The sequence below is a fragment of the Cupressus sempervirens genome, chromosome 6, assembly GCF_028749045.1.
Source record: "Cupressus sempervirens isolate cs-2001-9-10 chromosome 6, ASM2874904v1, whole genome shotgun sequence".
In the NCBI taxonomy this organism is placed as follows: domain Eukaryota; kingdom Viridiplantae; phylum Streptophyta; class Pinopsida; order Cupressales; family Cupressaceae; genus Cupressus; species Cupressus sempervirens.
The window spans coordinates 398,262,186-398,838,901 of NC_143123.1; the positions used below are offsets into that span (position 1 = coordinate 398,262,186).

The following is a 576,716-nucleotide window of genomic DNA, read 5'->3' on the forward strand; positions in this document are numbered from 1 at the left end:
ACCAACCATTCATAAAAATTATTTTTTTCTTAAAAGTAGTCTTCCATTCATCACCTTCTTCGATTTTGATCTAATGATAGCCACTCATCAAATCAATCTTGGTAAAATACTTTGCTCCACTCAAACAATCCATTATGTCATCCATCCTTAGTATAGGAAACCTATATTTCAAAGTGATCATGTTAATAAATCTAGAATCAGTACACATTCTCCATTCTCCATTCTTTTTAGGTGCCAATATAGAAGGTACAACACATAGACTCAAGCTTTCTCTAATCAAACCTTTCTACAACAACTCATGTACTAGTCTGTTAAATTCTTCATTCTCTATAGGTGTCAATCTATATGGTACTTTGTTCTAAAAACTAGCTCCAAGAATCAGATCCATACAATGACTTATACTTCTTACTAGTGGTAAATCATCAAGAATATCCTCTGCAACAATCTCTTTATACTCATTCAACAAGTTTTCAATTTCTACTAGTTCAGGTCATTATCAACTTTTGTTTCTCAATCATTACCTCTAAAACTTAATCTTCTATGGATTATGGAAAAACATACTTGATTCTTCTTTACTTCCTTTTCAAATTGCTTTCCATTAACCATGCAAACTTGAACAATAGTACAATTAACCTCATCTAGACTTTCAATCAAAGACATCAATATTTTCTTTCTCCTGTTCACCCAAAGAGTGTATTGATTCAATCTTCCATCATGTATAGCATATCTATTATATTGCTAAGGTCTACCCAAAAACATATGACATTAATCCATAGTCATAATATCACACAAAATTGCATCAAAGTAATGTCCAATCTTGAACTTCACAAGGCATTGCTCACTTACCAATATCTTATGCTCACCTTTGATCCATGAAACATGGTAGGGTTTAGGATGCTTTAGCCTCTTCCTCGATAAGAACAAGTACCTCCTCAATATGAACTACCACTTTTTCACTCAATCTTGTCTTTTTCATCATTCTTCCATTCAGATTTACCTTTATCCTACACAAAATTATTAGATCTTCCACTTCACCATAAGATCTACCTATGCCTCTCTAAAATTTACCACCTCTACCTCTTTTTCTTTGTTCATGCTTCTTTGTTAAGATCTCCTCAGCTCTTAAGACATATTGATATGCTTCTTCTACACTTTCCAATTTCAAAAAACTTATTTCATCCTAAATTCTAGATCTCAATCCATTTAGATACCTTGCAATTTTCTCAACATCATCATCCACATGTCTAGATCTTATATCCAATCTATAGAATTCTTCAATACACTCCTTCACAGTCACGTCATTTTGTCTCAAATTTTGCATCTTTCTCAACAAGCTAACTTGGTAATCAGAAAGAAGGAATTTTTTCTTTACCTTGTTCACATCTTCAGCCAAGTCTTGATCTTCTCCCTTCCTCTCTATTGTCTATTAGTTTACAAATGTTCCTACCATAGTGAAGCATTTCCTTTCAACCTAGTAATTGCAAGTTTCACCTTCCTATTATCGAGAGTTTTTTCATACTCAAAGAACTTCTCCATATTAGAGATCAAATCCAACACAACATTGGTGTCTAATTTTCCATCATAAGGAACAACTTCTACAACAAGCTTCGAATGTGCCTGAGACAATACTCTCAACAATCTTTCCTCATATTGATCTTCTTTAGGTTCTAGATTAGAGTTTGGTTTTATTGCTTCATCATCACTCACATCATCAAGATGCACTCCTCTCCTCTGAGTTGTCTCTATAACATCTAATCTGGCAACAATTTGTCTTGATGTATATAATATTATATTATCAGCATTTCCTCTACCATGAACCATCTTCACCAATCAGGTTCTTGCAAGATCGTAACCCTCTACAAGTTATAGGTCAAATCCATAGACATGCAACCATATAACCAAATTTGAATCACAGTTCTACATGATCCAATCTCCACAAGGATGAACCTCAACCTTTGATACCACCTGATGCAAGGAGGGAAGAAGAACTAGGGCCAAAGGCACACCCAATAATCTAGATAACCTTGTAGAGCTAATATAATGGAAGCAAACACATAAAGAGAATAACACCAGAGAGAGAGAGAGAGAGAGAGAGAGAGAGAGAGAGAGAGAGAGAGAGAGAGAGAGAGAGAGAGAGAGAGAATAAAACACTTTTATTGAATTTTCAAGTAATTAGTATACATGCCCACTTGTAAGGCCTTTTAGATTATGGCTAGATATAAAATACATTCAAGATCCATGATCTTGATTTAAATTCACATTTCCAGACACATATGCATTGAGCTTTTCATTCCTCTAAGTTTTACCCCAACTTCTCTACCTCCAACCTAAGCGTAAACACCCTATTTATACTTTACAAAATTGCTTACAAAAGATTCTAGAACATTACATAACAGAAAGGTTGACCTTAAAATGGTCTATATACATCCTAAGACAAGATCCTATAATTAAATTCATTATCAAAATTAAACATGAAATTCGATTCCCATTAAGAATCAAAACATAGAAAACTTGGCAAAAGTAGGAATCAAGCATTAGCAAATAGCAGGCTCACTCGGCACATGAAGGAACACTCAGCCAATACTAGTTAACTCAGCACATACTATATAACTCAGTACACACTGTAGAACTCAACACACATTGTAGAGTGAAATGGGATAACACATTAACTAGAAGGTCAACACAACATGGGATAAGTGCAACTCAGTTGATACTGCAAAATTATTGGTTGTCTACAATTGTTGCAACTCAACAACAAATGGTAGAATGAACACAAATGAGCAGGATAGCACGTCAATCCCAAATGCTCCTACATCACAAATGAAGGTAAGAAATCACAAAAATGTGTCATGTTCTCATCACACTCGCATAATTGAGCAATTGTGCATCCTATTTACAGAAGAAAAAAATTGAGCATATGTCATGATATCAAAAACATCACCTGCATGAGATGATTGGTTGCATACATACATCTAGTACCATCGCATAATGTACCATCATGTAATATCATTTATCTACATATATAAACATCATAGAACACCATGAAGTTTTCATTATATTATATTACATCTTTTTTCATATGAAAAGTCAAAAATATAATTGCATACCCCATACATATCATATCAACAAAGAATCAAATAGGAACCACATAACATAAACATCAATTGATCATTCAAAAAGATAAATTGCATTCACAAAAAGCATGATATCAAAATTAAAACATCATATAGAAACATCTAATGTAAACATAAAAAAACATTATGAGATATACAATGAGATAAAATCCATAGTTGTAATGCTTGTATATATATCATCTAATGTCAAAAGGGGGTGATAGAATCAAAATGTCAAAAATGAGTGCTAATAGGAGCACTATCAATATAGCAAGTCTCAAAATGGTACAATAGATATACATGAGTCTCTACATTAGCGAGGAAGACAATATACATCAGCATGATCAAGAAAAGGCAAAAAGGAAGAAAAATGAAATGCTCTAGCTACAGCTCTCCCCCTCATCATCTAGTCCCTACGGAGGAGGAACTAGGAAATCAACACACATCAGAGGAACAACACCCTTGGAAATCTAGGAGTAGCAAGAAAATTTCATCACATGCAACTCAACAAATATTACTGCTTCTTACATGACATAGTAGCACATTGCTCAAGATGTTTGGTTTGTTCTCTTAGCTCTCTCTATAGCTTGGCTCTTAGCTTCACAATCTAGTTTTCCCTCTCATCTTTTTGAGTATCATGAATAGCTACCTATAGCTTAAGGTATTTTTCTTGTCTCTAGGACACTCTCAAATTGGTCCTAAGCTCGTAGATAGTCGCACATGAGTTGAGCAAGGGGATCATCTATAGACTATCCTAGAAGGGCTTGATCTCTCATCTCCTAGTTTTCCTTCTCATCTTGTGTCAGTTGATGTTGTGGTTCCTCGATTGTATGCCTTTGATGATCTCCTCTCACTACATCCAAAATGCCCATCTCTCTATAAGACCTATACTATGGAGGTCTTTGTACTTGTTTACTACTACTAGACCCAAGATCTAATCTCACCATCCGAAACAAAATGGTCATGGATATAGCTCTGGATTGTTTTACTAGTCTCTCCTCCCTAGGAGGAGGTGCCTCTTGTTTCCATGCCTGAGCTACTACCCCCACAAGATTTTTGAATTGAGGGAAAGGATGTGTCACAAAATGCTCTCTAACCTATGGAGTGACCCTTATATGGATAAAATCAAGAAAATAATCTCATCTCTGAAGAATCAATCTCTTCACATTGTTCATGGCTTGAACAACATCTAGTCTTGGTAACCACCCCTTCTTCACCTCATCTGTGAAGTAGGTGTATATGCACTACTCCTAAGAGATGGCATGTTGATGTCTAAACTATCTCCAAACTTGTTTCAAGAGAAATATCTCTATCTATTGAGAGTAATAGTCAATTAGTGGCCAAGATACCAAGAAGTATCCCATCTATGAATGGGCATCATCCCAAGGCTTAGTGTCTCTCCATGGTCTCTAGGTCATGGGTTTCAAATCATCTAGTTGCCTCCTCTAGTATTCCATCTTACCCAACCAAGGCTAGGTAATCTAATCAGTATACCAATAGATATAGCTATGAATTGGTTGGCACTGATCATCAAAGATTGGTGTAGCAATGGGAAGGTGCTCCTGTGCCCATATCTATAAAACAAAAAGTCTTGCTGACATGCTCTTCACATGATGGTAGACCACCTTGTGCTTCTCATGAAACACATGTACCAACATACACTAGCCCCATCCAAACACTATTAGTTGTTTTATCATCCTTTCAAGCATCCTACCCCATCTAAAAGAAATATTGTGCTATCCTATGTCTAGCACTAGGAAGCAACCCAAGAATCTAGCAATTACAATAACAAGATGATGAGTATGGTTGTATCTTCGAACCAACTCATCCCAAGGAATTGTTTTGTCCAATATAATATCATCTAATAAGATACGCTTGAGTGCCTCAATACCCAGTCAAGGTTGCAAATTAAACTCAATATAAGGATCATGGAATAGATATCTCAAGATTCAATAAATGTCCTTAGAAGTCACATTCATCTTGTCAAGAAGAAGGTGAAACATGTTCATCTCATTGTGAAAATGCTCAACAAGTATCGTCAACATACAGTGATTCACCAAAATGTCAATTAGATCACAAAAATGTGATAAACTAAGGACATCGATGTGATCCAAGTCAATCTTAGATAGCTATCTAATAATAATTTGAATTGGCATATATGTGGATCAAAAACCTATGTTGGGAAGATCAACCTGCAAGAAGGAAAAATAAAACACAAATTAGTAATCGATCTATGATAAGTTGTCAAAGCACTATGCAAAAATCATGTACACAAGTCCTAAATGAGAAGACAAACATATCTAACATATGAAGATGAAGAAAATATGAGTATAAATTGAGGAAAATTGCTCTTTATTTTGGTACGGGAAAATAAAGTATAAAAAAATGTCAACAAAATATTGAGATTATGTGTGCTGTACACATTGCATAATATTGTTTATATTGTATATTTTTATTTTATTATGTAATGTTATACCTAAGAGCACCTTGATAGACATGCAACATGGAGAGATTCCCATGGAATATCCTTGATGAGTTGTACTATAACATTGTGATAATATTTGGTGTAATTATTAAATATTGAGGAAAAATAATTAAATTATCCAGTATTAACTGTGGGTTGATAGGGGTTTAGTAGCACATGATTTATTTAATACCACTTGGTGGTTTTATGGAATCTTTCTACTACATAAGAAACCACAAGGGTAGTTTTTATATGAGAAGGGCAAAAGGAAAAATAGATAGTCGAGCAAGAAAAGGCAAGACAGGTTAGCCAAGTGAGCATTTGTGAAGGTTGGAAGCATGGCATGGGATGTGTGGATTCATGCTTATTCACATAGTTTTCTTGGTTGTGGTTATGGCTTTGAAGGCTTCCATGGTTGTATTACAATGGTGGTTTTTAGAATAATACATGGTGATGAATGCTTTTGGAGGTTGGGTTTTTACCCTCGATGAGAGCCTCCCAGGGTATATCTTGTGTCACATTTTTGTGGGTATGTTGTCTATTCTCTTACATGTGGATTTTAAGGTCATATTTATTTCAAATATATTATGGGTTATATGTAATTGGTTATATTTTTATTTTCAATTTCCTTACACAAAACTCACATGACACTTAGGGGTTGTCATGCAAGTAAACTCTCTCATGCAAGATATTTCACCTAATGATGCAACACAAGTACATATTCTAGGGATTTTTAGGCCATAGGTGGGTATTCTTAAGGAAAGTCTTATGGGGTTATGATGCGACAAAACAAACTAATGGAGAAGTCTCACACAAGATTTCTCACCATGCGAGACAAGTAAAAAAATTAGGTGAGAAAATATGGAAAAGGCATGAAAAATGTGTAAAAACATGAAAAATTCAATGAAAATTATCAAATTTTATATCTACAAGATCATAATCAAGTACTTATTGGAGGCCAGTAGTCTTTAGGTTGGTTATGGCACTTCGGAAGCTCAAATCTGTGTGTATGCACTAGAACCGTCATTTTGACTCAGAGGAGGGAATGAAAAGACAAAATTTACAAATGAATTAAAAAATGACTTTTTGAAGACTTGTATAGGTTTTGACCTATTTATCAAAGTTCTTTGAATGGTGTGATAATCAATCTCTACCTGATTTGAAGGTCTCAAATCCATTTTTGGGGTCAAAATCAAATTTTGATGGCTTTAAACACCTAAGAAATACATTTTGGGACCAATGAGGTCAACTACTTGTACAAGCATCATGATGGAAAAAATAGCGACCTTGAACTATTATCATAACCTATTTTTATCAAAAGTTAACTTTGGTTAACTAGGGTCAAACTTGGTCAACATGACCTCTAATTGATGTAGAAAATGCTTTAAATACTTTGTAAATCATACCTAATCACCTCTATATAATTTATAATCAACAAAAACTTTGAATCTTCTATCAAGTTGCTTCAAAACATCAATCTATTCATCATCTTTTGATTTTGCTCCCAAGGGGGTTGGATGAGGTAAATGTAAAAAGTGAGATAAATCCAAAAAATCCAACACGTTGTCTAATGAAAAATAAGGTAAATGATACTCCATTGACTTCATCAAAGGCTCTTATGGTAGAAGTCGAAAACACAAACATAAGTTTCTAGATCAGCCTACTCAAATATGAAAACATGAAAGGAAAGAATCAAAATCTAGAAATAGAAAGCAAGAATGGAGGAACTGTAGAACATATAGGTGAAAAGATCTTGAATTAGCAATGTGGTGATAATAATATCTAGAAAATATACTAATAGCAAGTAAAAACAGCACAGGGGATGGAAGAAAATATGCTAGTAGTCATTAAAATGCTATCAAATTTCCAAGTTATCCATAATGAGATCAAAGAACTATTAATTCACTAGCACAGATTGAAACATGAAAAAGAAGAAATATTAAAAAATCAAGAAAACATCAAAAAGAAATCTAACACTAGAAATGATGTGGAATTTATGGAAACTAAACAATAACTCATTCTTATAGAGATTGAAGCAATAGTTAAACTAAATACATCAAATAATCAAATAGAAGTTGATATTGAACATGGGATTAACCACACAAAATAAAATGATTTGAATTACTTAATCAATTGGGAGGAATTTGGGGTACGAGATTTAGAACAAACTATGTCAACACAGGAAAGACCAAATGAAATTAACAATGAAGTTGAAGAGATTGCAGATGGCATTGAAGTGAAAAATATAAACATCCACAACAAAAGCATTCAAGAAATAACTAAAGATAAAGAGGACAAGAAGGATGAAACAATAGCCTATAGTGTTTATAATGTGATCAATAATAAAGAGAATCTCAAAATAGTAGAAAATATGGAAGGCATAAATCAACCTATATGTAGCAAATAGAGTAAGAAGAGAGGAAGGAGATCACTAGTTAAACTCAGAGTAGCTATAGGTATGGCAAAGAATTAGATTAAAAGTAATGAAGTTCCTTCCCAAGGAGCCATGAGGCTCACTATGTGGAATGTTAGGGGCTTGAATTCCCCTAACAAAATCCACTTGTTTAAGCACGTTTTTTCTCTTTTTGACTCTAATATTGTATTACTTTAGGAAACTAAGCTAGATTTAATAGAAGGTGATAAATTTAAGAAACGATTAGACATTTGGAAATTAGAATTAATAAAATCAATAGGAGCTTCTGGAGGATTGGATATCCTTTGGGACCCTTGTAAGGTTAAATTTAATCTTATAATGTCTAAATCAAATTGGATGGGTGGTTACATTAGTAGTTTTAAAAGTGGAATATATTTTATTCTAATTAATGTATATGGCCCCACCTCAACTTCTAAAAATGGGTGGTTTGGGGTGAAATTAGAAACTCCATGGCTAATATTAGGGTTAGTGTCCTCTTGGTTCTAGAATTTAATGATTTACTTAACCTAGATGAAAAACAAGGAGGTACACAAACTTTTTGACAAATAATGACACATTTCAAAAGTTGGTTTACCACCAACAATCTTTTAGATATCCCCATATCAAATGGAGTCTTTGCATGGAATAATACAAGAAAATGATTTTTTAATATAGCATAAAGACTTGATAGGTTTATCTTTAAAGGAGATATAGCCTCCTTTAATTTCCCCTTCTCTTCTTCCATCTTACCACAAGCTAGGTTAGATCACTTCCTCGTCAGAATTGAAATTAGGGAACCTCGAAAACCATCAAGAAATCCCTTCAAGTGTGAAGAAATGTGGTTCTTGGAGGAAGAAATCATTAAGAAAATTGACCAATGGTGGCAAGAAGAGAAAGCCAAAGGATCAAAAATATTCTATTTTAAAACTAAAAATGCCAAAAGAAAATATTATGAGTTGGAACAAAGAACAATTTGAAAATATCTTCAAACTTAAGTAGGATAACGAAGAAGAAATTAAAAACCTCAATGATAGTGTCATTCAAGAAGGGATGGCTAATGAAAAATAGATGAAAGAAAAATATCTAATATCAAAATAAGATAATATTCTAGCCAAGGAATAAATCTTCTGGAGACAAAGATCTTGAGAAACTTTGTTGTTAGAAGGGGACAATCACAAAATGCTTCCATAACAAAACAATTAATAATAAAAAATAAATAGAATATTGAAAAATAAAGAGAAATGAAGGAGTTGTAACTAATAACCCAAATAATACAGCCAAAACTTTTCTGGACTACTTTAAAGAATTTCTAAATAATTTTGAATAATCAAATGTGATAGCTCAAAATAAAATGATTAATAACATACCCAAGATAATCACAACAGAAGATACTAAAACCCTAAATAAGAAATTCATGATTGAAGAAATCAAAGAAGTTGTTTTTCAATTAAATCTTGATATGTCTCCAAGCCTGAATGGGTTTCAAGCCTTTTAATTTCAAAAGTGTTGGCATATCCTAGGTCATGATTTAAAGGAGGCAATTGAGACAACTAGAAATTTTGAGACATTGTTAGCAGAGATCAATAATAAATTTTTCAAACTAATACCAAAGAAAGAAAAATATGAGACCCTGGAGATTGTATGCCTATTGCCTTGTGCAATACTATCTATATAATCTTTTCCAAGGCATTGGCTAATAGATTAAGACATCTTTTACCCAAACTAATTTCAGAAGAACAAATAGGTTTTCTACCTAACAAATCCATCTTTGGTGGTATTATTATTATTTAAGAGCACATTCATCCAACCTAAAATAACAAAGTTCCATATATGTTAATGAAATTAGACATCCAAAAAGCCTATGAAAATGTGGACTAGAGATTCCTATGTAAAGTATTGGAGGCCTTTGGTTTCTCACATCAATGGGTGAACCTAGTTTACAATTATATGTCCACTCCAAAAGTTTCTCTTCTCACTAATGATACTCCTAAAGGTTTCTTGAGTATTTCTAGAGGGATTCAAAAAAGAGGACCATATTTCCCCTTTTCTATTCATTATCATGGTAGAAGCCTTTGGAATACAGATTTAAAAAGCTCAAATATATAAGGAAATCATAGATATTCAAGTAACTAAAGGGATTCGAAATCTGATACACCAACAATTTGCATATGAAATGATTCTTCCAAGAGAAAGTATTATGATAGAAGCCTAGAACTTTAAACAAATTATTAAAACCTATACGAAACCATCACAACAATAAGTTAATGCATCCAAATCATAAATATTTTTTCTTAACACCCCACAAAACTTAGAACAAACAATTTGCAATTACATGGGCTATCATAGAGGAACCTTTCCTTGCAAATATCTTGGTATCTTATTAGAAAAGGGTATTGGGGTACTAAATCTTGGGACTATATCTTTGAGAAAGTGGAGAAAAAAATAGAAAGTTGGAAAGGAAAGTGGTTGACAAAGCCCGATAGATCAACTATGATCAAAGCAGTATTATCAACCATCCCAACATATCAAATGTCTTCTTTACCTCTCACTAAGGAGGTTAAACGTAAAATGGACAAAAATTTAAAACAAAACTAGTGAGGCACAAATGAAAAAAGAAGCAAGCCATGATTAGTTGGGAAAAAATTTACAAACCTAAGTCTTTTGGAGGACTGGGCATAAAAGATCAGGGCTACGAAAACAGAGCATTAGGAGCTAAATTGATTTGGAGAATGTATAAAGAACATAATAGTAAATGGGGAAAAATATTATACCACAAATATTTAAACAATACAAACCTCGTCTCTTTATTTAGAACCAAAAATCCTTTGAAAGGATCTAGAATTTGGAATTTTATGATTAATTACAAACCTTTAATTGCTAATAATTTAACATGGGATATTAGATTAAGACACGATTCCTTATTTTGGGAAGACTCTTGGGATGGTCTCTAGCCCCTTCATAGACTTAATTTACCAACAAATATTAAAAAATGCCTTACCAATTTATGGGGAGAGCATTTTAGTGATTATAAATACAAAGTCAATGATGAATGGTGTTGGAAATCTATAGAGGATACACCTATATCACAACAAGAGAAGATAATATTTTTTTAAACCATTCAAGAGAGACAAATTAACCATAAGGAAACGAATGATAGACTCATCTAGGGTGCATCTACGGATGGAAAGTACAATGTTAAAAAAGGGTATGAATTGTTGATTAACTCTCAAGAATGGGACAAGATAGATATTTCATTTGATCTCTAATGGGATTCAGCATACCTCCCCAAGGCTAGAATATTCCTTTGGACAACATTACAAAAAAGAATCCTTACTAGTGACTAGTTTATGAAAATAGGTTTTGAGGGCTCTTCCAAATGCTCCTTATTTGAGCATGTTTTTAAAACAATAGATCCTCTACTTTTTAAGTGTCCCTTTGCAAAAAATTGATGGAACTCGATATGCTCTAAATTAAATTGGTAAATTATGATGACCAATAACCTTTTAGACTTTTTGAGAAACTTGCCTAAAGAAAATCCTTCAAAGATTTATGATAAATTGTGACAAATTTTACTTTATATTTTACTTTGGGAAATTTGGAAATAAAGGAACAAAATGATATTTTGTAATGAAAGTTTGGTAGCTCATATTTTGCTCAATAAGGTAGAAGCATGCATAACTGAAGTGATGAACAATCACCTTCAAAATACTATTAAGGAAGAAGGAACATTTTCTTTATAGTATGTAGATTTGAAGAGAATTTTGTTTAACCTAATCAACCCACCCTTATTGTATATAAATTCAAGTAAAAAAGAAAGAATATAGTGTTAATGGAAACCCCTTTTGATAGGATGGGTAGAGCTCAATTTTGATGGAGCCTCTAATGGCAACCCAAGTTTTGTAGGCCTAGGTTGTATTATTCACCTTGACAATGGCTCCAAACTATTAGAAATGGGTAAACCACTAGGAATTATGTCTAATAATCATGTTGAATTAGAAGGAGTATCCCAAGGCCTAAAAGTTTATGTTGAACTAGGAATTCTTTAATTAATTGTAGAGGGTGACTCTCAAATAATCCTGAATGTACTAAGAAAGAGAGAAACACATAATTGGAAACTAAATTGAAAGCTTGAATATGCAATATTATGCATGGATAAACTAGATGAAGTCATCATTAAGAATATATATCATAAAGGTAATAAAAAGGTGGATTAATTGGCCAATAAAGGGGTGGATGGCCAAAACATATTATCTATAAACAAGTGGAAACTAGTACTTATGTTAGACTTACTAACCTGAAGGATGCATGTCTTTATTAAAGATAAAAATACAAAATCTTTTACTTACTCAAGGATGCTCTATCAAAATTAAAAGTTAATAGTTTTCATTTTTACCTTCTATAGGAAATTAGGATAACTAATTTTTTTCATCATACAACATAATGGTAATTAAGTAGGAATCTTGAATATGATACTCATTCAATTATGTTTGTGAGTGGCAAATTATTTAAGTGGAATTCATAATAGTTATATAATTAGATAGAGTATTAATCATTTAAGGTATGGATTAGAAATTAGGTACACAAATATGAGTCTTCTAAAGGAGCTCCTTGTAGAAAAGAGGTTTACAGTAGATAAGGAAGATGGACAAAACTATTTGAATGAAACCAGATTTTAAAAAATGTCCTTCTAGGGACAGATTTCTGAAATTAGAATGTCCCTGTTTATGGAAATAAAAAAACCATTGGTCATTAGGGGAGTAGTAAGAATTGTGGGGTAAGGATTGCTCTACAATGGAAGAGAGGTCAAATACTAACACTTATTTCTATTTTTACTACCACTATCCTACAGGTGGACTCGAATAAGGACACTTTGTATAAACTATGTTATTGCTTATTTGACATGGAATTACTATTTGAACTACAGGGTGATGTTGAATAACATTGATAAAGATATGTGTAACCTAAAGAGGAGAGATTGGGGATAACAAATTGTTCTATGGGGGTTTTTCCTATATTAATCATTGAAGACCAAGTTAATTTTATGAAGATAATCCCAGCATTTAAGAGAAATTGGTGGTTTCTTCTTAAAACCATGCACGTTGGGAATAATTTGGGATGGATGGGGCTTGACTAGTATAAGAGAGCCGACAAGCTTGGTCATTATGAGAATGATTTTGACTTAGATGAAGATGGTGGTATGTAGCGTATTATTATTAAGTTTTGTGCTTCATGTCTATAAGTTAATTATGTTAAATCCTTAAGGTATGTTGCTTATTAGTGTCAAACACTTAGTCATTTTTTAACCAGAGTTGGTTGGCCATCACCGTGATTGATACATATTAATACGTCGAATAAATAAATGAACTGGTGTACTTATTTAGCTAAGTCCAAGTAATAGTATATGTCGAGTACACACCATTGTCACTAAGTAAGATAGTTCAAGTCGAGTAATGAAGAAGCCAAGTCAGAAAGAAGTATACACTAAGAAATAAAACAAAGGTCAAGCTCAATATGAGCTAAGGGATAGAAAATGATATTAGATAAGGCTGAGCACCAAAACACTATAGAAGCCAACTAAGATAGTTTTGTATAATTGTTTGTAATGGCACAAAATTTTATGTAAATCATTTTTTTCGAGTTGGGGGTATGCTAAGAGGACTGAGGAGAGATTCAAGCACTTTATTACACATTCATTAAAGGATCATAAATCCCCATGTAAGACCTAACTAACCAATCAAAAAATTGGAATAAATAAGCAACAAAAGGGACACTAGACCATTCATTTGGATCTAGAAACTTTGTGTGATAATTAGAAAAGAAGGGTAAACCCTAGTGTAGTTAAGAAAGGTGGAAGAAGTTGTGCAAAGGTACTAAGTTAAGGTGAATCAATGAGATAAGGACATAGATGATAGAGTAGTGAATTATAGAGTAAAGAAATACATCATATTAGAGGAAGTGATCAAGGAATTTGATAGAGGAGATCTATTGTCAACATTATAATGCATACTGAAGGATTAGGTAGTGAACATTCTAACAGGTGTTTTCGGGTTCAAATCTCATAATAGAGTAGCTTTAATAGATCTTTTTGTAAATCTCCTAACAAAGTAATCACTTAGTTGTGATGTAAAATCCTTTAACTAAGGTAGGAACTACAAGTATTGTAATTATTTAACAGAGCATATACCCCTCACAAGGTAGATCATTAGAAGTGATCAAAACATTGTAGCCTTAGCAGGCACAACATTATTGCTACAGTAGTGAAGATTTCGTGGGTGTCATCCCCACTACAATTTTACCTCCACCTTAGAGGATTTCTATGTTATCAAATTTTTGTCCTACATTTTGTCACCACAAAATGTTGGTAAGAGCACAAAAAAATTTCAAGCTAGTTTCATATATCTCTAAGCTTGAATTTGGTATTCAATTGTTTAATGTTGATCAATCAATTGACTTCAATTCATCTATCAAATTGTTAGGCTTTCGTCAATTCTTTTTCATTTTTCTTTTTGTTGAGCCTTTGCTTGATTTTTGAGGCTTTCATCATACTTTTCTTTGCTTTTGAATTTATGTTTGGTTGTTTGTAGTCCTTTGGTTTTGCTCATGTCATGGTTTTTGGTTTTCCCTTCAATTCAATCTAACTTAGAGTTCAATCGGAGATGTCAATCAAGAGTTATAGTTATTTTAGTGCCTCAAAAGTGGACCTTTTTTATGCAATAGCACGAATTAAAAATATCATGTTATATTCTCAATTTGACATTCACTTTTTGAAAAATATAACTTAAATTCACTTCATGTTATGTTTTTAAGTTACTTTATCATTTAAATTTTCACTTAAAGTAAATATACAACACTTTATGTTATAATTTTAAGTGGAGTTACTTTTTTATTTTTCACTTAAAGTGAAGTATATAGTTTCAATTTAATTTTTTATTTTTAAATCAAATTCTCATTTTAGTGTTACTTTTTAAATGATATTTATGTATTGTATTTTAAAATATGATATATAAATATTGTTTATCATTAAGTAACATTTTTATGAAATTAAGTTGATTAAATGATTTTAAGTTATCAAAACAGGACCTTTTATATGCAATCACATGTAAACTCTATCAAAAGTGGACATTTTACATGTCATCGCATAAAATTTTAACTTGAAAACATAAGTGGACCTTTTTGATGTCATTACATCAAAAGGAAAGTTTTTGTGTCATTGCATCCAAAATGTGAGATATAACTTAAAATATGCATGTCACCCCAAAAGGTGCAATTTTGATCACTTGCATATTTTAAAACATGTCATGCACTCCAAAAGATCTAATTTTCCTTTTTGAAAATTTTCAAAATGTGCTTGTCACCCCAAAGGTGCAATTTTAACTAAAGGCATGTTTTAAAATGTGTTGTGCCCTTCAAAAGGTTCAATTTTGAAATAATGCATGCATTTGCTCTCCAAGAACCCAATTTTGCTCATAATGAGAGATTTTCTTGGTGGATATTCATGAGATCATCTCCATTGAGAGATTTTTTGCTTGGCAATGAGTTTTCTTGCATCAAAAATATATTTATCATGCTGAAAATAATTTTTGGAAGCTCTATCATAGGGCGCATTTTTGGAGATAACTCCAAATAAATCCATCTTTTATCAACATTTTTTGCACGAGGATGAATCGATTCGGTGTTTTATGGTGATTGTGTTGCATTATGATACACATTTTTACCTTTAAACTCCAAATCATTTTGATCATGTTCTTTGGTGAGACACATTTTTCACTAAAAATGTCTCATGAGCTTGTGCACACAAAACATTGGATCTTGGAGCATTATTAGGGCACGTTTTGGCATCATCCTCCAAATACTCCTTGATTGTTGCCTTCTCCCATTTGAATTTGTGAGAGTTTGAATGATTCAAACATTTTTAAAGATATTTTTAACATTGAAGCATCTTTTTCCTTCATTTTTGGCACTTAATCTTCATGTAAGTGGACTTAATTCTTTCTTGCTTTTTAATTTGTGCTTATCTTGTTGATTTTATGCATATTAGTGCATTATGATTACCACTTGTTGAAATCTATGCGATGGAAAGTGTGTTTTTCCTTTAAGAATGAAGAAATTGTTCATTTCCTTATTTTTGGTTTTTCCCCAATTTCCAAATTTGAATTTTTGTATTGAAATGCATTTCATCTTGACATGTTTGAGTCACTTTCCAAAGGTATATTTTTCTGTTGATTTTTTATGCTTTGTTTTTGTTTGCCAATTTTCTCCACTTTGGAGAAGTTACTGTATATGAGCAATGTTAGTATGCTAATAGAAACCAAATTTAAATAAAGCTTCTACAAACTAAACAAAATTCATAAAATTCAAGATAGACTAAGATGAGCTCTCAATTGAGAATATGAGCCATTAATGGGTTCTCTCAATGAGAAGCTCTCTTGTTGAGTAGCTTTATCTAAATGGATAGGATGTATGCTCAATATGCTTCCAAAGGCTTCAATGGATGATTGTGGATTCTTGGTGTGGATAGATGGCTTTAGTATGGATTTGGCTCTCAAAATAGCATTATAACTTTACTTCATGGATAGTGTTATTTTGCAAAGGGGAAGGATCCAATTTATAGGCAAGAGGCTTGAGGGATTGAGGGCTAAGATGCAAGGATGGGAAAAAGCTTATGGAAGGCTCAGATTGCATGAGAGGAGAGCACATGGATTGTGCTTCCTTATAGCCAATCAAGGAGTGACACATGTCACATGGTGAGAGGATGGAGGAAAGGGCAAGGATTAGTCAACAAAGGAGGCTCAAGAGATAAAATCTTCATAAAGACCCTCATAATGACTTGTAAGAGCAATAAAAGGGCTTGTAAGAGTCATTTATGACCTAGTGGACTTCATAAAGTTTTATGGTTGAGATATTTTGAGGGTGATGAGAGAAAATTCGACTTGGACTTGATTAGAAATGTTTTAAGCTTGTTTAGGCTTGTGCAAATGATTAGAGGATGGATTAGGATGGTTTAGGATTAGCTTAAGGATAGGCAAGTGGATGGCATTTAATGAGGGTGGGTGAAGGAAGAGATATTTGTTAACTTTGGCTTGGGTTAGTAAGTTTTAACCCATGTTTAGGGAATGTGACAAGGTTAGGAGGGGATTAGGATTAGGTTTAAAGACATCTTCTAGAAGAGTCTAGATTTTGGATGAGGATAAAGACTTTCTAGAATAGTCTAGAATTTCCTAGGATGAGGATGAAGACTTTCTAGAAGAGTCTAGAACTTCTTAGGGTGAGGATAAATTAGATTTTTAGGAAATAAATAAAGTTTTATTTATTTCAAGGGTTTGGGTTGAGGAGATATTTATTAAAACTTTTTTAATAAACATGAGGATTAATATTTAATTTTAATTAAATATTTTGAGTTGGGGTTAGGGGTAGGAAATGATGAGATTAGCCTTTAATCGAAATTAAAGAAGGATTAGAAGATTTTGGAAGAGGTTATTGGTCATAAGGAAATTGGCCAATTTTTGGGCAAAAAATAAATTTTTTATTTATTTTAGGATTTTTGGTCAATTTATTAATTAAATAATTAATAAATAAGGAAATAATGTTTAAATAAGATTTAAACATTTTTGGGAGGGATTCCTTAATTAAATATTTTTAATTAAGATAAAGGGATTTAATGGCATAAAAATTAATTAATTAATTAAATAATTAATTAATTAATAAATGATGATGTCATCAGGACTTTTTCAGAAAATAAAAATACTTTATTTTCTAAAGGTTTTTAGGTGTCTACATTTTGCCCCTCTTTGATGTGATGCCGCAAGTGGCATAACATCAAAGATAAGAAAATAAGATGCCCAAGGCTAGAGCAGAAGAGGAGAGAATGGACTGTGAGATGCCCCCTCAAGAAGGCAGCGGGGAGAGAAAGTGAGGCTCGATGGCTTCTTGAAAAACACAAGAATCTGGGATGAGCAAGGAGACTCAGATTGGCAAAGAGAAGGGGCTGAATTAGCTCAAACTCTCACTATGGGAGAATGATAAAGGAGAATCAGATGCATAAGAGGAAGCAAGCTTAAGACCTTAGGGAAGGTGGAGGATGAAGGAGCAGAGCGCTATAAAAAGGAATCCAGGATAGGGAGATGGATGAGGGGATTATAAAGCTGATGGAACAGGATTTCAAAGAGTTAGATTGGCGGAAGATGGGTTTCGGAGATCCCTAGGACTAGGATTGTGGATCTCGAAAGAGGAGGCTTGGTGGGTTGATTTGGATTGGTGGATCCCTAAGACTAGGATTGTGGATCCCTAAAGCTAAGAGTGATGATTGATTCAAAGAGATACTGATGCATCAGCTGGGGTAGGAGAGACGGATGCTGGATATGGGTGGGGGATAATGGAGATGAAGGAAAACCATTGAAGCTTTTTGAGCGGGGGGATACTTCAAAGAGAAGTACCACCATGTAGTTGAGCACTAGATTTGCTATAGGACTGTTGGTTAATTGCCAAGGTTACCAAGAACATCAAGGCCTTTTCACCAACCATCCAAAGGACTGACAAACTAACTCAAAACAAACACACAAGGATTGCCCCAGCATCACACATGAATCCTAGAGGAAGCAGCGTGGAAACGACACTGGAGAACCCACAAGCAGAAGAAAAACAAACGAAAGACCTGATCAAGACCTTACGCTCTAATTGCCCCATTCGCAGCATACCATGATATGGAAGATCGTGGCAACCTTGAGGAGGGAACAAGGAGATTGCTTGGAAAAGATACTTCAAGACCCAAAAGGGAAGATCCCAAATCAAAAGAAAGTGAAAATCCAAAAGAGAACTATTTGCCAACGAGATGGGTAGGACAAGGTACTAACGGACCAAGATCAGACATGAGGAAAGCTATATCCTGCAAGGACCTATCGGAGAGCACCGAAGCTGGTGGATTTGGATGAGTGACGCGTCTGGCAAGCTGAACTAAGAAGGATAGCACTTTGGTGACAAGAGATCTAGCTAAAGGATGCATTGGAATAGCTAACCAAGGGTTGTGCGATGTGTGCAAGATGCTAATCAAGGAGGAATGAACATGAAATTTGGATAGATACAATGGTACTAAGCTAAAGAGGATGTACAAGCTGACAGACCAAGATATTTACAAGCAGGCTAATCAAGATATGGTACAAGCTAACAGACCAATGATAGGTATGATACAGATGGATAAAAAGCTCAGGATGAGAGGATAGCGGGATGGTTCGATGTTGTGCAAGATGCGAAAGCTAAGGGTGGGGTGATAGCGAAAGATATGGATTTGGCAGGATGCATCCAATGATGATGAGAGATTTTGTGACCAAGGATAGCTAGAGGAGCAAGATGAGATGGCTGGATAGGATGGTAGATAGCTAGGATTATGATGGATATAAGGAGATGACATTGGGTTTGCATGAGGATAGCCTAGAGCTAGATATCAATGACAAGGGAGGATGGACAAGACAAGATCTCCAAGGAATATAGTGCCCCCAATCAGAAGATAACATGTGGAAGGAGGTCTTATGATGGATGTGATAGGATTGAAGCTAGGATGGAAAAAGCTGAAGGGGCTAGGGAGATGGATGATAGCTGGGATGATTGGCTGAAGTTGCAGGAGATTAGTGGACGGTGTGAGATGGAAGATGGAGGGTGGAGGATAGGTGGATAGATTGGAAGATGGAGTTGGATGTCAAGAGATGACCAAAAGGATGAGGGTGATAGGCTAAGCTGGGGATGGCAGGATTACACATGACGCTTGTTTGCCAAGTTTTCATCATGGTACTTGTCCAAGGTGCTTGAATTGCCAAGTTTTCACCAGTGGACGCTTTATTTTTCTTTTCTTTTTTGACTTTTTGACTTTGGACTTAGCTGGAATGATTTTGGCTTTCTTCAGCTATTTTGGCTTTTTTGGGATTTTTCACTGGCTGTTGGAATGTTCAATTTTGTTGCTAGCTGTTGGTACACCAGATGTGTGATTTATGCAATAGATCGGATTAGATGGGATTGATGGTAGGAGATGGAGGGATGAAAAGGTTGGAAAGGAGCATGAGATGGGGATGCTTGCAAGAGCAACATTGGCACATGTTGGGACGGGTGTGAAAAGAGCATATGGGGGATAGATGGTAGATGCGAGCGTGATGGAGGATTTGTGGAAGCGTGCTTGGGGATATAGGCACCCAAGATGGAGTTAGGAGATGGGGGACATGAGTCACTAGATGGGGGATTAGCAATGGTGGATGCCATTATGCATTGGATTTCAACTTTTTTCTTGGGGATCCACATGGTTTTGGATTTTCTTTTCATAGGCTTTCGCATTGTTTTGCATTCTTTGATTGGATTTTGCCTTTTTGGAGTATGTCTTTTAGAATAGACATATGATTGCCTAGGATGTGGATTTTTAGCTTTATGCATTTTGAAGTTGGCATTTACATTGTTGTGGTAAGCTTTAGGAAGATGGTTAGGAGAAGCTTGGTGAGATGGAGAGGATATGAAAGAGCATATAGGGGGATGATGATGGATGATGTACCCTAATATGTGCCTTTGTTGATCTTGCATAGGAATGGATGGAATAGGATTTCTATGATGGCTGATAGGAGGATGGAGGATGGTAGATTTTGGGACATAGGGACCCAAAATGGATTTAGCAAATGAAGGGGGGATATGGTAGGTTGTTTTGGGTTGCAAAGATGGTGGAGGGGGGATGACATAAGATTTCTTGAAGGAGTGATGGGAGGCTGGCATGGTGGGCTTGGAGATAGGCTTGGTTTGGGGGTGTGGTGTACCAACACCTTTAGGTGGTGAGCCTTTGGATACATATCCAAGACCATGAAATCCTAGATTTTTTTGTGCAATAATAGGCTCTCTGATTCCTTGCTCTTGTGGTCCTAAACCTTGACCTTGATAATGCCATCGATTGAGCATTTGAACAAGTTGAGGAAACTTTTTGCTTGCAGAAAATGGTAGAAGTGATTTATTAGGTGTATTGCAATGGGGAGATACTGTTCTTAATTCTTTTGTTGAGAGAGGGCCACCGTGGATGAATGTAAGTGAACCAAGAGGGTAGATTATAGATGGTGGAATAGCTTGGATAGGTGGTAAGATGGAAGCATGGAGTGGGGGAGATGGAAGGATAGGATCTTGATGTAGCTGGTGGCATGACAAGATATCTTGTAGTGGAGGAGATATGGCTCGAGGTTTTGGTGATGGAGGAGATGGTGACTGCACTATGGATGGAAGACATGGTATGATGATATCTTCATTTATGCTTTGGGGGATGTCAACATGCTTTTGGGCAGGATCTTGATAGGATTGGTTTGGAGTGGATGGTGCGATAGGAGGTGAAGGGATGGATTCTTCAAAGGCAGTGGATGGATAGATGGGAGATTCAGTAGTGGAGATGGGTGAGTAGAAGATGGATGCATAAGGGCCATTACGAGAGATTTGGGAAATTCTTGGAGGTGATGTGGATAGGATTTGGAGGGATTTGATAGGTGGTGGGATTTTGATGCTTGTGGGAAGTGGAAGGATTTTAAGCAATTTGATGGATGGTATGGGGATGATAGCTATGGGAGATGGAGGTGATATTATAGATGGGGAAGCTTCATCACTGACTACTTCACATGGTTGGATTAGATGACATGGCTTATCGACTGTTGGAGGCAACTTTTCTTGTATTTCCTCTAGGAGATTCCTTGGAGACTCGTGTGTCGAAGGTGGAGGTGGATTGACAGGAATAGCTAGTGTGATGGGGGTGGAAGATTGGAAGCTTGGTTGATGGGGTGATGGAGGGGAAGCTGGAATATCAGATGGCATGACTAGATAGTTTGGAATAACTCTTGGATTTTGGGGGATGCTTGGGGGAATGTTTCTAAGGCTTTCAATATACCCGTCATAGTCAACAAGATTTTCATCATCATTGGAATAGGAGGTGGCGGGAGCAAGGACAATGCGACCAAACACATCATGATAGGATTGGTACTTCATGCTTTGATGATGAGTTTGATGGGGATGGGGTCTTGCATATGGATGAACACGGAAGCTCATGGTTGGATTTGGGTTAAGCACAGATTTTGGATTGGCTGATGAAAGATTTCCTAGGGAGAGTCAAAGTTGCATGACAGACCTAAGGAGGATTGGCTGGAGATTTTTGGCTTTCCTGTGGATGGAAGACTTCAAGGGCATGTTGTCAAAAGGTGAGAGTTTTTCTTTCCTATGCGCTAGATTCGTGGTGATTGTGTCAACTTAAGGATAGACTAGTGATCCTATGGCATGACACGAGATTGACCACTTGTGGATCCCAACCTTTAGCTCAAGGTGATGAGGGATACAAGTGACAAAGCTGGATTACCCTAGACAATGCTCTGTCAGAGGGATAACCTTGGTGAGATTGGTTGATTGGTAGGATAGATTGATTGGATAGCAAATTTTGGCAAAGTGACAACAACTCTTTAAAGGCTTGGGTGATTTTGGATTGGGTTGCTAGCTGGCTGGGGGGGATGATTTGGATGGACTTTGGATTGTTCTAAGGCAAAGAACTAGATAGATTCAGTTGCAGCAGGGGAGCTTGGATGATTTTTTGATAAGGCAGTGACTACGCTAAGTATGCCTTGAGCTGGGAGATTTCTGCTTTTCTGGGATTTCGACCAAAATTGGCAAACATTCATTCAAAAGCTATGAACAAACAAGCAGACAAAAGTTTTGAGCAAGCACGTCAAACACACCAACATCTTAGGAAGCTTTCTACAAGGATGAAATTTAGTTTAGCTAGGGAGTCCTCGATATACGCAAGGTACGTGAGGCCCAAATTCGTAGATGAAACCAAAAAGATGTCACACAGCCGAGAGGAGTGGTAACCCACTTCTCCTCTTTCACTTCTCAAGGGTATAAAGTTCCTTGAGGCTTAGCCCGAGTGACAAAATTTTGATCCCAAGAGAGGTGTCTTTGGATTCACCTCCCGATCTTTATACTCCACCGGAACGCTGGAGTTGAGGTCGTCCCAAGGGGTGATGAAATCCCCAAGCAGGCCTCCTAAAAAGCTAAGACAAGATTTTGGATCCTAATCTTATGCACCCAAGATGGCCTCGAAAGACGACAAGGGGAGAGAAGACTTGGATGATCTTGGGCTAAAAAGCATGCTTGTTCTTTTACCAACTGACGCTTAAGTTTTCTGATCTAGACTTTGCAAGCACTCATGTTTAAGATACAATGTTTATTCCAACTTTGAAGCGTCGACAAAAATAAAATTGATCAAAGAATGAGAACAAGAAGAAGAGTTAGGGTCAACAAGAAGGTAAACCCATGCGCCCGGAGGCCCTCCACGTCAAGTATCGATTGATTTTTCTTTAAGGCATTCAAGATTGAGTGTGAGTTTATTTTAAGCCCAAAACAAAGGTGTGTGAGATTCGATTTCAAGCGCGCGCCCAGAGGCCCTCCACGTCAAGATTTGTCCAATTTTTATGCCCAAATAAAGTGTGAGCGAGATTAAGGTGCATTCAAGGAAAATTTGATTTTAATCCATGGCATTCAAGAGTGATTTTAGCAACATGCATTCAAAGACAAGTGATTAAACATTCAAGTTTTTTCCTTTGAGCATTCAAGATTGAGATTTTGTGTGTTGTTTTAAGAACTTTGAAGTGCTTTTTTTTTAACCTTAGATCATTCAAGATTGTTTTGGACTCAAAAGTGAAAATGACTCTTTGGACTTTGCTTTTCATTCAAGATTTTGTGTGCTAGTTTGCATGTTTTAAGCCCAAAAATGATATTCTTAGATTGTTTTGATGCATGAAAAACCTAAGAAACATTCAAGATTTTGCAACAAGACATTTGTTTGGAAAAAATAACAAAGCTTTTTAGGAAAATTTTGGCAACCATTTAGGACTCTTAGTTTTCATGAGATTTTTTTAAAAGAACTTTAGTGTGCACTTAGTGTTGATTTTGAACCTTTTGAAATGGAAACTTGAAGTTCTTTTTAAATTCCCAAAAATGAAGTGTTCCTAATTTTGCATGAATGCATCTAAAACCTTGATGTTGCAAGGATGCAAATGATTAGATTGGTTTAGTTTCACTTGTTAAAAGATTTTTTCTTTTTTGCAAATTTTTAATTTTTCAATGAATTTAAGTATGATTTGGGGGTTCATTTTAAGCACTAAAAAGAAGTGTGTATGATTTTCCTTCCTTAAAAAAAAATGGCCAAGATCTCCCACAAGAAGAAGAAGAAGAAGTAGATGGAATAAGAAGAATATAGACAAGAAGAGGAAGAAGAATTTCAAGGTCTTTGTCCACCTATAAGCTTGAAAAATCTGCAAACACTATGAGATAGACTATGAGTTCCTTTGTCTTCTTCATGCTCATGTGGACCTACAAAACCAATTTATAAAATCCTACCAATCACAAAAACAAGCAAAATTAGCCAAAATCAGCAAATGACATACAAAACTTGACTAAAAAAGCTAATGAAGATGACCCATGCGGGGTCCCACCGGGCGTGCCAAAATGTATATGAGCAATGTTAGTATGCTAATAGAAACCAAATTTAAATAAAGCTTCTACAAACTAAACAAAATTCATAAAATTCAAGATAGACTAAGATGAGCTCTCAATTGAGAATATGAGCCATTAATGGGTTCTCTCAATGAGAAGCTCTCTTGTTGAGTAGCTTTATCTAAATGGATAGGATGTATGCTCAATATGCTTCCAAAGGCTTCAATGGATGATTGTGGATTCTTGGTGTGGATAGATGGCTTTAGTATGGATTTGGCTCTCAAAATAGCATTATAACTTTACTTCATGGATAGTGTTATTTTGCAAAGGGGAAGGATCCAATTTATAGGCAAGAGGCTTGAGGGATTGAGGGCTAAGATGCAAGGATGGGAAAAAGCTTATGGAAGGCTCAGATTGCATGAGAGGAGAGCACATGGATTGTGCTTCCTTATAGCCAATCAAGGAGTGACACATGTCACATGGTGAGAGGATGGAGGAAAGGGCAAGGATGAGTCAACAAAGGAGGCTCAAGAGATAAAATCTTCATAAAGACCCTCATAATGACTTGTAAGAGCAATAAAAGGGCTTGTAAGAGTCATTTATGACCTAGTGGACTTCATAAAGTTTTATGGTTGAGATATTTTGAGGGTGATGAGAGCAAATTCGACTTGGACTTGATTAGAAATGTTTTAAGCTTGTTTAGGCTTGTGCAAATGATTAGAGGATGGATTAGGATGGTTTAGGATTAGCTTAAGGATAGGCAAGTGGATGGCATTTAATGAGGGTGGGTGAAGGAAGAGATATTTGTTAACTTTGGCTTGGGTTAGTAAGTTTTAACCCATGTTTAGGGAATGTGACAAGGTTAGGAGGGGATTAGGATTAGGTTTAAAGACATCTTCTAGAAGAGTCTAGATTTTGGATGAGGATAAAGACTTTCTAGAATAGTCTAGAATTTCCTAGGATGAGGATGAAGACTTTCTAGAAGAGTCTAGAACTTCTTAGGGTGAGGATAAATTAGATTTTTAGGAAATAAATAAAGTTTTATTTATTTCAAGGGTTTGGGTTGAGGAGATATTTATTAAAACTTTTTTAATAAACATGAGGATTAATATTTAATTTTAATTAAATATTTTGAGTTGGGGTTAGGGGTAGGAAATGATGAGATTAGCCTTTAATCGAAATTAAAGAAGGATTAGAAGATTTTGGAAGAGGTTATTGGTCATAAGGAAATTGGCCAATTTTTGGGCAAAAAATAAATTTTTTATTTATTTTAGGATTTTTGGTCAATTTATTAATTAAATAATTAATAAATAAGGAAATAATATTTAAATAAGATTTAAACATTTTTGGGAGGGATTCCTTAATTAAATATTTTTAATTAAGATAAAGGGATTTAATGGCATAAAAATTAATTAATTAATTAAATAATTAATTAATTAATAAATGATGATGTCATCAGGACTTTTTCAGAAAATAAAAATACTTTATTTTCTAAAGGTTTTTAGGTGTCTACAGTTACAAATTATTTACCAAGAACTTGTTGATTTGCTTCACTTCACATTCCATTTCCATCTTTCTATGTCACAACACTTCGCATCTCATCCAACAAAGGTGACTACATGTTTTCCATCTCATTCACCATCTGCACATGCATGTAATTCTATTTTCCATTTTCATTTCCACTCATCTCATTTTTTGCATCCATTTGCATGGCATGATTACACGAAAAGCCTTAAGTGTAATTGTATCCAAAAGGTTTGATTTTGATTAAAAGTCACTTTTTGAAAAGCCAAAAGGACTTTATTTTCATCTTTTATGTACTTTGACTTCACCTTTTCACCAAAGATGACTATAAATCCCATTATCCCTCTTTTGTTTTCTATTTCCATCTCTCCACATGTATTTGTGCCTTCATGAGAAAATACATGTTTTTGCATCCTTCCATGATTTTCTCCTCATCCTCCATACACATTTGCATCTCATCTCACCTTCCATCTCCAATTACATATTGCAATTATATGTATTCATTTTTCATGCAATAACTCCTTGAGACCCTAAGTCACATTCAAAAAATTAGCAATCTTCATTCGTACGCATTCCCATGCATTCCACTTTCATCATTTCATCTTCCTTTTTCCACCTTCATAAAACTTCATTATGTATTTCATTCATTTCATCTTCATTCACTGCATATGCATGATGATTTATTTTTGAGATTATTTCATCGGATCTACAAAGTCTCCAATCTATTTTTGAACCTTTGTTGCTGATTACAAATCAACTTCTATGGTGATTCCTTCCGACAATGTATTTATGTTTTGGAATTTTTGTGTTGTAGTGCAAACACAAGAGATGCCCTCATCATCACAATCCAAATGAATGATGAAATATAAATATGATTAAGAGTTGGCTCATGCAACTCCATCATTAGTTGCATCTACTCTTTTACAATGTAATGGACATGATGATTGGTCATGTGGACATGGATGATTTTATGAGAAGAGTTAAAAATCATGTTGGGAATGAGATGAAATTCATAAAAAGAAGTAACATTCCCTTGGTGTCTACATTTCCTATGCAATCTATGGAACCTAATTTTGTTCTTGGTTTTGCATGACATTTTACTCCAAAATCAAAGACTATTAAGGATACTAACAACAATGTTGCAGTTGATCACCTTGAAGAAGTTCAAGGCCCCTTGCCTATTAGTAATTATTTAATCAAATCTATGTCCAAATAAAATAACATGGAAGAAAAGTTGCAGTTGATCACCTTGAAGAAGTTCAAGGCTAGATTCAACTTTGATTTTCGAAAGATTAATTCTCAAATGAAAAGAGCTTACACACATTCTCAACACATTGAGGACATCTGGATTGATATGAGAATAGAGCTTGACATTATGAAGATGGACTACTATAGATTAACCCCGCAATAGATAATCAATCTTAACATGTTGGAGATCCCTTTAGATTTTTGAGTTCAAGATGAAAGCAACATTCTTGATCTGGAGTTTCATCAAGTCGGCTTTGATAAGAAGTGCCCTTTTCCTATTCAATGGCAACAAAAGGAGGTATATCTATCATGGATAGATTTCAATCCATCTTGGTAAACACTAACAAATGGCTAAAAAATAAAGGCCTAGAAAGAGTAAATCCTAAGATGGGTTTGGATTTTGGAAGCTTTGGCCCTCCTGATAAGAAGTCATAGCTAGAGATTACAGGGAAAGATGGTGCCTCATCTTCTGATGCTAAGGGTTCTTTCAAGTTCAAATTAAAGCATGGAAAAGGTTCTAAGTCACCTCAAATCTCTAAACTAGTTCAAGAATTAGAGGAATAATCAGAAGAGGAACTAGAGATAGAATCAAATAAAGAAGATACAGATGAAGAAGGGGAAGTTATGATCATATATGCCCCAAAGCCTACACAAGTTCGTGCATCATCTATACATGAAGATCCTTTTCTGCATGAAGTAGATGATGATATCGATTCATTCTCCACTATTTTCACTCCTTTTATTCTAGTCTCTGAAGCTAATATAATTGCCCTTCCTATTTCTTTTGTTGTTCCTCTCATTCCTGAAAATGAACCATATGAGCATTTGGCAAATGTATTTGAAGATTTTCCAACTCTCACAAGTGGTCAAGTTTCCCAACCTGATACATCTTTGAATAGTTTTGATCTTTTCATGACAAAGTCCTCTCAGAATATTCCTATGCTTTTAGCTATGCAAACTAAAACTTACTCTATTATAACTAAAAGACAATCTAGATCAATGCCAATGGTCTCCATTGTATCTACTTCTATGGGTGAAGGTTTTAGTTTGCCTGCATAGTTGAGCATAATCACAAAAAAGAGAAGAAAAGTGGTTGCACCACTAGATAATATCCCTAATAAGAAGACCAAATCCAAATCTTTGAAAGATAAGATTGTTTCAAGGATTTTGGTTGATTTAGATAAGACCAAGTTTGTTAAGTTGTTGAGCCCTTGGTGGATAAACCTACAAAAGAACTTACTTGTTCTGATTACAAGTTTACTAAGGTTGAAATCAGAAAATATTCATGTCTAAGTTGTTTACAAGATGCTCAAGATAAATTTGCTAATGTATCAAAGAGAAAACATGAGCTATGGGAGAAGAAAAACCAGCTAAAATAGGAGGTTTCTTGCCTAAACGAGGTCAATCAACAATAATCTTCTCAAAGTGTTGTTTCTATGTCTTAGACATCCAAAGAGAGAAAGTTGATTGAATACACCAAGTCTTGGATAGGATAGATTATCTCTAAAGGAGTTTGAGCCATCACAAAGACATTTGCAGTTCTTAGGCCTGTCAAAGAGATAAATGGAATAGAGCAAAACTTGATCTCTTCTTTGACTCAAGAAGCAGATGACTTGAAGGAAATCCTCAATGATTGGGATGAAATGGAAAGTTTTGATCTAGATGCTTTGGTTTCATGTGACATTCTTTTGTCATGTGAAATGTTCTTTAGTTTTCAAAGACTTATTGGTTACAAAGAGGAAACATTGAGGAAGTTGATCATTAAGTTGTAGGCAACACTTGGAGATTATCAAGAAGTTAAAATAGGTGTTACTTGCCATTTGGAATAGATGAAATGCCATGTTATTGATGAATGTAGTAATCTCATTATATTTGAAAGGGTAAGCTCAGAATATGCAATCAAGATCAATGTTGATGTAGATTATGAAGACTTTTGTTCACACATAATGAATAAGTTTTTCCTATATAAATCCTTGACAAAACACTTGTTAGATTCTATGGCAGCAAATTCTAAAGTTGTGCAATTAGTGTATGCAAATGCAGTGAGTAAATAAGCCATATCAAAGACCATGTAAATTGTTGATCTTTCCATAGTGTGTGATATCATCATAAAATTCAAGGCACTGAGAAATAATCTTTAAGATTATTGTTTTTGTTTTTGTTTTTATGTTCATAGGTTTAAGAGAATGAATTACATAAAAAGATGTAATTACATGTAATGCAAGTTACATTTATGTAAAAAGATGTAATGCGAGTTGCATGTAACCCCATAATTTCTCTTTTAGTTAGACTAGGTCAAAGTTGGTTGAGTTGCTCCCACTTTTTTCTCCATATTTCTCTCAACTCCTATGCCTATATAAAGGAGTGCCCCCTTATTGTAAAATCATCTATATCTTTATGTAAGAGAGCTCTGGAGAAATTGTGCCAGCAAAACTTTGTTTGTGTAAACACTATTTTGAGAGAAAGTGAATACAAAGGAGCATTTGAGACTTAACTTTGATTAAGTGAAATTGTTACTTGTGTGAGTTATAATCTTTGTCTATAATTCATCTAAGTTATCTTTGATTCATGTTATCTTGTGTTCTTGGTAATTTTATCTTGTGAATTGAGTATAAAAGAGTTAAGAAGCAATTGGATCTAGAACTTTGACTAGCAACAATTGTGCAGATATATAGCTAGAAGCTTTGTCTATAGCTTAACCTTCTTTCTTAATTCACAAATAGTTAAATTATTCTTACTTTTAGGAGTCTTTTTGCCCTAATTGTAAAGTTTTTCCATATAAAAGTATGACCAAACTTAGAGGCAAACCAATACATTTTTAGCTAGCCTTTGAGTTAGTGAAGGTTTCTCGGTATCATTGTTTCCAGCTCTTGATAGAAGTGTAGTTAGAGATTCACCCTACCCATTACTCGCTCTATGAGTAAGTGGATTATTTCTTGAAAGATAAGAAGAAAGGATATCGATAACTGTTAGAATCTGATAAGATTAATAACCCAGAAAACTAGTGCAAAGAATAAATATCTAAACTATGAATGCAAATGATAAAAAATCAAAATAGCATCATAGAGTTAGTCTCCAAGAGAGTAATGCAAATGCTGGAAGCAAAATAGCATTAAGAGGATGCAAAAACAAGAGATGCAAATACAAGCCAGGTAGCATGCTTATATAGGCTAGGAAGAGGGAGGAGGTGGCAACACCAACCAATGAGGAACAACCATCTATCAGACTAAAGATAGCAAAGTATCTTCCCAAGATAGCTAATGGATGCTCATATGTAGGAAAATGAGAGCTCACAACCATTCACCTAATAAGACATGCTTTATTAACCTAAGCGAGATTATTAAAAGTGTAGGAAAAACCTAGCAAAATAGAAAAAATAGAAAACTACACTAACACCCCCCCATAAGCGAAGCTTAGGTGGATGCTAACCTAGCAAAGCTATGAAAGCAGGAAAATGGGTCCCGACAACAAGGTCTGATAAGGTACCGAATACAAGAAAAAGAACTAGATGAAGGAAACTAAGCCTCCAATCTAAGAAATTTCCCAAAGAGAGGAACAAAAAAAGAGCATGAAGCATCTCCAAAGCATGAAGCTACAAACACTGTCAGAAGAAACTGCTGGAACCCCCACTGAAATAGTGCATGACAGGTAGAGAAGACAAAGTCTGAAGAGCTGATCAATCGAAGAGGTGACCTCCAAAGGTAGGAATGAATGAGTGTCTATATAGTAGATGAACCATCTCACCGAAATGCATAGGTGCCTAGCCACTGCATTCGCCTAGTACATAGGAACAAAAACTGAATACGTAGATCACTCAATCGAACCAAAGAAGCAATAGAGCGAACAGGTGAACCCCCCCATAATGCTGAACAGGGATAGGGGTGACAGGAACACTGAAATGCAATGCCAAAAACATTTGCAAGAAGAAGAATCAGGAACACCAACAGTGCAATAGAAGTACAAGCACAGGATAAAGGGTGGTGTCACTCACACACTGCATGGGCTAATGTCGTGGAAGAAAAATTCACTTGACAAAGGTGGATGAGCACAAAATGGAAAAACATCATGACCCCCCATGGCACTTTATAACTGAGTGTGAGTACAAACAAACACAAGGTGTACAAGATCCCAGATATGCAAAAGTAGGCACTTGATCTCAGTGCGTTTACAAAAAAAGGAATGCAACAGAATAGAAGCATACAATGCTTAGAAGTCAGAAAGAAGAGGGAGCCAAAAGAACAGAAGAAGAGATTCCAGGACCTGTAGAATCCAAGTAATCCGCCAGAGTGTGAAAGTGGAAAACTCAAAGGAGAAAGAACCTGGAGCAAAATCTGGATAAAAGACCTCTGCAACTAAATAACTCACAGAACCAGCTTTCCAACGATATCTGGCAAGCCCAGAAAAGAGTCCGAATGAGCGAGATATGGCTCCCGGAAGGTAAAATAGAACATCTGGCTTTGGCTGCCAAAACAAGCAACTAGACTGTAGCAAAAATCAAAAAAACTTGTACCATCATCTCTGTCTCAGAACCAGCTTTTCGACGCATTTTTCGGATCGAAAAAATACGTCTGTATGCTCAAGTTATGGAAGAAAAATCAACAGGGCCTCCTCATGAAGAGCATATGCTAAAAGTGAAACTCAGGCACAATAATCAAGGAAAAAAATAGCACCTTTGCGATCTACTCGAAAAATCATGCACTTTCAAAAAAAGAATCGCCTCGATACGAGGTCGTATGAGAAAGTTATGATCCTCTGAAGTTTCCAAAACGAGAACTGTGCACAATCACGGCTGAGAATCTGCAATTTCTAAAGAATTCATGCACAAAAATCAAAAAAAACTCCACTAATGGATAGAGCACAAAAAAATAGCCAAGTTCATAACAAGAATCATCAAAATCGGAGTCCGTATGAGCAAGAATGAGACATTTGAAAACTGCGTTCAAATTTGCGACTGCCAACGGAGAGGGGTATGGCTGTAGCCTTTCATGCTCGATTTTGAAAAATATACAGCTTGCATGCAAAATCTAAAAGATATCCAGATGGTTTTTCGGGGCTGCGAACAAAAGCCAGAAAGCGTTTTTCTTTTTGATGTACAGAAGATGCTACTGTAGTGTAAATTGGACGCCTTTAATAGTAAAAAAATGGCCCCAAAAATTAAAAAATGACCCCAGCAACCAAAATATGACATGCAAATGTTGGATCAGCTTCCTAAGTCCATCAATGGTATGTTGGAACCTGCAATACTGATTGAAAACTCCAAATATGCAAGTTGGTTGTCAGATTTGAGATTGAAACCCCAGAGAAAAATCATTTTTGTCAAAACTTTTCTGATTCTCAGGATCATCCAAAGATGCAAGAGAAGAGCATACTTCATTTTTCAAAAAACTACAATAAAGTTTATTAGTGCCCCCCCCCTCCCAAATCTCTCAAATAAGGAAACTAAAATCTACTCTTGCACATAGAAAAGCTCTGATACCATGTTAGAATCTGATAAGATTAATAACCCAGAAAACTAGTGCAAAGAATAAATATCTAAACTATGAATGCAAATGATACAAAATCAAAATAGCATCATAGAGTTAGTCTCCAAGAGAGTAATGCAAATGCTGGAAGCAAAATAGCATTAAGAGGATGCAAAAACAAGAGATGCAAATACAAGCCAGGTAGCATGCTTATATAGGCTAGGAAGAGGGAGGAGGTGGCAACACCAACCAATGAGGAGCAACCATCTATCAGACTAAAGATAGCAAAGTATCTTCCCAAGATAGCTAATGGATGTTCACACGTAGGAAGGTGACACCTCACAACCATTCACCTAATAAGACATGCTTTATTAACCTAAGCGAGATTATTAAAAGTGTAGAAAAAAACCTAGCAAAATAGGAAAAATAAAAAACTACACTAACAATAACACCCATTTTATAAAATTTCTTGACTTATTGCTTACCTTGATTTGATCTAAGGAATGGTGAGAAGGGGGAGCCTTCCCTTTAAGGTAGGAGAGACTCTGTCTCACACGTTGTATTTGGTCATCCTATTTTTCCATGAGATTTTTACCCAAAACTATCAGTTGCAAAATATCCACCCAACAATTTTTTGGCAACTCTGTTGGGGATAACAAACGCATTCAGAAGCCTCTTGCTTTTAGTTGAAGTTTGGTTCATTATTCTGATTGGCATGACTAGTTATCACACTAGCAAGTTTTGAGCACATGTATTCCCAGAAGGGTGATAGTTCTTCAACTTCTACTAGATCATTTTGGGTGCAATAAGCTCATTTTGATTTGCTTACCAAAATTCTCTCTCTCTCTCTCTCTCTCTCTCTCTCTCTACAAGTTATCCTCCTAAAAGGAAGACTATTATACCTAGTGAAGATTCCTAATTTTTCCTCAAACCCCTTGTGCCTACTACATAATTACATATTTCTACTACTAACCCTCCAGTCATCAATATGGATATTGGTCTATGGGTAGTAGCTTTTGGTCCTTTAAATCTTGCAGCACCATTGCATGCATTATCTCAAGGTTCTCATAAGAATTTTCCCAAATTCTACGAGGATGGTAAGCAACACCAAGATGAATACATTAAAGCCTTCTACCTTTTTGTAGGAGTCTTCTGGTGTTGAACATGAAGAAATATCTATAAGACTCTATATTGAGAGTTTACAAGGTATAGCAAATGATTGGCTCTATAATTTGGAACCTAATTCCATCATAGATTGGGCATCATTGCATACTAAGTTTCTTGAAAGATTCAAGTCTACAAAAGATGAGCATGATCTCCTAGCACAACTCACACAAATAAAGAAGGAAGAAAATGATGGAATGTGGGAATTTATTGTTAAGTTCAATAAATTAGCTAATAGAATTCCTAGTACTTCTCATCCCACTGCCACAAATTTGAAGTGTTTCTTCATCAACACTCAACTTGCTTGAGTTAGATTCTTACTAAGAAGGGTTGATCCTACAATGTTGGCTCTCGCACAATCTTTGGCAACTAAGATTGAAGATGATCTGATACTTGCAGGGAAGATTCACAAAGATGCTACTTTTTATAAGAATAATTCCTTCCCATAATCTTCTTCATCGGGTACATCTGATTCACTAGTATAGAAACTAACAAATGAACTTCTTGCTCTCAAGAAGAAGATATCTCAAGGTTCATATGAAACACCATACAAGGATATTCCAAGGTGACCCTATCTTAATGCTTTAAATAATTACATAGCAAAGAATCAGAATAAGCTTCCTCCTCCTTCAGAGAGGCTTGCACTCAAAGCACCACCAAGTAATACAACTATTGGTTACTTTGAAGTAGATCCAATGAATGATAATCAAGATGAATATACTTCCAAGGATAATGATTTATGACATAGAATTGGAACATATGGACTAGAACACATTCTTGGTCATATGCAACAAGTTGTGGGAGAGATCAGAGATGATCTCATCATTGATCCTGAGTAGGTTAGTAAATGTGGCCTCACATCCTGTGTCAATTTAAGATCCTCTAAGTTGATCATGGTGCTAGCTTAGTGTTATATACGCAAGAAGAAGGTTGTAAATAGTGTTACTGGGGAAATTATCCTCAATATCTGACCAAACAACATTGAGAAGGTTTTCCACCTACTGATCCCAAACTTGTACCAAACGATAACCTATGATATAGAAGATAGGTGGTACTAGGAACATGAATGAGAAGCCAAAGAATTCATACAAGAGAAGTACCTTCTCACTAGGACCCCTCCTAATAGAAGATCTAGAAAAGTAGACATGACCTGTGGGTATATGATAAATGACATAGACTACTGCATAGTCCTTTTGAGCATAGTAATGGAGATCCCAACGACAAGTCATCTAGAGACTTGGATGGTCCACTTTATAAAGACCATTAAGAAGAGAGGTCTACAGATTGATTGGGGTACTATTATCAACAAATCCTTGGATGAGCACTCCATCTCAGTGAAATTGGACTATTGATTCTACATGACCTCCTAAACTATCCGGGATTAGTGAAGAGGGGAAATATGCAATATCCCAATGCATGAACCTACATTATGTAGGCCTAGCTAGTACAAAAGAAGCTCCTAGATAGGAGTCCATAATATAGAATAATAAACAATGCCTTTGGTTTTGCCATAGTTTGGTTCCTTGAAGGGGATTATGTGAAGAGGATATTTTTAGAGGTAGCTATCAGAATAACACAAGTGGGTGCATATTCCATCCAGTTCGATACATTCATTTATATTTGGGTAGTTGGAACCCTCTTGTGCCCAAAGAAGCTTCCATACTATCCATTAGATAGACTTATACTATTGGAGATCACTAGGAAATTGGTTTTGACCTACCACAAAGTAAGGAAGATGCACAAGAAAACATGGGTATGACCAATCGCCATTGGGCCTTTTGAGGTGAAGCAAAAGTAAGAAATTTATACCTACAAAATAGAGTGGGATCAATACCCTTTAGATGATTATTAGGTACCCCACCCCTACTTTAACAACATTGGGATGGTCCAACATCTCGTAGGAAAGGATTTCATACCTGATGCAACTATTCAAGATCATTGGATGAATTGTGTAGATAAATAAGATGTTTGAATCAAGAACTATTGTAGGATGAGTCTTTTGCTAGCAGAGATGGAACTCAACTTGAGTATACCCTCAAAAGTATGGAACACAAATAGCTCTTATAAATTGGGCCCTCTCTACAATAGTGATAAAATCTTTGAGTAGCCCATAATGAATGTGGAGATTAGTAGAGAGGATAATGATGACATTTAGCATTAGGAAAGGCATTTCATTCAACTCACAAAGGACAGGGTCAAGAAGCCTTTCTACTTGGAACCAGTATCTAATGCACCAACCCTACAAGCACCTGTAAGGCCTAAGAAGGGAATAGGGAACAAAGTCAATGTCCCTACATAGTAGGAGAAGTCCCTAATTAAGATGGAGACTATATATAGGCATGAGCGAGAGGTGGCATACTTCCACAGCGACAGGTGCAAGGGGAATAACAAAAGAAAGTCTACTGAAGTAGAGGGAGCTTAGCTTGAAGAGGCCCTAGTGTAGACACATGCCTTCTAGTTATTTCCAAATAAGACTAGAACTAAAATGGTGGTGGTCATGGTAAAAAGGAGGAAATTAAAGAAGAAAAATACTCCCTCTCCTCAAATTCTTGAGTCCATACCCAAGGCAAAGAATAAAGAACATGAGGAAGAAATTGAATATCTCCCTCTAAACAAGAGGACCCCGTCGGCAAGGGTCGCTAAAAGAGGAAAGAAGGAGTTCAAGGTATATGCCCCTAGCTACCTAAGAACAACCTATTCAGATTGAATAAACCATCAATCAAGAAAAGGAAGGGTGGAATGAATCCATAGAAGAAGGTGAGTCAAATGTGTTCAATCTTTCAGAGTTTGACTTCATGCCCACATGGACTCATTTAAATGGTGGGGTAATAAATGATACACTACATTGGGAATCAATTGTTGAGGATTGGAAACAACTACCTCCACTCCCATAAGAGCCATTGGGCATACCTCCTCCACCTCCAAGGAATCCATTGTCATTGCCTCCACCTCCACAAGAATAGGATGCTACTTCATTGCCCCCTTTGATCACAAATCATAAGAGCTCAATAGTTGGAGGGAATGATTTTGTGCAACAAAATATAAATGAAGTTCTAGAGGAAGGGAATATTATCAGAGCAAGATAATAGACACCACCTACGACAAAATCATGGCCCTCTCCTCTAAGAATTATAATGACCACCCCAGTACTGGAACCTCTACGAGTAGAAAAGATACTAGAGAGAAGGGATAAGGGAAACATTTCAACTTCGTAGATGACCTCATCATCAAATCACTATATGTCTCCTATGGTTACTACTATAGTGTGGTTTAAATGAGAAGTGTTAACTTGTCAAAGGAGGTATGCAAAATATAGTAAAGTGGAAGGATTGATTGCCTTGACAAAAGTAGTGAGATCACTGAAAGCTAGTTGGGAAGACCCTAAGAAGCTAGCTTTTGTGATGAAGAATAAGAATGATGATTTGATTGCACATATTGCCATCCCTCATCTGACAGAATAGAAGACATCACCCCCAAGGACTACCAAATGTGGGAAGTGGTATTGGAGAAGGCCACGAAAGACATGACCAAAGTTCTAACCACTAAGGGCCTCAAGAAAGTGTTTCAAAACTTAGACCAAGATGAGGTAGATATATTGAAATTGAATAAACAAAATGATCTATTGTAAGAGTATGTAAAGGAGATAGTAGGTCCTCTTGACCCTGATAATCTTGAGATCACCTTAGCAACTTCCCTTGAGAAATGAGCTCTGGCCTTGACATAAAGTGATTCATTTTTGGATGCATGTAAGAGATGACATCATTTTTGAGGATAACGCTATGCAGATAATTGAGGCAAACATGAACCTACTACACAAAATACAAAAGAATGTTGACAAGTTGGTTATAGTAGTTGACCAAGATTTTGGGTTGATGGATGAAGTGTCCACTTGGAACAACAACTTGGAAGTATTGTGGACCATTAAGGTTCAGAGATACATAATATTGTTAATATACAATAGAGGAATTAGATAAACTAGATGAATGGATAGAAAAGATAGTGGTTGGTAATAGGGTCATGATTGGAGTCTATGAAGATATCCAAGATATGAAGAAAAGGACTCTTGATCAATTTTCATATAGAGAAATATAGATCAATATTTTATTGTTATGTTGTAGGTTTGGAGAGAAATTTTGGAGGAGAGTTTGAGCACTTGAGTTTGGAGCTTCATTGAAACTTCTCTCTTCTTGTCTTCTTCTCTCATGCATCCATGGCTTCCATCATCATGTTTCATCATTGCATTTTCATATTCGCTTAAAGTCATATTATCTTTCATAGATTAATCTTGCAGTGTTATTTCCTTTCATAGATTAGATTTCCTTTCTTGAATTGCTTTGCATTGTTGTCATTTAGATTAGCTTGCATCTTCATTTGCATGCATATTTTGATTCTTGAATCTCTCATTTTCTGGGGTACTTGCATGGGCACAAACTAGGTTCAACTGAGAGCCTCCATTACAAACCCTTGCACTCCATGAATAGAAAGCTATGAGTCACCTTTTGAGACCTCATTCTTGAGCAATCTTGGATATAATGATTCATAGAAGTGTGTCAACATTTAGCACACATTTTTGGCTCACACTCATGAACTTCCTAAAACTTCAAAGTCTTCAACAAAAAGGTTCACCCTAGACAATTCCAATTGGGAAATCTTGCCCTATGTGAAAATCCTAAAAATCAACAATAGAGAGAAAAAAAGAGGAATTTTGAACCTAATTGGCTTGGACCTTACATCATTACAACAACTTTTGGGTTTAGTGCTTATTTACTGTCTACAGAAGAGGGAGAGAAGCTCCCTGATCCTATCCATGTCTTGCACTTGAAGAAGTTCTATCCATGATTCCTGGGGGCATCCTTTATATATATTTATTGATCATGAAAAAATCCAAAAAAAGAAGAAATATTTCAAAAATATCCAAAAAAATGATATATTGTCAAAAATTCTAAAAATCGCTATTTCATCAATTAATAAAATTCTTTGTGTAAAAAAATGGCGGTGCGCTAGAGATCAAGTGACCAAAGAGGGTTTATAGTGAATAGTAGGAATAATGAGAGCTTTAGGAGGTTTGGAAATGGTTGGGAGCCTTTCAGAAGACATGAAGGAAGGTTTTATTAGGGGAATAGGAATGGAAGGTGGCAAAATGGGAACATAAACTTCTAGGAAAGTTATCAATCGAAAAAAGTGGGACAAAACAATGGGGAAAAATGGCTAAATGGAAGAGAAAGGCAAACTAAAAATAGTTGGAGAAGACATCTGATGCAAAGATTCACATTTGTGAATTTGGGTGGGAATGTGGTTTTTGAAAATATTAAAAAAAAATTGAGAAAACCATAGGGAGTGGAAAACCACGAGAAGAAAATGAGTGAAGACCAACAATGGACCAGATGCATGGTGAAGAAAGTTATGTTGGATAGCTGTTTGATTAAGGAAAGGAGTGACTTTCTAGAGAAAAATGCATTATTTCTAAAGTGGGGAGGCCCAAAGTCTGTAATAAAGAAGGTTAAAAAATGGTGTGATGACAAATGGGGTGAAGTGAAAGACTTTAAAACATTGGAAAATGGTTTTTGTATGGCGACAGTTGATATAATACAAGATAGGGACTGGATCTTAAATAATGGCCCTTATTTTATGGATGGATATGGGTTTTATATGAAGAAATGGACCATGAATTTTGATCCAACAAAAGAGGTAATAAAGGAACTCCCTCTATGGATAGGGTTGAGAAATTTGCCTCAGGAATACTAGTAGGAACAATGTTACAAAGTGATTGGAAACAAGCTAGGAACATTTATAAAGGTAGCAGAAATGGTGGACATAGAAACTTTGCAAATTTTCCCAAGAATATGTATAATGTGGAATGATAGCCATCTAATCTCAGAACTGATTGAGATCTTCATTGATGGGGTAGTTTGGAGGCAGCCAGTGTCTTTGGAGGAAGGGTTAAAGGTCTGTGAGTTTTGCCTTTGTGAGGAACATGATTTTGAAAGTAGTGGAAAAGAAGGATGTAATAAGGAAAAATAAGAGGTAAGGTTGCTCCAAAGGGTTATAGAGATAGCTAGGATAAAAGAAATCGAGAAGGTGGAGAGTGAAAATCTAAGGAAAAGGGATAATGCAGAAGTGGAGAATGTTATGATGTTGAAAACAAGAGCAAGTAACTAGAAGAAACAAGGGTTTGGGGAAAGCGAGATTATGGATATGGGTCTGGAAAAAGTATTAGATATGGAAAGCAAAGAGGAGTCCAAAAATATACCACAATGTGAAAAAAAAAGTGGTGAAGACATGCAGAGGGAGTTGATGATTAAGTTTGTCAAAATAAGGATGGAACCAAGGCTAAGGGAAGATAGTGTGAAAAGGGTGGGAGATAGAATTGTAAAAGAAAATGAAATAAGGGGTAGAGGGGAAGTAGAGGGAACTCAAAAACCCAGGAGGAAGGATGCCAAATAGTAATGGTGTCAGAAAGGATAGAAGAATCTCAAAGGGAATGAGAGGAGAATGAAGGGTATATGACTGGGCAAGATGGAGAAATGGAGGGGGGAATTGGAGAGTGTTTTAAGGATATTGAAATCTCTCCAATAAGAAACCTAAAAGGAAGATCAAGGGAATCAAGCTCAGAGGAGAGCCTAAATGAGGAGGAAGAAGATAGATATTTAGAGGGTGACGGTGACTTCTTTGGGCTGGAGGAACATATGATCCTTAAAGAAAAACAAACTATTGAGAAATTAGAAAGTAAAAAGCATAAAGTAAATATTGGGGAGAGCCAAAAAAGGGGAAGAAGAACAATCAATGCATTGATCTAGATAGCTAGAAGTGCTAGAGGTCAAAGTAAACTGAAAATGGAAATGGGAAAGAACCCCTCCTAGAAGGGATGAAGATCCTTTTGTGGAATGTCAGGGATTGCAATGCCCCTGATAAAATGCACTTGATCAGGAGAGTCTTGGATCAAGCAAAACCAAATATAGTGTTCATGCAAGAAAAAAAGATAAATTTGGATGATATAGAGGGGATGAGGAGAAAGTTGTTTAGATGGGAAAGTGAGTGGATGGCTACAGAGGGAGCCTCGGGATGAATGTGTGTTTTATGGAATAAAGAGATAATGCATGGAATTGTAATGCAGATGGGCAGGAATTGGCAATGGTTTCCTCAAAGCAATTAGGATATGAATTTAATATCCTTAGTGTTTATGGCCCAATTTAGAGCAGAGAGAAAAGGGAACTTTGGAAAACACTGACATAAATATTGGAAATCTTACAAGATGAAATCACTATAGTCGGGGGGAATTTTAATGCTATCTTATACCCAGGAGAGAAAAAAAAGGAGGTAAAGGTTGGAGATCAACTACACAGGAGGACTTCTCACCATTTGTTATAGAAAATGGACTTATCAATATTCCCTTTAAACAGGGGGATTTTACATGGAATAATAGGAGGCAAGGGTTTGTAAATGTTGCTAAAAAATTGGATAAGTTCCTTTTAGGAGGAGATTGGACAAAAGTTGATTGGTCTATTCACGCAGAGATTTTGCCTTTTCATAGATCAAACCACTTCCCTATTAGTCTAAGAATACATGAAGAACTCGCTTCTGACCGATGCCCTTTCAAATTTCTGAAGCTATGTGGCTGAGGGCAAATGGATTTAAGGAGATGGTAGAAAGTCAATGGAGGGGAGCACTTAAGTGGGATGGAAACATGGCCTTTAAATTTTTTAAGAAGCTTTAGTATATAAAAGAAAAATTGAAGGTGTGGAATAGAGAATCTTTTCAAAACATTTTTAAAAGAAAAGGGGAGTTGGAAGTAGAACTTAGAACATTGAATGGAAAAATAATCTAGGAGGGGGTGAATGGGAATGGGAAATAATCACCCCTTCAAAAATTGACATTCCTGGAGAAAATCCACTTTGTTCTTCTAAAATTACATCATTTAGAACAAAAAAACTCAACAAAATGATGGTAAAGTTAGATATTACATGAGCTTATGATGAGGTAAAAATAGTCTTTTTGTTTAAAGTTCTAAAAAAATTGGTTTTAAGGAGGAATGGATTAGTTGGTTAAAGGGATGTTTAACCTTTGTAAGGTTTTTAGTACTAGTTAATGGTAGTCCCCAAGGTTTTTTTGAGTTAGAAAAAGGGATTAGACAAGGTGACTCTTTATCTCTTTTCCTTTTTATAATTTTGGCTGAAGTATTAGGGAGACTAATTAAAGAAAGAAGGGTTAGAGTTCTATGGAAAGGGGTAAAGGTGGCAAGAGGTGTGGACCCAATTTCACATTTGCAGTTTGTGGATGACACTTTTCTTACGAGTGAAGCTTCAGAGTAGGAAGCTAGAATTTTGAAAAAAACTTCGAAAATCTATGGAAAGTATTAGGACAAAAAATAAATTGGGAAAAGTTTGAAATCTTCTTTTTTAACACCCCTCTTTATAGAAGAAGAGCTATTGGAAGAATTCAGAATATAAGACAGGGAATTCTTCTGAGTAAGTATTTGGGAATCCCTTTATTTCAAGGGCAAAATAAAAGTGAAGTTTGGAAGGGATTGGCAGAAAAATATTTGAGGAAGATGGAAGGATGGAAAGGTAAGTGGTTGACTTCTACAGGAAGGATCTTGATGCTAAAATCTATGGTTTCAGCAGTGCTTATTTTCTCAATGATGTGTTTAAAAATCCCAAACAAGGTGATTAATTTAGTGGAAAGGAAGATAAGGAAATTCTTTTGGAGTGGAACGGGGGAGGAGAAAAAGTGGCCTTTACATAAATGAGAAAAAATATGCAGGCCCAAAAAGTTTGGAGGGGCAGGAATTAGAGACTAGAATACAATGAATACAACATTAGGGGCTAAGTTAGTGTGGCATATGGAAAATGATGCAAAGTAATTGTGGATAAGGATTCTTAAAGCTAAATATTTGGATTCTAATGAGAATATAAGGATTTTAACTATTCAAAATCTGATAAGAGGTTCTACAATATGGAACTTTATTCTATCATGCAAACATGTCATAACGTACCATATTTCATGGGTCATAGGTAATGGTAATAGGGTATTTTTTTGGGAGGATTTTTGGAATGGAAACAAATCTTTAGATGAGGAGATGAGGAGATAGCAGATGTAGATATGAAATAGAGATTGTATGAGTTGTGGGGCAGGAATGTGAGAAATTATATGGAGGAAAATGATGGGGTATTTGGGAAAAAATGGATGTGGAAAGCTTGGAGAGTGGAAGGCCTTTCTGAAGGACAACATAAATCCTTAAGGGAGATATTTAAGAGAAGAAAGGTTTGCATAATTAATAAGGAAGATAAGATTAGCTGGTGTGCAGTCACCTCGAGTAAATTTTTAGTTAAGCTTGGATATGAAATTTTAGACACTAAGGTGGAGGAATACTTTGAAGCTAGGAATTTGTGTAAGAGTAAAGAAATTCTCCCAAAGGATAGAACATTCACATGGCTAGCAATACAGGGCATAATCCTAACAGGGGATAGAAGGCAAAGATTTGGTTTTCAAGGCCCTACAAAATGTGTTATGTGTGGAAAAGAAGAGGAGAGTGTTGATCATTTATTATTAAATTGTGACATAGTAGCAAAGTGTTGGAGTTGCCCTCAAGAGAAATTAGGTTGGGCAGGACCTTGGAGCCCCTCTCTAAAGGCATTCTTCATTTCATGGCCAAGAGGAGGAAGAAGAAACTTATTTGATTGCATTTCGAAAGTAAGTCCCTCAATTGTTATATGGGAGGTTTGGAGGGAAAGAAATAGAAGGATATTTCAGGATAGATTAGAGACAATTGATTAGCTTCTAAAAAGGATTGATCATTCTATTGAAGAAGTGATGAATGCAACATTCTTTAGGAAATTTTTATCAAAATGTGTGTTTATGAACTATGACAGGGAACTTCAGAAAATGTGGCCAGGGATTAAAATAGGAAAGGCAAGAGCTAAAGGTAAAGAAATGTCTAAAATGAATAAAAGGGAGGATGCGAAATGGGTAGCTCCTGAAAAAGGTTGGTTAAAAGTAAATTTTTATGGGGCTTCTAAAGGAAATTAGGTGCAAGATGCAATATTAAGGACTAATTAGGGGAGATAGTGGCATATGGAGCTTTAAGGTTATAGGATGGGACAAATAATGAAGCAGAGTTCCTAGCAGTTTTGTTAGCTTTATAATGTGTAAAAAGATGTCGAGGAAAAAAAATTGTTTTAGAGGGGGATTCAATGGTTGTTGTGTAGGTGATGAGTAATAACTCAATTCACGCATGACACATAAGAAACTTGTTAGTGTCTATTATGGAAGAGTTAAACGGGTTTGAGGAATTTCAAATATGTCACATTTTTAGAGAAGCAAATAGAGATGCGGATGCTCTTTCAAAATGGGTAGTAAGTTTAATTAATGATGGAAAACTAGTTTTTGAAACTTGTAGTCATTGGGAAGTATTGGATGAAACAATTTTTTGCATTGATTAAGTGGTGTTCTTTTTAAGATTGGTCGAATGCTTCTGAGAAATGAAGGAATGATGATTGACATCATAAATGACTGTCAAAAAACTGATGGAGAGATATGGAAAATTGGCAATAAATGGTTTTATCATGACAAGAGGTAAAAAAAGGGTTTGCTTGATGTGTACGAATGGGTGATGGGACATTTTCCTTAGTGTGAAAACAGTCAGAAAGCAACATATAGTAATGGTAGAAAATCTATTCTAACCACCTAAATAGTGAATCTAAAGAAGTGATAGTGATTGAATTGAAAGGTATATGGAGGCAATGTTTACCTTTAGAGCTAGCAGACAACAGAAGGCTTTGTTCGGACTGGTGTAGGACAAAAGGTTGAAATTGCTGCTCAAATTCCCAATGTCAGGAGTGATGGAATCTATTAAGGAGATGGTTGGGGAGTTGTTTCAAAACTCCTCCCATCATTGGAAGATTAACACGGATATTACAACAATAATAATGGCATGGGGACTAGAGATTGCAAGCCCGGTGGAAGAGGTGAAGTGGGTAATGAAAAACTTATTTTTGAATGATTTAATTGTGGGAATGGAAACCCTATTAGAATGGGTGTGGGTGAGGAAAGGCTTTGACTATAATGAATGTTATGAAAATTATGAGGAAGGCATGAGAATTGGCAGGGGTGGGTTTTTTGTGTTGGCCAATAGGGGTGGATAAGGAAGGTTATAAAGCCAAGATAAAGCTGGCATGGGCAAGGTTGGTGGAGGAAATAAGAATCTTCCTAGAGCAAAGCGGTCAAAGGGTTAGGGGCTTTTTTATTGCTCACCCAAGGAAGCAGAGAAGTGAGGGAAGAAGGCGGATTAGGAGAATGGATAGGGTGTAATTTCCAGTGAGGGTGGAAGAGTGATGAAGAAGGAGAAGTAAAGTAGCCATTTTGGTTTAAATTTTTTTGTGTCTAAATTTCGATGGATGAGGATAAACGAGACAATAGAAGGAGTTTTTTGAGGATGGATAGTGGAACAAAGCATCAATGTAGATCGATTCAATGGGAAAAAAAAGGACAGTTTTTTAGGGTAATTTTTTGGTAGACCAGGAAGAAAAAAGAAGAGAAGTGCAAGAATGAAATGAGGCTGAGGAAAAGAAATGGCCAAGTAATGGAATGGATAGTGGAAAATGGGAAAAAGTACAGAAGAACTGGTGGTAGACCCACTCTTTTTCAGTCAATGGCCAATTATGAATTGCCAAGATGTATTTGTTTTTAGTTTTTTAAGGTAGAAGGTTTAGGGGAAGGATATAAGTGTTATTATGTATAGTTAGATGGCTTCTTGAGATGAAACTTGTTTGTGCAAAGGAAGGCTATAATATAAAACGTAGATGAAGTATTGTAAAAATGATATTCTAATAATATAAAAATATTTTATTGACCAAAAAAAAATTCTAAAAATCAAAAAATTTCCTAAAAAATTGATCATCTTAATGAAAACCTAGCAATAGGTGCTTTGATGTATCTCCAAATAAATTATATGTTCCAAAAAATTCAAAAAATTCAAAAATTCAAAAACATAAAAAAGAAAAGAAAAAATTGCAATAAAATCCAAGTGGTGAAAACTTGGAAATAGGTGCTACTTGAGGCCTTTGTACACCTATTTCTTAGCATGTGTCCTTGACACTTAGCCTTTCTCCATCATGCCTTGTCCTTGTTTCTTTGGTTTGGAATTGGTATTTGTCTTTGTCTAGGGGGCATAACCGTGTTAACTTTGGTCTCTTGGATCCATTAGTCTTTAGGAAACCTCATAAATGGTGTTTTTCAATGCCACCCCAACTATATTTTTCAATACAACCCCTGACATAAAGTGTTTTCTTAACACTTATTAGTTTGGCTTTACCCAGTTTTGTCATGTGATCTTACCTACTTGCAAGAATTTGATCCTTATCCTCGAAACTTCGTATTAGTTAACACATTTAAATTTTTAACATAAACACTTAATGCTTGAGCTATGTCATGATCTTTTCTTTGTATGCTAACTGTTATTGATTTTTGTTGAGTGTTCTTGTCTAATAAGCCTCTCTGGTATGCATAGCTAGAGGATTTGGGGCATGGGGCATATTTTTCTTTGCTTTCTGCTTGTGGGTGTGGTCTTAAAACTCTAGAGTATCTCTTTTTGTCCCCTTGAAACACTTAGGAGATTTGAGGCCATCATCTATGCCTTGATGCGAGCATGGTTTTGCTACATTAAATTGGATAAGCTAACATTAAAGTCATCTTGACCTTTATGTCTTTAATTCTTATGTTAGAATCTTTCCACATTCCAATCCAATATAATTCACATTCATATCTTCATAGTTGCACTTGTGACCAGTGATGATTGTGTGATTTTTTGATGTCCATTAATAATGGCCCAATGATGAAAATAAGTTCCTTACCATTCTCTAATGAATGATGAACACAAAATCCTATGTTACAGTTGCTCTATTGTAAGTACACTTTTACATTTTCATGTAGCTTGCATTGTTAGACTTCATGTTAATTTGCATTATGAGTTTGAGAGGGGTTTCCATTGTCTTTCTTGTGGACTTTTAATCAACTATGGTTATGTCTTGATCTTCATTTCCTTATCTTCTTTCATGATCTCAATAAAAAATTTCTATCTTAAACAGTTGATAGATTTTGAGGCATTCTCTTTCTTGAGGCAAATTCTCTTTCTTATTTCCATTTTTTTCCACCTCTTCCAAACTTCTATTTTCCATTTGCTTTCACCCCACTTCTTTTCTTCTAGTTCAACTTTGGGGTATAATCTTTTGTGCTTGATGATATAACTTGGTTCTATGATCCTTATATCTTTCATCTTACATCAAGAACCTTATCTTTAGTTCAATTTGATCAAATTTATCAAATTTTTTTCTCCTCTATTTCATATTAATTCCAATCATGATGGGGTAGTACCTATCAAAATTCAATCCTTGATTCAACTTTATCAATATTTGTTCTATATGGGACAACCTTGTCTTTGTTAAGACAAAATTGTTATCAACAATTTTATTCTTTGTCCTGATGTGTTCCTAAGTTGATCACACATTTGTGTTGTTTTGTGATCCCAAATGGACCTCACACTTGCAACTGCATTCTTTGACTACATGTGTTACCGAAATAATCACACATTAGTCAAAGAGAGGCAAATGTATGCACCCTAAAATGGTCACCTAAACTATGGGTCCCCATTCTTCAATTTATCAATTTCTTGAATCAATGCATTGCAATATTTTATTAAATCAATTCAAATCATTTTCCTGGATCAAATTGCAATTAATTTAATTATTTCAATATTTCCTAAGGTGTGATCATCTTATTCTAAATCTTATTTAATTAAAAGAAAACTTCTTTTTTAATTAAATAAAATAGCTCCTATTTAATTAAAAGAACTCGCTCCCTTTTAATTAAATAAAATCCCCACTTAAATATCTCTTTGTGTTGAAAAAAAGGAAATAAATTAAATAAAAATAAATAAATAAATTCATTTTTCTCTACACTTAAATAGACATGTTTCTAAGTGGGATTCCTTAATTTCCTCTTTCCACTTTCTTGTCAAACACTCCTCTTTTCTCATTGGTGGAATTTTGTCTCACATGGATCAAACTCTATTATCTCATATTGGTTGTGAGAAGCCTCCCACCTCCACACTTTCCTTTATAAGGAGCCCTCTCATTCTCATTTTCATATAGAGAAATATAGATCAAGATTTTATTGTTATGTTGTAGGTTTGGAGAGCAATTTTGGAGGAGAGTTTGAACACTTGAGTTTGGAGCTTCATTGCAACTTCTCTCTTCTTGTCTTCTTCTCTCATGCATCCATGGCTTCCATCATCATGTTTCATCCTTGCATTTTCATATTAGCTTAGAGTCATGTTTGCTTTCATAGATTAATCTTGCATCATTATTTCCTTTCATAGATTAGATTTCCTTTCTTGCATTGCTTTGCATTGTTATCATTTAGATTAGCTTACATCTTCATTTGCATGCATATTTTGATTCTTAAATCTCTCATTTTATGGTGTACTTGCATGGGCACGAACTAGATCAAATTGAGAGCCTCCATTATAAACCCTTGCACTCCATGAATAGAGAGCTATGAGTCACCATTTGAGACCTCATTCTTGAGAAATCTTGGATATAATTACTCATAGAAGTGTGTCAACATTTTAGCACACAATACCCATTGCTACCAACTCTTCTTCTTCCTCATGCCATATCTACATATTTGGAAAGAACACAAATTTCTTGGCCTTCTCATAGCCTCTCACCAGCTATACTATAGTCTCTTTGCTTGAGACAAAATAAGGTATCACAATTTGAACTTCTTTGTCGTGTCATTCCTCTTGGAAACTCATCTTCTAACTTTGAATCTTTGTGGTTTTCATCAAGATCTTGAACGTTTTTCCTATTTGATTCTTTTTTGTCTTCTTATTACATCTTCTCCTCTGGCTCATCTATTGAACCTATTTCTCTTTCACTTGCTAGGATTGTTGACCTAACTTCATATACGTCTGTATTCTTTGTAGTTAGCTATTCCAAAACCCCATTTTCTTCAACCAAACATTCTTTTACTTCCTTCTCACGATCTTTATGCATTGGAAAGTCTATTCTTTCAATCAAACCTACAATTCTCATGCTTGGCCATGATTCTTCATCATCCAGTAGTGGGTTCAACACAAACTTTACTCTATTGTGCTCGAAGGCATAAGTATTTTCCCTTCCATTATATATAGCCAATTTGTCTGATTGCCATGCTTGTCCCAAAATCAAATGACAATCCCTCAAAGGCATAATATCACACTCAACAATACCATGGTAAGAGCCAATATTCAAAGGAACATATGATTTTTCGAAAATATCTACCCATTGTTCAGCATTGAATCCAAATGCTCTATAAGGTTCTTCATGAGAATTGAGATACCCGTATTAAGTTCAATTTTTCAACCATTTCAATAGATACCATGTTATCAAAATAATTTCTCTCAACAATGACTTTGCATACCTTTTTTCTTGCATTTGCATTTTGTTTGAAATACTAAATGTCTCTGAGCACATCTTGCCCTTCATTCTAGTTCTTCATCCATGGTGATTTCAAGAATCTTAAAAGCACAATCTGCAAAACAAATAACAAGCCATGTTTCTCTACCTAGATCTTTTGCTTGCTCTAATACCAATTTGATGCGGAGTGAAATGAAACTGCAAAGAAATCAATTGATGACAAGGTTTGATGGACAAAATTCACTTTGAATCGTGCAAGGTTTTGTGTCAAACACTTACAAATAACAGATTTTAGTCTTCAGTCATTAATTCTGATCAAACATAATAAATGGAAACTTGACTCTTATTGAACCCTTCCTCCATCTCCCAATGATTGGGCTTCATGATATATCATCGTGTCCTTGAAGACACATTCCCTAACTCAATTTTGGCTCATTGGATTCATTCAATGGTTGGGTTATGCAAATATAAGATAATACCATTGAATACATTCAATAAGAAGGATAATAATCATTTAGCATCCAAGCACTCGGTAGAAGATTCTATCAAACTCTAATTTGTAAGTTGTATATACTTTTAAAGGAGCTGATAGTGTATACATTCGATACACCAACCACAATTCACAATATGTAAAAACTTGAACCTTACATTATTCGTTTCTTATACATCAAATTTCCAAACAAGAAGACAATAGATCATAATGCCAACAAAAAACTTCAAACTTTCAATTTATTGATTATTGATTATGCAGATATTAATTTGTACTCTTTCCCATACTAAGACTCGATTTGTCCCTTGCTATTATCAGGCTCTCTCTTTTTAGCTATGCTTGTTCTCTTCATGTTACTGAGCTCATCCACCATTTACTACCATGCCCCCCTCTCTTACATATTGGGCTTCAACATCTTCGAACTATATTGGCCAAGATGCTCTTACAATCAAGAGCAGTGATACAGTATGAACTGGTTCTAATAACAACACAACTCCACTGTTATTGAGCTTCATACCTGATCTATACCAGTATAACTAGACTCAAGTGTTCCACTATGCCCATCCTTTCAAATCGGGCCCCCATCCTCTTATTTTCTATCAGGTTTTCTATCTCTTTCAAAAGAGATTCAATAACTAATAAAATTGAACCTAAACTAACTAACCACCTTCTTAAACTAACTCTAAAATTGACTCAAACTCTTCTTGACTATTCTGATTTTATCGAGTTCATAAGTCATCACCCACAATTACATTCTAAATGACGATCACATGGTAATTATAAAATCATAACAACTTATAGTGACTTTAATGGTCCTATTACAATATCAATCTGACCATAGGGAGATCTTCTCTAGAATTTGAATTTTGTTCTCCTAATGCTCCTGCATCAGACACACAGTGAATTCAAACTTGTATCTAAAGAAGTGCCAAAGGCTCCCAGATCATCCCAAGTCTTATCTCTTCCTCTCTTCTTCTTCTTCTTTAAGAGTTTTTGAGTCATGCAAGGATCCATGAACCATGTAATTAATAAAATAAAGAGTGCAAGACTACTTAGAACTTGGTTAGGAGCATGCTTGTACAAAATTTACTTAAAATTTAGTGATTTAAGCATATTTTTGGTGGGGAAAAAGCCCTAAATTTGAAAACTACATTAAGGATGGGATCTCATATAAATACAAAGATGTAATATGTATTCGAGGTCGATATTTTAATGCAATATCATATGATATTGGTGCTCTCATTCTCTATGCAGTGTTTCTTGTGGGAATTTATGTTTCCTTTGTGTATTTATGTTCATGAATAACGATGAAGACAATGGTTTTATTATATTTTTATGCTTGTGCGATCAATTAGTTTTGGTGTTTTTCATTTGTTAACAAATTCCTCTGTTGTGGTGAATTGGAGAAAGGACCACCTTTGAGTTCTTGCATAACAATTTGTCTCATGTGTACACACTTTTCGTGGCTATACAATTTGATGAATTGTGAAATATCCTTCGGTTTCCATTAATTTCCTCCAACTATTGCAATGGTGGAGTTGAGAACACACTGCTCCTAATTTTATTAGTTTTCTACTTGATCCTTTTGAAAATTTAATTAACATACACATTGTGGCAATGACTTATGTCTGTTAGGAGTTTTATTTTCAACATTTTCCTTTAAATTCCCATTACTCTAACTCTATTATTTTCTTTTGAACACGTGGTTAGAATAGGCATTCATATAGCTACGTTGTTAGAACTTCCATTCATCATTAAAATTAGAAAATACAAAAAAAAATTGGTTTGTGGTTGCATTTCTTCAAAATTTTGTATAATTTATAGATACTAGCAAATGCCTCCTTTTGAACATTCACATTTATCTTCAATTGAGATACCTAGTAGTTTGAAAAATAACCACCCATAACCATGGAGTTGGTCAATTTGATTAGCTTTTCAAGAGAGAAATTCATAAGGATTTCTCTCATCGTTGTCGCATAAAACGACCGCTCAATAGAATTGAAATTAGTGTCTTCATAAATATTGCTTATAAGTCTTATTCTTGTTCTTGATTTTCTCCCAAAATTCCAAACCTTTACCCACCATTGTTTAAGTTCAATGCAATCATTGTACTTTTATAATGTTTAGTAGTTTGAACTTTACAATATTTACTAGTTTAAACTTTACTCAATATACACAAGTTTCATTTACAACTCTTATTCCTTACACAACTTTTTTCATAACTAATTTGTCAAGTACTATATACATTTTTCCACTCTCCCCAATAATGTGCCCCAACCATCTCCAAATTTAGGCCCTGGGGGTCCCAAAAATGATCCTCATAGTAGTTTCTACAAATCTTCACCAAATCAAATCAGGTTATACAAAGCTTCAATTTTATTGTTCATGTTTTGTCTTATATTGTAGTATTAAGAAAAGACAACAAAGTATAAAATCAAGAATCCAAAAATACAACAGTATTTTAAAATTTGGGCAATGATTTTTCATCAACTTGAATAGAACCTCGAAAACATTCGATTTATTAAATATTAATTCTCTACATTGAAATGATTTTCTCAAATCAAAGAATAACAAAGAATTGCATATGAAATAACATTCTTGAACATCAAGCAAAAAACCTTATCCAAGCAACCAATATTTGAACAAACCCCACAAGCTACACAATTACATCTTCCCCAAAAATAAAGTTGAATTCCTACAACATCTTCTTAGCAACCCTTTGAATATGTGTGTAAAGGTGCTACTATAATCTAGAGTTTACTATAGATTAGATTATTGCAATCAACAATGTTTGTCTTCTATTTTAGATGATCAACATGATCAATGACACCGAAGATACAAACTTCAAATAAGATGAGGGGTTGCATTTGCATATTTTATAAACTAAGTTACCAAGTTAGGGGCTTTTATGGTTGGATTTGGGTCTGGTCACCTTTCAATTCATGGTTTGTTGATAGAAGTATGGCCATTGCAAAACATTTTTTAATTGCCTCTTTAAAACACAAATAGATAAACCTTGTTTCAACACATCACAACCATTATAGATAAAACAATTTAAACAAATAAATTGCTAATGATAATAATAGGAAGAGTACCTTGCATGAGAAAAGTGTGAGCTAATTTTTTGATTTTGTTTATGATTAAGGAAAACAGGTTTTAACAGGGCCTTGAAACCCTTACAAAACAAAGAACTGACAAAAAGGAATGCTTAATTTTTGGATTTTGTTACTTGAAAGGTCGAGTTAGATAATAGCTTAATAAAACAATATTTATGAGATACTCAAAATTCAACCTATAATCATCTTGTAAAAAAAGTAATTTGATATTAGTGATCATGTGGAAGCGCATATGGATAAGGTAAGATTTTTTAAAATAAGAACTGTAACACCAGTTCTAAGCTAATCGTAACACCCAAATAAATTTTATTACTTTAGCTGCTAATTCTCTACTCAAATTTCTTCAATAGAGGAAACATTAAGATTCTCAACATAATGATAAAAAGCTTTAGTCTCTTTGAAAAGCTCCTTTTAACCCTTAAAATGATTATCCAAAATGCTAAAAAGGAAATTCATTACAAAATTTGGGCAATTACGTAGGTTAGAAGATCAATAGCATACCATTGACAAATACACAAATGATTGAACCTAGCCTAAAAAGACTTACAATTCTAAGAATTCAACTTTTCCTATAGACATTAGATGGGTTTGAAGTTTTTTTAAAGCTAACCATTTTGGAAAAAAATCTTATAAAGATTGCTAGGTCATTTATTCGATTGAGTACCCATTCAACAAAAAATAAATAAACAATCAATGGTACCTAATTACATAATTCACTAATCAGACAAGTTGATTCTCCTTTTTTCTTACAATAAGCTTTTAAATCATGTTTTTATTGGGTATCAAACAAACAAATTAAAAGGAAGGGAAAAAGTTATAAACTTTCCTTATTTTGAAATGGGTATTTGGAAAAACTAAACAAAAGATTAGTATATTTAAAGTTTTTTCAACTCGCTACTAAGAAAGCATAACAAAAGATAAAGAGTTATGTTATTCTAGTGGGTGTTTAGAAAACCTAAACTTAAAAAGAGTAGATCTACTTTGCTACCTAAATCTTTTGTTCCTTCAATTAAACAAGAAGGATTTCCTCAATTTCTATAGGCTTCAAGCAATATGGTTCTCTAGATATGTAATCTTGAACCTTCACAATGTCATGATGAAGTGTGTTTCTAAAACTCCCAGAAAAATCTATGCACTATAACTTGCACATAAATTGCAAACCCTAGAAGTCAAAACTCTAGTAATGCCTCATACAACTCCATGGTTTTATTTTTTTACAAAGGTGAAACTTGCTGACAATATCATAACCCTAAAAAGAGTAATTACAAAATTATCAAACATTTAAAAAGTGATAGGTAAATGCTAGCACAATGCCCAAATCTAGGGTTACCTCTTGTGCCATATGCATCAATTCAACATATGCAAAGAATCCAGTTAGACACACATATACAGTGGCAAAAGGCACAAAATGATCTAACAAATCATTTCAATAGCCTCTTGAGAAACAACCTTGGCTCCATGGGCACTGAGAAGGGGAAACACCAAATAAATCATTTGAACTTTGAATTACCTGACCCTATTTTACCTAGTCAACAACTATTGACCGAAGCCTAGATTAGTTATTATTATTTGTTGTAATAAGTTATTTTTATGTGTTATGCAAGTAGAATTGAACCCAAGACCTCCCACATGAGAGACTCAAAGTTACCATTGTGTCTTCCTTACCTTCCTAACAACCAATTAGAACATTAATAAATAACTTATTTAAAATTTGTAAATATCAAAATTAACAAATTGTGGAACAAATTAATAGGCTTAAAAAATACTTTAATGTGATTGATCAAAATACAAATAAAAATTGCATCTAATAAATTCTATTAAGCACAAAATATACTTAATAACACGAAAACACAAAATTATTAATAAATTTTAAACTTTAAAAGATTCTCTAATTATATTTTTCTACATTTGAACATTACAACACTACTTAAATTTGAACAGTAATTATACTTAAACAAGAGACGCAATGCGTCATAGTTCCTGCCTAATGCATAATGGTTGTAGAGGTGTAGATGAGTGAGAATCTAAATTAACATTGTGAATGCATTAATTTTTGCCTAGAAATGCACTTGTGATCTGATAGGATTGCTCATATTTTGTTGTTAAATTCTCGTCCTAGAAATGTGCTTGTGATTTGTAGGATGGCTCATATTTTGTTGTTAAGTTCTCATGCTATATTATTATATCTTTGGGCATTTAAGCCCAAGAATAAGAGGCCAAAGTCCCCAATATGACACTAAGTACTTAATATCATACTACGATCAATACATATGCTTTAGAAAAATTTGCACCTTCTACATTGACAACTTAAATTATGTGCAATGAGGAAAGATATCCATACCAATATTTGAATTATAGAACTTGAAGAAGTGATGAAGCATTTGGAGTATCACATCATATGTTTAAGCATACCATGCATGCTACTAGAGAACCATAAGTAGTTGGAATAATTCCCCCAACTATGTGTTATTCTCATCTTGATTATAAAATGGAACTCACACTACTTTTAATCATTAGCACTGGAAAAAAACTAGGATAGAGATATAGATAGAGATAAATAGCAATATACAACAATAATAACATAAACATATATGCAGAGGGAAAAAAAAGGATAGATAATATAGAGGAGGAAGAGGAAGAGAGATAAAATAGTAAGATAGAGTGATACCAACATAAGTTGTGTGTGTGAGCTAGAGAATTAGATATAATTATTTTTCTTAATAAAAAATAGTCAAAATAAAATCATGGTTGTAATAAAAAATTAAAATATATTATATTTTAATTAATGAAACTAAGAATTTAATTTTTATATTAAAGCTCACATTTCTATAAGAAAAAATAAAATCTATTGAAATATAAAAATATTTTATAAGTAAAAGTAATTGTTTAATTTTACACAATTAGAGAAGGTTTACTATTTAATGTTTTGTATTTCCAAATTTTTCATAAAATTAAGTAATTTTTAACTATGAAATAATATCTATATAATTTAATATGTACATTTGTAAATAATAAATAGATGTAATACATATAAATTTGATGTTGATGAACAAATATGATGTAATAAATAAGAAATAAAATATAACTATTTAATTCACAAGTGACCAGACCAACCTTTTGCTCTTCCCTTATAAATAGTAGGGGTAGGGCGGGATAGGGAGATGCAACAACCAATATAAAAACAAAAACTTAATAATAATTTATATATCTTTTAGAATTGAATTATTTCTTTTTATTTCTTTAGTATTTTTTTGATATAAAATATAATTATTAATTTAATATTAAAATATATATTTAAAATTTTAATGTATTTAAACTAAATGGTAAATTGTTTAAATAAAAAATATTAATAATAAAAAATGATATAATTTATAAATTGTAACACTTATCAATTATACATATTACAAACACTATTATAAAATATAATTTAAAAAAAAAATTGTTTAATTTATTTTTATAAAAGTAAAATAATAGTAATAATTTAGCTACTTTTATTAAAAAGCAAAGTTAAAAAAAAAAAAGAAATTCAAATACAAAGATATAACATATTGAATATATATATATAATTTGAACTTATGCATTACATGAAATTTTAGGAACAAGTTATATCAATAGTAAAAAATAAACATCAATGTAAAACTAATAATAAATATATTTAAAATAAGAAATTAAAAATATTTAATAAATTGTGATAATTAATATCAACTTGTCACAAATGTGGAAAAGATAAAGTTGTAATTAATACATTCATTAATGCAATGAAATTGTTAGAAAATATTTGTATTTTTTGTTGAAGAAAATTAATTTTTTCCCCCCACCAAAAATGGACGATGGAAAATGTGATTTATAAAATAATGAAAAATTAAAAAAAGATATAAACATTTGAAATCTCATATAATCTTTTAAATTCTTTGATTTGATTGGTTAGTGTTAATATCATATTTGCATTGACTTGAATGCACAAGTATTCCTCCTTTGGAGAAACTAACAACTACTTAAGAACATGGGGGAAAAATCAATTGAACGAATAAGATTTGGGCTCGTTTGGTGAGCGGAATAGGAATACGTATTCTGGAATAGAACGTATTCCTGTTTTCCGTTTGGTTCAGCGAATATTTGATGGAAATTCGTGAACCTGAAAATTTATGTTTTCTAAAATTAAAAAAAATAGAATAAGAATACGTATTCCAATAACACCTATTTTGGTGGAATTGCAAAACCCCATTTTTAGGCCAAAAATGGAATACATATTCCATTTTTGCTTCGTATTCCAATCCCGTTTTGGTGCATCCAAACAAGAAATTCACAATTTTTGGAATACTTATTCCAGAATACGTATTCCTATTCTGCTCATCAAACGGACCCGACCTGTTTGGTTGCTGGAATACAACCGGAATAGGAATAAGAAATTAGAATATGATTTGTATTCTTTGTTTGGTGCGTGGAATAGGAATAGAGAATAGGAATACGTATTCTCATTTTAGCCCCAAAATGAGCTTTTGTCCATTCCAAAAAATACCTGTAATTGGAATTGCTATTCTTGCATTCATTTTCGCTTTCTCAAATTTGATTAAATTTTCAAATCCGCTTTGACTTGGGGTGAGGTGGGAACTTTGTTTTCAATATTTTCAAATATTTCAGCGATTTTCCAATAGCACCGATTGCATCTTCAAAATATTTTCAAACGCCGATTGCAAGTTAACCCTATTCCAATTTAAGCTTGCATAACCAAACAAGGAATAAACAAGATTGGATTGCATTTTTCCATTCCTATTCTTCATTTTCCATTCTCATTCAAATTTTCTATTCTAATTCTCAATTCCGACGCTTGCAACCAAACGGCCCTAAAGGGTTTGTTTTAGTTACAAAATGACTTTCAAAACTATGAAATAGATGCATTGACGCCTCTCTGTATTTCTGCCGCTGAAGCTTTTGGGAAAGAGTCGACTGCGTAGGAGGCAACCATCTGTGTATGCCGTATTGTTCATTTCGGTCAGGTGTGAGCTTCCTGGACAAATCCAGCGCAAATAAAGGGACGGTTTGCTTGTGGATTGAGAGACAAATGTAAAGAGATGTTGAAGCGACTGGTTGCTATTCGAGACTCTTCTCTTATCAGCAGTAGGGTGTGAACTTGTTTCATTCAGTCTTCTCTTTGCTGGGCGTATAAGCTTCAGATCTTCCTACATTGGTTTGGAAGCTTATTTCCTATTCAACTTATTTCTGCGCGTGGAGGACTTGGTAATCTGCTGGATACGTTAGCATTGTTTATTCCGAATATCCAGTTCAGAACTGAGGTCAGAAAATGGTCTCATTCCCCACGTAATTTGATTATGAATGCAATGTCAAATGCTCTGTTCTGATTTTATATCAGGACTTAGTATTGTTACAATTTTTGTCACTCGTACTTGCATGTGAGTTTTCGAATGTCATCGTATATAGCTACAAACACATTATGATGTCATTTTTACTCAAATCGAAACTACTTCAAAAATTATAAGCGAAAAAACTGTTTGACATAAATCTTAGAGGAAAGTAAAATTTTTTATTTGCGAAAGGTTAGAAGGGATTTTTACAAAGAGTCTGGACATTACTATAAGCTGTCTTTCCATTTCCTCTTCTTTTAAGCGAGTATAATCTTTTCGAATCCGAAAAGGACAAGTCTTTGAATCATTTTAATGATTTTCCGTGAAATTTCTCTCTCAGCTCTTATGAGTATTTCTGCTAAAACCCAAAGCCCTTTTCCCATGAAATTCCGTGCCATTTTTAGAAGAAATATTCCAGAGGTTTCATGTTAATATTCCTTCTGGTTTAATGTGAGCAGAGAGGGATGGACATGGAGACAGGAGAGAATAATAATATTCGAGAAGGAGGGCAAAGCAGCAGATGGTTGAGCGACCCGGATCAACTATGGCCGGACTTTGTGGACCCCTCCGACAGAGAACAATATCGCCGTTATAGGTAAATATTTATGTCACGCTTTACCAGCATACATTCATTTTTCTCTTCATTTTACCATAAACTATCCAGGCGATGCAAATGCTTTCCATCTATGCTACTTTGTTTCTTTTTGTTTACTGATATCTTTTCGCGAATGTTTGGCACATAGTTGGTAAGTATTTATGTCCCCTCTTTCCATCTAAGAGTTAAATTAGGGTTGTGTTGGAATAATCTTTGGACGTTGATCTCAAATTAATCTTGGTTGTTCACTGTACTTGGGACAACTATAAAAGGCAAGATCTTTTCATTTGTAGAGAGGAGATTGGAAGAAATTGTTGCTAATATACTGCGAAAATTGCTCCTTATTGTTATTTTACATGGTGAATACTTGTGAATTTTTGAAGTATTGCATGGTGTCCACATTTTTCTTTGAGTTTGAATTTACTTAAGTTGATTAGAAGTTTAAAATAGTCTGATACTTTAATGAAAGATGTTGTTGTTGGCATCATGGTGAAATTAGTGTTCATACCTTTTGGTGTTTGTTGGTTGCAAACATTAGTGTAAGGTTAGTTTGAACAATGGATTACAAGAACTTCACTTTAATCACTTGGTGTTTATTCAATTGCATTTTTTGATGAGCATAAGTAGTTTTAAAATCATACTAGCATCCATAGAAGATTGCATCCTCCTTCGCATAGTTGATTTGGTGAAGCAAGGACTGGTTTGGTCTCACCACAACATCATCTTGCATTAGTAGAGTAGAAGTAGAAGTAGCTTAGATTTCTAGACCCTCAATACTATTTGCATTTAAAAAAGATTTGTTGGTAGTAGTAGTTTGAAGAGTTCAATTGCTATATCATTCACATTGAAGAAGTTGATAAATCCTCCACAAAAGAACTAACATAAGTCCCCAGGTGATTACCAACGAATCACATAACAAAACTCAGCTAACTCATTTGAGTCCTAGATTAGAAGAGACCTTGGGGTTGTCTTAGGTGATCACACGTTGTCCCATGTTTAGCATCTAAGCTTCCTTGTTCAAGAGAGGATAATATAATTAGTGTTGTATCCTTGGATATTTAGTGTTTTATCATACCTGTTGGAGTCGTCACCAAACTCACATCAATAGGTACCGTGAAGTTGGGGGACAAGGGATTGTTAGACATAGTGGATTATTCCATTTGCATTTAGAAGATTACGAGTCATTTCAGCTAGAATGCAACATGATACAAATCATGGAAATTTGAAGAGACGAAAGGTAATGAAAATGTACAAGATCATACAACACCAACAAGTCGGACATTTCCGACAAAGTATGAAGGATACAAGGTAAGGATGTTTTTGCATGGATATACAATTACCTCAAAGGTGCACTGCTATGATTGCACGTTTAACAAATTCATTTTATACCTAGAGAAAAGTCAGTAAGAAAAAAACCTAATAGGATGGCTGGAAACTGTGTCAAACTGGAAACTGTGTCAAAGGTTTGGGAAGATTTAAAAAAAATGTTAGAAGTAGAAATTGTATTCAAAGTGGAAATGATTGACTAGTTATCCTCCATGGTCATCTCAATGAATAAGCATTGTTGAAGAGGACAAACTAATAAACATTGTTGAAAAAGACAAACTATAATGCATCTTTGATGTAGAAAATGGAGTATTTATATATAATAAAATGTCGTTTGGACTATGCAATACACTTGCAACGTTCTAGAGAATAATTTTGCATATCTTTGACAAAATTTCCACAGTAAAGTCTTCCTTGATGATTGGTCAATTTATTGTGAGGAGTAAACAAATTTAAAAGTCTTAGTTGATTGCATGGAACAATGTAGACTAGCACAAGTACAATTAAAAAAAACTGTGTCAAAGGTTTGGGAAGGCTGGAAACTGTGTCAAAGTTTTAGGAAGATTTAAAAAACATGTTAGAAGTAGAAATTGTATTCATAGTGGAAATGATTGACTAGTTATCCTCCATGGTCATCTCAATGAATAAGCATTGTTGAAGAGGACAAACTTATAAACATTGTTGAAAAAGACAAACTAAAATGCATCTTTGATGTAGAAAATGGAGTATTTATATATAATAAAATGTCGTTTGGACTATGCAATACACTTGCTGTTGAAACTAGAGCCCAGAAATCCATAAATATAACCAGCGATAAGAAAGAGAGAAAACAGAAACAAAGAACACCAAAATTATCCTGGGAAAACCCTTCGAGAATGAAGGGAAAAATCCAGCCACACAACACAAAAATATCTTTATTGATAATGAAATGTTCAAGTGTACAATATCTTTTGCTTGATACAAATATATAACAATAGGAGAGACTCTTCATATGATAATTGAAAGGTCTGTTGTAATGACCCCAACAGGTTATAACTTCTTCAAACACCCAAAATCTTTATACTTCAGTTGTTTGACATTTCGTCAAACACTTTGCAAGCAAGTTCTGATAGCACTGTAATAACCCTCCTCAAATCTGCCCTCAAAAACCGCTAATGAAAGCTCAAGGAATTTCATCAAACAATTCACATGCAAGGGACGTATGACTGATATAGTATTTCAGCTGGCTTTAAATGACTCTTTTTCAATTTGCATCAATGAAAAACTTGTGCTAGAAGACTCCAAATGGAGTACACAATGGCCTAACATGAGTGTGCTACTAATTTTGACAATATTTAGTGCATATATATGATCTAAATAATGATATTAAATTGCTTAAATGACACCAACAACTATTATCTTCTTAATTTGCAATGAAATTTCTAATACAATGCTCATGAAATATGGCCAAGACTTTTGGCATTTACATGGATTACAAATGATAATGCTGGTATAATGCACACTTACAGCTGAAACTTATAACACCCTAAAAAAACAATACTAATAAAGGAACCTGGTTGTAGATGGTTGTAATAATCTTCTTCAATGCTGCCCCTTCTGATTTGCTTTATTCGAACTGCTTTTTTTTGGTCTGCTTTTTCGGTTCCGCTTTTTCGGTTCTGCTTTTCCGGACTGCTTTTTTGTACCTGCTTTTTTAGCCTGCTTTTTCGGTTCCGCTTTTTTCGGATTGCTTTTTCGTACCCACTTTTTCAGCTTGCTTTTTCGGTTTCGTTTTTTCAGACTGCTACTATGTTGAATCTCAAGACCATATCTTTCAATGGCGTCAAGATTTCCAGCTTGAAGGGATTTCGTCCTCCAAACTATTGAGACATAATCTCCAGAAAATTTTCCAATTTCTTTGATATTTCCAAGCATGCTTAAAAAAAGCTCTTCCATTTCTTTTATAGTGTTCTCACAAGAGCTTCATCCTTCGTTTTCTCAATGTGGGATAAAACATAACTCCCTTTATGTAACTTATGTCTCCAATGTGTTATAAAATAAAGGGGACTCTTTTAATTTAAATATTTTTCACAAACTATAGTCTATGCATTAATAAAATTAAATATTTAAATTTAACTTTATAAAATAGCTTTATCAATGCATAACAAATCTTATCAATGATAAACAAGTCTTCTTGTCGATTTTAAACATTACCATCGACATACCGTTGCCACTGGATGTCCGCCCATGTCCAAGATGACTTACTATAAATAGTAAGTATGCCCAAAGTTGCCTCAAAACCCCTCAGAAAGACTTGCAACTGAAACTATCTAGGCCAAATGCCCTCTAAGCCCCTTTAATGTCCTGGTTAGCCTACGGGACCGTGGGGAAATAGGCTAACGACAACATCATGCTATGAATGCTAAAAAGGGGACATTACAGTCCGCCCTTCCCAAAATTGCTTGTCCCCAAGCAATGGCCGAACAACAAACCAATCAATCCACCTGGATCCCAAATGTAGTCATGAACTATACTGCTGTCAGTCAACATAGGCTCTTGCAACAACCTCTGAAAATTAACCAAGAGGAATCCATAAATGAATCGTGAATCACGGTGCAACTGAACTCCAAATCCACTACTGCCACAGTCAGGAACCCACAAGGCACAAACTCTCAAAATATTAGACCCCAAGTAGAGTAGATCACCCAAACTGTCAACATAATAAACACCATCCACACAACCCACCGTGTTATGCAGAATGCACACTCCAACTCTGCTACAATGGTGACCACTCCCACATGAAACTGCACCAAATACAGAGAATCCACACACTGTACATCTACTGCAGTTAACACAACTCTGCAGATTACCGGCCACTGTCTCATAACCATAACACCCATGCACTGCTGATGGTGAATAGTCATTACACGGTAGATAGCAAAAATGAGAGTCCAGTCCAAACCTGTTGGCCATCAACTCCTCAACACATGGATCAAAAGCAAACCGATGAACATATCCTTTAGTATAATGCCAGTAAAAAGAACCAATCTCAGTCAAAGACTCATCCTGCAGACTTGATATGACCAACTGTGACTGATCATCAGCTAAGTCAGATGATGATATAGCCAAGGGCGCAGAATCAACAAAATCACTAGTCTCTGTGCCATTCAAGTCAAACATACCACAATGCTCAGCTGCAGTGCCTAACTCAACTGAACCTACCTTCAGTGGAAACAGACCAAATATGCCAATACTAGTGTCGTGGACAGATATATCTTCATCTCCATTGCCTCTATCAACCTCGACCATGGACATCCTCGGATCACTAGACACCACAGTCAGTGATTGTACAGGATCGAGTAAAGATTGAAGTCGTTCCAACTCCACGGTCACCTCAGCTAAATGAAATGGTGACTCCTCGAAAGCCAACTGTGTACTCTCAAGAAACTCAGAAGTCATCTCGAGCTGCTGAGTAAGCTCACTCACCTCATCTTCCTTGACCAATAATGCGTCATATGTTGTACTGCCCCACTCCATAAGATAATCTCTGTTGGCTACCAACTGCATATAATTCTGTCTCAGAATCCGAATAGCCTCCCATAAAGAGTGGATCTCTGTCAAGGAAAGATAACTGCCTCCCTGCTCATCACTAGTAGGAGAACCCCATCCATAAATTGCTCGCAACTGACGAGTGGCATCAAAATGCTGGCAAGTGATAGCAATGTCTCGTTCACTAACTCTCAGCTGACTAGACACATGATTGTGTTGGCTGGTCAAACTCCTATACTCTACCCCTGGTACACTGTCCAAAGGAGTAACCTCATAATAGCTATCGTCTGTAATACTGCCATCCAAATTCTGCAGTCCAACTACTGAACTTGTATCATCAAACGGAGTGACTGAAGCATCAACATAAACCTCTGTATCAAAGGAAACTGTTGAGGAGACTAAGTCCTCAAAATTGTCCACAACATCCCCCTGGGTGTCATCTGTAATAATCAGATCATGGGACTCTTCTGTAAACTTTGTCATATCTGAGAGATCATCAACCCATTCCAATAAGAATGGTCGACTGGATACATGAACAATGCCCAACAAAGGTGTGTAAAAACTAATTCCAGCATCAAACAAGCTGCTGGCATGGATGAGGACTACACTTGGCAAACTACTAATCAAGTCCATGATGGTGCAACAGATACTACTACCAAAGAATGATAAATATCTCCGATCAAAACGATCCCAAGTACTAAGATAAGGATCCCAACATCTAATCCATGAACGGAAACCAACTGGCAATTCAAGTAAACTTCTCACCTGAGTAATGTGAACAATACCAACTGACTTCACGAACCTGTCTATAGTCTCTGAATCCGGAGTGTGAATGCTAGACGTACTCATATCATCATCAACATGTGACCCGACTATAAAAGGAAACTGAGTCCCTGCTATATGCGCTAACTCCCGAACTGAACTCACCTCAAGACAATGCTCGTCCACATGTCTCTCAGAATCCTGGAGAGCCAACTTCATTGCCTCCATGCCTTCCTTGATCTGCTGTAAGTCGTCACAAGAAGAACCTGTTGTGACTCCTTTCTGTCTCTCTTGCAGTTGAATCATCCAAAAGTGATTCTCAATCAATCCATGTATCCTATCATGATGAGATAAAGCCGTGACAATATTCTTGTCCCTTGTCTTCAGCTGGCTTGCCAAACCAAGCAAAGAGCTACTAGCCTCTATCTCATGTGAAGAAGCATCCAACTGTGCCTGGTACTCTTTCTCAGCAAAGTCATGAATGCTCACTTTTTGATCAACTGTACTATCCTCAAACATGACAGTATCCTCAACTGCAGTAACTTCATCTAGCCCAACTGTACTGGAATCACTATCTATGTCAATCACGCAATCTGGTGTGTCTGTGATATCACCTTCTGATGCAACTGGCTCAACCTGCACAACATCTTTAACCCCTTTTGCCTGTGAAGATGATGTAGATAAACCATTACCTGAAGATGTGCTGAAGTCTCCCTGTATCGAATCTGCATGTCTGTTAAACTCCTCATACAAGTTTCTGCCTGTCATAGGGAAGGTATGATCCTTAGGCCTATCAAAGCGTTCAATTAGTCTCTCCGTAAACTCCACATATGAGGTAATGTGTGCATGACCCATAGTGACCATACCATGATGCCACCACTTGTGTGCTAACCCATCCAGGTGAATTGCTGCATACTTAATGGCTTCTTCCTCAAGCATAAGGTTCAATTGAAAGTATGTGTCAAGCTTTTGAACCCAAGCTCTTGCTGTAGACTTCCCCGAGCCATCATAATATGGTAACTGAAGTTTCCCTACTTTCTTTTGTAGCTCATAGCTCTGGTTCTTGTCATGTCCACGTGGCATATGCTTCATCCGCACATCTATATACTCCCTAAAGGTGATTGCAGCAATAAAATTTGGACCTCCGGCTTCCCAATCTCTCCTCAACTGGTCCCGTATATCAGTGATCTGGGGCTCTGGTACGGGCTGCTCTGGAGCTCTAGGAGGGAATGTTGGAACCATAGGCCTCGAACTCACTGTCCTAGTTTGCTGGGGTGCATGACCGAAATTGTTCCCAACTTGTTCGCCTCCATTATGTGCCCCATCCTGATTATTACCATTCTGATTATTTCGTCCACCCACATTAGCATTCAACCCCATTTGACGAGCCATCATCTGCATCATAAGCTCAAATCTTTGACTCTGTTCTTGTGCTCTTTTCTCTGCTGATCGCTGTCCCTGTGCTAAGGTGTCTAATAACTGTAAGAATCTTTCCTTTCCCTGATCTGGATCGGCATTCATTTTGTCAAACATTTTTCTCTCTATCTGACTATTCCAAATTCCCAATAAGACCTCCACAGGATGGCAGGAAACCACTCTGATACCACTGTAATAACTCCAATAGGTTATAACTTCTTCAAACACCAAAAATCTTTATACTTCAGTTGTTTGACATTTCGTCAAACACTTTGCAAGCAAGCTCTGATACCACTGTAATAACCCTCCTCAAATCTGCCCTCAAAAAAACGCTGATGAAAGCTCAAGGAATTTCATCAAACAATTCACATGCAAGGGACGTATGACTGATATAGATTTCAGCTGGCTTTAAATGACTCTTTTTCAATTTGCATCAATGAAAAACTTGTGCTAGAAAACTCCAAATGGACTACACAATGGCCTAACATGAGTGTGCCACTAATTTTGACAATATTTAGTGCATATATATGATCTAAGCATGAGAAATGTACACCTACAGCCAACTGGGATTTTTACAAATAGTTGGTGTGCAAACTAACTAGCTAATAAATAATGATATTAAATTGCTTAAATGACACCAGCAACTATTATCTTCTTAATTTGCAATGAAATTTCTAATACAATGCTCATGAAATATGGCCAAGACTTTTGGCATTTACATGGATTACAAATGATAATGCTGGTATAATGCACACTTACAGCTGAAACTTATAACACCCTAAAAAAACAATACTAATAAAGGAACCTGGTTGTAGATGGCTGTAATAATCTTCTTCAATGCTGCCCCTTCTGATTTGCTTTTTTCAAACTGCTTTTTCGGACTACTTTTTTTCGGCCTACTTTTTCGGTTCCGCTTTTTCGGACTGCTTTTTTTGGTTCTGCTTTTTCGGACTGTTTTTTCGTACCCGCTTTTTCAGCCTGCTTTTTCGGTTCCGCTTTTTTTGGACTGCTTTTTTGTACTCGCTTTTTCAGCTTGCTTTTTCGGTTCCGCTTTTTCGGACTGCTACTATGTTGAATCTCAAGACCATATCTTTCAATGGCGTCAAGATTTCCAGCTTGAAGGGATTTCGTCCTCCAAACTATTGAGACATAATCTCCAGAAAATTTCCCAATTTCTTTGATATTTTCAAGCATGCTTAAAAAAAGCTCTTCCATTTCTTTTATAGTGTTCTCACAAGAGCTTCATCCTTCGTTTTCTCAATGTTGGATAAAACATAACTCCCTTTATGTAACTTATGTCTCCAATGTGTTATAAAATAAAGGGGACTCTTTTAATTTAAATATTTCCCATAAACTATAGTCTATGCATTAACAAAGTTAAATATTTAAATTTAACTTTATAAAATAGCTTTATCAATGCATGACAAATCTTATCAATGATAAACAAGTCTTCTTGTCGATTTTAAACAATTACCATCGACATACCGTTGCCACTGGATGTCTGCCCATGTCCAAGATGACTTACTATAAATAGTAAGTATGCCCAAAGTTGCCTCAAAACCCCTCAGAAAGACCTGCAACTGAAACTATCTAGGCCAAATGGCCTCTAAGCCCCTTTAATGTCCTGGTTAGCCTACGGGACCGTGGGGAAATAGGCTAACGACAACATCATGCTATGAATGCTAAAAAGGGGACATTACATCTATTGAGATTCCTATAACTCCTATAATAAATAGTGACTCTTCGAATATTCATGCCTCAGTGCATGAGAATGACACATGTCCTTTATATTTAATGTTACAAATTAAAACTTAAAGTGTCTTTTTCAGCTGAATGTAACAATAACGGTAATAACGTTCATATTTCCAGAGATAAAGATCTCTATCGCAGCTACCATCTTCAACACTCCCTTTTAGCTAGAGAGAGATCTTTAGCTGAACATTTACACAAGACTGCAACCAAAATGTTAATGATGAAATTTTATCCCATATATCCTATTAGATTCATGGAAAATTATAACAATCAATCATATTCATGGAATCGCTCAACATGAAACCTTGTAGCAATTAATCACATTCATGGAATCTCTCAACATGAAAACTTGTAACAATTAATCATATTCATGGAATCACTCAACATGAAAAAATTTGCAAGACTCATAGCTAAGCCTTTGTTCACGGACTCTCTCAACGTGAACTGTCATAGAATCTCTCAACATGACATCCAACTCCTATTACGGAATCTCTCAACGTGATGACATCATGGACTCTCTTAACATGATATTCACTATTGCATAGTGAAAGAGTTATCATAGCTGATCTTACAATCTCATTTATTCAAACAAGAATATGTATAACAAAATAGGACTTAGTTCCATTTAAGTCAAATTTTACAAATCCTATAAGCATTCACAACCATTTCATATATGACAATGAAGGAGATTCCATAAGTACTGCCTCTTAACTCTCACAAGAAGATAGCTTATGAAGCCTCCCTCTGAAGCTGCGCCTCTCCCTTAGAATTTAAAACAACCTCGTCTCATTGCTTCATCCTATAACAAAGAGAGATCAACCCAATATATCAAGATGCATATACCAATTTGAAAATAAATAAATAAAATAATTTTCTTTATAATGGTGCCAAACCAAGATCTGTCAATTATGGATAGCCTTAATCGTATGTGAAGAAAAGTCTGAAAACTGTTCCCATCCTTATCAAGGGAGATGCCAACTGTCTCTCCTTTTCTATGAACACACTAAACTAAGAGCTCTAAACTCCACACAGAAATTCTGATCACCAGAACAAAGCTAAAGAAGAATGAACTCTGTTCAAAAATTATTTCATAGATAAGTCTAAAAAAAACTTGATATTGGACCAGAAAATCACCATAAAATAGATTGAAAAATAAAATAAAAATGAGACTCTCTTTTGAGATTGCAACAGACCTGGATAATCTATGAGACAATAAATCTAATAAGCATTCAAAATGAACAGGGACATAAACCTATCATCTGCCAAAAACTCACATCAAATTATTTGCCCAAAATAAGATTAAAACAGAGAATTGACAAATGGTAAATACTTTGCCAGAATACCAATCAATGGCAGATACCAAGAGTGCATGACAGATCCAAAGACTTACTTAAAGCGGTTCCAAAAAATTCAATTGAATGAAGACAAATGGTGATAGGTAGTTTGCATTTATTAATGATTTACCTTCATAACAAAAATTGAAAAATAACCGAGCCGACCCATCTACGAGAAATTGAAAGAGGGAGAAGATGAGATTACCTTTATAAAAGGAGACACTCACTGGCTTGAATGAATGCTAAAGACGCCTCATGTAAAGAACTGCACACGTCTACTCTGCTCTGGGCCATAATTGATAAGAGCAATTTGCCCAATAACGTTTGAAAAAACATTGCATACGCTGTTCTGGTTCGTGAACTAAAACAAGCTACTCAGCTCGGCTCCTCTTGCTTACGGCCTCTCCTCGAGATAATCGCAGCAGTGATTCAGCATAAATATATGGCCTTATGCAATTTTAGCACCCACTACAGTCCCTCCTGTGCTTGCGTCCTCCTTGTCAACCGACATCCTTGGGAAATCTCTCATCCAACCTTCTTTGTTATCTCCTTCGTGACCACATTTTAATTACAAGAGCGGGATTTAATGCATATGATTGTTTCTTTGGCTCAATGCCCGACTATAAAAGAAAAGACGGTGGTGATAGTAGCATCACAACTTGATGTTGACTATGATGTTCCAAAATATTAAACTGTAACCTAAAGACAAGGAGTAGGTCCTCCCATTAGAACAATATCACACCCGATTTATTCTTCATCGTGGAATCAAATATTCTAACACAAAAACAATATTAGAGATATTGCACAGCCTCAAAGAGACGACACACACGACTATATTAATTGGCAATAGTGACAATGCAATGAATGAAGCGCTCCCATAAAGATGCACGCTGTTGAAGATAAAATGAACTCTGACGGCTTCAATGATGGCTCAAGGTTATATGCAGCAAATAAGACCAAGCAAACATACAAACCAAATGAGAAATCATGATGGAACAGAGCAGCTGCAACAGAAGAATACAAACACAAGACATAGATCAAAACAAACTTCTTTATTGCTGTCATCTAAACCTGGCTCTGATACCATGTTGAAACTAGAGCCCAGAAATCCATAAATATAATCAGCAATAAGAAAGAGAGAAAACAAAAACAAAGAACACCAAAATTATCTTGGGAAAACCCTTAGAGAATGAAGGGAAAAACCCAACCACACAACACAAAAATATCTTTATTGATTATGAAATGTTCAAATGTACAATATCCTTTGCTTGATACAAATATATAACAACAGGAGAGACTCTTCATATGATAACCGAAAGGTCTCTTGAGATTCCTATAATTCCTATAATAAATAATGACCCTTTGAATATTCATGCCTCAGTGCATGAGAATGACATGTCCTTTACATTTATTGTTACAAATTAAAACTTAAGTGTCTTTTTCAGCTGAACGTAACAATAACGGTAATAACATTCATATTTCCAGAGATAAAGATCTCTATCGCAGCTACCATCTTCAACACTTGCAACTTTCTAGAGAATAATTTTGCATATCTTTGACAAAATTTCCACAATAAAGTCTTCCTTGATGATTGATCAATTTATTGTGACGAGTAAACAAATTTAAAAGCCTTAGCTGATTGCATGGGACAATGTAGACTAGCACAAGTACCCATAAAACCAAAAAAGAATTGTTTCATGGTACTAGAAAGCAAACTCATTAGGAGTATTGTGGAGTGGGATTGAAAATAGATCTTTACAAAACAAGAGGACATTCTTGTGTCATTGTAATGCTTTCTTAGGATAAAACATGTGCAATAACAAACAAAATAACTTTTTTTAAGAACTTTGTATAAACATACGATACTCAATATTACTCACACATATCAAGGAAATAAACTTCAAAGCATTATACTGTGTACTTGCGACCTTGGTTGTTGACACAACTTAGTTTCTATGACATGGTTAGTTAGTAACCACATGGGGGCTTATGCTATTCACTCAACGAGATATCAACTTTCCTTTGAATGTTTTGCAATACAAGTGTTTGATCCTAATTCTACAAGGTTTTGAAAAAAAATGCAAAGATTTAAGGGTCTATATATCCTTTTCTAGTCCTATAATGGAAGAGATAGTGAATGTCTTTATGAACTCTACAAGGTTTAGTTTTGTCGTCGACTTCCATCAAGCTAGTGCAATCTTCTAAGGTAAACAATAGATGTTCAAATCATCACTAACCACACCAACACCATCAATAGGATGCATGTCGATGAGCGAGTAATAATTGAAGTTAAGCTTATGTTGAAGTGTCAATTGACCACCTAAAACAATTTGCAGTCAAGGAGTATGGATGAGCAAGTTTCACAAAGGTTCAGCCAAGATTTCTTTCATCTAACCAAATAACTTAAAGCAAATTCTAAACTAGGTTTGAGAAATAAAAAAACCCTCACAAATACTCCAAATTTTTAAAAAAATCACCCAACTTCAATGATTTTTTTCAATTTTTGTAGGGTCAAAGTGAGTTGTGACAATTCTTTAAAAGCTCCCTTTACAAATGAGAGGAATATGATTTATATAGGAGTCTTTCGTACGATAAATGACCTTGTTTGATTGATATTATAGAATCAATGGTCAAGATCATTTCATATAACCCTAATTTAAATACCACTTGCGAGCATTAATGCTGACTGATGATAATAAGACACCAATCTTTGGGCCAATGAGAAAATTGCATTGCTTTGAAATACATTTCCATTTGAGTATGGACCAATAAGAAAATCCATCGTGGTAATATGTTAAATACATTATATGTTGTCCATCAAGCATTGTTGCACATGGTGAAAATCCAGTTATCCAAGACTGGGTGAGTAGATGTTTGCTTTTGCTTCAAGAACTTACTTTACAACTATTGTTCAGCCAAAGGAAAGTCACATACTTGCAGACCAGCTCTCAAGAATTAGGTCGGCAAAACCCCTCAAAGGTGCAAACGAAGGTTTTCCTAGTGCTTTCTTTGTCTAGATAGTTGCACTACCATGGGAACATAGAAGAATATCTTTCAACATACTCATTAATGCCGATAGGCATTCTACAATGGCAGAATGGGTAGAGTGGGATGGTGTGAGTGTGTTAATGTTAACTTTTATTCTTATAGGTTAAATTTGACAACCATCTACATGTCAAAAGTTTAAATTTTATTATAAATAGAATATAGTTTTAAAAATAATTTAATAAATACCACATAAATTGTAATATTTTGAGATATAAATCATCCATTTTTAAGAAATTAAAATAAAAAGCTTAAGTTACTAAAAAATTAAATAAATGGAGATAAAAGAAATATAAATAATTTTAGGTCGAGTAAATTAAATTATAATAATTTTGTAGTGGATATCTATCGGCATTTTTTTAGATAGATTTATTTAAGATATCTATACTAGTTATAAAGGATATGTCTCTCAGAGAAAGAAAGAAGTTGACATAAAAGTAAAACAATTCAATTGATCAACTAACTTCTCTTCAAATTGGGTCCTGAACATACCTTGAGTAGATGTGAGATTTGGGATGGAGGAAGAGGTGTGTTATAAGAGGCACATGATGGATTGGCAGGTGACTGTATGGGACTGGATGCTATTGCAAGGAAAGTTGTGTATGTGGTGTCCAACACTCTATACAAATGCGAGGGAGTTGGTAGTTGGATGTAATACATGCTAGATTGTAGGGAAGCCACCAAAAAGGGATTTCATGTCACTGTTATGATTCCAACCACAAGAACTATTCAATTTTATGTCCCTGTTAAACAATCATCTTTGACTTGGTTGATTATTAGTTGTGAATCCCCATAGATGTGTAACTCTATAATTCTCCATTCTATATCCATCTTAAGTTCATTTGTTAAAGCTTCGCACATACTCAAATTGACTGCTTGTGTTGGTTCAATAAGCATTGAAGATCTATCTTGAAAATAACTAGGGAGATGATCAAGTACCTCATCCTCAAGCACCTCAGAGAGGTTTTCACCCTCGGATATATCCTTTCTTTTTACTTTTTTTGGTTCTGACACCACCACATAGTGGTTTTCACCGTCAAAACTCCTATTCTTTTATTTTATTTTCTTTTTATTTTGAGACTAAGGTACAGCCCAGCCACAAGAACTGTTTAAGTTGTGGGAATCGGATTTCACAAGTCTTCCCAAGGTCTGTCAATGTCATAGAACCAAGCAATTGAGGACTTGAGTGCAATTGAGTACTTGATGAAGTGGGTAGAAGCATGAACCTTGCTTGATAATACAACATTAAGTATGCAAGACTTATCTGTAGCAGATAATTAGGCATTAGGACTCTTTATACAAATAACAAGTGATAGATGGGGACATTTTGTGAATCATGTGATTTGATTAATGATGAGTGGATCATGGATCTTCCACACCCTCTTGACTCCATACTACACAAATACCAAATGAACATGTAAAGTCAATAGATAAATTAGTTATCTTAGACATCTACAAATGTTAAGGTCAAAGGCATGGATTGGGAAGGAAAGCTACTTGTAGTACTACTTCATCTTAGACATCTACGGTGTGTATTGGGAAGAAAAGCTACTTGTAGTACTATTGGCCTATTGAACAACATTTGTGTTAACTAACGGACATACCTTGTTCCTATTAATGTATGGCCAGAAGTGAGGGTAATTGTTTACTGTATAGGGTAAACGGATAGCTATTGTATTAAGAGACTAGAATATAACACAGATTGAGATAGTACTTTATTCATATAAGCAGAGTATACAATCACGAGTACAATGATAATCCATAGTTCAATTCGGATGATGTACATATATATCCCGAAGGGGTGACTCAACGTCACACAACCTTTCAGACACTAACTAATCCCATCGGCTGTAGTATAGTTTTTATGGACAACAGTAACCATGGAATATTTACTTTCCAATTTATGGATTGCTATATCAAATAAACTGGTAACAACAAAAGTTCCAAAGAATGACTCCTTCACTTGAAGAAGTTAAACCTACAAAGGATATCAGCACAATGGGCAATCAGTGTATTGTAGAAGAGGAGAAATATTGGGACAACAAAAATCTTTCTAGAATGAACTTGAAGCCTGGATAGTTACTAGTAAAATTTAATGGTCATAACAAAATAAACTTGGGTAAGTTTAAATAATGTGGCTAATACCACTCAAAACCCAAGAAATATCAGCATAATTGGTCCATAAGGCTAGATGGTTTAATGGAACCTTGCTAAAGGATGTTGTAAACAGTTTAAAGGTAAAAGTGTATAAGATGAGACAAGAAGCCTAGTTAATAGTCAATATTCATAGATGTGTGCAGACAGGCGATAAAGAATTGAATGAGAAAAAGTACGGACAAGGATGTAGAAGGTAGAAAAAGTGTAGTACCAAGAATTCTCCTAAACTAAACCAAATATATGTTTGGTCCAGTTACAAGATAGATTATATGGCAAATGATCGATACATTCATCTATATCCAATGTATGTTCTAGGCATGCCAATTTCAGTCTTTCTCTGGGAGATGTTAATTTTGATTGATCATCTGGAGATATAAAATTTAAAGATTCAGATGAAACTCTGGAAGAACACTGAAATTCTGTGATAGATACCCATTCTTACTTCTGTAAGAAAGTTATGTTGGGTCTCCGTCTAATGGTTATGGCAGAACACTTACTGGTGGTGGAAAGATCCTGATATGACCAAGCTGTCTAAGAGTTTAGAGAAACATACTAGTTAACAAGTTTTGGTTCAATACAACCATCCGCACCATAATCAGTTGGGTTTTGGCAACTAGTACATAATCCCATGGCAAATCCATCTGCAGTACATGAAGAAGCAACATGGTACCAACAGCAAGAAGGACATGGTTTAACGGACTTCCAGCAAATGGGTGAAGCCAACTGAAATGATCAAGGTATGACTCGACTTAATATTGTTGAAAGAATCTTTAAATTGGAATATGCAAGTACGTGCTGTGCTAATAAGTGTTAGTTATATTAGTTATATTATATCTTTAGTTAGTCAGCGAGTGTTGCCATGTCTCATTGATTGATTGAAGTAGTTGGTTTCTGACAGTTGGGATTGTGTTGTTGGAAAATTACTCCCTTCTGCATTTTTTTATAAGAGCATTGAAGCATTGAATTTAATAAGAACAACTGTTATATCTTTTGAATTACTATGTTATTCTCATGTGAATTAGTCATGTATGTATACTATAGTGTATTGTGCTTTACTAATTGTATACTCATAGAGCAATTAAACAGATGGTGATTGAATGTAGCTTATAGTTTTCTGTACTCTCTATTCCTTAATCTTTTGTGATGAAGTAGGTTCTAAGGTGTTTTCATAGAACTATTTCATGAACTGACCATTCAATTGTTACAGAAATTACCATGGATAGGGTTCTTCCTTTCTAGAATTTGTTCAGATACTTGATATCTTGAAGTCCATACACTTTTAGCTATGGTAGATTTCCCAGTTTGTCTATGTCTCGTCTTCTTGAATTTCCTCTTTTCTTTAGTGTTTTTTTATTTATAGTCTTCATCCTCTTGTAATGTATTTGTTTTAGTTGGCTTCTTATCTTCTTCAAGGGCATGCTACACTGACATCCCAAACGTGCTTGTGCCTTCCATCTGGTTCTGTAGTTTACCTTCCTAATACACATTCTTCTGGTGTGCACAGGAAACGATCATCTCTTGGGAGTCAGTTTTTAGTCCAAGAAAAATTAAGTGCCAACAGACTAGAAGATGGAGCTTTGATTGACAAAAATGCAGAAAATGTCTATCCTAGTCCCGCTCTTTTTCTTGAAGATATCAAGCAAGAGGTGGAAGGCTCTGTTGCTCAAGGGTTTCAAGTATCGTCTGGAGGGCGTCATTCTTTGACTACAAAAAAAGGTGCTTATAGTGACAGAAGATCATCCCAGATTGAGAACACACTTTTAACTGGTACCCAGTCATCTCAGTCTTTTATGAAGGTTGCAAAAGAGGAACCAGAAGAGGTTTCAGACAGTGGAGAAACAACATTTTCTCGCTTTGAAGCAATCCTTGATTCTGCTTTGCAAGGTTGGTTCTTGTAAATCTTAATTAGTTTGACATTGACATTTGTTTATTTTTAGCCACAGGCATTTAATCAGTTATATGAGGCAACTTATACTTCACAAGATCTGAAATTAGTGCTGTTTTCCTCACAGATAGCATTTGCTACTTCAATGCAATACTATTTTTGTTCAAATTTGCTTGGGTTTTATTTTAAGTGAACTGGCATCATTGTCACTGGTAGATAAGGCCTGTGTCAAAATCTTTAGTGCAATGCTTGCCTGCTTCTTTTCTCTTTGAATTATAACTCGACTATTTTCTTTTTGTGTTCAATTTGAATGCTACAAAATGTTGAAATGATAAAGATGGTGCATGTAGGTTGCCTAGGTACTAAAAATATCAGTGACTATGTTTGACTTGCTCTGATGACATTATGCTGTTTTAACAGTTCAATCTTTTTATCTGCTTGATTTTGGCCAATGGTATTTTCATCTGGTCTTGACTATTATATTCACTTTTTACTTTTAAAGTTATTATCATAGTTTATTGGAGTTTTGGGACAGGGACAGTGGTGCCAATATAATATAGTACTTAACAATTAGATATTAAAAAATGTATAAGAAATTGTGATTATCTTTTATAAAATACTGAACTGTAAGCACACTGACCGATTTGAGGACATTTAGTTATATTAGAAAAGCTTCTTTTGATTTTTTTCGGACTTCTCTCTTTTCCTCTATAGCTGCTAATTTGCTCAAAATTCCAAAATCTTCTCTGGTATATTGATATCAGTGGTGAAGAATGAAGAAATATTTGTATCACGCAGTCTGTGCTGCATTTGCTGGACATATTGACATATTGTACATAGCCCTTAGTGCTCAAGACAATCATCTGGTTTCTTAGTTGAGAACTGGTATCCAAAAAAATGCTGAGTTAACAGTTAAAAGAATTCTGGCCAATGGTATTCTCATCTGGTCTCAACTGTTATATTTACTTTTCACTTTTAAAGTTATCGTCATAGTTTATGGGAGTTTTGAGTCAGGGGACGGTAGTGCCAATAGAATATAGTACTTGAAAATTAGATATTAAAAAATGCATACAAGGTTGTGACTTGTCTTTTATATAAAGTTGAACTGTAAGCACACTGAAGGAATTGAGGATATATTTTTATATTAGAAAAGCTTATTTTGATTTTTCTCAAACTTTTCTCTTTTCCTCTATAGGTGCTAATATGCTCAAAATCCTAAAATCTTCTCTTGTATATTGATATCAGTGGTTAAGAATTTAGAAACATTTGTATCGTGCAGTTAGTGCCACATTTTCTGGACATATTGACATATTGTACAGAGCCCTTAGTGCTCAAGACAATCATCTATTTTCTTGGTTGAGAACTCGTATCCAAAAGATCAAATTTCCAAGCCCAGATTAAGATATTATCTTGTTTGCAATAAGCTGATGTTTTACAAGAGAGAAAAGTTACTGATAACAGACTCATTTGCAAAAGTGTATTAGATGCAGTTTACCTGCTAGATAAGATTCTTGGCTGTGATGCATTTGCTACTGTACGCAAAGTCACAATGAGTGCAGTTCCATTAATCCATAACATCAATTAGATTTGGTAATAATTAAACAACATGTATATCCAGGGTAAGCACTGCATTTGCTGGATGGATTGACACATTATAAAGAGCCTTTAGTGCTCAAGACAATCATCTATCTTTTTGGTTGAGAAACCATATCCAAAATTCAAATTTTTGAATCCACACTAAGATATAATGTTGTTCACAAGAAGCTGATGTTTTATGAGAGGAAAAATAGTTTGGGGACAACTAGATTAAATTACGGATAATAGATTTGTTTATGGAAGTGTATTAGATATAGTTCACTTGCTAGAGAGATTGTTGGCTATGATTAATATGCTGCTGACTACAAAGCCGCAAAGAGTGCATTGTAGTTAATTCATACGGTGTTTATAAGAAAGCTCCTCAATATTGATGGGATGTAGGGCAAGAGGCTAGGTGCTGGTGAAAACCTTGATTTATTGCTTGTGTTATGTCCCAACCCAGATGTTATGGTGGTGTGAGTTCCTATTGGGTGTATACCTAGGGTTGGGATCTATCCATGATCGGGCAATACGTATCTATGACAACATTGCATGTCAGGTTGTTCTGATGATTTGGGATCTTGGTATTTAGTTGATTGGTACATTGGTTCATGTTGTGTTGCTTCACAACTTAGGGGTTGGAAATATCTATACCACTGTAACATAGCGAATGGGCAGAGCTTCAGTCTTGAGGCAAATATGGCATCTAGGCATTTTTTTAGTAGATAGATGCAGATTACTTGAGGGCAAACAATCTCTGAGAAGGGAGAACTATAATGTCCCCTTTTCTAGGCTTGCAAATTTTGATTTTTCGTTGGCTCGTTTTGCCTTGGTCCTATAGGCTAACTGGGATTTCTTAAGTATCAGTTTGAGTTTTGGCGCAGGCTACTCCAGCTTCTGGCCTAGTGGGGTTGTTTCAGTGAGGTTTCTAGATACTATTTATAGTAAGTCAACAGGCTCAACATTCTTGGCATTTCAGTGTTGGACTTAGAGTGTCTTGCCAAGACCTTTCCAACAAGCTATCATTCATGTTTATCAAGTCATCTGATAAAAAATTTTAATGCTGGAAGATTTAAATGGTATATTAATAAAGTGACTTTAAAACATAAGTTCATCATATTATTGTCACTTTATTATTATATGAGCACTTTATTTGCTTAATAGGAGAAGAGTATATTAAAAAAATAACAAAGAAACAGAGAAAGGAATGTGAAGAGTCACCAGGTTGGGCTTAAAAGAGGAAAGATAGCTAATTTGCAATAGGCTTGGTTTATGATTTGATTTCTTCGCTTGGAGAACTTGGAAGCTTAGCTTTCAGCTAGTTTGAGAACATAACCCTCGAGCTTGGAGGTAGAGGATTGAAACCCATTGTCTGCTGGAGATATTACATGGGTATCTCATTATGATTAAAATATATATTTCATATTATCCAATCTGACTGTAATTTTCTGTATTAACGATTGGATTTGTTTATTGTACTGCTGAAGATTGAAATGTAATAACATGCTGAAACTATATTTTATCCGAGTTTTTTGTTATTTATGCTGGATAATCTAAAATCTATTGCATGGATTTATCTGTTTATATTTCTCAAACTTATTTGAGAGAAATTGGAGAAAAATATCCATTGGGGATATTTCATTATGGATTTCTTTTTTTCTTTTTTAAATCACAGAATTTCTTGTGGTAATGCCATGGAATCACTTGACATGATGTCCACCATGGCTGTTCCCATGTGTGGAAAGAAGCATATAAACAAGCTCTCATCACAGAATCATTCAATGTGTTGTCGTCATGGAATCTCTCAGCATGATTCTGACCATGGCTACTCCTATGTGTGGAAAGAAGCATATACACAAGTGCCCATCATGGAATCACTCAACATGATGTCATCATGGAATCTCTCAGCATGAATTCCACCATGGCTACTTCCATTTGTGAAAAAGCACCATCTCTCATGGCTTTTCACCTCACAGAGAAATATATTGTACAAGGGCTTTCACCTCATTTCTCTCTCACAAAGAAATATACATTACAAGGGCTTTCACCTCTTATTTTTCACTTCTAGAGAAACATGCATTTTAGCAAATAACAAGAGCAATTGATGTGGAAACTCCTCTCAACAGAGATTCCCTCTAGCAAGGGTAGCATTCTCACAACTTCGATTATCACAATAAGCTGTAGTTGGCTCCAAACATGGCTCCAATGTTTGACCAAACAAGTTGCAAAGCCACACTGCTTCTTGAGCTTGTCGATTCTTTGTAAAGTACTTGGCACTCTTTTCTGCTGCTCAAGCTCCCTTTGAATTTTCTTGAGCCTAAAGAAGTCCACCCTCTTCAACTCATCAAGCTCTCCCTTTATGTAATTAATCACATTCTCCATCTGCCGCTCAAGTTCCCTTTGAATCTCTAACCTGATCTGAAGGGATAGTTGCTGCCAAGTATTTGCACACACGAACCAGACAATATACTGGACATGCTTTGCCCAATGCAAAGAAATGACCCACAGATTGCAGTCACATCCTGATACAAGCCCATTGTCTGTAAATTCTTGTCCAAAACTTGTGCAAGATGAATATTTAGTGCCTCTGTTGATGAGGCCGGCTTCCATCTTCAATAATTGATATAGTAGTAAATACAATGCAAATGCCCAATGTGGTGACTCACTTGATTCTACCTAGGTTTCCTTCATAGTGTCAGCTCAATAAGGTTGGTAGTATACCACTATAGTGTCTTTGCAAACATAATTTCCAATATTGGAAAGTCTGGATGAAAAATATTAAAACATCAAACCTAAGAATAGAAGGTAGATTTCATTAGAATATTCTGACAAAACATCAAATAATATGTATAATAACAATTGCAAATAATCTCACTTCACAATGAATTCACATAATCTTGACACAAACCTATAATAGTCAAATAAAATTACTCCAAATTAAAATATAAACTCTCACCGTAGTCATAATATTAGATTTGACATACGGACTTATCTGCAAAACAAATCTGATATACAGATACGAAGGAATTGGATACGGTCTCGTTACTTCTCTGCATAAACCCATCTTCCTCAAGATTACTTTCATCGCACCTGAGGGCGAGCTTGGTCACATGACCAAATTGGCTAAACAACCTAGGGATCATTGTGGATGTAATGTTCCCCATATTTTAGACTGTCAATGGAATTCTTAGCTTTTCATTCTCCGAAGGCTAAGTGGAGAAACAAGGAAAAATAAATTAAATTAAAGTCAATAAATAAATAATCTAAAGGTGACTTTATATTTAATTAATTATAATTTTCTAGAAGCACAACTAATTATTGTATTGGAAAGGGGGAAGCTTCTAGAGAGTGCATTTTCTAGAAGCACAACAAATTATTGTATTGGAAAGGGGGAAGCTTCTAGAGAGTGCAATTAAATAATATTTAATTTTATTCTAGAAGGGTGAAGGAAAAGAATAAATAGAGGCGAGAGCTTCATTGTTAGGCATCCAATTATTGTCAATTGCATTTGATATGAACTTGGGAGAAGAAACTAAGGGTTTTTGATTTTAGTTAGCCATTGGAGAGTGTCAATTCTTCAATGTTGTAACCATTTGAGGTGATGAAATATCCACTGAATTTGACATTTAGGAGAGCTTCATTCTAGAGTTCTATTTGTGCTTAAAGTTAAGGAATAACTGAAGGGTTTGAAGAATATTGAAGGACTATCGAGTGCAGACCTGAAGATTCATCTTTGGCAGCCATTAGTAATCGTTTTTTCCTTGCTGCTACAGTATGCATGAACAGTACCTACGCTACAGTATTTATGCTTGATTCTGATTGCAACTTTCATCTCCATTCATTGGGCATCACTATTATCAAGTTCCTCTTGCAGCTATTAGTAGTTAGCATTGTTCTTAGGGATATAATTTTGTTGTTGAAAGTGATAACTTAGAATCAGATTTGGCATTGTTGTAGTCATTATTGTAAGTCCATTTGTCTTGGCAAATTCATAGCAACATTGTACATGAGAATGAATTCAATATAGGAGATATATGTTTCATACCATTTGTTTGACGAAATGTCCATCTAATAGCATACATGATCAGCATAATAGTTGTATGCCAATTGTTTGTCAAAATGTCAGTTGGCTGCACGTATGCATTCCATATCTAGTTTCCATGTATATGCATTGAAAATACTAAAAAGAACTGCACTTGCATTTTAGTTCATTGTAAAAGGTATTGTAATATCATTTGCGAACATGCTGAATTTCTTAGCATCATTCAAACTTTACCAAACAATTTGAAACACAAAAAAATCAACAATATTCCTTGAGCTAAAATCAGTCAGTTTGGGCAAGGGATATTACATTGGTATCAAAACTTGCTTGCAAAGTGTTTGACAAAATGTCAAATAATTGAATTTGAGAAGGATTTGGTGTTTCACAAAGTTATAACCAGTTGGGGTTATTACAGTGGATATATCTTACCTTGAATATTCCAATCCCACGTTGTTCACTTCCCTTTGTCTTCCATGCCTCTTCAGATTCCCAATCTTTTTCTGCATGTTCTGGCATCTTTATATCCATTTCTCATTATCACATTCGACCAATGAAGCTTGTCATCCGAGCCAAAGAAAACCACTCCCACAAATACAAGTCAGAACAAAATATTTGCTTCATTTGCATGATGTCAAAACTTATTATGCCGTCTCAAAAGAAAGAGCTGCGACGCCCGTTGACAAATTTTTGAAAAGATGACACTAGGACATACGCTATTTTTGTTTGCATTTTCTCTTTTCATCCAAAACACCACGACAGTCAATAACGATTGAATTATTGATGTTATTTTAGAATGCGACTGGGAGTAACATCTTTCCATTTTTCACATCCATTAGACTTATTTGGTTAAATTGTGAGTTTAGCATACTCAATAGGTGACATAGCTGTTAAAATTGTGGATCTCTGATAGACAAAACAATTACAATGATAATGATTGCAGAGAATGTTCTTACTTGAATAATTGTTGCGCTGAATATGTGTTCTACACCAGTGCTCTGCAGGTTGCTCACGATCAGCCTTCTTCCTGTCTTTAGATCGTGGATGAATAGAAGAGATAGATGAATATGATTTATTCTACAAATTATATTATAGTAAACAATGTAATTTGACAAGTTGCAGTTTTTGGAGATGCCGGTTATAGATGTCCATTCTCTACGATTTGTACGACACACATATATAATACGGAAAGCCATGACTTCGAAGAGTCATGACTCTACCACGTAGGGTCATGCCTCTTCGGAGGCATCTCTTAGTTAAAACAAAACAAACCATAAGGTGCTTAAGCAAGAAGCCTGATAATAGCATGAGGCTCGATAATAACATATTTGCTGATAAGAATATGGAGCTCGATAACAGTAGATTAGTTAATTGCTGTTGATCATACAATACACATTCACAACCACATATACATAAGTATATGTAAGTATTATATATATGTGTGTGTGTGTGTGTGTGTGTGTGTATACATACATATATGTAGGTATGATAATCAGCAGTAACAATTCATCTATAAGCACATATTAGTATATCAGATAATCAATGTTTTACTTCTATTGATGGTAAAACATCAACACTCCCTCTTTAGCAAGGGAGAAGTAAAACATCATTAGAGTGTTGCAAGGAATCAGTGAAATCAGATAACAAAATCATTATGTTATCAACACAATGTATATTAGAATCTCTTAGTTATTTGAAGCAAAATAAAATATTTCCTATGATCTCTACTTGCACTTAAGCAATGTCTAGAGATGTCCATAGTGATAAAATTTCATGATCTCTAATTGCACTTAGGCAATGTCTAGAGATGTCCATGAAACTTTGTTACTCATGATCTTTACTTGCATTTAAGCAATGTCTAGAGATGTCCATGATGGTAACCTAAATTTATTATCTATGATCTCTAATTACTTGAAGTAATGTCTAGAGATGTCCATAGTAATAACATGATATTTCATGATCTCTAATTGCTTGAAGCAATGTCTAGAGATGTCTATGAAAAATTTGATGTTCATGATCTCTACTTGCACTTAAGCAATGTCTAGAGATGTCCATGATACCAGATCTATTATTTACAAGATCGTCACCTTGTAAATAATTTCCTTTTGAATAAATATGTCCATGAAAGATCGTCACCTTTCATTACATATCAGATGCTACTAAGTAATCAAATAGAAGCATAAACTCACATGAATTAAAAATTTAGTTTAAATTTCAATATTACAAATTAATCATACCAAGTTTTTCTTTGAAGTATTTCCACTTCACTTTAGCAAGAGGCTTGGTAAAGGTATCAACCGTTTGCTCATTTGTACATATATATTCTAGTTGAATGATTCCTCGATTCACCATGTCTTTAATGTAATGAAACAGAATTTCAATATGTTAGGAGCGATTGTGAAATACTGGATTTGATGAAAGTTTAATGCAACTTTGATTATCACAATAAATCACAATGGGCTTCAAAGGTCTTTTGAATAAGTCTGATAGCAACTTCTGTAGCCATACTGCTTCTCTAGCACCCAAGGAAGATACAATGTATTCAGCTTCGGTGGAACTTAATGCAACTGAAGTTTGTTTCCAATTGGACCAAGAAACCATCCTAGATCCTAGACTGAAGCAATATTCTGAAGTACTCTTCCGTTCAATAGAGCTGCTAGCCCAATCAGAATCTGAATATCCAAGAAGTTCAATGTTGACTTTATCATATTTGATTCCCATTCCAATAGTGCCCTTTAGGTATCTCAAAATATATTTAACTGCATGTAGATGTATCTTCTTTGGTGCACACATAAACTGACTCAAGTCATGAGTAGCATAGCATATGTCAGGATGAGTATTCACCAAGTACATTAGGGATCCAATAATCTGTCTGTAGTCAGTAGGATCTACAGGTTCAGATTTGTTCATGTCATCTTTCAATTTGTGTAGATTTACTTCCATAGGAGTAGCTACTGGTTTAAATTCCATCATTCCAAATTTTGTTAAAATGTCAATTGTATATTTTCCCTAATTCAAAATAATACAGTTGTCTTGTTGCTAGACTTCTAATCCCAGAAAGTAGTGAAGTAGCCCTAAGTCTTTCATTTCAAATTCTGCTGTTAGCTTTTGTTTGTGTTTTTTTAATGAGATGTTCCTCACCTGTTATTAGCAAATCATCAACATATAATACAAGGATAATCATATCATCACCATCAATTTTGAAATACAAATTAGGATCAACTTCATTTCTAGAATATCCTAACTTCAATAGGTGGTTGTCTATTCTTTCATACCAAGCTTTGGGAGCCTGTTTGAGTCTATAAAGTGCTTTCTTTAATTTACAAATATGAGTTTTGCTGTCATAAGTATTGAATCCTTCTAGTTGTTCAATATAGACTTCTTCTTCAATCTTGCCATTGAAAAATGCTGTTTTGACTTCCATCTGATGTACCTTCCATCCTTTGGATACTACGATTGCTAAGATGGTTCTGATTGAAGTATACCTGGCAACTGGAGCAAATGTTTCTTTATAATCAATGCCTTCTTTCTGAGAGAACCCTTGAGCTACAAATCTAGCTTTGTATTTTTCAATGCTGCCATTGGATGCATGTTTAATTTTGAACAGCCATTTGGAAGAAACAACTGATTTGTTCTTTGGTCTTGGTACAACATCCCATACATCATTTTTTAATATAGAGTTGTATTCTTCAATCATTGCTTCTTTCCAAGACTGATTTGAAAGTGCTTCTTCAACATTAGAAGGTTTTGATTTTATAAGTTCAGTTAAAAATGCAACATAACATGGTTGATTTCTAGTCCTTTTGCTTTGTTGAATTACTTCATTTGGTTTAACCTGATTTTCTTCTATCATTTTTCTAGCCCAAAGAGGTCTCTTTTTATTATTATTAATATTTTCAAAATCTCTATGATTAGACATAGATGAAGGTTCAGAATTGTTCTCCCTCTCAATTTCTGTAGGTTGATCTTCTTCAGATATAGACTCTGTAATAGATTCATCACTGTTTCTAGAAATTTTAAAAGCTGTGTCTTCTTCAAATTTCATATCTCTGCTAATTTCAATTGTTTTTTGACTTGGAATGAAGATCCTGTATCCTTTTGTGGTTTCACTATATCCAATAAATATTCCCTTATTTCTGGAAGGTTCTAATTTTGTTCTTTTCTCTTTTGGTATGTGGATATAAACTGGGCATCCAAATATTCTTAGGTGATTTAGGTAAGGTTTAATGCTTGTGAATATTTCCTCTAGAGCGGTGTTCTCTAATATTGAGTTTGGGCATCGATTTTGAATGTAGACTGTTGTGTTAGATGCTTTAGCCCAAAATGAATAATGAAGATTTTGATTGTGCAACATTGCTCTGGTTGAATTGACTATAGACCTATTTTTCCATTCAACAATTCCATTCTGTTGAGGATTATAAGGTACCGAAAACTCCCTCTTAATCCTAGCAGTAATGCAGGAGTTCTTAAAAATATCAAATATGTATTCAGCCCCATTATCTGACTTTAGGGTTTTAATCTTTTGCTCTGATTGGTTTTCAACTAAGGCTTTGAATTCTTTGAATTTGGATAAAACTTCAGTTGATTCCTTTTGTTTCAGAAAATAGATCCAAGTTCTTCTAGAGTAATAATTAATAAAAATTATATAGTAGAGGCACCCATTAAGTGAGGGTACTGACATAGGGCCACAAAGATTTGTGTGAATTAGTTCAAGATGGATTTGGATTTATGATCACTTTTAGGGAAGTATTGCTTAGTATTTTTACCTAAAGCACATCCTTTGCAAATACTTAAATGATCAGATCTTAGATTAGGTAAACCTTTTACAATTTTACCTATAGATGATAATGCTCGATAGTGAAGGTGACCTAGTTTCATGACTAAGAGTTAGGTTTAGATTCTGATTATTACAAAGTTTATAAAGACTTCCATCTCTAAATCCAATGGAAATGTTTTTCTTAATATTAGAGTTCTTGGGCCAAGATAGAACTCTGTCTTCTTGAAATGTAATTCTGTAGCCTTGATAATCAAGACCAGAAATAGAGACTAGGTTTCTCTTGATTCTTGGGACATATAAAACATTTTTGAGTTGTAGTGTAATTCTTGATTTTAGTTGTATTGAACAGGAACCAATTCCTTTAATAGGATAAGTAGAGTTATCTCCAATAGTAACTTCTTTTGAGGCTTGTTTAGAGAAGGTTTCAAATTTGTTTGCCGAGATGCTCCACTATCTATGATCCAAGTGTTGTGGTTAGAATTTATTTCACTTGAAAGGGCTAAGTAAAAAGCATAATTTTCTCTATCTTCTTTCTCTTCACTTTCTCCTTTAATTTCTGCTAGGGCCGCTTGCATTTTCTTCTTTTCGAGGCAGAACATATGAGAGTGACCAATTTTATCACATTTAAAGCATTTAACTTTGGACCAATCACGTTGCTTGTTTGATTTGTGATTTTTGTTAGATTCCTTTTTGTTATACTTGAATTTTCTTTCTTGTTTGATTTCACACGAAGTGCTTGAATTTCTCCCTCTTGATTGGTACTTAGTCCTCCTGAAATTAACTTAGATTCTTTTTGTGTGCATTCATTTTTTAATAGATCGAATTTAGTAAGTTCGGGTCGAGAGCTTAAACCTCCAATGAATGTTTCCCGCGAAAGAGGAAGACCTCTTAGAGCGATCATGCTGAGTTCTTTGTCATCAACTCGATTTTTCCATAGTTGCGATTTGATCCTTTAGTTCAAAAATCCTATGAAAATATGAAGTTATAGATTCTTCTTTTTTCATTTTTATATATAGTAGATCTTGTTATAGAGTTAATAATCTACTAGTATTGTTGATTTCGAATGTATCTCGAATAATGGAGAACATTTCGAATGCAGTCTGAAGATTAGATATGGAAGGAAGAATATGATCTTTTGCAGAATCTATAATGATTTTCATTGCCTTATTATTATGTCTCTTCCAAGTGACTTTTTCTGATTCATTTTCAGGCATGGGTAGATTTGATTCAATTTATTGCTCTAACTCCATTTCTCTTAATATTATTAATACTCTAATTTTCCATGAAGAGAAATTAGATGCACCCTCAAGCCTATCTTCTAGTCTCACATGATTCGCCATTTTAACAATATGATTGTAGCCTCTTTTCAAAAACTGAGAATTTATATAAATATATATTATCAGAATGGCTCTGATACCATGTTAAAACTGTGGATCTCTGATAGACAAAACAATTACAATGATAATGATAGTAGAGAACGTTCTTATTTGAATAATTGCTGTGCTGAATATGTGTTCTACACCAGTGCTCTGCAGGTTGCTCATGATCAGCCTTCTTCCTGTCTTCAGATCGTGGATGAATAGAAGAGACAGATGAATATGATTTATTCTGCAAATTATATTATAGTAAACAATGTAATTTGACAAGTCGCAGGTTTTGGAGATGCCTGTTATAGATGTCCATTATCTGCGATTTGTACGGCACATATATACAATATGGAATGCCATGACTCTGAAGAGTCATGACTCTGTAGGGTCATGCCTCTTCGGAGGCATGTCTTAGTTAAAACAAAACAAATCATAAGGTGCTTAAGCAAGAAGCCTGATAATAGCATGAGGCCCGATAATAACATATCTGCTGATAACAATATGGAGCCCGATAACAGTAGATTAGTTAACTGCTGTTGATCATACAATATACGTTCACAGCCACATATACATAAATATATATATGTATATATACATACATATATGTAGGTATGCTAATCAGCAGTAACAATTCATCTATAAGCACAGATTAGTATATCAGATAATCAATGTTTTACTTCTGATGCTAAAACATCAACAATAGCTGATGAGATGGCATAATAATCTGAAGTGGCAGGAAGGATGATGAGTAGACAATTAGTAGGCAGCAAACACATGACAAGGAAACACTCAAGCAGCTAGCTCAACCAAGTAGGCAAACAAGCAGCTAGCTCATCTAAGCATTTAAAAACCTCAAGCAGCTGAAGCTGGTCAAGTAGCTCAAGTAGACAATCAAGGAGCTCAAGCAGTCCAATTAGGCAAGTGAAGAGCTCAAGCAGCTCAAGAAGACGGACAAGTAGCTGAATAAGATAAGCAAGAAGCTCAAATAAAATATGATGAATAATCAGTGGCTTAATTAATATTTCATTCTATCGTACTTTTTCTTAAATGCGATTCTGATACCATGTTGGGAATTCATATCAGAAATGAAGACAAACAATGGATGAAAATAAATGAAAAAATAGACATCAAATCATTCTTGGAGGACTGTCCAACTTGAGGGAGAAAAACCCAAACACAAATGAATCACGTATATATTAATGAAAGGGCTGAAGACTGCTTCACAATGCCTAAAACTAGGCCAAAACTGAAGCAATGATCATCACCCCTATGATCCGCAAACAATAAATGAAATGCGCATATGATAGAATCAATCAACAAAGAATATGTAATAACCCTTAGTTGGTTATAACTCAGACTCCAATTTTACCAATTTCCCACACTAATTAGACGGTTTGGCATTTTGTCAAACACTTGGCAAACAAATTCTGCAGCATTGTGATAGGAATTGAAAATATATTTTAATGTTTTTTGATGTAGCCAATAATGTATGTGCCTCCCTAATTGAATGTACTTAGGACTTTTGAATTTTTCCAATGCATATGAATAAAATGAAAACAATCTTTTATTTCACAACTTCTGTAAATAACAAATTGCTCTTGGAATTGCAAATGGGAAAAAGAAACCTGAAAAACTTGATACAAATCACTCAGCCACAGCTATGATTGGTCAATATCAGAGTGTATGCCTTTTTACAACAGTTTGCATGAAATATCCAAACCATATAACATTGACCTGAGCTAATCAGAATCGATCATAACAGGGATATTGGTGTCAATGAGCATAAAAATTCTCTCTCAATATAGTTGTAACAGCAATAGAATTTTGGGAACATTCAGAGATTAAGTTTAAAGTCTCAATAATTTTCAAAATAGCATTCAATCACACATTGGAATTCTGCCTCCAGCTTTCTCCATTTAGTAACAACTTATGCTAACAGTATGAGGGCACACGTTTACCCAACATTACATTACAGTACTGCCATTTTAAGCAATAATTAATATTCAGTGAAAAGAGAAATCAGAACCTGGTATTCCGTGAGGGATATGACAGTTTGCACGACCATGGAATTAGCTGGTCATTGTCACGGGGTCCTGTTGCCGTCTATAATCAGGATACTGGAGTACTGTAAGAACTGTCACTATTGGGGGTGGCAACTGGCCTACCTGCAGTCAAGCTCACTCCTATTCCCCAGCACCCGTTGTTGAGGCCTACCCTATCCACAACCTGCCTGTACGTTACCTGTATGATGCCCAACTCCTCTTTGTAAATATCTGTGCTTCACTCTTGCTCTCTGCGATGAAGGTCTAAACACCTGCTGCTGTTACTTCCTACACCCTTGGTCTGTAATTCCTATGTCCAATACTCTTGCTTGCTGAGTACTTCCTATTGCAATATCATATGAGTGATCTCCTCACCTTGCAAGTGTATCCTGCGGCCCTAGGTAGCAATTAACATATTCCTCCTTGTGTCTGCCTGCTTAAATCAACGTGCTCCTAGTGCAGACCTAATACGAATGATATATTACCAGCAAACTTCATAAGAATGATGTATCAAATGAGCAGCTGGGGCTACGTCCAACTCCTCACACTTGTCTTGAGGGATTTTGTCCTTTAGAGCAATCAGTCACATTTAAGCAACCTTGACATTTTAAAAGCGATATTGTATTTCATGGTGACAATCCCAAGGAAGCTCATTGCTTTTATAACTTCGATATGAGGGGAAGTATAAATAACTAAGCAATGTGGGATAAAAGCCATTTTCGTCTTCTAGTCACTTAAGTTACTTTTGTTATAAAGTAACTTTATGCATCTACTTTATAAAATAAAGTGACTTAACTATAGAAAAGTTCATCCACTTAAATATTTCCCCAACAAAACCAAATAAACCCCTGTGACTGGCTGGCATCCTCAATGTCAGTGCCGTTAGCCTATTCGGATGGGGAGATAGATCAACAAGGCGCTAGTAAGGCTTAGCGCGGAGAAGGGGACATTACATTGCAGCTCCTCAATATGATGGACGACCATGGAATTTGCTCAACACAGGCCCAAACACACAATGTAGACCCTTGGAATTATCACACAGCCCCTTTAATGCCAAATCACAAGTCTGCTACGGAAGTAGCAGGTCCTTCAAGTTGAAATGTAGGCCCAGTAAAAGGTTTGAAGCCCCTCCTCAAAATGTCTGCAGGCTCAATGGAGACCATACACTGCTGCCTTATGAATCAACGACAGGCTTTGAGGACAAGTCGAACCCTGCCCAGAACATGAACAACAGCCTTTTCCGGTCCCACTAGAAATTCTCCAAAAATTCAGGCGGCACTATTTGCAAACAGTGAATCACTTCCTCAATGCATTGAATAAACCTCTCCAGCTTGCAATTAAATTAGATGTCCAATTTCGCACATGAACCCCAGATTCAAATTCCTCAAAAGCCAGATTGAACTCCACAGATTGCTATTATTTCCTCAGCAATAACAACAACTCCCAGCTACAGACAACAATAGAAGGCAGATTCAAACAAATAAGCAGAATATAGTGGAATCACTTTACCTCAGCAGTGATCCAAAAACACTTGTCAGGAACAAAACCTTATATTTCAGCAAGGGCACAAACTCAGAAACTTGTCACAGGCAACAAAAGCAAATAATCAATCGGATGCCTTTTTCTATCAAATGGTGTCATATTTCTAATTTTCAAATGACCCAAGTTTCCCAAATGAACTTCACTTTAGAAGCTTCCTCCACATAACATGAAAATATAATAAAGTGCCATTATAATATAATTTATTAATTGCTCTTGGCTCTAAAAATGACCTTTTTCCACCATACCATAATATTCTAACAGACAAGGCTACTATTTCTTGTGCCCACGATTTAAAACTTTTCATCCCGATTCCAACGAGCTATGATATTGATGTGACCAACATACAACACCAACAAAAATAACAACCTTAACATATTTAGATGAATAATATTAATTCACCCAATCTTGTGAAAACAACTGAAGAAGCATCAGAATCAATATTTGACAACAACAAAGTGAAACTAATGAAGAAAGTCAATGAACAAGCCTGACGACATGACTTACTATAAATAGATGCTCTCTCCAAGATTCTTGAAGCCCAAACGAGTAACTCGAAATAAATATTGAGAGCATTAGTCAACTCCTCTAACTCATCGAAACCAACAACTTGACCTACTATAAATAGTAAGTCCCTCAAATGGAGCCAAAATGCACCATAGGCTGTTGGAAAGCCTATAACCCCACAACTAAGACCCTCAAATCCCATTGTCAGCTTATGAGGGTCATGATGGTGAACTGACCAAGCCAACTGCAGGACCTTGCTAAAACTGGGGACATTACAATCCTCCGCACCTAAGATTGCTTGTCCCCAAGCAATCTCGGAGCAAAATGAACATCACAGTCCACCTAGATCTCAAAGGTAGAATTGCCTACTATCCCTGTTGTGTACAAGCAACTCCTGTAGCACCAACACCCAAATAATGGACATCAACATCAGAATTATGTCAAAACTGACTATAGGTGGTCATGAAGGCAACAACTCATCAAAACTCAACCCAACTGAGATACCAACTCTGTCCACACCTGCGCCCCCATCAAATTGACACTCACACTTAACTGCACTGTGGAGATGGTAACAACCATAGGTACCTGAAACACTACCACCAACTCCAAACTGCCATGGATGTGTAGATATTGCAAGGGGTCTAACTCGCAGCTATCAATCCCATCTGCAAATGATGGTGCTAACCCATCTCGGTATTAAACTTGAGCCAACCCACACTGACATGAAACCAAATCCCCTACCCGTGGGTCAAATGAAAAGTGACGAGCACTCCTCACAGTGTAATGTTGATAAAAGGTCCCAATCTATTTCAAGGGCTCATCAGTATCAAACTGGGAATCAGGAGACGACTCCAATCTCCGACTCTGAACAACTGGTGGGAGAGGGTCTTGGTCAATCCTCTCAACAAACCCACCCACAAAATATCTTTGGGGAAGCATGGTAGACAATGTCTCTACAATCGTTCCCAATAATTTCCATATAACACGAGAGCCCAAGATCAAAATACCCTTAGATACTCTATATGAATCTCTCCTCAAATCTGTACTCTCGAGTAAATAGTCCATGAATAACTTAGTGCAGTAGAAATTGTATGTGGAGGCATCAACCTGCTCCCCTACTACTCATAGTTGTTCCCTTTGGAAACATAGCACAACAGGATCACATTGCAGTCCTCCATTGATGCTCTCACCTCTTTCGTACCTACTGCACCCATATCCTAGGCAGATGTGACTGCCACATCATCACACCCTCATCCCCGACTATGGAAGCAAACTCACCACCAACTGCAATATGCAATTGAACAAGATTTGGGGCTGGTGTCGATTGTACTCGCTCCCACTCCATGGTAACCTCATCCAACTGTGACCCTTGAAGAGCCAATTGAGTATATTGCAGAGAGTCTACAGTCACCTTAAGCTATTGGGTGAGCTCAACCACCTCCTCTTTCCCTAACAACATCTCATAATAGGTGCTACCCCACTCCAGAAGCTAGTCCCTGTCAGCAACTAACTGCAAATAGTTATGCTTCAAGATCCTGACAGCCTCTCGAAGTGCATGAATCTTTGCTAGAGAAAGAGTACTATCACCATGCTCATCGGACATAGGAGTACCCCAACCATATGTGCCTAACATCTGATGCATTGCATCATAATGCTCAAAAGTTGAAGAGATCTCAGCATCACTCACCTTCAACTGGCTGGCCACATGATGCCTCTGTAATCTTTGACTCCTATGCAAGCTCTCTGTCTCGTTATTTGCACTGTGATAGAAAACCAAATTAGAGTTGCTCAGCACCAGAACGCTCACCGCATGTGTGCTATCCTCGCATACATTTGCAACCGAGATACAACTACTCAATACCTCAATTCACACCTCCTTTGAAGAAGCAGAAGCCCACACAGTATCGCACTCATCACATGACTCTACTTCCACCTATATAGGAAGTCCCTGTATATCCTGATCCTGAGACCTGTCCAAAACCTCCTTGGAGTCATCACCCAATATCTGATAAGGACTATCATACCCAGTGCAACCCATATCATCGTCAGATGGATTATCAGAGGTGTCCATACTATCTGTATTCCCATAACTTGACAGAGCTTCAACTGCTGTCACTTGATTTTGCACACATGACTATGTCGGGTTGTGAATCAATTTTGGAGCATAAACCAACATTTGCTGACTTTGCTGTAATACTCAAATCATCAACATCACAGCTGGGTGATGCCACACATGCATCGGTTCGGTCTGAGGAAGCAATTGCCTCCCACAAAGGAGCAACATTGTGACAATTGACATACAAATCTCCAATAACAATGCCCTCCTCGAGAGAGTCAAAACAATCAATAGTAACTACTGCCCCAATAGCACTTGCACTATCTACAACAACTCTAAAATCCTCATCCTGCCGAAGCTCAGCTTTTCTATCCACTAATGACACTGGCACATCCACATGTCTCTATGTGGAAAGTCCATAGTCAGAACTATAGATAGGACTAGTGGCTGCCATATTGAACATAGGTACATCTGCCTCTTGAATGCGAACCAGAGAGAACTCAAGCCTTCTTCCCTGAATCCTTGGTGGTCGTCTCCTAAAAATGGAAACCATATACCTCATTGCCCTATCGACTGTCTCTGGATCTGATAGACTCGCAACCAATCTCTATTCATAAAGCTTAAGTTTCTCTATACTCTCTCTTAAGGCGCTTATTTTCCTGCTAGAGTACTCTGCCAACTCCTAGAACTACTAGGCCTACCGCGTCTGTCCATAATTGGAAACAACAAAAGTGCTGATCACTTCAATCACTACTGCAGATCTGAAATAAGAAAGAATTTCCTACCCCACAGGATGGCAGGAAACCGCTTTTATACCACTTTAATAACCCTCCGTCGGTTATAACTTAGATAGACTCCAATTTCACTGATTTCCCACACTAATTAGATGGTTTGGCATTTTGTCGAACACTTGGCAAACAGACTCTTCAGCATTGTAATAGGACATGAAAATATATTTTAGTGTTTTTTGATGTAGCCAATAATGTATGTGCCTCCCTTATTGTTTGTACTTAAGACTTTTTGAAATTTTCTGATACATATGAATAAAATGAATAAAATCTTTTATTTCATGACTTCTGAAAATAACAAATTGCTCTTGGAATTGCAAATGGGAAAAAGAAACCTGAAAATCTTTACACAAATCACCCAGCAGCAGCTATGACTGGTCAATGTCAGAATGTATGCCTTTTTACAACAGTTTGCAGCTCCTCGATATAATTGACGGCTATGCAATTGGCTCAACACAGGCCCAAACAGACAATTTAGACCCTCGGAATAATTGTGCAGCCCCTTTAATGCCAAATCACAAGTCTTCTATGGAAGTAGCAGGTCCTTCAAGTTGAAACATAGGCCCAGTAAAAGGTTTGCAGCCCCTCCTCAAAATGCTTGCAGGCTCAATGAAGACCATATGCTGCCTTATGAATCAACGACAGGCTGTGAGGACAAGTCAAACCCTGCCTAGAACATGAAACAACAGCCTTTTCCGGTCACACTATGAATTCTCCAGCACTTACAGCTCGACCATAAGCACTAAATTCATGTGGCACTATTTGCAAACAGTGAATCACTTCCTCAACGCATTGAATAAACCTCTCCAGCTTGCAATTAAATTAGATGTCCAATTTTGCACATGAACCCCAGATTCAACTTCCTCAAAAACCAGATTGAACTCCACAGATTGCTATTATTTCCTCAGCAATAACAATAACTCCCAGCTACAGACAACAATAGAAGGGAGATTCAAACAAATAAGCAGAATATAGTGGAATCACTTTACCTCAGCAGTGATCCAAAAACACTTGTCAGGAACAAACCCTTATATTTCAGCAAGGGCACAAACTCAGAAACTTGTCACTGGCAACAAAAACAAATAATCAGTCAGATGCTTCCATCAAACGGCCTCATATTTATAATCTCCAAATGGCACGAGTTTCCTAAACGAACTTCACTTAAGAAACTTCCTCCACACAACATTAAAATATAATAAAGTACCATTATAATATAATTTATCAATTGCTCTTGGCTCTAAAAATTACCTTTTCCACCATACCATAATATTCTAACACACAAGGCCACTGTTTCTTGTGCCCACAATTTAAAACTTTTCATCCCGATTCCAACAAGCTATGATACTGATGTGACCAACATACAATACCAACAAAAATAGCAACCTTAACATATTTAGATGAATAATAATAATTGACTTGTCTTGCGAAAACAACTAAAGAAACATCAGAATCGAAATTTGACAACATTAGAGTGATCTTGATGAAGCAACACGATGAATGAACCTGATAGGGTGGCTTACTAGAAATAGACTCTCTCTCCAAGATTCTTGGAGCCCAAATTAGAAGCCTAAAATAAAGACCAAGAGCATCAATCAACTCACCTAACTCAATTGAGCTCATCGGAACCAATAACTTGACTTACTATAAATAGTAAGTCCCTTAAATGGAACCAAAATACACCATAAGCTGTTGGAAAGCCTATAACCCCATAATTGAGACCCTCAAATTCCATTGTCAACTCACGAGGGTTGCGATGGTAAATTGACCAAGCCAATTGTAGGACTCTACTAAAAATGGGGACATTACAGAGTATCAAACCAATAGCTTGAATAGTCGTGCCTATCAATCATTATGAAACAAAGAATATCAATCTATGTGTATATACTCAAATTCCTCTTGGAAGAATAGATAAAATTTCCTTGACCCTTAGTTGTCTTTCTTTTACAGAGTGAAGACCCTTTATTGTCTTGACCCTTCTCTGTCTTGACTCTTCAATGTCTTGACCCTTCTTTGTGAAGACCCTTTGTTGTCTCGACCCTTCTCTGTCTCGACTCTTCAATGTCGACTCTAAAATGCTTTGTTCCTGGAAAGTGAGGACGTATCGTTGTCTTTAATAAAAAATGATAATTTATATATTTCAAATTTAGTAAAGAAAGATAGCTTCCGCTGCTAAATCCCCAATTGATGCAAGCTTGCAAATGAATGCACAGTATATTCATAGTTGGGGGTTATTTTTGTTGCAAATTCAAATGGTTATGTTTTTGAAAGAACATTTTGATTTTGTTTATAGAAATTTGTCTTGTATTATTATTCATCTAGTATGCTCATCTACCTATGTTGCTGTGCTCTAATGCAATATCTTTCAAATACACATAGGATTGGTTTTTCTTTTACTAAGAAAAAACATGTATGTTCTTGGTTGCAAAGTTGATTCAAATTTATGCTGAATTTGTAGTGTAAAGAATCAGAATAATGTCCTAAATAACAATGGAATTGGATCTGATTCCTTTATTCTTTCGTGGGAGGTTGGATTACAGGATTCACATCATTTGCAGATCTTATACTACAGTTTGAGACTACTTGTCGGGAGGTGTCTGAGCAAATTAGGTGAGTCTGCATTTTGTGACATTTAAAATAATCCATTTTGGCAGACTTTACTCTTTTAACTTAAAGCTTAAAAGGTAATGAAGGGTTTTTAATACGCTGATAGCACAATGGATAAAATGATGTCACAGAACACAGTTAAAATTGTGTTTTACATTTTTAGCATGATCTGGACATTTATGAAATTCCCAATGTTTTTTTGAGTTCTACTGTAGTTGGAAGTGTAGTGTTTGAACTAATAGATGTAATTTTATTAAAAGAGGTGGTATTTCATAGAGTCTCTGTGCACAATTGTGCTCATGCTATAGAAGATTAGAGGGAACAAAGTACCTGTGAGTAATAATAAATAGCCTTACTAAAAATTTAGCCTGATGAGGATAAATTCTTGTGTATTTTCTCTCAAATGTAATATGCAAATGCTGATCTAATGGACAGTAAATCTAAAATAGGATGTTACTCCTTAGAGTACTGATGATAGGCGCTATTCACTTGGTTTATCTTTTCTGTCATCTAAATTGGATATATAATTTTTCGTTGATTAATTATTCTTATCATCATGGCTTGCTATGTTTAAATTATAATGGAGCATAATGAATGAAGCAATACTAAGTTGAAAGTGAAATGGTAATTGATAGTTTAAATAAGGATAGGGATACTCAACATAGAGATTACAAGCAATGTTTGTAAAACAGAAACAATCAAGAATAAAAACCAAGGTTGGACGGGAGATGGGGGATACTTGGGTACATTAGGTACTACTATTTTTTAAAATAGGGGACGGGATACTTGGGAATGTCAATTTAAAAAAAAAATAATTTAACATTTTATAGAAAATCTGAAAATATGATTCATGACGAGTTTTGAGAACAAGAACAATGATAAAGTTTGCAGATGTGACGTATTGTTTTCAGTTTCCGATTTGCAATATGTTTGTAATAATAGTATATGCTAAATGTTTAGATGCATAATTAGAGAAGACAAACTTTAATCATGAATAAGAAGACCATAAGTCATATAACAATGACATATTTCAAATGGTAATCTTCTGACTCGAACAGTGATAAAGTTTACTGTTAATCACTATTGTATCAAAGTTTCAAACTGATTACATATGAATTAAGCTTGATAAACAACAAATGGATAGGCAAACAAAAAACCGGAAATAAAAACCAGAATTCTTAATCAAGATCCTTAGCTATGATGCTATCCGCTAACTACCCACTGAGTACTTGGTACTTGGGCATGTGTATCAATTTTTGGTACAGGTGCCAGGGGTTTAGGTATTAGTACCTGTGCAACATAGACAAAAACAATAAATGGATGTTACTAAACCAACTAAATGACTAACATGACCATTACTAGCTAATTATAACAATAATAATTATGTCCCTTCATGGTCATTCTACCTACTACAAGTTGCCTCCGAAATTTTACAAACTTGTCCCAACTCAGAGACTTACTTAGAATGTCTACTGTTTGATCCTCTGTTGAAAAATACTGCAACATCACAAATCCATCTTCAATAAGCTATCACGAAGTGACAATGGAGCTCTACATGGCTTGTTTGCTCATGGAAGATTGGATTCTCGAGAACTTTTAGCACCCTTTGATTGTCACAAGACAAGGTGAAGGCCTTGCTTGAGACATTTTTCATGTTAGAAAGCATCCTGCAAAGCCATACTGCCTCACTTGCTGCTTTAACAATTCCTCAATATTCAACTTCTATTGAGGAACGAGCTACTGTAAATTGCTTGTTAGCTGTCCATGTTATTGCAGCCATGCCAAGACTGAAGACTTTTTGTCATCAACAGAACCAATCAGCCTAGGATCTTTTTTTCTACCGTACAAAATGCTAAAGTCAGGCGTCCCTTTAGATCATGTCTACTGACTGTGAGATATATGAAGCTACCAAATAGTTGGCCAATGCTGACTCATTCACCACTGGTCAGTTTGATTTGGTTGCTAGCTTCAACCCTTTCTCCATAGGCGTAGATGAGACTTTGCAGTCTTGCATTCTGAACTTGTCCAACAAACTCCTAGTATACTTTGACTGAGAAATGGCAATATTGCCTCCTGTCTGCCGAATCTTTGTATTGAGACAGTAATGCAGAAGATTTCAGCTAGTCATATCAAATGATTGACACAAAAATAGTTTGTTCTGTTCAAGAAATAATGCCCCAGTACTAGCAATAATGATATCATACACATAGATGACAAGAAGAGTGATATCACTACTAGCGGTCTTGACATATAAGTTAGGATCTCAAGGACTCCTTTGAAAGCTTTATGCATCCAAATATCTATCAATCTTGATGTAGCATGCTTGAGGGCTTGCTTTAAGCCATAATTAGTCTTCTCCAGTCTGTGTGCCTGTTGCTCTTTGCTTGTAATCTTGAAACCTTGAGGTTATGTCATGTATACCTCTTTCTCCAAATCACTATTGAGGAAGGTATTCTTCACATCCATTTGATGGACTTCCCAACCAAACTGTATTGCGGATTGAACTGGTCGAATTGTGCTCATCTTTTCTGTAGAAGCAAAGGTCTCTACATAGTCAATACCTTCTCTCTGCGAGAACCCTTTAGCTACCAACGAAGCTTTGCATTTATCAAGAGATCCATCATTTTTGTAGATCCATTATTGCCAATAGTTTCTTCTTTGATGGAAGTTTTGATAGAACCCAAGTGTTTTTATTTAGAAGACTATGATACTCAGTGTCCATAGCCTTCTCAATTCAAGTTACCTCTTGCCTTTTAATAATTCTTGGGTTCATAAACATTCTGAATGTTAGCCATAAGAGGAAAGTTCACAACAGTCTGTTTCCTCTTGCCTCTGTTGATCTACTCTCAACATGTTCATTATCTTGAACATCACATGAGCTTTTTCCACCTTTTAGGCTAGAGAGTAGAAGCATCTTCTTCCAAATCAGAATGAGCATCATGACATGGTCTGCCTGGAATGAAGTCATTTGGATGCTAATTTGGGTTATCTTGAGGGAATTCTATTGATATAGGTTCATGCCTAGGAGATCCCATATCAGTGGAGCTAAAGGAAGTCCAACACTCAAATCTTTAGCCTACAAAGGCTGATCTTCAGGACTCTTTGATGGGCGAAGAGTGTTGAAAGGGCCCAACCTCTTAATAAAAAAACATCTCTAATGAATTTGAGATGATAAGTGTCCACATCAATTAGCCTATAGGGTTTATGATTGTCCTTGTAACCTGAGCATCAATTTATGGCTTTTGGAATCTAGTTTGTTCCCTTTGCATCTGGAAACCGAACATATGTTGTTGAACCAAAAACCTCCAGATGGCTGATTTTTGGTTTCCTCCTAGACCATGCTTCCTTTGAGCTTATCTTCTTGACAACCTGTATGTGAGACTGGTTTGGAAGGTACATTGCATTACACATGGCCTCGGAGCAAAATTTCATAGGAACATTTATATGCTCCAACATAAACTGGGCCATCTCTAAAGTAGTACAGTTCTTTAGCTCAACTTCATCATTGTAATGTATCTTTCTCTAGGATATCAAATATTTAACGACAATTTAATAAATTATTAAAGTGATTTTATTGGAGCTTAATAAGCATTAGGAAATTCATTTTAATGTAAAATAAGGGAATAATAAAGTGATAAAGAAAGGGATTCAAAGAGACAGGCAGTTGGACAATGAAGGGTCACAAGAATGCTGTTTAAAAGAACATAGGATAGCTCATTTGGATTATGCTTGGTTTTATATTTGGTTTCTCTTGGAGAATTCTGGGAAGCTTTGGCTTTCAACAGGTTTGAGGATGGGAACCCTCGAGCTTGGAGGCAGTGGACGAAAGCCTATTGTCTGTTGGAGATATCATGTAGGTGTCTCCTTGTGCTTCGAATTCATACTTCTGGCTCTCCAATCTGACTGTAAGTTTTGGGGCTATGATTGGATATTTTGTTGTTGCTCTACTAAAGATTTAAATGCAATATTAATTTTTCATTTTAGAATCTCTATTTCAGTTCAATATTTACGATATTCAGTATAATTTGTGGGATTAATAAAATCAGTTGTATGCAAATTATTGTAAATTTTCTATGGATCATTTGATTAAAAATTCTGGAGAAAATATCCTAGCAGGATACTACAGTGGTATCAAAGCTGGTTTTCTTGCCAGCCCTTAAGGTTTCCTTAGTAACAAGAATAAGAGGTATTTGCAGACTTGATATTAAATGTGAGGATAGAATGATGAAATTAAGTCTTGATTGTTCAATGGACTTGAACTGACTTAGCGACAATTTCAATAATAAATATTGCTGGAATTTTTTTAAGTATTAAGCTGTGGTGAGATTTAATACTTTGTAGTTTTATTTGGAAAAGAGACCATTTCCGCTTGGCCCTATCTTGCATATTTTATTGAAAGAGACATTAGAGATGGAAATAATTATTTGTAGCTTCTAAAGTTTGTTTTAAGTGGTGATTCATTTTATATTTGGAGCATTATTGGAAAAAGATTGCAAGTTTCGATTAAGTGGAGGATTAATATTTCTTGTTATTTTAAGGGTATCGCAAGGAAACTGTGAGTAATTAAAATTATATTTGTGGTAATCCCATATTGAAAAAATCTGTGTGAACACTTGATCAATGGTTTATATTGGTAGTCTTTAATTTATTATTAATGGTGATTATTCAAAGGAAGGACATCGAGTGAAGGAGGCCATCACATGCTCTAGGTTGAGCCCATGGTAGGTCACTAGAAGTATCCAAATTTCATTGTGAGCACATAATGAAGCTTTTGAGCACAAGAGGTACACATATTTGCAAGAAGTGTGGTAGATATGCATGCCTCAAGCTTCACAAAAATTCCAAGCTTCGTCAAGGTTGCAGTAGGGAGTGAGTGTTAGTTGAGAAGTTGGCTTGGAAATAAATTTTGTTTGCAGATAATTTCATTTGATATAAGGATTTTGAAAGGAGTAACTTTGCTAGTGATATTCTAAAGTCTCCGTCATTGGTTGTTTTAGATTATGGTAAAAGCAGGTTTTGAAGGGGCCCCGAAACCCTTTTAACAAAAACAAGAAAGATAGGCAATTAAGACCACCAGGAACAATCCTGAAACCTATTGAAAAGCAGAATGAAAATAAGGTTTTACAGGGACCTGAAACCACTAGCAAAGTTCAATAAAAGTATCTAGGTTTTACAAGGCCCTGGAACCTGAAATAAAGTTTTACCAAAAAACAGAACTAGAACCAGAAACCAGGACCAAAAACATAGACCAGAAAAAGGACCTATACATAAACAGAAACAACACAGAAGACCCAAAGCTTCTATTGCAGATCTGTAATCATCTTGACAGCCTCCTTCCTGATCGTAACAGTGTTCTGAATGGAGTTGGCAGCCGAAGTCGCAATAGCTTGCAAGGCTTTCTTCCTGGAACTCTGCCTTGTCCTCTTACTCGGGCCCTCCAAAGAAATAGTATCTTCATTTACTCTTTTTCCAAGGCTAGCTGCAGCGGCACAAATGCTTGATGTTATCTGCTCCATTTTTGTACCACTTTCCTTGATGAGCATTCTAAGATTTAACTCATAATCTTTAAGTTTTTTAGGGATATCTCCCATTTGCACCTCCAAGTGATTAATTATGGCCCGATCAGCATTCTGGTTGTGTTGCATTATTTCCACTTTCTTCTTCAGCCCCATAATTTCATTATAGATCCAAGAATCAACTTGGAGAATAGAGTCCGCTTTGAGCTTTGCAGAATGTAAGAAGGAAAGCTTGTTGTCCCTCTACGGTGAGTCACAAATGTCATCAGTACTCTCATTTAGAGGGGAACCAACCTTTTCCATTTGTTCCTCCCTATCCATTTGGACCTTGTCTCTGTTCTCAACAGGGGCTTCTTGCTGGACTGGATCCTCCTTTTCTTGTTCCCCAGTCTTCGTAGCAGGAGTCGAAGCCAGAACCATATGATCCACATCCTTCATAGTAACTGGGTCATCAGTTAAGTTATCTTTTTCTTTAACACCCCCGTCGGACACTGTCTGATCTTTGTCACCGGTTGTTATCCAAATTGTAAATCACGATCTAATAATTTGGCACCATAATTGGGAGTTATAAAGATGCTGACAAAGATTTAGGATGCTTGGCAATCTTTTGATCAACACAAAATCAAATTGAGCCAACATTAGTAAACATAGAGCTTTCAATCGCCCTTTTTTTTTTGCCCTCTACCATTTTTGATCAATGATACATTGAGAATTTGGTTCATTTATTGCTAATAGGCTTTTTGCATACCAAGTGGCTTGTGCATTCCATGCCTATTAATGTGGATATTATTTGTTATTGGGTAAAATTAAGTGTTGTTAGTAGTTGTGAGTTTAGTTGAAGGACAGGAAATTGGGAATGATCGTGATGGTGTTGTTTACACCCCTTCAATACTTATACATGTAATGTGTTTTCTTCAGAGATATCATTATGCTTGATGGCTTTGTCATGTTGTTGTTGAGTACTTTGTTTTGAAACATTGTAAAGCATTTAATGGAATTAATAAAGAAGCAATTGTGAGTTCTTTGATATATTGTGCTCTATTACATTTCCATTATTCCCATAGGCATTAAACTAGTCTCCCTACTAGGTGAACATTTGGTGCAATTGTCGACACAAATTTGGTAGTGACAAAGTGTTATATGGTGAAGGTAGCATAATGGGCCAACTAGTGGATGCGGGTACAAGCAACAGTCGCAAGAACAAAGTGTTTCAAGAATTGTTCAAAAGTGAAAGGGCACTGATAATCACTTTGCATCGATTTTGCAAGCATCAATTGAAACCCACATACAAAGGGGAGCTATATGAGAGGAAGTTCCAGAGAGTGCAGTTTGGACGTCACTCAGGGTGAGTCTCACAGTAGATTGGTTGATATACTATTTTCCTAGATTGATTGCACAAACCTTCCTTGCCTTGCAAAACTCACGAGAAGAGATCAATGAGAGAATTGTCTCCAGAAAATCTTTTAGTGGTACAAAGAGAACAAATGAAGGGAAGAGGAATGTGACAAAACTTGAAGGGGGCAATGCATCCTAAACCCCTAGGAGCGAAACAATTAATACCAAACCTTTTGAACAATGATAGGAATGTCACACAAAGGGATCAAACAAATGACTACAACGCCATCTAGAGGGCCTTACGATTAGAAGAACAAGAAGAGTGGAGGTGAAGGTTGAGGAGACTTTTCAAGCACAACTTGAAGGTGAAGGAGGGTTGTCCCAAGGGCGTGGAGGGAGTGTCGAGGTAAGAGAACCAATCAAAGGCAAAGAGTACGGGAACGGTGCCGAAGGAGGCAATTATACGAAAGGCAACCAAGTGAGTGTTGAGGAGGAATTAAATGAAGATACAAGAAAGCGATTAAGGCATCTCACTCTTACACCATGCACAGATGCATACGAATCCCGAATGTAAGAGAAGGATACTAAGAATAGGGACGTAGGGGATATCGGTACAGCAGAGGGTGTCGAGAGGACACAGGGGCACTATAGTTAGTACAACCTATCTAGTTCTAGTATACCCAATTTGTTAGTACACATAATACTGACTACAAGGAAAACCACAATAAAGATCAATAAACAAAAGTTGCCTAAGCTCATTGGAGATGGAAAGGAGGATCCGGTATGACAGTATCATACATACAAGACAATTTGGTCAGACAATATGGTGACCAACCAGGATGAATGGGTAGTATAGTTTCCCGCAATGTTATGCGGAGTGGTAATTGATTGGTTCTTTGACGTTGATAAGACAAAGGTGAGTAAGTTGGATGACTTGAAAAAATTATTTCAAGAAGACTTTAGACTGCTTTGGGATGATAATGAAATCCTAGTGGAAATCTACTTCATGAAGCAAGGGAAGACAAAGAGTGTAAGCTCTATAGCTCATGACTGAAGGAGTTTCTGGGTAAAATGGAGAACCAACTAGTGGACGACATCAAGAAGCGTAGGTTTATAGAGGGGCTAATATCATCCCTTAGAAGTAAAATGAAAATTGTACCTTCCTCATTGTACGAGGATGTGTACAACATAGCAATAGACATGAAGAGCGAGAGGAAAACATTACAAAAGAGAAATAATAAATCATCAGTTAAGGATTCCTCAGAGGGAAGCATCAACAATGAAGAATTTAATAAAAAGGTACAAGCCCTTTAGTAGGACATGCACTAAGTATGGAGTTTAAAACAATGAGGGGGAGCACGAGCAAAAATGAAGTTGTGTTATGATGCACAAACTACAAGGAGGAAGTTCATATGAAGGGCAAATGGCCAAGAAAATCCTTTTGTGACATTTGCCAAGTTATGGGATATCCCACCAAGGAATGCCCATACAATATGAAAACAAGGGGTCTACAAGTACTCTTCACTCAGGAATAACTATTGAAATCCACAACAATGGGCACCTCTTAAACATAGATCAATACCAACGCAACATTAGGTGGATACTGTGACAATTGATACAGGGGTAGAGGCAATAATAACATTAATAATGGTTGAGTTCGATCCAATAAGATCCGAAGGTTCTCCCCAAAAATCAATGTTGAGCCTGCTAGTAGTGGGGGGAATTTGCTCGCGAGGGTTAGAAGAAAGAAACCATGCAACATTTTTTGTCGATGGTGTGGTCTCGATGACCACGAGGATGCAAACGACCCAAAGCACGGAGCCAACCTACTAAACATTGAAAAGTTGGGCGAAGATGAACGAGTATTGGCAATCTCTTGGGCACAAGCCAACAAGGCGACATACCTAGACCCTCAAATGAAGAAAGAGAGAGGACATGAGGCAAAGGTAGACATTAAACAAGAGATGATGGTAGGAAGAAGAGACACCACAACACGATGGGTACTTCATCTCATACACGAACAAAGATGAACAAAACATTATGAGGCAAGTGATGTAGACAGAGGTGACAATTATAATTAAAGGCTTTTTGGATACAAGTTGCAGTTGAGGGAGGCCATACTAAGCATTGTACTTGTACCTAGTTGTACAATAGGGCACACAAAGGTTTTGGTCAACCCTTCAGTGGACCCAATGTTGGCTGTGAATAGTGGTTCACACCCCACAATGATGGAGATGGGCATCCTTAGAACCATTACTGACAGTATTGTCAATAAAGCATTGGGAGTAAATGTGTTACCATTAGAAACATGGAAGAAATTGAGGAAATAGATAGTGTGGTTGTCAACCTTCAATCTAGTAGGTGTCGACCAACATGACCTTAGGCCAGTCAGTACTCTGATGGTGCAACAGGTAATAATTGGTACCCAACCCTTTGTTCTGGGCTTCATAGTGATTCCTCTAAAGAAGAAAGGGTACGATGCCATCTTGGGCAGAGGGTGGCTTGTTATAGCTAGGTGAAACAAACCTAGAAGTGAAACACCTTGTTGATGGAGAGTGGAGGGAGGAAATTTGTCATCGACCTCAAAATTTAGATGGTGAGTGAGGAACTTGCATCTTGTTCGGAGTCGGAGTCAAAATCAAAGTCAAAGTCAGAAGGAGAGTTAAGTGAAGTAGAGGAAGGAAAGTGCAGGATGGAGTTGAGTGACGAAGGTGTCCTTGAACTTGAAGGATGCTCAAAGATGACATGGATTCCATGAATGAATTATTATAGTGTAACTTGTTACAGGTTGACGAGGATTCAAAGATGTAATAATCCATACTTATTCTGGTCAAAGAAAATCAAGTTTAGACTAGAGGCATTTTGTCAAATAGTTGGTATGTAGTCCCAGATGTTTAAGTTTTGATATGGCTGTAAGAAATCCGGCTCTAGAAATATAGTAATATGACTAAAAGACTTTGAAAGAACAATGGAAAACTTAGGAAATCACAGTTCGGAATTTATATTACTGTACTACAATAGTCCTCTTACAAAACTTTCTATTCTAAAAACATAGAGGAGTGATTACATGAATGTATACCACATACTTATTAATGCTTGCATTACCAACATGAGTTTATAACAGAAAGAAGTAGAACCTGGTGTAATTCGCAAATGATTGGGGAGTTATGTTGTTGTCTACGTTATACCCTAAGTGATCTTAGTTCTCATCTATCAACTTCCAATAGTTCCAGTATGCTCACTAGTTGCTGGAAAATGGTCATAACATAGTGTTCTTGGTCCGTGAGTTCACTGTAGATAACAGTACCCTGTGGGTGAGCTCGTGGTAAGGTTGGGTGTGTTGGTAGTCTTCCTTTCACTAACCCATGATCCTTGCCACTGTCACCTCCTTGCTGAAGTGAGCACTGCCAATGTTGTCAACATATATCCCCGCACTAGACTAATGTAGCGGTTCCAAACATTAATGTAGCTATGGGGACTATTCACTATGCCGTCCAGCTTCCTTCAACACTCGCATCCCTGCTACCATTGGTATGATGCCAAGCCAAATACTGATAACATCTGAACCAATGTCATATGAAAATGGATATATGCAAGGTTCTCTCCACCATTATCTCAAGTAGGGAATAATAGACCTCTCTTCTTGCCGTCCAAACATAAAATGCTAGTACTGACCTATACGTACCAGTTCCTTGAGATGGCTTCAAACATGTGTACTCTCTCTTATGTCGCTGAACTTCCACTTCTTGTAAATCTTCAATTCATCAACTTGGAATCACAGTTCAAAAGTACAAATGTGAGATACTAGGTTTGCGTCTAGTCTCATTGTTTTCCTTAACGGGTTTCGTCCTTAGGCAGAATCCAATCACATTTAAGAAACTCTTAGGATTTAGAAAATAACATAAATTTTCATGGTGTCAATCCCAATGTAGTGCCACACTTTTATAACCTCGATATGAGGGAAGACACAAACAACTAGGCAATGTGGGATTAAAAACCAATTTCTTCTTTTAGTCACTTAAGTTACTTTGTAACTTTATAACATTAAAATATTTAATTAAATCACTTAGGTCACTTGAACTTTAATATCTCTTGAAATACTTGTCTGATTGCCATGTTGTCTGAAATAGGAATCTCTCCTCATAATTCCCCATGCGACCAAATATAGGTTCTAAAAATAGAAGGGGTCCATCTCTATTACCCCTGACTTACTATACATAGTAAGTATGGCAAATGGAGTCCAAAAGACATCGAACGAAGGCCAAATCCATAAATCGCTAAATGTTGGAGATGAATCAATCCTTAGAAGACCCTCTAACCATCCTCATTAGCCTACAAGGATTCAATATTAGGCTAATCCTTGAAATTTTGATGCTGGCAACCAATGGGGACATTACAAGAGAAGTTCTTGTTTCTGTCAGAGTATGGGGAATGCAATCAAGGAGAGGTTCGAGTCAATTTGACTCCGAGACACAAGTCTTACAAGGTGCAACCCATAAAGTAGAAAGACTTCTCGATGAAGGTCACAAACCTTAAAGACGAGGGGAAGCTGGAAATATATTGGCAATGGATGACTTGAATTCGGTGCTAAAGGCAACAACATCTAATTGTTTTCTAGAGTACAAAGATGTTTTCGAGTAGAATTACAAGGACCTGAAAAGAATGCCTCAAGAACTATGCTTACATTGTGTTCCATTGGTACCTGGAGCCTAGCCAATACATAAGATATTGTCCTTGATGAATAAAAATTATGCCACCAAGATAAATGAAGAAATAGAGAGAATGCTGGAGGTGGGCATTATTTTTCGATACTAGACTAGAGAATGGGTATCCCCCATCATCATGTTATTGAAGGAGCCAAACCAGATCCGAATGTGTGTGGAAGTCTGGTGCTTGAACACCATCACCTTCAAAGACCCCTTTCCCATACCATTTATAGATAACATCCTGTAGGAAGTCTTAGGACACAAAATGTATTGATTCATGGATGGGTTCTTGGGGTATAACCAACTCTCCATCGCCAAAGAAGACAAATTGAAGACCACATTTGTGTTGGCGGATGGTGTTTATGCACACAACTAGATGCCCATCAGAGTATGTAATGTGCCAATAACTTTTTAGAGGACAAATCTACACATTTTTGACAAGATGTTAGTAGGAAACTTCAAGGCATCCCTCAACGATTGGTCTATTTACAGTAGACAAGACACCAACTTGGTAGCCCTACAAAAGTGGATGAAAAGGTGTTAGAGGGCCAGATTGGTGCTCAACCCCCAAAAGTGTAGACTCCTGGTGCTTTGGGGGAAGTTACTAGGCCACATTATATGCAAGGTTGGATAGGTGATCGTGGAGATGGAGTATCCCATAGACGTTACTGGAGTAAGGTACTTCATCGGCCACAATGGGTACTACAGAAGGTTCATAAAGAACTTTTCCCAAATCTCGTACCTCTTAGACAAACTGAGAAGGAAGGGCGAGGTGTACACTTAGGAGACGACACAAGGTGAAGCATTCGAGGAGTGTAAAGCAAGATTGGTGGGTGTCAAGCTTGGCATACCCTAATTGGGACAAGGACTTCCATGTCTATGCAGATGCTCCAAACTTTGCAATAGGTTCTACATTGGCTCAGGTGGGCGACTATGGGCTAGATTCTCCAAACTACTTTGCCATTAGATTGTTGTCTAAGGTATAAATGAATATCGATATGATTGAGAGGGGAGCTCTCAGAATAGTCTATAATGTGCATAAATTCAGACATTACCTTCTGGCGACTTTGTTCATGTTTCTCCGTGAAGTTCTCTGATCAAATTCTGAAGAGAATTGGAACTTCTTTGCTTGGTATTTAGCACAAAAAAGATTCAGTTTTTTGGGTGAGTATGAAAGACACAATGGGTTGGTGGTGAAGCTTTCTCGGCAGCCTGAACATTCTTTGTCTTTTTTTCAGATCCTCCATACGGGCAGTAGCAAGGTGCATGCTCGTATCTGGTTCTTTCTATTCTGTTTTGAAACTGTGGTAGAGATAAGATTTGAGCTCTGGAATTATCAAAGAAAACATCTATTCGAAATATTTTCTGTTGTTCCATGTATCTTTATTTTTTTCCCTGAAATGCATAGAAGTTATTCAAGACATGGATAATGGGAGTTTGAAGACTTAGAACAGTTTGTTTCTTAATACATCTGGATGTTATTTCAGTTTCTTCATGACACTGATGATTGTTGTATTTTAGTTATTGCTGCAATCAATGAGAAAAGTGAAATAATGAGAGGAGGCTGTCCTGTTCTGAGGTATACACCATCTTGTCTTAGGGAATTTGATACATGTGCTGTGTGAGAAAAGACACATTAATCTGCTATTGGGAAAGATTGCATGGAAAGTTAATTTTGTTTAAGTCTGAAGCCTGCAGTCTGATTCTGAGTACAAATAATATGTCCAACTCTTTTTCAATTTCTCGGAGTTGATATTTGAGTCTACACCTTGTGGGAATCCTTGCTTCTGTACATCTATTGTTATAATTTCGGGGGTAATTATCAGACCTGCATTCTTCCAGAAAGTGGTCCATTCAAGCATAACACTTAGTCAAAAAAATAATTAGTTATACATGTTTGCAAATTGGTGTTAAAGTACCTATATAGTAGAACTGGTAAAATGTTTGGAAAATTGGGTACAAACAGAGGTTCTTGTAGATAAAGTAAATCTCTGTGTTATTAAACCAAGACCAGACATTTTGTAATTTTCTATGCTATAGTCAACAGGAATCTCAGTTCACTTCTTGAAGTTTGGAAAGTCTTGATTGAAATTTTGCAAGCCAATGTATGATTGAAAGGTTTTTTTTTCTTGCAAAAATGAATAAAGATGACAGCTTGGCATGTATATTTGTGAGCTATGTAGCAAACTTAATTTGGAAGCACAATCAAGGAGGTGGGATCTCATCACTTTGAACCAATTGGAGTGATGTTCGACAATTGTAGAACAATCACCTCCTATTCTGTTGCAGTTACATTTGTTTCAATATTGACTTCTTTAAGTCAACACATTTAGTTCAGACATTCGGATAGTGAGATAAGGCTGTTGGCTACTACTTGTTTGATCGAGATAATAAGAATCTTAGCATCTCATGAACCTTATGGAGATAGCATAATGGAGGAGGTACTACAACTAATTTTTTGATAGCTTCCAATATTTTAGGGGACATTAGAAGTCATCATTTTTCTAGATAAGATAAGCTAAGATAATGATCTTAATGTCTGACAAAAGACCAACAAAGGGTCCAAGGGACTAGAAGAAACAACAGGGAAGGAAAGCAACCCAATAGGAGCACCAAATGATGTCTGAATTAGAGCGAACAACAAAGCAAAGAGAGGAAACGAGAGTGAACAGATGAGAGGAGGACTCCCGGTACAAAGAAATCCATCACCAAAGGATAAGACTCGGGAAGACCAGGTGCTTGAGCTCAATTGTAGTAGTAGGAGTAGAATGTTGTTGCTTGATGAATCCGCGATGTGGTCTAACAGATCTGGTGTGTCCCGATGCGGGTGTATCTAGCGGTCACTTCATGCCCCTAGAGGGTGACAAGGGCAGGAAGAAGGCAGTGATGAGCTGATTTGAGGCTTGACTTTGAGGAAACATGAGCTATAAAGTGTGGTTACGGAGTTGTGAAGTCTCACAGAGGTAGAGGGCTAAACACCACTGGTTGGGTAGTTGAAGAAGGCCGACAAAGATCTGCAATCTCTGAATAAGCTGTGGAACCTGCCTTTAATCTCATATTAGATGGGACATCTAAAGATGAAATGGATCTCCATCTCCATCTCAAATAAAGTGCAAAGGTGGCAGATCCGATCGTCTTTGGCCAAGTGGTGATCTGTGTGACAACACAGTCTATGTGAACCAACCTTGATAGATCCTAGGGAGATACAGAGGGCGTGGCTCTAACACCTACTCAAGTAGAAAACAATAGTCCCCTTATGGATCTCAAGTAAATGCTCCGAGAATAAGGCCATCCTCGGGTGCAGACCCCCATGTGGTTTAACCTAGGTCATGGTGATGTACTATCTGTAGATGTCAAGTTTGACATGCCCATTCAACTCACCCTGTGAGGGGAGCAGATGAGCGGGAGCATCCATTGAGAACTAGTAAGGAGGGAGACCATCAATATCAATCCCATTCGAGCTAAGTAAGGTAGGGGCCTAGGTAAACCAACCATGAGCTCTGGGTCTCAAACTGGAGCTGGTGATATCAACGGAGGAGCAGTAGGTGAGGTAGGAGTATTTGTGGCGGCCGTTCACAGAGCCAACAAAGCCCCTGAGCCGATGGAGAAACCAGATCAAGTCAAAGATAACACTAAGCCCGAAAGGCTTAGCCAAAATAATATTGTGTGGAGTGTACCGGTGACATCTGATGATCTGACCAAGGATAAGAGTCTCGACTTGCTCAGCTGATGCCTAGTCAAGGTCCAGAAGCGAAGGTCCCCAAACCACTGAGCCGTAGAGAATTGTCAGTCTGACCAGAAATCAGATTTGCCATACTAAGAGCATTTGCAGAAATCAGATTGAGTAAGGCTATGCTTGACTTAAGAATGTATGATTTAATCCATACCATGTCACAATCAAGGAAGAACACAACAAAGATGTTATTACAACCATGAAGATCATTATGGTTTCGACAATCAATGTGTGTGATGCTCATTTCAGCTCCTTCTACATATGTTGTTAGCCATCTCAAGCCGAAAACAAAATGTTTCTAAACCTGCTTATGAGTTGGTCAATAAGATGCTCAAACAATGTGAGTGAAAAATTGAGAAATTTGAAATAACTATGGGCTCAAGAAGAATTGGTTTCATTGGGGATTATAGGTTGCAGTATCTCCCAAAGAGAGTAGAAACCAAATTAGGAAAGAACAGATTTGTTTCACATGTTAGAAGGCGTGAGCACTAGAACAAATTTGTGGAACTAATACAAAAGAAAACATGTTGCAGCCAAGTGGTGATGAGGGAAAAGATATAGGTGAGAACGGTGCCATGATGCATGACAAGCACACTAATCTACAACTTTGAATGCACCTAGTACTATGCATGATGAAAATAAAAGTGATAAACTTCCAATCAGCTAAGGTTAATATTATGAAGTGTCAATCTCTATAGGTGAGGGGTGTTCAAAACTCTTTATTGGTGATTTGCAGGTCATTATTGATAAAACAAGAGAAGATAAATACTTCTTTGATGTGTCTACTTATAATCACAATGCTTCCCAAGTAGACCTTTATGAATAGTTCATGCCATCAACTAGCACAATAGTTGAGTTTTATATTGTTTCTACGGTTGATAACCAATCAGAAAATTTAACATGTGACAACTCATGTCTTAGCTGAATTCGAGCAAAAATCCTTTAGCATTGCATGATTTGAAGGACAAATTATTGGTCACAAAGGAGAGAGTTGTGCAAGTTCTTAGAAGGGTAGGTGAATCTTACAAATACATTGAGGATCTTACTTGGAAATTTCAAATTGAGGAGAGACAAAGGGGAGTTGCAAGTGGAGTCACTAGTACTCAATTGCACACAATCAAAGAAGCTTTTGAAAGGATGAAATCAGAATTTTCTCAGCTTGTTATTGGATAAGGATCCTGCTATCAGTTTGTTAAAGATAAGGAAAGTGTGGTGGATGAGCTTTGTTCGCAAGAAAGCATGATGCACTACTCATTATGCAAGGCTGAACATCAAAATTCTATTGCAGCCACTCGCAAGGAGGATGGAAATAATTTTAAGACTATGGAGATGACACAGATTGTTGAAGGAATCTCTAAGGAGGGATGACTGTTATGTCCTGTTTTTTTGGGACATTTAAAGTTTGAACGACAATAAAGTATTAAAATGAGTTTATTGGAGCTTAATGCAAATTGATAGTCATTTAATTAAAAAGGGGAATAATAAAGAGACAAAGAAAGGAGTTCCAAGAGACAGATAGTTGGAAAACAAAGGGTCACATGGATACTCTTTAAAAGCATGCGGGGAAGCTCATTTGGATTATGCTTGTTTTTCCTTGGAGAACTCTAGGAAGCTTGGGCTTTAAGGAGGTTTGAGGTATATCCAGGGTACCGTGAATTATGGTTTGGAATATAAAAGGAATGATTAATTATTCTTGACAGGATACACGGATACATGGATGCAGATTATGCAGGTTCTTTTGATGATATAAATCCACATCCAAATTTTTTTTCTTCCTTGCTTTTGGACTTATTTCGTAGGGAAGTAAGAAGCTGGTCATAGTTGACCGTTCCTCAATAAAAGCCGAATATCATAGAGTAACTGCAGCAGTGTGTGAAGTAGTTTGGCTACATTTTATATTAAAAGGATTGGGAGTACCACAGAACCAGCCTATAATCTTCTACTATGACAATTAGAGTGTTCTCAAGCTTGTTCGTAGTCTAGTATTTCATGAATGGACAAAGCATAATGATGTTGACTGTCACTTCATACGAGGACATGCTCAAAAAAACAACGCCCAGCTCCAATTCGCTCAACACAAGAACAATGTGCCGGTATCTTCAAAAAACGTCTTGCATGTGTGAAGTTTGATACATTTAAGGATTCTCTAATTAGAAACTTAAAGAAATGTTGTAATAGGGGGAAATGTTGGATATTCCATCATTTGTACTTGTATAGTTTGTTTATTGGTTATATGCTTTTAATCTGTTAGGAAAATATAGCATCCAGTTGCATTTCTTTATTACAGGGTTGAATTTGTAAATGCTATTTTGAGCATATGGTTCACCGATTTTATTACTATATATTTGCAGAACTTCAGTGAGAAATATATGGAAAATATTATCATTCAAGGTTGATATCTGAAACCATCAACAATTTCTTATGATTTCTCATAGAAAGAACAAACTGTGATTACCAGGTTTAAGAAAAAATCATAATAATATTATTATAAAACATCAATAAAAACTTCTGAAAATCTTTAATGGAAATTTCCAGGTATTTAATCCATGAATTTTATTACAAAAATTTACCAAACAGCTGCCTCTGCTCTGATGCCATGAAATGGTAATGGTAAACTCCTTATATAGAGATTATGAATGATGTTTCCCAAACATAAGCAATCAAGAACAGAAACAATTACAAGAAAGTTACTAAACCTAACTAAATGTCTAACATTAACCATTGCAAGCTAAATAAAACAATATCATTTTAATAGAAAGCAGACCAAATTTGTGATCAATAAAATTGTCTTAAACAAGTTCTCAGGCTATCATTGTTTGTGTAATGTGCTTATCATCTTATGGAGGACATAACATTGGAAGCAATTTGTTTCCCAGAACTTAAATTGTCAAATATTTGATGTATAGCAGGGAAATGATTTTCTTTCTTGCATTTATGTTTAACATACCTTTTTGTAGAGAAGAAGCTACTGGGAGGCATCGCATAATAGAAGACCGTTTAATGCGACAGAAGGCTCAAATGCTGATTGACGAAGCTGCAACATGGTCACTCCTTTGGTATTTGTTTGGAAAAGGTATTTTCTCTTGTTTTGTTATTGTATTCTGGTAGACTAGATAACATATATCATAATGTTGCTTGTGTTGTAATCTGGGTTAGATTACTTTGTGAACTGTTATGATTGGGTTGTATGAGTTCCATAAAATTCATTTTTGAAGTCTTTCTTCTTGTATTGACTATGTTGAGGAAAGGTTTGCTTACATTTATTTATTTGGTATTAGGTATTTTATTTGTAGAACTTAGTAATTTACGCATGGCATGTAATTCCATTCTTATTGAAATTTATTTTCTGGAAATGGAACCTAGATGCTATTTTTGTTTCAAACTGTTGCAACATACTTCACATTTTTTGCCCGTTTAGCTTCTTTTCAAACCATTCTACTGTAATTGACCATTCTTTCCTTATTGTCCTAAGCTTCTCTTTGGAAAACAGCTGTATCTGGCTAAGTGGAGCAATTTTTTGGACATTGTTTGTCAATTTGTAGTTGAGCAATGTGCATCTTCTTTTATGTTCTTCATTGTCTGACATATCTTACTGTACAGTTTGGAGCATGGTCATGCTTGCCAGGAACATTATCTGGCATTTTATTATTCGAAACCAATATATGGATGCTTTGCTCTCTATATCTAGATGGTGGAAATTTTATTGAACCTAGTTGGTGTGCTATCACGAAAGAGACTGAGAATGTTGAATTTCACAAAGCTCATGGAATACTACATGTTGGTTTCTCCTCTCTCTACCTGAGATTTAAGATCTATAATTATATAAATATGTAGATCAGTAAAACCAAGATCTCCTACAAACACTGAAATTCGCACTCATTTCCACTTTTGCAGTTGCTCTTAAATTCTTAAGCCACAGACACATTTGTAGTTGGAAGGATCTTAAAAGGAAAACTTATGTTTCAAATGTAAAGAAAAATGGGAACTGGAAAATATCTGTGGAAAAGAAGTCAAACCTACAATATAGAAGCAATGCCCAGTAAAGGAATATATGAGGAAGCTAAAGGAAATCCAAGCAAGAAAATAAAGTACAATAAAGATCTTAAAAGCACTGAATTAGAAGAAGGGAAAATAAACAATGGAACTTTTGGGAGGAGCAAACGTAGAAAATATAACACCTGGACATCCTCAATATCTAGAAACGAATTATCCAACCAATCTCCACAATAAAAATTGTAATGCATCAGCTTAAAATCCCTCGAGAGAGCCCCTTAGATTCCCTTGGCCAATAAAGGGAAACATCTTCATTGAACACTATATAGATGTGTGTTATTAGAAGGTAAGCAAACACACAGGAGAAAATGCAAACACCGTCTTTTACATTCATGACGAGATTTTTTTTTTCTAGTTTGACAAATGTAGCAAATTTCCAATACCTTTGTTAACAATTGGATATAGTATTAGAGTAGTACAACTAAATCATTATAATCAATTATTGCTTGAGGGCAAGCAATCACAAGAAGGGTGGACTGTCATATCCCCACCATAGTGCGATCCCTGTGCTATGAGAAAATCATCTTGAAAAGACTTAATGATTTTTGTAAGGTTAATATGGTGGGTAAGTAGGGAAGGGTTCTCATAACAATGATTAACTTCTACCAAACAACAATTAATAAGAGGTAGTAATCATGGAAATGAGCAATCCATTAGCATTAGCAAATATCTGATTTAAGATTAATTATTTTCAAATTCAAACTCAAAGAAGTGCGATGTAGTTGGGTCATGGAAATATGGTCCCTCATAAGGAGAAAGTGTAATGCCCCGCTCGGAGATCCTTGGAACAATGATAAATATAAGCCAAGACAATATTTTTTTAAACAAGTATGGATGCACACGACATGCAACATATAGGGATCACAATGATCGCAATGGAAGACTAACCAAACATCTCGACACCAATGGATCTCCAAATGCCACTACTGGCCAAAATGATTGACTATGGAAGACGCACAATTGAATTCGAATCAAAACATCCTGAATTCAAAATGTAATGCCAAAGGATTGAAGAACACCTAAGAGGGTAGCCAAAACAATTCCTGAAAAAGTTAGGGTCAAACCGAAAAGTGCCCGCTGTCTGCTCGGACATGTTTTTACAAATACCAGGCGATAGTTTAAATCAGCTCTGTGCAATACTTTCCAGTATCGTACAACCTTTCTCAAGAAGGGGGGTGATACTTTTAGGGTTTGGGTGACACTCCTCTAAAGGGTGTGTAATACATTACAAGTATCGTACAACACTTCTTCAAAGGGGGTGCGATACTTAAGAGTGTCACAAACATTTCTCTAAAAGACGTGCGATACAATCAAGGAATGCATGATAGATCTCTTTTGGGCATGTGACACTTTATAGTATCGCCCCATGTTGACACATGGTCACCCAAGAAAACAAGAAAAACTTTAAGGGTGAATTATGGGATAAAACAAGAACTTAAAACCTCCACACTGGGGAGTACCGGATCCACAGTCAAGGTATGGGCACTTGAACACAAAAGCTATAAGACGAAATCTGCATCTAACCATCTAACAAGCAGTGAAGGGAAAGTACAGAAGGAAACATCGTAGTGTACTAAAACAACATTGCAATAAACTAAAACAACATCGCAATGAACAAAACAACCAAACTAAGTACGTGGTTCCTCCCAACCATAATAGCATCATAAGACCATCGCGGGCCCGAGCCATCCCCTGCACGTAACATCCCAAACTACCGATCAGATCGTCGGTGCTATCTTATGAGGATGTCATTACTAAAACATGCTACAACATAAGCATAAGAAAATTTAACATGCTAGAAGTAAAACATAAGATAATCCTACAAATCAACTCGTTATCTACATATGCTAAACATCATAAAAAGGAAATGCATCAATACTAACATCATCTAAACATGATATACAGGCATTCCAATGAAAGCACAAGTCACAAGAAAGCATACTCCGGAACCAAAAGTACCAAGTGAAAACATCCAGTAATGGTCGCACTAGGACAATAGATTGTCTTTGTACACTGGTCCCCAGCAGTGGTATAGGTAGCTACGCCTCCCAATCATGTGGAACCCATAGGTCCACTCCCGTCGTACTGATGGAGATAATGATCCAACCACAAACACACATAAAGCAAACGTCCATGGGTAATACTCACGCCAGACAGTATGATGACTGAAACCAAGAACATAGACAATGCACAAACTACAGGTCTTGGTCAGACACTCAATGGGCTACTAAGTAGAGGCTGACGTCATGGAGAGTTGCTTGGCATTGACAAGTCCAAGCTCGGATGTGCATTTCAACTCCTCAACAAATGGCCCCGCACATACATTTTATTATTTTAAGTTCTATTACCACCTAGTGTTTTCTTTAATTATCACTTAATTAAAACTTCCTTTGCTAACCCTATGGGAAATAGTCACTAGACTGCGAGATAGAAGCCCCCTCCATGTGCTACCCTACCCTACCCATGCACATCCAACGATGAGTGCCCATAGGCATGCGTATTCCCAACCCAACCCCAATGATCATAGCTTCCGGAAATACCATGGAAGATTGGGGCTCGCAAGTCACTCGACAAATGTAAGTGCACGTACTTGTGTGTGGTGCACCACCATCATGAAATTTCCCTTTCTCTGGTTTTATATGATATTTCAAACCTCTAATCAGATCTTTAAAATCAAACAACCAATATTTCAAAGATCCACCAATTTCTTAATAAACCCCATATCGGGTATGCCCGAAATAGTGCCAAAAACTTCACAGCTTCACATATTATTAATAAATCTGAAAGTGGACATTTTTTTAGAAATTTCAGCAGCATAACAGCCTCCAAAATGACAATTCTAGATATGTATAACATTTACACAACAGCTCCCAAACGGAGGACAAAAACAATGCTCATTGAGCTCCCGTAAACAACACAAAATAGCCGGAAACACCACAAAAGCACTGATAATCTATGATAGAAGTGTAATTATGACCAAATACATATATTCAGCTCTATTTTAACATCTAAATGTCTGATATACAGCAGCAACCCAAACTGATATGAAATACTCAACCGAAAACACTACACTTACAAAAAACACACCCGAAAACCCAGAAATCTGCACAGTTCAGCACAAAGGCAAACTCTGCATGAGCATGCACATGGAATGGCTTTAAACTCCCGTCCTTAGCCTTCCTAGAAACCTGCAAACTCCCGTTCTTGGGTCTCCTTCTCCACAGGTTTGGCAGCCTCTGAAGAACAACAAAGAAATGAGCAAAAATCAAGTTCTGGAATGAGCCCCAAATGCCTCCAAACCCCTTAAAAGAGGGCATAACCCTAACTCATGTCCAAGAGGGCTTAATAAAACATATTTTAATAATAATTTTCATTTATTAGTCCATTCGCTTCCAAAGATTATCCCCTTTTGCTGAAACTTCGCCTTTTTGGGCCTGCCTGCCTTAGCAAAGATTATTATTTTTAATTATTTGAAAAAGGGACATGACACATCACGAAGATCATAACACAAGGACTGGATGAGAGAACACAATACAAAACATCACTCAATCGAAACAGTCTCGGGAGGATGGATGTGACATGCATCCCAATGCAACATAAAAGTGCAACAATGGTCTGAATGACATCCAAATGGATGATCCAGGTCCACAACCAAACTCATGCCAAGAAAACTTGAGAAAACATGGTGGCATGCAAAATGAGGTAAAAACCCCTAAAATTGGAAAACTTCGAAATTAAAACCCATTTGGTCTTTGGGTACAAAACCCTCGAAAATCTAAATAATATTTGGGTACGAACACCGTATGCGAAAACAACCAATATAACGACGCAAAACCCCAAACCCCCATCCCAAAAATAGGGAAAGTGTTCATACCCTACCAATCGCGCAGAACCAACTAACAGAAACGGAGGGGAACACTAGTTCTCAGCCTCCTAACAAACTGCTACCAGAAATAGAAGCTGAAACAAAATAGAAACAAGAAAACAGGAAAGCCCTACCTGACAGCAAAATGGGCAAACACTGAAATCAGCCTGATAAAATAAATAACCTGCTGATATTGCCGAAAGTGACGACAAAGCAAGGTCTCCTCGAGCCGGATCCAACAGACTGACTTCGCGAAGATCCCACATTCATAGCTCTCACAATAACAGAAAACCAATCCTTCAGAAAGAGGATTTCAGAAAAGCTCTCCAATTTCTAAATCGCAAAATCGAAAAGTGAAAAAACAAATCCCTTTTCCAATACTTATTCACTTTTTGAGTGAATAATCGATTAGGGAAAATAGCTAGTTAGACTAGCTAGACTCTGGATCAACTCAAACGAAAACAAGTTATTCCTTGTAACAAGAATTCACTTGAGGCAAAGCTGCCAAAGATTAAATTCAATAAAATTTGAAGTCAGAAAACCCAAAACAATAGAAATTAACGTAATAACTTTTGTGACAATGCGAACCTCTAAAAGCATAGACACGTTCATTGGTCTAATCACATAATGCTGATGAGTTTGGATTTAATAATCACCGAAAGGTTTAATTAAACAATTAAAATAAGGATATGTTGACCATACAGGGACGACATTGGTAAAATGAATAGCTGAATCACTAACTCCATAGGCCATTGACGGATATAAATCCTGCACACTGAAACACACAATCAAGTACAATTGCATATAATATCATAGCCGAAGCAGTAATGCATTAAATATGTAATTAATCCATTCACATCACTCACATTCGCATAAAGCATAAAGAGACAAGAATGAAGTAAATAACCATAGCATAAGATTCATCACATGACATAATTAGAAAATATGTGCAAATACTAGATAATCAGATATCATCATAGACCTACTATCATCTCAAAATGGCATCAACATGCAAATATGATAAACTGAACAACATAGCAATAAAGCATCTATGGTACTGAAATCAAAGTATAGCATCCGACCCTCAGGTCATCTCAAGGTACATATAATAAGAGTATCAAGTATCTCTCGAATCAAAATAGACAAGGTACCAACTGCAACACAAGAGGCACTACAGAAAGCAATCCAAGGGCTGCATATCTTCAAAAGAAATGATGTAATATAAGTGGAGAGGGCCACAGTGGGGAGAAAAAACATCAAATAGACGGGTACATAATACAAGTACTTTGTTATGAATGATTAACATTTTTATAGAACCTATCTTCTTATATTCATTGACATTGATTCCTAAGCTCTTAATATAGTCAATTTGATTATATGCATCAATAAAAATTGTTTACAATAACTCTGATGTTTACTGTATTTTTTTGCGTAAATGTATATGTTGGAACATGTTTGCTGTTGAGCCAAAAGATCGACATGCTAACACCCAATACAAATGCTAAAATTAAATGGATCCACAAGTTTTTGTTAGTCCTTGTTTGGAATTTGAAGGGAGACACTGAGATTAATCTAACAGTTGCCCCCTCAGTGACACCTGGGGGATTTGAACTGACGAACCAGCTCTGATACCAATTGCTGGAGCATGTTTTTCATTGCACCAAAAGATCTGCATATTAAAATCCGATACAAATGCAACAGATAAACAGATACACGAGATTCGTTTAGGCCATGTCCTGAATCCAAAGGGAGATGTTGGCAACTAGTCCAACAGTATATACATGTGTTTATTCCATAATCAATCAAATGTAAAGTTGGAGGCAGTAATTTAAGGAGATTTAGTTTAATGGCTCCGTCGAACCAAGTACACTACCCTAAGGTATGGGGTTGGTCATAGTTGGACATTCCTATCTCTTGTGGGCAAAGAGGCAAGTTGATTATCCAAGGAATGGAATTGGTCATAGTTGTATCAGTATGTTTCGACTTCTTGTGGGTCTAGAGGCGATCTGATTTCCCATCATGCCCCTCTTAGTCCACACCTATTTTATTTTGCAATTAACTCTTATTGCCCCCCAAGAGTAAATTGTCACTCAAGGGGGCCCGAGTTTGGGTAAACCTAGTGTGCCACTTTGCCTTAGTTCGAACCAATCTTTATGATTTGAAGTTGGGCACCCACTTTTGGGACTGCCACTTTTGAGATTTAGGACTTAGGATAGTAAGAAATTTGCTTGTTCTTAATCATCATCCACAACATATCATTTCTTGTGTCTACGCTTCCAATCAAGGAAAGGCGTTGGAAAGAAGTTTTAGAGATCACATGAGCACTACATTGGAGATTTGTATCCTTATTCGAACCAAAATCCTCAACTTCAGATCTGCAGATCCATTTGGTTACTCACAGCAAAGGTTTGTGACATTGATGAGGCAGAATGATCACATAATCTGAGCTTGACAACAGTGACATCAATTAGAGGCTACATTAATGATCATTCTCAACAAGATTTGAATCAATGGTTGAAAATAAGGAGACAAGATACAAAAATAACAATCCATCATTTCATGAACAATATATACTGCCAAGCGTTGACAAATTTTATAACATATAATAGTGCAGATCACATAACATTACTAGCACATGTTCAATCAATATACTCTTGATGTTTGGTAGCTTCTGTTGGATAAACCTATATAATTATATATAAGATATAATTTATATATAAGTTTATTATTATATGAGAGAAATATATATATATATATATATATATATATATATAACAATGATTAAAATGTTTATTATATTATTTATCAAATTAACAAATAAACATGTCTCATCATGAGACATGTCACTTCATATCCTTTTCTCATTATAAATAAAAGGTCGCTGCCATTTGGAACACACATAGCAAACATTATGGCAATGCTGTTACAGTTACAACGATCTGGGAAAATCAACATGGTATCAGAGCTAGGCTACAATATATTCAGCGTACAGATGAGAAGGAATAAGGAGATGTAACAAAATTCCTCATTCTCACATGCAAAATTAAACATTAAATTAAATCAATGTTTGCGATAAGTAGTAAGCCTATCCAGTTTACCATATCGGGGTTCAAGTCAACAATCTACCAAGCACAGATTTGAAAGCAATGTATGGGGATCGCTAAATCAATACAAGTCAGAATTGGATCTCGACTTGGCAATAATGTAGATCAGAAGTCTTCAACTAGATTCAAATCACAGAGTTGGAGAGGCGGATCTTGTTCTGATTTATGCAGGTATCCATGTTGAACTGACCAAGCCAAAGCAGTGAATGCTCAACAATCAAATAATTATTGAAAATAATCGTTTGAAGTTCATTTTAAGTTAATAGATCACATAAACTACAATTGGAATCTCTGCATTTCAGAAATGAAATATATTTCATCGGCAACATTCTGAACAGAGGCCGGTTGTGTAATCGACACTTAATTACAAATCAAACAATAATAAATCATTAGTGTCACCCACAGACTTGACATTGCCTAGGCATATAAATCTGCAAGTTATCACAATGCCAATAGTAGGAGGTACTAAATATATTATTACAACACTAGATGGAATGTCACGTCCGGCTAGGTTGGAAAGAAGTTTCAAGAAATCAAATTTCAAATGTGGCGATTTTATGGATCATGGCTCCCTACCCAGTTATTGCAAAATTACAAAGGAAGATTCTCATGTGTGTGAGCATGAGTGTATCTTTCAATGGCGAGTCTACAAATAATTTTGTATAAAACAGTCTTGAGAGTCCTAAGTAGAGCACTACAGAGAGAATGAAGAATTGCTCTCTGGTCTGCTGGAAAAACTCTTCAAACTCATGAGCTCAAAGATGGAAAAGTCTCTCCTCTATTTCTGATCAGCCCTAATATTTAGTGGACCAATAAAATTTATCCTTTCTTTGACACTCAAGAGTTGGGGCTCTTCAATGTCATCATGAGTGATCTAGAATGCTGACGGGGCCTTCTAGTTTGTCCTGGAAAACCTTAAGGGTTATGAAAAATGTGGGATTTCATGAAAATTATAGTGCAATGTAAGGTTCCCACGTTTCTAGTTATGATGGACAGATAAGAGATTTTAGATAGAGATAAGGAGAACAATAAAATAAGAGAAGAAAAGATTTGTCGGCATTGCTATCAAAAGGAAAGAAGAAATATTTATATCAAATGAAGATATTTTCCAACACTGCCACTGCAGAAGATAAGGAAAATGATACCTTCTTCACAATAACTGTAATGGAAGGACTGCAGGTCCCTCTTGGAAAGTAAGTGCATTAATCAAGAATGATTGAGCATTGTGGAACGGGTATCATATTACATGGGCATGGTATACTATAAATTACCAAGAGGACACCTACGAGGACATGATGGTGTTGTTGATCAGTCTTCTAAAGGTGTGATATATTATTTCAATATTAATCAATAGAAGTGTGATCATAATTATAATGCTTATGATTATTTATTATTTCATTTATATGGATAGATACACATGTAGATTTATGGAAAATGGTTAAGAGGCTAATGTAAATGGTTATCTAAATTTGATATTATTATAACGTAAGAATATTTTACAAGGGAAATAGTTGGTGGTGTTAGTATGAGAGGAGATTGATAATCTCCAACTAACACAACCGTATATTCTCTTTTAATGTAATAAATAATTGTTTTTGGCTATGATAAAGTCTAAAGGAATAAAAGATTAAAATTCGATGTGTAGACCCATATTTATTTGTATTTCTATAAGAGCTATTTGCCTTGATCTTTTCCTCCGTGAATGTTATTGCAGGAAAAGGGAGATTGATATCAGATTTAGAGGGAGTCCGACACTTCTTCAAAGACAACTTTGGATGAGGAGCTTAGAAGATTGAAATTCAGAGGGAAATTGACATCTCATTAGAGGCAACCTTAAAAGAGAGGGAGTAGATAGAGGATGTGATTCAGTCAACCTTCAGTAATCTTAGTTATATTGATTCGGAGGGAGGAAACTATGTTGAGATGGATTCTCCAGTGATCAATAAATTGTAGTAGTCAAGAGGACTGTGCTTCATAAATATATTTCGTGACTATGCGATTTTAATGGGCCTATCCCTTGTGTACATCATGAGGAAGTGACGACTTCCAAATGATGTCACTTGTATTTGCATGTTAATGAAAGATGACGATTTTACAATATCTTAATTTTCTATTATGATGGATATCTTACGATGTCTATGCAGATCATGATAGATTATACTTTGCATGGTGGATGTTTATATGGTACGCATTATGAGAATGCATGTACACATACTTTATAAACATTTTTGAGTACATGGTGAATGTTATGCATGATGATATTTTGGAAGGCCATTACACAGAGTACTTGGTGAATATCACACATCTTGATTTTTTGGAAGGCCATTACTCATAGTATTTGGTGAATATTTTGCATCTCAACATTCTGAAGGCCATTACTAAAAGAGTATCTAGTGAATATCATTGATATTCTGCGAGGCCAGTACTCATGATATTAGATGTGATATCAGACACTTTTGAGTAATTGGTGAATATCATATATTTTGGGAGACCAATACTCATGATATCAGCTGTGATACCAAACCTTATTGAGTATTTGGTGAATATCATATGTTGATATTCTAGGAGACCAATACTCTTGATATCAAAATGTGATATCAGAATGATGGATATCATTTGTTCAAAGATTCTTAATCTTGCTAACGTGATATTACTTTGAGGTAATACTTGTGTTTATCCTCCCTAGATAAGAGGGAGTGTTGATGTCTAGTAGCTTCTGTCAGATAGACCTATATATAAGATATAATTTTTATATATAAGATTTTTATTTTATATATATATATATATATATATATATATATATATATATATATATATATATATATATATATAAAACAATGATTAAAATGTTTATTATATTAATTATCAAATTAGTGAATAGACATGTGCCATGGAGGGACATGTCTCTTCATATTCTTTTCTCATTAGAAATAAGAGGTTGCTGCCATTTGGAACACACATACAATACATTATTGCAGTGCTAATACAGTTGTGACGATCCACCAAAATCAACATTTACTTTCTTGATCGCATACCAAGACACTTCGCTATTCTATTCCATACATCGACATTGCATTCCTCATCCATTAACATCATTATCTTATTTGGATCCTACTTTACATTTGCACATATTGGATCACATATTTACATATCACTGTCATATACAATAATCCAGCCAATTACACAACTATTGACTACAAATCCTCATACATAGTTGGCATCATCGACGCTTAGAATGAACATCATTCATTTTTCCATTAACAAAAACCGAGACATTCACAATCGATCATCATCACTGAATTCATATTGGCATTAACCTAGGACAATGACTTGCATCATTGGTGACATCATTGGATCAGCACACACAATGATATACATTATGCCATTCTCATAGCCTAATTGTGGACATTGCTTCTGCAGATCCGACAATGCAAACTCCACACATACTCGGACTCATATACAAATCAACAGTATCATAATACAGGTGCATTAATATCATTATATTATAGGCATCTGATTGCATATTCAGTTTGCATATTGATTGTATGCTTGTGTTCAACATAGATACTTATCATTGGAAGATGTCATCTCTGATTGTACATTGCTTTGATAATAATTGTTGATCTTTGATTTCACCTTCAATTTTGTATTATGTCCATGTCTCCGTGACTTTTTACTTGGGACATTTCATTACCCAAGGGATGGAACTGCTTGAAGTTTGATGTTCTTGCTGCTTGTGGGGTTGGGATGATTTCATACTGTCGTGTGTATTGTTGCTTGTTGTGTTATAAAATCCCCACTTCATAAAGGGACCCCCTCTTTTTGCTTGGCAGTAGATGTAGGTGCCTTTGTTTGCTTTGGTTAGTGGCACGTTTTGCAAGTCTATAAGTCAGAGAGATAAGTTTGGGCAACTTTAGGCCTACTTGTAAGAGTCAAGCAAGTTGACTAAAGTGAAGTTGGTGAGAAGTTCAACGCTTAGCCAGTGGTCTAGTAGGGTTGAGGTTTAGAAGTCTAAGACCTGTTCAGACAAATATTAAGCTGGTTTTGGAGTGTTTCCATCAACAAGAGAGAGTGGAAGTCCATTTGGAAGCATGAGAAGTTGAAACCAAGAGATAATGGTGGGAAACAGATTTGGTGAGCTTTGAAACCAAGATTGGAAAGAAGACATTTATCTGGTGTGGAGTTGATATGGAAGTACAAGAGAAGATTCCATTATGGGATGGATTCATCAAATGGCATAAAGAAAGTGAATGATTTGGAAGAATCAAGACTTGGGAAGACTTACAACTGTGTCGGGTTCTGACCTGGCCGTGGACAAGCTTGTCCAAGGACTCCCTAAAATTCCGCCCCTTGGCTTTGAGGAAATTTTAATTCCATGTGACTTTGTGCATAAAAAATTGGAGGTTTCAAGGCATAAATCTGAATTTCTCACCAGAATAGATCCAATTAAAGGGGCTAAAAGGTCAAACATTTCCGTGAAAACATCATGATCAGACCTCCAATCAAGAGGAAAGGGCATGATTAACTCCAGCATTTCAAGGTGAAACAAGGCCCAAAGCCATGAACGAAGATGAAGTGAATTTCAAAGACAACACAAGGTCAAACTTTGGCAAGTTTAAGCTTCAAATGAAGAAATCAATCCAATGATGTGAGAGCTTGAACAAAGGCTGTCAAGACCTGTCCAAGACATGGTTGGAATCCGATTAGAGCTTGGAAACACTCCTAAGTCTATGGTAATTACAAAGATGAGCACTCGCAACCCAAATGTTAGCTCAACTGATCCGGAGGTATTGAAAGACCAATTTCTCCCAAAAAGATATTAAAATCAGATCCTCAATAAGAGAAATAAATCCATGATCAGACCTCAAATGTTCAAGGTAAAAACAACATCTATCCATTATTTCTTGATCAAGGTAGTTTTAGAAGATGAAAGTGAGAAAGGCTAAAGCGGAGTGAAGTTCGTTTTGAAGAAGGCATGAGGGTTATAAAGGGAAGAAGTTGCCTTTGCAGCATTCCTAAGGCTGGTCAAAAGTCAACCATGCCTTGGACAACGCTGTCCTAAGGCTGCTCAGAATCCAACCATGCAATGGACAGCTTGTGTCCAAGACACCTCTAAGCTCTGCCAGCTTGTAGAGTGGCAATTGAAACTTGAAACTAGGCTGATCCCTTTTCAAACTCAATTTTTTCTAATAAATGCATGTTAAAATGATTTAAAATTGTGCTGAAGATAGAAATTTTCAAGTTATTTCAACTAGTTAATTTTGGAATTTGAAGGTGAATGCAAAATTCGTAAGGGGTTTCCTATCTATTTCTCTGACTTAATGCATTTTTTTCTTTTGTTTTGCTAGATGAAATGGAGGAAGGATAGGCCTGGAGGTAAAGAACTATGACAAAGATCAAGCTTGAGACTTCAAGTATCAACAAGGTGTGAACCATTCGTCAAAGGTGCAAGCAAGAGGATGGTTCAAGATTGAAGATCAAAGTGAAGATGCAATCCCAAGGGAGCAAGATCAAGATGGAATTCATAGAGCAAGAACAAGGAAATTGAACAAATTTTCAAGTCTACAAGTGAATGAAAATCATCACCAACCTAAATTTCCTTCGGAAATCTAACTCTAGTTAAGAAGTTCCAATGATAGGAATTACCTACGTCACTTCTAGACTTTCAAAATCATGGCAAATGAACAACTTTCAAAATGAAAGAGGTTATAAAAAATATTGAAGGCTTGATAATGTTTAGTATCAAAAAGTACTAATTTACCAGGATTAATCAAGTTTAAAACATGAGCATGTTGAGGTGGGACCCGCTCATTTTGACTGAGTAGAAAATTCTAGTTACACTTGTGCAATAATATTTGATCAAATTACGACAAGTGTATTTTTGGAGGGCATCAAATGTTTCTACCTAACCAATTTTTTGATTGGCCCACAAGGTGGTCCATTGTAATTGGATAAGCATTTAATGCTTGTAACTAGTAGTTGTACTAGGGTTGCGTTGGCATAATCTTGGCCCTTTATCTTGAATCGATCTTGATGATTCATTGTAATTGGGCTTACTCTATAAGACAAGGCTTTATCATTTGTAAACATGAGACTTGGAGAGAGTGCAGCTACTGCCAAAGTAATTGTAGATTCATTGTTGGTTTGCATGGTGGATTACTTATGTTATTTTGTAGTATTGCATGGTTTCTACATTTCCTTACTTAAGAGTAGGATTCCATTTATGTTGAGTACAAATATAAGTAGATGAATGGAATATATTGAATGGTGAATTATGGTTAGGCTATGTTCATACCTTTTGGTACTGTTGATTGCAAGTGGTAGTGTAAGGTTGGTATGAACTAATTGCAAGTAGTTAAGTTCAAATGGAAATGTTCATTTGGGTTGAGCCTTTATTGAGCATTATAATGTGTCGACATTATGAAAATGATATATGCATCCTTAGAAGCAAGCACCCTCCTTCGCTTAGTTTATTTGGTGAAGCAAGGACCATTAGAGTTTCACCTCATCATCAATGATCTCTTGGATTGTTAGAGTTAGATTAACTATCTCAACTCTTTATCTATTTTTTGTATGTTTCATTAGATATAGTTAAAGAGGCTACGTTTTTAAATCATTCAAATTTAGAGAGTTGTGTAATGTCCCCTTTTTCTGGGACATTATAATTCTATGTGCTCGTTCGCTTTGCCTAGGTTTCAGGGGAGGAAAGGTTCTTTGCAGGGTTCAGTTCAAGGTTTGGCCTAGACATTTCCAGTTTCAGACCCATCGGAGTAGTTTGGTAGGTTGTCTGGATACTTACTATTTTTAGTAAGTAAACAGAGTGCAGTATTTTCGGTACCTCAGTGGTCGTTTGGAAGCGTCTCGCTGAGAGCTTTCCAATGAGCTATTGCATAAGATTATCTAATTTCATTTGGTCAGCTATTTTAATGCCTGATGATTATATGGTTTCCTAATTAAGTGACTATTAAAGTCATTTAACTTGTCTCTTTATTTTTAAAAAGTTACTATGTTCACTTAAGTGACTAAAGGACAAAAAAGGTGCTTTATCCCACATTGTTTAAAAGAGCGTGCATCACTTTGGGAAAAGTTATAAAGGGACAACAAGCTCCACACATGAGGATATGAAGAATATAATATTCAAAACAAATATTAATCTAGGAGCTGGAAACAGTTGCTGATTATTTCTTTTAGGACGCAAACCCTTGAAGAATCTTTGAAGGTTGAATGCAAACCTAGCCTTCTTACAGGGTTATTTATATTTCCAAATCTGACTGTTATTTTTGTGTATAAGATTGGATTACTTGGATTGTTGCACATTATTGTATTACTGTTGTATAATACAGTAACATTACTTGGCAACCATTTGTGTTAATTCCTGATTTATGTATGTATTTCTAAATATTGGAGGAAATAAATGAACTTTTCTAAGTTTTCTTGTATTCAAATCTGCTGGTTATAAATCTATTAAAGTTCTGGAAATTGTATCAAGTATTGGTTTTCTGTTCGCTTTTGAAAACTGCACATTTTTATCAAGGGTTATTGGAAAATATCCGAAAGGGATAATACAAGTTGATATCCATTGAATGAACAACGTAAGTCCCCAAGTGATTACGAACAAATAACAAGATTAAGTCCATAATTAGAACGAATCTTGAAGTTGTCTTAGTTAATCACACAACCATATATCGTTCACCATTTAAGCTTCCTTATTGGAGTGAAGATTTAATATTTGGTGTTTGATCTGGGAAAAGTAAGTGCTTCATCCTGCATTTCAAAGCAGTTACAAAACTCACATCAACACTGCTGTTTTGAGTTTCCTACCAAAACAATGTCATGATTGATTATGAGATAGCTAGCCAATCTTAATGCTTATCAAAATCTATTTATTTACTAAATGATTTATTTTTTCATTATTTCTCAGAGTTGTTAATGAGTAATTAAGGTCAATGTAGTATGTTATTGTTGGAAATTGTTGTTTTTGTGTATTGACAAGTAAACTCCAATTTGAGACATTACATTATTTTTGTCAACGAGATCCACCTCATTGGGCTGCCTACTTATATTACACATGTTTTATATTTGTAGAATGTTATATTCTAAATTTTGATGACAATTCCATGGAGTCTCAAGTACAAGGAGAACAATGGCCAAGATTTTGGGATGGTGGGGGAATGACAGTGCAAATATTCATTAAATTTGAAAAATAAGTTTTAAAATGAATTTATGAAACACTAAACTCAACGTCGAACAATTAAAATGCTGAATATCAATTTATTTCTATAATAGTCAACCAATATGATGATTATATTTAAAATTTAGATTCAATTGACCAAGTGTTCGATGCCTCTTGTCATACCCAAAGCTTGTGCCCAAATCCTCATCATTTGAGTTGTCAAAATTCTTGAGTTGAAGCTTTTCTAAACCAATGTTGGCCGATTTTCTTTATGTGGGGATCATTGTTAACCTATGCTAGCTTCCCTGGTGCTACACCCCATTAGTAGTTGGACTTCATATGTATATAAGGATTTTGTGGTCAATATGACACTATTACTTCACCACCCAGAAGTAAGCCTATTTCTTTCAAGAGAGTGGATAAGCTATATGTAGAACAAATCTTCTCAACAACAAAAGAACTAGAAACTTAATATTTTAAATTTGTTAATGTGACTAGATCAATTTAAGATCAGAATATAAATGTCTTTTTAATTTTCTAATTTGAAATAGATTGAATCACATTAACATGGCATCAAAGCCTTGCTAAGGAAGATCCGATTAGATTTGAGAGTATAGATTACTTAGAATATAAATTTCCTATTAGAAGAGTAATCACATTCCATTCTTCATAATAACAAGTGTAATCAGATTTGAGGACTGCCTTGAAGGAGCATCTAACTTCATATATCTGAAGTACAGAGTTGTACTAATATTGAAAGAAAATGAACTAGATTCATTTGTGAAAGGAAATACATCTAAACCAGAAAATGATCCTGAGAAAACCTAATGGATGAAGAATAATTGAAAGGCTATGCGAATAACTGTAGATGCAGTTAGGAACCATATAGTTCCAATTATATCAAATTGTGATATTGTATACCACATGTTCAAATCACTTGAAAATACATATGAAATAAACAACACCAACAAAGCTCTCACATTGAAAAGACAACTCTATCATGTGAAGATATAAGGGAGAAATTGTAACAACATACTTTATGAGGATCACTGAATTTAGAGATCAACTTTTGACAATTGGTCATCAGATTGACAATAAGGAGTTAAGATTGATGGCTCTAGGTGGACTCCCCACATCATGAAAATGATTTAATCAGGAAGTAAGAGCATAGTCAATACTGCCTAAATTTTATTGGTTAAAAATGGACTGCTTACAAGAAGAGTCCAGACTACTCACTGGAGGGATCAACCAAAATGCCATCAATGAAGATATTCATGTATGAAGCACTACCACTTATAAGAAAGGAAAGAAAAAGACTTTCAAAAGGACGAAAACTACCTATGAAAAAGGCTCTTCCAAGATGAGAAAGGACATATCTCAAATAAAATGTTTTAGATGTGATCAGTATGGACATTATGCCATAAATTGTCCTGATAGAAGAAAACAAGCCTCCTTTGCTGAAGTGGGAAAAGCTAGCATAGAAAATGATCTAGAGAAACTTGTCTTCTATTCAGCCTTATCAAGTTAAGTTTTAAATAAACTCAACACTTGGGTGATTAATAGTGGATCCTCACACCATATTACATGATTTAGAGAACATCTAGACACTTTGGTGGAAAATTCTGATGAGGAAGTAAATATTGGTGATGATACTAACTACCCAATAAAAGGGATTGGAACTCGCACCATAAATTTGAAATTAGGTATATCTCTTCAACTCACGGGAATGTTATTTGTGCCATCGATAAAAAGTAACGTAGTCTCTATTTCTGCACTTGAAGAAATTAGGTGTAGAATAAAGTTTATAGATGGCAAAGTTTTGGCATGGCCAAATAATTCCACTATTAAGAAAGCATATAATATAGGAATTAGACATTGATGTCTTTACAACTTTTGAGCTATTTCAAATCAAGCCCTAATTCATGAAACTTCTAATTCAAATGAGGTTTGGCACCAGAGATTAGGGCATCTCACTTTCGTGCCCTATCTTCAATAGAGAAAATGGTGGCTGGGTTGCCCAAATTAAATCAAACTTATGAAGGAGCATGCAAAGGTTGTGCTCTAGGAAATAATACAAAGGGAACTTTTCAAAATAGTAATAGTAAAACTAAAAACGTACTAGAAATAGTTCATTATGATTTAACAATGTTCATACCCTCCATGTGAGGATTCTTATATTATATAATTCTTGTAGATGATTTCTATAGGAAAACCTGGATATACTTTCTTAAATGTAAAGAGTTTGAAGAAAGCCTTAAGAGGTTCAAGGAATTCAAAGCTTTTGTAGAAAACATGTCTGGGAAGAAAATCAAAACATTAAGAATACATAATGGGAGGGAATATACTTCATACATCTTTAGAGAATTTTGTGTGAATGCTGGGATTAAGATGGAGTTTATTGTACCTAATAATTCACAACAAAATGGAGTAGTTGAAAGAAAGAATAAGACCATTATAGAAGCTACTAGAGTTGTGTTGTATGATCAAAACATAGAAACTTCATTTTGGGTTAAAGCCTCGAGGACAACTGTCTGCATCCAAAATAGATGTACTCATTCACTCCTAGAAAATAAAACCGTTGAAGAAGCATTCATCGACATCAATCTTGATATAAGTCATCGAAGAATCTTTGGATGTCTAGTCTACATTCATGTGCCTAAAGAGAAGAGGTCTAAGTTAGAAACCTTAGGCAGGCAAGGAATACTTGTGGGCTACAGTGAAAGATCTAAACCTTACGAGATATACGTACCTGGACGAAATTTGATTGAACTAAGCGGAGATGTCATCTTTGAGGAAGACATTGCTTTCAGGAGATCCAAAAGCTCTCATGAGATGGAAGACTGAGATCCTCCTAAAGATATGGAAGAGGATCATGTTCCTAAGGTTCAAAGTGAGTCTACAAAAGAGACTGTAAATGAAAACTAGATTGCTCCAAAAGACGAACCTAACAATAACAAAAAGAAACCACTTTGGGGTAGGAAGATGATTCAGGAAGTTTAAAAGTATGCAACACCCAAAGCAACTTTGAGAGAGAGTAAGAGACCCCACAGATTCTCTAGCTATGTTGCCTCAATGAGTGGGATCATAAAATAAGAGCGAACCTGTGTTGAAGAAGCTCTCAAACATCAAGTACGGAGAGATGCTATGTCAGAAGAGTATCAATCCATTGTAAAAAATGACGAGTGGGACATAGTACCAAGACTGGAAGGGAAATCTGTTGTTTAATCAAATGGCTTTTCAATATCAATCGTGTTGCAAATGACATTATTGAGAAACACAAAGTCCAGTTAGTTGACAGAGGTTTCTCTTAGAAAGAGGGTATTGATTATGAAGAGAGTTTTGCTCTTGTTGCCCGATACACATAGTTAGAGTAGTAATTGCTATTGGAACATCTAAAGGATGAAAGATCCATCAAATGGATGGGAAGAATGCATTCCTAAATCAGATGATTGAAGAGGAAGTCTATTTAGAGCTACCTGAAGGTTTTGTTAGACATATGTATGCAGATTAAAGAAGGCTTTTTATGATCTCAAACATGCCCCCAAAGCTTGGTATGAAAGGATTGATCACTATCTTGTGGGACTAGTGTTTTCCAAGAATGATGCTGATCCAAATCTCTATTTTAATGTAATTATTGGTGATATGTTAATACTTATTTTATATGTTGATGACCTAATCACAGGAGAAGATCACCTAATCTCTCAACATAAGAGGGATATAGCTTTAGATTTTGATGTGAAGGAGTAAAGGATTTTAAATTACTTTCTTGGATTGGAAGTCTGGCAACAGTCATATGACATCGCTCTTAATCATGGGAAGTATACTATTGACATTCTGAAGAGGTTTGGAATGTTGGAATGTATACCCATGTCTACACCAATGGAAACTAATTTGCACAAATTGAAGGAAGCAACAAGAAACTTAGAGTTTGTAGATCCCACTCTCTATAGACAAATGATTGGATCCCTGATTTATTTGGTCAATAGAAGACCAGATATATGTTATGCTGTGAATGCTCTTAGCTAGTTTATGTGGGAACTAAAGGAGATGCATCTTGTTGCCGCAAAACATATTCTAAGATACCTTTGAGGTACAATTGGATATGCTTAATTACAAAAATATAGATCTGTATCAACATGGATTCTATGACTCAGATTGGGCTGGAAGTGTAACTGATCGAAAAAGCACATTAGGATGTTGCTTCAGTTTAGGATTGATAATGATCTCATGGATCAATAGGAAGCGGTTCTCAGTTGCACAAAGCCCTACAAAAGCTAAGTACTTTGCGACCTCTATGGGAGCAAGAGAAGCAATATGGCTTAGGACATTGTTGGTGGGCTTATTTGGTGAGCCCTTGAATCCTACTATGATCCACTGTGATGGTTAGAGGTGCATCAAGCTTTTAGTGAATCCTACTATATCACTGTATTAGAGACATAGTAGAAAGGAATGTGATCCCATTGGAGTATATTAGTACATGTAATCAGACAGTAGACATTCTCACCAAACCTTTATCCAGGGTAAAAGTTGAACACTTTGAGAATAAACATGGTATGTTGAAAATGTAAGTCAAACTTGAGAATGAGTCTCATTTAATCTTTATTTGTACTAATATATAAAAGATGTTTAATGTGTAAACTCTTTTATTGTCATGTGTGTGAGTCCATGATTTTATGGCCCCTGTGGACATTATTGAAAGGTGATGACTTTTCAAATAATGAACACTTGTATTTGACATTGTGAGGTGATGACTTTACAATGACTTGTTTCACTATCATGATGGATATCATGTGACTTCATATTAATGGACATGTCATGATGGTTAATATCTCATAGGAATTTTGATTGATATCATGAGACTTGATATCATTTGATATATCATAATGATCTTCAAGAGATAATAATGGCAGATGTTGTATCGATGGATATACCATGACTATAATACATATGTTAGACATTATGAGACTTGATGTTAGTGCACATACCATAATACGGAAATATGTGTTACGAAGAATGTCATGTGACTTGATATTCTTAAGCATATCATATCTTCTAATATCTTCCTTAGCTAAGAGGGAGTGTTGAAATAATAGCTTCGGTCAGATAACTATGGATGATGATAATAATCTATAGAATGATCTATAATTATATGCATTTATATATATCAATATACATTGTGTATATACATACATACATACACAATCATTATATTGATTATATTAGTAAAATTAATTATCATCCATAATGACCCGATTATCATTTATATTGTTCCAAGTATAATCTGATTTATCGATCTGCATATTGATCGATATTAGTTAGCACTGTCATTGCCATTTATAAGTATCAATAATAAGAAAATAAGATTGGATATATATCAGACCCAAATCTGGTGAAGATCTGATTATATTGCCGTCGATTATGGTATCGACCTCATATATAACCTGCATTTGTTACGTGCTTGGATATTACCGATTACAATCTGTTGTATTAAGGTAATTAAAGGGCACTGATAGTGAAGATACATGTTAAAAAAGAGACATGTTGTCCCCTTGAATTATATATATATAGTCTGACTGGGCTAAGATGCAATGACAGAAAGAAAATAATGCAAAGCATCTTAGAGTTTGATCCTTGTCTATTATTCATTTCAGATCCGCAACACTATATTCAGAATTAAATATTATTGTTTCAGAATCATAGACAATACTTGTGAAGTATTATCTTCTTATCCATCTTGTATCAACCTGCAAGAATTTTATAAGATCAATAAGAGCACTGTTTAAGAGATAAAGAAAATTAAAAGCCACTTATATTCTAGTCTGAAATAGATCTAATCACATTAACATGGTATCAGAACCTTGCTAAGGAAGATCCGATTAGATTTGAGTGTATAAATTACCTAGAATATAAATTTCCTCTTAAAAGAGTAATCACACTGCATTCTTCATAATGACAAGTGTAATCAGACTTGAGGATCATCTGGAAGGAGCATCTAACTCCGTATCTTGGAAGTTCATAGCTATGCTGATATTGAAATAAAATGAACTAGATTCATTTGTGAAAGGAAACATATCTGAACCATAGAATGATCCTGAGTTGTGATTTTGATCCTTAGAGGGATATGCCATATTTAATTATTGATTCATGAAATCGATAATCAAGATAGATTGTTGTTCTCTAAATTCACTCATTATGCTTCTAATGCATTATTTCAGTTTATTTTGTGCTTATATGTAATTTGTTTTCTTTGCCGAGTTTTTCAATTAAGTGCAACTGGAATTTTTTGTTTTGTCAGAGTCTGAGTTTTTGAATTATGCATTTGACAAGCTTTGTTTTGGAATCAATTTCTACCTTCCTGCTGCTTCCATTTGCTTATGAGCTACTTCTAACCTGAATACTGTATTGGTTAACAAAAAGAATATTCATGGGGGCTGTTTTCACCTCATCCATTTTTGCTTGACAATATTGTCACCCTGACAAAAATTATTTGTAGCTAATTGGGTTACTAGAAATTGTACCTGGCATGCATGAAACCTTAGTAGAGCTCTGTTGTATCCCCCTACAATATTTTCTCCAGATTTCCCAAACAATCCACAAAGATTCAGACAAACATTTTACATGTAAACGAGTTCTTTAAAACCAACATGTTACACTTTGAATCATGCATATCCGACTGAAAAGAGAGATCTGAATTACATAAGGATATAAATCACTGCAATCTTATTTTCTATATGGGTTAAAAATACCCTGTTCACAAATGTGCTCAATTGTGAAAGCTGTTGCAAATCGACCAAGAAAGTCTGAATGTTTCCATCCTCAAGTTTTAGAATTGAAAGCTAGAAGCTTCCCAGATTTCTCCAATAGAAATCAGAAATCAAACATAAATCAAGCATATAGAGAATGAGGCTCTCAATGTTCTTTTAAAGCACAACCCTGTGATTCTTTGTTTTCCCTTCTGTCTATCTTTTCAAATTCCTTTTTTCTGTCTCTTTATTTAGGCTCTTTTAATTTTTAAATTAAAATAACATAATAATGATTCACCAAGTTCCATTAAGTCATTTTAATACTTCATTAAATAATTAAACTAAGTTGTTATTTGATTTGATATAATTTGACAACTTAAAATTTAGTTATTTAATTGACTTCTAATGTTCAAATAGGGGACACTACAGTCCTCCCTTCTTGGAGATTGCTTGTCCTCAAGTGATCTGTATCCGCATGGTGAAACCAAATGCTTGGCTTCCATATCAACCTCGAGAATGCTGTGATATCCCTATCCTAATATAGGGTAAAAACAAATAATTTATACTAATTACAAAAGAAATATTTGAACAACACATATTAATTAAAATATAAATAAATAAATAATAAAATATGATAAAATAAAATCTCTAAAGAGACTAAGTTACAATAAAATAATTTTGAGTCTCTTAAAAGATCATCTCTAAATCGAATAAGATTAATGAGAGGAAACAAAATACATATAAATGACTACCCTTATTGGAGAGATAATCATTGAATAGATAGCAACATAGAACAAAATAAGCCTACAAATTTTTTAGTAAAATAATAGAATTATAGTTCTTATAATTTACGCAAACAATAAATAAATAAAGTAAAAGATGTTAATTTTAGGATCGCGGCAGATGATCTAACAATTGCCTTTGTATTGATTGTGTCCAAAACACAAATGAAGACTTATAAATATGAGAGGGGGAGACATGTCAAATGAAGACATGTCTCTACGGTTAAACATCACTGGTTAACATATTAATATAGTAGTAATATAAATAACCATATATATAGCTCATCTTAAGCGTATATGTAATATTAATATGTTAACCATATATGTAATATCTTATTATAATATTATATAATAATTTATAACATATATTATATATATAAGATATTTATTAAAGATAATTTGCCATCAACAAAGTATCTCATATAAAAAACAATTTGACAGAAGCTACAACCTTCACTCTCCCTCTTAGCTAGGGAAGATTTATAGAACACGTTATGCTCTCAAGAATATGAAGAGATATCATTTTAGTATGATATTCATTTCACTATGGGGCTAAATTTCTCACCTTTCATAACACACAATTGAAGCAATTTCCATAACTTTAAAACACCACCTTAAGTGTGGTCTATAGTAGTAACCATGTCAGGGTGTTCGACAAGATCCAGTCCAAAGAACCGTAACAAGTTGATTATCATGGTGTTCGGCAAAATCTGGCCCAAAGAACCATCATAACAGGTCTACCATTTATAAGATCTCCACCTTTTAATGGTTACCTTCTATTTGTTCGTTATCATGATTTCCAACACTTTGGGAGAACAATTTAATGAAGTCTGTCATGATAACAGGTCTACCATTTATAAGATCGTCACCTTACAATGGTTGCCTTCTGTTTATATATGTCAATGAAAGATTGTCACCTTTCATTACATATCATAACAACATCATGTGGTAACTTACATGATATCCACCATGAACCACCATAGCTACTACTAGAGGGTGGAACAAGGATTTTCACCTCAGACTTCTCTAATAGAGGAGAGCACATTACAAGGAATTTCACTTAGAACTTCTTCTAATAGAGAAGATATCATCCACAAAGAATTGCATCTCATAATTTCTCCTAAACAATGATCCTAGGAAGTTAGGTCATGTAGTTACTTTGTCAAAAACCCTCTTCACCCAAGGATGCCTATCAAACTCACTCTGAATCTTATATCAATCTTTTGATTTTCTTGTGATAAGTCAATACTTCCTCATGATGCACTTGAGAGTAGGCCCATCAAAATCATGCAGTCACACACATGTATATTTAGACTCCCTTCGAGTATTAATCTTGTAAGCTCCTGTGTTGCCTTCGAAGAAATGTCATACTCCCTCTTAATGTAGAGGGATACTCATAATCTCAATCAATAAAGATATTCAAGATCCTTATTTTATTATGATCATCAATTGACTAATGAATTCTTGATTGCACAATATTTGGTATCATGTGTAAAGTACCAACCTTTTTTTCCTGCAAGAATTTCCTCAACCATAAAGGAAAAGATCAAGGCTTTTTGCAATACATATGGAAATAAAATTTAAGAGAGAATACAATGAGTAGATAAATGTAATACTCAAAGAATAATAAATACTTATGTGTACATCAACATCCTTGATATTAATGAATCCAGTAAAGGCTTATCACCTAAAAAATGCCTCCCATGGGGAATGAAACATTGGTTAAGGTAATTATCCACCCCCCACAATGTAAAGTTCCCACTCCTTTTATGCATCACTGCTTCTCCAATGATTTCTTTGTAATCATTAGCATTGCCTTGATATGTCATTGCCTGTCTTCCAAATTTTTGAATCAACCAATCAAGCATTCGTTTGTGACATCCCTTCCGAAATGTTATTTTTTAAAATTATGTACCAACTACAAATTTCTTGGCCCACAAAATCTTGACAATTAAATAACAAGGAGATAAACCTCATCACATCTAAAATGTTAATCACTTGCGTGCAACCTCCAAATTTTAAAATAATGGTTACCCAATTATTTTTCATATCACAAATTAATCTTCTAAAATCGTAGACTTCCCTAATGGCTTATTTCACAAAGAGTTCACAAAATTTAACATATACCAAAAATGGCATTCAATTTAGCGAAACCACGCATTGAAGAAGAGAGTTCCCTCCCAGATCTCTTCGACTTCAGCTGACAGTTTTGGTAACAAATAACATTCCCACCATGGAATACAATTGTGATAAATATGTGGAATTCCCATGCCAATACTACAAAAGAGATATGAATCTACAACGCAGATGCAAGTGTGACAAAAGCGGGAGCATTGCCACAAGACAATTGGAGACCTTAAAGCATAACTTATTAGGCGAAGAAGGATCCTTCGATGAGCAATTTAGTGGACTCTTATTCGTTCAAGTCCTAAAATGTATGGTGAAATTTGGAGTTCCCAACTTAGGAACATACATCAGAGGTGTTTGACGTTCATTGATGAAGTTTGCGAGGTGTATGCGAGGGACAATAGGAAAGCTCTAATTAAGGAAATCTATTGTGAAAAAGGCCTCATAAAGATATACCTAAACTTACTCTTTCCCTTTGACACACATAATTGAGTGGACTGGTGACAATGCAAACCTAATTGTTAACGAAGAACAGAGCACTTCACGCTATATCAAATCACGGGGTATCCTAGAAAGAGTTCCCTCTCCAAATTTTCTCTTAAAATGTTCAGAAAATTATGTCTCCACCTAGAAAGGATGTCTCCTCACACATATTTTGTCAAATACATTCCATACGCCTTTGGTTGGAGGTCTTCCTTAATAATTGAATGAGTTCACGTTCAATGTAATTATTCTAATTGTTTGATGCGGCAAATGTATTCTTATGACAGTCATAAACTCCTTCAGAAAGTGTTACTTGCATCTTTTGGCCCAATCAATGAAATGTTTCTATGATCCAACCATAAAAATATGGTTTCTCTTCCAATTGTTTGATGATTGGGAGGGTTTTTTTTTTGCACTTCTTGTTGGGGTTGCCACGATGACTGGTCCTTGTCTTCCAGAATTGATAATGTTACAAAGTCTACCTTTGATTAGTATTTGGTTCTACAACTATGATTGATTGTATCGCTTGCTTGAGGAAACTATTAAGAAGACATGGGAGACATCTATCTGGATAATTATTTATTTTATCTGCTAACTCCAGCCATGTATATTTCTACTTGCTCTATTGGCGTTGACCTTCTCTGTGGTCAGGTAAGCTCTGGGCAGGAAACTATTATTTCCAATAGTTCAGTTATTGTTTACTCTGTCTTTTTATTTGATGCTTGAGATGGTAAGTATGCTTCCTTCTTTCTTTCTTTTTTTGTTTTTGAATCCCATCTTTTTGTGTGTTCCTTTCTTACATTGTATTACTCTATGGCTATTTTTGATTACATTTGCAGTTGGCTCTGATACCATGTTAATTTTAGGATTGCTGCAAATGTACTAACAATTGCCATTGTATTGATTGTGTTCCAAATGCAAATGAAGACTTATAAATATGAGAGGGGGACACATGTCTCATGAACAAACATGTCTCTACGGTTAAAAACCACTACTTAACATATTAATATTTTAGTAATATAAATAACCATATATGTAACTCATCTTAAACATATGTATAATATTAATATGTTAACCATATATGTAATATATTATTATAATATTATATAATAATATATAATGTATAATATATAATATATATTATATTACTGTTTACATATATAATAAATATTATATATATAAGATATTTATTAAAAATGATTTACCATCAACAAGGTATCTCATATAAAAAACAATCTGGCAGAAGCTACAACCTTAACAAAAGAAACTATATAATAAGATTTTGGTAAAGCTAAAAAAAAATATTAACAATATTAAATCTATCAATGATTATGACATAAGCTTAAGGACACGCCTCTTAGATATCCAAAAGAAGCAACATTTGGATCTTCAACATATATATATCAAATCCATAAACGAAGAGGCAAAGAGGCATGATCATATTCTTAATACGGTATCAAAGCAAGTTCAATGTGAAATATAAAGAGAGTATGAGGAACACACTGTAGATGGGAAGCTCTGAACTTTCGAGCAGAGATCTCGGAACGATCAAACATTTTATTATTTTACTTCATATCTATGTGGTCCATTCAAGCAAGGAAAAGGGTTGAACAACTCTGAAACAATAAACAAGCTTCCTTAAAGATGGTGGACAACGCTAAGCAGAGACATTGTGGAGGAAAAGTTTCAGAATCAAACCAAAAGAAAATAAATAAAAAACTTATACACAGCATAATAGTGAGTAGAATCGACAGAGGATTTCTGACCATAGTGATGTCATTATACAGGGTTATCTCACATCAAGGACAAATCTTGGTAAGCGAAGGAATGTCATGTAGAATGGAGAATAAACAAAAACATAGTATTTGGTCCCAAGCCTGCCAATGTGGATAGACAGCAATAAAGCTAAGGACATAATAATACAAAAGCACAATACCTTCAGAATCATCACCATCAGCTTTACACACCAGCAGTTGAAAATCACAAACAAAGGATAGAATATCCATGTCACAGGTAGAGTGGATAGGATGTTAGAAAGGAAACAAAGGATTCAAAAGACATCTTCCAACTGTAAATTATTTAACTAAGGAAACGTGTGGAGAAGGATAACGAGAAGCAGCGAATGCAACAAAAGGAGTAAGACACTTGTCATAGCGTGGCAAGCCGGTCAAGTATAGACGCAGTATTATCCATAGTGCTCAGAGCACTAATAAATAAGAGAGAATAATATTAGAGAGGACAGGGATACATGTATGCATCGGAACAGAAATATATATCCACATCACAGAATATAGGTACGATAAAAGATAGCAGTATTGCTATTATAAACTCAGTACCTTCAGTAGCAAGTATAGGAATTGGAGACAGAAAGGAATTAGCTACAGTAAATAGAGACCATCAGGGGACTGATCATTATTTATGAAAGTCCATTATTCTGATAAGAATTAAATTCTGAACTAAGAAGATAATATAAAGAAGAGAGACACAAATCAAAATAAGATCATTGAGAATTCAGTATAATCTCAGGGGCGACATGGAGGTGTGTTATATCTACCTTTTTATCAAATAATTTATATATGATAAGGGCCAAGTTAATCTTGGTTGAGGGCATCCATTATGGATGTCTAGTTTCTCTAAAAGAGAACTCAGAGATTAGAGGACATTCGGAAATGATTGTCGGGATTGGAATCCCAGAGAGAGATCTAAAGGAAATCTCTTAGAGAAAATATATATTGTAGTGGTTAATCATATGCATATGTTAGAGACAAGGGACTTGGTTAGAGGTGGGATATCTACCAAATAGTGTAGTAACGAGCATAATCATTACTAGAGATCCCAAAGGCCTTAGGGAGGCACTCTTCACATGACGATTGCCTAATTGAGAACTAGTTCTCATTAGAGGGTTAGGTAATCCAAGGAGAGTTACTTCCGAAGGATTAGGAGGGTTAGTAAGGTTTAGTATTTAGTTGTCATTTAATTAATTCATTAATTCTAACATGTTCTAGAATTTTAATGTGTATATTTTTATCATGGACTAACGGTCTATCACAGGTTCCAGCAGTCATTCCTTGAGCTAGAAGTAGTGACATTACAAATGCTACTCCGCCAATTCGCCATGTTACTCTGATATAAATAATACCATGCTCGAAGTTGTGAAGACAATTATCACAATCCTTCCGAACGAATGCATCTAACATGCCGATGCTGATGCCAGGATCCCAAATTATCACGCTGTCATAAGAGTCAAATATGAGGAGATAGTAGTGTCTTAAGGAGCAATCACCGCTGAACAAATCTTTAACTACAAATGATCTCCCCTGGAAGTGCACAAGTCTCATCATAGGCACTCAATAGAACATATCGGCCCTTCCTTAGCCGGTTGTGTAAAAATCAAACTTTGTAAAGGCTGAGGTGAAACTCAATGGTGCAAAAAAACTAGTACAATAGTAACCAATCTGAGATGCCACTGAGTACATATGAATCATGAGTAAGAAAGTGGCTGAAATACTGTCTCCCCTGATCAAATCATACCTACCATCCACCCTTAACCAGGAATCACTCATCTGCTGAACCAAAGTATCCATCCATCTCACCTGTAGACCAGAATCCGAACCCATGTGTAAGCTGGTCAAAGAGTGGGCAGCAGCAGTAACTTTAGAAATCAATCCAGTACTCCAATCTTGTGAGCAAAACTCATCACTAGAAACTGCAACTGGGTTTCAAATCCTGCAATCACTTCTAGTCTCATTACTGGAGTATCATCCAACTCGAAGAGTGGATTATAAAATATCCAATCAGAAATCACATCAAATAGAGAATGTCAATAGCCTAAATATTATCCTTTACTCTCAACTCATACTAAAGTTTTGGCCAATCCTGAAATTTATTACTTCATTTTTTGGGACAGCTCTCCGATTCATATGTCTGTTGCATGTTGTCAAGTTCTTTAATCACTTCATTGAAAACTCAGTCCTTCCTCTGTTCTCTTGCTCCCTGTATTGATTAGTGATCAGAGTCAGAATTTTTTCTTCTCTAAGAGCAGGCTGTGTATTCTCCAATGTCTCTCTGTACTGTTAAGCTCCCTGATGAGCTTATTATCCTCATCATCCTTTTCCTTCAATATTTAGTATATACTTCATCAATCTTTAAGATTTGACCCTTGTCTGAAAGCAAACACAAATCAAAAATCATATATTCCAAAGCCACTTTGACCACCTGCAAGTTTGTAAAATTAAATCACATTACATGCTCTCCTCTCATTTTGAGCCTTCCTATAGAGGTTTTCAATAATGTTCTGATTGTCATCATAATGTACTAAGGCTACAACTATCATATCATCAGTGACTTTCAACTGGCTCTTCAGTTTATGTGATTCAAATGGCCTATATGACCAAAATCATCCTCGTGTAATGAATTTTCTGATTCATCCTCAGGATCTTACCATGCTTAAGATCTTTCGTCGAACTCATCATAGTGACTTGGGCGGCCAGACAATAAAATTTCTGATCTGTCTTCACCTTCTTGTGATTCATCATTGTTAAGCCTTAAATCAACACGCTCTATGCCATTGTGACTCATGATACCTCTTGAGTATATGCCTTGTTTGCCTCTTCTTTATTGGGTTGGTTTGATTGCATGGTTAAAGCTGTTGTTTTGACATCATGTTCAAGGTATTCTTTGTCATAAGAAGATGTATGTTCTTTATCAGCAATTTGACAACAAGTTCTAATGCATTCTTCATGAAGAAAAGGAGGGACAAAAATCTGCTCACTCCAAGAGTCTTGAGCAGAATTTATCTCACTACAGGATTTATCTATAATGATTTCAAGATCACAAACAAAAAGATCAGCCTACCTCTCATTTGTAGCAAGTGATTCTTCCTCCATAATATCATCCTTAGCTAGTTGGTAATTATCATCTTGTTTGATTCCAGCATGATCAAAAATCCGGTGTATTTGTTTCAGCTCGCTTCTCATGAATCAGGGTACCATTTACATCCGTCTCTATGTGTTCACCTTTACTTGGCTGCAATATAACTTTTCCATCATCAATTCCACAAATATGATCAAGTGTCCAATCGTTTTGACATGTGAGACAAATATGCTCTTTCTTCATTTGGTTCTTTCTCTTTTTTGAAGGCACATTCATTTGTGCTTTTTCTATGTTATATGCTAATCCTATTGTTATTTTTATGCAAGGAATTCTCCATATATTAACAGTAACAATGGAGGTAATAGTCACATCGACAAGTCAATCTGTTCTGGATCACAGTTGTGGATGAATCTCTAAGTGATATTTTCTTCATCAGCATTGATTACGAGCTCATTTTTTAAATCTTGTTATAGTGATGCATAATATCATTATGGATAGGCCAATAAATGATCGTCACATCTAGTTTATTTCTTTCACCAAATGCACATTTTAGGATGCTCTGTTTTCAGGTCATGTTTGGAATATAATTTTGCACTTGTGATACACAAGAACATTCATACATGTAAATATATTTCAATGCAGAATATAGATAGAATTTCATAAATTATAATCGTTACCTAGGATTGTATATTTCTCGAAATTTAATTTCCAATATGGTCTTATCTCATGCAAATGGGTGGCAGTTACTCTTCTGTCGAGATTTTAACAATAATGCCCTTTTCTGTGTACATCTTAGTAAGTGTAGGTTTATATATTTCATTATTATAAGAGATTCTCAAAATTTAATGTCATGATTGTTGCAGGTACCGAAGATAACTTGGAGGATATCATTGTGGTAATCCATTTGAAAAACCTACTATCTGCTTTATCTTAAATCCTCTTAAAGCTGTGCAAATAATGAATAATATTTCTGCAATTTGTATCTTTCCAGTTGATCTGGATTTTTGGGTTTTTGGATTCGTGAGTTGCTTAAGCTTGATTTCTTGTTGTAGTGTCCATCGACTTCTCAACAGGAGGCTTGTGACTTTGTCATGAACGATCCCACGGCTCAATTATGCCTTAGAATTGTTCAATGGCTAGAAGGTCTTGCATACAAGGCAGTTGAATTGGACAAAAAGGTGTTTTTCAGTTTCCCTTATTTAGGATTTTTAACTTCTGTTTGACCTGTAAGACTGCATTCTTTATTCTTCTAGTGCATCCATGTTGCATGATTGTAGTACAACATGGGCTCTTAAATAAACTATTTCACTAGGGCAGATTTTGATAGGAATTAATGTTTTTGGATCTACTGGCAGGGCTAGAAAATGTGTAGATTTTTACATCTGATATTCTTGAAGAAACTTCACCAATTAATTCTTAATAATTGCATTGTTCTATCTCAAAATGCTTCATTGAATAGTTCCCATTATAAAGGCTTGGTAGAAACTACATTCTAAACTATTACAACATGTGTGTCCATAGCATTTTATTTGTAGGTTACATTTATTTGTGCATCTTGACACGGAACTTCTTCTCATTTGTACTCCTTGATCTTGAAGTCTTGGATACCTGCTTGCCTGCTAGCTTTCCTAGCCTCTCCTCCTTCAATGATCACCTTACAAAACCAAGAAATAAATTGCATGAAGCTCATGAAATTGATAAGCATTCACAAAAAAAAGAATATGAAGATTCCATGAAATAAAATCACATTAACATTCAGAAAGAAAGATTTTCTCTTAGATTTCTTCGAATTTAAGAGGCAATTCTTTCGTTCTCTTGCAGATTTTGAGATAAAATTATGTTAAAATCTGGAAAATAAGTAAGTTTTCTTGAGCAATATGCCCAATTTTCACTCTCTTCCCCACCTCATCTCTGTTATTTTGGAGCAAAACTTGCTTGTGGCAGTTAAGAATTTCGAAAATGTTTGTTCTTCCTTTATGTTGATTTGCTGCTCCTAAAGTTAATCCACCACCATATGAAAGAGTCTGCTGCCCTATGAAGACAAATTCACTGCCTTGAGCTGATAAGAATTGCTGCTCTTGGCTGCAATCCTGTGTCTACAGAGCAGTGGAAAGACTGTTTCTTTGACGTCAAAATCAATTGGAATGACCTTGCTAATATAGGCGATGGGCCCCCCAAGAGAGCTGACCTTGAACTTTGGCCAATGAAATTTATTTATTTAAATTGTTTTAGGCCCTGCAAGCCGATTTGAATAAAGGAAAGGAAATTCAAAACTTTTAAATTCAAAATCACCCATTCTTGGAGGGAAAACCTTGGGTGGAATTCCACCAATGATTATCACATCCTCTTGATTGGATCTCTTCCTTAATTCATAGCTTCACTCCCTATTTCAACCTTGAACCCCTTATGATCAATTTGATTTGGTCAAGAACTCTGTTTTAGGGAGGCAGAACTTTCAGATTTAGAGGAATTTAAAGGCTTGCCTTGGTGTTACTTTGGAATTCAGATGCTTGCATCCATAGTAGATGCCCAAAATTCACAGGCAGAAATTCCTACAGTTGAGGAATTACCATGGGCGAATTTTTTCTAATCAAAGGAATTCTGACCATACTTTATGCAATTGAACTTATCCCCAAATAGTCACCCTTGAATGCTCATCTCATCATCTTGCTCTTTAATTCTGACTTCATTTTAACATACACACAATCTCCAAACTTTTGACCCCTTCCTTCCTGAATTCCTTACTCCACAACTTGGAGGTTTAATTGCACCAATAAATTTGGTTTGGGCGGAGATTTCTTCTTTGGAGGAATATCCTTGGGTGGAATTCCTCTGATTAGAGTAACTTTGCTAGCTGCATGCTGTGTCCGACAATCTCCTTGTTCCTTTTAAAATCTCATCATTTTCACTACGTTGATCATCAATTTTTTCATCCTCAAAACTTGGGCTCTTGATCCTTATCAAATTTGTTCTTCTCTTTGGGCAGAAATTTTAGGAGAGGAGTTTCTTGGTAGAATTCTTGGGCTGAGAGTAATTCTGCCATGTCTTGCTCTCTTCTTCTAGTCTTAGTCAATTTTCCAGTTCAGGAGGTGAGAGAATTAATATAAATATAACATTTAAGTTACATTTTATCTTATTTATATTTTATTTGTATAATTCTATCAGGATGTTTGAGATAGGTTTCACCTTCATAGGAGTTATAATAAAGATTATAGATTTAGGGGGTTTTCAAAAAATTCCAGGCTTAACAAAATTTTAGGATTTAACACGCCTTTAACAATGTTACCTTCCATAGTCTTTCCTAACTTTCTAAGGTCAAATTGAAGCTACAACAAGAATTTTCACATGGTTCTAGGTCATTTCATCAAAAAACCGCTGGTTTCAATTCCACCCCCTTGACCTGCTTAGCCCTACTTCTTCTCTATCTGTAACAAACTTGATTTCTTGGTAGGTCAAAATTGCTCAAACGCACTTCCTCAACTCAGAGACTTGAAAACTGCTTCCAACTAAGACCAGCTAAGACCACCTCAGTGCATTTATGCCTACTGCTAAAGAAAAAAGAGAGGGTCTCCATTTGCAATGGGGCGATGGTGTGTAGACCTCACAACATTGCTACCGTTGACTCAATGTCTACGAGCACAATGGCCCGGCAGGATTTCGACCTTTGTGGCAGCCTCACCAATGAATTGTTTCAACTGCTGCTCAAAACAGGATCCAAATTTTGTGGATTTATCTTTCAAATTATAATTTTATAGTAGTTAAATTTAATCAAGGTTTTTTTCCCAAAATTTATTTATACCAAACTTAATCCAATTTTTATCCTTTTCTGAAAGATAAATCTCTTAGCAGGGACATAAACTTCTCTTAGCAGAGATTCCCTCTCAGCAGGGACAACTGAGATTTTCTCTTAATAGGGACTCCTTCTCAGCAGGGACAACTTTAATAACTGAGATGTTCTCTTAACTGAGACTCCCTCTCAGCAGGGGGCAATTTTAATAATCAAGATTTTCTCTTAACAGAGACTCCCTCTCAGCAGAGACAACTTTAATCACCACAATAAGATTGCTCACTAATGCATAAACTTGCAAAGGGTTGGACATCTCCCTCTGTCACATAATCTCCCTCTGAAGCTGAATTTTTTTATCACCAAGGCAATATTCATCTCATTGCTTCTTTGTTGCACCCTATTAGCTTAGCTTCTGAAGGAACACCTCAGGCCTCCAAAGCTGAACTGTGTAACACAAAGGCATGATTAGAAATATAATGATCTATTAAAACGAGTTAGCTAGTAACTCCATCATTCACGCAAATCTGGAACAAGGTTATTCCTTTTTCAGTCACTATTATATCCTTTAATAAATCTGAGGATTGTAAAACATATGCACATATTGTTGTAATAGCCTCAAGAGCTATGCAGGCACACAAAAATAGATGACCATACTCTGATATTGCAGCCTCTTGCCAACATAATGCAATCAAGAGAGATAAAATCTACCTTTTCTTAAATATCCAAAACACAATTTATGATCTATACAAGAACAATGACCATAGAATACTTATCTCTTTGTTAAAGGAAATCCATTATTCTCTCACGTAATCTCCTATTAGTTTGCTCATTCATTCCAACCTTTTCTTATGATTGATTGAGCTTCAATGATGTTCTACCACTTTTGAGTTTGCTGGCATCCCCATTACAAACAAACAGATGTGATTTATGAAGACCAGTAACCTGTGTCCTGCTCTAAATGACCAGCATTGCAGCTAGAACGGTGTATACCCCAGAAATAAGTTCTTAGATAACAATACAGAACAACTATCCACTTGAAGAATAGATTGATTGCTTGATGAAGGTGATAAAAACATTACAACAATATTGAACCCAACAAGACAAAAACATTTCAACATACTTCTATGAGCTATTATCAACCTGGCTTTCATACCATGTTAAGTTATACCCAAAACATAATTAATAACAACACAAAGGAAGAACAAAACTAGAAATAAAGAACACAACTTTTATCCTAGGAAAACCCTTCAATTTGAAGGGAAAAAAATCCAGCCACACCAGCAAAATTTCTCTTTTATAGATAATAAAAATGTTCAAGTAGAAGACTTTCACTTGACTTATTTTACAATGTACCAAGCAATCGTATAAATAGATTGCATAGGATTCTTCATCTTACACACAAAGGTCTTTTTGAGTCTCAAAAGTCAAAATTAAGACCCTTGATATTTCCACACATTAACACTTTACATTTCCATATGCATGCCTCTTTGCATGATGTATAACACGACCTTTTATATAATATTGACTTAAAGTTTCTCACAAATATCTCTTTCAGCCAAAGGTGACCATAATGGTCATAATAGGCATATTTCCATTTTATAATAGCAAAGATAAAGATCTCTATCGCAACTACCAACTTCAACACTCAACAAGCCATATTTTGATTCAAACTCGGTGAATCAACAAAAGATTAACTTAAAATAAATGGAACTGCTTAAAATAACTTATTTTTCATGCAAAACATAGTCATATTACTTATTAAATATGTCTGCAAAATTTTGGAACATGTTTTCTATTAGGTTTGAATCCATAAGAGCACAAGATTTCATCAATATGCAAAAATAGCAATTGATAAGTATGATATGATGTTTGAAATTCATCGTAAAACAACATATCAATACTAGTTACAACCATTTTAGGTTTCTCTTTTTCCTATGCATCCTAGTGAGAGCTTGGGTGCTACTTGAACTCAATTGTGACACATCCTTTACACTTGAATGTTGCGAGTCTACCATTCAACTAGAAGGCAATAACTTCTTTGGCTTACTCAAAAACTACATAGTTGAATCTTGATAGCAATACCACCAACAAATGTTGCTTGTGCTACACGTTTTGCTTCCCTCCAAAGAACAACAATCTTATTTTCGTTAAAACTGGGGATGTCCTCATTCCATGTAGTCCAATTGCTATTTGGATTAGTCTCATTCCAGCCAATTGGTTGTTGAGTAACAGTACACATTTTTTTGTGTATAAGTAAATGTTTGCGTGAGTATAACCCTACAAGGTCATTGAGGTACATTTCTATCATTTTTTTGTAGATCATATCTAAAAGTGTTACAAGGTTGAGATAGTTTTTGGAGGGCTAGCTTTTGAAGATTTGGGGTATTTCTGCTCTAATCGCCCCGTTGAGCAGTTGCAAAGAAATATGTCATGAGCCATAATTAATATAAATATATTTCTAAATTCAATATATATATATATTTTTCAAATATAAATATATATTTGATTCCCTATCTAAATATATTAATCAATGATATCAATTAAATATTAGAAATAAATATGTAATTAGTAAATGAGTAGATATTATTGATATTAATATTAACCTATGGTTTAATATCAATCAAGACATAATAATACTCTAATTAGTAGTATTTGAAATTATTATATTATTAATATTATTCTTAATAATCAAATTAATAATTTAGTATTCCAAATTAATGATTAATGAAGATTACAAAGTAACAATAATATAATTCTTAGTTTGTCATTAGAAATATTTTAGATCGTCATTATACGTAGAGTCTCGTCATTTCTTAGGGGCATTAGATCATTGCATGGAATATTAGAGTGTTCTAAAGAGGTAGATCAAAAGTGATATTAAAGCTTGTAGAATACATGTCTTCCAATAACTAAATCCTTGGAGATCGATTGTAATAAAAGACAAGGATCCCAAGTCAAAGACTAGTTCCATATAATTTGGACAACTCAACATGAAATTAAATAACCAAATAGTAGTTAATAAACAAGGCAGTGATAAGACAATATGGGTAGCAATTATAAGTCGTGTCATTATAAGAAGTAAATAACTATGAATGATTAATATGTACGAAATCATGTGTGAAATGCTTAGTTGCAAGGTGGTACGACTTGCTTAGAGTATATTGAATTTAGTTTTGTTTGTTTTCAATAGAGATGACTCTTCAGAAAGAATCTACAACTGTTATTAAGGGTTTGTTGAGTATATAAATGATATATAAAAATCCTCAAGAAATCAAGAAACATATGGGAAATAGACAAGACATAAAAGAAATTATAGTGGCATAAGTTACACTTCATGAAGGGAATGAGAATCAAAGTAAGAATAATAATGTTATAATAAATATATGTATGGTAAGCCAAGAGGTATGTAAAAAATAAATAAATATATGGAGCTGAATAATAATAAAGAGGTATATACACACATATATACTATAGTTATGTACATAAATAATAATAAAATCTGAATTAATCTATATATGTATGTGTATACTATGTTTATACATGTGTATATATTGTGATAATACATTCTATAGTAATATATCAGTAGCCTATTTTTTATAGTGAAACACCAGCATGGTGGTCCATCGGGATGAGTTTTGGGTGTGGGGAAAAAGGGGCCTCAATTTTTGCGCTGCATACTATACATACATAACTTAAAATGCTAATTATGAAAAGATGTTTCAGTATAACACACCAAATGCAATATATTTGAACATAACCAAATTGCAACACGAAGAACCATTGAACATTCAAAATAGTAACATATTGATATGATTGATGATTCATATAAATGATCAAATATTGTTCAAATATGAAATATTATATATCATAAAGTTAATTGTGATTACATTAACGAGAGTAGTGTGATATAATGAATCATGGTCAATATTTAAGTCAGTGCAAAGTTCTACAAATGTCAAAATCTAAAACCATGTGAAAGTGTAACAATGAGATGCCTCTAATGACTAATCATCCCCCAAGCCAAAGTCCTCATCACTTGAACTACTGGACTCAATATCCTCCTCATCAAGGTCCGTCAAAGGAACACCAGCTAGCTCTGCATCGATGTATGTTGCAGCCTCATCGTCATCAATTTGAAATGGATCCTCTATTGCTACATCCCATTGTGCCGTTGGGATCTCTTTGTACTTGTGTCTTGTGATCTATGATACGCAAGGTACTGTACAAATGACGACCTTCCGTCCTTTGCACAATCGACATCATCTTCCTATAGTAAGGTGATCGAGTACGATGCAATGGGATGCCATGGGCAAAAATAATATACTAATGGCATGATCTTGCTGATCCTTTACGTGCATATTAAATAAATCAGTAATGGGGTTATTTGTACTAGAACTTTCTGCCTTGCTTTTTCCCTTGCTGCTGCCCCTGCTGAACTATGAATGGATGAAGGAATGGAAGTCAATTTTGAACATGTCCTTGCTCTCTGATGCAAGATACGTGTAGAAGTATCTCGCTGCCCCTGTAACTGCGGAATAGCCTGAACCTGTTGCCTACCAGCCAAAGGTTTAAGCACTGGAACTGCACTATCATCAGGAATGCCCCACAGTTTTTTTTTTTCAATTTTATACTTCACATTGTCAGCATTTCTAAGGAATTTGCAGGAACTCACACCATACCCAGTTCAAAAGAGAAGGTGTGAATTACCTTAAGTAATTCTGCCATGCCATTCTACACCACAAAAAATACATAACTGTTTTCATGTACGTGTCACCTGTAGTTGTAGGAAGTGACAGTCTGATAACAAATCGTTTTAGAGGAGATTCTGGATTAAAAGGACCCTTAGCAAATGGTACCAACCTCTCAGAGGGACAATCAATAGAAGGTGCTCTTGGTGCACCATAAGGAGGCTTGAAATTTGCCTCTAAAGCAGCATCATGCTCAGGCTCATACTATGATAAACTGACACGTTGACTTTTTTCATGCATTTCCATGTCTTCTACACATTGACCATAGGCCATTTATATATTGCATTTTACAAAATCATAGATTTCAGCCTAATTATTAAAATAAAAAAAACATTATATCTACTTTCAACCTAGTGTAGAAATTGAAATAAGTTTCAGCCTAACTTAATAACCAAAAATAATGATTTAATGACTTAATGCATTCAAAGTTATAATTTCAACAACTAAAAAAAACCTCCAACATAAATCTTAACGATTTAAAATTCCAAAGTCAAACTCAAACAATGCATTCTAATGACAAATTTGAACATATAGTTTTTGATTTTTTTTGCAAGAAATGAGAATAAAAATCTGAAATAAAGGAAATGCTAAAATAAAAAAAGTTAGAATCTACTTTGTGCTTGAGGAATCACTTGCAAGATTGAATCTTCTTGCTCCTCTTGATCTTGCAATCACTTGCAAAATCATTCTCCAAGTTCTTTCAAAGTCTTCTTCTCACTTTTCTCTCAGCTGCTGCCAAAAAGGGAATGCCAAGTGACGTATATGGGCCTTTTGAAGACTTAGAGGGCCCTATATGCAACCTACATAGTCAGAGTTAAATAGGGAAAATAATTCAAAAAATAAAACTAAATTTTTTACTTTTGGGACTTCCATTTCCAGCCACAGCCTGTCTCATCTCGGGTGCAGTCGAGGGATGTAGTCCCCTTGCACTGTGACCCCCGCACTAACGTACCCGAGTTTTGGATGGGGATAATTGCGGGGCGATTGTAGTTCCACTGTTGCTAGGGGTGCGTGTTGCGTGGTGTATTCGTCTCGGGGATGTCCCAACTCCCGATTTGGGAGGAGGGGGTGTAGACCCAAGTGCACGTCCCCATGTTACACTTATTTTTTGTTAGCTTCCATAGACCCAAAAGTTATAGTTGGTGTTGTGTAGGGAGAGGTGGGGTAAATCCAGAGAATGTATTGGTGTTAAGCGCTGCACAACAAGTAAATCCACGATTTCATTAGGGTTGAGTTTAGGTGAGATGTAAGAAATCTAGGTTTAAATATTAAAATATGTTAACCATCAAATGAATTATGAACTATTCATTACTTGCTTTAGATGCTTAGTAATGTGATTCAATTATCTTCAATACTTCTATTTGTGATATGAAGATAGTAATATATGTTAAGTCAATTCCTTAATTGCTCTCTGGTAAAACTAAGGGGATAGGGAGTTTGTGAAGGGAGAGGAGTAATTCAGCAACACGGAGGAAAAGAGTCCCAAAATGAGTAAGAACCATGAGCGAGCCTCAAGTAGACTGTTTCCATCCCCGAGAACAGTAATTTCATTGCCTGTGTTAGGGTTAGGGATTAGCAGACGATTAAAGACGTGAGGCCTAAGCATGTATTGTTTCTAATTATGATTTAAATGGATAATGATGTATGATAATTATTGGGAACAAGCATTCTCTTAGGCCCCGTTTGGTTATAGGAATTGGGCGGGAATAGGAAAATCTAAATACTTGCATTCGCCAATTTGACGTTTGTTGCAAAACACAAAATTGGATTTAGAATTCACCTATCCTAATTTGACCCCAAAATGAGCATAGCGGAATTCCTAAAAAAAATTGGAATAAGAATAGATTATTTTTATTCCAATTTTTAATAAACTAAATTTGATGGGTTGTTATTTTCGTGACTTTGCCGCTTGATTGTATTTTGTCACTCAAAATGCATTTTTGGACTATTTTCTCCATTCATCATAAGATATAAACTAGGTCAACATTATTTAACGTTTAATATGTATTTTTTTTAAATGACAAAAAAGACTAATATCAGATTTGATATCTTTTCTAAACTTTCATAAAATTATCTTTATAAATAAATCTTATGTTTAGTCTTATAATTAAAACTATTTTGACAGATCATTTAAATATCATATCAATGATCTCAACTTATTTGTATTTTTTATTTTCTTTAATATATTTAAAAATAAAATATTTTTAGTTTTGATCTTATACTCGTTAAAATAATTTGATTTAATTTAGAATTAAATTTATAACATACACTATAATATGTCCTTTGAATTTTGATGAAGTTCAAAGGTTGTGGTATATCTTCCACTTATAAAGTCAATTAAAAAATAAAATAAAGGCTAATTAAAATAATTTGGCTTTTTAAAAAAATAATAAAAAAATCAGTTTTTTAAAATAAAAAATCTGTCTTATTCAAAATATTACCAAAGTGAAAAAAATTTAAATTATTAAAATTTTAAAACAAAACTTATTCCAATTCCTATTTCAATTGTTGCAACCAAACATAGAATATGCATATTTCGACTCGTCTTCCAGGTCAACTAAACAGATCCAAATGATATTCCAGAACTTATTTTAAGAGTGCATGAATACTAGAAAAGAGCTTATTCCAACATAGATGAATGCCGCATTTGGCAATTCTTGCAGCCAAACGGGCCCTTAGGTTGAAAAATCGCAAGTTGTCATCCCCAAGCATATTTCAAACCCTAATTGGGAAATTTAGAACAAACAACGTAAGATCCTTAAAGGGATCATTATAAAAGGCACTATGATTTTTTGTCATAGTGGAAAAACTTATATTAATGAATCAATGTTGAAGACGGTTGTTCATTTCCTGTGTTTGAGCCTTGGGCTCTACTTTAATTTTTAATGTTCATGTGGGATCAAAGCTCTAGAAATGCAGGTATTATTCTCATAACGAAGAATTATAAGTAAACCATATATAAAATATACAATAAAAATTATCCCCAAGTATTATGCACAACCATTGATATAAGAACAAACACAACATAAAAACTTCCTCATTGTTGTTCATTATAAGAAAATAGTCTCCAAAAGTTGAGAACCTAAAATTGTGGATGAAATACTTCGTTTAAAAAAAGAAGTTTTCAACATTGATTAGATTAACACAATATGTACTTAAATGAATAGGGATTTAATTTTTTAGTTATAATTGTGCATGGGATTTGTTGGAGATAGGAGATGGCTATTGAAACAAGAAAGCCATGTTGAAGAATACTGTATAGGGATATTTAGGTTCAAATATCGATTCTTCTTGCATAGGACATGCTTTTGCATCCGAAGCAGATGGATGCTTGGTGCTTCCAGAAGCCCTGTGGAAGCTGGCAGGAAGCCAACCACAGGCTTCCACACGTATTCGGAAGCTTGTGGTTGGCTTCCTACCAGCTTCCACAGGGCTTTTGGAAGCACCAAGCATTCGTCTGGCTTCCACACATATCCGGAAGCCTGTGGCTAGCTTCCTGCTAGCTTCCATAGGGCTTCCGGAAGCACCAAGCAGCACCCATAGGCCTAACAACCAATAATGTAAAGAAAAACTCAAAGACAACTTAAGTTCCCTATTATGCATGTGCCTAAATTGATTTTTTAGGTTATTTTTTTCCTATGAAACCCTAAAACAACCCTATAGGTGAATTTTAAGGCATTCACAACTCATTTTGGAACATAACCTATTTGAGCTTATTGTCTAAGACTAAGCTCTAATGTTGGACAAACACATATTGATATATGATATATCATATGAATTTTGAAATATCTTGATGAAGAGTGAAGTAATATGGTCATACTATCAAATGATTTGTTTTTGTATATTTCTTGCATTCTTATATATATATATGTTTCCTCTCGCATCCGCATCCAAAAAAAAAAAAAACACTCCTGTATCTCGTATCCACTTCCGGAATTCTCTTTGGAATTCACATCCGAATCGGTAACTTAGTATTTAGGAATAGAAAAAATAAAGCTGTAAATTAATGAATTTTCAATGTTTTATGAAGATTGTAAGATTTTTACTTCAAGCTAGTACCATGGAGCACCCTTCTTTTCTATCACAGTTAAATCAGATAGTTTGCAGTCACATGCCCCTTGGGCTTTCTTTATCTTTTCCCTTTTGCCAGTAATGCTGAGGATTTCACAAGAAATCTATGTACTACCAAAAGATTCATAAAGTTCATGCCAAAATTATAAAATTTGGTGCCTCTGTGTTTTCTTTGTTTCTTTCATTCTTGTCACATAATTATCAGCATTTTTAGGGGAGAACGAATGTAATTATTATGTCTTTGTTGGAAACTTTATAGGATTTTAGCTCAATTTTGGGGCATATTTGTGGGATGAGTACATTGATTGTTGGAAATGCCAATGAACAGTCCTGGTGATGCATATCTTGTAGGGAAGATGAGTAGTAGGCATCAGGGTGTGAGTCTTTGGTATCTAGTGGTTAGGGTGAGAGTGTCTACGTAATTATGGATCACAAATCTCTAAAAGAAAATACTAACAAACACTTTCCTACAAGCATATCCTGCAAGTTATACCCAGGTTGATAATCATAGAAATTATAGTGTGGTAGGCTGCAGAATGATGTGGGAGATAAATTTAGAAATGATTTTGCTAACCCTGTGGGTGAGTTATGGGCACAAAAATATTTATATCATTGGAATGTGATGGAGTGCATTTGGTGATAAAGTTTGATTTGTTGGAGTGGTATTTGAAAGAGAAACACAAGATTTGTAATAAATGACTGCCAAATTTTAATAGTAAATATCACCATTAGAAGAACGGATAACCAAAATTCTGATGCACATAAATTATACTCAAATAAGGGATGAAAACAATAATGATTCTAGAACATCTTGGTCATCCAACAACTGAAAATGCAAGATTGACACAAGGATTGGAAAAGTTTGAAGACCTGAATAAATAAGCGCGAGCTCAAGCATCTTCTCTTTTTCACAGACATTTGGGTATGCCTATAAAAAGAAACTAAGCCAGAGATTTCAAAGGTCATTAACGTAGTTAACTGCAACAAGTGACAACTTCAGTGGGATTAAAGGAATTTGTAGGGAAGGGTAGCATCACTTTCTCATCATCTTCATATATAGGTTTGAGCAGTTCAGGTTATTGCCCTCATTGTACATTTAGCTCATGATGTGCATATTTTTTTTGGTCCTATGTCTTCTTGCATAGGATAGTCTACTACTTCAGGGTATTGGAAAAAATGCTTGCCAAGTGTAGTGGAAGTATAGATTTAAGAGTAATCATGGTCTAATATTTCTTCAGATATATATGCATGGTCAATGAATAAACAAATTGAAGGAATGATAATAGAAGATATAATGAACTGAAATCCTCCTTTTTCCTTTTGAGATTGTTCTTTCCTATATATATTAGTTCCATGATACATGAAGGGTTGCTCATTAGTGTCTTATGTCAGTGAATGCTAGAGACATGCATATTGCATAGGAGACATACTAAAAATAGTTTCCGTCATTTAATTTTGTGCTCACTGTTGATTGTTGTTGGTTGCCTTTCTATTGTATAGCAGATTTTTTGCATATATGTAATGTTTATAATGTTTTATAATACAATATCACAAAGTAATCCCGACATTTCTACAAGTCTTGGGGTTATATCTGTTAAAATAGCCCATTTTCAATACCAAAGAAGAGTGCCATATTTGTTGGCTGGTAATGCTGTATTTGTAATAATTTCTGTTGATGTAGTCATTTCTCTGAAACGGGGAGGCTTGATGATAAATATCACTATTTCTTATCCATTAAGGAAAACTGTATCTGACTAACCATTTGTCATCATAATATTTTTATTCATCTGTATCCTGTATGCCTATCAATGGGTTAAACTTGCTTCTCTATAGTGTTGACGAATTTGAATTATATTGCCTCTTTGCGTTTAATTACACTTCTCTAAATTTATTTCTTAGTCAAGTGGTTTAAAAATATGTAGCCGGTTGCATGATATGGAAGAACATAACTAAAGCTTTACTTAATTTACTATGAATGTAAACTGGTATCATATCTAAATGTGATTTTCCACATTACTCGTATGAATCTAATTCTTCTAATTTATTGGTGCAATCCTGTAAGGTCATGTCTGTCTTTGCTGTTCTGCTTGTTAAATGTTATGCGATTTCTTAGTCTAGTCCATCATTTAATTCTCTAATTATAAATTATTTTTGTTTCACTGAGCAGGTTCAGGCTAGTGGAATGTTAAAAGTTTGATTTATACAACTGTTATAATTGTTAATTGTGATCTTCTGTAGTTCTTATATGAATTCAATATTGTATTTTTTTAGTGAAAACCTTTCAGTTCATGATTGTCTTTGGTGTTCTTCTTTTACAATGTTGTACAATTTCTTAGTCTAGTCCGTCATTTAAAGTTTTCTCTAATTTATTTTTCTGTCTCTGATCAGGGTCATCTTAGTGGCATGGTGAAAGCCAGTTTTCTAACTGTTTCTAAGCAATGCATTTTTAAAACAAATTTAAAATAAAATCTTCTGCTTCTCTCTTAAAAAATCTATATATAAATGTCTGTATGGCTCTAAAAAAACACTAGTATGTTGTGCTTGCATCACATATGGTTTCTTAAAATTGACCATTATAGTTTGCAGATAAAAGGATGGTATGCTGGTTCTTATCTTCACAAGTCAGGTGTCTGGCATCAAACACAACAATTGTTAAGGAAAAAGGCTGGTAATGCAATGATAGTTAATCATCTAGATTTTGATGCAACAACACGTGAGCAAGCCAGACTGCATCCAGAAGATCAGGTTATATGTTATGCATTATCTTTTATATGCACAGCATTAATTTTTAATGCTATAAATAATTCCTCACTGTAATTGCATTCTTGTTTTTAGGATGATGGATATTTTAAATTTATTTACGCGATTGATTATTTTGTACCCATATATATACATTTGCAAAGTTTGCTGTTAGATAGCTACGGTTTACATCCAACTGATATATGGAAATGGGCTGAAGCGAAAACTTCTCTGGCTGATATTTATTTTAATGATCTGCTTGAACGCATTAGAAAACTAATGTCTTATGGATGATTATAAGAATCCAATTGGAATTTTTTTCAGGATAACGTTTTTGTTATCATGGTATATTATGCTTTTTGACTTATTTCTGGTCTCATGATGTTTTAGAAGGTTGACTTGGTTTTCTTATTTTACGTCATATTTACATTTAGGATTCTCAAGTTTAATCTATGCTTAACAATTTGATTGGTTGCCAATGTTGCTGCGAGTTTTGTGTTGAATTTAGGTTATGTTTACCAGGCCTTAGATTGCTGATCTGTGTTGGCATTTCTACTTCTACTGCATAAATAATGGTATACAAAAATTTCCCATCATCCAGAAAATCAAGTGAAATATCCATTGCCATCAGTGGTTCAGGGATTTAAGAGGACATACCTGAGAAAAAACATTTGCAAATAATTCACACAAGGAAAATTACAGAGAATCGCACAATTTTTTGGAATGAAACAATTAGCTCATTAGGTTTGTAAAGTTGGGCCTGTACATGGCATAAGATCTGCAGAATGGAAGTTCAGAAATTCGTCGGAATGTTGGGGATTTTAATCAAAGCTAAGGCAGGTATAATCCCCATGATTATCGGGGAATTTAATTTCCAAAGAGGCAAAAGAAAATCCTTATACAGTCCTGCAATAAATAAATAAATTATAATAATGTTTGTAAATGATTTACTGTGGGCTTTGAGACTCATAAGTACATTTGTTTACAAGAGAGAGAAAAGGGTAAGAAATTGCCCGGGGAGCTGCAATAAAACTAGATCAATAATTACTAATAAAAATGAAAGAAGGAGTAAATGCAAGGCAGATGGAAAGTACAGGAAATATGCCTATAAACTTTCTTAAGTTCAAATGGTGATTTGAAAGGTTCCATTGCCCAAGGTTTGTAAAATTGCGTCTGTTAATACCTAAGAAGCACATTGTTCTGTCTTAGGCAATTCTTTATTAGAAAATACAATAAAAATTAACTAGTGACTTTAATAGAGGAATCTCAAAAAAATTGTTTAAAATTGAGGCAGTTGAATTGTACTAAACTTGAATAAATAACAAAGACAGATGAAGCGCATAAGCTCAACCAGTAGAAACCAATAGCATTCTGCAGTATGGATTAGAAAGTCATCTTGAAACTGTTTGGAATCCACCTCAAGCTGTAGTGTCTCCATTTCAGACTCTTCCTGAATATTGGCTTTTTTCTAGGGATTGCCCTATCAGCAGGGTAGTTGGCCCGTTAGTTGCAGACATCCTGGTGACCATCTGCAGGATCAGTTCTCAATTTCCGGTGATCCGGTGAAGGGGATTCAAAATAAATATTAAATATTAAAGTTAATAAAATATTAACTTTAATGTTTAATTTAAATAATAAGTAAAAGTACTTTCCTTTAATATATAAATTGACTTTTCAAATAATTTTGCCACTTTTTTGAAATAAAGGAAAGTGACATTGATAACTAGGATATATTTTCTACAGCAAGTCAAATTGCGATATTGCTATTAGGATTTAACTGTGTAGTTTTTGAGTCAAACTCATTGACCCATATTTCATGAAAGAAAGAATTTTGCAGAAAGAAAGAACAGGTCTATTGTTGAGTCAGTGAAAGCCATGGTCCATGATGAAGGCCTTCAAAGTTTTTATGCGCATAAGCTTGTAGGACAATAGTTTATGTTCAAAATTGTAGTGTACATCAAATTATAGACAATATGAATCTTGAAGAAGCACCCACAGGTGCCATCTTAGAATTTCTGGGTGTCTAGTGTAGATTCCTGTTCCAAAAGATAAAAGGTCTAAGTTAGAACCTTGAGGAAAAAAGGGTATTTTTGTTGGTTACAAAAAATCATCAAAAGATTATAGGGTATAGATTTTGGGTCGAAAGGAGAAATGTATCTTTTGAAGAAGATGGAGCTTGCAAAAGATCTAAAGAGACTAATATGGAAATTTATAGAGAAGATCTTGAGCTCTGTCAACATATAGATATTGCTGTCCTTGATTCTCCTAAGATTCAAAGGGAAAGTCCTAAGTTAGAAGATCATATTGATTCTATTGATCTTATAGATTCCATTGCTGGTCTAAGTAAGATTTCATTTGACAAGAAGAGACCTTTGTGGGCCAGGCATACTATGTAAGAGGCTGAAAAATATGCAGCTCAATATGGCACCTTAAGAGTAAATAAGAGACTTCATCAGTTTGCAGGATATGTTGCTTTGATGAGTCATATCATTGAATCCGAGCCTTCAAGTTTTGAGGAGGCTTCTCAACAAGTATGGAGGGATGCCATGATGGAGGAACACCAATTCATAATCAAGAATGATGTCTGGGATATTGCTCCTAGACCAATGGTAATTCTGTTGTTTGTTCAAAGCGACTCTTCAAAATTAAACATGTAGTTGATGGAAGTGTTGAAAAATATAAATCTAGATTTGTAGCTAGAGGGTTTTTCCAAAAAGAAGGTATAGATTACAAGGAGACTTTTGCTCTTGTAGCATGGTAAACTTCAACAGAACTATCATTTTTGTTGCAACAGTAAAAGGATGCAAACTACATCAAATGGATGTGAAGACGATGTTCTTTGAATAGTGCAGATCAAGAAGTATTAAAATTGAGCAACAAGAGGGTTTTTGATTTATGAGAAGGAATCATGTGTGTAGATTGAAAAAGGCTTTATATAGCCTTAAGCAAACTCCGTGTGCATGGTATAAAAGAATTGATCATTAGTTATTAATCTTGGGCTTTCTACAAAATGATGCAAATCCAAATTTGTATTTTAAAGTAATTGATGATAAAGCTTTAGTTCTAGCTTTTTATGTTGATGATTTGTTTCTCACTGGGGAGGAAAACCTCATTGCTAAATGTAAGAAAGAGTAAGCTTTTGAATTCGGGATGAAAGATCTTGGTCTTATGCACCACTTCCTTGGATTATAAGTGTGGCAAAGACCAAATGAGATTATCCTGAGTTAAGGGATATATGTTGATATTTTGAATAGATTTTGTATGTTAGACTGCAAGTCCATGTCACCTACAATGGAAGCAAATTTGAAAAAGTTGGATGAAGTTGCAGCCAATTCAGAGATAGTTGATCCCACTATGTATAGTCAATTGATTGGATTATTATTGGTTAATACTAGGCATGATATATGTTATGCTGTTAAGACACTAGGTCAGTTCATGTGTGAACCTTGATAATTCATCTTGTTGCATCCAAAAATATTTTGCAATATATGCTTGGTACAGTGGGATATGGTCTGAAATATATTTCTTATGAAGGTCTAAACTTGCAATGCTTTTTTGATTTTGATTGGGCAAGGGTGTGTCCCTGACAGGAAGAGCACTTCCAGTTGTCGTTTCAACCTAAGTTCAACAATGATTTCTTGGTGCAATAAGAAAACAATCATGTGTGACTCAGAGTACAGTAATGCTAAATATGTTGCAAAGTTTGTTGCAACAAGAGAAGCAATGTGGCTCTGAAAGCTTCTTGCGGGATTGTTCGGAAAGCCTTTGGAACCTACTATGATTCTTTGTGACAATCAAAGGTGTGTGAAGCATTCAGTTAATCTTGTCTTCATGATAGAACCAAGTATGTAGAAGTCAAGTATCATTATTTGAGAGATATGGTTCTATGAAAATCAGTTGAGCTCAAGTACATCCGTACAGATGAGAAGACATTGAACATTCTCACCAAGTCAATTCGTAGTTTGACATTATCCTATTTTCGAGGTAAGCTTGGTATTGTGGATAATGATACTCTTGCTGTGAGAGAGTCTCGGCTTCAGTAATTCTTATCTCATGTTGTTAATGCATTCTTCTATGTGAGATAAGTTTGAGGTGCAAACCCTTGTTAATGCATTCTTCTCTGTGATAGAAGTTTGAGGTGAAAGCCCCTAGTCCACCCTCTTAGAATAGCCATGGTGGATCTGTCCTCTAGGAGTAGCCATGGTGGATGTCATGTGAGAGACTTCATGACTTAGTACTTGTGTTTATTCACACTTTGGGAGTAGCTGTGGTGATTGCCATATTGAGATGATATCATGTTAACAAAAAACGTGATAAAGGTTTGTTGTTTACACATATGGATGTAGCTGTTCTGTTTGTCACATTGAGAGATTCTAAGACATGAAAATCTGTACATGATATATATTTTTTTTAAGAGGGAGTGTTAATGTTTGATAGCTTCAGGAAACATCATCTTACCTGCATTGGTTATGTTGTTGATCTGGTATTTCTTGCTTAACTTCAGCTTTGTGCTCAGGTTCCTCAAAATATGACAACGATGATATCTCCAGCTTGAGGAGTATGTTGCAGTTCTTCATTTTGTCTTATGCTTGTTTCGGAGGTTTGATCGCATTTCAGTTGCCTTTGCAATTATGTCAAAGACATTGTCGTATAATAGTTGCCAGCCGTCTCACCATCATGCTCTCTTTTGTGTAAGGTTCCATTCGAATGGTTCTGAAGATGAATCATTTTACTCTTTACTGTCAACGTCCATGGTTCTTGTTGTGGATGTGCAATCACTGTCGGTTACTTAGTATGTAACTATCTCTCAACAGTCTCTCTATTAAGGTTTAGCTGGCATGCCAAATGTCATACTCCTGCTGTCAATGAGAATATAAAACCAAAAAGAATGTAACCATCATCGATGCTTGGTCAAGTGTCGAGTGCTTTATTGTTTTGGAAGATTGAAGGTTCATGTTCGTGATATTCAAAGGTTCAGCGTGATCTTTGGGCAAGACAAATTCAATGTGATATTCATGTGAGCAGATTACACTGTGTTCTGTATGTGTCGAGAATTCTATGTTTGTTTTTATGAATTGAGACAGAGATTGTTATCTCTTTATTTGCAATCATTTTGTAGCGAATTCTAGGGGGTGATTTGAGTGACTCACAAAAGTACTGTCATTACTGTGAGCACTTCTTTCTCTGTAAATGTCTCTTGTCTGATCACAGACTAAGTGAAGAAGATATTAGTTTGTCTTCACTTCTGAAGTGTTATATTTAGTATTCAATAAAGGATCTATTTTTCAGGAGTTACTTTCTTTTTCCCTTAAGTGGAAGGTTTTCCTAGGATAAAGAATTGTACATTTTGTTCTTTTGCATTTTGAGTTTCAGTATGTTGCATTTCAATGTATTCTGGTTTGAAAATTTAGCACAGGAATTATTCAATTCATTGAAAATTAAAAATAACCATTGACCATGATCAAGCTGGATATCTGAGCAGCTTTTCAAAGATGTAAGGAGGATTTTTTGCAAACTTTGCATCCTCCTGAATTTAGCCAGCCTACAATCAAATGGATAAAGTGTTTCATCTGCAGTCCTACATAGACTAGTTTTTCTAATGGAAATAATGGGAAATCATTATCTTGTAATTTAAATGGGGTACAATTGGTGCAGATTACTGAAATAGGCTAAAGAGCAGGGATAGTTATATGACTTTCCCGTGGTGGAAGGCTTTGGGTAATTCTAAATACATTTTGTGGATGACACCCTGCTATTTGCCACACAAATTAGAAGGCAGATCAAACAGTTGAGGAAAGTAGTAAAACAATATCAGGAGGCCTTTGGACAACAGATAAGTAAAGGTCAATCAAGCACCATCTTCCTTAATATCCCACAAGAAGCAAGATAGAAAATCTTCATATTCTGGACTTCGAAGAAGTAAAATTGACCATGAATGATATGCAATCCCCCCTTGCTATAAAAAATATAGCGAAACTTTGGACCCACCTATATAAAATGCAACTCAAAAGTATTTAGATGGACAAACAGGTGGGTCAACCTTTTAGTCCACTTCCACTTCACACACACTTCAAATCATTTGAATGAATGTGCTTATATAGAATGCTTCAAATGGATCAACTAACTGCATATTGTCAGTGAGTTGCAAGTAGTTACAACCAATCATTGAACTGCTGCCAACTGTCCCAACTTCTTTCTCACTGTGTCTTTTCATTCTCCATTATGGAGATTGTCTATATTAGTAGAAGATATACTCTAAAAAACCATCAAAAGTCTATAACATATAATCAATGCATTGATCAATAATAATGTAATGTTGTCAAAAGGAAGTCAATCAGTCAATCAAAATAAACATATCAGTCACTTCTGTATGTTAAGCTATTTTCTGTATGTCGCAAACGATTGTTTTTAATTCTTACAAGTGCTTATAATCTCCTGTCAATACTTATAATCTCCTGCTAATTTAAACATATTAGTCATCTTTCTTATTGACTTGTATAGACTAGATCATTCCTCCGTGTGCCCTGAGTGTTGACTCAGCTGTGAATTACTAAAACAGAAAAAATGCAGATCATACTGCCTTCAAACAGATTATAGAAGATCAGCGATTCTGTGTCAAGAGCTGAAGATCAACCATGCTGCTATATGACTTGACCAGGTATTGCTGCCATGCTTGTTCTGTTTAAGATCTGATTAATGCTAACTTATCCAGTTCTCCCCTTGGCCCTCTGGACCAGAGAAATTTTAAACCAGTCCTTGGTCCTGGTCCCAGTTTGCCTGTAGGTTCCACCTGGGTTTGAACACAGACAAGCTGAACCTAGGTCGAACCATGGTCGACCCAGATAGACTAAGGGCGAACCAGGTACAATTCCAATAAGAAGCATTCTATACATTAGTGTAGAAATCAATTATTATAGAGTTTGAATAAGATCTTCAACATTAGAAAACAAATTTTGCTGAAGTTCAAATATTTATTACATCAAATTAAAGTAACACTCAAGATTTCCTCTAGTAATGTTTTTTATATCTAATTGCTGACAATGACTCCTGTGTGATTAAGTGGAAGATCTATATTGTAATGAATCGTATTTTAAACATTAAACAATATCTTCAATAGGTGATGGGTGTCGCAAGCTTCTTTAATAACATTTTTCAAGTAGGATGTTATTTACAAACAAATAAGCTCTTTGTACAATGAAAAAGTAGTATGCATTTGAGGACTTGGAAAGTGAGAATGTTATTAGTGCAGCTGGTCACAATGACATTGGCACTATTTGCGAATTAACTAATGCCTTTGATGAAGAAGAAGAAGAAGATGGAGATCTAGATAATCCATTAGATGATTGAAACTTAGTATAAAGTTCCAATTTTTGAAAGCCAAAACAATGACACACACACACACACGCGCGCGCGCACACACACACAAACACACACACACACCAATAAAAAACCTATTTAAATTTTTTTGTAATGTCCCGAATTCAGCAGGTCCCATGAGCATGGGTATGTCAGTTCATCATTGCAAACCTCGTGAGCTGACACTTGATTATGAGGGTCTCTGTTTGTGGAACTTATTATTTATAGTAGGTCAGGAGAGTGGGTTTTCATTTTTGGCAGTGCTCTAGTGACAGCTTGAGTCCTGAATATATTAGTGTGTTATTGAGCTTTGATAATATGAAGCATATTGAAGGTTATTTATTAGGTCTAACTTAGTAACTTTATGAGTTTTTTGTTCTAGATGATGGTGTTTTGAAGAAGGCTCTTAAGTGAAAAGTGTAGCTAATAAGACACGGCGTTTGGTGTGAAGAAGTTTTTGACATTGAAATGTTAGTAATAGATTCCCTTGCAAAAGATTGAACAATCTCATTATGCTTATGTTTTTATGAATTGTGAGCTCCAAGATTTTTGGTGTTGAAGATTGGGGAATTGGGAATTTCTTCCATTTGATCTGCATCTTGAATTGGTCCTATTCACCAATGAATTATGTGTGTTTTCTGATCTGCTGGCTATGAATCAATCTGTGTCTGGAAGGGGTTTGAGCTTAGTAATAATCACTTTTGGCTGCGAATTGATAGTAGAAGGGTACAACTATCCCGGAGGGACATAATTCTGCAATCCAAATCAGTGTTTAATGTTTCTTAATTTCATATTGAGGACCTGCATTGAGTTTGCAAGCTGTGTTTTGCCCTGACTATAGCAGCGTTTCAATATAGCAGGCTGTGATCAGTTTTGGAGTGTTAGTGTGGGCTTATGCAGGCTGCAGCAAACATTCCAACAAGATCCAACGTTGGACTTCTGCACACCAGGTTCCTCCATTTAATAAAAAAATGGCGCATATTGCTTCACAATTGTAAATATTTGCTAGTGGAATTATAGCAAATAAAGTTGGAGTTGTATTTTTATCATATCCTTTCTGCATTTTGAAGCTTTGTCATTTGTATATGTTGAAAAACCAAAAAACTTGAAAATTGTTGAAACAATTTTTTTTAAAAAAACATCAAGAACAAAAAAATAATTCTACAGCATAGATTCAAAGTGAACCAGCAGGGCTCATTATAATTTTGCCATACTGGCAAACCGGTTCTTCAAAACTGAACCCTACTGACTTATTTATCATAGTTCAATGTTTTGACAAGCATTCCTGAATTCAGGTTATATTGCTAGGAGTCCTTAAAATGTTTTCCTTGTCATTGTTAAAATTGTCACAACATGCCTCAACTAATAAAGTTCCAGGATTATCTTCGCCCCTATATAATGGCAGAGGATAACAAGCCAGGGGACTTCTCAAGCCTTTCAGAATTTTGCATTTTTGTTGTTCTCTAACATTCTTAGTGTGATCGCAAACTCTGGAATCCCCCTGAACCACTAAAGAATCTTAACTAAGATAGTTTCTCATTCTAGATTGAAGGCACCTTCTTTAGCAAATCATTTTGCCAGAAATTGTTTCATATCAGATCATTTACCTTCCGTCTAATTTGTTTATCAAAATTGATTTACAGCCTTTAAACTATTATTAGGCTTCTAGGCAATTTTTCGGGACTGAACAACTTAGTCCTATTTAGTTGATCGAGATAGTTAGCTTGTAATATTCTGGTCCATAATTTACATTCCTCACATATTTGTGACAAAAGCTTGCAAACTTTGAATAATAATTCTGGAAACTTCCTTGGCAGATTATTAGGCTTCTAGGCAATTTTTCGGGACTGAACAACTTAGTCCTATTTAGTTGATTGATATCGTTAGCTTGTCATATTCTGGTCCATAATTTACATTCCTCACATATTTGTGATAAAAGCTTGCAAACTTTAAATAATAATTCTGGAAACTTCCTTGGCAGATTTTCTTCCAAGTGACAAGTGATTTTATTTTTGCTCTTGAGGTCATTCCATCAAAAAAATGTTACAAGCTTCATGTTACCTTAGCCCCTAAACCCTTGAGTCATATATCTTGAAGATTATTGTTAGTAACATTTTGTTTTAAATTAATTTTAAATTAAAATAATTGAATTTTATTGAAATTTAAAATATTTAAAACACAAATTATATTGACATAAATAAAACATGTTTCAAATAATTGATGCATGAATTTGCATTAAAGATCCATAGGGTACAATATACGTAAAACATATTTTGTAAAGTTCGAAAATTGCAATTTATAATAAATTTCAATGACCTACAATTCTTTAATATTCCATATACATGAAAATCTAAATTTGAAATTTGAAATTGTTGAAGATTTTGGATTTACATTTTTTTGTTGATCCAGGATGGTCTAGGTCACAAAATCTTATTGCAAATCTTAAGTGTTGCTTGGTAGACCATATGATTGTTAGAAAGTAAATAGTAGACACAACAGCCATAGAAAGATGCATAATATCACCAGATTTATTAACTAGAGAAACCCTTGATTAGAGGGAAAACCACAGTGGGGATGGCACCCACAAAATGATGTACTAATATAAAAAGTTCCTTGTTAGAGGATATATCCTATTAGGAGTCAATGAAATACAATTAGTACGTATGAGTGCTTGTTAGAAGACTTTGAATCCTTGTTAAAAGATTCCAACCTTGTTAGGAGTTGAAAGGAAGACCATTGAACCCATTGTCCAAATAGTCTCTGTACTATTCCTTCTGAATAATACAATGTGAAACAATAACTGCCCAACCAACAACCTATCTTGCCAAGTACAATTCCTTGTGCCTCAATTGTACCAAACTTTGCTTTGATCTTCAGAATTGTTGGTTCCCAAAACCGTAGATTGGAATCCTACGAGTCTTGCCAAGTCGATGCTGGGATATCCAACCGGTTATGGCCAACTTGACGGGATTGATCAATGCGATCCAAATCCCCTGCACTTGTGGCTCTACAAAACCAAGGCGGATGCACTTGATCCTGGGCAAAACACTTAGATTCAAGATGCTTATAACAGATTGATCAGAATGTGAGTATATTGAAAATTTCCCAAATGACAAGGATTATAGAAAACCTCAAACTTGCAATTTATGAATTAAGAATAATCAATGAATGTATGAATGTTTTCAAAATAAGAATAAGTATAGATTAATGTAGCAAATGAATATATTAATTCTTCAAAGGGAAGATATGAAACAATTGCCCACATATGGATTGCAAATTATGAAAAATATAAAGACCAATGCCGCATATGGATTGCAGATTATGAAAAATATAAAGACCAATGCCGAAGGGCGATAGAGTCAGTATTACAAGTTTGAAACATACAACTTTATGAAAATTAATGCACATTAATTATAAACAATTTAGTAATCAAGATGTGACAGATCAAAATATCTGGATGCAATTTTAAAATAGTCTAGAATGTATTTTAACTCTTGTGGTTTGGAGACAAACCAGACATAGATTCAGAAACAATTAAATATTTCACAATATCTATGATGTTCGATTTTAAAATGCTATAATTGATCATGTTCACTTATCTATCATATAAATTATTTATAAAATAAAAAATAATAATTATAAAGGACGAAACTATATAATATTTTAACTCTAAGGCTTCATGTAATTAAAATAAAATAAAAATTTCTTATTGATCATGCCGGAAATAAAATTGCACTGGAGACACTCCTTATGGATGATCCATCCAATACAATTTGACACCAGAATCCCATACGAATATATTCAATAATCCACAATCCACGGGCTTAGTTCAAAACTTCATTTCTTTACCAATGAAAGAATAAACTATATCATAGTGCATAAGATATGTAAAAATTTAATATGAATATGAAAATTGTTTTTTGTTTTGATTTTCATTTCCTATTTATAGTTTTGCAAAAGATGGGGGGTGTCTCTTCATAACATCATGCTCCTTGATAACACGAAACTAATTGTTTGCTACTTAGGCTTCAAAGATAAACCTAAGGCATCGATTAATCAACAATCATTGTTTTTAGGTAACAACATATTACTTGCTACTACCAAATCCGGCAATGGAAGACTAAGGACAAAAATATATTCGATCCTTTATATTGACGGATATATAGCCCAGGCATCATTCTTTATATACCCTCTGGATCTTCTTTGCACCGTCCTTACATATTCATCGGGCCCCTCTATCATGTCGGATTCTTTTTCTCCTCTGCTTAGTTTGTGAATCACATTCAATATGTTCTTTTGTCTGTCGCTTTCATCTCCACCTCAGAGCCTGCAACAAAAGCAAAAGATAGTTACAAATTGACGAGCAGAGCTAAAGGATTCAAATCCTTTCAGGTGTCTTCCGAATTTGGTTAAACAGGGCAGGGACTGGGCATATACAAAGCTGCTCCCGACAAAACTTCTTCTCCAGTGATTCATACTGTACAAGTCCTTTTCAGAACTACCTGCATGCTCCTTGATTGCTGGGCATCTTCTAATTTTGATATTAACTTCCAAGGATGTAACGGCATCTATGCCAATGAATGCATATTAACTAACTTGCTGTCTATTAATTCTTTTGCCAAAATTAGATGCTTCATCTTCCTTTCAGACAGTATCTGCTCATGTTAAGAAAGCACAAATGAGAAAAATTCGATCTTCAGTACCAAAGACTTTGCCTCTATCTACCGGTGATGATGCTTGTGTATGGGTCCTCCTCTAGTCTTCATACTCTGGAAGCTAAATGAAACAAGGCAGAAACTATATATTACTGGGCATAGAAGCAAATCCAATCCACTGCTTGAAGTCTGAAAATAAAATATTCCTTTCAGTATGGCCTGATAAGATTTGAACAACTTAATCATGTTGTATGCTGTAGAATAGATGCTTGAAAGCAATAGGTAATTTTCAGAATCTCTAGGTTCCAGTCTGTATCTGTTGTTAATTCTTCAGGGCACCTGACAGGTTCTGCATTTTGTACACATTCCTCCATAGTTATTTCATAAGTCTAACCAGTTTCTTTCAATTAGAATGCTCCAGGAAAAGTTGCTTTCAAGAATCAATGGTCTGTGTCTATCAAGACAGTAATGCTATCTCAATACTTTCTAAAGCAATCTACTGGAATCCCTTTGTTAATGACATTTGGGAATTCCGTTTCATATGACCAGTATATGCAGATTTGCAGACAAAACCAATTATCCAAATCAAAGAAATAGGAATATATTTAGAGCTCCAAGTCCTGAAATTTGAAAAGGTGCACATTTGGTTGTATGCTATTCAACGTTAGATAACATATGGATGCTCCAGTAATATCCTAGTCCAAAGTTTATTCACCAGATTTGGAACTTCATTCCTAACTCTTTAAAGTACAAATGAGTGGGATGAGACAATAGTCCATCAGGTACAAAATACTCTTTGGCTCATTCCCTAGTTTTGACATTGATGACGAATTTCAACAATCTCAAGAATTGTCATCATTATTTCTAAAATGGATGCTCTTAATTTGTAAAAATTTGAGCTCCATCAACAACTTCGCATACCTAGCTCGCACAATAGATATTACAAAGATATGATCTCACTGATTACAAAATATCCCCACTGGATCTCATCGATCAAAAAATACACTCTATTGCAAAGAAATAATATTTTTTTTATACCAAGTCCTAAAACATGTTATTGAGTTGGCCTTGAGGGTTTCACACTTTACAATAATAATATTGGACCATCTTAAGATACTGCAATACACATTACATTACAATTTTACACTTTATCCAAGATTACACACAAATTGTCGGCTCACACTCTTCACAACTTTTCACTTGATGATCTCCAAATTATGCCCTCTAAACCAAAGCATCTCTAACACATCTTCAACCTCTACCTCAGTCTACATAAGCCAATTCCATCTCTGTAAGGAGACATAATGAAAACAACAGTGTCCCCTTTCTAGAAATATTGACTGAAAGATGCCTTCACTAAAATCTTCATAACTCTGTCCAGTCTTCATATTTCTGTATGCGCTCCTAACTCTAACATTTGTAGAACATGACCTCAATTGAACATAAGGTGATCATCAATCCTCAAACCACACCGAACGATTCTACCTTTGTAACTTTGCCAGTCTTCACAGGATAACTAGTATGTTGACATTAATGACAAACACTATCATGAATGCAATATGTAAGCTCTGAATCATGTCTTCAACAATGATAATATACTCTCCCATAGGAATATCATCAACATTCATGTTAACAATCTTCCCCTTAGGCATTGATGGCAACATAGACGGAAAACATCTAAGTTCTAAGAATACAAAATATACTTCTTGCTCATCTGCCTTTGCTCCCCCATTCATGCTGCCCATAAACCCTCTTCATCAATGAACAAATCTCTCTTTCGGATACATATCTCTCCCATGCTTTTCATGTACTTATCTCTCCTCGAACGTACATATCCACGGATATTTTTGATGTACATATTTCTCCCCCATTGACATCAATGGTAAAGAAATCATTATGTCAATTCTTAAAGTTCAATCATTTCCAAAACAATCTGTTTAAGCTCTAGTGTCCAAAGACATTATAGAATACCAACACCAGGAGTCCTCCTCCATAGAGGAAGCATCAAGCATTCGGTCCAGACAATAATAGTGCTCTTCTACCAGCTGGATTGATGCAAATCCCAACACCAAATACTCTGAAGTAGGTTGGGGCATAACTCCAAGCATACCTCTCAAATTCTCAAATGTGTCCTTAGCCAATGGTTTTGTGAATATATCTACTATTTGCTCTTTTGTGCTAACATATTCCAATGTGATCTCTTTCTTTGTAACATTCTCTCTCAAAAAGTAATAATAGATACATTCTTTGTTTTTGAATGTAATACTGGATTCTTTGACATACTTATAGTGCTTGTGCTATTACAATGTATGATAACAGGTTCAATTATGTCTTTCAACATTTGCTTTGTCCAAATAATTTGATTACAATTGTTTGTTGCTGCTACATACTCTGCTTCTGCCGTGCTCTGTGAAATGCAATCTTGTTTCTTGCTCAGCCAAGAAATCAATCTTCCTCCTAAGGAAAATGCTCCACCACTAGTTCTTTTTTTGTCATCTACACTTTGTGCCCAATCAACATCAGTGTATGCACATAAAGTGAAATCATTTGATTGGTCATACCATAATCTATAATCTGATGTGCCTTTCAAATATTGAAAATTCTTTTTACTGATGCATAATGTGTCCCTTTAGTATCTGCTTGAAATCTTGCCACAATTCTAATTGCATTAGCTATATCAGGTCTAGTGTGTCAAATACTACAATCTGCCAATCATAGATCTGATCCTTTTCTATTCACCAGTAGGTGATTCATCTTTGCTAGATAACATACATCCAGTTACAATAGGTGTACTAACAAGTTTACAACTTTCCAATCCAAATCTTTTTAGCAAATCTTTAAGATATTGTTTGTGATATAAAAATGCCATCGTTGTATTGCACAATTTGCAATCCCAAGAAATGTTTCATTTCTCCCATCATGCTCATCACAAATTCTTTCTTCATCTCTTCTGAAAATGCTTCACTTGCTTCATCATTACCTCCAAAAATAATGTCATCCACAAATACTACAACAATCAGTAAGCCCTTATTATTCTTTCCCAAATACAAGTTATTATCAGCATTACCTTTCACAAATCCCAAACTTGTCAAGTATTTATCCAATTGTGCATATCAGACTCTAGGTGCTTGTTTCAATCCATATATTGTCTTTTTTAATCTGCAAACCATATCATCTTTATCTATCAAAGGAAAACCATCAGATTGTTCAATGTATACCTCTTACTCTAGGTCTCCATTTAGAAAAACTGATTTGACATCCACCTGATAAACTTTAAAGTTCTTGTTGGCTGAATATGCCAAAAACATTCATACTCTCTCTAGTCTAGTAACATGTGCAAAACTTTTTTAAAAATCAATTCCTTCTTGCTCTTAATAACCTTTACATACCAATCTTCCTTTGTTTCTTACAACTTCACCTTGTTCATTCATCTTGTTTCTAAATACCCAATTAGTTTCAATAACATTTTTATTTTTAGGTCTAGGAACCAATTCCCAAGACTTATTCTTTTCAATCTGATCTAACTCTTCTTTCATACCATTTATGCAATAATCATCTTTACAAGCTTTGCATCAACATTCTTAGGTTCAACTTGGCAACTTAAACATAATTCTTCATGTACCGTGTTCCTTGTAATAACTCCTTTGTCTTTGATTGCAATGATCCGTTCAACAGGATGATTCTTTGCTAGATTCCTATTGGGAGTCACTTGTTCCATTTTGACTTCTGCTCTAGGTTTTGATCTAGGTTGTTCTCTCCGTTCTTCTCTTAATTCAGTCTGCAAATCAGTGTTAGTTTCATTAAATAATTCCTGCTCAACATTGTCTCTTAGTTCTTGGATTAGTTTCCTTATCAAAATTATAATCAAGTGTCATTTCTTGAATTGTAAACTTTTCATCAACTCTCACATTAGCACTCTCGACAATGGTCTTTGACCTCTGATTAAAACATCTATATGCTTTGCTTTTCAATGAATATCCAAGAAACATTCCTCCCATCTCTTATAGAATCAAACTTTCCAATGTCATCATCTCTCTTAATATAGCATTTACTTCTAAGGATTCTAAAGTATTTCACAGTAGGTGCATGTCCAAACCAAAGTTTATATGGGGTCTTAGTAGTGCCTTGTTTGATCTACACTCTATTCATAGTGTATATGTGATACATTGTTTTCCAACATTATAGCTCTTGCTGCTTCAATTACTGATCCCCTTTTTCTTAGGTGTCTTAGTTGCTAAAAGCTCTCTTTATACCATTATCTTCACAAAAATTGTTAAACTCATTTGAAATAAATTCTGCTCCTCTATCAGATCTCAAGCATTTAATCTTTAAATGAGATTCATTCTTAACTCTGCTCTTAAATATTGTGGATTTCTCAAGAGGTTCAGATTTCTCTCTAAAAAATGCAACCCATATAATTCTCGTGAAATCATAATTAAGAATCATAAAATACCTTTCACCATAGAACGCTCTAGTCTTTGTAGGACCACTCATATCCGTGTGCACAATTTTCAATTTCATTGAAGTATTAACTTTTTGCCTTGAAAAGAACTTTTGTTCTGTTTTGCCATCACACATTCTTTACACATCATATTTAGTAGGTTTCACAATCTTAGGCAAATCTTTAACTACAAATATAGTAGTAGCCTTAACAATGTTATAAAAATTGATATGGCAAAAACTCTTATGGCATTACTAACTGTCATCCATCTTAGCAACTAAACATGTCATTTTAGTAGGACTCAACTGAAATACATTACCTCTTGTTCTTGTACCAATACCAATCAATGTGCCATTCTTATCTTTGATAATACATGTTTTCTCCGTGAACTGTAACTAATATCCCTTATCAACAAGCTGTCCAACACTCAAAAGATTGTGTTTCAAATCATCCACAAAGTAAACATCTTTAGTGTGAGATTTTCCATCAAGATTAATAGATCCTTTTCCTTTTATGTGACATGCTGCATTATTTCCAACTCTACCTAGTCCACCATCATAACTATTGAATTCCAAAAATTTGTTCATATCTCTTGTCATGTGATGGGAACAACCACTATTTATAATCCAATCAGACTTTTTCTTTTCAACTTGTGATACTAATTCTCTTTCCTCTTATTTCTACTTTTTCAGGGCTCTCTTATTCTCTAATAGCAACAAATCCAATTTCATCATCTTTCTCATTATCACTATCATTTAGAAAGTCTACCATTTTGAAATCAAAATCACCATCCTCATTATCATAAAAGCAATTCCTATTTGTCTTGACTTGTAGGGCTTTTTGTTAAACTTATTTTATCTTTTAGGACATTTAGAGGAATAATGACCAAATTCTTTGCATTTCCAACAAACAAGAATTTTGTTACCTTTAGGTTCTCTCTTCATAAGCAAGGGAAGTCCTTCAATCATCTTGTCTTCTTCATCTCTTGTTTGGCTGCTGCTAGCATACTCTCCGCTTATACTAGCACTTTAGGTCTGTCTCTCTGTACGCTGAAAGTAGTCTCCACTCTAGGCAAATCTCCACTTTGTTGCATCCACGTCTCAGATGTATGCAATCTTGCAACAAGAGTCTCTATCTTAAAGTAAGGTGTACAAGGAATAACATAATCAATCATCTGCGATGTCTATTTGTAAGCAGGTCTCAAGGCCTTCAATATTTTCTGTACAATTTCATCGCTTGATGTTTCCCCTCAGTTCTTTATTCTTGTCACAATCTCAAATATTCTAGAAAAAATATCCTCTTATAGTTTCATCTTCCAACATTGTAGCATCTTGAAATAAACATATCCAACTCTATAGTCTAGTCTTCTTAGCATGTTTATCACCCTCAAATGTAATTCATAAAGCATTCCAAATCCCATTAGCAAGTCTTAAAGATTTTACCTCTCCATATTCAGTTTCAAGCAGAGCTGATAACAATCCTTCTCTAGCAAGCATATTTTGCACGAATAGTAGATTTTTCTCTGCTTCCTCACAACCCTCAAGCTTGTTTTCTTCAATCAAAGTCTTAGGCTTCAAAGTAATCAACCAAAATTCCAGACCCATGCATAGCAAATTTGTCTTCATCTTTTCGTTTCAGCTGTCTTAGTTAACTCCATCAAACTTCTGGCTATCTTTCTTGAAATGCACCATAGATCTCCTTAAAGTGTTAAGCTTTTACTTAAAGGAATAGATGCTTTGATACCAATTGTTAGAAAGTAAAGTCCACCGAGATAACTGAAATGAGGGGGGGGAGAGTGTGAATGAATCAGTTATGCAATTAAAACAATTGTCAATATCTTTATTAATTCTAAAACATGTAAATAGTAGATGCAACAACTATAGAAAGATAACCATGCACAATAGCATAAGATCTGTTAATTAGGGAAACCCTTGATCAGTGGGAAAACCTCGGCGGGGATAGTACCCACAAAATGTTATACATATATAAAAGTTCCTTGTTAGAGGATAGACCATGGTAGGAGTCAATGAAATACAATCAATACATATGAGTCCTCATTAGGAGATCTTAAATCCTAGTTACGAGATTCCAACCCAGTTAGAGGTTGTGCCAACTCTGTTAGGAGTTGAAAGGAAGACCATTAAACCCATTATCCAAATTGTCTCTGTACTATTCCTTCCGAATAATACAATGTGAAACAACAACTGTACAACCAACAACTTGTCTTCTCAAATACAGTTCCTTGCAAGTTCACTGTACCTCAATTGCACCAAACTTTGCTCTGATTTTACAACTTTGCATACCAAGCTTGTACAATAGATGTTACAAAGATATGATATCAGTGATTACAAAAAACACGCATTGGATCTCACTGAAAAAAACCACTCTACCACAAGGAAATAATCTTTCCTTTTTGCCAAGTCCTAGAACAAGTTATTGAGTCGGTTTTGAGGCTTTCCCAATTTACAATAATAATATAGGACCATCTTAAGATATTATAATAAATGTTACATTACGATTTTATAGTTTATACAATATTACACACAAATTGTTGGCTCACGGTCTTCACAACGTTTCACTCGATGATCTCCAGATTATGCTTTCTGAACCAAAGCATATCTAACATGTCTTCAAGCTCTATCTCAGTCCGCATAAACCAATTCCATCTCTGTGAGGAGATAGAATCAAAACAATAGTGGCCACTTTCGAGAAATGTTGCTTGCAAGCTACCTTCACTCAAATCTTCAAAATTTTGTCTAGTCTTCATATTTTTGTATGTGCTCTTAATTATAGCATCTATATGTACTCTAGAACATAACATCATCTGTGCATAAGCTGATTTTCAATCCTCGAACGTGCCTAACGTGTCTACCTTTGTAACATTGCTAGTCTTCACAGAATAACCGGTATGTTGACATCAATTACAAACACTGTCATGAATGCAACACATAAGCTTTGAATCATGTCTTCAACAATGCTAATATACTCTCCCATAGGAACATCATCAACATTCCTGCTAACAATGATTTAATTTGCGTGATTATTATCCTATTAAACACCCATGTGTCACACCAAAAGTTCTAGTTGGGTATTGTTGTGGAATAGTTCAGTTTTAGTTAGCATCTAACATTTCTATATATTGAAGACATTCTTTATAGTAAGAGACTTGGAGAAGAAGGTAGACATCCTATGTCTGCTCTAATAGATAATGCACAAAATTAGTTTAATACACCTTTTTTGTTACAATTCTACACATGTTGAATTGTCTTCTTTATTTTCCTTTTTTTGTTGCACCCTACACATGTAACTTTTATCATACATAAATTGTTTATTATACATAATGGTGCTTGGGATTTGAGCTTGACCTTATTCAACCATAGTCCGTAAGGGGCGTGCTTCTTTACAATTGATTCTTCTTTGGGCCCTGGATTAGTGATGTTAGAGCAAGCTAGATTCATATCATTTCTGAATGTTATTGTATTGGTTATTTACTTTTCTCTTTGTTGGTATGCCCGTTCATAAAAGGTTTGAATATAGGGATCTTGGCTTTGAAACTTGTGACCTTGTGTCATACCTAATTACATGTCCTTAGATGACAGAGATATTGTCCATGATACTAACTAGAAATGTTTCAAGAAATGATAGAGGATTTATTGCAAAGGCACATGTCTCTATGGTGTAATCATCACTTAATAATATTATATTAACATAAATAATAATATGTATATATGTATATATATATATATATATATAAATATATATAAATAATATAATGTATATATTGTATACTATAACATGTATATATATTGTATACAATAATGCATATATATATATATGTATTATATACAATAATATATATATATATATATATATATATATATATATATATATAGGAAATGATGATTTACCAATAACAATAATGTATATCAGATCGAATCAATCCAACTAAAGCTACAACTTTAGCACTCCCTCTTAGCTAGGGAGGATTTGTAGAACACATTATGCTCTCAAGTATATGAAGAGATCATCTTAGTATGATATTCAATTCACTATGAGGCTAAATTTCTTACCTTTCATAACACACAATTGGAACAATTTTCATAACTTTAATATAAGCTTAAACACCACCTTAAGTGTGGTCTATAATAGGAACTATGTCATGGTGTTCGGCAAGATTCGGCTCAAAGAACCATAACAAGTTGGTTATCATGGTGTTCGACAAAATTTGGCCCAAGAACCATGATGAGTTGGTTATCATGGTGTTCGGAAAAATATGGCCCAAAGAACAATGATAACACTTGCTCCTAGACATCCAACACATTTAGGTGCTACAAGTTAATGTAGCGAATCTAGGAGATGGGTCAAACTATTGATAAGATCATCACCTTACAATAGTGACCATACACACATGAAAGTGTTACAAGCTAGGGTTGCCGTTGCATCAAAAGTTTGACCTGTTAATGTCTAATACAACCATGAGACTTGTAAAACACAAGAGGCAGTTAAGCCATGTCAGGAATCTCGAAAGGGAACGTTGGCAGTTAGTCCAACAATCCCCCTCTCAGTGTTACCCGAGGAGACTTGAACCTGTGACCAAGATCTGATACCACTTGTTACAAGCTAGGGTTGCCGTTGCACCAAAAGATTGACCTATTAATGTCCGATGCAACCACTAGACTTGTATGACGCAGGAGGTGGTTAAGCCATGTCACGAATCTCAAAGGGGAACGTTGGCAGTTAGTCCAACAGAAAGATTGTCACCTTTCATTACATATCATATGCTGATCAGTAGCCACCAAGTCAGAGGGTGGTGCAAGGGCTTTCACCTCAATTTTTTCTCACAAAGACGAATGCATTACAAGGAATTTCACTTAGAACTTCTCCTCGTAGAGAAGATATCATTTACAAAGGATTACACCTCAAAATTCTCCCTCTAAACAATGATCTTGGGAAGTCAGGTCCTCTAGTTACTCTGTTATAAGCTCTCTTCGCCCAAAGATGCCTGTCAGTCTCCCTTTGAATCTGATATCAATCTTCCAACTTTCTGGTGATAAGTCATTATTTCCTCATGATGTACGCAGTGGTAGGCCCATCACAATCATGCAGCAATATACATGTATGTTAGACTTCCTCTAAGTATCAATCTTCTAAGCTCCTTGTATAAGGCTGTCTCTGATGAAGTATTGAAGTCCCTCTTGATGCAAAAGGATACTCATAATCCCACCATTAAAGATATTCGCTTCTTGAGCGTCACTCTAACTAGCCAGATCATCAGATGAGTAATGAATTCTAGATCATAACTTCTTTAGACCTGCTGCCATAAGATTTAGTTTGCACTTTATTTGGTAAAGTACTAGCCTCCTTTTCCTGCAAGATCATCCTCAAACACAAAGGAAAAGCCCAAGGTAAATAACTCTTATAGTATGTGTAGAATTACAAATAATATGCAAGTAACTATAGTACTCTGGGATAATGAATACTTAACTGCACATTAACGTTCTTGGTACAAGTTGCTCCAATCAAGGTCCATATGGAGCAAATAAGAAAATTCCTCTAATGGGGAATGAAACATTGGTTAAGATAGTTCTTCATCCCCCCACAATGTAAAATTCCCACTCCTATTAGATCTTTTCAAATATGGCAACCTTCTTACTTTTTAATTTTTAAAATTTTTTTAATATATCTAAGAATCTTAGTCTATTTGCACTTCAAGAGGGACGCGATAGGAACAACCAAAATCATTTCCATGTAAATCACTATGTTTAACTTCTTACTTTTTAGGTCTCCAAGAGATCACAAGGTTAATATTTTGATTTAAAAACCTTTAGCCTCCTACAATTACATTTGTTGTGGAAAATATGTTATAATTCACACTCCACCTGAAATGAAGCTCCTCGAAAGAACTTCTTGATTATTGATTTGTAGCATTTTAAAAATTTGTGATGTCTTTATATTGGGGACTCACAGCCTCAATCCCCAGTAGAATAGGAAACAACCAACTTTAATGATTTTATAATTTACAGTGTAAGAAGCACTCAACACCAACATACATAGGGACAATTATTTTAATCTCAATCACTCTAGAGTCTAGACTTTGTCTTAATTACCTCTTGAGATTGGAACTTATGAATCTGAAATGGGTGTTGCTGATAATCATGGGAGAGTAATAATTCTGGTGTTGCTGATAATCATGGGAGAGTAATAATTGTTTTCATATAGCTCAATCGTATATCCAATAGTTTTCATATTTTTAACATCCAATATCAATACAACATTCTCTTCCAACTAGTCATATTGACAATCCAGTATCAACTCCAATTCATTTTTCAAGTAATATTAAGGCCCTTGTTGGTATGCGGTACACCGATTCCTTTTATTATAAGATTTCAAGCCACCGATCTATTTAATTGATTAATGAACTAAGGTAGTTTCCATTCCTCCACTACTGTAGTGTATCCATTGGCTTATAGTATTTGACCGTTGTTTATCTTTAGATTATGTATTGAAAGTATTTAGCCATTTCTTAAGATTATTAGATTATTATCCATTTGTTCAATTTGGCATCTCTTGGTAGCCTCTACCACTAATGACTTTACATTGAAATGTATACCATATTATATTTTGTTGTCTACGTTTTCTAAAGATAGTAGTGGATTATGATTCTACGTTTTTCTCTTCATTCTCCTCTTTGCTTTACTTGAAGTTCTAAGTGGATGTGTTTGGATATCACAATCCCATATTTAATACATCTGTAAAATAACACTCATGTCATTTCTATTTGGTAAAACACCTCCTTTTCAGTACCTTGGATGTTAAGGAGGGAAAATATTAATATTTTATCGTCTATTATTATGTTTGATGGACCTCATAATTGGCTATCAAATCATTCTGCAATTTTTCTATATTTAATATATATTGGTTTTGCCTGATTCTCTACCACCAATAATATGAGTCACTCCTTCCAGGTCGCTCTCGATAATTCATTCTCACTCATGCATGTCTTTGTTGTCTGAATGCATGATTATATCAAGTCAATTAGATAATTTTTGATATTTGCACTTCTTTCTCCTTTCAAATGTTTGATAGTGTCTTTCATTGTTATTCGATCCCTTTTCATAACAATAATTAGTTGCTAACTATTTAAAAGCATCCTCTTAAACTCTGTGGCATATGCTATCTTATATGCTCGTATTCATGTCTTCATTATGCGAAGTATTTTTAATTTCTTTAAGATCTCGCCAACTAATTTCTTTACCATCTTATATTATTGGTGCACACTATCCTTAGTATCCATACTTGGATGGAAAGCTATGTTGAACGGTTTTTTATATTAGTTGTTTGTTATACTCAGTCGAGGGGATACAATTCTGAATCGTGGACATCTTTCTGGCTTGACTACATATCGCACCATAGTTGTACTCTTATATTGAGGACAATTCTTGGGAAGCAGTTCACCTTCAAGCACTTCTCATGGGGTGTATGGATCCTCTCTCTCTCTCTCTCTCTCTCTCTATATATATATATATATATATATATATATATATGCTTGATCAAACAATCTATTTTAGGGTCGATATAGTAGTCATATCTATGATTGTACGTATTAGCAATTAGTCCAATACTTAATTTTGTTGTCTCTCATTTGTAGACTGTATGGTAGATCGATTTTTGCCCCATTATTTGATATTCATAGGTTGTCATTTTCCTTAATCTTTATTTATATATTGCCCTTTCCTCTCTAGAATAAACTTTACGTGCTGCATAATCCCTTCAAGGCACTATGGGGTAGGGTTGTGCCTGATCATTTACATGTTTGCGAAGCCATACTTGTCCCTTCTAATGTGTGCAAAGATCAAGCAAAAACATTATGTGATATTCCCTATCCTAGTCCAAGATCCATTAGATAAAGATTTCTATAGGAATAACTCAATTCTATAGGAATAACTCAACATTGGAGCATCGACCTTCTCCTGGTGGACGTGACCCTGCATATTGGCAGTAGTGTCTTCGACATCCCTTCTCTACAACATACCAACTCACGTTCATTATCGTGTGGCCCTCTTCTAAACACAATGATGATTTACTCCACACAGGTCAGGGATAAGTTACACTATTCTTTTTGGTGATATCTTATATGCTATGAACAACATTGACAAAGCCTCACTTGGATCTACAACCTCACTAAGCACTAATTCTCTTGCATCTTCATGAACAAATATCTCATATTTTAGATTTAGGGATGCTGGTAGAAAATCATGAATTCCACCAAACAAATATGTGCATTCCATATTATTAATTTCTCTAATTTTATTTGCAGCCTAGCTCTGATACCATGTTAAGTAACATGGATCTTTTCTACAAATGTACTAACATGGCTATTGTAATTGATATGTTCCAAATGCAGATATGGATCTCATATAAATATGAGAGGAGACATGTCTCATGAATAGACATGTTTCTATGGTGTAATCATCACTTAATAATATTATATAAACATAAATAATAATATGTATTGTTATATATATAATAAATAACATATATATTATATAATAATATATATGTATTATATACAATAATATATATTATTTAAGATGGATAAGTATATATATAGAAAATGATGATTTACCAATAACAATAATGTATATTAGATTGAATCAACTTGACTAAAGCTATGACTTTAACACCATGCACATATTGGGCATATTGCTGATGATTTATCACCAATCTTTAAGTAGGTTCATAACCTTTAATTCACATTAATCATTTGGCAGTCATTTGCCATAGAATGTACAATTCAATTGGGACAATCCACATTTTTTAAAGGCAAAATAGATTTAGATGCCCTAAGCAGTTGACATATTCTAATTTGCTTATACCATGCATTAAATCATTTCTCTTAATAATAAAAGAGTCAAGGATTACATGTACTCATCTAGAAGTTGCTTCTAGTGAAGAAATGGTGGAACAACTACCACAAAACACGTGGATGATGTAAAGCACACAAAGCACACTTGTGTACTCATGGAATGGTTTAATAACAACTTTAAAAGAAACCTATTAACTAGTTGGAAACTATGATGGTTGGGACATCAGATTCTTTGAGTGTACCAAAGTTGAGATCAATTGATGAAGGAATATAAATAACTTTCATATACTTGTGTCCAAATCGGTTATATGGGTTCAAAGTACAACCTTTTCTTGAAATATAGGTCAGGAGTGAGAACACATATCAAATTAGCTATGTTTTTTTATAGACAATTCCAATTCAAGAAGGCTACATATTTGCTTGCAAGTTTGAAGCCAAACTTAAAACCAAGGCTAAAGATTCAAGTCTGGAAAAAAAACTTGGGCCAAGTATTCCAATCCAAATTTGGAACCTTGGATTGATCCTCAACACTAGCCATAATAGGAGCAACATTGCTTGATGACTAAAACAACTCATCCAAAGATCGTCAAGTTATAGTTTGATTGACAATTCTTGTAGTTGTTCTACTGAAGAATGGTGTGCATGGGAGAATATATATTTTAACAAATTGATGTTGTGGTACAAGTGTTGCAGGTCTTACAAGAGTAAGCTATTTGTTGAATTTAGGGCTAGTGTTATGGTTGGTACTGGAAACATCTCTACTTCTTTTGTGGACATGGTTGAACTAGAAATATTGAGCCATTCTCAAATGCAGATCCTTGGTCAACCAGTACACTTTATTGCTGACAATAGGAATTTGAAGAACCTATTTTGTGCTGAAGTAGCTCAAAGATTGAACTTCTGATTGGTAACTCACCCACAACTATATTGGGAGATCTGAGAAATGTATCACTTAAGAGTGTCACTTGGTATATAACATGAAGCCCTTTCAAGATACAATCCTTTGTCATTACTCCTTTGAAGGAATGTGAAGTTTTACTTGTGAAACTATATCTTAGCCATCATCATGTAATCTGTGAAGCAAATTGAAGGAAATCTGTCCTAAATGTTGGTGATAGGAGATTACATATATAAAGTAATCCCTAAGTTTTTGCTCATTAGCAGTAGAAAGTGTAAGAAGGTAGTTAGTTATTATAAGAAGTTCGTTCTTTTGGTTTTGAGACTTCAGTGTACCGTGATTCCTCCAGATGCAACATAGAGCTCATAGTTGAATTGCAAGTTGGAAGAACACAAGGCTATCTTTTAAAAACCAAGGGAGTGCCTACAAGTTTTGTAGTAAAGCATATTCTCGACTTGATTTCAGGATTATGTCTGCATAGTGCCTTTTATTATTGTAGAACATTGATGGAGAACAAAGTCTTATTTCACATAAGTCCTAATTCAATTTCTCTTGTCATGGAGTGGCTATGTAAAAATTGGTTTCCATTTGATAATTCACCTTCTCTCTTTGTGTATGAATGTAAAGAGGACATTTTTATGTAGATCTTTGTGTATGAATGTAAAGAGGACACTTTTACGTAGATAGATAAATAATTTTTAACATCGAAGAGGCTGTACATAGCCTATGTGATATCCCGCCAAATCAAGCCAACTTCAGTAACTCTGTTATTTTCTTGTGCAAATTGAAGTTGAGCACTGCCAACTTCTCAATGTCCTTGCCAAATAAATTTGGCCAAGAGTAATCAGATAAAATAACTACAAATTTGTCCTTGCTGTCCTTGTATGGATCACATTTTAAAATAAAGTGCTGTTCGGTTTCCATAGTCTCAAAATTGTAAAACGTGCAAACTTTCTTTTCCCAAGTCTCTTTTGGTCTCATTCTATGTGTGGTCTCACAACGCAGTTGATGAGAATTGGTTCTCAGCTGGGCAATAAGAGTTTTAGCTTGCCACGAAACGTTTGCCCCTATGTATGCTATTTGAAGATGGCCACATATGGGATTGAACTTATTGATATAATATAATTTCTTCCTTCCAAGCCTATTTCCAATAATGCCCCCTTTTTGGGACATTAAGAATTCTGAAGCCAAATTCATAAAATATTAATTTTGGCTTAAGGGAGCTTAATGCAAAATTATAAAATGGGTTAAATTAATATTGTAAAGTGGGTTAAAGGTGACAAGAAGGGAAAAGATGAGAGGACATAAGTCACAATTTTGAGCATAAAAGAAGGATGAGGAGCTCATTCTTAACATGCTGGGATATTGATTTGTTTTGAGATTTCTCTTGGAGAAATTAAGGAGGCTTTAGCTTCTGTTCTGGATCCGAGAACTCAAATCCTTAGCTTATTCTTGGGTTGATTTGACACAGCCCCGATTCATCAGCTGTGGTGAATTTGCAATGGAGTCCACAGTTGCTTTTCAGGTTCATTTATATTATCCAATCTGACTGTGTTCATGTTTAGTAGCTTCAATTGGATAAACCCAACAATATATATAATTATGTGGCATAATTTATAAATATAAATGTGTCTGAGATACAAGTTTTGAGAGAAACTTGACTTTACTTATGCTTAATATAAATATGAGAAAGAGTTGTCTTTGGAAAACACATACCGTAAAAAGCAGTGCCAATAGATTTGCAAGATCTTTCAAATCTAAAATGGTTTCAGAGCAGGAACACATATCTCTGGGAACTGATTTTGAAGTTGATATGAGCTGATAATGGAAGTCGTATTGGCAATATATTGAAGATTGTGCATTGTAGATTATTGAATTGCTAAATGTGATTTCACTATCAAACCAGGGGTGAAGTTATTATTTCTGATCACTCAGAAATCTAGGTTTATTGAAAACAAAAACAAAATAAAATAAAATGAAATACTGATATTATATCTCTATGAATTGGTAAATATCCTATATATCTATATTGTTTGATAATGCCAAAGGAATTTATACATTTATGTGACCGGAATCTATAAAGGGCATCTTCTTTGCCTATGACAGTAGCTATGGACAGGAGTTTCAGATTGTGTGTGAATTATAATTTGAATGGAGGAGGAAGATACATGCTTCTAGTTGCACATGGAATACATATTTAAGCATTTCAACCTAAGCCAATCAGTAAGAGGAAGATGTAATGACTGGTTGGTGTTTGAAAGTGATTGTTCCGAGCCTAGTAACCCCTGTTGTGAGCAGATCGACTTGCCTTTTGGTATCTAACACAAAAATGTTAAAATCAAGTTCATCTTGAAGGAGTTGTATGGTGAAATCTGGAAAATATGGTTGTTGTTACACTAGAGGAAGGCACTCATTTGTGTTGGGTGTCATCTATGCAAGTTTATTCTTGTTGGGTTAATGACAGAGAACTAGAGGGAAGGATTCACTTTCAGATTGGATGCACAGGTCTCAGGCAAACAACAGCATATTAGTGTGTTGCATGTATCGCACAACTTTAGAAGGACCAATCCATGATGTCAGAGTTAATTTTTGTACTTGTAATTGCCCCAGAATTAATCATTTGATGGTTCCCAACCTGGATAGACATTGAAAACTATGAACATGTATTGTCAGTTGCATTATCGTATATGGACTCGCCATGAGAATGACAAGTATATTTGTAAATTAATCTTTAAACATTGATATAACTTGCATGGTTGGGCACAAAATCAAGACATTATATTCTGTCAATGCTGTGTCTGATTCAAGCTTGGTAACCATGAACCTATACAGAGACACTTTGTAGGGGAATTGCGGCAACAATAATCTAGTAACATTCACAATCTTGAATCTTGGAAAGAAGCTTTGGGCTTGTGATATCACCACTGCTACATCGAGAAATACAATACTCAAAGGAACTTAATACATTGTCACTTTAGTGAAAAATATGTTCGGAGTACTTGCTCAACATTATGTGTATTTTTAAAAAACTTTTACCATTAAGATATTGTGTTGCATGGGTTGTGGAAGGTAGAGACTCCACATTACAGTGAGACTTTCCTTTACAAAGCAGAGTATTCTGTTATGGTTCCCGTGATGTGGCTCCAGCTACACTATTATGGCATCATATAGTGGATGGTTTCTTATTGACCACTCCATACTTTTCTTGTCACATTGAATTGTATTACTTAAGTACATAGGCATGAGATTGTGGCAAAGAGTGTAGAGTGAAAGCCACCAAGTAAAAAGGAGAGAGAAAGCATCATATTGCAAGTATTTCCATGATACAGACAGTCCCCTACCATTAGCAGGTTGCTAGAAGTGGCTGTATAACCCTATCAAGAAGATTTGGATTGAAGGATCGACCTTGGCTCTATAGAGAAGCAAGACTTCTCTTGAATGAATAATGTCTATAAGTAGTGTCTATACATAGAATATAAAAATCATCAGATGTAATGTATGATGCGATATGCTAGCACCATGGATAAGTCCGAAATAAACCAATGTATAATCGCGGGAGATTAGTATCAATTAACATTATAAGCATCAAACATCAATGAACATTTGATATACTTTGAGGAAGAATTGGCATTCAAGGAGGAGCTAGGAAGTATCCCTCAAACCTCCTTAGGTTGTCATTGCACCTTTAGTTAAGGACATCAACTTGAACTTGAGTATACTATTGATCATCCCGAGCATTGGGTTAGAGAAGATTTCCCCATATTTGTTACAAGTAAGTGAGAAAGGCTTTGTAAAGATTGGATTTATCTACTATGAAGAATGAAAGCGACTTTGGATTGGTCTTAATTTTCGACACTGACATCACCTTCATTGGAGAAGCTTAAATCAGGAAGGGAGTTGATAAACATTTTCTCCTGAACAATGAAGTAAAAGAAGAAGATTGTTACATTAGATCTGCTACCAAATATTGTGCTGCACTCAATCTTATGATAGTAGCCCCCTATAAGTTTTGATCTAGAATTCAATAGTTATTTGTTGATCATGCTAGATAAAGTAAGGCTCTTGAAGAAGACATCTTTGATGATTGAGATTATGAATTATCCTTCTATATGAAGAGGGAGTTTGGCGAGTCATTAAAGGCAACCTTGGACAAAGAGAGGGAGTAGATAGAAGATATTCACAAGACAAACTTTAGATGATCTTGGTTGTATTGATTCAGAGGGAGCAAACCATGTCGAGATGGATTCTTCAAAGATCAGAAACTATAGCATAAAAAGGACTATGATTGATGGGATAAAGTTTCATCTATGCCGGTTGGAAGACTTTATGCTATTAGAATACTTATTGAACTAGGGAAGCATGACACAACTTGCTGCCAGAAGGTTAGAAGGATGATATTAGATTCAAAGGGAGTGTGACACTTAACTAGAAACAACCTTACACTAAGAAGTGGAAAATAAATAAATTTGACATTAGACTAGTTTTAACACTTTAGTGGTCAAAAGGTTAGTGTTTCTTTGTGAAGGAGTTCCAAGTGCAATCCCTTGTAATACATTCTTGTCTATGAGAGATAAGTTTGAGTTGAAAACCTTATTCTTTGATATGGTTCATGGCGGATGTCATGGCAACACCACATGATAGTATCTCGTGGTGACTTCTTACAAACTTTTGATATAATGTGTGTATGGGTTTGCCCCTCGTGTAAATCACAAGGAAGCGATGACTTCCAAATGATTATCACTTGTATTTGCATAAGCTATTGGAAGGTGATGGTCTTACATTAACTATCTTGTAAATCAGCAACTAAGTGTTAGATGTCATTAAATTGACTGTCTATAAGTTGTTTGTATAGATATATGTTAGGTATTTGGTGAATATATTGTCTTGATATTCTGATAGGCCATTTCCGCATTGAGTATTTCATGAATATCATTTAGTTGATGTTTTGATAGCCCAACACTCAGAGTACTTGGTGAATATCATTTGATTGATGTTCTGATAGGCCAATACTCATGTTACCTAATATGATATGAAAAGAGTATTTGGTGAATATTGTGTGCTGATATTTTGATAAGCCAATGATCATTTGATATTATACAATGAAAGTCTTCTGATCGAAGATTTCCTTGATGTGTCTTTCTTAATAATATTACTAACGGTCTAATATTTGTCGTGTTCATCCTCCCTAGCTAAGAGGGAGTGTTGATGTTTAGTAGCTTCAATCGAATAAACCTAACAATATATATAATTGTGTGACATAAGTCATTTATACAAATGTGTGTGAGATATAAGTTTTGAGAGAAACACACACACACACACACACACATATAATTTATTATTATTTACACTATCAAATTTATTAAGATAATATCTTATACTTTCTATAACGGTCATCTACTTGTCTATAGTCCGTCTTTTAGTCTAGATAGGAATGTTTCCTATCCTATCTCTTTCGTCTTTCAATCTAGATAGGAATGTTTCCTATCTCGACTCTTTTGTTTTTAGTCTAGATAGGAATGTTTCCTATCCTATCTTCAGTTTTGTTTCTATTTTCGTCTTTAGTCTACGTTAAACAACGATCTTGTAATTCTTTATAAGGAACACATTTGTTCCTCTGTTAATCAATCAATCATCTGGAAATTCGTTAATCTGCCAATTCTTGTATCTTGTAACATGGTATTAGAGCCAATACTTGATTCATAATTTGATTCGAAATTATTTGCTCAAATTTTTCGAATCCCGGCTAGGGTTTTTGTTCAGTCAACAAATCACGATTTTTGAGTTTTCAAGTGCAAGGTCTGCAAATCGTGGGTAGATTTTTCTTGGTGTTTTTCGCAAAACCCTACCTCGGCTCGTTTGCAACTCTCGTGTTTTTTTTTTCAACACTCGTTTTCTGCAACTCCGCATGGCATATATGTTCCGAGTTTTTTTGGCGAATCGCGGATTTATTTTGGTCTGCGTTTTTTTGGCTGTTATTTTTAAACAACTCTGCGTGTTTTCCAGTCCCATGAGTTTTGTTTTTTGCAAACTCGAACTCCCATGCTGCCCAGACTTGGATAAACTTGTGATCAAATCAAGAGGTCATTTTTCTAACGTTTTTGTTAAAAACAGCTCTACGATTTCTGAAATCCCGTCTCTGCTATTTCATAAATCTGCCACTATTTTTGGAAGGTCAAATTTGTTTTTATTTTTGGTGTCGTCTCAGCCTGTAGTCACGCTCTGGGCAATAGATCAGAGATTTTTTTTTCACCAACTCCGCCATTTTTTTGATCTCCAATCTGACGGCTAGGGTTTTGCTTGAAACCCTAATTTTTGGGGTTGAATTTTTTTTTTTGTTTGTAGATTCTTGGTGGGTTTTTTCGAGAGCTCAACTGGGTTGTCGTCCATTTTTTCTGGCTGTCTCAATTTTTGTGCCTCGATTTTTGAGCCAGCGGATCCAGAAAACGATAGCATATTCCTTCTGGATTTTTCGTCTACTCTTCTGGGCACTTGTCATTTTTTTGGGTCAGCCTCAACATTACCTTGAACTTCATGCAAATGGCATCTTTGACTAATCTGATGTTGGAGGGTAGTCTACGACTCAATGGCCACAATTATAATCACTGGAAGTAGCACATGTTAGCCATCTTCGAATATCCTCGTTTGGATGAGCTTAAAGACTTGTCCGACCTCCGACCAAGCAGAACACGACAAATTTGATGATCGCAATCAAGAGGTTGTTATGCTTCTTAAGCTCTCTATTATTGATGGTCAACTACCGCAGATTCCTTCTGGCAAGTCAGCTGCCGAAATCTGAAAATATCTGAAGGAGTTGCATGAAACATCTAACAAAAGTCGAGAATTCTTTCTGAATAATCAGTTGTTCTTCATTATGATGGATGAATGTATGTCCTTACAAGAGCATCTGACAAAGATTAAGGACATCCACGATCAGCTTGAAGCTATTGGTCGGAAAATGGAGGAAGAGGATATGGTAGTCATCACTTTGAAAAGTCTACCATCATCCTATGAACACTTCATAGAAACACTCAACATTACGTCAACTAATGTTTATCTGAAGTTTCCAGAATTATGCACCAAAGTTATGTAGCAGGATCATTGGAAACAATAGTTTGGCAGCAGTGCTTCTACAATGTCCTTAGGGTAGGCATTTGCTGCAAAATCTTTTCAACAGATAATCGGCAACCATCAGTCTTCTCAGCCTTCTCAGCATCAACCGTCTGCTCAATCCTTGGATGGCTCTATGAAGCAAAATGTACAATGTAATTATTGTCACAAGTTTGGCCATATGAAGTTCGAGTGTCGGAAATGTTTGGCTGCCCAAGCAAGGGAAAATGCTTCCCAGCCAACAACACAAGTTGTCGAGCTTCCTGATCAAGGCGAAGCTGCATTTTTTGCCTTCTAAATCTATTTCTATTTTTCTGGGTTTGTTGATTTTCTCCTCAAAAATCATTTCATGTTGTCTGTAATATGCAAGGTTGTGTGAGATTTTGGGTTTTACCGTTTTTTCCACAAAAACGAAGTTTTGTAATCTGTTTTGAGTCATAGCACTCTTTTGGAAAAGCTTCTTGGTTTCAGCATTCTATAGATCCAGGGAGGGTCTTAGTTATCTCAGAATGTTCTGACATCCGTACGTTGACCATTAAGGGAGGGTATTAAGATAATATCTTATACTTTCTATAACTGTCAACTACTTGTCTATAGTCCGTTTTCCAGTCTAGATAGGAATGTTTCGTATCTTGTCTCTTTCGTCTTTCAGTCTAGATAGGAATTTTTCCTATACTGATTCTTTTGTCTTTAGTCCAAATAGGAATGTTTCCTATCCTATCTTGAGTTTTGTTTCTATTTTCGTCTTCAGTCTATGTTGTTTCTTTTTAGAAACAACGTCGTTGTAATTCTTTATAAGGAACACATTTGTTCCTTTGTTAATCAATCAATCATTCAGAAATCAGTTAATCTGCCAATTCTTGTATCTTGTAACAAAATTAACAAGGAGACACGTCCCTTAAGGAACATGTCTTCTCACTACTTATGCTTAATATAGATATGAGAAAGAGCAGTCTTTGGAAAACACATACCATAAAAGGCAGTGGCAATACATTTGCAACATCTTTCAAATCTAACAGATTGTTATCACTATTTATATGATTGGATTGTTACTGTATTTCTGGTTCTATAATGCACTAACAAATTATGGTGTATTTGCTTGTTATTTATTGGTTAATGCTGCTGGTTATTTGCTGGTTATTATTGTATGAATTCGTGTTTATGATTCCGAAAATTATTTGAGGAAAAATCGGTGAGAATATCCGACTGGGATATTACATTTCGCCAATTTCTCTTGTAAACTTTGTCCATAGTGAAGACCCTTATTTCTTTGCTATTTGTGGGGCATCCATTGAAATGGATATTGCAGACTCATCCACTTTATATTTTGTTGCATCCACAACTTTTTATGCTTGCACATTATATCATCAAAAACAACTTTAGGCCATCTACCTTCTCACATTTTTTGGTTCTTTCTAGATAGCTTAAGGGACACACCATGGCAAGTGCCTCAATGAGGGCAGCCCCAATTTCACTTAGCATTATAGCATATGGGACAATTCTTTTGATTTTAAACTTGCTTGTGAACAAATGCTTTTGCATTCCCTCGATTTGCTTCCATTGTGAGGTTGAAGTGCTGCTGGCCCATAATTGATACCCATAAAGAAAAATTGACAGAACTAGTAGACCAAATAGAGCTTGAGTAGTTTTCTAAATCCCAAACTTCTGACTCATGACACCTATTTTGAAGCATAAAATGCCTGCTATCCTTGTAATGTTGTTTTCTTTTTGCAGCCATTCCAACTTAGATTTTTGTTGAAGTCAATACTAAGATATTTGTACTTCCCAACCTCCTCAAGAATGCTTCCTTCAAATTAAAACTTATCCTAATATTGTTTTTTACTATTAGAGGAAACCATGACTTTAGTCTTGCTGATATTGACCTGCATTCCCACCATTATGCCAAAGTGCTTAAGTTAATATACTTGTGGTTGCAAACCATAGGCAGATCTGTCAGTCAAAATGAGATCGTCTGCATAGAGGAGCCAACTTATTAAATAGTTTCTGAACTGGATACCCTCACCATTTTGCATGTTTAACCACTCTTCAATTTTGCTGATATATAATCCAAATATACCTTGTTTGACTTCAATGTTGCTCCTAAAACATTCTGAGATGCTGGCTGAAGTTCTGATTTTAACTTTTACCTCTTTGTACCGACTATGAACAAAAGCTTTGAGATCTATAGGAATCCTCAGTTCCTCCATTTTAAGCAAAAGCTTGTCCCTAGGGACAGTGTCGAAAGCCTTTCTAAAGTCACTAAAGCAACAAAAAACCCCATCTCTTTTCAATAATGTGTCTCAGACTGATACAATCATCAACTATCAAGGGTTTAGGCCTAAAACCAGTTTGTCCTTTTGCACCTTCATGTTTTTCTTCAGTCCATTAACTGATTCTATTTTCTATCATGCTGTGAACTAATTTTGCGAATAGAGGATTGGTTATTATTGTCTTGTAGTTGGAGGGGTTATTGACATCATCACTCTATAAAAGGAGAATTGCAATGCTGATTGTCCAATCTTTAGGAAACCTATGCTGGCTTATAGTATTGAAGATTTTCGTAATGTGTCGTGCAAGGGTTTTCATGCCCTGCCTGAGATACTCTGCTTGAAGCTCAACTAGGTCCTTAGCCTTACTACCACCTAACTTTTTAATAACCATCTCGACCTAAGAGACTAGAGGAGTAAGTTAGCATCTTGCATTTGTTTCTGTAGATAATTTATATAGTACAACTTTGTTGTTACGGTTGTACACATGTTAGTTGTTATATCTCATTCCCTTGTTCAATTGCACACTTCATATTTTAAAATCTTAACCATCATACTTAAATCGTTTAATTGACGTTGTCCACTGGGTTCTTTCTTGTGTCCTGGATTAATTTGACCTCCTAGGTGAAAGAAAATTTCCGAGCTTGCTAACTATGGCTAAAAGAGTCTACCTACACTGGGGTAATATCATTTAATGAGCTGTTAGATGTAATGTAATTGTAGAAAGTAATGTAAATGCAGAGGCAACATCTAGACAGCAAACTAGAATGCTTAGTGTTAGCAAAGTGGAAAGTTTTTTTTTTCAAACCTTCCTTATACAGTATATGTTTTAATTTGTTATTTAGCCAATACTGAAAGCAATGCATTTTCTTTCTCCATCCACACCAAAAATTACAATACCACTTCTAGGCAAGTCCATTCTCAATTCTTGATTAGATTCTAATGTAATGGCATGGTTGGAGTTTGAGTGTCACTGAAAAGCTGTCTGTAGGATTGGCATTTACACTATTCCTCGATAATTTCGTCTGTTAATAGCCTTTAACTAAAAACTGTCGTGTTTACAAGTAACACACTGAACCATCAATTTTGTTAGGATAATAGTACATAAAGTGGCTGCATTGTTGTTGTTAGTGTCTGATGAAAGAGCCTATGAGGAATACGTTTTTGTTTATAGTAACAAAGTGTTTCATTTACTCAGTTGGAATGGCAGCTTCATTGAATGTTAAAATCCTGCATAATCATGAAATAATTGTAAGGACATGAAGTTGCCATGCTATTGATTGTGTGTGTTGATGATATATTTTGTTAGAGGTATAAATTATACTCACAGTAGGGTCATTTCCTATTTTAGTGTGAAAGCCCCAGTTAATGAGAAAATCTTTCCTGTGTATCGAAGAGCTGCCTATTTCTAAGTATTAATTACTACTCATTTTTTACTGTATTGTTGTAGTTTGAGAATATCATCTTCATTAGAGGCTTTATTGAAAATTTTCTGCTTTCTGTGGACCAGTCCATTTTGGCAGTTATTGTTAATTGAATTTGACTATTACCCTAAAAATGAAAGTGATTTGAATTGTTATTTATGATTCTTATATTGGCAATATATGTTTTTCTTTTAGTGGTACACACATATGTAGTGTGACCAATTAATTTAACAAACAAATGTTTAGGATTTTTGCATGCATAGTTTTTTCCTTGATAACACTTTATGCTTATTAATTTTATAGTACTATATGTTTCTCTTATATTTTCTGATAAAATGTCATTGTGTCTTTGAATGTATAATATGCTAAATTATCATTCTAATGTTGATGGTGGTAGAAACAAGAAAAAGAACTTTTGGAAGATGTTTGGGTGCTGCTGCGAGCTGGAAGGTTAAAAGAAGCGTGTGAGCTTTGTCGTTCTGCTGGACAGGTTTGTAGGTTTTATTAATTTCCTAGATGGATTCATGTTGTGGGTATTCTGGTTGATACTTACATTTCTTTTTTGTATTGCAAGGCATGGAGAGCAGGCACTCTGTGTGGCCCTTGTGGTTTTGATCCTTGTCCTTCAGTTGAAGAATTATGTCAAACGGGAAAGAATAGAACATTGCAAGCTATTGAGCTTGAAAGTGGGCTCGGTTATCAACGCAGGCTTTGGAAATGGGCGTCCTTTTGTGCTTCTGAAGTAGGTAGCTTTACCTTTCAAGCATTTTTCAAGATTTTTTCCAGCATATGAAGAGGCTGTAGTGTCACAAATTTTCACTCCCTTGAACTAGTCTTTAACATAATATAAGTTATATTGCAATTTTTTTTTGGGATGAGTAAAAAACAATTATAATTATTGGAAGTTGTGCAAAATGTAAATGCAAATAGATTTTTTTGCAAATAATTTCATCTATGTTCGTAGAATTCACTGGAAAAGAGGTTTGTGGGAAGTAATTTGATCCTTGTTACTGTCCTTGTGGATGCATATGGAAAATGAAAAAGATTTTATTTCATATCAAATAATGTATGGTTCAAATTGGTATGTAGGACAAAGGCCAATTATGCTTAAGTTAAAATCACTATGCAACTTCAATTGGACATTATAGCTGAACAAATCATTTTCAGCTATACAAAAGTCTATTATAACTACAATGCCCCCATTTTAGCCCACCTCGAGTTGTAGTCAAGAATAGCCTATCAGTGACCTTCATAGAAAAATCAATTGGTTAGAAGATCTCACTAGTCGAGCTAGAGACGATATTCCCATTTTAGTGTCGAGTGATGTTCAAGGATGCTCTCTATTGGAGCCAAATTGGAAAACTTACTAAATATAGTAAGTTACTATTATGGGAAAATTAGGGTTACTATTTTGAGCAAGGCACTTGAATTGTTGGTAGTTGTATGGAGTTGTCGGGGCATCAACAAAATTTCTAGTTTGGGACTTACGATTTGTACTATGTTATGTGCTAGTTGCTAATTTAGGCATGTCTTCTAGGTGTCACATTCTATTAGAGAGCTCTTGGATTTTATATGAATATGTTGTCCTGAATTTTGGCTTCCCAAAATTGGGGCAACCCTACATAATTTTCTTTTGGATTCTTAGGTGCATCCTCTAAGTTTAATGTATTGATAAAGTATCATGAAGACAATTTGTTATCCCTGAATTGAACTCAATGTTGCTCTATCTTGCATTTCTTTTGACGGTTTTCGTCGAGTTAAATCTGAAATTATTTGCTAGTAAGAGTTTTCTTCTCTAACTACAAATGCTCGATTTTTAGCAATCCTTCACGTCCCTTCTTTGTTTTTTTGTGTTGTAAATAGTTTTTAGCCTTGTTTTTGCCTTTGGTGAATAGCCCTTTGAATTCCACTTGATTCAAGCTAACATAGGTCGAAATCAGAGTTGCCTAGCTCAAGTTATAAGGGAAAAAGTGGGGTGTTTCATGACAACTACGTATCTTAATTAAAAAACCTCATAAAAGTGGGCTTTTCGTTGCTGAAAGTATGATATAAGATTATATTTAATATTTAAAGTGGATTTTGTGGTCCATTTTAAAATTTCAACTCATTCAGAGTTAATTTGTTTATAGTTTTTTATGTTTTATGAAAATAACCTATATTTGAATACTATTTTTCATGTTACTTAATGAAAAGCTATAGTTAAATATTAAATTTATTTAATACAACTTAAATGCTCAAAAGTGGGGTTTTAATTACTCATTGCATACATCAACATTTAAATCACTATGTGAAAACCCACTTCCAATAAATCATAATTTCCAACATTAAATTAATTGGACTTTTTATGTGCAATAACACGTTTTAATGTGTTAAGTGGGTTTTTAATATCTATTTTCGTATTTTCTTATTTAATTAATGTAAGTGGGAAAATCTAACCCATTTACATATATTGTTGCATTTATGAGTTTACTTTAATTATTTTAATGCATTTAAATAGAGTTTTTCTAACCCGTTATATATACATATTTTAAAATTGCTACTTAATGGACTTTTTAGTTAAAATACATGTTTTAATAACATGTGAATGCACTAGGTGGTGATTTTGAACTCAATTGCATGTGTATGTGATATTTAAATATCCATTTTTACTTGCACTAAGGAAAAGCGGAGTTTTTAGTTCAGTTGCATGTTATTCTTACCATGTAAATGACTTCGAAAAATTCGTTTGTGATGTCTTTAGAATGTTTAAAGGTAAAGTGGCAATTTTTGGCCAGGGTTATCAGAAACGCAACCCCCCAACTTCTGACACGCTTATTGCCGTATCTGATACAAATACACAGACGAAATGGAGGAAATATGAGTGAAAATCGTATCCACCCATTTTTGGAAAGATGCCATTTTCAAATCCGTGCCAAAAACAGTGAAGACAGAGTTCCAAAAAAACTGAGCTGAATTTTTATAGAATGTCTTTTTTTTTCATGTCGTTTTAAAGAAATATCCACCAAACTATAGTTCGACTGCCGTAATCCCTGGGAAAAATCCAAAAATATCTCGTAATCACTAGGAAAAATCAAAACCTGTGCAGCTATAAATAAACCTTGATCAAATGTTCAAATAACAAATGAATATCGGCGTTTTGCATGAGCAGATTTCTCCTGTGCGTGGTCTGATTTCTCCTACGTGGTCTGATTTCTCCTGCATGTGGTCTCCATCTCCTGCGCGCGGTTCATTGCAATACATCCATAAGTAATAGTTTTCAAATTGATTTTTTTTTAATGTTTGTTTCAGTTTTATTTTTTTAATGTTTGTTCAATGTTTAACATATAAAATTAACATATTACAATGACTTTTTAATATAGTTTATCAAAGCTACATATTAACATATAAAATTAATTACATATTAACATATTAACATATAATAATGACTTTTTCTATATAGTACAAATAAAATTTACAAATTATATTTCTAAGTTTTATTTTACAAATATACAATTTAATAGTTTAATTTTAATAAATTAATATTATTTAGTTTTAAAAATAAAATAAAAATAAAAATAAAATTACAATTATAATTATTAAAATTTAAACTAGTTTTATATATATATATATATATATATATATATATATATATATATATATATATATATATTAAATTTAAACTTTGTAAAAATTAATAAATATTAAATAGTATTATAATTTATTAATTATAGTAATAATATTTAATAATTCATAAAGCCTAATAATTGTTTTAGACTTTAGAGTTACAATTAGAATATTAAATTTATATTTCGACGAAATTAATTAATATTATGAGTATATTTAATTTTTTAAAAAATTAATAAATAATTTAGATTAAAGTTTCAAAGTTATATTCTTGTAAAATTAAATTTGAAATAAAAATTATTGCACATATATTTAATTTAATCATTTTATAAATTATTATATTAATTTTAAATTTGTGCTTTATAGCTTAATGCAAATTTGTTTTGATTTCATAATTTTACTAATTTTTTATTTTTTTCATGAACCTAATCATTGCGTCATCGTCAGTAGATGTTAGAGCATCAGAAAATGACAAGTGGATCAAACCAAATGCTAAATATCCATTATGGAAACATGTTACCATCATCGAGAAATTTCAAGGCGGTGGAGGTTTTAAATGGAGGTGTCATGAGTGTCTGATTGATTATAACGGTTCTTATACCAGGGTTCGTAGACACCTCTGTCACATAAAAGGTATAGGATGTGAAGTGTGTCTTGGTCCAAAGGTTGATGGTCAACCAGGGAAGGGATTGTCACGTGAGAAGATTGCAAAGTACCAAAAAGAAGAGGATGAAGCTAATGGTCAGGTTCTAAAGTCAACACAAAGGTGAAGTCTCAATAGACCTCCCTTGCACCCAACTTCAGGGACATCTGCTGGTGACAAGAGGCGTAATTTAGGACCTCTTGAAAAGGCATTTAATTTGCAAAGTCGAGAGGATACAGATCAAAGTATTGCACATTGTCTATATGCGAATGGAATTTCATTTAACATGGTTCGCTCGCCATATTGGCAAGAGATGGTTAGGTCTATTAATGAAGCTCCAAAAGGATACAAAAGCCCAGGGTATGAGAAGGTTCGTAGTACTCTTTTGATTAAAGAAAAAGAGATTATTGATAGATAGTTGCAAGTGATTCGAGATTCATGGAAAATTTGAGGAGTTTCCATCATTTGTGATGGATGGAAGGATGCTAGAAATAGGCCACTAATCAATGTGGTTGCAATGAGCCCAAAGGGGGCAATGTTTTTGAGAGCAGCGGAATACAATGCTTAAGAGGAAGATACATAGTTTATTGCCAACATTCTAATTGAAGCAATTGAATCTGTGGGGCCAGAAAGTGTTGTTCAAGTGATCACAGATAATGCAAAAGTATGCAGAGTAGCTGGGTTGGTCATGGAGGCAAGATATCCAAAAATTTGGTGGACTCCTTGTGTAGTTCATTCTTTGAATTTGATGCTACAAAAAATTGGCAAAATTCAATGGATACAAAAGATTTATGAAGAAGCCAAAGAGATTCAGATGTTTATTTGTAATCATCACATGTCACAGGCCATTTATAGACAATTCACTAAGCTAGAGTTGTTAAGGGTAAATGTCTTGTCTCAAAAATATTCAATTTGTTTTTTTATTGAAATGTATTTAAGATTTATATGGTTTTAAAATGTTTTTTTTTATTGAAGGTGGTTGAGACACACTTTGCCACACACTACATTGTTCTCAAAAGGCTTGTTGATGTCAAACAAGCTTTGAAAAGTATGGTGATTAGTGACATTTGGGCAGTATGGAGATAGTCACAAACAGATAGAGCAAATAATGTCAGGAGGTTAATTCTTGATGAGGATTGGTGGGCTCAAATAGATTATTTACTATCTTTCACTGAGCCAATATACACCCTGATCCGTCGGTGTGATACTGATAAGCCAATATTAGGTGACATCTATGATTGCATAGATACAATGGTGGAGCAAGTTAGAGATATTATTATAGAAAAAGAGCAAGATCCTTTTGAATTTTTTTATAAGCAAATATATGATGTAATAAAAAAAAAAGATGGGATAAAGTGAGAACTCCATTGCAACTTTTGGCATATGCTTTAAACCCTAAGTACTACCATGCTGATATGTTAGCATTGCCAAATAGGACAGCACAAATAGGGATGTTGAGGTTGTTGAAGGATATAAAAAAGCTTTCAAGAAAATGTTTACAGAGCCTAGAGTTGCTGCGGAGATTCCAGATGAGTTTGTGACATTTGCTTCCTCTGATGGAACTTATGCAAATGTTGATGCAATGGCAGATAAAAAAGAAATGGATCCTATAAAGTGGTGGAACTTCCATGTTGCCATGACTACACATTTGCAAAAGCTAGCAATCAAGCTTCTATCACAAGTTTGATTTTATACTGATTATTCTAATAAGAATTATTTCTTATTTCAAATGTTTTTGATTGTTTGTGTCTTTGTAATTGTAACTTATAAATTATAATATAAAACTTTTTTATTGCAGGTTTCTAGTTCTGCATCTGAGAGGAATTGGAGTATATATGGCTTTATCCATTCTGTGAAACAAAATAGGTTGGCAGCCAGCAAAGCAGAGGACCTTGTCTATGTGCACTCTAATCTTCGTCTATTGTCACATTCCTCCACAGACTACATCAAAGGACCTAATAGACTTTGGGATGTACAACTTGAGATAAGTGACATTGATGTATCCATAAATGCATTGACACATCTCAACCTTAATGTTGAGAATTCTGACATGGTCAGAGGACCCTTCCCTGAATCGTCAATGGGTTCTAAGAGTCTAGGTGGTGGTCGTACTCAATCTAGCTATCCTAACTCTTTAGAGAATGTTGATGATCTAGATCTCGAGTTTCAAGAGAACAGTGATGATATTTTTGATAGTATGCGATTCTACCAAACTATTTCTGTATTTGAGTTTCGTTTTAATAATAAAACTATATCTAACTATAGTATTTTGGAATATGTCGCAATTATGTGTTCATATTGCTTTCATTATAATGAAAAACTTCTTTAATGACTCTAAAAATTTGTTTATATATATGTTTTAAGAATGTTGCATTTGCCGTTCCCAAATAAGAGGTCTCAAAAACTGGCCCTACCCGTACCCGATACCGTCCTTGTATCCGATACGGTACCCGTGTCCATGCAACTCTGTTGTTGGCTCAATAGCATGTCATTCTAAACATTTTAATGAACTCCAAAAGTGCATTATGTACTAAGTCATTGACCAAAAGGCTGAAAGTGGTGATTTTATGTCCAAGTGCATGTGCTTGATATACATGCGTTTGCTCTTTTAAAGCGCATTTTCCTCCATTTAAGCCCAGTGGCGATTTCATAAGACAAAGCATGTGTTAACTATACATGTGATTACCTTCTAAAATTGTGTTTTCCTCTTAAAGGTTGAAAGTGGCGATTTTGTTATTTAGAGCATGGATTGTTGTATATGTGTTTGCCTTCCAAAAATACGTCTAAAAGCAGCCCTTGAACAAGTCTTCATTGTGGGCAATGTTTCATGCTATTGCATACATTTTAATGCATGCATTTGCCTTCAAGAATTGTGTTTTAACTTCCAGCATTGATTTGAGAGGGTTTTTAGCATTCTTTTCATATGCAAATGCCTTGTTAAGCTGTGTCCATTATTTTTTTTCTAGTGAAAAATCCAGTTTTTGACAAAAAAATAAAGGCGTTTTTAAAGAGTGGCGAATTTGGGAGTGAAAGCATGTTCTTTAACACATGCACTTGATAAAAAAACAACCTATCTAGGACATGTTTTAAATAAAAAATGTTGCATTTCTTCATGGTTCTTGCTTCCAGTCATTCCAAGGAGAAGTATAGGGTATCGATTTCGATCTTGTTCTTCATCATTTCCTAGCTTATAATGATGCGCTAGACACCGCTTTTGAATGCATTTGCACATTGCATTGATTTGGTTAAAGTTTGTTGCAATTTCTAGGCATTTAAACTATTTCCACATGTCCAAATTTGAATCTCGACTCTGTCAAATGTTTGAAATTTGAAGTCTATGTAAGTCTTGTGATATTATACAAATCTTAATCCAAAATTTCTTAGATATATTTTCAAATTTGTCAAAAGATTTGAAAAAGACCTTGTATTTTGTGGTTGGTTGAGAGTTACGTTTTTCCCTCATTTTCCTTGAGGCATTTTAGTCTTGTTGAGTTTTTTATTGCAAGTCTTTCATTTTCCATTTTCATATTTGCATTTTTTTGTATTTATGTTGTCTCTATGTTTTCTTATGTCTTCTTCTTCAAGTTGCACATGCAAGGTCCCATTTACTTGCATGTGCAGTCAGGGTAAACTCCAATTTTAATATGGAGGCAAGTCCCTCTTTTCCCCACATGAGAATGCAAGTACAAGTCCCACCAATATGCATTCCATGAACCTCCATATGGCTACCCTATGGTTAAAGAAGAATTTTCCACATGTTTGCTGGATACATAGTATGGCTTACACCTATTTAAGCATGCTATGTTTCTATTTCATTACACTTTACTCCCCATTTGCATATTTTAAAGTTCGCTGTTCGCATAGGCAATCCATTCAAAAAACCCGTTTCCAAATTTGAACCATTCCGAGCTTGACCCACTTGCTCATTTGCTATTCATTAGTCATTCCATCCAAAATCAATATCCATAACTTGCCCAAAATCCGTGTTTTTTACACCAGAAACTTGCCATGGACCCCTCACATGAAGATGTTCTTACACTATGGGATTTTCATGTAACAATTGTGCAGGCTTACCACTCTAAATGTCAAGAGAACCTACTCCAACAAAAGGCAAAGAAATAAAAAGAATAAAGTACTAGTATGATGAGTATCATAAGCCCATTCCACCATTACAAGTCACTTCTTATTGTGATGGAGTGCGGATATTGACATATCTCATATGAACATTGAAGAATTCCTTGCCAGAGTTAATGTTGAGGGTATTGAGAATATGATATGGATCAAGTGAAGTCGTATTCATTTGCTGTCCACTTTCCCCTTGGCAAAGGTGAGCCGAAATTCATTCTTGCATGTGCAAGACACTTTGATGCATCTTCTCGGACCATTAGAGATCAAAATTGTAATACTATCATTAGTCTTGATCTTGAGACTATTGATCTTATTTTCCATGTTCCTCATACTCCAATTGTTAAAAGCATAACAAGACAAGAAGCCTTGGAGCGATAGAACGAGGATACCTCCTATTGCACTAAGTTCATCAATGATAATTGGTTGATCACTAAGAGGCCGTATCTAGTTAGATGGCCAAAAGGTTTGCGCCGCTGTGATTTCAAAGAAGAGATTAATGATCTCACCATGTTGTTTAGTTGCTTAGCAGGGTTCAACGATTAACACCTTCGAACCGTGGATGTACAAGTACATTTCTCTCATTATAAGGTCAAAGAAGAAAATATTTTGGGCTGAATTAGTGAGTGATGTAATTTGTGACCAACTGGTGAATGTGCTAACTGCAGGCGTGTTCAACATGAACTCCTACTTGGTGTATATTCTGCCCTAGGTTCGTTTTCAGTCTTATCAACCAAAAGTGAGATGTTTGTGGTGCACGTGTGGGAGTACTATGATTAGTAGCCTCTAAAGCAAAGTCGGATACACTTCGAAGGGTTTAGGATGCCTTCTTTGGGCATTACATGTGCTTTATTGATAAAGAACTCCCAAACAAGCAAGTTTCTAGTCTGGTGTGGAATGAAGTGAATGAGTATGGTTGCATGTTTCTACAGTTTCCCAACTTCACATATCTACGAGTTGTATGTGCCAAGGTAGAGCCATACACCCTACCAAGGTACCCTACAAGTAGGATTGTACTGATGGAACTGGCAAGACAACTCATGGAACTAAAAAAACAATAAAATTGCAAAAACAATATGTTTCAAAGATAGTTGAAACAGTGGTAGAACCATCAGGGTTGTGACATCCAACCTATATTGGGGTCTTAAGGGTGTTAATTTTTTGAAGTATGGTATTAATCCATGCTTTATTTGTGTTCTTCATGATGATTCCTCTTCTTATACATTTCATTTATTAGTTGTCTTTCTGCCTTATGATCCCTTTCTACATGAAGCTCCTGTAATGTCATTAAGTGCTTGTTGAGGATTTGTGGAAATGGTTGAGAAATGTATCCACTTCTTACTCAACTATTCCAAATTGTTTTGTACAACACTTGTTTCATTTTGGCTTCTTTGTGAACATGCTGGATACACAAGGTCCTTTGTGAGTTTGTCCACTCTTTGTTCGTTAGACCATAGTTCAAAATCTCATTCTCTGCCACTTATCAGTGAGGGAAAAAAATATTACTCAGGAAATATCAGAGATAAGTCACTAAATTCTCGAGAATTTAAAAAATGACCCAAATTTAATTAAAAATGCAATTTTTTGTAAAATTCAATAAGTAGATGCATCTAATGAGTTAGTAAGTGAGTAACAAACCAAACAAGCTGATCTAGATATATATTAATGCAATAAGTAAGAAAATCGCATCCTCATGTGGAATGCTGATGTAGTCAAAGGCTTTGAACTCTAAAGCAAACTGCATATACCAAATTGTCTTTGCAAAAGGATAAGCAAATACAAATGTCAAGTACAATATGAAACCAGCCTACATGTTCCTCTTCTGCCTCCCAGTAGTTCTAGTAAAAACAATGGGAGAGGGAGGGGGTCTAGTGGCTCTAGCCCTAGTAGTCCTCTGTGATGTAGATGCTACTGCCACTGGTGTTGGTGCTAGAGTTGACAATGACACCTTATTCTCTGAAACCTCACTATTAATTTCATCACTCTCACTGCCCTCCTCTTGAATGTCATCCAGTCTCAGCCTCCTCCATAGCTTACCTCTCCAAATCACATATGTCACCCACTATGAACAATGGAGGCTACACCTGTGTTGTCCAATCACCAAAAGGATCCATGTCATCCAGAGTAAGTGGCTCGACTGGTGATGACTCTACCTTTCTTAGGCGCAACTTAAGGTTATATTGCACAAAGACAAGGTCATTTAGGCATTTCTATGCCAACTTTTTCCTCATCCCGGTGTGAATGGCTTTGAGTAAGCCCCAATTACGCTCATGATTGGATGAGCTACATGGTTGACATAACATGCGAAGGGCAAGTTTTTGCAGATTTGGGACATTTCCATTGCAATTTCATTGCCAAGCATCTGCAAGATAAATATTAAAGAGTTAGAAAGCAAGGTAAGGAAAAGTTTTTGTAGCATAGTATTTAGATACTTATCATGAATGTTAGAAAATCCAAATTCTGAATATTGTCCTTGGTGTTTGAGTGTGTCTTCCTCTCTTTAACATGTTTGAGGAGAATAGCTTGCTCGTTTCGTTTTGATACAATTCCATCTCGACCACAATGAGGTCTCTCACCTCAATGTTAGGTACCATCCTCTACATGCATTCATTGAAGGCCTTCATGACCTCTCCATTGGGATCCCTGTATGATCAAGAGAAGCGGAAACGAGGAATGAGGCAACACCTCGCCTGATGATATCAATAATTTCCCATATGGGCTCAAACTTTAGGCTATTCCACCTATATTGTTTCTAACAACCTCTCTGGTCCTATCCATGGTCTCATAAAGGGAACCCATTGGGGTTTGTTCTCCATCTACCAAGTGGGGAACTTTAACGAAGGGCTTCACCACCTACAATTGAAACACAGAAAACAATTATTAATCAAAGACCAATAAATCAATAATGAAAGACTTGATTATTGAATACAGAAAAATTAAATGTTCAACTTTTGAAGTTTCCAAGTTACCTCTGCAATTTTTGTAGCTAGATCCAAAACGTGGCTGTCAAAGTCAATGCGTGCAACACTCAATCCATTGAGCTTCTCTGAACCATCGAGCTTTTCTACATAACTTCACTCTAGCCATGATGGACTTACAAAATTTTGCCTCAAAGGAATCATATGAAGAACACTTTGCAATGTGAAAAAAATCATTGCAAATCTTGTGACCGTCGGTCTAATCAACTCCTCATGGGTGAAGTCTCTTATCAAGCAAAGGACCCAAGGGTGATTGTAGATCTATTTTGTTATTTTCCTTGCATCTTCTACAACCGATTTCACCCAATCCAATTTCCCTATAACCTTCAAAAAAGGTCAATGGCATTCGCTACACAAGGAGATCAAAAGAGTGTGTTTATGCTTTTCTTGTAAGATCCTACTTGCTGCATTGTCAGTTATGATTTGCACGACATTTTCAGTCCTAACCTCCATCACATCATTCTCTAGCATTAGAGCTAAAGTGTCAACTGTCTTTACCTTGTTGAAAGCATGCAAGGATTTAAGAAAAGCTATTTGATCCTTGCAAGAAACCAAAAAGTTGATGATAGTATGGTTTCTTTTATCCTTCCATCCATCTGAATGTATGGTGCAGCTATACTGTTTCCATTGTAATTTTTGCTCTTCAACCACATCTTCAACTCTAGAAACATCATCTTTGAGTAATCGACAAGCACAAAATAAAAGATGGCATGATTAAAAACAAATTACATTGAATAAAAATAAGTAAATTGTAAAACTTAAAAGTATTAAAATTTGAAACAAGTAAACTAACCTCCCAGTCAAGTCGCCAGGAGTAGGTGACTTATAGACCTTTCCTGCTACAATACAACTAATCGCAAAATTCAGAAAATATGGACTTGCAACAACATTGAAGGCAATGTTAAAAAACACAAAATCAGCACATTGAATGTCAACTTGCTGGTGCACAACCCCGTTCAATCCAATACCCTCTAGTGATGGTTGTGCTCTAGGTGTTTTTCTATGCACAAAAGAACCATCAAGAGAAGATTTCTCTAGTCTACTAGAACCAACGGAAGTGCAAGATGAGTGGATGGTAGGTGTGTGGATCTGTGGGCCATGGAGAGAGCCCACAATGCCCTCAAATGCTGCTTCTTCATTGAGGTTGACTGGGATACTTGGTTATAACCTACATCATTTCATTATGATTATTGGTTAAGCACAATCCAAACTCCAAACGAGTAATGGAGATTAGAAAATAATAAATGACTCTTATTGGAGACATACCTTGTGATTTAGAAATGGCTGAGCTCATGGCCAATTTGGCCCTTTCCTTCTCAACTTTTTCTCTTCTTTGGCATCGAGAAAGGCAAGCATCTCTCTTTTTGTTTCTTCGGTGGTTGCATCACAAACCCTTGTGTTACGCTTTTAATACCAGCAAGGTGGCATTCCAAATAAGATGTGCCTCCAAGAATTTGATTTTTGCATTTTACACAGATCACACTATTATACTTAGTTACTTTGAAGGCATCTCCATGCGTTGTCTCTAGTCCTTTTAGGGTGTGTGCCTACAAAACCAGATGGACACACGCCTATGGGGCCACTGCCAGATACTGCAACTGAGCCAATTGTAGAAGAATCCATATTTGCCAATTAATGTAAAATCAACCTACATATACAATACACTAATTGTAGCCATAAATTTAGATATTTAATAAACATATTTAGGAACAAACTAAATTAGATTATATGTTTTGATAGAAGCTGAAACTTGAAAGGAAAAAAACCAAAAATGTGTTAGGTTATGAAATTATTGAGAAAACTATGTTTTTTTTGAAAAAATTGCAAAAATATCATGTTAGATCTTAGTCATTACTTTCTAAAACGTGTTAGAAAACATTGCAAATGTTACTCAAGAGATTCGATAAAGTTGCATGCAATTAAGGCAACACAAATCGATTTTTAACTCGAAAGAAAAATAACTTAGAATACTTACTTGAGAATCCGGATTCACTTGAAAAGAGCTTTGAATCCCCTTCAAATTCAATTATGCAATCGATCAACAAGTCTTCTGAACACTATTCTCTCCTCCACAACCGTTCTCTCTTCCAAGCATTCTAGAATGTAAACAAATGAAATGAAACTCACTGCTGGGTATCTTGGTTTTGACATTCCGGTGTGCGATAAAATAGTGTGTTATTGTGAAAAGTTGGATAGAGTGATATAGCCCCAACTTCTTGTCGAGAAGTTTCAAACTTCTCAACCGAGATTTTGGTGTGAAAAACACGTATTTTCTCCCCATGCCAAATGTTTTGTGAGAAGTTGATATCTATGCCACTTATCAGTGAGATTTTAAGCTATGGGTTAGACTACACTACTTCTTTAACTAGTTATCCCTTATATATGCCCATTCTTACATATTAATTGTAACCCTGGTTTCCGATCAAACTTCTTTGAGGCAAAAATGTGATTGCTTAGTCCTTTATTTGACAAGGGTAGTACCTACATAAACAAACATAAAAAAAAATGCATGCAAGAATAAGTAGCAGATGTATATCTTTATATATATGTTCTTACATATAAGTATACTAGGGAAGATCAGCCAACTAATGGGGTTGTCCCTGTGTAGGAGAGAAACTTCAAAATGGGGAGCGAATAGTGGTCATTAAGAAATCCATTATATTTGTTTACAATAATCAAAGCAACTAATCGAAGCCAACAAGTACTTAAATAGCTGGCTATTGTCAAATCTTACAATCACATTCATTTTAATTATAACTGTTTTCACTAGCTACATTGAGTTCCACAAGTCCTTAAAATAGCATGTGAATTTGTGATGGCTGATGTATCAATTGACTCATAAACACTTAGAACCTATGGATGTGCACATAAACAAATACGTTTCAGTGTGTGCATGCTTGTGTACATGTGGGTGGGGTGCAAGTTGTTGCATGCACATTTAAGTGCTTGTGGCTATCAACATTTTTGAGACTGCATAGATTTCCAGATTGAAATTTATGGTTCATTATTTGCACATTGCCTTTTAGCCATTTTAGTGCATTATATTAGGAGTCAAGGTCTTCCTCTTATCTGGAAATGGCACTAGACGTGGATCAGATTTTTGGGGTATAAAATGAAGACCATATTTGATTCGTCAAAATCATTTTTAGCACCTGGACTATGGAGAATCCATAGTGTTGAATGTGATACATAGCTAGATAGTAAGATGCCATCAGCCATAAAGGACATAGCAAAATTGGTTTTATTAATAATGGAAGTACCTAGGTAGACAGAGAAGACTGTTTTACAGTTTACTATTGATTTGCAACAAAATGTAAATTGTCAAATATTCATTGTTTGAAATGTCCTAGAAGGTCTGTGTGCCATGGAACATTTTATCATGGCAAAGTATGTTTTGAGATATGTGTGAGGGAATATTTAATGTCCAAGAGATTATTACCTGATTTTAGGTAATGGTAAAAAAGAACTGCTCTCCAGATGAAAACCAGCTTAGTTATTCTGGGGCTGAGGGTTTAGTTGAAAACCTTTGTCTTTTTAAAAATCTTAAGAGCATGTAGTGATGAGGTTTTAATAAGAGGTTAACATCTTTCGTTCAAGAATTGAGTTTTTTTAATAGAATTATGTGAGACTTGCCTAGAAATTATGATTGTATAAACACCCTACTTTCAGTGGACTGCTATTTTGCTAAGACACAGGCATGGTCATTTGAGGGTAAAAGAAAATACAATATTGTAATTTTCTACACCATGATTAGATTTCCTTAGATTTATTTGTCATTTTATGCTCACACATGAATTCCTATTTTGCAGAAAATCGCTCAGCAAGATGGTGGAAGGTATGAAACAGCTATTTATGCTGCACAATGTAGTAATTTGAAGCAGTTACTGCCTGTTTGCAGGGACTGGGAGGTAACTGATGCTTCATGAATAATTATTTATGTTATTCATTAATGAAATACTGGTTTAACTGATAATATAATACAGCTTTGATTGTCACAGTGAATTGTAGTGGTTTCCAGTGGTTCTCCAAATAGTCCATATAACAGTTTCCATGTAGAAGCATTTATTTTTTGGTGTCTTGTCTATCATGAAATTTGTGGGAGATGCCATTGCTTAGAACAAAGGTTTTTGTTGTTCTCTATCCACTATCTTCTGCTATCCTGATTAGTTATGCTTCTTCTCGAGGTCATCACTTTTTACTTTAAGCATAGATCTCTTTGAAGAGGTCCATGGTCTACTAGATTTGTTGTTTCCTTCTTTTGTCTTGTAGAGCTTTACTCTGTTTTCCCTTTGAGGGTGATATTTTGCTGACTTGTTTGGGAATACTGTAACATGCAAGTTTCATAGCATCCACATTACATTTGAAAAACTGCAGAATTTTCCAATATTTTAGTAGCTCATTATGAAGCAATACATGAACATGAATCTGCACCAGTGACTGTTTTACCAATTAATGGGTAAGGCCGACCAAATGGAGTTGTCAGTTCGACATTTTCTGTTTGTTATGCCATTGGTCGAAAATTGACACATTGGTTAAAAAAGGCCCCACTATAGTGAACTTATAAAGAAAAATGCATAACGAAATAGAGTCATCGATTGCACATAGTGGGGATCTAACAACAAGCATGGGATCACAAAGTTTTCAATTTGATAAGTTGAATTTGTTGTGCTATTGGATAAAAGTTATGTTTGTTAGGTGATTGGTAGGCCTAGTGTTATTAAATTATCTTTTGTAGAGACTTTGGACAAAAGTATTTATAGTACTAGAGAAATGCCGCTTTGGTGCTCTTTGTAGCTATACTCAAATTGACATAGTTTTTTGACACGGCTATTCACTAAGAGATGACTATTTACGCTAAGTAATTGGTAAAATATTTGATGTATTAGCAAAATGATCGAGAGATCATTATAAAGAATTTACAAGTTAAAAGAAAAGTTTCTACTAAGACATTTAAGAAGGAATCTTATCTAAAATAAATTACATAATTGACCATTAAAGTAATAATAATGTTCTAGTACCCTTCCTTAATGGTCAATCTATCAACAACAACAAGCTGTCCCCTAAATTTAACAAACTTATTTGGACCAAGTGGCTTGGTGAGAATGTCTATAGTATGATCCGTTGTTGGAATATATAGCAAGTGAACTATCTTGTCGTCAACCAACTATCGAATGTAATGACAATAAATGTCCACATGTTTGTTTCTTTCATGGAAGACTAGGTTCTTGGCAAGCTTGAGAACTCTGTAATTATTAGAGAGCAAGAGAGTCAACCCTACTTGAGATAAATGCATATTTGCAAGCATCCGATGAAGCACAAACTGGCTCACAAACCTTCTTAATAGCTCCTCGATACTCAACTTTTACGGAGGAGAGTGAGACTGCATGCCACTTCTTACTAGTGCAAGTGATTGCACCAGATCCCAAGTTAAATACATATCCAAAAGTTGATGCCTTATCATCAACTATACCTGCCCAATTGAAATATGTGAACCTATTGAGTTTGGAATCATGATTCCTAGTGTAAAGTATTCCATGATCAGAGGTGGCATTTAGATAACGTAGCGCATGCTTCGGTGCTACTCAATAATCAGCCTTCGGGGCTGTTGTGAAGTGTGAAATGTAGCTCACTATGAAATTGAGATCAGGTCTAGTGGAATGAGATAGATGAGACTGCCCAGTATTAGCCTGTAAGTGGTCTTCTTAACAGGAGGATAATTAGATTGGGCCAACAACTTTAATCCATTATCCATAGGTGTGGATGCAGATTTACAGGTTTGCATTTGAAATGTGTCAAGCAAGTTCCTTGCATAATTAAACTGAAATAAAAATGCTACCATCAATCTACGAATCTTCAACACCTAAACAATAATGGAAAAGCTCCAAATTTGTGATTTAAAAATCCTTGAACAGATCTTGTTTGATTTCTGCAATCAAATGTGTTGAACTGTCAGTAATGATCAAGTCATCCATATTGACAACAAGAAAGAGAATATTGCCACAAGAGTGTTCAATATACAAATCACTATCAAAAGGGAAATACCGAAAACCATGAGCAACCACATACTGATCAATCTTGATTTACCACGCTCAAGGTGTTTGTTTGAGTCCATAGAGTGCTTTCTTGAGTCAACATACTTGGTGGTCTTTGACAACAACCTTGAGACTAGGAGGCTACGTCTTATCCAGCAGCTTACCAATTAGGAAGGCACTCTTAACATCCCTCTGATGGACTTTCCATCTGAATTGAGGTACAATGGCGAAAAGAAGAATTGTATTCATCTTGGCAGCAGGAGCAAAAGTCTCCTCATAATTAAAACCCTGCTGCTGTGTGAACCTATAGGAAACTTATCAAGTTATCTACCCTTGTATTTATGTACGGTACCAGCTGCATGATATTTGACCTTATACACCCATTTGCAGTTAATGGGCTTCTTCCCTAGAGGAAGATCAAAGAGAACCCAGGTGTTGTTCTTCATAAGATTATAGTATTCCACATCCATAACTTTTTCCTACCCTGGAATCTCTTTTGCCTCAAATGTTTGAGGCTCATAAATACTATGAATGTTGGTCATAAGAGAAAAGTTAGTTGTATCTGGCTATTTGTAAGTTCATGAGGACAAAGATGGCTGATGGTCTTAGCCCAACATTTAGGTTAGAGAGTAGATGTGTCAACATCAAATGGAAGAGGGATAGTTGGCTAGAGGCCAAAGAGGATTTGCAATGGGTGAAAGATTAACATAATGTGAAGGAAAGCCAATTAATGCATCATTAAATTTAGATTCTGCATCATCTCTCCCATTAGGTCGACCTAACAAAAGACATGCACCTGAATCAGAGGCCTTCAAAGGTTGATCCTTAGAATTCTGCAGATACGAGGAAGACAGAAATGGTCCTCATTCTTCATCATAGACAGCATCTCTGATGGAAGAATAGCATAGTTACACCGCCCTAGGAGACGGGGGACGGGGGAACGGGGGGACAAGTTTCCGAGACGGGGGGACAGAGGGACCTTGATTTGGGGACGGCGGCGGGGGACGGGGGGGTGGCGAAGGGAGCAGGGGTGTATGTACTATACATATGATACTTAAAATGCTAGTTATGAAAAGATGTACTACAATTATACAATATAAGATACATAGATGTAAAAAACATTGAACATTGCATTGAAGTTTTCAACTAGAATGTCATGATTCATGATCAAATAAGTTATAACAAACAAACAATGAACATTGAACATTGAACATCAGAAAATATTCGAAATAATAAATATTAGTCTATATATCAGTCTTCAGATCAATAGTATGAGTATCTAGATTCTACTATCTAATAGTAATCAATGATCATATGAGTCATGACTCATGACATAAAGATGATTACAATTAAGTATCATGTACCATGAACCATGATATCAAAATAAGTATATAATGCAAACAAAAACTACAAGTCTCAAAGAGTCCAAATCAAAATGCCAAATCAATGATCAATGATCATCCCCTGGGGGTTGAAACTCATCACCACTGGAACTATCAGTCTCTCCAAGATCAAGAGCTGAAAAGGGAACACCAACTAGCCCTGTGGTTGGATCTAAAGCATCCTCCTCATCAATCTGCGATGGCTCCTCAGGCTCTACATCCCATCGTGATGCTGGGCTTTCCTTGTACACACTTGTGGTGCGGTCATTGATATGCAACACACTGTGTACAGCCACTAGCTTCTCTGCTCTTTGAGAGGTAAGTCTATTCCTCTTAAGAGAGTGGATGAAGCTATATGTAGACCAATTCCTCTCAGAAGCTGAGGAACTAGAAACCTGAGATGAAAAATAATTGGCTAATGTAAGACTCGGGAATTAGAAGTTGAACAATGATCATTGAACAATAAACAATGAAAAGTTAAAAGTTGAGGAACTAAGTACCCGGGACAGCAAACGAATAGCTAGTGTGGTGGTTGTAGATTTCGGTCCATAAGCTGACCACCACAAAATGAGATCCTCTTGTGCCATAGTCTTGATATCCGCCTTTGCCGCTTGTTTGTAACCCCGAAGAGTAGCAAATTTGGTCCACTCAATGCGAACCTTAGCTGCTGTCTCAGGGTCATACATCCTGTCTATGCACTTGAAGAACCCTTCCTTCACCTGAAAAATTTTAAAAAGTACAAATTATTAGCAAATAGAAGAATCAAGATACTAGTAATGTGAATGATTTTAATTCATAAAATGATAAGAATCTAACTCTTAAAGTGTTATATAATAATAATAATATAAATCACCTCATCATCGTGAAGTGGTGTAACTCTACCAGGCCTAGTCATGTACCACCTCGGATTCAATGCATATGCAACCATGTGTAAGGGTGTGTTAAGTTTGTCCCATCTACGCTGAATAATACGCCGAATGTGATCATTGTAGAAGGCTAACGTGGGGTCCTTCTCTCGCACAACTACCCTCATCTGCCCAAGCATAGAATCAATGCACTTATACACCTCTCCAAGTGTGGGTGCATCCCCATCTCCATACTTGATCACCTCAAAGACTGGCCTAATAATAGAAACAATGTATTTTGCATCGCTCCAAAATACATCACTCTTAACTATATCCTTCACCCTTATCCCCTGCTCTGACCTAGAACCATCCCACCTATTCCATTCATTTGTCATAACCATTAGTTGCAGTGGCTCCTGTAAATCAAGCATTCTCTCCAAGAGAATGAAATAGGATGCATATCGTGTCTCAACTGGCTTCAAGAACTCCTTGTTGGCGAAGCTCCTAAATAGTGCATGTGAGGTGTGGTGGTTGTAGATATACATCTGCACATCTCTAGCATCACTCACCACTCCCTTTATTCAACTAATCTTCCCCATGTCCTTTAGAGCATTGTTCATAGCATGCACACAACAAGGAGTCCACCAAATATGCCGATATGTGGCCTCAATAAGCCTCCCTGCAGCTCTGCACACATGAGCTGCATCTGTCACTACTTGGACCACATTTTGTGGCCCAATCTCCTCAATGGCTTCTCGAAGAATCTGAAACTGAAAACCAGCATCTTTTCGATGCCCCGAACAATCAACCGCCCTAAGAAAGAATGGGCCCTTTGTACATGTGACTATGACATTGATGAGTGGACGGTGTCTAATGTCCGTCCACCCATCCATGACAACGCTACACCTCGATTCCTCCCAAACAACCCTCATGGTCTCCATGGACTCACCAATCTTGGCATACTCATCATCCAAGATTTTAGTCCTCAATTTGTGCTCACTTGGTGGCACATATGATGGTAATCCCGCCTTCGCTACTTTCTGAAATGCCTCCTTAAAATAAGGAGACCGAGCAATGTGAAGTGGAACGCCATTGGCAAATAACATTCTCCCAATGTATGCATCTAACTTCTCTCTCGTCTGGGCTGCAAACAATTCTGCTATAGGGTTGTTGTCACTAGATTGTGCCCTGCGTTTCCCCTTGCTCGTCTCAGCTGCTGCTACACCTATAGAGCTATAAGTAGAGGAAGGTACGGAGGCTGCCCCTGGCAATGAAGTAGATGAAGCTCTATGCTGTGGTCTAGAAGAAGACATGCGTTGGTGTTGTTGCCCCTGTATTTGTTGCTCATGCACCTCCTGTATAGTCTGAATCTGTTGCCTACCAGCCAAAGTAGTAGGCACTGGAAGGCCCAAGTCCTCTGGAACTCCCCAAAGCTTGTTGAATTCAATTCTAATCTTCAAGTTTGTGGATTCACCCAAAAACTTACATGGTTGGACACCTTTACCTGTCCAAAAGAGGAAATGTGCATTCACTCTAGTGATGCTACCATACCAATCTTCACCACAAATATTGCATCTCCACTTTCTTGTGCCACCTGTTCCTTGTCCGCTTGTTATTCTAGTGGCAAATTGTTTTCAAGGAGATTTTGGATCAAACTTACCCCTAGCCCACTGTGCCAAAGCTGGGGAGGGGCAATCAGTAGATGGAGTACCAGATAGTATAAAACCAGTACCCATGGAAGTGGAACTAGTTTGGGCCCCTTGCTGATTTGGCCCAACCGGAATCGCAATGTCACTCTCATGGTCACCCCTCTCAACAGTGTTATCATCATCCTCAACCCCAACCTCAGGCTCAGGCTCATATTCTGATTCACTGCCACTATTTGAATGAAATTCCATCTCATCATCACTATGAGTATATATTGTGACACTGCATTTCACAAAATGAAAAAACAAAAATTAATAAAGCTAAATTATTGATGTGAAAGGAACGGAAGCAGGATTGTCATAGATGTCAAAGGGATTCACAAATAGATATTTCAAAGAGTTCAATGATAACAGAGGTCGTCATTAAAAAAAAAAAAACATTCATAAACACGCATTTCAAAATTCGTTAGAAAGTTAGAAACCCTACCTTTTGCTTTAAAAACTTCAACAAGATTCGGTGAACCGGAACCTAGAACCACCCTCCTCTTCTTCTTCTTGCTCCTAAGCTCTCCTTTTTCACTTGCAAACACTCTCTTCATTCTTGCACAAACCCTTATCTCAGCTCTTCACTCTTCTTCTTCTTGCTGTTGCAAACAATGAGAAATGCAAATGTGAATCAAAATGAAGAATAGAAGGGTTTTAAACAAAGGAGGAGGAATGGATGGGCCCCACAATCCAATACAATAAATAAAAAACATTAAAACATTTTAAAAATGCGTTCAACTTTTTGTTTTTTTATGTGTCTTTTTTGCTTGCCGCGGGAGACGTCTAGGCGTCCCCCCACAACGAAGGAGACTCCTTGCCGCCCCCCCGCACCCGTCTCGGAGACGTCTCCCCGTCTCGGAGACGTCTCGCCGTCTCTGGCGGCGGTGGCGCTTTGAGTGGCGCCGCCCGAAACGCCGAGATGCCGTCCCCCCGTCCCGGGGACGTTCTCGTCTCCGAGACGGCCCAGATTTTGGGGGGGGACGCGTCCCCGTGTTACACTGAAGAATAGTCATTGATGGGAAAGGAACGGAAGCAGGATTGTCATAGATGTCAAAGGGATTCACAAAGAAAGGACAAGATTGTTAGAATAACCTTCATCGATGTCAAAGGTTTGAAAGGACAAGAAGAAAAGCTATGATGTATGAACAAGCAGCCGATAGTGTATAAAGAATAAGAAAGAGAATAATTATAGTATCAGCTGAAAGTGATAGAATACTCACAATGGTAAATGGAGATACACTACAAAGAGAATAAAAAAGATGATGGGAATTGAATATCACTTAAGTATAGCAATAGATTTGAAATTACAAATAGATTGAAGACATGTATATTGACTTGCAACAGAATAAATGGGTAAACAAGAATATGTAACACTAAATCTGCAAAAGTGAGTTAGGGAAATTGTTCAGTTTCAAAGGTTCAATTTATTTATTCAAATTATACCTTCATACAGAGATGATTGAAGCTAGGCAACACATGAAAGTCAAGACTTGCAGAATCTGACACTACATGCTATTGATTAATCAAAACATGAAGACTCACCATTGAAGGATATTGGGGAGTAGTTACATACAAGCAAAGATAATATGTACAATTAAAGCTGCAAGCTAAACAATATTAGAACATTATGAACGCACTCTTTATGGCATAGATGACTCTTAGAATGCAGAGATGATAAATAAGAGGCCATTACTTTTGTGGCGACAGTAAATCAAAGAAGAACTGATGATGACATGAATAGAAATTAGCACAATGATTGAAACTATAAACTTGTCTCTCTTTAAAAGATACACAGACACACAGCGGTGGAAGTTGTATATGACAGTATACAAATAAAGAGAGGTTCTAAAGTTTTCTGCAAACCATGGTGATAAATATACAGCGACAGCAATGGTAACTGTGTTGAAATTAATCCCCAAACACGACAATCATTGAAGAGTCTAAAGTGAGTAAAATCCATGCATCTAGATAGCAGCGATTATGCTCTAAAAAAAAACGGTGAGTATGTCAAGAAGCAGTGACGTCTGAAGCCATATGAACATTATGCAAACACAAGGACCATCTCTACCACATTCATAGTGCAGTTAGCAAAGGCGATAATTATACAGGAGTATCAGGTTTCTATGATATATTTGGAATTAGAACCACATCAGCCATATTTCTGGTCAGGAGTTTAGAAAATGGATTAACAGAGACTATGCGGCGATGAATAAGAAATGAATGTGGCAGCAATAATGTGCAGTAAAGTTTGAAAGAGTATATTAAGGCACAATGATAATAATTTTTAATATATTGGGTTCCTGCTAAGTCATAAGGAAGTTGATGTCGGTATGCTACATTACAAACACATTATATTATTAATGTTATAGACTATTGAAACACTGCTATATAATGTTTAAAATATAATTTATAAACTCAGAAGTTTTCTTATAAGAGAGGTGACTTTTTGAAAGGTCACATTAATATATATAAATGACTAATGGTTCATTTAGAAAAAAAGGTGAGACGTTGAAGAAGTAAGCATTGAAAAGAAGTTTGTGATATGTGAAAGATGATAATGAGTTGAAAATTAAAAGAACACATAAAAGAGTTGTGGAGTACAAGAGTATGGGAGTGACAGAGAAAGAAAATGAGAGAGTAAGTGGGGAGAGTATGCTGTGAAAAAATGATGATTGAAAGAAGTTTGGAAAATATCAGAATACTTAAGGATGAGAGAATAAAGAGCAGTGCAATAAAGAAATAATTGGTTATATATATTCAGACTTGTCTATATAATTATATTATGTGTGAAAACCAGCAATAAAAGACTAAGGAGGGGTTCGAGTATAAAGAGACAGATTAAAATAATATATAGATAGATTTATTTATCTATTATATATTGATATTAAAAGAAAAGGACAAAGAACAATTTGAAAGATATAAAAACAAGAGGATTTGTGAAGATATATATGTGAAAGAAAAATATAAAAGAGTGATCATTGTCCCCAATATTGCCAAGGTGGAAAAGAAGTTTTATGTGTAGTGGGTTGGTGCTCATGAAGACACTAGTGGGGGTTGGTGCTTCCAGTAGGTCGATGCCTGTAAAATGTGGGAGTTGGGGCTTCTAGTGAGTCGGTGCTCATAAACAGAGGGATTGGAGACTCTAGTAGGTTGGAGCCTACAAAAAATTGTAAAAGAACAAGTTTAGATATAAAGTAATTATTTACTAGTGGTTTTCTCCCGCATTGGGTTTCCACGTGAACATTGTGTAATTGAGTTCATGTGTTTATTTCAGAATTTGAAGTTATTGCTTGGATACAAGTTTTAAATCGACAAAGTTGTTATTATATTGGTTAAGCCCCCCTCTCTCAATATAGTTGGGTGCTCTTTAATCTTGATTGAAGGTAAGACAAACAATGTGTACATCAATCACTTAGTAAGCCTTATGGTTGTCATTATATCTTGTATACATGAGCTTCTAACTCTTGGAATCCAACTTGGAGCGTTGAGCTTCTGGAATCCATACGTATGCTAAAGAGCCAAAAAAATCTAAATGGCTGATCTTAGGTTTGCGACAAGTCTAGGCTTCTTCAATAGTCTTCCCCTTAGCAACATGTATGGGAGACCTATTAAGGAGATAGGCTATAGTAAGCATTGCTTCTGCCCAATATTTCTTTCGATCATTTCTAAATTCAATTAGAGACGTGGCCCTTTCTATAATGGTGTGGTTGTTGTTGAAGTTTGTAGATGCAATAGAAATATGTTTGCTATGATCTTTATGGTCATTTTAAGCTGAAAGAGATATTTGTGATTATATTTAAGTTAATATTATGCAAAAAGACATGTGTCATATGTCATGCAAAGAGGCATGTGTATGGAAATGTGAAGTGTAAATGTGTGGAAATATAAAGGGTCTTATTTTTGGGAGTCAAAGAGTCGCGTGATAGATGAAGACTCATATTCAATCTATTAATGTCATTGATTGGTATATTCAATATTGTAAAATGTGAAGTAAAAGCTTTGTACTCAAATATTTTATCATCAATAAAAGAGATATTTTGCTGGTGTGGCTGGGTTTTTCCCTTTAAGTGGAAGGGTTTTTGTAGGAGAAATTTTTTGAGTTTTTTGTATATTTTATTTTATTTTCTTATTTTGTGTTTTCTTTATTTTTGGACTAAAAACTTAACACTTGTGACCCTTTACGACGTTGTTTTGTTCAGCGGTGTATGGTGTGGTTAATTGACATTTTTTGCCATGTGTATCACAAAAAGTGGAGAAAGCAGTAGAACAAAATTGTCCCATTATTAGACCTAAGAGATAGAATAGAATTGCCATACTCTTTTTCTACTAAGGCCTTACATTTGTGAAATGTAGTAAACACATTAGTTTTTTGTTGAAGAAAGTACAACCTTATTTTCCTATTGATATCATCAACAAAAAGTAAGAAGTATGCGCAAATAGTAACAAAAGTAGTGTTCTTGGGACTACATATATCAACATGAACCAATTGTAGTACCTTAGCGGCTTTTCGTAAGTGACCATCCTTGAACGATGTCCTGTGTTGTTGTCCAGCTTGACAAGTTCCACAAACTCGCTAATTCTGAGTCTGAATTTCAGGTAGGCCAAGTACTAAATCATCTTGAACAAGTTGAGCAAAATAGTGAATGTTCAGGTGACCTTATTATTGGTGCTAGAGATAGAAGATGATTTTGCTGCGAAGACATACTCAGGGTAATCAACAATATCCACGAGTTTGTATGGACCATGATCTTCAATACCAACAACTAAAGTAGCACTTGTCGAACGATCAACTATCTAACACTTGTGTGTATTGAATACCATATCAAGTTGAGGAGAATACCACATAAATTGACTTACTTAGAGTAGGTTAAGCTCCATGCCAGGAACATAGTATACATTAAGGAAAATGAGATTCCTTCCACCAGATTGTATTTGAACGTTGCTCTTGCCAACGATAGTAAACTCTTCTCCAAATATAAGTGAGTCAATAAAGGGATTAAAATTTGTAAACCAATCATACCTATGAGTGAAATGCCGAGAAGCAACAAAATCTATATATGAAGGAAAAGATTTCACATGGTCTGCAGGTCTTTTAATCGTGAAGGCGTAAAATGTAGACTCTTTCCACTTTGTGTGCTCAACAACATTGGCTTTAGATTGAGACCCTCCCTGCTAATACTTTTAAGAAACCAACTAATTGCAATAATCCTTGAGCAAATAACCATATTTGCAACAGTAGTTACAATTCACCTCCTTTTTTGGACCATTCTGAGACTGACTGGAGCCCTTTCGTTGAGATGATTGAGGGTGTTGAGATTCACCTTTATCCTTGTGAAAGGATTTGGCTGAAAAAGCTTGCTTTGAGGAGGACGAGGTGACACTGCTATCAAACTGTTGTCTCTAGTGATCTTGCTGTAGAAGTTTGGTGCACAATTTTGGAAAATTTAGAACAATTTTAGTGGAAGTAATGTTGAGTCTCTATAAAGTGCTTATACGATTTAGGTATACAATTCAAGGTGATGACTACCATATCTTGTTCCTCCATATTTCGACTGATAACTTTGAGTTGATCTCAAATGTCAATAAGCTTTATGGGATATTCTTGTAAGGAAATCCATTATGATGGAGAACAATTGGTTCTTTATTGAGGACGCTTGACTCTTGTCAGATGTCTCATGTAACTCCTTCAGACGCTTCTAGATGTTTGTTGCAGGCTTGCCACAAGGAATCCAAGGCAACTGATAATTTGTAATAGAGAGCTTGAGAAGCATTACAACTTCTCAATTTTGGTCATCAAGCTTATCTTGGTTTGCTTGGAGTGTGGTAGGATGATTCTTTATGTGCAAAACAATTGTATCATGGCGATGGCATTCGAAGATTGTTAGCATGCATTGCTTCCAGGGTTTATTATTTTTGCCATTAAATCTCTAATTGCCTTCCAACTTTAAGTTGGTCAATGATGCAACCCTACACGTTTCCCAATGCACAAAAAATGAGGAGTAAAGAAGAGGCGATTGCAAAGGTTTTGAAACACAAATCGCAATGCAGATAATAGAGGCAAGTGCAATTCCAAACTTCAAGAATAATGAAGTATAATTGGCAGAAAATTTGAGATAATTTTCCAGCTAACCTAGAAAAATCTGATGAAGACCCATAAGAGATTTGGAAAACTTTGAAAGAATTTGAAATTAGAGTAAAATTCCAATTAGTACAAAATTCGAGACACAAAAACCAAGGTACCCAAAACATTATGATGACGACCCAGTTGAGACCTCGAGAAACGCATCAAGACTGTGTAGGTAATTGTTCAAGCAACAAAGGATCTGCTAGATTCAAAATCCTAGCCAACTGAAAAATACCAATTTTTATGTAAAGATAGGAATTTATTTTATATAGAACTTGCGAGCCTTGCCATGAGGCATTCTAGTCATGGGATCTTGAGATCATTTTGGATTAGTTTGTTGGTTGGAGATAGTACTGGCATTGCTCGAGGAAAAGTAATTGTGTGGGAGAGAAGACTGCAATTTCCCCTTTTTGCGCCTTCCCTAGTACCAATGTTTCTATCAGGGTTGGCCGAATATTTGGTTCCCATACTCTAGCAAATTGAATAGGACACATGTAGGAGCTTATGGAAACATTTGCGGGCTTTGAAGGCCAATTTGACTAGTTTTGTGCAGTCTCCTAGATTTTAGGAATACCTATTTTCTAGGAATGGATTGGGGACTAGCAGGGACACACTACGAGACCTTAGGGAAAAGCCTTGACACTTTTCCACCGTTCCTATTTTTGAGGAGAGTCCTCAATTTTAGAAGACTATTAGTTAGCTCACAGTGGTCAGACAACATGAGTGGATAGGGGTTATAAGTCAAAACTCAAATCAGGGTTGAGATGAGTGAGATATAAATAATTTAATTATTTTTTATGTCAGGTGTGAATCGAATAGTAATAAAAAGTGACTATCATAATCACTTTATAATAATATTGTATAATAAAGGGGGTTTTGTGCACAACTCCCTAGGTGGTTAGATGAGTCATCACTTTGGATTGGCCACCTTTTTAGCAATAAAAATTGAGCCTCTTCATAGATCAATCCATAGGAGGGGAAATTAATAAAACAAAGCATTACTTTATAATGTTTGAAAAGGGAGGGAAAACCATAGAAGCCATTTGGATTGGCTGAAGAATAGAAAACAAGAAAATAAAAGAAAGGCGCCATTGTTTGGACATTCAGATTTGGAAAACAAACTTATCAATTGTTAGCATTGAGCGGGGATTTTCAGCAGATCTACACTTTTTAAGAAAGTGTAGATACCACACAAAGGTGATTTTACAATAGGGCTAGAACACAGATTGATTGGAGGAAAAAGAACACTTGTTCCAGCGAATAGCAGTGCAGATATTCATTAGAAAACTTTAGAATTGTCTCAGAGTTGTATCTCTAATTATTTCCAGATTTCGATCAGTTGTACGACCTTCCATAGACCGGTCATTGACCAAGTTGCTGCTGACTATGAGTCCTCAGAGAAGTTTTGGACTGATTTTTTCTTTTTCCTTGTGGTAGTTTGGTAGATAAGGTACAGACAGGGAATCATAAGTACCTTTTAGCATTTCACCAGAAGCTAGGGCACACCATCTAGCCAAATAGCTTTAAAGTGACATTGTTTTGTTTCAGCTGTGGTGTAGGGATCGCTACAGAGTAGTTCTTCACTTGAATTTTGAAGTTTCCAGTCAGTGGCAGCAACTCTGCAGTAAGCAGTCCCATATAAATGTTTATTTCTGTCACTGTATGGCATGAGCTTAAATGATTTATGTGGTACAGCCTTGTATTTATTGCAAATTTCAAATAAAATCAGGTTAATCAAAATTTGGTGGTTAGAATTTAGAATTGGTTTTTAATCAGTTGTTATCGGTATTTGTTAATTTTATATATTGCAAACATTATTCATCAAAAACTCAAAAAAATTAAATGAACAAAAAACCCACAAATTGTCGGTATTGCTGCAAAAATTCAGACTTAGGCAGAATACACATTCTGGTGCGCACTACACTTTTTTTGTGTTCAAGACTTCATTGTAGTTTAAGAGTAGAACTATGATCGTCAAGCTTGTGGATTGGAAGATTTGTCATACTTGATTTTCTTATAGGGTTTACCAGTGTCACTTCAGATTTGATCCAACCATCATACATCAGCATGCTGCATAACGGTATTGCTGCAAAAATTCAGACTTAGGCAGAATACACATTCTGGTGCACACTACACTTTTTTTGTGTTCAAGACTTCATTGTAGTTTAAGAGTAGAACTATGATCGTCAAGCTTGTGGATTGGAAGATTTGTCATACTTGATTTTCTTATAGGGTTTACCAGTGTCACTTCAGATTTGATCCAACCATCATACATCAGCATGCTGCATAACTGCGCTGGAAGGAGAAAAATAGGAGATTAGCTACATGCTATCAACCATGCCTTCTTATTAGGTAGTGCAACCCACATATAGTGCTGCACTAGGTAATAGAGGATTTGGTTCCACTTAGCAGCTCATCAAGAGTTATCAAGCAGATCTATCCCTTTTGTAGCAATCTTTAGATTGTATAACAGTGATTTCATTCTCAGTAGGGTACAGTTCCACTTACATGGTAAACGGTATCTATATTTGCATTATTTAGTGTTTTTCTTTTGTTTTTGCATATCAACACTACATTGGTACGCTGTTAAACAAAATTTTAGTGTGAACAATCTTATTGTTTGTTATACTTTCAGCTGATAATCTATATATTGAATTATAATAATATTTCATAATAATATGGCCTGAATTCTGGTGGTTGATAGAAGCATGTTGTAGTTATTTATATGTCTCAGATATGGAAATTTACAATTTCATTTGGAGTGTTTCAGTGTTGGTACAGAACCCTGGTTGGGAGAATCCAGCAACATAGCCTATATAAATACATGGGCATGTGTAAATCCATAGATACAAATTGTAGCAAAAAATGTTTGAAAGTAAATTGGGAAACCAAAGGATAAAGATATTTAAAGAATGCATTATAACCATGACAACTATCAGGTTAGAGTTTTTGAAATAGGGGAAATGATAGTGTTTAGGTTTTTCAAAAAATAAATAAATCACAATATGGAGTAGAAAACCACCAAAACTACAAACCAATACAGTTTATGTTACAAGTGTGGTTGCTGTTGCACTGAAAGATCGACCTTTCAATGCCCCATGCAAAAAATTATACTTATAGAATCCACAGGAGATGGTTAAACAATGTCACAAATCCTGAGAGGGATGCTGGCACACTACAAACAATCCCCCACATTGCTCACCGCAAGCCTGCATCACTCATAGTGGAGATTCGAACCTGTGACCAAGATCTGGTACCACTTGTTACAATTGTGGTTGCCGTTGCACCGACTGATTTCTCAATGCCTGATACAACCACTATACTTATAGAATCCTTAGGAGGTGGTTAAACCATGTCACGAATCTCGCGAGGTGTCCGGGCGCACTGCCAACAATTTAATCACGATTATTGATTTAATGCAATTTCTTTAATTGAAACTGTTTAATAAAGAATCACAGTTTTTTGTTCAGAAATTTGTTTTTCAAGGGAGTTTCCAATTTGTCTTGATTTTTGACAATTTGCGCTTAAATGGGCATCTGCATATTCACATGTACATGCTCATGCACACTCACATAAGTTTACACATATGCATAGACACACATGTACACTTATGCATATGCATATATTAATGCATACATGCATGCACACGTATGTCGGGGTAGGCTCACTTGGATTTAGTATTCAACTTTATATATATAAATTGCTGAATGATTGAAACCTATGTGCATAGTTGGATTTCATATTTCAACAGTATATATGCATACATAGCAGAATGGTGGAAATCTTTATGCATATAAATTTCCACTTGAACATATGCAGACAAGCATGCACATTAAACATATGTAAATGGTGTAAACATATTGAATTTGGTTTTTAGATACATGGGTGCAGACACAGTTAACTGAATGTCTGAATCCTATGCTGTGTATTTAATCCTCCACACTTGGATCATCAAGGTCATTATTTGTGCTTCTTTTGGAAATAATGTCTCCTTAAACATTCATAAATTGATTGAGTTTGTTCATTTTTACATATTTTACCCATTTAATTTGCTTTTTGGCTGTGTTGAAGTATCAAATTATTTCTTAATAGCTATATTCTTGTTGACTGTTGAATTCCTTGGCAGTCAGCATGTTGGGCTATGGTCAAATCATGGCTTGATGTTCAGGTTGATACGGAACTTGCTCATCTCCATCAAGAAAAACCAGATCAATATAAACATACTGTAGATACAACAGATGGGAAAGACGCTCTAGGTGATCTAAATATGGAAGGTTTATCTGGTCCAGATGCCTGGCCTCATCAAGTTGTTGATCAACAGCCAAGAGATCTTCAGTCACTCTTTCAGAAGCTTCATTCTGAGTAACTACAGCCTCTAGAATATTCCTATTTTTTGTGCTTGCAGAATTAATATTTTATTAGCATTTATAATTGCCTCATAGCCTTTTATTTCATATTTGTTTGTTTCAGTGATCTAGTACCTGAATCAGTTAGACGAGGCTGTAAAGAGCAGCATCGACAAATTCAGGTAAAACAAGGAAATGTAGATTGCATTATGATTTTGATGCTGTTATCAATTTTATAATGTGCATAGCTTCAGAAGCTGTTTTCTTCAAGTAAAGGAGTAGTTTTCGTATCTTTAGATTTAGGCACTTTGTACTTTTGTGGCTCCATAAGTAACGATTTTTGAGATTTCTCAATCGCTTTTCGATTTCATCATCAGTCCATTTCCCTCTTCTGAAATCGGAGATTAAAGTTAGCTTGATTTCTATAGAAATTGTCAATTGAAGTTAAATTAGCATGTCACATAACATTCCAAGAAATACATTTCATGTAATAGATTAAATTCTAAGACCATTGTTAGCTTAAACATCAAGTCGCAGAACATTGTAAGAAATACAGTTCATGTAATGGTGATTGAATTCCAAGACCATTGCTAGCCTAGGCACCTACGTCAGGAGGGAAGCTTCAACTCATTAAAATTTCTCTGCTAAAAGTTGTTTATTACATGACATTGTTATTTTTAGATTAAAGATTTGGAAATATCAAACTCAATCTTGATTGCTAAGTTGATATTAGTTTGGAGTTGTGTACAAATTATATCATTTTTGTATAGTTGATTTCAATTCAAACAGTACCTTCTGTTGAAAGATTACATCTGAAACATTCTATGAATGTCACTATAGCGAATTTTGCGACAAACGTGCATGAAAAGCTAAATACACTCACTGCAGGGACTGGATACACATCAAGTCAAGTGGCATTTTGTTTACATGTATCTATGAAGTTGGAGATACAAGGAAGGCAGTACGACATACTCTTGTCTTGGGTAACTGTCTGCTCAATTAATGGCAAATGCTGAAAATATCAAAGGTTGTGGTTGGAAAATGAAATGTTTCAAGCAAAGTTATGGACTTATCCATGCAATAATGCTGGACATTTATCGACTCTTTCATGTGTGCAATTGTTAAAAAGTTTTGATACTACAAAAATGCCTCTATGACATGCACATCATGTGATTTTGCTGTTAGGTCCTCCAATGGCATAACCAGGACTGTGAAGAACATTTCACAAAGGTAACAAGAGTCTGTAAGGACTTGTTGAAATGCAAGAATGGTATTGAATTTGCAGTGAAAACCTGTCAAATATTGTTCCTTGTGAAGACAATACTATTGGTTGCAGGAAGTGCAATTTATTTGAATTATAAAGACTTTTTGTGCACAAAATTCATCAAGGTGTTTAAAACTCATCCCATATCAAACATAGAATCATGTCCAAAATTCATTTAGGCTAGAGATTATTCTTTATGGCTGTAACAAGGACTTACATGATTGCATGTGGAAAGTTGTAAATCTAAATCGCACATTGGCAATACAATGTACAGAAGTTTGGAGGGTAGGCTTTAGGCATAAAAAGGTTCAGCAGAAAAATATGAAGGTGGATTCAAACTGATCTTGAAAGCATTGAATGTAGAATGATAATTGTGGCATTAGACAAAAGAAGCGTAGTAAGAGTCAAGAAAAGAATAGGCGTCTAAATACATTAAATATTGAGTGGAGTGAATAAAAAAATATGAAGTTGAAATTGCCGATTAATTCTGCAATGATAAATAAATCTGGCAGAACATCCTACCAACATTAAAAGATGGAACTAGAAGTGTAATAATTTTGAAGCAATGGAAAAGGAATAAGTTCTACTAGGTCTCAGCCATGGTGGACATACACACACACACCCACATCCACCCACAGAGGCACACATGTGCACATGCCTCATGCATGCATGTTACACACACATTGCTGATTTTCTCTTTGATATGGTGTGGCTCAACCATACTGTACACACACGCATCCATACATGCAAAACCATTCACACACATGCAGACACATAGACAAACACATAAAGGCACAGGAGAGAGACATTTTTGATGTAAAATGGCTTTTGTTTTCTGTGTGGCCCTTTTTGGCTGTGCATGCTGTTTAAACACGGACTTGCCAAGTTTTGTAGAAAAAAGTTGCCAATAAGTCTACATGATTTTCCCAGTAATTTTTCAAGTCTTGTGGAAATTAAAATGGGCAAAACTTGACGACAGTTTGACTTGGCGAGTACCAGTTGACTATGTTATATTATGCTATATAATACAATATAATACTATATAAGATATATTATATTGGGAAAACACCTTTCAACCTAGAGATATGAACTAGTGAGCCCATTGATGTGGGGACCTCTTCTCTAACTGAAATATTCAACAATAACATCCGAATGGGGTTTAAACCTTAATGGAGACAACACTGAATCATCACTCTGCCAACACGGGCATATTATATTATACATTTTTATATTTAAATTGTATGTTTTACAATGTTGTTATTTTTCATTATTATTATAATATACTATATAATGTATGAACAATATTCTATGTGTAATGAAATAAAATAGATGTTAGATGGTTCACTAGGATGAATGGACAAGCTAGGAAGCTCACGTCTATGTTCTGTCATACATTGGAAAGAAGATGATACACTGGGCTCAAGGAGGCTCAAACTTTGAGTGAATGCAGTGATCATTTTTGTGAAAGATGACTATGCAAATGAGAATGGAAAATGCAAGATCTAAGGCAAGAAAGAAAGGAGAGATGATTTTCTAAGTATGCAGACATGCATGAGATTGAGAAAATTCTGAGACCAAATCTAGGAAGCCAAGATGACAAATGACTTGTGATTTGAATTTCAACCCAAAATAGTTTGTTAGGGATGACCAAGATGTTAGGGTTTAGTAAAATCGCCTTTGACCCAACAAATTCTAATGAGAAGGCTGTTATATTGTAACTTTCAATTAGAACTTCTTGCAGCTTCTTCTGCACATGCACCACATCTCACTTACACATAGAAAAGTAGGAAAATGGTTGTTGAAAGATAATTTCTTGGAAAAAATCTCGTTAACCGTGAAATTGAATTGAAAAGCACTTGTAATGAACGCATGCTGAATTAAAACAAGGGCCAAATGCTCTTGAAACGAGATTATAAATGTTGATGCAATATCATGACTCCACTAAGACCTAGAAGGACATCACAAAAGACATTCTTACACAATGGTTGTTGAAGCTTGCCATGACAAAGGATATGACGGGACAAAATGCCTTGAATGTTTGATATGCTTGACTTCCATGAATGCTCCTTGAATGCTTAAGATAGTTAATGCTTAGTGGATTTTAAATGCTTGCTTGTGACTAAGATTTAGATGAGATACCAAAATGAGCGAGGTAGCCTTGTTTATATACCTCTACTAGCCATTTCAGGGTGCAAAAACTTGAAGGAGGTTGACTTGGATTTGGAGATCTCACTAGTATCAAAAGATATTTGCCCGCTTCATATTTGGCCAATTCTTAGGGTATGGGGTGATTCATAAGTCAAGGGCAGTCAGACTAGTCCCATATCCACCTAGTCACCCTATATTGACTAATTGAGACTCAAATTTGGGTGGGGGTTTTAATTGGAGAGGGGATGCCCAAAATATGTATGAAATCAAAGTGTGATAACAAGAATGTACAAAAGATCACACATGGTGAAATAGGGCCTACGTCCAAGTGGTGATTGAGTGGATGAAATAATTAAAGGGACACACCTATAATTAAGGGCCCATATAAAAATTGAATTATGAAAGTACTAATGTTTATTAATTAAATGCATAATGAAGTCATATGATGTATGTGAGAATGAAACACACACTAAATTGGGCGTTAAGTGGGGAATTGGACATGCAAGACTACATTTCTTCCACCACTTTAGTGGATGTATGAACCTACACACACACACACACTCAAAGTAAAGTAGAAGAAATGGAGATGATCATTTTTCAAGATTGTAAAGAGGTAAGACATCACTAAGTTCATGGGAAGAAGCCACAAACAAAGGATCTTAACTCATACAACTACGTACAAGGGCATACAAATAAAAAAAAACAAAGAAGATAATGGAAAATACAAACATTGAGATAAACAAAAGGCACACAACAAAGCGATTTGTACTAAAAACAAAGGTTCCAAGTCAACTTGTTGAAGGGACCTTGATGAACTAAATGTTTTAATTGCCTGAATCATGCTCAAAATGATATTGTAAGATCAGAAATGGTCACATACAAAGAGGTAGAACACACATCAAAGATGCGGCAATACTCATTGAGCAACCAACGGGCAAGTGAGTTATGCTTATGGGTTCATGGAGGAGAGAGAAAGGAAGTCATGAATTACAAAGGCTAGGAAAGTGTGCTATGCTAGGATCTATGAAAGAGCACAAATTCTACTGGACAACAAGTTGTGTTATGTTGTTTGATCAATGAGACAAAGGGGGAGGAACATTGGAGAACAATCTAGCAAGTTGTGTTATGGTAATTCCACTCATACCAAGAGAGAGGAGGATAGTGCAAGGATGAAGTTGATGGTCTAGCAAGCTATTGCCTGGCTAGTCAACCCATTGCAAGGATAACTAAGCAAGCATTGTCTGTAAGTAAGTCTGCCAAAAAGGATTATCCAAGGAAACCATTGTATCTCAGAAATTCAATTGCCAAAAATGACCACCCTAAGGAGAGCATTGTCTCCAAAAGAATTTGCTAAGAATCGACACAAAAAAGATAACCAAGGAAAGTATTGTCTCCAAAATAATCTGCAACAATGGTGTAAAAGGATTGACCCAAGGAAAACATTGTGTCCAAAGGAATTTGTAATGTCCCCTTTTAGGGACATTAGAAATCCTAAGTCTGTGATGTCCCCACTCTAATATATAAATTAAATAATAAATAAGTATTATACATAAAGTGATAAAAATATTGAAGTAATAATATTTTATATGTAATATTATATAATAATATCCTTGCATTATAATAGCAATATGGAATTATTAAATTAATTAAATAATAATCTAATATAATAAATAATTATATTATAATGATTAAAATATGATTTAATATAAAATATTATAATATAATAATATAATTTATACAGTTGATATATTAATAAAATGATATATGTTACAATATAATTATTATTAATAATAATTATATTAATATTACAATTACTAATATATTAATAATAATTAATGTTAGAATATATTATTATTATTATTAATATAATATTATAAAAAGACGCTACTCTTAGAAATGAAAACTATATATACATAGAGGAATATAATATGGAGGGATATATGATAAGAAGGAGAAATATAAAGGGAAATAAAAGGGAACCAGTCGTAATTTGGGAGAAAAAGGAGAAAATTATACATAGTAAGGTTATGAATTCTAATGTTCCAAAAATGGTGCATTACAAATGGTATCAGAGCAGTGTATTTTGCCAGCCTGTGTGGATTGTTTTTGTAAAATTTCTTATCAAAACTTATTAGAAGAAAAATTTGCAGTATTATATGGTAGAGAAGAATATTAATGCAAAGCTGACCATGGATATTTCATTCGACAAAGATTTACACATTCCATTTTTAGCATATCGAAATCTTTCGGCTGTAGGCTAGTACCTGCAGATTAATGAACCAGACTCTCAGTTTGTCTTTGTTTAGAAATTATAGATGAATAATCCCAGACTTAATATATGTCTTGGTTCGGTTGGACAGTGTATGTTAAACAAATGAAGCTTTGCATACCTGAACCAATATATGAAGCTCTTGCCTGAAGTTATATTCTTTGAAATTGGAGTTGGCGTATGCAAAAGAAGACAATCTTCACTTCCAGATGGCACTCAAAATCTTAAAGAGAATACCATGGAAGGTTTGCTGGTGATTATGTGTGACAATAGAAGACAACCTTGTTGCTATAGCCTGCATCTTTCTATATTTAATGATTTCAATACAGTATCTTGTGACTTGGGAATTTGAGCCCATAATATTCAGCATAATAAGCTTTTGTGCAAAGATTTCTAGAGCCGATAAAGACTAAACCTAAGAACATTCTCGCAAACAAAATTCCCAAGTATTTCATGGTCGGGAGGCTATCAAGTACAGAGAGTTATATATGAGCATGTGTGGATGACAAGAAAGGTGTATTGCGGTCAGGAAGATCGTCTTTCAAATTTTTGGTAGCTAGCAAATTCACCATCGTTATCTCTCTAGGTGCGAATGTTTAGGAGGTTGCTGAGTGAAGCTTGGGAACAAAGAAGGAGTAAATGAAGACCATGCATAAATCTGCATGTTATTGTTTTCTTGTTCATTGCTGTTAACGATACAAATATATTAACGCTAACACCCTCTGCACTAAAGCATTAATATGTCTAAAATTGATTGGAATCAGTAGCTGATCTCCTTGCAATTTTTGTAGAGGTTTTTGCTGCACTTCTGAGTCCAGAATTTAAGAGGGCTATGAGATGGATGCAGAACAATTTCCCTTATCAGATGAAGGACATTACAGCTTTGTGCTTAGTGTAGGTGATCGAAACCTGTGCGCTTGGAAGACTGTGCACTTTAAATGTTGTGAGTGAAATTGCAGCAAGGGTGTGATCGGATAGTGTTGTGAATGGATGAGAGGAACTACAGAAACAAACCAAGATGATCGCTGTCAAGAGTGATTCAGCCCTCAAGGAATAGCTAAATTAGATTATTAAGTTGCCGATGAATGATATCAGATGCTCTGAGTGGTGCTGATCTGTGATTGTTGTTGATGTTGCCAATGTAGGATGTTGAGCAGCTCAGATTGGATAATGACAATGCTACCAAGGGAATATTGCAAGGTGTCAACATATACTTCTTATAGATATTGACATTTGTTATGCTTCAAATGCAAGGAATCATGGGAACTAGGATGCGGGAAGAAAAGTCAAGTTCATAGAATAGAGGAAATACTCGACCCAGAATTAGAAGGGACAACACCGAAGAAGATGAGATATGATCAAGGGAACAATGGAGCTTCGAGGAAGTTCAACCATATTTAAAATATGAAATTGTAAGTTTTCTTAATTAATGTAATCATAAAGGTGTAAAATTGATTATTTGAGAAATGATTTAGGGATTTCAAGTAGCTTTCTTATGGAGTCTACAATCAAGGAAGGTCTATAAGACGGCTTATTGTAGTACTAGTTAAGGGAAAGACTATATAGAAACCCTACTGTATATAACTTTCCTAGGGAGTCTGCAATTAAGGGAGGTTTGTTAAGACACCTTATTGTAGTACTAGTTAGTTTGTTAAGGCACCTTATTGTAGTACTAGTTAAGGGAAAGACTATAAGGGCATCTATCCTTCCTATGGAGTCTACAATTGAGAAAGAGCTGCTATGATACCCTATTGCAGTACTAGTTAAGGGAAAGATAGTAACGGAACCCTACCACTTTCCTACGGAGTTTGCAATCAGGGGAGAACACCCTATTGTAGTACTAGTTAAGGGGAAGATAGTAGGGGCACCCTACCAACTTTTCTTTGGAGTTTGCAATCAAGGGAGAGCGGTTAGGACACCCTATTGTAGTACTAGTTAAGGGAAAGATAGTAATGGCTCCTTGTCACAAGAACCTTCTAGCCAAACAAGCTATCCACTAAGTAGACCACCTCGTGTGGATGCCTAACACCTGCCACTAGGGCCAAGGGGGCCAAAGTTTCGCTGTTGGGCTTAGTATGGAATTGGCTTGGATTAACTCATTATTATTCAAATTTCTTTGAAGTTTATATATATTTACATGCATGTACTGATGCTTATTTTGTGGTTGCAGGGTTCATAAGCCTAATGAAGAAGTATAGTCATTGCGCATTGTTAATTTTAGAATCTAATCAAGGTTATGTATGATGTGTCTTCGTCGCGTTTGCTTCGTGCTTTCATCTGTCTACATTAGGTCTACTTTGTGTTTTTCATAAATCTCTCTTGTCCTTGAATGCAAATGTGTTTTATGTCTATGACAAAGTTTGTGTATGAAAGATTTTGTTTGAGGGCAAGCAAATTCGAGAGGGGAGGACTGCGATGTCCCCACTCTAATATATAAATTAAATAATAAATAAGTATTATACATAAAGTGATAAAAATATTAAAGTAATAATATTTTATATGTAATATTATATAATAATATCCTTGCATTATAATAGCAATATGGAATTATGAAATTAATTAAATAATAATCTAATATAATAAATAATTATATTATAATGATTAAAATATGACTTAATATAGAAATACTATTAATATAAAATATAATAATATAATAATATAATTTATACAGTTGATATATTAATAAAATGATATATGTTACAATATAATTATTATTATTAATAATTATATTAATATTACAATTACTAATATATTAATAATAATTAATGTTACAATATATTATTATTATTAATACAATATTATAAAAAGACGCGACTCTTAGAAATGAAAACTATATATACATAGAAGAATATAATATGGAGGGATATATGATAAGAAGGAGAAATATAAAGGGAAATAAAAGGGAACCAGTCGTAATCTGGGAGAAAAAGGAGAAAATTATACACAGTAAGGTTATGAATTCTAATGTTCCAAAAATGGTTCATTACAAAGTCCAATCCATAAAATATTAATTTTGGCTTAAGGGAGCTTAATGCAAATTAATAAAATGGTCAAATTAACATTGTAAAGTGTTTTAAAGGTGACAAAGAAGATTAAGATGAAAAGATAGAAGGGAGTGGAAGAGTCACAATTGAGCATTAAAAGAGGGGGTCTCATTTATTTTCGGCTATGCTTGGTTTTATGATTCAGACTTCAGTTTCTCTCTTGGAGAGTTATTTGGAAAGCTTCAACTTTCATCCAAACTGAGGATGAAAACCCTCATGCTAGTATACAGTGACACAACCCCATTGTCCATGGAGACATCATACCTAGTGTCTCATGTGTGCTTACAAGTTCTTTCCTACATTTCCAATCTGACTGTAAATCTGTGTTTAAGATTGGATATTGTGATGGCTGGTTATTTTATTGTTGATGTATAATGCAATAACATTTAATAAGTATTTTATATGAGCATTTGCTGGTTTTAGTGGCATAAATTCTTTGTTGTTATTTTTGAAAATTATTGAGCAAAATATTTTAGGGTATATCTCAGTGGGATATTACAGTGGTATCAGAGCTGGTTTTCCTACCAGCCTGTGGAGTTTATCCGAACAAATTTATAGAAGGGTCTTATTAGGAATTATTCTCAGAGTTTATCTATACCCTAGTGGGATTCATGAGAAAGATTAAGAAAATAAAAATAATGAAAGGAGCTTAGTGTCAAAACGTTCTAGTCTATTGAGAACATTATAGAGGCATTTCTTTAAAGCCAATGAGTGTTTGCTTTAGTATTCCTGGTGCTGACAAACTGAACCAATGTTTAAATAATTGTTACCATAAAGAACAATTTATAGAACTGGTGAGTTTAGTTAATTTCAATGAAAAAATAAGTTTGTTAGGAGCCGGTCCATTATCTCTGATCTTATCCTTCCTGAGTGAACTTAAACGCCACTTGAAATTTGTGTTAATATCAAAGAATCGAAGTAGAAGATTGTGGTTACCGTATTTGGGAACAAATGTTTAATATGTTGTGAAGAGTCAATTTTTGAGGAGGCAAATGATTATTTTAGTACCAGGCGAACAAATATTACTTCTGCAATACAATTAGCCAAAGGCATCAGAGTGCAGCTTCTTATAGAGGTTGAGAAGTATATGGACACCGGGCTGTGTTCTATCGTTATTCCAAACAAATATTGGGAGATATAGTCTTCGTTTGGAATGACTCTATAGTCTGAGTCCAAAACACTCAAAGTTGCCAAACTTCTGGTTCGTTTTATTGCTGTACCAAGACTTGAAACCCATTTAGCATCAATAAATGACAGTGACATGAATGATCTAAGCATAAGTTGGCCTTAATTACTTTTTGCAACAAGCCTATGTTTTGCTTAGTTTTCCATCATCGTCTATAATATTATTTATTTGTCTTCATGACAATATAGTTTGTGGGGGAACATTGAGTCAAAATTTACGTGGGGCCTGTCAAAAAGAATTTGGAGGTTATAGCAGCCACTATAATAGATTTCAAATTTATTAATTTTCTCATCATGGACGTTGAGGATATTATTAAGTGCGAAAACCATAATTAAATAATCACACCCGTCACATTTTCCCTTGGCAATGGAGCTAAATGGTAATGTTTAGTTGTCCCAGCTGGCAATTTATAATCGATGAAGATTAATATTTGTTAAACTTAAATATTAAAAGGTCAATGAGATCTTTTGACGGGAGATTGTAGGTGGTATTTCATTACCCATCAATCATACTTGAGAAGTGTTAAGTTTTGGTGGCCTGATAAAAATTAAACAATACTGGAAAATCCTTGACGAGAAGTGGTAGAAGGAGGAGTTTAGAAAGAATGCAATGGTCATCATATTGGGAATGATCTTCTTGAATCACGAGTTGCCTGATTATAGGGAGTTTCTTTTAATATGACACGAACGCTACATTCAGCTTCTGAAATAATGCCCTCATATCAGTAACATACATGGAGTGGCTTAAGATAATATTTGGTGTCAACAAATTTCTATCAACTGCTGCTCTTACGAAATCTTTGAGCATTATAGACGCCAAAACCAACAAGGAAATAAACTTTATCACAGGTTACATCGCTTGAATGATATCTGCCTTTATTAATTCAAGTAAAGCCAAATGAACACTTCAAATTTGGACGAGTAACACCTGTTGAGAGAAAAATAACATCTTGAGAAGTTTTTCTTGGCAAGTTGGACAGTTGGAACGTGATTTGGAATTACTCATCAAGAATAAGTCTCCGGGTGTCCAAATTTAAAAATCATTTTGCAAGAGAAGGATGTTGCCATATAAGCTTCTGCCATAACCAAGGATTGGGAAATGAATGGTACAATATAGGTAGATAAAATTTAAAAATCATTTTGCAAGAGAAGGATGTTGCCATATAAACTTCCGCCATAACCAAGTGTGGGAAATGAATGGTAGAATATGGGTAGATAAATTTCGGAGTCGTATTGTGTCGATCCCTTTTCTAGTAGAGTAAGAAGAGGTGAAGAAGTTGTTGTGTATTGCAATGGAAACGAATTTATGCAGAGGTATTTGTTTACAAGAGTCTCGTGAGGACTTTAGCCCATCCTCAAAATTGAAAGTATATGCCCAGGGTTGTATGTTACAAAATCACTAAGTTGGAGGGCAAACATATTTCTTTTGTTAAGTCAAAATGTGAAACTCCACAATGCACTAAATGTTTGAAATGACAAATGGCAAGGAAGAAAAATGAATCTGTGGTCTATAGAGATTATTTTACGTGAACTTTAATGAAATCATGCTATAGTCAATATTTTTATATGAGGAAGATAGTACTGAAAATCTGGCAAATTTATACCATTGTTTGAGCAAAGTAGATTATTTTAATAACTCCACATACCCTTAGTTGTCTGATTTTACATGCTTGCAACGCTCTCAACTAGGATCTCTGAGTGTAATAAATACTCCAGGCATTTCCATTACCCTCACTTAATTCTCTAGTATATGCAGTAGGCTATAATTGCAAAATAAGAACAAATCTCCTTGTATATAGAGAATGTTATGAGACTTTGAGTCCTACACTGGGAATGTAGGAGCGGATACAACTTGAGAGCAGATGGTGCACCTGAAGACATTTTTGCATACTTGCTAACAACAATTATTTAAACACAATCAGAGGAGGGAAAAAAATAGTTTCAAACATAAGCCACCATTGGGACTGTGACTGCCAATTGGATTATTGTCAAAAACAAATTATAGTCAAACTTCATAAGAGATCTTACAAAATTCCATTATTAGGGAGCAGATTTGTTGAAACTTTTTTGGGATAGCGGATTACTAGAGTATATTGTCCCCAAGTTCCATTGGTTTGGATTGGAAATGACCAATTAGCAAGGTAGTGAGATATGCCAGATAGTTATTCTTTTCTGCAGTTATTTGACAAAGACATTGTCTTTTAAACCGTGGGAGTGAACATTAGATTAGCAATTTTTTCAAAATGGCACCAGAAGCCAGTCTAGCCAATTTACTTAATAAAACAGGTAGCAAACTTGGATTGCGGAAAGTTTCTTGGCACATTGATTGAATTGGAAGGATGCTTACCCATGGTTGAGCAATCACCCTCTAATTGATTTTAGACAGCTCTTGTTCCTACAATTACAGGGTTGAAGCAACACAAGTGGCTGAAACATTCAGATGCTGAGTTAAAATTAATAGTCGCTTCTTGTCTAATGGAAGTCATAAGAATTTTAGCATTGCAAGAACCTTATGAAGAAGAAGACATGAAGGAGGTAATATGACTTATTGTTGATTGTTTCCAAAATCTTTGGAATAGCAGTAGTCGTTTCCCTAGAAGGGCCGCTATACTGAAGTCATTTGCAGAAATTAAATTATGCAATCTTATGTTTGACATGGGACTGTATGGTTTAATACACACCATGCTTCAAAATCTATTAGGCACAATTAGGGAAGAACATGATGTGGATATTATTGCAGCCATAGAAAACATTATGGTTATGCCAATTAATGAGAGTTATGCTCATTTCCAGCCACTCCTACAAGTGTTGTTAGCAATTTCAAATAGAGAATGAAAGGCTTCAAAGGCTGCTTGTAACTATCAACAAGGTGCTTAAACAATGTGAGCCAAAAATTGAGAGCTAAACAAGAACTAAAAGTGAAGTAATTGTAGGTTGTAGAAACTTAGAAATTTGGCAAGAACCAAATGAGGAAAGAGCAGATTTGTTTCACTTGCAAACAATTTTGGTCACTAGGTCACATTTGTGGAGGAAACAAGTAGTAAGAGTCAGCTCAAGAAGTGCAGATCAGCATTGAGGATGTTGAGGACTTGTTAGTTCAACTTAAACCAAATGAAGGTCATAAGAGGGAACCTGCGATGGTAAATGGTAAGGATTATTTTGCCATCCTATTTGGTGAGTTGGAGGTTATTATTGACAAAGATTATGGTGATCCTAAGGCTGAAAATGAGACTCTCAATGAGAATGAATAATGTGAAGACATTGACGTGATAGCAGATGAGACAATACATCAGGAGAAGAAGGAAAGTTCTGAAAATGGTACAATTGAAAGTAAAAATGAATCTAGCATTCATGAACTAGAGCAAGATGATGTTACTTTAGGGGCTGATTTGAATGACCAATCAAACATTTCATTTCTAGATGCTAATTTTGGAGCATATAATTTGGAAGATAAGTAGAAAGTATCAAATGATATGATTATTGCAGCCTTAGTGAATTTTTTAACACCCATAAAATCATTGAAGAAACCATGTGGGAAATTAAAGATGTTGAAAAGGTGAAGGGACCGATGAATGGAATCGATAGTTGTAGAATGGAAATATCACTTAAATTTATAGAGATATAGTATGGTAACCATACAAGATAGTCCATTTGAGATACATATGAAGTAAAACATAGAACATACCATTCATACCACAATACCAGTAGGCAAGGAAATGATTTCTTTATTAATACCAAAAATCAACATGAGTACTTTGACAATATTCTAGATATTTATAAAAGGGTTAGTCGGTTGGAAACCAATCGACGCATTTCTTCACCTCCTAACTACCTAGCCCGACTAGCTTTAACAAGTACTAAACATAATAGTTACTTTATTCCAACTACATCTATCCCCCCCAAAAAAGAAGTCATCTTCCAAATGTTTGCAGAACATGAAACCAACAAAAACAAACTTTGACAAAATAGTTACTTTATTCTGACTAAAATAGTGCAAACCTTCACACTCTTAAGAAAGTAGTGGAAAGAATGAGATCAGATTATTTGAAGCTGCTTAAAGACATGGATATGACTATCAAACATGTTGAAGATAAAGAGAGGGAGGTAGATGAGTTATGTCTCCAACTAAGTATGACACAATATTCTTTACATCAGGCTGAAAATCAGAATTCAACAACAGCCACTCACATAGATGATTGGCATGATGATTTAACCATGGATCTCATACACATTGTTGAAGGGATTAGTACATTTGGTGAGAATGAAGGTGAACTTCGTATTCCTACTTCACCCTATCTATATGAGGCTCATTATGTTGAGGAAGACCTAAAGGACCAACAAGAAATGCACAATGAAAACTCTGATTTTTATAACAGCCGTTATATATCTACACAATGTCATGTGGATAGTATGGTGCAATAGATAATTCAGAGTTGTATTTAGTGTGCCTGGAGGGTTTTTACAACTTACCTAGAGATTTATCACCAAGTACTTATAATATGGCTGCTGCCTACTTATTGATTGGTGATTTTATCTTCTACATACTCCAGTTATCAATGGCTGCCTTGCTTGGACTGTTAGTACATTTTCAGATTTGGCTTGGCCTACAGGTGTTAGTGAGTTGCATGTAGATGAGTGGGAACTACACATGTTGCGATATATTCCATATGAGATGTTTACCCTTCTAGTTCCACGACATATTGGTGATAGCATTATCATTCTTGATGTTGATCCGAGTTATGATAGTGACGTCTTGAGTCATGTTGAATTGGTTTCCTTGCACATGGGCAGTGTGATGGGCATCTATTTATTCAGTTGGCTGATTTAGGAGGTTGGGGATTCATTGATCATCTATTTCTACACCAAGCATCATGTTGATAGGTTGGTTTGGGATCCAGGGGTCAACACAAGGTATGACTTGCATTATGGGAGGTTTATGATCAAAGTCACGTAGCCTATAGACACAACAGAGTATTAGAGATTGACTTGGGATCCAAGAATTTCATTTGTTAAAGAGTTGCGGTTGACTGTTGGACACCTTGTTTCACCATGTTATAGGATATGTTTTCAGGATGGGCTACATAGCCACTTGTATATTTATATGACATTCTAGTACCGATTGCTTGAGTACAAGCAATCTTGAGGAGGGAGGACTTGTAATGCCCCCTTTTTGGGACATTAGAAATCATAAGTCCAATCCATAAAATATTAATTTTGGCTTAAGTGAGCTTAATACAAATTAATAAAATGGTCAAATTAATATTATTAAGTGGGTTAAAGGTGACAAAGAAGAATAAGACAAAAAGACAAAAGGCAGTAGAAGAGTCACAGTTGAGCATTAAAAGAGGAAGTCTCATTCATTTTCAGCTATGCTTAGTTTCATAATTCACATTTCAATATCTCTCTTGGAAAGTTATTAGGAAAGCTTTAGCTTTCATCCAACTTGAGGACGAAAACCCTCGTGTCGATAGACAGTGAACGCAACCCCATTGTTCGTGTAGGCATCACACAAGTTGTCTCAAGTGTGCTTACAGGTTCTTTCCTACATTTCCAATCTGATTGTGAATCTGTGTGTAAGATTGTATATTTTAATAGTTGGTTATTGTATTGCTAATGTATAATGCAGTAACATTTTGTAAGTGCATTTGCTGGTATACTTGCTGGTTTTACTGGCATAAAGTCTCTGTTGTTATTTCTGAAAATTATTGAGCAAAATATCTTAGGGTATATTTGGGTGGGATACTACAGAATTTGCTACATAATACACAAGGGGGCCACATATATGCTCCTCTCCTTAAGATGGCAACACGAAGCTATGATGACTAATAAGGATAGCCACCTTCAACACCAAGGAGATATTTGCGAAGCAACAATTTTCATGCAACCTTAGCCGAGGAGGCAATAACTCTTTACAAGCCGAGGGAGAGAAAGTTGTAAAAGGATATCTTGCAACAAGTGTAAAGGGATTCTTAGGAGGAAGAGATCATTGTTTGAAAACATCTACCTCTAAAAGGGGGTTTTGAGCAAAAAAAATATCTTTGATCACAAGGAGGGAAGGCGAACAAAAGTTCACCTTTTCCTCAATTGCTGTTTAAAAAGGGATTCCTGATGAAGGATGACACACTTTAAGCCTTGAAGGGATTTGTTTATAATGGACATGCAATTGCAAACAAAGAAGAGGTTGTGATCAAGGATACACATCTTTTGCATAAGAGAGAATCCTTGTTTAAACAAATGACTCATTGTAAGAAAGGATGTCACATAATAATCAAGCACCACTCCACCAAGGAAAGTGGATTTATAGAAAGGATGAGAAAATAAGAAAAGGAATCATTGCCTCCCAAGCATAAAGACAAGGAAAATGGTAACACATTATGCACTTGAGTTAGAGATCAGTTACACAAAATATAAGCTTCAGAGAAAGGAAGAGACTGTAAACAAGGATGTTGATCTCCTTAAAAGAGAAGGATCCCATGTAGAACAATTCCTTGCAAGAGGGACATCATGTGATAAACAATATTAATCAACGAAGAGATAATGAATCCCTTGAATTGAAGAGAGAAGACTTGGCTCCTAATTGTGAAGTCAAGGAATTAGACTTATTATTTTGCTCATAAAGATTGAATATGAAAGCATGGCATCATGTAAAAGAAAGGGGTCCAATAAGGTATAGCACTAAGATCACATGGTGTGGAGCAGCATAATAGGCAAAAGGAATGGCAGTGCACATTTTTAATATCAAGAAAAATTATAAGGTCTATTGTTAAACAAACAAGACATCTATGTACTAAATCTTCTAAATTTAATACAATCAGCAAGATAATGTGTATTGCTATGATTAAAAAGACAATGAAAGATACTGTTATATGATATTTGTTTTTTTGGAAAATGGTATCATATTTAAGCCTTCAAAAGATTCTTTTAGCCAAGGCCGAACAGTTATTTGAGGGTGTATTGTTATTTTATGGGGTTGGCAAAAGCGCTTTTAAAGGAGGAGGTTTTGATTTCGACGAAGAGGGATCAAAGAATCAATGTTGGCTTGAGGTATGAATCTTGTGCCTTTTCTAGTGACTTGTGCAAGAGGATCTATAGGGATGTATATTCCTTATTTATGAATGCCAAAATCTTGTCCACTATATCCTTGTCAAGAAGTAATGTTATATTGTATATTATAATAGGCTTTTAGTTGAGAGGGGGTGAGGGGGGGAGATTTCATCTTGAGGGTTATCGAAGTGTGTTATATAAGGACAAAAAATGACCAATTTGATCTCTTGAGCGGGATGCATAACCCTATCATCATTAGTTAAATTCTCCTTAGTTTGGGAAGAAGGTTCATTAAGATCTTCATCCATAATGTTATTTAGGACATTAATCATGAAGGAAATTCATCGCATCATCTTGATTGAAAATACTTTGATGAAGAGAAAAGATATCTAGAAGGAAGAGGATGCAAATTAGTGTATAAACTAGTGTTCTTAGTCGCTTGCACCAAGATATCTTTAGGAGGAAAGGACCTATAACTATGTAGTGTGTTACTTTTAGGAGTATGAACTCTATCCTTATTAGCAAAAGACAACTTAGGAAAGGTACTAATATTGATCGTATCAATGTCATCTTTATAGTTATCATTTCCTAGTAAGACTCTTATGAACTCTACATGTTCTATGCATTTCATTACAACATTATCATATAGCCACATGCACCTTAGATAAAAGTGTTGAGAGAAATGATCTGCAAGAAGGAAGAGTTTTTGAAATTCTTAGAGTGCCATATGCATGAATAATATGATGGAAAACAAGAAATATGAAATGAAATAAGCTATTTTGTAACACATGATTTTGATAAATGGAACTAAGAAGTAATGCAATCACATGAGAAATAGAAATTCAATCTAATTTGATCAACTTCATTGTGAATTTAAAACACCCAAATCAGATGTAGACATCCAAATTAGAAAGAATATGTAGGGGAGTCGGGTTCACCAAAATGTAATGAAAGAAAACAGGTGTGAGGATGTTCATTAGGATGAATGGACAAGTAAGGAAGCTTACCCTTATGTTCTATTATGCATTGTATGGAAGACAATTCACCTGGCTCAAGGAGGCTCAAGTGCCAAGAGAATGCAGTGATCCTTTTTTTTTATGGAAGATGTCTATGCAAATGGGATTGGAAAATGCAAGATTTCGGGCAAGAATGAAAGGAGAGATCATTTTCTATGTATGCATTAGATAGCAGACTGAAAATCTATCCCCCTCTAACTCTCTTTCCCCATCTCTCTATCTCTCTATTGCAAACATGGTATGAGCCTTTTGATAATGGAGTCTGTTTATCTTCCTCATTCAGAGGTTTTGCTTCAATTGTATTTTGATCTTTGTAAGAGGATGCATAATCGATTTGAAGCTATGACTTCTTGATTGAGATCTTTGTTGCACCAACATTGTTGTCTATGTGACCTACCAATTGACCTCTTGTATTGCACAAATGTATGCAAAACATAAACCAACTTTTTTACTGATTGACCGTCTACACCTCTTTGGAATGCCAATTGAACACCAATGTGATATTCGTAGTATATGTTATAACTATGGAACTTTCTAAAAATGATGATTGCTTGAGTCACAATTGCTCAAGGGCTATGCTGATTATTTTATAGACTTGGTGAATTAACAATAGGTTTATAGTAGTCAATAAATTTTTTTAAATGCCTGAAACTGTCATGAGACTGATACTTTTGGAGGTTATATCACGCCAATTCATTGTTTGATTAGGACAGTATTTACAAAATTAGATATATTACCATAATTGAAATGATATATGTCACATGCATCGGTCATGTAGCTTCTATTATGTCTTTGATTATTCTTGTCGTACTTGACTTTAGGCTAAATAAGATCCATTTCAGGATGGCTAATTCTTAATACTTAGTTTCTGTGTATGTATGATAGAGGCATTTGTAGTGTAATTTATTGTACTTAAGTCACTGGTTGAATGGCAATATGAAGACATCAACTGGTAGCATGGATGATTTAATGAAACAATGCTCTTTGGGCCCCTGGTACACAAAAGTATTACTTGTTTGTGATATGGTTTTGATTTTTCAGATGTGTATCATGCTAGAGGATGCCTCACATCTCTTGGATCTTTTAAGGGCATGGATTGCTCCCCCAAATGATGCTAACACTGCATCCAGGTGAATTGTGCAGATGTTTTAGTAGTAGAAGATGGATGTTGAAAAATTATTGCTTTTTGAGTACATTTAATTATTGTACTTATCTTATTTTTTGTTTGCTCCAAGGCCTTATGGTCATCCACAGATGATTCGATTTGGAGCTCACTTGGTTCTGGTTTTGAGGCATGTTCTTGGTGGTGATGCAATGGATGTTTTTAGGGAGAAACTTCAACTTATTGGTGACCTGATTCTAAATACGTAAGTTTTTGTATTTCTTAAGCACTTTCACTTTAGCCTTTAATGTTCATTCTTCATTTGTTTTTATTAGTTTATGATCTTCTGATCCTATAAACAAAACTTAGTGTTTGGCTAGACTACTAAACTAATTTGAAATGGCTACCCGACTTGAAAAATGCTGGTATTTCAGGTATGCAATCTTTCTTTTTTCACAGAAGCGCGAGGAATTGGTTGGTGTATATGCTTCCCAACTGGCGCCATATCTCTGTGTGGAGCTTTATGTGAATATGATGGAGTTGAGGCTGAATGATAGGTGTGTATTTATTCAATTTAGCTTCGAATGCAGACTATTTTCTTATTGTGTCTTGAACAACAATTTACTTTTGTTGAAAATCTCAGGCCTTTCATAGTTAAATTTTAAAGTTCTCATTGTTGCATTATAAAGTTTTCTCACCTCAATTATTTGTGTTATTTATATGTTAAAACCCCCTTTTTTTTCTTTTCATGCTCGAATTTCACAGAGTACATGTGAAATATAAAATTTTCCGATCGGCTATTGAGCACTTACCATTCTTTCCGGGGGATACAACAAAGGGTTGTGTATCTGATATTCTTGACAGGTAATCAGCTGTCCTTGTCATTCAGTGGTGCATTTACATTTTGTTTCTTGACTTTACATAACCCATCTATGTGCATAACTTTGTGATCAATTGTATGGCATATAGGTTTTTAACCTTTTAGGTTAATTTGTTCATCATTTTGTTTCACAGGGTTTTAATTAGATCTCGAGAAGTAAGACCTGGTACTCGCCATATGAAAACAGAAGACGCAGGAGAGCAACATCGCCTTGAAAGCTTAGAAAAAGCCACTGCAGTACAGTGGCTTTGCTTGACTCCACCAGCATCAATCTCTGATTCTGAGCGTCTTAAGGCAGAGCTCCTTGCTCGGGCATTGCAGCATAGGTCAACAATATTTTTACCATCTCCCATCTTATGTTTGTGAAGATGTAAAAAGTTAGTCCTTGACAAGTTGGAAATTATATCACTGCATATTTTATCATGTTGCAATGGGTATAGTTGGTTTCTTCTTCTAGCTTTCTTTTGATGGTTATGCATTGTTCATCTGGAGATTTCATAGCAGTCAGCTTGTGGAGATGCTTTTCGTGTACGTGACTACCTAATGCAGTATATTTGTTTGTTTAATACAGTAACATACTATTCCGGGAGTTTGCCCTTATATCTATATGGAGAACAACTAAAATGCCTGTTGGTGCTCATATGTTACTAAGCTACCTTGCAGAACCTTTAAAACAACCAACTGAGCTCCTCCTTTCTCTGGAACAGCATAATGTATCAGAGAATCTCCGGGAATTTGAAGATTGGGTAAGTATGAATGTAGAAGACTTAAGCATGACCTGGGTTGTGTACATTTTGATCAAAGAAAAAAGAAACCTGTAAATGTCATACAATCTTATTATTGAGCAACGAATACAATCTGTATGCTTTTGAAATTGGTGAATCTTTCAGATTATATTATACTATAGAACTAAATTATTTTTAGTACTATTTATTATTCTCTTATGCAAGTTTTAGTAATTTTTTTTTCCCTCTTGTTTTTAGAGAGAGTATTATGCATGTGATGCTTTGTATCGCAATTGGCTGAAGATAGAAATAGACAATGAAGAAGTTTCTCTTTCTGAACTTTCATCTGAAGAGAGAGAAAAAGAAACTGTGGCGGCTAGGCAAGCGTTAAATGCATCTTTATCTTTATTGGGAAGTAAGTAGACTGGAAGTTTGTTGTATCAAGATTTATTTTTAAATATGATTAAATTTGTTATGCGATTGTAGAAATATTAGCTATATAGCTTAATCATGCTTCTCTTTATTTGTATTATCAAATTACCCATATTTCACCAACTCTGTGAGTACTCTCTGAGTTACCTAGTCCTCTTTTTTTTTTTTTTTCTCTGGGCAAGTTTTCTCAAGTTTAATTCTTGCACTTTTGTGGACAAGAAAACATGGGTGAAAATGTCAACACAGGTATGCTGGTTAAATTGTGTTTTTCACATGTTTTTTCTATAAAACCTTGCATTTTATGTCAATTTATAATATAACTGAATTTTACAACAAAAAAACATGTTTCTTTAAGAGATTCGAATTTTTGGTACTTTCAAATACTGAGTTTTTACCAAGTTGGATATTATGGTTAAACCTGTTGAAATTGTAGCATCAGTTGGATATCTGTTATCTGATTATGACTCAAAATGTGTTTCACAGACTAACATATGGATGCATATATATATATATATATATATATATATATATATATATATATATATATATATATATATATATATATATATACAGCCATACATTGTTTTGATTGATTGTCATATTGGTTCGATCTGATTATATCAATATTGTTATGCCGGTAATCATTATATACTTCAGATTGCGAACTGATAGGATTGGGTGACTAAGGATACACAGCCACACGATCCTTGGATCACGTTAGTGTTTGAACTGTTATCATTAACCACAGATAAATGTAATCTGAGATCACTGATTGTGATCGGGAGCATGAGCTATGGTATCATCGATCAAAATCAGTCACTATGATAATGGTTGACAATAATAATCAGTCACTATGATAAAGGTTGACAATTATCATCAGTCTCTATGATAATAATAATTAATCAATCAGTTGTTATGGTATACGTTAACCACGATCAGTGTTGTTTATTATTGTTAACTTGTAGAGCAAAAAGAATACAAGTATGGAGAGTGCTATACTCCTTACAGAATAGATGCAGGAATGCGGAATTATGGGATTGGAAAACCAAAAAATGCTCTTTGGCTTGTTAGTTACCCTGGTGATCCTCTATGGATGTGAGATTTGGGGTAGCAGCATGTTGGATCCGAAATGGAGATAGGTAGAAAGAATCCAAAAGCATTTAACGGTCAGTAGTCTCAAAATTAAAACCACGGTTCCCTGTGAGATCCTATTGGCTGAAACAGGCATCTTCCCACTAGAGGCATCAGCAATGACTCGGTTATTATGCTATTTACAGAAAGCTCAAAATATGGAAAGCCATCGTTGGCCTAAGCTGTGATCATGGAAGAGAGGTTGGATAGAAGGAAGAAAACCTGGATGAAACAAAATGTTAAATGGATGGAAAAAGGAAATATCAGTATACATGAATGTCTGAATAACAATGCTGAGATAATTAGGATTTGCATATAGTCAAAACAATACGGGCACAAAAAAGACTACTATATTAAAGGTTTTTACCCAACAAGGGCCCATGAGGAGAAAGCATACATAAGAGCAAATATGAAATGGAGAGTTAAGATGCTCATTGCACAACTTAGGACGAGCTCCCATCATTTGAGATGCGAAACGAGCAGATGTGTGATACCCAAGGAAGAATGGGGGCGGAGAATATGTCGGTTTTGTAACACAGGAGAGGTTGAGACCAAGGGACACTTTCTCATGGAATGTTCAGCATACAATGACATCCGCTATAGCTATCGGGATATTCTAGCAAATGGCAAGTTAGATACTCTTTTTCAGGAAGAGCAATTGGCCAGGACAATAAATTTACTGGTCAATATTCACTGTCAGAGGGCAGACTTAGAGGAGCAACTCCAAAAGGCATAATGTTTTTGTTTTTATTTTTTGGCATGTTTGTGGGTCCTATAGGCTGCTTTGGCCTCGCGAAGGTTATTAAAATCATTCATTTATCCATATTGTATAGACATGACCCTACGGGAACGTAGAGTCATGTCTATACAATCAGACATGATCATTCAACACTATATATCTATTGAAAGTTCAGATCGATAGAAGGACATCAGAACAACACATGTTATTACCTTCAATCTGCAAACACACATACACCTGCAACATATAATAGAAGCAAGTATTTTTTGCTTGGAGATTCATAATCAAGGAAAACATCAAGATCATAAAGCATTGTATATATCTCTTCAACTATTGCTTGAGAGAAGATCTTGTAAGCATCTACATTCACAGTGAATCAGTCATTAGAACTGGCAAATAAAACCCTACCTCAGATCCACATTCCTTTACATGGTATCAGAGTGCAGTTGATAGAACAAGTATTAAAACTGTGATTTTTTTCCTTCATAATATTGAAATTAAAAAAATAAACAAGCATGGTGAACAACATTCGAGTTGAGGATAGATCAGAAGGCACCTCAAACTTTGTTTCATGGAAAATTTGAATTAAAGAAATACTTCAAGAGCTTGAGTTGGATTCATACATAGAAGAAAATAATGAAATGCCTAAAGATGATCCAGAAAAAGACAACATGAAAAAGATGTAATAATAAGGCCAAGAAGATACTCATTGATGGAGTTAAAGATCACATTCTTCCATCTATAGCAAAACTCACAACTGCTTATGAAGTGTTCAAAACTATTCAAGATACGTATGAGATAAACAATGCAAGCAGGTTGCTTACCCTAAAACCACAACTCATAAATATCAAGATGATAAAGGAGATACAATTTCATCCTATTTCTCAAAAATTAATTAAGGGACCAACTCTCTACCATTGGAAACAATGTAGAAGATCTGGAATTATCAATAATAGCCCTTAGAGGACTACCACTATCGTGGGAATCCTTCATTCAATGTATGAGTGCACCCTCTCTACCTAAATTTGGTCAACCTAAAAATGATTGCACTCAAAAAGAGTGTCGATTAAAATGATTGCAATCAAGAAGAGTCTCGATTAATCTCAAGACATATTATCCCAAATAAGGAGGAAGATGTAATGTCCCCATTTTGGCTGACATTGTTTGCGTGCCGGATCAATCTACCATGGACTCTTGTAGACTGGTGGTTGTGATGAGACTTGAGAGATTCATTCTAGCGCTTATTTGAGGATTGGATGGTTTATTATGCTCTTGGAGATATTATTTTATCATTACTTTTTATATGCGGCCTACATGTTATAATTTTAAGTTGAGATTGCACTTTTTATTTTATAAAGTTATTTAATTATAAAAGTGCATTATAATGGGATTTTATAATGGATGCTTCTAGAAGTTCTTAGTAACTTCTTAGAAAAATGAATAAATAAAGGGCTTGGCCTCTCATTTGGATAGACGGGAATTGAAGATTCTACTACCATTCTTCTTGAGCATTTGTGGCACCATCCAGGTCTGCAAATATTCAGCATAATCCTTCAGAACGATACCTCTCAAGAGATTGCATAACTGAGGAAGTGAAAGACCTTCTGAAGAGTTGCACTTTGGAAGTGGTATTTAGCCATTCCAAGTTGAGCAAAAAAAAATAGTCCGAAAAAAGCAGTCCAAAAAAGCAGTCCGAAAAAACAGTCCAAAAAAGCAGTCCGAAAAAGCAAGTCTGAAAAAGCAGGTCCGAAAAAGCAAATCCGAAAAAGCAAAGCGAAAAAGCAAATCCGAAAAAAGCAAGTGAAAAAGCAGAACAGAAATAAACAAAGCAGAAATGCAACATTGGAGATAATTATTACAGCCATCTACAACCAGGGTTTTGTAGGTCTTTCCTGGACATTTTCGGCAGGGTTAATCCACAAAAAATGCAATTTGCAGACTGCGGGAATCTCAGGGAGTTAATTTGAAAATCGCAGGCCTGGAAGTGATGATTTAGGCAAGGGTAAAACAGAAGTAGAGGAAATCGCAGCATATTAGGTTCTAGCCACAGGCCTGTGCGTTCCAGGAAGCTATCTTTATGTTCAGATCATCATCATCAGCAGGCCATACAGATTCATTCCAGGTTCCTTTGCACTGTTAAGTAATTTTATTTTGGGATATTGCTGAACAAGCATTTCATTTTCAGTATGTATCTGTTACAGTATTTTGCTATTATGAAATGAATCCATGAATTGCGTTTGCATTGTAATTGAGTCTAGTGGTAGCATTGTTGAAACAAGTTAGACTCATACATAGTGGGAGATTGTCTCTGTAAGGGTCATTGACTACCTAGGATTTAAAAAAATTGTTTGAAGGCTGGAAATCATTGTTGAAGTTGTTGTTATGACCGGGATTTTATTTTGCATTTGCATTCGCTGAAAATTTAATTTGGCACACAGTTTGAACTCGCTAAAAGCATATCTCTTGTATTGAATCTATGAATTGATAAATGAAATTTTGCTGGCATATTTCTCATCCTCCTTATTTGTTCAGCATTAGTCATTTCACTTTCAAAACCAAATAGCTATTGATTGCAAACTGTTGATATAACTATTAAGCAAGCAAGAAGTGTGTTTTTTGAGGCTTATCTAGGTGGGGTCATTATAGTGGTATCAGAGCTATAAGTCTTGCCATCCTGTGGAGGTCTTATAAGGAATTTGGAACAGCCGGATAGAGGGGAAAGTGTTTGATGAAATGTCAAAACACTAAAATCAGAGCATATATGTTTGAGCATGCGACAGGGGCCTTATAATTTCCGCAATACTAGAGCAAGACAAAATAGGATTTCAGACCTGCAGAGCGAACAATCTAGTTCATCCGTGTAGGTGGACATAGAATCCAATCATACAGACACAGAGGAGGTATTCTTTGATCAAGACAGCAATATGGGTGACCGAGATGACAAGAATACAGGATTAGGTAGAGGCGGGAATGCCGGTCTAGATCAGGGAGAGGAAAGATTCTTACAGTTATTAGACACCTTGGCACAGGGACAGTGATTAGCAGAGCAGAGAGCACAGGAACAGAGTCAGAGATTGGAGCTTATGATGCAGATGATGGCTCATCAAATGGGGTTGAATGCTAATGTGGGTGGAGGAAATAATTAGAATAGTAATAATTAGGATCACATAATGGAGGCGAACAAGATGGGAACAATTTCGGTCATGCACCCCAGCAAACTAGGACAGTGAGTTCGCGGCCCATGATTCCCACATTCCCTCCTAGAGCTCCAGAGCAGCCCGTACCAGAGCCCCAGATCACTAATATACAGGACCAACTGAGGAGAGATTGGGAAACCGGAGGTCCAGATTTTATTGCTACAATTACCTTTAGGGAGTATATAGATCTGCGGATGAAGCATATGCCACGAGGACAGGACAAGAACCAGAGCTATGAGCTACGAAAGAAAGTAGGGAAACTTCAGTTACCATATTATGATGGCTCGGGGAAGTCTACAGCAAGAGCTTGGGTTCAAAAGCTTGACACATACTTTCAAATGAACCCTATGCCTGAGGAAGAAGCTATTAAGTATGCAGCAATTCACCTGGATGGGTTAGCACACGAGTGGTGGCATCATGGTATGGTCACTATGGGTCATGCACACATTACCTCATATGTGGAGTTTATGGAGAGACTGATTGAACGCTTTGATAGGCCTAAGGATCGTACCTTCCCTATGACATGCAAAAACTTGTATGAGGAGTTTAACAGACATGCTGATTCGATACACGGAGACATTAGCACATCTTCGGGTAATGGTTTATCTGCATCATCTTCACAGGCAGAAGGGGTTACAAATGTTGTGCAGGTTGAGCCAGTAGCATCAGAAGGTGATATCACTGGCACACCGGATTGTGTGATTGACACAGATAGTGATTCCAGTACAGTTGGGCTGGATGAAGTTACAGCAGTTGAAGATACTGTCATGTTTGAGGATAATACAGTTGATCAGAAAGTGAGCATTTAGGACTTTGCAGAAAATGAGTATCGAGCACAGTTGGATGCTTCTTCACATAAGATAGAGGCTAGTAGCTCTTTACTTGGTTTGGCAAGCCAGCTGAAGACAAGGGACAAGAATATTGTCACGGCTTTATCTCATCATGACAGGGTACATGGATTGATTGAGAATCACATTTGGATGATTCAACTGCAGGAGAGACAAAAAGGAGTCACAACAGGTTCTTCTTGCGACAATTTACAACAGATCAAGGAAGGCATGGAGGCAATGAAGGTAAGTTACATACACCTACTTTAAGATCGCGATCATCTCCTTAATCTTGCAGGGATCTATTTTGTAATAACCCCAATAGGTTATAATTTCTTCAAACACCAAAAAATCTTTATACTTCAGTTGTTTGACATTTCGTCAAACACTTTGCAAGCAAGCTCTGATACCACTGTAATAACCCACCTCAAATCTTCCCTCAAAAAAATGTTGATGAAAGCTCAAGGAATTTCATCAAACAATTCACATGCAAGGGACGTATGACTGATATAGTATTTCAGCTGGCTTTAAATGACTCTTTTTCAATTTGCATCAATGAAAAACTTGTGCTAGAAGACTCCAAATGGACTACACAATGGCCTAACATGAGTGTGCTACTAATTTTGACAATATTTAGTGCATATATATATGATCTAAGCATGAGAAATGTACACCTACAGCCAATTGGCATTTTTACAAACAGTTGGTGTGCAAACTAACTAGCTAATAAATAATGATATTAAATTGCTTAAATGACACCAGCAACTATTATCTTCTTAATTTGCAATGAAATTTCTAATACAATGCTCATGAAATATGGCCAAGACTTTTGGCATTTACATGGATTACAAAATAATAATGCTGGTATAATGCACACTTACAGCTGAAACTTATAACCCCCTAAAAAACAATACTAATAAAGGAACCTGGTTGTAGATGACTGTAATAATTTTCTTCAATGCTGCCCCTTCTGATTTGCTTTTTTCGAACTGCTTTTTCAGACTGTTTTGTTCGGCCTGCTTTTTCGGTTCCACTTTTTCGGATTTCTTTTTCGGCCTGCTTTTTTCGGTTCCGCTTTTTTCGGACTGCTTTTTCATATCTGCTTGTTTAGCCTGCTTTTTCGATTCCGTTTTTTCGGACTGCTTTTTCGTACCTGCTTTTCTCGGATTGCTACTATGTTGAATCTCAAGACCATATCTTTCAATGGCGTCAAAATTTCCAGCTTGAAGGGATTTCGTCCTCCAAACTATTGAGACAATCTCCAGCAAATTCTCCAATTTTTTTGATATTTCCAAGTCTACTAAAAAGAAGCTCTTCCCTTTCTTTTATAGTGTTCTCACAAGAGCTCAATCCTTCGTTTTCTCAATGCGGGATAAAACATCACTCCTTTTATGTAACTTATGTCTCCAATGTGTTATAAAATAAAGGGGATTCTTTTAATTTAAATATTTTCCACAAACTATAGTCTATGCATTAATAAATTTAAATATTTAAATTTAAATTTATGAAATAGCTTTATCAATGCATAACAAATCTTATCAATGATAAACAAGTCTTCTTGCCGATTTTAACAATTACCATCGACAAACCGCTGCCACTGGATGTCCAACCATATCCAAGATGACTTACTATAAATAGTAAGTATGCCCAAAGTTACCTCAAAACCCCTCAAAAAGACCTGCAACTGAAACTATCTAGGCCAAATGGCCTCTAAGCCCCTTTAATGTCCTGGTTAGCCTACGGGACCGTGGGGAAATAGGCTAACGACAACATCATGCTATGAATGCTAAAAAGGGGACATTACAGTCCGCCCTTCCCAAAATATCTTGTCCCCAAGTAATGGCCGAACAACAACCCAATCAATCCACTTGGATCCCAAATGTAGTCATGAACTATACTACTGTCAGTCAACATAGGCTTCTGCAACAACCTCTGAAAATTAACCAAGAGGAATCCATAAATGAATCGTGAATCACGGTGCAACTGAACTCCAAATGCACTACTGCCATAGTCAGGAACCCACGAGGCACAAACCCTCAAAATATTAGACCCCAAGTAGAGTAGATCACCCAAACTATCAACATAATAAACACCATCCACACAACCCATCGTGTTATGTGGAATGCACACTCCAACTCTGCTACAATGGTGACCACTCCCACATGAAACTGCACCAAATACAGAGAATCCACACACTGTACATCTACTGCAGTTAACACAACTCTGCAGATTACCGGCCACTGTCTCATAACCATAACAACCATGCACTGCTAATGGTGAATAGTTATTACACGGTAGATAGCAAAAATGAGAGCCCAGTCCAAACCTGTCTGCCATCAACTCCTCAACAGATGGATCAAAAGCAAACCACTGAACATATCCTTTAGTATATTGCTGGTAAAAAGAACCAATCTCAGTCAACAACTCACCATGAACAAGTGATACAACCCACTGTGACTGATCACCAGCTAAGTCAGGAGATGTCATAGCCAAAGGAGTAGAATCAAAAACAACAACCGCTGAAGCATCACTCCCAAACTCCTGCTCTAAGTCATGTATTATCAAGCTATCAACCACAAAACCTATTGCCATGTCATGCCCATCACAACTCTCATCCTGTGGCGTCAAACCGTCCCATAACTGATGACAAGCACTAGGAATCAAAGTATATCTCCGTATCATCATCTCATCAACATGGTCATCAAAGGTAAATTGATGAGCATACCTCACAGTGTAATGCCGATAGAATGCGCCAATCTCGGTCAGTGGCTCAGACTGCAACCCAGATGAAACTAATTGCAATCGATCACTAACCAAGCTGGAACTGACTACTACCTTCGAAGTCATCGCCAAGGGAGTAGTATCACTAGCAGGAACCATGCCAACTGCCGGATCACCAACATCACACATGATCTTTGATACAACATCTCTAGTCTCCGTGCCATCAGTACTAGAAGCCACCACCATGTCAAGCATACCACAACAATCCGCTATAGCACCCAACTCAACTGAACTTGACTCTAGTGGGAACGGAACCGATATGCCTATGTTAGTATGAAGGATGGATGCATCCCCATCTCCACTGTCTCTGACAATCTCGACCATGGACATCCTCGGATCACCAGACACCACAGCTTGTGACTGTACAGAATCTGGTAAAGACTTCAGTCGCTCTAACTCCATGGTCACCTTAGCCAAATGAAACTGTGACTCCTCGAAAGCCAACTGTGTACTCTCAAGAATCTCAGAAGTCACCTCGAGCTGCTGAGTAAGCTCACTCACCTCATCTTCCTTGGCCAATAATGCATCGTATGCCGTACTCCCCCACTCCATAAGATAATCTCTGTCGGCTACCAACTGCATATAATCCTGTCTCAGAATCTGAATAGCCTCCCATAAAGAGTGGATCTCTGTCAAGGAAAGATAACTACCTCCCTGCTCATCACTAGTAGGACAACCCCATCCATAAACTGCTAACAACTGACGAGCAGCGTCGAAATGCTGGCAAGCGATACAAATGTCTCGCTCACTAACTCTCAACTGACTAGACACATGATGGCACTGGCTAGACTGTCTCCTACAAACCTCCTCTGACACACTGTCTAAAGGAGCATCCTCAAAGTTACTGGTCTCTAGAGTATTACCATCCATATCCTGCGAATCAACTCCAAAGCTCATATCAACATACGTAGTATCAAAAACTGTAGCATCTCTGTCCAACCCCTTCGTACCATAAGAAACTACTGAGGAAACTAAGTCCTCAAAACTATACACAACATCCCCCTGGGTGTCATCTGTAATAATTAGATCCTGGGACTCTCCTGTAAACTCTGTCATCTTTGAGAAATCATCAACATGTGACCTAACAATAAAAGAAAACTGAGTCCCTGCTATAAGCGCTAACTCCCGAACTGAGCTCACCTCAAGACAAAGCTCGTCCACATGTCTCTTAGAATCCTGGAGAGCCAACTGAATACACACCAAGGAATTCCGAGTATCCTCTAGCTCATGAGAAAGCTGGTCAACCTCCTCCTCCTTCAATGCATCTAAATAGATCCCTGCAAGATTAAGGAGATGATCGCGATTTGAAAGTCGGTGTATGTAACTTACCTTCATTGCCTCCATGCCTTCCTTGATTTGCTGTGAGTCGTCACAAGAAGAACCTGTTGTGACTCCTTTCTGTCTCTCCTGCAGTTGAATCAGCCAAATGTGATTCTCAATCAATCCATATATCCTGTCATGATGAGATAAAGCCGCGACAATATCCTTGTCCCTTGTCTTCAGCTGGCTTGCCAAACCAAGTGAAGAGCTACTAGCCTCTATCTCATGTGAAGAAGCATCCAACTGTGCTTGATACTCATTCTCTGCAAAGTCCTGAATGCTCACTTTCTGATCAACTGTACTATCCTCAAACATGACAGTATCCTCAACTGCTGTAACTTCATCCAGCCCAACTGTACTGTAATCACTATCTGTGTCAATCATGCAACCTGGTGTGCCTATGATATCACCTTCTGATGCAACTGGCTCAATCTGCACAACATCTAAAACCCCTTCTGCCTATGAAGATGATGCAGATAAACCATTACTTGAAGATGTGCTGAAGTCTCCCTGTATTGAATCTGCATGTCTGTTAAACTCCTCATACAAGTTTCTGCCTGTCATAGGGAAGGTATGATCCTTAGGCCTATCAAAGCGTTCAATCAGTCTCTCCGAAAACTCCACATATGAGGTAATGTGTGCATGACCCATAGTGACCATACCATGATGCCACCACTTGTGTGCTAACCCATCCAGGTGAATTGCTGCATACTTAATAGCTTCTTTCTCAGGCATAGGGTTCATTTGAAAGTATGTGTCAAGCTTTTGAACCCAAGCTCTTGCTGTAGACTTCCCCGAGCCATCATAATATGGTAACTGAAGTTTCCCTACTTTCTTCTATAGCTCATAGCTCTGGTTCCTGTCATATCCACTTGGCATATGCTTCATCCGCACATCTATATACTCCCTAAAGGTAATTGTAGCAATAAAATCTAGACCTCCGGCTTCCCAATCTCTCCTCAGCTGGTCCTGTATATCAGTGATTTGGGGCTCTGGTACGGGCTGCTCTGGAGCTCTAGAGGAAATATGGGAATCATGGGCCGTGAACTCACTTTCCTAGTTTGTTGGGGTGCATGACCGAAATTGTTCCCAACTTGTTCGCCTCCATTATGTGCCCCATCCTAATTATTACCATTCTGATTATTTCCTCCACCCACATTAGCATTCAACCCCATTTGACAAGCCATCATCTGTATCATAAGCTCAAATCTCTGACTTTGTTCATGTGCTCTTTGCTCTGCTGATCGATGTCCCTGTGCTAAGGTGTCTAATAATTGTAAGAATCTTTCCTTTCCCTGATCTGGACTGGCATTCATTTTGTCAAACATTTTTTTCTCTATCTGGCTATTCCAAATTCCCTATAAGACCTCCATAGGATGGCAGGACTTATAGCTCTGATACCACTGTAATAACCCCAATAGGTTATAACTTCTTCAAACACCAAAAATCTTTATACTTCAGTTGTTTGACATTTCGTCAAACACTTTGCAAGCAAGCTCTGATACCACTGTAATAACCCCAATAGGTTATAATTTCTTCAAACACCAAAAAATCTTTATACTTCAGTTGTTTGACATTTCGTCAAACACTTTGCAAGCAAGCTCTGATACCACTGTAATAACCCACCTCAAATCTGCCCTCAAAAAAACGTTGATGAAAGCTCAAGGAATTTCATCAAACAATTCACATGCAAGGGATGTATGACTGATATAGTATTTCAGCTGGCTTTAAATGACTCTTTTTCAATTTGCATCAACGAAAAACTTGTGCTAGAAGACTCCAAATGGACTACACAATGGCCTTACATGAGTGTGCTACTAATTTTGACAATATTTAGTGCATATATATGATCTAAGCATGAGAAATGTACACCTACAACCAACTGACATTTTTACAAACAGTTGGTGTGCAAACTAACTAGCTAATAAATAATGATATTAAATTGCTTAAATGACACCAGCAACTATTATCTTCTTAATTTGCAATGAAATTTCTAATACAATGCTCATGAAATATGGCCAAGACTTTTGGCATTTACATGGATTACAAAATGATAATGCTGGTATAATGCACACTTGTAGCTGAAACTTATAACCTACTAAAAAACAATACTAATAAAGGAACTTGGTTGTAGATGGTTGTAATAATCTTCTTCAATGCTGCCCCTTCTAATTTGCTTTTTTTGAACTGCTTTTTCTGACTGCTTTTTTCGGCTTGCTTTTTCGGTTCTGCTTTTTCGGACTGCTTTTTCGGTCTGCTTTTTTCGGTTCTGCTTTTTCCGGACTGCTTTTTCGTATCCGCTTTTTTAGCCTGGTTTTTCGATTTCGCTTTTTTGGACTTCTTTTTCGTACCTGTTTTTTCGGATTGCTACTATGTTGAATCTCAAGACCATATCTTTCAATGGTGTCAAGATTTCCAGCTTGAAGGGATTTCGTCCTCCAAACTATTGAGACATAATCTCTAGCAAATTCTCCTATTTTTTTGATATTTCCAAGCCTATTAAAAAGAAGCTTTTCCCTTTCTTTTATAGTGTTCTCACAAGAGCTGAATCCTTCGTTTTCTCAATGCTGGATAAAACATCACTCCTTTTATGTAACTTATGTCTCCAATGTGTTATAAAATAAAGGGGACTCTTTTAATTTAAATATTTCCCACAAACTATAGTCTATGAATTAATAAAGTTAAATATTTAAATTTAAATTTATAAAATAGCTTTATCAATGCATAAAAAATCTTATCAATGATAAACAAGTCTTCTTGCCGATTTTAACAATTACCATCGACATACCGCTGCCACTGGATGTCCAACCATATCCAAGATGACTTACTATAAATAGTAAGTATGCCCAAAGTTGCCTCAAAACCCCTCAAAAAGACCTGCAACTGAAACTATCTAGGCCAAATGGCCTCTAAGCCCCTTTAATGTCCTGGTTAGCCTACGGGACCATGGGGAAATAGGCTAATGACAACATCATGCTATGAATGCTAAAAAGGGGACATTGCATATTTAGATGCATTGAAGAAGGAGGAGGTTGATCGGTTTTCTCATGAGCTGGAGGATATTTGGAATTCCTTGGTGTGTACTCAGTTGACTCTCCAGGATTCTGAGAGACATGTGGACGAGCTTTGTCTTGAGGTGAGCTCAGTTCGAGAGTTAGCGCGTATAGCAAGGACTCAGTTTTCTTTTATAGTCAGGTCACATGATGATTTCTCAGAGATGACAGAGTTTACAGGAGAGTCCCAGGATCTGAGTATTACATAAGATAGCTATTCTGAGGTTACTCCTTTGGACAGTGTACCAGGGATAGAGTATAGGAGTTCGACCAGTCGGCACAATCATGTGTCTAGTCAGCTGAGAGTTGGCGAGCGAGACATTTCTATCGCTTGCAAGCATTTCAATGCTGCTCGTCAGTTGTTAGCAGGTTATGGATGGGGTTCTCCTACTAGTGATGAGCAGGGAGGCAGTTATCTTTCCTTGACAGAGATCCACTCTTTATGGGAGGCTATCCAGATTTTGAGAGAAGATTATATGTAGTTGGTAGTTGACAGGGATTATTTGATGGAGTGGGGCAGTACAGCATATGATGCGTTATTGGTCAAGGAAGATGAGGTGAGTGAGCTTACTGAGCAGCTCGAGGTGACTTCTGAGTTTCTTGAGAGTACACAGTTGGCTTTCAAGGAGTCACAGTTTTATTTAGCTAAGGTGACCATGGAGTTAGAACGATTTCAATCTTTACCAGATTTTGTACAATCACAGACCGTGGTGTTTGGTGATCCGAGGATGTCCATGATCGAGGTTGATAGAGGCAGTGGAGATGAGGATATATTTGTCCACGACACTAGTATTGGCATATTTGGTTCATTTCCACTAGAGGTAGGTTCAGCTAAGTTGGGCGTTGTAGCTGAGCATTGTGGTATGTTCAACTTGGGGGGCACAGAGATTAGTGATGTTGTTGTTGATTCTGCGCCCTTGGTTATGTCATCCTCTGACTTAGCTGATGATCAGTCATGGTTGTATCATGACTGCAGGATGAGTCTTTGACTGGGATTTGTTCTTTTTACCAACATTATACTACAAGGTATGTTCATCAGTTTGCATTGGATCCAGGTGTTGAGGACTTGATGACCGTCAGATTTGGTTTGGGTTCTAATTCTTGCTATTTATGATGTGATGACTATTCACCATCAGCGATGCATGGGAGTTATGGTTATGAGACAGTGGCCGGTGATTTACAGAGTTGTGCTGATTGCAGTAGGTGTGCAATGTGTGGATTCTCTGTATTTTGTGCAGTTTCATGCGGAAGTATTCACCGTTGTTGCAGTGTTGTATTGTACATTCCGCATAGGCCAGTGGGATGCGTTGATGGTATTTACTATGTTGGCAGTTTGGGTTATCTACTCTACTTGGGTTCTGATATTTCGAGAGCTTGTTTCTCATGGGTTCTTGACTTTGGAGTTTGGGTGAGTTGTATTCGCTAGTTTGATTATGGATTCCTCTTGGTTAATTTTCATAGGTTGTTGCACGAGCCTATGTTGACTGATAGCAGTATAGTTCATGACTACATTTGGGATCCAGGGGGATTGATTGGGTTCTTGGTTGGCCATTGCTTGGGGACAAGCAATTTCAGGAAGGGCGGACTGTAATGTCCCCATTTTGGCTGACATCGTTTGCATGCCGGATTAGTCTACCATGGACTCTCGTAGACTGGTGGTTGTGATGAGAGAGTCATTCTGGCGTTTATTTGAGGATTGGATGGTTTATTATGCTCTTGGAGATATTTATTTATCATTACTTTTTATACGCGGCCTACATGTTATAATTTTAAGTTGAGATTGCACTTTTTATTTTATAAAGTTATTTAATTATCAAAGTGCATTATAATGGGATTTTATAATGGATGCTTCTAGAAGTTCTTAGTAACTTCTTAGAAAAATGAATAAATAGAGGGCTTGGCCTCTCATTTGATAGACGGGAATTGATGATTCTACTACCATTCTTTTTGAGCATTTGTGGCACCATCCAGGTCTGCAAATATTCAGTATAATCCTTGAGAACGATACCTCTGAAGAGATTGCATAATTGAGGAAGTGAAAGACCTTCTGAAGGGTTGCACTTTGGAAGTGGTATTCAGCGATTTCAAGTTGAGCAAAAAAAAAGCAGTCCGAAAAAATAGTCCAAAAAAGTAGTCCGAAAAAGCAAGTCCGAAAAAAGAAGGTCCGAAAAAACAATCCGAAAAAGCAAAGCGAAAAGCAGATTTGAAAAAAGCAAGTGAAAAAGCAGATAAAAAAAAAACAAAGCAGAAACACAACATTGGAGAAAATTATTACAGCCATCTACAACCAAGGTTTTGCAGGTCTTTCCTGGACATTTTCGGCAGGGTTAATCCACAAAAAATGCAATTTGCAGACTGCGGGAATCTCAGGGAATTAATATAAAAATTGCAGATCTAGAAGTGATGATTCAGGCAAGGGTAAAACAGAAGTAGAGGAAATCGCAGCATATCAGGTTCCAGCCATAGGCCTGTGCGTTCCAGGAAGCTACCTTTATGTTCAGATCATCATCATCAGCAAGCCATACGAATTCATTCCAGGTTCCTTTGCACTGTTAATTAATTTTATTTTGGGATATTGCTGAACAAGCATTTCATTTTCAGTATGTATATGTTAGAGTATTTTGTTATTATGAAATGAATCCATGAATTGCGTTTGCATTGTAATTGAGTCTAGTGGTAGCATTGTTGAAACAAGTTAGACTCATACATAGTGGGAGATTGTCTCTGTAAGGGTCATTGACTACCTAGGATTTAAAAAAATTGTTTGAAGGCTGGAAATCATTGTTGAAGTTGTTGCTATTACAGGGATTTTATTTTGCATTTGCATTAGCTGAAAGTTTAATTTGGCACATAGTTTGAACTGGCTGAAAGCATATCTCTTGTATCGAATCTATGAATTGATGAATGAAATTTAGCTGGCATATTTCTCATCCTCCTTATTTGTTCAGCATTAGTCATTTCACTTTCAGCACCAAATAGCTATTGATTGCAAACTATTGATATAACTATTAAGCAAGCAAGAAGTGTGTTTTTTGAGGCTTATCTAGGTGGGGTCATTACAGAAGAGATCCAAGCGTTAAATGCGAAATTAAATAATAAGAAGGGTAAATTTAAAAGGAAGAGAGGAAAGAAAAATACAAACTACAAGAAATGAGACTTCTCAAAATTTGAATGTTACAAATGTGACAAGTTTGGACATACTCACATGTATAATTCTGAAAGGAAGAAGAATCCTATCAACGTTGCCAAAGTTAAAGAAGTGGAAAACTCATTGTTCTTCCTTGCCTTATCAAGTGAGTTAAACACTAATAAAAACACAGGGATAATTGAGAGTGGAGCTTCTAGGCATATAACCGAATTTAGAGACCAGTTTGAAACACTTGAAGGATATTCAAACAAGGAAGTGACTGTTGGAGACAACTCCACTTACCCTGTAAATGGAATTTGGACATGCTCAGTGAAATTAGATAGTGGAGTTATCTTACACTTAAAAGATGTCCTATTTGTTCCTGGAATCAAGAGAAATGTTATCTCTATATCCGGTCTTGCAGATCAAGGGTATCAGGTTGCCTTGAAGAAAATAAAGTCCTATATTGGCCTAAAAATTTGAACATTAAAAATGCAATCTGTATTGCATTTAGAGAAAGGAATTTATACAAACTCTGTAACTCATCAAAACTAGCCCTAAACGATGAAATTGGGAAAACAAATGAGTTTTGGCATAGAATACTAGGGCATCTAAATTTCTGATTTCTACCTTCTATAGAGAAAATTGTAATAGGCCCACCTAATCTAAAACTTGAACATGAAGGGATAAGTAAAGGTTGTGCACTAGGAAAGAACCCCAAATCCTTTTTTCTTCACTTTGAACATAGATCAAAGAATATTCTTCAACTCTTTCATATTGACCTCTGTCAGTATCACTATTAGGAGGATACCTATACTACATCATCTTTGTAGATTATTACTCTAGGAAAACTTGGATATATTTCCTTAAACTAAAAGAGTCAAATGAAGTTCTATCCCAATTCAAAGAATTCAAAGTCCTAGTCAAAAATCAAACTGGGAAAAAGATCAAAATTTCAAGATTTGATAATGGAGGAGAATACATCTCTGAAAACTTTAAAGAATTTTGCATATCTGTTGGAATTAAGAGGGAGTATACAGTACCATATAATCCTCAATAGAATGGAGTAGCGGAAAGAAAGAATAGAACTATCATTGAAGTAGCTAAGGCCATGATGCATGATCAAAATATGCATACAACGTTTTGGGACGAAGCATTTAATATTGCAATATACATTCAAAACATATGCCCTCCTACAATTCTAGAAAACATAACACCCAAAGAGCTTTTATCAGGGAATAAACTTGATCGAAGTCACTTACGAATGTCTGGCTGTCTTGTATTCATCCATATTCCTAAGGAGAAAAAAACTAAATTAGAGCCCTCAAGAAAGAAAGGCATATTCGTTGACTATAGTGATTCTTCCAAAGCCTAAAGAGTGTATGTGCCAGGGTCAAGGACAGTTGAGATCAGTAGAGATGTCAAGTTTAATGAAGATATTGCATTCAAGACTTCTAAAGATATAGAAGAACCTAATGATGATTTCATTCCCAAGAATAGTGAATGTTATGATTGAGAGGGAGAATGACAGAGGATAATGGACCCACAACACCTAATTCTAAGGATAACTCAAACTCACTCAACGAGTCAATACGAAAAGACCCTTATGGGCAAGAAAAATGTTTGAAGAAAACAATGTGGATCCCAACGAAATCCTTAGAGAAAACAAGATGACAAGAAACCATTCATGTTATGTTACTCACATAAATGTATCCATTAATTCAGAACCTTCCGATGTTGAAGAAGCCCTAAAATCCCAAGCTTGGAAAGATGCAATGATTGAGGAATATTAACCCAAAGACAAATCAGTTGTCTCCTCAAGATGGTTATTCAAAATCAAATAGGCACTTGATGATAGTATTGAAAAAACACAAAGCCAAATTTGTGGCTAGAGGATTTTCACAAAAGGAAGGAATCGATTATGATGAAACATTTGTTCTTGTTGCCCGTTACACATTTGTCAGAACCATACTTGCAATAGCTCCATCCAAAGGTTGGAAGGTACATAATATGGATGTAAAGACGACATTCTTGAATGGATTCATTAATGAAGAAGTATATTTGGAACAGCCAAAAGGGTTTGTTATCCATAACAAAGAGTCACATGTATGCAAACTAAAGAAAGATCTCTATGGTCTTAAACAAGCTCCCAAGGTGTGGTATGAGAGAATAGACACCTACCTCACCAAATATGGGTACTCAAGACATGAAGGAGATCCTAACATATACTTCAAGAAATCAGAGTGAGATATGCTAATAATATGAGTATGTGAACATGAGAAGAATAGAGTTGATTAATCTTGGTAAAAGCAGCCCCAAAAAAGAACTTTAGCAAAGAAAAACACAGATAAAGAACATCACAGGAACCAAATCTCTGGAATATGCCAAGACCCTCTACGAGTGTGATTTAGGAGAACATAGAACCATGGTAATCGAGACTACAGGAGAGTTATTCAGCCAAAAGGATATTATTCAAGGCATAAGGAGGTTAGCTGCTAGTAAAGCACAAGATATAGATGGGCTTTAAGCTGAATACTTAAAATGGGGTGCTGAAACTCTAACACCACACATGACTAAGATTTTCAACAGTGTCAATAGAGAAGGTTTCCCTGTAAATTGGACAACAAGTGTGGTGATCCCACTCCACAAAAGCGGAGATATAAACAATCCTTCTAATTACTGAACCATCATGATCAATCCACTATCCGGCAAGTTATTTGGCAGCATGGTAGAACAAAAAATCAGCAATTGGGCTGAATCAAAAGGTAAAAGAGCAAAAAGGCAAGCAAGCTTTAGACCGAAACACTCTACTATAGATCACGGCATCACTCTCAGAGACTTGATAGAGAAAGTTTGGGATACTCAAGGGGCCGAGACTTTCTGATGTTTTTTGGACTTTAAAAAAGCATTTGACACAGTGCCAAATAGCAAACTATGGGATAGAATAGAAGACTTGGAAGTTCCTAAAGAACTTAGGTCAGCTGTTCACAGATTATATGAGCAGGTCAAAGCTAAAATTAGAACGATAGAAGGGCTATCTGAGGATTTGGACAGCAACATTGGGGTTAAGCAAGGGTGTCTGCTATCTCTGACTTTATTCGGGCTCCATATTGACAAGTTAGAAGAATGGATAAGCAAGACCAATGTTGAGGGGGTACAGCGGCCCACTTTCTGATAAGATTGCTCTTATATGCCGATGATCTCATAATACTTGCTAGAACGACGAAAGGTTTGAAAGAACACCTGAAAGCACTAGAAAGTTTTTGTCATTAAGTGGGAATGCAAGTGAACATTAGCAAAACCAAAGTTATGATCTTCTCGCTAAAGAATAGGGGCATACAAAATGAGTTTATGTTTGAAGGTAACCCTCTTGAGATTGTGGAGGAGTGCAAATACTTGGGCATAGATTTTCATAACAAAGTCAATTGGGATATGTGGTAGATCAAAAAGGATCCAAGGGGGTTAGAAGGCATTATACTCTTTACAAAACAGGTGTAGGAATGTAGAATTATGGGATTGGACGACCATGAAAACTCTTTTTGGTTTGCTGGTCACTCTAGTTATTTTATACGGATGTGAAGTGTGGAGCGGTAGTATGTTCGAACAGAAATGGCGACAGGTAGAAAGAATTCAAAAACACTTCATCACATGCAATCTTAAAGTCAAGACCACGGTACCGTATGAGATCCTATTGGCGGAGGTGGGTTCCTTTCCGTTAGAAGCCGTTGCATTGGTCCGGATGCTAAGCTATTTAAAGAAAACCCAAGGTCTACAAACACATCGCTGGCCCAAGCTGGTCGTAGAGGAAAAACTTGTTAGGCAGAAAAGCACATGGATGAAGAAAAATGACAAATGGATGTGAAAATGGGATATCAACATCCAAACTTGCTCGGATAATATTAAAGAAATAAAGAATTTTGTCATGGAAAAATTTTGCAATATTCTATGGACAAGACACATTGGGCGGAAAAAATCTTATTACATTAAAGAATTTAACCCCACTTCCAGTCATGATGAAAAGGCCTATATCAGAGCACGTATTAATTGGAAAGCAAAAATGCTGATGGCACAACTCAGAACTAGTTCACATCGGTTGTGATGTGAAACTGGTAGATGACAAGTTCCAAAGGAAGAGTGGGCAGATAGAACGTGTTTGTTCTATAATATGGAAACAGTAGAGACAGAGCAACACTTTGTCAAGGAGTGCCTGGCATACATCGACATCAGATTTGGTTATATAGAGATATTGCAGAACAAGGATTTCAACTATTTATTCAGGGAAGATCAAGTGAAGAGAACAGTGGATCTGATTATCAAACTTCAAAGAAGGAGAGACAAGTTAACCAAAACTTTCCAACTGATTAGTTCCACTCCTACCTTGGGAGGGTGATTGCATGGGTCCCATAGGCTACTTTAGTCTCGTGGACGCCATTAAAATCTATCGTATCATATTATACTAGTTCTCTACCTTGATGATCTTTTGATAATAGCTGAAGACCATCTTGTTAAATGTAAGCAAGACCTCATATCTGAATTTGAGATGAAGGACTTGGGTCTTCTACATTACTTGGATTAGAAGTAAAACAAAAGGAAGATTACATTTTCCTAAACCAAGGGAAGTATACTAATGACATAGTGAACAGATTTGGTATGATGGATTGCAAACTGTTATCCACACCTATGGAGACAAATCTCCATAAACTCAAAACTGAAGTACATGAGTTTGAGACCATTGATCCTACATATTACAGACAGATAATGGAATCTTTGATGTGCTTGGTCAACACAAGCCCTGATATTTGTTATGCTACAAATGCTTTAAACCAGTTTATGTGTGAATCTAAGAAGATTTATCTGATGGTAGCAAAACACATTTTGAGATACTTGTGAGGCACTTTATGACTTGGTCTAAATTATGACAAAGTTGAGTTACAACTTCATGGATATTCAAATTCTGATTGGGCTAGATGGTTTACTGATCGAAAGAGTACTACTGGATGTTGCTTTAGTCTTGGATCTGCAATGATATCTTGGTTTACGAAGAAACAATCTTTTGTTGCTCTGAGTTCCACCGAAGCAGAGTACATAGATGCATCTATGGAAGCACGAGAAGCAGTATGGTTCAGGAAGTTATTGTTTGGGCTATTTGGGAAGCCCTTAAAACCTATAGTTATACATTGTGATAATCATAGTTGTATCAAACTTTGTGAATTCGGTCTTTCATAATAGGTCTAAGCATATAGAGATACCCGTCCACTACATTAGAGATATGGTGGATCAAGTTGGAATATATCGGCACTAAAGAACAGTTTGTTGACATATTCACCAAACCTCTTGCAAAGTTGAAAGTGGAATATTTCAGAGGAAAACTTGGTATGACATAGTTGTAATTAAAATTGTAACTCTTAAGTCCAAAATATATATATATTTGTCGTTAAATGAGTTACTATTGTGCACGTGTTTACTAATGAAAGATGACGATCTTTCACTCTTATGAGATGTTAGGTCTCTATTATGAGGTGACGATCTCTACAATAGATTGACCAGTTATCATAGGCTTCATTAAATTGTTGTTCCAGAATGAGCCGGATAGTATGATAACAAAGTATCATGGTTGACTTCAAATTGTTCTCCTGGAATGAGTCGGCAATCATGATTCTTGTGTTTTATGGTTTTATTGTCATCAACTTATTATTGTGGACTATGCTAGAAAGTCTTGACAAACCAAAGAATCATAATAGACTAGTTTAGTCTCGAATTGGGTCGGAAATCGTGATTCTATTATTTAGAGATCGAGGTGAGTATCTGGTTGACTATATATTTTGCCCTAGAATGTGCCAGAAATTAGATAACTATCACACCTATGTTGATGGGCATCATAATGATTAATGAAATCTAGAACACCATTGTGAGAGACAATCATATTCTCCCTCGCTAAGAGGGAGTGTTGAAATTGTAGCATCAGTTGGATATCTATTATTTGATATGACTCAAGATGTGTTTCATAGACTATCATATATACATATATATATATATATATATATAGAGAGAGAGAGAGAGAGAGAGAGAGAGAGAGAGAGAGAGAGAGAGAGAGATCTTTCTCTACACACACACACACACACACACACACACACACACACACAGAGAGAGAGAGAGAGAGAGAGAGAGAGAGAGAGAGAGATCTCTTTCTCTACACACACACACACACATATATACATACAGTCATACATTGTTCTGATTGATTGTCATATTTGTTCGGTCTTATTAGATCAATATTGTTATGCTGGTAATCATTATACACGTCGAATTGCAAACTGATAGGATCGGGTGACTAAGGGTACCGTCACATGATCCTTGGATCACGTTAGTGTTCGAACTATTATCATCAAACACAGATAAATGTATCTGAGATCACTGATTGTGATCGGGAGCATGCGCTATGGTATCACCGATCAAAATCAGTCACTATGAAAATGGTCGACAATTATAATGAGTCACTATGATAATGGTCAACAATTATAATCAGTCACTATGATAATGATTATTAATCAATCAGTTGTTATGGTATTTGTTAACCACGATCAGTGTTGGTTATTATTTGTTAAGGGTTGTGTATTGTATAGACATGACACTACAGGCCCAAAGGGCACGTAGAGTCATGTCTATACAATCAGACATGATCATTCAACACTCTATATATATTGAAAGTGCAGATCGATGGAAGGACATCACAACAACACATGTTATTATGGTCGATATGCAAACACACATTCACCTGCAACATATTATAGAAGTTAGTATTGTTTGCTTGGAGATTCAGAACCAAGGAAAGCATCAAGATCATAAATCTTTGTATATATCTCTGCAACTATTGCCTGAGAGAAGATTTTGTAAGCATCAAAATTCACGGTGAATCAGTCATTAGAACTGGAAAATAAAACCCTACCTCAGATCCACATTCCCTAACAAAGCCCATGTTTGTTTATCCCTTGGATATGCAGAGTTATCACCTTACAACACGCTTTTTGGGCATGTCCTGAGAGAGTGGGATTAATTATTCTTCATCGTATGATTTCATTTCTCTACATATCTGAAATATGCATTATGTTATGTAACCTAGAAATATAAATCTCACTTTGGATTTGGTTGCTCTCTCTTACAACATCTATTTGCGGTCAATTTTTCTTCAGATATAATAGCAGTAAGAGAGAGTAGATCTCTACAGTCCATTAACATTTGTTTGAAGCACTGTTTTATATTATGAAACAATATATTTTGCATAGCTTACTCCACATGATCTTAATCTTATTATATGTGAAAAAAGACACTCAGTGTTTGTGGTCACAAATGCGTGCCATAGTCAAGTTTTATAATTTTTAGATCAGTTCATGGTCTTGTGACATTTTTGTTGTTCTGCTCATTTCCAAGGGTCTCTTCTCTCTGTAAGAAAATAAGATTAATTTCTGGACAGGAAAAGGTATTCCCTGGTTGTCAGGAGTTCAAGGTATTGAACAAGAAGTGGTAGAGAGTGAATGGCTGGAGTTGCATGGATTTGCATTGTTCCGCCTATCTTCTGGTGAATGCTTGCAACCGGATGCAACAATATGCACTGCATTAACAAGTGCCTTATATTTCTCAGCTGGAGAATCAGTCACAACACAACGGCAATTATCAGTATGTCTTAACTTTGTAGCTGTCATCTTTTTGCTTCTAGAAATTGAGTTGAACTTTTCTATTTTAATACTTAAATCATGTATTGAATACATGGAAAAGAACTTTGCATTAAAAGCAATTTTGATTTATTACAAAAGAGAGAAGGTATACACCAGACTCTTAGAGTTATGCAAGCATAGAATTTGGCTATGTATTTTATGCATAAAAAAACAATAATGAATATTTTAATGCTACTTTTTTATATTTAATAATTTATGGAATTGATCAATTCATCATTTCATTGCTTTAGATAATGTTTAAGTCTTTAAGGAATATGTGTAGGCCATCAGTAGCTATGAGAACAACTTTATGAAATGTATCTTGTATGTCTATGCTTATTTTAATTCACGTGCCCCATAATATACCATATTAGACAAAAAACCTAGCTTTTTTCTTACTTCAGTATTCCATTTTCATAGAGCTTGCAAGTTACTTCAAAATTGCAAGCAACTTTGATTTAATACGAATATCATTTATACTAATTAACAACATGATTGATTGGGCAGGGGATGCTTTAGGTAGTCTCAATTGTTTATAGTATGAAGTTCTTCTATTTGAGGTCTATTGACTTACTTGGACATTGTTGGATATTGATACATTCTCATATTATTTGAATTTGGCCTTGACATTCTACAAATCCATAAGCTTTTTGAAACAACCACCTTTGTTAAATTGTATGTTATTCAATTTAGTTTTGACTCCCTAGAAGTAAATATTGATGGTTAAGATCTTGCTTATGATGGCTGTGCAGTTCCTTCTTAAACTTTTGTGTTGTTATTTCCCTTTAATCTTCTGATATAATTAAAAGACACATTAATGATGACTTTTGACAGCTGATCATAACGTATATTTGATGATTAGATTGACCAAATAAATAAAGTTTGCTTATATTAGACATTCGAAGCTGCACACAAGTTTCACCTGCTGAATTGTATTGTTTATTTTTTGTGATAGGAAGATATCAATATATTCAACAATAGTTACAGTATCATTGTCATTGCTTTTGACATATATATTTGTATTAAGAAAACTCATTTTGAATCTAGAATCTTTTAAATGCTTTTCAGTTTTGAAATATTAGGCCCAGTTAGCCTAGTCAATCAAACAAGGACTTAAACCAACCTAAGCAACTTGTAATGTTGTGACATTGCTATCAGGATTCAACTGTGTAGTTTTTGGAGTCAAACTCATTGACCCATGTTTCGTGAGTAGTGGTTCATGAAACATGGGTCAATGAGTTTGACTTCAAAAACTGCACATTTGAATCCTGATAGCAATATCACAATTTGACTTGCTATGGAAAATATCTCCTACTTATCAACTTGTAATGTCCCATTTTTGAGACATTAGCCATCAAATAAATATTTAAGTTTTAAGCTGCCAAATTATGTCAAATTTAACAGTGTCTTAATTTAAATTTTTAATAAAGTATTAAAATGGCTTTAATGGAGCCTAGAAAATAATTAATAAAGTCATATAATTTAAAAGGTGTTAAGAAAGAGATAGAAAAGGAAGAACAAGAGACAAGCAGAAGGAAAATGAAGACTCATAGGGATGTGCCATAAATGAACATCGAGAGACTCATTTCCAGTATGCTTGGTTATTGTTTTATCTTGGAGAATTTCAAGAAGCTTTGGTTTTTAGGTTTGAAACCGTGAGGATGAAAACCTTCAATCTTTCTTGGTGGATTTGAAGGAAACCCAATTCATCTTTGAGATGGCTTTGTATCAGGGTTCAAAACTGGGCAAATTTGTGAAGTCTTTATCTGAAAACAGTTCTTGCAGTAATAGAGGTATTGGATATCCGTTGGAAAAAAAGTTGTAATGATTTATATATTTTAGTGGCAGTGTTAGTATTCATATTTCTATTTCAGTTTAAATTTATATGGTTTTCAAAATAATATGTTGGATGAATAGAAATCAGTTATGTGCAAATTGTTTGTTTAAATTTGTGGCAAATTTGGAAAAAAAATGGAGCAAATATCCTAGGGTGATATTACAGTAGTATCAAAGCTGGCTCTCTTGCTAGTCTTTGTGGGTTTTTACAAGTGATAATAGACGGATTTGTATAAGGGTATTACAGACTCTGAAGTATTTAGTTTTGTTACTAAATATTACTTGGTGATCAAAGGTTACAATCAGGGAGCTGGTTATTTAATAAAATAGTGGGTTATTTGAATATTAGCATATATTTTGGGGCTGAGAAATTTGTGGTGGGTTAACATGGAGTTTGATTTAATTGATGGAGACTATTCTGAAGTTGTTGGGTATTTAAAATGTTTTATTACCAGAGACTTTATACTGAGTGATAAGATAAATTTATTAATGACTAGCAAGAGACCAACAAAGGGTCTAAGGGATTGAGAGAGTACAACCAAAGAAAATAGTGGGCCACAAGAACATCAAATGGTGTTCGGGAAAGAGAAAGAAAGAAACAAAAGAAACAAAGGAGCTGACAACAAGGCAAGGATTAGGGGTCCTTCCTTGGCTGAAAGAAGTCCAACACCAAAGGATATGGTCTAGGACGAGTAAAGACCCCGAGCCATTGATGAGTGTTGCTTGAGCAGTGTTGCTGGTGAGTAGATCCGATGCAGGGTCCTACAAATCTAGAGTGATAGGTGATAGAGGTATTGGTTGATTGCTTCACCCTATGCATCGGAGATGCAGGAGAGAAGAAGGCGGTGATGAGCTGATAAAGGGCTTGTCTTCGAGGGAATAAGAATTGCAAAGTGTGGTCACATAACTACATAGTCTCTCAGAGATAAATAATGAGACACCTTTGATCCATGTAGCCAAAGAAATTCGTGAGAGATCTGTTCTCCTTGAATAAACAATAAAATCTCCCTTTGATCTCATATTAGGCGGGGCAACAGAAGATGAAATGGGTCTTAGTCTCAGCATTAGTGAAGGTACACAGACGAAAGACCCGATTCTCTCTATCCATGTGGTGATCGGCCTGGATTTGAAGCTGGTGGGAGCCAACTTTAAATGATCCCAAAGTGATGTGTAAGGCATGGTACCAACTCTGAGACAAATAGCTAGGGCATGGAATAATCCCATCTCGAATATTTAGGAAGTGCTTAGCATAGAAGGCCATCTTCAAGTGTAACTCCCCAATCGGGTTGCTTCAAGATGTGGTGATGTAATGTCTATAAATATCAAGTCTGACATGTCCGTTCAACTCTTGCTGTGAAGAGAGGAGGTGAACGAGAGCATCCAACGGGAATTGGAAGGGAAGGAGGCAGTCAATATCAATCCTGATTGAGCTCAGTAAGGAAGTAGCTAGAGCATACCAGCAATGGGTTTTAGAAGTGGGATCAGAGTACATGGTGATGACAGAGGAATTGGCCAAATAAGAATATTTGTGTTAGTCATTAGTGAAGTCCGCAAAGCCATGGAGATAGTAAAGAAACTAGATCAGGTAAAAACTAGCACCTAGCCTAAAGGGATGAGCCTCGAACACGGCAAAAATTTTGATGTGGGGGGTGAAACAATGACATTTGATAGTTTGCTAGAGTAACAAAATTTGAATGCGGTCAATTGAGGCCCAATCCAAGTCAAGAAGAGAAGTACCCCAAACCACTGGACCATAAATCACTGTAGATCTAACCAAGGAGAGTCCAGGAGGGATAACTTGGATGTAGTGTCCTGGAAATGATGCTTGAAACAATGTCTCTCAAGCATAGCAAGGGAGCCCATCTCCTTACTAACATTGGGCTGGATGGCAGGTTTCAAACTGAAGTGAGGTTTAGAGAAGTTGACCTCGAGGTACATGTAAGAAGTGGTAATCTCAATCTCTTGACCCTGAAAGAAAAAGTGCCGATCCAAAGTCTTTAAATTGTTGAAGACCATAACTCGGGTCTTACCCACATGCACTCTAAGTTGTCGTAGGTCATAGAAGGAAGCCAAGCCATCAAGAAGCCCTTTAAGATCTTTGGGAAGGAGGCCAAAAGGACTACATCATTTGGAAAAAGGAGAATAGAGATCAAGATGTAATGCAAATAAAAACCATCATTTGGGAGCAAAAGGTCTTTGAGAAAGGCCTCAAGCTCATCAATATAGATGTTGAGCAAGGTAGGGGGAATAGGGAGGCACTACATCCTTTGGATAGGGGTTGAGAAACCTCCAGGAGTCCTAAATTTTCCCACCACGCACTCTTACAACCTCATAATAGCCATTAGTACAATCTCTGAAATCTCAATGTCTCTAAGTCTCTGGAAAAGGGCCACTTGCGAGATAGTGTCAAAATCCTTATGCAAGTCTACAAAACAACAATGGACTTTTACCGAGTGATGCCAAGCCTCCTCTATAATAGCCCACAACATCAAGATATGGTCCATGGTTTGGTAATTAGTACTAAAACCAGCTCGACATCTTGCCTTGCAAGCTCTCTTGTCAAGCTCTCTAGATAGGGTAGTGTTTAGTACCATGTCATAGAGTTTGGCAAAGGTGTGCTCAATCATGATAGTCTTGTAGTAGTCGACAAATTCTTCAGCATACAATGACTTCTCAGATACAGTAATTACAGTAGAGAAACAATGGCAATTTTGCTATACCTCAGTAGGAAGCTTGCAAAGTTAGTTGCGTGCAATTATAAAAACTCAAATCCCCAGTATAGCAAAGCAAAAATTTTCAAATGGATGCTTTTTCCTTCACAATGAGCTCATATTTATAATCCCCAAATGGCACTTAGTTTCCAAAACGTAACTCCACTTAAGAAGCTTCATCAATACAACATCATTTCCTAACATTTATATAATAAAGTGCCTTAAAATGATGTATCTTTTAATAATTAATTAATAAATATGAACCCACACAATAAATAATCCCATCCATTGCAGGTGATGAACAATAGCCAACAATGAACACCACCATTAGTACTGCCAAATATGGCATTTGCCCAGATTACTGTTACCAAAAATAGTAAATCCTCATTCGAACCCTCAAATCTCACTGTTAGCTCAGGAAGGTCGCTATGATGAACTGACTCAATCAACTGCAAGAGCTTGCCAAAAGTGGAGACAGTACACTTTTGTAGTATGTTACCAACCTTGGTATGTGAATTTTTCCAGTGTTCTATTCATAGTATTATTTGTTCCTTTTGAGAAAGCTCTGCTTCTGTTCATGTCGATGGAATTGGTTTAACTTTAGCATAGATTCTTCAATTTGGAAGGCTAATCATACCATAGTATTGGAGGCATTATGCCCTTGCATTCATTTTTTTTTTTGTGGGGGAAATATATTGTTATAGTTTTGTGTTCCTTTTAGAAGATGAGTACGTGCCCCTTATGCTCAAACATTTTTGATAGCACATGAAGAATGTTAGTTAGTGTTATTACAAACTCATTATTAAGAAACACCATCTATTTATTCATGAAGCCCATAAAAGGGAAGTCCTAGAACACATTGGCTCTAGTTGAAGAGTGTATTCTTGCTCGACTTCAGTAATCTTCCTCAGGTTAGAGGGTCCTATACTGCTGTTGTTGGTCACATTTTCTTCACCTCTTGCCTATTGTTCATATTGATCTTGTGGTTGGTCCCTTAATACACTAAGCTGGTCCCTTCTCGGTTGTTTGATATCTCTCTTTTGTTGGTCCAACTACTCACTTATTTACCGAATTGTTCGTTATTCTGGTTACTTGTGAGCTGCAGTCTGCACCATGTTCGACTTGAACATTACTATAGGTGTCCAACCTGAGGACACTGCTCCTCCCACGTCTCCGCTCACTTATCAGTGGTCGAAGTTCTTAGACATTGCACTGTACGAGCTACTGGAGAGGTTGGGGAAACTAGAACATGACAATGCGAGGTTGTCTACGTTTGTTGCAGATTTGTCTTGTAAAATTTTAAAATTGGCCACAAAGAATCTTGAACTTTGCCTCCTTATCCACAATATCATATCTCTTAACTCTTCCAAGGACTCGAACATTTCAAAATTGAAGGCGAAATAGATAGAGTTCTTATTCTCTCTTGTAATAACCTCTTTGCTGAAACATATAAAAAGTTACAGTCACAGGCTTTTGTTTGTAGTAATGATAGTAGCATTCCCTCATCCTGCAAGGCGGGTGTTGAGGAGCTTGTCCAAGTCAAGTTGGTTGATGAGCATGTTAGGCAGACTCATGAACTCAATTTGCGAGTTCAGTGCCTTCCTCCTCCTGCCTCAAATCCTGTCTGTGCAAGCTATTCCTTTCTAAGAGATCAATTGGGTCTTATCGATATTTTCCCTCGACAGATAATGGATTGAGCATGATGTCACCCTCTTCCTTAGGTTCCTTACACTTGTCAATCATTTGCGGGTTCTTGGGGCAAGGAGGAAGCTTTTTCCACTTCCCACTAAGATCTATCTTGATCAGGAGATAACTAAATTATAGGTGGTAGAGCTAAAACAATCTTGGGGACTTGTAGTTGAGGCTAGGCGCAAGGGGAAGTAGGCTGTTATCAGGAACCTTAGGGTTGTTATTCGGGATTCTCCTCCATTTGGGTTGGAACCAAGAGTGGCCACCAACACCAAATGATGGGTGCATCAGTATTTGGGCATGAAAGAACCTTACAGTAGTCGCCTGCATGTCAACTACTGAAACAACGATGCTTATGTGGTTCATTCAAACAATTCAGCCAGGTTCATGTGGATTTGCATTAGACACACGATGTCACATCACAGAGACATCTTCATTTTGGTGTGCTATTTTCCATCGGTTTTCTTGTACTATGTAGTTCAAAGCACGAAGAGTGGAGGCCCTTTCGAGGATCTGTATAAGAACATTACTAGGTTCTTGGCCATGGGTGACATCATTGTGCTAGGGGACTTTAATGCATGGACTAGGGACTTTTGGATACCTCACCACGAGTGGGGGTCTAATTCGGTTTGTATGGTTGAATCAGATTTGGGCAGCCTAGGCTTGCAACGCTTCTCGTAGGACAGGTGGAACCCCTTACTAGATACGATCGCTATTTTCTATAGTTATGTGAGTCCTTAGATTTGGTGATCTTGAATAGGGTCTCTCATTTTCTTGGTTTTGGTCTTTTCACTTGCTGACCTCACTATGGTGGATTGATTTTTGTTGACTATGCTCTTTCTTGTGCTTCCTTCATCCCCTTAACCGTTTCACTGTTTTTGGCCTTCTTGTGGCTGATCATGCCCTCCTTAGCCTTACTAGTGAATCAGTGTTTTAAAAAGTTAACCATAAGAACAAATCTACAAGAGAATATTGAGACGATGACACACAAAATTAAATTCGTGGAAACCTTTTTGGGTAAAACCCATGGTTTACTAACAATTAGAAATGGGCCACAACCTAGTATAGCAGAGCCACAACTCTCTTCACAATCACAAATGAACTTAGGCTTCGACTTATTAAAGATCCTCAACTCCAACATCCAAATGGCCACAACCATTAAACAACTGCTATTAAGATATATACAGTTTTCTCAAATCCTTATAGGACTGAGTCAAGTGAGGTTTCTAAGACTTCAAAATAGTGATCACAAGATTACTCCTAAACAAATTTAAAGAACAGCTTGCAATAACCACTCATATAAGATATGTTCCTTCCCATTTGTGTATATAAGTATCTTCAACTAATCCTAACTCACCCCTTTTTACTCTTGATGCAAACAATGTATATTCGTATTCTCTGTGTAAGCAGTTAGCATATAGCACTTTCCTTTTACTCTTTTCTCAACAGTTAAAAACTAGAAGAAACAACTTTTGTGCATTATATATCAGATTTAAACTGTAGCACACTACCCTCTACACCAGGTGTCTTATAATGGTTCCCGTATATTTTTAAAACAAACCTCACACTTTGTTTAAAAAACCTGAGACATCGAATGAAGGATCTTTAAAACATCCTCTCTCTCTCTCTCTCTCTCTCTCTCTCTCTCTCTCTCTCTCTCTCTCTCTCTTTCTCTCTCTTTACAAAACTGTCTCACTCATGAATCGAAAAATATTAATTGCCACTATTCACATTGATGTTTGTTACCAAGTAGGTCGCGTGTTTCGGAAGATTGCTAGTTTTTATTACACCTGTCAATGCGCTACATAACAGTTGCAATAAGTAACTTCTGGTCTTATTCTTTCAGAGATATAGAACAAGGAATTTTGAATGTCTTACACATCATCAATTAAACTCGAAACAAGCAAACTCATGCCAACACTTGGCAAACATTGGCATCATGAAAATTATCAATCTGATCAAAATAGTGAAATCTATAACATAAATTATCAATGAAAAAAATCAACAAGATATTCTTACTTGACCTATTGTTCTTCCGAGATCGGAGCTGGTTCCAACTCGTGGTTGGTTCTCCCAAACCTTTGCACTTCGTGGCTCAATTGGGATCCGGATGGGCTGCCCTCCCCCCCTTCTAGTTCTTTTTGGATGCCCTCACTTACCTCCTCTCCCCTTGACAAGAGCCGAATGAGCATGTCAAGACCAACATTTACTTATCACGACATGGTGTGACTGGGGGGGGCTCTGCCCGAGGATGGCATTCTATGGTGAGCACTACATAGATATCTAGGATGGGGTTACTGTGCAACCTTGGTACCTCATTTTGTAATGTCCCCATTTTAGTAGGCTCCTGTAGTTGGGTTTAGTTAGTTCAATATTGCGATTGTCGTGAGCTGAAATGGTGATTTGAGGGTCTTTGTTGATTGACTTGCTATTTATAGAAAGTCAATTGTAGCCAATTCATATTTTTAGCAGTGCAACTAAGGGACTTGTTGGTTTGGCTTCTTAAGTGATTGATTGGGTTAATTCATGGGGCTCTATTTTATAAGTTGTTAATTAAGATTATCTTAATGAATGACTTTATCATTTAAGTGTAATTATTTGATGGTGTGTTAGAGAAGCCTCTTAAGTGAAAAGTGTCTTCATGAAGCTATGTGTTTGAGAGTTATTTAAAGCATATTGGAGAAGCGAAGCTGCATTATAAAAGAGGCTTCCTGAAGCAAATAGTTTCATTCTTGTCTATTGCTATGGCCTTTGATGTTTTCTTGGTGAGGGTTTGTGTTTTCATAATTTCTTGAGGACTGATTCCTCTTACGTTTGTGCATCAATTGGTGCTGGTGTAAAGCAATTGATTCTACGTTATGAAGCTGAATTGGACATTCCATTTCACTGTTGTTGTATAGTGAATTGCATTGGATTTTCCCTATTTGTAAAGTACCTTGACAATTTTTGAAGTTTTATCCCTGTTTTTCTGCCTTAGGAATTTTGTCAAACACTTCCCTTGCAGCCTCAGTTTGCTGATGTTTGTTGTTTTGCTATGATTTTTGAATGCCAATGATATTGATGAATACAAATGATTGCAAAATAACTAATTGGAAATCAAAGTGATATGCAACATCTTTTTATTATTTTCCAAATGCAAGTACATGAAATTCTGATGTAAAATGCACACCTACAGCCAAGAGGTATTTTCACACACTTGGCATGCATTCTATGAATGACTATGCAATGAGACGCTTTTATAAACATTTGGCATACAAACTGAACAGCTGAATTAAGTTGATTTCCCATCAATACTTCAATGTTCACAATGACTGAATACTTTGGTAACAAAAAGACATATATTACTTGTCAAATGTATCCATCTGCAATTGCCAAATGTAAATACCAAAACAACCTAGAATAAGTAGCTGAGATGACATGCTTTTTGGCTTTTCTTTTTTTGGATTTGTTTTTTCGGACTGCTTTTTCGAATCTGCTTTTTTGGACTATTTTTTTGGCTTTGCTTTTTCGGACTGCTTTTCCAGATCTTCTTTTTCGGACTGCTTTTTCGTCTCTGCTTTTTCGCTTTGCTTTTTTAGATCCGCTGCGAAAATTGAAACCTTTCTCCTTGCCAACTGATGTCAAAAATTAGATGCACGGGTTGAACAAAAATGATTGAATATTATCTCCCAATTAATCACAAATGAATTGGCTGAATACCAATTCCTCCACTCTCAACTAGGGTTGATATCTCACAACCGAAATTGGCACCTTAGAGTCTTCGAACCCTCAGGCAAGTATGCAAGCACTAAGGCTCTCAACACAATAGATGAATATGCAACTCAAGATGTGTAAAATGACCCCCCAAAGGCTCCTTATAAAGATTTCACAAGCAACTCCAAGAAGCTTCTAGAGGAATCCAACACTTTATTCTTTTAAGTGACTTTTTGATATTTTATTATGTTAGTCACTTTAATATTAAATCAATTAAATATAAAGTTACTTTTTAATATTTCATTGTTTAGTAACCTTATAAGTAATTAATTTAATATATCTTTTCCCCCTTATTTCTTCCTTTTTAGCCTCCGGGGAAAATAAAGGCTAAAATAAAATAAGTAGCTGGTGCTTGTCAAAAAGGGGACATTACAGTCCTCCCTTGCCGAAATTGCTTATCCTCAAGCAATTGCAAACTCGGGTGCTGTAAAATCTGCTCATCCTCCCATGTGGCGTCCTTTGCAGGCAGATCCTTCCATCTCACCAAGTACTCCTTAAACACTCCGTTTCGCAATTTCCTTTCTCTGACATCAATGATCTCTTCAGGCACCAAGACCAAATGTCCCTCCTCATCAAGTGGTGGAAGATCCGTGGAAGAGATAACCTGTTGACCTAATGCCTTCTCGAGGCATGAAACATGAAATACATTATGAATCTTGCTGCTCGCAGGCAGCTCTAACTCATATGCTACCTCCCCAATCCTCCTAGTAACCCTGTATGGACCGTAGAACCTTGGTCTTAGTTTCTTTGCTCCACTCTTTTTAAGAGAGGACTGTCTATAGGGCTGCAATCGTAGATATGCCATATCACCAATCTCAAAGCTGCGCTCAACCCTGTGTTTATCTGCATAAGTCTTTTGCCGATTCTGTGCCATTACCAGATTATCCTTGAGTGCCTTTAATATATCTTGGCTTTCTTGAATCCAATCTTTTGCTTTAGGTGCCCTACTCTCACCAAAAGCCATCTCCACGAATGAAGGTGCACTATACCCATACAAGGCTTTGAAAGGACTCATTCCAATGGACATATGGTGTGTGGTATTGTAACAATACTCTCCTAAATGCAACCACCTGATCCAAGCCCGCTGTTGTCCTACCACATAATTACGCAAGTACCCCTCAACCCACTTATTAACAATTTTTGTTTGCCCATCAATTTGAGGGTGATAACTGGTACTGGGTGTCAACTCAGTACCTGTCAGTCCAAACAACTCCTGCCAAAAAGGATTCATAAACCTGCTATCCCTGTCGCTGACTATGTTCTTAGGTAGCCAATGCAATCTAAAGATCTCCTTGAAAAATAGCTCAGCCACCTGTGAAGCCTTGTATTCTGTCAGAATAGCAAAGAAATGTGCGTATTTTGTGAGCTGGTCTACCACAACAAAGATGCTGTCTCTCCCCTGTACCTTGGGTAGGCCTGTGATGAAGTCCATCGAAATGCTCTCCCACTTCCGCTCAGGAATGGGCAAAGGCTAAAGTAACCCAGCTGGATGTGTATGCTCGGACTTATTCTACTGGCAAGTCACACATTCCTTCACATGCTTCAACACATCATCCTTGAGGCCTTTCCATGAAAACCTCTCTCTAATCTGTCTATAAGTTTTGAAGTAGCCCTGATGGCTTGCTAGGGGTGTATCATGGCAAGATTCCGGTACCAGGTAGATCCTATCCTTGTAGTAAATCACATCATCAACTATCCTGTACCTGTCATCCCGAATCAATCCATCCATCAACTCACAAGCAAATGTATTCTTGGAGTACTCCACCAGTAAGATGGATTTCCAATCTGCCGAAATCTTAGAGAGTGAGCAAGCTGAAGGCCTCCTGGAGAGGGCATCTGCAACAATGTTCTTCTTCCCCTTAACATACTCTATGTCGAAATCATATGCCTGTATCCTGCTAACCCACTTCTGCTGTCTCTCGTTGAAGTCCTTCCATTTTAGTGGTGAATTATCTCAGCATTCTTACTGTCATAACTGTGTCTCAGAAGGAGATTGAAGGGCTACAAGTTTGGCATTTGACATCACTGTTTTTGGATGCCATTGCTACTGAATTATGGGTGTCTATCATATCCGTTATAAGGTGATATTGATCTCTGATTTTGGCATGTGATATGCCTGCTATCAGGCGACTTAGATTCTACTGTTTGGGCATTAGCAATATCTGTCATGAAGCAACGTTGCCTCTGCAAATTAAGGTGCTTATATCTCTGGCATTTTACACAGTAGGCTGCACTGTATTGGGGAGTTGGCATACACTTTGGGCATCCCTGTTAAGCCCGTGGCTTGCAGACTCTAATGCCCTTTAACAGGTTATAACTTTCCTCAATGCTGGATGCCTTTTCTAACTCCATTCTCAGCTCAGGCGTCTGCACTCCAACCAAACCATGTCACTAGCGTGAAGACTCCATTCCTGCCGTGACCTTTTCTTGTGCCTACGATTTGCATTTGGAGAGGAAGTTTGGCATTCTGGGCAGTGAATTAGCGTCTGACATTTGTATAGTGCCAAGTGCACTAAGGAGGAAGAACACACAATATTCATGGTAGATGCTCTGCTGCAAATTTACACACGAACAATCATACACAGGTTCTGTTATATTTGTAAATTTTCCTGAGAGTAGAAGAATAAATTTGTAGCATTGAGTATCATGGCCATTGTGATCTTGCATAGTTGTTACTTCATAGATGCAATGCTTTGGGCTTTGAGAATAATTTTACAATGACAATTTTAGAATTTATACAACTTCTCTATCACATCTATGAAAATCATTAGGGCGATTAATGACCTTGGTTTTTGTGCATAATGTTTCTGTGACATTCTTCACACTAAATGATAGCTAGAAATTCCATATGACCTCTAAAGTTTCCATGTGACCTCTAAATGTTTCACATGAACTCTAAATTTTTTGCTCACAATTTTTTCTATGCCCTTAATAATGCTAGCAACCTATATCTCACAATTTGACTTTTTCTGCCTTCTGCTTGTGACTAGTGCAACCTCATGATCAATATAACCTTTTAAATTGAATGCTTCTTGTTTTCTTCAACAAACTATGCTGGCTTTTATACCAATGTTGGAATGAGTAGAAAAATGAGATGAGAGAAGAGACTTGTGGATCTCAGTAGGATATGGCAGCATTCTGTTATTGAGAAACATCTAAAATAAATGCAACAAATTGCTCTGCTTAGCTTCATAAGTAGCAAGTGCAATACTATTTAAGTCAATGTTTGTTTTTTGTATTAAGGTCGAGGGAGGAGCTTGAAGCAGATTGTGATCAGCAGGTGGCTCAAAGAAGTAATTTCTCTTGGTGTACTTAAAATATATGTTTCATTCTTTCTTACCTCATCAATTCTCTTTGCCTATATAAGTTATATCTTACAATCTTTCTCACGTCGTCAGTTCTGATTCAAATCTGGTCTTTGCACCTGTTTAGGATGTTGCAGATGCCCCTGCTCCAGTCACATTGCCTTGTTGCTCGTATAGACTGCCTTTTGAGAATCATGCACTGCCTTTTCACTTTTGATGGAAGAGAATGCCTTCGAAAATATTCTCTGCCATATCTAATTTGAATAGTGTAACATCCAGCCAATCCTTGCATCTTCATTCTTATTGTCGGATTTCCAAGAAATTTGCTTGACAACATAATACAGGATAACTTCACTGGTGAAATTAGTAGGCTTCTACTCATGGAATATCTGTAATGTAGGACCTACAATTGATGTACATAGTTATTAGTTTTTATTGAAGATTGAAACTTATATGAACATCCCGATTCCACAATATTTACTTTCTTAACATCTATAAAGATATATCGGCTATATTGATATCGAGAAGTTTTGCTGTCTACATGAGGGATAGTCATGTATTTGTGTTTTTGGAACTTCAATAGATGGTGTCCCTCCTTGAACAGGAGTTACGTATCTTTTCAAAAAGGAAGATGACAGCTGGCTGAGACATGGAATGATAACAGACATCATCCAATAATCTTGATGGGTTGGAGGAGTAAATAACAATATACAAATGATAAACACCACGAACGGTATTGATAATATTTATGTCAAAGTTTAGAAATGTTTGTTGATATGGAATAAAATTGAAGACTCGAGCAATGATTCTGTCAGCCTCTAGACACAAAAAATGTTCATATAGCCTTTCACTTTGGCAAGAATGTCATGAAGTATTCGTTAGCAGATAATGATCACAACCTATTGATTACTATATTGATTAAAACCAACACAAGTATAAAGACAATTATTGAATTAACTAATGCCATCATTAGTTATCAATATTAAAGTACAAGTGGTTATGGGATAACAAATCATAACCTAAGAGGTGCCATTAAATAATGATTATAATCAAGAGATGAGATCTTGTATTCTCATGCCATTTCATTCCTCAAACGCAAGTATATAAAGACAATCGTCTTGTCTATTTAACACATGAACATTGGATTTTTAATTATCCATATTGGAACTGCTCAAATCAAGCACTGGTCACATTGGCTAATTTTAGTTGCAAGCATAAACCGTACAGATCAGAGACAGTGCCATTTGCAAGTATAAAGTGCATATATCAGAAATGGCAATATACAGAAGGATTGCATCTGAAAATGAAAATTCAATCGCTGAAGGCTATCACCATATATATCATAGCATTCAATGACTATTAGGGATTATAAAAATCATCTTATAAGTTCAGATAGCTATATCGGATACCACAGGGATCCTATTGCAAACACATCCATCCTAATTGGATTGTTATACTGTCATATAAGCAGAGCAAGGATTGTGTTGTAAATATTTGTTGCATATTTTATCTGCTATATCAGATACGAGAAGATCATCCTACACATACCTACATTATCTTGCATATTCAAACTACTCTGTTGAAAATCACAGAGATTGTTCTCTGTGTATACATAATTGTTCAAATGAGTCACTGTAGTGTTCATATTGAGTTAGTAATTTCCCAAATTGCATACATTATCAATGATATCAGAAGTTATGATCGTAAGGATTCTAGTAAATTGCTCCATAATCAAAAATTACCAGAAAGGGGGAAGTTACAACTTACCTTTTGAATAGCATGAAAGCTTGATTGCTTTAACAGTACTTAAAGGACTTGCTGACATGTGATGCATTTCATAATAAAGAACTTAATTAACATAACAAGAACACTTCTTTCTGAAAATATTGCCCACCTACAAAGTATCGTTTTCCAAGACAAGAAACAAAATATGAAAGTTTAATTGAATTATTTCTGGTGCAGCGTAGTGAAGTAGAACTGACTCAATACATTTGTAGATTCATTCACTGCAGGCCTATATATATAAAGTCACAAGGTTTGAATTCAAATTCGAGTTTGTCGATCATAAAATTCAAATGAAATTTGGCAAGGGTAAAAATTCAGAAAAAATTGACATTAAATTGGACTTATATAAATCTATTTATTTTTAAATATAAGTAATATATCCACAAAATTGTCAAAATAATTTGACATTGCAAAATAATTTAACTAAATAACTTAATATTATATCAAAATAATATAATGTTATTATAAATAACAGTATTATATTAAATATCAAAAAATTCAGAGGAAGTTCGGAAAGGATAAAAATTCGATAAAATTCAAACTTCATGGATGAAATCTGGTAAATCCTGTGACTTTATATATATATATATATATATATATATATATATATATATATATATATATATATATATTTATATGAATTCTATTTCAAGACAGAAAGGAGAGGGTCCAAAAGCTCTAGAAAGATTTGTATATGTATGCACCCTATAGGATGTAATATCTAATCCGATGCTGGCCATAGTAGCCCAATTTGTGAGGAGGTAATCTTTTAGCCCATCTTCCAGGTTTTCTGATTGTAAATTTAAAAATAGCATCCAGTACATTTCCTTGTTTATTGAAGTAATAACATTTCTTGGGGTCGACTTAGCAAACAAAAAAATTGAGAGTTATTTACAATTTATAAGGAAATCAATAAATGCCAAAATATTCAGAAAAATAAAGGACAAAAATGTTTTTATTTCATGTCAAATTAGGAATAAATAATGAGTTTGCATATAAAATTCTGATATAATTGCAATTTCTGATAATATCATGGTTAAATTGTGGATTTTGCCAGTTTTTTGGTGCATTGGCAAGTGCAGGCAGGTATGGGGTGAAATTGGCAAATCCAATTTAGATTGGATCGCTAAACTTTCTGAGTACCATTTAGTTGCAAGTTATTGTGATTTTTTATAGAGTTTTGTTATGATGTTGAAAACCATTGGATAGGTGCAATAGTTACAATCAGCATTATAAATAATTATCTTACCACCAGATTCTTGTTCTTGCTTCTTTCCTTCAGTTTTGTTTGTCAACAAGAACTAGCATTTGATGAAATTATGCGCTCTAACAAATAAGTAAAATAATAATGAAAGAATGAATAATAATTCATATGTGCAAGAATTTTGGATCAGCAACTTTCTCGTATTTTTTATGTCATGCATTGCATCAGCAATAGAGGCATTAGCTTTTGAATATAAAATCAATTCATTTGGCAGGTTGATGTTTCTATCTGCACGGGAGACAAGTACTGCATTGAGGTTGTGTTACGTTGCTTGGCAGTGAAAGGTGATGGAATTGGCCCTTGTATAGGAGAGGATGGTGGTCTTCTTGCATCTATTATGTCAGCTGCATTTAAAGGTATTCATTTTATGTTTTCTTGTTATGCTTTGCCATGCTCAAACATAAAATTGGAATCTTCTTGTTTTTTACATGTCAAGTAGCATTTTTGGGAAATACTTTCAAGGTATGGTTACGGGAAGACCTGTCTCCCCACTAAAAGTCATGTCTCAGAGACTTTTGAGACCTCAAAAAAGATTGGAGACTTCATGATGGAGTCTCCTAAAGTCTCCCAATCTCCTAATCCAAAAAGTCCTTGAAGTCTCCTAATAAAATATAAATGTAAAATATAATATTAAATAATTTTATGTGTTTTAGCCCTCAATTTTAATGTTTTTAATGCAAAAATTAAGACCAGTAAGATACAATATGGTGATTATGTGAGTTTTGAAATATATGGCTCTACATTAATGTGACATTACTATTATTATTTACTTTAGTCTTTTAGTTTTACAGCATTACTATTTTCAAATTTTTGTATTTAGTATTAAACTCTTTAAACTATTAAAAGAAAAATTTGCCGTCTCCAAGTACCGCCGTCTCCAATTTTTGAAAAATTGCCATACAGGTCAAATAAATAAATTTGAACTCAATGTTGTTGCATATGGCATATTATATTCTATAGGGTGCTGATGTATTTTAATTTTTCTTCTATGGGGTAAAAGTGTTAATAAAATTCTGTAATGGTTAGTCAATTCAAAATATGTCACATGAAATCAGTGTGTTTCTTATTTTCACATTAACAAGGAGCTTTTTACTCTTTACGCACTGAATAATGCTGAACCAAAGTTACATAAGAATATCTTACTAGATTTTATAATTCCGTATTCACATGTTAGGTGAGTTGGAACATTTCCAAGTAGGGGTTGCACTTGAGGTCTTCGAACTTGATGCCTGGTATGATAAGGAGGGTTCCCAAGAAGCTCCCGCAAAGTTTATTGTCCTGGGTATCTGCCGTAGATGCTGCATACCTGAGCTTATTCTTCGTTGCATGCATGTAAGTCATTTCCTGGTTTCCTGTTAGTGCTGTTGTTATTCTCTGCAGTTTTGCGGAATATAAATTTCGTTTTGAGAAATTGTGATTTTTCGAAAATATTGGAATAAAAAAAGGTTCTGATGTTTTCATTCCTTCTGATCACGATAAAATTTAAATGCTGTAAATAGTTGTTTAGAGAACAAGGAATGCTGATACAGATAGCTTGCTGCATTGACAGATTATAGTTTCATTAGCAGACCAATTTGAGTCTGTTCTGGAAAACCACACTGAGCTAATTGACTTGGTTGCATCACCAGATTCAGAATTACATCATTTGTTCAGTCAGCAGCAGTTGCAGGTACAAATTGTTCCTATGTTTTGGAAGAAAGAGTATCTAACTTTTAATTCTCCATATCTTTATTTGTTCTTAATCATTTCCTGTAGTTCATGTTACGCCACCCTTCAGATCTTCATCTATATCTACGTGTTTCTTTCACCTCTTTGTTATTGCTGCGCTGGATTCCTGTTTCAATATCATTCCTAGGATTTTGGAGATGCTTCTAGGCATCCATTTTTTGTGTTTCTGCATTGCCAAATCCTGCAAAGATGACTTGGTTGAGCATCCCTGTACATTCTTTTTTTTCCACAGTATGATATGAGTCTGCTCTTTACAATGTCTCCAAACTTCATTTTCCTTTGTCAAGCAGGTTCTTCTTTGGTTAAGAATGGATCGTAATTTATTTATGTTTTTTTATTAGTTTTATTAGTTTTCAGTCCCAACTACTTAAATGACTTTACTCTTGCATATTTTTCTTACTTTTGACCATGATATCTGTAAAAACCTTTTGTCATCTCTACAAGTATGGCTGTTCTCACTCCTTAGGCTGTATGTCATTAATGTTTATTCAACTGGCATCTGGTTGTTTTTCCTTATGGTTGCAAATCAACTTCTGCTCTGGCATGTTACGGCCATTCAACTGTTAGGTAGGAACTCTTTTATCGACTCCTCTTTCTATTGGGCAGCTGAGTGTTTTTCTTTCTATTTCTAATTTTCTATTTACTTTCCACATCATTTTTATTATGGTGACAGAAAGGGGTTGGGAGATGCATTTTCTGGGGATGGAAGGGGGTGCCAGTATACATGACATCTTATTTCAATGTCAGACCTTAGCGAAATCTGTAATGCATCAGTTCAAGTCAATACTTAGTATTCATTGATTCAGATATAGTTGAATAAATAATGCATCAAGTTATATGCATTACCCATCAAAACCTTTACTCCAGTTGCACTTTCTTGTGAACATTTCTCTTCTAATCTCAAGAGTTCACACTCTTGAAGTATTGCCCCATCACTATCACTCTGTTGAGTCATTTCGGTATGGGGAATGCTAGAATCTTCATGCAATAACTCATCCTTGTGGAGCTCACCAATTGCTAAAGTCGTATGTTTAATCTCTATAGTCTTTGTGTTAGATTGTTGTTCTTTGGATGAGGCTGCCGGAGGGGACAGATTTACTGATCTGGATGGTGAAGAACATGCAAAACTCATCTCCAAAGAAAACTTATGAATCTGAATCTCACCTCTTTAAGGGTTACTTGAGTAGTTGCCAAGGAATCCGTAATATTCATAAGCTCAAAGGTAGGATTGTCAACTTTCCCTCTGAATGCTTCCAAAAGAAAAGTCAGCTAGAGTGAGGAGATAGTCTCAATCTGAGAATAGATGTAAATAATCTGATTTCATTGCCTTCATAGCTTCCCTGTGTTGATAAATATAGCTTCGGTCCATGTACTGATATACATATATGCATAATTACATGTTAACATCCATCATAATCAATTATCATCACTATTATTTTCCAAGTACAAATCTGTAACTATCGATCTGCATTTAATTGATATTGAAGATCATTTTCCCCGCTGTTTAATGAATATCGACTTAATCAATGTGGAACATTATTTTCTGCCATCAATAATGATATCAATACTATATAATCTGCATTAGTTTATGACTAATTACATTTTCCATGTTACTGATAACAATTGATTATCATTGTTATGATTAAAAGCGTCGATTATGAAATGGCATGCAAACATGTCTATTCAGTGACACGTCTTCTCAAAGTATTATATATATCCAATCTGACCGATTAAATTGACAAGTACAGAAAAAGAAAAAGTGCAAGTCATATAGTGTTTGATATCTCCTTATTACATTCAGAATTTTGTGGATTTAAGCTCAGAAATAATATAAATATTATCATTATCAGATTGCTTTACAATATTTGTGAGATATCATTGCCTCATATTTTTTGTTATAACCTGCAAGGAAGTATAAGATTAGTAAGAGCCATAATCGAGAGATAATAAAACTAATATTGTCTACATTCCTATCTGACATAAACCTAATCTCCTTTAACACCTTGTTTACCTTTAACTCAGCATGAGAAGATAGTTTTTCAAACCCTTTTTGTCTTCTCTTAATATTAACCTTCAATCAACTTGTGAATGCCATCAAACTGTGTTAATACTGCAAAATCCTTATCTTTATTTACCTACAATTGGCTCTCCACATTATGTGATTGATTTGTCGGGCTCACAACCAACATCTGCTTGATAGGATGAATTATCTGATTAGCCTTGAAGAACTTGATTCTTAACCACATCTATGTTATCTTCTTTGCACACTTGCTGATTTAGAAGTAGGTAGCATTAAGCCCAAACACAGAATTGCCCTTGTCATCATTTGGTATCAAACACAAATACGCACAGTTTTTTCCTTAACATCCAACTCAACTGTCTAATTGTAGGGTGTCGTGCACTTTTCATAAAGGATGGCATTAGAGAATCACACATAGAATCATTATGCAAATCCATTACTTCACAAGCTTCATTGGATCATGTATCCAAATTACCCACAACAAGGTTTGTGCCACCTTCACGTATAGCAGCAAATGATCTTTATCCTTAAAACTCGTCATGTCACTCTGTGGAGCCTTGATGTGTTAGACGTGTCTTCTTCATTGTTGGTCCATACTTTCTTTGCTATCTTATCCTCATATTTTGTAATTTTACGGACTTCATTGTACGACAAACCCTGACTCTAGGAACCTGTTGAATTGGGGACATTAGAATGCTCCCTACCCAAGATTGCCTATCCCCAAGAAAATCTTAATCTGGGGTGCTGAAGAATATCCTTAGGCTCTCAAGTAGCATCCTCATTTGGTAGGCCTTACCACTTAAGTAAAAAATTTGTGATGGTCCTTCGTAATTTTCTCTCCCTAGTATCAATAATCACCTTCGAAATCAACTCGAGTCTTTCCTCATCATCTATGGGAGGGAACACAAGAGACAACACCACATGTCTACCCAAAGCCTTCTTGAGGCGTGAAACATGAAATACAATATGAACTTTGCTATCCTTAGGAAAATCCAATTTGTCCGCCACCGCACCAACATGGCTCACTACACGAAAGGGACCATAATAACGGGGCTTAAGTTTCTCAGACCCACTCTTCTTAATAGAATACTACCGATATGGCTGTAACATCAAGTAAACTATTTTGCTCACTTGGAAGGAACAAGCTGTCCTCTGCTGATTAATGTACGGTTTCTGCTAATTCTGTGCCCGCTATATGATTGGTGCAGAGGGTCTAGGGTTCTATCAATTAACCACTTCTAATTAAGGTTCTAAACCTTGAATCATCCAATGATTCTTGTTTCTTGATCTTACCACCAATCTTAGCCTCCAAGACTCTTCCCCAACTTGCCTCCTAGGTATAATTGGTTTGTTGTAGACTTAATCTCCCTTATTAAGGCACTAGTCCTACTAGCCCTTCCTTCCCTTAGAACCCTAACCCTTTCTTAGGGTCTTATTCTCATACTACCTTGGAATCTATTGATGTTGTAGATACCTCCATATCCTTCCTGATGTTGCCTAATACTTCTAGTCACTTCTACAATCACTAAAAAGTCACTATCTTCAAATAGGAAGTAGGCCTATTTGCTTTAGGTCTAGTAACCATTTTTTACTCCATTACTCCAAATGCTCGCAAACAACCTCATGGAAAACCTTAGGAATCTCAAAGCTATCACCTAGCACTCCAAGATTCCAAATTTTCAAAGCCTCAAAACACCCACAACCCTATTCACCCTTAAGCCCTAGTTTCTAGCCTATCTTTTAGGCCTTTGAACCATTTTCCACCAAAAGGCTTCTAAAACCATTCAAACCTCAAATCAAACCTTCCAACCACTTGCTTATTCAAGGTAACATTCTAGGGCTTCGGTACATGCCATTGGTTTGGCCCAAACTAATCATGGGTGTGCTCTGCAACATCATCTTTTCATTGTCTTGGCTCACCTACTCCTAGTAGTCAGCCTAGGGCATCATTCCAATGCTTGGTAACCAATCAGAAAAATGCAAAACAAAACAAAAATATTATGTACAACGTCTAACCTATCATCCCACAAGGTTTCATAAACTTTCCACTATGGATGATTAGTTTAGAACCACTATTGTGGGAGCAGTTCTATGAAAGAGAAACATAAACTAGTCACCAAGAAAATTTCACCAATCACTAACCCTAAACCTTGAGATGGAATGTGAATAAGCAAAACAAAGGTCAAACAAATCACTTCAACTTCGTGAACTTAGATCATCTGTGTCAATCTGTACACATCCGCACTAGGGCATTAAACACTGCAAAAACAATGGAAAACTTGGGAAAATGTTAGTAAAACAGGCCCACACGTGCATAATCTAATTGGAAGTCTTCTAACCTTAAAAAATATGATCCTCATGCTCAAATACCCGAGCATGGGTAGTTACAACTTCCCAAACCACCATTTGCAACTTTTTGCAAAAATTGCAAAAGTTGCTCAAGCAACTTTGCAACTTTCTAGCAATTTTTGCTCTTTACATCTTTTGGCCAAATCGGTCCACCTAGGACCATCCTAGGACCCTAGTTAAGATTCCTAGGATCTATTGGGTAATCAAATACCTTAGTTGTCCATTCCTAACAACTTTTACCTATTGAGCAACTTTTGGCTCATTGAGCAACTTTTGACCAACTTAGGACCTAATGAGCAATTTAGCTCTTACATTGGGACTAGTTGCATTCCAAGGACTCTTGGAATTTATTAAGCACACACAAACTCTTAATTAGCCCCCCAAAAGCCAAAAAGAAGGGAGGTGCCCTGCACCAATGTTATCCCTCAAGGATCTTACAAAATCCTGACTATCCTGCAACATTTCACCTGCACTCAGCACTCTGTTAACATTGCATAAAAAATCCATAAAACTAGGAGGATGATAACCATATAACGCTTTGAAGGGAGACATCTGGATGGTCATATGGTGAGTGGAGTTATAGTAGTACTCACATAAGTAGACCCACTTCACGTAAGCCCTCTATTGAGAAGAGACGTAGCTCCACAGATAACCCTCAACCCACTTGTTGACAATCTCCGTTTGGCCATCTATCTGTGGGTGATAACTGGTACTAGGAGTCAAATCTGTTCCATACAGTCTAAAAATCTCTTGCCAAAAGTGACTCATAGACATGAGTGCATATACAACCACACCACACTTTAGACAATAATATTACAGGTTGTACAACAGCCACGTGACAATTTAGAGAATGATATTACACATTTGAAAAAGTAAGTTAGCAACTCCAAGGCCTTCATGAACAATTGGTGAATCTACAATGGAAAGGAGACTTGGCTAACCACACTAAAGAAATGTACAAATAGCTTGACTCCAAGAATTGTTGGTGCATGGTACTACAAGGAAAAGTACTCGGCAACATAATATACAAGGAGGGATTGAAGATAAATCTAAACAAGGTGGGATTCATGATGTAGCTAGAGAGTCCAGAGGACATGACAATGGTAAAATCTTTCCTTGGTCATGTAGGCTATTATTGACAAATTATCAATGACTTTGTACAAATATCATTTCCGTTGGACCAGCTGACGAGGAAGGGTGAACCTTTTGTATGGGGAGAAAAATAGGAAGCATTCAAAGAATTCAAGTCTAGATTGTTGAGCACACCCGTTCTAGCATATTCCAACTGGGATAAGGAATTCCATGTACACATGGATGCTTCCAATTTTGCCATCGACACAAGCTGGTTTGGAAGGGTTGGACTACCACCATTTTTTACCAACTGCTTACTTTTGAGAGACAAGTGAAACTACAAAACAATGAAGAGAGAAGCACTTGGCATGGTGTGCTCTATGCATAAGTTATGACATTATTGGCATCATGTACTCCGTGCAAAAGTTCTGACATTATCTCCTCGCCACTTCATTTACCTTCTAAATAAACCATCTGAAATCAATGTACCTTGTGAACTAGTCATTTATATAGGGAAGGGTGAGTGGATGGTTTCGTTACTTCAAAAGTTAACCTTCAGCATTGTGTTGTAGCCTAGGGTATAATTGGGAGAATCACTGCAACAAGTGAATGACCCACCTATTCCAACTTGCAAGATTACCCCCTTGGTATGAAAGTGTTGGTGAATATTTATCCTCTTCCATAGTGCTAGGGGACATGCCACCAAGTGAAAGAAGAAAGATGGCCCTGAAAAGAAAGACTTTTCAAGTCATCAACGAGGTATTGTACAAGATGGGGTCGAACCAAGTCCTCAAAAGGTGTGCAATGTAGGAAGAGGTATATGGGGTTGTTATAGGAGTTACACAAAGGGCTCGAAGTAGGCTGCATGGGCCCAAACGCCACACATGTAAGCTAGTACTAGTAGGACTATGGTGGTTGACCCTACACAACCCTCCACAATGATGCCCAAAAATGGTACTTGGATGCAACACATGTTAGAGGGCGGACAAGCCATTAAAGAGGGATTTCATGCCATAGTTCCCATTGCAGCTGCAAAAACCATTCAAAAGGTAGGATCTTGACTTTGTCAGACCGTTGAAGGTAAGTATCATGCATCGATACAAATACATTGTGGTGACTACAAAATATCTAACAAAGTGGGTAAGGCAAGGGCATAAGCGGGTATTTTTGCACCAAGCACGACAAGGTTCTTGTATGGAACATACCTATCTCCATTATAAGTGTAGAGTACACTTTGTAAACTAGCTTGTTTAAACAATGACCACAAAATTCATTGTATTTCACAACTTTTTGAGTTCCTACTACCTACATGCCAATGGTCAAACTAAATCTACAAGCAAGGTACTAGTGTCAATTTAGAACAAGTCTTATGGAGTTGAACAAGAAGATTGGGAAGAAAGGCTCCCCATCATATTGTGGGCCTATTGTACCTCATACAAAACTAATGCCTAGATTTCATCCCTTCTCAAGATTTTCATTTATTGTGCAAGTTGGATTTCACTCTTAGCTTGGTCTTGGAACCTTGGTTCTTGGGCGGATTCATGGTGTCATTGGGTTTTGAGCCCCAATAAGAGCTTGAAATTTTGATATCAGTTTTGGAACCTTGGTTCTTGGGCGGATTCATGGTGTCATTGGGTTTTGAGCCCCAATAAGAGGTGAAATTCTGGGCTCCCTCACAAAAAAATATTTTAAAATTTGACGAAGTGTTGGGAATCTAACATGTAACAATCTTGCTTCACCCTTGTTCACTTTGGTTTCCATCAACACTTGATTAAATTCCCTATGCTTGCCCAAGTTTTCATTATGTACAAATCGAAAACTAGGAACTCTCTTGACAAAAATGTCTCATCCAAGTTGGAAATCAGGTAGTCTTTAGGATTCTTGTTTGGAATCAAAAGATTTCACAATGCGGATCATGATTTGACTCTAGAGATTGACTTGCATCTCAACCTTGCTCAAACTTTCTACCTTATCAACCATTGAGACTTTGAAATGTTGCCAAACAAAGACTAATACCAGCAAACCACAAAACTACCAAGCAGAAAAATGTTGGGGTACCTATTTCCAATTGGGCGTGTGTGTTTTGAACACAATCCAACAATATTCTTCTCCTGAAGTTCATCAAGACCACAATCATTTGTGCTTCCAAATCTCATGAACTCAGTCCTCCTTGCACCCATATCTCACAATTACCAAACAGTATGCAAAATTGTTGCCTTGTACCGTTGGGCAACTCTTGCACCTCTGCCACCAGTAAGGAGATGAGAACTATAATATTTGGGACTCAATGGAAAGGGAGATTTAATGGAGTGGTCATTTTGTTCCATATCTCTACCATGACTTGGTATAATTTTTCTTGTGTCTTCCATGCCCACACTGACCTTAGAGTACTCTTATATCAAGGAAGTTGGTGTTTAGTTTATGTTTTCCAGCGAGGGGAATCAAGATATCAGCAATAATTGGATCTTTCGACATTTCATTGAAATTGTTAGGAGATATCACATGACATAATAGGGCATGGGTTAGATAAAACTTTGTGAATTAAAGAATACCACATTTTGTGATTGCATATTACAGATTCTTGTAACATTAATAGCTATTCTCACTTTTGGGAAAACCTTTTCCTTTGACTTCCAACTTCCATGGCTTGCCTAGGCATTGACATATTAGGCTATATAGTTGCTATTGACATTCCCTTATTACTTGGCTTATGCTCCATGTACGACCTTAGTAACCTTGGTTTTCTCATTTAGGATTATTTTTAACAATCTGAAATCTGTTGTCCATTTACACATTGATATGCCAGTAAAACCTTGTGCAGCTGCCTCTATAATGTTGTATAAATGACATAACACAAACTCCATCCACTCATTTTTTCTCATTTTTGTTTTTGTAGTTTTTGCAAATCATAAAAGGAGTTTTTGAAGAATTGAATGGGCCCTTCTCATCAGTTTGTGTTGGTAAAGGAATTCAAATGGATTATTTTAACTCATAGTCCTCACAACACTCCCATTGCCAAAAGAACTCCCAATTGTACCTCTGTGATCTTTTTATTAAATATGAACGTCTTCATCTTCATTGTTGCCCCTTTTTTTTTTCTGGAAACTCAAATCACAGCATCTGAACAAATAAACAATTGATAGTAAACTTAACATGATGTGATTTTGAACCCCCATTGCCATCTCAAGCTGTTCTCTTTCTTTGTCATTACTTTAGAGAAATTTGATCTCTAGAGAAAAATCAATCTTAACGTGTCCTCACTGGTGGGTATTCTGCCACATATGGCAAAACTAAAAAATGCCATGTGAACCACATTATATTTTAAAATATATTAATTTTTTTTTTTTTCATGGGTGTATCCCTGTGACCTAAGCCTTTTAAATACATTTTTGTTCACAAAAGAAAGTTCAATTGAAAAAGGATAATAAAATATAAGCTAAATACAGAAAATACAATGGACAAATGTTTACCTTCTTGAAAAACATGTTGAACTATTGATAGTGTATTATTATTTATTTTCATTAGTTTTAACAAGTTATTGAATATTTGAGTGGAATCTAACACTGCTCTATCACTGCAGGAGTTTTTGCTGTTTGAAAGAGAATTTTGTGTACGTAAGATGGAAGCACAGGAGGATAAATCAGTTGATATTACGTATTAGTAACATACGTTTTTTAATGTATCTTCAACTTTCTAAGAATAGTTTAGACAACGTGGCTGTCCTCATATTCAGTATAAATTTAAAATGCAAAATCTATTTCTTCAGTGGATTTCTTGGGAAGTCACGACATTTGATGGCTTTCCTGAGCCTTATCGTCCTCCAATGTAACTAGCTATTCACATGCTATCTCCTTCACCATGTAAGCACGCATAAAAAATACTCAATGTACTCTTGTAAATGTAATCCACATGAAAATATCCAATCAATTTTGTGTTACCTACTTGTTTTGGCTTGTTAGCTTTAAATGGCAAGTGTGAAGAGGGCAGCATAAATATAAAATTCAACATTTTAAGGAACTTTAAGCTTATGTAATTAAGATAAATAGTATAAACTACTCATATTATCTTAAATAGTTTAAGGAACTAAAAGCTTATATTAATAAGATAAATAATATAAACTACTAGTATTAGGATTGTGGAAACCTACTTACTATTATCTTAAATATGTATGAATTATCCTTGTGTAGACTATGTTATGCCATTTTTAAAGGAGTTTCCATCATTACACTCCCAAATGTTGTCACAATGTAGTGAAGGGCATTTGAGCCCAATTCATGTTGAAATTCTTGCCTCATCTTTATCCATGGAAAAAGCATCTCACATGGAGAAGATAGAAAACCACAATTTAACCTTGAGTTCTAGACAAATTTAATTTAGGCTCAATTGGCCATGGCACTGAAGGATGATTGAAAATAAGACAAATGCTTAGGATGATGCAAGTGGAAACTAAAATTGATTTCGAGGATGAAGCATTAAGGTCATTAGAGACAAGATTAAATTTGTTTTTAGCTACCATTCATAGCATTAATGCATGCTATGTCTACTTTTCTTGTAGTTATTTCTAAAAAGCAAGGAGCTACTTGCCTAGATTTCTTTAGGGACGTTGCTCTTTGTAACGTGGTTTACAAAATCATTACTAAATTGATTGCAAAGTGGCTCAAATTTTGGCACCCATCATTGATCTTAGAGGAGCAAGATGTTTTTTTAGCTAGGAGACATTTTAGATGGAGTAATATTTGCTTCTAAAGTCATTCACTCTATGGTAGTGCCTAAGGAGAAATCTATGTTCATTGAATTTGGGTACGCCCCAAGCTTATCTCAGATTTAAGTGACATGTTTTGTAAAATATTTTTATTGCCTTCGATTTTATTTAGGAGCGGGCAAGTTTTGTGTTATATTACTTATTTGTTTTTATTGTTATTATCAATGACATGCCTTTGAAGTTATTTTAAGCTTCATACGGTCTTCACCAAAAGGGGCTTTCTCTCTCTCCCCTCTGTGTGTGCGCGCGCGCATGTGCGTGTCTGTGCATGCGTGCACGTTTTTGTGTGCGTGTGTCTGTATGTATGTGTGTGTGTGTGTGTGGGTGTGTGTGTATGTATGTATGTGTGTGTGTGTGTGTGTGTGTGTGTGTGTGTGTGTGTGTGTGTGTGTGTGGTTTAATGCCTTGACATATTTATTAAGTCTTAGGTCTTCTAAGGATTGATTAATATCAGAGTTAATATAGTGGGCTGCCTAAGCATTCTTATCTCTAGTTTCTAGATGATATTACTTTTTTTGAGGGTTGCTCAATTTTATGAAGTCAAATCTTTCAAGTGGATGTTGGATATTTATATAGCTACTTTAGGTTAAAAAAGTCAATGAGCACAAATCTTTCATCTATATCTTTAACACTCCAAAACCTATTCAAGGAAGGATTAACAATATTGTGAGGTTTCAAATTAGTTTCCATTCCTTGTTCTATTTGAGTATTCTTCTAGTTGTTACAAGGCAAGTTAGGCCATATTAGTATGACTTGCCTGATAAGTTGCATCGAAAGGTTAATTATTGGACTTGTTGGTGGCCATAAGTTGTTGCTAGGGAAACTCTTCTTTAGTCTATGATCTTGTCTCTTCTTATTTACGAAAGTTTTCTTCAAGCAACTTGTATGTATTTTTTGAAGGAATTTGATGCTCTCTTGCATCAATTTCTTTGGATTGGAAATTTGGTTGCTTGTAAGTGAAATTTAGTTAAGTGGGAGTTGTGTGTATAAAGAGGTTCATTTCTTTGTTCAACAATCTTGATGTGCAAGTTCTTGCAACTAAATTATATTGGTGATGACGTACCAATTAGAATCATGTTTGGGCTAATGTTCTTACTCATAAGTACTTATAACAAGTTAACATTTTGGATACTCATTGTCATTTGGATGAAAGGGGATCTAGAAATTGGAACACACTAACAATGGTGACTTGTCTTATTAAGGGTGGACTTTTTGGATCTGCAATAAGGGCCCAAGAGCATCTTTAGATCCACAATAAGGGCTCATGAGTTTTTTTTTTGGCATGATTCTTGGAATGGTAATCCTCATACCCTTCCATGTATATGCAGTTCCTACCAGTTTGTGATAGTTTTAACTAAGTTGACTAGACAATAGTCATGAATTATGAGACTATTTAGTATTACAAATGGATGTTGGTTACATATGAAAGTATTCTTATGAATACTTGCTAGGAGGGTCAGATGAGGCTCACAAAGGGCTGGCTTAGATTATTGTTTTTCATGAGTGCAAGTCTTTGGTAGGGCAGAACATTTTGGCCTAGGTAGATGTTTGTTTGGTAAGTCCTATATTTTTCTGAGCTACTTTGAGCTTGATAGATAGCTATATGAAGGTATAGAAGTGCCTTAGTGGAAACAGGTGTGAAACAAATTTTCTCTTCCCAAATGCAGTCTTGGGATAATTTGTGCAAGCGAGGATTCTTTGGATCCTCTATTATGTGTTTTGTGTCATGTTGTTAGGAGTGTGTTTCTCATATTTTCTTTCAATGCTCTTTCCTTAGAGAGATTTGGTACTTCTAATGGATAGTTTGAAATTAGGCCTAGTGACATTCCTCCTCTTTGGTTGAGTTTTGGGGTCGTCAATGTAATCCCATAATTGATGCTTGTTTTCTTTAGTTTTCTTGGGTTTTAAAGCTTGATTCATCATCTAGCATATTTGTATAGGGAATGATTATAGAAGCATTTTTTTGATGCTAAGACATTTCAACACTTGTGTTAAATCTTTCATTCTCTTCGTGGGCCTGACTTGGCAAAGTATGACTTTGTTGGATGCATGGTTTCATGTTGATATTTGCATTCAATTAATTTTTTGCTTGACAGAGACAATTCTTCTCTTGGGGTGAGGAGTTGTATGCAGGTCATGAGAAATAAATTTTGACATCCTTTTAGGAAGATAAATTGTGTTTGTGAATCCCTTGTCAAAATGTTTTAAAGTTGAACATTTGTGACTCATTTAGGGAAAATCTTGGTCATGGCGGTATTGGCAAAGTAGTGGGAAATAGTGTTGGACATATTGAATTGTTATTATTTTGTTTTAATAAGGGATCCATATGAATAGTTCCATGGAATCTACTTTCATTTCTTATGTTGTAGAGTGATGTTGCATTCTTGGTTGGAAAAGGATTATTTGTGAATATGATTCCTAGGTGGTAGTGACCCATGTGAATGAAAAAACTAGATGACATCAGTTGGTGCTTAGGTTAGGTTATTAGACAAATTCTTAGGTTTTGTGGCTCTTTGGATCTATTACTATTGCTCAAATTCTTAGAGAGTGGAATAGTAGTAGATTGTGTACTAATAAATTGACATGCCTATCATGCAATGAGCCTCAACTATGATAACACATGTTATGCACACCACTATGAATTTGATCAATAGAGATAATATATTTTAATACATGAATAGTTCATAACAATTCTATATATAAGTTTCATTTCCTCACCCTTATTTATCAATATATTAATAAAAGTATCCAAATGTTTATATCCTTCCTTAATAAATCAATAATAAATAATAATGATATTTTACAAATAAAAGAGTATCAACCAAATAGTATAAACATGATTGGATAAATTTAATGATAATGCATTGCGATCTAGCCTAATATGATACAACAAACTAAAAGAAAGAAAATACATAAACATGACCTTCACAAGCATTAATGGAAGAAGAATATAGAAACTGATGGTGAATATGTCCTTATAAAAGGTACAATCTCTGTATCCAACTAAAGTTGTACCACCAAAAATAATATAATGTTCAAATGTGAGGCTAGTAGATTACATATATCGAAGCTTTGTCCATCTTTATTAAAGATGATTTCTATGAAGACAATAATTAGATCGAACACTAATTACAAAGATAACATGTGATTAATATTTTTTAATGAATTTAACTATGAATGAAAGAATTGACTCCATTAATAAACTCAAACAAAAAAAATCAATGTGATCAATAAACTAATCAATTATCTATATATTTTCACATACATATATAGAGATACACTTACATATACACATGCATACAGATACACATACAAATACATACATACATACATACATGTGTATATATATGCATACACACGCACACACATATACATACATACATACAATGTGTGTGTGTGTGTGTGTGTGTGTGTGTGTGTGTGTGTGTGTGTGACACAGTATATATAAAATTTGTTAATCAATTATCTATATATTTTCACTTGATATAGATTTTAATATTTTATAAAGTGATCAATATAACCTCTTATTCGGGAGAGATTGATCTAAACTCTAAATAGTGCAAGTATGAAAGATTGATAATCTCCATCAAGTTGACATGATTGAGTTTATATAGTCTTTATAGTGTCACTATGAGAGATTGTTATAATCTTCATTTACATGAAATGATTGAGATTGATATAATCTCTATAATGTTATTATGTGACATTGATATAATCTCCCTTTGGCTGACATGCCTAAGATTGATATATTCTATATAAAGTCAGTATGCGAGATTGATATTATCTCCATCTGATTGAAATGCTTGAGCTTGATATAATTTTAGTATGTGAGATTGATATAGTCTCCATCTAATCGATGTGATTGGGATTGATAAAATCTTTGTTAGTATATAAGATAAAACTTATTTTCCTGACATAACTGAGATTATTATAATCTCCACGTGCAAGAATGTTTTAATGAGTCAACATATGCATATGGGATAAGGCATGGGATAAGGAATGTCCCTCCCAAGAATAAACCTTAGGGGGTGCACACCTATTGGTAAACAATTTATTTTATGCTAGTGTTTCTTTGAAAATGACCTTGTTTGCCTAAGGAGCAATGACAACCACACCAATAGTTGAATAGATTAGAGCATGATCACTATCAAACTGTAACCTTTCTCCACGTTTGAGAGGGGAAGCTCCCTCATTTGGTAGGTGTATTTGTAGTTTTTCAGTACTTTTCACTTGAAAGTATAAAAAGGAAAAAAAATAGAACTAAAGAGAATAGATAACTTAAACCTCACTAGTAGATATATGAATACTAGTTGAGATTCATAAATGACAATGATTACAAAGGGGTTTAGGGACAAATGCAATGATGACAAAATAAGAATAGAAAAACCTAAACATGCATAATATAATTTATTTATACATTCATATCGATACCAAGGAATGAATGCATTACATAAATTAGAAAGACAAATGGATTCTAACAATGCATAAAAAGACATATTTGAATGTTTAGAAGGATTTTTGAAATGAAGGCTCTCGTTTCCACTCAGGCTCCTGCTCTCGCTCACACAAAGGCTCTTGTTGCATCTAGGGTTTCTGTGGGGAGATATGCTATTTCCTATGTGAATGTGGCCATTTTTGAGGTGGGTATTGGTGCTCCTGTTTTGAAGAAGGGGCTCCATTTGGTTGTGCCCTTAGTTAGTCATTCTGTTGTGCTTGTTTTCGTAAGTAACCTAATTGTGCTCCATCTAGATTCGAATATTGTTGATGAGGTTTCTACATATGTGGAAGATTACTCTTTCATTGTTGCTATTTTTAGGTTTAGGGGTTTTTGGTCCTCTCTTTCAAATTTGCATGCTTGGATCTCTAAATTTTGGGAACCAATAATCTAATATTTATTTCAGATTTACCTTGTGGCAAGGGGTTTTTTAGTGTGAATTTGCTAATACTTGATGATAGAAATTCCATCCCAGTCGTGGCTTCTCTTGGGAGGAAAGGTTCCCCCTGATGGCTAAATATTGAGTCCTTCAATAAGATTCCTCTTTGGGTACGACTACCAAATCTTCCCCTTAACTTTTGGCTGCATCTAGTCTTGGAGGTTGTGGGGGATGCCCTTGGGGATTTCTTGTTGGTTGATTTAGTTTCATCCAATATCTATAGAACGACGTATGCCCACATCCTTGTGGAGATAGATGTCTCTAAGGGGCTTCTGGAAAAGATAAAGTTGGCTTCTCCAAATGGTTCTTGGATTCAACTACTTGATTATAAGGGTATTCCCTTCATATGCAAGAAAAGCCATATGACTGGCCATCTCGCTGCGAGATGCTCCTATGACAAGGTTCAATCAAAGAAACTGCCTTCTTGGTGAACGACTCCGAAAGTATCCACGGAGGTGAATGGGTTGGATAACTCTTTTCATGTTGATCTCTCTTTGGTTGAGGATTCTATTGCTATCTCTGGTGATTTGAATGTTGTCTCTTCGATGATTTTGACTTAGAATGTTGCTACTGACACTTCTTCTGCTGTTGACTCTATTGATTTGATTGTTGTCCCTTTGGTGGCTTTGAGTCAAAATGTTGATGTCGCTTTATCTGATGCCGACTCTATCCAAAAATCTGTTGTTGGTGTTTCCCTTGCAACAAGGGTTTTGGGCGTTATTAGGATTGGCAGAAGGCTGCTGGGAGGGTTGAGGATGGGTGGACACCAGCTAAAGGAAAAAAAGGTAAATCTTCCAAACCTTCATTTGATATGTCTTTATGTTCTCAAATGTCTCGACCAAAATGTAAATCTTGATGGTGTATGGTTTCTTGGGTTGTTTGCTTGTTGTGGGGAACTTGGTTGTGTCCCTCTAGCTTGTTGGGTGGTTTTCCACAATTGTGTTATGATCCTCATTGATATATTTTTCTTGTCTATTTGTAAAAGTTTTTAGGTCCTTTCAAAACTTGTTTTTACTTAATCAAAACAATGCATAAAGAGATTACCAAATTGACATATGAAAACTTAGTAACATCAAATCATGAACACATTCAAGACAAATTACTAAATGCTTTCTTCATTATAACTTCGAAGATATACAAATTCAAAGACACTTTATACATAATAAAATATCCAAAGGTCTCTAAAGAGAATTCTCCATAGTTTCCCCTTTTCTAAAAAGTCCCTCCCCTTTACATTGCAAGATGACATTTATATATAGACTCACCTTGTTAACTAACACATAACCACTGACTACTTCAAGTAACTATATAGGAAAACCACCCAAGTTTTCACTTAGAGTAACTAGTACACCCACTTGTGATATTGCTATCAAGATTCAACTATGTAGTTTTTGAGTTAAAGTCATTGACTGGGTCAAGGAGTTTGACTCAAGAACTACACAGTTGTATCATGGTAGCAATATCACAATTTGACTTGCTTTTGAAAATATCTCCTACTAATCATCTACCCTCTTACAAACAAGTTACGACTTACGTAACTTTTACAAACATTAAGCTCAATGCTAACTTTAGTTACAATCAATGGTGTTGAAGATAATAGCTTTGGTTAGATTAATAATAATCAATAACATAATCCATGTGTGTGTGTGTGTGCGCGCGCGCACGTGCGTGTGCGTGCGTGCAAGCGCGCACACACACACACACAAATATGTACATATATACATATATATATTTATATGTATTTATGTATGTATTTATGTATATGTATGTGTGTGTGTGTGTGTGTGTGTGTGTGTGTGTGTGTGTGTGTGTGTGTGTGTGTGTGTGTAGGTATACATATACATATACATATACATACACATACATACATACATATATATGATTTGGAATATTATTGATCTTAATGAAATTGATCATCATTCATATCAGATCACAACACTTCTTGAATCCAAGTATCCAAGTATATTATAATCTTGGAAGTGCAGATTCCATCTATAAAATTGTCATTTTATGTTCCATCTATCAAGCTTGATTGAATAAAGAAGATTGAAGTCTAACTATACTTCATATCAGATTAGTGATATGCTATGTATTGATTGAGTGCAACCAAATGTTAAATCCTAATTAACATCCATACATATTTATTCGGTAAATAAATAGTTATAAATGAAGAGGTATGCATCTACTTTGTGGAGACACATCCATTCATGAACATGAATCTTCACTTGATAATATATGCTCAAAGCAATCACATAGAAGAGGATTGAAATCAATTTATGCTCTGTCCTTTGGAGCTTAGTAACCTACAAATATAAGACTTAGAATTACATAATACTATCTAGTATTTATCAATATTAAATTGTCATTTGCATACACATTTCACAAAGACCAAATAATTGTTACATCCTGGAAAATAGAATTCACAATTTGGTAAATCATATTCTAAAAGTCAAAAGACATAAATTGAATTTGAAAGAAATTTAACCATTTTTAACATGATATTAGAGCATCGTTAGGGAAGATCCAATTAAATTAAAAAATTTGATTAAAATTTTATGCTTTTTCATGAATAAGTTGGCTTGTATAAAAACCATATAATATTGGGTGTTGATTCTTATAGCATTTGTTTTGGACATCGAGGCTTCCATTAGGAATAATTTGACATGAAGTAGTCTAAAGGTTACCACAATCTACAATTGCATAGGGGTTTAATTATGAATGATTGTGTCCATGTGATTTCATTAGAATATTAACAAGGACTAAAGCTTTATTACTACGAGTGGTCATAGGCAAACCTTTTGAATTGAATAAAGATAAAATTAGAACCATAGTCTCTACAAAATATAACCAAATGTGGTAATTGTCAATGATAGAAAAACATGGAATTGATGGTTGTTGGTATAAGAAAATAATAACAATGGACAAAAAAACTTTACAACTTGCCAATTTATATTCAAATGGATCTCATACTTTTGCGAGTGTAATCATTTGTTGTACAAAGGAAATAAGGGTATTCTACTCTAAATTTTTTGTTTATTTTGGAAGATTATTATTATCTGTGGATTAAAAGTATTGCTATTGTATATTGATCTTTTGATTAACATCTCCAATATTACTAAATGAGTTGTTTCAACATATGCGATTCTAATTGTGGAATTGGTGATTGTTGTCACAAAAGCTTGCACCCTTATCAAAAGTTTTTACCTAAGGAAAACCTTGTGAAACATGGAAACAACCTCCAAGTTGTGGGACTTCAACTAGGAGGCTGAGTTTCTAGAGAAGGTGAGCTTCCTTAGCTATCATGATGCACCTAAACTATACTTGAAGAGGAAAAGGGAGAAGGAATACATGAAAGCAACTACCTAGTCTATTCTTAGGAGGCGATGCACCAAAATATGGTGTTCAATCCTACCTCTACCCATATATGCACACTTGAACTGTTATGATATCAAAGGTATATAGATTTAGACTTGTTTAAATCCTACAATCACATGTAGATCGGACAACCAACATGAATGACACAAGGAAAAAGAAAGTTCACTTATATGTCATTCACAGGTTAAAAGAGATACAATCATGCAAGTTGTAGATAGCCACAATACATTAGAGAAAGGCAAATAGGTCTTGCATAGTACATCAATGATTGGAAGAGATAAGGCAGAATATCATGAATAGCTTAGAGGCAAAGGAAATTTACAATGCACATGCAAAAAATGCCAAGGAAAACATAGAAGAATCTATATCCTTTGGGGTTACAAAAATGTGCTTTTATAGCTTAAGCATAACTAGATATTTCTACCTGAGAATCAATTCACAACCACTACATCCAACCATTATTGAAAATTTGGAAAATATCTATTCATGGTAAAAAATTGGATGCTCAAAATTCACTTATCCACCAAATAAAGCTTTGAGAGGTCATGAAATGTGGCCATTAACTTCTGATTGAGTAGATGGATCAACATACGACAATGGAGTGTTCCTTTGCTTTTCTTAGACTCAGGGAACAATGAAAGTGTTTGCAGGAGATAGAAAAGATCAGATCTATCATCAAAGAGCTACCTCCTCTATCATAAGCATGCCAAATTAGTCGTATCATTGGTCAATTGGAGTCAAACCATCAAGCCTTGCTATGTGGACCAAACATCCTTTACCATTCTGCCACTCTGCCAATATTCAACCCTATGTCTTTGACCACACGTGATCACAGTTTCACTACCACCATTCTTTATTAACATATATTGCTTGCAAAACCACAACCAACTGGTTGTTGTTGCTTCACAGCCTTCCCTTGAAACATTTTATTAAATGCCACAACCTTGCAAAGATTGAGATCCTAACCACATTCCTACTGTTGTTGTTGTGACTCGAGGTTTACCTCACGAAGCGAAACAAAGAAGTCTCTTGATCACAACTCTCTATAGCTTCCTTCTTAACATGCTACAATAGCCTGCTAACCATATATCTAAAAGATCTAATGGTGCGAAATGCATTCTTGAAACACTAAAGATTTTTCCCCTACCACACTCTTGCGACCTAAACCACGTTTTGGCAAATTAACCTTGTGATCGAGCAAGCATAGTGCAATTGCACCGTTGGGGCCTGAACCTCACCTAAAATTTAACCCACTACGACCAAGCAAAATAGTGTAATTGCGTCATTGCTACTCAAACTCCGGTTAGCTCTTACCTCGTCACAATTGTGTGAACCAAAGGGTGATTCACACAGTCGCAACTTAAAATATTCTAAGGCATAACATAAAAGAGCTGCATAAGATTAGGACAAAGGATATAGCCAATGTTAAGTTATTTCATGAAAACCTTTTAATATTTGAATTTTTAAAACCCTAGGTGACCATTGTATGACCTATCATTTGAATTTTATTTTCTAGCGGGAGGACATTTTTGGTTAACATTTCTGGTGACTCAGAGGGGATGCAAGCCTACTTGGCATAAGACTAGTGATCGCTGAAGATCCATTGGGCTATAGAATCTTTGAATATGAGAACATATCCACTTCATCACCTCTGCCACATTCTGAGCCATAAAACATGCCTTTCTACCTCTGCAACTCTACAAAACTAGAACCAAAACTCTTTGCAATGAAACATGTGCTTGACACTTTTTGGAAAATAGAAACAAATAGAAAGAAAAATATTCTAACTATGTACATGAAACATTCATTCTTATCAGAAACAAGGCTTGAGATATATTCCATTGACTGGAATAGGCAAGATTTCACCATTAGGCATGCTTAACTAGAAAGCATTGGCTTACTTGCAACTGATGATCACATAGGGACCACTTCATAGTGCATTAAGTTTTGAATCTCTTCCTGCCTTCGTTCTGTTTGCATTCCACTTCAGCACAAGATCGCCCTCTCTGAAAATTTTGAACTTAGCCTTCTTATCAAAGCTTTTCTTCACTTGTTGCTGCTGTGTTTCCAAGGTTTGTATTGCTTAATGTCTCTTCTCCTCCAACTCCATCAATTCTACTATCCTTACTATCATAACATCATTTTCAGTTAGTTCCAATTGATGGACTAATTCTAGGGATGGAAACTCCAATGAGATAGGAATCCTTTCTTCCCATACACCAACATGAAAGGTGATTTTTCAATAGCCCTTTTAGGTGTTATTTTATTAGCCCAAAGGGTTGTTCTCAATCTTTGGTGCCAACACCTTTGATTATCTCAATAGTTCTTTTCATTATCCTAATCAAATTCTTGTTGGATGACTTAGCCAAGCCATTACCTTGAGGGTAGTAATTAGAAGAAGTGCTCAGGTATATGCCATGATCAATTGCCGATGCACACATCTGAGCTCCTACAAATAATTTTGCATTGTGTAAAATTATGGTGGAAGGGACACCAAACCTTGTAACAAGTCCATCTAAGAATTCAACAACTGAACTCTCAATAGCATCTTTTAATGCAATTGCCTCTGTCCACCTGGTAAAGTAATTTGTAGCAGTTAGAATCCAATTATGACTAGAGCTAGAAGGAGGATTAATAGGACTAATAAAATCTAATCTCCATTGGGAAAAAGGCTGATCCACTTGAATAGGATGAAGTGGAAGAGCTGCAAGCCTTTGCTTAGCTGAAAAGAAAGCACATTTTTCACATTTTTTGTCATACCGATGGCAATCATGGAATAAGGATGGCTAGTAATATCTTGCCCTCATTATCTTCATAGTAGTTGTTCTTTCTAAAAATTGACCACCATTAGGACCATCATGAAGCTCCTTAATCATTCTCTCTACTTGATCTACACCAATACACCTTAACAAAGCTCCATTGAATTCCTTCCTAAATAGAATACCATCAACTATGGCATAAGGAATGGACTGCAATATGAATTGTCTTCTTTTTTCCTCATCCAATCCTTGAGGATATCCATTTCCTGATAAGAAGGTCATCGTGTCATCTATCCAACTCCTTGGATTGTCATCTCATGCCTCCTGCTATTCTGTTAACACCAAGGCAACTTCTTCATCTGATTCGTGAGATGAGATCATGTAATGTCCCTATCTTTAACCCCCTTGAAGTTTGGAATTATCTATTCGATTCTCAATGGTAAGAAACTTCTTCCTCTTGAAATATTTACATTTTCCGAACCTATATATATATATAGAAGTCCCCGACACAAGATAATGGATGATCTTTCTGTATAAATCTTTTATAAAAAATGGAATAAGTATATTTAAGTTCATATATATCAATCATCAACTATATTTTTTTGATATGAGTGAGATAGTGGCACCTTTTATGATCTAACAAGACTCCTGGGTCTGCTAAGATTATGAGTATTGATATCTTCTATTATAAATGCTTATGTATGGTGGGTCTTATAATACTTGTATCCAAGCCTTCACTTAGATTATGTAATGACAAGATATACCTGATGCAATTTCGAATATCTCTGAACAAGATTACACTTGATGCAATTTCAAATATCTCTAAAACTAGTCTTGCATAATCTGTATCTCCCCTATCCACTACAGGTCCTAGACTGCTTCCCGTCACTATTGCTCCGAGTTGTGTGGTCTTCCCTTGTTCTATTCCACCATTATCTCTCTCTGATGGCAGATTTCCATGATTTCAAACAAACAATAGTGGTGATTTCACCCTTTATGCCGCTGGTTATATGTTCATCTTCATTGTGTTCACTCCAAAGGTGTTGTTGCTGGGAACTTCTTGCAAGACAACAATTATGAATAGATGGTTTTTCGACTCCAATCCACAGTCTATCTTGCCTGGCTTCCTCGATATTTGTCTTAAATGAATCGTCTACTATCTGATGACCCCCCTCCTTGAAAATACGATTCTTATATATACGTGACAGAGACAGAAGTGCCACATTATTTCAATTAGGTAATTAATTGTAGTCTTTGGTAATTATTATTAATTCTATAATCGATCTAGTTAATTAGACAATTACAAAAGATCACTGTATATTAAAGCTTTCTCATATCTAGTTAATTGTAGATATTTTAATGTAATGTCTTTTAATATCGTTGCATTATTTTATATTTATTATAAGGTCCATAGTTATTTCATTCAGTAAATATATAATTAACATATTTCATTATTATTATTATTTCTTTGTTTATTTAATATAATATTATATCTATTTGATATAGGATAACAATAAATAATATATATTTAATATTTGTTTATTTTACTTTAAGAAATGCAATCATAATTATAAATTATATTTATTGATTTATCTATCTTATATTAACTTTATTATTATTATTATAAAAATTGATCTTGGAAATGGGGACATTATAGATCATCTGCTTGCATAGTCCCTTTCCTCTTACCAGCCTAGTGTTCTAGATGTCCACATCATAGGCTATCACCTTAGTGATCCAACCTAATCTTTTCTCATTAATATATTTTCTCAACGGAAAATCTTTAACACTTGCATGAGAGACCAATAACTGGATCTTATTGTGGGATAGAAGACGTCTAAATTTCTTCAAAGATCTCATGATTGGAAGGGCTTGCTTCTCCACATAGCTATATTTGTATTCATACTCCTTCAACCCTTCACTAAAGAAAGCAATATATTGTTCTTCATTCTTATTATTCAATTGAGTCAAAACAACATAAATACTTAACTCACCTCCTAAGGTGTAAATAATGAAATCCTTATCAAAATTTGGATTGATGAGAGTAGGGGCTAAGGCTATGGCTTCTTTGATCTCTTTAAAACTTTATTTCCCTTCCTTGGTCCATGAAAAGACCATATTCATTTTAAGTATAGGTGTAAGAGGTTTCACCATGGTAGATAAACTAGGAATAAATATCCTTAAAAAATTTATTCTACCAAGAAAACTTTGTAGACCTTTCTTATGACTAGTAAGGGAGAGAGAAAGTATTGCCTTTGTTCTCTTCGGATCAATGGTCAAACCATCCTTAGATACAATGTGTCCTAAAAATTTCCCTTGATTAGTGGAAAAGACACACTTGATTGGATTCAAATATACTCCATACTCTCTACATCTTATAAATAATTGTCTGAGATGGCCAAAATGATCTGCTACATTCTTTGAATACACCGAGATATCATAAGGTAGACCAACACAAACCTTTCAATCATGTTCTTGAAGGTCATCTCCATTGCCTTTTGAAATATGGCACCTGCATTTGTTATTCCAAAATGTATTTTACTATAGGCATAGGTGCCCCATTTGGTAGTGAAAGTAGTCTTATATCTGTTAGCCTCCTTGACTAAAACTTGGTTATAACTTGAGAATCCATCCAAGAAAGAGAATCTCTCTGAACCACTAACTTTAGACAATATCTATTCCATGGAAGGGAGAGGGTGATGATCCTTAATGGAGGCTTGGTTAAGATCTCTAAAGTCTACACATAGTCTGATTTCTCCACTCTTCTTCCCAAGAGGGACAAGGTTAGCTACCCGAGAGGAATGCTTGATAGGGAAAATGATATCAGCCTCAATCAATTTGGATAGCTCTTTTCTCATTAATGGCTCAATCTTGGGATTTACTAGCCTCTACTTTTGCCTAATAGGTTTGATGTTATCAACTAAATCTATGGTATGTTGAAATAGACTTGGGTCAAAACCCTTTAAATCATCATATGTCTAATCAAATACATCATTAAATTCTTGACATAGATGGACAAAACTTTCTTGCATGATTTCAAAACATACCTTCTCTATGTTTAGCGTCCTTCCTTCAACAACTACAATTGGCATATGATCATCTTTGTTTGCAACAAAGTTCACGACTCTATCCCTTGCTTGGTCATTAGGATAGAAGATACTCTCTAAGGTAATAAGACCCTTAGGAAACTTATTGGATCCAAGGTTGATGATTTGATCACCATACTAGTCATGCAATCTCAATTGATTTCTATCTGAGAACTCTGCTTCATTCTACAAGAAACTTACAATTTGTGCATTAGATTCAAAGACCTACCAATTGATATTATTATTAGAGACAATAGGTCTAACCACCACTTTAATCTTTCATCTCTTGTCATCTTCAAGGCTCCTTGGCACATCATAAGACACACCCATTGTTGCAAGTCTATCAACATGCCGATTTCCTTTTCTAGGGATGCTCTGAATATTAAATGCATTGAAACTTTCAAGAAAATTTCATACTCTATGTTTATAAGACTTGAGAAAATTATTCTTGGTGATATTTTGATTCCTCACCTGATTAACCACTAGCTTATTGTCTCCATATACACTTAAGACTTGAATTTCCCTTTTTTGAGCAAGTTAGAGACCTTGAATTAATGCTTCATTCTTGGCCACATTATTGGTACAACTAGATTGAAACCTAAATGAGAAGTAGTGCCTTTCTAGTGCAGGAGAAATCAACATCACACTAGCCCCTGATTCATTTTTATTTCTTGATTCATCAAAGTACATACTCTATGTCCCACTTGTGTCTTCTTTGTTCTTTATCAGTTTAGGGATCAGAGCATCCTTCTTTGGTATACAATAGGTACCAAGGCCTATCTCCAAGGTTTCTAATATAGGATCAAACTAATATGCATTAGCCCATTCATCTAAGAGGAAATCATGTATCTCTACCAGAGAAGTGGCGGCCTTTTTTGCTGTGTCATTTTCATCTATCTTTAGGATGGTGTAGTTCATATTGATGAGATTAGGAGTGTAGGGCTCAATATGATGGAGGGATAATGGTTCTTCTCTAATTGAATCTTTGGTTCCATACCTTGTTATAAAAAATATGTATGATCAATTAGAGGATATGTAACCACCTTTTTGGGCGGTGGAATCTCCTGAAAGACAAATGGAAAAGTGTGGTTTAACCTCAACATTTGATATATCTTGAATTATAGTTCAAGTAGGGTATGCATGTAGGGCTATTTCAACATTCCTAAGAATTCCTACAGTTTTGACAATACTACTATCTAACTACAATACATCCTTAACAATGGGTTCATATTTTTTTCTAAGATATCAACGACACACTTGGGCATTATTGAACTACTAGCCCCTGAATCAATCATGCAATTGTGGACTAGCCTATCTCTTATAATAAAATAAATATAAAATGGAGGAGGTCTAACCTTTTTACTTATCTTTGCCTCTTTTGATGGTTGTACCAGACTTATGACACTCTCCATGCTAGGTGGTTGATCCTTTGATTAAATGTTCTCTAATTCATGTTGTAGTAGCTTCTTTTGTGATGGCATAGTAGCAACAACATCCCACATAGAAATATTCACATTTTTCCTCTTCACGTGCTTTACCACACTAAATGATGCATTGTTTCTTTGGTAGAAAACTTGGAAGCTGCATGTGCAGGAAGTTGAGGTGGAATAACCTAAGGGTCATCAATATCTCCTCTGCTATCATTTTGTCTTTGCTATCGAGGAGCATCAGCAGGTTGATTAGCATTGTATTGATGGTCCACTTATTGCACATGAGGTGTTGTACTTGATGTTGAAGCTTGATTGGGAAGGGGAGGAGTTACATCTTCAACATCTCTTCTCTTGCTCCTAGTATTGTAAGCACAAGAATCTTGGTTTACATTACAATGCTCTTCTACCTGATGGTTCATGAAAGAACAACTACCCTACTGAAAATTATCAGCAGGTTGATTAGTATTGTGTTGCTAAGAAACTACTTGCTTTTCTACAATTAATGCCAAGTAAGATTCTGCCTTCTGACACATGCAATATCCATAGGAGTAGTTATAAGAAGGGTAGAAATCTTGATCTTGGGCAAGATTGTTTTTAGGGACTAAAGCCCTATTTAGGTTGGTGTTTGTAGTTTGGGTGTTGTTGATAGGTCTATTATGAATGTAGGGGCGGGTGATAGGTCTATTTTGATTGTAAGGAACATGACTTTGGTTCGGTGGTCTATTATGTATGGGACCTTGATACTGGAGTTGGGAAGGCTTATTATTTTGACTTTGTTTCCTCTTCATAGTCACCAACTCATTGCCCATTTTTTGCACTATTGCACTGTTGTCCTCTATCTTCTTTTCTTGATCCTACATCATCTTTTTCACATTCTACATTAGTTTCTACATCATGGACTCAATCCTATCATTTTCATTAGAGGACGTGGAGGCTATCGGGACCACAACAAAAGGCTAACTTGTAGAAGAAGTATGAATAAGGACTATAGTAGAGTAATGATTGGGCATGTCAGGGAAGAAATGCACTGGGGGCCTTGGAGCTAACTTTCCTCCTTGTATTAAGATATTTTTGCTCTTATGGAAACCTCATAAGCATTTGGTAGAGTGTCCCCTCCCATAAATTGTAGAGTGGTAGCAATATCACTGTTGAAGGCTCTGAGGTAATACATGAATGCATTACCAGGAGAAGTCTTTACTACAGTAGATATTTTGTCCCATATCTTTTCAAATCTATAATTAAAATCAGTCATACATTAATGGGGTGCCCTCTTGATGGTTGTCAGCTATTCTAAAAGTGATAGGTGATCACTTTTGTCCTCAAAATGCTTGCATAGGGCTGCTCCTAACCCATCCCAATCAGTAATAGAGTTATGAGGCAAGCGTCTAAACCATTGTAGTAGTTTCCCCTTCAAGGATGAAGCCAAAAGCCTAACAACAACACCATCCTCAGATATTTCATGTATATTACAAATATTTGTAACTTCTTGGATGTTTTCTAAGGGGGAGATGGAGGTTTCACCAGTAAACTTAGATATACTTTTAAGAGTTGATAATAGTATGTCATGTCTTTGGGCTAATAGGAGAGGATTTCCACCATTAAAGGTGGCAAAAGCATGAGCTCTATCCATGTAAGTAAGTGATCTATTGATATGAGAAAATGGTATTCTAGGCTAAGATCTAATAACAATAGGAGTAGAGATGGATCTTACAGGGGTATGTGTTACTATTGCACTCCTAACTAGTGATAGAGATACCCTAGCCTTTCTTCTTGGATTAGAAAATGAAAGCTCTTGGTATTGGAACTTACCTCTAGAAAATGCCCTTGTTTTAGCTTTGGGCATGAATCACAACAACTTGATTTGGAAACCAGACGTGGAATGGAGTAGAGTCACCAAGTGCTTGGATATGAGCCTCTTGAAGGCCTAAAAATATTGAGAACAACACTATCTTGTCAACATGTATTAGAAATTTTCTTCTTTGACACTAATGAACTTGAAATCTTTTGAATGTTGTCCCATCAGGTGTGCCAAAAATTGTTTTCGCAAAAGCTTGCACCCTTGTCCAAATTTTTTACCTAAGGACAACCTTGTGAAACATGGAAACAACCTCCAAGTCATGGGACTTGGACTATGAGGTTGAGTCTCTAGAGAAGGCTGAATTCTTTAGCAATCAAGATGTACCTAAACTATACTTGAATAGGAAAAGGGAGAAGGAATACATGAAAGCAACTACCTAATCTATTCTAAGGAGGCGATGCACCAAAACAAGGTGTTCAATCCTATCTTTGCCCGTATATTCACACTTGTTATGATATCAAAGGTATATGGACTCAGAAATGATTAAATCCTACAATCACATGTAGATCAGACAACCAACATGAATGGCACAAGGAAAAAGAAAGGTCACTTATATGTCATTCATAGGTTAAAAGAGATACAATCATGCAAATTACAAATAGCCACAAAACATTGGAGAAAGACAAATAGGCCTGGCATAGTAGATCAATGTCTGAAAGAGATAAGGCATAATATCATGAATAGCTTAGAGGCAAAGGGAATTTACAATGCATATGCAAAAAATGCCAAGGAAAATAGAGAAGAATCTATATCCTTTAGGGTCACAAAAATGTGCTTTTATAGCTTAAGCATAACTAGATATTTCTAACTAAGAATCACTTCACAACCACTACATCCACCCATTATTAGAAATCTAGAAAATATCTAATCATGGTACAAAACTAGATGCTAGAAATTCACTTGTCCACCAAACAAAGCTTTGAGAGGTCAAGAACTATGGCCATGAACTTCTGACTAAGTAGATGGATCAACTGGCGGTGATGGAGTGTTCTTTTTTGTTTCTCAAACCTAGGAAATGATTAGAGTGGTTGTAGGAGATTGAAAAGATTGGAACTATCATCAAAGAGCTTCTTCTTCTGTCATAAGCGTGCCAAATTAGTTGTGTCATTGGTCAATTAAAGTCAAACCATCAAGCCTAGCTACGTGGACCAATCATCCTTTACCATTCTGCCAGTATTTAACCCTATGTCTTTGACCTCTAGTGATTACAACTTGTCCACCACCTTTCTTTATTAACATATATTGCTTGCCAAACCACGACCAATTGGCTATCACTGCTCTACAACCTACCCTTGACACCTTTTTACTAATCGTTGCAACCTTGTGAACATTGAGATCTTGACCGCATTCACACCATTGTCGTTGTGACCCAAGGTTTACCTCCTAAACTCATGACCAAACAAAACAAAGAAGTCTCTTGATCGCAACTCTAACCATAGATTCCTTCTTAACATGCTACAATAGCATGCTAGCCATAGATCTAAAAGATCTAATGGTGTGAAATGCATCCTTGAAACACTAAAGATTTTGCCCCTACCACACTATTGTGACCTAAGCCAGAGTCTATCAAATTAACCTTGCAACTGAGTGAACATAGTGTAATCATGTTTTTGGGGCCTGAACCTCAGTTAAAATTTAACTCAGTATGTCTGAGCAAAAATAGTGCAATCGCCTTGTCGCCACTTGAACTTTGGTTAGCTCTTACCCCACCACAACTATGCGAACCAAAGGGTGATTCACATGGTTGCAACTTAGAATATTCTAAGGCATAACATAAAAGAGTTTCATAAAATTAGGACAAAGGATATAGCCAATGTTAAATTATTTCATGAAAACCTTTTAATATCTATTTTGAAAACCCTAGGTGACTATTGAACGACCTATCATTTGAATGTGATTTTCTGGCGGGAGGGCATTTTTTTGTTAACAATGACTTTGATAAAATAGTATTTAGAGCTATGGAGAGCCATTTGGAGCTAGAACAAATACCTATGCACTTGGTGCTAATGACGTAAGCCCAAATTGAAGGTCTCCAAATCATTCCTAGTTGTCATGAATAGAAGCACCATTCGAGGAGTGTAAGATGAATTGTGGCCAACAACTCATATTTGGTAAGGGGAAGAGTTAGACAAAATTGTGGTTGCTAGCATACTCTTCCAAAGGCTGTTATATTTTGAAAGGGGCAAATAAATGCTTGCTCTTGTTGAGATAATGTTTGGTGGTTGCGAGACCATACATTTCTAATTGCATGAATCTCAAGAGAAAAGCGAACAAATAAATGGAAGTTGGTGAATTAGAGGATTGACAACAAAATGATGCTTTATAGCCACAATCTATGAGGTTACAAATTCACATAAAACTTTGGACATTGATCAATAATGTTTAGTTGAGAAACACTCTTTGCAGCAGTAGTCGAGAATGATGGTTCATTTGTTGTGAATGATTGGATAAAATTCATACCTAATTGCATTATTGGAGAAAGATATGCTTCTATAAGAGAGGGAGTAGCTAGAGGATCTCCTTTAATTGATTATCAAGAATTATATTTGTTCGGAGGGAGAAGATCATGTTGAGTTGACTTCTCTAGTCAAGAAACTATCACAATCAAGGAGTAAATACTAGATATATAATACATGGTTGTGACATTCTTGGTGCTTTTCTTGGAAATAACATGATAGGATAGGAAAGAACCTTTATATAGTCTTTTGACCCACCTCTAAACTAGCTCTATGATGAGCCAATATAAGAGATCATATATCATACCCTTGAATAAAATTCATTAGTTCATGCTATAACATTGGGATGATAAGTCTTGTATGCTTCTATGATTTAACATTTCCCTTCAAAATAGTTTAGTTTTATCAACTATTTGGAATGTCTTCAGGATGGAACAAGAAGTATAAAAAAGTTTCATTCAAAGGAAAGAAAACTTGATACTTCAAGTTGTGAAGCTAAATTGAAGATGGACATCAGAATCAGAGGGAGTCTAATAATCTATTAAATGAAACTTTAGACGAGGAGGTTAGAAGGTTGATCACATTCAAAAAAGGTCCACTCTTGATGAGTAGGTCAAAAGATTGATTCTTGTACTTGGGGCTTTAGATAGAGGCCACATAATTATAAATATTGGTGTCACCAAGTTTGGGGATAAATCCCTAGTTTATTACATTCAGTCATGTTACTATAAAACCAAGCAACTACACTTGTATTTGAGAAACCACCACTACAAACAATGTCATGATTAGAACAGAGAGAGTTGTTATAAGATCTTCCAAGTGGATCTTTGATCATAGTGATTCAATGGGACAAGACCATGGAGATGGGTTCTAAACAAGGTACATTATCAAAAAAGTATGAAAAAGTGATATTATCACCAAATCTCATACCAAAGTAAAGTGTGTACATCTGGAGACTAGCTTGGAGTTATAAAGAATGAAGCCCTTGCTGAGGGGGAGTCTTAGCATCAGTGATTTATTGAAATATACTTTATTGATTCTTCTTTGCAAGAGAGAAGCTTAAAGTGAAACCCTTGTTCAACATTTTGGGAGTAGTTGTGATGGATCTGCCTTTTGATATGGTTCATAATGGATGTCATCTGTGTGATTCCATGATAACACTACATGAGAATATGCATGTACTCTATGCAAACTCTTTTTTCATGTCTGTGACTCCATGACTTTATGGGCCCCTCTGTGTATATTATTGAAAAATGATGATATTTCAGCTAATGAACACTTGTATCTAACATTGTAAGGTGATGACTTTGCAATGATTAGCTCACTATCATAATAAATATCATGTGACTTGATATTCATGAATAAGTCATGATCTAATTAGCATCTCTTGAACATTTTGATAGATATGATGAGAGTTGATATTAGTTGAGGATCACTATGTTCCTTAAGAGATAATCATGGTGGATAAGTGCTTCTATGGATATTTCATGATTTTTTATGGTAGACATCATGAAACTTGATGTCAATACACATACCATACCTTGGATATATAAGAAGAGTGTCATGTGACTTGATATTCTTAAGCATTTTATATCCTTTGATATCATGAGTTAGGTGATATCTCTTCTCAAAATAGATGATTCTATTGTGATATATACTTGGTTAGATTCTTTATCTTCCCTAGCTTGGATTGAGTGTTAAAGATAATAGCTTTGGTTATATTAATGATAATCAATAGCATGATATATATATCCATTGAAATTGATCATCATTCATATCAGATCACAACACTTCTTATATCTAGGTATATTATCGATCTGTAAGGGCAGATTCCATCTATGAAATTGTTATTTTATGTTCTTGACATTATGATCGAGCAATTATCAAATGCTTAACTGAATCAATCAGATAAAAGTCTAATTATACTTCATATGAGATCAACGATATGATATGTATTGATTGAGTGCAAATAGATGTTAAATCTTGATTAGTATTCAAGCTTGTTTATTTGGTAAAAAAATAGTTATGAATGAAGAGCATGTCATGTCATGCCTTCATTTTGTGGAAACATGTATATTCATGGGCATAACTCTCCATTTGATTATATATACTCAAAGCTAATGCTCTACCCTTTGGAATTGAGTGACTACAAAAATAAGATTCACATTATAATATCCTAAATTGCTATTTGCATACGCATTCAGAGATTAGTAAATCACATGCTTAAAGTCAAAAAATATTTATAGATCGGATCTAAAATAAATTTAATCATTTTTAACAAATAATATAAGTCACTTAAAATAAAATAAAATTGAAATTGTAACTTCCAAGTTAGATTTCTATTGAGTTGGATGTTCGTCTCTGTTTGCTCCTTATCCTTGGGATCATAATCACATCAATGAAATTTTCATCTTATCCATGTATTTTTTCTTGCCACAAAGTTTGTTAGACTTGGTGGCACACATACAAATGCATTCTCTTTAGACATTTTTAAGACCTTTTCAATCTGTCCATTTTGTACACTCCCATAATTTCACTCAAATTGCTTGCAAACTTATCATTTAATGGAGATCTCATTATTATTGTTGGAATATTTTTGAGTTAGTTATAGTAACTAAACCTATCTTTTCTACCTTAACAATCAAGAAAATCATTCTTATCGACAAAGTAAAAGTTAACTAGATTTTGATGATATTAAACTTTCTGCTCAATAAACTTGATTTATTGAATCATCAGATGTTTAAACAACTTTACCAACTTTGTAACATGTTGATGTAGGTTATTGATTCTTCCATTGTAGATATATCGATCCTCTTCAAAATATTGAAATTAATGAATGTTGATAAAAAAATCTACAACTCCATTGCACTAAAAATAAATCAGCCAACTTTTTAAATAAAAATCTCAAACTTTTTAAAATAGACCAACTTAGTGTATCACTTAATTATGCCAAGAGACATTCTATACAATGGGAGCACAAATGCAAATCCCAACACGAGGATATGTCAAAATAGATTCTTCGTTAATAAAAAAAGTAGCGATTACACACTAATTTAATCAAAAAAGAATTTTATAAGTGCATTTTATTTCACCATGGCAATGTGGCACCTTATGAAACAATAAAACAAAAATTTATTCCCGAAATAAATAGGGTGACATATGGCCTTCCCAAAATGATAGGGTGACACATAGTTGTCCCAAAATAATAGGGTGACATATGGTCATCCTGAAATGATAGGCCTCGAAATAATAAGGTGGCAAATGACCAAACAAAATAAAAAGTCCAAAATAATAGGACCCAAAAAAATTGTAAAATAAAATGCAACAAAGAACTTAGAAATAAATTAAAAAATAAAATATTCTTAATTATTATAAATACTACATAAAAATAATTGTTATAAAATAATATATATAATTCAATGATACAATTATTCATTATAATATGTAATATAGAATTTTAGTTGGATGGTTTTTTATATCAAAGATTGAATGGAAATAAAACATAGTTTTTCTATAATATTTAGAAAGGAGGATTTTTTTGTTTAATTAGAAAAAATAGAATATTTTGTATGTAAAATATAAAATAGGAATAGAAATATTCATACAAGATTTAGAAAAAAATATAAAAAATATTCTATTGAAATCTAGACTTTAGTTTTAAATTTATGTTTAAGATTTTTTTTTTTGATCTGTAAATGGCCGAAGCCTTATATTATATTAATTTAATAAAAATAAAAATAAAACTGAGTATCTCCATTCAAATGGGCATTGGTAGGAAAGAACAGAGAAGAAAACCTCTAGTCTTCCCCAAGACCATAGTCAGTTATTATTACATTATTAAAAGCGGCATATCCCAGTTACCAATTCCCAATTTTTGTTTTTGAGTACAATATAAATGAATGATTCCTTCTGTGAATTATACAAAGTCCAATGATCTTTATAAAAATCATTTGAACTCTTTAGTGTTTGAGATGATCAGAGTGACCACTTCGAACAGATCTATATATACTTTATAGTTGAATCTTCTTTTGCAATCCTGGATGGAGTGATAACACCTAGCTAACTTATTGATCAGTAATGTAACTCAAAATGAATGTTAGTACTATTAATTAAAAACATTGATTTGGATATCCCTAAATTCCTGGCTGGAGATTCCTATGTTTATTTCCTTTTACATTATGTCAAAGATTATTGATCAGTAGTACATTTTAAGAATGCTCTTACTTAAATTCTTACATAATATCCACCTATATTACAAAATTGATCCTAACAATGTTGATTAGTTTAAGATTTTGTTAGTTAATCCATATTAAAATCATTTTTTATTCAAAAGCCTTGTACTTAGATCTAAGGCTGTGGCTTCAATCTAATGATCAATAATTTCCTAACAAAAAATAGAATCCTACCCTTACATGTCAATTTAATGCTAGATCAATTAGCATATTATGAATTTGTATACTTTAGAATTGAGTCTTTAGTATCCTATACTGATAGAAAAAGACTCAGCATGGACAAGACAATATACGTCATGAATGCCTAGTTGATATAAGTAGAAAACTAAAAACCATACTAAGGATCTAGAAGCAACAAAAATATTTTCCATCATCACTTGATGTCAGCTAGATGACACCGAATAAATCTGTAATAATATTTAGCCTAGTGTCACATAATGATGATAAGAGCATGAGAGACATAAAGCCTTGAACATAATAATAAACCTATGTCTCCGATCAATAAATTAGGAATACAAATTAATATATATGATTTACTAATTCCTAATTCATACATAGAGTTCCTTTTGTAGATGTTTGATTTATTATCTAACTATTTTAATTTTTTCGAAACCTTTCTTTTTTGATTAATTATTCTTAGATTGCCTTTGATTCTTTCAAATTCTTGATTAGTAGCTATGGATTTTCTTCCGCTATCCCTATGATAACTATGCAAGTCAAATGTTCCAATGAATACAAGTCGCATTCAACTAAATAAATAGATTTTATATATGTATATTCTTGGGCCAATCTTTGTACCCTTGTAGAAATAGATATCTAAAGGTAATGTGGATGTATCCTTAATCTCTAACTACTCCTCCAATTCTAATTTTGCTAATAGAGTAGTTTTCCTTAATCCCTTTATATTAGTATGGCTATTCGATTCCTATTAACATTATCATTCCTTATATATTAAAATATTTTTGCCGTCAGCACCCTTATTTGCTAGTTGATTTGCTTTTATGATACCTTCTCGTAAGATATGAAGAATCTAAGTATCTTTGAAGCGGTCTAGAATATTTAGTACTTCTTCTAGTTTTGAGTTTAAAACCTAATTAGGTATCTTCCTTTTCCTAATGGAATTTAGTACAATCTGTGCATCTTCTTCAATAATAAGTTTTGTATACACCTAGAATTAGGCAAATTTTGAGACCTTCTTGCAGAGCTTCTAGTTCAATAAGGTTGTTAGTGGTTGATCCTATGGATTTAGTCCTTTTGGAAATCCACCTACCCGAATCATTATTAATTATACATCCTATTCTAGTAGTATCAAGATTGCCTCTTGATGCTCCATCAAAATTTAATTTGGTCCACCTAATCAGTGGTGGGATCCATCTACATTTGTCCCTTACCTCTTTATTCTTCTTTTTATAAATAAGCGAAGGATTAATTAGGTTTTTCCAATTATATTTATTAATCCATCCCATAATGAAAATGATCCTTCCTCTTTCTAGGTTATCCTCAGGTGAGAGTTTAAAGTTTCAACTATATATGCCTCATTTTTTATATTAATCTCATCTTTCGTCATGTCCTTATCATGAAATATTTTTTTGTTCCTTTCTTTCCATATTTCCCACACAAGGATAGATGGAAACATATTCCATAATTTGCTACATGTACAATTACTATTATCTATTGGCCAACCCTTAAGGAAATCATCTAGGGATCCTGGCATAGGGGCAGTTCAACCCAACATGTGTCTGAGCCAATGCCAACAATATTGAGTATATAGACATCTATATAAGATATGATCAATATTTTCACTATCATGCTTACATAGCACACATCTTGATGGTCCCTAAATACTCATCTTACTAAGTCTATCAGTAGTTAGGATCCTATTCTGAGATGCCATCAACAAAGAGAATCCTACCTTTAGAAGACACAATGAATCCCAACATAGTTTAAGTGGAATGTTCACTTCTTCCCATCTTTGGGAATGAGTGATAACTCTATATCCATTTTTAACACTATATCTACCATCTTTTGATGCTGCCCAAATGAGTTTGTCATTTCTTTCTAACTTCTTTATTTTCCTTTTCTAAATGGTTTTTTCATATGCCTTTTTTACTATTGGTTCAACATCTATATTCTCCACAGATTTCTATTCTCATCTTATAATTCCATTACTAAATTTTTTAGTTTTATAATTGCTGACCTTACTTCCCTAGAGTTTAACTAATTTCTCTTTGATGTTAGTTCCCCATGCTATCTACTAAGGGGTAACCATCCCATGAATCCTCCCAGAAGAGAGCTTCATCACCATTCCCAACATCCCATGTAAGATATTTACTAATAAGGGCTCTACTTTTTGCAAGAAAATTCCAACTCTCAGATCTTTTAAGCAGGGTCCTCATTCTAAACACAAAATAGGGATCATCTACATTAAGTTATTTGTTATACATAATTTTAGCCCATTTATGATTCCTTTCTACAAAGAGACGCCAAGTAAGTTTAGCCCCTAATGCTTCATTTTGTCAGCTTAAATTTTTGATACCTAAGCCTACTAATTCCTCTGGCTTGCATAAATTTTCCCATTTAATAAGTGCTAGTTTATTCTATTCATTATTGTCATTCCAGAGAAAACTTCTGAGTTTTTCCTCAAGCTTCTTATTGATATTTTTTGATAATGGTAAATAGGAAAGGGGATTTGTTGGGAGGGTGGATAAAACTACTTTGATCTTAGTAACTTTACCCACTTTAGTGAGCCCTTTATCTTTCCACCCTCTTATCCTTGTATCCATTCTATCAAGAATATTATACCATCCTTTGTTAGTTTTATTGCCTTTTTCTATCTCTATTCCTAAGTATTTACATGGGAATGTACCTCTTTTATAACCCAGTAATGTTACAAATCTAATTTTCCATTTCAGGTTTGATGTTCATGAAAAATATTTCTGATTTTTTCGCATTCACTTTTTGACCTGAAGCTTAAGATTTTTTATGATTCATTCAAATATTTAAAATTTTAATTAATGGGAAAATTTTATTTGATTTGCATTTAGCAAAAATATTTAAATGATTAAAAAAAGATATATTATATAAATATAAATTCTACTTTTAAATGAAGCACCAATTAATGTTAGAATAAATTTAAAACTATTTCCACTAATAACTACATAATATAAGTTTAGCCAAATGGAGGTTGAAATAATATGGCCCAAAAAATAGGGCTAAAATAATTTCTTTACAATTTTAAATATGAAACATATTCTTTTTGTTAATTTTTGTGGAAAGTGGGGGAATTTGAAACAAATTCTTTGAATGTCAAGAGACATCTATTGGGGGATATGAGGAGCCTCTCATAGGTTATAAAACAAATGCTCCTCATTTCATTTTCATTTTGTGTTTTTCTAGGAAGGAAGAGGTGGAGATTATTGGAATAAATTGGAGTTCTTGAAGAGGAGTAGATTAAAGTTTTGGAGTAATTTTTTTGCAAATGAGATTTCTATTTTTATTTTTTATTTTTATTTTAGTTTTACATTTAGATTTGGATTTACTTATATATTTAGATTTAGATGTAGATTTAGTTTCAAAATTAGTTATAATATTCTACTTTGATTTAGATTTCAATTTCAATTAGTTTCATCTTAGATTTAGATTTAGAATTCAAATTGTATTTAAAATCTATTCAATTTATATATTTGGTAGCACTTTTCATTTGAACATTTTTAATGTGCATGGTTCAATTTAGTTTTAGATTTGCATGTTTCATATTACTCTTAGATTTGCATATTTCAAAATATTTTTGGTTTGCATGTTTCATAATAGTTTTATATTTTCACGTTTCAAAATATTTATATTTTCATGTTTCATAATTAATTTTTATCATTAATGTGGTTGGCAAAGTCGCCATATCAATAAAATTTGTATTTACTAAAGTTAATATTTAATTTAAAATAGAAAAATTATATATTTAGTTTATATTTTGTCATTATTTAATTATATTATGTATGTGTTTTATTTAAGTTTTTTCCATAGTACATATAGATTTTTATTAATATTTATGTTTGTAATGTTTGAAAAGTGGAAGGCAATGCCACCATATTTGAAACATTACAATCTAAATGTTTCGTTTGAAATAATTTCATTTTGATCTATCATATTTTGAACATTATTCATTTGAATGAATTTATGCTAATTATTAATATGTTTTACTTCTCATTATTTCTATGTATTGATGTTTGTTTATAAGTTTGTAGGTTACTATTTGAGTTATGGATGTTTTGAACAAAGAATCAAACATTATTATTACTAGCCTGACCACTTGAATGACCTCAAGTGATTTCCTTGAGATTGAGTTTGACAAATTCCTAGAAATAATTAAAGAGTCATGCACAACTATAATTAAAGTTTTGGAGAACACAATATTTCCAATTGACTATGTTGAGGAAATGGAAGTAATGCAGATGAAAGATGTAGAAAAATTCCTGCTTGACACATTTGCAAAAGTGGATGAGTTTCCCTCAATGATGCAAGAAGTCTTTCACAATCATTGTTCAAATAAAAGTCACAAAGGAATCCTCATCATTGAAGAATGTGGCATTTATTTACACCATTACAAAGTTCTTTTTGTATATAGTTCATTCTTGTCTTTGGTTTGAAAATTTTACTTCTAATTAGTTGTATTGGGAGTTTTGTTCCCCTATTGTTCCATGTAACTTTCATGAAGAAGAGAACAAGAAAAAATAAATTTATTTTTGTACAAAATATATATTCAATGGATGTGGTTACTAAATTTGTTAATTAAGAAATAAAATCATAAGTCTAAATAGATGTCCTTAATGACATGCATATTTATTGATTACATTTCTTGGTCATTGCAATAAAACTTGCATTACCATTATTAAAAATTCAACAATATATAATGTTCTTACATCATCATGGAGAAATAATTTCCATAAAATTGATTCTTATCTATTCTTTCACAATTTTTACATCATCTAAATAGTTGTGTTGGGACATATAATTTCCCTTTCATAAACAAGACACAAATAAAAAAAATTCCACTATTTGAGTTATACTTAAATCATATATCCCAAATTTGACCATAGTTGTACTCCAAATACTCCAACACTACACTAAATCTCATACTTCTCTTAGTCATATCCCTTATTTTAGTGTAACATTCAACCATATATTAACCCTAACCATAACACTAAGTGTCATATAAATGAAATTGTAAACCTTGGATCCTTAGTCCAACTCTTGTAATAAGAATATAATTTAATAAATTAATATCAATGTCATCTATTAAATAGGAATTCCCATTATTGAGAGCATGTCGGAGTTTGTTACAAAATCCTTTAGGCTAGTAGGGGTTGTGCAAGGGGATATTCTAAAGGTCAAGAAGAGTTGCTCTGAGATTAAATGAAATGTTTTATGGGAGGATGTTTAGATATTTTATCATCTCTTCTTGTCTTAAAAATATTGAAGGAAAGTATATATGGATCTTTAACAACACACAAACAAGTTGATGATGGAATCAAATATATTATAAAAATATATAAGTGAAATAGTATATATAAAATGCAAGGTGGAATTGAAAAGAGACTTCCCTCAATGGGGTGAGAAAATTCAAAATCAGTCAAAGGAATTCAAAAGATCAAGGGGAGAAATAAGGGAAAAAAGCAAAAATGTGAAGGATACAAAATAGATCCTTCCCTATATGAGAAGGTTGACACTTAACTTTGATAGTGCTATAAGGTTAATCTAGGCTTAACTGATTCTTAATGTGTTATAAGTGATACTAACAGGAAATATTGTGGATACTTGTGAAAAAGATCGAATGTGCTACTGGTAACAAAACATAAATAAAAGCACTAATCGTGAAGCATGCAACATGGATATTAAAAGGGGCCCATTTTTATACTACTAGTCGTAAAAAAGAAATACACACCAAATTAGAAGCATAGGATTTGGGTCGAGTTTGGCTTTTTTATACCTAAATTGTATGGGAGATTTTACCATATCTCGAGCCTTTTTTTAGGCTAATAGGAGTATTGATAATTTGGCTAATTTGTGTTGTACATGAAAAAGGACATTGTTGTGGACTCAAATATCAATAGGTGGTCAAGACATTAGATGGTTATATTAAAGGAATATTAACAATACTTGAGCAAGTGCCACATAGTCACAAGTACTTGTCATTATTATATTTAATATAAGTAGCTATTAGTTATAATGAATTAACTTTATTTAAATTTTTAATATAAGTTTAATTATAACTATGAAAACTATTGAAAAATAGAATAATATGAAATATGAGTTGAAAAATAAATTGAATCAATCTTACTTAAATATTTAAAAAATTGTTAAGTAATGATCCAAATAATTAACTATCTAATAAAAAATGATTTTAACTATATAAATAACTATATGCAAACATAGAACAATGATAACCATGGTAACATAATTGTATCTAATTAAATGACTACAATTTTGAAGAATTAAAGAATCGAGAAATGCAGATAATATGAAAAAATTCTAAAAATTGAAAAGAATAATTACTAGAAGAAACATATATATATATATATATATATATATATATATTATATCTTAATGAAAATGTGAGCAATCAATCTTATCTATAATTTTAAAGTAATCAATTTTTTTAAAATTAAGTTTCTTATAATTTTAAATATAAAAATAGTGAGCATAAAAAAATAGAAACATTATTTTTATATCTACAAAAAAATAGAAATATTTTTATGTATCTAAAAAGTTTTGAAAAAAATTAAAATATATGTAGATTTTAGATTTAAATATTTGAATTGATTTACATAAATTGACTTGAATGCAAATGTAAAGTCATTAATGTTTTTACTAATGTAAATATTATAGATCTAATTTATTTTAAAAATATAATCTATAAGATAATATTAAATCTATAAATTATTTAGAAAGATTTCCCTCAATTGTAGTGGTAGATTAAATCACAATTGTTATTTTATAATTGAAAAATAATTATCATTTTTTAATTGTATCTATGAGAATCACCATATTATCTTTATATGCTCTAACTATTTTAAGGATATGAGAAATGAGTTTAAAAGATTAAATATCTCCATGTATTCTTACAAAGTTCATATGTTAATAAAGATAATCTTACAACATATTTAATCTTTGTGATATTTTTATACTTGATTATGTACTCTATCTACATTTAAAAATATGAGGTAAACAAATTTGCTAGCTCAAAATTTTCATTTAATATAATATCTTGAAAGAGGGATAATAGAAAACAACAATATATCTATAAATATACAATAAATAAGAAAAAATGGATAGAAGTAAAATGATTAAAAGTCAATATATTCAAATACTAGAAAAATATTATTCTACAAAGAGTCAATTACAAAGCGGCCATTTTTTTTCTTTACAGAGGTCTATGGGCAGGGATAAGTTTAAGGAACCCCCCCCCCGCCACCCCCCCTCCAAAAATTTATAAAATTGTGGTGAATCACATGTCATTTGGGTGAAAAAAAAATAATAGTGTTGGCGAATTATGTGTCAATCGATGGATATTTGATGGCGAATTTTTTAATAGTTTAGACAATTTTTATAAAATAATGGCGATTATAATTTTTGTTTTAAATAAAATTATTAATATTGATGGTGAATTATGTTTTGAAATGCAATTATGTTAAATGTATTATTTGAGAACTTAGACCGTCTGATGATCCAAGATCAATGGCTGAGGTTTAATTTGGGCCAACATTTCTTAAAGGAAGAAGAATTGTTGAGGTAGTCACCGTAATGTTGACAAGTATCAAGGTAAGTTGTACTTGTCTGTGGAGTATAGTGTCACTCATTAAAAAAAATTCACATAGGAAAATGGGAATTTGATGAATGATGATCGTCGAAAGAGACACTCAATTAATTCCATGGCGAATAAGAGTAAACATTAAAGAGAAATATGGGCAAAGAACCCGACTACCAAACTGAAATTACATAATAATAGTGGCGAATGTTTCGACCACTATATGAGTATTTTATAAAATCTGGGCGAACCGGTCAACTAGTATACGGTGTTTTTTTTAGCCAATTTCTATAGCCCAATTGGGACATATTAGCCAATTGGTGAATAATAGCCACTAAAAAAATCCCTGTCTATGGGAGGGTAAAAACATATGGAAAAAGACATCAAATAACAAATAAAAATCCTTACACTACCATCAAAGCTTTGGATAAATTCCTACAATTCAAAAACAAATAACCCTAACCTATGTTTAGTACAAGATAAAATTTGTGCAAATAATTTGCAAGTAGTCCTCACATTAGACTTTTACAGAAAACTTATACTGGATTATGATGCACACAATTGCTATAGGCAGAGGAAAATTTTCTAAGAAAAATCATTGTTATCCATAAGAAAAATTAGAAGTTTCTAAGGAAAATCCTTGTTATCATTGGGGAAAAAATAGGAATTGTGATTAATGTTAAAACTTTGGAAGAGTAATTTTGTGTATCCCTTAAAAAGTAGTCATGTAAGATTGGTTGGTTTTGACCATTGATATGGTAGACAAAAAAAATTTTAAAATAGAAAAATTAAGAAATGCATAATTTAAATTTTTATATAGTTATTGTTGACACAAAAGCTTGCACCCTTGCCTAAAGTTGAGACCTAAAGAAAACCTTGTATAACATGGAAACAATCTAAAAAATGCAAGACTTTGCAATCAAAGATTGAGTCTCAAGAGAAAGTTGACTTCCTTACTATCAGAGTGCATCCAACTCTTTCTTGAGAGGAAAAGGGAGAAGGAGATGCATGAAAATAAATCTACCTATTCTAAACTAGTAGGGTGATACACCAAATAGTATTTCCATCTACCTCTTTCTAATAACTTCACTAAAATCCAATAGACTCCACAATATATACCAAAATGATTCACTTAATAGATTAGTTAATCAAAATGAACATAATCATATGGTATTGAAATTGTCAAAACACATCTAGAAAAATGAGGCATAGTAGATTGCAAAAACTTTAACTAGTTGAAAATGGATACAATAATAGTTATTTTTATTAAATAAGAGGCAAGAACATTTATAGAGAATATCTGCAGAAGACCAGAAAAGAGAGATCCTTTGAACAACAACAAAACTTTCCTTTATAGGGTGCAGGCATAACCTAGATACAACCTTGAGTTTAAACTCACACATCCATTAAATTAGATTATAGATGAGAGCAATAAATAAGAATCAAAAGAAATTCTAATCATAAAGTGCAATTTCTCCTAGACATGATGGAAAGAACAAGGAAAAGAGTGCACTCAGCTACAAGAGATCAAATCAAGGTTGAATCGATCATGATATGCATTTAAGAATCATGGATTTTAATGACATTGAGGACATCAAAAAATGGTTACAGATGAACAATCATCTCTCCTCAATCTTTTCAACTACTGCATGGATTACATTTACATCGTGCCAGATTAACAAGTCAATTGAATTCATCTATTCCATCTACCATATGGCCTTATATCCTTGAAACATTTTCCCACCTTACTTAGCATTCTAACTATCTCATTGTCCTGTGCTTACACTTGTTCATGGCTTCACAACTTATCTTCTTCACTAATTGCTTGGTCCTATGAAAACAAACCTCCCCATTATATACTCTATCACTACTTCACAACCTTTTATCATTTTATCCTTTTGACTTTCATGACCCTGCACTTGACATGAAATTGACCCTCTTGCACCATTTTTGTAGTTAGCGCCTTATTTCTATTTAACCATGTGAGGCTAAAAGGAAGTTATCTTTGCTCTTTTTGCTCCATCAGAACTACCAGACATCAAGAAAAATTTAACCTTGTGATGTTGTGAATGTGGTTGGGCTGACCGAGATCACCATTTCACAACTTTGTGACTTATCCTTTTAACCATAATCTTAACCCTATGAAAATGTGAATAAAGCATTTTGCTTCATTGCAATCCTAATCACAGGTTAAATTAACCCCTAACAAGATTGTGACAACATAGGCCTTAACTATAGATGAAACTCTTCACACTATCAAAACCATTTACCTTAACTACAAATCAGATCCTAGGATGTTGCAAGAACAACCCTTCACCATTGATCACTCCATCGCAACTACCATATGATCCTGTTTGCTAACTATTACAACCATGAAAAGCCTTTAAACTAACTTCCATTGTACCATCACAACTTAAATAATTAATCTTGATGTTAACCCTGCGATCATGCACTCAAAGTCTTTCATAGCTATGCATCCTTAGCCCTAGTTCAATCACTTAATTATGTGAGGAAGCAACCAAAGGCTTTTGCCACTTCACAAACTAAACCATGGTTAGCTTTGACCATATGCAATGATGAAAAAGAATATGAATCTAATTGTTGTGGTTAACTTTGCATAGTTGCAACTTGAATCTGCTTAACTCTAAAGCTACCTACGATCATGCAATACATGGTTAATTGCTCCATCACAATCCAAAACTAGATGTCAGCCCTAATTTTTGTGGAGTTACACTATCTGTGGAATTGACCGTGTCACACCTTTGTGTCCCCCTTGACATTTAAATCATGAATTGGAGCAATCGAGTAAAAATGATTTTTGTATCATTGCGACTTAAAATTTCTCATATGATACAAAGGAATTAAATGACTTAGGGATATAAAAGAATGAAAAAGGTTTTTTTGTATCCCTAGTAGGCTTGCATGGCAATAAATGAATAGTTAATGGATGTAGAAATGGATTTCACCCTAGATATTCAAATTTTAGGAAGGGGGCAAAAATGAATAACATTTCTGGCGACTTAGAGGGAATGGTTTCCTGCCAAGCATGGACTAGTGGCCTTAGAGAAATCTATTGGGTTGGAGTCACCAAAATAATTTTGATCTGCAACAAAACTAGAATCCTTGTATCCTTTGCAATTGCAAAACTTCAAAAAACTTGCTATCTCCTAAAGAAATAACATGTGCTTGTGCACTTATTGAAAATAGGAAACTAATGTATTATATACATGAAACCTCTTAACCTCCTCTAGAAGCAAGGTTTAAGGTGAATTTCATCAAATGGAATTGGCAGACTATGACCATTAGGCCTGGATAATTGAAAATCATTGGCTTCCTTACAACTAGTGATAATATATGGGCCACTGTACATCGCATCAAATTTGGAGTGCCTACCAGGTTTAGCTCTATTTGTGTCCCACTTGAGAACAAGCTCTCCTTCTTTGAAGATTCTGGTTGTAGCCTTCTCGTCAAAAATTATTTTGACATGTTGCTAACATGCCTTGAGTGTATGCATAGATTGCTATCTTTTCTCTTCTAATTCAATTAGCTTTCCCAGCTTGACTATCATCGCATCATTCTTAGCTAACTCAAATTGTTGAGCTAGTTTAAGAGACAGGAACTTAAGTGAAATAGGAAGCCTTGCTTTTTGACCATAAACCAACATAAAAGGTGAGTTCTCAATTTCTCTCTTGGGTGTAATTCTATTAGTCCAAAGGGAAACTCTCAGCTTGACATGCCAAAACCTCTGGTTATCTTCAATTTTCCTCTTTATTATTCTAATGAGCTTCTTGTTGGAAGATTTGGCTAGGCCATTCCCTTGAGGATAGTAGTTTGAGGAGGTGCTCAAATATTTTCCATGTTCCAGAGCCCAAGAGCATATACGAGTTCCAACAAAATATTTGGCATTTTCAGATATGATAGTTGATGGAACACCAAATCTGGTCACTATTCCATCAAGGAACTCAACTACTGAAGCCTTTGTTGCATCTCTTAAAGCTACATCTTCTATTCATCTTTTGAAATAATTCTATGTCTACCAGGATCCATTTATGACCAAAAATAGAGGGTGGATTTATTAGATTAATGAAATCCAAAACCCATTGAGCAAAAGGTTGCTCTACTTGAATAGGATGGAGAGAAATGAAGACAATCTTTGCTTTCATGAGAAGAATGCTCATTTCTCACATTTCCTCACCCATTTATGAGAAACATTGAATAGGGTCAACCAATAGTAACTATCCCTCATTATCTTCAATGTTGTAATCCTAGCTGAGAAATGACTGCTAGTAGGGCCATCATGAAACTCTTTTAATAACTTGTTGATATGATCAGTTTGGATACACCTTAACATGACTCCATCAGAATCCTTTCTAAACAATATTCCATCCACCAAGACATAAGGGATAGATTGTGATCTGAATTATCTTGTCTTGGCTTTGTCTAGACCTTGGGTAAATTTTCCTTCTATCAAGAAGGTGGTCACATCATACAACCAATCATTTTGATTTCCATTATCTATTGGTTTCTCACCTATTAAGAGGGCAGCCTCTTTAGGTGTCTCAAAAGATGAGGCCATTTTCTCACAAAGTCCCTTGCCTCTTATGAGCTTAGTGATCTTAATATCAATGTCATATTCTATGACTTTGGTAATCCATCTAGCTCTCTTTTCATTGATATCCTTGTTCAAAAGGAACTCCTTCACACTTGCACGTGGGACCAAGAGTTGGACCTTTTTATGAGACAGAAGATGCCTAGACTTTTTTATAACCCTTACAATAGTAAGGATCTGCCCCTCTACATAGTTTTATCTTCCCTCATAATCTTTAAGCCCTTTACTAAAGAAAGCAATGGACTATTCCAAATTCTCATCATTCAATTATGTTAGGACAATTGATATACTTGACTCTCCTCCATGGGAGTAAAGGATAAAATATCTATCAAAATTTGGGTTGGCAAGAATGGAAGCTGATGCAATTGATTTCTTGATATCCTCAAAATTGGCCTTCCCTTCCTTGGTCTAGGTGAACATCATATTTTTCTTCAACATGGCTATGAGAGGTTTCACCATGGAAGCAAGATTAGGGATGAATCTTCTTATGAAGTTGATTTGACCAAGAAAGCTTTGCAATCCTTTCTTGTGGCTGGGAAGTGGGAGAGAGACAATTGCTTCTACTCTCCCTAGATCTATTGCTAGCCCATCTCTTAAAACAAAGTTTCCTAGGAGCTTTCCTTGATCAGTAGCAAACTCACACTTTTTTGGGTTTAGAGACATGCCATACTCTCAGCATTTGATGAATACTTGCCTCAAATTGTCAAAGTGATATGTTTTGAAAAGAAAATTATATCATTAAGATATACCAACAAAAAATTCTCTAGCATGCCCTTGAAGGCCATCTCCATTACCTTTGGAAAAGTAGCACCTACATTGGTTAGTCCAAATGAAATTTTACAATAGTCATCAGTGCCCCATTTGGTAGTGAGGGTTGTCTTATATTAGTCTGATTCTTGGACTAGCACTTTGTTATAGCCTAAAAACACATCTAAGAAAGTAAACCTTTTTGAACCACTAACCTTGGACAAAATTTGTTTCATAGAGGGAAGGGCATGGTGATCTTTAAGAGAAGCCTTATTAAGGTCCCTAAAATCTACACATAGTGTAATTTCTTCATTCTTCTTCCTTATAGGGACAAGATTAGCTACCCATGAGGGGTTCTTAATAGGGAAAATTATGTTAGCCTCTATGAGCTAAGATAGTTCTTTTCTTATTAATGGTTCAATCTTAGGATTAGTTGGCCTTTGCTTCTGCCTAACAAGCTTTGCATCATGGTTTAAATCTATAGTATGATGAAATAAGCTTGGGTCAAACCCCTTTAAGTCTTCATAAGTCCAAGCAATAACATCACCTGATTCTTGACATAAATTAATGAAAAATTCTTGTTCTATCTCAGTGCATGCGTTTCCCAAGTTAAGAGTCTTTCCATTAGCAATGGTGATAGATGTGTAGTCATTCCTATTTGTAGTCAAGTTTGAACCTTTGCTTCTTTCTTGATCATCAGAGTTGAATATGCCTTCCAAAGTGACTAAACCTTTAGGAAATTTATTGGAATTGAGATTCACAGTCTAATTCCCATATTGACTTTGCAACTTAGACTAATTTTTAGCAGAGAATTCTGCTTCATTTTGCAAGAAATTAATAAATTTTAAATCAGAATCAAATACTTTCCAATTTGTACAATTATCTAGGATAATAGGCTTTACAATAAGTCTAATTTGTTGTTCTTTCACATCAACAACATGCTCTGGTATATCATAATAGGCACCAATTGCTGCAAGCTTGTTAGCATGTTTGTTTTTGTACCTAGGGATACTTTGAATGTTGAATACTTGGAAGCCTTCAAGTAAATCTCAAACTCTATGTTTGTATGACTTGAGAAGGCTGTTCTTTATGACATTCTGATTTCTAATTTGATTTATAACCAACTCACTAACCCCGAATACCCTCAAGAGTATAGTGCCTCTCTTTTTTGCAAGTTGGAGACCTTGTATCAAGGCTTCATACTCTACCACATTACTTGTGTAGCTGAATTGGAGTCTATATGAAAAGTAATATTTTTCCAAATTAGGTGAAACAAAAATTACACCAACACCTAAGCCATTTTTATTCCTTGAGCCATCAAAGAACATATTCCACAATCCATTTGTATTTTCTTTTTCTTTCATGAGATTGGGAATAGGGGCACCCTCCTCAAAAATACAATAAGTTCTAAAACCTATCTCCTTAGCTTCTTCTATTGGGTCAGTTTGAAAAGCATTACACCATTCATATAAAAGATAGTCAAGGACCCTTGTTAATAGTGCAACATGTTCATGGGCTATGCATTCCTCATCCTCCTCTTTTTGGGTTGTGCAATTCATATTTATGGGGCTAGGGGTATAAGTTTCTATGTGATTAATGGCCAATGGCTTAGAATTTATGGAAGCCTTTGTTCCATATCTTATCTTGAAGAATATGTAGGACTAGTCAGATGTAATATAGCCACCAATTTGTGCAGTAAATTCCCTAGATAGGCAAATAGAAAAATGTGGAGGGAGCTCAACAACTGATATGTCTTGCATGAAAGTACAACCAAGACATGCATGTAGTGCCATCTTCATGCTTTTAAACACTCCAATTGTTGTAACATAAATACCATCCAACTGAAGAAATCCTTTAGCCATTGGTTCATACTGAATACCAAGGCTATTAGCCACACACTTTGGCATAACTAAACTACTAGCTCCAGAGTCTATCATACATTTGTGAACTAGCTTATCTCCTATAATCAAACAAAGATAGAATGGGGAAGGCTTATTCTTCTTACTTGTTTCTTTCTTCCTTGCAGGTTGTACAAAGCTTGTTTCTCCTTCCATGGTGGCTGGTCTATCTTGCACCTTGATAGTCTTTAATTCTTGTTGTAGTGATTCTAATTGAGATGGCATTGCAAGAACATCTTATATAGGAACACTAGTATTAGTCAACTTCATTTGATATACAATGTTGAGAGGAGTGCATGTTGTCTTGGTTGGAACCTTGGTGACTATAGGGTTTGAAATATGAATGGGAGGAACATGTGGATCTTTAGTCTTGTTACTTTGATTTTACAATGGAGCAGCAACATTTTGTTGTACATTTTTACTTGTGGCCTGTGGAATAGTCTTTGAAATTGAATAATAACTTGATGAAGTGGATGGAGTTCCTCTATAGCTCTCCTTTTTCTTCTAGTGTTGTGAACTATCCCATCATTACCATCATGATTTACATGGTAGTAATCTTCATGATGGTAATTCATGAAAGTATAGTCCCCCTACTATTGGGATTGAAAACCAACAATGGGATGATTAGCATCATTTTGATGCCCTGTTGTTTGCTCTTGAGTAGTCAAGACTTGAGAAAGTTCCACCCTATGGCAGATACATTGCTCATATGAGAAATTACAAACTAAATAATATTCTTATTCTTGAGCTAAATTACTTTGAACAACTACAATCCTTACTAGATTTGCATTTGCATTTGTAGGGGCTACATTACCCATATGTCAATTTTTGTTAAATGGGCCTTGGCCATAGTTTGGCTACCTATTGAATGGAGGATTCTGATAGTTTTTTCTGAAAAGGCTTGCTACCTTGAGCCTGTTGTTTGTTTAGAGTCACCAATTCATTGTTCATTTTTTGTATCACTACATTTTCCTCCTAAAATATTTTATCTATATCAGAGTTATGATCCTTGATTTTATCCATATTTTGCATCATAACCTACATCATGACGTTAATTTCATCTAACCCATTCAAAAATGTAGAAGTTGAAGGGGCAAAAACAAGAGGTTGACATGTAGTTGTAGATGGGATGGGAGCCATTGTAGGTTGGTGTGTAGGCATGTCAAGAAATAGTGGCATCAAAGGCCTTGGAGCTAGCTTTCCTCCTTGAATTAGAGTGTTCTCTACCCTTATAGAAATTTTATAAGCAATTGACAAAGGTATCTCCTCCCATAATTTGTAGTGTGGTAGCGATATCACTATTAAAAGCTCTAAGGTAATGCAAGAAAGCATTACCAAGAGTAGGCTGCATTGTAGTAGGGATCCTATCCCAAGTATTTTGGAATCTATAGTTGAAATTTTTCATAAACTCATGAGGTGCCCTTTTCATTGTGGTTAGTTGTTCTAAGAGTGATAAATGATCACTCTTATCTTCAAAGTGTTTGCATAATCCTTCTCCTAGCTCATCCTAGTAATTAATGGAGTTATGTGATAACCCCTTATACCATTGTGAGGCTTTTCTTTCAAAGATAAAGCTAGAAGTCTAATAGCAATATCATCTTCTGTAATACCATGTATATTATATATTTTTGAGACCTCTTTAATATGCTCTATTAGGGAAATAGAGGTTTCACCCATAAAATTTGGTAGACTTTTGAGAGTAGCTACTGGGATATCATGCCTTTGGGCTAGGATGAGAGGACTCCTTCCATTGAAGGTGGAAAAAACTTGAATTCTAAGGATGACCATGTGAAATAGAGGTCTATTCAAATGGATAGATGGTACCCTAGGTTGTAACCTATGAACCAAAGGAGTAGAAAGAGATCTAATAGGTGTATGTGCTACTTTTGCAGTCTTAATTGGTGATAAAGAGTCCATTTATTTTTCTTCTAGGATCCAAAAATGAAAGTTTAGTATATTGAAAAGTACCTCTAGAAGATGCCCTTGTTTGAGCTTTGGGCATGAATCACAGTAATTCTAGTCTGGAAACCAAGATGTAGAAGTGGAGTTGCCAAATGCTCGAATGTGAGCCTCTTAAAGGTCTGGAATGATAAGAGAAGCACTACCTCCTCATCATAAGTTGAAGTTATTTTCTTTGACACCAATGAACTGGTTGATTTAAGAAATTCTTCAAATCAGTCCCAACGGCCATGCCAAAAACTATTGACATGAAAGTTTGCACCCTTGCCTAAAGTTGTGACCTAAAGACAACCTTGTATAACATGGAAACAATCTCAAAAGTGTGGGACTTTGCAATCAGAGATTGATTCCATGGAGAAGGCCAAATTCCTTACTATTTGAGTGAAACCAACTATTTCTTGAGAGGAAAAGGGAGGAGATGCATGAAAATCAAACTACCTATTCTAAACTAGAGGGGGTGATACACCAAATAGTATTTTGATCTACTTCTTTCCAATAATTGCACTAAAATCCACAAGATATACCACCATATGAATTCCTTCAATCTTATTACCATAGAAAAGTCACGAAGGTAACATAACCATACAAGGAATACAAAAGATTCACTTAATGAATTAGTTAATCAAAATGAACATAATCATATGGTAGTGAAATTGTCAAAATACATCCATAAAAATGATGCATAATAGATTGTACAAACTTTAACTGGTTGAAAATGGATACAACAATAGCTATTTCTATTGAATAAGAGGCAAGAAAATTTATAGAGAATATCTACAAAAGACCAGAAAAGAGAGATCCTTTGAACAACAACAAAACTTTCCTTTATAGGGTGCAGGCATAACCCACATACAACCTTGAGTTTAAACTCACATGTCCATTAGATTGGATTATAGATGAGAGAAATAACTCATAATTAGAAGAAAATTTGGTCATGACATGCAATTGCTCCTAGACATGACAAAAAGAACAAGGAAAAAATTGCACTCAATCGCAAGAGATCAAATCAAAGCTAGACCAATCATGATATGCATTTAAGAAGCATGGAGTGAAACGAATTGAGGAAAAAAGGTTGTAGATGAACAATCATCTCTCCTTAACGTTTGGAACTATTGCATGGATTACATTTACATCATGCTAGATCAACAAGTCAACTAAATTCAACCATTTCATCTACCATGTGGCCTTATACCCCTTAAACATTATGCCAACTTTCTTAACATTCTAACTATCATGTTGACTAGTGTTTACACCTATTCACGACTTCACAACTTATCTTCTTCACTAACTTCTTGGTCCTACAAAACTGTAACCTCCCCATTATATACTCTATTGATGCTTCACAACCTTTTATCATTTCAGCCTTCTAACTATCACAACCCTGTGCTTAACATGAAATTGACCCTGTCACACCATCACCATGGTTAGGGCCTTATTGCTATTTAACCATGCGAGGCTACATTTTGGCTATCTGTTCCCTTGCCACTCCATCAGAACCACTAGATATCAAGAAAAATTTAATGTGGTTGGTCCAACCATCATCACCATTTTATACCTTTATGACTTATACTTTTAACCATGGTCTTAACCCTCTAAAAATGTGAACAAAGTATTTTTCTTCATTGTAGCCTTAATCAAATAACATACACCTTAACTGTAGGTGAAATTCTTTGCACCATTGTGACCATTTAACTCAACTGTAGACTAGACCCTATGAAGTTATGAGAGCAACCCTTTGTCATTGATCGCTCCATCATGATTTCCATCTAATCCTCACTTCTATCCGCTACAACCATGCAAATCCTTTTAACTAACTTCCATCACACCATTGCAACTTAAATCATTAACCTTGATGTTAACCCTGTGATGGTGCACTCAAAGTCTTTCATAGCTATGCAACCTTAACCCCAGTTCAATAATTTAACCATTTGATGAAGTGACCAAAGGCTTTTTCCACTTCAAAACCTAAACCATGGTTAGCTTTAACCATCTTCCATGATGCAAAAGCACATGAATCTGATTGTTGCGATCAAATTCACACTATTGCAACTTGAATCCACTTAACTTTGAAGCTACCTACAATCATGTCATACATGGTTAATCATTCCATCATAACCCAAAACTAGTTACTAGCCTTAATTGCTATGGAGTTACGCTATTAGTGAAATTGATCATCTCACACCTTCACAACTCCCTTGATAGTTAAGTCATCAACTAGAGCAATCGAGAAAAAAGGAGTTTCACATTGTCATGACTTAAAATTTCTCATACAATACAAAGGAATTAAATGACTTAGGGATATAAAAGAATGAACAAGATTTTTTTGTATACCTAATAAGATTGCATGGAAATAAATGAATAGTTAATGGAGGTAGACATGGTTGTCACCCTAGATATTCAAATTTTAGAGAAGGGGGCAGAAATGGTTAACAATTATGTTTATTTCAAATAAAATCATGACAAATTAATCTAATTGGTCAATAATAATTTTCTAATAGAGCACAAATAAATACAATATTATTTCTTTTGGCAATTACTAATAACTATCTAGTAGAGCACAAATCAATACAATAGTATTGTCTTATGGAAAGTACTAGCTATTGGTCCCAACCACAAGTCAATATACTAAGAGGGGAGGGGGGTGGTGAATCAATGTACTTAATACTTTCAAATTTTCTTCTTTTAGATCACATTCTTTTTCAATCTATTAGTTAGCACATAAAGAAACTCAACTGGTTAAGGTCAAGAAAAAATACATCACATGAAAATACCAATACGTAACACAATATTTATCTCATGGAAACTTAGTTAGGGTGAAAACCATAGTGTGTGAGGTGATCCTCATTAATTTGCACTCTTCTAAAGTGCACCCAATCAAGACATTATCCCTATTAAAAGATTACAATGACACTAGGAGGCCACCCTATTAGGGGATTTGGATAAGACCTATTAAGATCTTTCTTTGTTAGGAGAAGCTTGGTTAAAGGACTTTGAAACATAAGTTAATGTGTCAGCCTATTAAGGGATTTATACAAAGAACCTATTCAGGTCTATCTTTAACAAGATTTATTGTTGCAAAGATAAGTAAACAATGGTGAGATGATCTAATAGTTTAACTACTAAACTTAGCTTGGTATAGATCCTTTGTCAGATCTGTTGACTAGTTTATGACTGTGCTTTTCCTTCTTTGGGCTTTGCAACTTTAGCCTCTGATCACTTATATTACTACATCACCTTGCTAAAGTACATGATACTCTTTTGTGATGTTTGGACTCGCTCTCATCTTTTCAACACCACAATTTCCTTGAAGGATTGATCACTCTCCTTTTTCTTTATGAGATTCTACTTTTGCTTAGCTCTTCTAGCTCTCAGGCTAATCACCTAGAAACCTAACCTTCTTTTCTTCAACTTTGTTTCACTTTATACTTTTATTTGTGCTTCTCTTGAAGCCTTTTGTCCTTTAAAATTAAAAAATTGAATTCCCTCCCTATCACCTTCTTATCCCTTAGTTGCAAAGAATTCATACAAGATTCATGAGTTTAATGTGTCTTCAATGACTTTCATTGATTGAAAATAATTCAAATTTGAATTCTTTTGACTATTCCTTGATCCTTTATCCTAGCACCATTAAATGTGGCATTAAGTGTACTCTTTTCCTTCTACATAGATAGGAAGTCAAGAATATCTTGCTTCATGCTCTTTATGTTGTGTCAGCTCATTACTTTATTTATTGTTCCTATTGGTTGTCTTCCTTCTGCTTGCATGGACTTTACTTATCATGCATTGAATGCTATATTGATGCATGATCATCCTAAGTTGACATGTTATCCTACTCATTTGTGTTCATTTCGCTAGTTGATGTTGAGTTGTAGTCATTGTAGATTGCTAGTATTGGACAAGAATTCCTTCAAGTGTCGAGTGAACCATTTTTGTTGTTGATGCTTGGTTCCTTCTTTGCCTGAGTTTGTCTATGATTAGTTCTTAGTTTGATCTGACTTATGTAATTAATTTGGATCAAAAATTTAATGTTTAGATCTTATCTTGGGATGTGTGTAGACCATTTTAAGGTTGGCCTTTCTATTATGTAATGATCTAGAATCTTTTGTAAGCTTTTTGGAAAGTATAAATAAGGGCGTTTAGGTTTAGGTTGGAAAATAATTTAAATAACTTAGAGGGTTCAGAGAAGATGTTCCTAGAATAGTGATCTGAAGCTAGATCGTGGATCTTGAAGTTATATTTTATATTTGGTCGTAACCCAAAAGTCCTTACTACTGAGAATGTATGATGATAATTGGATAAATCAATAATTATATTTGTTCCTTCTCTTCTTGGTGTTGTTCTCTATTTTATTTTCTTCTATTGTGCTTACTTAATGGGGTGGTTGGATAGTTAGGTGTACTTCTAGCCCTAGCTATTTGATCCCTCATTGTGTCAAGTGGTATCATAACTAGGTTCTAATCTTCTCTTTTCCTCTTCTCTTTCTATCAATTTGAAAATGCTTCCAACATAGTGAGGCATGACCTCTAAACCTAGTGTCTATAACCTTCACCTTCCTATTATAAGGAGTGCCTTGAAACTTAAAGAATGATAGAGAAAGGTTGTAAATAGAAGCTTGGGTAATTTGTTGAGATGTTTAGTTGGAGCTAAGTTGGGTAATTGGGATATGGTATTGGCATGAGATGAGTTTTCATATAATAATTATGTGAATAGGAGTACATGAAAAGCACCTTTTGAGATTGTTACTGGATCAAAGACTAAAGGAGTATTAGATTTGAGGAATTTTGCTAGTAGGAGAAGCGAAGTGCTAAAGGGGAAGAATTTGTTGATTTTATGAAATCTTTGCATGAGGAAGTGGACATGATGTTGGAAAAAATCTAATGGTAAGGTGAATCATTTCTTTCAACCACAATTGTCTAATCTAGGAGTATCCTAGGTTGACATCTTATCCTACTCAAATTTGTACATTCTACCAGTTGATGCCAAGTTATGGTCATTGTCAATTTCCAATATTGGTTGAATGTTTCTTCAAGTGTCAAGTGAACCTATTTTTTGTTGATACTCAGTTCCTTCTTTGACCAAATTTTTCTATGATTGGTTCTTAGTTTGAGTTGATTTATGTAATTAATTTGGATCACAAGTTTAATATTCAGATATTGTCTTGGGATGTGTATTGGTGGTTTCAAGGTTGACCTTTCTATTATGTAATGATATATAATATTTTGTAATCCATTTTGGCAAGTATAAATAAGGTTGTTTAGGTTTAGGTTGGAAAATAGCTTAAATAACTTAGAGAGTTTAGAGAAGATGTTCCTAGAATAGCGAATCTAAAGATTGATCATAGATCTTGGAGTTTTATTTTGTATTTGGTTATAACTTAGAAGGACTTATAGTTGGGCATGTATGTTTATAATTGGATGAATCAATAAGTATATTTTTTCCTTCTCTTCTTGACATTGTTCTCTATTTTATTTTCTTCTGGTGTGTTTACTCAGTGAGGTGGTTGGATAGTTAGGTGTGCCTCTGGCCCTAGTTGTTCGATCCCTTATTGTGTCCAATATCTAAGTGGATTACCTTCTCCATTTTTTTTTCTTGGCATGTCATCTTTTCTTCCTTCTATTTTGTGTTAGAGTCACACATTCATGTGCCTCACTAGTTGTGCCAATCTACCCATTATATTTCTTTGCTTGTGTTGCCAAAAATGACAACCTTTGATGATTAAGTCTACCAGTCTATTTACCAGTTAGTCTTCAACACTTTAGGCTAATAATCTCCCCCTTTTTCATTGATGGAAACATTTATTCATTTTTTACCTTCTTCTATTTCCTTCCTTCATTGTCTCCCCCTGAGATAGTGTATTTTCATGCTTGAACTTGTGTGGCCCATCTCCTTTCTCTCAACATCTCCACCTTTGATAAAAATGTTAATGGTGACCATATTTCCTTGCATGTTTATTTTTTGACTACTCCTTGTATGGATTAGTCCCATGTTATCATCAATTCACTTTGAGCTTGTTGCATTTTGTGATCATGGATTGATGTCCCCTTGATTTAGCTTAGTTCAATCTAGATAGGGGTAAGACCCCTAACCTTGTTAGAGTGATTATTCTTTTATGATTATTAATTAGACCATCTTGATTTAATTAATTAAGTTATTAATTACTCTAGTTTACTTAAACTATCTCTTAGGTGCATATAATTAATATTTCATAGTAATTATAATGTGCAACCTAGTTTTATTTCCTTTTAGGGTTTCATTCACCTTTAAGGTTGAACTCTTGTAACTTCTTTTTTATTATCTTGGAATACATTTTAGCTCTCACAGCATTGAGATTTCCAGGCTACACTTTTTCCTTCTCTAGTTTTTCTTTAGCAATAGGTTATTTGCATGCAGGTGTTCTTGGTGAACTATGAAGTTGGTTTTCACAACTTCTACATGGTATCAGAGCATCCTTACTACTACCTATTTTGGAGATCTTGAAGCCATGAGTTGAAGACAAAAAACCCAACTTTTTGGGGTTTTTTTCCTTCAATCTAGAGGAGGCACCTTTTTTTGGTGCACTTTGGGAAAAAACAGATCTTGCCATCACACTCATAAGGCTTGGTATAGTCAAAATTCATACAAAATTTACAAATTTAGGCCATAGAAGTCTTTGAATTTATTTTCTGCCTCTCAATGGTTGTACAAATTGTAAAAATCTGAAAAAAACAAAAAGTCAAAATTTTTTTTTGGGTGCTCTTCCTGGCAGCCACTAGTGTGGCACTCCATCACCACTGGAGTGCCACCTACGCTCGACTTGTGCCTCACCACAGTCAGCATGCCATTAGGGACTTGACCCATGACCAATAGCCACCAGTAAGCCACCATCCCACTACTACCACCAGTGCAACACTACCCGATGACTATCGCCACCGATGCAGCCCTACCTGGTCACTGCTGCCACTACAAACCTATCGCCTAGTTGAAAAAAAATAGGGTGATGTCATTTCCTAGTGGGGTGATGTTAATATTTTGACCACTGACATCATCATTCTAATAGTGACATCATCATTTTAGCAGATAGATTTTTTCAGGTTGCTGATGCCATTTTTCGGCTAGCTAATGTTATTTTCCAATGTGTTGATGTTATTTTCTGGTGTGGTGACATTATTTCCCAGTGATCATATTTTTTTTCTAGTAGACGACCATTTGACACCCATATGACTGTCAAATTTTTTCTCATGCCTGTAATTTTCCAGAGAGCTTATTCTTTGGAGGAGCAGTTCATATTTTGGCCATAACTTGAGCATACAGAGATTTTTTCAGTCCAAAAGAAACATCAAAAAGCTAGTTTTGAGCTAGTGATGATGATGTAGGTTTCATTTTCTTATGTGGCCATTTGAGCTCCTATTTTTGGCATTGAAGTAGAGGTTTCAATTTCCTCCCTCTTTGCATCTAGTGTCTAAGTTTTCTTCTTAGTGTTTGTGCATTCCATAGTTGTTTCTTTGGTTTATAAGGGATATATTTATACATTATGGGGGGGGTGCATTTTCTTTTCTATAATTTAATTCAGAATCAACACTTCTACTTTCATCTTCTTCTCTTAATGTTGGACCCCTCTGTGGCCTGGCTGACGCCACACAACTACCACAATTAGAAAGCACACATGACTTGGCTTCTTATGTCATGTGGCTTATGGTCATGTTTGAATGAGAATCAACCTGTCCTATAGTGCCCTTTTAAGGTTCTTTAGCATAGAAACAAAATGGATGAAGCCATGGGCTTGATTGCACTAAACATCTTTGATAGTCTCTTATTTTACTTGGATGGTTTGACTACTCCTTAGGCTATTTGGACCAAGTTTCACTACTTATTTGGCATGATGAATGAGTTTTGAGCACTACAACTTGATGCAAAGTTGAATTCTTTGACACCTACCAACTTTCCCACCATTGAGGACTTTTTGATGAAGTTCAATTCTCTACGTATAGTTTTGTAGGGATGTGAGAAAAACAAAATAGATGATGAGTGTATTCTTTTGATACTCTCAAAGTTGTGAGGATAGTATCCAATATTTTCTTCCATTTTCTACTCCACTATGGATGCCTTGGATAATAGACATCAAATGCCTTGTTTTGAGACATTCTATGATCGTTTGACATAGGAATAGGCAAAGATCCAACAAGTGGATGCTTCTGGATCTTCTAGCCAAGCATTGGTTGTTCAATCTTCTCAAGAGAAACCAAAATAGAAAGACAAATCAAAGAAAGACACCAAAAAATAATTCCAATCCTCTAGCTAGCTCTTCCAAGGGTAAATCTTCTTCAAAGTCTGCTAAGTCTACCTCCAAGACTAAGAAGAAATCAATTGAGATCTATAATTTTTGTAGAAAGGATGGACATCATATTTCTAAGTGTTGGAAATTTTTGGAGGCTTTAGAGGAAGCCATGCAAAAGCATCACATTTCAGCTCCTAAGTCTTCATTCCCCCTGTAGGGAAAGGTCATGCTCTTACTACATGACCTATGACTTTTGGGCCTACCTTGATTCTTGATTCTAGTGCCTCTTACTACATGATGAACACTTAGCAGTTGGTCACCTCACTTGCTCCTTGTACTACTTCCCAAATTTCTATTGGGAACTAATCACATCTTTTAGTCTTGGGTTTTGGTTTTTGCTAGGGGTTCTCTTCAGGATGTTCTTTTTGTCCTTGACATCTCAATGAACCTATTGTCTATTTATCATATTTTCCACTCTAGCTTTGGTAAGACAATTGAATTCTCACTACATGATGTGGTTATTTAGGACTTACATGATTCTAAGTTGATTTTGGCTACCAGGAGTGTTGACTGTGCATCTCACCTCTATAGATTTGATGAATTTTAGTCCTCTATTGACATAGATTCCTATCTTGTAGCACATACAGATTCACTAAGATGACTTTGGCATGAATTTTTGGGCCATGTCAATTATAGATATCTTTAGCAGATGAGCACACATGAACTTGTTCTTAGGCTTCCCCATATTTCGTGCACAGATGGTGTTTGTCAGGGTTGTGCTCTTGGCAAACCACATAGGGATCCTTTTCCACATGGATGAGCTACTTGTGCTTTGGCACCATTGGAGTTGATTTATAGTGACCTCATGTCATTTCTAACTCCTTTTTTTGGTGCTAGATATGTTCTTAATTTCACTGATGACTTCTCCAGATGCACATAGGTGTACTTTTTGAAGTACAAGTCTGATGTCTTTGATTCATTTTGAGTCTTCAAGAAATTTGTGGAGAAGTAGTTAGGTATTTCTATTCAATGGATACACATAGATAATGGTGGGGGAGTATTTGAACCAAGCTTTCAAGGATTTTTTCTTTGAACATGGTCTTAAAGATTAGTTTTTAGTGCCCTACACCCCTTATTAGAATGGTGTGGTAGAGAGAAAGAACAAAACACTTTGGGAGATGGCTAATTGTATGATTTATTCTAGGTCAATGTATTCATCTTTTTGGGTAGAGGTAGTCAATTGCACCAACTATATTCAAAACTAGATGCCTCACAAGGAAATTCAACATTTGACTCATGAGGAGGCTTGGTCTCATGTCAAGCCTACTGTATCTTCATTCTAAGTTTTTGGTAGTGAAGCATGGACATTTATACCAGATACTCAAAGGAGAGAAATGGAGCAAAATAGTTAACACCTCATTTTTGTTGGCTATTGTGAGGATGTTAAGGCTTATAGGTTGTTTGATCTTGATTCTAGAGTGGTCCTATTTTGATGGGATGTCCAGTTTGATGAGAGCCTTCCTGCAATAGATACCCTACCTCCAAAGTCTACTTCATTTACCACTACTCCCTCATCCTTTCCAGTCTCTTTTCTAGATGATGAGGATGATGATCTTGGTGATCCCCATTTACCTCTACCATAGGATCCTCCACAGATGCCTAAATGGGCTCAAGCTACGGTTGAGGCTGCAAGATCTCTAGCTGGTGACCCTTCCACTTCCTGTTGCACTTGATCTCATACTATGGGTTCTAGTTTTCTCAATCATGCTATTTGTGATGATCCTTAGAAATTTGTAGCAATGATAGGAAATTCTGAGTGGGATAGTACAATGGAGAAGTATTCTTCTTTGATGAAGAATCATACTTGGGATCTTTGTTCTCTTCCTAAGGGAAGAAAGTTTGTATGATGCAAATGGTTATATTGTATTAAGTTTTTTATTGCTAGTTCTATTGATAAGCACAAGGCACATCTTTTTGGGAAGGGTTTTTCATAGGTTGAGGGTATTGATTACACTAAGACATTTTCCCATGTTGCCAAGATAAACTCTATTAACCTTGTCTTATCCCTCGCAGCTTCTCAGGGATGGCCTATTATTCAAATGGATGTGAAGAGTGCATTCTCACACAATGATCTTACTAAGGATATTTACATGGAGCAGCCTCAAGGATTTGTGTAAGATTCCTCCTTGGTTTGTAGACTATGACACTCATTGTATTTTCTCAAATAGGCCCCTCAAGCTTGGTTTGAGAAGATGGATTATTTTCTACTTTCTAAAGGCTTCACACACTATCATTCCAATCCTACAATATATATTCAACATCTTGAGGTTGAGGTTTTGATCCTTGTGCTATATGTTGATGATCTTATCCTCACTATAGCTTGTCATCTATGCTTTAGGATGTTCAACATGAATTGATGGAATAGTTTGAGATGACTAATCTTGGTCGGTTACACTACTTTCTTAGTCTACAAATTGTTCAGTCCTCTACTAGAATCTTTGTTTCGCAGCAGAAGTATGATCTTGACATGCTTCAACACTTTGACATGCTTGATTTCAAGCCTACTCCTATACCTTTTTAGTTAGGTGTAACCTTGTATACCTCTTACACTTCACCTTTAGTAGATCCCACATTGTACCAGCAATTAGTTGGCAGGTTGTTGTACTTGACACATACTCATCTTGATCTCTCCTTTGTAGTTGGTCTTGTCTCTCAATTTTCACATGAGCCTCATGTGAGTCATTGGAAAGCTACCAAGAATATTTTGAGATATGTTCAAGGCACACTTATGTATGGAATTAATTACACATTAGGGACTCCTCACATTTTTTGCTATACTGACTCAGATTGGGCTAGTGATGTTGATGATTGAAAGTCTATTTTTGGCTTTATCTTTTGTCTTGGCTCTAGACCTATCATTTGGTCATGCAAGAAGCAACATGCTCATGCACTTTCATCTATACAAGTTGAGTATAGAGTATCAGTGTTTACTAGTCAGGAAATTTTATGGCTTTGGTAGTTGATGACTGGGTTTGGTTTTCCTCTTGATCATTTCATTGTTCTATGCTGTGATAATTAGAGTGCTATTCATATTTCCCACAACCCAGTGGATCATTAGTGCACTAAACACATTGAGCTTCATATGCATTTCATCCATTAGTAGATTTAGGATGGTGTTCTCTCTTTGGATTATATTCCCACTAATGTACAGGTTGTCGACATCTTCACCAAATATTTTGCATCACCATGCTATCTTCAGTTGTGCTCTATGCTTGGAGTTATAGAATTTGTCCTTGGGGTGTCTTGTTGAGGCCTTCCTTCATGTTTTTTAGCATGTTTATTCTATCTCTTTTTGGAGAGGGGTTTTTTCCCACTGGGTTTTCTCCTTTATCTCTAGTTTACAGAGATTTCCTTGTTTTGGGTACCTAAATAGGCGTTGTTGTCAAAACCCATTTTCTTGCTTTCATAGCTTTGCTAGGATAGCTTACCTCCTGAGCTTCACTTAAGAGGAGGTGTTATATTAATTATTCTTTTATGCTTATTAATTAGATAATATTGATTTAATTAATTAAGTTGTTTATTACTCTAGTTTACTTAAGCTATCTCTTAGGTGCATATAATTAATATTTTATATTAATTCTAATGTGCAACCTAGTTTTATTTCCCTTTAGGGTTTCATTCATATTTAAGGTTGAACTCTTGTAATTTCTTTTTCATTATCTTGGAATACATTTTAGCTCTCACACCATTAAGATTTCTGAGCTATACTTTTTCCTTCTTTGGGTTCTCTTCAGTAACAAGTGAAGTTGGTTTTCACAACTTCTACAAACCTTTCTTGTGGATATTCAAACATATCTTTCTAAAGTGGTTTGGTGAAGATATCTACTAGTTGTCCCTTGGTTGGTACATATTCCAACTTGGCCTCTTTTTCTTTCACTTGTTCCCTCAAAAAATGGTACTTGATGGATATGTGCTTGGTCTTTAAGTGCATGACCAGATTTTTGGATATGTTGATAGAACTTGTGTTGTCACAGTTAATAACTATTGGTTTCTCTATTTTCTCCTAAGTTCCTTCAAGTAGTTTTTTGATCCAAGAAAATAGAGTGCATTTCATAGCTAGAAAAACATATTCTTCTTCTATGGTCAACTATGATATGCAGTTCTATTTCTTGCTAGTCTAGGCCACCAATCTCCCTCCAAGGAAGAATGCACCTCTAGTTGTGATTTTCCCATCATCTATGTTTGCTACCCAATCATCATCTATAAAAATGAAATTTCAAATTTTTCCTTATGAGGATACCATAGACCATATTATTCATTACCCTTTAGATACATGAAGACTCTTCATGGCTACCATGTGTGGTTCCTTTGGATTAGCTAAAAATCTAGTCACTAGCCCTACTGTGTGTTTTATGTGCAGTCTACTATGCACCACATACTACTATTTGAAAATCATCAATTGGTAAAGTGCCTTGTTCAATTCAAAAATCTCATCCTCCTTTGATAACTTGCAACTAGTTTCCATTGGAGTGCCTATTGATCATGCATCTTCCGTGCCAAATGTTTTTAGTAAATTTCTCTATCATATTTATCTTGTCCTATGAAGATCCCTTCTTTTAGTTAAGACACATAATGTCCAATGATGAATTTGACTTTTTTGATAATTGACATTTCATACTCCTTTATGGTTTCTACAAAATTAGCACTTAGCTTATCATCTCCCCCAAAGATGATATCATCCATAAAAATCTCTACAATCAGCAAGCTTGTTTTTGTCTCTTGCTTCATGTACATATTACAGTTATCACTAGTTCTTGCAAACCCAATCTTTATCAAGTATGAGTGAAGTCTCTCATACTAGGCTCTTGGTACTTTTTTAGTCCATACATAGCTTTCCTTAGTCTACACACATGGTTCTTTCCTTGTTTATTCTCAAATCCATTAGGTTTCTCTATGTAGACTTCCTCCTCTAGAAATCCATCCAAGAATGTAGACTTTACATCCATGTGATGTACTTTTAAGTTCTTATTTTCTATAAACACTAGGCATATCCTGACTCATTCTATTCTAGCCACTAATGCAAAGTTTTAAATCCATAATCTATACCTTCTTCTTGTGAATTCCTTTGTAAACAAGTCTAGCCTTGTTTCTAAACACTTATACATCTATGTTCATTTTGTTTCAAAACACCAACTTTGTACTAATAACATTCTTGTCATTTAGTTAGGTTACTAAGGTCCATGTGTCATTTTTTACTATGATCAATCTCTTCTTCCATAGCCTTCCTCTAATCTTCATCCTTCTTAGCCTCTTTTATGGCCTTGGGTTACACATGAGATTATACATATTGTCTCTCTCACCTTTCTCCTAGTGATTACTTCAGCATCCTTTTCTTTAGTGATTTGATCTATTGAGTGGTGTCTTCTCAAATATCTTGTTAGCACAAGTTCACTTTTAGGGGCATCTTCTCTTTGTTCTTTGGGTTTGACTTCTTCTTCTTGAGCTGGTGCAACTTCCTGCATAGGATTTTCTTCAACTAGTACTCTCTCCACTATATCATTAGTGGAATATACTCAAACTACTTGTAGTCTTCTAGTTCTTTATGATTTTTTCCTTGTTCCACTTTGAGAATTCATCTACTTTAACATTAGAATATTAAAAAATTTGGTTTGTCCAAAGATTCAGACACCAATAAGCTCTACTCTTGGTGGAGTATCCCAAAAAGATACCTTCATTGCTCTTGGGCTCAAAATTCCCTTGGTATTCATCCCTTTTAATATAAAACTTTCTTTTGAATACCTTAAAGTAACTTACAAATCATCTGTGATCAAAACCATAGTTCATAGGGAGTACACATTCATACTTAAGGTGTATACTTTTGTACTTATATTAACCTCTCTCTAGTAGATCTATGAAAAATTTGTTTTGAATCATTAATGTCCTAGCACAGTCTATGATTGTTCAATTTCTTCTTTCAACAACACCATTCTATTGTGGTGTTCTAACAGCTGACATTTCCCTTTTGATTCTATGCTCCTCATAGTAAATTTCAAATTCTTATGAGGTGAGCTCACCTCCTTGGTATGACTTCAATAATTTTAGTGCTCTACTAGTACCCCTTTCTACCTTTTCCTTATAAACTTTTAACATGTGAAAGGATTTTGACTTTTATTTCATATAAATAGTCCACATCATTCTAGAAAAGTCATCAACGAACAACATAAAGTATCTGTTTCCAAAAAAACTCTTTGTTCTCATAGGACCACACTAGTTAGTATGAAATAGATCTAATACATGTTCAGAGGTAAATTAATTGCTAGAGAAATTTGACTTGCCAATTTTCCTAGTTGATAGGCCTTACACATCATGTTGTTAGGTTTGGTGATTGGGGGTAAACTCGTTACACAATTCTTCCTTCCTACTTTGAAAATGCTTTCAAAATTAACATGCCACAACCTCCTATACCATAAAAAACTATTATCATTTCTAGCTACCATACATGCATCACCATAAATGTTGAGGTAAAAGAGGTTATCTTTTCTTTTCTCTCCCATGGCTGGTAGCTTGTCTTTCTTGTCATATATTTTGCAAGACCGTCTATTGAACTTGGACTTGTAGCCTTTATCCATCAATTGAACCATGCTCAAAATCTTGTATTTCATTCCTTCCAATAAATACATGTCTTCATAGGTAGTGGACTTGTTCAAGGCTATGGTGCCTTTACCTATCATTGTACATGGTGAGTTGTTGTCGAATTCACCATTCCTCCATCGTAGGCTTCAACCTCATGGAAATTTCTCCTATCACCTGGCACGCAGTGTGAACAACTACTATCTATTATCAAGTTCTTGTGGATACTAGTATTTTTTATTAGGTCTCTTTCCACCCTTTCTTTCATGATGGCAACAAAGGATACTTCATCCTTATCTTCTTCCTCATCACTAGTTGAAACTTCATGAGACACACATTCTTCAACAATATAACACCACTTCTTTTCTCTTCCTTTGGACCACTTATTGCTAGATTCATTCTAGTTGTTGTTTTCTATCTAGTCATTGGTCTCCTTTCTGACTAGCTCAGGATGTAGTATCTCCCATGTTTGCATTTTGTACCTTTTTATATTTTGGATTTGAGAGATACTTTGATACTCATGTTGGATGAAATTTGAGATGACCTAATGGCCATATACTATATTTTGATTGTCAGTATCATAGATGTTAGATGTTATGATGTTTAGTTTGATCATATTTGTATGATGATGCTTATTGATATGACATGATGCTCTATGATGATATCTAGTTATTTTGTATTCAGACATATACTCTATTTATGATTATATGATGGACTTATTGGATTGTAGATACTTTGACTTGATGCTATGGTTATTTACTTCATTCTTGCTTGGAGATTTTTTATGATGTAGTGAGTGATTTAAATAGATTATTTTAGTGTGATTGAATAAATGGTTATTTATGTAAATTAATGCATTTATCACTTTAGCTATATTATTATATGCAATTACACTTGATCATGTTGTTGAGTGTGCATGATTTATATGCTTGACACTGGCACATGGAGTTAGTAGTTATGTTGTTCATACCTAGCCAATGGTATTCATGTATGGTTGAGGTATCCTATTTAATTGATTAATTAAACCCTTCAGTAATTTAATAAATTCAAACTCATTTGCATTATGTGATTAGACTCGTGAGCATGTATGTTCATTTAGAGGTTTGTATTTGTTGTAAAATTATTAAGGAATATTGTGATTTAATAGTTATGGGAATTTTATATTTGATTTAATTATTTTAATTCTTGATAACTTTGCCAAAGTTGAATTCTATTGAATTGGAACTCACCAATTTTGCGTGGGTTGATAAAGAGTTTTTCTAGTGGGCTAGTTTATTTCTTGATTTTATATTTTACTTTTAAAAGTGAATATATATTCTTATTATGGTTTCATAATGCATGCCTCATTTCTCCTAGAAATCGGGACCCCCTAGTAGAATTTTTGTTTCCCAGACCCCTAGTATGGGGCCTAGGTTATTTTGGGAACCCCAATTAGAGTCTAGGTCAAACCCTAGTCCTCTGACTGAGAAACCCAGAGGTCAGAACTGGAGAATTTGACTATTAAAGGGTGATTTTTAGTGCTAAAGGGTTCACTAGCACACCTAGTGCACATGCATACCTATCTAGGGTATGCGGGTGTGTTGTATGCACAAGTGCACACTTTACTCCTTTGGAGATGCACATCTGTGTGTATGCACAGGTGCGCACCTCCAAAGGTTGCGTTCCCCTACTACCCCTCTCTCACTTGCACAAAGTACATGGATGCACATGTGCAAAATTGCACACATGCACACCATGTACACCTTGTCAAGGTGCACATGTGCACTAGTGCACAATTGCACACTTTGCCAATTTTGCAAGCCAAATTAGTGCACTAGCACACTTTCCAAGGTGTGTTAGTGCAAAAAAAATTGGCTTACTAGGGAAAATTATCTAGTGTTAACCAAATTTTGTCAATTTGAATCGTAAGAAGTCCTCATTTGGGTCTTCTAACATGAGATAACTAATGTTTTCTTCTTTGTGTAGATGAAAAGGTATCCTTAACTTGTTGAGGTCATAACTTTTGACCTAGAGCTCAGAATTCAAAACCATTTACACTATTGGAAAGAAGAACTAAAAATCTAATTTCAGTCCCTAAAATAGTGAGCCTTTGGCTACCTAGTTTTAGGGACCAATGAAAGTTTCAATTTGAAATTTTGAGCAGAACACCTCCAAAAAAGCCAGTTAAAAGGACCTAGAAAATCTTGTTAAACATATGAAAAAGTTTCAAACATTTGATTGTTTTGGATAATCTAGATCACTTGGTCTTCGACCTAGAAGGATCAGGTAGTCAGAGAGAAGAAAAAAATCAAGCAATTTGCACTAAAGATCAAAGATACAAAGGTTGGACACATGAACCAGAACAAGTTCCTCATCTTATGCAACTATTAATGACAAGATTCAACACAGGTGCCTTGTGATTTTAGATAGAAGAAGTAAGAGTTCAAATCTATAAAACTGTTTGGCTATAAAGAAGGTATAAATCATCAAAAAGGGGCAAAATAAGTACACTATAGTGCTCCAAAACCTCATTTGAGTAAAACTCAAAAACTATTTTCTAAACTAAATTTTTTGATAATTTGGTGAATTGAGCACCTTGCAAGCTTTTGAGGTGTGCAAACTTCCAAGGTGCACTAGGTGCACTAGGTGCACCTCTTTCAAGATGTGCTTCTTTTGAGGTACATTAGAATTTTTTGAAGAAGTCAAAGGTGCTCCAACAGTTAACTTCTAGTTCCAAATTTAGAGCTTTCCATGCATTGAAAAGGCATTTTAGTAGCAGTTTAACTCCTACAAACATCCAATGAAGGTTGAGCTACCATTTTTGGCTCCTCTAGAGACTCCTACATCATTTTATAGCTTCTTTCTTCTTATTTTCTCATGCTTTCTTTGTTTTAAGACATGTAAAGGCTCATGCATCCATTAAATGATATAAATAAGGATGGAGTCCTACTTAGCATTAGTTAGAGACTCAGTTTGTACATAAATAGATTTTTTTTATTAGTTCGGAAGCATATGTTTGCATAAAGAGATCTCTCACTCTCAACACAAATTAAGGAGAAGATTTCTTATAAATTCAGGAATGTAACATATATTCCAAGCCATTATTTTGATGTATTAATATATGCTATTGGTGCTCTCATTTAGAGTGTAGTTATTCTTGCTTGAGTGTGTTATTTTTTTGGATTCTAATTCATGATAATAATGGAGCCAATGGTATTGTTGTGTTGATTTGAATGTGTGATCTTTTAATTTTAGTGTTTGCTACGTGTTTACAAATTTGGTTCACATACTTAGTTGGAGAAGAGATCACCTTATGTTATTGCATAGCTTTTTGTCTCACATGAGCACACTTTTTGTGGCCTTGTGATCTGATGAAAAGTGAAACATCTTATAGTTACTAAATTCCCATCAACAATTACATTAGTGGAATGAACGAAGCACTGATCCTATTTTCATTGGTTACCTATCGATATTTTCAAAGGCTTAACTCGTACACATGTTGTTTCCATGGCTTATGTCCATTAGGAATTTATTTTTTAAGTCATCTACTTAAACTTTTTGTTGCCCTATCTTTGTTATTTGCTTTTACAAACACTTGGTTAAATTAGGAATTCATATAGTTGCATTGTTAGATTGTATTCATTTAAAAATAGAAAATCCCAAAATATATCTCTTTTTGTGGTTAATTTTGAAATAGAAAGTAGATTGATCATCTTATCCAAAATTGGTTCAAACTAGCAAAGGCCTCCTTGTGAACACCCACATTTATCTTCTACTAAGTGGATTCCAGTAGGCCGCAAGATCACTTGGAACCTTGGAGTTGATCCTAGATTAAATTTTCAAGAGAGGAGTTTGAAAGGGTTCCTATCATTAAGCATCATGCAAAATGACAGCTCAACAATTCTAAAGGAGAACTATTTCCCTCACTTCAGACTTGTCGAATAGAAATTTGGAGAGCAACTTCCAAAAACCTCTTAGATGGATCTACTATTTTATTTTTTGTAGGAGCTATGGGAATGTGATCATTGCAAGGTTGAGCTCGTTGGATTTGGCTTGGGGAGACCTTCATTTGTTGAGACTTTTGTTGGTGACTACAGAGCCATTCTTTTATTATGTGCATTCTTATTTTAGCCCTTTGGGCTATGAGGTATGGCTCTCTCATTTTATTTATTTTTCTCCATTTTGTAGTTTGTTTCTAGTAGTAAACTATTTGGAGGTAGAGATCTAGTGTCCCCCTTTATTTCTATATGCTAACTCTACCTAGTTGGTTGGGTATGAGTGTTTGAAGCCTTTTGGTCTTGGGGTTGTGGATTTCCAGTCATTATGCTAGCCATTTTTTCATATAGACTCCAAACCCATATTTCATTTGATATTTGATAATTTTTCAGCCAATGGCATAATGGGTTTGAATTTCATGGTTTTTGGCCATTTTATATTTTTTCCTTGATTTGTGTGATGCCCGATTTTCTTGGGTGTTTCTTTGCACCGATGTTGATCATGGACCTAGATTATCCATGAGATATCCAATCCAAATATGAATGTTTCTACTTAAATTTGGATTTTTTTTGAAATTGTACTCTCAATTATCTGCTCAGTTGAGTGAATGTTTACTTGGTATTTTTATTGTTTCTCATCCAACCCTTGTTGTTTATGATCATCGTGTAGTTGGTGTGCCCACACACAAGCACCTAAGAATGCACTTGCTAGGTTCTTGTGAGACTCAATCTCTCAGTTTCTTATTAGTTGGATTATGTTCATTGGAGTTGGGTTGGGAAATTCCATTGTCTACGGGAACTCATCATGTGATGAGCATGGATATGTAGGGTAGACGAGTGGAGGGGCTTCTCTCATATACCCTGATTATTCTAAAAATGTATATGTGAGGAAGCTTCTAATAAGTGATAAATAAATAAATTCATGGGTAATTAAATATAACAAGAAAATAATTCATACCTTCATGGCTATTCCAAAGGTGTGTTGTGCCCATTCGGTTATCCAAGGGTTAATTGTCTACATGGCTCATTTGGTGACACAATACATTGGCCTCCTAAGGGAGTCTCAAAGGAGATGTTCAATAAAATGTTTATCTTGGGAGTCCCAAGTGACCTACTATCCACTAGAGTCCCTACATAGTAGACCCATAGAATGTTTGACCAAGACCTATTGTACTGCATTGTCTATGATCTTGATTTTATTCCTTTGTACTATTTGGCATGACTATTAGCTGTGGATGATTGTTTTGTATCTGTTTGAGGTTGGATCACTATCTCCATCAACACACCGAGAGTAGACCTATAGGTTCCACATGGTTAGGAGGCATAGCTACCTTTACCACTACTAGGGACTAGTGTACAAATTTGGCCTTCCTCCATGTTCTGTTCTAGAGTTGGATACTTAGATGGTTCTCTATATTTACCAAAGCATGTTTCCATGTGATTTATGTTATTTCAATTTATTGAGATAGTTGATTTAAGCACATGTATGTTTACTACGATGTTAATTTTTTTGCATGATTACTTTGATGATATGGATTAGATGGTTAGATGCTTAATTTTCCTTTATTTTTATCATTTTCATTTCCATGATTTTGAGTGTCTAAGCCTTGATTTATGTGTTTCTTGTACTCCCCAATGTAGAGGAATTATTCTAACCATGTTTCCATTTATGCTTTTCATGATTGGTGTCATCCTTTTTTTCACTAGAGATGTTTTTCCTCATGCAAGGAAAGAATTCTCTCACATGAGCCTATCTAGATGCTCGTGCAAGAATACATTCTCTTTCATGCAACATGGTTCTTCCTCACAAGAAAGTACTGGCATGCATGGCCAATCACTCTCTCATTTGACATTGTGTCTACTCATGTGAAGGAAAAGTCCCTTGCATGAAGGAGTGCTTCCTCACATGAAGGGGAGTTTCCTCGTATGAAGAGTAGCTTTTTCGCTCGACAATGAGTTTCCTTGTGCAAGTACTAATACTTATTTGTGTGAGCAACTATTTTCTCGCACAAGTCTAGCTTTTTATACTTCCTCATGTGGAAGAAAGGAAGCATTTCTGAATTTTTTGGACACCCTATTGAATTATACACCTTCCTAGGTTTTGATTGATTAGAGATTAAGTGCCCATTTGGTTGCTAGCATAGGAATTGAAATGGAAAGGGAATGAAAATAGAGAATGAGAATAGGAAAAGCAATTCTGATCCTATTTGGTTCACCTAGAATTTGATTGGGAATATGTTAATCCATTGTTTGGTTGTACAAAAATGGAATAGGAATAAGGTTATGTTTTGAATTTTAAAAAATATTTTCCTTAATTTTTATTTCTTATAATTATTATTTTTTGGTTAATTTTTTAATCATGGTAAAAAAATTAATTTATTTTCAATTTTATTTTATTCATTGAAGTTAATGAGAAATATACTTTTTAAATTTTTTTTAAACAAATAGATATAATAATAATGTTATACACAATAAATACTAATTAAACTAGTAAAATATGTTCATTTATATATGAAAACACATTAAAATTAGTTTCCACGATAATATTTTATGATCAAAACAACAAAATGGTTGTCATTAGTAAAATTTGTCCACCACTATACAAAGTCATAAATTTTACATATCCAATATTTGTCTTTTAACCAAATTTTTATATTTGGTCCCAAATTACCATAACTAGTAGTGCAATTATAACAATTAAAACACAAATAACACATCGTTGAAATATGACATCATTTTTCACCATCAAAGCCATCTCCCTGGAAAAAGTCTCTCGAGCCTCTCAAATGTTGCACAACTTGCAATAATTCCTTTCATCTTCTGTATGTTTAGATGCAATTGATGTAGTTGCTCCAACATCAACCCACTGAAAGAATCTACAGCCATTTTCCCCCTACATGCCAAAACTACATAAGTGATTGACACAATAATTTATTACATAAAAAATAAACATAGTAAAAAATTAGTAAGAACCTTTTGTCCATTTGGATAGCAAAAAACATTATACCTAGGATTATTATATGTACGTGAGGTCTTCATTAATGTGAGGCCAGCACGATGATCACACATTGGCACATCAACCAAATCCATTGATCCTATAAAAGTAATTAAAAAATATGATGAATATTGTTAGGTTAAAAAAAAAAAAATCCAAACCAATAGCATGCAATACATTTCAAAGTAAAGACTCTAGTCTACTATAGGGTTGAAACAACAGTTGCATGACTTTTATAATAGTTCAAGGAAGTTTGAAACACTAACGAAACATTTAGCACACACTATTTTGAAGCATTTAAAATCATCACACACTATTATATCTGTTGGTGCCCTGGCCAATATTTGAATGGTAGGTTATACAATTTGAACCAAACCAGTCCTTTGAGGGTTGTAGGATGAAAATTTAGACACCATTTTGGGAAAAACACAATAATTTCCAAGCATCCATAGGGCATTGAAAAAAATGTAATTCCTTTTTTGAAAATATTCTTGATATTGGAATCAAAAAAATAGAACCCTCTTGGATACTAATTGAAATCACTACTATTGGTGCTCATTGCTCACTATTGCATGAAGAGGAAAGAACCCTAAAACCAAAGTAGTTGGAGTTGGTCTACAATAAGAAACAATTGTGTGCCTATGTACATTGATGAATTTCTCATGTTGGTTATTTACAAAGGGCCAAACAAGGGATAAGGGCACCAATAGTGCACCAACATCATATCTTTCTTTGAAATGTGAGGGATAACAAATTCAAAAATTGGTTTAATTTTCAGTAGTGGTGCATGAAAGACATACATGATTATTTTAGTAGCATTTTATTCTCTACTATGTGTCTCATTTTATGCTACCCACAATACGACATTCTATAGTATTTCTAAAATGAAATGACATGAATACATATAATATTTATGAAATGAGATAACATATAGCCATATGACATGAATACATACATTATTTATGAAATGAAATAACATATAGCCATAACTACAGTCACTGAAAATAGCAAACAAACCAAATCTTGTATATTTCAAACAAAAAAATGAATTATTTGGAATGGAAATTGATGAAAAATATGGTAATGTGAATGAAGGAGAACATAATCCAAATGAAGATTGTTAACCATCCAAATGATTGGATGAATAGGTGTATGGTTGTTCCTAATGTTGCTTGTATTAAATGATTGAAAACTGAGTATGCATAAGGATCTTCTAGTAAACTAATTGCAATAGTTTGTTATGTACAATGACATATGTACATACACCATACAACCAAGACTAAAATGGTTTCTAAGATTAACTACAAAATTTTTGAGGCTTATAAATATTAAAAGGCAATTCATTTCATTCTATCCACAATGATACATGTTGTCTTTTGACTTCACCATGAAAATGATTTGATAGTAAGATACAATGATACATGTTGTCCACAATGATAATTCAAGACAAGAGAAAACCATGAACATTGTACAATCATAATGAAAGGAACAACAATTAAAAGGTATCTAATCATAACTATTAAGCTTCTACAATATAGTGTGATAAAGTGAAAATAACCAAAGGAACCAAGAAGCAACACAAGTACTATAAAATATGGTTTATTTACATTACTTCAAAAATATTGTAATATCACAGCCCAAGAAATAAGAGCTCCCATATCAAATATGAAGCACTTCATACATGTTACTGTTCTTATAATAAATAGAACCTTTTTAAAGTGAAGTGTTGGGATATCATGCAAATCCTTAAATTTAACATACTCTTCCTTCTCCTCTTCACTCATCTGTAAGAACCCCCATGATTTTGTAGGTTTGGAAGTAAATGTGTCATATGCCAAAAATAAAAGTCTCTCAACTAAGTCTAGGTATGGCTTTGAGGGCTACAAATGCAGCTACTATATCTTGCGTAGTTTCACCTTTATCAACTTTGACAAGGTGAGCTTCCCTCATGCCCATATGTATTTCTTGTATACTTTTGTATATGACATCTAAAGAAGAAGCCATGCTTGCATTCCTCTTTTTTGGGCTCCTTAATGATAATGGTGTCAAAGGATTTTTGCCTCTAATAGATTCACTAGAATCATTTGGATGAAGGAACTCTTCATCAAATTGTGGAGTGTTATCCATAGGTGTATTAAAGACCCCAACATCCTCAAGATCAACTAATTCATCAAAAAGGTTCCCATCTTTAGTCTCTTGGGTTTTTCCAACTATAGATCCATTAGCCATGTCATTTCCAACAATGTCTGCTAAGTCATTGAGATAGAGGAATGGTTGCTTTCTGTACACTCTAGCATTTTAAAAATCCTTTCTTTGCATGAGGAAAAAATAAGGAATTAGATGTTTGTATGTCCTTAAAATTGATTAAGAGATATTTTACTTACAATATGAAATTTTGTAAAGTATGTTACCTTCAACAAATCCTCTTATACACTATTGTTAGCATCAATACATTGAGGACTCTCATTCCATGTGAAACCACTCATATTTCTCAAGTCTTTCATCATTTGATAACCTTGTTTCCATGTTTTTAGCTTATTCTTGAAGTTATCTCTTAGTAGATTCATCTTCATATCCTTATTAAACCTCCTTTCAATGATGGTCCAAGCTTCTTTTCGAAACCCACCTTCACGTTTTCTTGCTAACACACCTTTCTCAAGGAGTATATCAAGTAGTTTATGCTCCATCTCTTGTGGCCAAACAAATTTGGCTTCTTTAGACGATGCAAAAAAAAAAATCAAACAAACCTCACCATCAATACTCATCAAAAGATTGGTGAATGACATCTTTAGGAATCAAGTGGTAGCTTCAAAATGTCCAAGCAACTATAAAAAATGTCATCTTCACCTACATAATATATTAATTTGAGCATGATGATGGTAAATTTTTTTTTTTAGTCATATAGTAAACCAACATTTGTACTATTGCTACTAGTATTTTAGTCATCTAGTAAATCAACATATGTGCTATTGCAACTAGTATTTTAATCATCTAGTAAACAAACATATTGTAAACAATACATGGACCAATTTCTAATCAATAATATATAGTACTGCTACTACTATATTAGTACAACCAAACTAGTAAATGTAGAACTACTACTGCTATGATAGTAAATAGAAAATGCAACAAATTCTTGTGAAAATTGATGAGAGATGTTTACAAACTAAGATTACATACCTATTAAGTACTATAACAAAAATATAACACAAATATGAGTTCTTAGGCAAATTTGATATTCATGAATCACACAAAAGAAGGATCAACATAAGAAATGCTATGTTAATAATCCAGACTTATAGAATATGGAATCCTCATTTTTAAACTTTTGATTATAGATGCCCACACTCTTCTTCAACATAGTTTCCATCCTTTCCATCCCATTTTAAGAGCTACTCATTCATATCAAACAATGCATGCACTCTAAATGCATCATTCTTAAGCTTACAAAATCTAGAAATTGATCATGATTTGAATAGTAATACACTCATAACTTAACAACTAAAATTTTATTCTAAATTTAGAGGCTATTAGTAACTATTCCTTCTTCTGGTATATGCCCAGTAGTGAACTATCAATTATTTAGCTAATACACATTTATGTATGTATGCATGCGATGCATATAAAGTTTCCTAGTAAAGTTTTCACATTTATAGGTTGCACATTTATAGAATTTATTGACATGTTTGGGGATCTTACAGATGGAGAGGCCCATTTTAAGACCCAAAGGGAGGTACAAGATCCACGTAGCCAAGAGTGTGGATAGGGGGTAAATAGATTTTTAATGAAGAAGAGAAAGTTCAGACTTGGTATGGGAGGATGGCATGAATTTGGACTAAGGTATAGCCTCCTAAGCAAACAAATATTTAGCGTGAAGACTATCAATATACTAACTCTTTACTAGATTCATATAGACCTCAATAATGGATTGTTCCTAAATCTATGAAGCAACAATACAAAAAAATACTTAACATTCACCCAGAGTGTTGAGAGTGATAGAACTATAAATAACAATAGGACTATTACAAGTAACAATACTACAACATAAGCTCATAAATGTTTAATACACAATGAAAATTAATGTTCAAGTTTTGTGGTACAACTATGTGTGAGAGTTGTAGTCTTCCCACATCCTTTGGGCTATTTCATCTCAAAAACTTTCCCAGTCATCTCTATCTCACTGATTCATCCCATAAGTTTAAAAAAATTGGCACATTTATCATAGCACACACATTGTCCTCTTCAAATTCCACTTTGAGTGGAACACCATCCTTCATTGTAATTAAATTATGTAGTATGTCACATGCTAAAACAATATTTTTTGGGTGATGACATTATAGGATGTCGCATGCCTCAAGATAGGGAATCATTGCTTCAAAATACCACATGTATGCTCTATCACATTCTGAAGAGAGGAGTGTCGGTGATTAAATAACTCTTGGGAAATTTTGTTTGGGTTTTCTCTACAAAACTCTTTGAGGTGGTAATGCAATAAGGAGCAAGAAATCTTGGTACATTTGGGTACCCAACATCAACTCGATAGAATTTTCCTATGCAAAATAGAAATTAAGTTATAGTAAAAAAACTAGCATAAAAGTATTGATTTAATATAACCATAATTGAATAATATTAAATATGTCATAATATACTAAGGGGAAGCACAAGTGGATCTGCTCTAGAGAGAGCCAAAGCAAGCACCTGACTATCTACAACAAACCCTTCCTAACTAGCAAGAACGTACTAAAATTTATAGTCAAGCAAACAAACACCCAATACATTATGTGGCAAGTTACCCTTTCTATCACGATATTTTTCTTGGATGTCCACATCAATAGTAACTGGTATATGGGCTCCATCAATTGCACCAATACAATCCTATAATAAGAAATATTTACCAAATACATATTAATATACTTAAATCTCTACCAATAAAATACTTCACAATAGGATATTTACCTTGAAGAAAGGATCAAAATGGTCCTTCCTGGTAATTTTAGGAGTCATTGGAATAGGGGCTATAAAATAATCTTTACGAAGTGCTAAGATAGTCTTCAAGACTTTGTGGAATTGTTGACTCATTATTTCTCCAGAGTGACCAAAGTTATGGCCAATATTATGATTCCTTAGATTTTGGCCAAGTGTATGCAAGAACATTACAAATTGCTATTGTAATGTAATGTTTACCATATCCTGAATGCTCCCCTTTTGCCTTAGAATTTTGGCCAAGCGAAAGAAGGCTAGTCGAATCATGTGTATTTTTTCATGGAAATCTGTGTTACTAGATTGGATAATATGCTTATAAAAAGGGCATGCAACTCTTCTTCACTTACACCTATGTACTCTAGCTTATTCAAAAGATGCTACAATGAATATTGCAAGGGTGGAAAATAAAATAGAAAGCATGCCCATTACCTTGACCTTCCTAACAATGGCTCCTTGAACTTGTATATCATCAATTTCATCCATCGAATGACCTACAACCACATTATGGAGTCAATCTACTAGCAAACATTTCTTAGCACAATGCAACTATACTTAAGAGTCAAAATCACATCCACTCTGCCCTAGAATTATTCATTTACAATACATGGTGTATTCCAAATGAATATTTACAAATCTAAATATCCTAAATATACCAACACTAAAAATCAACATGCCATAAAAGGATGTCTTTTAGATGATTTAAATAAAACTAGAGTGACTTAACTATAATTATGCATGTCATTTTGCCAAATAGAGGGTATATTTATTATGACCTATATTTGTAATGTTGGTAAAGAGGTTATGGAACTTGATTTTGCACAATAAGTTGTGTTCCATATTGTCCATAGAAAAATATAAACAAAGATGATAAAATGGATAGAGTTGGAGCTTCAAATCTACATTACATATAAGTAAACTTGTAGACACCATTGACAATCTTTTACAACTACAATAGCCAAATATGAAAGTGTGCAAATCCATAAATAAAAATTTAGAGACTAGAGGACAACACTCCTATACTATGGTTACTTGAAGGATCAATTCCATAATTGGTGCCAAACTTGCCAAATATGAAATATATGGAATATTTCCTACAATAATCTATTAGGTGTTATACCTATGAAATTTAGCAAGATGAAAATGCTGCAAAGAATCACTCTTTCTTCCAATGTGTTAGCTAGAGAGGTTTGAAAGGGAGAAGAAATTATTACTTGATCAAAAGTTGATATAAATTTCATCCAAATGATGATGGAGTATATACAAATGAGCGTTAGGACTATTGGAGTTTCATCAAATAGGAGCACAACAATGCAAGGAAGCACTCACGACTCTGTACTATTTTCTTTTAGATTAAGGAGAAAAAATATTTGACCTCATAATATTAAAACACAATCCACAAGTAATGTACAAATAATTTATATCCAGATGTTGATGGAGTATATACTATATACACATGAATGTTAGGACTATTGGATTTTCACCAAATAGGAGCACAACCATGCAAGGAAGCACCTACGTGTCTATACTATTTTCTTTCAGATTAAGGAAAAAATGTGTTTGACCCCATAATATAAAAATACATATTATAAACATAGAGAAGCATCTTGAAAATTTTCTTTTATTTGCATGAGAAACACAATTTTCTAATTGGTAGTATTATTGATTGTATTGTTAACATCTTATAGAACACAAACAATTTGATTTGAAGGTTTTCTTTTGCTACTATATCCTAAGCAAAACAACATCTCCTCTTATGTAGTCAGAGTATCTTGCTAACTTGTTCATCCTATATTTATTGATGAATCTCCCTTTTGTAAGAATGACCTTCTCTATATCATACAGGGTTTCCATTTTGACCATCATTGCCTAAGCTAATTTATTAAAGAAAAAATCATCTTAGATTAAATGATGGCTATTGAGATTGATAAATTATATTTTAATTACAACTACTACATGGGTAAATGTGCCACCATGCTCTAATTCCAAATAGAAGCACCAATCAGCATTCAGAAAAGTAATAATTCTTGTAGTAATACGTATTGGAATTATGATTTTTTCTCTACTATTAGCAATTTATGGTTAGAAATATATTAATCTACTAGGAATTGGTAAACTTGGATTCATACATAAAGGTATCCTGGCCAATTGTAAAAGCATTGTTGCTAAAGTTCTTAATTTACATGATCAAAAGGGTCATCTAATTTTTAGTAGAGAATGCAATATATTGAAAAGAGTAACACATTGTAATGTGATGAGAATTATTTCCAATTGTTGGCTTTAGCTCTAGTTCTTCCATTCATGAAAAATGGAAGTTTGGAGGGATGCCTCTATCTAGGAGAAGGTAATGAATGCAAATTGAGTTTGAATGATAGATTAAAGATACCAATGGAAATATAATATCTTGTATGAATTGAACATTGATCATTCTATGGTTTCTTGTAGTTAGAATCCACCATACATAAGTTTAAAATTAGTTATCACACATCACTTTTCACACAACATTTTCATTACTACAATTAGTTTGATGTTAGAACAAATAAGAATAAACATTGTAGTTAGTAAGCACTATCAAGACATGAGATGGAAACAAATATCTCCATAGCATATACCCCTTCAAATGAGTAAAATGTAGAATGATTAATTGATTTTAATTAGTGATTAAAGGAAGTGCAAATTTTTAATTGATTATTATCAGCAATTAAAAATAATTCTCTTGTATTGTTGTGGATTATTACTTGTCACAAATCTCACACACACATCATAGTTAAGTCTAAAAAAAAAATCTTTGGCAATAGGGTTTTTATAGGAAGCATATACTATTTTCGGTAGGAGAAGAAGAAAACACAAACAAATATCCTAGCTCTATTCCAGCTCTCCCATGCACTTGACATATTGAAACCCTATAAAAGCCAGAAACATAAATAAATTTAATCCCTACAAAAGGCACAAATATATTCTAAGGGTAAAATGGTGAAATGTATTTGCATGTATATTCATCAAAGATATGTAAATAGGATTAAAAGCCCTCGCAAGATTGATACCCAAAAAGGAAAATATGCCACAACCATGAAAATATTAGACTCAAACATTTTACCCAAGTCAAGTATATGAACAAGAGACAAAAGGAAAAATGTTGTGCCTTCTTTTTCCCAGCAAAGGTTCAAATCTATAAAATATTTGTCAGGCCACTAAGTCAAATGACATAATCCACCATATACAATTGTAGACACTTAAAATTGTCCTAAACACTATATTAATTTATTTAATACTCCCCTTGACATTATTATTGATTATTTATTAATTAATTAAATTTGTCATGTTCTTCTACTTATTTAATTAAATAGGTTCACTTTCCTAATGTATTTAAATTTAATTTAAATACTTCCATCTCTAATGTGTTAAATTTATTTAATGCATGATCCTCCATAAATCCCCTTTTAAATAAATCTTATTTATTTAATTCACTCCATTCCATTAAATTCTCTAAACCTATGATTAAATTAAATCCTTTTTAATTTAGTCTTAAGCCTATCCTAAAACCTAGTCTACGCCATCACTTTCATCCTTCTAAGCCTACCCACTTCTTAATCCCACTTATTTATCCTAAGAACCTTGCTAAACCCCCTCTTATTCCTAAGCGTGTGTTGACACATGCGTGAGGAACGCTCACATTTCTCACACCTCTCACACTTTCCACACTTCTTACACCTTTGTCCCCCACTCCTTCCTTCAAATTTGCAAAAGTTTGAATGTTGACCCTTGCATGACTTGTCTGCATATCTCCCTTGTGGCACCTATGTGGATGCCACATATATGCCACCTCACCAAGGCCTCTCTCAAGCCTATAAATAGAGCCCTTGTCTCAAGCATTTTCCATCTCCCTCATTTGCATTGTTACCATACTATTTTGTTATTAGAGCTTTTAGTGATTTCTAGAGTTGTATTTGTTACTAACCTTTGGTAGTTGTTAGATTTTCATCTCATTTTCATTGTTAGCTTACTTTTTTCTTACATTTCCATACTCATATCCTTTGAATACTATCAAGCATGGTTGATTCCATAGCCATTGTTTGAAGCATTCTCCACCCATTTAGCATAGTATCATTTTCACATTGCATTTCATATCAAGGGATTCACATAGTTTTGTTTTGAGAGAGCACAACACATTCCTCCAATCTAAAGCACACCAACAGGGCCTCTCATGGGTGCATTTGTTGAGCTACTTTGAGGCTGCATGAGGACTTTGCTTTTTGGTTGCATTGAGTTGCAAAACTCAAGCATAGTATTAGTTGTGTTTGGTTTTACTTTGAATATTTGATATAACCATGTAACTAATGTGTGGTTGTTTACTCTTGCTCCCAACAGGTTAGGTTTTCTTGCATACAATAGTCACAGTTTATAACAACATAGAACTTTTACAAAAATAGAAAAAGGGTATATTTGCAAGAAGACAACCTCACAAACAGCATGAACAAAAGGTTGAGGGATTAAACTAGAAAATGCTTATATTAACAATGATGGAAACTTGCAAATGTAAAAGAAGAGTTAATGGACACAATGAAAAAGGAGATTAAATTTTGTAAATAATATTCATTCAAGGCCAAGATTAGACCCATCTCTCTTAAATTTTTTACAATAGATGCATCATTTTTCTATCCACAAAATGGGTATTGGTGTGACCAAAATGGTTCTTGGCCTCCTTACATTCATAACTATTCGCATGTTGATTAGTATGTACACATATTTATTTCTCTCATTTTTCTTTCAAAAATATTATATGTCATTGGGAAGATCATTTTTATGTTACAAAAATATGGATTTTAGTTATTTTTCCAATTCTAGTTAGCAAGATTGGAATCAACGCAATACATGGCAAGGATAGTTTTAACACTTGAAAAGGCAAGTTCTATATACATGAAGACTTGGAAACCTAAATGGGAATAAAATGAAATGAACAGAGAGTTGGAGGAAATTGATATAAATTGGAAATTTGGGGGATGACAAAAGTGATGCAAACCTAAAGTTCTCTCCAATGGCAACTTACCTTATATAGTCAGAAACCTTCAAGAAAATGTCAAAGACTAGAGTAAACCCTACAAACTATCATAGGTATAGGCAAGTCAAAAAAAAAAGAACAATAGGATTCTAAAGGAAAGCATATGAAAACCTATAGAAATTCAACACTTACAAACCCCAAGTGTGATATTATCACATGAACCTATATAATAGAGCATAAAGATGTCATAATGGTAGCCACTATATGAAGTGTTTTCCTTAATAACACTAATGGTGATTTCCTCTAGAAGTTTTGAATGTGAAGAATGAATAAGATTTCATTGTATCAACATATTGAAGTTACCTATGCAAATATGAATCTATCGCAAACACAGACTCGACCCTAAAAACATCAACCCTCAAAGCTTCAACCCTAAATCAAGAGAAAATATGAAACCATGGGATTTACCCTTGTGCACATGCACAATGGATGTCAAAAACTTATGTAATCTGAACAACTCAAATTGGGAATAGGAAGACATATTCCAATAACATATATTTTTTCACATAGACATATGCTCATTTTAATGGCAAAATTGGAATATGTCTTCCTATTCCCAATTCTAATTGAGCATACTGAACAAAGAATATAAAATGTATTCTAATTTTTTCTTCCTATTCTAGTCCTATTCCAAGAACCAAACAGGCCCCAAAGGTTTCTTATTTTCTTAACCTTCATACTTGGTTATCGAACATGTTAATAAGTAGTGACACTTGGAGATCATTGGTTGCTTATATTTCTTGGTTAATTCTTCTATTTTGATCTTTTGATCAATTAGATGTTGATGTTTTTCAAATCATATTTTTTTAAATAAGAAATGTATTTATCTTTTATTTATCCTTGTTACAAGGATCTCTAGGTAGGGCATTATATCTAGTATTAGAGTCCGTGTTCCAATATTGGGATCTCTTTATTATGCTTCTACAATGTTATTGTTTGGGTTATGCATAAATAGCATCTTATTTTTCTTATGCTATGATACTTATATTTGTTGTATATAACTTTGACTCTTATCTTTTTGCTCCCTTAGATATGTCTCCTACACGTGGACCTAATGGTCATAGGAATAACTGATAGAATAATGATGAAGAAGAACACTATGAGAAGGAATGTTAGGATGGTGAGGGAGAATGGTATAATAATAATCAAGTTTTTATTGAGTCATTGGTGTCTTTTCTTCAAGATCTTATAGCTTGGTTGGGACCTCAAGTTGAGGAAAATTGACATGACCATGGTCAGGAAGAGGGATCTCACCATGGAGACTTGCACATGTCAGAGCATGGAGGTGGACAAGAGCACGGGCATGAATGAGAGTGTTCTCACACATGACCTGGTGGTGGAGGTTACCATAGGAAAGGCCATGGTCAGGAGAATGGAGATTCCATCCAAATGGATATGATAAAAGACCTTTAGAGTTATAAACCAAAACTATTTGATGGCTTGGGAGGTGGTCTCAAGGCCAAGACATGGTTGCTAGATATGGGGCATTACTTCTCCTTGCAATCATATGAAAGAGATACGAAAGCTCATTTTGTTTTTACACAACTAAGACACCATGGATTTGTGTGGTGGGATATGGAGAGCAAGAATCTCTAGATTAGTATAATGGATCTCACTTAGGAGATCTTTTAGGAGAGGTTCAAGGAGAAATTTCTATCTCCACAGAACTCTAATAAGGGAACATGTTAGTGGATCAGTATGAGAGGTGTTTCTTTGGGTTGAGATAATTTCTAGCTATCATTATGATGAGGTACTCCTCACACAACATTTTCTTAGGGGTCTTAAAGACTCTATCATTAGGGATGTATGTCTTCATCAGCCTAGGACACTTTCACTCACCACTAAGAAGGCAAGGATTGCTAAGAGCAATGTGGATAGGGGCTTAATGTTAGGTCAAGATCTAAGATTTATAATAAATGATCCATGAGATAGAATGTTTAGGATAGCAAACACACTCTTGAATGCCTAGGGTTAATGAAGCTTGCTATGAAAAATTTGGATTTGCTGCTTAAAATGAACTGACTCAATCTTCAATGACTTAAAGGAAATGGTTTCATTTTCAGCAATTTGCCTATGTTCACAAGCCATTTATTTTTTGTTGATGAATCTATGCTTTTTATTTATGTTGACAACATTTTCAAGTTGGAAAGAACAATGCATGCTTAAACATGTGTGTTTTCAAGAGTAGATTACAAAACTTAAAGCTTCATTGGGAAATAACAAGTGTCTTTTAACCCCAAGGCCACTTACATATTCTCTCCTCTCGCACCTTCAGATGATCTTGAGTGCACAAGAAATAAGTGGTCTTATTTATTTTTTTAGGAGGCCTTCTTGGGGATTTCATCACCCCTTTGGATGACCTCAACTCTAGTGTTTTGGAGAAGTATAAGAATCAAGAGGTGAATTGAAAGACACCTCTCTTGGAAGTAAAATCTTGTCACTCTTGGCTAAGCCCCAAAGAACTTTATACCTTTGGGAAGTGAAGGTGGAGATTTGGGTTACCATCTCCTCCCATTTGTGTGACATTATTTTCTTTAATCTATAGATTTTGGCCTCACATACCTTGCATATATTGAGACATCCTTAGCCGAGCTTATATATCCTAGTCAAAACCTTATAGGATTGTTGGTGTGTTCGATGTGCTAAGTGTTCAAAAACCTTCCCATTTGAAGGGGACACACCATCTAAGACTTTCTTGTATATATATTTAATTGTATTTTTTAGATGTTATATTTCAAAAAATCCAAAAAAAAATCATAAAAGTTCAAAAAATCAAAAAAATCAAAAAAAAAAAGTCTTGTTTTAAGTCCTCTTAGTCAGGTTGTCCACATCAATTCCACATCACTTCTTCTATCCATCAAATTCATCACCATCATGCATCTCTTTTCATAATCATTCAAACCATTCCTCAAAGTCTTAATTATCTCTATTCAACCAAATCATTTCCTCATCTTCCTATTCATTCAATAAATTTTTTAATCTTCATTCTAGTCATGATTCATAAGCCACATCAAGATCCAATTTTCTTAGCCAATCTCATCATTCATCCTTAATTACATCCTTCAAATCATCATCCTTCAAATCCAATCCCTTGTCAAACTCATTCATTTCTAATCAATTCTTAATTAAATCCATTTACATCTTAATCCAAAATCAATCTTTCTAATTTCATCCATTCAAATCTTCTACTTCAGACTTAGGAGCACCATCATAGTCCTTGGACTTTAATCCTAGTTATCTTGAATGACCCAAATCTTATCAAGGTTATCGCAAACCTTCATCAATATCAAATCAAATCAAATCCAATCAATATCAAGTCAAATCCAATTCAAATCAAATTAACACAAAGTTCAAAATTGCTCCTATTCCTAAGGTCATATTTCATCCATCATCAAATCTTTCATCACTTTTCGTCTAAGTTCCATGGATACAACTTGGCTTAATCAAATGGTTGAAGATATTCAAAGAAAATTTGGAGTTATACCTCCCATTCAACCTACATATCAAATCACTCCTCAAAAATTCACTCCTCAAAAATTCATATCCAATTCTAATCCATCTCACATTTTCTATTCTTCCTCTACCTTTGACAAGGGAAATCCACTTCATTATCCTTCAACCACATACAACTCTATTCATAGTCTACAGAATTCCTCAAGCAGAAATGTTATTGCCAAAGAAATCAAGGAATTGAAGTATTACATCTTGAGCCTAGCAAATCAAAAGGAAAAGTCCACCTTCCAAGACATATGTCCTCTTCCCCCATGTTTTGAAGACTATAATCCTCATGTCCTATCCTATCCAAATCTTCCATGTAGTTCCCCATACTTCCATCTTAATGTCCAAAGCCATCATCTCAAATCCCATACCCATGCCTCAACCTCCACCCAATCCTAATCCTCCAAAATCAACATCATTTCCACATTGTAATAAGTATGTCTTTGTCCCACAATCTTTGTCCCACAATCATTGGTAGAAACCTTGTCTAAATACAAAACTAAAAATAAAGTGATCCAATCACCCAAAGTCATACACCCAAATCCATCTCAAAACCTTTCTCCAAAGCATGCCATTTTGGATTCCTCTTCTCCTCTAGATTTTATAATTTGTCCATCTCATTATTCCCTTATCCCTCGAGATCCGTTTATCCCTTTTAGTCCATCTCATGATCCCTTTCCTAACCAAGATCTAGACATTCCATGTACCGTGCACATTACTAATTACATTCTGTCTCAAGAGTTAGAATCCATAGATCCTCACTTCATGAATATTCTCCTTCCACTCCATCCACTAATACTCCTCCATGTCAAGATAAAATCATTCCATCTCATGGTTCCATTCCCTCCACTCCATTATATGATCCTATTCCATCTCATGATCCACTCATTATATGACATGATCCTCTTTTAAGTTAAGATCAAAGTACCCCTTCATTTTCCTTTCATGATCCACTTCATCTCAAGATCCTATTATCCCTCATAATCCCCCTTGTGATTCTTATCCTCCACATAATCCTATCACACATATCCAATCCATTCATGAACCCCATATACATGGACTTGCATCTTGTATTGAAAATGATAAGTATCCCATTGAAGAAATAATGTCTCAAGATGTTGGTACACCTTCCATTCCTTCCAAATCCAAAATTCCTCCTTCCAAACCTAAATATTCCCATCATCCATATTCAAAGTCCATTTTGGGCCCTTATATGCATATTCCCATTCCTTCCTCATTACCATCCATTTTGGGTTCTTATGTTCCAAAGCCAAACCATTCATCCCTTCCATCCATTTTAGGTCCTTACATACATCCATCTACCATATCCATCTTTTACACTTCATCCTCTCATATACCTATTAAATATCAACAAATGCACACATCCTTGAATTCCTTCCAATGTTCACCATCCATAAGCTCTCAATCCCATTTTTCCTCATGCACCCATATCATGTCCAATGGAAGAAAATTGGATGCCAAAGATAAAGTTAATGATGCCAAAAATCCACAAAAATCCAAGGATCGACATGTCCCCTCTAAATGACATGTTCAAAAAAAGAAAAATGTAATCCAAAGGAAAGAAAAAATCAAAAGGCCACAAAGGCTCAAAATAAAAAATGCAAAAATCAAGTGGATTTGAAAGCTACTTAATGCATCAATTATTCTCAATGAAAATTTCAAACTGCCATCCAATTTCACTAATCCAAAGGGCTCCTTCCAAAAATCCTCAAAACTTCCATTTTCAAAATCCATTTTGGGTCCTTATGTACCCAAATCTGCCATCCTAGATCCATCATCTCCTTCATCCATTTTGGTTCCCTATATCCCAAAATTTAAACGTTCTCCTACATCTCCTCCAAAATTCCCTCCTTTCCATCACCATTCAAGGTGTGCATCAATGACAATCTTTCCACTTAGCATCCATCAACCACGTCTTTCACCAAATCGCCCCATGCCCTTAATCTAAAAAATTTCATAAGTCCTTGTCCTCCATTTTCCAAACCATTTCATCCTACTTTTCACTATCCTATGAATAATTTCATTAGATTCACTAAGAATTAATAGATGGAGAGTAGAGCAGTGAGGGTAATTTGAATCGGGCTTTAGGTAGGAATCTAGAGAACATAGGCATTAGGGATCAACCTATAGGTGTAGAGCAGGAAAAGGGAGGGCAAGATGTCAATGCATCTAAGGATGGGGACCCATGGGCTTTGTAACCTCATCCAGGCGAGAAGATTCTTTCCCCCCCTCTCTGGGTGGTGGGTCTTTTGGGGCCTGGGGTCGATGGTCAAATTTCTTTGGGGTCAAATTGATAGGTAAGTCAACCTTTCCTAAAATTATTGAAAAATTTGATAAGGAGAAGGGAATCTTCACTCTAGAAGTCCCCAAAGAAATTATAGATCATAATATCCTTAGTATGGCGACAACTTTGGTGGGTAAATTCATTAACCCACAACACAAAATTGACTTGGTGAGGGTCTTTACAAGGAAAAAATGGGAGCTAAATGGGCATTTTGAGGTGACTGCTATGGCCAAAGGGTTCATGACCTTTGAGTTCTATTATTCAGAGGACTATGCTAAAATCTTGTGTGCAGGAAATTGATCTCTGGGTAGATCTACTCTGATCCTACAAAAATGGACTTCCAACCTAGATCTAAACAATGATTTCCTTTCCCAAGCCCCAGTAAGGATTAGATTGCCTAAACTTCCTCTTGAATACTGGCACGAGGATGTCTTCGATGGTATTGTGAGATCGTTTGGTGAAGTTCTTCCCATTGATCTTGTCACAACAGCTAAGAAAAGGCTTACTTATGTTAGCATTTGTGTTGGTGTGACAAAAGGATAGGACATGCCCCAAGTCATTGAGTTTTAGTCCCATTTGGGAAAAAGGGTTCAATAGATCGACTATGAAAGTGTTCCTTTTGCATGTTTCCACTGCAAAAAGGTAGGCCACAAAGATGGCACCTGCCCATTATTTAAAGGTAAAGGAAAGGAGGGAAAGGCCCAAAACAAAGCTGGCAAGAATATTGCCAATGCTCCCAAAAAGGAATGGATGAAGAAAGATACCTTAGAAAAAAAAGCAAGGGAGATAGTAGGGAAAGTCAATAGTAATATGGTTATAGATCCTCAAATTGAGGTCTTAGCCCTTCAAGATGTGGAGGTTGCTTCAGATAAAGATATGAAGGATAAACTTGTTGACACGACTTGCCCTGCTTACAAGAAGGCAATCATAGTTTTACTAGTAGAAGCAAGTAAGGGGGAGATCCAAGGGCCTAAGAAGATACAAGAGGTCATGATCTCTACTGAACCAAAACCTAATTTAACCTTTGTCTTGGACTCTCTAGAGGAACCAATGGAAGAACAACATGATCCTCCTCTTTCCTAGGAGTCCATCACTAGCCTGGCCAATAGGGTAACCCCTAAGACTGTGAATAGAATCCTTGAGTGGCTCTCAGCAACCACACTAGGACATCTGGCTAGACTGGAAGCTTTGTTTGATAATTGAAAGGAGGCTGATGAAGCTCCCTAGTCTTTGGTTTGAAATAGAAAGAAGAAGAACAGTCAAGACCCTTCACCTACTTCTCCAGAAACTACTAGGAGCAAGGTGAAAGCTCATCTTGGCCTTATCTCCAATCATTCAGGTAGGAAAAACAAGAACCAACTTCGAAAGGAGGAAATGAGAAAAAAAAATTATGGATGGGATGCAATGTACCATCTAGTAATCTTGTTCATCAATCAAAGCACGAAGATCATATCTTGGAACATTTATGGACTCAATGGAACCCACAAATAGGAGATTGTTAGGAATATGATCAGGGACCAAAGGCATGATTTTTTTTTAATTCAGGAAACCAAAATGAAGAAGGAAAAATTTGAGATGTTTTCTTATGGAAAAAGAATTCATAGTACTACAATAGATTCAAAGGGGGCTTCAGGAGGTCTTCTCACCATCTAGAAGGACTCACTGGAGGCCACCACTATCTATAATGAAGGTAACATTTTGCTCATCAATTTTTTAACCCCTTGGATAAGTCTAGATGGTTTTTTTTAAAAATCTATATGCCCCCAATTCCCAACATGATAGAAGGTTGTTTTGAATCAAAATTTGGGACCTAGTCTCCAATCTGGGGGGATTGGAGTTCTAAATGTATCATTATGGGTGATTTCAATACTCCTCTTCTAACCTCTGATAAGTTAGGAGGGCTCCCGCCTAATGGGGAAAGTAGACAACACTTGGCTGATCTAATTAGGGATTTAGCTCTACTTGATGTGGACCTTGGGGGATGCAAGTTCACCTAGTCTAATAGGAGCGTAGGCCAGGATTGCATTTAGGTCAGGTTGGATAGAGATCTCATTTCTATGGACTGGTTGGGAAACTTCCACTATAAGCTAGCTACTCTAGTGCGAATTGGTTTTGATAATTCCCTGATCTCCCTTTCTTTGGACAAGATTAATAGGAAGAATTTTTTTCTATTTAGATTTGAAAAGATGTGGTTGGACCATCCTAGTTTGTGCAACAAGATCAAGGAGTGGTGGGACATTGTTGTGGATGGAACTACTACATAAAAGGTTACTAAGAAACTAAGATATATCAAATCTATGATTCACAAGTGGAACAAGTCTGACTTTGGCAACATTTTCCAAGAAAAAGAGAGGCTTATGGGCAACCTGGTAGATGTTTAGAATGGTATCCAGACTTGGGGTTATGATGATGTCTCTCTCAATGTTGATAAAGACATCCTTATTGAGCTTCATAATGTGATTAGGAAAGAGGAAATGTACTAGAGATAGAGATCTAGAGTAGTTTGGCTTCAGGAAGGAGACAAAAACACAAGATTCTTCCATATGTCTACCCTAAAACACCAGGCTGCTAATAGAATCAGTGAAATAAAAAAGGGGAGTGAGACAATCAAAAAAGACAATCTAATTACTAAGGAGGCAATCAAATATTTCTCTGAGATTCTCACTAAGGATCTTAACTTGAATATGGAAGACCAAAATGATGTTATCGAGGCTATACCCAAAATTGTAAAGTAGGATCAAAATTGGAACTTATTGGCCATTCCCAAGTATCAAGAAATTTTAAAAAAAAAATTTGACTTGTCGATGAAAAAGGCCCCTGGTTCGGATGGCTTCCCCACTTTCTTCTTCCAACATTTTTGGGACATTATTCATGAGGATATTGTTCATGCTATTCAAGAATTCTTTGAGGTGAGGGATCTCCTAAAAGAAGTTAATGCCACCTTCCTTGTCCTCATTCCTAACATTTTTGGAGCTAACTCTTTTGGTGCTTTTAGACCTATTAATTGCTTTTATAAGATCTTCTCTAAAGTCCTTGCCAATAGACTTTTAGTCATTTTGTCGGATATCATCTCTCCCTAGCAATCAAGATTTGTCCCTGGAAGGCAAATTCTTGATTCCATTATGGAAGTTCATGAGGTTATCCACTCTTTGGATGCTGGCAAGAAAGAGGGCTTTCTTCTCAAGATGGATCTTTCTAAGTAATATGAGAGAGTTGACTGGGATTTTTTGGACCAAATTCTTAATGCTTTTGGCTTCAATGCTAAGGTGAGAGAGTTTTTCTCTCAACTAGTTAGCACTCTGACCTTTGTTGTCTTGGTGAATGGTGCTCCCTCTAAATTTTTAAAACCTTTCAGGAGCCTTAGATAGGGAGACCCTTTATCCCCCATCCTATTTGTCATTTTGGCAAAAGGCATGGGAAGGCTCATCCATTCTTGCAGAAGGAGAGAGGATCTAGTGGGGCTAAAATTGTTCTCTAGCCCATTGGTGTTCACTCACCAAAAATTTGTTGATGACACCATTATGGGGGTCAATCATCGATCAAGGAAGCTAAATCTATTAAAAATATTATGAAAACTTATTCTAGAGCCTCTAGTCAGCTAATCAACTGGGATAAAAGTTATGTTTTCTTTTTTAATACCCTGGTTAAAAGAGAGAAGAAGATTGTTGATATTTTAGGATGCAAGGTTGGCTTGCTCCCCTCTACTTACTTAGGGATCCCCCTAAGAGTTAAGCCTCTTGAATCTTTCTGGGATAATCTAGTCAATCGCTTTATTAGGAAACTAGTAGGTTGGAAAGGGATTACTTTGAGTCAGGTGGGTAAGGTCATCCTGATCAAGTCTACACTTTAGAACCTCCCCACTTATGCCCTTAGCTTATTCTCCATCCATTCCAAGGTGGCTGCCCACCTGGAAAGAATTCAAAGGAACTTTATGTGGTCTGGGCCTAATGATAGCAAGAAGTACCCTTTGGTGGCTTGGGATTCTATCTGTAATCCCAAGAAGCATGGAGGGCTAGGCATAAAAAAGTTGAAATAGTTTAACTCTTCCATCCAATCTAAATAGATTTGGAGAATTTTCAATAATGTTGGTTAATGGAAAGACATTATGTTATCCAAGTACGCTAACAACCTTAACCTTAAACAATTCATTAACAAAGAGGCTCACCCCATGTGGCTCTTTCATCTAGAATGGGTTGGTGCATTCCAAGGACTTGGCTTTTGGCAAAGCCAAATGGTCTCTGGGCAATGGAGAAGAAATCAATTTTTGGAAGGATGACTAGCTTAGCTAGGGCCCTCTCTAGGAGGTTGAGGAGCTCAATATCTGGGCTAATTTGTATGTTGAGAGATATGGAAATAGGGTGAGGGACTACAGAGTCAATGATAGGTGGATTGACCTTACTGAGGTTTCTGAGGATCTGAAACCAATTATGGATCTATTGAGACTCATTCCTTTATCTAATAATAAGGATGTTATTGTTTTGGGGGACACCGCTAATGGCCTCTATTTGGTGGCTTTTGGTTATGTATCTCTCCTGCCTCTAGTCCAGGCCCAGAGTGGGCGAAAGCCTGGCTCCCTGGTCTTACCTGAAAGATCACCTTTTTCTTCTTGACCCTTCTACAAAATTGCATCCTCACTATGGAAAATCTCATCAAACAAGGTAACATGATACCTAATAAATGTATCTTATGTAAACAAAATTGTGAGAGTGTTAATCATTTATTCTTACTCTACCCTTTCATTGTGGCCATCTCGTCTCATCTCCTATCTTTTTTCAATATATCCTGGTGTTTTCCTTCTAACATCTTGGAGCTCTTTGTTCATTGGCAATTTGGTTTGGAGTTTAACCTCTCCAAGTCCTTATGGCTATGGGTTTTACCCCATGTCTACTGGGGAGTGTGGAAGGAGAGGAATAATCATATCTTTAGGGACAAGGAGTTGAACAAGAAGGTAGTTTTCCATAAATACTTTCATGCTCTGATGGAAAACCATACCATTGCTAAGGGCCCTATCCCCACCCTAATGCCTAAGGTTTAAAATAAAAGAGAAGGTTTTTGTTGGTCTCTCCCTTTGAGGAATGGCTCAAAGCCAATTTTGATAGGGCTACTAAAGGAAACCCTAGAAGGGTTGGGGTTGGGGGAATCATTAGGAATGAACATGGTAAAGGTATAGCAGCTTTTGTTTCTCCTATTTGGAGCCAAACCAATCACTATACTAAGGCCATCGTGGCTCACTAGATTATTAAGTTGGCTAAAGAAGTGGGAGTTAAATGTCTCTGGCTAGAGAGATACTCCAAAAACATTATAGATTTCCTTAAGGGAAAAAATAAACCTACTTGGACTATGGTGAATATAATTGGGGAAAGCATCAAAGGTCTCTAGTCTTTCAAAAAAAAATACGTGGCACATGAGTACTGTGAGGCCAATATGATGGTGGACAGGCTGGTAAATTGGGCAATGGATTTGACATTTTGTCATAAATAAATGAAGCTATTGAAAAGGATCGTATCCCAAGTAGATTGGGAATTATTAATGATCATAATAAAAATTAGTTTTTTGTAGGCCAGGTGCAGTATAAACATGTGTGCTCTTAATAAGATAATTATTATTTTATTGAGAAGGTGCAAAACTATGGAGTGGAAGTATGATTTATCTTGTAATTTCCATATCAACAATATCTTTCATTGCAAGCCAAGAAACCAAATTCACAAGGATATTGCCAGTGACGAGAAAAATAGGGGAGCCAAAAACTTGAAGGCTTTGAAGGTTTCAGGTTTCAAAGGGAAAGGAGAGGAGAACATCATGATGGGAGAATGACATAGATGAGAGCCAAAGGATGAGGCTTTGAAATGGTAGAGGAGAACCAAAATCTATGAAATCCTGAAGAAAGGTGAGATTACCAACTACATCGAGCACCTTCGTGGTTGGAAACCCTTGGTTACCAAATTAATGGTCAAAAACTAGAACAAGGGCATGGTGGAAATTGGTGGGGCAAAGTTCTTGGTCATAAAAGAAATTATTTCCCATGTTATTGGTATCTCCATCATTGGTAAAAAATTGTATAAAGATCGTAAAATCTATGGGCAAGCAGTTACAGAGTTCACCAAAAACTAGGAGGAGAAAAAATGGCTGGTGAAGCAAGGAACCCACTACCTTCTAAGGTCTATCAAGCCTCTTTAGAGATTTTTTCTAAGGGCTATAATCAAATACATCAAGCTTGATACCATGTTTGACCACATCTGCACCTACCATTTCGTGTTGCTCAACCATTTTAGGTACAAGGTTAAAATATCCATCCCCCTTTACCTTTATTATTATATGAATGAGAACATTAATGAATTCTAAGACAAGAAAACTAGGAACCCTACTCTCCACGAGGGGTTTCTCATGTTGATTCATGAATATTCTAAGGCTAGAACTATTAGTAAGCACATCAAAGACAAGAAAGAGGGCAAGAAGGTGAAAAGGAACTCTGAGGACTCCAATGAAATTTACTCCCCTTCATAAATGAGGAAGGTATGGACTTGTATATGGACTTTGAAGTCCCACGGCATAGTTTAGGAAAAATATCCCATAGTAGCAAGGAGTTGGTTGTGCCCCCTGAGCTAAGGAAGGATAACTCTTTAGATAAGGGGTACAATGAGCAGGATGAAGGTATGGATATAGGAGGAGATAGCACCAAGGCTAAGGAGAATATTAGGACTAATTAAGGAAAAGAATGATGGAAGAGGAAAAGAAACATTATAACCAAAGTTTCCTCTAGCAGAGAAAAGGATGCCACAGGGTCTGTCAAGCGAAAGAGGGAAAGTTTGGAAGACAACAAGGATAAATAGGGCAAGGGAAGTGAGAAGATGGAGGTGAACCCTATAGACAAGCTAGAGTAGGATCCTAACTAGGGTTATGAAGAGGTTAGCACTTCCACCTATAGGTGCTCAATCGCTAGGAAGGATAAGAAGCTGGTTTGGAGAAACTTTGATAGCTCCAAGGCCAATTTGGGGATTAAAAGAGAGATTATTCGCACCTAAGTAAGGGAAAATGAAGAAGGAAAGATCAAGCTGGAAGAAATTATTAATCCTACCTTGGTCATCCTCAGTGACATTGCTAGGGAGAATCCAAAGATGGATGTCCTAAATAATTCTAAGAATAGTGTTGTGGATAGCTACAGGACCACTAAGAGGTTGTACCATGAAATCCTCAAGCTCAAATATAGACTCAGCATACTAGAAAGGGAGACCTACAACCTCAAGAATCAAGTTAATGAAGATGATATTAGCATGCAGAGGAAATTAGACACTGCCAATACTCGTTCCCTTGAGATGGCGAATACCTTGCAAGGAATTGTCGAGAAAAATATTAACATTCTCAAGGATAATAAGAGCATCAAAAGGTTCATCCACTATGGGGATGATCCAAATATTGGCAAGGAACAGGAATAGGACATCATCCCAAAAGACAAGCCTCTGGATGAAGGTGCAAGGAAAAGAACCAGGTCTAGCACTAGGAAGAAAGATACACCAACCCTTGAGTAGAAGCCTTTGGAGATGAAGGATGAAGTAGGCAAGTTGTTCGAGCTCAAAATAATGTTGCTGAGATGCTCAAAGACATTGTCTGATGTGTCATGGCCTTTGGAGACCTATCCTAGTTTTTTAGCACTTCTCCCTAGCTTTATCATGTTTATTAGTTGAGGGAGTTGCTATTTTTCTTTCAGGCACTTAGTTGCCTTTTTCATTTAAATTGTTGACTATTTTAACTATGTATGGGGTTTCAAGGACCTTTTAAAGCTTGTTTTCCTTAATCAAAAACATCTATGAGAAATTAGTAAAAATTCCTTGAAAATAACAAAGAAAAAGACAAGAGAAAAAAAATCATGGGATACCATCCATATAAATAGATGCTTGAGTCCTCCCTCCATTTCCCCATCATGTATCCACCATCTTTTGAATTTATATATCCAAAAATTAACTTATCCTTCCACTTTCACTCTACACCAGGGGCAAGCTCCATCCATATCACACTGCCTTACATATTTCCATATACTATCCATCATCATTTTCTATCTTTTATCTAGACTATCCTATTCCTTTCATGCTCACTTTTCATATCCATCCATTATCCTACATATTTCCATCCACTTTCATGAATTTCATCTTGACATCCTATCAATATCCTTCATTCCATAGTCCTTGTCATGTTCATTTCATCCATTTTCCATCCATAATCCTACATTACTTCCATCCTTCTTTCATATTTCCTTGGTCTTGGTTATCATATCCATTTCATCCACTTCATATCCCACATTTCATCCATACTCTTCATATTAGTATCCCTCTTTCATACCCTCCCTCCCATATCCCTTATTCATTCCACTTTCAGGCCTATGCTCGTGATCAATTCTAGAGGCCCAACAACAAAATTTTCATACATGCTTTGGAAAAACACATGCCTTCCCTTCCTTGATACAATAGCCTTTACACCATCTTTCCATTTCCACACATCCTTTTCCACCATATTTTCTTCCATTTTCCTATCCTTGGTATGGGGCATTTGAACTCCTTTGAAACATGGTCCTTGGCTCCCCATTGTTTGATACCATATCCTTTGGTCCCCCATATTCCTTTCACCATTCCCTCCACCCATTTTTTATTCCTCCATTCAGATATACCCACCCTTCCCATCCATTTACCATTCCTTGGTTATCCCTTGTCATTAGTTCTCATCTATTCCACCTTCCATCAATTTGTACTTCTTCTAATTTAATTCAATCAATTCATTTCTCCTCTAATCTAATCATATTCCCTTCTTCTAATAATTTCATTCAAATAATTTCCATAATCAATTCCTTCATTTTTCCATCTATTTACATATACCTTGATCAAATTTCTAGTCTTCCATTAAACATACTTTCCTCTAGAGAACATTTATTACTTTCTCTCTCGCATTCCCCTTCCATTCCAATTCAATTCATCCATTATCTTATCATATCTTATCCAAATTCTTCAATTTATCTCATGACACTGATCTTCACCCCATCAAACTGAGCTTATCAAATAGTGATTGCAAACATAAACTTACACAAATTCACACTAATACTAAATGATTTAGAACATCATTCCTTTCACCATAATTGCTAGTGAACAATAACAAACATTTCAATACAATTCAATCAAACAATCAATTTTTGCCTTGTAGGATGCATCCTTCCTATACAAGCTTAACAAATTCACCATCAAAATAAAGTTCATGGCTAGAATTGTGGACTAAATGAGTACTTGGTCATAAATATTTTTTGTTGAATTTATTTTTGTGTGTCAGTGATAGTCTCCCCATGTGTGCCTTGATCTTCAATATCTTGGTATCACTTGAATGACTTAACTTGATTACAAATGTCATTTTGTAATATGATCTATTTTCATGATTCTTTAGCACATCTATGTCAGTATCATGTTATGATTATGCATTGCTCATTAGGGGCAATGAGTTAGCACAATTTCCACCAAGATCCCTAATAAGACTTTGGGTGTGCCCAGACCTCTCCAGTGTGTATATGTCATTTGTTCCATCATGACTCTAAAACTTACATTTATTATATTGAGATTCTATCCCATGCAAAGGAATCTTGTCATATGTGCTACTATAGCATTTGATGCATAACTCCTCTTGCAATATCAAACTAGGGTGTGCTCTCCCATATGCACACAATTAAATCCCTTGCATTCTTGTAGTTAAGATGCATTTAGATTAATCATTATCCAGTTCACCCTACTCCATTCCACTTCTTCCAACAAGTCATGCAAGGTCAACTTTTAAGCCTTTTCTCTTTCCCTTTTCCTTCCTGTGTCTATTTTTGAGAAAATGGGGCAAAATATATTCCTTTTTCACCCCATTTCCACAAGAGGGCACCCTCCTCCCCTATCATCACTTCGACACCACTCCTAGGACTCCTATCCTTTCTAAGGCAACCTATATTTTCTTTTTTTTGATATAATGTCATCTTGACATCACATCAAAGAGGGCCCAAATGTAGACACTTAAAATTTTCCTAAACACTATATTAATTTATTTAATATGTTCCTTGGCATTATAATTGATTATTTATTAATTAATCATATTTTTCATGTTCTTCTACTTATTTAAATAAATTTATTTAATCAAATAGGTTCACTTTCCTAATGTATTTAAATTTAATTTAAATAATTCCATCACTTCTTACACCTTTGTCCCCCACTCCTTCCTTCAAGTTTTCTCACACATGTGTGAGAAAGCTTTGAATGTTGATCCTTGCATGACTTGTCTACATGTCTCCCTTGTGGAACCTATGTGGATGCCACATATATGCCACCTCACCAAGGCCTCTCTCAAGCCTATAAATAGAGCCCTTGTCTCAAGCATTTTCCATCTCCCTCATTTGCATTGTTACCATACTATTTTGTTATTAGAGCTTTTAGTGATTTCTAGAGTTGTATTTGTTAATAACCTTTGGTAGTTGTTAGATTTTCATCTCATTTTCATTGTTAGATTACTTTTTTTCTTACATTTCCATACTCATATCCTTTGAATGCTCTCAAGAATTGTTGATTCCATAGCCATTTTTTGAAGCGTTCTCCACTCATTTAGCATAGTATCATTTTCACATTGCATTTCATATCAAGGGATTCAAATAGTTGTGTTTTGGGAGAGCACACCACATTCCTCCAATCTAAGGCATACCAAAAAGGCCTCTCATGGGTACTTTTATTGAGTTGCTTTAAGGTTGCATGAGGACTTTTCTTTTTGGTTGCATTGAGTTGCAAAACTCGAGCATAATATTAGTTGTGTTTGGTTTTACTTTGAATATTTGATATACCCATGCAACTAACGTGTGCTTGTTTACTCTTGCTCCCAACAAGTTAGGTTTTCTTGCATATGATAGTCATAGTTTATAATGACATAGAACTTTTAAAAAAATAGAAAAAGGGTATATTTGCAAGAAGATGACCTCACAAAGAGCATGAACAAAAGGTTGAGGGATTAAACTAGAAAATGCTCTCATTAACAATGATTGTAACTTGCAAAAGTAAAAGGAGAGTTAATGGATGCAATGAAAAAGGAGATTATTTTTTGTAAATAATGTCCATTCAAGGCCAAGATTAGAACCATCTCTCTTCAAATTGTTACAATAGATGCATCATTTTTATTTTCTATCCACAAAATAGGTATTGGTGCGACCAAAATGGTTCTTGGCCTTCTTATATTTGTAACTGTTGGCATGTTGATTAGTATGTACACATATTTATTTCTCTCATTTTTCTTTCAAAAATATTATATTTCATTGGGAGGATCATTTTTATGTTACAAAAATATGGATTTTAATTATTTTTCCAATTCTAGTTAGCAAGATTGGAATGAATGCAATACATGACATAGATAGTTTTAAAACTTGAAAAGGCAAGTTCTTATACATGAAGACTTGGAAACCTAAATGGGAATAAAATGAAATGAGAAGAGAGTTGGAGGAAATTGATATAAATTGGAAAATTGGGGGATGAAAAAAATGATGCAAACTTGAAGTTCTCTCCAATGGACACTTACCTTATACAGTCATAAAGCTTCAAGAAAATTTTAAATACTGGAGTAAACTATACAAACTATCATAGGTATGGGCAAGTCAACAAAACAAGAATAGTAGGATTCTAAAGGAAAGAATATGAAGACCTATAGAAATTCAACACTTACAAACCCCAAACATGATATTATCACATGAACCTGTATAATAGAGCATAAAGATGTCATACTGGCAGCCACTATATGAAGTTTTTTCCTTAATAACCCTAATGGTGACTTCCTCTAGAAGTTTTGAATGTGAAGAATGAATAAGATTTCATTGTATCAACATATTGAAGTTACCTATGCAAAAATGAATCTATTATAGCCACGAACTTGGCCCTGAAAACATCAACCCTCAAAACTTCAACCCTAAATCAAGAGAAAATATGAAACCATGGGATTTAACCTTGTGTGCATGCTCAATGGATGTCAAAAATTATGTAATTTGAACAACTCAAATTGGTAATAGGAAGACATATTCCAATAGCATATATTTTTTCACATAGACATATGCTCATTTTAGGGGCAAAATATGAATATGTCTTCCTATTCCCAATTTTGATGGAGCGTACCAAATAGAGAATATACAATGTATTCTAATTTTGTCTTTCTATTCTAGTCCTATTCCAGGAACCAAACAGGCCCCAAAGGTTTCTTATTGTTGAACCTTCATATTTCATTGTCAAACATGTTAGTAAGTAGTGACGCTTGCAGATTGTTGGTTGCTTGTATTTCTTGGTTAATTCTTCTATTGTGATCTTTTGATCAATTAGATGTTGATGTTGTTCAAATCATGTTTGTTTAAATAAAAAATGTATTTATCTTTTATTTATCCTTGTTCCAAGGATCCCTAGGTAGGGAATTACATCTAGTATTAGAGCCCATGTTGCAACATTAGGATCTCTTTATTATTCTTCTACTATGTTATTGTTTGGGTTATGAATAAATAGTGTCTTATTTTTCTTATGCTATGATACTTATATTTTTTGAATATAACTTTGACTCTTATCTTGTTGCTCCCTTAGATATGTCTCCTACGCATAGACCTAATGGTCATAGGAATAACTGATAGAATAATGATGAAGAACACTATGAGGAGGAATGTTAGGATGGTATAATAATAATAAAGTTTTTATTGAGGCATTGGTATCTTTTCTTTAGGATCTTATAGCTCAGTTGGGACCTCAAGTTGAGGAAAACTGACATGACCATGGTCAAGAAGAGGGATCTCACCATGGAGACTTGCACATGTCAGAGCATGGAGGTGGATAAGAGCATGGGCATGAATGAGAGTGTTCTCACACATGATCTGGTGGTGGAGGTTACCACAAGAAAGGTTGTGGTCAAGAGAATGGAGATTCCATCCAAATGGATATGATGAAAGCTAGACCTTCAGAGGTATAAACCACCACTATTTGATGGCTTGGGAGGTGGTCTCAAGGTCAAGACATGGTTACTAGATATGGGGAATTGCTTCTCCTTTCATTCATATGAAGGAAATATTAAGGCTCATTGTGTTTTTACATAGCTGAGACACCATGGATTTGTGTGGTGGGATATGGAGAGTGAGAAGCTCTAGATTAGTATAATGGATCTCACTTAGGAGATCTTTTACAAGAGGTTCAAGGAGAAATTTATATCTCCACAACACTCAAATAAGGGAACAAGTCAATGGATCAGTATGAGAGGTGTTTCTTTGGGTTGAGACAATTTCTAGCTATTGTTATGATGAGGTACTCCTCACACAAAATTTTCTTAGGGGTTTTAAAGACTCTATCATTAGGGATGTATGTCTTCATCAGCCTATGAAACTTTCACTCACCACTAAGAAGGTAAGGATTGCTATGAGAAATGTGGGTAGGGGCTTAATGTTAGGTCAAGATCTTAGATCTATAATACACAATCCATGAGATAGAATTTATCACCCCCTCAAACACAACTCAAAAGGTAGGGTCAAGCCCAGTCAACACCCTTACAAGGTGGTTTCAATCATCAGGAATGATGAAGCCAATTTTCTTAATAGAAGGGTGGATAGAGTTTAGGTACCACAAGAGGAAAGGGGCGTGACCAAAGTTGAGGTTAGCAGTCCCATCAAATCCATCCATCTCAGGGTAATAAGCAAGACTCTAGTTGAGGGAGTGCACCATACTCTAGTGCTTCCCAGGGTGAACATGGATTGGATTCTAACTTTAGAGGAGCATGTTTTTCATGTGAACAAATCAGTCATAGATCAATGGAGTGTCCTATAAAGGCATCTTTAGGACCTAGAAAAAGTGTGTCCATGTCTAAACCTACCATGGTGATGTAGGTAATTCTCACAAATTTTTTGCAACAGTCAAAAATTGTCAAGCTAAGCACTAGGGTACCATAGTTGAGACTATGGGTACGTTGCATGATATTTATTTTATAGTATTAATGGATTTAGGTACATGAAATTATTTTATTTCACCATCCCTTGTTTAGTAATGTGGGCTAGTTTTTGCATGAAAGGTTGCTAGGTAGCACGTTGAGTTACTTATAGATTACAAGGTGATTGTGGATTCCATAGTTAGTGGTTGTGTGTTGGACTTGGGCACCTTTTCCATCATAGTTGATCTTCATATCCTATCTTTAGGATCTTATGATATATTATTGGTAATGGATTGGTCAGACACCTATCAAGAGAATATAGATTGTCAATGTAAGTTGGTAGAGTGTGTGGATGATAAAAGTGGGCAGGTGGATTTTGTAGGGGTCTTGAGGCTAGTTTCACTTCGGATGATCTTAGCTAAGAAGCTAAAGAAGAGTGTGTGAAATGGATGCCATATGTTTGCAATTATTTTTAGTTACCTTGAGGAGGCTAAGAGTCATTTGGTGACACTTGATGATCATGCACTCCTTCGTGAGTATGTTAATGTGTTTCCTGATGAGATACTTGGAATGTTGCCAATATGCAACATTGATTTTCATATTGATCTCATTTTAGGAGCAAAGCCTATATCATGAGCCCCTTACCATATGACTACTCAAGAGTTGAGTGAGCAAAGATTGTAGTTCAGAGGAATTATTGACCAAGGGCCATATTTGTCCTAATTTATCCCCTAGTCATCTTTGCAAAGAATAAAGATGAGTTGCTGCATTCATGAATTGATTGTCGACAACTAAATAAGGTGACAGTGAAGAACTAGTATCCTTTGCTGAGAATAGATGAATTGTTTGATTAGATAAAGGGAGCAAAAGTGTTCTCAAAAATTGATCTTAAGTCAAGATTTCATTAGCTTTGGATTCATGAGGCTGACATTCATTGAACAACTTTTTGTACATGCTATGGGCATTATGAGTTTACATTTGCAACCTTTGGGTTAACCAATGCACCATTAATGTTTGTGAGTTTGATGAATGGAGTATTTCATGTGTACCTTGATCAATATGTCCTTTTTTTCTTGGATGACATATTGATCTATTCTAAGACTATTTAGGAGCACAAGGTCCATTTGTGTCAGGTGTTCCAGTGATTACAAGACCATCAATTGTATGGAAACATGGATAAATATAGATTCTTCTAGTTTGAGGTGAAGTATTTTGGGCACATCATCATAGGTGATGGTATTGTAGTGGATCTAGAGAAAATTTGAGCTATCATGGATTGGCTAGCACTCACTAGTGTTCCCAAGGTTCATAGTTTCATGGGATTAGTAGGTTACTATCGTTGATTTGTGAAGGATTTCTCACATGTGGCTCATCCCATCACTTCTCTTTAGTGGAAAGGGAGGAAGTATATGTTGTCAAATCAATGTGAGTCATCTTTTAAGGCTCTTAAGGAGAAATTGACTAGTGCACTAGTCCTTCTAGTGCCTAATCCTATAAGTGATTTTATGGTTTTTAATGATGGTTCGTTGGAGGGTATAGGTGCAATGTTGATGCATGATGGTCATGTGATTGCATATAAGTCTAAAAAACTCAAGGACCATGAGCTTAACTACCCCACTCATGATTTGGAACTTGTAGTAGTTGTGCATGCACTTATGCACTAGAGGCATATGCTTTTGGGACACAAGTTTGAGCTACATAGCGATCATCATAGCTTGTAGTACATCTTTACTCAACCAAACCTAAATGAATGATAACATTGCTAGATGGAGTTTTTGTGTAAATATAATTTTTATGTTCACTACATCAAAGGGAAAGAGAATGTCTTTATGGATGCCTTGAGTAGGAGACAACATGAGATATCAGTTTTGTCATTGGGAGTGGATTTACGAAGCCATATCTTGGAGGCCTTACCTTTTGACACATGCTATTAGGAGCTGATGTCAGAGATTGAGTCTAGAAATACCCTTGAAGGGAGGTTATTAATTTATTCCCTAGAGTCTGATGGACTATTGCTATACTTGGGAGGTATTAATGTGCCAATGTCAAGTGATCTTCATACCTTGATTTTATTGGAAGCACATCATGCACCATATTTTGCACATCAAAACATCAAGAAGATGCATTCCAACCTTAGATAGTTGTACTTCTAGATAGGGATGAGGTGTGATGTTATTGATTTTGTTTCTCAATGTCTTGAGTGCTAGAGAGTGAAGGTAGAGCATCAACATCTGGTGGGCCTTTTGTAGTTGCATACCATTCCAGAATGGAAGTGGGATACTATATCTATTAATTTTATCATAGGGTTTCCTATGTCATCATGATGAAATAATTTTATCATGGTAATAGTGGAAAAGTTGTCCAAGGTAGCATATTTGTCACCTATGAGAACATCCTACACAACTTATTTTGTAGTTCATTGTTCAATTGCATGGAATCCCTTGTTAGATTATATCAGATAGAGATCTAGTGTTTACTTTAACACTATGGGTATCTCTCTAGTAGGCTTTGGGTGCATAGCTCAATTCTAGTTCCCCATACAACCTAGAGGTCAATGATTAGATAGAGAGAGTCAACTAGGTTCTAGAATATATGATTTGCATGTATGTGATGGGCATGAAGGTGAAGTGGGAGGACTATCTATACCTTGTTGATTTTTCTAGTAACACTAGATACCATAATTCTCTTGGCATATCACCTTTTTAGGCCTTGTATAGTATACCATATTGTACCCCTTTAAGTTGGGATCATTTGGAATATTGAGTGATTTTAGGTCCAGAGAAGCTTCAGGATATGGAGTAGTAGATTGTTCATATTAGAGAGCATTTGGTTATTGGTCAAGATAGGTGGAAGGAATATGCAGGTGCCCATAGGTTGGACTATCAGTTTTCAGTTGGTGACCAGGTGTTTTTGAGAGTGTGTCCATAGAAGAGCCCCATTCATTATGAAAGGCTCTAAGTTGGTGCCACATTTTGTTGGACTATTTGAGTTCCTCAAGAGGACCAGTCCTATTTCTTATTGACTAGCATTGCCACCTAGCCTATCACTTATTCATGATGTTTTCCATGTTTCCTTTTGAGGTAGTATATTCTCAATGTGACCCATGTACTTGACTTGGATGCTTTACAGGTGGAGAATGGACATATTTCTTTGCAGCCCATCCATATCCTTTAGCATCAGAGTCTGACCCTAAGAGGTCAAGATCTAGAGTAGGTTAGGGCTCAGTTGGACATGAATTACAAGACTTCTACTATGTTGGAGGATAATACATGATTGAGAGATTTGTACCCTTATCTTTTTTCAAACTTCCAAGAGTAAATCTATGCCTAGTGGGGGAGGATGTAGTTCCTCTCATGCTTGCATTTTGTACCTTTTTATATTTTGGATTCAAGAGATAGTTTAATACTCATGTTGGATGATATTTGAGATGACCTAATGGTTAGATACTATATTTTTATTGCCAATGTCATAGATATTAGATGCTATGATGTTTAGTTTGATCATATCTACAAGATGATGCTTAATTATATGACATGATACTTTATGATGATATCTGGTTATTTTATATTCAGACGTATACTATATTTATGATTATATGATGGATTTATTGGATTCTAGATACTTTGATTTGATGCTACAGTTATTTACATCATTCTCTCTTAGAGATGTTTTATGATGTAGTGAGTGATTTAAATAGATTATTATAATGTGATTAAATAAATGGTTATTTATGCCAATAGTGGCATGTTGTGATGGTTAAGTTGCTATGTTTTTATCCTTTCCATCAAGGTTCAAATCTCATGGGGATGAGGTCCCCCATTTGTGACCTCATTGGTTCATAGCTCCAAGTCAAAGCATTTACCCCTCTTTAAAAATAAATAAATGGTTATTTATGTAAATTAATGCACTTATCACTTTGGCTATATTATTATATGCAATTGCACTTGATCATGTTGTTGAGTGTGCATGATTTATATCCCTGAAAGTGGAAAATGGAGTTAGTGGCTTCGTTGTTCATACCTAGCTAATGTCATCCCTGTATGGTTGACATATCCTATTTAATTGATTAATTAAACCTTCTAATGATTTAATAAATTCGAAATCATTTTCATTATGTGATTAGACCCATGAGAATGTTTGTACATTTAGAGGTTCACATTTTTCACAAAATTTATAAAGAAATATTATGATTTAATAGTTATGGGAATTTAATATTTGATTTAATTATTTTAATTCTCGATAGCTTTGTCAAAGTTGAATTCCATTTAATTGGAATTACCCAATTTTATCTAGGTTGAGAAAGGGTTGTTTTAGTGGGCCAATTAATTTCCTAATTTTTATATTTCACTTTTAAAAGTGAATATATATTCCAAAAGGGGAATTATTTCCCTCAATTCTAACTTGTGGAATAGAAATTTGAAGACTAGATTCCAAAATCCTCTTAGAGGGATCTATTTTTTGATTCGTTGTAGGAGCTATAGGTGTGGGATCATTGTGATGTTGAGCTTGTTGGAATTGTTTCAAGGATACCTTCATTTTTTGAGACTTTTAGTGGTGAGCACAGAGAAATTATTTTATCACGTGCATTCTTGTTTTAGCCCTTTTGACTGGGAGGTAGGCTCTTCTATTTTATTGCTTTCACTCCATTTTGGAGTCATTTATTTGTAGTAAATTTTTTGGAAGTAGAGAACTAGTGTTCCCCTCCATTCATGTATGCTAACTCTACCTTGTTTGTTGGGTATAAGCTTTTCAAACCTTTTGGGCTTGGGATTTTGGGGTTTCGGGTTGTTATGTTGATTGTTTTTGCATACAGACTTTGAACCCAAAATTTATTTGATATTTGAGACTTTTATACTTGAATAGGAAGAAAATAGGACCTATCCTCAACCCAAATTCCCAAAAGGAATTATCAAAATGAATTAAGCCCAAGGAAGTGATCAATGCAAAAACGGATCATGCAATAGAGAATAAGGAGAAAGGAGATACTATGGTCTTGCTATTTGAGAAGTAAGTACTTGAAATCTGAAATAAATAGAAGACAAATACTTACCTTGAAGTAGGATAAATCTGGAAAATGTTGATTTTTGATGTCTATGTATAGTTTTGGGGATCTCTGCAACCTATTTCAGATTAGAAATGTTGACATAGAGAAAACCCAGAGAACTTTTTCCTTTTTGAAGGGAGGTTGATCTTGACCTAGATAGAGGGGCACAATTGTACCCTAAAAAGTTGACCTTGACATGCACTACTCTGACAAAATTTATGGCTGTGGATCCTACAAGTACAATGAAAAGGGTATCCAAATCTTCTACATAATTTGTTATTCCACACATGTATCTGAAACAAAAAGGGTTTGTTTGTTTCGATGGGAGGTTTGGCTTGGTCAAACCCTAGTTTGGAATCAACCTTGAAATGTAATTGAAATTATAATATGTATAAACAAAGTAAATGAAACTATTCACCTTGCTTATATTGAAATCCTTGTGGAGACTTTGAATCTTTGAATCCACAAGTACAGATGCTCCAAATGAATGTAGAAATGTATGTAGGATGTCTCAAATCAATGGAATTAGATCTTCAACACCAATCTTGAATGTATCTTTTCATAGGAAAAGGCTTGGATGAATATGGATGGAGAAATCTTCAATAACAGGGCTCTATGGAGATTGAATCCTTTAATAGCTAACACTGGACCTCCTTAATAAATTAGATGCTTGAATATTTGAATGCTTGAATGCTTGATAGATAGTAGATATTCACATCATAATAGGTGGATAATAATTTTTCCCATAGATAGTGGATGTGCTTATGAATAATGGATGTCAAAATAAGGTAAGAATGACTCCTTATATAGAGATCTAGGGTACAAACTTCTAGAGAAGGTTGACATGGGAGCATTAAATCCCAATTAAACTTAACCCCTAAAAATGCACCTATACTAAATGAAATTTAAGACTTTACCATTTTGAAAGCTAAAGTAGCCAACCTAGAAGTGGGAAAAAGAAACTTTCCAAAGCCCAATGTCTTGAAACTCCTAAAAATTGAAAATTGGACCTGGGGTCAAGGAAGAGGTTGATCCTACCCTAGATTAAGGTCAAGGTCATCCTTGACATAGGTCAGGGTTGAGGTTGACCTTGACCTAAAAGGTCATCCTTTACCTAGAAAGTCAAAGTCCTAAGTTTCATAAAGAAAGTTGTCAAAAATACACTAGAAATAGAGAGAGAGAGAGAGAGAGAGAGAGAGAGAGAGAGAGAGAGAGAGAACAGGGAAAAAATAGTCAGATTCATGCAAAGACCCATTCAAGGAGCTTGAAATGACCTGAGACTACTTACTTGGAGGGATAAACACTCTTAACATGGAATTTCTTCCATTTTAAGATGATACATTTAGCACCCACTTAAGTAAGAGTATGGACTCGATGCAAACTATTGGTAAAGTAGATCATAATGAAAAGATAATCTTATTAAAATCAAAGGGACAAAGAGATCCTCAAGCCCTTAGAGAATCAAGTCTTTGTTAACCCTAAGATCACAATAAGAGAGACATCTCTAGAAAAAGAGAAAAGTAAATAGAGTGTGATTATCATGCCTAATGAGAACTTGTGTCCCATTGTGAGCCACACAAGGAAACTAGAAAACTAGAAAGATGGAATTGAATCCCGTAGTGAATGTGGCTACTCACTAGTCAACCCATCAAGGATTTACCCTAAATAACACTCTATTATATAAGGATAAAACCAAAAAACAAAACTAGATCCAATTTTAAGGACACCTTCAACCTTAAGGGATCAAAAAAATTTGAAACTAGAGGGATCAAGAGATCCTAGAACATTAACCCATGCTTTAAGGATTAGTCATTAATCCAAAAAGGGAGAAAAGGTATCTTGAAAAATAATATATATATATTTTGAAAATTGTCTGTGTGCAATAAGTGAGAAGAGCATATTCCCCCACATTAAAGTCATTGCTAACACTTTAACAAGAGCAATTTCTTTAACAAAAACATAAACAACTCCACTAATTACGTTTCCACTATGAACTACCCCTAGATGAAGACGGATCAAGGGAAATAGTACACAAACATACATAGAACATAGAAGGGATCTACATACTGTGGGGTTAGTATGATCATAATATAATATATATATGATATTATTGCAAATGAATTGACATCCTTCCTCAAAGAAAGTAGAACTACAATCACAAAGGAGGAAAGATCACATAGGAGATACAAAGGATAATCTTTTCAGACCATGACCTAGAGACCAAAAAGAATCAATGATACCAAGTCTCATGAATCCAAGAAAATTACACAAGAAAACATGTACGAACAATATCATAGGTATGACATAACATGAAACAACATATGAAAGAATAGATATAAATATAGAGCAATTATACAATAGGTTTGATTCCTTTATCACCTTGCACCAACAAAGCCACAAAGATTGTTTAAAAGAATCTAATAACATTTAGCAAATATGTCATGGGAGAAACACTATACAAAAAACAAATACAAAACAACTACCATGAAGGACTAGCCAATCAAGCATGCTACCTACTCTCCCCATCTCATTTTATATCATTTAGGGAAGGTGGGTAACTTGTAAGAGGGACTATATCCAATATAGTAGGAATGATATCCAATTTTAAACAAGGATCCTCTTGAGAATCACAATGTTCAATACTATGTGTAAGTATTACTTGTGAGGAAAGTATATTAGATAAATCAATGTCAACATCAATAGTTCTATATTTATCATTAACATTGTCAACATCATTAAGACTATCTTCTTCATCTAGATTAATCTAAATAAGATCTAAGATACAAATATAATTATTAGAATCATGCATTTTAACATCATTATTAGCAATAACTTCTAACGAATCATGCATAGTTGTATCCAAAGAAGGTAAAGATTTTTAAAGAACAAAATTACAAACTTTAGCTTGAGCACAAAGCTTCTTATGACATTCATTAGTAGATCAATTACATTTTTTCTTAGTTGAAATATGTTGAGAACTAGGAGGAACAATTATAGGATCCTTCACAAGTTCTATAGAAGGATTAAAAGGACTATCAAGAGATTGACAAGCAATAGGAGGAAGTTGAATAATAGTTGTACAAGTCATAGATAAAGGAGGTATGGTAGGCATAGGAAAAATACCATGGTTAAGATCCATAGGAGGTAAACTTAACTTGAGAATCTTACGATGCTTATAGGCTTGATATGAATGGAAAAGATGATCAAGTTGAGGACATGAATTAGGTAATGAAGGCCAAAATAAGTCAATGGTAGAAGAATCCCTAGGCCTAGAAGTATGATATAAACTATGATTAACCATTTTTAGTTTTGTCATCATAAAAAAAAATTAAGACATTTATGAATAGGTGAAGCAATAACATGCATGGCATTTAACCACAGCAAACCAAGCTTAACTTGAAACTGATCAGAAGTAGGAACACCAATAAAGGCGGTGTTCACAATTTTTCCACAAAGTTCAACTAGTAAATCAATAGAACCAAATGATGGATAAAGAAAAAAATTAAAAGTTTGAATCCACACATTTGATCTATCATAAAAATCATGTTGCAATCCTTTCATAAAAATATTTTCTTCTATAATAACATTGACTAAGGAGGTAGAATCAACAAGAAAACCACTAGTGGGTATCTCAAAAATATTAGCATAAATATAAAGGGGACCATCATGAGCTTTAATAGTCTCAAAATCATCAAAGGTAATCAAAAGTTCTCAAGGTCATTTTTCTTAAATTTTTGTCAAGTTTTAGGTTGAGGCTTCAATTTAGACTTAGGTTTCAATTGAGATTGAGCTAAAACTTAAGATTGAAGAAGAGGTTGAGACTAAGGTGGAGATATAGATTGAACCACATGCTCCACTTAATTAACAATGTGATTAAGAACATCTATCTTTGAATCATACACAATATCCATAGAAGATGTTTGAGCAATAGTATTACTGTTATGTGTAGGAATGCACAAGATGAGTAATACCATGCAAGATATTAACACCTTGATCACTATCATGAAGAAATTTCTTAAGAGCCTTGATAGCTTGAATAGAATATTGATTATGGTTTTCTTGAATAAGCCAATTACCCATTTTATCAAGTTTAGTTGAAAGCTTTTTGACTTGTTCAAGAGGAACTCTTCAAACATCATCCTTATCATGAGATGAGTGAGAAGAGTTTTTCTCCATAAGAGGATTAGAATAAGGAAGAATCAAAGTCTCATCTAGAATCCTAAGGAAAGGAGAAGAAAGCTTGAGCTCAAAGGTACCCATAAGTCTACAACTACATCTAACACTAAGATTAGAAGTAGGACTAGAAGTAATAAAGCTCATAAACCAATGCAAATGAGCTAAGCTAATAAAACATATAAAGCATAAATAGTTTTGTATTTTGAAAGAGATTTTGCAATATTTTTTTTTTTAAAATTGCAAGAGCATAAACAAAATATAATCTGAATGCAAGAAAAGACCTAACAAATATGAAATGAAATTTAAGAGTGCAAAATACAATAGGACATCTAATTCCACAAAAGAAAAGAGGATAAGTGTGTTGGGTTCACCAAAATAAATAGGAAGAAAATAGGACCTATCCTTAACCAAAATTCCCAAAAGCAATGATCCAAATTGATTGAGCACAAGTGATCAATCCATAAATGGATCATACAATCGAGAATAGGGAGAAAGGAGATCCTGTGGTCTTGCAATTTAAGAAGTACTTGAAATCTGAAATAAACAAAAGACAAACACTTACCTTAAAGTAGGATGAGTTTGGGAAATGTTAATTTTTGATGTCTGTGTATAGGTTTAGGGATCTTTGCAACCTGTTCTAGACTAGAAATGTTGAAATGAATAAAACCTAGAATAATTTTATATTTTTGAAGGGAAGTCAACCTTGATCCAAATAAAGGGACACAATCTTACCCTGGGGCACAATTATACCTTGAAAAGTCGACCTTGACTTACACTTCTCTAACAAACTTTCTTTTCACAAATCTCGCAAGTTTGACAAAAAGGGTATCCAAATAAGCTCTTTAATTCATTGTTCCAACTTGTATCTACAAGAAAATTGGTTTTTTTATTTGGATGGGGGGTTTTCCTTGGTCAAACCCCAATTTGGAATCAACCTTGAAATGTAAATGAAATTGTAATGTGTATAAACAAAGTAAATGGAACTATTCACCTTTCTTATATTGAAATCCTTGTAGAGGATTCAAATCCTTGAATCCACAAGTACAAATGCTCCAAATGAATGTATAAATGTATGTAAGATGTCGCAAATCAATGGCATTAGATCTTCAACACCAATCTTGAATGTATCTTTGCATATGAAAAGGTTTGGATGAATATGGATGGAAAAATTTTCAACAAGAGGGCTCCATAGAGATTGAATCCTTCAATAGCTAACAATGGACCTCCTTGATGAATTGGATGCTTAAATACTTGAGTGCCTAAATGCTTGAATGCTTGATAGATAGTAGATCTTCACTTCATAATAAGTAGATAACTATGTTCCCCCAAGTTTTCGGTACAAGGACGACAGGGGATGACGGGACAGGTTTTCAGGATGGCAATTTTTTTTCACAATTTTGGGGATGGGGGGGGGGATAGAAAATGGGGATAGCTATATATATATATATATATATAGGGAAATTTTAAAATATATATTGAAATTTTCAAACATACATGTCATTCATATGAGCATGTCATTTAAACATTATAGAACCATAAAATACAACATTTGAATGCCATCTAGGAAATAATATTCGATTTTAGTACCCAATTGTCAAAATGCATATCAATATCAGTGAACACTAAACAATGAACATTAACAATTGTCAATATCATAATGTCATAATGATAAATATGATAAATCTAAACATCAAAATCAAAATATGCCCAAAGCTATAGGCCCAAACTCAAAGGGTAGAGGGCTGCCATAAAGTCATAAGTATCAATGTATCATAATCATGTTCATGTTCAACATTAAAAAAAAAACATAGAAAAATGAAGCAACCTGCTGCTCCTATTCTACCTCTACTACCTTTTAGGGAATTTGGAGGGGTGGGGACAACTTGGCCAACCAAGTTGGAGGCTTTAAGAAAAAAATTATGTTAAACTTTTTAAATTTTATGCAAACAAAAAAAGGGGATGGCTAGAAGTACCCGGTACGAAAAGGGGAAGTCTGGACATCCCATTTCCATACTGAGTACTTCTAGCCATCCCCCTTTTTCCCCTCAGCCATCCGCAAGTTTTCGAGATGTCCCCTACATTTTTTCACTTTTTGGGGATGGTTGGGGAACGTCCTATACCTGTCCCCCCATCCTCGAAATGCCATGTTTTAGGCCGGGTACGCGTCCCCGAGGAACATAGGTAGATAATAACTTTTCCCATAGATAATGTATGTGCTTATGAATAATGGATGTCAAAATGAGGGAAGAAGCCTTCCTTATATAGAGATCTAGGGAAAACTTCTAGAAAAGGCCAACATGGGAGAATTAAATGTCAATTAACCTTAACCCCTAGAAATGGACCCACATTAAATGCAATTTAAGATTTTAGCATTCTAAAACTCAAAATATCCAACCTAGAAGTGGGAAAAAAAATTCCAAAGCTTGATATCTTAAAACTCCCAAAATTTAAAAATTGGACCTAGGGTTAGGGATGAGGTCAACCCTACCCTAGGTTAGGGTTTAGGTCAGGTTCAAGGTCAACCTTGACCTAAAATGTCATCCTTGACCCATAAAGTTAAAGTCCTCAGTTTCATAGAGAAAGTAATTAGAAATAGGTTGGAAATAGAGAGAGAGAGAGAGAGAGAGAGAGAGAGAGAGAGAGAGAGAGAGAGAGAGAGAGAGAGAGAGAGAGAGAGAGAGAGAGAGAGAGAGAGAGAGAGAGAGAGAGAATAGGGGAAAAATAACCAAATCCATGCAAAGACCCATTTCAGGCACTTGACATGACCCTAGAATAATGAATTGGAGAGCTAAACACTCTTAACATGGAATTGCTTCCATTTTAAGACGATACAATACCCTATGGCATGATGGGTTTTAATTTCGTGGTTTTTGGACATTTTTGGTTTTTGCCTCATTTTGTGTGCCACCCATTTTTCTTAGGTGTTTCTTGGCATGATGTTGGTCATGGGCCCAAATTATCCATGAGCTATCCAATCTGACTATGAATTTTTATCTTGCATTGGGATTTGTGTTGAATCCATACTCCTAACGATGTGCTCGATTGAGTGAACGTTTACTTGGTATTTTTATTGTTTCTCATCCAACCCTTATTGTTTATGATAATCATGTAGTTGATGTGATTACACAAAAGCACATTAGCATGCACTTGTTGGGTTCTTGCAAGACTTAAGCTCCCAATTGCATGTTGATTGAGTTATGTTCATTGGTGTTGGCTTGGGAAACTGCATTGCCTATGGGAACTCATCATGTGATGAGCATGGGTATGTAGGGTAGACAAGAGGGTTTTCTCTCATATACCTCAGCTATTCAGAAAAGGTATATGTGAAGAAGTTTCTAATAAGTGATAACTAAATGAATTCATGGGTAATTAACTAATATAAGAAAATAATACATACTTGCATGACAATACCAAAGGTGTGTTGTGCACGTTCTATTATCTATGGGTTAATCGTCTATACAGCTCATACAAGGACACAACATGTTGGCCTCTTAAGGGAGAGGTTCCATAATATTTTTATCTTGGGAGTCCCAAGTGATGTGCTCTCCACTAGAGTCCCTACATAGTAGATCGATAGAGGATCTGACCAGGACCTATTGTATTGCATTATCTCATGATCTTGGTTTTAGCCATCTATACTGTTTGGCATGAGTGTTAGCCATGGATAACTATTTTGTGTATTTTTGAGGTCGGGTCCATCAATATGGTGGGAGTGGAACTATGGGTTCTACATGGTTGGGAGGCATAGCTACATTTACCACTACTGGGGACCAATGTACATAGTTGGCCTTCCTCCATCTTCAGTTCCAGAGCTAGATTCTCACATGGTTCTCTATTTCAGCCAGAGTATGTTTCCATGTAGTTTATGTTATTTCATTTTATTGAGATATTTTATTTATGTACATGTATGTTTTTTGTGATGTTACTTTTTTACATGATTACTTGATTGTATGGATTAGATGATTAGATTCTTAATTCTCTTTTATTTTTGTCATTTTCATTTCCATGCTTTCATGTGTCTAAGCCTCAATTTTCATATTGTTTATACTCCTTAGTGTGGAGGAATTATTTTGACCATGTTTCCATTTATCTTTTTCATGATTTTTGTCATCCTTTTTCACACTAGAGATGTATTTCCTCACATGAGGAAAGCATCCTCTTGCACAGGCCTAACTAGATACTCACACGAGAATATGTTCTCTCACATGCAACATAGTTCTTCCTCACATGAGAAAGTACTAGCATGCATGACCAAGCACTCTCTCACATGACCTTGTGTCTATTCATACAAAGAAAAGGTTCCTCACATGAATAAGTGTTTCCTCAAGTGAAAGGGACTTTCCTCATAGGGTAGCAAGTTTCCTCGCATGGGTTGTAATACTTGCTCTTGCGAGAAAAATTTCCCTCACACAAGTCTATCTTTTGTACTTCCTCACGTAGAAGATAGGGAGCATTTTTTTACATCATTGGGAAATTTTTTTGAATATTTTGGACACCTTATTAGATTGTGCACCTTCCTAAGTTTTGATAGATCAGAGATTAAGGGTTTCTTATTTTCTTAACTTTCATAGTTGGTTATCAAACACATTAGTAAGTAGTGATGCTTTGAGATTGTTGCTTGCTTGGATTGCTTGGTTAAGTCTTCCATTGAAATATTTTGATTTTTTGCATGTTGATGTTTTTTTATCCATATTTCTTAGTATTTCCCTTGTATTTATCCTTGTTCTTAGGATATATGAGTGGGGCATTACATAGGACATCTAGCTGCATAGTATCCTACTATTTTGTAGTTAAAGCATTTGAAAGGAATATTACCTTTGTACTTTCATTTACCTATAACCCTTATTTTGGTGAATAGGGCATCCTATTCTTCTTGTTCAGCCTCTTTTTCCTACAAACTCTCCAGCTCTTTTCTATGTCTTGATGAGCTAGATTCTCCTCTTTCCCTTTATGTTGCACCTAGTGCAATTGAGGCTTTGAATGTACTCTTAACCTTAGCTGGTTGACTGTTGTCATAGTTTCTAAGTTCAAATGTAGTGAACTTTCCTATTCAGGGTTCACTTATTGGCAAATATTACAAAATGGTAATTGTTTCCCAGTGACCAACATTGATTTGGTGAAGTTTTTATGCATATATGGGTTGGTGCGTCACCCCAAGTTTACCAAATATAAGTAAAACCCATGAGCCCATCACCAGAGGATTTATGCCATTGGATTGTGTTTCAAAATGAAATAGCCAATTAGAAATATTTTTGGCACATGACAAATTAAACACATTTTCCTATGATTTCCCAAGTGGATCTTTTTGGATGGTCTCAATTCTCCCTTGGTTTTAAACAATGTTTTAGGAGAGGGACAATATTTTTCCCCCAAATATAAGAACAAGTTTCCACACAAAGTATATTTCTCCATCTATGTTATGCATGGCCATATAATGGATGAACCATATTTGCCTTGGAAATTCTAGAATATAGGTTTTTCTTACATGGGTTTCATCAAATATTTGGTATGCGCTATAATATTCCCGTAGATTTCACCACAAAAGAGTGGTATAAATACATTCATAGATTATTAGGTTGTCTCAATTCCAATCAATAGTGAAGTCTCAATTTCTCATATTATCAAGATCATTATTGGGCAAGTTACAAGTGCGATGACTGCATTTTAGCCAAAGGTAAGTACTTAGACCCCTATCTATATGTTCTCTATAATTTTAGTTCATTCTTATATGTAGTAGATATAAGTTAGATTGTTAGTGGTCAGTTATCAATCATGACCAATGAGCAATACCACTAAGTCATGCAATAACTAGGAAGACCTAGGACAACTATATTTTAAAGTGTAGGTCATACAACCAATGAATACTATTTATATAAATATATGTAATAGACTATAGTTGATTGTCACTTTTTGAATAACTTGAATTTCATGGCAGCCTATATTTCTTTGGAGATGTTGAACATGAGTAAGGGTAAGATTCCTACATGTCGTGGAAGTCAATAAAGGCTGACCAAGTGCACTCGCACCTTGGCATCATATTTTGGTGGCAAAAATTAGGAAGCTACATCATCACAAATGCATTTACAAGATTCCCAACCACTGCCACTACTAGTTTCACTTGTATGTATTGAAGAAGTTGGTGAACCTAATATATCTTATCACAATGAACTTGAAGAAGATATTTAGTTAAATACCTAGAGTAGCCAAGATCTGTAGATCAATACCTAGAGTAGTCAAAATAATATAATAGACTTGGATGATAATTCCAAAGATGGTGATGGTGCATGACTAGGGAAGAGAAAAAGGAAATACAATGCAAAGACTAGTGTGAAATCTAACAAAAGTCAGCATTGGAATATATCAATCAACAGTTTTAAATAGAATGGGCCTCAAAGTATCCATTCATTGAACCTATACGTAATCCAAAAGAAAGTGAGTCTCTAATAGAATGTAGATGTATGATATGCTCAAGGATAAATTAAAAGGAAAAGAGGTTGCAGCTAAAAATCAACACCATAGAAAATCATATAGGTAAAGTTTATGAGAAGAAAATCATAGATGGAGTGGAAAAATTAGTTACAAGATTGAAAACCAAGGAAGAATGTCAACATATTAAGAATGTAGAAATCCAAGAATTTCAGGAGAAAATATAGATGAAGCCTACTAAAGTAAAGGGCTCCATGGAATCTTTTATTAGAAAAGAAATGGAAGTTCAAGAGATGAATAAAGTTTTTCAGTTAAGTGTTTTCTTCTATATTTTAAGCAAAGGTCATGCCATGAAAGACTACCCATCATTGAGTAGTTTATTACACTTTGCGAAAGTTCATTATTATGTGAGGAGTCACTGGTTAGTAAACAACATATGGGAATGGGAAAGTTGTCTTGCTAAGGTTAAAGGAAGATATCAAAGAGAGGTCTAAAACCTATCTCAAATGATTCGTCACATATATTAAAATATATCTTAAGTATAAGTTGTGAACGATATATTTTAAACCCCAAGAGACTAAAACAGAAACACGAAAACTACATTCAAGAGAAACCAACAGAATTCAAAATGCAACAACATAGGGTCGAAGAATGCCCAAAAGGGTATCCAAGACCACTCTCAAAAAGTTTGAAACACAAAGAAAAGTGCTTGTTGCCATCCCGCACAGGTTTTTCACAAAAACTGTGCGACACTTTTTACTAAGGGAGGGTGACACTTCTCCTTAAGGCGTGCGACACTCTTCCAGTGTTGTACAACATATCTCAAGAAGGCATGCGACACTTTTCAGCATCGTATGAAATTTCTCAAGAAGGCGTGCGACACTCTTCCAATGTCGTACAACATTTCTCAAGAAGGCATACGATACTTTACAGTGTCGTACGACATAGTTTACATGGGCGTGCGATACTTTTTAAAGTGTTGCACCATGCTGAACAAATGTCACCCATAGAAACACAAAAACACTCCCAGAAGCAAAAAAGACCAAAAATAGAGCAAAGAACCTCCACACCAGGGAATACTAGATCCACAAAGGCTCAAGGAAAGAACACTTGAGTGCAAGAATAACACAGAAAGAAGAACATCTATTCATCTAAACTATAGCAGCAAAGAACACACTAAAATAAACATCGTAGAAAGCAACAACTGAACAACCAAACTAAGTACACGGTTCCTCCCAACCGTCAATAGCATCATAAGACCATCGTGGGTCCTAGCCATCCTCCATGCGTAACATCCCAAGCCATCGACCAGATTGTCAGTACTGTCATAATAGGGACGTCACTACTAAAAACATGCAACAATATAAGCATAAAAAAATCTAACATGCTAGTGATAACGCATAAGATAATCCTATAGTAGATAACATCACCTATCACATGCTAAACGATAATAAGCAACAGATATGCTAATACAACAATTCACAGCATCTAATCATATGCTAAACATCATAATAAGGGAATGCGTCAAATAAAATAACATCATTTAAACATGATATACAAGCATCCCAATGAAAGCACAAATCACAAGAAAGCATACTCTGAAACTCGAAGTATCAAGTGAAGACATCCAGCAATGGTCGCACTAGGACAAGATCGTCTATGTACATCGGTCCCTAGTAGTGGTGAAGGTAGCTACACCTCCCAACCACGTGGCACCTATAGATCCACACCCACCGTGCTGATGGAGATAAAGATTCAACCACAAACACACAAAACAACATCCATGGCTAACACTCATGCCAGATAGTATGATGGCTGAACCAAGAACCTAAGACAATGTAAGGAGTTCAGGTCCTAGTCAGACACTCAATAGGCTACTATATAGGGACTAGCATCATGGAGAGTCGCTTGGCATCAAAAAGCCCAAGCTTGGATCATGTGTTTCAACTCCTCAATGGAGGGCCCCGCACACACATTTTATTATCTTAATTTTTATTACCAGTCACACATTTTCTTTAATTATCACTTATTTAAAACTTCCTATCCTCCACCAACCCTATGGGACTAAGATCACGAAGTTGCGAGATAGAAGCCCCCTCCATATGCTACCCTACCCTACCCATGCTCATCCTACGACAAGTGCCCGTGGGAATGCATACTCCCATCCCAACCCCAATGATCATAACTTCTAACAAATCCACGAAAGATCGGGCCTCACAAGTCACCCAACAAATGTACGTGCACGTACTCATGTGTGGCGCACCACCATCATGAAGATCATAACACAAGGACATGAATGAGAACACAATGCAAAGAAAACACCCAACTGAAAGCAACATGGGAAGGACGGATTCTACATGAATCCCAAAGCCAATAAAACCATACATCATGAAATCACTCAACCAGCCTCAATTCGAGAGTTTGGATTCTACACGAATCCCAATGATGTAACGAGACCAAACATCATGAACACACTCAGTCGGCCTCAATCTGAGAGTATGGATTCTAAAAAAATCCTAGCATTCACGAAATAAAAGCAAAGGTCCAAAAGAAACAATAATAATAGGTATAAAATCACTCAATTGAACACAATGTCGAGAGTACGAATGTAACACACATCCCAATGCAACATAAAAGTGCAGAAGTGGTCTGACTGATATCCAAACAGATCATCCAAGTCCACGACCCACATTGTGCCAAGAAAACATAAGAAAATAAGGTGGCACGCAAAATGAGGTAAAAATCTCAAATTTTAAAAAAATTTCAAAATTAAAACCCATTTGGCTTTTGGGTTCAAAAACTCCAAAAATCAAAAAATAAATGGAATCGGACACCGTATGCAAAAATGGCTAGCATAACGATGCAAAACTCCAAACCCTCACTCCAAAAATAGGGAAAACGTTCATACCCGACCAACCGGGTAGAACTAGCAAATAGAAATAGAGGGGAACACTAGTTCTCAGCCTCCTAACATAATGCTACAAGAAACGAAAGCAGAAACAGAGCAAAAACAATAAAATGGGAAAGCCCTACCTCACAGCCAAAAGGCAAAACAAAAAATTGAACCAGAAAATAAAATGCTCGTAGAAGTGGCTGAAAATCGTGGCAATCCAAGGTTTCCCTGAGCTGGATCCAACGAGCCCAACCTCGTGATGATCCCATGCCTGTAGCTCCCACAACGAATAAAATAGTAAATCCTCATGAAGAGGATTTTGGGTTTTATTCTCCAACTTTCCAATTTAAAAGTGAGAAGTGAGGAATTAAATTCCTCTCTAGATATTTATTCACTTTTCGGGTGAATAATCGATTAGGGCATTTAACCAGCCAATCTAGTTAAACCCCAAATTGACCCAAACGAAAATAGGCTATTCCTATAAATAGGAATTCATCTATGGAAAAACTACCAGAAATTAAAATAAAACAATTAAAAAAACCTAAAAACACATAAATCTCCTTAATAACTTTCGCGACAATGCGAACCTCTAAATACATAGAGACGCTTACTGGTCTAATCACATAATGCAAAATGAGTTCGGATTTAATAATCACTGAAAGGTTTAAATTAAACATTTAATAAAGGATACGTCAACCATATAAGGATGACATTGGTAAAATATGAATGGTTGAATCACTAACTCCATGTGCCACTGCCAGGGATATAAATCCTGCACACTAAACAACACGATCAAGTGCAATTGCATATAATAACATAGCTGAAGCAATAAATGCATTAAATCACCTAATGTAACCATGTAATTAATTATATTAAAATAATCTATTTACATCACTCACGTTCGCATAAAGCATAACAATGCAAGAATGAAGTAAATAACCATAGCATTAAATCCAACATATAACGAAATCAGAGGTATGTCCAAATACCAGATAACCAGATAACCAGATATCATCATAAAACACACTGTCATCTCAAAATGGCATCATCATGCAATATCATTAACTAAACAACTTAGTAGTCTAAAATCCATGCTACTGGAATCAAAGTGTAACATCTGACCCTCAGGTCCTCTCAAATGTAAATATAACATGAGTAACAAATATCTCTCTAATCAGAAATATAACAAGGTAAATGTCCGCAACACATAACCAAATAATCTCACATGAACAATCCATTTAATTACTTGCGAATTTAATAAGGCACTTAAAACACATAAGTGAACACAGTCAAAAACATGACTAACCACTGCTATAGGAACCTAGTCTCGTGTAGCATGGTAATAGAACATAGTGCAATCTCTGTACACATCTCAAGGTAATCATGGAACAACCTCATGATACCACATCGATCTTGGTAACCACTGGCACACACCTTAGTGAACCAAAAATCACATCATAATCTCAAAGATCAGTCAAAAGCATAATTAAAGCAACTGATAAAGAAACATAAACCCAAACACCTCAACGGTGTAGACCACTCAGGGTCACAATCATGATCTATTATAACAAAAGATCAGCAAGGTTGCATCCATCAGGATGACTTACAAAAGTCAAATGGGAGAGGCACTACATGCCTCGACACAAATTTCTTAAATCAATGTGCATTGTGTTCCCCATTACTAGAGTTTAAGAAGTCCTAAAGATTTTTGAGATAAGTTATTGGTTTTGATAGATCAATTTTGCAAAAGAAAATAAATCAATGGGGTGACTGTAAATGGATTTTTAGATGAATCTTGTTTGAGAGAGTAGTCTCATTTTTTTGCCACTACAATGATGGAACAATGTGATCTTATGCAGAACCTTAGAGAAGAAGGATCAGTAACCAAACTTTGGACAAATCTAGCTTAGAGTGAAGTGTTGTGAGATTCAATATTAGAAATTTTGAACCTTTTTGAATTATGTTTGACCATTATATTGGGGTTTGTGGAGAATGAGAGAGTTTTTAGTGCTTTGGGGTTCATAAAATCAAAGCTAAGAAATAAACTAGACAAGAATTTGGAAAATTGTCTGAGGTTTTATATATCTAGATATGAAATAAATACTTTTCCTTATGAAAGGGTACTAAAATTGTAAAATTGTGGAAAAAGACATGTGAAAGAAGAGATTTTGGCAATGTTTCAAACAATGAGATTAGTAACTCAAGTAGTGGTGTTGGTAGTGGTAGAATTGATGTTGAAGCCAATGATTACAATCAGGATGACAAATGTATACCTACTGGAGAAAACATGCAGCATGATGGACTGTTTGAACTTGATGTCGAAGAATTAGAAGATTCAAATGATGAAATGATGTGGCAAGTTTAATAGCTACAATATGATGTGTCAATTCTGAATTTATTACTTATTAGTAATTACTACAGTCTAAATTCCATATTCTAGATAGTATTATCTAAACCTTATCATGATTCATTTATCATGCATAATAAGTTATATTCTTTTTTAAATATCTAATGTCAAACAAACAAGTACATTTTATGTTAGATGATGCCATGATTCATGAATTAAGATTCATTCAAATTTTACCAATACTATTATTTTTTATTTGTATTATTATGCTCATATGATACATTGCTATGGTACAATCCTTGATTATTGTTGTGAAAATATAGCAATTCAAATGATTAAATTTAATGAGTTCAATTTGCAAAAGTTAAATTTGAATGCCCAATTTCATAATCATGAATGAAAAGTACTAAATTTACAACTATAACATTTAGCAAGTGACCCTGAATTCCTTTCTATACAAATATAGAAATAAGGGAGTAACAACAACTTCAGATCATTTTGCCTCATGGGAAGACTCTTAGACTAGCATCAAATTTAGTATCAAAAACATTTTTTTCCTTTGCATTTGATAGGCTTGGTAAAAAAAATAGTATTTTGATAATTCTACTTTTATCTTGTTCAAGAAATAAAGTTCAAACTTTAAAATCATTTCAAACAATTAGAAATAGAAATAAAGTAAACACTACAAAAATGATTAAAATCACTTTCCAAGTGTCACATACTCTGATGCATGATGGATGTCTTATGATATGACTAAAGATTTGGTCAACTTTTTTAGGATGTTGAATTCTACTTCATTTTGGTGTTTTAACATTTGTTATGTTATACTAGATGACCTTTAACTTTGTTAGACTTCCATATTGGAATATTTATTTAAAAGAAATGCTACATCCAATAATGCATTCATATTCGCCAATGGTTTGATGCAATTCAAAATGCCTTCAATAATTGAATCTCAAGGAAAGTTGACTACTTTAGACATCATTTTGGCCTCCAACTCTTTTTGGCAAGCTTCCTTTCCAATGAATTTTATTGATGAATTACTAGAGCAAGGGGTAGGAAAACAAAGACTTTACATTAAAGTTTTGTTGTCATCCATCTTGGTGAGTTTTCTCCCAATTGAGTTCAAATATTCCTCTCCTTCCCTTATACTCTAGTATTTTTGAATGATAGTTGAAGAATTTAATGATGCACTAACACAGTCATGAACTCCTTGTCTATCCAAGTACCTATCACTATTTGTGTTGATTATGTGTATAATTAGTCTTGTAGTCTTCTCGAGCTTAAAAAGGTTATTGTTCTTCTCAATTTGCTCTTTGATAATCCCACAAATAGGTCAAAAACTTTGATGCAATTCAAACCAATCACACAACCTATCTATATTTGTCATAATTTTCCTCCACTCATTTTCTTTAATTAGCTTGACTGGATTTTTTGTTTTCTCACTTTAGTCAAACAAGTTGTTCTCCAAGGTTTTGATGATTTTATTAGCCTTGTGTACCTCTTGCACCACTTCTGACAATTGATTTCACTTTGTTTCTTTATTTTCTCTACTTTCTCTTCCCACTATTTTGCTTTTTCACTCTCATTGTCCAATTCCTTATTTATGTTACTGATTGTATGTTCACTAGAATCCAACTTTTTGAAAATATCTACTACAAATGCTCTATCATCCTCAAGTGTTTTATTTTATTCTTGCAATTTGTCCCTAAATTCTTTGAATTTTACATTGGCTTCCATATTAACATGGTTCAGAGTAAAACTAAATTTCTTATTGGTCTATTCTAATTGTTCCTTCAACATCTTGAGTTCTACTTCTCTCTCTACATTTACATCAGATAGCTTTTTATTGCTTTCTTCCAATTTTTCCTTCAGAATTTTTATTTCTGCCTCCATATTTTCTAGTTGAGGTTGTACACTTGGTCATTGAGAGTAAACACTTGTTATCCTTTTCTCTATTCCTTTTCTAGGTCTACTTTTAACTTTTCAATTTCCTTCTCTAGCCCATTCTCTCTCTCTCTCTCTCTCTCTCTCTCTCTCTCTCTGCACCTTGAATAGTGAACTGTAGACCACAACATTGGTCTTTTTTGCCACACTGACTTTGTCCACATTTTTTACTTTGGAGAAATCCATATATAGTGTGCTAAGATGAAAATATGATAGATTTATCTCACTCTCTAGTGGATTATTTTCTAGCTATGGGAGAGAAACAATCATAAACTCTATCATTCTTTATTGGTGTTATATGTTGAAAATATCCTACTCGATGAAAGTTCTTGAGAACAAGCCACCTCAAGTACATCCTTCTTGAATGCCTTATTATTTTTTCTATTGATCTTTTTGGTTTCTTGAAAATTTGTTACAAAATTATTGAATTCAAAATTTGGGTCTGTTGATACAATATGATTCTTGAAAGGAGAAAGAGCACTTGCAACATTATACTTGTCTCCATGATGCCTGAGGTTGTAATACTTACATTTTGAGGATTATCAATGACATCACCCCTTCCTAATCCTACCCCACTACCACTAATGAGTAGAGTTTTTGGAATTTTCTAAAGGTTTTGTGCTGATGGAGTTGTGACTAGCATTGTATTAGCATGAGTATCTGAAACCTTTTGCTTCTTTGCATAGTGACCTTCAATTGTAGGGATCTGGTCAAATTTTAGTTACATTGCACCTTTTGAAGACAAAACAACTTGGGAGGTTATAAGTCCACCTTGGATGAATAATGGCTTAGGTTCATCTTTTTTCAAAGAACCTAATGGGTCATTTGACTCATCTCTAATGATTGGTTTATGATCATATTTGGTAGGTCTAGTACTGGGAGTGGATACCAATTTCCTTGACCTGATATGCCCAACCCACCATCACCTAGATACCCCATTTCTTATGCCATGCTTACCCTTATGTCATAATTTTCTGTTGTCTACTGATTAGGTACAAAATATTGTCCAGTTGAATGAAATGTACTACTACTAGTAGTAGTTGGAGTGGTGGATTCATTGGAACTAGTGGTAATTCCTATGGCTATGGGTGAAGGATCCTTACAAACCTCATACTCATTGCCTTCATCATCTGCATGATGTTTTTCTACTACTGCATCTAGATGCTCATCATCCCATAATTTTCTAAATGTTTCATCCTCAGGTAAGTCCTCAAAAGCTGTAGAGGTCTTAGGTTCATTGAGATTCTTCCTAATCTCCCAAAACACATTAATTTTTTATCGACGCCACACTGCAGCTACACAATCTTTAGTTATGGCATCTAGAAGACAATTTTTACTTGAGTGATCCACTTTTTATAGGATGTTCTGAGCTACATTTTTTCTTTCTGTATGTGCAATTATTCAATTTGTGCTAACAATTCTTTCATTGAAACATTTTCTCACTAAAGCATTTCTCTATCTCCATTTTGACCTCTTTCCAGGAGTCCATATTTTTAAATCTTTCAATCAATGGCACAATCTCATGTTGACATTTTCTTGCGGAGTTCCCATTCTATATAAGCTTTGTACCATTTATGTTTAGTGGATCATACTATAAGTGTCTAGCAACATCAAATTTTAAAAATGCAAGAAATTCATGTACCACATTGAATTATCTTCTCTCAAATGTGAACTCTCTACATCCGATAGGCAAGGAATTACAAATGGTTTTCTTTTTCTGACTAGGAAATAATACATCTATGTTTTCCATATGTTGTACATATTCCAATGCAAATACCCTCTCTATCACATGTATTGGAAGTTTGTAGGGTTATACAATTGAATCATAAAATCTTAATACAGTGTACTCTTTCATAAAGTACCATTCAACCAATTGAATTTGACTTCCCAGTTGAATTATTCATTTACAAGACACATGCAATCTAGGCATTGAAGTTCTTGTAATTTTATGATAAAGTGGTGCCAAAAAGAAGTCTGAAAAGTGGTTGTAGTTCCCTTGGGGATCACCCACCCTAATCATAGATGTCCATTCAAATATTGGTTTATCAAACTTAAGTTGAAGCTTGTTTGTTTCAAAAATTTGATGATGCTTTGATAATAGAAGATAACACAAGTAGGTCGTGTATAAAAATGTCTTATGTGACAATGGGTCTAAACCTCTTTTAATAATTAATAGTTTTTCATTCATGTGATGTACAATGTGCCCAATATAATTTTATCTTAGGGCTATTTTAGAAAATGAATATTGAAAATCATTTCCAAAATACTGGCACCCACTTCTTGTTACTTTCCAAACCTAAACACATCGATAGCGGAGATACAATATCCTAAACCCACTACAAAAAAATATCCAATTCATAAGGAAGTTTATGATCATGAGGAAAATTGAATGTGTCTGCTAACCCTTTGATACAATAATATTTTTTTATGTGAATCTACATTGTCATATGTTTCTATCAATTTTTCCAAGTCAATGTTGGTCAAGTTTTATTCTTCAAACTCTAGGTCCAATAGTCCACCAAATTCAATCTACATGATAGAAAAAATCATTTCCTATGTATTTTGATTCACAATTGTATTTATATTTTCATCATAGTTTTGAGCACAAAGTATTACAAATTCTAAACTAGGGAATACTTGAGGGAACCCCAAGTGGGAAATTCCACCAATCTACATTGCAACTTTGTTTACAATGAACCCTATCATGTTGTTTAATTTAATATATTTTAACTCCTTTTGTGCATCATTCCACTTATCTTCAATTGCATATCTAGTTTCCTTAATACTCCTTCCATAGATAACAGGATTCAAAATATCATGGAATTCATCAGTAAAACCTAGCATTTTAATAAGTTTTTGCATGTAAAAATATAGATTATCGATCCCCTAAATTTTATTTTATGTTGCAATTCCACTACTAGTGCCACTCCTTTCGTATTTTTTTCTCATCGTTGAAAAATTTATGGAACTATACACAAACAAAAATTGCAATTTATAGACACAAATAACATTTAAACCCTAAATTGTATTTCTAATTTTAACTTTTCAAGTCACCTAGCTGCTAGAGAGGGAAAAGTTTAGGCTTATAATGTATGATAAATTGGAAATCAAACCCTAAATTCTATAGCCGATACTAGTTACGAAACTATCAGTAAAAAATGTGTTCAGGATCTTACCCAGAAAGTTGAAATTCTAATTGATAACTATTTTTTGTGACATTGTGAGTTTTCTAGGAAGATTAGGTTTGCATTGCAACTTGTAAATTGTGATTAGTAACTACTTTCTAATGCTCCAATTCTTTTACTAAATCTTGGATTGGTAATTTGTGCACACTGTACTCTACATAGATTGAAGATTGAATAATGAAAACCAAACCTTACGGTTTGCACAAAAGAAAAATTTATAAGTTGCAAAATTGAGAGACTCAAGCATATGTTTGGTATTACTTATAATGTACATTGTATAGTGGACAAATAGTATTATAATTATTTTTAAAACTATAGTGCCTGCCCTCGTTCACATCTTTTCTAGACTTATTGTTATCAGACTATGTAGACTAGTTTTATGTTGATGGTTTAGTGGTGTTGTTTTGACACTATCAAATATTATGATAAGGATTCAGTTGATATATGATGAGATCATTTAGACTTTACATTTCATGTATGTATGATGATCATTACATCATTTTTAGTTATTAATGATGATTAGTTAGATGGTTTATTATCTCATGTGTTTTATTATGGTTACTTACCCCATACTTGCATGTGTATGGTGTGTGTGTTTTCTTATTGTATGGCGTTTCTGATGTGGTTAAGGAAGGGAGTCATAGTCACCTGCTTAGTTGGGATCTACACGATGCACCACTTCTTGCCATTGTCTATTTATCTTAGCATTATATATTATATGTACATGCATGGTTTTTCTGCAGGTTGCAAGTACCGGGTATCAACTTTCCTGAATTACCAGGATGAGCGTACCCTATTATACTATCTCAATGATAAGAGAAGGGAGATAAATTCTCAAGTCCAAATCCCAAACCTAAAAACCATTTGTCCTAGTGAGTTAGGACAAGTATCAAAGTTGAATACCCATCAAATGTGTCGGATGACATATTTCGTGATTTTTAACCCTTTAGATTTATTTTGTATGATTTGTTCTATGATGGGTTTTCATATTTTATCTTGGAGGTCTATGGTGAATTTTCCATTAATTAAGTCTTAACAAATAGATTTAATTAATAAATTATTTATTTGAGAAGATTAATAAAATATCATGATCTTTGATATTTTGATTGTAATGTGAATTATTGGGGAAAAGGAATTAAATAAAAGAAAACTAGAAATTAAAATTAATAATAATTATAAAATAATAATAAAGTAATAAATAAAATAATAATAATAAAAGTTATAAAAGATTAAAATAAAAGTTATAAAATTTAAATAGAAATTATTGGAGTTATAAGATTGCATGGGAATTAACATGTGTCAACAACACGGGGGTTAGTGCATCAATTAAGCACAAGGTGTCTACAATTATATGACTCATCAAAAAGAATTGGAAAAGACCCATGCTTAGTTGGTGACACCTTTCAGCGGTTTCAAGAAGCATTCCAAAAGTTTTTTGAGAGCTCTTTGTATTCAGGCATTCATAGAAGCTTAGGGAGAGGGTGGAGAGCAATTGGAGCATTGGAGGACTCAAGAACTCTGAAGAAGGGAGCTTGCTCTACGGGTTTTCTAAGGAAGAGCGAATTAGTATCAGAATCCAGGTAGATTCTTGTGATTTTACTTATGCTATTTCTACATCATGCATTCTTGTCTTCATCGTGTCTATTATATGTGTCTAAAACTTCTCTATGATTGAATCTGTAATTTGAAATTGGAATCTAGATATGCTATTTGGTTGAGAAGAAAACAATAGAAAAACCCTAGATCCAATTAAGGAGAAATAATTAGATATGAACCAGATTTCGGTTCGAATTTATATTAAATTAGAAAGACAAGATTTGGAATTAAAATAGAAATTTTATGGTGAAAATTCGAATGATTAGATGTAATCTTTCTATCAATTATATTTTTAGATGTGTATGAATAAACCCTTTTATGGTTAAATTTAGAGAACAATTATTTTAAGAGGAAATTTTTAATTCATCACAAACTGCCCTGTCGCTGCCCCTTGGATAGACCCGAACTCAGTCATTCATAACTTTTTATTTTGATTGAATTTATTTGATCGCTCCAGTCAGAATTGGCGCGACTTGGCCCTCTCCAACATATTTCAATTTCAGCCCGATCTAACGGTTCATTAGGGAGATATGGCCGTCGTACTGAGACTATTTTGTTCAAGGACAGATATTGCTCCATTTCCCATAACCAAGAGTTCTTTATGCTAAAACTTCACAAGAAAAAAAATAATATACCAAAGCATGGAATGGATTAAAGATATTATTGCAATCTTCCCTTATTAGAATCTTATTAATATGCATTAGTTTTATATGGTTTATTATCTAATCTAATTAAATCAAATTTAATTAAGATTAGTTAATAGTAGAAGAAGTGTAATTAATTATTAGTCAATCTAAGTAAATAGATTTTTTAAATGAGAGAAAATTAAAAGAAAAGAAATTTTAATATAGTGGAATTTTTATAATGTATATTGAATACTATTTAATATATATTAAACAATTTTAGAGTTGTTTAATGAAGATGATAATGTTAAGAATTTGGAGATTATTCATGTTAAAATCTACAATGAGTCTTATTGGTTTGGTGATAGGGATCTTTTTCAAACAACATTTATATAGACAAAATATTATTAGTACAATTAGCAAATGGAGTCTAGTAGTTTTGAGGAGAAATTTTTATCTATCAAACAAATACAAGGGTTAGGAAAAACGTGAAATTTCTCCACTTAATATAATTTGGGAATACGTAAACTGAGACTTCTAAATTCAAATTTGAAAACTTAGCAAAATCAAAACATGTGTTTGCATCGTGTATTCTATATGCTTCTTGTTTTGGGTTTTGGGTTAACTAGTGTTGACCAATCCTAGGTTGTTACCAGAGGTTCGAGGGTTATGAGATGTGTTGGCATGTTGATCTTATTTGGTCTCGATCTTTATAAGCCCAATCATGGTAATGTGATTGTATGCTCTATGAAATGTTTGTATTTACTATTTGTATTTGTTCATCAGTCTTCATGTGTGAAGCTAAGATGTATGTGTTTGAGACACTTGAGCTAATCATTTTTGAGTTATCGATCAGTTATCCTTGATTATTTTCTAGTTGCCATGATGGGACTGAGATGTGGATTTATTCTTGATGATGGCATGTTGTGACATGTTTGACTTAACCATTTCTGGAGTCTTCGATCAGTATGATTGAGATATATATTTTGATTATTGAGAACCATTGGATACTTTGATTATTAGTGATACTTCAGTTGCCAATAGAGAGCTGTTGTGTTCATGTTTTTCTATGGATGTTTGCTCATGGAGATTTGATGCTTTTATGCATATTTGATGATTTTATGGATTATCTTTTGTGATTTTGAGATTTATGAGTCCATGAGCATTAGGGTAGGATATCTACATGTAGTGACGAGAAGTGGCTTGCAATGGGGGCCGAGGCCCTAAGAGGCTGCCAGGGTAACTCATTGTAAGTTAGATTAATAAGTGATAACATTCACACCTAATACTAACAAAATGAACCTAAAAAGATAAGTGTTTTGTTCTCACCCATGCCTTGAGTGCTTGTACAGGCTAGGATGGGAGTAGTGACATGCATGGTTGCAACCTTGCATTCCGTAGTATGCCTTGTTAGTATGAGAGGATACTAGTGGCCACATGAAATTAGTATGGACCCGTGGAGTTTAGCTAACTGTGAGGGTAACTTGTACGTGATAATTGCAATGACACTTTCCCGCTTGCATAGTAGGTTCCTACATGTCATTGTGTGCCTCTGGGAAGTAGATGTCAGTTTTGTGATTGGAAACTTTGAGTTAGTATACTTTTAGGATTTCTGGACTATAGAGATTTGTGCTATGTGTTATGGATAGCCATTTTGGGACTTGAGATTATCTCCTCAGCACGGTGGGAGTGGACCACTTAGGTACCACGCGGTCGGGTGGTAGTGTATTTTCCACTCTTATCATTTGAGATTCATTGAGACATCGTGGCTGATGCATCCTTCGTGATGGTGGATATGTATCCTTTCATTGATGATAAGCATATGTTAGATGATGTTATCTTATGCTTATATTTGCATGTTAGATTGCTTTCTACATATGATGTTGTATATGTTAGGAGTGACATTCCTACTATGTTAATACCGATGATCCCTTTGGTGATTTGGGATGTTACGCACAGAGGGATGGCTAGGGCCCACGATGGTCTAATGATACTATTAATGGTTGGGAGGAACCGTGCACTTAGTTTATTTTGTTTGATCTTTATGATGGATGTATATGTCTTCTATGATGATGTATCATGTGATTGTCTTTGATGTATCATGGATTAGAATAGGATGATGTACCTTATTTCACATATGTATATTCTTTTAAGCCTTCATACCCTGTGATATGTACAGTGGATGATTGAGCATTTGGAAATATAATGTATGAACATTGGACTTATCATTATTATTTCATGTGGTTGTTGTACTAGATGGATTCATGTATGTAATTCAACGTTAAGGGATCTTAAAGAATGTAATATGTTATGTATGTTATGTTTACTTTTCAGATGGACATTGCTATTGCTTCTGTTATTGTGAATAAGTTATGTATGGTATTTACTTTCATGTAAAAAAAAATGTTACCAAACTTAGTGAAATTCTAGGTTAATTCTTTGGATCCCTTGGCGGGGCATTACAAAAACTATAAATGCACAATGAAACAATATGACTCCACTTCTTTTTGAAGACTTCTTTTTTAGGGAAATTTTGAAAAAAAATGAAGGTAGCCAAAATTGGCCCAAAATAAATCTCAAGTTGTCAATCTTTGATGCTCCAATGTTGTTAGTCATCAATTTTTGCATGTCCTATTATCGTACCATGGTCTACATCAATGCCACATTTCTTCATTCTCACCCGATTCATGTATGTCATGTGTCTTCTTTCTATGGCATTTGAGAAAGCAAGACTGCTCTAGCCGAAATCGGCCCAAAATATGACTAGGGCCATTTAATTTTATTTGATTGAATAGTGTGTAACATTGTAAAGGATGTCGATGCTGCAATAGATTTTATGTCAAATATGCCACATGTTTTCTTTTTAGGGAATATGTGAATACAAGTCAAATGTTGCCAGAATTGGCCTAAAATTAATTTGGAGTCATTAATCTAAGTTGATCGAATGGTGGTCAACTTGATGCCATGTCTTGTGTGTTACTATGATATCCACCATCCATGTCAAAATGATTAGTGAATACTCACTGACATTACATTTATGCCATGTTTCTCCTCTCTAGAGTGATTTGGGAAAATGAGTTGAGTCACAAGTACTGCCCAAATCGATAGTGGTGGCATCCCCTTTTATGTTAACAAAATATTTGTCTTATTTTATGTTTTTGATGATGATTAAAAATTTATTAAGGACCTAATAGTTAAATTATTCTAATTCATATAGCATACTTAAAGTTTTAATTATAATTAAAAATTCATTACAATATGAGTAGTTGAGCATTCTTATATAGCATATTTATTATTTATTAGAGATTAAAGATGACATGTGTCTTTTTTTAGGTTGCATTTATAAAAATGGTTGAGTGTTCCCCATATTTTCCCAAAAATCATCTATTGTCATTGATATAACTTGATTCAATGGTGGTATTATGAGCATAGTGATTTCATGCTTGATCATGTTTGCCACGTGTCTTCTTTCTGGGGCATTTGGAAAAGCTAGTTGGATGTTGCCAAATTCAACCCAAAAAACATCTAAAGTTGTTGATCTTTGTTCATCCAATGGTCATCGCAGCATCACCTTTATAATATTAATAACAAAGATGATAGCTCTTAAATATATTAGAATATTTCTAATTTTAAAAATGAATTTTTTTTCAATGATAGTTTAAATTTGATTGTAAAAGTAACTATCGGTTATGTTCCACATATTTTATTATTCTGTACTACTAGTGCTAAATGTTAATTTTAATTCAAGGTTAAATGTTAAATGTGAAACCTCAATATGTTAATTTTATTTCAATGTTAAATGTTATATTTTGTTTCTTAACAATTTAATAGAAAAATTCAAAAATGTCAAAATATTACATAATCAAGCATAACAATGAAATACAGTTTTATATGGAACTCTAGAAATTACATCAATATTCCTTGAAAATTACAATCTAAGGTAGATGCATCTAAAGTGATTGTAATTTGATTTTAAAAAATTGAAAGTGAAACCAGACTTCAAGGGAAAACCCTAGTACTACTATATTAGTCATTGTAGAAAGCATGAGACCATACTAAGGTTGTGAATTCTTCTAGCCATAGGTTGTCCTGTGCCACTTCATCCAGGTTATACCATTTTTGAAGAACATCCAAGCCAATTCATGCCCATTTCTTATGGTGCTTCAACTACCTAGTAGTCGAGCCCAGTAGAAATGGTAAGTACTTACCAAAAAGTAAAATTATGATTCACAAAAACTTAGAAAGTAATAATTAAATACATCATCTGATTACTATAAAATAACTAGAGGCTTAGAGCCCAAAAGAAAACACCATGTGCACTGAAATATCAAATGTCAACAAAAAGGGTTTTACTTTGCAATATATTCTTTGCATCTACTTTACATTTCATCTTCATATATATATAGTATACCAATAATAGTTGTGGTTTCCCTCAAAAAGGGAAGCGACAAAGATTTGAACTATTATATTTCAAATTCATACACTATTGATAGTATGTTTTACAAAATAAACCCTAACTAAACTAATGATTCTTCATGTAACATTTCCTTTATCCTTTAAAACATCCCAAAAGTATTGAAGTTCTAGGTTTGTTGCTCCACCACATTTGCAATTTATTCTTCAAAATTAGCAAGATCGAGAGCCATTTCAACAAACATCACTTAGAGGCCTATCTTTTCCTACTCCTTTTCAAGCTCTTTGATGGCATCCTCAAGATTAGCAAAGAGAACCTGTGAAGTTGCAATAATCTCAATAGTAAGATGATAGCTCTTAAATATATTAGAATATTTCTAGTTTTAAAAATGAATTATTTTTCAATGATATTTTAAATTTTATTGTAAAATAAGCTTGTCTAATGGAGAGTTAAATTTGATTGTAAAAGTAACTATCGGTTATGTTCCACATATTTTATTATTATGTACTACTAGTGTTAAATGTTAATTTTAATTCAATGTTAAATATTAAATGTGAAACCTCAATATGTTAATTTTAATTCAATGTTAAATGTTATATTTTATTTCTTAACAATTTAATAGAAAAATTCAAAAATGTCAAAATATTGCATAATCAAGCATAACAATGAAATACAATCTTCTATGGAACTCCAGAAATTTCATCGATATTCCTTGAAAATTACAATCTTTGGTAGATACATGTAAAGTGATTGTAATTTGATTTTAAAAAATTGAAAGTGAAACCAGACTTCACAAGAAAACCCTAGTACTACTGTATTAGTCATTGTAGAAAGCACGAGACCGTACTAAGGTTGTGAGTTCTTCTAGCCACAAGTTGTTTTGTGCCACTTCATCTAGGTTATACCATTTTTGAAGAATATCCAAGCCAATTGATGTCCATTTCTTATGGTGCTTCAACTACCCAATAGTCAAGCCCAGTAGAAATGGTAAGTACTTACCAAAAAGTAAAATTATGATTCACAAAAACTTAGAAAGCAATAATTAAATACATCATCTAATTACTATAAAATAACTAGAGTGTTAGAGCCCAAAAGAAAACACCATGTCTACTGAAACATCAAATGTCAACAAAAAGGGTTTTACTTTGCAATATATTCTTTGCATCTACTTTACATTTCATCTTCATATATATATAGTATACCAATAACGGTTGTGGTTTCCCTCAAAAAGGGAAGCAAAAAAGCTTTGAGCTATTACATTTCAAATTCATACACTATTGACAGTATGTTTTACCAAATAAACCCTAACTAAACTAATGATTCTTTGTGTAACACTTCCTTTATCCTTTAAAACATCCCAAAAGTATTGAAGTTCTAGCTTTGTTGTTCCACCACATTTGCAATTTATTCTTCAAAATTAGCAAGGTCAAGACCCATTTCAACAAACATCACTTAGAGGCCTACTTTTTCTTACTCCTTTTCAAGCTCTTTGATAGCATCCCTAAGATTATCAGAGAGAACCTATGAAGCTACAATAATCCCTGCAATAACTTTATTCCTCATCCTCCTCCATAGTCAAATATGGGTTGACAATAGGGCTTGGATTTTCATTTGACGATCCCTCTTCCACAGGAAGTCCCATTTTTGGAAACCAACTATTTGTCTAATAATGACAATCATTGAGCAGGATGTCTACAATTTACAAAAAAAAATTTCAACCAAATTCAACTATGCCATAAATGCAATAGGGAATTCCACATATGTGTCATCCTATAGAAACCTCAATTTCTTATCACTCTTTGATTTATGTCTAAGTGTAATCTTTTGATAATCTAACCACTGATTTGAAAAGCATATTATTAATTTCTAGTCGTTGATTCATTGAATAATCATATCATTTTCTAGCACATTTGCCAATGCATTATATATGTTTTTTAATAAATGGAAAGAATCACCTAATCAAATATATATTTTTTCCAATAAATGAGAGAAATTTCCTAATCAAATATATATTTTTCCAACAAACAAAAAAATTTCCTAATACACAACACACACACACACACACACACACACACACACACACACACACACACACACACACACACACACACACACACACACACACACACACACACACACACACACACACACACACACACATTTCCATATACCCTTTGTATCAAAAGGGATAAAATCACCTTGATTATATGAAATTTTGTAATGGTCGAAGAAAAATTAAATCTAACATTAAAAATTTTGTGACATCAAAAAAAATTTGCCAACAAAAATTAATTTCCCCCCTCAAAAGTAATGTTGGATTCACCATGAATTTATATTATTTTTTGGCGAGGGGGTTTCTCAAGTTATCCCTTTTCCTATCAAGGCATCAAGTGACACCTCCATTTTGTCTATGGTTCACAACTCTTGGATGGCTAACACCCTTATGGCATATCTTGATAGCAAGGTTCTCAACATATTTCTTATGCACTTATCTTCTAATATTACTAGTCTGAATACTCTAATGGCTAGCATGATTTCCTTCACTCATTTTAATAGGCTTCGATTTCTTCTCCTTCTTGAATTCGCATGTCATCAAACTTACCAATTTGGAATTCAACTTTGCCTCTCATGAAACATTTTCCTCCACCATGGATTAATTTCATCTTTTCCCACATTTCACATGTGGTTTCTAACTCCTCCACATCTTTGTACTCAAAGTATGGTAGGATGCTCACTAGAGAATCCATTGTAGTAGTGTGCATCTTAATTTCTTTCAACTAGCATGTACTAAGTTGACTGGTTGGTTCTATGTACTTGAATTCCTCATGAATCCAGTATGCATCTCCCAACATCTTTAGGTGCAAAAACATCTTTATACACCATGATCTATAGTTTTCCCTAGAGAACTTTGGTTCATATGTTTTAAATATCTTGATCTTTTCCTCAAGCTTTTCAAATCTTGACTCCTGAGGACCTAGGCTTTGATACTAATTTTTATATATAAGAAAAATAGGTTTTGCAAGGATCCTAAAACTTGAGAATTAAAACACATCATAAGGTCGATAATAAGCAGTAAGAGCCTAGTTAATAAAAGAAGGCCAAACGAAGGCTAGTTCAACAGACAAACAAAAAACCAACCCTGATAATAACCAGATAAAGCCCAGCCAAAGAATGAAGGCCAACCTTAAGGCTAGTACAATAGACTAACAAACCTATTGTACAAAAATAACTATAGCAATAATTCATTCCAAAAGATAGGAAAAGAAAAGCCATTATTAATCCTTTGTCTTTCCATCCAGCTCCTACATCATTTCCGCTACTTCATAGGTTTTATTAATCTCCTCAACCACCTAGTCCTACTTTTTCTAACTATCCTACTCCATGCTACTGAAGGTAATTTCAGTAGTCACTTCCTCTTCTATCCTAGCTCTTTCTCTATCCTTCTCCTCACTTTCATCTAGAAGACCCCTTGTTTTCAACATTCCAGTAAGGGATGAGATATTATCATTGATAGAGGTCAGAATGATAAGCATCTGATTTGCCAGATTATGGTTACAATTTTCCAAATTGTGGATTCTCTTCTTAGCCAAACTAGGATGATCCCCCTGGTCATTGTAATTCCCACAATCAAGCATCTTCCTTTTCTGTTCTAGAAGTTCTTACATTAAAGTTTCTCTAGGCCATGCGCCTATCCTTAATGACCACCTCTCCTCCCTCTATTGAAAATATAGATGGAGTAACTGAGAGGGGGGGTGAATCAGTTACCACAAAAACAAATCCACAAGTCCCTTAGATTTCTTATAAAACTAGTTACTGCTATCACTCAGTAGTCACACAGAAAAATGTTGTAACTTGGTAGATGCAGTGTTTGTTATTTTTAATAGAATTTTAAACATTCACAGTTATAAACATGCATGCATAAACAAATAATCATGAACACAAGAGACACCAAATTTAATGTGAAAACCCAATTATGGGAAAAACCACCAAGTAACTAGCTACTAATTTTCACTCTTCTGAAGTGAGCCCTATTAGCAGCCAACCCTGTTAAATTTTACAAAACACACTGTTAGGTGTGACCTTGTTAGAGGATTTAATCACCTTGCTAGGAGTGGACTTGCTAGAGGACTTTTGAACAATTCAATAGAACTATCACCTTGTTAGAGGATTTACAAAATGGCTGTTAAACCAACTCTATTAGGAGATTTAGAAATCAATGCTATAATGGTGAGAAAGTAACAATGAAGTGACCTGAATGAGATGCAACTGAATTGTTGATACAGATCTGTGTTTTTCTTCACTAGATCCTCTCTGATTGAATATAACTTTGCTGCTCCTCAAGGATATATGATTCTTCTTCAAGATTCACTCACACCTTCCTCTTCATATAATCAACACACTTGCATGCTCGCTCATTACACTTTAGAATTCACAACTTGACCTTTTATTTATACCTTAAAAATTGTCAAGTCAGCTCATTTACAAATTACAATTACCAATAATCATTACACAGTCAGCTACAATCATTACATCAAACAATTAAACTTTATTTCCCAAAAAAATGAAATCCTTCATTGGCTGACCCTGCTCGGTAAACACTACTCCAAAATTGATTTCTAGTGTTAACAACCTGAAGCTCGGTGAACAATACGAACTCTACAAACTCCTTTAGAGACTGAGTGAACTTGATAAACATTGGTTTTCCTTCGATAACCTTGGAGCTCAGTTACCATTGACTTCTCCCACAAAATCCTTCAACACCTGAGTGAGCTCAGTAAAAAATTGTTTCCATAGAGTAACTTTCAGGAATGCTCGGTAGACTTAGGAATTTTCTTTGCTGACCAACTGATCTTGGTAGACTCTGTCATTTGCTTTGCTAACCAACTGATCTTAGTAGACTCTATCTGATAACTGATAAGACATTTGTGTAACATCAAAGACAACACACAATTAAACAATTGTATCCAACAATCTCCCTCTTTGGCATTAATGGAAACACAACATGTCATAGCAGCTGAAATTTGAAAACAAGTCTTTTCTGATAGAACATTTCTCCCTCTTAGATTTTATGCCACAAACTTCTCTAATGCAGTAATCTCCCTCTGTGAAGGAATTACATAGCTTCTTTTCTAAATAGAAAACTCTTCACAGACAAATTCAAATTTTAGAAAGATATGATAGTACACTCTCCCTCTTTGACAACAAATGCCAAAGAAAACACATACCAAATGAGTAACAATGTACCTTGAGTACTAATTCATATGCAATGTTTCCATGACTATGCTACATCAATTGATGGATTTTCAACTTGGTTCCTGTTGATACATCACTAAAACTTCATTTTAGTGAGCTTCAGATAGGGGAATGACCCCTAGCTTACCTCTTAGATACAAGAATGCATCCTTAGGTAATGGCTAGGTAAATATGTTAGTAATCTATTCCTTTGTATGGACATATTACAATCTGATCTCCTTATCCTACACCAATTCTCTGACAAAGTGATATTTTATTGCAATGTGCTTGGTTTTGGAATGCATTGTTGTGTTCTTGGATATGTTGATTGCACTTGCATTATCATAAAACATAACAACTAGTTCTTTGATCACAACCTTCATGCCTTCCAACAACTATTTAAACTAGACAATATTAGAATAGTTCACTGCTGCAACAACATACTCTGCTTCTATTGTAGATTGGGATGTACAATTTTTCTTTTTACTTGTCTAAGAAACCAACCTCTTTCTAAGAAAGAATACTCCACCATTTGTACTCTTTTTGTTATCAATGTTTCCTGCCCAATTAGCATCAGTAAAAACTTTTAGGTCCAAATTTCTTCAAAGTTTATACCATAGACCATAATCTTCAGTGCCTTTCAAGTATCTCAAGATCCTCTTGATTTCCATCATGTGATTTTCTTTAGGTTTTTCTGAAAATCTTGCTACTATACCAACTGCAAGAGCAATATTTGGCCTTGTATGAACTACATACTGCAACTTTCCAATCATTGATCTATATAAGGTTTGATCTACCTCTTTTGATTCATCATCCTTGGTAAGCTTTAGTCTTGTACACATGGGAGTTCCAACTGGTTTACAATCTTCCATACCAAATTTCTTGAGTATCTCCTTGATATATTTAGATTGAGTGATGTAGATACCATTCTTGCTCTACTGAATTTGAAGACCAACAAAAAATTTAATCTCACCAAACATAGACATTTCAAATTCCTTTTTCATTTGTTCTAAAAAATCTTTACATAGATCATCATTTCCTGTAAACAAAGTATCATCCACAAATATTTCTGTCAAAACAATCTTGTTATCTAGTCCTTCCTTGATATACAAGCTATTGTTATCATTAGTTCTTTGAAAACCAATCTGAATGAGATAGTTATGCAATCTTTCATACCATGCTCTGGGGGCTTGTTTCAGACCATATAATGCTTTGTGTAATTTTCAAACCATGTCCTTCTTATCTAGATCAACAAAACCTTCAAGTTGATCAATGTAGACTTCTTCATCTAGAATACCATTGAGAAATGTAGATTTGACATCCATCTGGTATACCTTAAATCTTTTGTATGCAGCATATGCAAGTAAGGTCCTGACACCACCTTCCAATCTTGCAACAGGAGAAAAAGTCTCTCCATAGTATATTCCTTTTAGCCTTTACAAACTAGTCTAGCTTTGTTCCTTGATACCTTACCATCTTTACTCAACTTATTTTAGAATACCCACTTTGTTCCAATCACATTTTTGTCTTTAGGCCTAGGTACAAGAGTCTATGTTTTTTTCTTCTCTATTTTCTCTATCTCTTCATTCATAGCCTCAATCCAACTTTCATTTTCTAATGCATCTTTGACATTTCTAGGTTCAAAATCAGCAAGCAAACAAGTACCTTTTAGCTTACTTCTTGTCATAATACCTTTAGATTTGTCTCCAATAATTTGATCTGGTGCATGATGTCTCCTGACATACTTGGCCAATATAGGTTCCTTGCCTTTTGATTGAGTTCCATTGTCTTTATTTTGAGTTTCAATTTCAGGTTCTGGCTAATCTAACTGTTTCTTGAGTGCTTCAGACTTAGTAGGCATTGGTTTGGTAGCATCTGAATGTGACTCGGGTTCCTGCAACTTGGTTTGAACTTCCTACAACTCGGTGACTGAAGACTCGGGAGCAGAAGTTTCCTTATTGAGAGGTGTATCTAGCACTGTATCAAGTTTAATGAAAACAAATATCTTGTAATCTTCTAGTTTCTTTTTTCTTTCTTCTTCAGTCCTTTCTGCAAACTCATCAACTTTCACATGTGCACTTTCTATGACTTTGTGAGTAGAAAAATTCAAACATCTATATGCCTTCATCACCCTTCACATCAAATTTTCCTTTTCTAGATTCTTTCAAAATATAACATTTACTTCCAAATACTTTTAGGTAACTTACATTAGGTTTATAGCCATACCATAACTCATAGGGGGTTTTGAATGAGTCCTTCTTCAACTATACTCGGTTCAAGGTATGAACTATAGTGTTGATAGCTTCCTTCTAGTCAATCATTAGAGTTCTTGCACAATCCATGATAGATCTATTCCTCCTTTCATCTATTCCATTATGCTTGGAAGTTCCAAGAGCTGATACCTATCTTTTGATTCCCCTTTCAATGCAAAATTTATTGAAGTCATGGGAGATGAATTCACCACCTCTTTTCCCTATTTCCTTCTCTACTCTAGCCAAATACCATTTAAACTTCTCAAATGCTTCTAACTTCTCTTTCAGATACATGACAGTCATCATTCTAGAGTAGTCATCAACAAAAAGAATGAAGAACTTTTCTCCGGTATAGCTCTCAATTCCAATAGGTCCACACAAATCAGCATGCACAATTTCCAAATTTTCTTCAGACTAATAATTTTTACTTTTAAAGCTAGTCTTTCCCATCTTACCAATTTGACAGTTCTTGCATAAACCAACATAAAGTTTCTTTATACTAGGAATGCCTCTTACTTTCTTGAATTTGCTTATTTTCACCAAGTTATAAAAATTCACATGAAATAACCTTCTGTGTCATAACCACCTTTCTTCAACTTGAGAAATAAAATGAGAACATTCACCAAGTTCAAGATAAAAACAAATTACCTTTTGCCTATACACCTAATCCAATCAGCTTTCCTTTTTCATCTAGTAGTCTTTCTTTTCCATGCATGAATTCCACTTTGAATCCAATATTGATTAGTTGTACCACACTTAATAGATTGTGTTTTAGTCCTTCAACCCAATAGGCATTATCACAAACAAGCTCTTTGGTTAGTGAGATTCTTCCTCTTCTATTTATGCAACAAGGTTCATTATTACCAAACCTCACACTACCACCATCATAGTCTTCAAATTGTTCAAACTTAGTTTTGTCACCAGTCATATGATGAGAACAACCATTTTCTATGATCCATGTATAATTATTTCTTACATGAGAGATAAGTGCCATCTTATCTTCCTCAACATTATCAGATTCATCCTTCATAGCAATGTAAACAATCTCATCTTCACTATTGTTAGAATCTTTAGAATCCTTAGCCATGAAACATGTTTTCTTACCTTTGTCCTTGAATGATTTGAAGTCTTTCTTGCCATCACACTTGTGACCTTTCTTTTCATCCTTGTTTTGCTTGTTTGGATAGTTGGCATCAATATGACCAATTTCTTCACATAAAAAATAGATCAAAGGAACCTTACCTTTGTATTTTCCTTTGCCTCTTGAATATTTCCTTACTAGTAGAGCTTCAACCACATCAAGATCACTGTCAGAACTCTATTATAATTCTTCTTCACTTTCTGACTAAGAATCCTTTATCTTTTTGCCCTTTTGTTTGAGTGAAAGCTTGGCTTCAAATGATGATTCAATGTTCTTGGAAGTTGGAACATAGTTATCATAGTTACCTAGCTCAAATGTAGTCAATCTTCCTACTATGGCCTCTAAATTTATCTTATGATTTTCTTCACATCTCCTTTCTTGAATTGCAGAAAATCTAATTGCATAAATGGGAAGAAATGTTCTAAGAACTTTACTTACAATTATTTCCTCTTTGATATCTCCTCTAGAAGCCTTGATTGCACTAACGCTTCCTTTGACTCTTTCAACATACTTGGCAATGTTTTCATCCTCTATCATCCTTATCTGATCAAATTCTCCTCTTAGACTTTTTTCTTTGGCTCTTCTCACATTGTCATCACCTCCATAGATATCTTTAAGCTTGTTCCACATAGCAAAGGCAATTTATCAGTCCTTGATATCATCAAATTCTTCATAGCTTAGGGCAGATGCAATGTCTATCATCATGGTGTTATGAGTCTTCTTCTTAGCAATGCCATTGACTAATAGTGTACCAGCAAGAATTGTATATTCTTCATCAAGATATTTCAATCATATATCTCCAATGGAAGCCAGATGGAGTCTCATGAGACCTTGCCATGGTGAAAAGTTATCCCTGTTAAGCCTTGGAATTTTCCTCTTGTAAGACATCTTGATCTTTAGCTTAGATCCTTGAAATCCTTCCTACAAGCACCAAATTCTATGATACCAATTGTTGGAAATATAGATGGAGTAACTGAGAGGGGGGGTGAATCAGTTACCACAAAAACAAATCCTTAGCTTAGATGTCTTATAAAACTAGTTACTGTTGTCACTCGGTAGGCACATAGAAAAATGTTGTAACTCAGTAGATGCAGTGTATGTCATCTTAACAGAACTTTAAACATTCATAGTTATAAAAATGCATGCATAAACAAATAATCATGAACACAAGAGACACCAAATTTAATGTGGAAACCCAATATGGGAAAAATCACCAAGTAACTAGCTACTGATTTTCACTCTTCTAAAGTGAGCCCTATTAGGAGCCAACCTTGTTAAAGGTTACAAAACACACTGTTAGGTGTGACCTTGTTAGAGGATTTAATCACCCTAGTAGGAGTGACCTTGCGAGAGGACTTTTGAACAATTCAATAGAATTGTCATCTTTTTAGAGGATTTACAAAATGGTTGTTAAACCAACTCTGTTAGGAGATTTAGAAATCACTGCTACAATGGTGAGAAAGTAACAATGAAGTGACCTGAATGAGATGCAATTGAATTGCTAATACAGATCTCTATTCTACTTCACTAGATCCTCTTTGATCGGATACAACTTTGCTTCTCCTCAAGGATATCTAATCCTTCTTCAAGATTTTCTCACACCTTCCTCTCCATATTATCAAAACACTTGCATGCTCACTCATTACACTTTAGAATTCACAAATTGACCTTTTATTCATACCTTACAAATTGTCAAGTCAGTTCATTTACAAGTTATAATTATTGATAATAATTACATTAGTTGGCTACAATCATTATATAAAAAAATTAAACTTTATATCCCAAAACAATGAAATCCTTCATTGGTCGACCCTGCTCGGTAAACACTACTCCATAACTAATTTCCAGTGTTAACCAACTAAAGCTCGGTGAACACTGCAAACTCTGCAAACTCCTTTAGAGGCTGAGTGGACTCGATAAACACTAACTTTCCTTCGATAACCTTGTGAGCTCGGTTACCACTAACTTCTGCCATGAAATCCTTCAATGCTTGAGTGAGCTCAATAAAAAACTATTCCCATAGAGTAACTTTCAGGAATGCTTGGTAGACTCAGGAATTTTCTTTGCTGACCAATTGAGCTTGGTAGCCTCTGTCATTTTCTTTGCTGATCAACTGAGCTTGGTAGACTCTATCTAATAATTGATATGAAATTTGTGTAAAATCAAAGACAACACACAATTGAACAATTATATCCAACACCCTCACCATTTTTCTTCTCCATGTCTAGATCCTAAAGATGAATAGGGGAAAGAGGAATAGTAGGAAGATCCAACCCAAAATCCACAATCCCCTCAACATTCTTCTCTTTTGACCTCCTTTGTTTCTTAGCTTCTAGCTCCATTGATTTAGTTTTTGCCTCCTCTTCACCCTCTTCATCAGTTTTCATATCATCTCCTTCCTCATTATACTCTTCCTCTACCTATCCAAATGATTTTGACCCATGGCCTCTAGGGCTCTTCATACTCAAGGTTTTTACTTATGAAGGCTACTTCTTTTTAGAATCCTTGGCCTTTTTTGCAGGTGTAATGTTTTCTTCACCCTCCAAACTAATACTTTGGACATCCTCTAAATCAGATGAGAAACTAGAGCTTCCTATATCTACAAAAGAATCTGCATCCTGTAGGGGAATTTTTCTTATGGTCCGAACCTTGAAATTCTCATAGATTCGAAGCAATAACCCTCGTGTAGGGTCGGATTCACTGAGGGTTTCTTCTTATGCCTAGAAATACTCTTACACATTGAAGTATATCAATAGAAAGGGAACAAAATCTTGACACCATGGCAAAAGTGATTGAGTAAAACAAAGTGATGTGTTCTTACTCTATCAAATCTAGTGTCTAAAGAAATTTACTCTATAATGGCCTATAAAACATACCTCCATAGCTTCTTGATGGAATCCATTTTGTACTAGGTTTCACACTTTACCAGTTCATTCCTCTCCTCCATATTCTTCACAAATTCCTTCATGACATTTTTCAACATCTTCTTGTCCCTAAAAAACTTCATCCCCTCTACCAAAATTTCAATTACCAGAGAAATGATTTCCTCCATGACCTAAAATGAAACCTTATCCACTTTCACCCTTCTTTCCTTCCATGAATCCACCATACTATTATTGATCACAGGGTCAAAACCATGAATTTTTGAAATGTAGTTGGCTATATTACCCTTCTCTATCTTATCCTAGACTTTCATCTTGTGCTTCCATTTTTCTGCTTCACCAACAGGTTCCTTCCTTATTCTTTCCCCCACCATCTCTGAGTTCTCAACACTCACAATTCTCATAAACCCCAACTTCTGATAACCCTTCTCCAACCTATGAAAACCTTGATGGCCACCTCTATGAAAATTGCCAAAATGTCTATCTTTACCCCCAAAATGGTAAAGGAAGAGAGAGAAATTGACCCAAGAAACGTGTCAAGGTGACACTGGTAACCTCATCAGACTGCATTTTCTATAAATGCCATTATTATAATTACTTACACCCTAAATCTCATTAAATACCATTATAACAGTTAGATATCCATCGTACCACCCTGGATCTTTTCTAGTTTAATTAATCTTTTTGCCTCTTCCAAAATATTTCCATCGAGATTCCAAATCATCTCCTTTTCTTGCCTGACTACTTTGTTGGCAAACCAGTTTGCCATAGAATTTGCCTCCCTGTATTCATGGGTGATGTGGACACTTTCAAAATTATCAAGAAGGGAGTGGGTCTTATCAATAATATTTTCAATTGACCATGATGGTTAAGAGATCCCTTTAATACATCTTATAATGTTATATGAATCCCCCTTCAACCATAATTTTTTAATTCTCATGTCCAAAGCTAATTTCACTATATGGCATGTTGCACTGGCTTCTGCATAATGGTTTGTCTGATATCCTAATGGATGATAAATAGCCACCAGCCCTCCACCATAGCTATTTCTAATGATACCTCCACAACTTGAAGGTCTAGGGTTCCCTTTGGCCACACCATCAAAATTAGCTTTATTCCATCCCTCCAAAGGGAGCAGCCATTTCACCTCATATCATTTAACCCTCTTGTCCTTATCTTTCTCCTTCTTACCACCACTTTCAAAATCTCCCCCCTTTCTTACTTGATAATTTTCCTTCATGCCTCTATATATCTTGTCAGTTAAAACAAAAGCAGGTTCCTCTCTTTCTCTGAAGATTCAATTGTTTCTTTCCTTCCTTACTCCCCAATAGAAATGAGGCAAAGTTCAAGTACTTAAATCATGAAAATCAATTCCTTTAAACATACTATTACATTGGCAAAGGAAATCCAGTACATTGGCTAGCTTACACTAACTTACCCCAAGATTCTTAGTTAAACTATCCCAAACCTCCCTAGAATAAGAACAATGGATAAACAAGTGATTTGTTGTTTCCATATAATTTTTACACACAATACATCTATTAGGCATATAATGTCCCCTTTTAATTAAATTATCCTGGGCAAGGGTTTTTTTCTTGCAAAACCAGCCAAAAAAAGATATTGATCTTCAAGGTAAGCCCAGGGGGGCTTCTCATTTAAGCTCCAAAGAGAGTTATATCTTGATGTAACTGAGTAAAAACCATTTGGCTTGTCTCCCCAAATAACCTCATCCCTCTTGTTATTAAGAATCAAAGAGTTCAGCATTATCATAACTAGCTTGAGGTCATTCGAAATGAGAGATAAGTCTCTCCAGCCCTAGTTAGTTCTATAATCTAAAACTTTCAAACCAAATTGCCTAATACAAACATTTGACCAATTTTCAAATATAGGATTATTAATAAGAGGGCCTTGAATCAACCAATTATCGTGCTAGAATAGGATGTCCCCACGATTACCCACTTTCCACTTAATCTTAGCTTTGGCCAAATCCCTTGCCTTAAGGATTCCATTCCAAATGACCGATCCATTTAGGATATCTTCATTATTGAGCGAGAATTGAATAGAAGGTCTTCTAATATTCTTATTAACAAAAATATCTCTCCATTCCCTTCTGCTACTAAAAATGTGCCATATTTGTTTAGCTAGAAGAGCCTTATTAAGATGTTTTAATTTCCTTATACCCAGGCCCCCATAGCACTTTGGAAGACAGACATTATCCCACACCACAAGGAGATATCTATTTCAACCCTCAAGGCTAGACCAAAGAAAATCTCTCTGGATCTTTTCCATTTTTTAGCAAACTTTATCGGTATCCCAAAAAGACTCAGGGCATACATCGGGATACTCTAAAGAGTGGATTTTACGAAAAGACATTTTCTTGCTTGAGTAAGAGAATCCCCTTTCCACCCTACCAGCTTCTTCCTAAACCTATTAAGAATTCCATTCCAAAAGGAATCAGGGGGTTTTGAACCCACAAGGAGACCAAGATAAGTAGAAGGGAGCTTTCCCACTCCACACCCAAGAATTCTCCCTATTTTACTTTGTTTGTCCTTTTGAGTATTAATAAAGAAGGTAGAGCTTTTCTCCCAATTAATAAGTTGTCCTGATCCTCACAAATCCAAAATTTCCTTCATCACTTTAGCCTCCTTAACAGAAGCATCCCCTCCCATAATAATATCATCCACAAATCAGTGATGGATAAAAGAAGCAATCCTCGAAGATGGTTTGATCCCTTCAAGTCTCCCTTCTTGTTTTTTCCTCTCAATCAACCTTCTAATACATTTAGCCATGATAATAAACAAAATAGGAGAAATAGGATCCCCTTGTCTTAACCCTCTCAAAGGTTTTAAAAAATATGAGGGAGCCCCATTTACCAATATTGCAAGGGAGGAAGTAGAAATAAGTTGAGAAATAAGCTTGCAAACTTTCTGATCAAATCCAAAAGCCTGAAGCACCAAACCTAGGAAAGTCTAATCCACCTAGTCATAGGCTTTGGAAATATCCATCTTAAAAGCATACCTTCTCTTTTTCTTGCCTCCATGGGATGAATCACTACATGAACCATCATGATAGAATCCAATATCTTCCTCCCAGGGAAAAATCCCATTTTTTACTGTGATATAATCAAAGGGAGAATTTTTAGGATTCTTGAGGTTAACACCTTTGAGATAATCTTCTAAAAAGAGTTACAAAGACTAATAGGTCTAAATTTATCCAAAGAATCTACCCTAGGGACTTTAGGTATGAGGACCAAGAAATTAGAGTTGATCTCCTTAAGAGTGCTTCTTGCTCCAAAAAATTCCTAGACAGCCTTCACCACATCTTCCATAACCACCTCCCAATAAATTTGAAAAAAGAAAGTTGGGAAACCATCAAGTCCAAGGGATTTGTCAATAGGAAAAGAGAACAAAGCTTCTTTAACTTCCTGTTCTTTTGGGATCACCCTCAACATCTTGTTATAATGGGGTTGAATAATCTGTGGGAGACAAGACATTATTTCATTCTAATCCACCTTTGATAACAAAGGATCCCAGGACAAAAGAGATGAGAAATAAGAAATAGCCTTAGCAGTAATATCATTCTCTCCTGTCAAAAGATCCTACCCCTTTTTAAAGCCTGATATTCTATTATTAGCTATATGATTTAGAGTAGAGATATGAAAAAACCTAGTGTTCTAATCACCCTCTTTAAGCTAATTGATTCTAGATCTTTGCTTCTAGAACTTCTCCTCGTTGCTGATGATATTATGCAAATAAGTCAGAATGGACATCTTAGCATTCCTTTCCAAAGCCTATGAGTAGGTGGACTGGACTTTCCTAGGTTTAGTGCTTCAAGCTTTTGGATTTGATCAGAAAGTTTGCAAGCTTATTTCTCATCTTATTTCTACTTCCTCCCTTGCAATCTTGGCAAATGGGGCTCCCTCATATTTTTTAAACCTTTGAGAGGGTTAAGACAAGGGGATCCTATTTCTCCTATTTTGTTTATTAGCATGGTTGAATGTATTGGAAGGTTGATTGAGAGGGAAAAAATAAGAAGGGAGACTTAAAGGGATCAAACCATCTTCGAGGAGTGCTTCTTTTTCCCATAAACATTTTGTGGATGATACTATTATGGGAGAGGAGGCTTCTGCTAAGGAGGCTAAAGTGATGAAGGAAATTTTGGATTTTTATATCAAAGGATCGTGATAGTTTATTAATTGGGAGAAAAGCTCTTTCTTCTTTATTAATACTCCAGAGGAAAGACAAAGGAAAATAGTGAGAATTTTTGGGTGTGGAGTGTGAAAGCTCCCTTCTACTTATCTTGTTCTCTCTATGGGTTTAAAGCCCTTTCCAAAGCCTATGACCAGGTGGACTGGACTTTCCTACGTTTGGTGCTTCAAGCTTTTCGATTTGATCAGAAAGTTTGGAAGCTTATTTCTCGGCTTATTTCTACTTCCTCCCTTGCAATCTTGGTAAATGGGGCTCCCTCAAATTTTTTTAAACCTTCAAGAGGGTTAAGAGAGGGGGATCCTATTTCTCCTATTTTGTTTATTATCATGGCTAAATGTATTGGAAGGTTGATTGAGAGGAAAAAACAAGAAGGGAAACTTAAAGGGATCAAACCATCTTCGAGGAGTGTTTCTTTTTCCCATCAGTAGTTTGTGGATGATACTATTATGGGAGGGGGGGCTTCTGTTAAGGAGGCTAAATTGATGAAGGAAATTCTAGATTTGTATATTTGAGGATTAGGATAGCTTATTAATTGGGAGAAAACCTTTGTCTTCTTTATTAATACTACAGAGGATAGACAAAGGAAAATAGCGAGAATTCTTGGGTGTGGAGTGGGAAAGCTCCCTTCTATTTATCTTGGTCTCCCTATGGGTTCAAAGCCCATTAAAGATACCAATTATTGGTCCCAAACGTAGGTCAGTATATTGAGCGAGGGGGGTGAATCAGTATACTTATTATTTTCAACTTTCTTCTTTTAGATCACACTCCCTTTAATCTACTAAAACTCAATTGGTCAAGATCAAGAAAAAACACATCACATGAAAATACTAACACATAACACAATATTTATCTCATGGAAACCCATTTAGGGTAAAAACCATAGTGTGTGAGATGATCCTCATGAATTTGCACTCTTCTGAAGTGCACCCAGTTAAGGGCTTATCCCTATTAAAAGATTACAATGACACTATGAAGTGTCACCCTTTTAGAGAATTTACTTAAGACCTGTTAAGATATTTCTCTATTAGAAGAAACATGGTTAATGGAATTTGAAATATAGGTTAATGTGTCACCTATTAAGGGATTTATACAAAGAACCTGTTAGGGTCCACCCTCGATAGGATTTTTCGTTGCAAAGATAAGTAAACAATGAATAGTTTAGCTACTAAACTTAGCTAGGTATAGATCCTTGGTTGGATTTCTTGACTAATCTATGATTGTGCTCTGCCATCTCTAGGTTGTGCAACTTCAGTCTCTAGTCACTTGTGTGCTTGCATCACCTTGTTGAAGCACAAGATACTCTTTTATGTTTTTTAAACTTGCTATCTTCTTCTCATCTCCATAGTCACCTTGAAGCATTGATCTCTCCTTGATCACTCTCCTTTTTCTTTATGAGACTTCACTTTATCTTAACTCTTCTAGCTCTTAGGATAATCGCTTGGTAGTCTAACCTTCTCTTCTTCAACTTTGTTTCACTATATACTTTTCTTTCTACTTGACTTGGAAGATTCCTTCCTTTAGAATTCAAATTTTGAATTCCCTCCCTATTACCAACTCAGCCACCCATTGTAGTGGTGTGCCACTCTTGTCAGGTTATAGTGCATTCATACAAGAGTTGTGAGTACCACATGTCTTCAGTGACTTGCATCTATTGGAAAGAAATCAAATTTGAATTCTTTTGATTGTTCCTTGATCCTTTCTCCTATAGCCATTAAATGTGATATTGAGTACACTCTTTTCCTTCTACATGGCTAGGAAGTCATGGATATCTTGCTTCATGCTCTTTACATTGAGTCATCTTGTTGCTTTGTTTATTGTTCCTATTGTTTGTCTTCTTCAGCTTGTGTGGACTTCACTTAGTGTGCTTGGTGTGCTATGTCTAAGTGGATTACCTTCTCGATTGTTTCCACTCAACATGTCATATTTCCTTCCTTCCATTATGAGTTAGAGTTGCACATCAATGTGCCTCATCGGTTGTTCCAATTTACCAGTTAGATTTATTTTCTTGTGTTACCAGTAATGACAACCCCTTTTATGACTAATTATATTGCTCAGTCTTCAATACTTTAGGGAAACACTAATAATAGCTAAATGAAATAAAACATCTTGCATAAATCAAAACACTATTTTTAGAAAAGACTACTAAATTTAAGAGGCTAAATTCAGGAAATTGTCCATAGACTTAGTGAATGAGCACATTTTACATGAAGTATAATGTTGAAAGCTAAGTAGAGTGTTTTGATGTGATTCATGTGAGGATCTAATAGAATTCTCCAAATCTTTGAATGATTCCCAATCATGGCGAGGATTATTTGGGTTCTCTTTTGTGTTGGAATAATTGTATAGATATTTGATTTTCTATTATTATTATTATTTTGAAGCTCCAGCTATCAAGAAGACTTTTGAAGAACAAGCAAGGCAATAAATGGGATTAAAGATTATTCTATCCACCCAAAGTTTTAGAAACACAACATGAACATTCTCATCATTTTTAGTAAGAGACAACCTTGATAATGACAAAAAGTTTTGAGGTGAATTGCAATTGTACCACAGATTCACTAGAAGAGCAACTAACATAACATATTATAGCTTCCTAATTAAGAGACTCAAGATGTCATCCTCAAAATAGTTTGAGTTGATTTTTTGAAGGATGGGGACTTTTAAAATAGTTGGATTTAGATTTTTTGAATGATGGGTACTTTCATGACATGAAAGCCTGTGATAATTTTTTTACTCTTAAAGTTCAATGCATTATAGGGTCTCATGTTGCTAGAAAAATATTTTGTACAAAATATTTCGAGGTTGTGTGTGAAATTGTCAACAACATTGAAGTGGAGTCACACTCAAAAGTGATGTTAGACATCATGGATCTGAATGAAGAAAGAAAGAAAGCAAAGATGTTGAATGCTTGAAACTTGTTGAAATAGGGTGTAGAAAAGAAATACAATCCCAATGAATTATCATGAGTGCTAATAGTGGCTTATGCCTCTAGAAGTGGTAGATAGACCAATGGCTTAAACATCACAAACTAAGGTTTGATTCCTAGACTAAAAGTGTTAACTAGTCAAAGTTGACTTATTTTTCTAAGCTTAATTTTTCCATTAGTGTGTGATGTTTGTGGCTATAGATAGGATGTAGGATATCCAACAAGAATAGATATTTTAACTAAAATCCTTCAAACTATGCAATTATTTCCCATTTTTTTAAAAAAATTACAAGAAAACCACAACTTTAATAGTTATTATCTCAAAAAAATAAAATTATATATCAATCACCAACATAAATCAAATATTAATGAAAAAAAGTCTAAAAAATTATTAAACAATTTATTTTTTAAACTTTTATTCAAACAACTATTTAAAAATAGATAAATAAAATTCTTAATTGAATATATGTTAAGGAAGATTTAATGAAAAATATTACTACAATAAGTAGTACAAACTATATATATATATATAATGCTTTTTCTAATATATTTGTATTTAAATAATTTTGCCCAAACATGTACATTGGAAAATTGAAGATAACCCTAACAAATATTATTGGAAAATTGAAAGATAACTAACCATAACATAATGCAGCATAACAAAATCTGTTGACAGTGGGATTTGAACCCACGCCCTTTCGGACCAGAACCTTAATCTGGCGCCTTAGACCAACTCGGCCATATCAACTTTAAACAAATATTTACGCATCTCACAGCTAATATTTTAAGAAAACCATACTAATCGGTAGTTAGAGTTATCTATTTTGTATGTTATTTTAAGGGGGGAAAAGTAATGAAAGCCGTATGTGCAAAAAAAAATGAAAAGATAAATATCTAATTTAATTAAATATGAATCTAACTTTAAAATTTCGCTAATTTTAAAAAGTATTTTTTAAAACTTTTTTATTATTAATGAACAATACATCTTTTTAAATCTTTTTTTACTTTGTAAAATGTGATTTTATATATTGTGAAATGATATTTAAAAATAATTAATATATTGTATATTCGTAGAAGATGTATATTGTATTGTTCTGAGGGTTTACTTTCTTGTAGAAAAGCATGCAGTCACGAGGTTTAGTCTTTTCTCAACATATGTAGTACTATCTTTGATTTCAATAGTTTGAAAAAAAAATGTTTGATCTATTTATATATGATTGTGTACAATGAATAGTGATTCATTGGAATGCAAATAGCTAGAACAATACACTTAAATCAATAAATCAGAACGACATACAAAATTAGACAAAAGAGACTAATATCACTACAAATGCAAACCATAGTAAACCCAAGTTTTAGCCTAATTGATTTGAACAATTGTTTGTTGTTATCGTTGTTGTTGTCATTGATATATGTATGTGTGCTCATGTTTTTTACAACATAGCAGTAGTGAAATGTTTCCTTATTGCTCAAGCTTGCAAGATGGTGTTAGAAATGGCTTCAAAGTTGCACAAGTATGGAAAGCTCAAATATGAGTTTGCATAAGTGAAAGGTGCATAATGAGAATGGATGGCAAGTGTTTTTTGTTGCATGTTGAAGAATAGAAATGGAGGGTCAAGATGGAAGAGGAAATAATCAAGGGTGGATGATAGATAGGATTATCACATCTCATGAGAGGTTGAGAAGTGTCAACCTTAGAGTGGATGAGGAGACATTGGGGGTTGAGAAGAAGATATGTTATAAAGGCACTTCTTCTCTCAACTCTAAAGGGACATATGAGGGAATGAGAAAATAATCTAAAATTCTTTAAAGGAGACAAATATGTAGGAGCATTTAAAGAAGAATTGTACAAGGGTCGACCTTTTGGCCCAATACTTGTGTTGAGGAATGTGCATATTCTTATGCAACTGATTAGGTTTAATGGAAGATGATTAGGAGGCATGTGGGTTTTTAAGGAGGATTTGATGGGAGGAGAGAGAGTGAGTGAATGAATATCTAATTCATTTTATTTTAAGTGGGAGGAAAGAGTTAATTAGGTAATTGATTAAGTAAACTTAAATAAAGGTTTAGATTGCAAGTAGATGACTTATAAATGTACAAGTGCATGAGGGGAAATTGACCTTTCAAAATAATTTAATTCCAAAATAGAAGAAAGAGGATTTAAATAAATACATGAGTGCATTCATTTAATTTAAGGTGATGACATTATAGGGAAAATGATTAATTCAACTAGGACTATAAATGAAATGAGGAATTTTAATTAAACAATTGAATTATTTAATTAATATGACAAGTATAGAAAAAGGGATTTGACATTTAATTAATTAAAGCTAGAAGTTTAATTTATTTAAACAAGATTGAGGAATTTTGATAAATTGAACCGATTGATATAATTAAATTAAAAATTTATTTAATAAATACAACTAGAAGAATAGGTTCTCACAATTTAGTTTGATTCATATTTAAAGGTAAGAATTAGGTGTATATGTTTTGGTCCTCTTTGAAATGGTATTAGAATAATGTCATTTTAAAGAAAAAGAAATGCTAAGGGTACAAGGAATTAAGATTGGGAGTATACTCTAGATGAGAAAATAGGTCAAATAGACTAGGTGATGCCCACTTGAGAGGTAAGTAAGAAGCTCCCAAAAAGAGAACACAATATGAAAGGCATGAAAGAGAACTAGACATAAATAGAATATATAGGCATGAAGACATTAAAAATGAAGCTTGTATGAAAAAATAAAGATCATATTAGGGTTGAAGGGGGTCAAATTAGGGTTAAATGGAATCTTATATAAGAAGAAAAATGACTTTTATCTCTTAATTTTATTCTTACTTTAAAAAAATTTGTAGGAAGAGAGAAAATTGGACTCTAGAGAAAATGACAATGGTTAGACATCATGAGCATCGAGATGTTTAGACAATTTGACCATCATATAGATAAATATGACAATTAGACCCACAAGTATGTGATTTCAAAATTTTACTTGAACATGAAATTAGGCATGTTTTTTTAAGCAAAGAAGGGAAAATTTTAATGTATCTAAAAGATCAAATCTTTTAGGTACACCAAATTTCACTTAGATTAGTTGATTGGATTTTGGGAGTTTGATTTTTAAAGAAGTGTAGAATTTGCATAGATACATCCATAGTTGCATTGGATGGATATGAATGGATTTGGTAGATGTGCCTAAGTGTATTCATAGGAGGGGAAGATATGAATTATTTTTATGAAGAGGCATTAATGGTAGATGGGATATGATCGATTAAAAAAATTTGTTGGATATGAACATTAATTGTGTCAAAGCACCCAAGCACATATAGAGGAATAAGAGTGGGGAAATTCATTTTAATGTTTATGCAGTGTATAGTGGGTGCATCAACACAAAAGTTGAGACTTTGGTGGATAGGGCATTCAAAATAGCAGCAAATACATGAAATCATATCGATAAAAATGGAGAATGGGATGGGTGGAGAATATGGCAGAATCACATTGTCATAGAGTCGATGGGTTGCTTCTAGGTAAATGGGTGTGATGAATCAACTAGCATATCAACATGAAATGGTGATGCACAAAAGACATTGAATGATAACCTAGAGAGATAGAAAGGTATTATGAAAAGGTGGATATTCCCAATTGAATATTGGAAGTGTTTCTTGAGATGTTAAGCAATCAATGAAGGGAAAGAATAGTATATCCATGAAAGAAGCTCATGCAGTGGATATGTTAAAGCATTATAGTTGAAAGTGTATGGGTGAGGAGGAAGGGATATACTCTTCTATATTGTTCTATACATGAAATGCAGTTGAGTATAGAAGCTAAATTAATGTATATGTGATGAAAAACTCATACAAATAGGCTGGATCAAATGTACCATATTCTCATTTAGATAAGATGTGTCAAATTAGAGGTTTGGTGAGGTAATAACTACCAAGGAGAGAGGGAGATCCCATAAATGGTGGTTATGAGATAGGATAAGGAAAATATGACCTATGAAGAGGGGAATTTCCTAGTAAAGGGGCATATATGTATAAAAGTGAGGTCAAATGGGGAGATGATATGTCAACAAGAGTCAACAGAAGTGTGTAATGCATGGGAAGGGTCCTCGGTATGTAGGTGGAAGGGAAGATGTGCAAAAGCCAGAGATGTGAGAAATATTTTCACAACTTGAAATTTTTCTTGGTAAACAGTGGATGTCAAGTGACAAGCAGTGGGTGTCGAGTGAACTCAACACAGTAAGGAGTCAATTGAAAGTTGCTTGGCAATAGTGGATGCCGAGTTACTTGACAACAAGGGGAGTCGAGTGACTCGGTCACCAAAGTGAGAGCTTGGCACTTGAAGGGAACAAAACACCAAGTGAACTCGATAGATGAAGGAACTGAGTGAGTTTGGTAAGACTTTGTTGTGACTCGACAGAAATAATAAAATGAATTATGTTGACCAAGTGAGCACAAGGAGAGCTTGGTTGACGCATGAACTGATTGAGTCAATAACAGACTTGTTATCTAGTTTACTCAACCATTTAAAACTTAGAGATAATAATAGAGACTTGCATAGAAACTAAACCCAATATAAAATTGATAGAGATGAAGATAACAACAACCCAAATCAAAGAGTGGTTAATATACCTTCTTGCTTGCTTTCTATTTATAAACCGATTCAACTGAATGAAAATTTGGGAGCATAGGGCTTCAACCAGAAATAAAATACTTTAACCTACAACTTCTTCTTGAAATATAAACTTGCAGCACTTCAAGACTACATATAGTAATGCCTAGAGCAATCATTGCTTCATAGGTCAAACAAAAATAAACTCATAGAGAACAAGGAGAACAAAGACTGTGTTGTTGCAACTTCTATCTTCTTCATGCTCCTTCTACTCTCTAAACTCTCTGAACTTTCTTTTTTACTTCTTTTGATATATTGATTACTTGCTCTTCAAATGAATGACCCTTCATTCCCTTTTTTCTTGCATCAAAAATTTTCCTTCTCTTTTTTGGATTTCAAACTCACCTACCAAGTTTATGTGTTTCAGGTGGGTAGGTGGGTATGTGGCTCCAAGACAACCAATCATTTTAGATTTCTAACACTCACCCTTTGTCTCAATCCATATGAACAAGGATCACTCTTGATCCTAATAAAATACACCAAGACTCCTTCTTAGAAGCACAAAACTTGCTATGCCCAAAAGCTTAGTGAAAATGTCTACTAGTTGCTACTCAGACTTACAAAATTCCATTTTTATATCTCCATTCTCCACCAACTCTCTAATGAAGTGATATCTAATTTCTATGTGATTGCCTCTCCCATGGAAGATTGGATTCTTAGACAGTGTAATTAAGGAAATGTTGTCACAAAAGATTGTGGTTCCATCCTCTTGCCTTTCATTCAAATTTCTCAAGATTCTCCTTAACCATATATCTTGATATGTTGTTGCATTAACTACTATGTATTCAACCTCTTTTTTAGATTGAGAAATAATAGGTTGCTTCTTGGATACCCACAAAATTGCACCCAATCCCATATGGAACATTTATCTAGAAGTGCTCTTCCTATCATCTAGGCTTCTAGCCCAATCACTATCAGTATAGCCAACCAACTTAAAATCATTATCTGCAATATACAAAATCCAAAATCCTTTGGTACCATTCACATACCTTAGGATCCTCTTTCCCACTCGCTAATGGGAATCCTTTGGTGTTTCCATAAATCTAGAAATTAGACTTACTACATGCATCATGTCAAGCCAATTTGTTGTCAAATACATCAAGCTTCCAACCATACTCTTGTATGATTTTGGATTCATACTTTTTCTACAATATTTCTTGCTCAACTTCAGACCTACTACTATTGGTTTTGGGGCTGCCTTACTATTTTGTATTTTGAATCTCTCGAAGATCTGATTTGCATACTTTTCTTAAGAGATGCAGATGTCATCACCCATTTGTTTTACTTCTATGCCTAGAAAATACTTCAAGAGACTAGGTCTATCATTTCAAATTCATTCTTCATGGCCTCTTTGAACTCAAAAATTAGGAAATTATCATTTCTAGTGAAGATTAAGTCATTTACATACAAGACAACAATCAAAATCTTACCATTTTCTACCTTGATATAGAGTGTGGGCTCACCATCGCTTTTGCTAAAGCCACTGCTCATCAAATATAAGTCAATCATGTTATACTAGGCTCGTGCAGCTTTCTTGAGCCCATATAGAGCTCTCTTCAATATGTACTCCTTGTGTTCATCACTTGCAACTTCATAACCAGGTGGTTGCTCCACATAAACATCTTCTTTCAATACACCATTTAAGAAAGAAGACTTCACATCCATTTGATATACCTTCCATTTGTGCCAAGCTGAAATTGCTATGACAACATGCATGGTTTCCATTCTTGCAATAGAGGCATATGTCTCATCATAATCTCTGTCATATTGGTACTTGTACCCCTTGACCACTAAGCATTCCTTATGCCTATCTATTTTTCCTTTAGCATTGAAATTGGTCTTGTAGACCCATTTCACTCTAATTACTTACTTCTTGGGAGGCAAAGTCATTAACTCCCATGTCTCATTTTTTTAGTAGCATCTATTTCCTCATCCATGGCATTACACCATTTATCCTCCTTCATAGCTTCTTCAAAGTAGATTGAATCACTATGAGAAAATAATGCAAAATTGACACTCTCATCAAACTCTTCATCACACCTTTATTCTTGTTATATCTCCCTTACACTCTTAGTCTTTCTTGGCAATAGGGAGGTGAGAGTGGGATCTAGATTTTCAATATTGTTGTTGCTACTATTTTGCATGCTAGCCTAGGGTTGTCTTGAACTATGAGGAGCTAGAACTCAACATGTTTGAGGTTGTTTGTCCTTTTTCCTTTGTCTACAAGTATCTAAGTTTTCTACTCCATCATCTTGTTGATCACCAATATCTTCTTCTTCATTAATGGTAGGAACTTTTCTTGAAGTTCTTGAATATTCATCTACCAAGCCATCCCATGACTGATTTTCAAGAAACTCCACATCTCTTCAAATGATCTTCTTGGTGATTGGATCATAAAACCTAGAGGCCTTTGATTCTAAGCTATAACTAGTGAAGATACACTTCACACCTTTTTCATCTAACTTTTTCCTTTGTTCCTTTGGCACATGTGTATATGCTACATGCCTAAACACTCGCAAGTGTCCAACTATCCATCTATTCTTTGACCATGCTTCAAGAGGAATCTTTTCACGAACTAACGTTGTAGGACACCTATTTATCAAGTATAGTGTTGTTGTTGTAGCTTCTCCCAAATATTTAGTTGGGAGTCTACATATTATATGGATTTTGATTTTGGAAGAAAAGGACTGAAACTAGATTTGGAAGTGGATGGAAGTTGTTTGGATGGTGGATTTGAGGAAGCCTTGGTAATCTTGAATGCAAATTTTGATTTTTCTTTAGCATGCAAGTATTTTACAAGAGACTTGGGAATCCACATGGTTCTTAAATTTTCTTTTCATTTTGATCCTTTAGAACATATTTCTTCAACAAGAGATTTAGGAACCTAAATTGTATTTGATATTTCTTTTTCTTCAATGGGCCATTTTGACCTTTTGGATTCTTTTTTATTTTGATAAACATGTCTATTAGATTAGACATGTTGATTCTTTGATTGATGTGGATTTTTGGACTTGTTATTTTCATGCTTGACATCCAAGTTCCTTCCCAAGGTTTCAGGATTAATGGATTGATATGAATGATATGGAGGCCTTTTGTATGGGTGTAAGGTTCTACAAGATGTGTGCCTTTGTTGACTTTGACTTAAGAAAGGATAAGCGGATTGTAAGCTTGTGGATGGAGGAACATATGGACCTAATATGGATGGAAAGGATGAAGGGAAAGGTATACATTTGAATTTGGATTTGGAAGGAAAGACAACACCTTTAGAATGAGATTTTTAGCTAGGGCCATGATCATTTGAATTTTATTTGAAATGGAAGGGTCTTGATATACGTTTTCCATGGAGGTTTAACCATTTGACTCGATAATGATTTTGACTAGTAGGATACTTGCTAAACAATTAAAGTCTCTTTTGAGGTGGATATAATATGGAAGAAAAAAAATGAGATTTAGAGGTAGACTAGATCAGATGGAAGTGGATGAAATTATTTGACATGTATGGGGTTCATGAACAACCTACACAAATTTTCTTGCACCATGAGGGAATTCAGGAGGACTAATGGGATTTAGAAATGCCATAGGAGGAGTGATAGGATAATTTGGTGGGATAGGCTATTCTGGAAGGTATGGAGGATTAGGACATGGAATTGATTGAATGGTAGGATTATGAGGAGGATCTAGAGAGATGATTGGATCTTGTGGTGGAAATGAAGGTGAAGGGATGCTTTGATATTGACTTGGAAAGTGATTATTGGACTCCATTTTAAGGGTAGTTTTCTCTTGAAAATGAATGGAATCATTTGGAAAATTGGATAGGATTTCACGATCTTTCTTAGGAATAGGAAGTGGAAGGTCCATAATATTTGGAATGAAACATTGATCTTTGTAAATATGGGGATCACCATTGATAGGATGGACATGGATGCCAGAATATTAATGGGACTCTAGAAAGATAGGTTCTTGGTCAAGAATTGGATAATTGTGTTGATAATTATGATATTGATCTTGATTTGTTTTAGGACTTGTTTCTTTATGCTTTTTATTATCCTCTTGACATAGGGTATGAAAGGTGGATTCTTGGAATGGTTCAATTTTTTCACATTGAGGGAGAGGGACTTTGAATGAGGTTCTTAGAGATGGTTTTCTCTAGAAATGGAGCATATGGTGGAATTAGATCTAAGGAAGTTTAGTTGTAGAAGGGAATTGCATCATGAAAGAGATTAACTTTGAAGTCAATAGTGGATAGCCCTTGGGAAGTCTCATTGCTAGATATAGCATTTGTCAGAAATGGAATAGAATCCTCTTGTGACATTTTAGGAGATGGAGTAATGGTGGGAATTATGGAGGCTTCTTGAAGAATAATTTCATCATGTGAGGTATATGTGTCATTTCCAGATATGGGTAGATGATTCTAATTCTCTTGAATAGTATTTAGATGATTATCAACCAATTTCTTCCGCAAATAATTGAAAGGACTATATCAGAATTTTTGTTGGTTGTGTGATCTTATTGGTGATACCATGTTGATGCTTGCATGTTGCAAATCATTGGTTGATTGAATGTGTGATAGCATAGCTTTATGCTCAATCATGCTTGATTTATGTCCAAAGGATGACATATTTTCAATTTTGTTTTTTTCAAATATCTGTAACAATGAATTTGATGAAGTACATAGATGTTCATCGACATGTGATTTGATCAGAGGCATGTTGATTGATTGATTGATAAGATAGGGATATATTTCCTTCATGGTGTAAGACTTTGGTTGTCTTTGACTTTTAAAATCAACTATCTTAGCTCACAATTCTTGTATTTCTTGTATGATGATACTAGTTTTCCATTGTTGTTGTGTCATCTCGGGGGATCTTTTTGAATAGACAAAAGGGTCTATGTCATCATAATATTTAATATATTATTCCTCATCATAGGTGGAAAATGAATTGAAGTACATGTCCTCTAGGTTGTTCCTTGTTTGAGATCCAATGAGTGGTCTCTGACCAAAAGGGTGTGGAAGAGACACCTTGATATTGATTTGAAGTGTTTGGAGTGCGATTTAAATTGTTGTTATAGTAATTCCAATGTTAATGTTTCTCTTGAATTGAAGTGTGATAGATAAAGTTTTATCTCTATGATTTAGACTTAGTATTTTTATTATGATCTCTTGGTTCTAAGGACCTAGGATCCTTGATTACGAACCTTGAATTTTGATTTGAAAGTTGTTTGATGACACTTACAATATAAAAAATTTAATTTACCAACAAAATAAACAAGTACAACACTCACTCCAATCAATAGTTCTAAGAGATAAACATTGAATGTATGTTACAAACTATTTTTACAAGTCTCATGCAAGAGTGGACACCAAGAAATCTACCTAAGGAAAACTTGGTTTGGACCTGACCAAAAAAGTATTTTTTGATAAACAAGGATCTAGTTAGGATTTCCATTTAAAGAGCTTGCTTTTACCTCTCTTTTGAGAGCTTCCCACCAATGATAGGGAGGTTTTGTACAACCCATGAGGACTACTAGAGGAAGGTTATTACATACTCTTTGTTGAAATAATATGGTTAAAGTGGTTGTTCCCACTCTTGGATTTCTCTTTCACCGGCCTCACTAAGGCAAGTCTTGGGAGGTATTTCCCCTAAGGTTCTATGTCACCTACTCAAAAATAAATAAATAAAAACTAAGAGTAGGTCTAGGCATTTGATCATCCAAAAGGATAAGACTATATCCCTACTACTTTTAGCCTCCAAACACAACAAACATGGTTGTTCTTTCCAAGCCTTATCTATTGGAAAATAGAAGGCTTTAATTTTAATGTTTTTCCATTCCTTATAAGGAAAAGTGATTGATTAGATCATGAAATTGAAAATGTCACAAATAAATTATACATAGGAAAGTTTTGAGGCATACCTAATTTGAAGTTAGGCAAGCCTAGGCACATTCTTGAGATTGTTTTATTTTTTGCACAAATCGGGGTGATCGTTCCAGCTCCTTAGCATCCACAACAACTTCCATAATTATTAGTCCAAAACAAGACTAGAAAAATGAAGGATATAAATATGAAATAAAAACCAATGAACTTTAGAAAGGATAAGCACATAGATTGATATTTTACCCCATATTTAACATGATTTTTTAATGATTTTCAACCCAATCATAAAGATATAAGTCTTTGATATATTGCTGGTCCAAAAAAACAAAAGTGAAAACAAGAAATCCCTATTTAAAATCAAGTAGCTTTCCAAAAATGTAGGAATTTTTGAAAAATATGCTCATTTGTGGTCTAGGAACTTGATTTATCAAAACATACAAGGTTTCCAAGATTTATTTATTTCAACCATTATTTATCATCAAAATAAAATCATAGAGAATAGACCCCCTCTATAATTTTAAGAACTTTCCATAAATGTGAGAAATTTAGAAATACTCTCTAATTTGCACCCAGAATTAAACTTTTATGAAAACACAAAAAAAAATTTTAAAAAAATCCAAAAGTTAATGAATTATGTTTTGTAGACTCTTTATGTCAGCATCAACCTACAAAAAGCATTCATAAAGAAATTCTACATTGTTTAAGAGATATGGCCAAATCTTTGAAACTTGACAATGTGGTTTTGTTGGTGCTGTCAAATTCATGTCGAGTTCACTCAGCTCATACTTGCATGTGTATGGTTAGATTATGTGTTTTACATTATTATTTTTGAAGTGATGTGGTTGAGGGAGGGATTCATAGTCACCTGCTAGTTAGAATTATATATACTTGTCTTTTATATAGGTTTGAGATACTAAACATTGACTTCCTTGAATTCTCAGAATGAGCATGCTCTACCACAATATCTCAAAGGTAAGGGGGGGAGATAATGTTCAAGTCCAAATCCCAAACTAAGTCTTTATTTTTTTGAAATAGAGGATAAGTATTTGATTGACTACCCACATGAATTCATCAAGGTGATGTGATATCATAAACTTATCCCTTGAGTTTGGATTTATATATTTTATATTTTGTTAGTTTTTCTTATTGGTTGTATTTCATGTGATTTGATGTGGGTGTACTCCACTAGAAAAAGAGGAAAATATGCACACAAGATGAACCATCAAACCCAAAAGCACGCACAATGAGTCATAATCCCAACACAAAAGAAAATGAGATAAAAAGTTTGAAAATAAGAAAACTCCCTCTATTTGACAATTGTGCCCATTCTTTTTTCTCCAAATGAGTGGATGTAGCTTCCATGTTGACACAATGAAATCAAGATGATGATATGATAGTGAGAAGATTCAAAAGATGGTGGTTAGTTTTGGATTCAATATTTGGTCCCAATTTATAGGAATCAAAAACCAAATTATAGATTTGGAAACTTAATGTGCAAATGGAAGATTATCATAATTAGTCTCTACCTTATATAAGGTAAGAAACTCGTGTTTTTGTTAGACCCCCTAAAAATAAACTATATGATCAATATATTTTACAATACTAAGATTTTAGTGGAGTATTTTTAAAATCAAATTTTGAAGCATAAATTCTATTTTTTTATTGGTTGGAAGTATTTTTTTTGGGGTTATTTCTTTTTTTTAACAAAAAACATAATAATAAAATGTAAAGATAACAATGAATTGATTGCAATGTCTGAGTATTAATAACTTTGTACTACACTTTAACATAGTTGTCCATTATCAACTTTATACATTGTCATTTTGCTAGCATGATCTACAGTAGAGATGGAATATTTAAAATTTTACTCCCTACATTTTCATGTGCCACAAGATTGGATAAGCGATAGGTAAATGCTAGGACAATTTCCTAATGTATTTATTTTTAAAAATGATAAATCATTTCAAGGAATAAAAATAAAAAATTTAAGTATAATCAATAGCATAATTATAATTTTAATGCATAAAACATAATATCTATAATATAAAACATGTAATATAAAGATATACACAAATATATAAATAATTTATATTAAAATATCTACTATTTATAGGAATTTTTGAATAAAAAGATAGTCCTAAATTGAATGCATAGTCCAATACAAAAATACTTTAAAAAGAAATAAAATATTTTCAAATTTTAAGCTTAAGGGTAGGGACTCTAGTTCATCAAGAACTCTTGTTATGAAAAATTGAATTCAAAAATCAAGGACAAATTGGAAGGGAAAGTTGAGTGAAATTGATAGGAACATTGGAGGCCTAATTATGAGATAAATGTGAAGGGAAAGGTGTAAGAAGTCATGAAGCATAATTATAGGGATTGGACGCACAATTAGTGGGAAGGCTGATTTGAACTTAAAGATTCATATATTCTAACCAAAATGGAAATTAGGAAACTATGAATTTAAAAAATCCCAAATGAAAAATCATTCAATTAAACATTAATTATGAAGACATAGAAAGAGGGAGAATAAATAAAGTAAATTTATTTATTCAATTAGGACTTACGGATAAACTATGGGTTATCTATTCCTAAAGGATAAATCAATTAATCATTGACCAAAATGATGGTGCTAATGTGAAATAGGATTAATTTTTATAATATTGATGGGGGTCTGAATTGATTTTGATGATTTTGCAAAAGGGGTTGTATTAGGTGTTGAGGGACTCAATAATGAGATTGATTTGAAAGTGTTTTAAAAACGTTAGTGAGAATTTTTTAATTTTCTCACTTTTTTGTATGTTTTTATTTGTTTATTTTTAAAAAAATTGAAAAGGGAAATCTTGAAATGTATGTATAAATATTACATAACGTATGTTATTTATGGATTATAATAGATGCTAACCTATAGTAAAATTTATATGCACCTGGTTTATAAGTTGATGTGACACTGTAAGGGCCTAACTAATTTAGTTCAATTTTTTGGTCTCTAATTATCCATCAATACAAAGTTTCCCATTTCAAAGAATTTAACCTTAATTTCTTAGTACAACTTATGTAATAAAAAAATTGATAAGTTTGCAAGTGATTCAAGCTATCTTATTACTTCTCATAATGAAGTTCAAACTCATGTAGTATATATTATGGTTTTCTTCATTTGCAATAATATTTTCTAATGAAATGCATGAGGGTATATCAAGAGAACTTTATATAATAATTTGTATGGTGTCGCTCTAGTGGGTGTATAGATGCTAGTTTAGAGGCACATAAGGTTGGATTGAGTTGAAAATGTCAGTAATGGCCAACATACTTAATAGTATTTTTGAGGATCTTCAAGATGGTCTTATTTGATGTCTCAACTTAGCTATTACTTTCATGGTCACATGACATGTAAAAATGATGTTAGATATGGAGCTTACCATAGATTTCATGGGAATTCTAGTTCTTGAATCCTAACAACTAGTATTTATGACATTAGAAAGGATACCTCCATACTGACATGTAATATAATTTAGAATGATGTGAAAATCTATATTTTAGTGATATAGGTCATTGGGATGGATTTTATCCACTTTTAAATATTAGAATGAACTTGTGGGATGGATCTTACCAACAAGGTTGAGTACCCATTGTGAAAATGGTCATGGAAATGTAATAGGGTTCAATTCCTAAATTGGTGAATGTATCAAATCTCCATGCATATGACATTTCTAGCATTTTCTTATAGATTTGTAAGAATATTTATCTTTTTATGGACTAGAGTGGGTACCATAGTACTTCATCTCATAAAGTTATCTATGTTTCATTAAAATTGATACATCTAAGGAGTGTTCTATATAAGCTCTTTCAATAGAGGGTATCAATAACGATAATGTAGTGGGAGACTTGTCTAATTAAGGTTTGTGTTTGTGTAGGACAAGTAATGAGGTATGTATTGATCATGGGGATAGGTCTATATCATGGAATCATGTATAGTTAGCTCTAAAATTATTGAACAAAAATAAATATAAAGATACTTTGATGGAAGGTAACTTGAGTTTCTCAACCAATAAATTATAGTGCATGATTGTGTGAAATAAATATGAATATCAAGTAAAGATCCTACAGTTTCCATTGTGTCATCTACCTTGTTTAATTCTCTAGGAAATTTTTCAAAGGTGATACAATCAAAGTATTTCTTAAAATCTATAACCATTTCCTTGTAGGGCATGAGTTTCATATCCTTGGTTATATATTCATTATTGGTGTTCTTTGTTATGAGCTATCATAGACGTGTAGATCTTTGATTTTCCATGTGAAAACTATCTATTGATGTATGATGAGAACATAATACTTTCTATGTTATTAGTAAACACAAAATTAAACTAGTATAAACTTGGGATTATATTTCCTTGAGGTGTAATGAAAAATGTTCTAGGACATACTCCTTTTTAGTGTAAGGCCTATCAAATTGTTATTTCCATTGTATGGGTTCTTATAAGAAAATTTGAATAGTCAAACAAGATAAGGTGATCTACTAGTGTGGGAGCATTACCCAGTTATTTTTATATCACTTTTCCTTTGATGACCTTCACATCAACATATTTAATATCGAACTCATTTAGAATCATCACTCATTTAGCATGTCTTCTCATGAGTGCTACTTTATTCAAGAGGTACTTTAAATGATCAAATTTTTCAATGAGAATTTTCTTAGGACTAAGTATGTAATGCTTAATCTTTTGAAGATAAAATAAGACATATAGTAATGCCCTTTCTATAAAAGTATAATTTAGTTCATAGCCTTTAAGTGTCTAACCAATGTATTAAATGGCATTCTCCTTTTCTTATGAGTCATTTTATGATAAAATATCTTCTAAGAGGATGTGATCATTGATATGTATATGAGTAGAGGCTTAACTTCTATTAACAACATTAATATTTGTGTTGAGAGAAAATTTATTTTGAATTCCTTGAATGCTAGATGTTATTGCTCAATCCATTTTAAAAGTACTTATGGAGAAAATGTTGGAAAGGATGATTTTTATCTAATAATTGAGCTATGAATTTTTGGATGGATCATATTTTATCCTTAGCTCTAATTAATATTCATTGTTTGGGTCATGGGGAATATAAATTTGACCTCTTTTATCTACATCTATGCCCTAGTGCCACACAATGAATCCATGGAGTTTTCTTGATATGGTCATCCCCAAACATGTTTCTTTAGATTTATGTGGACTTTATATTCTTTAGGTTTGTATAGAAAATAAATCCCAAGATGTTCATAGTCATATCCCTCTAAAGTGATTTGGATACAATATCATATGCCTAATCTTCTAGTATGTTATGAATAACATCATGAAAGATTGTGGTCATGGCCCTCTAGTAGCTAGCTCATTCTTTTTTAGTACAAAGAGAATAATATTGCAATAATATATTCCATGTGTGCAAGTAAATGTTGTCTTGTATGAATCTTCTAACATAATTATAATTTGATTATATCTAAAGAAACCATCCATCAATAATAAAATTTCATATCCACATATCAAGTCCATGGTAATATCAATGTTTGGTAGTGAGAACTAATCCTCTAGGAACACTTTATTTAGGCCTAAAAATATGTGAAGATTCTAATGACCACATTTAGTTTTTGGTTTGTACAAGATTTGATATCCATTTTTATGGGTCGCATGAAATCCCTATATAATAATTTTTTAAGTTCAACCTTGACAAGTAAAGAAATCTTAGGGTGCATATTTCATAACTTTTGTTTGATTGGTTTTTGCCTGAGTTGGAATGGTAAGTGGTGTAAGACTAACTTGAGGTATAATCCTAGAATATTAGATTATGATGACTAAAAGTTGATTTGTTTATCTCTAAAGAATTGGGCAATCTTCTCTTTCTCTTCTAGTGACAATGAATTTTGCAAGGTGAATTATTTTCTTGTTTCCCTCATCTACAATATTAACTCTATGATTTTATTTGTTGAGAAGGTGAGATCTCTCTTAATTAATAATAAGTGTGTCCAACCTTCCATCTTTTATAACCTTAAAGAGGTTTCTTTCCATTAGATACATCTTTTAACACTATTTCCTAATGTATCATATAAAATGGTGAGAAATTCTATATATAAAGATCACTCACTAAAGCATGGGATATATGATGTAGGAGCATCTTGAGTGTAAGGGAAATCTTGCATCACCCAAAAAAATAGCTAGTTTGTTAATAAGGGTTATCTCAAAACATAGTTGTTATTTCTAGAAACTTACTATTTTAGTAAGTTGGTAGCTAGAGTTCAAAAAATTGTAATTTCTTCCCTAGAGATTTATTTTGGATATATCATTCTCTCAGTAAAGTTTCATTGCAATATCAAGTCTAGTTTTGAAAATATTAAAAAATTGATATTGGTAGCAAGGTAAATAATATTTGAATCCAAATTTGAAGGATTGGGAGGCCTTGAAAATAGGTCAAACCTTGTCCAAATGAATATTTCACAAGTTAAATGCTATGGAGAATTTTGTGTCATTTCTAAGATGGGGTTATAATAGATTATCAGTTCAACTAGTGATGAGACTCCAAAAGTTGCACTACTTGAAATAGAGAAAAATAAAATTCCTTCAAAATTTAAATTGAGTTTTGAAAGTATTTTGGGGCCTATGCTAAAGAAACACAATATGAATAATAATATAATATGATGGTTTGTCTCAAAGTCTAGGGTTAAAATTTCTAGAACCTTCTTGGTTGGCTAAAACATTTATATATAATGAAGGCTTGTATATTTATCTAAGATAGTTTTAGGAATTTGTATGGTGGATCTAGCTTATAAAATATTATAATTGAAACTTTCCTATGTCTTTTCATGTCATATATCAGAATATTTCAATTACTTTTCATTGGAGATAAGAGAAACCAAGTTTTTTATTCTTGCAATTTGGTGTTAGTTATCTATTCTATTGTTTGTTTGTGTTAATAAGGAAACTACTATACATAAATTGGTATCAAAGAATAATTTCATGAGCATGTAGAAAAAACATTGAATTTGATGTAGTTTTAACCAAGATGGTGGTTGTGGGTTTTATTAATGAGTGTGAAAATCCCTCCACAAAGGAACAATGGTGGAAGAGTTGAGGGTGTGACAAAATAGGATTTTAGATCCCTCTAGAGATGAATGCAAAAATTGCAAGATGATATGCATAAACAAAGTGGTAAGAGAAAAAATTAAAGAGGAATCTAAAGAAGAAGGGAAATTTTAACATAAAGCACCAAAAGCAATGAGGGATCCTTAGAAGGATAGGTTTTTTATGGTTATTTCTAGGATTAGAAAGAGGCTTGATAATGAAGTCCCTGCATTTTTGGGGAATCATAACCTAGAAGATTTGATCAACTAGATTAATGATCTAGAAGAGTATTATGAGTATGAATATATTTAATGTCATGAGAGGGTCAAACTTTTAGAGGCCAAACTAAAGATGCATGAAAAAATTTGGTGGAAAGGGATTCAATTGGAGAGGAAAAAAATAGAAAAAAAATAAAATCACAAGATACGACCAGATGGTGGAGAGAATGAAGGGATAAATCATTCTCATTGATTATGATATTTACCTTCTCAATAAAATGCAAGGGTTGAATCAAGCTAGAAGATTTTTTCAATAACATATAGAATATTTTTATTCAGTCCCCATCAAAAAAAGCCATATAGAAGATAACAAGGAAAGTTTTTTCTATTACCTTAATGGGTTTAGGCCAAGTATTTAAGAGGAGTTGAGTTTGGTCAGAATGAACAATATTGAAGAGGCATACCAATTTTCTTTCAGGACAGAAGAAAAGTTGAACAAGAAGTTTGAAAGCAAGCAAAGTAGAAAAGGTCATGTTCAAAAATCTAATGGATGGTCTTATGGAGGCTCAAATGGAGATTCAAAGAAGAATTATGAATCAAGTAGAAATTAAAATTAGAGTGGAAATATTTATAATCTTTTTTGTCATCAAAATAATAGGGATTAAAGAAGAAGAGGAAGAGGGCGCAGACCAAGAAGAGACAATTTTTTGTGGGGTATGTTTCTATTATGGAGAAGAAGTACATATACATTATGAGTTTCCTCAAAATCAAGGAAGATACAATAGAAGAAAAGACAAAAATGTGTGAGTTGTGCATATAAATGAAGATACCAAGTTATCAAATTCTAAAGGTGCTAAAATAAAAGAAGTCTTGGTTACTAGAAGAGCCTTGTTGAGTGATGAGAATGAATTTGAGAAAAGGAAGAATTTGTTCTACACAAAGTGTAAGTATAATTGTAAAGTATGCAATGTCATTATTTATACTAGTAGAAAAATTAATATTATTCCAAAGGAAATATTTGTTAAGTTGAAGTTAGAAATAAAGAAGCATCTAAATCCCTATTAGCTTGTTTGGTTGGAAAAGGATCATAAGACTTTGGTCAATGAGAAATCCCTAGTAAGATTTAAGCTTAGGAACTATCATGGTGAGGTGTTGTGTGCTATTATACCTATGGATGTTTTCCATTTTTTTTAGGGAGGACCTTGAAATTTGATCATCGTGCAGTACATGATAGGTAAGAAAATATCTATTCTTTATCAAAGTGTGGAGTTTGACACAAGATGAATCCTTTGAAGGAAGTAGAAGAAAAGTTATGTAGTCATGCTAGATTATATATAGTTAATGGAAGAAATTTTCTAGATGGTATGAGGTGTGATTATATGTATGTTTCTTTAATTAAAAAAGTTGGTAAAGAGGAAGTAGAAGGTGTACCTACAAAAGTTGTAGATTTTTTGGATGATTTTCAGAATATTGTATCCAATAATATACTTAATAGATTATCACTAGTGAGAGAGATTAGTCACCAAATCAACTTGATTCTATGAGCTATTTATCTGGATAATATAGCCCATAGAATGAGCCCAACAAATAGAGAAGAGTTGGAAAAATAAGTGCATGATCTATTACAAAAGAGGTTGATTTGAGATGATTTGAATCCATGTGTTCTACTAGAATTATTAGCACCAAAGGAAAATAGAGGATAAAGGATGTGTATAGATTATTGATCTATCAATAAGATCACTATCAAGCAAAAATTACCGTTGTCAAGAATAGATAACATTATGAATTATTTTAGAGGATTTTCTTATTTAAAAAATATATCAAGGAGGGATTATATGAGTGGTTATTCATGCCTTTTAGGCTAACCAATGCATTAAGAACCTTCATATGGGTCATGAAAAGGGTACTAAATTTTTTTATTGAAATGTTTATCATTATTTATTTTGATAATATTTTGATATTTATTAAGACATTGGAAAATCATATAATGTATATTTTCAGGGTGTTTGATAGGTTAAGAGAATAGAATTTGTTGATTAATTTGAAGAAGTCTAATTTTATGAAGGAGATAATGAAAGTAGGATTTGCAATTTTAGTAGAATGTCATAAAATGAATCTAGAGAAGGTGAAGGCTATCCTTGAGTGGCATACCCAAGGGAGTTCTACTCAGGTCATATATTTTCATGGTTTGTCTAAGTTTCACCCAAAACAAAACTAAATTAGCACTTTCTATGGACCCTTGACTAAAACAATGAGAGGGGATAAAAAAGAGTTTAAGTGGACTAGAAACAACTTATTTTAAAACTTCCAAATTTTAATAAGGTGTTTCAAGTAGATTGTGATGCTATTAATAATGTTGTTAGAGCTATTTTCGGTTAGGAAGATAAACTCATTGCTTATTTCAGTGAGAAGTTAATGTTGGACTAACCACAACTATTCCCCTTTGAGATTTTTTGCATGGCTTAACTAACTCTTATGTTCTATAAGTATAGTGGTTCTATCAGTAATTTATAGGTCAATCTTTTGGTGCAATGACAACCCTAGCTTCTAAGAAGTGGTATCAAAGCTTGATCACAGGTTCAAAGCCTAAGACCCTCAGGTAATGTAGAGGGGGAGATTGTTAGAAAAATGTTCAACACTCCCCATGCGATTCATGACAAGGGCTTAACCACCTCGTACATACTATAGGTTGAGTGGTTGTATTGGGCACTAACAGATCAGTATTTTGGTGCAATAACAACTCCACTCTAATAGTTAAATTATGTCAAATAAAATATATTTTTAATGATTAGGAGTTCTATGTTATAGTTTAGGCATTAAGGAAGTGGATACATTATCTTTTACCTAAGTATTTTTTTATTTATTGACCATTAAGCTCTGCAATATTTGAATAGTCAAGGAAAGTTGAATCAAATGCATTTGAAATGGATACACTATTTGCAAAGTTACACCTTTTTTTTTAAATATAGGAGTGGGAAGTCTAATAGGGTTGTAGATTCCCTTAATGTGAGATAGATTTTACTAACAATGATGCAAATTGAGGTCATTAGTTTCAAGAAAATCAAGAGCTTCTACCTTGAGGATCCTAATTTTAGTGAATCTTGTGAGGCTTATACAAAACTTGTCCTAATCACCCAAAAATGGTATACTAATTGTAAGCCTCCTTGTCAGCATTTTTGGTCTCTATGATAGACTATATCTTATGTTTAATTAATTTTGCATATTTATTTAACCATTTATGCTTGATTAAATCATCACTTATCCAATTTTATCCTATCATTTGACAAACTTATCCTAAGATTTAATTAGAAGAACTTTCTCCCTTTAAATTAAATAAATCCCCTTTATGTTATGTGTGCACATGAAAAAGGAATTTTATAATTTTAATATAAAATAAAAAGACTTTTTTTCTACACATTGAATGCACACTTTCAAAGGTGAGTAGAATCTCTTTTGCCTCTTAATCCCATCCATGCATCTTTTGTCTCTTAACCACAACCATTGATTTTACCTCTTTAGAATCTTGTGCACAAATTCAAAATGAGAATAATTATCCACCGTAGATTTTTCCTCTTAATCAATGACCATCCTTTTTCTCTTTAAAATGACACTCTCTCCTCACTCTCGTAATCTTATTTTCATGTTATTGTTATGTTGTAGGTTTAGTTCTAGATCTATTGGAACATGTGGGTACTCTTACCTGCATTCCCATTTAGTTCATACTTGCATATTAGTTTATTTTCATTGTAGCTTAAATCTTGCATGGTAGCTTAGTTTCATTTGTTTGCATTAGCTTACATCATCTAGTCTAATTAGGAGGAAATTCATCTTTCTCATGTTGTATGCTTAGCTTTCTTTCTTGTTATTACATTTGTATGCTAGATTATCTTGCACTCTCATCTGGTTTCACTTGTATTTGGATACTCATTTTATTCTTGGATACTAATGCTCTTTCTCTTATCTTTGAATATTTTTTCTATGGTGTACCTTGCAAGGGTCTCCTATTGAGGTTCATTTGAGAGCCATATTCAAACAATTTATATTCTTTCTCTAAGTTGGCATTCAAGGTTCCTAATCAATAAGATCCCTTGGATAGAATGTCTTAGAGAAGTGTGTAACTTTTTTGGCATACTTTTTTGGAAACCACTATAAGGATAGACTCTAGGGTATAGCTTCATTTCTTTCATTCTATTGTCATCGATTTGTCTCTAATTTTTTCTTATAGAAATATCATACGACACTTTCCATTATTATGGGGTGATATTTCATACAACTGACATGTGGTTGTTATCATTTGTCTAGAGCTTAAGTGTCATATGTATTCTTAGAGTTGTATCATATGATCTTCTTCTAATCCATGAAGTTTTTCCCATATTCACTTACACAGTCTAAATCTTTAGGTTCAATTTTCTTACATTTAGTTTTCATTTCAAATTTCTAGGTTTCTTAACAATGTCTTACAAGTTTTTTTGCAAGGATCTTAATTTAATTTGTATATTATGATGCCCTAACTTGTGGTTTTGTAGGAAATTTCTTGATAAAAGAGATTTCATTCAAAAAAGGAATATTAAATCATAGTTTTGTGGGGCTTCCATAAAAAAGAAAAAATAAAAAGTAAAATTTCATTGTGTTCTTTATTTGTTGATAGTTATCAGTGTGCTTGCATTAGAGTAAATTTTTCATTAGGAACTTAATAACTCAAAAGTAGGGGTTCATTTATAGTGGGAGATTATGCTCTTTGGCTTTTGAGGTGAATCATAAATCTTGACCCATTAGTGGATCATAGAAAGTGAGTGGAGAATTCAATCTTTAGTGGCTCTAATTAACTTTCTTGGTATGTTTGGAACATACATTTGGAGTAGGAGAGCATGCTCTTTAACTCTTGAGGAAAATTAAAAATCTTGGCCTCCTTGTGTGGATCCATTTTGTGTCCAATCTCTTAGTGATATTTGTTAGATTAATTAGATATTTTTCTAATTAACTCTAGTCTACTTAAGCTAAACTTTAGACATATAATAATTAGTTCTTTTATTAACTATTATTATGCAACCTAGGTTAAACCTTTTTAGGGTTTTTACCTCCTTTATAATAATGATCTTTCTTTGTAATTATTGACCAATTCATTTTTGATAATAAAAATTTCCCTTTTTGCTCATCAAGAATGTCTCATCTATGGATCTTGGAATTCTATCCTCCATAGCTTTTGCTTCTCTCTTTCTATGATAGGTGTTTGTATGAATTTGATTCTTGGGAGCTGTGGGGTTGATTTTTCATCAACCTTGACATGGTATCAAAGCTCCAAATCTTCATGCCCTTATTATGTTCTTGCGAGATTTGGCATCAATTTTCAAATATGTGGCTTTTAGGTGATTTTGTATTAGATTTTGGAAGGACCTATTCTTTGGAGCACTTTAAGCCCAAACAGGCATCATTGTTGAGCTCAAAGCACTCAAAAATTTCTATTTCCATATAAATTACATCCAGTTTGGATGATGTTGAAATTTGTGGCAAAAATTTTTTGCACCTAAGTTGTTTTAGCCTAGGCATGCAAAATGAGGCGACTATATTTAATTATTTATCTTTAAAAAATATGTCAACTTTTTTTTATTTAATTTTTATCAAAAAAGCTATGGAGATCTTTTTTATAGTCAAGGCAAAGAGACATTGATTAGAAAGGAGGGGAACTTTTTGAGTACTTGAACTTTGTAAATGTAGGCATGTACCCTATGCTGAGTAGCTTTTGGAACCTTTACTTTTGTGCCTTCTAATGGCACATTGTCCAACCTATGCTACTTCATGGAACCCAATGCTTTCAACCCTTTTGTGGTGTCTAAGGCTCAATTCTCTTGGCCTCCTTCGATGACATGTTAGACATTTTTTTTAGAAGGACTAGTGCAGATTTTGTAGGAAGGGCCCTTCACACATCTACAGCGAATGCAAAACTATTAACTATGTTAGAATTACTTTGGAATAACTGAGAGGGGAGGGTGAATTAGTTATTCAAGGTCCAGATTTCCTATTCAAACTTTTCACTAAGTATAGTGGATTCATTCAACCATTCATTCATCCAAGCGTTAACTTATTCAATCAACAAGTCAACAAGTTACTGTAAATCAACATGCAAGTATAACACATAAGAGATCAACACATGACACAATGATTTACGTGGAAACCCAATTTGGAAAAAATCACCAGTAACATGCTACTCAATTTTCACGCTTTTGAAGTGATGCCCTGTGAAAGGCCTACCCTATTAAAGGCTTACAACACACTGTTAACTGTTACCTTGTTAAAGGATTGTACCACCCTGTTAGAAGTGGGCCTAGTTAAAGGACTTTAGAAAATTCACTTGGAATGTCACCCTATTAAAAGATTTACAAATGGTTGTTAGGCCAACCTAAGTCCATAGGATTTTTAGATCTAATACAATTGCTAGATGGTATTAGAAAAACTTGACCTAACTACAACATAAAACTTATCTTGTAGATCTCATATCACTTCTCAGCTCATACCCTTGCCTGGCCTTCAATTTTTGCAACTTTTGACAATTTGCCCTCCTTTCAAGCTTTGTCACCTTGAGTCTCCATACTCAGTGGACTAGTGCAATCATCTCTTCATGACCACTCATAGAAGTAGGGCCTCTTTGTTCTGCCTTTCCTAGATATCTCCTCCTTGACACCCCTTCTAACCTCTTTGTAGATTTTGGCTCTTTAATAGCAACAATATCAGTAGCTCTTTGCTTCTTGGTCTATGAATTCTTAAATAGAAGTCTTGGAGTTCCTTTTCCTACTCGACTCTTCCATTTTCCAAATTCATTTTGAATGGATTAGGTAGGATTCATTACATCTAACTCATATTCTATTTCCTCTAGAAACTTCTTGAATAATCCTTTAAAATTTTCCCAAAAATGGTTTACATAGGATTCTGTACCAACAACTCATCATCCTTATCCTCCAACTCATTCACAAAATTCAATGCAACCACTATGTCAGCTTAGATTTGGTGAATCTTCATCTTTGAAAATAATGTAGTAGCTCAACACTATTAAAATACTAGTGCTCAACACATACTGTGTTACTCGGCGTCAACTTTTTTTTTCCTAATGCTTGGCACCTGACGATCACTCAGCACCAACTGAAAATTTTCTGATGCTTAGCACCTGATCTTCACTTGGCACTTGAAGATCACTTGGTACACACTAGAAATTTATGTTACTCAGCTCCTACTGAGAATTTTCTCACCTTCAACTAACTTGCTCAACACTCACTAAAGATTTTAGTCTAACCTTTGCAATCAACCTTGTTACAACTTCTTCCTCCAATGTTTCTAAGTGTGACCACCCTCTATATCTTTGAATATGTCATCAATACATTACTTAACCATTGTCTTAATTGATCCTTGCACTTCATTACAACATCATAACTCAACCTTTCCCTTAGGTGCTCTTGTTACATCTTGTCGATCAAATCCTCTTCATCAATCAACTAAGTGATACTACTTGGATCTTATAAGCAAATATCATCCCTACAAGTAGCAAGTTTGACATCAATGACAAAAGAATGATTGAAAAAATTCTTTTACATCGATCTCCCTCTTTGATCTTCAACAATAACAAGCTTTTCAATCAAATTTCCAACAATCTCCCTCTTTGGCATTGATGGAAAACCAAACTGATCAAGCATCAGTCAACCATCAAACTAAACTATTCAACCAAATGCTAGCTAGGTTAGAACAATAATTCAAGTGCCACAATATATATATATATATATATATATATATATATATATATATATATATATATATATATATATATTACATCTCCTTCTACTATTCTAATTGCTTCATTTCAGCTTCTCCCTCTTTGTTGTTGTATCCTTGTTCTTTCTCCCTTATGTTCTAATGTTATGATCAACCTTAAACATCTTCTCCCCCATATTGTTGATCAGTTCCTTCTACTATTCTGATTGCTTCATTTCATCTTCTCCCTCTTTGTTGTTGTATCCTTGTTCTTTCTCCCTTATGTTCTACTATTCTGATCAACCTCAAACATCTTCTCCCTCATACTATTGATTAGTTTCTCACTTCTCCCTCTTTGACAACAATTCCAAAGACATATTTGATATGCAAATGTAGCTCTTACAAGTTCATCCAATTTCTCCCTCTATCACCTTGCTTGTGACTAATTTGGAATTTCAGCACTTCTACTTTAGGCATGGATCCCAAAGTGAACAACCTCTGCATCAATGTATGAAATCTTCAGCATTCAGCTTATTTGATGCAAGGCATACTTTCTTTTTGGTTCAAGTAGCCTAAGCTAGGGGTATCACCCCTAACTTACCTCTAAGATACTCAAAAGCATCTTTTGGTAGTGCTTTTGTGAAGATATCAACAATCTGTTCCTTTGAGCTAACATATTCCATCTTCACTTGTTTGTCCTCCACCAACTCTCTTATATAATGATACTTGATTGCAATATGCTTGGTTTTAGCATGCATTACTAGATTCTTTGATATGTTGATAGCACTTGTATTATCACAATAGAGTATCACAGGCTCGTTTACTTCTTCCTTCATACATTGCAGCAAATGTTTGATCTATACAATATTGGTGCAGATTATAGCAGTTGCCACATATTCAGCTTCAATAGTGGACTGTGAGGTGCAGCTTTGCTTTTTGCTAGTCCATGTAATCAACCTCTTTCCTAAGAAAAATGCTCCTCCACTAGTGCTTTTTCTATCATCAATATTACCTCCCCAATCTACATCAGTGAAAGCTTTCAGTTCAAACTTCTCATTTCTCTTGTAGTATAAACCACAGTCATCAATTCCTTTTAGGTATCTTAATATTCTCTTTACTGCCATTAGGTGATTTTCTCTTGAATGTGCAAAAAATCTTGCTACTATTCCAATAGCTAATGCAATGTCTGGTCTACTATGTACAACATATTGCAGCTTGTCAATCATTGACCTATACAATGTTTGATTTATTTTAGCAGACTCATCATTTTTGGATAGCTTATGGCCTATTACAATTGGTGTGTTGACTAGTTTTGAGTCTTCTAGCCCAAATTTTTTGAGTACTTCCTTGATATATTTGGATCAGATCATAAATGTGCGATGCTTCAACTAATGTACTTGTAATCCAACAAAGAATTTGATTTCTCCAAACATTGACATCTCAAATTCATGCTTCATTTGATCAGAAAAATCTTTGCATAAAACATCTTTTCTTGCAAATATTATATCATCAACAAAGATTTCTAATATCAAAATGTCTTTACCTTCTTCATCTTCGATGTACAAGTTGTTTTTGTTATCTATTCTTTCAAATCCTATCTTTACAAGATATTTGTGCAACCTCTCATACCATGCTCTTGGTGCTTGCTTCAATCCATAAAGTGTTTTGTGTAGCTTACAAACCATGTCCTTGTTCTTCTCATCAACAAATCCCTCTAGTTATTCTATGTAGACTTCCTCTTCTAGTATACCATTTAGAAAAGTAGACTTCACATCCATTTGGTAGACTTTGAAACCTTTGTATGCAGCATATGCAAGTAATGTTCTTACTCCTTCGATTCTTGCAACAAGGGCAAATGTTTCTCCATAATCCAGTCCTTCTTGTGCATAGCCTTTGCAAACTAATCTATCTTTTTTTCTTGTTATCTCACCATTCTTATCAAGTTTGTTTCTAAACACCCATTTTGTACCAATCACATTTTCGTCAACTGGTCTAGGAATTAGAGACCATGTTTTGTTCTTCTCAATCTGATCTATCTCTTCTTTCATGATTTTACACCAGTCATCATCTTTTAATGCATCTTTTACTATTTTGGGTTCAAAATTTCTTAGCAAACATGATTCATTCTTGATCCTATTCCTTATCATTGGTCTTGCATCCTTGTCACCAATGATTTGATCTGCAGGGTGATTTCTTCTTATATACTTGGCCAATCTGGGTTCAGTTCTTCTTTCCATGTTTGATCCTTCAGCATCAAAGTCATTTCTTCATCTAGCATTTCATCATTCCTTTCTTGCATACTATTTTTTGAATTAGAATGTGTATTTTCTACATTCGCTAGCTCGGCTTCTAAATGTAGCTCGGCATTCACTAGTTGAGACTCGATAGAAACTAAAGTTTATTGTTGATTCCCAACTTGTTTTGTAGCATTGTCTTCAATTGTCATTCCTTCATAGAAGTATAAAAAGGATCTATAATCCTCTATTTTCTTTGACTCATCAACCTGAACTTCTGCATGCTCATCAAAATTTACATTTGCACTCTCCACAACTTTGTTAGTGTTAACATTCAAACACTTATATGCCTTACTTTTAGTGGAATATCCAAGGAATATGCCTTCATCACTTTTTGCATCAAAATTTACATTTCTAGTATCTCTTAGAATATAGCATTTAAAACCAAATACTTTGAAATGTTTAACATTAGGTGAATGACCATACCACAATTCAAAAGGTGTTGCATTTTTAACTTTCTTGACTTGAACTCTATTTAGTGTTTAGACTGCAGTACTTACAGCTTCTCTCCAATACTTTAGTGCAATATTTTTCTCCATCATCAAGGTTCTAGCATAGTCAATCACTAACCTATTTCTCCTTTCAGCAATACCATTCTGTGGTGGAGTTCTTGGTGCTGACATTTTTCTTTTAATACCTTTGTCATTGCAGAATATTGCAAGCTCTCTTGATGTGAACTCACCCCCTCTGTCTGACCTTAGGCATTTCAGTTTCTTCCCTATTTCCTTCTCAACTCTAGCCAAATACCACTTGAACATTTGGAATGTATTATATTTTTCTTTAAGAACATAGTAGTCATCATCCTATAATCATCTACAAATAGCATTATATATATGTCTCCTAGGTAGCTTTGCACTTCTATTGGGCCACATAAGTCTATATGGACTAACTCTAGTACTTCATTGGAAGTGTATGTTTTTCTTTTGAAACTAGACTTAGTCATCTTCCCTATTTGACATTATTTCCACATTGTGTCTTCAGGTTTCTTCAACTTGGGCAACCCTCTAACTTTCTTTTTCTTTCTAATGCTAATTATATTATCAAAGTTGATATGACACAATCTTTTATGCCATAACCAACATCATCAAATATAACAATAAAACATGTTGCATCTTCCATATCTAGGTAAAATAGATTACTCCTAGTTTGTTCACCCTTTCCTATCAAATTTCCATTAGTGTCATAGATCTTGGTAGCTTTGTTTCCAAATTCAACTTTGCAACCTACATTGCCTAACTGAGATACACTCAATAGGTTGTAGTTCAATCCTTCAACATAGTATGCATTATCACATGAAATTTTCTCTATAAGTCTGATAGAGCCTTTTCCTTTGATTTGACATGGGGAATCATTACCAAATCTAACACTATTTCCATCATATTGAGTAAAGGTAATGAACTTACTTTTGTCTCCTATCATGTGATGTGAGCATCCACTGTCTATGATTCACTTGTCATTCTTGTTCACACAGGTAACCAATGTTGTTGCTTCATCTTTATCTTTGTTTGATTCATCCTTCATGGCTTTATAGGCTACTTCATGATCATTCTCATCAGAGTCCTCTTCAACAACGTAGCATCTCTTGCCTTTCTCCTTGTAATCTTTGTTGTCATCTTCTCTTTTATTCCTAAACTTGTTTCCTTCTTTGTAATTCTTCTTCTATGGACATCTTGCAGCTAAATGACCTACTTCATTACAATTAAAACATATGATAGGGAGCTTACCTTTGAATTTTCCTTTGCCTCTATGGAATCTCCTAGCTAGTAGTGTTTCCAATTGTTCCACATCTTCCTCATCTGTGTTGCTGTCATTGGATGCATGTTTCCCATTTTTTCTTTTCTTGCTTGATGTCTCCTCTTCAGTATCTTTTATTTTCATCTTGGCATTGAAAGTAGATTCAAAGTTCTCAGGTCTGTAGTTGTCAAAATTGGATAGCTCAAATGCAGTAAGTCTTCCAACTATTCCTTCAAAGGTTAGTGTGTTCCCTTGTACACACCTCAGCTCTTGGATGGCTGAAACTCTTATAGCATAGATAGGGAACAGAGTTCTTAAGTATATTTTGATAGTTGTTTCCTCTTCCAATTGCCCACCTAGACTTCTTATTGCACTCACCACTTCTTTCATTCTTGCAGTGTACTGAGCAACATTTTCACCTTCCTCCATCTTCATGTCATCAAACTTTCCTCTTAGGTTTTCTCTCTTTGCTCTCTTAACATTCCGATCTCCTCCATAGATTTCTAACAAGGATTTTCACATTTTAAATGTAGTGTCACAGTCTTTGATGTCATCATATTATGCATAGCTTAGTGCAGAGGTAATCTCCAACATTTCTTGGTTATGCTCCTTTTTGTTCAAATCATCTGCAGTAAGAGGTCCTGTTAGAGTTACATGTTCTATTCCAATGGAGGTTTGTGCATAGTCACCTATTTATCCAAGGTGCAATTTCATCAAACTCTATCATGCAACAAAGTTATCTTTGTTAAGCTTGGGAACTTCTCTCTTTGACATTATGATCTTCCTGCTTCTAGTACCTTAAAACTAAATCAACAGATGGCTCTGATACCAATCGTTAGAATTTCTTTAGAATAACTAAGAGGGGGGGTGAATTAGTTATTCAAGGTCTAGATTTTCTATTCAAAATTTTCACTAATTATAATGGATCCAGTCAACCATTCATGCATCCAAGCTTTAACTTATTCAATCGGCAAGTTACTATAAATCAACATGCAAGTATAACACATAAGAAGTCAACACATGACACAATGATTTACGTGGAAACCCAATTTGGGAAAAACCACCAGTAACATGCTACTCAATTTTCACTCTTCTAAAGTGATGCCCTATGAAAGGCCTACCCTGTTAAAGGCTTACAACACGCTATTCAATGTGACCTTATTAGAGGATTTGACCACCCTATTAGAAGTGGGCTTGGTTAAAGGACTTTACAACATTCACTTGGAATGTCACCCTGTTAAAGGATTTACAAATGGTTGTTAGGCCAACCTAAGTCCATAGGATTTTCAAATTTGATACAATCGCTAGAGAGTATTAGAAAAACTTGACCTAACTACAACATACAACTTATCTTGCAAATCTCATATCACTTCTTAGCTCATACCCTTGCCTAGCCTTCAATTTCTACAACTTTTGATAGTTTGCCCTACTTTCAAGCTTTGTCACCTTGAGTCTCCATACTTAGTGTACTAGAGCAATAATATCTTCATGACCACTTGTAGAAGCAAAGCCTCTGTGTTCTTCCTTCTCCTAGATATCTCCTCCTTGACACCCCTTCTAACCTCTTTGTAGATTTTGGCTCTTCAACAACAACAGTATTAGCAACTCTTTGCTTCTTGGTCTTTGACTTCTTAAATAGAAGTCTTGGAGTTCCTTTTCCTGCTCAACTCTTCCATTTTCCAAATTCAATTCACATGGATTAGTTAGGATTCATTACATCTAACCCATATTCTATTTCCTCTAGAAACTTCTTGAATAATCTTTTAGAATTCACCCAAAAATGATTTACATAGGATTTGGTGCCAACAACTCATCATCCTTATCCTCCAACTCATTCACAAAATTCAATGCAACCACTATGTCAGCTTAGATTTGGCAAATCTTCATCTTTGAAAATAATGCAGCAGCTCAGCACTATTGAAATATTGGTGCTCAGCACATACTGTGTTACTCAACATCAACTATGTTTTTCCTGATGCTCGGCACCTAAAGATCACTCCGCACCACCTGAAATTTTTTTGATGCTCGGCACCTAATCTTCACTCGGCACTTGAAGATCACTCGGTACACACTAGAAATTTCTATTACTTAGCTCCTACTGAGAATTTTCTCAGCTTCAACTAACTTGCTCAACACTCACTAAATATTTTAGTCTAACCTTTGCAATCAACCTTGTTACAACTTCTTCCTCCAATGTTTCTAAGTGTGACCACCCTCTATATCTTTGATTATGTCATCAATACATTACTTAACAATTGTCTTAACTGATCCTTGCACTTTATTACAACATCATAACTCAACCTTTCCCTTAGGTGCTCTTGTTACATCTTGTTGATCAAATCATCTTCATCAATCAACTAAGTGATACTACTTGGATCTTATAAGACAATGTCATCCCTACAAGTAGTAGGTTTGACATCAATGACAAAGCAATGATTGAAAACATTCTTTTACAACAATCTCCCTCTTTGATCTTCAACAATAATGAGCTTTTCAATCAGATTTCCAACAAACTATTATTTTTTAGCACATTCCCACATGTAGTTAGTGGGCTCCCCACATTGAATGTCCAGTCATCATAGTTCATTTTGGACCCATGCAATTGGAGCACTTTGTACATGACTACCTATTTGAATGCACTGTCAGTCAAGCCTCTGACATAACTTCTCCCTAATTTTTGGAATTTATGATTGGCTCAGTATTTTTAGGATTGGCCCTTGTGAATGCCATTTTTTTCTTCACATGTTATGATTAGGCCTTGCAATTTTGGCATGTTTACCTTCTTTGATCAAAAGTTTTTCCACTGTGTATGGTGGTGGACTGTCGTAGATGATAGTTTCTAAGCTTACATGCGAGGTATTTTGGTGATGCTTGACATATTTCCATGCATGGTGGATTTTCTTGGTTTGGAGTTTTAATTTTCTTCAGGCAGTTTGTGGTTTTTCATGGGCCCCACTATTGACTGTGCACATTTTTTTTGGATGGCACCATGTTTTGGAGTGCATAGCTTCCATTTGCAAGTTTAATGCATTATTTTTGGTGACAATATCATTAAACCCATGCTGCATGCAATCTATTTTGGCCCAACCTAATGAAGTGCCTTTCCTATTTACTATAACTTTATTGGGAGTTGTAGGCATTTTTGTTGTCCACATGGAAAGATTGATTGTCACATAATTTCAAACTTCCTCATGCACATTTTGCATTGGTGGGGCATTTTTTTTTTTTTAGTCTTTTTAAATAAATAAAAATTCATGGTTCTTTCCCATGTCAAAGAGCTCTTTGGATTGCCATTGAGTCTCACCTTAGACACCTCACTCATGCAAGTCATGCACAATGGTAGTATATTGATAGAATTTGGTGGTTTGTGATGCTTTTTAATGCATCTGGGTGAGATTCTCTCAAGGTGTATTTTCAAACATGGAGTTTGTTTTAGCCACTAGTTATTTTTTCTGACTCTTACTCCTTCTCCAATGAAGATGTTTTTTTCTCTCTTAATATCATTTTTTGACAAATGGATGTTTTTTTCCAGCGATTATTTTTGACAAACTAATCATTTTTTAAGTTAAATTTTTTGCCTCGAGGACTGTTTGACTATCAAATTTGGTTTTGTCACTTTCTGATGTCGGTACCATGTTAGTACTACATCAGTACTCATGTCACCCCTTTGATCTCTATTTGGACCTACCTTCATATTTTTGCTCATATCTCAGGAATATAGACTCCATTTTTGTAAATAAGATATTGTCAGAAAGCTATTTCTAAGCCTATTACAGTAGTATAGTTAATTTTTAGTTTTGATTCATTTTTATATGGATTTTTCTTTTGTCAAAGTCAAGGGTACAATTTTGGACCTTAGGAGATATCTTGAGCATTTGATCTCTAGTTTGGGAATTCTTTATATCATTGGAAAGGTCTTTTTGAGCTCTTTCCAGTGATGCTAGTTGTTTTTTAGATTTAGCTCTAGGCACATTCTATTTAGTATTTTGTATTTTTGCATTCTACTAGACTTGGTTGTTTTAGGTCTAAAGATCAAATTTTTTGCTTCATATAATTCATCATGACTTTTACTATCTATTTTATTAGTCTTATGTCTCTTTTAGTCTATTTAGACATCATTTTTATGCATTCTTGCAAATTCACTAAGATAAAGTGCCATATTTCACCTATCTTTTTGATTCAGCAGTTTTGCCTTATTTTGTCTTTTGATTCAAGTAGTTTCATCTAAGGACACTCATACAAATTATTATGTTCTTGGGATTCATCATATCTTGTGCCTTATTATGCATCCACTACTCATGATCAAAGTGCCATGAGGGTTAATGTTTTTCCTTTATTTTCCATCTTCCTTTGTCTAGTGAGCTTCCCTTCTATGACATTAGCCTCATGATGTGTCTAAGATTGATCACCTTAGTACACATATATGTATTCTTTTGTGCATCTTGATCATGGTTCTTTGACATGCAATTATTTTGGCCCACTTTTCTAATTTCCTGTCACCTCACCCTTGTCTACATTAGGGGGGTTCTTCTGTTGTTTCTCATGCTTCCTTGGTTCAATGAAGTAAGCTATGTATTTAATATTTTTTTATATGTACTAAGTGGATGTAGTGGTTGGGTACCTACGCATTTCAATGAGATGGATCATCTACCATATAGACACTCTTCTTTTTGTTCCTACTTTGGTTGCAACCTTCCGTGTTTGATTGATCATCTCTTCAGGCTTTGGTATTTCATGGCATTTATATCTTTGAGTTTATTTGTTTTCCTTTGTGTGCCTCTTGATTCAATGCAGATTATAGTCTTCTCTATATATACAGATTCTATTTCAATGGAGGTTCTTCATATCAACAATTACTTTTGACAAAGCTTTGCAACTTCTACATGCTTCAGTGGTGTTCTTCATGATCATCTTTTGTTCCTATCTTCTAGAATTTTCCCTAGTTTGGAGGCTATTTCAGTCACTCACTAGTCTTTTCAGCATTATTTCCATCTCTTTTTGGAGTAGGCTTTTTCCCATGTAGTTTTTTCTATTTCTCCTCTTTTTGGAGATTTGGTTGTTCTTGGGTATCTCATTAGGCTTTGTTGTCAGGACCCAAATCTGCTTTCTATAGTAGTTTCTAAGTTTTTAGCTACTCCCTAAGTTTATCTTAAGGGGAGGGGGGGGTGTTAGAGTAATTAGATATTTTCCTAATTAACTCTAGTCTACTTAAGCTAAACTTTAGGAATATAATAACTAATTCTTTTATTAGTTATTATTATGCAACCTAGGTTAGACCTTTTTAGGGTTTTGATCTCCTTTATAGGGATGATCTCTCTTTGTAATTATTCACCAATTTACTTTTGATAATAGAAATTTCTCTTTTTTCTCATCAATAATTTCTCATCTATGGATCTAAGAATTCCAACCTCTATAGCTTGTGTTTATCTCTTTCTTTGATAGGTGTTTGCATGCAGGTAATTCTTGGGAGTTGTGGGTTTGATCTTTCATCAACTTCAACAATATTCTTACCTTTAGAGGGTCTACTATTGAGATAAAAATCTTGATAGGAATGACCCAAGTGGGAACAAGAGAACTCAACTTCTCCAACCCACTATAGTAAAAAATCTCTACACAAAGGCTAAATCCTTAAGGGACACAATATCTTTATTCACTTTAGTGAGGACACTCATGTGATTATGACCATGGGGAAATCATTAGTTTTAATTATTTTATGGTTGTGAGGCCTCTATTTTTTATTGGATGTAAGAGGGGTGCTATGAACAAAGACCCTTACTAAATACTTTAGGATTAGAGGCCACCTTATTTAGCTACTCAATATCTCGGTGCAAGGATAAATCTTAGTGGACTACCTAAATCATCCCAATATTTGACTCATCATATGTGCTCATTTAGTAGTGGGTAATCACTCTATGACAAAACCAATATATTTTTTGGGCAACTACTTTTTTTGAGGCAAGGGAGAATTAGGTTGTGGGCTAAGTGGTTGAGTAATGAACTATGACCTTAGGAAGAATGTGCTTGATGGGTCTTTGATTGTGATAAGACCCATTGAAATTATTGATAAAAAATGCATGGTTTTATTATTCATGGGGTTTTTCTTTCAAACCTCCCAAGTGTTTGTATCATGCAAGTTTTCTTTGTCCCTTTCTTGATTGTTTGAAGTCTATTGTTTGTATCAAAATTGCTTGCCAAAATTTTCTTTCTAAACAACAACTTATTGTCCAAATTGAGATTAGTTTTTGTCAAAATGATCAATATTTCCAAAATGGTCAAAATAATCCTTCGAACTAGTGTTTTGAGCCAAAAGTTGATCTTTCCATGCTTGCTAGTCTAGTGTCACCTATTTTGGTGAAAAATATTGTACAACATTTTAGGACCTACTAAATTATCGGCCATCTTTTTTTGAACTATCATCTATCTTTCTTGTGAAATATTGTATGGTTTATTATCAGAGTATCACTTGGACTTAAACTAATGGTAGTTTTTTATGTGAAGTATCACACAATATTTTTGGTTGTTGTACTATCACCTTGTTTTTTGAGGCTCATCACTCAGGTTTTGATCCGAGTTGGTTTAGTCTCAAATTTTCTCTCAGCTAGTTTAGGAAGCTCCTACTTGACTTTTCTAGTCTCTTGGTTTGAAACTTCCACGTTGGAGACTATTTTCAGCTAAAAAGAATTACCTAGATCTCTTTATTACATTCTTGATTAGTAGAGTTTTTCACTTTATCTCTTTTTCCATCTTTCTATTTTCTTTATCTCTTAACTCAATTCACAAGTGTTGTACAAAAGGAATTCTAACCCACAACTTGGGTACTTTGTGATGAGTTATCTTGATCTTTCTTTTTTACTCTATTTTTTTCTTGTGAAAAAGTAAACAATTGCCTCTTCTAGCATGTATATTAAATTGGCTTAGGTCATCTCTATCATCTCTTTACATTCTCTTTCATGCTAGTAACAATTAGACACAAGATTAGTCACAGTAAGAAACCTCCAATTAGGTTTGATGAATTTTCATTTCCAACTAGGCATCAATTTCATCAAGACAAAGAATCTAAACCTATCTTTGACAAGGAAGAGGATAATACTAAAACTTGGTTTGGCCCTTTTAACAAATTTGGATGTAGCTTTAGGAGTACCTTTCAGACACCTCTTACCTCACATAGATCTAAAAATGGTCTATCTCTCACTATGGTTAGGGAAGATTACAATGAGAGTTTGAATGACCTTTTTGTAGAAAATGAACAATTAAGAGAAATTAAGGTGGGAAAAAAGGCTTATTTGGATGAACAAGAAACTCATTTAGCTAATCAATACAATGCCAACATCTTTGGAAATAATGGAAAAAATACACCTCCAAGCCCCATGGTCACCACATAATGGGTTTGAGTCTCCTAGATCTTCACATACTAGGGACGCCTTACATAGATCTCAACTTGATAATTACTTAGATCCTAAAATCACTACTAAAGAACTTCTAAAGTTTTAGAAAGATAGTTGTTACCAAAATCATATGTTGAAAGCCTTAAAGAAAAATGGCGACCAATATTTCATGCACTTGGTTTCTAGAAGGTTGAAATTCCCCCTTAACTTTGATGTAGATAGATTGATTCAAAAGAAAGAACCTCCTAAAATAGAGATTTTGAGGAAGAAACCTCAAGAATTGCAAACAAAGTGTCATGCACAGAAAAAGAAAAGGAAAATCCTAAGTCTTCATTTTCTACTGAGTTAATATGTGTTTTGCCATTCCATAAGAGTCTATACATAATGCCTTTGCTAGAAATGTTGAGATTCCTAAGTATGACAAATATGATGGGAATAGGGATTCACATGACCATGTTAGACAATTCTACACTTTGAGAATGTATTTTATGCATGGTGGCACATACCTTATGAGACTTTTTCTAGAAGTTTAAGTGGTCAAGCTATGGAGTGGTTCACAAAGATCACACCTCCATTTAATTCTTTTGATGAACTTTTCCAAACATTATTCAATACTATTACAATATTCAATATCCTATCATGATGCTTGATCTATTCAACATTAAACAAGAGTGAGATAAACCCTTTGTTACATTAAAGAAAATTGATCTATTCCACATAACAACAATCTCTCAATTAGAGAATGGTTAGAATGTACAACAATAACCTTCCACTTAGGGACTAGTCACAACACTGGTAAACCTATAGCTCCTACTAGAATGTAAAACCACCATGGACTTTGTTGTTCTTTTATTTTGTTTAATCTAGAAGACCAACCAAAGTTGAAGAGGAGTTCAACTTCTCCCTTGTCACTGAGTTTGTAAACATATCATATAGATTATCACTTGTATGTATATTTTCCATCTTTAACTATCCATCATCCAAAAGTTACTAAATGAAATGGTACCACATTGGTATATTCTTTGTCTTTAAATGTAGAGAGAAATTCTTTGCAAGATGAATATCACTCTGGCTATTTGTAAAAAAATAATTGTCCCTTTGTGGGTTTCCTAATTCTTCCATGTAGAAATGAATCCATATTATCTCCTTGGTTTCCTTTGTAGCAGAAACATACTCTACCTCTGTGGATAAAGAATTCACCTTCTGTAACCAAGAAATCCAAATCACTATTATCCCACCAACATCAAATACATATCTTTTAGTACCCTTCCTAGTATCAAGACCCCCTACCAAATCTGATGAAGATAGCATTGTAAATCACTAGTATAATCCCTATAATGTAAACATTCACTAGATGTTCCTCTCAAATATATGATAATCTATTTGACTATATTCCAATACCCAATCCTAGGATGACTCATATAGTTGCTAATAACTACCAATACATGTGCAATATTTGGTATAGTACATACCATTGCATACATTAAACCTCCTACTAGTGAAGCATAAGTTACCTTTGACATTTTATCCTCATGTTCCTTTATCTTTGGACATGTCTCATTAGTTAATTTCAAATGACTAGGAAAAGGTGTGTTGATATCATTGGAAAGGGGTAAGGAGTATCTCCCCTTGACCCTATCTTGGAGTGTTTTCCCCAAACACTCATAGAAAAAATTAGAGGGAAACTGTGCTGAATGAAATAGGGAAAAATTAACCTCTAAGTTTGATTAGGCTCCATATAATAACAATTCATATGCTTGAACCCATGGGTGAACTCATTAGCATAGTGATACATACAAATAATGGACCCAAGTATGATTTAGATATTGATGAGGCACCTAGAGTGATCTTAAAAGGTATTGGTTCTTCCATGTAATCGTAATCTTCCAATGAACATACAAACATATGATCATTCTTAGAGGTGTCAATTCTCCTTCACATGGAGAAAGCCTAAATGCTATCACTAGAAGTCAACCTAAGGTTATCCTTAAGGGTCCTATTTCTTTTTAGAAATCTAATTCTAAGAAAGTGGCATCCTCTTCCAAACACACCTCTACTTATATAAAAGTCAACCCACAACCTAGCGGATCAACTTTAATGTACCCTCACTCAAATTTTGATCTTTGAGTTACTTCAGTTATCACCTAATCAAAAATAGATCTTAAAGATGGCTTTGCAAATAGTTAGTGTCCCTAAGGATATTGATACAAATCAATTACAAACCATGGTTAATCACATTACAGCTCCAAACTACCTATAATTTTCTAAATAAGATGACAAGTCTCTACATCACTCACATAACCTTGCCTTTCATATTGAGGTACAAACAATACAAACCTAAGTCAAATGTGTGCTAATAGATAATTGTGTTGGGTTGAATATTTTCTCTTTCAATGTGATTAAGAAATTGGGTCTATTAGAATTTACTATTAATCCTAGAAGAAATATTATAATTAAATCTTACAATGAGGTTGAGAGATCTTCTAAGGGATTGGTTGTATTACTTATTCAAGTTGGGCCGGTGGAGAAGGATGTAGTTTTCCAAGCTTTCGACATACTTATTTCTTACAACATACTAATATAAACTACAAGTGAAATAGTTTTTGTGTTTTCATTGATGTCAAACCTACTAGAGAGACATTTTCTAATAGTGCAGAGTGTCATATTTGTTGATTGATGAAGAAGATTTGAAAAGAGGGATAACTAGATGAGCTAGTGAAGTTATTGAGTGTAGAGAAGCAAGTATGATGGGATTACTATGAGCACTTGATCAGTTAGTTTTTTTCAAGATGGTGTATTTTTCAACCATCCTATAAAGTATGAAATTGTTGAGTTAAACATAAGAAAATCTTAGTAAAATGTGGCTAGTTAATGAAGGGGCTAAAATAGAAGATTAAGGAACTTAATAGTTAATCAAGCAAACAATATTAGTCAAGTGATAGTAATGGCCAAGAAAATATTAAGAATCAAAGTGTAGTATTATTTGAGCATAGTAAAGACTAAGAAATCCATTGGAAGCCAATTGAGATAGAACAATACTAACCAAGCTAAGTAGTGATGGATGAGTGTCAACAAAAGTTACAGTTTGTAAAAGAATTGAGTTTAAGGCCTACATAGTTGAACTTTTGCATTAGTCAAAAAATCATAGATGGTAAGGATTGATGAGATGGAGTATTTAATGCATGAATTGAATTTTTTATGTGATCAAAAAAAGGATTTAAAGAGAAGTTTCTAGAAGTATCAAAATAGGAGTAGAAGAACAAAATGATGGATAGATTCAATATATTTGACCTAACACTAAGATATGCAGTGATGCTTAAGCACAAAAAGATCAAAATTACCTATTTGAGGAGACATAATAGATAAGGAGAACCTATAAAGAACATAGTAGTAGAGGAGAAGTGAAGAGATCGACAAAGTGTGATTGCTTGAAGGGATGCCAAGCAAATTACTGATGGAGATGTTAATAAAGTATAGTCAATGAACTATAAAATAAGTTGAATAAAGCTCTAAATTTTCAAAGTGAGTTTTATTTTATAGATAAAACTTGTTGTTCCTTTCTAACCATAGTAGCAGTCAAAATCATTTAATCAAGGTTGACCTAATAGCCATTTTATGAATCATTTAATCAAGGTGTCATTCTAATGGAATTTTATAATCTTAAAATGGAAGAACTTCCATGTTAAGAGTGTTTATCCCTATGATTAAGTGGTCTAGGTTCATGTAAAGTGCCTTGAATGGGCCTTTGCATGGATTTTTGATGTAGAGAGCACAACTAAGAAGCTTCAAATGGGCTTCCCACTCTTGAAATCAACCAACTCACTATAAAATCTTCAACCTTATTACAAGGTTTCAGCACACTCAAATCCTCAAATGGATAAAATAAGAACACTCTCCAACTTCGCCAAGAATCCAAGGACAAAGAACCAAACTTTTCCACTTTATGGATTTTGCACCAATCTCCCACAACTAGGTCAATACTAGGAAAACATCCTTGAAGTTTATCCCAAGAGTTATAAGATGTTAAATTATCTTAGGGCACCTATTTACCATAGAACACCCCACCAGTTTGAATCATATGCTTGCACAAAGCCTCAAACCCCAATTTGGCTTGGTAGCCCTATGAGCCCCTTTTAGCCCTCCTAAAATGACTTTTTGGATCTAACTTCACAAAGTTTCAAACAAGACCCAAAAAAAATTAGGTTTTTGAATACCCTTTTCAAATTTACTTCAAACCCCAAAGCACCAAGTCCTAGCCCCACTCTAGCATTCCCTTTACTTCACAAAGCAACACAGACCTAAGTGATCAAGTTAGGCTTGGTTTACAAAGAAATTAGTAGGGAATGGGGTCATGGAAATGAGATAAATACTCAAGAATGACTAGAAATAGTAAAATAACTTATTTCCAAATGCTTAGCCCTTCACCAAGTCCCAAACTCTTTCCATTCACAAATCAACACACCACAAGAGGTTAAATCCTTCATGGAACTTGACCTAGGGCTTGATTAGAAAAATCACAAAACACATCCTCCAATTTTGAAACCCTGGAATCTTTAAGATGACCCTACTAACTACCATTTCCCAAGTGGCCATGAAATTTCAACCAAAGAAATTGCAATTAGAGGCCCATCTTTGCTATATGCACCAAAATGTTGTCCTATGAACCTAGTTTCACTAAAAAAGCAATAACTTGAGAAGGAAAACACTTACAATGATGAGACTAGAATAAAATGAAATTAGTAAAAATGACTCCAAAACTAAATTTCCTTCTTTGCAACTTCTTCCAATCCATATATTAATGCCCTCTAGACCTCAAAATGAGGTATATATCTCTCCTATGTATATTTAAATGGTTATAACCAATATTTTGATAGTTATAACCCTTTTCCCACTAAGTTTCAATTTTGAGCAACTTTTACAATTTTCAACAATGCAACTTTGCACAAAAAGTGCTATTTTTACATTTTTCACTTGATTCCACCTCTAGGACTTGGAAAAGGTTCCAACATACCTAAAGCAAAATAAAACCACCTAATCCTAGTATTTATTGACCAAAAACATTAAAAAACCCAAATTTTCCTAATGGACAACTTTTGCTTATAAATTGCATAAAGTGCCTTAAGCATACAAAATGGTGTCTTGCTTTGACAACCATGGAATTTTCATCCAAGGTCTATTTATTCTAGACTAAGTAGGTGAAAAAAAAATGAGAAACAAAATATAAACCAAGTTCCTTGGTGCTCTACACCATAATCCCTGGGTGAAAAGAAACCCCCAAGTCTCTTGAGTTGGAATGTCTTCAAGTCTACTCCCAAGCTTGATGATGTGTTTCTCTAAAAGCCAACTTGAATCCTCTATGGGTTTATTTTCCCACTTTACCAAGTATTCATAATATCCTTTCCTCCTTGTCTTTTGGGTTTTCCTTTTTCCCAAAATGGCTTTAATGGTAGTTTTAGGAACTTGTGGTAATTCTTACAGTAAATATGATTCTTTTGGTTGTTGTACTACCTTAACTTCCTCATTATCCTTTAGACCCTTGAATGCATAGATATCTACCACATTAAAGATAGGAGAGATCCCTAAATTGGTAGGCAAGTCAATGTGATAGGCATTGTTGCCACATTTCTTTAGAATTTCGAATGGTCCTCTCTTCTTCATCATTAACTTAGTATACTTCTCCCTAGGCATTCTCTCCTTCCTTAAGTGAATCATTACTAGATCCCCTACCTGAAAATGTAAGTCCCTTATCTTCTTATTAGCATTTGCCTTGTACTTTCTTGCTAAATGGTCCAACGTATGCTTAACTTGTTGATGGATGTCCTTCAGAACCTCTGTAAAATCTTTAGCTTGTGCACTCCTCTTGTGACTACCTCCCAAGTCTCTCAACTCCAAGACTCCTCTTAGATGGCCTCCATATACAATATGAAATGGAGTTAAACTTGTACTTTTTTTCATTAAATCATTATATGAGATTTTAGTCTATGGAAGAACAACATCCCAAGAAACTCCATGTTCTTTGGTTAGACATCTCAGTAGGTTATCCAATGACCTATTGATAACTTTTGTTTGGTCATCTGATTGGGGATGGTATGCTAAAGAAAATGATAGCTGTATTCCCAACCTCTTCCATAATGTTCTCCAAAAATGTCCAAGAAATCTAGAATCCCTATCAAACACAATGTTCAAAGGTAATCCATGGAGTCTAACAACTTCCTTAAAGAAGATACCAGCTATGTGAGAAGCATCTTGAGTTTGTTTACAAGGTAGAAAGTGAGTCATCTTAGAGAACCTATCAGCAAAAAAAAAATATGCTATCAAATCCACTTTTAGTCCTAGGCAAGCCCAAATAGATTCCATACTGATGGAGTCCCATGGCTTAGTGGTGTAGGTAAAGGAGTATACAATCTAGAATTTGATGATCTCCTTTTGACTTTTTGACAAATAATGCAGCATTCTACAAACTTCCTAATATATGCCTACATCTTTGGCTAGTAGAAAAATCTTCTAACCTGCTCTAAACTCTTATCAATTCCGAAGTGTCATGCAAGACTCCCACAAGTTTTTTATTTGACGATGTTCTCCCTAACTGATCCTTTAGGTACACAAAGTTGATTACCTTTAAATAATAATCCATCTTGTAATATAAACTTAGAAAAATCAATATGATACCTTTCATTCATTGTTTGAAAAACCTCATATGCCTCCTGGAAGTCTTCATCTACTGCATACATGTTTTTCATGGCTTCAATACCAATACTACTCACTTGAATTTATTTTACTATCAAATTCCTCCTACTAAGGGCATCTACAACTTTGTTTTCCATCCCTTTCTTGTGTTTTATGGAGAAAGTGTAAGCTTAGATGAATTCCATCCACTTCATGTGCCTATGGTTTAGAGTTTCCTAACTATTCAAGAAGCTAAGAGCTTGATTATTAGTAAAAACAATAAATTCTTTGGACAAGAGATAATGCCTCCACTTTCTCAAGGACTAAAACAAAGCATACATTTCTAAATCATAAGTTGAATACTTTTTTTAAGGTTCATTTAGATTTTCACTAAAGAACTTTATAGGCCTCCCTTCTTGGCTTAATACTCCTCCTATTTCCTTGTTACTAGCATCACATTCCACTGTGAAAACCTTGTCAAAATTAGGTAATGCTACGATTGGTTGCTCTGAAACTCTCCTCTTAACATACTCAAATGACTTATTTGCCTCATTATTCAATTTTCTACTCCCTTTTATAGTATAAATCATAGGGGCACAAAACACCACTAAAGTTCTTCACAAATTTTCTATAAAAACTTGCAAGACCATGAAAACTTTTTACCTCAGTGGTTGTCCTAGGTGTAGGCCAATTCAGAATTGCTTCTACCTTGGACGGATCCATCTTTAACTAATTTTTGGAAATGGTGAACCCAAGGAACAACAACTCTTCCTGCAAAAATGAACACTTCTCCAAATTTATCTTCAATTGCTCCTTATGTTACCTTTCAAGCACTAACTCCAAATGATTTAGGTGCTCCTACTGAAAACAAGAATGTCATACAAATAAACAACACAAAATTGTTAATAAAAGGCTTTAAGTCTTCATTCATAAGTCTTATAAATGTGCTAGGTATAGTAGATAGGCCAAATGACATCACAAGCCATTCATATAGTCCCTTATTTGTCTTGAAGGTTTTTTTCCATTCATCACCTTCCCTTATCCTGATTTGATGGCAATCACTCTTTAAATCTATCTTTGAATAGTAACTTGCAATTGCTAGACAATCTAAAAGATCTTCAATTCTTGGCATGTGGAACCTATATCTAATAGTTATCTTGTTAATGGCTCTAGAATCCATACATAGCCTCCATGTACCTTATAGCAAGTATAGCACAAGGACTAACACTCTTCCTTATGAAGCTCTTGGCCAACAATTCTTCAATTTGTCTTGCTAATTCTGCATGTTGTTCAATGGTAAGCTTGTAGGCTTCCTTATTAGGTAGTGTAGAACTTGGTATCAAGTCTATGTAATGGCTTATCCTGCTTTGTGGTGGTAAACATTATGGTTCCCTTCCTACAACAATGCTCTTATATTGTTCCAACAACTCCCTAACCTATCTAGGTCCTACTTGAAGTTCCATGCTCTTGGCTTGGGGCATAACTTTAACTTCTTTCTTAGGTCTGACTAATATGGAAAAATATGGTGTTTTCTCCTTCTTAATGGTCTACAAGAATTCTTTACCTCCTACCATCATGACATTAGTCACCCTATGGCTTCCATTATCAGGGAGTAGCCTCATAGTGTAGGTTTCTCCATCCTTAGTTATACTATAATTATTTTGTTTCCCATCATTCCTAGCATCTACATCATACTTCCATGGCCTCCTTAAAATATAAATGGAAAGCATACATTTTAGTCACATCACATAGCATTTTATTTTTATACTCCCCAATCTAAAATTATACCCATACTTGTTTATTAATCAAGGCATGTTGCTCCTTGCTCAACCAAGACACTCTATAGAGGTAAGGATGAGGTATTTTTTGCAATCCTAACTTTTCCACCATCTCCTTAGAAGCCAAACTATCAGTTGAACTAGAATCAAAAATAACTTTACCACTTACCTTGCATGTGGTTCTAAGCAATGACCTTCTTTGTGGTGGCTCCTTATCAGTGGGTACCTTCAAGAGAGTTCTTTTCAACATGAGGCACTTTCTTTTCTTTGGATCTATCACCTTGGCATGGGAACTTGTACTTTGTACATCCTCATCTTACAATAAATTAATTCTTCTTTCACTTGGGCTATTCATTGATCCTTACTTCTCTAGACACCTAAAAGATTGGTGACCCACATAATTGCATTTGTAACACCTTCCTATGAAAACACTTGTTCCCCTTCCAACAAATCTACCTCTTTGATTAGGTCTCCTTCCTCTAAAGGAACCTCTACTATTGCTATCATTCTTATCCCCTTGACTACTGCTAGCTTCCCCTTGGTTTCTTGGGTAGTTTCCTCTTCCTCGAAATCTACCTCTTCCTCTAAAAGAGTTTCCTTCTTCCTCTACTACTTTCTTCACCTTTTCTCTTTTGTTTCTCCTCAATCTTGAGAGAAATTTGATAACATTTGTGGACTGATTCTACTATCACTAAGGTTAGTTCATCTTGTATATTATATCTAAGCCCAGTAATATACTGTGCAAGATTTTTCTTTTCATTTTCATACAACTTAACTATAAGAGTCAAAGTATGAAATTCTTGAGTATAAGCACTTGCATCCATGTCCTTTTGCTTGAGATCATGCAACCTTTTGTGGAGCATCACTTCGTATTCCTCTAGAACAAATTGCTTCATAATTTCTGCCATCATCCTCTTCCATGTGGAAATGGGTTGCTACTTTTCTTCTACCCTTTCATTTTGGAGAAATTTCCACCAACTTAGGGCTGGTCCCTTCAACTTGGATTTTTCCATTTTCACCCTCTAATTTGTAGGTATCTCCTCTACTTCAAGAATGGTTTTCAAGAGCCTTTACATTCCAACTTTCCATCAAACATAGGTAAATCCCCTTTATTTTTTCTTTCCACCCTCTGTAGAGCTACTACCATGATCCTATGATCTTCAGATGTGTTAAGAAAGTTATCTCCTTCTTTTTCTTCCTCCTCCTTAGACTCCTCATGGTTTTCTCTCTGTACTTACCCTTTCAACTTATCAATTTCTCTTCTCATTGCTCTATTTTCCTCTCTGACTACCCTACTCTCAACCATTTTTTCTTTCACTATTTTTTCCAACTCAATTTTGGTCATCCTCAAATGGATCTCTTCTCCTTTTTCCATTTTTCTTTCCCAAAAGATACCTAGTGGCTTTGATACTACCTGATGAAGAGAGCACAACTATGAAGATTCAATTATGCTTCCCAGTCGCTATCAAATATTCAACCTTATTACAAGGTTTTAGCACACTCCAATCCTCCAATGGATGAAGTAAACACACTCTTTGACTTCACTAAGAATCCAAGGAAAAGAACCAAACTTGCCCACTTTATGGATTTTGCACCAATCTCCCAAAACTAGGTCAATACTAGGAAAACACCCTAGAAATTTGTCCCAAGGGTTTTAAGATGTTAAATGATCTTAGGGAACCTATTTACAATAGAATACACCATTGGTTTCAATCATATGCTTGCACAAAGCCTCAAACCCCAATTTGGCCTAGTAGCCCTGTGAGCCCCTTTTAGCCCTCTTGAAATGGCTTTTTAGATCTAACTTCACAAAGTTTCAAACAAGACTCAAAAAAAATTATGTATTTGAATACCCTTTTCAAAGTTACTTCAAACCCCAAAGCACCGAGTTCTAGCCACACTCTAGCATTCCCTTCACAAAGCAGCATAGACCTAAGTGATCAAATTAGGCTTGGTTTACTAAGAAACTTGTAGGAAATGGGGTCATGAAAATGAAATCAATACTCAAGAATGACCAAAAACACTAAAATAACTTATTTCCAAATGCTCAGGCCTTCACCAACTCTCAAACTCCTGCCATTCAAAAATCAGCACACTACAAGAGGTCAAATCCTTCATGATACTTGACCTAGGGCTTGATTGGAAAAAAAAAAAAAAAAATGTCCTCCAATTTTGGAACCCTAGAATCTTTAAGAGGACCCTACTAACTTGTTGGAATTACAAGTGGGAAAGGTAAACTGTTGAGGTGGGGGGGTGAATCAGGAGTTTAAAATTGAACCCATTAAATTTTCATCACTCATACATCATATGCATTAACATACTAAAACAACATGTAAAGTAAATGCATCTAAAACATATAAGTAATCAAACACACACACACACACACACACACACACACACACACACACACACACACACACACACACACCAGATATGATTACCCAAAAACCCTCTAATGAGAAGGTAAAACTGGGGTGGAGATGAAACCCACAAATCTTCACTACTACAGTAATAGAGTGTAGCCAATTAAGGTTACAATGGTTTGACCATGAATCATGATCTACCCTATTAAAGGCCTACCTTGTTAAAGGCTTACAAAGATTGTTAAGTCCCACCTTGTTAGAGGATTCTAGCACTCTATTAGAAGTGTGCTTCGTTAAAGGACTTTAGATCATTCACTTGGAATGCCAACCTATTAAAGGATTTGGTAAAGCTTGTTAGGACTATTCCGCCTAGGAGATTTAACTGAAATCACCTGTCAAAATGTCTCAGCATAGATCTTGTGGTTGGCACTTTCTTGCCTAAAAACATATCACCTCTATCCAATCTTTGACTAATCCTTCATGATCTAATGTAACAATTTTGTATCCTCTATCCTATGTTCTTCACTTAACTGATTCTACAATTCATTCTTACTACTAAGTCATCTTGAATGCTCTACAAACTATCTTGTTCACTCATCCAATTCAATCATTCACCCCTTCACAATGCTCTCAACTCTCTTCTCTACCTTGAAATTTTAAGGCTTCATCCTCCTTAAGAAGATTAAGGTGGCTTAGGGTTAGATATGAATCTACAACTGAGATTCATCCATTTTGCCACCTAATCCTTCCAATTTTCTAATTGGCTGCATGTAATTGCATAGGGAATATGCATGTAGGTTCATCCTTATCTCTAAAGAATTAAAATCTATCCTTATGTCAGCTGAAAAATGGTTTACATAGTTGTTTGGACCATATCAAACAAATAAGTCCAATATGTGTTACTGGGTATATATAGTTACTAATGCTTGGCATATATTGTAATTCTACTTCTGGCTCGACACCTGAATTTCTTGGTATCTATTGCTCACTCGGCACTTGAATCACTCAGCATGGTCTATTTGTTTGGCACTTGAGTGACTCAACACATGAGTGACTTGGCATTCATTTCAACTCAACATGGTCTAATATTTACATGTTGTACTTAGCATGCATTACTAGTTTGGCATAAACTAAGTAAATGTCTTAAGTGTGTTAATACTCAATTTTCAAAACCAATCTAAGATCAACAATCTCCCCCTTTGACATGAGTGTCAAAAACACTTGAATATACACAATCAATCTAATCCTTATGAGTATAACATATCCATGACTCAGGTTATATACAAATCTTCAAAAAAAATTCAAAATTTTGTAATAACATATATACCTCAAAATGTACAACCCCCCTTGAGTTAATATGTTTTTCTACATCCAAAATATGTTCTCCACTCTAAGTAGATTTGTTTCTACTGACTGATACTCTTTGACTTCAATGCACTTGTAATTAATGCTCTTTATGCTTTGCCTTAGCTAATATCTACTTTTCTCTATTTCTATCTCTACATTGTGCTCTTCAAAAATGTATATCACTGGGGTCAAAATTTGATAGTTCCCCCTTTGTTTAAGCTTTCCCTTTTTCTTTATTCATCTCTCCCCCTTTCATAATCTATCTTCTCCTTGCATTCTATCTCCCCCTTGCTTATTTATCTCCTCCTTTTTAACACTTATGTCAAAGGGGCTATACACTTATAGTGTATTTTTCCAAAAAGGATTTATGGACTTCCATGATTATTTTCAAAGTTGTATCCCAATTGTCACATGCAACATCCAATGACTTAACTTGGATAGCAAGCTTAGTTGCAAGATGCACTAGGCCATCTAATGTAGAAAGATTGGGATCTTTCTTTAACAAATTTTTTGAATAGCATAATTCTTTGTGGAGGATTTCCTTGTGTGGGATGAGGGAGGCCTAAATTTGTGTCAATTTGGCCCTTGTGTTAGCCTCTTCTATTGTTAACATAGCTAATTAACTCTGGGATTGAAGCAATGTATGGAAATGCTTCTCACTCTAAGCTAGGTTCTTAGGTAGCTGTGTACCCGATATGCTTAGATTCCTCTCCAAGCTTAGAATTCTATGTGTGGTGTCTTAGGTGAAGAGTGTGGGATCACACAATTTGTTTTACAATGAGAAGATATTCTCAAGTACCTTCTTCACATCCTCAACCTTGGTTGCCAATGCAACTTGTATCAGTGCTATATCACCAAATATCTTTTCATTTACTTTTCCTTGAAACTTTCTTTTAGACCATCCTAAAAGTTTAGCATTTGTATCCAGCTCTTCATTATTAACCTTCTCCACAATATCTGACAATTTTTTCAATAGTGGCTTGGTTTCCTTAGGAGTAGGCAAGATGAATGCATCTAAAAAGATGTCTTTAATTTCTTGCAATGCTTGCTTTTGTCTGTACTCCTTCCTAAGCATTTCTTGATGTTTCTTTTTCTCTAAAGCTTGTTGTAGAATGCTTATTTGATCTATTATCATTATGTCATAATCAAATTTTGGAATTATTATCTCTTCATCTAGAGTAATATCACCATAATGAATTACCTTTTCAACCTTAGAAGAGCTTGAGCCTAGCATTGAGATTTGCAAGGGTATAGCTTCTACGCTTGACATTTGAAGAAGTTTTGTAGGCGAAGAGCCTGATATTGGTAAAGTTACCAATGGTTGGATAGCCTCTTGCTCCTTTACATTTGGTGTGCATTTACCTTCTTTGGACTTATCCTAATCTATGACAATGACATGACTTGCACCTTGTGTCTGTGCTTTAGGTACAAATGTATCTATCTATCATGTTTGCTCTGTTGTTGTCTCTTTTTCTTCTTCTTTTATAGTCTACATCTGCTAACCTATCTCCACTTTAATAGTTGTGTCAACCTTGATTGATGTGTCTTCAGTTTTCTGAATCAATGGTTGATCACTGATAACTAAAGGGATGGTAGAAGGTGGTTCTTGTGTATTCACCTTATCCCTTGTAACCTCTGTTACTACCTTTTTAAGTTCTTCTACACTAATCAAAATTGGATTTATACATAATTGTGCTTGTAGTATAGATTGATGGGTTGGTGTTCTAAGTTGATGCATCTGAGACATCCTTGAAAATTATGGTTTCTGTAGGTACACTTATGTCATGAGGAGGACTAGCACTTGGCATTTGTGTGTCTTGCACACTTTGTTCCTCATGATGTTGTTCATTTGTTGCCATGTCATTATCCATTTTCTCAGTCTCCTCCTCTATATTTCTCTCTTCTTGATATGATACGTGTCATCCTCTTCTTTATCATCATTTTACCCTCAAATGGGTTCTTGTATCCTTGTTCCACTGTAGTTAATCCATAGATTAATTTCCACATTTGAGTGAATTTCTTAAAAACATCTTCAATATTATTTTGGAGAATGTTGAAGGCTCTATTCTTTGGTGTGAAACTTTCTCCATATTTCTTATTTTCCTTAGCAATTTCCCCTTTTTTTAGTTCTAGCATAACTTGGGCCAGAGTAGTTTCCCTTATTTTCTTTTCCAAATTTAAACAATAGTGCCATTTTTGCTCAACTAAATCATGTAATGGCTTGGCTACTGAGTTAGAAAATTCTAATGGCATATTTTTAAATGTGGACATCATTGTGTATAGGGCTTCTTCTATTAACTTTTTGTCCTCTTTTCCCAAATTATCAAAATTTACATTCTTAAGGCTAGATAGATCTGCATTATTTTTTATATTTTCACACATATTTTCAAGATCAAAAAGTGGTGTATGATTTACCACTTTAAATTGTCTTGATCATCTAATTCAATTCTCTCTTCATCTAAGTTAGGTTGAATAATGTATTTCCTTCTCTACTTCTTCTCCACTTGGCCTCCTTGTTCTTTCTATTGGTTTTCTCTTTGGCCTTTTTTGTGGTGGCTCGTGTGGTGGCTCTAGTGGCAAGTGTTGTTGGCTTTGCTAGACTTGGCTTAGCAACTTTTTTAGCTTTAACCATAGGCTATTTCTTGGCCTTTCTCTTCTTGGGCTTTGCATGTGTTGGTGCTTCCTCAATTCTTCTTCCTCGACACCCTCTATTTCCTCTTCTTCTTTTTCCTCACCCATGCCTTGGGTCAATGCAAGAGGTTCTCTAGTTTGTTCTTGTTCTTCCTCTTCATCCTCTTCATCTCCTTCCTCTTCTTCTTCTTTAGTTCCTTCACCAAATTTTTCCTTAAGTTTCTTCACTAGCTTGTCCTTCCTCTTTAGTGTAGAGGTTGTCTTCAATTCCATTTCTACCTTTGATTTCATTACATCAAAATTTCCAAAGATTTTTTTTTTTTATCAACTTCCTTAGCTAGAAGTGCAGTAATGGTTATTGAGGCTTCATCAACATTAATCTCATAACCTAACGGTCTTAGCCATCTTACCCTAGGTGTGGTAGTCCATACATATGTGTAATCAATATCTACAAGAAAACATATATCATTGTAGTATTGTTCAACTAAAGAAATAGGTATCCTCATCCTTTGCTTCATAGACTTCTTAATGCCTTCAAAATAGCTTGTCATGATAATTTCAAAATTCTCACCCATCTGCTCATTGTACTCATTTATTTGAGCAACAACTATCCTATTTTTCGTCCATCCTATTTTTCCAAAATATGGGAATGTATTATGTACATAGAAAAATATGCAAACTAGAATTGATCCAAATTTACACTATGCACTCTTGACCTTTCTCATTGCTCCAAGGTTTTGCAGTATTTGTTGCAATTGAAGCTTAGTTAGATCACAGGTATGATTTTTCTTCACAATTTTGTATCCAACATCTACTATAATATAGGGTACACTATTTAATCTACTAGATTGATAAAAAAATTATGAGAAATAACCCTTACTACAAAGTTTATCAGTGGATCTGTGACAGTGTCAATTTTCATTCCTCATTTGTTCCACTTTGCTCCTGTATTCTTCTCTATTATCTCTTTGGAATCACTTCACAGAGTCTTTGGCTGATCTAGGGTCAGGAAACTAATCTCCCTATGGATTATTCTCTTTGATATCTGTATTGGTCCTCCTTCCATCCATAGGGATCCATCATGAATTCAGCTTAAAACAATTTTTATCCATTTAGTTTTGAATGTAGTGGGAAATTCTAGGACACACATCAAACCCTTCCTTTCAACAATTTTGAATTCTTCTTTTAAGATGTCATTTTCATATAATCTGTCATAGGCTTCCCTTATCTCCATGTCACATATTCCACTTATCTTGTAGTTATAACATTTTTTGACATCTTAAACCATAATAACTTTTGGGGGAATCATGGGCAATGCGCTTGAAGGATCTTGTTTATAAGAAACAACTAGAATTGCTTTGGAATCACTTCACAAACTAGGATTTTTTTATAAATGCAAACTGCATAGCTTGGCTTGTGAATAAATACCTTTAAATATTGTAGAATTGGTGTGAAATTGTTGCTGAGATCTTTTTAGTTGGTTTGAACAAGTTTCTAAATATCCCTTTGCTGTTTTATCTCTCACTCAAATTTGAAATGATGAGAAATGAGTGAAAAATGACCATATACCGTTCAAAAACCCTTGCAATTAATGCTTAGTGCTTGTATAGTTATAAACTCAGCATCAGCATGAATATAGGATCATTTGGCATTTATTGATATTACCATCACTCAGTAGCTACTATAGACTCGACATTAACTAGCTAATCTGGTAGCTCAGCACTAACTAGTATTCCACTTGGCTTCTATTGAAAAATTTTCAAGCTCGGCAACAACATGAAAACTTAGAAATTTAATATTGAATTTTCAACAACACCTTGCATCTTTATTCATGCTAATGTAGTCCTTCCAGTACTAACTTATTTTGGAACTAATGTATGATGTAATACTTTGAATATTAGTCCCACATAACTCTTATTTTCTTAGTTTGATGAGGTGTGATCACTTGATCCATTGGGTGAAGTGATCCCTTCTCTATTTGATGTACTACAACCATCTTTCTTTTTCCATGTCTTATTCATCCAACTCCTAATGTTTTCAATATCTTCCTTTATCAAATTCACAACTTGGTTCCTTTGACCTAGTTGGACAATGATTGCTAATATGACCTGTCTTTAAATAGCTAAAGCATGTGGTTTGACTCAACCACCTTTTGTAGTTACCATTGAAGTGAGTCCTAATACAATTCTAAGGAATATGTCCATATTCTTGACTATAGTGGCAGCTATATCTTGTATTGTAATCCCCATTATAAGAGTTTCCATAGCTTATTACCTTTGTTGGCTTGTTTGATGACCACATGGACTTGGATTTTCATTCAAAGGCTCTATGACCATACTTCTAATAGTTGTAGCAATATCGTTTGAATTTTGGTGCATGCATGGTTCTGGTTATGCATTCATGTACTTGATGACCTTTTTTATTGCACTTGTGATAGTGGACCATGTTCTTAGGCTTGACATTCTAATTTCTCATGTTTCTCTTGCACAGATGAGCAATATGTCCTTTCTTTCCAGAATTATGACAAGTAAGTCTGGAATTCTTACCTTTGATGTTTCTCTCTTCAGCAATTTTGGATGATTCTCCTTATCTAGTGCTTGTGTAGCCCAATCCTAATGTATCTCTATTGGATCTAGGGGATTTCAGTAGTTTCTCAAAGTATTTGATGGCTTCATTTGGCTTGTTGAGACTTTCAGCAAATTTATTTTCTCTTTTCAAGTCATTATGTAGTTGTTCACTTTGCAATTTCAATGTAGTTATCTGAATGTCCTTGAAATTCAACTCATGATGAGCATTCATCATTTGGCTCAAGGTATCCAATTGTATGTTTGAGATCCTAGATAACTTTGTCAACTTCTCTTCCAATCTATTTGCCAAAATTCGTTTGTCTTCTTCAATCATAGCTTTGTCTTCCATGGCTTTCTTCTTTTGTCCAGTCACCTCACATAGCAGTATAGCTTGTGATTCTTGCTCCAACTTGAGATTTTTGATTTCTTTAGCTTGGATTTTGTTCTTCTCCACTAGATCTACAACTATTGCATCAAATTGACTGGAGTTACCATCTGCAAATAGCTTTATGGTGTCGATCTCTTTGTATTGTGTGTCATTTTTTGCAATAGCAATTTCTTTCCTTCTCTTCAAAGCATCTCTGGCTTCATTCAATTGATGTAGTATAAGATGTATCTCAATCTCATGGTTCTCAATGGTCTTTCCAAATTTGGAGACTTCCATTTCAAGATATTTCCTCTAAGCTGCAAAGCTTCTCCTTCTAAGAACTTGGCTCTAATACCAATTGTTGGAATTACAAGTGGGAAAGGTAAACTTCTGGTGTTGGGGGGGCGCGCTATGAATCAGGAGTTTAAACTTGGACCAATAAAAATTTCACCATTCATACATCATATGCATTAACATACTAAAATAACATGTAAAGTAAATGCATATAGAACATATAAGTAATCAAACACAAACACACTTGACACCCAATATGATTACCCAAAAACCCTCCAATGAGAAGGTAAAACTAGGGTGGAAATAACACCCACAAATCTTCACTACTGCAGCAATAAAGTGTAGCCAATTAAGGTTACAATGGTTTGACCATGAATCATGATCTGTCCTGTGAAAGGCCTACCCTGTTAAAGTCTTATAAAGACTATTAACTCCCACCTTGTTAGATGATTTCAACACTCTATTAGAAGTGTGCTTGGTTAAAGGACTTGTTGGGCATTCATTTTGCATGAGGTCAATGGCAGGAATCTATTGTGTAATTCCTCTCTTGAAAAGCAAATCTTTTTAAGGATCCACTCCAAGGTTTAGTATTTGTCTTGCGACATACCAAAATCCGCTCCATAGAAGATAAATGTGAGTGTTCACAAGGAGGCCTTTGTTGGTTCTAAAAACTCTTTTATCTTAGAATTGAAGTAAATATGTTCGTTGTCTCAAACTATCACACCAAAAAGAACAATATTTTTTTATTTTCTATTTTTTTATGCATGCAACTACCAATGCAACTAATATGCATTCCTATTCTAAAAGGGGGTTAGCAAAGCAAATAACATGAAATCAAATGAATTGAATTTGAAATTCCTAAATGGACATAAGCAACAGAACACAACACGCTGTGAGTTAAACCTTCGAAGAAATCAGTAGGAAATCAATAAAAATAGGAGCAGCACTTCCTAAAATCCACTGATGCAATCGTCAGTGAGAATCTTTAACAAATCAAATGATGTTTCACTCTTAATCAAATTGCAAGGCCATGGAAAGTGCACTCATGTGAGACAAAAAGCTATGTAGACACAATCGGGTGATCTCTTCTCAAGCTTGTTACGTCAACGAAATTCATATATCTGTAGCAAACACCAGAACTAAAAGATCACACAACCAAAAAAAATGCAATGAACCTTTGGCTCAATCACAATATCATGAATAAAATTCACAAAATGATGACACATTCAGGAAAGAATAACTACACTCTGAATGCTAGCACCAAAAGCATAATTTTATTGCATAATAATGGTGACCCTTATTACATTTTACAATGGGGTATTTATAAGAAATTGTTTCCTCAATTTGTACTGAGAGTGAGAGATATCTTGATGCAATAAAATTCTTTTAAAACAAACTAAATATATACAAACTGACAATCTAACTGGTGCTTAGAGGGACTCCATCCATATTTTATTCATTAATTGGATGCATGAGCCCTTTACATGTCAAAGATAATAAAAGCATGAGAGAGAAAGTAGGAGGAAGCCATCAGCCAAAGTGGAAGTGCATGGAGACACAAAAAATAGAAGCTGGTCCTTCACTAGGTGTGTGTCAAAGTTAAACTGCCATCAGAATGCACTCCCGATGCATGGAAAGTGCTATTTTTGGAACTGGCAATTAACCATAGGTGCACCTCTGAATTATGAAGTTGAGGACCTGGATAAAAATGTGGACCTATAGAGCTGCATGAAAATGCAGAGCTGCGGAGTTGCACAAAAATGCGAAGCTGTAGACCTACACACCTGCGCACCTCGGAAGCTTAATTCGCCAAAAAATCAAAGTTCTCAATTTTGAAAATAGTTTCTGGGTTTTTCTCAAATGTGGTTTTAGATCACTTTTTGTGTACACACTTTTCCTTTTTTTGATGATTTATTCCCTCTTTATAGCCAATCACTTTCATAAACTTGAACTCTTGCTTCTTTGATCTAAAATCCCAAGACACCTGTGTTGAATCTTATCATTAATAGCTACATAAGATGAGGAACCTATTCTACTTCATGTGTCCAACCTCTGCATCTTCAACCTTTGTCTTCTATCCAACTGCCCTATCCTTCCTAGCGAGAAACCAAGCGATCCAGATGATCAAATGTTTGAAACTTTTTCATATTTTTTCACAAGTTTTTCTAGGCATTTCTAAATGGCTTTTTTGGAGGTATTATGCTCAAAATTTCAAGTTGAAACCTTCATTGGTCCCTAAAATTGGGCAGCTTGAGGCTCTCTATTTTAGTTACTGAAATTAGATCTTCAGTTCTTCTTTCCAACAGTGTAATTAGTTCTACATTTCGAGCTCTAGGTCAAAAGTTATGACCCTGACAAGTTGAGGATGCCTTTTTTACCTTGGTGACAACACCCAAAAATCCAAAAATTCTTCTAAGTAATAATTTTCCAAAGTTAGAATTTTTTTTCAACTTCAGAATCTTCCAGAATTAGGTTTTTTTTCAATTCAGAATTTTCCAAAGTTAGTCTTTTTTCTTTTCAACTTCAAAATTTTCTAGACTTAGTTTTTTTTTTCAACTTCAGAATTTTCTAGAGTTAGATTTTTTTTTTCAACTTTAGAATTTTCTAGAGTTAGTTTTTTTTTCAACTTTAGAATTTTCTAGAGTTAGTTTTTCTTTCCAACTTTAGAATTTTCCAGAGTTAGTTTTTTTCAAGTTCTGAATTATCCAGAGTTAGATTTATTTTTAAAAAAATTGTTTTATTTTTTTGTGTTTTCTCAAAAATATATATATTTTTTTTTTTTAAATTTTAACTTTTTTAAAAAAAAATTTGACCCTCAAATTCTAACTCTAACAAAAATTTCCTCTCCTGACTCTCGAACTGTGAGTCTGGGAGTCAAAAAAAGTAGGGGGTCCCCATTCCTACTAAGGAATGGGGCATGTGTTGTGGACACCACGACAAATAGCCCTGAAAAAAGGAAGAAATGATCAAGGCATTTCTTCATCAACAAACATTCCTCTGATGTGTGTCAAACACCAACCGAACTTCAAACACCCCGAGTGTATTTCAGATGACTTTGCAATCAAAATCTCTAAAGTCAAAACCTTCAAGCTCAGTGTGTGCATTGTGTATTCGTTCCCTTTGATGTGTCAAGATGCAGTCAATCAAATTTTTCTGAAAACTTGAAATAATCTTCCACTCCTCCTAGCTCATTCATCTGGAATCTCCATGAAGGCTTTTTATCAATCAATTGCTCAACCATATGAGAGAATCAATTCGAGGGCTCTTGACGGGATGCCACATTCTTTTAATTTTTGTCCTTTCGATTAATTGCTCCATGTCATTCAATACGTTACTTTTGATGAAACAATACTTTTGAATACAAGACACTTTGCTTTGCAATGTATCTTTAGTCATTTCAGATCTTTAGAATCCTTCAAACTTAACCCATCTTTTTTCTTTCTTTCTTTCTTTTTTATTTTGTATCCTGACTACGCTTAGATTGTGTAGTCAGAACATTGGTGTTGTTTCTTGGATTTGATCTCTTATTAACATCCCTTGCATTCCTCTTTCTAAACTTTTTAGAAACTCTCACGCCAAGCAATAATCTTAGCAACCTTTCAAAGAGATCCCACCTGTTTGAACTAGTTGAAGTTGGATCATCTCTCATCATCTTTGACTTCAATTCAACAACACCAAAAATGATCAAATTTTAAAAATTTCAAAGTTTTGAGAAATTTTTGGTCTAGAGTTCTAATTTCCTAACTGAAAATTCCTTATTTCAACAAGAAATGTTCATTGCTCAGTTGGTATAAGACACACAATCGTCCAAATGTTTTGACAAAGAAATACCTCTTCCTAAAATCAGAACCAAAAAGTGGTTAGTAAAAATCTTGAGAAAAATCCCAAGTACACCTCACCCCTAGACTAACATGACTAAAAAAGAAAAGAAGCAGACATAAATGAAACCCAAACAAAAAGACTTGACTCAAAGAAAACTAACACCTAACTAGAAAGACTAAAAAGACTAAGAAAAACAAAAACAAAAAAAACAAAAAAACAAAAAAACTTATCTACAGAAAACCTTGAATAATAAGAATGTGGGGGATTTGTCAGTAGATTTCTCAATATGTGCAATAGTGATGAACCACCCCATATAGTTCTCAAAAATTTTGACTTGTCTTTGTACTCAAAAAAATAATTTTTGGACAATCTTGGTTCAAATTCCAGGCACAAATCACACAAAATCAGAAGTTGTGGTAACTCTTTATGACCATGATTAATCCACAAACAAGTTCTCTTACCTTTAGCATCATATTCAAATTGGAAATCATCAAACTGAGAGGGATAACAGAAAGATATCACCTGATCCAGTGAGTCCCCCACCATAGGGGTACACTCACACATTGTAATTTCTCTTTCTGGTAGTCTTGTCTCATGGTACACCACTTCACACACACATTGAAACACTTTAGGTTTGTTTGGACAAGAAGAATCAATCACCAGCCTTCCTTTCAAATTACAAGATTCATTACTATCATCGATCAAAATGTTTTCTCCTTCATGTCCCAAAGAAGCATGTTCTAAATCATACTTTCCCTCCATTGTGATCTCCCAAGCTAACAAGAAATCAGGACAACTTTCTTTTGAATGGAACCCAAATGGATGGATTCTACATGACTCATTTGTTGCATGGTTTGATATGTGTGTGGAATACTCAAAAATAGACATTTCCTCAGTCAAGCTTGAGACCAAAATGAACCCTCTTTCCATCTCTTCTAATGATATATCTTTCTTTGAAGGAGGCATCTTATCGTTATCCAATGGGGAATCAATATCACCACAGGAAGAATTGGTGTCTTCTTCTTAATGAATTTGTGATTCAAAAATCTCACCAATTTCAAGATCTTCTGCATTTCCATGACTTTTTGCAACTTCATGGAGTTTTGGAGCTTCAAAATTTCCTGCACCCTCAAGATTTCTTCGCATATCCAAACTTAGTGCGACATCAATACTTGGAATAATTTCTTCATTGAATGGGAACACAAACTCCTCTTGACCATCTTCATCATTTAGTCCTCCTATAGATTCATCATATGATTCAAACATCATTGCACTAAACTGCAAAGGTTGTTCCTCCATGATTTGGAGAGGCTGATCCAAAACATCATTGTACCCATATCCATTTTCACTTGGACTCATGCCTAGAATACCATTATTCTCATTGTTGATGCTACTGTAAAGGCCAAAATTTCAGCTCTGATTTTGGGAATAATTGTTTCGGGAAAAAAGTTGTCTTCGATGATTGCCTTGGTTTCTTGAGGAATTCAACTTTATTCTCACAAGTTCACTAGATAAAAGAGACATCATCTCCTTCATGGCCTTAAACTCTATAGCCATATTGCTTTCTTCTTCAGTGGATGCAACTGCCTTTTGGGACTCATACCCTGAATATGTAATTATTGACATTAGAGTAGCAGTAACCTATTTCGTGAATGCAATAGCCTCTTTGAAGACCTTTTCAATGGTATCAATGTCTCTAGGTGGGAGCCTTCTTAGAAAAATAGAAGTTAATGAATCCATTGTCCCAAAATAGATCTGGATGGAAGCCTCTTGTGGTATAACGTAGGGAAACTCCATTCTTTGATACATCAATAGAAGCGATGATTAAACTATGAAATAATCTCATGGGGATCCCTCTTAATCGAGATGAACTGGTGATATAATATAGCTGGATCAATATAGATCTTGAATTATTCTAGAAACTTTCTGTCAAAAGAGTTCCAATCCCTTATTGATGATGCTGGTAGATTGAGGTACCAATTGAATGCCATTTCCCCCAAAGTGTAAGGAAAAAGGCAGCATACCACATCCATATGCTGAATTTGGTTTCGATTACAAATCTCCCTGAAAATTTTAAGATGATCCTCTATTGTTCATGATTCTCCATAGATGAACCATGGGCAAAAAATTTCAAGATTTTTGGGCAAGTCATGTAATGGTCCAGTTAGGTTCAAAGGTGAACTTTGGGCATTGAAGAAAGACATAGTGCATAATGATGGAAATGTGTGAAATGGAATGTAAAGTGAATGATGATGATGAAATGTGTAATGTGAATGGGTGGAGTTCTTAGAATCCCTTTATCACTATGATGCTTGTGAAAGTGACTAAGTTCTAACAACTTGTGTTTATTCTGGAAAAGTACATCTCTGGAGAAGCACACTTTCTCAAAAATAGTGCAACATAGAATTTTGTGCACCTGCAGAGCTGCGAAGTTGTGGATCTGCGAAGCTACAGACCTATAGATTTATGGAGCTACAGACTTGCATACCTGTAGACCTGCAGAGATGTGGACCTACGTACCTACGGAGCTACATACCTATGCACTTGAATTTTTGAAAAACTCAAAAAAAATTATGAAGTTGTGCAAAAGTGCAAATTATTGCAAGAGTGTAAACTTTTGAAACTTTGTCAAATTTTCTTCATTTCAAGGAGTGTAAAATGGTTCAGGCCCTCCTTCTAGTGCCACTTCTATTGGGCATTCATTTTGCATGAGGTCAACGGCAAGAATCCATTGTGTAATTCCTCTCTTGAAAAGAAAATCTTTTTAAGGATCTACTCCAAGGTTCAATATTTTTCTTGCAACATACCAAAATCCGCTTAGTAGAAGATAAATGTGAGTGTTCACAAGGAGGCCTTTGCTGGTTCTAAAAACTCTTTTATCTCAGAATTGAAGTAAATCTATTTACTGTCTCAAAATATCACACCAAAAAGAACAATATTTTCTATTTTCTATTTTTTTATGCATGCAACTACCAATGCAACTAAAATGTGTTCCTATTCTAAAAGAGGGTTAGCAAAGAAAATAATGAAACTAAAGAAAATAACATGAAATCTAATGACTTGAATTTGAAATTCCTAAATGGAAATAAGCTACAGAACACAACACGCTGCGAGTTAAACCTTCAAAGAAATCGATAGGAAACCAATGAAAATAGGAGTAGTGCTTCCTAGAATCCACTGATGCAATCATCGGTGAGAATCTTTAACAAATCAAATGATGTTTCACTCTTCATCGAATTTCAAGGCCATGGAAAGTGCACTCATGTGAGACAAAAAGCTATGTAGACACAATTGGGTGATCTCTTCTCAAGCTTTTAATGTCAGCGAAATTCATATATCTATAGCAAACACTAGAACTAAAAGATCGCACAACCAAAAACAATGCAATAAACCTTTGGCTCAATCACAATCTCATGAATAAAATCCACAAAATGATGAAACATTCAGGAAAGAATAACTACACTCTGAATGCTAGCACCAAAAGCATAATTTGATTGCATAATAACAACAGCCCTTGTTACATTTTACAATGGGGTATTTATAAGAAATTGTCTGCTCAATTTGTGCTAAGAGTGAGAGATATCTTGATGCAATAAAATGCTTTTAAAAAAAACTAAATATATCCAAACTAACAATCTAACTGGTGCTTAGAGGGACTCCATCCATATTTTATTCATTAATTGGATGCGTGAGCCCTTTACATGTCAAAAATAATAAAAGCATGAGAGAGAAAGTAGGAGGCAGCAATCAGTTGAAGTGGAAGTGCATGGAGACACAAAAAATAGAATTTGGTCCTTCACTAGGTGTGTGTCAAAGTTAAATTGCCATTAGAATGGGCTCCCGATGCATCGAAAGTGCTATTTTTGGAACTGGTAGTTAACTGTCAGTGCACCTCTGAATTATGGAGCTGTGGACCTGCATGAAAATGTAGACCTATAGAGCTGCATAAAAATTTAGAGTTGCAAACTTGTGGAGCTGCACAAAAATGCAAAGCTGCGGACCTACGGAGTTCGGGACTTGCACGCCTGCGCAACTTGAAAGCTCAATTTGCCAAAAAATCAAATTTCTCAATTTTGAAAATAGTTTCTGGGTTTTCCTCAAATGTGGTTTTAGATCACTTTTTGTGTACACACTTTGCCTTTTTTTGATGATTTATGCCCTCTTTATAGCCAATCACTTTCATAAACTTGAACTCCTACTTCTTCAATCTAAAATCCCAAGGCACCTGCATTGAATCTTGTCATTAATAGATACATAAGATGAGGAACTTGTTCTACTTCATGTGTCCATCCTTTGTATCTTCGACCTTTGTCTTCTCTCCAACTGCCCTATCCTTCCTAGCGAGAAACCAAGTGATCCAGATGATCAAATGTTTGAAACTTTTTCATATTTTTTCACAAGTTTTTCTAGGCATTTCTAAATGGCTTTTTTGGAGGTCTTATGCTTAAAATTTCAAGTTGAAACCTTCATCGGTCCCTAAAAGTGGGCAATCAAAGGCTCTCTATTTTAGGTACTGAAATTAGATCTACAGTTCTTCTTTCCAACGGTGTAACCGGTTCTGCATTCCGAGCTCTAGGTCAAAAGTTATGACCCCGACAAGTTGAGGATACCTTTTTTACCTTGGTGACAACACCCAAAAATCCAAAAATTCTTCTAAGTAACAATTTTCCAAAGTTAGAATTTTTTTTCAACTTCAAAATCTTCCAGAGTTAGGTTTTTTTTAAACTTCAGAATTTTCCAAAGTTAGTATTTTTTATTTTCAACTTCAGAATTTTCCAAAGTTAGTTTTTTTTTTCAACTTCAGAATTTTCCAGAGTTAGATTTTTTTTTTCAACTTCAAAATTTTCCAGAGTTAGTTTTTTTTTCAACTTTAGAATTTTCCAGAGTTAGTTTTTCTTTCCAACTTTAGAATTTTCCAGAGTTAGTTTTTTTTCAACTTCAAAATTTTCCAAAGTTAGATTTTTTTTCCAAATTTAGAATTTTCTAGAGTTAGATTTTATTTTTTAAAATCCATTTTTTTAATTTTTTGTGTTTTCTCAAAAAAAAAAATCTAACTCTAACAAAACTTTCTTCTCTCGACTCTTGAATTGTGAGTTTGGGAGTCGAAAAAAGTGGGGGATCCTCATTTCTTGTAAGGAATGGGGCATGTGTTGTGGACACCACAATAGGACTTTAGATTATTCACTTGGAATGCCACCCTATTAAAGGATTTGGTAAAGTCTATTAGGACTACTCCGCCTAGGAGATTGAACTGAAATCACTTGTCAAATGTCTTAGCATAGATCATGAAGTTGGCACTTGCTTGCCTAATAACAGATCACCTCTATCCAATCTTTGACTAATCCTTCATGATCTGATGTAACAATGTTGTATCATCTATCCTTTGTTCTTCATGTAACTGATTCTACAATTTGTTCTTATTGCTAAGTCATTTTGAATGCTCTGCAAACTATCTTGTTCGCTTCTCCAATTCGATCATTTGCCCCTTCACAATGCTCTCAACTCTCTTCTCTACCTTGAAAGTTTAGGGCTCTATCCTTGTTAAGAAGACTGAGGTGGCTTGGGGTTAGGTATGAATCTATGGCTAAGATTTATCCATTTTTCCACTTAATCCTTCCCATTTTCTGATTGGCTATATGTAATTGCATAAAGAATCTGCATGTAGATTCTTCCTTATCTCTAAAGAATCAAAATCTATCCTTACGTCAACTAAAAAATGGTTTACATAGTTGTTTGTGCCATATCAAAAAAATATGTCCAATATGTGTTACTCGGCATATGTAGTTACTAATGCTAGACATATACTATAATTTTGCTTCTAACTTAGCACCTAAATTTCTTGGTGTCTACTATTCACTTGGTACTTGAATCACTTGACATGGTCTATCTACTCGGCACTCATTGCAACTTAGCATGGTCTAATATTTACATATTGTACTTAGCATGCATTAATAGTTTGGCATGAACTAAGTAAATGTATTGAGTGTGTTGACACTCAATTGTCAAAACCAATCTAAGATCAACATAACTACCATTTCCCAAGTGGCCATGAAATTCCAACCAAGGAAATTGAAGTTAGAGGCCCATCTTTGATGTATGCACCAAAATGTTGTCCTAAACTAACTTGAGAAAGAAATAATTTAGAATGATGACACAAAAATAAAATGGAAGCTGATTCAAATATCTATCTCAAAAATCCATCAGATTTGGTCTGAAGGTCCATACAATTCATGCAGCATGCAAACAATGGTAAAAATGACTCCAAAATTAACTTTCCTTCTTTGCAACTTCTTGCAGTCCGTACATTAATGCCATCCAGACCTCATAGATGAGGTATATATCTCTTCTATGTCTATTTCAATGGTTACAAACAAGATTTTAATATTTATAACCCTTTTCCCACTAAGTTGCAATTTTGAGCAACTTTTAGAACTTTCAACAATACAACTTTGCATAAAAAGTGCAATTTTTATATTTTTCACTTGATTCCACTTCTAGGACTTGGAAAAAGTTCAACCATACCTAAAAAAAAACAAAACCACCTAATCCTAGGCTTTCTTGACCAAAAACATTAAAAAACCCAAAAAAAAATAATCAGAAACTTTTGCTTATAAATTTCTTAAAGTGCCTTAAGCATACAAAATGGTGTCTTGCTTTGATAGCCATGGACTTTTTCATCCAAGGTTTGTTTATTCTAGCCTAAATAGGTGAAAACAAACATGAAAAACAAAATATAAACCAAGTACCTTGGTGCTCTACACTAATTTGGTTGTTTTCCCCCTATTCTCTCTCTCTCTCTCTCTCTCTCTCTCTCTCTCTCTCTCTCTCTCTCTCTCTCTCTCTCTCTCTCTCTCTCTCTCTCTCTCTCTCTCTCTCTCTATTTGCATCTTATTTCTTATAACTTTCTCTGTGAAATTGACGACTCTAAATTTTTGGGTCAAGGTCAACCTCAACCTTGACCTAGTTTATAGATGATGTTGACCCTAACCTAGGGGAGGATCAACCTCGTTCCTAACCCCAAGTCCAATTTTCATTTTCTAGGAGTTTCAGGACATCAAGCTTTAGAAAGTTTCTTTTTCTCACTTATGGGTGGGCTATTTCAGGTTTTTGAATGGTAGACTCTTAAATTGCATTTAATCTAGGTCCATTTTTATGGGTTAAGGTCAATTGGGATTTAATGCTCCCATGTCAACCTTCACTAGGAGTTTGTGCCCTAGATCTCTATATAAGGAAGCCTTCTTCCATCATTTTGACATCTATAATCTATCCACCTATTATGCAATTTATGCACACAAGAGATATCAGAGAAATGATTATTCTATGAACTGAAAATATGCTAACATTCAATCATTCAAGTATTCAAGCATCCAATTCATTAAGGAGGTTCATTGTTAGCTATTGAAGGATTCAATCTCTATGGAGCCCTCTTGTTGAAGATTTATCCATCCGTATTCATCCAAGCCTTTTCCTATGCAAAGATACATTTGAGATTGGTGTTGAAGATCTTTGAGACATCCTACATACATGTCTACATTCATTTGTAGCATCTATACTTGTGGATTCAAGGATTCAAATCCTCCACAAGGATTTCAATATAAACAAGGCGAATAGTTCAATTTACTTTTTTTTATACATGTTGCAATTTAAATTATCTTTCAAGGTTGATTCCAAACTAGTGTCTGACCAAGGCAAACCCCCTATCCAAATAAACAAACCATTTTTCTTGCAGATACAAGTGTGGACCAATGAATTGAAGAGCATATTTGGATACCCTTTTATTCAACTTGCAGGATCTACAAATAGAAATTTCATTGGAGTAGTGTAGGTCAAGATTGAATTTTGGGGTATAATTACCCCAGGGTGATATTGTGCCCCTCTATTTGGGTCAAGGTCAACCTTCCTTCAAAAGGACAAAAGATTTTTGGGTTTTCTCTATCTTTATATTTCTAGTCCGGAACAAGTTGTAGAGATCCCTGAAACTATATGCAAACATCATAAATCAGCATTTTTCAGATTTATCCTACTTCAAGGTAAGTATTTGTCTTCTATTTATTTCAAGTTTCAAGTACTTACTTCTCAAATAGTAAGACCATAGGATCTCCTTTCTCCCTAGTCTCCATTGCTTGATCCATTTGTGCATTGATCACTTCCTTATGCTTAATCAATTTGGATCATTGCTTTTGGGAATTTGGGTTGAGGATAGGTCCTACTTTCTTCCTATTCAGGAATGATCTAAAGTCCTCTAACTAGACTAGTCATAATAAGGTTATTAAATCATTTAACAAGGTCACACCTAATAGACTATTTTGTAACCTTTAATAGGGTTGGCTGCTAACCAAGCTCACTTAAAGAGAGTGAAAAGTAGTAGCATGTTACTTGTTGGTTTTTTTGAATTGGGTTTCCACATTAAATCCTAATGTCATATATGTGTGATGCATGCTATATACTATTATTTATTTTACTCTTGCTCGGCATACACTAAACATAGAGTTAAGCAGTGAACATAATATTAATTTTTTGATGAGTTTCTATATGGACTGAGTTGTTTAATGAGATTATTTAATTTGTTTTAAGTTAGTAAAAGTTGAATTGGTACATTTGGACTTGAGGATAATTGATTCACTCCTCCTCTCATTTATTCTCAATATTCTAACAATTGGTATCAAATTTCTTGGTGCTTGTAAGGAAAGTTTGAAAGACTTAAGCTCAATATCATGATATACAAGAGAGAAGTACCTAAGTTTAACAGGGAGAACTTCCCAATATGGAAATGACTAAATAAATTGCATCTATCTAGAGTTGGAAACTCTACATTATAGTATCTAGAAAATGAATACATTAAAGTTCCTAAACCCATGACCATTGAAGAAATGAAGGAGAAGTAGGAGCATAAATAAATGATGATAGATATCACATCTTCTCCAACTTATGATGAATATAATGATGTGAAGGAATTCACTACTGCAAGATAAATGTGGAACAAGTTGGCACAAATCCATGGTGGATGCAAAAATGTGTTGAGAGAAAAATTTGAAAGCTTGAGAGGAAAATTTGGTGACATGAGAATGAAAGAATATAAAATTGTTGCCCATTGTTGTGGTAAAATCAAAGAGGTTATGAATGCTATTAGAGGGGATGGAGGCATTATATCTAATGAGACTACGATAAGTAAGGCATTGGGGAATTTACTTCCTATTTATGCAATTGGAGTATCTATAATTGAAGATTTGAGATGTACAACTAGTAATGATATGACCTTGGATAGTCTAATTGGTAGACTCACTGCATTGGAATTCTCAATTTTTTATAATTATTCCCCTACTAGTATTGGATGCACTTTCAAGTCTCAACTAACCCTTGATGGATCTAAGAGAAATAAGAAAAGAAGACATGCAGATAGTGATAGTGAATCAGATGATGATCTTGATGATCTTGAAGAATTATTGGCAAGAAGGTGACCAAGAGAAAAAGAAAAATGCAAAGGTAAACTCCCTATTGTATGTTTTATATGTAACAAAGTTTGTCATATTGATGCAAGATGTACTAACATAGATGAGAAGGAAGAAAGGAAGGATATCAAGTACAGAGGAAGAAGAGAAAGAAGAGATAGTCTATATGACTAGAAAATAGGTGAGATAACATACTATGAGAAACCTAAAATTCAAATAACATATGCTAACTATTCTAATCTATGACAAAAACCATTGAAAACAAAGACAATAAAAATAATCAAAACCCCCCGTTCAAATGTAGTTTTTGTGTTCATCTTTCTTCTCCATTGTTGATGTTGATGTAGCTATAATTTCCTATACTATACCTACAATTGAAAGCAAAAAAAAATGAAAAAATGTTGTAATGAACGGTGGAGAGAATATTAGAAGTGTGGCTAAGAGGAAAATGTTAGAAATGCTTTAAAATAACTGAGAGGGGGGAGGGGGGGAGGGAGGGGAGGGGAGGGGGTGAATCAGTTTTTCCAGGTCCAAATGTCCAATTCAAACTTTCTCATCAAGTGAAGTGAGCCCATTAAATTGTTCATTCATCCAAGCTTAAACTTTCCTACTTAGCAAGTTACTATGAATTAGCATGTAAGCATAACACATAACACAGTGATTTATGTGGAAACCCAATTTCAGAAAAATCACCAGTAACATGCTACTCAATTATCACTCTTCTAAAGTGATGCCCTATGAAAGGCCTGCCCTATCAAAGGCTACAAAACACTATTAAATGTGACCTGGTTAAAGGATTTAACCACCATGTTAGAAGTGGGCCTAGTTAGAGGACTTTAGAACATTCACTTGGAATGTTACCCTGTTAAAGGATTTACAAATGTTTGTTAAACCAACCTAACTCCATAGAATTTTTACCCTAACTGATACAATTGCTAGAGAGTAACAATAAGGGCTTTTGACCTAATTATAGTTCACAACTTATCTTGCAAATTTTAAATCACTTCTTTAGCTCATAACATTGCTTGGTTTTCAGTCTCTGCAGCTCTAACAGCTTGTTCCCCACTTCAAGCTTTATCTCCTTGAGTCTTCATGCTTGATATACTAGTGCAATCCTCTCTTTTTGACCACTTATCAAAGTAGAGTCTTTGTGCTCTATTCTTCCTTCTCCTTGATGTCTTCTCCTTGACACCCTTCAACCACTTCACAATTTGGCACACTAGCAACTCTAGCTTCTTGGTATATGACTCCTTAAATAGAAGTTTGAAATTTCTTTTCCTACTTGATTCTTCCCTTCATTAATTTTGGTTTGAATGGATTAGGTAAATTCCATTGAATCTAACCCATATTTTGTTTCTTCTAGAAACATCACGAAGAATAATCTTGAATTCACTCAAAAATGGTTTACGTAGAATTTTGTGCCACCATCTCATCATCCTTATCCTCTAATTAGTTCACAAAATTCAAGGTAACAAATTTGTCAGCTTAGATTTGGCAAATCTTTGACTTTTCCAATAATGAAGTAGCTCGACACTATTAAAATTCTAGTGCTTGGCACATATTATGTTACTCGACATCAACTACTTTTTACTGATGCTCGACACCTATTATGGATTGACTCGACATCCAGTAAGTTTTACTGATGATCAGCACCTGTTACTTTTCTCAACACCTGAACATGCTCATCTCCTTCTGTATCACTTGGCACACATTAGATTTTTCATTTTCTTGGCACTAACTGAAAAATTTTCTTGGCTCCAACTAGATTGCTCAGCACTCACTGATGAACTTAGTTAAGCTTTGTAGTCAACCTTGTTACAACTTATTCCTCCAATGTTTCTAAGTGTGGAAAACCTCTGTATCTTTGAATATGTTATCAATACATCATTTTACCAATGTCTTAACTGATCCTTGCACTTCATTACAAAACCATAACTCAACCTTCCCCTTAGGTGCTTTTGTTACATCTTGTTGATTAAATCCTCTTCATCAATCAACTAAGTGATAGTACATGGATCTTATAAGAAATTTACATTCCTAAAACTAGTAGGTTTGACATCAATGACAAAACAATGATTGAAAACATTCTTTATCAACCATCTTCCTTCTTTGCAACAATCTCCCTCTTCGGTAGTGATCTTTTCAATCAGATTTCCAACAAAAAATGAGTTCAAAATGGCTCAATATATAGCCAAAATGCAAGAAGTTAGACATGAATGAGGAGATGGACATTTTTCATTTTCAAGTGTACACTTTGGCACCATATTACTTGGAATATCTATGACAAATATGGCATAATATGCAAGATCCAGTGACACATATGAGTCAACATGACCAAAAGTAGAAGCAAATCTATGACAAACTTATGACACATCATAGCCATGTGTAGACAAGAATATATGACAAGTGTGGCTTATTATAGTCATGCATAAGAAATAATATATGCCAAATATGACACATATTAGCCATGTGTAGAAAGAGAATCTATAATCTATTGTGGCCATGTGTCAAGACTAGGTGGAATTTTGAATTAAAAATTCATAACTCCACACAAATGGAAATTAGTAAATTAGAAATTAGAAATGGGAAAATAGGAATCAAGAAATTAAGAATTCCTATAATTTGCAAAAATAGATCAATTAATTAATAAATATTAATTAATTGAGAATATTGGTTGTTAAGAATAATTAGTAAGGTGGGATGAAAAAAATGATTGAAATGACTTGGGAATATATTATGGTTTATCTAATCATATAGAAAAAATTAGTAAATGATTGGCCAATTTGATGAAATAAATGTAGAATTACCCTTTTAATAAATTGCAATGATTATGAAAATTGACTAGGATGATGATGGGTAGATCAAAGTCATGATCAAATTTATTGGACGATTAAGATTGATGGCATGTTAAGGAAATATGAAATGGATTAAGGACATGTGACATCTACCAAACACTATAAATGCCACAGGATCAAAATTAATTGATAAGATCAATCATAATAACATCAAAAGATATTGTTAATGTTATTAAATTGATTAGATAAGGTCATGATCTTACATTGTGGGAATCAATAATGTTGATGATCAAATGATAAAAATGATAGGTTGACCTAGCATTTAGGGACATGGTGGTGCTAAGGTTGGATTTGATAGATTTGATAGATTGACAAGGCACTGAGGGATGTGATAATGCCTACAATTGGATAAATCATGATCAAGTTGGCCAAAAGATCAGATTTAGTGAAATGAGAAAATGGGAAGTATTGGTACAAAAATATGATGAAATAGTAAACATGAACCATTTTTTAGAAACTATATGTCCAAGGTAACAAAGAGCACAAAGGAAATGGCAAGAAATCATGTTACATTGTTGAAGAAGATGGTTCTAATAGTGATACTGATGAAAATGATGAGGAAGTTATTTATGTTGTAATGAAAGATGAACTTGATGAAGATGAGAAAAGTGCATTAATTTCACATGTGAACAAGAATGACAGATGGATGATTGATAGTAGTTATTCACATCATATGATTGGTGATATAAGTAAGTTTGGAAAGTTAGAACATTGTAATGGAAGTAGTGTTAATTTTGAAAATGATGCACCATGTTATGTGAAAGTAAAGGATCAATTATACTGAATGATAAGATCGTATGTGATAATGCATATTTGTTTGATGGTTTAAAATATAACTTGTTGAGTATGGTATAGTTGATCAGTTTAGGCTATTGAGTTGAATTTCAAAATGGAAAGAAAAAGATTCATGATATTGTTGGTCAACTAATAGGAAGTGGTGATCAAATAAGAGATAACTTGTTCTATCTAGATCTATTTAAGGATACTTTTCTATTTTCACAATTTGAAGATATTTGGTTGTGGCATAATAGGCTATGTCATGTGAACTTTGATAAGTTGGTAAGCATTAGTAAGATGAAAAGAGTAAGAGGATTACCAAGATTGAGAAAACCTTATAAAGTGATGTGCAAACAATGTCAAATGAGTAAAATGAAAAAGTATAGTTTCAAGATTAAGACTTATTGTTCTAATGATATTTTGGAATTGGTTCATACTAATTTATGTGGTCCTATTGGAGTACAAATATATTATGGTGACAAATATTTTATTCTATTTATTGATGACTTTTCAAGAATGATGATTGTTATGTTTCTTAAGGAAAAATATGGTTCATTCAAAATGTTTAAGTTATATTTGTTTAGAGTTGAGAAAGAAATAGGAAAGAGTATGAAGTGCTTGAGATCAAATAGAGGAGGTGAATTCATATTAGATTAGTTCAAAATATTCTAAAATGACAAAGGAATCAAGAGACAAATGAGTGCACCTTGGACACCACTACAGAATGGGATAGCTCAAAGAAGGAATAGATCAATTGTGGACTATCCAAGGACATTGATGATGGAGAAAAATGTTTCACAAAAATACTAGAGTGAATGTGAAAATATTACAATCTATACTCTGAACCAAGTTCAAGTTAAGAAAGGTTCAAAAGAAACACCTTTTGAACTATGGTATGGCTATGCATCTAATGTAATTATTTCAAAGTTTTTAGAAGCAAAAGTTACATATTGAAGAATACAAGGAAATGAAAAATTAATGAAAAATTAGATGATGGCATATTCTTAGGATATTCCACTAAGATAAAGGCTTATAAGTGGTTGAATTCTAACACTATCAAAATTGTGGAAAGTGCAAATGTTAGAGTTGATGAATTTGCATTAAAGAATGAAGAGGAACGGAAGAAAAAATTAGAAGACTACAAAAAAATTATATGTATATGAAGGTGAACCTAGAACCTTACATGAACCACAGATGAGGCTATTGAGCATTAGCAACCAGGCACTACTAAGATTCAATAGAAGAGCTATGTTGAGTGTATGTAGGTTGTTGAGAATCAAGCTATAGGATCCAAGTTACAGATAGTAGAAGCCAAACATAAGAGAGAGGAAACCTAACAATAGATAGACCAAACCAAATTGCATCCAGAGAAACTTGTAGAAGATGAGCAAGAACAACCAATTGAAAGACAAGAAGAAGAAAGAAGATCTAAACCTATCCTAGAAAATTATGTAAGGAGGAATCATACAACAAAACAAATCATTGGAAGCAAAGAATCAAGAGCTATGATAAGAAGTAAATTGAATAATGATACATGTTTAATTTGTGAAATTGAACATAAATTAGTTAAAGATGCTTTGAAGAATGAAGATTGCATTAAGGCAATGAATGAAGAAATTGATCAAATAGAGAAGAATAAGACATGGGCATTGCTATCTAGGCCAAAGGATAAGAATGTGATTGGAACTAAGTCCATATTCAAAAATATGCTAAATGATAAATGTGAAGTCACCAGGAACAAGGAAAGATTAATTTTTAAGGGATATGCACAAGAGGAAGAAATATATTATTTTAAGAAATTTTCCCAAATTACAAGGTTGGAAGGATTGAGAAATTTTCTGGCATATATTGCTTAAAAAGGATTCAAGGTATATCAAATGGTTGTCAAATATGTACTTTTGAATGGAATCTTAGAAGAAGAAGTCTACATTGATCAACCTAAAGGATTTGTTAACCCAAGAAAAAGGAATATGGTATGAAAACTACACAAGGATTTTTATGGTTTGAATCAAGCCCTTAGAGAATGGTGTGAAAGGTTGCACAATTATTTGGTACAAATTGGTTTTACAAGAACCAAAGACAATAGCAATATGTACTTGAAAAATGAATCTGAGAACAAGATAGTGCTAGCTGAAATTTTTTTTGATGATATCATATTTTGTGGACATGATTTATTATGTAAGTCATTTGCTAATGAGATGAAAAAGGAATATTAAATACCAATGTTTGGTGAGATCATGCCCTTTTTTGGTTTACAACTTTATCATATGAAGAATGATATTTACATTAATCAATAAAAGTATATCAAAGAGATATTGAAGAATTTTGGAATGGAAGATGCAAGACTAGTTGGAAAACCTATGGTTACTGGTCAAAAATTGTCAAAGAGTGATGATTCAATTAAGGCAAGTCAAACATTATGCAAGTTAATGATTGGTAAACTACAATATGTTATACATAGTATACCTAACATTGCATTAGCATTTGGGATTGTTGCTAGAATTTTTTCTAATCCTAGAGAAAATCACATGATGACTATGAAAAGGATACTAAGATACTTAAAAGCAACAAAAGACTATGGATTATGGTACAAAAAGAATAACAATTTTGAACTAAAAGTGTATATAGATGTTGATTGGGAAGAAAACATTGATGACAACAAGAGTACAAGTGGAGGCCCTTTATTTCTAGGAAGGAGACTAATTTCATGGACAAGCAAGAAGAAAAACTCAATCCATAGTAGAGGTTGAGTATGTTTCTCTAATAGTCAATTATTTAATTATCGTGTGGATCAAGCAATTTTTGGAAGGTGTGAAGGAAGAAATTACTAAACTTGTTGTGATATATTTTGATAACACAAGTGCTATAAACATGTCAAAGAATTTTTTGATGCACACAAACACCAAACACATTTCTATCAAGTATCGTTACTTGAGAGAGTTTGTACTAGACAAAGAAGTCAGACTAGAGTATGTGAACATAAAGGAGCATATAGCTGATATATTCACTAGGGCACTAACTAATGATGCTTTTGAGTATCTAAGAGGTAAGTTAGGGGTGATTCCCCTATCTAAATAAATTTGATAAGTGATGTTGCATTACATCAACTATTATGACAAGAATATCTTATGCATTGATGCACATAGGTCACACTTTAGCAATTGTTTAAATATTGTGAAGATATGAACTAAAGCATGGGAAGATGATATTATAAGGATTCAAGGTAAACAAGAGAAAGTGACATTTTATATTAGTCAACCAGTGACATGAGGATGATATATGTGAATGGTTGATGTCTTTGGACTTAGTGTCAAATAGGGAGAGTATTTTATCAAGTTACCATTCACAACCTAAGGGAGAAGTTGTGTAGTTACCATTCTATATCTATATGTAAGAGGGAGAATCTATATGAATTAATTATTGTCAAAAGAGGAGGACATATGATGCTCCATGCATATCATAAGGTGAGTAGAAATAGAGGTGTTCTCATCTAATAAAAGAAGATATCTAAAAGAGGTGTTGCCTATACAATTGGTAATATATTTGGTGTTAGCATTGAAGAATTTACAATTGATATTATAGAGGGAGAATTGCAAGTGACTAAAACATGGGAATTAGAATGAAATTAATGAAGATCTATATCAAATCATAGAGGGAGTTGTTAAGGAGTTGAGTTAAATCATGAGAATGTTCTTTTGCATTTGCATCATAATTAGAGGTGTTGCCATCAATGTCAAAGAGAAATATTGTTGGAAACTACATTTGGAACAACTTTTGTGTTGTCATTGATGTCAAACATACTAGAGAGATATTTACTAATAGTGTAGAGTGTAATATATGTTGATTGATGAAGAAGATTTGAAAAGAGAGATAACTAAATAAACTAGTGAAGTTGTTGATTGTAGAGGAGCAAGTATGATGGAATTACAATGGACACTTGATCAATTAGTCTTTGACAAGATGATGTATTATTCAATCATCCTATGAAGTATAGAAGTGTTGAGTTAAACATAGAAAAGACTAGTAAAAGGAGTTGAAACAAAAGATTAAGGAACTTAAAAGTTAGCCAAGCAAATAGTTTTAGTCGAGTGATAGTTATGGTTAAGAAAAGATGAAGAATCAAAGTGCAGTATTAGCCAAGCATGGTGAAGACCAAGAAATCCAATGGAAGCTAAGTGGGATAGAATAGTAGTGATTGAGATACACAGTGATGGATGAGTATCAGAAAAAGTTATAGCTTGTGAAAGAATTGAGTTTGAGGCCAACATAGTTGAATTTTTGGATTAGTCAAAATGTGTGGATGATAAGGATTGAAGAGATAGAGTATTTAATGAATGAATTGAGTTTTTTATGAGATCAAAGGAAAGGATTTAAAGAGAAGTATCAAGAAAGTTGTAGAAGAACAAAATGATGGATATATTCAATAGATCTAACCTAACCCTAAGATCTAAGGTATGATGTTTAAGTGAAAAAAGATTGAAATTACTTATTTAAGGAGGCATAAGAGGTGTTTTCTAAGTTTTTTTCATTGTTGATTAATGATATTAAGGAGAACCTATCACAAACAGAGTAGTAGAGGAGAAGTGAAGAGATTGGTGAAGTGTGATTTCTTCAAGGGATGTCAAATAGATCAGTTATGAAGATGTTAATGAACCAAAAAATGAGTTTAATGGAGATCTAAAATTGCAAAGTGAGTTTTGTTTTATAGATCAAATGTTTTGTTAATTTCTAACTATTGTGGCAATCAAAATCCTTTAATCAAGTTTGACCTAATAGGAATTTTGTAAATATTTTAATCAAGGTGACATTCTAATGGAATGATCTAAAGTCCACTAACTAGGCCACTCCTTGTAGGGTAATTAAATCCTTTAATGGGGTCACACCTAACAATGGGCTTTGCAACCTTTAACAGTGTTGGCTTTTAACCGAGCTCACTTCAGAAGAGTGAAAAGTGGTAGCATGTTACTTGATGGTTTTTCCCAAATTGGGTTTCCATGTTAAATCTTGATCTCATATATGTGTGATGCATGTTATGTACTATTATTTATTTTACTATTGGTCAACATATACTGAATCGAGAGTTACGTAGTGAACAAAATGTTAAGTTGCTAATGAGTTGCTATATGGACCGAGTTGTTTAATGAGATTGTTTAAGTTGTTTAAAGTTAGTAAAAGATGAATTGGTATTTCTACACTTGAGGATAACTCATTCGCACCGCTCCCCCCCCCCCCAAGTTATTGTAAATATTCCAACACATACATGTAGGAAGACCATGGATTCATGATATGGAAGTGGTTCCCTCTACTTACCATCAATACATCAAGTTCCCCTTCAATGGGACTAAAGTTTATATTTTAGGGGATAATTCCATGTCTATCAATGCTCTTACTATTAAATCCTTAGTGCCACATAATAGAGTTTTTGGTGAGGCTAAGGCTACTCTTGTTTATTGTGAGAAAGAGTTAAAAATTATAAATATTGGGATGGAGGGATATTGGATAGACTCTATTGATATACTTCTAGTTTCCCCTTGATCTTATGGTAGACATTTAAACCCTATAAAACCTTCACATTCTACTATGATAGGCTATGGGACCTTCATTTAGTCCTTAATACCTCTAGAATATGAGAAATAAGAAACCACTATTAGGGATTTGATTTATAGAGAAGAGGAACCTAAAGAAGTCACACTAATTACTACCATTTCTCCCAAAAGATATGGAAAATTTTATGAATTTCTAGCCAAAATGGGTTATTGAGGTCGTGGACCCTTGAGTGATAAGAAACTGGTTGAAACTACAATTTGTAACAATTATTATGTTGTCATTGATGTCAAAACTTACTAGAAAGACATTTTCTAACAATGTAGAGTTCCATGTCTTTTGATTTATGAAGAGGATTTGAAAATAGAAAATAATAAGGTGAGCTAGTAAAGTTGTTGAGTAAACAGGAATAAGTATGATGGAATTACAATATGCACTTGATCATTTAGTATTTGACAAGATAATGTGTTGTTTGATAATTATATTAAGTGAAGAATAAATATGAGTTGAAGTGTAGACGAGATGTTTAATGAAAGGCAAGAAGTTGAGTAAAACACTAAGCTTGACTGAATGACAATTCACTAGGTCAATGAAGAAGTTGAAGTAGAAGATTAAGGAAGTCAAGTAATAGCTTTTTGTGGTTTCATAACACATGCCCCATTTTCACATAGAAAATGGGGACCCCCTCGTTAAAATTATGATACTAGGCTCCTAGTCTAGAACCTCAATCATTTTGGACCCTCCCTTAGATCTAGGTCAAATATTGGTCTCTGACTGGGAAATTTTAGGCACCTAGACAGAGAAAAAAGTCAAGGATGGGGCTCTTTAGTGCTTCAAGAGTGCATATGTGTACTTGTACACATGTACACTATACCCCACCTTGGGGATGTGCACGTGCACATGTGTACACCCTCAGAGTGTGCACAACTTCACAAGTGTGCACCTTTGGGGGTGCACATATCTATATAAGACCTTGACCCCTCTCAGTATCTCACTCTGGTCTTGCTCCCATTTGAACACTGTGCCCACTCCCAGTGTGTTGCTATGCAACTTAAGTCCCATACACACAAAACACAAGGTTAAAACATCCATTAGGTACACACATGTACACCCATTATAGAGGCACATGTCCACACCTTTAAACATCCTAAAAACATTTTTAAAAAAACATGAAATAAAATAAAAAACTCCAAAGACCTAAGGCTTCAAGGCGGTGCACACATGTGCACTCACATGAGGTGTGCATGTGTGCACCTCCACATACACAAAAGATAGAGGTTTCCCTCTATTGCACCACACATTGCACATGTGTGCAGTTGTGTACATGCACATGTGCACACCTGGCTAAGGTAAGTTGGTGTGCAACTATGCAAAATAGCCATTTTAGGGCTATTAAAGTGCACTAGCACACCTCTAAGAGTGCACTAGGTACGCTAAGTTGCACATCAAAGATTTTTGGGGGAGAATCTGCATTTTAACCTATTTTGATTGGTTTTTGCTTCATTTTGATGATAGTCAAAGTCCTGTAGAGTCTTATTTTTGCATTCTAATAATGTAAGACTAATTTTTTCCTCTTTCATGTAGATCAAATGGCATCCTCATCATCTTCCATGCTAGACAAGTTGGTACCAAAACCTATTGCTTTCATGTATCAAGGAGCCCAAAAGAAGTCACAATTCTAATGTGGCCATTCAGAAATTTGAGACATAGAGATGGAACACATCGACTTGATTGCCTTCCTAACAATCTGCAATAAACTAAGGGAAAGTTCTATGTCATGAACCAAGATTAATATATTTATTCTTTAATGTATTTGATTAATATTCCTTTGAAATATTCTTACATTTCAAATATCTCTTTATATATTTAATTACTTCCATATTTGAAATTATTATATGTGCGACATCTTTTTCAATCTAAATATTACTCCTTACCTTTTATATTCTTGTCTTATAAATTGATTTCTTTCTTCAACAAATATTAAAAAATACATTAATTAAATAAAGCATCATAAAACTACATATTAACGTTAAATACATTAATTGTACCTTTACTATACATTATAAAAAAATTTAATAAAAAGAATAACAACCCTAAACCTAACCCTAAGTATTCTATAACATTGGAAATGTCATGGACATGACCTTTCATCATGTCGAGTCAAAATATATTAATAGGTTTAGGGCAGATACATAAGGGATATAGAAGAAAAAGCATAAAAAAAGAAAAAAGGAGAAAAAGAAATAAGAGTGAAGAAGCATTATATATCGTGTGAAGTTCCATATTTGTATTGTGCTAATCACTGGCGATTCTGACATCACACACTATCATACTGTGTGTTGGATCACAAATTACCTCCGACCAAATATAGTTGGTATGAAGCTACCTGACCAACATCATTGTTACCCAGTACCCTATCAAATATTTAGGTACATCAGAGCACAGTTCATAATCATACATCATATTACAATAATGTTGAAAAATATAAAAGTAAACTTTGTTAATTGGTAATATAAGATATCAGCATTAAAGAATACGCATTATGAAGGATCATTATGTTGGGAATTATGTAACTCCTCATTTGGTCCAATACAATTTCATTTATAGATTTGAATTGACAAGCAATTCGCATGAGTATTAGTATATATATTAAATGGAATTAAAATTGATATATGTTATTAAGCATTGGAATATATATGTATATACGTATATATTTATATATACGATGATAAATATTTCAGATTAGATATAAATGTATATTATATATAAATAAACATTGCATTTAAGAAATACTGGTACATTATAATAAGCATATGTATTCTTAAAGATTTTAAGAACATTAGGATTGCATTTCAATTGTAGTATAGAAAGTCTATCTCTCATCCCAATTATGAAATCTGAAGATAGGGAGTTGGTGGAGGGAGAGGTGGAGTAAATTTGAGCATCTAACAGATGTCCTCCAGGGAATCACTTGTAGCTTATTACATGCACCCTATGCACTGTCAATCTACCATCTCGAGATGGTCATAACTAGGAGAGAGAAGATGGTCTAGTACTATGAGAAGAAATCTTCCAAACAAACTAATAAATTAATTTTAAATGATCAAATCCTCAAATAGTTTAATAGCAATGAGGGTCGTAGGCTTGTTTAATTTGGATGACTTCCTAATTTATGCCCAAATTTGAATATTAGGTTAAAGGATTAAAAAGGGGTCATGACAATTGGTATTAGAGCCTAATCCTACCATCCTAAAAATATAGTAAATGAAAAAAGGATAAAAAATGAGTGAACAATTATCTAATGAAATTAGGAATGTTATGGAATAGACAAACCAAAAATTAGTAGAGCAAATAGAAAGATCAAACCAAGCACTTCTTCAATCACTGTAAAACATGGGAAATTCCATAAACAATCTTAAAAACAATAATTATGGTGGAAGAGACATAAGTTCAAACCATTCAAAAAATAATGGAGCTTCATCATCTCAATTACCCAAACTCCCTTTCTTACCTAGGGAAGGCCCCTCAATGGAAGAAGAGGGATAGACAACCAATACTGCTATTGAGAATGCAATAGCTTATGCCAACCTTGAACCAAAAATCAAAGAGTTAGTACCATTTAGAGAATTTTGTGAAGCCAATAGGCAATAAACCCATAGGAAAGAAAAAAAGACATCCAAATCAAGACTTTAGAAGTAAAGTAAATAAACTAACACTTCCAAATTTTGATGGATCAGAAAAGTTCACTGCACACGGTTGGTTACAAAAATTGAACACTTATCTTACCCTTAGTCCAATGATAGAAGAAGATGCACTTCAATTTACAATCCTTCACCTAGAAGGCATGTCACATGATTGGTGGCATCATGGCCTTATTACTCAAGGACACCAAAATATTACTTCTTGAGGAAATAGATGTGGAAAGAGAGGCCACATCCAAAGAATGGAAGAAGATCTTGAGGAAGAAAATGTCAACAAAAAGGCAAAATGTGACAAAAGCAATGAAGAAAAGACAGAGGGAGAATAATATGGAGTGATAGCCACTATGACTCAACCCTCTAAAAATCAGGTCTTAAGAATTAGATGCACTCTTAATAGACAGAAAGTCATTGCAGTAGTTGATAGTGGAGCATCCCATAATTACATTGATGAAAAACTTGTTAATAGAATGAGATTAAAAACTAAGAAGTTCAAAGGTTTTACTACTATTCAAGCCATAGGATCATTGGTATGATGTACAAAGGTGATTCCACAACAAGAAATCACATTAGGGAGAAAACACAACATCAGAGAAGACCTGCATGTGGTTCCACTAGACTCAGATATAATTTTGGGGGCTCCATGGATATTTTCTTTGGGATGTTTTAAGTTTGACCTTCCAAATTTGAAAATCCATTTTGAGCACAAAGGGGAAGAAATAACATTGGAAAGAATACCTAATGGTTCCGCAAAACTAGTTTCATGCAAAAGAATAGAAAGAATATTATGGCATGGTTGAGGAGAATGGGTTGCACAATGTTTAGTACTAAAAAAATCTACTCCACAAGAATCAGTCATCCATATTGATATTGAACCCATCATTAAGAAACATCGAAGGGTGTTTGAAGAAATTCCACCATGATTACCACCCAAAAGAGGATTTGAATACATCATATAATTGGAAAAGGATGTTAAACCATTGATCACCACCCCTTACCGAAATCCTCAAAAGTATAAAGATGAAATTGAAAAAGCCATTCGAGAACTCCTAGCAATGGGACATATTCAACCTAGTTCCAGTCCTTTTGCATCTCTGGTAGTACTTGTGAAAAAGAAGGATGGGACAATGAGAATGTGTATAGATTATCGAGCACTAAATAAGAAAACTATTAAAAATCGCTATCCCATTCCTACGGTGGATGAACTCATAGATGAACTTCATGGAGCAGTGTATTTTTCTAAGATTGATTTACGTGTAGGATACCACCAAATTAGAATGAGGAAGGAGGATGTTCCCAAGACAACATTTAGATGTCATTATGGGCATTTCAATTTTCTAGTTCTACCCTTTGGCCTCACTAATGCCTTGGCCACCTTCCAATCATGTATGAATCATATCTTCCGGAAACAACTCAATAAATTCCTCCTTATTTTCTTTGATGACCTTCTTATCTATATCAGGTCATGGGTACAACATCTCCAACACATTGAAGAAATCCTGAATAAATTAGAATCTGAATCCTTATTTGCAAAAGCATCAAAGTGTGAATTTGGATTAGAAGAAATTTTCTATCTCAGTCATAAAATCAGTGCCAAGGGTGTAAGCTTGGATGAAGAAAAAGCTAAATCAATAAAGAAATGGCCAAAACCCAAAACCCTAACTCAACTTAGAGGATTCTTGGGCTTATGCAGCTATTACAGATGGTTTGTGAAGAATTTTTCCAAGTTAGCATCTCCTTTAACAAACTTAACAAAAAAGGGAAATTTCAGATGGAATGAGGCAGCACAGGAGGCTTTTGAAGAGTTAAAAGAGAAAATGAGTTCTTGCCTAGTTTTAGTTGTTCCAAATTTTTCACAACCTTTTGAATTATAGTGTGATGCTTCTAGTGAAGGAATTGGGGTTGTACTTATGCAAAACAAACACCCTATTTCTTTTGAAAGCTGAAAACTTTCAAAGATAGAACAATACTACTCAATTTATGATAAGGAAATGTTGGCTATCATGCATGCATTGGCAAAATTTAGACAATACCTAGTATGTGGAAGGTTCAACATTAAAACAGACCATAATAGCCTGAGGTTCTTCATGAATCAAAAAGACCTTAATGATCACCAGTAGAAATGGGTAAGTAAAATCAAAGCATATAATTTTGATATTGAGTATGTTAAAGGAACCTATAATGTGGTAGCAGATGCTTTATCCAAGCAGGGCCAACTGAATACCCCTACTAGTATCACAGATGATGGAAAAATGAAATTGTCGTAGAATATGCTAAAGATCCAAGGACTAAGGAGATCATGGAGGGAAACATAACCAATGATGAAATAAAAATTATTGAAGAACTCGTACTATATAGGGGAAGAATACTACTTGCAACAAATTCCAAAGTTAAAAGGAAGATTATGAAGGAATATCATGACAACCCTCTATCTGGACACACTAGAATCTACAAAACTTACAAGAAGATAAGGGAGAGATACTCTTGGAAAGGCCAAAAGAAGGATATTATGAAATATGTCCAGTAATGTATATAACATGCCAAAAAAATAAGTCTGAATAGAATTACCCAACTGGTCTATTACAACCATTATCCATCCCAAACCAAAAGTGGGAAAGCATTTCCATGGATTTCATTATAGGATTATCAAAGGTAAAAGAAAGAGATTCCATCCTAGTATTGGTAGATAGGCTAACCAAATATGCACATTTCTTTCCCATATCCATACATTATAAGGCACCACAATTAGCAAAGTTATTCTTCAAAGAGATTTTTAGACTACACAGGTTGCCAAGGAATATCATTAGTGACAAGGATAGAAAATTTCTCAGCTTATTTTGGAAGGAACTCTTTAGATTAGTAGGAACTAAATTAACCCCCAGCACCAATTATCATCCCCAAATAGATGGACAAACTGAAATCTTTAACAAATGGATAGAAGGTTACCTTAGAAACTATGTGAGGGGAAAACAAAATGCATGGATCAAATGGTTATACTTGGGATAATACTATTATAATAATACCCATCACATGTCAATTGGGATGAGTCCATTTAAAGCGTTATATGGATATGAGGCCACTACATTTGAAGATCTGATCATTCAAGAGAGCAAGGTACCTAGAGCCAAGGATTTCATCCAACAAAGTATTGATATTATGAAAACTCTCAAAGACAATCACCACCATGCTCAAAACTAGCAAAAGATATTTGCTTATTGAAAATGAGTAGAAAGGTTTTTCCAAGTTGGAGATCTGGTATTTTTAAGACTACAGCCCTACAAACAATCTTCACTCAAGGTCAGTGGAGTAGAAAAACTAAAACCATGTTTCTATGGACCATATTAGATCCTAAGAAGGATAGAAGAAGTAGCCTATGAGATAGAACTGCCTAAAAATAGTAAGATCCATAGTATTTTTCATGTATCTAGACTTAAGAAAGTCCTTAGAAAACATATAAATCCTTGTGATGATCTACCACCATTAGATAGTGAAGGAAAGCTCATCTTGGAGCCTGAGATTATTCTTGAAAGGCATGATAGGAGACTAAGGAACAGAACTATTCCAGAATATTTTGTAAAATGGAAAAATCTTCCCAAGGAAGATGCTTCATGGGTTGGAGAAGAAGCCATCTCTCACTCAACATCGCTTGGGGACAAGCAAATTCAGGAAGGGGCATGAACCAAGATTAATATATTTCTTTTTTAATGTACTTGATTAATATTCCTTTGAAATATTCTTACATTTCAAATATCTCTTTATATATTTAATTAATTCCATATTTGAAATTATTATATGTGTGACATCTTTTTCAATCTAAATATTACTCCTTACCTTTTAGATTCTTGTCTTATAAATTGATTGCTTTCGTCAACGAATATTAAAAAATACATTAATTAAATAAAGCATCATAAAACTACATATTAACTTTAAATACATTAATTGTACCTTTACTATACATTATAAACATTTTTAATAAAAAGAATAAAAACCCTAAATCTAACCCTAGGTATTCCATAACATTGGAAATGTCATGGACACGACCTTTCATCATGCCGGGTCAAAATATATTAATAGGATTAGGGCAAATACGTAAGGGATATAGAAGAAAAAGTATAAAAAAGTAAAAAGAAGAAAAGGAAATAAGAGTGAAGAAGCATTATATATCATGTGAAGTTCCATATTTGTACTGTGCTAATGACTGGCGATTCTGGCATCACACACTATCATACTGTGCATTGGATCATGAATTACCTCCAACCAAATATAGTCAGTACAAAGCTACCAGAAAAACATAATTGTTACCTAGTACCCTATCCAATATTCAGGTACGTCAGAGCATAGTTCATAATCATACATCATATTACAATAACGTTGAAAAATATAAAAGAAAACTTTGTTAATTGGTAATATAAGATATTAGCATTAAAGAATACGCATTACATAGGATCATTATGTTGCAAATTATGTAACTCTTCATTTGGTCCAATACAATTTCATTTATAGATTTGAATTGACAAGCAATTCACATGAGTATTAGTATATATATTAAATGGAATTAAAATCAATATATGCTATTAAGCATTGGAAAATATATATATATATATCTGTGTATGTGTGTGTGTGTGTATACGATGATAAATATTTTAGAGTAGATATAAATGTATATTATATATAAATAAACATTGTATTTAAGAAATGCTGGTACATTATAATAAGCATATATGTATTCTTAAAGATTTTAAGAACATCAGGATTGCATTTTGATTGTAGTCCAAAGAGTCTATCTCTCATCCTAGTTACAAAATCCAAAGATATGGAGTTGGTGGAGGGAGAGGCAGAGTACATTCGAGCACCTGATGGATGTCCTCTAGGGAACCGCTTGTAGCTTGTTTCACGCACCCTTTGCACCATCAATCTACCATCTCGAGATGGTTATAACCAAGAGAGAGAAGATGGTCTACTACTATGAGAAGAAATCTTCCAAACAAACTAATAAATTAATTTTAAATGCTCAACTCCTCAAATAGTTTAATAGCAATGAGGTTCATAGGCTTGTTTAATTTGGATGACTTCCTAATTTATGCCCAAATTTGAATATCAGTTTAAAGGATTAAAAATGGGTCATCACATTCTATTATGGTATCTACATTGATCTGGTTAGGACTAGTGAACATAACATCCCATCCAACATCAATTCAATCTTTTGAACTAATAATGACACTAGTAGAGCATTATGTGACCAAGGAAAAGGTTGTAAAAAGTGTAATAAGAGAGATAGTCTTTGACCTCTAACCCTGAAACATAGAAAAAGTATTTCACCTTCCAAAGGTAGATCAGTACCTCCAAATTTCATATGATGGAGCAGAACTATGGTATAAAGATAATGAGAAAGAGGCTAAGGAGCTAGTGCAATCCTCATTCCTAATTGATAGAACACCTCTAGACTAAATTATATGAAAGGTGGATATGACCAAAGGATACATGAAAGAAAACATCGAATACTCAATTGTCCTCCTTAACATAGTTATGGGTCTTCCTACAGTGGGTCACTTACTAACATGGATGGTTCATTTCATTGAAACCATGAGGACTTCAAAAATGACCATTGATTGGGCCACCATCCTAAGTGATAACTTGGATGAGTAGTTAGTCACCATCACAATAGATCCTTGCTTCTACATGACATCATACATGGTGTACTTGCTAACAGCTAGAACCACAGATTATCCAAGCCTATACAAAAAGGGAAGCATGCAAGATATAGATGCTTAGCCCTATGTGGTATACCCAAATTTGGTAAAAATAATCTCCCACTATAGAGTGTGGAATATAGAGTGGTTAATGATGGACTCATCTTCACCATCATCAGATTCATTAAAGTTGACTATGCAAAAAGAATGTTAGTAAAGGAAACAACTAGAATTGTAGAGGTAGGTGCCTACTACATTCAATTGAAAACCTTCACATATCTTCAGGTAGCTAGTACTCTATTGTGCACCAAGAAGCTTCTAAGATACCCCTTAGATGGGTTGGTTCTCCTAGAGATGGTCCACCAACTCACTTCTACTTATGACAGATTGAGGAAACAACATAAGAAGACATGGGTCTAGCCAATTACAATTGGTACATTTGAGGTGAAATAGAAACAAGTCATTGCCACCCTTGACTCTAAATGGGATAAATATCCCTTGGAAGAACAACTCCCCTCACCCATTCCTTGACAACATTGGGATGGTTTAGCATCTAGTAGGGAAATAATTTGTACATGTCGATGCCCTAGAAGACCATCGGATAAATGCAATAGATGACTATGATATATGTATAAGGAATTATCGTAGGATGTGTCTATAACTAAAAAAGAATATGCTGAAGATGAAAATTCCTCTCAAGGATGTGGAAAAGGTTGTACCAAAAGTAATGGATTCTGTGTACAACAGAGACAAAATCTATAATAGGCCTATCATGAATACAAAGATATGGTGCAAGAAAAATGATGACATATATCATTGGGCTAGGCATATAATTGAACTAACAAGGAAATGGATCCAAATCCATTTTGAATGGATCCAATTTCTTAGGCCATACTGCTACAAGCCATAGCTAGGCCTATCAAAGCTAAAGGTGCAAAGGTCACCATACCAACCTACCGAGGCTAGAAATGGTAAATCAACATGAGTGGTAGATTGACTAATTTGAGGATGATAAGGGAAAGAAAAGGAAGAGGGAACCTCCTAGGGAAAAGATACAAGTGTTTGAGGCCCAAACACCACCCACTCAACTAGAGCAAGTTGAACCTCAAGCATAGCCCGTAGAATAGGCATAGCTAGAACAATGAGAGGAGGAACAAATAGAGGAATAGAAGAATAGAGGGTTCCACTACTAATAACTATAGAGGAAGAAGTCTCCCCCTCATCTCCAAAGAGAGAAAGGACTAAAACAACTATGGTGGGTACACAGAGGAGAAGATTGAAGAAAAGGAATACTACATCCCCAAAGGTTCTAGAGACCATCCTTGAAGCTGAGGATGAGCATGAAGGGGAATAAATAGAGTTTTTTCCCTTAAGCTAGAGAACTCACTCAGCCAAATCCACAAAGAAAGAGAGAAGAAGAAGCTCTACACAAATACCTCTATTTGCTCCAAGAGAGCCTACCCAAGTATCACCTTCAAATGATGAACAATAGAAGTGGATAGAAAAGATAGAGAGTGAAGCAATTGATGTCTTTGACCTCTCAAACTTTGATTTTATGCTAGTGGGCACTAAGATGGTAGGAGAGAAGATCAGATATACTCCCATGAGAGAACCTTTAGGAAAGGATTGGAATCAATTTCCTCCTCTACCTCAAGGACCTCTAGCCATTCCATCACCACCACCACATGATATGACTATCATTATGGATAAAGGGTTAGTATCTCCACCTCCTCTAGTAGAAGAAGTTCAACCAGAAGGTCAAGAAAGTAAGGAAGGAGAATTCTGATAGCTTTGTGTTGATGAAGTATCCAAGGAGGGACAAATACTAGAAGAAACTTAGCAAAATACTTGAGATATAGAGGCTAGATCCTTAGCCCAATAGAGGATAGAGACTACTTCTAAAGATCTTCCTTGACATTAAAAGACTCTAGAGAGAAGTGATAAGGGAAAGAAGCTACTTTACAACCAACCTCTTCAGCTAAGTACATGTAACCTATGGGAACCACACTTTCATGGCTAAAGAGGGATGTTATGTTTTGATAAAAGAGACGAATGGAGCTAATAATAGAGGAAGGAATGAAGTAATTGATTAAATCAATGAAGAGGTTTGATCCACCTAAGGGTGATGCTATAACACTAGCCTTCATAATGAAGAACCAAGACCAGGACCTTCTCGCATGTATTGTCATTCCTCCTCCTCAGACCGATACTGAAGAAATGAATTTGAAGGATTACCAAATCAAGGAGGTTATGTTAGGAAAGCCCACTATACACACAACCAAAGTAATGATCACCACAGGCATAAAGGATGTGTTTTGACACATGGATCAAGATGAGGTAGAATTGATAACATTTCATAAGAGTTACTTAGAGACTTCTTGAATAAAGTAGTGGGCCATGTTGACCTAGACAATCTAGAGGTTGCCCTTGGAGCTACACTAGGAAGAAACTAGTCAGGAACATAGTTAGACTCATTTTTGGAGGCATGTCAAAAATTGTATGATAGTTTTGATGAAAGGGGAGTGCAGATGATATAGGGCAATTTCAACATGTTGCACCATATCTAGTCAATTGTCAACAAGTTGGCTTCGATAGTGAATCAAGATTTTGGGCTAATGGATGAAGTATATAAATGGGAAAAGAACCTATATGCATTAAAATCAATAAAGGGATAGAGGTATCAGATTCTTATACAGGTGTATGTTGTAAAGGAGTTAGATAATCTCAATGATTAGATTGAGAAAATATTGGCAAGCAATAAAGTAATGAAGGGATTGCACGACAAGATCCAAAAAATTAGGGACAAAGTTTAAGAGCAATTTTTGGAAGTAGAAAAGTACTATAATGTCACTTGCCTTCAAATTTTTTAACCAATCTTTTTATAGTACAATCAGTATTCCAACAGTTTAAAGGAACATCAGAAGAAGCTTCTTCAGAAGATAACATCATACAAGCTTTCAAAACTAAAGAAGCACTATTAGAATTGGACACCAAGCTTGGGGATTTTATAGAGACAAAACTATACTAGCAAGTGGATTTATCGGAAGCTATTGAGGTAGTAGAGATTATTGAGAAATTCAAGAATATACATCTAGACATCATTTTGGTCTAAAGGGGAAGAAAACCCAAATGATGAAAAATTAGTTTTGACACTTAGAAGCTTTTTGGATTTTTCAAGCCTTTCACAAAGGTGCATAGGTGTGCTTTTTACAAAGGTGCATTGACAATTTTGAAAAAGAAGTAGTGTACTGATAGTTAACTATTAGTTCCTAATTTACAACATCTCATGCACCATAATACATTTTGATCGTAGTTCAACTCCAAGAAATGCCTAGAAGCCCAAGATCCCTTTTTAGAGCTTCCAGCGACTTCCAAATCATCTCACAACTTCCTTCTTCCTATCTTCTTATTATTTTATTATTTGAAGTCATGTAAAGGCTCATACAGCCATTAATTGATATAAAAAAGGGTGGAGACCTAGTTAGCACCATTTAGAGAGTTAGTATGTATAGAATTACATTTATTATATTAGTTTTTAGCATAAGTTTCCATTTAAAGAGCTCTCACTCCAAACACAAATGGAGGAGATGATTTCTTATAAATACATGGATGTAATATAACTCTGGAACATTATTTTGATACAATAATATATGTTATTTGTTCTCTCATTCTAAGTTTAGTAAATCTTTTCAGAGTGTGTTATTTTTGTGAATGCATGTTCATGAAGAATAATGGAGCCATTGGTTTTATTGTGTTGTTATGATTGTGCAACCTTTTAGTTCTAGTTTTTTCCTTCTGTTAATGAATTCCACTATTGTGACAAATTGGAGAAAGGATCATCTTTGTTCTTGCTTAGTGTCTTTTCTCACATGAGTTCGCTCTTTGTGGCCTCACAATTTGATGAAATGTGAAATATCTTTTAGTTTATATTGAGTTCCCCTTGATGATTACATCAGTGGAGTTGAGGAAGCACTGCTCCTAATTTCATTGGTTTTGTGCCTAATCCTTTTGATAATATAATTCGTAGATGTGTTGTTACCTTGGTTTATATCCATTAGGAATTTCCCTTTCAAGACATTTTCTTTAATCTCTCATTACTCTATCTTTGTATTTTATTTTCTAACACTTGGTTAAAATAGGAATTCATATAGTTGCATCAATAAACTGCATTCATCATAAAATGGAAAATACAAAAATATATCTCTTTTTGTGGTTACATTTCAAACAGCGATAGGTTTCAATTGATCGAACCTAATAGGTTGCAAAACCACCGAAAACCTTGGAGTTAGTTCTTGATCATCTTTTCAAGAGAGGGATTCAAAAGGATCCATGTCATTCAACATCATGCAAAATGATAGCTCAACATAGCTGAGAGGAATAGTATTAGCTGAGTGAAGGTAATGGATGAATGCAATGAAGGATGAGTAAGACAATGTAAGTTGAGTGAGATAGATTAATAGAGACCAAGCTACCTAGTGATGATTGAGTTGAAGAACATAGTGACAACTGAGTGACAACTGAGTGACAACAAATTCACACTTTATGAAAGGATCAAATTTGAGGATAACATAGTTGAACTTATGAATTAGTCAAAATGCATAAAATATAAGGAGTGTTAATGCATAAATTAAGTTTGTTAAGAGGACAAGAAAACTAGCAAGTTTGAGCTAAGAGCTTATACAGATGTTGATTGGGCTAGAAACATTGATGATAGAAAGAGTACAAGTCGAGGTTCTTTCTTTCAAGGAAACAGATTGCTTTCATGGACAAGCAAGAAGCAAAAATGTATCTCCCAATCTACAATAGAGGCTGAATATGTTTTTGTTGGAAATGATTGAAATGAGGGAGATTGTTGGAAATAATTGAAATGATCATAAGAACAACTATTGGAATAATATATGGAACTGGTAAAGAATGTCCTCAATCATTGTTTTGTCATTGATGTCAAACTTGCTACTTGTAGGGATGACAATTGCTTTAGTGATCCAAATACTATCAATTAGTTGATTGTCAAGGTGGAGGCAATCAATAAGATGTAACTAGAACACCTAGAGAAAGGTTGAAGTTATGATGTTGTAATGAAGTACAAGGATCAGTTAAGCCATTAATGAAATAGTGTATTGGATGACATACTAAAAGATACAAAGAATAAGCACACTAAAACATATCAAAAGATCTAAGGTTTTAGCTAAGTCTTTTGCAAAGCTCAAACTAAGTTCAAGTACCGAGTAAGTTCAAGTGCCAAGTAAGTTCAAATGCTAAGTAAGTTCAAGTGCCGAGTAAGTTCAAGTGTCGAGCAAGTTCAAGTGTCGAGCAAGTTCAAGTGCCAAGCAGAATCAAGTGCCGAGCAGAACCAAGTGCCGAGCAGGTGCCAAGTAACACAGAGGTGTCGAGCACCAATAACTCAATAATGTCAAGTTGCTGCATTATTTAGAAAATTGAAGATTCGCCAGATCTAAGCCGACAAAGTTGTTATCTAGAAATCTGTGAATTAAAAGGAAGATAAGAATGATGATTTGGTGACACATAATACCATGTAGAATTTTTTTAAGATACAACTGGCAAAGTTTCAAGAAGAAAACAAGATATGGGGTAGATACATTGTATCCTACCTAATCCATTTTGAAACCCTAAAATTAGAGAGGGAGAATCGAGCGACAAAGACGAATCAAACTTGTATATAAGAAGACATAAGTTAATGAAAAAAAGAGAGAGAAGAAGTGTGGAATAGAGGGGATAGTGTGAGAGAAAGTCGTAGTCAAGCACAAAAGCATGAAATGCTGAAGAATGTGCTAAGGAGAAGAAAGAACAGGAACTTTGTTTAATAGACAACCTCAAGAATGATTGCATTGGCAAAATGAGTAGGAAAACTCAATGAGACAAAGCTTGAGAGGGAGACAAGCAGTCAGAGCTGAAGAGATTGAAGCCAAGCATAAGGATTGAACTAAAAGAGTGATCTGAAATCTGCAAAGTATGTTGTAAGTTATATCAGATCAAAAGACCATTAGAGTTACTTTCTAGCAATTGTAACAGCAAGATAAATCCTATGGACTTAGGTTGGTTTAACATCCATTAGATAAATCCTTTAACAGGGTGACATTCCAAGTGGATGTTCTAAAGACCTTTAACCAGGCCCATTCCTAACAGTTTGGTGAAATCCTCTAACAAGGTCACATTTAACAGTGTGTTGTAAGCCTTTAATAGGGCAGGCTTTTAACAAGGCATCACTTCAGAAGAGTGAGAATCAAGTAGCATGTTACTGGTGGTTTTTCCCAAATTGGGTTTCCACGTAAATCATTGTGTCATGTGTTGATCTTGAATGTTTTATCTTTGCATGTTGATTTACAGTAATTTGCTTATATGACTGATTTAAGTTTGAACATAAGAAAAGGGTATTAATAGGGCATTTGGACCTTGAATAACTGATTCACCCCCCCCTCTTAGTTATTCTAAAGAATTTTAACAATTGGTATCAGAGCCTGACTGCTGAAACAGTTTAAAGGGACTACTAGCAGAAAAGATCAAAATGCCAAAAAGAGAAGTTCCCAAGCTCAACAAAGACAACTTTGTTGCATGGCAAAGTTTGATGAAGCTACATCTTGGATCCATAGGAGATTATGCCCAAAATTCAATTATCACTGAACATGTAGATCCAACAGGAGCTCCTACTACCGAAGACATGAAAAACAAACAAGAACACAAGCAGACAATGCTGGAAATTGCCTCTGCACTCAGCTATGCTGAATTTGATGATATTAAAGGATGTGACACTACATTCAAAATGTGGAAAGCCCTATTAGAAATCTATGGAGGAGATCAGAATGTACAAAGAGCAAAAAGAGAAAGTCTCAAAGGAAAATTTGATGACATGAAAATGGAAGAAAATGAGAATGTTGCTCAGTATGGTGCAAGAATAAAGGAAGTGGTAAGTGCAATAAGATGCTTGAATGGTCAACTGGATGAAGATACTGTTAATAGTAAGTTCTTAAGAACCTTGCTTCCTATCTATGCTATTAGAGTATCAGCAATACAAGAGCTAAGATGTATACTAGGAAATAACCTAAGCTTTGAAGGTATAATAGGTAGACTCACTGCATTTGAGTTATCTAACTTTGACAACTACAAAACTAAAAATGTTGAATCTTCTTTTAAGGCCAAGTTATCACTGAAAGATGTTGAACAGGTGAAATCAAGAAAAGGAGGAAAAATGAAGTATGTATCTAGTGACAGTAGCACTGATGAGGAAGATGTGGAACAATTGGAAGCATTGCTCGCTAGAAGATTTCACAGGGGCAAAGGAAAATTCAAAGGTAAGATGCCTATCATTTGTTTCAATTGCAATGAAGTAGGTCATATTGCTGCAAGATGTCCACAGAAAAAGGATTACAAGGAAGGCAACAAATACAAGAACAGAAGAGATGATGACAAGAGAGACTACAAAGAAAAAGGTAAGAAATGTTATATTGTTGAAGATAATTCTGATGACAATGATGATGAAGTTATTTATGTAGCCATGAAGGACCAATCTGATGAAGAAAAAGCCATAGCACTGGTGACATGTATAAACAAGAATGATAGATGGATCATAGACAGTGGATGCTCACATCACATGACAGGAGACAAAAGTAAGTTTGTTAACTTTACTTAGTATGATGGAAATAGTGTTAGATTTGGTAATGATGCTCCATGTCAAATTAGCAGAAAAGGTTCCATTAAGCTCACAGACCAAATTTCATGTGACAATGTATACTATGTTGAAGGATTAAACTACAATTTACTGAGTGTCTCACAATTAGGCAATATAGGTTGTAAAGTGGAGTTTGAAAAAAAAACTGCAAAAATCTATGACAATGATGGTAAACTGATAGGAAAAGGAGATCAAACAAAGAGTAATTTGTTTTATCTTGATATGGTTAATACTTCTTGTCTACTTGCAAAATTTGATGATGAATGGTTATGGCATAGAAGATTATGTCATGTCAACTTTGACAATCTGGTCAAAATTAGTAAAATGAAGAAAGTCAGAGGGCTACCAAAATTGAAGAAGCCTGATAATGTCATGTGTAAACAATGTCAGCTAGGAAAGATGACAAAGTCAAGTTTCAAAAGAAAAAACTATACATCTAAAGAGATACTTGAGTTAGTTCACACTGACTTATGTGGTCCAATGGAAATACAAAGCTATAGAGGAGATAAATACATAATGTTATTTGTTGATGACCATTCCAGGATGATGACTGTTATGTTCTTAAAACAAAAATCTAATGCTTTTCAAATGTTTAAGTGATATGTGGCCAAAGTTGAAAAGGAAACTGGAAAAAGCTTGAAATGTCTAAGATCAGATAGAGGTGGTGAATTTACATCAAATGAATTCAAGATATTCTGTAATGACAAAGGAATCAAAAGACAGACATCAGCTCCTAGAACTCCCCCACAGAATGGAATTGCTGAAAGAAGAAACAGATCTGTAATTGACTGTGCCAGAACATTAATGATGGAAAAGAATGTTGCTCTAAAATACTGGAGAGAAGCTGTAAGTGTAGCGGTTCATACATTTAACCGAGTACAAGTCAAGAAAGGTACAAATACAACACCTTTTGAATTATGGTATGGTTATTCACCAAATGTAAAACATTTCAAAGTGTTTGGTTGCAAATGTTTTATCCTTAAAGATGTTAGAAATGGAAAATTTGATGCAAAAAGTGATGAAGGTATATTTCTTGGTTACTCCACAAGAAGTAAGGCATATAAGTGTTTGAATATTAACGCTAAAAAAATTGTGGAAAGTGCAAACGTAAATTTTGATGAGCACATAGAAGTCCAAGCTGAAGAACCAAAGAAAATGGAAGAATATAGAACCCTTGTATACTCTTATGAAGGAATGACTGCTGATGAGGATGATGTCAATCAAATTGAAAATCAACAAGTGTCAGTTTTAGTCGATTCACAACCAGTAAATGCCGAGTTGCATTCAAAAGCCAAGTTACAGAATGAAAAAAATGCACAATCTGATTTAGAAGATAGCATACATGATGAAGAACAACCTGACAATGAAGAGCATAGTGATCCTGAATCTGAAAGACCAAATATGGAAACAAGGACAGAGCCAAGATTATCCAAATATGTAAAAAGACATCACCCTGCTGAACAAATAATTGGTGACAAAGATGCAAGACCAATGACAATGAACAGACTAAGACATGAATCATGTTTGATCAGCAAATCTGAACCCAAGACAGTATACGATGCATTACAAGATAATGACTAGTATAAAGCTATGGAAGAAGAAATTGATCAAATAAAAATAAATAAAACCTGGAGTTTGGTCCCCAGACCAACTAACAAGAATGTGATTGGCACCAAGTGGGTATTCAGAAACAAACTAGATGAGAATGGTGAGATTACCAGAAATAAAGCCAGATTAGTATGCAAGGGATATGCTCAAGAAAAAGGAATAGATTATGGAGAAACATTTGCTCCTGTTCCAAGAATGGAAGGAGTAAGAACTTTACTTGCATATGTTGCCTACAAAGATTTCAAAGTCTATCAGATGGATCTAAAATTTGCCTTCTTAAATGGTATACTAGAAGAAGAAGTCTACATTGAACAACCAGAAGGATTTGTTGATGAAAGCAATAGGGATATGGTGTGTAAGTTACATAAAGCACTCTATGGTTTGAAACAAGCACCGAGAGCATGGTATGAGAGACTTCACAAGTATCTAGTGCAAATTGGATTTGAAAGAACTAATGATAACAGCAACATGTACATCAAAGCTGAAGAAGGTAAAGAAATTATTGTATCTAAAATTTTTGTGGATGACATAGTATTTGGTGGTAAGGAAGTACTTTGCAAAGGCTTTGCTGACAAAATGAAACATGAATTTGAAATGTCTATGTTTGGAGAAATCAAATTTTTTGTTGGATTGCAAGTTCATCAACTCAAACATGGAATATTTATTACACAATCAAAATACATCAAAGAAATTCTTAAAACATTTGGATTGGAGGAATCCAAACCAGTCAGCACACCAATGGCCACAGGAAACAAGCTATCCAAAAATGATGAGTCAGCTAAAGTCAATCAAACAATGTACAAATCCATGATTAGAAAATTACAATATGTTGTACATAGTAGACCAGACATAGCATTAGCAGTTGGAATAGTGGCCAGGTTCTCTGCTAATCATAAAGAAAATCATCTCATAGCAGTAAAAAGAATAATGAGATATCTCAAAGGGACTGATGATTTTGGTCTATACTACAAAAAGAATGGAAAATTCAAACTCAATGCATATACAGATGTAGACTGGAGAGGAAATATTGATGACAATAAAAGCACAAGTGGAGGTGCATTATTTCTAGGCAAAAGGCTGGTTACCTGGACTAGCAAGAAACAAACATGTATATCCTAGTCCACTGCAGAATCAGAATATGTGGCAGCTACAGTCAATTGTAAAAACATTGTATGGCTCACACATCTATTGAATGGAATGAAAGAAGAAGTAACAAAACCAGTGATATTGTATTGTGATAATACAAGTTCTATAAACATATCCAAAAATCCAGTGATGCATGCAAAAACCAAGCATATTGCAATCAAGTATCATTATGTCAGAGAATTGGTAGAAGACAAACAAGTGAAGTTGGAATACATTCACAGAAAGGAACAAACTGCAGATATCTTCACCAAACCATTGCCCAAGGATGCCTATGAATATCTCAGAGGCAAGCTGGGGGTTATACCCCTAAGTCAAGCAGTTTAAGCAACAAGCAAGATGCCTTGCATCAACAGGAATAAATCACTGAAATATTAACAAGTTGATGCAAAGGATGATAGCAGGAACTGAAACTCTAAATCAGTCACAAGCATGGTGACAGAGGGAGAAAAACATCAAGAAGCCAAAGCTTATATTTTGTATGATAAAGATGCTACATCTTTGGCATTTATGTCAAAGAGGGAGAAATATGCAGGAAACTGATCAATGCAAAGAAAGAGGGAGATATAATATGAAAGAGGGAGATATATGTGATCAGTAGTGAAAATGCAGCAAATCAATACAATCTTGGTGGTAACTGAATTGATTATTTGATCAGTTTGGTTTGTTATCAATGCCAAAGAGGGAGATTGTTGGAAATGATTGAAATGAGGGAGATTGTTGGAAATAATTGAAATGATCATAAGAACAACTATTGGAATAATATATGGAACTAGTAAAGAATGTCCCAATCATTGTTTTGTCATTGATGGCAAACTTGCTACTTGCAGGGATGACAATTGCTTTAGTGATCCAAATACTATCAATTAGTTGATTGTCAAGGTGGAGGCAATCAATAAGATGTAACTAGAACACCTAGAGAAAGGTTGAAGTTATGATGTTGTAATGAAGTACAAGGATCAGTTAAGCCATTGATGAAATAGTGTATTGGATGACATACTAAAAGATATGAAGAATAAGCACACTGAAACATATCAAAAGATCTAAGGTTTTAGCTAAGTCTTTTGCAAAGCTCAAACTAAGTTCAAGTGTCGAGTAAGTTCAAGTGCCAAGTAAGTTCAAGTGCCGAGTAAGTTCAAGTGCCGAGCAAGTTCAAGTGTCGAGCAAGTTGTGCCAAGCAAAATCAAGTGCCGAGCAGAACCAAGTGTCGAGCAGGTGTCGAGTAACACAGAGGTGCCGAGCACTAGTAACTCAATAATGCCGAGTTGCTGCATTATTTAGGAAATCGAAGATTCGCCAAGTCTAAGCCAAAAAATTTGTTATCTAGAAATCTGTGAATTAAAAGGAAGATAAGAATGATGAGTTGGTGACACAAAATACCATGCAGAACATTTTTAAGATACAACTGGTGAAGTTTCAAGAAGAAAACAAGATATGGGGTAGATACATTGTATCCTACCTAATCCATTTTGAAACCCTAAAATTAGAGAGGGAGAATTGAGCGGCAAAGACAAATCAAACTTGTATATAAGAAGACATAATTTAATGAAAAAAAGAGAGAGAAGAAGTGTGGAATAGAGGGGATAGTGTGAGAGAAAGCCATAGTCAAGCACAAAAGCATGAAATGCTGAAGAATGTGCTAAGGAGAAGAAAGCACAGGAACTCTGTTTAATAGACGACCTCAAGAATGATTGCATTGGCAAAATGAGTAGGAAAACTCAATGAGACGAAGCTTGAGAGGGAGACAAGCAGTCAGAGCTGAAGAGATTGAAGCCAAGCATAAGGATTGAACTGAAAGAGTGATCTGAAATCTACAAAGTATGTTGTAAGTTATATCAGATCAAAAGACCATTAGAGTTACTTTCTAGCAATTGTAACAGCAAGATAAATCCTATGGACTTAGGTTGGTTTAACAGCCATTAGATAAATCCTTTAACAGGGTGACATTCCAAGTGGATGTTCTAAAGACCTTTAACCAGGCCCATTCCTAACAGTTTGGTGAAATCCTCTAACAAGGTCACATTTTACAGTGTGTTGTAAGCCTTTAACAGGGTAGGCTTTTAACAAGGCATCACTTCAGAAGAGTGAGAATCAAGTAGCATGTTACTGGTGGTTTTTCCCAAATTGGGTTTCCACGTAAATCATTGTGTCATGTGTTGATATTGAATGTTTTATCTTTGCATGTTGATTTACAGTAATTTTCTTATATGACTGATTTAAGTTTGAACATAAGAAAAGGGTATTAATAGGGCATTTGGACCTTGAATAACTGATTCACACCCGCACCCCCCCCCCCCCCCCCTCTCAGTTATTATAAAGAATTCTAATAGTTTTAGAAGTAATTAATTGTTCAAACATTGTTTGGATCAAGAAATTGTTTGAACGTATGAAGGATGAGATTACTAAACCTATGGTGATATATTTCAATAACCCAAGTTCTATAAACATATCCAAGAACCTTGTAATGCACACAAAGGAAAAGAATATTTCTATTAAGTATCATTACTTAAGGGAATTAGTGCAAGACAAAGAAGTAAGATTTAAATATGTGAATACAAAGGAACATAGCTGATATATTCACTAAGGCATTACCTAAGGATTCATTTATGTATCTAAGAGGTAAGTTAGGGGTCATTCCCCTATCTAAAAAAACTAACAAGAGATGCAATATTGCATTAATTGTTATGATTAGAATATCCTATAGATTGATGTAGGAGGTCACACTTTAGGAGCTTCCTAAAGCTGTAAAAAGAAGGAAATGATCATGAGTTGATAAGGCTACAAGTATAAGATGAAAGAGGGAGAGATATTTCAAAGATCAGTTAGTATAGAAAGTGAAAAAAAAAAGAGGATGATGTGTACATGATATGTATAGTGAATGATGTCTTTGGCATTGTTGTCAAAGAGGGAGAATATGTTCTTAATTCACAATTCAATACAAGTTGTAAGTTAAGAGGGAGAATATAAATATTTGAAGATGTGTAAGGTAAAAGTATGTTATATTACCATCATGGAGAGATGTCAAAGAGGTAAATAATACAATTGGTATTATGATGAAGAAACTACAATTGTTATCATAGATGGAGAAGCATAAAGAATCAAAGAGAGAGCATATAGGTGATTGCATGAATGAGAATTAGAATGAAATTAAGTATATTAATGAAGATTTGATACATATCATAGAGGGATCTGATAGTGAAAATCTAGAGGATACTTTTTCCATTACATGGTAACTAAAGGTGTTCTCATCAATTATAAAGAGGGAGATTGTTGGAAACTACAATTGGAACAATTGTTGTGTTGTCATTAATGTCAACCCTTGTTGGTAAGACATTTTCTAATATTGTGGGGTGTCATATCTTTTGATGGATGAAGATGATTTGAAAAGAGAAGATAGTAAGATGAAGTAGTAAAGTTGTTGAGTAAAGAGGAGTAAGTATGATGGAATTATAATGGGAACTTGATCAGTTAATATTTGACAAGATAATGTATTGTTTGATCATTATATTAAGTGAAGAAGAAAGATGAGTTGAAGTGTAGAAGATATGTTTGATAAAAGATAAGAAGTTGAGTAAAAAACTATGCTTGACCGAGTGGGGATTCACTAGGCCAATGAAGAAGTCAAAGTACAAGATTAAGGAACTTAAGTAATAGCTGAGAAGAATAGTATTAGTTGAGTGATGGTAATTTTTGAGAGAAGTGAGGAGAAAAATATAATAACAACCAAGCACAGTGAAGGTTGAACATGCCAATGTAAGACAATTGACGTAGATTAGTAGAGATTGAGCTACCCAATGATGAAAGAGATGGAGAAGATAGCGATGACCAAATGTTAGCAAATACAATTTGTGAACGGATCAAGATATGAGGTTGACATAGTTAAATTTATGAATTGGTAAAAATGCATAAGAGATAAGGATTGATGAGCTGGAGTATTTAATACAAGATGGAGTTTTTTAAGAAAAATATGGTGAATATTTAATGAGAAGTTTCTAGAAGTTTCAAGAACGAGAAGAAGGAAAAAATGATGGACAAATTAAATAAATTTGATCAAACCCTAAGGTTTATGGTTATGTTTAAGTAGCAAAAGATCAAACCTATCTATTTAAGGAGGCACAAGAGATGTTCTATGGTTGTTGATTAGCGAATTTGTGAAAGACAACTAAAGAACAGAGTTGTAGAGGAAAAGTAAGAATTTTGTGAAGAGTGACTACTTGAAGAGTTTCTAAGCATTCTAGAGATGGAGAATGTGATGAGTCAAGTTAGTGAAGCAAGAATGAGCCAAATGGAGATCTAAACTTGCAAAGGGAATTGTATTTTATCAGATCAATTGAGCTATTACTTTTTAATCATTGTGGTAGTAAAATCCTTTAATCAAGATTGACCCAATAGTTATATTGTAAATCCTTTAATCAAAGGTAATAGTCTAATGGAATGATCTAAAGTCCTCTAACAAAGATACTCCTAACAAGGAGATTAAATTATTTAATAGGGTCACACTTGATAGTGTATTTTTAACCTTTAATAGGGTTGGCTCTTAATTGAGATCACTTTAGAAGAGTGAATAGTGGTAGTATGTTACATGGTGGTTTTTTCCCAAATTGGGTTTTCATTATATCCTCATGCCATACTTGTGTGGATGTTGTTTTCATGTTTCATGCTATTTACTATTATATATTTCTATTATTTGACATAACCTAAAAAAAGAGATAAGTGATAATAAGATAAGCTAGATTGCTTAAGAATTGCTATATTGACCAAGTGGATTTATGATTTTTTCTAAGTTGTTTGAAGTTGTTAAAAGTTGAATTGGTACATCTAGACCTGAGGATAACTGATTCAACTCCCCCCCCCCCCCGCCCCCACATCTTAGTTATTTGAATCATTCCAATAGAAACATGTTCTTACTAAGCCATTAAGTCACATAAATGGAAGGAATTATAGGGATAAGACTAGGTTGGGATGATCTAATGTTGATGTATAACCTATTTTTTATCCATCTCCTGATAATTCTAGTGCATCTAAGGAAGAGACAATGCCTACTTACACTTATGACCAAGATGATGAATTTTTTTTCCTTTAGTAAAGTTATTTGGAATGAAGAGGGACCTCCAGTAGAACAGGAAGATGAGCCTTATAGCTCTCACCAAAATGAAGATTCGGATGTCAGAGATCCTAGTGAAGAATGCATTCATAGAAACATGTCATGATTGTTACCATGGGATAAAAATATTGAATTACATGAATACAAATGGGATTCTATCTCTATGAATTAAATAGAGGTGGGAGTATATGTTATGACTTCTTATGATAATCAAAATGAGGTTGTAGATGGGTCACTCATAGGCTCTGAAGAGTCAAATTTGCATGTTGCCTTCATTGATCAAGTTGACCATGCTAGGACTCTAATTGATTTAGATACCTTTGAATGGAACCTTATAGACTAAAAATATTTGTCACTAGATATGGTATCCCTTCTATCAATACTTTGGAACCTTCCACTTCACTTTCATTGGCCAACCCTAGCCTAATTGATTGGTCACAATGGAACCAATAGCCTAAATTACCTTCTTTTCAAAATAACTATGAAATAGCCTACTAACTTAATGTCATTGAACATGTCATTTATTGCACTAGTAATCATGCAACAAATGTGACTAAGATAGATATCAAGTACCTTAGACACAAAATAAAAAATAAGATTGAAAAAGAATAAGCACTCTGATGGAAAAAACCACTTTGTCACGATGTAAGAGCCAAAAAAAAATTTTAAAAGTAAAATCAAAAGATGTATCCAAGGGTAAAAACCTCTTTGAGGCACCTAAGGATGAGGTACTTGGTATCTTTCTTAGTTACTTTTAGGAGAGATCTTAAATACTAATAGAGCCAACACAACCAATAAATCTTGGAATAGCAGAAGCATTTGAGACCATGCATTAAGCTTCATATGTATCAATGGAAGAAAAAAAACATTTAACTAAATTTTAAGAGAAAATAAAATTATTTTTACTTGGACATATGCATATATCCCAAGGCTTAACACTAATAACACTAATCTAATTATGCATCACCATCCATAGCTCCTAGTGTTAAACCAATTAAACAAAAGTTAAGAAAGATGTATCCACTTGTAGCTCTCTTGGTCAAAGATGAATTGGAAAAAATATTAAGTGTTGGATTTATACAAGATATATACTATGGAGAATGGATCTCAAACATTTTCCCAATATCTAAACATGACAAGTCCATTTGAGTATGTATAAATTTATGAGACCTTAAAAATATCTCCCAAAGGATGACTTTCCACTTCCCAATATAGACATAATAGTGGATATGATTGTGGGTTATGAAATGTACTCTCTCATAGATGGTTTCTCGAGATATAATCAAATAAAAATGGCTCTTAAAGACCAAGAAAATGTTTCATGTACATGTGCATTTTGTTGGAACATCATGCCATTTGGATTGAAAATGTTGGAGCAACTTATCAAGAAGCTATGAACACCATCTTTCATGATATGATGCATCTCAATATGGAATATTATGTGGATGATACCTTCGAAAAATATAAGAAAAGGAATATGTACCTTGAAGATTTGAGCTTGATATTAGATCATATGGATCAATTTAAACTTAGATTAAATCCTAAGAAACATTCTTTCAATGTCAACTCTAGAAAATTATTGGGATATATCATCTTAACTAAAGGAATTGAGGTTGACCCTGAAAAGGTCCAAGCAATAATGAAAATTCCACCTCCAAAGAACATAAGTCAATTGAGGAGTCTTTAAGGATGCCTTTAGTCAATCATGAGGTTTATATCTCAATTTGTTGATAGATCTCAACCATTCAATAAGAATATTCATAGAGGTGCTACATGTACATAGAATAAAGAGTGTAACAAAAGATTAGATTAGATAAAAGAATATCTAGGCAAGCCTCCAATCCTAATGCCTCCTATTCAAAAAAAACCACTTATTTTATACATATAAGCTATGGATACATCCTTGGGGGGCATTACAAGCACATCAAGATGAATATGGGAAAGAGAGAGATATGTATTATATCAATATAAATTAAATAGCCTATGAGGTAAATTACAATAACATTGAAAAGACTTATCTTTTCTATGGTATTTGCATCTCAAAACTTTGACACTACATGCTTGCACATACTTCACATCTTCTTGCTAAGATTGATCCATTGAAGTATCTTCTAGGAAAGACTACCCTTACTAGTTGGTTAGCTAAATGGATTATGATTTTATCTAAATTTGATATTTAGTATATGGACTATAAGACTATTAAAGGATAATCTATAGTAGAATAGTTGGTTGATTGTCTACTTCAATACAATTCTCTTATCCAGAGTGACATCCCAAATTCATCCATCATGTATGTGACTAAGTGAACATGGAAGATGTTCTTTGATGGGTCTCACACTCTATTATTCTATTTATCACACCTCATGGATACACTATTCCTAAGTCATACAAGTTGTCATTTCCATGTACAAAAAATATTACAAAATATGAAGCTTTGACAAATGGGATTAAACTAACTATTGAGTGGAGCTTCACTAAGTTGCATACCTTTGGAGAGTATCATCTTATCATTAACCAAACTAATAATGATTATCAAACCAAAGATGAGAAATTTATTCCTTACAAGAAAATTATTGATGATCTTAAGAACTACATTTTTGTTAAATTCCAACATATCCCTATAGCTAAAAGCAAGGTGGTTGATGTTATGGATACTTTTGCCTCCATTCTCCAGATGCAAGAACATGAGCCTAGATTTTAATTCCCAATGGAAGAAATAAATCACCCTACCAATGATTCCTCTAATAATTATGCTATTAGTATTATGGTTGGTCATGATTCCTCTCATTATGCTAATATCTACTCTTATGTGACCAAATCATACCTGATGGCCTAACCTATAATGAGAAAAGATAACTCATTTGCAAGAACTCCAACTATACAACCATATTTTATTACTTGTTTAGGAGGGGCCTAGATGAGACACTTCTTAGGTGTCTAGAGAAAGATGAGACTAAATGTATGTGAGCCAAAGTCCATGATGGAATATTTGGGTCTCACTCTAATAGTCTTGCACTCGGTCAAAAACTACTAAGATATGGTTATGTAGATAAATGTCATGCACTATGCTAAGTCTCATGAGAAGTTTAAAATGAATGGGAATCTAATTCATGCTCCAAGATGAGAACTTATTCCATCTATTATGCATTATCCTTTTAGTAGTGGGATTTTGATTTGGTAGGTCAAATTCATTCTAATTCATCTCATGGAGATAAGTTCATTATTACTACCATGAAATATTTTTCAAAATGGGTTGAGGTTCTTCCACTTTCTAATTCTACTAGGAAACAAGTGTCTCTATTTATTCTTAAGTATATCATCTTACTCTACCACATACCTTCCTCCATAGTTACTAATAATGGAGGACAATTCAAGAATAAGAATCTCAAAAAGTTCTGTAAGAAATTTAAGATTAAGAAACACTAGTCTTTAATAAACTATCCTCAAGGTAATAGCCAAGTTGAAGCTTCCAACAAGACATTGCTAAAAATATTACATAGAATTATCAACAAATTAGGTAGAGACTGGCACTTGCAAATTAATCTTGCACTAAGGGCTTACAGAACTAGTATTTGTACACCTAGTAGAGCTACACCCTTTGCACTTGTATTTGGATATGAGGATATTTTGCCTCTAGAGGTTGACATACCTTCTCATAGAATAAATATAGAAGAGATTCATTTGACCATATAAGGGTCTATCAAAAAAGTATGTCACAAAGCAACAACAAGAAGGTTCACTCTAGAGTATTTTATAATGGAGACCTTGTCTTGAGAGAGAATCCTAAGAATAAATAGAATAGAGCCCAGAAGGGAAATTTTGAACCAAATTGGTTAGGTCTTTACATATTTATTGCTTCTTTTCGTTCTAGTTCATATTATCTTTCTACACTTGAGTGAGAACATCTCTTTAAACCTATTGGCATTCTTCACTTGAAGAAGTTCTATGCATGATGTGCTTGCTTTCTAGATATTTGTATACATCTTAAAGTCCTGAAAAAAATCCAAAAAAATTGATATATAATCTTGAAAAAATCCTAAGAATCATAAAATTTCCTTTAAAAATGACCATCTTAGTGAAAACATAGCAATAAGTGCACAAAAATCAAACATAAAAAGTCCTAGAGAAAAAAACGTAGAAACAGGTGCTACTTTAGACCTATGAACTCATATCTATCAGCTTGTCACTTTGTACTCTGAGCCCTTTTTTGTGCATATTTCTTTCATTTTCTTAGTCTGGGATTGTTCTTTGTCTAAATCTAGGGTGTATGAATTGTAATCTTCTATGGTCTCTAGTGTGCACTAGTGTTTCTTGGTGAGTCACCTCCACTAGTGTTTCTCAACATTCCCCAATCTTGACATTGAATGTTTCTAAACACTTATTGGATACTTCATCTTGAGATTACACTTTGATCATAGTCTAGGATTGTGTGACTTTTATCACCTATAGGAACGAATCCTAGCGAGTCAATATTTTCCTTTTTCTTTTCATACCACACTTAAACTATAATGACTAAGACATGTTATAGCTTATTTTCCATGTGTGTTTATTATTCATGATTTTTTCTAAGTGTTCCCTCCTTAGTTTCTCTAAGATGTCACTTTAACTAAAGGAATGGGGGAATGGGGCATCTTTTCTTTTGACTACTATTTGTGGGTGTAGATTTGATGATCTTAGGTTTCTTTTGTTTTGACCCCTTTGACACTTAGGAGAATCAAAATTGCATCCTTGTTTGTTACATTGTGTTTTCTCTACAAGAACATTCTTATTGCTATATTGACATTTTGTGTCTCTATACAAAAATGATCTTTCTATAGTAAACATAGAGAATCTAGTTTCATCATCATCTTGACCTCTATGTCTTTAATGCATAGGTTGGGTTTCCACACTCTGTCCAATATATGATCATATTCATATCCTCATAGTCTTATACTAGTGATGGTTATATGATGTTTTGATGTCCCTTAATAAGGCTTGATGATAATAATAGGGACCTATTGAATTGACCCTTGCAAATTTTACTTTGCATTTCATATTTGTTTTCATTTTGGGGCTTCATTCTAGTTTGCATTTTGAGTTAGGAGAGAATCTTCTTCATCACTTTTTTGGATGCATCCTCAATTGTACTTGATCATATTTTATTCTATCTCCCAACCATGTCTTCATTACTTTCTTCATCTTTCATCACTTCTCTTTCATTTTTCTTATATTCTGAAATCACAAGGGGTTAATCATATCATCTTATCTAATCTATCCTTTTAAACCCCTTATATAGCTTTTGACCTAATTTTTAAAAATCTCTTATTTCAATGAAACTTGCACACTAACCTAATTTTGATGTCTTGGATTTATTTTTAGGATCAAAATATAAATCCTACTTCATCTTTCTTGTCAAAATCATGTTTAAATTTTATTTCTTATAGATGCAATTGACTGACCCTTTTTTAGGCTTGTCTTTCAAATCTTTTGAGGCAATCATCATTCCACTATTTCTTCATCATCTCCTCATTTTCATATAATCACCTTTCTTCTCAAATTGACCCAATTATCATGATCTATCTTTTTGGTCAAAATCAGTCAATTTGGTGCATATTCTCATCGCTTGGTAGCAAAACTTGGTTCTATGTTCTTTGAATCACTTATCTATCAGCATGAACCTTATCTTGATTTGATCAAGTTTATATCATTTTTTCATCTCCTCTACATCATTTTTATGTCAATCTCAAGGGGGCATGAATCTATCTGTCTAAAAATTGATTTTTCTATATCTATATATTATCTTCATTATCTTGGGAAAACTTCTGATCTATCTATTTCCTCTAGGGAATACCAGTTCTCATCATATCATATCAGTTTTGATATTGTATTATATATCTATGTATGTTTCTAACTTTTCTAGTCCTTGTTCGATTGGGTTTGGGATTAATTATCACTATGTGCTTCATTCAATCAAGTTCAGAGTCAATTTTTTATCAATTATCTTAACATTATCATTCTTTGACTTAATGTATTTCCAAATTGCTCACACATTAGTCAAAGAGGGGAAAATGTAATCAACTAAAAATGGTCTAATACATTATAATCTTGTTATAAAGTAAAGTCTACCAAGATAATTGAGAAGGGAGAGGGAGTGAATCAGTTTACAATTAAAACAACTCTCAATATCTTCTTTAATTCTTAAACATGTAAACAATAGATGCAATAACCATAGAAAATGACCATACACAATAACACCATATTTATTAACTAGGGAAACCTGTGATGTCTTGTTTAAGGCTATACCTTAGGTTGCTCTTAGTTCTAGTTTAAAGACTTTAAATATGTAATACTTGGAATTATATCAAATTTATAGTTGTCTTCAAGAAAATTCCAATCCTTTTAAATAATTAATATAATTATTGATAACTTGGAGATAAATTGTATTTATAATTAGAACTCTCTCCTCATTGTATGTCAACTTAATATAATTATAAATTATATTTATAATTATATCAACTTAATATTCTTTCTTATTAATAATTTAATTTAACTTCAATAATTCTCCCTTCACGATAAGGTTGAGACAATAGTGATGTTGTATTGAGCATACAAGGGCTTCACGTGGTTCTGTGCTAAGAGGGGTTTCTTTTAATGGTGGTGTGACTGGCTTCCGTATAGTTGACTACAAATTGATGTTACTTGTATTACTTTCATGCCTTGTACTTTTCTGACCTCCTTCCCTGCATTGGATTAAACCTTAGTTATTTTTTATTTTTCGCTGATGTGGAATGCGATTCCAATTATTGTACTTCGGTGTATGTTCTCCCCCCATGTCGTATTACCACCTTTCCATTTATATCGATGTGGATATTGACCTTGAATGGATGTGTCCTAGATATAATCAATTATGTAAGGAGATTGGTTTAATCATATAGTTTATTGCATTAGTTAGATATATATGTTGTTTATTAGTCCCTGCCTATATATAGGTAGGGTACTAATATTTTTGTTTACCCCCCTGCTAATTTATGCAACCCAAAAAAAATACTAAGTTCTAAAGTTCAACAAACTTTATATTTTTTAATTAATTTATATTGATTTATTACCTTTTTCTAATTGGTCTGTTGCATTTTTGGTAGGGTTTATTTTATTTTCCCACTTCAAAAAATACAATATTTTCTAACATGCATTAATAAATTCATTAATTACAACTCTATCTTTTCCATATTTGTGACAAGATCATTATTAATTACAACTTTATCTTTTGCATATTTGTCACAAGTTCATTAGATTTATAAAATAATTACAACTTTATCTTTTGCATAATTGTCACAAGTTCATTAGATTTCTAAAAAAGTCATGTTTTTATCTTCCACAACAAAAATAATGTCTTATCAATATTAATATCACAATTTTTAGTTTTCAAAATAGTTTTTGAAAATGTTAATATATTTTAAATTATTTTAAAAATTAGTTTTATATAATAAATAATTATTAAATTTATTTTTTTATTAAAATATATTATTGCTATTAAGAGTTGTATTGCTTTATATATATAGACTTTAGTATATATTAATTTAAAAAGTTTAAAACAATTAACTTCTAAATTTAACTTATGTAATAAAAAATTTTAAAAAATTAATTTCTTGGTTAAAAATCTATTAATTCAAATCTCGTGATTTTACAATGCATTACATTAAGTTGTAAATTTTTAGACAATGGCTAGTCGCGACATTGTTCTATAAAACTAAAATTAAAAATATTAATTAAAAATCTAAATTAAATTTTCTAAAATTTATAACTTCTCTTTTTAAAACCATAATTTTAAATATTACGTCTAATTTGTTTCCCTAGAGGCAGGGACTCTAGCTCTCAAAGAGCTCTTGGTTTATTTTGTATTTTGTTTATTAAATTTATATGTAAATGTCTATATGTAAATCCCATCAGTTAGACCTAGTTATTAAAGTACGTATACTATATAATTTATTTATTTATTTATATTACTAATAATGTTTATATATTATTATTATTATGGATAATATTAATTTATATTAATATGAATAATATAAATAATTAAATAGAATAAATAGGCCATACTTATTTATCTATATAGTATACAAATATTATTTCTTTCATGAATAATCAATAATAGTATATGGACTATTATTATATTTTATTCAATTATAATTAAAGGATTCCCTTTTAGGAGGGGTCATGACAGTCTCCCCTTCTCAAAATTACTTGTCCTCAAGCAATATCACTCATACACAAGCTCTTTCATAGACAAGAAATGTATTTTCATATAAAAGGTCTAGGAGATTTTATAAAACATACATCTTTAATGAATAAAAACATGGAGCAGACACGATGCAGATAGATGAAGACATGAAGCATACATGATACAGACACATCATGCATTCTTTATAATTTTTCACAATGAAGTAGAGTAAAGGGAATGATTTATAACATATAGTTCCCTAGTACACCTTTTGATTGTGGATCCTGCACACACAAATAGTTATTAGCATGTACATGCATATAATAGCTTCAAGGAAAAGATTAGTCATGATAAATTAGTTCTGAACCAATTTCCTACCAAGCCCAAGAGAAAAACTTTGGCCCTCTTGGCCTTGATGGCAACCTTTGATATCCATCAAGGTGGTCTACTTGTCAGATTCTTAACTAAATTAAGTTGACATGATGTCAAGTCTTAACTTAGCCAATCTAAGCCCAGGAGCAAAATTTTGGCCCTCTTGGCCTTGATGGTAGCCTTTGACATCCATCGAGGTGTTCTACTTAGATGGTAATCTTATTCTTCCTACCTAAGCCCAAGAGCATAATTTTGGCCCTCTTGGCCTTGATGGCAACCTTTGACATTCATCAAGGTAGTCTACTTAGGAGGTACTCTTACTCTTCTTAAATATCCTACCTAAGCCCAAGAGCAGAACTTTGGTCGTCTTGGCCTTGATGGCAGCCTTTGAAATCCATCAAGGTGGTCTATTAGGAGGTAATTTTATTCACTAATTTATGATTCATCTTATTACATACATATATGTATTCTACTAAAATTGTAGCTCATCTAGTTCTTGTTGGTCCTTCACATTTTCATTACGTTCTTGGTTATATTCAGGTCTCTTATTTACTTCATCCTTTGCTTCCTCATCAAGTATAGCATCCATTTTCTAGACTTGGCCTCTCTTCCCACATGTGTGTCCTAGTTCCCAACTTTCCTTGCAATGAAAGCATAATTTTTTTCTTTTTGGTTCGTCACGATAGCTCTTGAGCTCTCTTTTGCATTTATGGCCATGTTCCCATGGTTCCTTGCAATGGTGACATAACTCATCCTTTTGGAAGTGCTTGGAGTGATTTCTTCCCTTTTCATAGTGTCTTGAATGTGTGCTAGGTGCATAGTTCTTGGACCTATCATTTATTTGGTGTGTATCAAATATTAATGCCTTTTGGATGGCATCTTCTATTCTTTTTGGTTCATGTGCTCCCACTACGCTCTTGATTGATTCCTTCAATCCATCTATAAATAAATAGGTGAGTCTCCTTTATGATATTTCAGGTACCATGGCTGATAACCTTTCAAATTCCCTAGCAAATTCCATCACTAATCCCTCTTGTCTAAGTTGGGTTAATCTTTTGAAGTACCATTCTACGTCTATTCGATCAAATCACTTTATGATTTTTTGGGTAAATTCATCATAACTCTTAATTTGTTTATGTCCTTGGTTGTTAAGGCCATGTTACCACCAATCTTGTGCTACTCCTTTTAAATGAAGGATAGAAAATTGAATAGCACTTTTTTCGATCATAGGATTTAAGGAAAGATATGTATCCAACATTTGTACCCATGAGCATGTTGTAGTTCTTTCTGTTCCATCAAATTTTGGAAGGCTTACTTTACTTATCTCCTCTCTTAGTCCTTTCTCTTGATGTGTTTGTCTCTTTCTACTCAATAGTGACTTCATCTGAGCATTAGAATAATCTTTAAATGGTATCTCCCTTCTAAGTTTAGGATCAATTTTTGAGTACTCATTTATAATTTCATTTATATTATTTACTTCATTTATCTTGTCCACGTCTTCTTGTTCTTCTTTGGGTAGGAAGGGGGGTCTTGTAGGTCTATGCTCTATTTTTGGTATATGCCATCGATTATTATCATCTTTAGATTGGTGAGAATTTGTATTTCTCCATTTTTGTTTATATTATGAAGAGCTTCCAAGAGGAGTCGATTTGTTTGTTCCATGAAAACTTTTAATTCATTACTTATTGGTTGTGCATTTTAGTGGATTGTTTCCTTCCTTCCCTTTCTAGTGCTCTCTAATCTCGTTGGTGTTTTTGCATTAATTTTTTTCCACGGGCTGGCAAGAATGATGCTTTGATGCCACTTGTAATGTCCTATTTAAGGCTATACCTCAGGTTGCTCTTAGTTCCAGTTTAAAGACTTTAAATATTTATTTTATACTTGGAATTATATGGAAATTATAGTTATCTTCAAGGAAATTCTAATCCTTTTAAATAATTAATATAATTATTGATAACTTGGAGATAAATTATATTTATAATTAGAACTCTCTCCTCATTGTATGTCAACTTAATTCCAATCTTTTAAATAATTAATATAATTATAAATTATATTTATAATTATATCAACTTAATATTCTTTCTTATTAATAATCTAATTTAACTTCAATAATTCTCCCTTCACGATAAGGTTGAGACAATAGTGATGTTGTATTGAGCGTACAAGGGCTTCATGTGGATCTACACTAAGAGGGGTTGCTTGTATTGGCAACGTGACTGGCTTCCATACGGTTGACTATGGATTGTTGTTACTTGTATTACTTCCATGCCTTGTACTTTTCTGACCTCCTTCCCCGCGTTGGATTAAACCTTAGTTCTTTTTTATTTTTCATTGATGTGGAATGTGATTCCAATTATTATACTTCGATGTATGTTCTCCGCCCATGTCATATTACCACCTTTGCATTTATATCGATGTGGATACTGACCTTGAATGGACGTGTCCTAGATATGATCAGTTATGTAAGGACATAGTTTATTGCATTATTTAGATATATATGTTGTTTAGTTTATTTTGTATTTTGTTTATTAAATTTATATTTAAATGTCTATATGTAAATTCCACCGGTTAGACCTAGTTTTAGATTATGGTAAAAATAGGTTTTGAAGGGACCCCAAAACCCTAATATATCAACAAAAAGGATAGAGCAATAAAGTCCACCAGGTTTTACAAGGACCTGAAACCTACTAAAGAAACAGCTAACAAAATCAGGTTTTACAAGGACCTGAAATCACTAAATAAGTCCAAATACCCAGGTTTTACAAAGACCTAGTAAAAGATAAAAACCAGAATATAGGACCAAAAACAAAAACCAATTACCACAACCAGTAACTAAGACCTAAACCAAGACAAAACTAGAAAATAGGACTCGTTGAAGGCTGTTATTGCAACTCTTTAATCATTTTGGTGACATCCTTTCCAATCTCTAAAGTGTCCTATATGGAATCAGCGGCCAAAGCGACAAATATCTCCAAAGCCTTCTTCCTTGTACTATGTCTGGTCTACTTGCTTGGGCCTCCCAGAGAAATAATTTCCTCATTTGCCCATTTTCCAAGACTAGCAGTCACTGCATAGATACTTGAAGTCATTTGTTCCATTTTAGTCCCACTTTTCTTAATGAGCATCCGTAAGTTTTGTTCATATGCTTTCAATTTTTTTGGGAGTTCTACAACCTCACAAAGAGGTGAAGCCACCCTGTCTATCTGATCCTCAATCCTTGTAGTGGTTGGGTCCTCATTCTTGTCCTATTCCCCAATCTCTTTGGTAGGTGAAGCAGTCTTTACAATCTGTTCCTCTGCAATGGGGTCTTTAATAGCCTTTTCCATCTCTTCTTTATCAACACCAGATTCAATCTTATTACCCTCATCACCAGATTTTCCCTAATCAGAATTATCTTCACTATTTTCTTTCAAGTCCTCTATCCCACTTTTTTCTTTACTTTTACGATAACCATCTAAATTGGAAGTAAAATCCCCAACATTTGTACCTTCCTCTTCCTCAAGGGTTTCATTCTCTTTGCTATCAGTGTTTACAGACTCAGAGTCCTCTTCCACTGTTTATTTTTTAGAATGCAAAGTATTGTGTCTTATCCTCCTCTATTTGTCTTTAAACTTCTTATCCTTCTTACTTTTTTTTGAATGGGAACCAGAGACAGAACCCTTATGTTTGTCCAAAGAAGGACTAGAAATAATGGACTTGTTTTTACAATAACCCTCAATGAGGAGAATCAGTTCTTCATGCAATATAGGACAAGACTCCTTCTTTCTATAGGCATGCAAACTTTGAAGCAAAGAGAAACGCAAATAGAATGGAAAAGAAAGTCTATCCTTATGCCTAAAATGATTCAAGAAGACAAAATGGAACTTATGAACTCTTTTATTTCTACCATTGAGGACAAAATACTCATGGGTATAGGAGAACACATCCCTCCAAATTTCCTTTATCTAGTCCAAGTTGTAGAAGTCTCCATTCTTTTCCATATTTTTCTCCGCAGCATCCGTCTTTGGAAATTTTTTGAATGCTGCATTTGAAATGCTTATCTACTTAGTGAATTTGATACCTTTTGTGGGTAAACCCATGATTTTAGCTATGAAATCCTCCATTAATTTCACAGTGACACCATGTAAGGATACCATGTCATCAGTCCAATTTTTGAAAAAGGTCACGGTGACATGCGATTTAAACCCATGCAGTCTATCTAAGTAGTTGATCACCTTTCCTTTTTGTAAGATCTTCCATACATCCTTCTGAGCCTTCCAGTCATCTCATTTTTCAGGTTCTTGTTTCCTTGGTTCACCTCCCATTTGTAGAGTATTACAGAGAAACCCAAAAACCAAAGGAAGCCAAGAGCATAGAGCAAATAGGTAAAACTGAAACCATATTTTCACATCAAATAAAACCCTCTTTAGAAATGATACATGCAAAGCCCACATTGTAATCACATAAGTGTACTTCCTTAGGGAAGGAACACTGACAGTCGTAGCCCCACTATCAAGAATCATTAAATTCTAATCTTGGCATATCTTTCCCACCTTCGAATGAATGGCATCATAATTAATAAGTACTTTTAGATCAGCGTGCTTATTTAGTTCATCGACCCACATCATCTTATATCCCATTTGGACTGAATGGTTGGCCACCCAGTCAGTAACCTCATTGGCCTCTCGATATGTATGGGATATAATAAATTTTTCAATTTTATTAATAAGAGATTTATTCTCCATGATTGTTGCCTCAATTGACCATGTAATTAATTTTTTGTTATTAAGAGTATTTATAATATTCAATGAGTCACCTTCCAACCATAGCTTTGGGTACCCCATATTAGCTGCTAACTTCATGGTGTATAAAGCAGCAATAGCTTCAGCAATATGGCTATTAGATTGACCTATAGAAATGGCAATGGAATCTATTACATTTCCCACATGGTCTCTCAAAACTCCTCCACATCTAGCTCTTCTCAAATTTCCCTTAGCAGGCCCATCAAAGTTTCCTTTTATTCATCCATTAGGAGGAGTATTCCGTCTTATGGTCAATCTTGGGTTATCAAATTTCAAATTAGGATCTTTTGATCGCAATGGATTATCAATTTGAAAAGTTTGATTAGTTTTCCTTTGAGATTTAAAGTTCTCTTTGATTGCTCTAACAATATTTTGTCCCAACACCCATCTTGGTAAATCCTTATTTCTAAAGATTTTATTATTTCTTTCTTTCCAGATACCCCACCAGAGATGAGGAAGAGTTATTTTCCAAAGAAATTGAACCTCGGGATCCTTAGAAGGACATTTTAAACTTTTGAAACAAAGTTTAATATTATTTTGATGAACCTAAGTCATACTCAAGTAATTTAGAATCTCATTCCAAACTTGATGACTATAAGAGCAATTCAAGAATAAGTGGTCTTTATCTTCAAATCTATTTTTGCATAAGGTATTAACCACATTAATTCCTCTTTTTTGCAAATTGTCCTGGGTCAGGATTTTGATTTGGAGCATAATCCAATAGAAGATGTTAATTTTTGGTATGAGGCCCTTAATCAAAGCTTGGGACCAAAAGGGTTGATTGCCCTTCTCCCTTGAAATAAAGAGAGTAGAAAATTTAAATCAACCACTTGGGTCAGCATTCCATATCATCTTATCCTCATAAGTAGGATAAAGAGAGAAGGTATTCAAACTCAACTGTATGTTATTGAATCTTTGATCAATATTAGTCAATTTCACCCAGTAATTAGCATGCCAATACTGACAGACAAAAGTTCCATATCGCTACTTACTTATCTCTAGTTGATCATTATCTAGAAAATCAAGAATCAAGGGGTGATCCAATAAGTAGATGTCTTCTCAAAATCTCACCTTTTGCCCATTTCCAATTTTCTAGAAACATCCTTTTCCAAGAGTATTCTTTGTCTCCTAAACAGCTCCCCATATTGCAGAAGGATAAAGAACATTAGGAGAAGAAAGGAAATCAGCCAAAGAATTCACATTGGAGAGGTACTTATGTTTCCAAATAATATTCCATTCTTTGTCATCATGATAATTTCTCCAACCTTGTTTGGCCAAAAGAGCTTTATTCATACTTCTTATTTTCCTAGTTCCCATTCCACCTTCACTAATAGGTTTACAAACTTGGTCCCAAACAATTAAAGACAATCTCTTTTTTTCCTCAGTACTAGTCCACAAAAAATTCCTTTGGAATTTTTCAATAGAATAAGCAAATTTCATTGGCATTCTAAAGAGGCTTAAAGCATAAGTAGGTATGCTTTGAAGACAAGCTTTGAGGAGAGTTAACTTACCTGCCTAGCTTAAGAGATTACCTTTCCAACACACCAATTTTTTATGGAATTTATCAATGAGATCTTCCTAGAAGGAATCAAGGATCTTCAAGCCAAGAGGTAGACCCAAGTAAGTGGAAGGGAAAGATCCAATAGAACATCAAAGGATATTAGCAATTTTATTTTGTCTAGGAATGGGGGTATTGATAAAAAACAATGCACTTTTATTCCAATTAACCAATTGACCCAAGGTACAAGAATAAAGATTAATAGCTTGCTTCATATTACTGGCTTCCCTGACTTTAGATTTACCCATAAAAATGGTGTCATCAACAAACTGACAATGAGAACAAATGAGAGGATGAGAAGAAGGTTGCAAACCTTTAATGATGCCTTTATGGACCAAGTCCCCTATGTATCTCCCTAGATAGTCAGCCATAATAACAAAAAGGATTGGGGATAAAGGGTCTCCTTGTCTCAGACCTCGAGAAGGATTTAAAAAATGAGAAGAACAACCATTGACCCAAACAGCTATAAAGGAGGTAGAAATCAGCTGAAAGATAACTCCAACAACCTTATGGTCAAAACCAAAAGCATATAAAATCTTAGAAAGGAAAGACCATTCAACTCTATCATAGGCCTTAGCTATATCCACTTTCATTATGAACCCCTGGTTATTAGAATAGGATAAGGAACTGACCTAGTTATTAAAGTATGTATACTATGTTGTTTATTTATTTATTAATTTATATTACTAATAATGTTTATATATTATTATTATAGATAATATTAATTTATATTAATATGAATAATATAAATAATTAAATAGAATAAATAAGCCATAAATATTTATCTATATAGTATACAAATATTATTTCTTTCATGAATAATCGATAATAGAATATGGACTATTATTATATTTTATTCGATTATAATTAAAGGATTCCCTTTTAGGAGGGATCATGACAAAACCTTTGATCAGAGGGAAATTCTTAGTGGGAATGATAGCCACAAGATGATGTACTAATATAAAAGCTCCTTCTAAAATGATGGACCCTGTTAGGATTCAATGTAATACAATTAGTACATGTGAGTCCTTATTAGGAGACTTTGAACCTCTATTAGGAGATTCCAACCCTATTGGGAGTTGTGCCAACCCTCTTAGGATATGAAAGGAATATAGAAGGATCCACTATTCAAACAACTTCAGTACTATCCTCACTAAATAATACAAGTGTACATCAAAAAATGTCTAACAAAAATTTATATTGCCAAATATAGTTCCTTGTAAGCTCACCATGCATCAACTATACCAATCTTTGCTTTGATCCGAGATATATTTGTATTCAAGGTTGTGCATTACGATATGATCTCATTGATTTACAATACATTCTACCTTGAGGAACACATATTTCCTTTACACCAAGTCCTAGAATAAATTATTGAGTCAACCTTGAGGATTTCCCAATTTGCAATAATAATATAGCACCAACTTAAGATATTACATTACATGTTAGATTATAATATTACATCTTTTCATAATTACAAATGATATGTTGGCTCACAGTCTTCATAAATTTACATATGATAAACATCTTCTCATGTATGATTAACCAATTCATCTTCAAAATTTCTTCAAGCTTTGTCTCATATTTCTCAACTAGATTCCATCTTTATTAGGAGATAAAATTCAAACATTAGTACCTTATTTCTAGAAATGATATCTGAAAGATACATTCACCAAATTCTACTTAACTCCATCTAGTCTTCATATTTCCATATGTGCTCTTATCTCTAGCATCTAGGAATACTCTAAAACATAATCATAAGTGTGCATAAGTTGATCTTTAATCATCAAACCATGCAAATCCAATCTACATCTACTGCTCTGCCAATCTTCACACAATAACTAGTTTGTTGACATCAATGACAAACTATGTTATGAAATCACCACTTGATTACTAAATTATGTCTCCAACATTTCTAGAATACCCCTCATAGGAATATCATCAACATTCATAATAAAAATCTCCCCCTTCAAAATTGATGGAAATATAGATGAAAAACATCTAAGTTCCATGAATACCAAATATAGTGTTCTTGCATATGTTGTCCCATTCGCGTTGTCTATGAATATAACCATGCACAAGCAAGGTATTAATCTCCCCCATACATCAGCATCTTTCAAATCCTCTTCATTAATCAATATGATTCTCTCCCTCAAAGAATGTATCATGTATAATATACTCATCTCTCCTCCAATGGATGATATTTCATAAGATTTTTTTCATATACTATCTCAATGCTATTGACATCAATGATAAAGGTATCATTATGTCATTTCTTAAAAAATGATCTACAATAAGCTCAAGTGTCCAAAGACCCTATTAAATACATGTACTAATAGTACTTAATGACTCATCTGAAACACACATAATCCCCTTGAGGATAAGAATTAAGCATCCAATCCACAAAAAAGAAATAGTGCTTTGCTACCACTAGGTTGATGCAATCTCCACATCAACTACTCAAAAGTAGGTTGGGGCATAATCCCAAGGATACCTCTCAAGCAATCAAATGTTTTCTTTTCCAGAGGTTTTTCAAATATGTTTGTTATCTACTCCTTTGTACTAACATAGTCTAATCTCATCTCTCTCTATGACTTTCTCTTTCAAAAATTTATACTTAATAGATATATATTTTGTCTTTGAATGTAAAATTGGATTTTTTGACATGCCCACTTTACTTGTGTTATCACAATGTCTAGTAACATAGTCTACAACTTCAATCCCAATGTTTTCAACATTTTCTTCATCCAAATAATCTAATTACAACTATTTTGTATAGTTAAATGCTCTGCCTCTGATGTACTTTGTGAAATGCAATCATGTTTCATGCTTAGCCAAGAAACCAATCTTCCTCCCAAGAAAAGTACTCCACCACTAGTTCTTTTTCTTTCATCTACACTTCCTACCCAATCCACATCAGTGTATGCACATAAATTAAAATCATGTGATCTATCACACCATATTTCATAGTTAACTGTGCCTTCAAATATCTCAAAATTCTTTTTACTATTGCATAATGTGTCTCTTTAGGATTTTCCTAAAATATTTCCACAATTCCAATTACATTAGCTATATCATGTCTAGTATGCATCAAATATTGCAATCCACCAATTATAGATTTGTACATTTTCTATTCAGTAGTAGGGGATTCATCTTTGCTAGACAATTTACACCTAGTTACCATAGGAGTTCTAGTAGGTTTACAACTTTCCAATCTAAATCTCTTCAATAAGTCTTTAAGATACTTATCTTGTGATATGAAAATGCCATCTTTCTTTTGTATGATTTATAATCCTAAGAAGTACTTCATCTCACCAATCATACTCATTTCAAATTCCTTCTTCATCTCCTCTAAAAATGCCTCACTCGCTTCATCATTACCTCCAAAAAATATTTCATACACAAATACTACAACAATCATTAATCCTTTATCATTCTTTCTTAGATACAAGTTTCTATTAGCATTATCTTTCACAAATCCTAAGTTTGTCAATTTTTTATCAATCTTGCATACCTGGCTCTAGGTGCTTGTTTTAGTCCATAAAATGCATTTTCAATCTTCAAACCATATCATCTTCATCTACCAAAGGAAAACCATCAGGCTTCTCAATGTATACCTCTTCTTCAAGATCTCCATTTAGAAAAGTTGACTTGACATCCATTTGATAAAATTTGAAATTCTTGTTAGTTGCATATTCCAAAAACATTCTTACTACCTCTAATCTAGAAATAGGTGCAAACATTTGTTCATGAAAATCAATCACTTTTTGTTGTGAATAACCTTTACATACCAATCTTGATTTATTTCTTACAACTTCACCTTGTTCATTCATCTTATTTCTGAATACCCATTTAGTTCCAATAACATTTTTATCTTTAGGTCTAGGAACCAATTCCCATTTTTTGTTCTTTTCAATATGATTTAGTTCTTTTTTCATAGCTTTTATCTAATGATCATCTTTACGAGCTTCGTCAACATTCTTAGGTTCAACTTGAGAAATTAAACATAGTTCTTCTTGTACCTTGTTTCTTTTCATCACTCCTTTTTCTCTGCTTCCAATGATCTATTTAGTAGGGTGATTCTTTATCAAATTTCTATTAGGTGTCATTGTCTCAACTCTTATTTCTTCTCTTGGTTTAGATCTAGGTTCTTCTCTTTGTTATTCTCTCTAAATTTTAGTCTGCAAATTAGTGTCAGTATCATAAAATAATGCCTAACCAAAATTCTCCTTGTTAGCTATCAAATTAGTCTCTTCATCAGAATTATAATCAAGTACCCTTTCCCAAATTCTAAAATTTTCATCAACTTTCACATTAGAACTCTTGACAATAGTCTTAGATCTCTTATTAAAACATCTATGTGGCTTATTTTAAAATAAAGATTCAAGGAACATACCTTCATCATTTCTTGAACCAATTTTTTCAATATCATCATCTCTTTAAATATAACATTTTCTTCCAAAGATTCTAAAATAATTCACGGAAGGTGTATGTCCAAACTAAATGTCATAGTGTATATTGTATACTATATCCATAGTGCATATTGTTGTATTTATTTTGTTCATAGTGTATATTCCTTATCTAATCTATACTCTATCCATAGTGTATATTGTTGTATTTATTTTTTATCTCCAAAATATTTTATTATATTATTTTCAATCATCATTTCTCTTATTGCCTCTATTACTATTTGTTTCTACTTTCTGCTATCTCATTCTATTTAGGTTTCTTAGGGGTTGAAATTTGTCTCTTTATGTTATTATCTTCACAAAAATTATTAAACTCATTTGAAGTAAATTCTCCTCCTCTATCATATCTCAAAAAAAAAATCTTTAAACCAAATTCATTCTCAACTCTAATCTTAAATATCTTGAATTTATCAAAAGCTTCGCGTTTTTCTTTGAGAAATCTTACCCACCATCATTCTAGTGAAATCATCAACAAGAATCATAAAATACATTTCACCATATAATTATCTTATCTTTGTAGGACCACTCAAATCTATATATACAATCTCCAATTTTGCTAAAGTGGTAAATTTCTTTCTTGGAAATGAACTTTTCTTCTATTTTTCCATTACACATTCTTTATACACCATGTTAGTAGGTTTTACAATCCTAGGAAATTTCTAACTACAAATATAGTGCTTATTGGAAATATAAGAGGAGTAACTAAGAGGGGGGGTGAATCAATTACCACAAAAGAAAATCCAAGATCACTTAAGATGTCAATACAATACAAAACCAAAACTCTACTGAAACTAAAATACTATTGTAACTCAATTAACATAGGAACACTTGATTTATACTAAGAATTACCGTCACTCAGTAAACACTACAATAATCACTTCTTAAGATGTTTAGTGCATTTAACCCTAATTAACTTAGTTGCATAAACATAAAATCAAATAAAAGATTTAATGTGGAAACCCAATTTAGGAAAATAACCACTTGCAACTAGTTACTTTTTTTTCACTTTTTTGAAGTGAGCCCTATTAGGAGCTAACCCTATTAAAGGTTATAAAACACATTAATAGGTGTGACCCTGATAAAGGATTTAATTCACTCTATTAGGAGTGGCCTTGTAAGAGGTCTTCAAAAACTTCAATCTAGAAATACCACTTTCTTAGAGGATTTACAAAATAGTTGTTAAGCTAACTCTGTTAAGAGATTTGATTCACTGCTACAATAATTAGAGAGTAAAAATGATTTGGCCCAATGGTTGATGCAACCAACTTTGCTGATTTTAGATCTTAGTTCTCGCTTGAATACTTGATCCTCGTTGATCAGATTTATCTTTGTAGCTTAGTCAACTCTAGATACTCTATTATCCTTCAAATTCACTTCCTTTATTCATATTTTTCTCTTCTACTTATTGCACTTATTCAATCCTCAACTTGACCTTATATTTATATGAGTTACCTTTTCAAACCAGCTTGAATGCACTTTTAAGCAAATAGTATTCATCCCTTGAGTTAGCTAAAACTAACCAAAAAAAATGTTAAATCCAATATGTTGATACACAAAAATCCTCCGTTAGCTGACCCAACTTGGTCAACACTAACTCAGAAAAGTCTTTCCTTCAGACTTCCTTTGGTAATTAAGTAAGCTCACTTAACATTGGTTCCATGCCAACTTTCCTTTGGTAACTGAGTGAACTCGGTTAACATTGTTTACTGGCAAACTTTTTTGGAATACTGAACATACATAGGAAACTTCCTTCAATGACTGAGTGAGGTTGCCCAACACTAATTGATTGGTAAAGACTTGAAATTTGTGTAACATCAAAGACAACATACAATTATATAATTTTATTCAACAATCTCCCTCTTTGGCATTGATGGCAATACAATATGTCATGATTCAAAGAAATTTTTAGAGTAGAGATAGATGTAAGGATAATATCCTTATTTTTATTCTAATTCTCATCCATGAGAACTCCCTCTAACAAAAATCTCTCTAATTTCTCTAATTTCTCTGACTGTAATTTCTTCTTCTAACAACAAACTCTCCTCTTTGACATCTAAATCAAAATTTCTAATTTCTAATATCAAATACTCTCCCTCTTTGGCGTCTTATGCCAAAGACAATAATCAATTTATTTTCCATGTACCTCATGTACTAATTCATATGCAATCTACTCTATCAATACTGCATCAACTTGACTGGTCTTCAGAATTCTTTGTTGATGCATCACTAGAAATTATTTAGTGAGCTTCATATAGGGCAATGACCTCTATCTTACCTCTTAGATACAAAAATGAATCCTAGGGTAATGGCTTGCTGAATATGTTTACAATCTATTCTTTAGTATTCACATATTCCAATTTCAACTCTTTGTCTTGCACCAATTCTCTCAATAAATGATATTTTATTGCAATGTGCTTGGTCTTGGTATACATCACTGGATTCTTGGATATGTTGATTGAACTGGTGTTATCACAAAATTTAACAATTGGGTCCTTGATCTCCTCCTTCATACCTAAAAATAGTTGTTTGAACCAAACAATGTTAGAATAACTAAATATTGCTACAACATATTCTACTTATGTTGTAATCTAAGAGATACAATTATGCTTCTTGCTTGTCCAAGATAAGAGGCTCTTTCCAAGAAAGAATGTTCCACCACTAGTGATCTTCTTGTCATCAACACTTCCTGCCCAATCAACATCAATGAATGCTTTCAATCCAAAGTTGTCTTCTTTCTTATACCAAAAACCATAATCTTCAATACCTTTCAAATATCTCATGATTCTTTTTATTTCTACCATACCAACTACTAATGCAATATCGGGCCTTGTATGCACTACATGCTAAAGATTTCCAATAATTGATCTATATGTAGTCTGGTCTATCTCCTTGGAATCATCATTTTTGGAAAGCTTATGTCTAGTAGACATAGATGTTCCAATTGGTCTAAGGTCTTCCATTCCAAATTTCTTCAATATGTCCTTGATGTATTTTGATTGAGTAATGTAGACACCTATTGGAAATATAAGGTAGGCCAGGTTACTAAGAGGGGAGGGGTGAATCAGGAACCAATAAAATTTTAACTCGCTTCACCAATTAATCCTTTATATATTATTCTAATCTAATTGCATGCATGAAAGAATGAAATCAATAAAACATTCATAACACTTTGACACAAGATATGGTGACCCAAAACCCTTCCAAATAGAAAGTAAAACTGGGGTGGGAAAGATACCCATAAGCTTTATTATTGCAATATAAAGTTGGCCTGTTAAGGCTTATAATTGATCACTTCTAGTAATCTACCCTATTAGGAGCAATAAGGACTATTAGGTTCACCTTGTTAAAGGATTTACAAACATACAGTGAAGTATGCACTCAATTAGGATATTTAGAAAAGGATTGTTAAGTCCACCTAGGTAAAGGATTTAACTAATGCACCTATTATAATGAATTAGTGGTTCATCTCTAATCTATAGCTATGATTTGTTGTGTGAGATTCCTTGAATTGCAATCATCACCTGACTATGATAGATAAGTCTTTTTTGTATCATTATTGTTTGTTGCCTTCTTTAATTCGCACTCATTTGTTTCTTACTTCTTCATTTACATTCTTATTTCCTTCTTGGATATGATACAATGCATTACATATATATCAATCTAATTGATTCCTTACTGGATTTGGCTACAATACTGAATTTGTCATAATTCACAAAGTTGGCTCATTATTGTAAGTCAGGTTCTGAAGTCAAACTTAGTAATATTTTGACACTCGCCAAACACTGTGAACACTTGGAAAACTTTGGCACTTGGTTGAAGTTAAAACTTAGTCCATACCAATCACTTCAAATGGCTAGAACTTAGTCATCTCTATATGACTTGTTGAACATTGAGAAACTTGGTAGATATTGAATCGCTCAGTTGACACTGCATGACTTGGTCAACACTGGATTCACTTTGTTAACATTGTGAGCTTGATAAACACTGTAGAACTTGGTTAACACTACAGAGCTTGGTTAACACTAATATCTTCACCACTTCTACTAAATAGCTTGGTAGACTCTACTACACTTGGATGATACAATAAACAATCTTATATGCTTGGCAGACATTATGAAGCTTGACATGATTTGTATTCTAACTACTTAGCTTGGTAGCAACTAAAACACTTGGTTAATACTTCTAGATGAATGATAAGCTAGGTAGCAAAGTAACCAATTTACTAAGTGGTAAGTTACTAATAGAAAAATGACCTTAATTTACACAATCTCCCCTTTTGGCATTAGTGACAAAAATACTTATCATACCAAAAATCTGAATTCTCAAAATTACAAGGCAAAACCTTTCTTAATCAATTTTCTGTGTCTTTGACTCGATTTTGACTCTCTATTGTTGTAGCTTGATAGATTACTCTATTTTTCTAATTTTTCAAAATTTCTTTTGTAAAAAAAATTCTACTTATTTTTACATATTCTTATCTATATATTACTACTCCCCCATACATATATCTCTCTTATACATATATCTGGAGTATGATAATATTCTCCATACAAATAATCTTCTTCTCTCCCTTTATCAATAACATTCTCCCCCTTATTATTAATAAACATATAGATTCTCCCCCTTTTTGACATAAATGCCAAAGGTGTATAACATTTACAGGTTAATACCAAATTGAAACAAAAAATTAGTGTGTACCTTCAAAATAATTGTCATAGTCTTGTCCCAATTCTCTTGCAATACCTTACTTGCATGCAAGACTATCTATACCTCTATTGATAGTTCCATCATGTGGTCAACTATGGAGAAGTTATTATCATGGATGAGTTTCTTTGAATGTGTAATGTGCTTTTGCAGTGCATCCATATTAGGAAACCTCATTAACTAAATTTCTACAAGTGTAGCCATAATTTTGGCTTCTTCCCTTAACAATTATGCCTAGAGATTTGTTAAGTATCTGATCTTTGTAAAGTGTGTAGAACTACAACTAGGATCAAGTGATAACTAATGTGCACTTGCCTTCATATCCTCATCTATCTTGGATAATTTATCTTTGATTTCCTTTGTAAAGATATATGTGTCACTCAACTTAACAAATAAAGAAACAACATTATTTACAGATGTTTCTAGAGTAAGTAGGAGATGATTTCCACAGCTAGTCAAATTGTGATGTGAATATCAGGATTTAACTGTGTGATTTTTGAGTCAAACTCGATGACCCATGTTTCATGAGTAGTGATTCAACATGAATCCATCTCTCATGAGAATAAATGGAACACTTAGCACTCATTGGATCTAGGTGATGCTCATAGGGGTGAAGCACCGGGACTTCCTGGGAGGTCACCCATCCCAGTACTACTCCAGCCTGAGCGCGCTTAACTGCGGAGTTTCTAGAGTAGCAAGAATAGTAGATAGTTCTACTTAATCAATAGCAATCTTCTATGCTACTTTCTCCAAAACTCTATTTTCAAATTTTCTCCCAACTCTATGCAATAGTTTTTTCTTGTCCATTCAGTTCTTCATTGTACTTGTGGACAATTTTAGCTAATTAATCAACCTCAATATTCATAGGATCAAAAAAAATGCTTGTGATGTCCTCAAGGACTTAATTAATCATTTTCCTCTCTTCTCTAAGCTTCTTGTGCTTAGCCCTTTTCTTCCAAAGTTCTCCAATGGTATCCATCTCTTTAGGAATGAGGTTAGAGATATCCCAGTTTGGAATAAGAATTTCCTCATCTAGATCAACATCTTCATCTTCTTTACCCTTATCCTTATGAATAATAGATGAAATAATTTCTTTCCCTTATTCAAAAATTGTGTGCTTGGTTGAGACTGGGTCTCAACTGTCATTGCACTAGCCATGGTGGAAATAATAGTTGAAAAAGTAGGAAGAGCACCAAATGTACTAATAGTAGAAATAACATTAACAATAGGAATACCTTGTTTCTCGATCGATCTTGATGCTAGAAAGACTTGTTGCTCAACAAATGAAGTGTTAGACACTTTAGTCATTGAAATACTTGGCAAAACAATTATAGAGATTGGTTGATGCTAGGTGTTGCAGATTTGACCTTAAAAAAATTGGTTGAAGCCTTCTCTAAGCCTGATCACAATAAAACTTTTGTCAAATAATGAGGAAAGGAAGTCATAACTTTTGTTGCAACCTTTTCTACATCAAATTCCTCAATACTCTAAATTTTTGGAAGACTTCCTCTAATGTCTTCTTGTTCTTCTTCCTCATCATCAAGATCAACATTTTCTATTTCATCATCTTTCCTTTCTACTTCTTCTTCCACATCATCTTCTCCAACACCTTTGTCATCAACATGCACAACAAAGTCACTAGGCTTGTGCAGCCTACAAATTTTTTTCCATGTGATAGTACTAGACTTCACCATAGATTCGATTTCCTTTAGCAGTATTAGTCATGTATTGAATTTGGGTGTTAGCTTCCTTTCATTTGCTTCCAATGATTCCTTCACCTATTTTTTTACTAAGACTCACCATAAGTTGCCTCAAGGTTTGTTCATTGATCTCTTTAGAAACTTTCATTACACTATCCCATTGAGGTTTGACTACTTTCAGAATTACATTAGGAACTTGTTG

The 576,716-nt window shown here is 34.7% G+C and overlaps 1 protein-coding gene, 1 non-coding gene and 1 pseudogene across 4 annotated transcripts; 1 reads left to right on the forward strand and 2 right to left on the reverse strand.

The window, feature by feature from the left end:
- Positions 1–57,812: 57,812 nt before the first annotated feature.
- On the forward strand, positions 57,813–303,446 carry LOC149552741 (nuclear pore complex protein). 3 transcript variants are annotated; one of them, XM_089788287.1, is made up of 25 exons: positions 57,813–58,219; positions 58,747–58,883; positions 75,708–76,087; positions 97,316–97,385; positions 115,630–115,745; positions 147,738–147,769; positions 147,927–148,052; positions 162,067–162,225; positions 199,631–199,723; positions 199,808–199,975; positions 214,392–214,490; positions 230,783–231,018; positions 231,127–231,184; positions 250,014–250,102; positions 250,208–250,339; positions 250,509–250,631; positions 250,840–250,938; positions 251,089–251,280; positions 251,526–251,700; positions 251,938–252,094; positions 275,758–275,960; positions 292,556–292,697; positions 293,516–293,673; positions 293,891–294,010; positions 303,090–303,446. In XM_089788287.1, the coding sequence occupies exons 2-25, from the start codon at positions 58,753–58,755 to the stop codon at positions 303,168–303,170; spliced, it is 3,339 nt and encodes a 1,112-aa protein (XP_089644413.1). In that variant the 5' UTR covers positions 57,813–58,219; positions 58,747–58,752; the 3' UTR covers positions 303,171–303,446. The 3 variants fall into 3 exon arrangements, with proteins under 3 accessions (XP_089644413.1, XP_089644414.1, XP_089644412.1); XM_089788288.1 differs by having other exon boundaries at positions 58,005–58,163; XM_089788286.1 differs by having other exon boundaries at positions 58,200–58,336.
- On the reverse strand, positions 68,526–68,669 carry LOC149552742 (U6atac minor spliceosomal RNA; annotated as a pseudogene).
- Positions 303,447–448,998: 145,552 nt separating the features above from the next.
- On the reverse strand, positions 448,999–449,079 carry TRNAL-AAG (transfer RNA leucine (anticodon AAG)). Its single transcript has one exon. It is a non-coding gene; the product is annotated as a tRNA-Leu (tRNA).
- Between the last annotated feature and the right edge of the window lie 127,637 nt (positions 449,080–576,716).

What these genes read in the sequence shown, in the direction of transcription:
- LOC149552741 (XM_089788287.1), top strand. Translation starts at nt 58,753, where the DNA reads ATGGACATGGAGACAGGAGAGAATAATAATATTCGAGAAGGAGGGCAA. An exon ending in CAGTTGAATTGGACAAAAAG is followed by an intron (nt 148,053 to 162,066) that starts GTGTTTTTCAGT and finishes TATAGTTTGCAG; the next exon opens with ATAAAAGGATGGTATGCTGG. An exon ending in TTATTCTTCGTTGCATGCAT is followed by an intron (nt 293,674 to 293,890) that starts GTAAGTCATTTC and finishes CTGCATTGACAG; the next exon opens with ATTATAGTTTCATTAGCAGA.